General features: G+C 39.4%; 1 protein-coding gene and 1 pseudogene across 1 annotated transcript; both read left to right on the top strand.

Moving 5' to 3' along the window:
- The first annotated feature begins 142614 nt into the window (after positions 1-142614).
- On the top strand, positions 142615-373211 carry LOC139692355 (alkaline phosphatase, tissue-nonspecific isozyme-like; annotated as a pseudogene).
- Positions 373212-404796: 31585 nt separating this feature from the next.
- On the top strand, positions 404797-417895 carry LOC139692040 (uncharacterized). The gene is made up of 2 exons (XM_071590054.1): positions 404797-405448; positions 417864-417895. The coding sequence occupies exons 1-2, from the start codon at positions 404797-404799 to the stop codon at positions 417893-417895; spliced, it is 684 nt and encodes a 227-aa protein (XP_071446155.1).
- The last annotated feature ends 158821 nt before the right edge of the window (positions 417896-576716 follow it).

Genomic DNA, 576716 nt, shown 5'->3' with positions numbered 1-576716 from the left:
TACTTTAATTATTTTGGAATGGATATTAGGCACTCTACCGTTGACAATGTGTTTTCTTTTTTTCCACAAAGATATAAATACCTGATGTTTTCAAATCCGAACGCAGCTAACTGCTTTAGCCTGTCTTCCTCTGTTAATGCTTGAGCTACATTTTATATCACGGCATTATCGCACCTCCCACAATATATAAGCGTCAATTTCATTAAAAGTTTCTATTGCTTGAAGAAGTGGGTGAAAGTACGATTATCTAACTCTCAAAGATTGAAACTTAGGCACAGCTTCAAACTTAGACTGATCAATTCCATAGTAATAAGTAGTATGCTAATTATAAGACATATGCAGTGACTTTTTACTGTTCCCCATTGTGAAGAAACATCGTGGAGAGCGTATTTCATCATCAGAAGTGCGAGACTTTGGTGAACTCAACTGTTTCCACTGGCTAAGGGTACCGCTTAGGCAATAATCAGGTCTAATCAAATGAATTTGTAACCAGATTATATGTGTTTTAATTCAAATTAGTATGCATTTAGTATAGTATACCAAGATAGAAAGATAAAATTTTTGCACAATAAATAAGGCGAATTAAAAAAAATGATTACTTTTTGTTGAAAATTCAACGAATATTTATTTTAACCTACATCGTCCTCCTATGTTTTCACCGTCCAAAACACCACTCAACTTCCTCCCTCAACGCCACCAATCTGGCATTTGGTCTTGTAATATCTTTAATTTTGCCCATGAATTTCCGATCATAGACTTAGTTTATCTATCTAGAATGAATTAATCCTTCTACATGATCATATTTATATAAAATTTGTCGTACATCTTATATACTTATTGAACTGGACGGTTTTTATCAGATGCCCATTTGTCCTAAGAAACAAACTGCGATATAAAGTCCCGCATTTTAACTTAGCCATCTCCAATAAGGTTTCCTTTCGTTCCCTAGACAACCCGATGAAAGTCCGGAGGGGCTTCTCTGGTGCCAAGGTACGCCTATTCTTCCTTAGGGATACCTCAGACGTCTGAATACTAAAAAGTAAAGATACATTTCCATTTTAAACAATATTTGCTTTTACTTTCACATGTTCCTCTATTAGAAATAAAATTCAGAGAAGTACGACAGCATTTTTACTATCAATAAAGGTGTTTCCTGAAAAAAATACCCACAATTTGTACTGAAATCCAAATGAATAAGGCTTAAACCATGAACTCCATTTGCTTAATTTGGCTATCATAAAAATACTAAACATAAAAGTTGGAAATCACTTGAAGCCTTAATACGACACAAATGCTGACTTAGAATCGAGAAGCAGAAAATCTAGAGTTAGCTGCAAGACTATTATGCTTTGTCTAACCAATAATGTTTTAAGTTGATATAGCAAAACTGATGCATGAAGGTCAGAATAAGTCAATTGAGTGGATTGGGTGCTGCGTTATCGTCCAGCCTAAATGTTCGCTCTTAGTAAGGGCATTGCACAGCAAACATGTTGGAAGAAAAATGTTCTGAAACGTCAGTGTTTGATAAAGAGATTGCGTGCGTCAATAACTAAATATTACTGGGTTCCTTGGCCCATTCTTCGTGCCGCAAAGAGACCCTTAATCAGTACAAATGACTTTGGCAGAAAATTACACCGCCGCAACATCGAACCCTCCCTTCTCTTTTCTGAGAAGGGTTAACAGCAACGGAAGGCAGATTAATCCACGGCGCATTAATCCTCCATCCTCGGACTTAAATCCACTTTCACATCTCTCTTCAGACACTCCCCAACGCCCCATTCTACGCCTTCTCCCGACCCACTAAACCCACTTCTTCATTTCGGCTCGCCCCTCTCAACCCCCCTCCCGTCTCCCTGAAACTAATTTTGAAGTTCATGAATCGAAGTCATATTCTTTATTTTTTTCCGACTCAAAAACTCGGGAGGCTGGGATATTCATTCGGAGTAAGGACGGCGTCGAGTTTTTCCTAGCAGCCGTGGCACATTTTATCTCCTCCTCTCCTCCCCGTATTTTCACGAAGTGTCTCAAGTGTAAAGAAAGGGGGCGCTAAGCCTCGAAGGTGACCCCCCCCCTCCTTCCCTGGCGTGCAGACAGAATTTATTCTAAGCTGGAGTGACGCGTTACTTTAATTTGTCGATTGGGGACCACTCCAGATTAATTTTACTTCAAACATGAACTTCGGGTCCAACCTACTGGGTCGTCTATATCTATTATCCATAAAGCATGAACCTTCCGAAGAGGGAAGTTTCCATTAGCCATTGCGAAGAAAAATGTTACGCACTCATCATTTTTCAGTGATAACATTCTCTCATGATGTCATTGATTTGCCATATTATTTTTAGATTTTTTAAGTACATGATGGAACCTCTATTTGGAAATTTAAGTTTTCACATATTTCAATTATGCGATATTTCGGGAATTATGGCGAGTTCACGAAATACATCACAAAATCTACTCTGCTCACTTGACCTAGCGGGAAACAGCATTTTTGCATTATATTTTCAAACTGTTTAGCTTAAATTCCTATTTCGCTCTTTGGCCGGATACTGAATTGTGCTCTCGTAAATATTGGTGTAAAAAACGTCTTCTGTAGGATCACGTGATTAATCTCACCTCGGTTGCTTTAAGGTAATATAAAAAGGAAAGTTTTTGAGTTTTTTATGTTCATCTGTTTGGCTTTTTGTGATCTTTTGGTCTGTATGCAGGTATTCATGGCATCGGAAGCTCCACAATTGGAGACCGTTATTGTATTAGCAAGTGCACCAAATTGTTTCGGGGGATTCAACCGTTGATCATGAAGAGCGAAAGAAGCAATTGAGCATTAATACACACGGTACATCTACCTAACTAAAAATCGAACACAGTGCCCATTTAGGAAGTAAATTTTATTCGTAAGACAATCGTTAAATGGCTTTATTCAATCTGTTGAGTGTATTCTTATACAAAAAGTTCTCTATTGGTTCACGTAAATGCTATCAAAATTAGAACGAGGAAATAACAGGAACTTAGTTTTCCATATTGTTGTTTTGCATGTGGTATTGTTCTTTTTTGCGGGTGGATACCTAACACCCCCCCTCCACACGCCCTTGCGGCGGCTTGCGGGGTATTAAGAAGATGTAGATGTAGAACTGCAAAAATAATTCCCTTTACTGCATCCTATGGTGCCATTATTTGTTAGATGATAGCATATGTATTCGCATGCGTGTAGAATGAAAGGATTTATGCATGAATGTTATTGCCACTGTGGGTATAGTTTTGCATGTATGAGTTGTTTTTGCTTGTGTTTGTGTTCTTTTTTACGGGTGATGACCTAACACCCCCCGCCACACGCCTTTGCGGGGTTTTATGTACATTTAGATGAACTTGGGTCTGCATAGAACCAATTTCAACTTCAGGAATATGAAAAGTAGCATAATTTAATTTTTGAAATGAGTAAGCATATGGATTAAAATATGTTGATTCCATTGGTTCACGGATTATTTTACACTCAGACTCAAGTATTAATTGTGATTCGACGCGGATGTGGTGGTGGCAAATTCAAACTTTCATAAAGTGGTTTCTCTGTTAGCTTCCACCAGATGTGTCGTCTACAATAGTGGCGCCCAAAGTAGGAATTGTGCGCTCGCCTGTTACAGGTAAATATTTATGGAAAAAGGCATTCAGAAACCTGCAGTGAAGATTTTCTTACCATTGATGAAGTATATGCTACACTTAATCTTCATAGGAATTTGAATTGAAAGTGTAGTAGTACGTCGCATTTGGTTGGTTCACAAAAGGTCCTTTGCTAGCAATAGTGAATAATACTAGTATTACATAAATTCCTGGTACATTTTAAAATATTTATTTTCCTCCAATGGAGCATAGAAGCTTCTCTGTGATCTACAGAGAGCGAAATGGAAATTCAATTGGTTGTGTCGCCAAGGAAAACACTCAATTATCTCTGAATAGCACATGTACCAAAAATTTTGTTTTTACACTCGAATTTTTTATTACTTCTTGCAACATTAAACGTGCAATAGTTTACAGAAATCAGGGAGCAACATATCTCCTACATAAGTTTAGTTATACGATGAGATAGGGTATTACTTCTTTCCAGGTAATCATGTTGGAATGATGACGTATTATTTTGACGGATTTCATCAGTATCCGAAGATTTCAAGCGTCTTACTCTAACCTGGGAATGTACTTTTTTTATTGAAAGTCTTTGGAAAAATATAGACTTAGCAATATAATCACGTAAGTAAGGAAATAAAACCCAAGAGGTTTCAAGTCGCTAAAGGCTTAGCAGGGATTATTTCTGGGGTATAACTGTAGCTGCTGAAAATAAGTTTTCATTTTTAACTTTTAATGATGACTTTATCATTATAAATATCTCAAAAACTAAATGAAGATCGCAAGAAGCAAGCAGAAGATCGAGCAAAGTATACTAACATATGAACAGTTATGGATCAAAGGTGTCAACAGCAAAGATTATTCGCCGCTGAATAATTTTAATGCGCACCGTCAGAGTAGCATTTCCTCAATAGATGTGAATTCGCTAGGCATCGTTATGAAGGAGTTCCTGGTACAAATCCACAGTGAAACTAGGAGAGTGCACGGTGAGTGCCATTGGGACTCATTCTCCTTCTCTCCGTCCATCAAAGCTATTCGTCTCTGCTCCCCATGGTAATGTGCGGATTTACTTCCCAAATGAATGCCATTGCAGGAGTACGTCATTTCGTCCGACTGTCACACGGCCTCCACTCCAATCCGAATGGCTTCGTGCCCAAGGGGCGCTTTCAGAGGACCATAGGGGAAGGCGTGGTCACCACGCAGGGCACCATTTCACGTGTCTCGGTTGGGGATCGCCACTCTGCGGCGTGATGCCGTTTCTGGCATACACACCCGAAGTGGTGACTGCGTGAGTGAGCTTTAAAAGAGTTGACGGTGAGATTGAAGAAAGACATGTGAGGAAAAAAATAAAATCACTCCTTTTTTACGAGTGAACAAAGGGTTGGCGTCAAGGTGACGAACGTGATTTTTCCCCATTTCTATTGGTCTATAGTTCTGCGCAAAGAGGTGAAAGAGACAAGTGATTTCATTCTCTACCTTAGATGAAGAGACGAAAGAAAATAAATTAAAAAGTTCGATTTCTGAAAGCGCAGCCGTATACCATTTCTTATAATTCCTTCTGCAATCAGAAATCGACACTCAGGGGGAATGTAGCAATTTCAGGTTTAACTTCGTGGAATTCCTTCATTACGACGGTAAAAAAGAAACTCTACTCTTTCACAATAAAGATTTAATATTTCAAGACCATGGTTTCGATGCTGCGCATCACATTCAGGTAACATGCATCAATATTTTTTCAACTTATATAGTCTGGCTCCAAGAGGGGAGTAGGGGAGAGGAGAGGGGGTGAGGTAGGGGGAGTAAGGGAGAGGGGGTAGGTTGAGTCCAGGTGCAGCAACTCGTTAGTGGTTCAGGGGAGGGGGAGGGTATGTATTGGAAGGTTACTGGCTCAAATTTGTGAAAGTTTATATTAATTAAATGATCATTAAATGAAGAACACACTGTAACACTCCACCGTTCTTAGAAATAAATTAATATAAGCTTTGCGCAGCAGCGCTTTTATCCCCATTGCATGCAGCTCATAGCACTTCCCATCATCTCTTCGATTTGGTGCTTTTATATTGAGATCTCATCCTTGCCGGCAATAATTTAAAACGAGGCGTGCGGCGGTGCAGATTATGGGTTCCATTGCATAAATGAGTCTTGGGAATCGCCTTTACATCTAGTCACTTAAGTCCAATGATGGCCTGTTGACGGTATGTCAAAATGAAATACCTGTAGACCAACGAACATTGCAATCGAAGGCATGGTCGATATTCTCGTCAATCAAAGAACCCTTTAGGAAGGGGAAAAGTCTCATAGGAGTACCCCTTCAATGTTCATTCAAGGAATAAATATTTGCTCAATTTTTATATATCATCAGGATTAATCCTGTACAAATAATAATTCAATATTTAGATACATTATATTAATATACTAGAACGTTGAATGCGTACTAATGCGTCAGGTAACATAGGAAAAACAAGGAGCACTGTGGAATCATAAATTTATATAATAAACCATACTCTTAAAAATCCTCATGAAACACATGCAAATACACATAGACATTGTACTTAAAGTTTCTCGTATATACCTCACCATGCAAGCATGTTTCTATTTATTTCAATAAATGAGCGCAGTTAGACACAGTAGTCAGATAAAACCATGTTAAACAAAGTAAAAGGTATATGCTGATATAAATATTGATATCAAAACAATACTGTCACATTTATTTTTTTTTGTCACGAGTTTTTGATTCTGATGGCCATGATTTACCGAGTACTCGTTTCTTTTACTCACACATTATAAGAGATAGTACATATTAATAACAATTAGGCAGTATTTTTAAGTGGTTTACAATGAGGTATGGTCCTCACCCTTACACAACCCCTGCAAGCCATGAGGTTTTTGAATTATATGCTCAAGCATACGGATAGGAAAGTGACGTGGGGCAAAATATTTAAGGCAATAATAATGATTCCGAATATTAAAGAGACAAGGATTTATTTCGTAGCACTCCGGGAACAATTTCTTTCCGTCCTTAAACTTTCTCTCTAGTGCCACGCCCACCTTGCCCGGCCCTTTTTCCCGGGTCCAGGGCGGTGCTTCTAATGTTGATCCCGAGCCTCTCTCTCCCCGTTCAATCCATCGTCTGACCCAGCATTCATTTGTCTCGCAAGCAGTGGACCCCAATCCCCCCCACACCCTCCGAGCACATCTTCCCCAAAACTCCCCTCCCGCCCCCCCCCCCCCAGCCCTCAACCATTCCTCTTGGGTCTCCAGCATCCTCTCCCCGCGCAGTTTCCCTCCTCTTTATTACCATTTATTCTCTCTCCCTCTCTCTTCCCCGAAGACGACCCTTGGCTTTCTCTCCCTTTCTAATCCATCGCTGGCCGCCTCCGGGGATCGGCCAGCCCCGGGGGTCCAACCCGTGGATTTAAGCGTGAGGATAGATTGAGCACCCGAAAGAATTAACATTGCTACACGAGGGCCCTAATGAGGTTGTGCTGACCTGCGTAGTTTAAACGTGTTTCACTGCCGTAAGCAATAAAATGGCAAGGGTCATTATTTGACAATGAAAAAATTTATTTAGTGAACATACGTTCATGGAATGAATATAAAACCCAAAGCCGTACTATTAAGGGCACTAATAGGTGGAATAAAGAAGGGGGGTTTACAGGGAGCGAGAAAGTTATAGCAATCACTCAATCACTCCGGTATATGTAGGCACATTGACCGTCGTGAATCGCAAACACTCAGGGTTTACGGGGCGGGAAGCCCGACGCCAGTGACCCGTCACTCAGACAAATGAAATATAAAATAAATAGTTCTAACAATTACTCTCTCGATCAGGTATTTGCACAACAAATTGACCTTCACAAGTCGCAACCACACACACACTCAGGGTTTACTGGGTGGAAACCCGACGCCAGTGACCCGTCACACAAATGATTGAAATTTAAAACAATTGGAAAAACTACTTACTCCCTCGCTCCGGTATTTGCAGAACAAATTGACCGTCACAAGTCGCAAACACACACGCACTCAGGGTTTACGGGGCGGGAAGCCCGACGCCAGTGACCCGTCATTCAGACCAATGAAATATAAAATAAATAATTATAACAATTACTCCCTCGCTCAGGTATCTGACATACGTTCATGTCAGTTAATCCCTATGCTCAACCGTATAATCACGACTAAACTTCGTAAATTCCGCTAGCACCAAGGAAATAGAATCCTTTTTAATGAAAGTATAAGCTGGTAGAGAGAATGAACTTACACCTAAGGTTATTTTTAAATATTACAAAGGGGTAATTGGATTTCTAATATTAATTTAAAAACCTTACAAAGGATTGCATTAAAAGATTTCGGGAACAATATCTTCCCGACATGACTATACGTCGCAGCGCGGCCGTCAACGCCAAGAACCGAAGACAACGTGCAACGTGTCAGTGGATTGCTGAATTCAGACCGTCGGTTAAGGGTGCGTATCTGCACGATGCCTCGCAAGCCGCCGCAAGGGCGTGTGGCGAGGGGTTTTAAGTCACTGCCCGTAAAAAGGAACAATACATGCAAAATTAACACACACATGCTAAACTATAACCACAGCGAAATTTTCTAACTAATTATTAGGACTAAGTATTCCCTGCTGACGCTGAGGGTGGCAATAATTTGCCAGACCTTGGTGCTGAAACATGCGGATCTGAATTTATTTAATAAGTTACATTCATACAAAAAAACCTTTCATTCTACACACATGCAAATACATATACTATCATCTAACAAATAATGGCACCTTAGGATGCAGTATGAAATTCATTCAATAATGTACAATTTGAAAAGTAAGAAGGCGAAATTCCACTGCCACATGGACATGCAATGCACAATGGTCTCCTTCCCAAAGGACACCGTAATGGAATGTGACCCAACGCTGCAGATAGTGGGAGGGTCCCCCCACGGAGAGAAACAAGGGATGGAAAGGGACTTTAAAGAGATACAAGGCAGAATAAACAGTACTGTAAAGAGCGATACACAATTTAAAGGCATTGTAGTAGTAGTAGTAGTTTTGAGGGGAGGCGACCGACAGCTGAGGTCATTTGCGCCATAGGGGAAGGACAGGAAAGGATGAAGGGTGGAGAGAAACCCGGCGTCGGCATTAGCCTACTCTTTACGAAAGGCGCCAAGGGGTCCGCAGCTTAACGTCCCATCCGACGGACGGCGTAGTCACTCGAAGTGCCCTCCACAAAGCACCTCAAGTAGGGATCGAGATACCTCTGAAAAATATTCAACACCGCCCGGATTTGAACCCGCGCCCTCTGGGTGGGAAGCCAGTACGTTAGCCCCCGCACCATCTCGATCACCTTAAAGGCATTGTAATGCGGTCATGCGGAAAGAAAGGTTTTTGACAGAAAAACACATGAGGTAAGTGAAATTATATGCAATTGAGTAGAACTAATTATTCCCTAGACGCTGAGGGTGGCAAGTGGAATTTTCGCTATCTATAACCCTGAAGTTGCTATCCCGCATTGTCCCTGGGAAAAAGGAGTCCTTGAGTCGGCTAGTTCTGGCATCGATTTCCCGAATTTTATATGCATGATCGAAGCGACCAATGCATGTTGGAGTGCGAATAATTTGCGAGACCTCGGTGCTAAAACATGCGGATCTGAATTTATCTAGTATATTACACCTAGCATTAAATCGTCTCTCTTCTAATGATCCCCCCAACCCCAACTCCATAAGCATTTCGGTGACGCTTTTCGTTTTATCGTAAGAATTTTTTACAAAACGGGCTGCCCGGCGTTGAACCTTCTCAATTTCCCGAATGAGGGCTTTTTCACTCGGATCCCATACGCTGCATGCATATTATAAATGAGGCCTTACAAGAGCGTGGTAACAACGTTCCTTGGGGTGGGAGTCTCTTCTGCCGACAATATGGGTTTGGGTGTTTGTATCTGTAGTTGGTTACTGGCGAGGAAGTAACATTCCCACAAACTGCTGCGGAAGAACGTTCTGGTTGAGAGGTTGTGGTTGGTCGCTGTTGTGGAACTTCTTTTCCCGCAAGCCATCCCAACAAAAAAATTTGTTTTTACTGCGGGACGAGTGGTGCTAACTTATTACGGCTATCTCTACATAGGTCGTATCGCATCGCAGATCGTATTTGTATTGATAAGATGACAGTGCACGCCATTATCACTGACAATTTGGAGATGCGAAATATCTGCCCTGAATTCGTCCCGATGGTCTTCACGGAGAACTAAGAGTCGAGTGTCTGCTTGTGAAGAGCTTCTGCAAAGACATTGCGACGATTCCCCAATCCCCTTACAGTCCAAATATTTACTTGGCACAAGCGGACATTTGCCTATTCCCAGGTGTGAAATCATCCTTCAAATGACACCTCTACGGGACCCTAAGTGTCGTCAAAAGGGTCACTTAGAAACACGTCTTACTACGACATTATTTTAGTTTCTGTCTGGATGTATTCACATACACTATATGATAGTATATATTTATATCATTCTGGAATAATGTTATAAAAATGGTTATATTGAAATAGTTAGTTCTGCATTTGATATTTTTAAGGTTCCATCCCTCAACCCTCTCCTCGGGGGGTGGGGCGGTACGCCCGCTGCCTGCAGCTTTGGGTCACATTCCCTACCTGTGTCCTTGGGGAGAAGAGCGTTTTGTGTTGCATGTTCATGTGGTGGTGGAGTTTCACATTCTTGCTTGTTGTGTCCTGGCTTGCGCATTGTCGGATGGACTCCATACGGCATCCTGGGGTGCAATTGTTCGTTGGATGATAGTGTATGTGTTTTCATGCTTGTTGAATGAAGAGATTTGCATGAGTGTTTACGCCACTGTGGGTATAGTTTTGCATATAGGTGTTGATTTTGCATGTGGTTTTGTTCCATTTTACGGGTGGTGACCTAACACCCCCCGCCACACGCGCTTTCGGTGGCTTGCAAGGCATTATGTAGATATAGATGAAAGACTCTTGCACGCGTACCTTTAAGGACCTTACGGAATCTGCTTACCAGGAAGCCTTTGGGTCGTGGAAAAGCTGCTGAAAAAAGTGTGTCGAAGCTCAAGGGATGTACTCTGAAGAATATTGAGCCACTGTGGTAGTATTCAAAAGAAATCTATTTTCCACAACTCTTCCCGATACTTTTTATACAAACATTGTAGTTCCCGTCACAGATATTTGGTCACTATTTAAAAACACAATTGGACTTTTTTTAGGTTAACAATAGGTTTAATTATCCAAGTAGAGCACATGCAAACTTTCAAATTTTAAACTTTAAATGTTCCGTTAAAATCATTATTAGTGTAATTAGTTATTAGAGTTAGTTTTATTACTGTTAGTTTCATTAGTGTTAGTTATTAGTGCAACACTATTAATAGGAATTTCTATCCCAACGGAGCGACAAGGAATGCCAAAATCTGTCCTCTACTCATTGATTTACAAATGAACCTCATGGATTTAAATCCATGATTACTGTGGTTTTTCCAATAATAAAAAGAACAAAAGGGCATAATGGTTCGTGAAAACGCACTAATAATTAATTTTGAGACATCAGGGTAATTTAATGGCCGCACATAACATAATATGGAATTTCTTTCGGGTGGTAGTGGATTTTCGCCTTCTTGCTTTTCAAATTCTGGCTCGCAACGTGCATTGGATGGATTTCTTACTGCAATACTAAGGTGCAATTATTTTTTAGATGATAGTATATGCATTTGCATGCGTTTAAAAATGAAAGAATTTCCGCATGAATGCATACGCCACTGTGGGCATGGGTTTGCATGAATGTATCGATTTTGAGTGTGGTTTTGGTCCCTTTAACGGGCGGTGACCAAACATCCCCCGCCGTACGCCCTTACGGCGGCTTGCGGGGTATTATATATTATGCAGATGAATATAAAAGAATAGCCAAATCGTTCGGGAAGATCTCCAATACATTATTCCACAATCTTTCAAGCATAAATAATTATTTCTGCTCGTCGGCACTCCCTCAACCTTGGAATCTGCTGAATGCATCTTCAGTTTTTTCTATCCAATTAAGGTAATTAGGAATATGAAATGATATATTGAAAAAGAAATTGAGTTAAAATAGCCAATAGGCATCGAGTTAATGAGGTTTAGAACATGTTCATTAGGAAGCCATGTTGGCCTGTTTAACTTTTATCCAGTATTGACTAGGCTTTTGAGTGCTGGAATTTAACATCCATGCCGATCATTTTGTGGCAAAATTGAAGGATTCCAAGAATCAATTCCAACATTCTGAAGCATGGCCGAAGACCTTTTTCCTTTATAGCACATAGTTCAACGCAAACAATATTGCGTTTGAATTGAATGCCATCAATATTCATAAAATTGTTAAGAGGAGGAGTAAAATTGCCAGAGGAGGGTGAGAAATTTCTTTTCCTATCCGTAATTGATCAAAGGGTTCTTCCGCTCGCCATTCAAAACCAAATTCAACACGAAACTCCATAAGTGAGGCGAATACTTGCCTGTTACTATAGAATGGTTCACTTACCAATCAGATCACTTTTCACATTTTTCATTCATTTAATGAAAAATATGCTAAATTTGATACTATAAACGACAGATGATTAATTTTTTCAACGGGTAAAATATTAATCTAAAGTAACCAAGCACCGTTGACATCGCGAGTAATGTTTTATTCGGAAAAAATGAAGTAGTTGGCATGCACAACGGAATGCCTAATTTGTAAATTGGGCGGCAGCCGTATCGACTTCAGACTCCGACATTTTTGCGTTTTCGGAGTTTAATTGAATTAAGATCCAGACCTTGGTGCTTGGTGGAGAATTTTCCATTTTCAGCATATGTACAGTCCGTAGAATCTCCCTATATTGAGAGCACGCTGATTCTGGGTTTCTCTCCACTTCCCCCCTCGACTGAATCATCACACAGCCCCAGGGTTACCTCTCTGCGAAATGGCACAATTAACCGGAGGAGTTGCGAGCTTCCTCCATGACAATCGCTAATGGAATTCATTTCAAGCAGTTCGTCGAAAGAAGGAAACTCAGAACCGTTTCTGTAGCATTAGTTGTGTGTTTTAGGAGAGGCAAATTGGATGTGTCGTATCGACGTACAATTCTTCGTCTCGGGTACTCTTTCACATATTTTAACGAAGAGCTGATACTTGGAGCATTGTGACACCCGTAAAATTATTCCAAGACTTATCAGTGCCCTTTTAAATAAGTGGATTTAACACATCTGATAAAAATTATAACCATGAATAAAATTTTCATCGTAATATACATTTTGTCGTCTAAGTGGACTAATATTTTTGTTATTACAGGTATTTCAACTATGCATCGAGTTTCATTAGTCGTCATTTAATTTGCAAATTAAAAGGGATTATTTGGCAATAAGTATGCCACTTATTGAGGAAAAGTTGTAACTTGGTAATAAATGGCCGGAATATGTATGTATCTGAGGTGAGGTGACGAAATGATAGTTTCCTATGGTAGGTTAAACACAAAAATCAATCTAGTTAAATTGATAAATTAGTTGCCTTACTTTCCATTTACGTATCTAGGTTTCAAATCCGTGTTGGTAGTGGAAGCTATTCAAGTGGGATTTCGCAGAGTGAACACTGAATGAGAAAGTAATCATTTGAAGTAGTTGGGACATAGGCTAATCATTATATCAGGGATAATGTGTGAAGGCTCGTACTAAGCCTGTTTGAGTTTACTCTGGTTGCACTTATTGATTCATTATATTTTTCGCCATCACGACCGTTTTAAAGCCCAGAATTTTTCCACTTGACAAGGTTTCTGCTTCTCTCCCACAGTCTTTATTGAATTTCTTTAAATTCTCTTCCTTAAATGGTTTTCTAGAGTTCTCACTTCACAATCCAATATCTCTTAAGTATAACTCAAGTGTAAAAAAAGCGGTTCATTTTTATTGTGTACGTTTATTTCTATTATTTGCAGGAATGTATCCTTGAACTGTAATATCTTTCACTACGGAAAACATATCTGTTTTTCATGATCTTCTGCTCTCAAAGTGAACTATGAATTTCCCAAACTTGCAGAGTTCATTGACTTTTGCAATTTATATCTCCGGTGTCCCACACTAAATAAATGTAACCTTCGTCCCAAGCGGAAGATGGATGTTTTATCATCGTTAACCAATAACCGTTTTCTAGCTTTAAATTTAAATTTCATCGATTTCTTAAAGACATATGTGCATGTGTGGGTATATATGTGTGAAGTTAGCACTAGTAAACCAAATCAAAACACAGACACCCCCAAATAAGAAAGAAACTCGGACGTTTTCAAATTTTCGGTGGTCTAACCATCTTTCAAAAGACGGAGAAGGAAAGAATTGACAAGAAGGTTATAATAGAAGGGGCTGGATGGAATGGGAAGGTTGGGAAAAGTTTGCGAGGGGAAAAGTTGTGAAGGGAAATTTAAAAATTGTGGGAATAACATGGAAAGTGTTGGTAGCGGATGGGTGATGAATATATCTCGATATTGAGGTAATCAATGCCTAATATTAATAAATATTAAAACCTGGCTCATTCCAGGAATCAAGGAGCCAGATAAACGCATGTCGTGTTGTTTGGAGTTTGAGTGGAGGGTCGAAGGGTGGGGGGATTTGCTAAGATGGATACACTAGAGCATTTATCAAAGGGAGTGTTGTGTTCGTAGGCATGTTTTGTGCCTGGGAGCACCCCAAGCAGGGAGAAATTCTTGCATGAGGCCTGGTGCTCAATGATTCTAATACATCGGGGTGTAATACACCGCCCAATATATAAGGCAGGGTACACTTGGCAATGCAGAAGGTAAATAATTTTGCTGGAGGAATATGAGAAGTAGGGAATTGGTGGGAGAGAGTTCAAAAGCGGGTGGGAGAGGGATATGGTACGGGTTTTGAGAATAGGACATATTTGTTTCTAGGTTTATGGAATGGCATGGGAATGATTTTGGGAAGGGGCAGGAATTTAAGGAGTGGATTGGTTGATTTGAGAAGATCTGATAAGTTGGCGGGGCATTTGAAAGTAACGGAGGGACATTTGGGAAAAGGGTTGGTGCTGGAGTTATGGTTTTGGAGGATAGGTTTTGGAGGATAGGTTTTTTAGGATTGATCTAAAAGGCAAAAAGCTAGAATAGTATGTGGTACAAATTGAAAGGGTGGATTTCTGTTTGGCTGGAGGTAGGTTTATATATATGTGTGACGCGGTAGTCCAGGGGGTAGAGCGTTGGGCTAGAGGGTCCCGGGCACGATTCCCGGGCAAGTCTCTGGGCACCTGCAGCTCCACCCAAGCTAAGTTGATTTTTCGGGTAACAGATCTTCCTAGGAAACCATAACCGGCACAGGGAAAGGAACTGGCCCCCCTTCCCTGATGTGTGAAAATCACACGCCGTCGGGATTAGTACTGGGTGAACTCTACCATAGCCTACCAAACCGACCTTCGGGTTGATTACTGAGTTTATGGTTATATATATATATATATATATTTATATAGATATATATATATATATATATATATATATATGTATATATATATGTATATATATATACACATACATATGCATGCATACATATGTATATGTATATATATATATATATATATATATATGTATATATATATACACATACATATGCATGCATACATATGTATATATATATATATATATATACTATATATATGGTATATATATATATATATATATATATATATATATATATATAGTATATATATATATATATATATACTATATATATATAGTATATATATATATATATATATATATATATATATATATATATATATATATATATATATATGCAAGACCACCGGGCCTCATGCAAGAATTCTCCCCGATTGGTATGCTCCCAAACCCCAAACACACCTCCGAACACAACACTCCCTGTGATAAATGTAATTGTGCATCCATCTTAGCATCCCTCCCACCCTCTGACCCTACACTAAAACTCAAAACAATAGAGCAAGTATTCATCTGGCTCCTGCATTCATGGAATTTCCAAGGTGTTAATAGAAGACATTAATTACCCCGATATGTATATAATTTCATCCTCCCTCCGCCCCCATCACCTTCCATATCATCCCCACTCTTTTAAAAATCCCCCTCCTAACTCTCCCCCTGCCAACTCTTCTCCTGGCAAACCTTTCCCCACCTTGCTTTTCATCCATCGTTTCCGGCCCCGTCTTTACCTTTGGAAAGGTGTCTTGGACCGCTGAAAACTTGAAGCCGTGTTTCTGTGCCTTTGTCTGTGTCCACTGTTGCTAACTTTTATACATTATGTATAAATATATATATATGTGTATATATATATATGTATGTATATATATATATATATATATATATATATATATATAATTATATATATGCACAGTGAATGAAACTTATGTGTAAATATAGATGAAATTTCGCCGAAAATGTATCATTATATTTGGAAATTTTTTTCTTACAGCATATTATTTGAGCACATTTTGTTTACACACTGTTATTCAATTGAACTTACATAGGTGGTATTAAGTTTATAACGGTGCTTGTATTAAGAATCATTTGATAAAAATTTGTCTTGAATTTGATAAATATGCATATAAATGTTTCCACGTCATACTTTTGCAATGATAATCTGAAAAGAGCCTTAGGAAGTAATGTCAAAATATTGTCATGGTTTCGATATTCATATCTTTTTTATACGTTTTAACAGAGATATGCTCCTTATACCGGCCGTTTTAACGCCCCGGGTGTGATATGCATAATATAAATTTTTCACCATCTTGGGAAATGAAAAGTAATTGTATCTATATGTATCTGAGAATGAAATATGAAAGAAGCAGCAGGAGAAGATTCGTAGTATATCCACTTGAAGAAAATCAGAGCCATGGTCTTAATGGAGAAATAAAACTTCAAAATTACACCCAGAAAATGAAAAAGCCGAGACCGTAAACTTGAATAAGAACGTTGCAATAAAATATCAGCCATTTTGCAAGCTTAGATATAATCAAGTAATGGCATAACGGCTATTACTGTTATTTAAAACATCACAGGTTCAAAAATGTTTAGATGTAAAAAACGAAAATATAAATATGATTTTGGGGGTTTTTAGACTTCAGTTTCATAAAAGAAATTCTGTTTATCCCAAAATCAACACACAAAAATTAAATCTTTGTGCAGATCACTACACAAGGAAATAAATATGAAGGGATAGCATTTTTGCAGAAATTTGGGAATCGTTTCAGCAAAATTTACTTTTCTGCCTTTTAACTTTTAGTTCAAACAAAACAATTGCGTCGCAAGCAATTTGTATGTTTCCATAGAAATAATATATATGGTGGAATGAAATCGCCACTTTTTTTTCTCATCTGTGCATTTGCTAATTTGCTTAATATCACATGTGTTCAATTCAATCCTAAAAAAATATGAAAGACCCATAAATACCCATGAAACTTAAGTGTTATGTGAGGCCGTTAAATACTTGATACATTTCATTTTGTGGCATGGGGCGATATTACACCCAGGACGACTAAGGTTTAATGTAAGAATGGCCGCAGCAACAGACATTTTATGAGGGAAGTCATTAAAAACCATCGATTTGCAAAAGAGTTGGATGAAAATCAACTCGCAGCTGGACCCCGTGTCATGGGATTTTGGCGTTTTAATTGAATCTCTCGGAGGCAAGCACTATCAGGATAAAATAATGTCATAAAACTGTTTTTCGAAATCAATTCAACTCGTCTTTGTGAAGTAGGAAAGGCGTGTAGTAGTCCCTGTGCAAAATAAATCTCCGCAAAGGCATTTATTTGTTTATTCGCTCATTAGAGAGTGACCATCGATGACTTATTTCACTCTTCAGTGAACATAAATAAAAATCCATATCGGAGCAATGAAAAAAATTTAACTTTCAACCACGGGTCCCAAAATTTAATTATTCTGGAAAACGATAAGACCTAATTCCATTGCTTAAAGGCCTTTTCTCTGGATATCCTAGTTTATAAAACACAGAAAAATCAGTTGGATAGGGAGGGAGACCAACAGTCATGATGACATTTACGTATAGCCGGGAAAAGAGACGGAGTTTCTAAGCGAAGCCCGAAAAAGATTTTCAAAAAGACGTCCATGCTGTGGAACGATGAAGACGAAGAAGGGAGGGCAGATGTGTCAGGTAGGCGGGGGAAGAAGAATTAGGAGAACACCTATCATTCGCGGAGGGGCAGTTAAAAAATAGAGGAAATGTTAGAGTGCAAACAAGTTTAGACTTGAGGAAAGTCCTGTCATACGCAATATGGATTTTTTATCGAATTCTGTCTTTGACAAGTAGAATACCTAATATGATCTTTATTTTTTGAAAAGAAGAGATCAAAAGCTCTGATGCAATTCAGTGATCCATGGGTTTACCTCCTGTCTCCATTCCTAATCATCCCTCTTTTTTACCTGATTTTGATCCCTCGCTCCATCACCAACCGCTCTCTTATGAGTGACTATTGACATTCAATCCCGGTAATGCCACTTTTCCCAATATTAGCCCTTCGGGAGAAGATTCTTTTATCTCAAACTAAATTCAAAGCTTGTACTTCAAGCTAAATTCACCCGATTGATCGCTAGTAGTATGCAGTCGTCTTAATCAATCCGTCTTTATGGAGAGTATGAGGTAATGAAGCAGTCGTAATCCAAGTATTGCGTATTGAAATCAATGTTAATATGACTCAAAATTACTGTAGCGTTAAAATGTTAGAATTAAATTGCTTTCCTAGAAAACGAAGAAAAAACAACAAAGACGCTGTGTTAAACATGAATCAAAAGGCATATTAAATGGGCAATGCGAAATTGACACGGAATCACGCTCAACATCTGCCAAAGTAGTTAACTGCTTTCATTTCATCTAATTACAGATATATAATTAAGACAGAGTTTTAACATTACTCTTCGCGGTGTTTTAAGTAGTAGCCCATAACCTCCACAACTGCTTACGCCATGGAGTAACGCACATTTGATGCAGTTCTCCGTGACCAAAGGCAGGTACGTAATAAACTTAGTGAAGAGAGTAGGCGCAAAAGGAGAATCATTACATCACCCTCATCCTAATAGCATAATAATTTCGATATGCTTTTGCAGTTCTCATAATTGTCCACTCAAAAACATCAATTGACCACAAAAGGTACCATCATACTCCTCGTTTAAATGGAAGATGCTCTTTGCCGGAGGTTACGGGATAACGTGTCAGAAACAAACAATAATAGAAGATTGGTAGGGATCAAAGAATCCGATCGAGGAACCCATTCTCTCAGAAATTCAGTGCAAAAAATCAATATTCTATTCCTTCATGACTGCAAAAAAACCTCTAAAAGAAAAGCTCAAAGTATAAGAAGGGCAACGAACAGATGCATGCGGCATGTGAAAGATGCTCACGGGATGAGACAAATTAAATACGAGTTTTGCAAGAGGATTTGATTTCTCTGTGATCTGTGCTTGTTCCTTTTCCAATTAGGGCTCCGTGTCATATCCTCGTTTGAGCTCCTCATCTGCCCCTTGACTTTGACGACATCGTATCAAGACATCCGGTTTTGTCTTGGTGGGCTGTGAAGAAAAAAACAGCCCCTTGGGCGAGGTTCCGTGCCACCTGCTCGATAGTCATCCTCATTCCCACATTTAATATGGCTGATTATTCCCTCTCTGCCTAATAGTGCCATTTAAGCTCGATATTTTTTAGTCCCAAGGAGCTCTAGGTGCTTGTGTGTTGACGAGGTGGAGATGTTAACCAAGTGCTTGCCTTAATTAGATTTTTCTTAAATGGTATACATAAAAATGTACTTTTTTTTATCTATATCAGTCTTCAAATAAACCAAACTAACTTTTTTCTCGTTTTTGGAACAAAAATATAACATGATTGGCCGTGATGAAATGAATACGACAACAATAAATGTCTTCTCAACTGCAGCAGACGAAATAGGAAGCTAAAACAAAGCTGAACGATACTTTCGAAGGAGAAACACCGTGTTTTCAGGGGAAGACTATTCAGTATCATACACGAACCGAACTTAATTATATCGGATATTTGCATTTCCTTGCGTCTAACGCTTTCCTATTTCAATTTTCTATAACTACTTCTCCAGCAAGAAACTAATTCCCTACAAGAATGACCAAATTTTTCGATTCGAGTAAACTTATGGACATCATTTATGATGATTTAGCACCGTTTGCCCGCACACCTTAGGCTGGATACTAAAATCGATATGATGCGCTTAGAGGAAAATGAGATTTTCCACGTCTGTTTACTTTTTGAAAATGTAACCTATGACCGAAATCGGTAATTTTTATTTTCCACATCAAATGGTTGTCAACATCTCAGAGGAAAATCGCAAATCATTGGCGCTCTGGCCATAAATTAGTTATACTTTCACAAAACTACCAAAGAAAGTAAAATCTTCTAAAAGCGGATTCCGTAAAAGAGTCGTCCTGCGTGTAATATTATTAGCCTACTTTATTTTTCATGTCAAATGGGTATTTTTATTCATTAAATTTCTTTTCTTAATTTACTCTGCTTCTCCCTCGATTATGATTTTCTCGAGCAGATATCCATTTCATTTTTCCTCTTCACCCCATTCTTGCGGGCCCGCATTTCTTATCGAGCACATTTTAAAGGTCAAATCTTTCCATACTTTAGTCTTAATTACGAATTCAACCCCTAATTTTCTTAATTTTTAATCTCCACCCTTCGTCTCGACTTTTCCAGTTTCCTAACTAAAAAAAATATTAATTTCCTCCGTCATAATGCTCACTCTCTTGTTCTTACACGCTGCCTTCATTAGAACCCGACTTCTTTCAGAGTGAGGCACAATATACTATTTTTTAAGGGTCATTTCAGCATGCGTTAAGTATCCAACATCGCGATTAAGATGAAGATTAAATTTCAGTCAGAGAGAAAATATTTCACTTAAAATTCATAAATTTTATATGATTGAGCAACAGAAATGTAAGTTGGGTGATCATTCGCATATTTTTGATTAAAACTTTGGTTAGTTAAGGGGAGAAAAAATTCGCTTCAAGTTCGAAAACAATGAATATTTTGAAGTAAGATCTGGTGCTTCATCCCTGAAGACGATGCACGAGTTGGGCATCGAAACGTCGGCCAACATGGAACCCCTGACCCGATGGAAGACCCGAGAGAACTTCATCAATGAATATTTTGATCCGAAAGAGAAGTAAACATGCTGGAAAACAATTTATAGTGCTTGTTTATACCTGTAAGTAATCATATCATCCCTTTAGGCAATTTAAAGACACCAATAATGAGAATATCTAAACACTCTTAAATGATTTGAAGGGCCTGAAATTCGTTTAATTAAATCATAAAATTTTAATGCAGAGGAATATGGGAAAAAACAAAAAGTTTCAAAACAATTTTTTTCTGGATGGCTATTAATTAAAAATGAATCTCCATTAAAATACTCCCAAAATTAAAGTTTCACGCATCATTTAAAAAGTGAATTGTGACATAAATTATGTGTGAACATATTAAACTGACAAAGGATTGCTCGTAGAGCTGCTACAAACCAATCATTAAAGTGATAACCAGATATGATGATTTTACTTACGCCATTACTAAAACGACTTAATATTCACTACATCCCTAAAATGCACTAAATTTTCAATTACTTTGTCGTCGAATTTGCACGCAAACGATCAACTTCGAACGAACTCTTCATCTAACAAAAGCGATATTCCAGCAATTTTCCTCAGCTATATTGCCATCCTATTTCATCTCATTTTCTCCTCATTATATCCTACTATCTCACTTTCTCTTTCACCATTAACACTCTCGCCCCGCCTCATTCCAACCTTTGAGATCCCAACATCCAAATCCTATCTCTCAGACGCCTTTAAAATTCTGCCCCGCCATCCCTCCCTCTCCGCGCTTCCAAAAATCCTCTCTCCTAACCCACTCACCCTGCAGCACCCCTTCGCTCATTCATCTCCCCTCCTCCGCCCTGCGCCACCCTCCCCATCCCTTCACCCCAAACTCCACTCCATCGCCTCTCCCACTCGCTCCCTTTGTCCATTAATTCCTTTCCCCCAATTTTTTCCCTTTGCTTATTCTTCAGTCGGCGGAGATTAATGGATTCGGAGCCACCTCACTTGCTGCCTATACTCACTAATATCTCCTCGCTCCCTCTCTCTCCCCGAACGGCGTTCCCTCAGCGTCAAGCCCATCGCCCAAAATCCATCCCCTTTTCCAAACACCTTACCTTCACCCTTACTTTCCACCTTCTCGCTTTCCTCTCTTTCCATTCCAGACGCCCGCCTCCCTCTCACTCTCCTCTCTCATCCATCCACTCGGGCCAATCCCCCCGCATTTACTCCTCCTCCCTCCCTCCCCCGACATCATCTCCTGCCTTGGAGATTTTGCAACGACCCTCCTTTTCCCTTCTCCCCGTTTGGATGCGAAAGTGGGGCCATCGCCGGCCGAGGGTCTTGCAACTATTATGCTCCCAATGATACCGTACCATAAGTCGGAAATCCACGAAGATTTAATAAAATACTAAAAATAATATTACAATGACATATATGAACAACGAAAGACAATCAATACATCATTAGATAAGTCGTAACCGTGTGCTGTAAATAGTTCTGAAGCCAAAAATATATAAAATTGAAAAGTTTCTTTTGATTATGAGTGATAATTCTCATGTTCACAGCCATAAAATGAATCAAAGTTTGATGAAATTGAATCTTTATCCAATTTTACGAGCAAAAAAATAGAATTTATAAACATCAAAACAGTTTTCTCGGTGAATATAATGACGCTTATTAACATAAATCATCGCGTAAAAAAGAGGACGCTACTACTAAGTGCTAAGGACGTGATACTGCAGTCCGAGTAACGCATGGCAATCAAATAGTGAGATATTATAAGAAACTGCAGGAGATGCCGCAAACGGTAACTTTTAACGGAGACATCCGCTGATGCAAATTAAAATCTCGAAGAGAATGAGTACGCCTCGGTAACCTAAATGGCTAAAGCACTCGGCCTGATATCATAGGATCCGGTTTCGAATCCCGCTCAAAACGAATGATTTTTACGCTTAGAAAGTGTTGCATTGCAAATATTGAGAGTTCGATAAGCATAATAATCTGCCTCCCTCGCTTTACCTCTCCTCAGGAACATTCCTTAGATAGAAGCGTGTGTGCTCAATGTCTCTTTAAAAGTCAGATATGATGAAGTGAGTTCCTTTAGTCATGACTTTCTTCGAGGAATTTAAGGTTGGCGGCTGTTTACCCTCGCTTGCGTAACAACGAGGTGGCAATGCTTCTACGATACGAATGAGATAAGCCAAAGGATCCAAGTAATGGGAAATCTTTTTTTTTTCTATTGAAAAATATTTATGAAGTCTAATAAATGTTTCTTTCGCTATTTTAATTCTAAATAGGAATAAGACCATGAAGTTGCATGCAATAATAAATGACAATTCACGCATGTTTGAAAAAAACATTCACTTTAACCTCAGGATTCTGTGAAATTTAACTTAAGTATTTTCCCTTCATTGAGACTAATTTCATCTTCAGAGAGCACATTATCAATAGTTCATGCCAAATTAACTTCGTGCATGTGTCAAACAAAATCCTCTGGTTACGCAGTGGCTGTCACCTTCGGCTGGCGACTGCTCGCTATAGGGGTCCACTCTGGACCCAGACGGCGTCTAACCAGATTATTCGACATTAGCCTTTCCTTTCCATTTGAATGCTGAACTAATACCTCACCAATGCTAACTTCTCCTATTTTCATCAATGAATCCCATTTTGGAGTATTTTGTTCTTGGTGCAATGATTGATCAGAAATGAACAATCGAATTAAAAGGAACTAATGAAATTGATATCAACGCTTGGTCTCATTTTTGACCCCATACAGATTTTATTTCAATTCGAGTCATTTACTTGCCCATGATCCCGAATCCCCATCCGCCTACCACACCTGGGCAGCTTGAGACATTTTCATGCGGCGGATATTACCCTCCCTCTCCAGCTCACGCCTGTCTTCTACCATACAATCATTACTGTCACCTTCTTTACTCGATGAAAAGGCTATCTTCTCGAAATGTACGATACAAACAAATAATTTCCGTTTGAGGTCATGGTTACTTCTCATCAGTAACCTTATTATTGCTGAGACAACACGCGTACTTTTCCTCATTCTAGACCTTGAGTAATCATCCTCCGTCCTTTGATCGATGACTATAAATACCGATTATGCTGAGTATTAAAAAACAAAACTACTCTCATAGTCCTTGCATATTTTTTTTGGGATTGGATGGAATGCTGATTGAACGAAATCAACTGCCAAAATTCTTATATTAAGATAATTCCTGGAAAAATCTTTCTACCTATGCTTTCCGAAACTCTTAAATTATTCCGATAGGTTACTATCCGTCTCCAAAGCCTTATTTAATTTCAATACCATTATGCTTTTTCATACCTCCCCATTGAGTAAACCTGGAACGAAGCTATTCTTACTTACCTCGTACTCCCTTACTATTTTTAAGCTTGCTGGCCTAATGTCTTTACCATAGAGGTTTTCTTCCATCTTTTTTGTATCTTTTCTAAATCAATTAATAATTTTCTTGAATAATCATAATTTTTTTAGAAGAGATTTTCCCTTCTTATTTCCTTAGAGTGAATTCACCTTCCTGTATGGCGAACTAATTTCAACCTTCATTAGAAAAATGTTCAAAACCTCGCACAGCGCCTTCGACCACGCTTCTTTTTCTCTATTTATTTCACCCCTTTTTTATCATTAAACTCTTTTTACTGTCTTCCCCCGAACTCTGTGTTCATATATTACAGTGCAATTTGGCAATCAGACAGGTGGAAAGACAGTTAAACCAACCAGTATTGAGTATGTTTAATCAATATTAACTTTTTAAATATTTACATCCATTCAGTGCCTTATTTTGTGTCTATCTTTCTAATTAGCTCGTAAAAAATCCACGTCTCCTCGTTCTTTTCCTAATATCCGTTCATATATTTTGTTTGCTACTTAAGATCTATATTTTCAATATATTCCCATTTTTCTTCTTCTGTACCTTTCTCCCTGTCCTTACTTAAAGTTTTTATTGCTTCAACATACAGGTTTCTTTTTCCCCCGATTAGAGACGAAAATATAATAATGTAATAGTTACATTAAAAAGGTGAAAATCAAGAGAATTAAGCCTTGAAATGAGTGGCATTGGCTTTAAAGGAGGAAGGTGAGATGCCATTGTAACTTTAAAAATAATGATAGAAAGGATGGGAGAAGGGGTTGGGATGTTTAGTATATTTCAAAATCATACGTGTTTTTCAAAACTAGGTGAAACAAATAATGAGTCTGATGATGATGATGATGATGTAGTAACATTGAAACCGGTCGGATTAAATTCTATTTTTGTGGAAAATTGCTATTTGTAATTAATTGCATAAAAACGTTATGAATTACCTGATTTTTCACTTAATTACTATTATTTTTTCAATAGCATACACGGCTCATCGTTGAGTCAACTTCATAATAGAAATTTTATACTCAGTGGTTCTCATTTCAGGAGGTATACGGAAGCGGGCCTTTTTTGGTCAAAAGTAAGTGGTTCAAATGCCTTAACTCGAAATTCGGGAACTCTTTGGCGCGGCTCGCTCCGCCAGTGCACTTTCCTCCCTTTCACGCGACCATTCCGTCTCGTCAGGATACTCCCCCTTCCCTTATCTCGTCCACTCCAACGATGATTAAAGAGGTGAAGAAAAATAAAATAATCTCTAGAAGTTGGGACGGAGTAATATATTTGTCTTGCTTGTTCTCTCCTCCTCCTCATCCAACAACCATCGCTAACTTTTTCAAAAGCAATGAACCCCTTAAGTGTTCAGTCCCCTCCCCCCTCTTTTTCGCAGACTCCGTTATTCTTACCCTTTACTCCCTCGCTCTTTCTCCTCCTCGATCTTTCCGCCCGACTCGTCACGCGGGGGTAGTCAAACTCTTTCGATGTTTTTTACGCCTCGCGAATTCTCCCCAACCTTTCGTTTCCGCCGTGACTGCGCACGTGGGAGCAAACATTTCTGCTGAAAAAGTTTGCCTCATGTCTCCTTTCGTTATTCTGCATACCTACTCTCCGGCGCAAATCCGCGATCGCCCCGAAAGTCACGCTCCCGTTTGGTTGGGTCTCGGGAACATAGCGGTGTATTTTTCGGAGGGTACCTACCCTTCGGCTGCTCTCACCCCCTGGACGTGCAAGGAGAGTGGCTGGACTGATGCGACTTTGCTTGCAGTTCGTGCAGACGTGAGGAGGAATATTTCTAAATTCTGTTTCACGACCTTTCCTTGGTGAGAAATATCGCCCGTTTTTCAAGGCTCCTTTGCCCACAATAGATCCAAGACTACGTACCCGGCCGTGGGGTTTTTAAGTGCGCCCTCCTGACGCCTAAAAGATGGCCAAGAGGTCTTCAGATCCTGGGATAATACGAGGAAGAAACGAGGCGGAGAAGTAATTTACGGAGATTACTCTGCGAATGGCGTCCACCGCGTCTCCGATGTGCTATTCCTCTTTGGATTTTCAAGGAGGGATCGTCCCTAAAATGGCCGAGGAATTTTATGAAAAACTTTGGATATTCTAGTAATAAAATAAAAATGAACGTTTTAAAAGTATTGAGGTATGTGCCGGGGTCGTAACTTCACAGCAGTAAGAGTTCTTACAGGATATATTCTTTCCTCCTTATCGGGGTTTTAAGTAGGATATACATATTTTTTTAAAAATAAAAACTGATCTTACTGGTTCTTCCATATCAATTTTATTTGCACTAAGTCGTAAGATTTGCGTAGATTCAGGTGTGATAGGGTGGAACTAAAACATAATAACGGTCAAACGGAAAACTTTCCCAGTATATAATGACTAAGTATACGACCGGTTTAGATGCACTGCATCGTATTCAGGAGCGAAAGGTTTAAATAAAAATAATACATAAGTTCAACGCACAGATCCACCAAATGTGGAAAAGCATCACATCACGAATTTTGTCACCAGAAACAGGATCGAAATCCAGGTCATAATGGGTGAGTATTTTGAAGTTCTCAGACAAAGGTTCCGTTTTTAGAAGTAAATGACCAATTTTGTCATTTCCAGCATATTTAAGCCTTTCCTAAAATCTTTCGACTGTTAATAATTATCCCGAAATATTTATAAAATATGAAAAGGAGTAACATGGAAAGTTAACTGCGAACAAAACTCGCATGATAGTTAGGAATACGCAAGTTGGTCCTCTATTAACCAAATAAAGCATTCAATGGCAATCCCATGAATTCAATCAAACATTCCTGGTGAGAAACAAATATTTTTTTTCTGCTCACTTCGGCGTAAATAAAGAAAAATGTATTCCCAACACCATTTTTCAACAGATCTTGTCCATTTTTCTACAGAATGTGTTCAATTTATCATACCAATTCTACCTTGAAGAATCTTATAATTTTTCCTTAAAAACTATATAAGTTTCAAAACAGTGATAATGCTGGCTATATTAACAGTAACGTAATTCTTACATTTCGCGTAAAAACTTTTCACTACATTTGGCTCGAATATTTCCTTTTCGCGAACCATCGCCGCGAATTTCCTTGATATTGGAATCAGGAAAATTAGAATAAGAGTAATTTTTCATTCTCCTATTGGCGTGACACTCAGGAAACCACACAAAGAAAATTTTTCGTCTCTCTACCTCGAGTCACTAATAAAAGTTTGAATTAGATTTGTAGGATACATGCTTATTTACAAAGAGTTGATTAAAAACGTCACAGAATGTATTGATTTGTGGAATTTGCCCTTTTGAAATTGAGCTCTTGATTCCAATCCACCCAGATGCCTTTGAATCGATCAATTTCTACCAAAGTAGTAACATGAGTGCGTTTTGATTGGTGGGTTTTGAAATTTGTACTGTAAAGTAAGATGGTTTGAAATGAGAAAGAAACCGGGGAAAGGATTTAATAGGTTGGGCGAGAAAAAGCAGTTGTTGGGTCTTGAGAAAACAATACCTGACAGCATTGACGGAAGAGATAGTAATCTATTTATTAATATCACAGAAATATGAATAAAGCAGAGAAATTGAGATGATATAAATTCACCTCTCTTATGTGAAGGAAGATGCAATAAATATAGAGTCATATACCTAAGTGAGAAGATTAGGCAAAAAGAATTAGATCCAGAAGTCCAGAGAAAATCCGCTAGATTCGTTAAAACTGTTATGTTAAGGACCCAAGTGTGAATTAGGTCTCACTTGTGTCCTTAGGTAAGGTCTCTTAGGGGAGTTAGACTGGGAACCACTTGAAGTGCGGAGAGAACAAGCGAGGCGTAGACTTCTAGAAAAGCTCAGAACAAACGAGTTTAACTATGACACTGAAGGAATTCTAATGGCCCCACACTACTTAGGTAGATCAGACCACAAAGATAAACTAAGGGAGATAGATTCCAGTACAGATAGATACAAACGCTCATTCTTTCCCCGAACAAACAGAAATCATAATAATAAGCAACCGAAGTCACTTAAGAAATATTCAAAAAATTGAATTTACAAGTCGGAACAAAGTTAAACACTGCAAGGATATCAGGTGTATTTTTAGGTGCATGTGTATGTTAGTTGGTAGTTTGAAAGTCGGAGTATTCGGATTTTCTTCTGGATTCTAAATGTTTTGCGGCGATTGAAATAGCGCTGATTCGCACTCCGAGAGATCCCAGGGCAATTGTTCTCCTTACGTCCCATTACTCGAAATTTTATTCCACTGCAAGAGTAGAAGATCCTCTATCGCGAAAAGCGATAAGCCCCAAATCAAACCAAGTTAAGCCGGCATTCAATACCAGCGCCGCTGAAGGAAGTACAACGTGGTAGTAAACCTGACTACCACTCTGATTGTTATGGCTGCAGATTAATATTGCACGCGTATTTCACTCGAGTATAACTTTAGTTCAATACGGCTGATTCAATGGACCCCAGCTTAACTCTCAAGTCGTGCGTGGGACTGATCAATTACCGAGAAAACTACTGGAGGACTTAAGAAATAAACGTTGCAAATAGTTTTCATGAAACCTCTCTAGAATTCATTTAAAAAAAAAATATGCAGGAAATATTTCAAATTGATGGTAATGACAACATATAAAAATCATTTTTTTTTCCTTTTTAGGTGACTATGCCTAATGATCGCCGAACATAATTTTTATAGCTGCGACAAATTCCACCTAGTAGATGATTAACGAGTCTTTCAAGTGTTTCCCTTTGACGCCAGGAACTATATTTTGCGTTGCAAAAGGTCTGGAATATGTTAGTGCACTCAGTAAGGAGACCATGTGATTTTAAATTCGAAAGGTCATTTGGAAGGTTTCTATTTATAGTTTTTTTTCTGGAAAACACATCCTATTAAACGAGGGTATTGAATATAATACATGTATATCACCATTTACAAATTTTGTGACTTGGATCTCTCAATTTTTCAATTCGCTTGAATAATTTTCAACATAAATGGACGGAAAAATGCTGGAAAATCCCTATATAATTTAGGTCCAATGGGTGGGAGGGAAGAATAGTTTATCAACAAATTTAAATTTATGACAGGAAAATGTTAACGTACGTCAATCTCGTATAGCCAAGAGACTCTTTCTAGTATTTCATCATAACCTATATCATTTATAATAACTTACATGGAATACGTGTGGAATACCAAAATATACGTGGAATTTCAATACTAAGCATATGATAATTTACATAAGAAAATTGAGTGTTGAATGTGCCAAATATATACCTGGGGAAATGAATAGAGATAAAAAAATACTAGATAAAAACGTACAAAGAAGTGACCTATGATTTCATAAGGGTGCCAAGGAGTCCTAGTTGGTAGCATGTGCTTGATAAGTATTACTCAATAATTGCCGCCGCAAATTTACTTTCAATATAAAACCCATGATCACAATGAGTACTTAGAAAATATTCCTATATTCTTGTCACTAGAAACTAGTGAACTTGCTCGTGTCGTCTCGGCATTTAATGATATATTGATAAACCATGTGAGCACACTACGATTAACAACAATTGACCGAAAAAAAACAGGAAATATAATGGGATCAGTGCCTATTTTATATGCAATCGACGAATTATTATTATTATAAGGTAATCTACAGGTTAAGGTAGGTTTATGGAGGGACACAACTACAAATTCAATATTTTGTAATTCCTAACAAAACACAAAATCTAGCAACCTACTCTACATTAGGTCCCTCTTCATCTCTGAGTACTTCCTTCCTCCCTTCATCCCGTCCAACATCCCTATCCTGTTCCTTCCCTTTCCTCTTTTGCACAACATCCTACCCTCTATCACAGTCTTCAACATCCCACTGCCGGTCAACACCCCCTTCATCCACTTTTCCTGCCTCCATAGGATTTCTCCCAACAAACCCCTCTCTTCGCCCACCATACCAAGTACTTCCTCATTTGTTTTATTCTCCGTCCATTTCACCTTCTCCATTCTTCTCCAAACCCACATTTCAAAAGCCTCCAGTCTACGTATATCCTCCTGCTTCAATGGCCACGTTTCCACGCCGTACATAGCTACGCTACGAGTCTTTTCTTAACATCCTTACTCAACGTCCCCGTCATCAACTCCCTCCTCCTTGTGAAAGCCTCTTTGCCCAGCACAATTGTTCTCCTTACGTCCCGACTACTTTGACCGTGTTGGTCCAAAACACTTCCTAGATACATAAACGGTTCTACCTGCTCTGGTTTTTGCCCTCCTATTTTAATGCTTAGCTTAGCCTTTTTCCTTGTAGAAATCACATAAGCTTTGCTTTATTTATATTAGTTCTCATCCTATACCTGTCGCAATGAATTTCCAATTCACTCAGAAATGCTTGCGACCCGTTGGATGACTGACAAACTAAAACTTGGTCATCAGCGAACCTAACTGATTTTACGTATTCCCCACCAACTTTCATTCCTACCTCCAGGTCCTCCCATTTAATCATATCCTCCACATATAGGTTGAACAGCAACGGTGACAATGGACAACCCTGCCTTACACCTCTTCCTAACACTGCCCATCCGGATTCCCCGTTTACCACCCGCACCTAAGCAGTCTGAGACATGTGCAGGTTGCGGATTGGCTTTCCCTCCAATCTATTCCTATTTTCTGCAATATAAACATTAGTTTTTCCCAATTCAATTTATCAAAAGCTTTTTTGAAATCTACGAAACAGGCAAATACCTCCTGGTTGTATTCTATATTCCTCTCGATTAATAATCTCATTACTGCAATGGCATCACGCGTACCTCTCCCCTTCCTAAACCGAAACTGATCATCCCCTAAGTAATCATTTGCCCTACTCTCTATCCTTTTGATTATGATCCTGAGAACAACTTTAGCTGCGTGGGATATCAAACTTATCGTCCTGTAGTCCTCACATGATATAGCCTTTACCTTTTTCGGAATAGGAAGTAAAACTGATCTAACAAAGTCTTCCGGCCAGATTCCGTCCTCATGGATACTACGAATCAGCCCATATAGCCTCTTCCTCCCATATTTTCCTAAACATTTCAATAGTTCCGCGGGAATGTTATTCACCCCCACGGCCTTATTTAGTTTCATCTCCCTTAATGCCCTTTCTATCTCAAATCGACGTATATCTCATAACTTTACCTTCTTAGTTTTCTCTTATTGAAAATCTTGATCCCGTGTTCGGCAAGGCTTTGATGTGTTTTATTACCAACACCTTGGAAATAGAATTGGCAAATTAATGTTCATCAGCCGGATATTAAAATCTATAACACCGAGATAAATAAAAATGCATGCAGTGGTCCCATAATAACATTCAGTATGGACCACTTAAAATGATAGAGTGATTAGGCAATTGATTCTTCAAGATTAGACATTTTCATGTTGTTCCTGCGTTTACAAGTAATTTCCGTTTCCCCGCGGTTTTAGTTTCGTACTTTCATTCATGGTTGACTTCCGTGAAATCGCATTTAGGATTCATTTAATTCCCTCAGTCCTTCCACATAGACTTTGATACCATCCTCCTTCCGTCTGCTCTCGATTGTATCGCCTCGAAATCTCCCTCAAAGGATCCTATAGTCTCCATGGGGGCTCGCAGGTCGTGGGAACGAGTGGGAATCCCATTAGACGACCGTCCCCTTTCAACTAAGAGACTCCCGTTTTTGAGGAAAGTGAAAGGTTGGATCGGATAATTGGAGGCAATTAAATCCTCTCACAGTCGAAATCACCACTCCGCTTGCTCTTCTCCCGATGTTCGCTTGCATGCCCACATTCCCCGGTACTCCACGCCTCAAATCCTACCACTGCCGTTATCTCGGTCCTTCCCTCGATTTATTGTGTCATTATTCCCTCTTCTTAATGGTTCATCACTTTCAAGGGTTCCAAATGCGAAGTGGGATTTTACTCCGCCCTCGATTGATCCATCTAGTATAACAAGAACCTGGCGTACCCTGCAGATTAGTATTTAAAAGAGCTCATCCATATCGCGTAACTAAATAACAATTTTCTCTGAAATGATATAAATAAATTAAACATATTGTAGGATTTAGAGTGGCCATTTTGATGAGAACTATTACCTAGAGTACTGCTCCTGAATGAAGTCTCTCATTTTTTAAATTCAATTCCATTGAACCTTAATTACTTAAGGATTATTATTCCGTTGATCTCATTAAAAATAATTGAATGTCTGCATGCTCATTTTCATTGCACTTTAAACAGAATGCATTCATTTGTCCTTCACAGAGGAGAACAACTATTCAAATTTTTTCGATAAATAATTTTAGTTTACGAGTATTAATTTTTCGTACCTTAAATAAGTCTTAAAATGAAAGCCAAACATTACTAGAAAAATTTATTCTAGACTAATCTAAATAAATAAATAATTTAAACTACGAATGGAATATGAATTGCTTAATGAAATATAACAATAGATGAAATATAAAATCCCTCTTTATAGATTAACTGGCATACTATATTTATTTTAAAGTCCTTGAAAATCGAAGACTCTCTGAAAGAAAAATTTAATTAATAAGGCTTATGTGGTTATTCAAATTCATTTCTCAAAATATTTGAAAATAAGAGCTGTTTAATTGCCTTAATTTCCATCAATCTTAAGTCAAATTTAAATCTTCATCTCCGGGTTTAATTTTCTAAATATTTCCTATAGTTAAAATTGCTTTATTTTTATAGATAAATGAAATTAGATGTTTAAAAAAAACGAAAGTTATTACTAATGCTTTCCACTTCAAATATTAATTTGAGAAAATAAAAATTTACGCAATTTTAGATGGGTTTCAATTATCAATGATTTTTGCCTTTGAAATATTTTTATCAATTTTTAAATCCATTATTTTTACATTCATGGTGATGAAAAAATGATGGTCAGTGGAAAAATCTACACGCTGAATCAAATAAATATAGTATAACAGCCTAGCTTTAGTTTATATGTTTAGAAGGAAATCATTGTTGACGAGAAATTATCTTTGCGATTGCCATTCCGAACTCAGCTTTCTGAAGCTGAAATTGCCTGATATAAAAGTCAATCGTTTCTTTTGAGGCTCTTTCAGTTCTCCTCCCTCATTTGAGGCGCACCAGCGAGGTGCTCCCTCTTTACCGCTAAAAGCCTGATCGTATCTTTGAATGCCTCACTAAGCGGGCATGGTTGAAGGGCGCCGCATCCGGTATCATCCGTTTCTCCATGGAAAATTTTCTCTCTTCACGTTAATTTTCCAAATTGATGCGCAAACTCAGTCACTTATTGCATCAATACTGTACCCTTAATCATTTCAGTTTCGTGCTTTAGAGTTTGCCGAGAATTTCTCTCCTCTGGGTGTACCCGCCGTTCTAAACCCGATAAACGTTTTCCGCGACGTTCTCACGGCTTGCATAAGGGGAGGAGGAGGATGGGAGCTGGGAGCTGATCCTCATCTTATGGGGCCGTTGTCACTTCCTACGCACTGAAGGGTTATCGGCAGTATGTTATTCGGGTGGGCCCCCTCAAATTCAATACTTAATATCTGCTTCGGCATAACGTTTGGGCCGAAATGGCGGCGAGGTCGGGTCGAGAGAAAGGGGTGAGGGAGACCTACCGGGACGAGGTCTTTCGTTGAAAGGAGTGGAATGGTTACTTTGGGGAAGAGTCGGAATTTTTGATAGAAAAATATTACGAATCTATTGGAAAATATAGGTAAAAAAAATATGACATAGTGGGTACCCTCTTACTTACCTCAATTGAGTCTCGGCGATATCTACGCTATTTTAAAGTCAGGAACAAAATATTAATTGATTGAAATTATTATTATTATTACATAAATCTCTTTGCAATAAGGAAATTGTCGTCGTGACAACGGTCAAGTTTGGTGATCGGTCACTCTTACAATGCTCATACATACACAAGAAGAACAGATAGGGGACAAAATGCTCTTAAATACGAAGACATTTAAAGAGTACCAACCGCCTCTTTACCATGTTGCAAGGGCTGGGTCCACACCGCACATATACAACGCTCCGTCCATCGCCGCACTCCGTCCATAATCGCGTACTATTCAATTTCATATACCGTTCAAAAACACGAGCCGTTAACGCATCATTCACTTTTGTGATGCAAAATCATACGAGGGGTGATCTAACGGGTATTAGGTCACCCCCCGCAACGAGGAACAATACCCCATGCAAGATCAACATATACATGCCAAACTACACCAACAGCCGCGTACACACTCATGCAAAAAGCCCTCAATCCAACACTCATGCAAACACATATACCATAAACCAACAAACAACTGCACCCCAGGATACAGCAAGAAAGCCATCCAATAAAGCGCAAGCCAGAATATGAAAAGTAAGAAGGCGAAATTAGACAACCACATGAACATTCAACATAAAACGCTCTCCTCCCCGAGGATAAAGGCAGAGAATGTGACCCAAACACTGCAGGTAGCGTGTGGGTTCCCCCGCGTAGAGGGATGATGGTTGGAAGAAGATCACATGCAAACAATATTATAACAATATAATAACACCTGGTTCCATTTGACAAAAGTTCTGCTAATGAAAAACTATTTTTTTATTTGTTTTTTTGCTTTCTTATTTTTATTTTTAAAATGTGGTTATTTTTCCCCTTAAAGTTTTGTTTTTCTATCTCTTTTCACAAATCTTCCCACGCTTTGTAATTGTTAACAATTCTATGTATCACGCCTAGCCTACTCCTTTTTCTTCTATTTTTCAAACTCACCCATTTCAGTGCATCCAACATTGCCGTAACACTATCTGTTCTTTTGTACCTTTCGAGTACATATCTTGCCGACCTTCCTTTTAATATGTCCCACCTCATACTGATCCCATACTATGGAAGAGTATTCTAGGATAGAGCTAACCATTACCTAAAAGGTTTTTTTTTCTTTTTGGCTACGCTACTCTCTTTTAAATTTCTCATTACCCAATGCAGGACTTTAAATACCTTCCATGTCATATTATCTACTTGAACTCCCCACCAAAGATCCCTAAATGAACCACACTGCCAAAGCCTGTAACATATGCATTTCACTCAGCTTTCTTCATTTTTATATTTCATATTTAAAACTATGATAAAGTTTTAATTTTCCATAGCAGAGTTCCCTTAAAAACAACACCACTAAAGCAACCTAAACCACATTTAGCAACGTCTTAAATTGTATGGTTTTGAATCATATTATCAATTGAAGAGATCTGAAGAAAAGCCTTAAAATTATGTATTAATGAGCCAAATTCACATACAATTATTCACATAAATTCACATAAAAGAATACCTTGAATGCATTTCAAAACCTATGCGTGGAAAATACCAGCGTCCATTCAAACCAATTTTTTTATGTGACTTTTATTTTGTGTGACTTATATTGATACCAGCTGCAACCCTTCTCACACCTAACGATCGATTCCCAACTCTCTCTCTATCTGAGGACATTGGATTTGCAACACCACAGCCACCCTCAAAAATACCTCCACGATCTACACCATGCACTCCAAAAACGCAGTTACACAGAAAATATATAAATATCTTCAAAACAGAACGCTTTTCGGTGACGCCCAAATATATAAAAACATCAATATAGATTTTTTAAATGAAACACAAAGAAAGAACACTACCATATGTAGTTTTGACACTTCGACGGTGCGGCCGTCATCATCAGAATGCTGTTCTCGGGGGAAAGCGTAGAGGATATATTTGGGGAGGAGAGGTAAGGGACGAATAGGAAAGGACAAGGGGGTGTAAGGGGATATGAAGGCGGCTATTGGATTCATTCATTGGGATCCTTATCGAAACGACCCAACAAAATTATAAATTAGGAGTAATATATATATTTATATATATATATATATATATATATATATATATATATATATATATATATATATATATATATATATAACTCTGATATATCATATATTATTCTGATGATGACGGGTGTGCCGTCGAAACGTCAAAATTACATATGTGAGTGTCCTTTCTTTGTGTCTCTATATTTAAAAATCTATATCGATGTTTATATATACATATGTAACCTGAAAATGGGAAATATTCCGGATTTAAGAAATTTTGGACAGGATTTTTGGACATAAAAGAAATACTGCGTCAGTGTATCAATTGAGATAGAAGTTTTTGAATTTCAGACATCAAACTTAAAAAAGCAACGCTTCTATCCGTGAACATATATGGACTGCCTTAAAGAATCAAAAAATGAGTTTTAGTGTCCCTGGTCAATAACAAACCATTAAATTAGAACGTTACACAGACTTTACTTTCTTGATTTTTCAATGATAAGGAAAGAGTTGGATATACAGTATACTTCAACTTAGTTTCATGGCGAATATGATAATTTATGAACAGATCAAATTGGTACACCTCACTTAAATGGCCTATATACATCTGGAAGGCTTACCAAAGCTAATTTCTGCAGTAAGTTATGGCTTAATATCTATTGGTTCAAAGGTTACCCCAAATTAATAACCATGTGACCAAAAATATTTTTTACGGGCCATAAATAACGTTTTGAAGCATAACGACAACTTCGATTGTATCGCAGCACAAATTCCACCGAGAAAATTTCATTAGTTACCCGATAAGCCTGATGGCTCGGGACGAAGGTTGAATATGGCCGGGAGAAAACTTGGTACTGCGATATCACTGGGCGAAAAGCAATTTGAAGCCCCCTAAAATTTTACGCTTCCCAAACTCCACCTGGCTCACCGGCTTACGGACCCCCCATTAACCACGTGACGCAAATTTTGGGCATTTTTGGCCCATTCCTTTGCTTGTGACCAAATATGAAGATGACTCAGACATGGAGGACCCTTACCTGTGAACCGCACACTCTTGTACTTATCGACCGTTAAGTCTCGACAAACAATAATTAGATTGCATACTAATTTTGACCTCGGTGGCGGGGAGTAGTCATGTCTGCCGTATATTGAAGCCACCTTGGCAACGAAACTTTTTTCTTCTCATCTATTTAATACATTTTGATGATTCCATGTAATACACTTTTAAATTTGAAATGTCCATAGCCCTGCACTGCCACAGCATGGTAAAATGTAATAATCTACCGCATGTATTGAGGCAAAATAACGACCTAAATTCTTTAGGTTGAATGAGGGATTCGTGCCAACCACATGGTTCGGTGCTACTTCAAATTCGAAAAATAAAAATATACAAAACTATCAATACGGTGCATGCAATACTCCCCCTCTATCAATCTTGCTACTCTCAAGCCTACGTAAGTGGGCCACGTGTTTTTCAGAAAGCACATGAGACAGACTTTTGTATCTCTTTCACTTAACTCTTTCCCTCTTTTTTGTCATAAAATAAATAGCCGAAGACAAAATCAAGCACTGTGGTATATATTGTAACAACATTAGCTACTACTCGGATTTGGATGATGCTCACATGGATGGAAGTATTATTTGTAAGTAATCACTAGCCAAGATAAGTGCTTTGGCTAAACGCAAAATTATAAGCGTAATACTCAACTCCAAGGAATTTTCACATAACATCGTAACAGATATTAGGAGCTTGAAAATTTGATACCGAGAGGATTCCAAGATACACCGTGATTATCTCCATCTCGAAACATGCGACAACGATAGAGATGAATTGAAGCTGTCGGTGTAGACACTTATAATTGGAACCAAATGGAGATTGGTACGAGGGAATTCGTCTGTTAGGCAAACGGTTTCCGGTATGCATATGAGTTAGTCGCCTGGCTTCTCTTGCGGGAATTAATACTATCTATCTTTCAATGGTTTTAGGATTCAATTGTAACGCAGAGGGAAGATAAATGTGTTCCCATTTCATCAGAAGCACTACAGATAATAGGCACCTGCTGATGAGTCTGTACTGATGCACATAAGAAATTAGAATTTATGGCTTCAGAATAATATAGGAAATAGGGCAACTACGGCTATACTTACTTCCTCTTTACCATACATGCTCATGCATAGATCACTGATTGACGGGCATGTCACTCTAATGAAGGTGGTCTCGGATCACGTTGATAGAAATGTTGAACTCACTTGTGATTATCGATTGATACTTGAAACTTGCCTTGAAACGTGTACACTTCCGATGTAATAATCTATATTCTAAAACCTATGTCTAATGTAATATTTAACTCCATTAAACAATATTCAATGAAAATGTAGTCGAATAAATATAAGAAAAGACTAAGAGAGCACTGCAAAAGACTCTTAACAATCCAGTAAACTTCCAGCCGCGGGCTGGTTTATTGGCTGTCGGCTTAACACTAAATAGTTCATTATTAACACTATTTTTACACTTTCTCTCATTTTTGCTTTCCAGGAAATTCAACTCGTGAGTATTAATTTTTATTAGGCAGTTTCATGGGTAAAAGGTTTTTAGAAAATGAATAAGATTGAATTACAAACTATTGCAGAGGAGTTCATTGATTTCAGGCCTTTAAATCGCTTCACTGGGTCATGCGGAGCCTCAAAGGAAGCACTAAATCAACTAAAGAATTGGCCTACAAAACAATTGTAAGGCCTATTGTCGAATATGCGACCACAGTATGGGATCCCTTTGAAATAGGGCATGTGAAAAAATTAGAAGCAGTGCAAAGGAAGGCTGCCAGGTACGTTTTAGGGCGACATAGGCAGACTGACAGTGTAAGCGACATGCTAGGTTCACTAGGATGGGGGTCACTAAAGAACAGACGGAAGCTGAATAGACTGTGTGCCATTTTTAAAATATTGAAAGCTGACGGAGGCTGGAAAGAACTGAACGAGAGTGTAAATAAGCCATGTTATCTCGGCAGGAATGATCACCCACTTAAAATCAAATACATGCCCCAAAAGACAAACACCGCCAAGTTTTCGTTCCTAAATATGGGAATCAAAGAGTGGAACCAGCTGCCTGATGAACTCTTTAAGCCCTTACCCAAAAGCATTAAATCATTTAGGCGTGAATGCAAAAGGTATACATGATGGGATTGTTCAATGCAATACGGCAGAAGGTGTATGGCTGTATCACAATATATTGTTTTTTCTCATTTTTTTAATTTTGTAAGTCTACTATACGACTATTTAATGACACTATGATATGTTTTAAGAATGACTACTGCATAGTTAATAGCTCTTGTTATATCATGTCATTGCCACCCGGCTTATCGCCTAACAGCAATGTATCCTGAATAAATAAAAAAAAATTAATGAATTTGAAAATATCATGTTCACTAAATTCAAACAATATTAATTCACAAAGGCCAGTGGATGAGTCAGAAGACTGATATTTATGATTTATATACATATATAAATTTATATATGCATAAAATGTATTATATATATACACACGCACACATATGCACGTGCATATGCACACACACACATGCATATTTTAAAATATCTTCAGTATCTCAGAGTATTAACCATGGAAATTAGTTGGCGAAGCTTTCCATGCTTGCGGAAAGTGCTGAACATTTCATCCTCGTGTTCCCAACGAGTGCCAAAAGTTAGTTTTCGCCCCATTTAATTACCCAAGTTATCCACCCGTCACTCTGCATGGATGCCGAATTTCATCGGTAATATAGTGGGTTAGGGCTAAACATTTTTTATGGCACGGTTTTAAAGCCCTTTTTGAATCGTTTTGAGCATGTTTCTGCGACATGTCGTTTTGGAAATTTTTAACTCTCTCTTTCCATACACGATCCATAAGTACCATTAAAATTATTTAATTTGGTAAAAATCATTAATGAAGCACGAGTCTGTAATACTGCAAGACTGCCTCTCTATTCCTTAAATTCGAATCCTCTGCCTTCCAGTTGGGAGGGTTTAGAGCAATATGCTGCTATGTCAAAGGTTTAACCTGCTAACAGATTGTTATAAACTGTACTTCTTATAAAAAATGTATATTTAAGGTTTCAGCTATGCGTTAAGGACATAAGGACATCAGATATTCCGCAGTGATAATCCTGATAATTTTCATAAGCCTTAGAAAAGTCTATGCGGATAGTGTGGAGATTATTTTAATCATATCATTGAAAATTTCCTATCACGAAGGACGCATTTTTAGTGAAACTAATTTTCACTTAATTTTAAAACACTCTATTAATTCTATGTGAACGACTTTTATTGGGTATTAGTGTGCTGTAATCGATGTCGATCATCTAAGCATGAAGTAAAAAATTGGGATTAAATGAAAGGAAAGTAAATGGGGATTAACACTTACTATAGATAAATGCGCAGTTTCGAAATTTTGGAACAAAGAAAGCGACGAACAGGATATAAACTCCGAAATAAAGGGGCCAGTACTGACTACGACCAATCAACTTAAATATTTGGGGGTTGTTCTAACACCACGCCTTTCATGGGGAGCACATATCAGGACAATATGCGGATCAGCTTTAAAGAAACTTGGCTTCATTAAACGGGTGGTGGGGAAAATTAATTAAAAAGTTAAAGAGAGGTGTTATTTTGCTCTATTTAGACCTCATTTAGAATATGTAATTTTGAATATGCTCCGCCACATTCGTTAAAAATTGTTATGATAAGAACACAAGTGTGACAAGTCTCTTACGGGATTTAGGCTGGGAGCCTTTTGAAGGACGAAGAGGAAAAGAGAGACTTAGACTTCTAGTAAGGTTCAGAACAAAGAATAAGATGAAGAACTTCATTAAACCGAGTTTAACGATGTCATTGAAAAGAATTATAATAGCCCTACACTACTTAGGGAGATCCAACCACAAAGGATAGATTCAAGTCCATAAGGGAGACATATTCCAGTACAGATCCATACAAATACTCATTATTTCCCCGAACAATCAGAACTCATAAAGTAAGAAACCGAATTTGTTTTCGAAATATTAAACAAATTGAATTTAAAAGTCGGAAAAAAATTACCCATTGTAAGGATGTTAGTTTTCATATCACATTCTCTCTCTGGCCCTCAACATGAGCGGACCTGCCTACGGAGCGCTCCTGATAAACGGTTTGACCCACCAGAGGCTACCTGCCTACCAGCTCGATTCTTGGTGTTTTTGGTTTTAGTGAAGTGTAGTGTAGTGTCAACGTATACGTTGCTTTTTTTATATAGTTTACGTTTTATGTGTGGTTTGTTAAACGTAGTGTGTGGTCGTAGTAATTTATTTTTGTGGATTGTGGTGGTTTTTGTCCTTCGACTCTGATTGGTGATCGGTGAGTGCTTTCCTATTTTTTACTATCTTTTTTTTGTCCTCTGAAAACCAGACCTTACTCAAGCATCGTTTTTTCCACTCAGGCTTCATATTCCATTCCAAAGCGTAACTTATTGATTGAGCTAAATTTAGCTAACCCCTCTTAGAAATTTTAGCATAGTGTATACAGGTTAGCTCTTGTTGGGAACTCGGTAGTTAAATAAGGATGGCTTCATCTAGGTCCCCTGTTGCCATTCTCGCCAGAAGGTACTGGCGAATGCGCGGCTTTAAGGGCACGTATCGTCATGTTGGAGAGGATGGTGCGAGAGCTTCGATCGGAGATCGCTCAGGAGAGATGGTGCTCGGGGTGTGAATACGAAAACCCGCCACGCCCATAGGGATGCACGGACTAGTCCAAATGCTACACGTGGCTGGGCGTTTAGAGACCTACCCCGTGTCGCATCTCTCAACGAGGGAGTGTCTCACGTCCGTAGGTCGGACGATTGGAGTGTCGTCTCTCGGGGCAAGGGGAAGGTAACGCTGCGGCGAGGAATGGACTCTGCGGAGGTAGATACCATCCCCGCGTCCAACAGGTACCAGGTGCTGTCGGATGACAGCACCACCGTACCTGCAGCCCCTGTCCCTACTCTGAGGGCACTGCCTATGGTAAGGCATCAGTGGTCGGGAAGGGAGGGAACGTTATATAAGGCAGTTCCAATGTCCGGCGTATAATGAATCCGCTGCGCCGCAGAGTCCAACAGGAGGGAGATGTTGGATTATTGTCGTCCTGGTGTATACCAGGCGGCGGGGTACCCCAGGCGACGCTGGCGGTGAAGGCGGCCGTCAGTAATACGGGCTGCTCCAAGCTACGCATTGTGGCTCATGTCGGGACAAACGACGCCTCGGAACGTGGAACTGAAGAGATCCTGCGCTCCTTTAAGGAGATGCACTCGGAGGTGAAACGAGTCGAGGCAGAGTTAAAGGTCCCAATTAAATGAAGTATATGTAGTATTCTGCCGCGTATAGACCGCGGAAGGCTCGTTTGGAGCCGAATTGAGGGTTTAATTCAGAGATTGCTGGGATTTTGCCGGGGAATCGGAGCGGACTTCGTTGATCTGAGGCCCGTCCTCTCATCGTGTCGGGTACTCCTTAATCGCTCCGGGGTCCATTATACTGCCGAGGCATCGCAGTTGGTAGCGCGTAGGTTACACGAACACGTTTCCAGGGTTTAGCGTACTTGGTAGGCAAGAGTGTAGGCCATATATTGGGATAAATAAAGTAGAATCCAGCGTTTTTGTCAATTCAGATCAGGTTATGCGTCTCAAATCCCCAACAAAATTGAACAAACAAACACTTGCGTTAAAACAACATATGATCCACGTAAATTTAATAAAATTGGTGCCTCTACATACATAACAGATAGCAATGCAAGTGAATGTAATTCTTTTGTCTCTGTTCACCACGAATCGTCTCCAAACAGTTTTGTTAGCGTACATAAAACCGAAAAACAAGAAGTTATTAGCCATATTAAATTTATAACATTAAACTGCCGTAGCATTAGAAACAAAATATCGGATATTGAACATATTTTTGTCAGTACAAACGCAGACATAGTAGTTGGAACGGAAAGTTGGCTCACGGGAGATATAGCAAACAATGAGGTTTTTCAGAAGATTTTAACAACTTATAGAAGGGACAGACCAAATAGATTGAATGGGGGAGTATTCATTGCAGTAAAGTCACATCTTAGTAGCCAACAATATGAATGCGATGTAGATGACATAGAAAGCGTTTGGTGCAACATTAAGGACTACAACGGCAGAAGCCTATTCGTGTGTTCATTTTATAGACCCCCAGATTCTAACACAGGTGTCCCACATAAGCTCGACGAACAAATATCCACTATCAGCAGCAAACATAGCAACAGTATTATTATAATCGCTGGTGACACAAATCTACCGTCAAATGAATGGGACAACTACTGCGTAGGAAAATCTGCCAAAGACCGATATTCATGCCAAGAACTCCCTCGTACATTCACAAAACACTCCTTAGAACAAATTGTTAAATAACCAACACGGGGCCAAAGTATACTAGATATCTTTGCGACTTCTATGCCCGAAATCATTACTAACATTGAAATAATAGACGGAATCAGTGACCATAAGGCTATTCTTGTATAGGTAAAAACCAAGTTCGTAAAAATAAACAAAGAAAATCGTAAAATATACCTATACAACAAGGCAAATTTTAACGGACTACGAAAAAATTTAGAAATTAAATTACCATAATACCAGACAAAAACACTGACAACCAATACAGAAAACAATTGGAAATATTTCTTAAATATTTTACGCGAAGGAATAAAGAGCTACATCCCGTCAAAACTCAAATGCGGCATAAAGGAACCTAGATGGTACAACGGGGAAGTCAGATCGGCATCAAGAAGGCAAAGAAAGCCAGAGTCAAATTTCAAAAAGAGTTCAAAAAGTAATGATATAGTTTTTGTAAATAAATCCAAACAGCAACTAAAAGAATGTCGTAGTAAGACGAAAAGTATTACGCGCACATCACTACACTCTTTTAAATCTTAAATGCTAAGCAAAGTTCTTGAGGAAAATCCAAAGTCATTCTGGTCCTATGTTCGGGAAATACAGGGTAAACGTCCAACTGTTCATTCTATGAAGACGGTAAATGGAGAAATTGTTGCAGATAGCGTGAAAAAGGCAAATATTTTAAACCATTTTTTCCAGAGTGTCTACAATAAAAACACAAACGCACCAAACGATCCTCCATACCCACCCGGGGAACACATGAGCGATCTTACACTGACCAAGCAGGGAATAGTACATCTGCTCCGTAGTATCAAAGCACACAAGGTACCTGGTCCGGAAGAAATACCTGCTAGAATATTAAAGGAATTAGCTGAAGACATTGCCCCGTTTTTACATAATGTTTTTCTAAAATCGATAGAAGAATGCTCAGTGCCTCGCGACTGGAAGCTAGCCCATATAACACCCATCTATAAAGGCGGCGATAGGGATAAACCAACCAATTACCGACCCATTTCTTTAACATCGATCTCTTGTGAAATGTTGGAACACATTATTGTCACTAACATTATGAGATTTCTTGATAGTAGGAAAATACTAATCCACAACCAGCACGGATTTAGGAAAAGCAGATTTTGCGATACACAACTGGGTCTCTTCATTCACGATATACTTTGATCGGGAGAAAACAACACACAAGTCGATGCAGTGTTCCTGGATTTCAAAAAACCTTCGACAAAGTCCCACACAATAAACTGTTACATAAACTTAAATACTATGGAATCAATGAGAAAATAATTAATTGTATTAGAGACCTCTTCTCAGATCGCAAACAAATAGTAGTCGTAGATGGGTTGTGCTCAACGGATAGAGATGTAACGTCGGGCGTCCCCCAGGGAAGTGTAATAGTGCCTCTTCTGTTCTTAATACACATTAATGACTTAACCACACACGTTGGTAGCAAGCTGCGGTTCTTTGCTGACGACACGGCGGTATACAGGGAAATAAGGTGCCATCTAGATCGCGAGCTACTCTATAGATATATGTATGCTACTCTTTATAGATGTAGTTGTATTTGTAGGTGCATGTGTATGTTATTTGGTGGTTTGAGTGTTTGCATGTGTGTGGAGTGCATTTGTTCTTGCATGAGTGTATGCCATGGTTTTTTTGGAAATGGTTTAAGTTTGTGACTTTTGCATGCGATATGTTTTCTTTTCTAAATTACGGGTGGTGTCGTAACACCCCCCGCCACACGCCCTTGCGGCGGCTTGCGGGGTATTATGTCTACGAAGTGTTTTCCTTTACACTAATAAAATAAAAATATAATCCAACGGAGTGTCCTTTGAAAAAACCATTGAAATAGTGCAGAGAGTATATTTAAAAATCTACTGAAAAAATTTAATTTCCTCGCTAGAATTTCGGGCTGTTTCCTATCTTGTGTGCTAATTGCAATTTAGATAGTCTTCTTGTATCAAGATATTCCATGAGGTAGGCCGTTTTCATGAAGAGTTAAATACGCTGTATTTTACCTTTAGTCAAGAATGAGTAACATTGCATCGAGTTACGCTTTATACATTGAGCGTGGGCTTTTCTATGTGTGTCATTACAATAAATAGACACGTCTTACTACAAGTCACCATTTTTTTGCATATTAATTTTCCTTCCTATGGCAATAAAATTTCGATATCTTTTGTGAATGAAGGCTCGTGTTTCCTGATGAATTCTATAATGCCTGATTATTCGGCCTTGGCTTTGGCCGAATGAAGGCGCTTGAGGAAAAAAATGGTCGACTCCAATAGTTGGAGACTGTTTTCTTACAGTTTTGAAAGTTCTAAATTTACACATTAAGTTATTTCCGCAAGACCTCGAGGATTTTTGAGTGACGAAATTCAGTGAAATATTGAGGAGGACTTCTACAAAACGATGTCTTTCGGATTGAATCCACAGCCCACCTGAGAATGGCGTGCACTTTCGAATCACGGAGAGAGATTGAGCTAATTTTAGGGTCAAAGCGACGGGACGAGTCTTCATGAAACCCGCCGAAGGCGTGAGGAGGAGGGAGAGGGGATGGGGGGAGACCGCGGAGGGTGGGAGTGGGTGGGTGGGTGGGGGGTGAAGGAGGAGTGAAGAGAGGTCGTGTGGTGGGGAAGTGGAGTGAATCCATATATTGACGTGTGACATGGCTTGGATGGCATTCTTCTCCCTGTATCCCATAACCATCCATAACCTTCATTCCTCCCCCTTTATCCCCTTCTTTCCCTTCCTACATATATATGTATATTTTTTTTAAGAGTCGGTACGTGTGGTAATGGATGACCCATGGAGGATGCCATCCGCCCGGCATGCGGTGGAGGACGACTACTCCAGTTCCACTCTTGCCCGCAGATGATTCAAACCCACGACCAAAAAACCCATCCATCTACTTCACTTCTCCTTCAATTCTTTCAACGCCAGGGTATGATAGGTGCCCTGGAATGACACTGGCAGACATAAAGGATGTGAAGTGTGGTTTTGATTATGCCCCAAAAGTCCTAGCTCTTTCATTGACAACTTTGGGGAATCAAATTTATAAATTCTTTTCCCTGCAATGATTTATCATTGAATTTACGTAAATTAATGACTTTACTTAGCACTTTGATTACCAGTCCTGATCCCCGATTCAGAGTACTGAAAACTACCTGCTCTATCGCTGAAGGACGACACGGATCGATCCAGAGGGCTTTCTCAGCATACTTTATCAGTGAATCATTCGAAAATTTCCCCTACATTTTAAAAATTCCTTGAACTTATTTAAGTTGAGAATTCTTCGATTTACAATTAGAGTTGTTCTCGATGATTTCTAGCCTTTTTAAATGTGAAATATTTCCTGGTGCTTAAAATAGCGAGGAGTAAGAAAAGCCCATTCATCGCAAGAGTCCTTTTGATACATTGCCAAGGGTTTTCATTCCCAACTGTTTTATGTAAATTTTCACATTTCTTTACTGGTGGATCCCTTTGACAATAATAATAAATTTTCGTCATGAAAGCACAAACACCTGGTCAAAAAGCTAATTACAAATGTATTTAGCAACAGACTTTATTACAATATTTCAGTAGTTCTACTATGATGTGAAATTCGGTCCACAATTTTCTAGGCCAAAAACTCGAGTTTATGATGAATTAATTTCTTCTGCTTCCTTGTGATGATTAGTGAAAGGATAGAGCATTGGTGAGGAGCCGCAGAATCATTTCGTGCCTCAATGGTTTCAAATCGATGAAAAAGTGAGTTCACGGAAGACGCCAGGTTAATTAAAGAGATGCATGCTCATTGAGTGATTTCAATTGCATTGTTTTAGCTGTTAGACATCCTGAAAAATGTCAGCCCTTTTCGCCTATGATACCCTCTTCAAATACCCCCAGATAGTATATATAACTTTTCCCAATGGTATATACTACCCTGTTCAATAAATACTTAAACTGAGGCCATAAAAACTTTATTTTGCAAAATTTAGTCTGAAACGATTTTGTCCTCTTCAAAGTACTCTCCATTCGTAGGCAATGTTCTTATTCCATCTTCTTTTCCACTGTTTAAAGCACCCTTGGAAGTCCTCGGCAGTTAGGCTTTTTAGTTTTCTCGTCGTTTCTTGCTTTATTGTGTCCACATTTTCCCAGTGATGTCCCCTCATCACATTTTTGCGTTTTGGGAATGGAAACAAGGGAGCGAGATCTGGCGAATAAGGAGGATGATCAAGGATGGCGATTGAATATTTTGCCAGAAACTGGCAAACAATCAATGTTGAATGTGCGTTACCATGGTGAAGGGGCCCATCCATCGTGTTCTGTTAAAATAGTGTGAACTGTTGATTTTTTTAAATGCGGTTCATCAGATGTCATTGGGACAGTTTTTCGACGATTGCTAAAGACAAGGGACCGCACACGATCAATGTTGTCGGGTTTTTGAAGGTCGTCTCGGCCTTGCATCATCCTTAGAGTCTTGTCGGCCATCTTTAAAGCGCTTAATCCAATTGAAAACGGAAGTTTTCTTCATAGTATTATCACCGTAAAAGGCTTTCAGCATTTCAGCCATTTCTTGATAACTTTTAACGCACCTCATACGCATACCTTCTGAAAAACGCTCCTGCGCTGATCAATAAAAAGTAAACCTCGATGATTGCAGGAATATGAATGATAAAGATGCGTCATGCGTCATTCGCTGAGTATTTTTAGATATTTATAATAAAAGACATATAAATTTAAAAATATACATATAATTGTGAAAATTTTCCCGATAGTGCTTCATAATAATGTATCTTAGCAGTATTACGATATTAAATAAAAGGAAAACGAAGGTGGACCTCAGAAAAGGTCATCAATTTTCGAGCAAATGATTGTGTTTCATAGACTAAACCGGATACCATAACGTACGAGATAAATGCATCGAAACGTAAAAACAGATTGAACGATAATTAAAGATATTTTTATTGAAAAAATATGAAAATGGGTGATTCAGTGAGTGGCAATAAAAAGGGGAATAGGGTAAATTCAAGAATTTGGTTACCTAGAGCATATGCATAAATAACAGAAACATGGAAACGATAATGTTCCATCATTTGGAGGATATTGATAAGTCCATATTTTCAGACATTACCGCGCCCATTTGCTAAAAAAAATAATTAAATACGAATTTTTTACAATGGTTGCTGGTTATATCATAAGACTCCCAACAATTTTCATGCAAATACATGAACAGGGTACTTTCTAAAAGTAATGCTCTTATTTTTTAAAAGTAATTCATTGAATAGATATGCACAAACACTTAATATTCTTCAAAGTACTGTCCTTATACCTCAGCACATTTTTTCCAGCGACTCTGCCATGACCGTTACGCGCCCTGGAAGGTGTCTTCGGGGACCTCTCGCACGGTCTTCGTCACGGCTGATTGAATCTCTCCTATGGACGAAAAACGGATTCCTCTCAGGTCTGCCTTAATCCGAGGGAACAAAAACAAGTCTGATGGGGTGAAATCAGGACTAGGGGGGGTGGGGCAGCGTTGGCACCTGGTGTTTGGCCAGGAACTCGCGGACTCGTAGCGCGTTGTGGCAAGGCGCGTTGTCGTGATGGAGTTGCCAGGTAGTGATGTCTTTTCTCCTCCTGATGACCCTTTTTCGGAGTCATTTCATCACATCCACTAAGTAGGCAGCGTTAAGACTATGTTCTTGAGGAATAAACTCCTTATGGACAACTCCTTAACTGTCGAAAAAGACAATGAGCATTATTTTCACTTTTGATGTGCTCATTCTTGCCTTTCTGGGCTTGGGGGCCTGGTCGGTGTACCACTCAGAGCTTTGGCGTTTTGCACCTGGGTCGCATTCAAAAATCCACGTTTTAATGCCAGGGATGATGTTGTCCAAACAATCAGGCTCATTTTCAATTCATTGCAAAAGTTAACTTGAAATTTATGTTCGGTTGGTCTTTCGTGACTCGGTCGGCTCGAAGAGGTGTACAACAACTGACGTCTTGCCACTTTCACAGCTTGAAAAGCACTAAAACCAGCTTTGCAGTAGAGCGTAGTATCTACATCACCTCCTCCAAGTTATTTAATACTGTACTGACCAATAGGAGATGCGCGATAAATTTAATTGCATTACTTTTGGAGCGAACCCTGTAAATATGACTACGACTGAATTGTCAGATATTTTGCATTAGAGCTGATTAAATTCTGAGTTTTTATCGTATGCAACAATGATGTTGACAGTCCAGTAAGTAATTTCGTGATGCGGTAGAGATATTGTCTAAAAAATAAAAAAATAAAGTATGGGTACGGGGTCTCTTATACTCTAGACGTTATATGAGCATCTTATTCTTTGCACACAGCCAAATAAGAATTTTGAAATCGAATAAAACCTTATTTCTCAAACCTCGATGAGAAATACAATTTCTATGAATACTTGGACCTCTCAGTTGACAGAAATTACAAATGAAAAAAAAATTATTATGATGAAAATAGTCTTTCAGCATTTCTAAAGTATACTTTAAAAAAAAGCAGTTACGAAATATAAAATATCAGTGGATGAATTCCCCCTTTTATGTGCAAATTAATTATGATTTTAGAGGATTTAAATAAACATTTACATAGAAAATCAAAATCGTATAGAACTCAAATGATCAAGAATAAAAAATTGTTATAGATTATGCATTCCATGTTTTGGACTGCAAGGTTAATAGAAAATATCAATGCTCAGTAGCCCACTCAATCCATCGCCTTCAATGAAAACAAATAATTCTTACAATTTGACGAAATGAATGGCAAATAGATACCCACTTATAGAGAAAAGAGCTCTTTGTTACTCGAGGCTCGCAATGCATTTTATCTCCCACTATTTTTCTTTCCACTCCCCGCTCGGTCGTCGCATCCGTGGACCCCGGAATCACGGGGGTTTGGAATCCCCCCCGCTTGCTAAGAGGGAGTCGCGAATGCCAGACGGCGACCGCCGCCGCGGGCAAAAGGGGGGGGGGAAGGGGAAGGCTATCCTGGCCTCTTTTCGAAGCGAGTTATGGGGGCTAAACGAGCCTTAAATTTCCACGTTCCGTACCCGCAGGGGTCCACGCGATTGGAAGCCAGTAGGACCCTCCCGAGCTTACGTTAATCCCCGAATTCCCCCCCCCCCCGCTCCATCTCTCCCGCATTGTCACGAACGCCGAACCGTGGGGTCAAAACACAAAACCATGCACTGGAACGACGGGTACAGCGTCGCTAATGTCGAGAGCAATTCCATGGCAGAGAGGGGGCGCCTGTTATTGCACGGGGCATTGATTCGCCGGAATGAAATACTCGCCTGGAGGTCTTAAGTGTCCTTTTACGACACGGCCAGCCGTAGGTGAGTAAGGAGAGATGTTAAAAGGGTTGAGCGCTTAAGCTGTTAATGCCTACGAGATTAGTTGTCGTCCTGTTTTTGCGGTAATCCTTTTTAGTGCCTAACATCTTATTTTCAGTGATTCCAGCGACCCATTTCGAATTGATTCCTAAATACCTTACATAAAATGAAACAAGGAAAAATCTTAAAACACATCATCTTACTCCTCGTGCTTGATGTTTTAAAGTATCCCGCTGCCATTTTGATTCGATAAATCTCGGTAATGCTGCTATTCTCTGATAGGACGACTATTAACGTTTAAAATAATTGCGTTTGAAGGCATAGCAGTAAATTTTATCCCACACAAATTATCTCATTATGACTCACACCGGAGGTGTTTGTTGTTAAAGTTTATCATTATTGCCTCTGTAAAAATACCATTGATACAGTAAAAAATCAGTTATTGATTGAATGAATGCTTGATGCACAAAAGCACTTCACGGTGCTAACAGTTTGTGGATGTCCTTTACGGTTATGCTTCATGGCTCCAGTCTTTTAAAGTTGCCAAATATGTCAGCCTATTTAAGGCAAAGCGTTTTGAAAGAAAAATAATTCGGTTCTCAAACAAAGAATGAAAAATCCATATTTTAGCGGAAAAAAAGTATTATAAGGTTGATTATAGACCTTTAAAGTAACGATTGGTTCCCTAAAGCTCGCCAATTTTCATCAATCCAAATAAATATTTTCTTACGCTCTGGATCAGATAAGAATTCTATATCCGTATATTCTTTCATTATACATTTTTTCCTTTTCTAATCTTGCCAGGTACTGCTTTCGCGTTTCTCGACTTGTTTACTCATTTTAACTTTTAGTTTAGTTTTTTAGCTTAAGGTCAGTCGGATTTTTTGGAGTCCACGTTAGGATTTTCAAAATCATGCTTAATTTATATTTTCTGATTTAAAGAAAAATACCCTATGAAACAGTATTTGAAAACAAAAACATTATATTGTTTTTGTATTGGCAACTTACTTAACGTTAGAGAATTTGCATAATTGAATTTAATTTACAGGGAAATTACAAAGATTTTTCCACTTATCAATCTCTCTTCCGCCGATGAAAAACGAAAATAGATTTTTGATTCATGATTTGCTTTCACAATAAAATGTTCAGGTGATTCCCGACTAATACTATTTTAGTTGAAGAAGATCCGGTTTCAATGCTGATGACTGGCTCTTCAAACAAAATTGGAGTTAACAACTATAATCGTGGAAATTTTTCTTCTTAACGAAGTATAAGCGTGGGCGGGAGATGTTATACCCTAAATTAACTCTAATTTTGAGGTTTGAGAAGAAAAATCTTACGGAGGCCACTCCTATGACTACAATGGAATAAATGGTAGTCAGAGAGATACTCATTCAAAAATAAATGCTAGCCATAAGCTAGATTGAGAAAATTTCTCATAAGTAAAATTATTAGCAAATTATTGAGTATTATTCGCATTTATCTACACGACACTAATGCCCTAAAGTAAACCATTATTTATCTAGTAACATTGGTTAGGATAAAATATAGAACCATGAGGCTGGGCGAAAAACATTCACCACATAAAACCTACCCTTGGAAACGGTCCGGAGGTCCTATCCGAATGCAGAGCTACACGACACCAGCTGGTTTTCAAAGCAAATAATTCGATGCAACTTAGTAATTCAGCTATGGCTACCATTCATGGGTTGTATTTACAAGTGGAGGAATGTAGAAAAGAGTATTTCGCGAAACCAATGAAGTACATAATTCTTCAAAATCTTAAATGGTACCAAAGTACTTTTCTTCATTTAACCAGCTTAAAAAATGTGGGATATTAATTATTACTAACATTGCAGGAGAGAAGCATAAAAGGGGTCTCAAAAATTGTATCTCGTAAGTAAAATACTTCAAAAGATATATTTGAGTGCTTAATTAACAAAATGAAATATGTGCATTCCAACTTTCAAACATGACTATTGGTGGTAATCTACTTTTCCAAGAACCCCACCTACCCAAAGACGCATTACACCTCCTCATAACTCCAAACCATAAAAACATTTCACCACAACAACACCAGTGTACACACAATAGGATTCGAGTATGCGACAAATGCTTTTGTCAACGAGTGACCCACACACTGAGATAACATTGTTATCTGTAGTCAAATTTCCCCTGCTCAACAGGTAAACACAATAAACACTTAATACAATCTTCAAAAGCTATCTAACTATTAACGTTAGCTTTGAACTAGTTCTAAAAAACAACGCATTATGCGCGACTTACCACCTAAATCACTTGTTTTCGCTACATTATTCCTTGCCCCAGTTTAACGTATTGTCTATTAGCTTTAAGGCGTCTATGGAGCAGAGTACAGCTCTTCCCCTTGCCCATTTATCTAACATTATCCTTCCTCTGCTGAGGTGAACATTCCCAAGCCTCTCAAAATGTCCTCCCCATCACTCTTGTCATGCCTTCGGCGGATTTCGCAATTCACCCTCCTCGCTTCCACTCCCACGTCAACTACTCATTCCTGAGCCTCGCTCTTTTTAAAGATTGCGTCCTCCATTCGTCTCTAAACGCACACGCCTCCAATCCGCTCTCATCAACTTGGCTACGAGACAATGTTTCGAATGCATACACCCCCACTCTCCAAATTAAAGTCTTTGTTAAATTTTTCCTTTACGTAATTACTAAGTTCACCAGTTATTTTTTCCTTACATTTTTGATAGTGTTTTCTTCACTAACCCTATTATTCTCCTAATATTTCCTCTGCTACGACCGTGTTCAACCAAAATACTGCCCAAATGTATCAAATGATTCACCTGCTCTTATTTCTTTCCTTCTTATTTTATGTTTAACTAAGCTTTCCTCCTTCTCACGATTATCATTACCTTTATTTCCTTGCAGAATATCTTCACTCCTTAATTTTTGCATTACTCCGTTGCATCACTATGTAATGATTGTAAACTCTTAGCTACCGGACCAATTTGTCCGTCCGACCATCTTCGAACCTTACCGAACGTATCACCCCGGTAAACACCCAGTACCCAGCAAAAGCCTACCTCTACCAACCTTGCACATATCCATAGCACATCAGTTAAAAATGTGTTGTAGGTTTAACTGATGAAATTAATGAATTTTTACCTTCCTTTTTAAGAAACCAAACTGATCTTCGTATTGGTAATTATTTGAGCTGGCATATAACTTTTTGCTGAGCAAAGAAGTAATTCTAAGCCCCTTTGCTCTACGTTCTTTAGTCCTCAGCTCAACTAAATATCATTTAATTGCAAACGTAGGATATCTTAGTTGAAAACCTTAGCATTCATTGAAAAACTACTCAAGAATTTGAGCATTATTAGCTATTTAGTTAACATTAGGGATTAGTGTTATACTACCATTGGTCAAAATATTTCATGTTCACTTAATCTCTTAAATTCTTGAATACCGAACAAAGAATGTGTATTCACCTTTCAAGTAAAAAATGACGTCGAGCAAATTGAAAGGAACATCTTATTTATTTCAAATGAAAATATGAAAAAAATAGTTAAACTATCACGGAAAAATAAATCAAAATTGGGTAAAATCATATTTTTTCAATGTGAAATATGTGTACAACAACGTACATACTAGCTCTTTCAGATTAACTTCACTTATTCAGGTTAACGTATCTGTAAAGAAGGTTACTCTATTCTCACGCTTACTTAAGTCATCACGTACGCTTCTTCTATTCTGAGCCTATGCCTAATTTATATCGCCAAAAGATCAGTACATATTCATAGCGCCTATTCACTAAATAAAGTAACGAGCAAGGAAGTATCAGAAGAAGACGTTTGAAAACACTGGACGGCTTAGCAACCACTCTAAACATACACTAATTTCCGATCGATCTAGGTCAGTCTATCACATCCTCAAAAACCTTGACTACTGGCTTTGCAATCTCCATCGCTTCACGCACGACTCCGGCCCGGTCAAGCCTTTGTGTCCCGGGACGCCCTAGCCTTTGTACTCCGAGAGGGCAAACCCAGTTATGCCCATCGGCCGACGTGCCCAGCCGATGGGACACAGCGCAACCCCGCTTTCCTCACCAATCACGCACGTCCCCCATCCGCCGCCGCCCCTAGGTGTTCGCGCACCAGGGCTCACACGCAAACAATCTGCTTTTAACCCAGGCGGTGATGGTGGGCGCCCATACACACTTCCCCTTTGCGTCCCCGGGCACGCGACGCGTGTCACCGCGCCCGACATTGACGCCCGGCGAGAGACGGGGTCGAAGGTCACCCGACAATCCCCGCCTTTCGCGTCTCCGCCGCGCCCCTCTCTGCGGAACCCCACGACCATCCGCCCTGTCAGCATCGCGGTCACCCGGGCGACAAGCAGGTTTAGCTTAGGCAAGGACCACCAAAGGCCCGAGGGAAGCTCGTGTGTGTGCCCGCGTGAGAAACCCTAGAGGTCAGAGGAAGTAAAAAACAAAAGCGGGTGGCGGGTAAGCAGCCAGGTCTCCAGAGACCTCGGCCTTCGCCGGAAATTGCCGAGCTCTTTTAGTTAGGGCTCGCAAGCACACGGAAGTTGTACGGGAGAATAGCAGCTGTTTATAAAATTATTGTTCCGATCGTATACATGGACCGTTCAGTAATATCATTGAGGCATGGCCTGATTATGTATTCCTATTCAAAATAAAGAAACTTAATGTGATTAATGTAATACATATATATATATATACTATTGAGTCCCTCCCCGGACTACAACCTTGACGTGGTGGAAGGGCTTGTACGTACCGATGACCCCTTGAGCTGTGCTGGCGGGAGTAAAAATAATTGCTCCTGGTAGGATCACCCATGCCAGATAGGTCGAAGGTTAGGAGCCAAACGAAAGGTAGTCCACACAACGTCTGTTCCTCAGTGAGGCGGCTAGAATGGCGTCTAACCCCAGTGGGGCGGCCAGGAAGTGATGGTGTCACGTTAAAAATATTGAAACGTGGTCATTGAAGCAGGAGGATGGACGTAGACTGGAGGCTTTTTATATGTGGGTGTGGAGAAGAATGGAGAAGGTGAAATGGACAGAGAAGAAAACAAATGATGAAGTACTATGGTGGGCGAAGAGAGAGGTTTGTTGGGAGCAATCCTATGGAGGCAGGAAAAGTGGATGAAGGGGGTATTGACCGGGAGCGGGATGTTGAAGACAGTAATTGAGGGGAAAATATTAGGCAAACGAGGAAAGGGAAGGAACAGGATAGGGATGTTGGATGGGATAAAGGGAGGAAGAAAGTACTCAGAAATGAAGAGGGCCTTGATATAGAGTAGGATGTTGGATTTTGTGTTTTGTTAGGAGTCACAAAATATTTGTTTTGTACATATATATATATATATTTTTTTTTAGGTAATCTACCGGTTAAGATAGGTTTTTATATATACATATTTTTTATACATAAGGTAGGTTTTTATACATATACATATACATATATATATATATATATATATATATATATATATATATATATATTAATGTGTGTGTGTGTGTGTGTGTGTGTGTTTGTGTGTGTACATATATGCTGACATACGAGTGTATATATGCATATAATATGCTCAAAAAGCCTTCGAAATGTATTAATTTCAAGAATTAAAGTTACTTCCTTCAAATAAACACCCCTTTTTACACCCCTTAATCTGTGAGTGTAGTTTTCCAGGTTGTTGATTTTGCATCAGGTATTGTTCCTTTTTACGGGTGGTGTCTTAACACCCCTCGCCACATGCCCTTGCGGCGGCTTGCGGGGTGTTATGTCAATGTAGATCTAAAGCTTTTCGTATTTTTATGAAACTTTTTCAACGGGATAATTGAAATAAAATGTGGATATTGCGCCTGAGTTCGTATTTCCTGACCAATGAATCGATGCGCAGATCAGAGGCCTATGAATCAATACCAAAACAGTACTCTTTCGTAAACCTTACTATTTAGTAGCCTGTTCCGTTGTGAATTCCTTGTTGCATGCAGTCAAGTGAGCAACATCCGAAGAATATGCAATCTTCAACTTTGGTTTTTATGGTAAAAGAGGCTTTTACTATCATTATAAACGTGTAGAAACTCTTAAATTATAATTGTTATTTTCTGGCTTCAAAATCTTATTTCATCAAAAAAAGGTTTTCAATCAAACAATTCATTTTCTGACTAATTGAATTTGCTGAAAATGTTTCTTCAAAGACACATATAATATTTTTGCTGTCTTCGTAGCTCGTTTAGGACTAGAAGAAATTAAAAAATGAAATTTATTCACATTTTAATCGTCCACTTAATGCATTTTACCATTCTTGGCTTTGCGAATTGTTTTTCCGGCTGTGGTTACATTTAAAAAAATTATGTGTTCGGTGTGTTAATGTATACTTATACATAGAATCATTTTTTAATTAAGAATTAATTCATGGAGTTACAGCTAATTAAATAGTTTTACATTACAAAGAGAGATGTATTTTGGAAAAAAATCGAAAAATTCTTTAAGAATATCATATTTTGATGCAAACGACAACTAATATTCGCCCTTAAATTATGCTTAAATAGTAAACGAAATACTGAATATCATTTAAAAATTGACTGTAGTACACATAATCCCTGTTTTGAATTTATTTAATCGTTGTAATAGGATAAATTATAATAAACTAAGATACGCTGCATATAATATTTCACTTTCAAATTATTTTTGTAGCCACATCAACTTAAATTAATGCATTAAAAATATGCATAGAAATGCATAAAATATAACATTTTCAAAGATTGCACTAAAAGCTCCGTACGGAGGAATCTTTCACCGTAATAAATATTCATTATGTGCCAAGAGTTAATGATTAGGTTGACAAAAACTACATTTGAAGCGTAGACACCAATTATAACTCGGTGAGATTTACGGTCATCAGCTGAACGTGGGAAAAAATCACTCTTTAAATCATGTCGACTGAATTTGAATGTCGTCTTTGTCCCTTAATTAAGAGCGTAAGCATATTTTACGGGAATCGAATCACGGGATCGATTGACATCGAATCATATCCCGCGCTTGAACCAAGGTATAAAAACACTTCCACTGAAGCACAGGTTTGGACACTGAAAATTCTAGTCTCTGTCGATAATAAAGTAGAGTTTAAATTATCAATTTAATCATTTGTTCAAACATTGCTGTCAAAGATGGTTTTTCCTTAAAAATTGGGATCTATACCCAACTTTTATGTTATCGATTCCCAGGCTTCCATACGTTTCATGAATTGGGCTTAGGAGCACCTATCCCGGCGAATGCATATTTTATCGAGTTACGACGAAAAACTCCCGACGAGTCGGCGAGTGTCCCATCCCTATTTATGAACTAGGTGGAGACATATTACATTGGGAACCTTCGGTGATAGAAAGAGAGAATGGCGCAAATCGCTATCCGTTTTAAATAGTGGTACTACTTCCAACTACCTTCTGTTCTCTCATTTCCCATAAAAAGGAAAACATAATCCTAAAAGCATAATAAACGTTAACGTGGAGTGAGTGTTTTATTGACGCAACAGTATTATTATATTCGATGGTGACACATATCTACCGTCAATTGACTAGGACACGTACTGCGTAGGAAAATGTGCCAAATACCGAGATTCATGCCAAGAACCCCTTCATATATTCAATTGTTCCGGGCTAAACTTTGTGGAAATTCAACTCCTTCATATATTCACAAAACACTCCTTAGAACAAATTACTAAATCACCAACACGGGGCCAAAGTATACTGGATATATTTGCGACTTCTATGCCCGAAATAATTACTAACATTGAAATAATAGACGGAATCAGTGACCTAAAGGCTATTCTTATATAGGTAAAAACCAAGTTCGTAAAAATAAACAAAGAAAATCGTAAAATATACCTATACAACAAGGCAAATTTTAACACTTTAACTAACATTTTAACACTTGGAAATATTTCTTAAATATTTTACGCGAAGAAAGCTACATACCGTCCAAACTCAAATGCGACGGTAAGGAACCTAGATGGTACAACGGAGAAGTCAGATCGGCATCAAGAAGGCAAAGAAAGCCAGAGTCAAATTTCAAAAAGAGTTCAAAAAGTAATGATATAGTTTTTGTAAATAAATCCAAACAGCAACTAAAAGAATGTCGTAGTAAGACGAAAAGTATTACGCGCACATCACTACACTCTTTTAAATCTTAAATGCTAAGCGAATATCTTGAGGAAAATCCAAAGTCATTCTGGTCCTATGTTAGGGAAATACAGGGTAAACGTCCAACTGTTCACTCTTTGAAGACGGAAAATGGAGAAATCATTACGGATAGCGTGAAAAAGGCAAATATTTTAAGCCATTTTATCCAGAGCGTCTACAATAAAAACACAAACGCACCAAACGATCCTCCACACCCACCCGGGGAACACATGAGCGATCTTACACTGACCAAGCAGGGAATAGTACATCTGCTCCGTAGTATCAAAGCACACAAGGTACCTGGTCCGGAAGAAATACCTGTTAGAATATTAAAGGAATTAGCTGAAGACATTGCCCCGTTTTTCATATTGTTTTTCTAAAATCGATAGAAGAATGCTCAGTGCCTCGCGACTGGAAGCTAGCCCATATAACACCCATCTATAAAGGCGGCGATAGGGATAAACCAACCAATTACCGACCCACTTCTTTAACATCGATCTCTTGTGAAATGTTGGAACACATTATTGTCACTAACATTATGAGATTTCTTGATTGTAAGAAAATACTAATCCACAACCAGTACGGAATTAGGAAAAGCAGATTTTGCGATACACAACTGGGTCTCTTCATTCACGATACATTTAGATCGAGAGAAAACAACACACAAGTCGATGCAGTATCCCTGGATTTCAAAAAAGCCTTCGACAAAGTCCCACACAATAAATTGTTACATAAACTTAAATACTATGGAATCAATGAGAAAATAATTAATTGTATTAGAGACAGCTTCTCAGATCGCAAACAAATAGTGGTCATAGATGGGTTGTGCTTAACGGATAGAGATGTAACTTCGGGCGTCCCCCAGGGAAGTGTAATAGGGCCTCTTCTGTTCTTAATATACATTAATGACTTAAACACACACTTTGGTAGCAATCTGACGCTATTTGCTGACTACACGGCGGTATACAGGGGAATAAGGTACCAACTAGATCGCGAGCTACTCTCTAGAGACTTAGACAATATCTTAGAATGAGGCAATAAATGGGGATTAACATTTAATATAGATAAATGCGCATTTTTGAAATTTTGGAACAAAGGAAGCGACTAACAGGTTATAAACTACGAAATAGAGGGGTCAGCACTGAACACGGCCAATCAAGTTATAGATTTGGGGGTTGTTCTAACACCACGCCTTTCATGGGGAGCACATATCAGGACAATATGCGGATAAGCTTTAAAGAAACTTGACTTCATAAAATGTATTCTGATATGAAAAATAAAATGGTGGGGAAATGTAATGAAAAAGTTAAAGAGAGGTGTTATTTTGCTCTAGTTAGACCTCATTTGGAATATGCCGCAAGTATTTGGGATCCTTGGGAGAAAATTTGGCAAAATGAATTAGATATATTCCAGAGAAAATCCGCTAGATTCGTTAAACATTATTATAATCAGAACACAAGTGTGACAGGTCTCTTAGGGGATTTAGGCTGGGAACCACTTGAAGTGCGGAGAGAACAAGCGAGGCTTAGACTTTTAGAAAGGTTCAGAACAAACGAGCTTAACTATGACACTGAAGGAATTATAATGACCCCATACTACTTAGGTAGATCAGACCACAAATTTAAAATAAGGGAGATAGATTCCCGTACAGATAGATACAAATAGTCATTCTTTCCCCGAACAATCATAAATCATAATAGTAAGAAACCGAAGTCACTTATGAAATATTAAAAACATTGAATTTACAAATCGGAACAAAATGAAAAATTTCAAAGATGTTAGGTGTATGTGTATGTTAGTTGGTTGTTTGAGTGTTTGCATGTGTGGCGTGTTAATGTTCTTGCATGATGAATGGCAGGTTTTTTTGTGGATGTATGATTTTGTGGTTTTTGCATGCGGTTTTTGTTTCTTTTTTAAATTACGGGTGGTGTCCTAACACCCCCCGCCACACGCCCATTGCGGCGGCTTTCGCGGTATTAACTAGATGTTGATGGGAGAGTTTTGATCTATATAAAACAAAGAAAACTCAAGATTTAAGGGCGTTCGTGGAGAATAGGTTACCGCTTTGAACAAACAAGGAGCAGTTCGTCAGAACGTTCGTATTGAACATGGTACTCTATGGATCTGAGACAGGAAACATTGGAATAGGGAATGAGTGAAGAATTGAAGTCTTTGAAAAATAGTGCTGAAGGAGAATGCTAAAATAAAATCAAATGAAGCGGCAAAGTGAGAAACGAATAAGAATGCAGTAGACCAGGTGATGAAAAACCTCTATAGAGAACTCTGCGACAAAGAAGAATTTGTTGTACTGAACACTGGTTGAGACACAATGGAATAGAGGGTGTTATACGAGTAACTTAAGGTAAAAATGTAAAAGAAAGTAATTTTAATGGTAAGAATGTAATATAAAGATGCATTTAATAGAAATAAAATTAAAGGGAAGAAGCCACGAGCAAGACTTAGTGTATCTAGAGGAGTACAAATGAAGAACTTGAAACAAATCTGATAATTGGGGGCTACGGAATCAAAACTGAGGAGAGGAAAACAGCAAACCAATCCTAGTATTGAAACACTGATAATGATTGTCATGTTACAGTTCATTTGCTAATTTGTCAGTTTTTTTTAACAATTTACGGCGTAAAATGGTAGCTAATCGAACCGATCCCTTTGATTGAATACAGGACTAATTCTCTTCAAGTAAATCATTTGCGTTAGCTTGATCGTAATAGCACCATTTTGTCCCCCCCTATTTAGAGGGTAATAGTAATTTGACCCCTCATGTCGCATTTTACGTCATTAGGATTGAAAACTAACCTTCTAGTCTCTTTGCGTAATAATTTGCCTTTAGTTGACATTATTAAGTCTAGTATTCTACGCGGGAATATATCCAGCATCAACAAGTACTCGGTAACAGACTTGTATCATACATTTATGTATTTAATAAATATTTATAGTGAAAAACGTTTTTCTTAATGTGCATGGTTTTCCATTTAAAAATGCGATTTAATTGGCATAGATACATGATATTATCTTATTTTTCGCCATTTTTTATTCATTTGAAAAGCGTCCTCTTTTCTGAGGATGGCGCATTCCGGTCAACGTGCCTTGCAAATGAAACTCATTGAAGTAAGGTCCCACGCCTTTGCTCATCTTAGTAATTCAATGAGTTATTTCTGGAACTGGATCGACATTCGTTTCCTCTACCCACCGATGGCGGCTGAATAAATGTAGAAATGAACGCTGAAAATGAAAAGAAGTGTTCCTTTGGGATTGAATTGGTAATTGCAATTCTCTGGGGTTATGTTTTCTCAATGATCCATTTTTCATTACTTTTTCTATTTGGATTGAGGGGGAACTGAGCAAGATCCGGAGTTACAGTTACAGGGAATTCATATCAGCGTTCCCCTCGACGAGTCCCTCACATCAGTCATTCACTAAGTGCAATTCCCGATCTCCTCAAATCCCACCATAACCCTTTGCCCTTTAGCAGCGCGTGAATGTCCCACTATCAAACGTCTAAGGTTTCCCCTTACGTACCATGCTGGTTTCCAGGTGTTCATAGGGGGCCGTGTAAGACCCCTGGTGACAGTACTGAGTGATCACTTTGAATTTCCCAATCGCGGTAATTTAGCCTCCCCATTCAAATGCTGCAAACATTGATTCCAGAAGAATTGAAACATGTGTGCCATAGGTCAGAATGATTCGCAGTGTCAATCATTTGTGAAATTTCACTCCTGGTTTCATGATGAAAACGATGGCGACAGGGTAGGGTAGAGAAAGGGGAGCATATCGTCTGGGAGTAAAACAGTGAGTTGCTATTATTTTGAACATATTATTTAACTTTATAAAAAACGCTCAACTTTTATGAATGACAAACCATCATCAAAAAAGTAAAAATCCGCAATTATTTAGAGGATATTTGCGAGTCAATATTTCTTAGAAGGGCTTAAATTGATTTGAAAATCTTAACCTATAAATATGAATTCTTAAGAAAATATGGCTTCAATAATAAAGATAAGTATTCAAGAAACCATTAACAACAATTTTAATTCCAAAATTCTTCTGGGCGCATCTGTAACAAATGTAATGGAAGGGCCAAATTTAAATCTTAAAGTCTTTATACTATTGATCGCATACCCCCTTCACTGGCGTAATACCTTAGTATGATTTATAACGTTGGATGATAATGCAACATTTTATCTATTAGGCGTCTTCCAAAAAAATATCAATCAGAGTGAAACTCATCTTGAACGCCTGGGAAGAAAAAAAAACTCTGAAAACACTCTTTATAAACCTAGAGAGTCGTGAGCCCAGCGTCGCCCGTGGCCGCCCACTATCAGGGTCGCATAAAGGAGGAACGATTTACGACGACCAAATGTGCATGCCTCTCTAAGTATATTAAAATGATATTTAGTATTTCACATCACTAATGTCATCTTTACTAGTATTTTTCACACTCATATCCGGCTCATGCGGTGGAATCACTTTTATTCTTTCAGAACAAGGGAAACTATCTTATGAAATTATATTATATTTTTACGGTTATTTTCCCCACAAAATATTATAGCAACGAAAATGTATTATATTTTCCCTAAATTAAAACGCTAATGTGGATTAGTTTTAAAAATTTATATTTGACATTTCCAGTTAAAAATTTGAGAATTTAATTTATTTTATTAGTTTTAGTAAAAATTACAAAGTAAATGAATAAATGCAATTAATCTGCTGCCATTCACTCAAAAGTCATCTTTTACAACAATTTAAATAATAAAATTGAGCGTAAAATTAAGGGGCAATAATTGTTTCTGTTTAAAGATAATGAAGAATAGAAAGAAGCATGGAAGTTATGATTGCGCCTAGATGACTTAAAAGTTATGAGAGGTTATGATGCAGCAATTTGATTGAGAAATATCTCATTGGCCCAACTGAAAGGTCCTAACTGAGACGGATTTATGTTCATCGAATGCCTTTGCGGGAGTAATTACTGAAACAATGAGAACTCCGAGGAAGCTGCAACTTGTCTTAATGGCCTTCCAGATAGGGTGTTACTCTCTTGCACAAAGATGGAATACTCCTCATTAGCTTTGGTTTGAAAGGCGGAAGCAATTTAAAGGACCCCTTAAAAATTTCTCGTCAACTCTTCTTTGTTTGTTCTTCCAGTTCAGGCGTTATTGTAATGACTAGATTTTCCAGGAAAGCTACATATAAGAATTACTGCGTACTCATTAATATGGCAAAGGTAAATATTGCAGCCGGAAGTTGGAATGCAGTTGAATCAGAAGCCCATGGCAGATTGAAGTAAAGTTTTTGAACTAAACCCTTGACGTTTCTCTAACGATAAAATTAGAAAATACAACAAAAACTGTTATTTCATAATTATTACTCATATTAATATTACAAATATCAATTGATAAGCCGAGCGTGATAAGTTCTTAAACTTACTTAATTGCGATAAAGAGTAGGAAAATACTCCACTGGGTGAATTTACTAATTGCCTCATGATAATCTGAATGTTCAAAATCATGATTCTACATAAATTACCTATACTATAGGAGTCGTTATCATAAATTTCATGCTGTCAGGATTTCGTAAAACATAAAACCCTTGTTAAACTAGTTCCAAATTTCTATCCCACAGTGGATGATCCATTAAAAACAGCACGTACTCGTATATACAATGTATGGTTATGTGAACGGGGGTTTTTATCTCATTAATTAAGTCTTGAAAATCCTTTTGAATTTAAATATTTTTTGACCAGTAAAATGCTTATAAAACTTTGCAATTCTCTTCCAAATCGAGCAATATAAACGGGAAACACTTCAGTGTAAAAATATGATTGGTATAATATTTATTTTTTTACTGTTGCTCTGGTGTTTCTCCTCGTTCGATTGCGTGACCCTTTAGGCCTTTCGCCTCTCCAGCCTCCTTGGCTACTAAGGCCGGGAGAATTCTTCTGCGTTGTCAAGACGATCTAGTTCTTCCTCCCCTCTCAACGCAGCCTTGTACTCTTCATCGCTGGTCTGCTATGCTTCTGCTATGTCCAAGTTGGCTATACGGTCCTTTTGAAGGTCCCACGGTCAGACTTTGATGTCGGCGATCTTTCGTATTATAGGCGCCTCCGATTTTGCTCGAAAGTTTTACCCGAGATCCGCGGCAGAAGGATGTCAAGGGGTTCCAGCTTTCGGTTCTCGTGCATTTCAGAGAGGCGGTCGAAGTTTATACTTCAATTAAATTAATGAGACAATATGAACATAGTTATCATAGCAAATGTATATGTATTTTTTAAGTTAACATAATTATACACTCAAAATCACAGGTAATAAAGACAATAATATTTCAATCTTAAGTATGCCATCTAGAATGCTTTTCTGCAATGATTTTTATGCTGATTGTTTTGCATTGCGGCTAAGTTGTACATTACTGCATGCATACTTTTATACTCATAGTTCAGTGATTGAACTTAAAAGGAAGAAACAGTACAGGCTACATATTTTAACCACAATTTAAATATTCATCTGATTAACTTCACTCATTTTCCTTGCATAACTATTTGAAAATTGAAATACTACTTATAATAATTATAAATCAAAATCGAAGCGGGGGTTATTATAAGAGAGAGATTAAAGAGTTCGTTTACCGACCGGACAGTTAAGGGTCAAAATCAGCAATGATACCTTCGTTCAACTCTTCCGAAAATATGCAAACGGACGTACTTTCTGCTAACTTATATTTGGGTGGGTAGGAAACAAATTTGTGGCTCAGGTAAAGGAATCCAATATCCATAGTCATCCACGTCCGTGTTTCCATGCATCTGAAAGCTTACTTCGGGGGCAGTTCTGCCCAGAGCTATCAAAACCAACATTTGAATTTTGTTTATTCATATAACGTATAACTTAAAATGGAGCACGTTATTTGATATAATAAATATAAAACATTGATAATTCCTTGGAGGGATATTAATATTAACCATTTTTGTTTGAATTTCAAATGCATCCAAGATATAACCCAATCGGAATATTTGATAATACTTTTTTGAAGTTAATGGTTTTCATTGGTAAAACTCAATATATTACCTGATGCAATATTATTTATTTCTTTTGAAACATCCTTATTAACACGGAGAAAATATTTTTAGAGATTCAAATCTTTTTTAAGTCTCTATTTTTGAGACTTCGTTTTAGTAGTGGCTCATGGGTCATAAGTTTCGTTTACTAACTGGAGATTTCCAGATCGTATCGATATATTAACCCCCTTAGCTTCACCGCTGATAGCAATAGGTATCAGGAGAATAGAATTTCATTTATAACAATGCAGAAAAGATGGAGAATTTCATTTATTATACCTATCAGAACCTTGATTATGTGAAATTCTCTGTTTTTATAGAGAAATACGTGGCAGAAGAGAGATTGATTAATATGAAATCCTTTAAAAGGACAAATATTAGCTTTATAAGTAACTTGTAGAGTATGGTTACATAATTTTTCTATCGTTCGACAAAAATACACCCTTTTACTAAATAAATGCTGAATGTCACAAATATTACCTGAACAGAAGAGAGATTGATCAATATGAAATCCTTTAAAAGGACAAATATTACCTGAATAAATACTGGGAAGTCAAAGAAAAACTTGTTATTTCGAGGACTAAAAAATTGCCAAATTAAATTAAACACATTGTTATCAAAATTGAAATATAAAATATGAAATATAAAAACGGGTTACTAATGAAACATTTACAGAACGTGTAAAACACATGAGACCGGGAGGAAAATATTTTTAGAATAAGTAAGTAATGTTTTATGAGTAATTTAACGTATATTAACTATTGTATAGGACGAAGTTAGAATAGAACTACTTAAATCAGCCAAAGTATTACGCCACCATCCAAGTATTCTATCCAAAGGCCGGTTGTAAATGTGAGAGCGGATGTCGCCTGGTCCACTGCCGTTCAATATTGACACGTACATGGCGAGTGCGGTTCCATTCACTGTGCTGCTGCCTATAGCACAGTAATCCTTTAGACCAAAGATCATACAGCTTGTGTGTTCACCGTGATATTAATGGAGGTCACGGCTTTAAACAGGAAGCCTAATAGTTAATTCTCGATAACTCTTGCCGCTAGGTTTTACGGGTACCAAAAGAAGTAAAATATAAATGGAATAGTAGAGTCATAACTTTATAATTGGTGTAAAATAAGTACTTTTTCTCAAGAATGTATGAAGTCATATGCTCCTGCTAAAATGCATGGGTATATGAGCCGTTTAGTTTGAAAGTGACCTAACTCCGTTTTTCAATTTTTTGCCGGTTACCATGGTTAAATGTACGGTTTCATGTTATATATCAGTGAAGCATTTCAGGTTGCTTTTTTCAGACCAAATACGATAAATTTTTCACACATAAGTTTTCAGAATTAATTAAATAACTGAGCCGTGTAGTTTGGCCCAAATCCATTTATACTTACATCAAGATATTTACTATTGATAATGTCGGAAAGGAGTGATGAAGGTAATTTCAATTTATTAGTATTTACAAGTTAGCCTAATTTTTTGGACAATTTCGTTAGTTGAATAACCTGTACGTTTAATTGATATAAAACCTAAAATTTAATATTAAATTTTAGAAATTATTTCACTCATGAGAAAGATCAGAATAAGACCATTAATTAATTCAGATAGTGAAGAAGAAATAGTAACTAATAATTTTTAAAAAATCGAAAAAGAAACAGAATTATAGAACAATGTTCGTCTTCAGAGGATGAGGATCCGAATAACAATGGAGAAAAGATTGATGCATGATACATCCAAAAAGTGCGAAAGATTAAACGGAATTCAGGAAAAAGATATTGCACTAAAACCGAAAAAATTCATGTTCCTGAAAAAATTTCGTAAACAAAGATTGTGGTCGTCGGAATGCTTGCACAAAAAATTAGAATGAAGAAGAAAGAAAGAGAATTTTTGAGGAGTTTTGGGTTTTGGTAGATTTTAACAAACAAAATGTATTGCTTCACGAAGCTGTCGAGCGCAAAATTGTGGAACGAAGACGTCCAACGAACGGAATAGGTTCACCAAGAAATTAAAGTTTTAGAATATTTGTTACGTTCTAAAAACGGAAAAATTCCCGTCTGTAAAAAATTATTTTTGGATACTTTTAAAGTAAGCGAAGGACGCTTAAAACTAAACTCTGCAAATGTGGGCAATGATATACGTGGGAGGATGGTTGGATCATCAAGACAATTATCTGAAGAAGCGAAAAAGCACGTTCAAAACCATATTGAAAGTTTCCCTAATTTTGAATCCCATTATATTAGATCTCATATTCCTAATAGAAGATATCTACATGGAGATCTAACTATCAGGAAAATGTTTAATTTATACGAGCTTCACCGCGAGGAAAATAGAATAAAAGCCGTCAATGAGTGGACTTATAGGAAAATATTAAAAAAAGATTTGATTTACGTTTCCACCAACCGCGCAAAGATAAATGCCAAAAATGCGAATTATTAAACATTAAAATTAAAGCATCGAATAATGATGAAGAAAAGAAGAAACTCACCGAAGAACACGATGTCCATTCAAGACTAGCAGAATCAGCTAGAAATTCACTAAAACAAACTCAGGAGCAAGTATCACGTAATTCGGATTATTATTTTGCTTTCTCATTCGACTTGCAAAAAGCATTATCGTATCCCAAGCTGACTACCTCAGTAGCATATTACAAACGCAATATGTGTATTCTAAATTTCGGTATACACAATTTTCATAACGATAATGTTTACATGTACGTTTGGGATGAAACTATTGCATCCAGATATGCTCAAAGAGTTGTTTAATGCATCTTAAAACATATTAAAAATTTAAGAAGTGAAAGGAACATTATAGCTTACAGTGAAATGTGCACCGGGCAAAATAGAAACATTAGAGTAGCTTTAATGTGGTTAAAAATTGTCCAAACTTTGGGTAATAATGTGGAAATCATAGATCATAAATTTTTACTATAAGGACATTCGTTTTTACTAAATGATAGAGATTTTGGCGTTGTAGAAATGGCATTAAAAAATAATTTACTGCTCGTTCCCCAAGATTATTAAAAAGTGTCGGAAGGGTAATAATTTTTTTGTAAATGAAAGAGACAGGAAGATTTTGTATCAACAAAATTATTAGAAGACGCAATTTTTGAAAGGGTAAAGAAGTCTGATGGAGAATCAGTAAACTGGTTAAGAATATGTTGGATGCGTTTTGCCAGAAATGAACCATGCAAATTTTTTTATAAGACATCAATGAATGAGAATGAAAATTATAAAGTCCTGAATTTATTACCACGTCGGCGGGTAGACCAAGAAAGTTCGAAAATATTGTATTGACACCATTGTATAAAAATATTAGATAAATGACAACAGCAAAATTTAAGGATATAATTGACCTATTACGATACATACCACCAGAACATCATGATTTCTTCAAATCCCTTTCACACGCACAAAATGTAGACGAATAGTAAATTTTTTTGTAATAAATTTATGTTTATAATTTTCTATGTTCTGTAATTAAAAAATATTTTGAATCGCATAAATTATGTTTCCGAAGCGTTTTCAAGATATGTAAAACAAATTCAGTATTGTTTTTTTTCAATTTGAAACATATTAAATAATGTTGAATGGACTTGGGCACCTTGAAATTTTATAATGAATCCGGCTGTTAATTTTGAAAGTGGCCCAACTCCATTCTTGATGAGAATACGCACGTTATTTACTTGATAATTGCCACTTTTTTAACAGGAACTTCAAATTTAACATCCTTAGATACGCCTAAGCAGTATGACTCATTAGTATCCTAGACGCATATTTTTAAATTCATGGAAACGCAAAACCTTAAATATCTCGATTTGAATATAAATGGAGTTAGGCCACTTTCAAAATAAGCGGCTCATATATCCGATGGCCAAATTAATTTAAAACAAAAGAATAGCCTTCCATTTTTTTATGAATGCTCGAAATTTGTAAAGTTTTTTCTGCCAAATCAATCGAAAATAAAAGAGATAATTCCCTAATATTCGAGGTTAGATGGTCAAGGAGGATAAGAATAACTATTGATTATAATAAATAGGGTTAATACTGTCTTTGAACATGGCATAAAAAGAGCATGGGAAATGTTTAGGCATTTATTGTATGATTATTACTATTATGACTATTATCAGGAATAATAATACGGTGGATTAATCTTATTAATCTTATTTAATTTATTGTATATTATCATACCTTTTTTTATTTAGAGGGAATCAATCACGCTAGTTTAAGAAGTTTGAGTTCCAGAATAATGTAAACTATTCAATTATTACGTATTACCCATGTTTTTATTCCCAATATATTTTAACACTCAAATGTTGAACATTCCTTCCAAGCGGTGGAAAAATATAATTTGCTTCTTTTCGCGTTTCTTATCAGTATTAAATGTGAAGGAAAATATTCCCTAGAACCCAAATTTGGTCGCTTTAAAGAATTGACCCATGTATATTGTGAAACAATACTTATATCTATGTCCGCTTAATGGCTGTGCATCATCTTAAGGACTAAAGGGAAAGAGAATGTCATAACGGGATTTATATTAAATTAATTTAGAAAAACTGGCGTTAAATAAATATCTAAATTGTTAATGCTGACAAAATGACTTCAATAATACCTGTAATTGGTTTTAATTGTTTAATGACCATGCACTAGTCTTCTTTAAAAAAACGAAATCGCTTTGTTGTTAAATCTTCACATAGCAATCTGGTTAATTGAAATGAGTTCCTGGTTAAAATAAAAAGGGATATTACTTGACATGAAAATAAAAAAGTTTATTTATTTAAATAAAATGATATTATGAATAAGTATGTAATTTTGAAGAGTATTTTAGCAAACGAAGTAAATATGTATTTACATTTTTAAATGATGTTTCTCCAATATTTTTTCGTATTGATATATATTTGGAGTTAGGGTAACATAAGCACATATTATTATTTCATGATAAATGTAAGCTATCCTAAAGAGGAATGCTTTAGGGAAGTATAGAAACAATTAAGAAATCTGCACCTCCAAAATGCCTCAGATGGTATAACTAATGCAAGAGCGAAAAATCTCTTTTATATAAGCCAGAAAGAAACGTTTTTTTTTCGAACTGGAGTTAGCCATGTCACGCTGAAGATTTAATAGGGAGGAAAGTTAAATCGTCTTACGCCATGGCGAGATATTTTCCGAAACTAACCCATTTGTTACACTAATCTCCATCGATCATCCTCGTGAAAAAATACAACTTAAAACACGCATCAATCTAGGATATTATTTATTCATAAAATAAAAAAAGTGGCGCAGTAAAATGTCCCCTTGGGGTCGGATGGCTTTTTGGATTAGTGTAATTTGAAAGACTGTTTTGAAGCAAACATTTCTATTCTCGAGCTCCAAACTATCCACTCTACTCGAAACTATTTCCCTCTCCTCCCTTTCTCTCTCGCTCTCTCTCAAATAGTACGAAACGATTTTTCGCCAAAGCTCTGCTCGCCTCGGCCGCATGTGGGTTGGACCGAAGGGCGGGAAAGAGAGGGGACAAAAAAGTGGTTGGCGGAAGGGAATTGGTGCAGAGATGCGCAAATATAAATCCCACGCAAATCCCCTGAAATGGGAGTGGACTAATCGACTTCGTCCCCTCCTCACCACCCTCGCCCCCATTTCCCCTTTTTCCTTGAATCCAGAGCCCCCACGGTGCGCTCACCACCCCCCCCCCCCTACCTCCTACTCTCCCTCCTCGTTTTCCCTTTCCCCCTCCCTCCCATTTCGTTTCATTTTTCCGAGCTCTATTCTTTTCATTTCCTAGCCGTGTGTCAGCTGTCAGCCGCGAGCCTTACAGTACCACTATTACTCTTCAAGTCCATTTGACCCCATGCCCCAAAACCAGCCCCTGCCGCGTGCGTTACGTTCATACTTCTGTAACTATCAGTTTCGTGGAGTAATTGACCAAAGTACAGCCGTCTGAGTGAAACGGTGACCGAGAAAAATAGCAATCAAGCAGTAATGACTTAAACTTGGCATAGACTTAAAAGCACCTAAATCATATTCTTTGGGACCAGACAATCTTAAAGAGGCAATAAAAAAAACAAAAAAAAACAATTAGACTGAGTTCATTCTCTGATCAAAATTATGAATCATTTCAATTGGTGGAGATTATAGAAAATCATGAAAAACTGTTTCATAAGGAAGTTAAATATGTCAAAGGTTTTCGATCCCGAAAATTTTTAGCGACCTCTGACACTCACTCCGCTGATTATGATCCGTTGCAAGCAGATCTACATCAGCATAACAGCCCGCAAGCTGTCGCAAGGGTGAGTGGCGGGTATTGTTAGGTCACTACCCATCCGTGGAAAATCATTGGATCTCTCCACAGATTTTTGTTCAAAGTTGAAAGTTATTTACGCGAAAAAAGCTACGTGCATAAAAGAATATGCATTAGCAGGAATATTAAAAATCAGAATATAGTATATCCTGATCATACGGGAATATGGTTTTAACTATGGTAATATTTGAAATACGAGCAATATATCGACCTTATATACCATAAGACATACTGCCGGCACTAATTATCCTCTTCGCGCCTGCGATCATACTTATTTTGATCTCTAATCACACGAAATGACATTATTAATCCATCCGTTCCACTATCTACGTGTATCTCCTTGATTTTACGAACGTGATCTGATCTAGAATAGCAACTCGTGATCTGTAGTATGTCTTTAACATCCTCCAATAAGGGACCTGCCTCAAATTTACTCGATAAATTTGCTTGTATTTCAATCAACCTACTATTTCAACAAGTGGCTCCCATCCTAATTTTGCCAATAGTGTCTTGATACTGCTAAGTTGTTCATAACAACTTTTCACAAATCTAACGAAGCTGAAACTAAGCCTATATCGTGAGGATCCCATAATCTCGCAGCATACTCTAGGTGGGGCCTACCTTACGTAAAAAAACAAAGCTCTTTTTCCATCTCATTACATTTTCCAAGTATCTTTTTTATAAATCCGGACGTTTTGTTTTCTCAGCTTCTTCAGATAAGGGCAATAATCGTGATCTATCCAAGGAGGAAACCCCTATAATTCTTATTATCTAGCAAATTAATCAAAATAAATTACGGCAAACAAACGTGCCTAAAATAATTGATTGTTCGAAATATGTTATCTTATTTACTTCTTATAGGCAAAATATCAGGTTTACAGAAAAGTAACAATGAATATTTCGCTAAGGTTAAAATATTACTTTCATACTGACTTCATTGAAATAGATTTACTTCCAAGAAAGAATAGCCTGTTAACGGCATTCAACACTAGGACTCCATAGTTAACTTATATACTCATTTCCTCTCTCTATCTTATTGGTTCGTCCTACATCTACTTAATACTCCGCAAGCCGCCGCAAGGGCGTGTGACGGAGGGTGTTAGGACACCACCCGTAATTAAGAGAGAAAAAAACCGCATGCAAAAGCCACAAATTTATACCATCCACTAACAAAACATGGCATACATTCATGCAAGAACACTTACACCCTACACATGCAAACTTCCTACCCCGCTTCTTTTTGAGTAATCATTTCCTGTTTCCAAACTTTGGAGATTTCAATCATCACTCAGTGAGTACTGACAGGGCGTTTGAAGCGGCACCTACTCTATTGGATTACTAGCACAAACAGTACATTGCATAGCGTGATTAAAAGCAATCCTGAAGGAAGACGCATAATTTAACCTTCCGGCTTTCTCTATTGATCACTATACAACTCAGCTCGGTGATATACATTCTGTTAAAGGATAATTCACCAAAAATTATTATTCGGCGAATAAATTATCCCCTCTCATTGGTAGGGTATTCATTTAAATTGACGTAAATTAATAGTAATAAGTTCTCAAATATCCCATCAATCAAAAACACATAGCAACCTTTCTATGCAATAATAACTTAAATATCAGAAATCCTCCCCGGACTACAACCTTGACGTGGTGGAAGGGCTTGTGCGTTCCGATGACCCCTAGAGCTGTGCTGGCGGGAGTAATAATAATTGCTCCTGGCAGGGTCACCCATGCCAGATGGGTCTAAGGTCAAGAGCCAGACGAAAGGTAGTCCACGCAGCGTCTGTTCCTCAGTGAGGCGGCTGCAATGGCGTCTGACCCCAGTGGGGCGGCCAGTAAGTGATGGTATAACGTTAAAAACACTATTGAGGAAGCAACGGGAAACCACCTCAATCATCATTCCCAAGATTTATATGAAGGAATATACAGAGATTTTGAGTCCTGGCAACTACGAAGCTCGGTCCAATCGGCCGTGTGTCGTGCCCGGCAGCGGGGGAGGCAAGGCCTCCGCGGTCGTCATCCCACGAATCCCTCGCAAGGGAAAACCGGCAGCAGCAGGACAGAAGACGCAGGAGAAGAAGACCAAATTAGTTAGAATGGGAAAGTGGAATGTTAGAACAATGATGAGGGCAGGGAAATTGGAGAATGTTAAGCGAGAGATGGAAAGAGGAAAAATAGATATTTTAGGTCTACGCGAGGTGAGATGGAAGGATAGCGGGGATTACTGGAGTGATAATTATAGAATAATATACAGCGGCGGGGACAGGAGCCAACAAGGGGTCATAGCATTAAATAAACAGGTAGGAAGAAGCGTAGTCAACATAGAGCAGGTAACGGATAAATTATTACTATTAATGGAGATATAAGCAGAACCGACGAATTTCGTTATTATTCAGGTATACATGCCACCGAGCAACCATAAGGAAGAAGATAAGCAACCATTAGGAGGTCGATAGGATATACGATCAGTTAGAGGACATAATCGCGTGTGTTCCTGCAGGGAAACATTTGATAGTGATGGGGGATTGGAATGCGACGGTAGGCGAAGGAAGAGATGGTGATGAGGTAGGTGACTACGGTTTAGGCACGAGGAATGACCGCGGGGAGAAAGCAGTTGAGTTCTGCAGGAAACAGGGGTTAGTCAACACCAGCACTTGGTTTAGGCACCACAAAAGATGCAGGTACACATGGAAAATACGAGGTTACTCAGAGAGGTATCAGATTATATTCTGGTTAGACACAGGTTTAGGAACAGTGTGATAAATTCACACAGCTTCCCGGGAGCGGATGCGGACAATTTAGTTGTTATGAAATGTAGTGGCCGTTTCAAAAAGATAAGGCAGGGGCGGCGAGTTCAAAAATGGAATGTAGATGCATTAAATAGTTTGAAAAGAAGGAATACAGACAGGTGGTAGAGGAAATCATGGAGGATGGTAAAGAGCTGAGTACTATCGAAGAAAAAATGGGGGTTTCAAGAAAGGGTTGTCTAAAGCCGCAAAAGACACTATTGGAACCGTTAACGCTAAAAGGACTAGGAAACCATGGATCACGGATGAGATGATTACTAAGATGGATGAGCGGCGAAAATGGAAGAATGTAAATACAGAATTAGGCAAAATTAAGTACAAAGAATTATGCACTGAATGGTTAAGGCCTTAACTTTGTAGAATTCCATTTTTAACTTAAGAAAAATAATATTATCTTTGTTTTCTACAGAATACTAGTCGACGAATAAAGTTTATTCTGTAGAAAGCAAAGATAATATTATTTTTCCTAAGTTACAAAGAATTAAACAATAAATTGACGCGGGCAACAAATAAAGCCAAAGAAGCATGGTGGAAGACGCATTGCGAGGATATGGAAAGTCTGCAGAGGAAGGGTGAAATTGGTGTGAAGTACAGCAAAGTTAAATCGTTATCCGGAAGTAAGAAAGGAAGATCTATGCTAACAGTTAGATATAAGGCGGGAAGGGTAATAGGTGACGCAGGAAAGATCCAAGAGAGATGGAAGGAGTATATAGAAGAACTGTATAGTAAGGAGCTTAGACCAACAAAGTTAGATATTGAAAAAGAATTTGACGTAGAGGAAGACAGCTTAGGTCCAGGCATAGCAGACAATGAGATGGAAAGGGCATTAAGGGAGATGAAACTAAATAAGCCCATGGGGGTGGATAACATTCCCGTGGAACTATTGAATTGTTTAGGAAAATGTGAGAGGAAGAGGCTATATGGGCTATTTCGTAGTATCTGTGAGGAAGGAATCTAGCCGGAAGACTTTGTGAGATCAGTTTTAGTTCCTATTCCGAAAAAGGTAAAGGCTACATCATGTGAGTACTACAGGACAATAAGTTTGATATCCCATGCAGCTCTAGTTGTTCTCAGGATCGTAAACAAAAGAATAGAGAGTACGGCAATTTATTAATTAGGGGATGATTTGTTTTGGTTAAGGAAGGGGAGAGGTACGCGTGATGCCATTACAGTAATGAGATTAATAATCGAGAGGAACATAGAACACAACCAGGAGGTATTTGCATGTTTCGTAGATTTCGAAAAAGCGTTTGATAGAGTGAATTGGGAAAAACTAATGAGTATATTGCAGAAAATAGGAATAGATTGGAGGGAAAGGAGGCTAATCCGCAACCTGTACATGTCTCAGACTGCAGAGGTACGAGTGGGGAACGGGGAGTAGTAGGAGGGGAGGCGACCCACAGCTAAGGTCATTTGCGCCATAGGGGATGGACAGGAAAGGATGAAGGGTGGAGAAAAACCCGGCGTCGGCATTAGCCTACTCTTTACGAAAGGCGCCAAGGGGTCCGCAGTTTAACGTCCCATCCGACGGACGGCGTACTCACTCAAAGTGCCCTCCACAAAGCACCTCAAGTAGGGATCGAGATACCTCTGAAAAATATTCAACACCGCCGGGATTTGAACCCGCGCCCTCAGGGTGGGAAGCCAGTACGTTAGCCCCCGCACCATCTCGATCCCCGTGGGGAACGGGGAGTCAGGATGGGCAGTGTTAGGAAGGGGTGTAAGGCAGGGTTGCCCATTATCACCGTTGATGTTCAACCTGTATGCAGAGGAAATGATCAAAGAGGCATAGGAAGAACTGGAGGTAGGAAGGAGAGTGGGCGGGGAATTCATAAAATCAGTTAGGTTTGCTGATGACCAAGCTTTAGTTTGTCAGTCAGCCAAGGGGCTGCAAGCATTGCTGAGTGAATCGGAAATGCAGTGCGATTGGTATGGGATAAAAATAAATATTAATAAAACAAAGGTTATGCGATTTTCTAGAAAGAAAAAGGCCAAGCTTTACATTAAAATAGGAGGGCAAAAACTAGAGCAGGCAGAACAGTTTACGTATCTGGGAAGTGTTTTGGACCAACACGGTCGAAGTAGTAGGGACGTAAGGATAAAAATTGCGCTAGGCAAAGAGGCTTTCACAAATAGGAGTGAGTTGATGATGGGGACGTTGAGTAAGGTAGTTAAGAAAAGACTCGTAAAAACTTTGTGGTTATGTACGGAGCGGAAACGTGGTCATTGAAGCAGGAGGATAGACGTGGACTGGAGGCTTTTGAAATGTGGTTGCGGAGAAGAATGGAGAAGGTGAAATGGACGGAGAAGAAAACAAACGAGGAATTATTTGGTATGGTGGGCGAGAAGAGAGGGGTTTGTTGGGAGAAATCAAATGGAGGCAGGAAAAGTGGATGAAGGGGGTGTTGACCGGCAGTGGGATGTTGAAGACTGTGATTTAAGGGAGAATGTTAGGCAAACGAGGAAAGGGAAGGAACAGGATAGTGATGTTGGACGGGATGATGGGAGGAAGAAAGTACTCAGTGGTGCAGAGGGACCTGGTGTAGAGTTGGATGTTGTTTTCCTGGGGGTCACACATTGTTGTATTAGTAATTTTGTCCATCCAAAAACCTACCTAAAGCGGTAGATTACCTAAGAATAATACATCAGAAATATATTTTAGTGAATTGAATAAAAGACCTGGATTACAATTATAGTAATTAAAATATATTACCAATTGAAATTTAATATATGAATTAAATTTTCTTATCCAACTGGCCTACTGATGATCTCATACTATTTTGCAATGCAGGGAATAGTGTAACATTATGTCATACAAGGATATACTACTGTATATGGATCAATAATAGAGGGATGTACTGAAAATTTTATTTGTGTTAACGTCTATATAAATCATAAAATGCAAATTTTCAAAGCGGCAGGTCGAATGCTGCATCACGAAGATGCACGGCCACGCATCGCAAATGTTGTTAAATATCTCACGAAAATCGAGGTTAAGTATGTTTCTTATAATGCTTGTGGTCTAGACCTAGAACCGCGTGAATTTCGACTGTTACAGAATATGAAGAACCGACAAACGGCTTCGGCAAAAACGGATTTCATATTCAGAGGCAAAGGGTGCTGAGACGATTTTGACCGTTCAAAATATAGCTTACAGAATGCCTTCGAAGTTAGAAAAAAAGTGAAATGACGTTACTGTATCCCAAGGAAACTTGATTGTAAAAAATCGTCAAAATTTGGAGGATGTTTAAATTATCTTACTGAAAAAATTAATACCATCGTATATTGATTAGCCTTCGTACATTATATTACCCACATTTTTCTTGCCGTGTGTAATATTAAGTTGCTCTGATAGTTGAACACTCGATTCAAAATTTTTAAGTAAATAGTTGTTTTTCAAAAGTCATTTAAGTTTTGTCTTGGTCTCTATTAATTATATTTTAAGCACAGTTAATTAGCCATACCTAATTGACCAAATGAGTATGACTTGAAATTGAAGGGATATCACGGAAACATAGAGGACAGGAGTAGGATCATATTACGAAGGTAATGAGTGTTTGTGGTTTGTACTTTTTGCAGCGGTTATAAACAAGCACCACATTTCGGAGGATCCTATGAGCCAATCTTGTTAGATTTGTGTGCATTTGTAAATAAATCGACACTTTCCATTTATACCTAATGGTATTTTGAAAATTCACTTTATTTAAATCCATACTTAAATATTTTAAAGCTAGTGGAAAGATTCGTGGATAATATATGCAGCAGTAAATTATGCTATGATTTAATGAGATATTAAGATAATGGGATTTAATTTGTTGGCACACTGATTTCTTTTATTACCGTTTTGGTCCGTGGAACGGGGAGATTTGATTGCTCATCTCCAGGTATTAAATCTTCCAAAAAACGTGAAAAAAACCCTTTTTAAGATGTAGTGGCTTTTTTTCGCTTCAGTGAAACGTGAATCAGCACTCAGTTTTTACAAATGGCTATATTTTATACATTTTTTGGACCTATTTATGCACGCCGCTATGCGTTGTGATGACGTCTAAGGCTACGTTATCATAGATAGCGAAATGCCATTTGGATCAGGTGTAACTTCCAAGCAAAACGGGTTTTATTTAGACTTTATTTCCACTGTTATTGTAAGTGCACCATTATTTTCATCTTTCACAATTCTAAATTCACCGTTTGCTTTTATGCCGACAAAGTTACTCACAAATATTCTCGACCTCTTCATGCAAATGCTCACAGTGTTACTATGGAGAATGGTGATAATCATGGCACTTTTTTTGGCGTTTTGGTAAATTTAAAACACAAAAAAGATCCTTTGTTTTAAAATACATCGCAGGGTCTCTCAGCTACAGGAGGAAACATGGAAGAATCTCAGGCTTTCCTGGAAGAAACTGGCCCCCGCCACAAGTGTGCTGAGCCCTGGACACTAAGCTGGCCAGCCAATAGTTGCATTTAGTTACCTCACTGATGTTGGTGTCCGCCGTATATATATATATATATATATATATATATATATATATATATATATATATATATATATATATATATATGAGTAGTTTTTTTCTAAATCGTTTCACAAAAATATCACCTTTCATTTCATCTTGCCGATTACTGCCTTATACGAATATTTGATATCAATACCCATTTCCTATGTAAAATTGATGAAGTGTTGCCTTAGACTCCACGAAATAGGAAAGTGACAACAATTTAGCAGAGGTAGAATTTGCCCAGCGAGTAGGATATATTTTACCTCACTCAGGTAACTTCGTGATCATTTCTCTTGATGAATACAGTGGTTCGAGGCGTCACTTTACGGAAGCGACGCATACGAGTTCATCAGTCATGAGTTGTGATGATGACTTTGACAATCGGAACCTAGGTTATGTTTAATAAAATGTATGTGGGATACCTAAGTATTTCTTTTCCGATCGTTTCTCCCGTCAATCTCGTTCCATTTAAAAAATAAATTTACGTCTCCAACCGCCTAATTCATGACTTTAGCAAGGATCTTCATTTGCACGTGAGCTGTACTTCGAGAAAACGCATGTACTGACTAGGTGAAGGGGCAATATTTGGGCAATGTATCCTTATGATATCAATACTTAAACTTTACCCATTCGGGGAATACACTTTCCCCCAAAGCAAAGCTGTTCCTTCTCGCTCATCCCTCTGATTCGCGAGGAGTGATTACTCGGAATATCTCAGCAGGCACGGCCGTAGTGCGCAGTAAACTAGTAACTGGGAACTAGTTGGGAACTAGTAAACTTTAGTGAGCATTTAAATTAAAAATATATATTAAATTAGAATTATTTTCCAAGCAATATGACTTTAAAGCTCTCCACCATGATATCAACCAAATAGTTCGAAGAGGCGCTTGTCTCTATCTTGTCTGGCGCTATCTCCCTTCTCCATTTACGTTATTTTTCACATCTAATGATTTGAATGTACCTATCCTGCTATTAAATACTGTTCCTTGTAAGTACTTTCTTTCGCGTAATTAAGGCAGGTCAAGTGCGGGAACAAACTGGTACTTGTGTAGAGGTACCTAGATTTGGTTTCGCATGTGGTTTTACAGGTTTACCTGTATTCTAATTTATGGGTGGTGACCTACCACCCCCCGCCACACGCCCTTGCGGCGGCTTGCGGGGTATTGTGTAGATGTAGATGTAGATGTAACTTTTCGGTCTTTTAGTTTTCCATATTTTGAATAAACAGCTAATTTCAGTTGAAAACTTTGAAGTTGTAAATACAATTTTCGTTCAGCCAATTGGTGAACACGCAGATAGTTAGTCTCGGGGTGGACAATCAGGTTTTTGCCCCTTAAAAATTTTCGGTTTTTCAACACTTACTGGTCATAATATGAAGTTGTGTGCCAAGAAAAATTTCTTACCCAAATGGCTGAACACTTGTAGTATGCAGAAAGATTAACTTGCTTAGCAAGTGCTTCGGGCTCACATGCTTTGGAGTATAAGCAGAAGTTCTTTGGTGTTAACTATTTTGAAGGCTTCTGGTGTCTACTTTTATCATTTTCAAACTGAGTTGGTATGAAGTGTTCAACTGATAACGTTCCTATGTCACGATTTGGATGACCTGTGATTGTTTTGAAAAAAAGGCGACAAGAGGACAAGTATGTTGTTTATGTTAAGAAGCAGTTGTAAGTCTAATGCGAAAAACTTTCAAGCAATATTTCACCTAGTGGAGGATCTTTTTTCTCCGCGACTTTCTGGGCTGCCTTGATCACGTGGCTTAAACAGACTAGCTAAGAGACTCGTACTAGTATTTGGAATTCTGTTTATTCTGGTTGTAAATCAACAAAGTTACGCGGTCTGTTTTGCCTGTCGGGTGGACGGCGAGGCAAACACGAAAGTCCTCACACAAATTTCTCCCTCCCGTCTCACCCTGAGCCGGACCGCATCTTTCCCTGCCACCCCTAATCCCCCTCTACGTCTCCCCCCTCCCTTACTCCATCACACACAGAGCGCGTCAGCGGTCGTCATTTTTTGACGGGCCTCACAAGGGTGCCGATGATACCACGGTGCCCTCGAGCCGCCCACTCCAACAGGGGCGCCATGAGGAGGCAGGGGGAACACGAGGAGAGGAAGAAAGAGCGTTGGAAAAGAGAGGGGGTCCAGAAAAAAGGAAAAAACCCTTCTATCACCAGTCCTCCCGATCTCTCCACGTCCCCTTCGTCGAGCGCAATCCTGAGTGGTGGTGACGAAGGCCCTTCGATATTTAGGCACCCCTTGGACGTTGGGGTGAGTGCAAGCGGCCCTCCGCCCCTTCAAACCTTCCGAGAAACCTTTCCAACTTATCTCTCTCCACTCGCCATCTCCTTTACGTCGCGGCGGCAAGACAGCCGAGGTGGGCGGGGGTCGAAGGGGATGTCCAGGCGGTCCATGGCGAGGGGCAAGACAGCCGAGGGCGCCGCGGGGAGTGAAACACGGGCTGGATTCAAGGGGAAATGTTTTCGAATGTTGTGGGAAAGTAGCTTACTCTTATGGTTCAAATTTGCCCAAAGTCTTGAGTGTTGTTCCTGTCGACGCCAATTGCCGCCAGGCAGTGTTTTACGAACACGCAACTATTTTTAAATTACACTAATTATGACGCATATAAACCTAGCACTGTTGTTTATTCGCTATGTACATTAGACCACGAATAACAAATGGTGTACAGGATGTGAATGATCGTACTATAAATTTCTAAAAACTACGGGAGATGCCGTGGCAGTAATTTTTAACTGAGTAATCTGCTAGTGCATTAAAAATGCAACAAGGTCAGAGGGTAAAAACTATTCGCCTTCCGACGAGGCAAATTATTTTAATGCTAATTAATTTTTTCACTGTAATCTTACTATAGCTTGATGACTGTGTGAAATATAATTCTCCGTGTCAGAAAAATTACCTCCGATTAAGGTTAAGGCAGTTTAGAACAAATATCGATCGTAATCTGTGTCAGCCATACTTGGTCGACAAATGCGACATTACTATGCAAGAAGACGTTTTAACTCTCGCAGTCAAGAGAAGCATGTACCCACAAAATAAACGTATTTATTAAAACTTACTAAGAGTAAGTTAAATAATTATTATTAAATATGCATGCGGTTCTTTTCTCTTTTCTAAATTACGGGTGGTGTCCTAACACCCCCCGCCACACGCCCTTGCGGCGGCTTAGCGGGGTATTAAGTAGATGTAGCGTGACAATATATTATAATTAGCAAATACGTTTTCATATTTTTAAGTCCTCAATGTTTAATAAGAATATAATTATAATACATGTCTATATGCAGTCTTCACGAGTAGGAATAGAGTATTAATCTATACTTATGTTCTCATTCAGTAACCATTCTGTAGAGTAAACGTAAGGTGTTTAAAACATTAAAATAAATATTTTTTCTCCGAAAACTGAATCAGAATTTAGATAGATTATTTTCAATGTTCTGTTTTAATAATTATCTCGGAATTATGAAAATGTGGAAAGAATTAGGCGATTTCCAGGAATATAAGCAATAAAATACGACGAATCACGTGAAAATAAAACATTTTTAATTCCACATAAAGTAAACATTAATTTGTCTAAGGCTTCACTCCGGTGCAGCATCATCAGGAAAAAGCAGAATATATCTGCATAGAAAACTAAGCGCTAGCGTATATCTACATCTACATAATACCCCGCCAACCGCCGCAAGGGCGTGTGGCGGGGGGTGTTAGGTCACCACCCGTAAATAGAAACGATACTACATGCAAAATCAACAACATGCAAAACTACACCCACAGTGGCGTACACACTCATGCAAAAATTCCTTCATCCAACACTCGTGCAAACACATAAGGGAAATACAGGGTAAACGTCCAACTGCTCATTCTTTGAAGCAGGAAAATTGAGAAATCATTACAGATAGCGTGAAAAAGGCAAATATTTTAAACCATTTTTTCCAGAGCGTCTACAATAAAAACACAAACGCACCAAACGATCTTCCACACCCACCCGGGGAACACATGAGCGATCTTACACTGACAAGGGAGGGAATAGTACATCTGCTCCGTAGTATCAAAGCACACAAGGTACCTGGTCCGGAAGAAATACCTGCTAGAATATTAAAGGAATTAGCTGAAGACATTGCCCCGTTTTTACATATTGTTTTTCTAAAATCGATAGAAGGCTTCGAAGGATTCTTTCCCGGAACAATGAGACATCATAAAAGCAAGAAACCGAAATCACTTTAGAAATATTAAAAACATTGAATTTACAAGTCGGAGCAAAGTTAAACACTGCAAAGCTGTTAGGTATACTTTAAGGTGCATGTGTAGGTTAGTTGGTAGTTTCCGTGTTTGCATGTGTGTGGGGTGTAAATGTTCTCGCATGAGTGAATGGCATGTTATTTGTGGATGTTTGATTTTGTGGTTTTTGTATGCGGTTTATTTTTCTTTTCTAAATTACGGGTGGTGTCCTAACACCCCCCGCCACATGCCCTTGCGGCGGCTTGCGGGGCATTAAGTCAATGTAGATGTAGAACTAGATCGCGAGCTACTCTCTAGAGACTTAGACAATATCTCAGAATGAGGCAATAAATGGGGATTAACACTAAATATGCATAAATACGCAGTTTTGAAATTTTGGATCAAAGGAAGCGACGAACAGGATATAAACTACGAAATAGAGGGTTCAGCACTGAACACGGCCAATCAAGTTATATATTTGGGGGTTGTTCTAACACCACGCCTTTCATGGGGAGCACATATCAGGACAATATGCGGATCAGCTTTAAAGAAACTTGGCTTCATAAAACGGGTGGTGGGGAAATGTAATGAAAAAGTTAAAGAGAGGTGTTATTTTGCTCTAGCTAGACCTCATTTGGAATATACCGCAAGTGTTTGGGATCCTTGGGAGAAATTTGGCAAAAAGATTTAGATAAAGTCCAGAGAAAATCCGCTAGATTCGTTAAAAATTGTTATGATAAGAACACAAGTGTGACAGGTCTCTTAGGGGATTTAGGCTGGGAACCACTTGAAGTGCGGAGAGAACAAGCGAGACTTAGACTTTAAGAAAGGTTCAGAACAAACGAGTTTAACTATGACACTGAAGTAATTATAATGGCCCCACACTACTTAGGTAGATCAGACCACAAAGATAAACTAAGGGAGATAGATTCCAGGACAGATAGGTACAAATACTCATTCTTTCCCCGAACAATCAGAAATCATAATAGCAAGAAACCGAAGTCACTTTAGAAATATTAAAAACATTGAATTTACAAGTCGGAGCAAAGTTAAACACTGCAAAGCTGTCAGGTATACTATCAGGTGCATGTGTATGTAAAATGTAGTTTGAGTGTTTGCATGTGTGTCGGGTGTAAGTGTCCTTGCATGAATGTATGCCATGTTTTCTTTGTGGATGTTTGAATTTGTGGTTCTAGCATACGGTGTTTTTTTCTCTTCTAAATTACGGGAGGTGTCCGAACACCCCCCGCCACACGCCCTTGCGGCGGCTTGCGGGGTATTAAGTAGATGTATGTATATTTTGTTGTAAGAATGTGCATTGGCCAAACTTGACCGTTGCCACGAGGAAAATCGCATTATTGCAACGTAATTCGTAAATAATTGATAAGGAGAACCCACTGATGAAAAAACTTGTGAAGGATATGAATTTGCCGTCAAGTTATGATGTATTTCTTCATTAATTTTTTTTCCTCTACAAATTTGGGAGGAGCTGTTACGCAGCTTGTACATACGCTTGCCAACTTTAATAGGGCTCAAATTTCCGAATCGCCGACGCTCTTTGACCGAGAGAAGCAACGTGATGGGGAGAGCAACTGGGATTTGATGGATTGCCAGAAAATCAGGGAGCGGGACGAGGGTGGGAAACCGTGAACGACGGAACGAGCGTTGATGATAATAAAAAAACAAAAGGTGGAATAGGAGTAAAAAGAAACGAGAGGAGGAGAGAGAAAATAGAGGCGGATTGGATGGAGGGGTGCGCGGCAAACGAGTCAAAGAGGCAGTCGGATATGCTGGCTAAGCGTTGACCGAGAGAGCCGAGAACTACAGAGGTTTTTATGATGCGTGAAGGGATAAAAAGAGCTGGCAAAAGCAGCGAGAGGTGAGGGAGCCGTGGGCGTTGAAGTGGGCAGGGGTAGGAAACGACGATTGCCGAAAGAAGGGTCGGTGAGGAGGGAAGGGCGAAGGACGGACCATGAGCGGGTAAGCGGACTCCATCGGAGTCACCTTGCGAGTGCGTAACGTGCTCTCGGCGGAAATGTCACGGATCAAAGTCTTTTAACCGCCGCTCGTCTGACGCGGGCTCGCTGCCCACGGAGTTCCTTGCCATAATATCCCTTTTTTTCGCACCTTTTCAATGCCCCACCTCTACCGCTCCAAATTCCCCTTCTCCTGCATTAAACCACCAATTAAGAGGGGTTGATAAGGACTTTCCCGTTTAATGCACTAAGCAATAACGTCCCGAATCCCTCGGTCTAGTAAACGGAGAACATTTTCTCATAACGTATAAAACTTGCCGGAGTAGGCATTTTCCTTGGAGTGCCAAACGAGAGGAATAGTTCTGCGATGACGCCGACGCCTTCAGAACGACAACGGGGTTGTTCTCAAAGGCACTCCCTCATCCATCGGACCCTTCCGCCCATTTTGACCCACGGTTATCTCTGCAACTGCATCACATTTTTACGTGTGTCACTCAAGATCCCCATTCCAGGGGGATGGTGCGGTGGCTAGGGTACTCTCTTTTACCTTAAGGGCACGAGCTTGTATCCTGACCGTGGTTGAGTTTTTCCGAGATATTATCGATCCTTGCATGGGCATCATTTGGAGCGAATTCCGAGCAGAGCACGCCGTCCGACGAATGGAGCGTCGACGCGTGGACCCCTTGGCGCCTTTCCTTAAGCGTAAGCGGATTTTCTAGAGACGATTTTCTGCATTCACCCCTCCAACATTCCCTGAACATTCTGCCTCCGCCAAATTACCCGCATATTTGCAGAGGCGCAAATGCTATCAGTTTTCGGCCGCCTCCCGTAAAAATTATAACTACAATATTTGGATAAATAAACCAAGTTTATTTGGGGCTGTAGGCCTTGCATTATTTCCAATGAGCCGCGTGGAAGTTTGCTTGATAACTCTTTTATGAAGTATAAATAGATATGAAATTTAAAACTAATATTACATGAGCCGTTGACAATGTCTAGAACAAATGCAACAAGTTAATAATAAATCTAAATTTTTATAGACATAGTTGATATTATAATGTCACGATCCAACGTTGTGGAGAAATCCAGTACTGAATCTATGTATATTTTTGTATGTTTTCGTATCCCTTTTCCTCAAATCAATATCCAGGAATTTTAATTCTAAATTTTCAGCAGTGTCAATCATAAAAAAATATACTGGTTACATCCTTGGTATGAGCCTATAGTCAATTACCCGAGGTACTTTTCATATGTGAGGAGCGGAAGGCGTGGTCCAATGAATTACCCTGATGTGCGGTCCATAGCAAGATATGCCAATGCACTTGATGTTAATTCAAAATGCAATATGGTTGTGAAATTATTTTTGTTCGCTTTCATGAAAATGGAAATATTGACATAAGAACACTGCCAATCATATCAAGTTCCAATTTACAAAAGAAAATATTTCACCCCCGTCATTTCGGAAAATAATGTTCTGCTTTGAGAAAATATTTATGCATGTGTGTGTGGGTGCCTATATATATATATATATATATATATATATATATATATATATATATATATATATATATATATATATATATATATATATATATATATATATACAGGGTCGCACCCAAAAGTGGTAGGACTGTTTTTTTACAAGAATTTTATTGACGATATACTTACATCGACTTAATAATCTTCAAAGTATGCTCCTTGAGCTGCTACACAATTAGTATAACGTTGCTCCCATTCCCCGTACGCCCGCTGGAAATTTTCTTTGGGGATGCCGTTGATGACCCTCGTCGAAGCCTCTTGAACGGCCTTTATCGAGTCAAAACGTCGTCCCCTGAGCTGCCTTTTCATCACCTGTTTCCTTTTACTTAATCCACGATAAATAACTTTATTATTATGCATAACTAATACTCACATGTATGTGCTCCATGATTTTAAATGCCGTGATAAGGAAGCATAAAGCATCCTATTCCGAATTAAAAGTTATCCCTATTATCGCCTGTGTGGCCAATATTTTTATCAAATAAATTAATGTTTATAACCATTTCAAGCACGATTTATTTATGTTAAATCAAGAGTTTCCTTATTTTTTTATCTTTAGAAATATTTTCCTTTCAGGCACATAAAAATACTAGACTTAAATACTGAATAAGCGGTGGGAGTTTTTTGATAATATGCACACTCAATGGATATTTTTTATCCTTGGCCGTCAGTTGAAGGCCAAATAATTTCTCAGCAAATATCAGGAAAATATCAGCTTCGCTGATGACCAATAGGACAAAATGCTTAACTGCCCTGGATCTGTGCACATTTAATCATTTTATTAAATTAATGAATTTGGAAACCTTCAATCCTCGTGATTACAAGATGGTAGGTTACCAGAATAGGAGACTTTTTGTCGCTGATAATTGGAAAGACACAACCTATTTTAATGTAACTACAAAGTTTGTACAAAATAAGATGGGACTGATATTTCTACGCCCGAGCCGTTTGACGCATTACAATCACGCCGCATTGTAGAGGTGTCTGTGACAAGTAGAACACCACCCTGCTGTAGGACCTATCTTGATTTGTCTCTCCATAACAGCAATTCTTGTCGGAGTTTGCACCCGCTGGCTATACAAATTCTTGTATGTTTTATTAAGGCGAACATAATCTAATGTTTTCCTCATGAAAACATCGAGATTAATATTCCATGATACCTATAAATATTTCTATATGATTTTCATTTAGATTTATTTAATAAATTCAAATATATGCTAAAATATTTTTCAATATAAATTCTAATCCTTACCAACTCACCATTCAAAAATGTTTCTAAATTAAACAGCTTAACCCCCCCCCCTCATATCTATTCCAATTCACTTGATCTTTTAAAGAAGATAAAGGATTTAAATACACTTAGCTTAAAAAAAACTCATTGGAGAAATATTTATAAATGGCCAGCGCGGGGGGGGGATTGAGGGGCGTTTGAGACAGCGAAATCCTGTCATTCGCCTCGGACGGAATCCGCCCTGCCCCGCCGTCTCTCTGCCGCCGGGTGCTAGCCCCCCACATCACAGCTAAGGGTCGCGGTTATTAATAAACGAGTTGGATCCTTCCTTGGCCCTTAACCTACGCCTTCAGTGGATTGGGGGGGGGGGGTAGAGAGGCAAACGAGGGGGCCCGCGCCACCGGGAGGCGGGACGTCGGACGAGTGCCCTTGTCGCGCGAGAAAGTGAGGTGGATGACGAGCGTGACCTTGGACGGTGAAAGAAATGTGAAAGTTCGGCTCTCGTCAATTCAAAAGTGGTGCTCCAGGTGGCTCTCATTCGTCACCTTAATTCACGAGGGTGGAGACGGTGAGATGTTCCCCATTTTCACCAAAGTTTAGTTTCAATTGTAACTTTCGGACATGTCTTTCGGGTGTACGTCCGTCGTTCTCAAGGTGTACTGAAGCTCCGTGAATCTCCTTTCCACGCTGTCTCCGTTAAACAGATCTTTTAGAATATAACCTATACATGTAGGGAACTTTTATAAGACTTTTTAATGTTTTTCCTGCATACGTTGTGAAAAAATCACAGTCTACGTCTAGCAACAGTCAGGATGAAATTGTTTCATAATGTTGAAACTACGATTTATTTTTAACCGTGTTGCGCTCAAATAACATGGCACACACATTTTGCAATACTGCCCCATTTTTTCCCCATTTTCCATCAATTCGTCAAGATAAGCACCGCAATGCCAAAGTATAGAACCTTGGTAAATTTAATACATGGAGTAATCAACGCAAATGCATACATATTTTAAGCCTGACTTTAAACGATTAAATTGCATTGAATATGATTGAATCACAGTAGGAGTAAGATCGATTACTGTTTTGTATAACAAAGTAATATAAAATACAATTACTGAGGAAAATAAATTGAAAAGTTAATATTAAACCATGCGTGATTTTCTATTTCCATTTATAACGACTCATAAATGTAATGTAATCCTATATCATGTCTTACTAATGCAGATTCCGATCAGTTAAATCAATAACAAAATTCGAAAAGAAATTAGAGTTTTTTTTATTTAATAACAGAGGTTCAAGTAGTTGAAAGCGAGATTCATCACTTTAAAGAGAAATACTTCGTCATATATTATTACTATAGCAATTAATCTAGGTCATATACTAATTATAAAACATAGACACGAGATGCAAGTAGGCGAGAATCTAAAAATATTGCAAAAAGGTTTAGTAACATAAAATTAAAAGTAAACGTGTGATTAAAATATATTGAAACGGTGAATTAGTCGCTTTCGATCTTTAATTCAAACACTTTTCAAACTTCGTAATTATTCACCCGTCGGGTATGAATGCTCGGGTATGCACTATCCGGGGAAATGATGAGTCTGGCATCTTCCTCGCGTGATTGATGGAGTCCGACTTAAAGATTATTTGCAGAAAACTTGAAGAGAGATGTGTAAAGAGGAAAGTAATTGATATTTCCTGCTCATTCTCATGACTCATCTCCTTTAGATTCCAAGCCAAGAAGGCCTTCTCCACTCTTACGATCAAGCGCCTTGACGCTCATGCAATGGATCAAACTGAATGTCTTTCGTTGCTCGGATCCTTACGCTGGACCGCTACTACATCATACGTCCACTTTCCGTCTTCCAAGTGTTTTACTGCCTTCATCCTTCGTCCTTTTTAATAAAAAGAGTGATTCTACAATCCCTTATAATATTTGAATTCATTTTATCAAATCATGCCTGCAAATTTTAGTGCGTTAAAATGAGTATGTATATTTATAACCTTATTAAATTTTGAAAGATATTTAGTTGGCCATGCTGAAGACAAGGATGTAATTATTGCTACTCCATGAAAAATAGCTGTCCATTGAACTATGCTTAAAAATAAAATCAATCTTTCTAGGCCTAATGCCTCAATGGCTTAATGAATATATTTAATGCATTTGAGATTTAAAACAAGTAAGAGAGATTATTCCTAAATATTAGTTTTAAAATGAAAGGATCATGCTATACAACGGTTAACTACGAATATATCCATTAATGTATTACAAATAGGCTATAATACACATAAAACCCTATTACAATGGAAGTATGATTACCAAGGTATTTAAATTCAAATGTTACCGATCTTCGCTGAATTTAAGGCTTTTCTATGCATTTGAATAAATATTTTGGAATAAAAACAGCAGCTCAAAATTTCCAGCGCGCCGTTAAAATTTTTAGTACGTTACTTTTAAATTTCTTATAACGAGTCATGCAATTATTTTTAATATCATATAAAAACTTTCCTGTTAGTGACATAAATGCCAAATGGCCATATTTAAGCTCAAATTATATCGTAAAATAACATTGAAAAACATTTCCTGCGTAATTACATTGATCATATAGTTATTAGTTCTGAAATAAACTCTTGAGACCTTGGTGGTAGTGAACCATGTAAATGACTGCTCGAATGAATCAGAGAAAGGAGGCCAACGTACTTGGAGGACCAGTCCATATGATCTGACGATGAGGATGATGTCAGAGACTAGGCGGTATGTCAGATGTGAATGAGCAGCGGTCTGAAATATACAGGGTTCGTCCGGAAAATAAGTGTACAGAGCTCAGGAAAAAAAATTTATTACACTTTTACATATCTTAAGCTAATATTCCTCAAAATAGGACCCTTGTGAGTCGATACACTTGTTCCAGCGGCGTTCCCATTCCTGGAACGCTCCCGCGAAGGCATCATCGGGAACCTCTCGAAGACACGTCGTCACGGCCTCTTTGACGGCGTCCAAAGTCCCGTATCACGTTCCTTTCAAACTCCTCTTTATCTTCGGGAACAGAAAGAAGTCCGGTGGTGCCAAGTCCGGGCTGTAGGGCGGGTGCGGCAGCGTTGCCACGCCGTGCTTGGCCAAGAAGTCCGACACGACAAGCGCGGTGTGAGACGGCGCATTGTCGTGATGCAGCCGCCAGATGTTTTTGATCGCTCGCCAGATGTTTTTAATCTCGTGCACTATTGTTTTTGGCACATTACACTGCTCTGCTATCATCCGAACACTAAGACGACGATCAGAGTTCAGTACATCGCGAACTTTTCGCACATTTTCGTCGGTGAGTGTCGTTGATGGGCGTCCAGGCAGTGGTTCGTCGTCGACCTCTTCTCTGCCCTCCACGAACATCTTGTGCCACCGAAAGATCATGTTTCTGGACATGGCTGACTCCCCGTAAGCCTGGTTAATCATACCGACAGTTTCGGTAGACGATTTCCCAAGCTTTACCGCAAATTTGATGGAATAACGCTGCTCCAAAAACTTCGGCATCGCGTTCCGTGACGTGCGTCGAGCGTGGAGGTTCGCGTTAACAGAGCTCCTCACTACACCACAGCTCAGAGCCGACTGCCTTTTTCAGCGTCGCTTGCCAACATACCCCCCTCCAATCGCAGCCCGTCAGAGCGGTGCTGGGCGCGCCTGGAGCGGCGGGAAAAAATCAGTACACTTATTTTCCGGACGAACCCTGTATATTGAATAACAGGCATGTTTATAAATAATGGCAATAGAGGTCGACGATATACGTCATAATAGTGAAAACGCTAGGGTGAATGCGATTCCGATTATACTCATGAGAAAATATTGTTTTATAAATGAATTAATTCATGAACACTTAATGCGGACGACTGATATGGTTTCCGTGGGTGACATTTTCATTCCCGTAAAAGCAGAAATGAAAATTACATTTAGTATTGTTGATTGAAATAAAAAATGAATGCATATATTCGTATTTCAATCTAATTTTTCCCATGAAATGGAAATATGAGATAATTACTCTTATATAAAAACTACAGTACTTATTCGAAAAAACATTCGATTAGCCAAATATTTGGAACTCAATTTACCAAATTTCGTACACCATCCATGCTTAAATAGTATTTTCAAGGTACTTATTATTAATGAGATTCTGCCATTTAATAACTACTCAGAAATGGTATTGCACAACACAACCTGATGAGTGGTGAAGAATATTCTACACCGAAATTGTAACCTTATCAACGGACACAATTAGTTGGCTCATTTTTAATAATGATATAAATTAATGATAAAAGGAAATCTTTTTAAACCAATTTATATGCAGTCGCGTGGTCTTAACAATAAATTAATGCATAGTATTTGATATATTACAAAATGTCTTTCGAAACAGCATGATAATGAACAAAAGAGCCTCATAATTCCAGTGAATAACAAAACTATTAGTTGAGACATAGTCAGGAAAGATCCAGTGTTCAAGTTCTGGTGAAGGAAATATTTTTGCGCTTGTGATTTGCCTGATTCCGCTTTCCCCACCTCTCCTGTGTCCGTTTTTTATATGCGTTCATATCCCTTTTCCTTATATCTATTTGCACGAGAATAAATATTTGTTCGCCATATGGCGGAATTTCGTGTTTGAATGTGTGTGTGTGTGTGTATATATATATATATATGTATATATATATATATATATATATATATATATATATATATATATATATATATATATATATATATATATATATATACACACATACATACATATATATATATATATATATATATATATATATATATACACACACACACATATAAACATATATATATATACATTCATATATATGCTATATATATATACATATAGACATGCTATATGTACATATATATTTATGTTTGGCTATGATTTAAAATCCATTTACTCGTTGGTCACCTAGAAATAACATTGACGCTCTTAGTATTATCGGCCTGCTGTTCTCGTATTGTGCACGGAGAGTGTTCCACGATTGAATTTTGTACGCGATTGGCCCGCAAGCCAGCGAGCAAACATGCTCTGAAAGACTTAGCCTTCAGGCTTTACACGTGCATATTTTTTATCGATAACTGAGTCGTTGACAAACGCCAGATAAACTAAAAAAATCTTACTATATTATGGGAACAGATATAGACAGACGTGTTAATTTGGCGTGCATTGCATTTTAAGGATATTTTTATCTCGGCAAAATATTTTTTTCCAAGGTCAACGTAAGGACTTAGACAAAAAAATAATTTGATGTTTCCAAAAATAATTGTTAGGTGTTCCCATTGAAATTTTTTTTAAATATTCTAACTTTTTGCTACGCATACATTGCAACTTTTTGAAAACATTTTCGCCATAGTATCTAAATGCTACCCTTAGGTTCCATTACCATAATATTGTCATGAAAGACAGGGTTATACTAAGCCTGCAATGATTTTCTTTGCACCGTCTATTGTAAACGTTTACATCTCATTAAAGACGGTACGGAAACAATGCTTTCTGTGACTAAACTGGGCATGTTTTATGAATACATCTATTAGAATATGCTAAACTATGCAACCACAGAAAGGTTTAGCAAAATTTGCTTCAAGGTATAATTTCTGAACACAAAATAAAATTATTTCTATCAAAGCTGAACTGTATCCAGCCCTACTGTACTTTTTTAGGGTACACACAATTGATATTTATACATCAATATGGAATTATGCTTAGTTGGCCGAACAAAGCCTTCTCGAGGGCCCTAATCCGTAGTGAAATCCTCCGGCTGACGACGTGGTTTGTGGCGAGGGGGTGGGGAGAGAGAGGGAGGGCCCCCACCGCTTTAATCCATCCACTTCCGCCGCAGACTTCTTTTCTTCCTCAAAAAGAAAACGTCGCCTCATTCGCCGCGCTTTTGAGCAGCGAGCGGGAGAGAAACGGGAAGAAGGAAACCCTCTCCGCAGCTCATTCCTCTCCCCTCTCGGCCAACTCCCCCTTAATACCCTGCCGCCAACCCGGCTCGGTGTTCTCCTCGCTTCTCCAGAGCAAAACCTCGGCTTGCCTCCGGGAAAGGACCCGGAGTCACTCACTCCCCCTCCCGACCCGTCTCTTGAAAAACACTCGAATCGAACTCGCTCCCGCAACTTGGCCGCTTCAAACGGTCACTCAACTCCGAAACAAACATTTCCTCCTCCTCTATCTCCTCACTCCCAACCATTTCATCTCAGCGGGATTTCCTCCGAAATTATTTCCTCCCATCATAATGTTCCTCTTCCGTATTGCTTTTTTCGCCAAAGAGGTTTACCCCCTCACGAGTGACTCCATCCCTTTCTGTGTGTGCCCCGCGCTGGTCCTCTTTGTTTTCCCTGCGCTGAAGTTGAAAAAAACTAACGATGCCTCTTTCTTTTCTCAATTCCATCCCAGAGTTCTTTCCCCACTTTCCGCCATCCCACTAATCACTGTCCGGCCGGACTGCCCAAGCGCGCCGTCCCTGTTTTTATAATCGCATTTGCTCGGTATTTCAAGTCTGGATGAACTGCAGTCTGTTTTCGAATTAACACCCTTTTCGAAAAATTGCCGACAGCTTTGGATTTAGTCTAAATGTCCGCGGTATTAAGTGGTATTGAACAAAGGATGAACCAAAAGCTTGATCGCATTCTTTCCCCAGTGCTTTCAGTTTTAACCAAAGTGCAAATATCAATATGGCGGAATAAAGGGCTTTTGCAATTAGAATCATTTCTGCATCCATTTGGAAGTGTAGGAGTTAGAAAGTGGATGGGTAGGAACTCTAAAAAAACTTAGTCTTCGTAGTGACAGTTCTTCATTGAGGCGGCTATAAGGTCGTCTGAATCCGTTAGGAGAGATTCTCACACGTTATTCGAGCGTGTCAGACCCGTCTCAGACTCTAGAGGAAATCGTATATTCCAGAACAGTGCGATGGAAGTAAATTTTAAAATGATTCCTAGTAATTATGTGACTCAACCAAAGTCGTATTCGGCAGCGGAAGGATATTAGAATGATGAGAAGGATTCTTCTCTTTTAAGTTGTTAAAAAAAGAAAAAGGAAAGAAAATTGGAACTATTGCTTGCAAAGACCAATACGAATGCTTCAGATATTTAATACCAAAAAACAAGAAATTGTCACTTAATATTTAGTAATGTACTGCTTCCATAGACACCACTAATGAGAAACCATTTTCTAATATTCCTCAGGAATAGAGTTTTTGTCTCCTTATTAATTACGGTTAAACATTTTTCAAAGTGTCTTTTCGCACACATCTGCTATGCTACCGTTTGCGAGTCAGCTGTCTGTCGTTACTACTGTATTTTAAGCTATCCCTTATTCTTATTTCACTTTCACTTTTTGATATTTCCTCTACTTATAGGCAGAAATGATCACAAATTTAAGATAAAATGCCGGGCACAGAGGACAAATAAAAAAAATTTTCTTTTCTAAATAGAACAATTGTTGAGTGGAACACCTTACCTGCAAAAATATTCGAGCCCTTTCCTAACAGAGTGTATACTTTTAAGAATAGATGTAAGGCATATATGTAAAAATTTGATTTATGTGTGGTGTATGGTATTATATGTTATAGCTTAATTTTTTTTATGTATTTTTTTTTCTTGCTGATTAATGGTTGTAAATGGGATGAGGATTCACTTGTTTTGTTAAAGAGATTTGTGTTTGTCTGATTTTATGTATTATCTTTTGCGATTATTTGGGACTTGTGTGCCACCTGACAATGTCTATCAGCACATGTGTATTTATAATAATAATAAATACTTTTGACCACGATGATCACCACTCAATTATCCTTCAGTATCTGCAATTTTGTTAGCCTGCATGACCTTGAGCGAAAATTTGTGTTTCGAAGTTCAAAATGTTAAACATTAAAGCTTTCAATCTTCTTTTTCCTGCTACTTCTACTTGGCATGTTTTACATCCGTAGAAAGTAAGTTCAATATAAAACTTACACGTACTTAACTCCTTCCTATGTTGAATATTATCAGCCAGGATAAGATTTTTCTTCTGATTTTAAGACTTGGTCATATCTATTCTTCTTTCTGGCGTTGCTGCATCTTGATACTCAAAAAAATTTGTAACAAAACTCTTTTGCTTTCTTTAATGCGTATTCGCTCAGTATTATTTTAAGGTTATATTCTCTCTTTCAACTGCGGCCACTGATTGATTCCTGACGATTTGGAGGGGATAGCTTTTGATCATCTCAATGCAACAATTTCAGAGTGTAAAAATCATTCGCCTTGACTGGGATTTGAATGATTTTTACGCTCTGATATTGTTGCATTGAAATGCACATTAGCGGATGACTCCGTTAAAAGTTACTGTTGCGGCATCTCCCACAGTTTCTTTGGAATTTTGATCATCTGCTTATGCCAGTAAACCCGTCAGTATTTCCTCGTCACTAGCAAAGATGTCGTTCGAAAAATAGTTATCACCTCTTCGTGTATTCGAACGTCAAATTTTTTTTCCCTTGGTTTCGTTAATATATTAGTCATTGCACATGTGAAAAGACAGGGCCGATGAAAAATCCTGTTTTATCCGTTACTTTTTTTTATCTTCTCCGCTTTTACCACGTGAAAACATTTTCACCTGCTCTCGATCTATTTTGTGAACCAATTTTGCTCTCTTATATATATATATATATATATATATATATATATATATATATATATATATATATATATATAAAAGGAGCGGAGATCATGAATCAAGGCGAGCACGGTGATAAAAAACACGCAGCTTCCACACCCTTTCAATTTTTCTCAAAGATAACACGAGGAAAAACTAACTAAATACAGCAGAATAGATGCTAAGTGGCAACGAAGTGATTGCGAATTCAAGGAAGTAGATTCATTTCACGTGGATGAATTATCTGAGCTCGAGGATTCCGAAGTAACTGTTCGAGAACTTCCAGAGAAAACTCGAGGGCAGGGAAGTCAAACGTTTCCCCTTGATTAATTGAACATCAGTAGGGACAGTGGGACATGTGGGACGCACACCGAAGTTTATAAGGATGAAGCAGACGCGGAGGCCTATTCGGAGACTGGCCGGCTGGGTCGGTAATCCGAGTAATTCACCATTCGGATGGAATACATCGCTCCGCTGAAGACCATAGCTGATGTCATTAATCATGGATTATAATTCTCACTTTCCTGCCTCCTTCATTCGAGGAGCTGATCCTACTATTCAATTACGATGTTTGATGCACGTAGGAAGAGGGGATATCTAAAAACACTTTAGTATTTCCTCTATATTTGTTAAAAAATTGATTCCATTATTATAAAGGACCTGAACTGTTAATACGTGACAACATTATATTTTATTCATAATGCACAAGTTTTGCTTATTCCATAATGAGACAAAATTTGACGTGATTGGTTAATCCTTGGCACATTTATTTTTTTGCCTACAATTTATTAGCTGGACTGGAATATACCTAGATATTTCTTTCTTCGACATTTTTACGTAAATAATTATAGACATTTTCTCCAGCAGATGGCTTACGAAAGATTTTAAATGACCATCACGTCTTGCTGAACTCAATGCCAAGGCTTTATTTTGAATAGACATGCAATATGCTCCACTAACCACTTTGCATTCACTAATGACACTAGGAATTAATAAAGAGATGAGACTAAGAAACGGGATATCAAAATGTAGATTTATTTCAAAATGTAAAATTAATACCAAATATGTGTGCCTGAGATTTAAAAATTAAGTTTGCGGAAGTATTGTAGAACTGCCACTATGAGACATTATATTTAAATACCTTGCCATCATTTGCGCTACTTAATCATTTGCTCAAAGATGGCCAGGACAACTTCGTTCCCGTCACCATTCACTGCTATAACTTGTCTCAACTAAAACTGGTCCGACTCTCCTCCCAATCTCGGTATCGGCGCTGAAGTGATTCGTCGCCGACGCGCTTCATTTTGTCACTGCACCCGGGGAGCGCACTTCGTCGCGGAGGTGAACAGGGAGTCGGAAAGCCCAGGTTTCACCGTCTCCAATGGATAGAAGCCAAGGCGAGGGACCTATGGAAGTGGCAATGGGAACTGAAGTGAAATGGAGGGTGGAAGATGGGGCGAGGGAGGAAAAAACTATCTTGTCGCAGTTGGGATGCAAACCTCCGCACGAAAATGACATTTCACTTCCCTCGAATGCTTCCGTTACTCATCTAATCCCTCCTGCTCACGTCCCTCTCCACCGGATCCAGCTCGCAAACTGCTCCCTCCTTCGCCGCACCCTCCGTCTCCAACTCCCCCCCGAACCCGGCTTCCCTTCCCCCGCATCAACTCACACATCTCTGAAAAGGCGAACTCCTTCCTCGTCGAGGCCGAAGGAAGGCGCGCATGCATCCCCCAACCCTCCCGAAATGCAAGGAGAGGGAGGTGGCCTCTTTGGCACTGATCGAAGGGGATACTCCCCCGACAGAGCAGGTTTTCACGGCACCGGACGGAGACTTGAGACAGAGGGACACTCGAACAGACGCGAGCGCTCCATCTTCCAGCCGTGGACCACCGGATGAACGTATTTTGAGGGAAGTTGAAAGATCCATTATGGGATCCGCGATCCTTTCACCGGTGGCGTCTGGAAGGATGACACCTGGCTTGAGAAATATCCCGGCATAATTAGCCGGCTGGCTGTCGTGCTGGCGCGCATGTTTGGCAACGAGGACGATGCATGTGAAATTGAACGCGGTGTAATGTTGGAGGGAGGTGAGAAGGCATACCGACATTTTTTCCGCTCAATTGAACGTGGCAACGCAAGAGGCTTAGAACTGTTGCGTGATGTTTTTCGAAGTGCAAAGATAGTTTCTACGTCCCGCAATGCACTACTGTAATTTACAGTAAACTCTTTATTTTCTAGATTTCATAGGGGAAAAATCACTGCCATGACCAAAAGAACTGATTCATGTTCAAGATTAGAATACATAGAGGTATAGTTAAATGCGAATTAAAATTCCTTTATTCTGGTGCACATCATCCGATGACTCCATTTAAGTAGCTTTCATACTTTCCACGGTAATTGCATCTCAAATGCAATTGAAGCACATTAAGTTTGAAGACTGATCTGCGCTAAGGTTACAGATGCAGTTATCATTGAAATCCGTTAGCACGAGGCAGAACGGCAGAAGTTTTAATAATGGCATCAAACCTGGAGCCCGAAAACCGAAAAATGTAATTAAAGTTCATTAATGCACACCTATGGAGTTCATTCTACGCTTATTTAATGAAATTGATTTTATTTTTAAGGAAGCAGTATTTATTTTTTTCCACTTCCAAATTTAATGACAATCACCGTTACTCATCATGTGACACGATAAAATTGTGTCACTAGAAATGTGGGACAGTTATGGAAAAATGTCCCAAAAATATTTCCCATCACCACCGGTAATAAATGAATGAGAAGTCAGGATTAAGTTGGAGAAGAGAAAAAATTGGCTGGATCACATAAAGAGATGTTCATGAACTGATTGCAGTAACGATCAATTAAAGTTTCACATAAGTGTCAACGTAGTCATGTCATGAGATAACTATTTTAGCCAAACCATTACAACCCTTTTTTATCCCAAATGCTTCCTATTTGCAATTGGTTGCATGTCAACCTAACATGGCAAAGCCTAAAGGGAATCGAAAGTAGTGAGAGAGTGTAAAATATTCTGGAGGAACAAAAGTGCTGGTGAAATTTAAGGGGCGGGAGCTTATGGACTTATATATAGATTACTAAGTTCCTGGATATGGATTACTAATATTCTGATTGTTTATCTGGAAAAAAAGAATGGCTGGGTTTAAGCAATGAATTATTCATAGCAACGTACAAACCTGCAAATGTTCTGTTTCAGTAATTGGTATTTAATTTTCTGTTAAGAATGAGCAGCAATGTTTTCTATATTATATACAAATATTTTGGTTGTATAGAGAGGATAAATTTTAATGCATACTTTGTAAAAATCTAGCCGCACTTTCATTTTTTGATAAATGTTAATATTGTAAGTGGATGGTATCAAAATATGGTTGAAGACAATACTGAAACATTACTCTGTGGTACTTACACCTGAGAAAGAAGAAAGACCCTAGAGAAAGGATGTAAGAATACGTCTGCAAGCAATTATTTTACGTGATCATAAATTCGTGGTTTATAGAGAAATATTTTTATGCATTCCTCAATTGGTTTACAGAAACAAAATAAAGCAAAGGTATCATCACTATGTACAATGGCTAACTGCTCGTGAAGGTATTCTTCAAAGTTATTCCACCGAAGAAACTACTGTCACGTTCCAAGAATCAACTGGAGATGATGCAACAGTAACTATTCGCGAAGTCATCCGCTAATATGCTCCCTTTTCAATGTATTAATTTCAAAGTTTTAAAATCATTCACCTCGAAGTGAATTATTTTTTCACTAAAATTGTTGCATTCAGCCTACTGTTACATGCACAAAAAATTAAATAGATTATGATTGAAAAAAGGAAATATTAATTGCAACAGAAATGCATTCTGATGAATGAAGTGCATGCAGGAAAATCGACAAAAATTGGTTGCAATCGCACATGTCGGGAAAGCACACCCAGTATTTAGTGGATTCTGACATAGAAATTAACACGCAAAATATAGAAAGTAATGGGCGCAGGTGATAATATATTCATGTGCATACATGGATCAATATCAATCAATCAAGGTCAATACATATATATAGTATATATATATATATATATATATATATATATATATATATATATATATATATATATATATATATATACTATATATACTATACCTGCAGCTCCACCCAAGCTATGTGATTTTTCGGGTACCAGATCTTCCTGGGAAACCATAACCGGCACAGGGAAAGGAACTGGCCCCCCTACCCTGATGTGTGAATTTCACACGCCGTCGGGCTTAGTACTGGGTGAACTCTATATTATATATAAATAAACACAGTAATCAACCCGAAGGTCGGTTTAGTAGGTGATGGTAGAGTTCACCCAGTACTAAGCCCGACGGCGTGTGAAATTCACACATCAGGGTAGGGGGGCCAGTTCCTTTCCCTGTGCCGGTTATGGTTTCCCAGGAAGATCTGGTACCCGAAAAATCACAAAGCTTGGGTGGAGCTGCAGGTGCCCAGAGTGCCTTGCCCGGGAATCGAACCCGGGACTCTCAGGTCAGCAGACCAACGCTCTACCCACTGGGCTACCGCGACCCACATATATATATATATATATATATATATATATATATATATCGGGTCGCGGTAGTCCATGGGGAGAGCGTTGAACTACTGACCAGAGGGTGAAACCTACAAACTTGACGTGGTGAAAGGGCTTGTACGTTCCGATGACCCCTAGAGCTGTGCTGCTGGGAGTAATAATAATTGCTCCTGGTAGGGTAACCCATGCCAGATAGGTCGAAGGTTAGGAGCCAGACGAAAGGTAGTCCACGCAGCGTCTGTTCCTCAATGAGGCGGCTGCAATGGCGTCTGACCCCAGTGGGGCAGCCAGGAAGTGATGGTGCCACGTTAAAAACACTAGTGAGGAAGGCAACGGGAAACCACCTCAATTATCATTCCCAAGATTTAAATGATGGACAATACAGAGATTTTGAGTCCAGGCAACTACGGGGCTCGGCCCAATCGGCCGTGTGTCGTGCCCGGGCGCGGGGGAGGCGAGGCTTCCGCGGTCGTCATCCCACGAAACCCTTGCAAGGGAATAACAGCAGCAACAGGACAGAAGACGCACCAGAAGAAGACCAAATTAGTTAGAATAGGAACGTGGGATGTTAGGACAGGGAAATTGGAGAATAATAAGCAAGGGATGGAAAGGGGAAAAATAGATATTTTAGGTCTATGCGAGGTGAGATGGAAGGACAGCGGGAATTACTGGGGTAATAATTATAGAATAATATACAGCGGCGGGGACAAAAGCTAACGAGGGGTTCCAATAATATTTTATGAAGGGGTAAGAAGAAGCGTCGTCAATATAGAACAGGCAACGGATAGAATATTACGCGTAAAGAGAAAAGTAGAACCGACGAACTTGGTTATTATTCAGGTATACATGCCACCGAGCAACCATATGGAGTCGGGAGTATGGGTCGATAGGATGTACGATGAATTATAGGACATAATCGTATGAATTCCTGCAGGGAAACATTTGATAGAGATGGGGGATTGGAATGCCACGGTAGGCGAAGGAAGGGATGGTGATGAGGTGGGGGACTACGGTTTAGGCACGAGGAATGACCGCGGGGAGAAAGCAGTTGAGTTCTGCAGGAGTCATGGGTTAGTCATCACCAACACTTTGTTTATGCACCAGAAAAGACGCAGGTATACATGGAAAATGCCAGGTGACTCAAAAAGGTATCAGCTAGATTATATCCTGGTTAGACACAGGTTTAGGAACAGTGAGTTAAATTCGCACAGCTTCCCGGGAGCGGATGCGGACTCTGACCACAATTTAGTTGTTATGAATTGTAGCGTCGGTTTTAAAAAGATTAGGTGGGGGCTTTTAGACTGAACGCTATTGAAATGAGGGCGTGGAGAAGTTTAGATGAGGTGAAATGGGCAGAGAAGAAAACAAATGAGGAAGTACTTGGTATGGTGGGTGAAGAGAGGGGTTTGTTGGGAGAAATCCTATAAAGGCAGGAAAAATGGAAGACGGGGGCATTTATTTACCGGCAGTGGGATTTTGAAGGCTGTAATAGAGGGGAGAATGTTAAGCAAACGAGGATGGGAAGGAACAAGATTGGGATGTTGGATGGGATGAAGGGAGGAAGAAAGTACTTAGAGATGAAGAGGGACTTGATGTAGAGTATGATGCTGGATTTTGTGTTTTATTAGGAGTCCCAAAATATTTATTTAGTAGCTGTGTCCATCCAAAAACCTACCTTACCCGGTAGATTACCTAATGGTAATAGTAATAATTATATATTAATTATATATATATATACCCTTTCATCACTTATGGCCGAGGATTTGAGAGGTCATAATTGAGATTTGTAATAAGTGTAAATCGATTTATATCCTATACTTCATCTTGCCTTTCAATCATCAAGTGGACGGACGCTAAATACTGCGCAGCTTATTTTTCGTTTGTTTCCTCATAAGCATTCGGCACTCATGAACTCAGCAGTGAGAAGAGACCATTAATGCTTTCGAAAACCTTTCATTTTAATGACGGTAATACGGGAGCTAAGGAGGCAAATAGAAAGGCATATGGAGGGACCTAAATGCCATGGGGTTTGGATTTGGCGTGGAAATGCAGGGACACCGCGTCTGCAAAGGAATTTCTTGAGAGTTAGGAAAACGTTCGATCCGGAAGGTTCGTTTGGAGTTGTTTGCGCATTTCACCTCTTTCCGAGGAATTCCATTTGAAATCGGGTGTGCTCGGTGGTTGAGTTCGATAAGCCCACATTGCGCCGCATATCCAAGCGGTGGACAGCTGCGGGAAATTAATTCTGAATTTGCGCTGGGGGCCGAGAATGGCAGGGGAGAAGGAAGAGGAGACAAGTCGGGAGGTGCGACGGGCACTCTTCCGCGGATAAAATCCTCCTCGATCTTTTATTCAAGGGAACACAGGAGAGAATTCACTTAAATAAAAAAATAAAACGATGAAAAAGGTTGCCGTTCGCTGAAAGACGTAGATCTCCAGAAATGTCTGATGAGTAATGACTTTGACGCCTATATTTCCCATGCAGAAATCAACGCCGAAGGTTGCGTATGCAGAAGAAACAGCATAAAAATCCATTTACGTTGAAAGGGTTAAACTTTTGACTAAGTCAAGAAGTGAAATTGATATTGCAGAGAATTTAGTGTCATGTGCGAAATCTAATTACGGAGTAAAAGATGACAGAAATATTAATTTCACCGGTTAGAACTGCAATGGGGAATCAAGTTAAATAAACAAAACAATATGGATCGATGCGATTTCCTGAGGGTGTACTTGGCGTTGTACGTTAAAATTTAATTAGTCACCAATACTATGCTCATCTGCGTTGCAGCTCAAATGAAACAACGAGAACACGAAGCAGAAATATACGAGCCAGTATTTGTTTCGCAAAATATTTCTTTTTTTAATTCCACATTTGTTTTCGAGTTTTCAATTATTATGTGACTTCAACTGTTTGTCTGGGCCGCCTCTATGAAGACCTACCGACTAGATCTATCCTTCGTAATGAATCTACGCAGTCCCACCACAAACAGGCCTGAGGTTCCCTTTGCAGAGGAGGTAGGTTCTTCAAAATCCGAGAGCGTGTCTAACTAGAATCGCCCTAGAGGCAGGGACGAGACGAGAGAGCATAGATGACAAAGTAGAACGAAATAAATACACGGCTAGGCGATGCACAAATGGAGGAGGATCAAAGCCCATGTCGCTCAAATAAGGATAAAAGATTCGCGTGGGAATGGCATGGACGTCAAGGGGGTTGCCTTGTTAATTTGCGGCAGATTTTCTGGGATAACCGAGAGGTGAGGTGGATGATGAGTAGGCAAAGCCTTTGGGGCGAGTGAAAGTCACGCGATATAATGGCATTCACAGAAGTTGGAAACTCCGGAGGCGTCGTGTGGGTGGAACGGGGAGATCGTGGCCGTCGGCCTCCTCGCTGGGAGAGGGACGGGAAAGACGCGAGGAAGATGCAGGCGGATTGGCGTGAGCGAGAGGGAGTTGCTGGATATCCACGGCACGGCCACGATATTCAATGCTCCTCGCGGGACGAGCCAAGAGGAGAAGAAACATATTCCATCCCCGCGTCCAAACGGGATGCTTCATTCATTGAAGCCGTGGGTCCACATTTATAAAGTCGGAGAAGGAGGGTGTGAGAAAGATTTTCTCCGTCCCATCTCCTGGGAGCGCACGGATGCCCCAAAACGACCGCTTACGTCTGGAGGCACGATTGATACTTGAGAAATGCTATCTATGGTTGCCAGTATAATCATCCTGCTCTGACTTGCTTCAGCACAGGAATTCGGTCGGATGGAATTGTTTTTATCAGGTGCTGTACGTGTATCCTGGATCCAATATGTCGTGCTTTCAATTTGAAATGAGATGGCCGAAAGAAATCCATTTTGCATCCAAGGCTTTAAAGAGCATATTTGGTGTTGCCCCGCCGGCATCATTGCTTTGCTCGGCTAGTTTGGATAAGCGTTTTCTTAATTTTTAAAACTGCGCTTAAGGGAAACCAGCAGAAATAGGTGATGAGGAGATTTAACCTTTTTCTCCCTCCAAAGTACAACCTTTACATCTCCAACTAAAGACAAAATATGTTATAAAAACACATTTCAATGAATATTTATGAATTCGAGGGATAAATTTCAAACGATATCATGTAAAATATCAGGTAGGTTTCTATGCCTATCGCATTTGATTAAGACAATGTTACAGATGTTATGTACATGGTAGTCAAGAAGAACGAATAAATCTAAAGAGCTACCCGTTTTTAATGAGCTTATCTAGCTATTGAATACCGAGACGTCATAAACCTTTTGTTCAACTTGGCCTTGAAACAAGTATAAACTGTGAGAACGACATGCCACAAAAAATGATTACTCTTTAGGGCTTAATGAAATCCCCTCATTAACTCTTTCGCAGTGTTACCAAACATGCACAAGCGTATCCCCACATTATTGAAAATTACATATTGAAACCCCTTGTATAATGAAAACTTTTAATTCTATATATATTCATTTCTTTCTTAATGAAGATATTTGAACCACCGCATATTTTATCGAATGAAATAATTAACAGAAAAACTAAATGGCTCGATCATTTCTGACACCAATACTCTTTATGAGGGTAAAAAAAGAAACCTTACACTTCCACAATAGTTTATTGTGGAAGTGCAAAGTTTCTTTTTTACCCTTAACATGAAGGAATTCCACAAAGTTAAACCTGACACTGTTACTTTCTCAATTCTTTGATGGCATTGTGTAGAAAAATCGAATTTCCTACTAGATTTAAATTAAATTTATTTCACAACTCATTACTTTTTACCTGATTGTAAATTGTTTAGCTCAACTATTAATTTTTATAGAACTCGTTGGAGTGAGGCAATTGTCCTGGTCGCGAAGGCCTAAGTCCGGTCGACGGTCACTCTTACAATGCACATACATACAAACACAAGAAGAACAGATATGAGACAAAATGCTCTTAGATTACCAATCGCACCTTTACCATCAAACAAGGGCTAGATCCACACCATGCGAGTGCAGACAACGCTCCGTCCATCACCGCACTCCGTCCATAATGGCGCACTCTTCAATTTCATGTACCGCTCAAAATCGTTAACACATCATTCACTTTTGCAATACAACTTATCAGACCCTCCACATCACATGCAAACAATATTTTAATAATTACGATAGTATAATAATCACTCAATCAATGAAGTTTATCGCCCAGTGGCCGCTTTACACTTATTCTTTACAACTCCTAAAATTGGAGGATGGAAAGGGCTCAAACAAACCCCCAAGGCAGCTGCTTCCATTCAACAATAGTTCTATTTAAAAGAAGAGTATTTTTTTCTCCTTTCTTTTTGCGTTCTTATTTTTATTTTAAAACTGTGGTCGTTTTTTGGACCTTTCCACCCTCCTTTGCGGGCATTGAGGAATTATACATTTTAATACACAACTCTATGCCCCTTAATAATAGTTAACACTGTCGAACGAGTAATAATTAATAAGGTTCAATTTTTACAGAATTCACCTTCTTACCCAGTCATTAAAAATATAATTAGAATCTATTTCACTCAATGGCATTTAGAGACTGGGAAAATATGACTCGTAAAAATCACTACAAGAGTACGCAGGAATGGACATTACTTTTGAAGGCTTCAGTACATATGCATTACTCCGAGAGGACGCCTCGATAGCATAACTGACTTAAGGACTCGGTCGGACATCGAGGGGCCCTGGATCGAATCCCAGTCAAGGCAAATGGCTTTTACACTCTGAAATTGATGCATTGTCGTCTACTTTTTTATTCCTAATTCTTAACGAGGCCAAAGAAGATTATCTCATGATATCCTAATCAAATGTTCAATCTATCCTAAAAAAACTGTTTAGAAAAGTAGAGTTAAAAAATATTTTTCCACAGCATACAGGGTTCGTCCGGAAAATAAGTGTACTGAGCTAAGGAAAAAAAATTTATTGCACTTTTACATATCTTAAGCTAATATTCCTCAAAATAGGACCCTTGTGAGTCGATACACTTGTTCCAGCGGCGTTCCCATTCCTGGAACGCTCCCGCGAAGGCATCATCGGGAACCTCTCGAAGACTCGTCGTCGACCTCTTCTCTGCCCTCCACGAACATCTTGTGCCACCGAAAGATCATGTTTCTGGACATGGCTGACTCCCCGTAAGCCTGGTTAATCATACCGACAGTTTCGGTAGACGATTTCCCAAGCTTTACCGCAAATTTGATGGAATAACGCTGCTCCAAAAACTTCGGCATCGCGTTCCGTGACGTGGGTCGAGCGTGGAGGTTCGCGTTAACAGAGCTCCTCACTACACCACAGCTCAGAGCCGACTGCCTTTTTCAGCGTCGCTTGCCAACATACCCCCCTCCAATCGCAGCCCGTCAGAGCGGTGCTGGGCGCGCCTGGAGCGGCGCGCCCAGCCCAGGAGTCAGTACACTTATTTTCCGGACGAACCCTGTACACCATAAGAAATATTTCATTTAATCAACGCCCTAAGTCTTTGTTAGGTCGGAATAATCCTTTTCCCCATTTATTAACTTCAGACATTTATATTAAAAATAAGATTTTTTTTGAGATATATATTTTAACATATGTCGACTATCATTTCGATCGAAAAATATTATATTGATCATTATTTGCAAGTTCTGTTTTTGAAAGCTCTTCATTAACTTGCACTTTGAATGTAAATAATTAATTCTAGTCCACATTTAATCAGGACGCAAGAGCCTTGCATGATGCCTGACTTAACCATCTGAATGCGGGGATTTCAAATAATATAACGCACACAAAGTCTTAAGAATTCCGGGCATTGGCTGAGTGAGACGACCACATTTCTACGCAAAGACTGCGGTGCCGCCACTCCAAGAGCGAGGACTGCACCATGCCATAGGGCATGCACTTGCTTGGCTGCAGTTGGTGCGCGCATTTAAAGACCCCTAAAAATCCAGCACCCACCGTCTCGCCAGATTTCAAAACGAAATCTAAACCCATTCATGATTTCGCAGTCAACGCGCAGCAAACTTCCCTCCTCAACCCCCGGCCCCACCCCCGGAGGCCTTCCCTTCCCTCCGCTTCCCCCCCTCCGCCTCCCAGCATCCGAATTCTCCACCCCATTCCGCCCCGCCACCTCCCCTCTCCGCCGCGCCCGCCCTCCCTCGTCGGCCCCCACCCCCCGACAGCCGCTCCTCTCGGCCACTGCTGTTTCCACTCTCCGCCGCGATCCGCGCACCAATAGTCACCCGGCAGCCGAGCGGCGAGGACGGGGCGCGCGAGGACACGGCATTCCGCCGGTACGGACGACTCGGCACTTGGTGGGGTTTCCAGAGAGCGGGCGAGCGACGGAAGGGAGAGACGCAGGTACCTCCTCCTCCGGCATCCGAACACTCACCACCCCCCCCCGCACCCTCCAAGCCACGACATTCGCGGCGATCGGGCCGCACGCGTCATGGACCGCGTCGTTCTCTGGTATTTTCTGTCGTGACATCAGAGGAAAAGGAAGACATATCGGAGGGAAGAAGACCCTGCTATGACGGCCGAGCTGGACTTAAGTGGATCCGTTTCCGAGACTGCCCATTCTCGGTTGTGCTTGGATTTTTTTGTTTAATTTACGAATTGGAAAAGTTATCAAGTGTGATTCCGTGGTATTCGACTACTCTCGCTCTCTGACATCCATCCTTCCTTTATTTTACTGCAATTGAAAGTAGAAAATCATCCATAGACACCCGTCGGTGGATCTTGCTGCTCTGTGGAACGTCACCTTAAGATTGCGGAACAGTGGATCCCTCGTGTGTTTCTGCACCGTGCGAAGAAGTGAAGTACATTTTTCCGGTGGCTGAGATACATGGCCGTGCCAGATCGGCCTCTTTCCCAAAGGAAAGACGTATGCGCACTCGAGGAAATAGCTGAAAAGAGCCAATGCCTCATCATTCGGCTCTTTCGTTTGAATTAATTTGGCCTGCGTTACGCCGTCTCATTACGGAGTCATCTCGCGGTTTTTCGTGAGCGACACCTACCCAACAGTGCTGGTGGACACCCGTGCTACATAAGAGCGTTTGCAAATATGTGCCTAAAACAACTCGGTTTGTGTACTTCCGCAAGCTTTGATACAAGTTCACGTAAGTCGGTCCGTTGATTTGAATCTTGGGAGTGTTTTTGTGAACGTGTGGAAGTCACCGACAGCGGACTCCCTTATTCTCCCGAGAAACGTTTCCGTAACCAGGGACGGCGAGGAATTCAATTCCAGGTATGTGTGTAGGTTTAAGGGGAATATAATCAGAAGAATATCAATTTCGCTTCTCAGCTATAATTACTTCAAACTCCTGGGAAATAATATACATTTAATCCGAGGTGAAAGCATCGGATATTTAAACTAAAACTGTCTATAAGAATCCAGATTAGGTAATAGGGATTAAATAAGATATATCATTCTGCATGGAATATAAAGTGTGGCATTAGGTACATGAATAATTATTGATAAATTGTTGAAGGACAACAGTGAGGTCATGTACGCTCGCCCATCGATAGGAAAAAAACAGTATGTATTAAAAAAATTCCCCAACTTATCCCCTTAGCGCCAGAAATTATGGCAAGATGTACGCTGTCATGCAGAGAACCCCGCCGTCACCCCCTACGATCAGAGCCCTTAAAGGAGTGTGACAGGGCGTAATAAATGGTTCGAGGGAGAATTTGGGTCAGAAGGTCCACTATAATTTAGTAGTGGCGAGGGGAGTCCCAAAAATACTAATTTTTTTAGAGAGCAAAGAGGTTCATTTTCCCCTTCTCGCGAAAACAACTTGGGAAAACACAAGCTCCTCCGGATGAGTGGCTCGTGTCCACTCATGGCCAAAAAATGCGGCTCCATTCACGAAGACGCAGGGAATTACAAAAAAAACAAAAATGAGGTGAACCGTATATTTTTCCACGGGAAGAGAGCCGCTTATTTCAAGCCGGGGAGGAATGGTCCGCGGGGTGGCCGGAAGCACGAGGTTGGCCGCCGGGGGGCGGGCTCAACCGCTCGCCCCGCCGAGAACACCACCCACGCCGTAAAAGCAATGATATCATCTCAATACGCAGTTCGACGGGAAATTACTGTTTACTTTTTTGAAATGACATGCAATTGATAAGGACAGATGAGAAGTCACGCATTGGCAGAACTTTGCGGGCGGACGATGATCAATAACCAATAACTGGAAATTATCTATCGAGCAAGAATATGCGTGGGGGAAACGACGTGAACTTGGAGAAAGTTTTCCTGGTCTAATCTTTTATTTCTTTTATTTGGAGAAATAATGACGTCCAGCGATGTAAATGTGGCCGAAAGTTCTTTTTGTGAACAGGGATCGGTCTCGTAACGCTATTATTGTAAGTTGAGCATTCGGCGCGAGAGCCATTATGGTGACTATTCATCTACTTCCTCAATTATCCGGAAGCGGGGGAGGGGAGGTTGTGGCACAGGGCTTGAACCCCGAGCCAATAACATGGAGGGGGAAGAGTCTATCTTTTAATACATTAGAGCTTTAATACATTTTTTTGTATTTTGGTCACGAATTTTGTGAGAGGCAAACGTATCGTTATAAATCATTACTTTCTCCCACTTCCCTTATTTTGGATAATCCCGCATGCTGAGTGGGGCTTGAACTGTTTCCTCGGTGTCGTGATCAATGCTGAAAAATGCATACCTACCATTAAAGTATGACTGGGTATGTAAAGACTCTTGCTTCACATTCTAGAGTAATTGTGAGATATCTCGCAGATACACATCGCAGACGTGAGAATAAGCAAGGTTGTTCCAATTTGTACCCTTCTTGGATCTTAACTCTTTAACTGATTCCTCAAAATTCGCGCATTATAAAACAATATTCAATGTATTGATCCTTTCAAAGAAAAATTTATGCTTAAGTAAAAAATATTTTTCCACATTTTTTAGATCTATTAAAAAACTTTGCGTTCGAAAGACGCTGCCTTTTCCAAACTAAGGACGAGAAATTGTCAACCTTGACTTGATATTTAGTTGAATTGACATTCAAAACATTTAATCTATTACGCTATAATACAATATAAATAATAATTTAAAAACAAGCTTTTCCAAAATGAAATCTGTAAACCGTGAAAAAAACTGGAAAAATCATCTTTCTTCAAATTTTTCAGCCAATCATACTTGATCATACTTGACTGTACGACCGAAGCGCGGCAAGAGGTCATATAAAGGGTAGGAATGTAATAAATACATGACATGAATAATTCTGTGCTTCCTTTCCTCCAAGTGCCAAGTTATCAACGTGCCCATTAAAATATGTTTGTGAAGATATGTGGGAAATTTTAAGTAATCCATTGCACAATTATCATTTTCATTAAATGTTAATGTGTTCACTCAACAGTAACAAGCAGGCAATTCTCTCAAGAAGACAAATAAGGTAGAATAAGTATTTCAAATTTGCAAAAACATAATTAAATAAAATTACCATAGTCTAATAAATAAACTAAATTAAAAAGTTTTATATATTGTTTAAAAATTGAATTCGTAATGAAACGTCAACTAATCAAATCAACAAACAATTATAATGAGTGTTATATGGTTTGACAGCGCGCAGTTGCTTTGACTCCTTACGTTTTGGCCGAAGGCTCACTGAAGGCCCCGAAAACGTAAGGGCCACAGGCTTATTGAAGATCGCGTAGCTGAATTATGAACTACCAATGAATTTGGTTTATCTGTTGGAACAGGAGTTCTACGAAGTATTAATTCATAAAATCGCCGAATAAATTTTATTATCATTCCAAAATGTGATGTTTGGTAAAAGGCGCTTTTGAGATGCTGAAGCTAGGGTTTTCACGCGTAAAATCATTTCCTATTAGCAGAAAAACTACATCAATGGAGTGAGTTAATTTTAACCACTCGGATGCACAGATGAAAAGGCTTTCTCACAGCCAATCAATTGGATTCCGAATCACTCACCGGTGTTGGACTTATTTTCACAAAAAATGTGAATTAGAGAATGGGAACTTCCATTAAATATATTTTCTTTTGATTATCACAAGACCAAAAATTTACTCGTACGGGTTACATTTATACGTTTATTTTGAAACTCTTCTCCATCTAATCCATTGCATCCACAAAAAGTAGTTGAATATCTTTTGGGCTGCAGTATGAAGTATCTTTATTGGGCTGCGTTAATTTTGGCCATTTATTGATAGAGCAACTTAATAAATGACAATCAATTACCACCAACTACTAAGTAGGATATGAATCTTCTAATGTCATCTGTCAAAAAAAACCCTCACTCAAAACGCGGACTCTTCTTCAACGAAGGAAAATTATTGCAATAAAGTATGCAAGCAAAGAAGTTGTAAATAACGGTATGAAGACAAGTAAATATTCGATACAACATGAACTACCGTGATTTTAAAGATGATAATTCACAAATTGAATAAAATAAAATATTATACAATATTTGTATATTGCATAAGTATTTTTGATAATACCCCAGCAAACGATGCATAATGATGTTAAATTTATTCGACACTAATGAAGCGGGAAAGAGATGACTTCAAAATTTAACCACTTTTCAAATTTTACGAGACATGGCTCAAATTTTACATTAACATTTTTGAGGTTTTCACTGGTGGCAAAACAAGAATAAAATTTGACACGTAAAACAACCAATTTTCTGAGAAAAAGTTCATGCTTCAATACTTGGCGATGGTGGCTATTAGCATTTGATAACATTTTCAAGCTTTTTTTGCTGCGGAAAAAACTACATTTTTCGTCCGTTATTTTTTAACTGACCGATTTAACATATTAACGTTTTCATCACGACAACTTTTGATATTTACATAAGGAATTTCAGGTGTATATTAAATTTTATCTTGAATGAGTCTCTATAATTTCTTTGGTGTGTTATTATTCAAATGAAATTTTATCAATGGAAATGACAAAGCAAAAAAAACGATTGTCTCTCAAAAGGAGACAACTTCCTGCATATTAGGAGCTTGTTTTCCCCGGAGCTTATTTTGTAAATCAAAGAAAAACCACAAAGAAAAAAGCCTTATCAATGCTAATTCGTTCGTGGTCAATCTCGCAAAAACATATGACTCAAACGTTAGCTCTATTAATGTGATATTAATAGAGATTCCTGATAAGAAAATGCACCAGGACTTTAAACCTTGAATGAAATGTTTCACCTACTCACCTAAAATAGAAAAACATAAATTTTATGCAGAGTAAACTCGTTTTACATTTTATTGAATAATAAAGGCTGAATTGAAGAAGTTGGATTTTCAACTCTATTTCTCCTCATCCATATATACAATTCCTTTAGTGATGGGACATATGTAGGATAAGGGGTTGAACATTAACGTGAATATATTTAGTCAAATTTCCTTTTTGCAAAATGGCATGCATTCCAACTAATTGCCAAACAATTTAATTCTGGAATTAGATCTAAAATCAAGTTTTGGTACATCACTGTTACATTTACGATATTATGAAAACCTACTCACGCCACGCATATTGTTTCCTTGCAGGGTAGACTAATAATAAACAGCCGGAGTTTGGATCAATTCTCGATATAACTCGTTTATGTCTACCAAGAGCCATAAATGAAACAATGCGTGCAATTATTAACGTTAGAAAAAGAAATAATTAAAATAAGGCTAGGATTTACGCTGGGAAAAGTCCACTCCAATTTTGTCTACTATAAAAAACACTGAAATCTCTGGAATTACGCCAAATCGTTATATTCCACCTTCTTTCTACTTCCTTCATTCCGCATTTTAAAATACTCTTTATCATCTTCTCCTTACCTTACTCATCCAGCATTCTCTCATTCTCCAATCCCTTAAAGCATACTCTATGACCTTAGTCTTCCATTTTGCTCTTCCTCCATTAATTTTCCAGCGTGTACTTTCTCAGCGCCGCTTGCGTCTACGTCTTCACCCGACAGCCATTTCTCTTCCACTAGCCTCTCTAGAACTTCTTCCATTGTTTCATTTGCTGTCCATTTTAGCGTTCTCCACCTCAGCCAAATCTTAAAAGCCACCCATCCAAAAGCCTTCAGTTTTGAGAGAAAGAGCTATTTTAATAGCTTACTGTTTAGCCGCAAAGAATACATTTCGGCGCTACATTACACCTACATATATATGAATGTTTCTGTGTTTATATATATATGATACATTAATGTATATTATATTTATAAAATAAAAGTTTCAAGAAAGGGTTGTCCAAAGCCGCAAAAGACACTATTGGAACCGTTAACGCTAAAAGGACTAGGAAACCATGGATCACGGATGAGATGATTACAAAGATGGAAGAGCGGCGAAAATGGTAGAATGTAAATACAGAGTTAGGCAAAATGAAGTACAAAGATTTGAACAATAAATTGAGGCGGGCAACAAATAAAGCAAAAGAAGCATGGTGGAAGACGCAGTGCGAGGATATGGAAAGTCTGCAGAGAAAGGGTGAAATCTGTGCGCTGTACAGCAAAGTTAAATAGTTATCGGGAAGTAAGAAAGGAAGATCTATGCTAGGAGTTAGAGATAAGGCGGTTAAGGTAATAGTTGACGGAGGAAAGATCCAAGAGAGGTGCTTTGTGGAGGGCACTTTGAGTGAGTACTCCGTCCGTCGGATGGGACGTTAAACTGCGGACCCCTCGGCGCCTTCCGTAAAAAGTAGGCTAAGGTCGACACCGGGTTTCTCTCCACCCTTCATCCTTTCCTGTCCATCCCTTATGGCGCAAATGACCTTAGCTGTCGGTCGCCATCCCTCAAAACTACTACTTCTAGGAGTATATAGAAGAACTGTATAGTGAAGAACTTAGACCAACAAAGTTAGAAATTGAAAAAGAAAAGGACGTAGAGGAAGACAGCTTAGGTCCAGGCATACTAGACAATCAGGTAGAAAAGGCATTAAGGGAGATGAAACTAAATAAAGCCGTGGGGGTGGATAACATTCCCGCAGAACTCTTGAAATGTTTAGGAAAATGTTGGAGGGAGGGGCTATATAGGCTGATTTGTAGTATTTATGAGGAAGGAATTTGGCCGGAAGACTTTGTGAGATTAGTTTTAGTTTCTATCCCGAAAAAGGTAAAGGCTACATCTTGTGAGGACTACGGGACGATGAGTTTGATATCACACGCAACTAAAGTTGTTCTCAGGATCATAAACAAAAGGATAGAGAGTAGGGCAAATGATTAATTAGGGGATGATCAGTTTGGGTTTAGGAAGGGAAGAGGTACGCGTGATTCCATTGCAGTAATGAGATTATTAATCGAGAGGAATATAGAACACAACCAGGAGGTATTTGCCTGTTTCGTAGATTTCGAAAAAGCGTTTGATAGAGTTAATTAGGAAAAACTAATAAGTATTCTGCAGAAAATAGGAATAGATAGGAGGGAAAGGAGGCTAATCCGCAACCTGTACATGTCTCAGACTTCTCAGGTGCGAGTGGGGTACGGGGAGTCCAGATGAGCAGTGTTAGGCAGAGGTGTAAGGCAGGGTTGCCCATTATCACTGTTGCTGTTCAACCTGTATGCAGAGAAATGATTAAAGAGGCATGGGAAGAGCTGGAGGTAGGAATGAAAGTCGGCGGGAAATTTGGAAAATCAGTTAGGTTCGCTGATGACCAAGCTTTAGTTGGTCAGCCGGCCAAAGGGCTGCAAGCATTGCTTAGTGAATTGGAAATTCAGTGCCACAGGTATGGGATGAAAATCAATATTAAAAAAACAAAGGTTATGCGATTTTCTAGCAAGAAAAAGGCTAAGCTAAAGATTAAAACTAGAGCAGGTAGAATAGTTTACGTATCTGGAAAGTATTTTGAACCAACCGGTCGAAGTAGTAGGGACGTGAGGAGAAGAATTGCGCTAGGCAAAGAGGCTTTCCCAAGATGGAGGGAGTTGATGACAGGGACGTTGGGTAAGGATATTAAGAAAAGATTAAAAACTTTAATATGGGGCGTAGCTATGTACGGCGCGGAAACGTGGTCATTGAAGCAGGAGGAGAGGCTTTTGAAATGTGGGTGTGGAGAAGAATGGAGAAGGTGAAATGGGCAGAGAAGAATACAAATGAGGAAGTACTGCGTGTGGTGGGTGAAGAGAGGGGTTTGTTGGGAGAAATCCTATGGAGGCAGGAAAAGTGGATGAAGGGGGTGTTGACCGGCAGTAGGATGTTGATGACCGTGATAGAGGGGAGAATGTTAGGCGAACGAGGAAAAGGAAGGAACAGGATGGGGATGTTGGACGGGATGAAGGGAGGAAGAAGGTACTCAGAGCTGGAGAGGGACCTGATGTATAGTAGGATGTTGTGTTTTGCTGGTGGTCACCAATTGTTGAATTAGTAATTTTGTCCATTCAAAAAATGATTGGGCCACCCAGATATGCGCCATCTCGCGGGTTCTCACCTCTATTATACTAGCAGATTTGGGAAGGATTTCAATAACCGAAACGGAGAAGCAGTCGTCAAAAGATTGGTTGTGGGAAGCAGTGTGTGTAGGTATGGGATAATTAAGAAAGGTGGGAGATTTGGTTGAATATCGGTGGTTATTCATGTGGAGGGAGAGTGTGGTCGTGCATTCGCCCACGTAGAAGGCAGGGCAGAAGTTACAGGAGAGGCGATATATAATATTTTTTGAGGTACAGGTGGCGAGCAGTTGGGAGTTGGTACTGAGGGAGGGGGAGGGTCTTAGAAGACGGCAGCATTTGCAGCGTGGGCGGTTGCATGGTGCAGATAGGGGGGGGGGAGAGGCGGGGGTGCTCGCAGTTTGTTTTGTGGACTTGAAGATGTCTCGCAAGTTCGACACACACAAAATTAAATGGTGACCTCTTCCCAATTATTAATAACAGTCAGTCCACATCACTTTTATTCCCACATTGTCCCTCTGTTTCGTTTAAACGTCCGTCGAACTTGCGAGACATCTTCAAGTCCAAAAAACAAACTGCGAGCACCCCCGTCTCTCCCCCCCCCCCTATCTGCACCATGCAACCACCCACGCTGCAAATGCTGTCATATCCCGTATTCCATTTAGTTTCACCTCAAAAATATTTTTCCCTTTAAAAAAGGAAAGCTACCCTTTTCTGGAGAGTCAACTCAGGACTACCAGAGCATGTCTGCATTAATTATCATTAAGGGAAAGCACGGGTTTTGTTCAACAATCATCGCGATAGGTGTTGATGTCGAACTGAATCTACTCAAAGAGGAGAATTTAAGGTTCCATTCTAAGCCTATGTGTCACAATCAATCATGTTCAAAGTGATAAGATATTCTTGGCAAAATTTCAATTTCCTTCTAAATGTATTTATTCCAAAATTGCAATATTTTCCTAAACAATGTCATTTCAGAGACTATTTGGATAGGATGAGATCGAATCCTTTGAGGATCAGTGGTCCCCTGACCTTTATATCTGATGAAACCCTGTCTTATCTCTTTCTTATTTCATCATTTCCTAAAGAGGAGCTATCTTCTATCCACCGAAAGCCGTTATGGCGATGCAGTTATTTTTTAGTTCGTCCAAGGTCCGTCTTTCATACATCTATGTATACTTCTTTCCTCTGAAATCAGAAGTTATCTTCAAACATACTTTTCCTAAATTGCCTGGCTGTCATTACAACAATTTTCCAGTGACTTCAAATCTCCTTTCTATTTGTTGTCTCAGGCGTAACGTTATGGAATTTGCATAACATATTGAAATGTAATGAAATAATTGACTTTGTAATTCCACACACTTTATTTTAAAAAACACGACCCAGGTTTCGACGTTGATGATGATGACGTTCAACGTCGAAACCTGGGTCGTGTTTTTTTTTAAAATAAAGTGTGTGGAATTACAAAGTCAATTATTTCATTACATTTCTCTGTTCTATTGGTGACATACGTTGATGTAGTATTTAACGCCGTTCTCTAGGTATGGATCACCGGTTTTCTCTTTGGTTAGGGAATGCTCTGTGACGTTTGTTCAACAGTAATACCCAGGCATGCGTCTGCTTCAACGCAAGTTGGATGGCTGAAGGGTAGTCAAAGCCATAAGTCAGAAAGTTGGAGGGAACAGCGAACAATTCCATGCATCACGGTGGCTATATTCTCGGAAAAATATAAATCAACCGCTTTTCATTAACTTGTCTCTTCGCCGCCGCATGCCTGGATACTTATTAGTTTCCGCTGGGCAGGAGGACGAAACGTTCGAGGGCGATCTTTCCAACGAAATTCCTGTTAGTTCCCCTCTCGAGATCCCTTTACTCATCGCCAACTCCTCCCATTTCTCTTCCTTAACCCTCGATAGATACCTTGATATTTTATCGTAGTCTTCACTAGTGGCCTTAATATTTTACTTGAATTTCCATCGTGATCATTTGATCACTAGAAGTTTCTTCATGTAATAGATTTAATTATTGTTAAAATACAATTTTAATAGCATCGCACGCAGCGGGTTCAGGCTTTAGTGTCATTAAAAGTTTTTTCAAAGGACTGGAGGTGATGGAAATACGTGGTTGAGCTTAAAACCCTTTGAAAATGAAAATTACCGCGCATTTCCCGGCATTGATATATTGGCCGCTCCACGTGAAGCGTTTTTCACCATAAAAACAGTGTCGTTTTTGGAGAAAAACAGCGTGGTCACCCGTTGTCCCCACTTGCGTGTGTGAAACCCCTTCGAAATAAATCTTCAATGAAGTGGACGCGCGGTGATGGAGTTATGGACGTGAAAAATGTGATTTCCTGAGTGCGACAGTTCAAGGAAAAATAAACATCGTGTGACAATGAATTCAACAAGCCAAGGACCTTTTGGTTTTCCAGTGAGCAAAAAGGACCTTGAAAGAGGCGTTCTGGGCGAGCATGGAATCATTTTTTCGAAAATAGTGCACGTTGACAAAAATAATATGTCGAAAATTAAGAAAAGTTTCAAATTCCTGTTGTTAGTAAAAGATATTAGAACCAATAATTTAACGCACTTCATGGCCATAGATAATTGGTCATTGAAAAATGTCAACATAAAAACTACGTTGAACTTACAATAATGAAAATTTTATTTACTAGCCATTGATACTTCATAGTATGTGGGTAATTGCTCTCGAGGATATTTTTATGAATTTAATTAGTCATTAAGCATTCACTTTAATTAGGTCTCTCTCTAATGTGACAATGTAAAAGACTCATGTATAGAAAGGCTATTGTTGGGCAGGCGAGGAGGGGGAAGGAATAGGGTGTGCAAATTGCATGGAATGAAGAGAAGAAGGAAGTATGCGGAATCGAAGAGGGACTTACTATAGGGTCGGTGGCCCGGCTGTGCTCTGTTAGGAGAGTCAAATAAATGGTTCGTTGCACAATTTGTCGGTCGTGTCCATTGAAAACCTACCGTAACCGATGGGAAACAATCAATAATAATTGTAATAATAATAACCATTAGGCGATCCCAACAGGTTGCATCACTAGATCTTGTTATGTAGGAGCGCCGTGGCTATTTTTCGTTACACAATTCCTGAAGTGCTAATATGCCTCTTATTGTCTTGTGTTCATCCTTTTAAAAAGTATTGAACGATAAGTAAAATTAATCTTGTCCTAAAAGACATCCGGATCCGTGATTTTCGTATGGATATGAGCATGGTGTGATGTAAGGTAGTAGGAATTGATCCAAGATACATGAATATATGATAAAATATTTCACTTTCAGTATTGCAAGAGACGAATTAGTAGTTTCACTAGTACGTCGTAGTAAGCTTAATTCTTACCGTATACTTGATATACAGGGACGCACCCAAAAGTCGTAGGAGTGATTTTCTCTGGCCCGAACGGAGCGGTGGAGGGGGGTCTGTCTGGCAGGGTAAGGTGGAGGGGGCTCTTAGCAACAGACCGACACCAACCTCAGTCGCCTGCGGGCTATCGTTGAGTGAGGACACCGTTTTTAGTGAAGCAAGGTTTTTGTCCGCGTCGAAAAACAAAATGAATCTGAATTTAGAGCAACGTTATTCCGTGAAGTTTTGTGCGAAACTCGGGAAGACGGCCACGGAGACCCTCGATATGATCAAGCAGGCTTATGGGGACACTGCCTTAAGCCGTTCCACAGTATTTGAGTGGCACAAGTTGTTTAAAGAGGGTAGGGAGCACGTTGAAGACGACCATCGCTCCGGACGGCCGTCGACGGCAAGAACCGACACGAATGTGGACAGAGTGAGGACACTGCTGAACACAGACCGACGCTTAACCATTGAAGAAATTGCAGACCAGTTGGGTCTGTCTGCATCCAACGTCCTACGCATTATTTCACAGGATTTGGCCATGCGCAAGGTGTGCGCCAAGATGGTGCCGAAAATTCTGAGTGTCGACCAACAGCTCCTGGCCAAATACGGCGTTGCCACGTTGCAGCACCCGCCCTATTCTCCCGATCTGGCACCACCGGACTTCTTCTTCTTCCCCGTGATAAAAGACAGCTCAACGGACGACGTTTTGACTCGATAAAGGCCGTTCAAGAGGCTTCGACGAGGGTCATCAACGGCATCCCCGAAGAAAATTTCCAGCGGGCGTACGGGGAATGGGAGTAACGTTATACTAAGTGTGTAGCAGCTCAAGGAGCATACTTGGAAGATTATTAAGTCGATGTAAGTATATCGTCAATAAAATTCTTGTAAAAAAATCAGTCCTACCACTTTTGGGTGAAACCCTGTATACTGGTTTGTCTGCAAGTAGGTACTTCTTGTATTTGATACATGGCATCATGAGCATGTGATCGCAGAGATATATTGCTCACCTTCCTTATCTCGATTCCCTTACGCGTCACCAGTATATTTTTGATAGAACTCAAAAAAACAGATTTATCTAATTTTGGTTTTACCAAATTACAAATGAATCCAAAGAGCCATGCCGCCACATTTTTCATAATATATTTTACTAAATTTGATAAAATTCATTTTCTCCCAATCACATCACTTGCTCTGAAGCTTCGAATTCATGACCAAGTAGTGTCAAAGTGACAGGGTTATTGTATTAAATTGATAAGCATCCTTACAAGTTTAGAATTGAAAGACCACTTTTATTATGGCTTCGAACTACCAGGAAATTACCTCTGAAACAAAACTATACGTACACTCCAAATTTGCCCTAAAAGAGTTCGCTCTCCTGCCTCAACTGCCGTGCCGTGGGCAGCAAAAGGGGAATGATTCAGGGTGATGGTGACGAAAAGGCACTCAAAGTGAAGGGATTAAAATTTCGCAAGGCCGAAAGCGGAATTTATAAGCTGGTTGGAGGATGGGAGGCGACTCATTCGCGAGAGCGCAGAATCGGGGAGTGGACTTAATGGAAATCATTTAAGTGAATTGTGCCGGATGAATTACTGAAAATGGTAACGATTCCGACGGAGATGAGGTTTATTGTTGGCCAGCAAAAGAGTAAGCGCTGCCCTCGGATTCTATCGATTGAAGAAAGACCGTTGGAAATGAAATGGGAACGGGGGAATACGCAGGAACGCTTGCTTTTTCCCGCAGTTCCTTCTGGGGCAAAGTCTCGAATTTCTCATCTAACAAATAATCGTTACGGGGGTTTTTCCATTGCTCATTCCTTCTATTAGTAGCTCATTAGTTACTTTAAGAAAATATGACATGCATGTGTTGAACTAAACTCGAGAGCTTTAATGAGGTATAGCTCTTTTATTTACTCCTCATCAAAGCTTATCAATTTCATGACCACGGTCTATTCAGTGCGTAAAATTTAGAAAAATTAATTTATTGAAATATTTATAACTTTAGCCAAGGTTTAACACAACACATGAATTCACTTAATGATATATGATAAGATATTTTGTGCAAAGACGAAAGAAATGAATAGTATCAAGTTCGACATGTCCACCGATTTTTCTGAATGACCTTTCCTTATTTTCTCTCACATTTTATATACACTCATAATTTTTCATATAATTTAATAATTTTCAAAAATATAACTTATCAAAAACTGGCTACTACTCAGCCCAATATTACAAGGAGAGGATAAATAGGAGTAAAGCAAACAGTCCATGAAAAATATTAGGATTTCATATATTATGAACGGTGTCAAAGAGTGTTCGTTTCTTTTCATTACTCATAGAACTTCATTCTGGTATAACAATATAGTATGTTAAATACTCGACTAAAACACGCAACAATTTTTAGTTCCCTGGAATTTTTATGAAATTCATCTCCTCCATTCATATGATGACTTTGCTAATACCTTGACAGTGTTAGCGTAGTTACTGCGACACCATATGCATCGAGAAAACAGTACTGGGTGGGAGTATGCATAATTCAAATTAATCAAAAAATATTTTACTATTATTTCCTCAAAAATGTCCCTTCAAATCATTTTATTCATTGGAGGGTAGTTACAATATGTAAAGAAGATTAGTGGTATTCAACAAGGATGTCCTCAAGATATTTCATGTAAAAAATCGTGAGATTTTGTAGCAGTCACTGCAACCCATCCGCAGATGAACAATGCTCCTCCGCAGGCAAAAATTTGATCCTTTGTTATTTCATTCGAAACATGACAACAAATATTTATCTCAACATTGCTCCATATTCAAACGCAATCTGTCAAATCCTCCATTGAAATCGACCCTAGCTTATCTTACCAGCGTGAGCATTTGAAAGTGAGTAGTTACCTTTCCTGCGCAGATAACAAAAAGCTCATGAAAATAAAGGCTCCGGGGGAACGATGAAAATTTCTCCTTCCGCCGGCATCGGCTTCGAATTGATGCGATCATGGGTGGCCAGTCTTCCCCGTATGGTTCTTAACTACGGCAAGGGGCCGATCCCAAGGAAGAAAGAGTCTTTAAAGGAAAGGGGAGGGAGAGAGCAAGATGATGGGAGGGATGGAGGATGATGGAAAAGGTTAGTCGGAAGTCTGAAGATTGATGGCACTCGACGCGAGGACTGCGGGGCGGAGTGGGGGGGGCGGGAGGAGGGTGCGGGCGACATTTAAGGGGAGGAGGAGGGGAGAGACCCGCTTTGCCGCTAAATCATTAAACGAGCCAGCTTCTTGGTTGTTCCTCACCAGCCATATTTCCTTTCCCAAACTGCCTGACGATGCGAACGAAATCCAAAAACCTTAACTCATCCCCATTGAATTTTCAAACAAAAAGTTTTTCAGGTGCACATTTATTGTTCGGTAATGAATACGATGTTTGTGAAATCCTAACTGTGCCCTAGGAGAAATACCTCAGCAGATGTAATCAATCCGGCACTTAATTTGAAATGCAAAGGTAGAGCTATCCTCGTTCGGATTCCTCCAGAGTGTGAAATACGTTCATGGGAGGGGGAGAGATAGTTCAATTCCTAATGGCGGTCGTGGTTTGCCAGGAAGGTCTGGCATCCAAAAAATCGTACAGCTCTATCTGAACTACGAGTGCCCAGAATCGTATCCGTGGCCTCCGGTCAATATCCAAACGCTCTACCCATTAGATTATACACAACCCTCCAACAGAGAAAGGAAACGTAGATATTCATATTACTGTGGTCTATAAGAAAATAAATACTTTGTTATTCCACATATATTTGGAATGTATGTGAAATAACCAAGTACTTATTTTCTGAAATGAATCGCTTCCACAAAGTGGCGCCTGAAACCATTCTATTCTAGTGGTCTATAAGTTTTCGAGGAAAAATACACGAATCTATGCTATTTTAGTGTTAATAGTAGATACAACCACTCTTCCAAACACGCGTTATAACCTTTAAATATAGGAGCTCAAAGGTTCCTCCAGTTGATCTCAAAATTATGCTTCCGAGACTTTTGCGTTCCTCAAACGGTATTCGACGCCCTCGTGGGCCGTAACTCATTCTGCGGAACAAACGGCGGGAGCAGTGGAGGACGACATTACGACAAATAAAAATTATGGGTCTGCACGAAAAATGGAATCCCAAGACGATGATAAGAGCTGTTTTTTTTGTTCTGTTCTATGAGAAAGGATATTGAAACTATGTTTCTAACTCTTCCCCATTCGAACGATGTAATCAAAACAGTCATATAAATGAATATTCAGAACCTTCGATTTTTAATAAATGATTATTCAAAATTTTGTTGGAAAATGGGTTAAAATAATAGATCTGTATATTGATAGTCTAGTTCAAAATCATTTGACCGTTGATTCTACATAATCGGTGTCAGTACGCCGGGTGCCCCTCAAGGATTGCCCAGGGAAACATTTTATTACTTCTGTATTTGGTGAAAATTTAACTAGAATTTCCGTGATGTAAGATTTAAAACCACGCTTTGGAACTCTTCGGCGTTTTTCCAATTTTTAGTATGGAAAGAAATGTTACACCAACTTGACCGGTCACGAAATAGTTTGCCACAATGTTTATTGGGCTAAAATGTCTCATGTTAGAACGCCTTGACCAACAAAGTGTTTCTATAAGAGCATGGAATCATATGGCTGTCAGCGCAAATTGCTTAAAATACATAAACACAGTAATCAACCCGAAGGTCGGTTTGGTAGGTAATGGTAGAGTTCACCCGGAACTAAGTCCGACGGTGGGTGATATTCACATCAAGGTAGGGAAACCAGTTCCTAAATACACTGTGCCGATTATGGTTTCCCAGGATGATCTGGTACCCGAAAAATCACATAGCTTGGGTGAAGCTGCAAGGCGCCCAGAGCGGCTTGCCCGGGTTTCAACCGGGGCCTTTCGGTCAGCAGTCCAAGGCTCTACCCACTGGACTAATGCGACCCACGGAAATTACTTTTTGGCCCTAATTCTATCGTTCATGGAAAATACTGCTCCTCAAATTTTCTCTCGTAAGAAAGTGATAAAAATCTTATGGTGGAAAATTAATTGAAATAAAAGAAAGAAGAGAAGCAATGTATTGCACAAGACAGTATGAACGATAGAAAACATTGGCCGTCATTTGAATTTTGAATCGCAAAATAGATTCTATTCAAAGTATAAGAAATGTCTTTTTAACGTAGTGCTAGAAGAAACTACGCGTTTCAACTGTATCAAGTTGTAAAACTTAATTTTCAAACCTATGATCACGACTGAAGACTCAGACATACTGTAACTCCAATCAATTCCAGCTTTCTTGTAAAAGCCCTCTCACTTCCTAATATTTTAAGGAATATTTTATACATTTTTGAAAATCACCAACAGAAAACGTCGGTTAGTTACACCATCTAAAAAAAGACGGCTTTACTATTGGCTTCTGAATTATACCTGTAAACGCATTTTTTTGGAATGAATCATCATTTAAAATAAAGGCAGTAGAGGTTAGTAAAGGCAACGCACTACGTCCTCTCAAAAAGAAAATCGTGGGATAGGAGGGAGTGTGTGACGCAAGCAAAACGATAACTTAGAAATTGCTGAAACACTTTGAGATTGTTAAAATGCATAGTACTTTACCTTAACTTTATTTGCACACTTTGCGATTGGTTTCACCATTTTAAAGTAACTACCCTACTACCATACTATTAGTATAAATAACCTCCTCCAGCCGATCCTACGAAAGTTAAAATTCACGAGGGGAAGGGCTAAAATAATAGAACTTACTGAATGTGCTCAATAAAGTTCTCAAGAATTCGGCATTGAAATAGAATGAAGTATATGTTCGGTTTCAGGCCTCACGATGTGGAAGTGTTTAGTGCAAATGTTAAAACATTTTGTGCAACGAAGTATGCGTATTATAGATTTTTATCGCACGCTAAAATATATACACGTGCGCTCAGATTGCACCTACCACAATGGTTATATACACACACACACACATATATATATATATATATATATATATATATATGTATATATATGTATATATATGTATATACATGTATATTATATGTGTGTATATATAAATAAATAAATAAATAAATATATATATATATATTACTTCGAAATGAAACGCTCTTCGGCGACGCACAAATATATAAAAACACAGATGTAGATTTTTAAACCATGATAAACGTCAAAACTACATACGTGAGTGTCCTTCCTTTGTGTTTCTATGGTTCAAAAATCTACATCTGTGTTTATATATATATTACTTCTTTAATATGACTCCATTATTCTTTAACTACTTTTTCAAAACTTAGTTCTAATAGGAAGTTGATACTCGTATGTACAATGATTTAAATAAATTATTTCAACTCCCGTTATAACTTCCGATTTGTTTCACATCTACGGTGCAGAAAAATACGCAAGACGTGCGTTTTCAAGCGGCATGATAATAATTTACTTACCGTTGGTGCAATTTGCTCTTGTCAGCATGAAAAGAAAGGGAGGGAGCAGCTACCAATCATTATGAATAAGCTCGATTACAAGGATTTACAGAGTTCCGAGGCGAAAGCGAGATTGGCAAATTGTTTGGATCTAATTATGTGACGGGTCATTATTTTAAAGGGACAAAAGTATGGCTGTTTCCTGCGCATAGCGCTCTTGCTCCCGCCCCTCGACTCTCCACGCCACCAATCCTTCGTGCGCCCTCGCGGTTGAATCGAATCCGCGCTCCTAATGAGTTCAGCTCGAATTCGAAATGTAAGCGGGATTCGACGGATGATTGAGAAAGGGAGAAGGGGTGCGGCCGCGGCATGGCAGCGTATTTTGAGGCGACGGAGCGAGAGATTTCGGGTACGCGAGCCAAGATACCATCCACGTGACTACATCGATTTCCGAGCCGTTGATTTTTGGGAAAGCACTCCTGGTCGTCCTTCTTTCCTCGCTACCTCCCTCCACCCACCACGCCACACCCCCCCTTCACGAATACTGACGCTTCGAGTGCCCCTCGGATGAGGTTCAGCGTCTCCAGTATCGTCTGCACGCAGCCACGAAGTCCGTTTAATCCGGAGAAGCTGCAGAGACGCGGGTGTTTCCCATTTCCTCCTCCTCAGGGGATTTCTCGGATGCGTCTCCTGCATTGCTCACTTGACAATGTAGCGGAACTAAATTATCAATTGAAGATATGCAATTGGACTGCGTCGTTTATTACTGTTTTAAGACTTATCGGAGGTCTAAAACAGAGATTTCAGACAGCCACATTTGCACGAATTAAGATCCGTTTTAAACACATTAACCTACGTAAAAATCCAGAAATCAACATCAATAATATGCATGCGCTATGGAATTAAATGTTGCTGGGTATTAACAATTATATTCATCTAGACCAAAAATAAAAAACCGGATTCGTCCCGGAAAGTGAACACGGGAATTCAATATTCAACTATTTCATTTATAATAGCGGCTATGAACTTGCACTTAATGAAAAATGTAATGGATAAGGGGAGAATATTTTAGTATTTTCTTCTGTTTCACAGCTTGGAAAATATTTTCTTTCCGCATCTGTAGTTATTTAGAATTATACAAGTGTCACACGTGGTTGATATATTGGCTGAGATTTACCAATTGTGAAATGAGATTACAATTGGGAAATGATAGCTGTGAATATTACATAAACATTAATATCACGGAGAAATAATGATATTATTTGGTACTATACTAACAGCGAAAAACTAAATTGTCAAATAAATGCATATACCAGTGCAAAATAGTAAATTAGAATACACCACTGATGATATCATGAATTTACCTGTAGTTACGTATTCACTGCTAATTTTATACACGAAAGTTTTGACACTAATTATATCGGATTGGATTGTATTAAGTCCTAACTTATATATAACAGGGTAATCAGCATTGTTTTCATTTTAAAAGTATTGCACAGTGTTTTTAGAGCATAGAATAACAGAAATGTAAATGTACATTGTGATTCATGCTGAAAAATGACAGTCTTACTCCATTAGTTTTTTCAGCATTCTAGAAAAGTGAAATGGCACATTTTTAGGAAAAACTTGTAGGATCATATTACTGTACACTGTGTCAGTGTACAATATTGGTGCCTTGTGCTAAAATATTTATTCCTATTTAAGCTAAAATTTGGCATTAATATTAATTGAACGAGGAGGATATTGAATCATGGGAGAGGTTTTTGAGTTAATGGTGGACATTGAATGGAAGCTTATTTGAATGTACGCTATCCATTAGCGAATCTTATCAGGCAGTGTAGTATCAAATGGAAACAACAACCCAAAGTAATGACTTTGATTATAATACATTAATAATTTTGGCAAAATTTATAATAAATCTAGCCAAAGAATCATCATAATATACACTTGTTTTGAGTTTACTGTAAGACTCGGAATCACTCGATCGGGAATCCCACTAAGTCCTCTAAAAAAATTGATGAAAACGTTTTCCTAGAGAGAAGATTAAAAATATCACTGAAAATTAAATATTTTATCAAGCTAGGGAATGTTCCTACTCTAATAATTCTAATCCCTTATTGCAATATATAATTTCCTACTCGTTGGAATTTTGCATTTTGGAAAATACATCATACATGAATATGAAAAAACAAATTTCAAATAAAAATGGAAAAGATGTAGATTAAAGTGAATTGATTGACCCTAAGTTGAAACAATTAAAAAGTTTCAACCATTAATTTGAGGTATAAATCTGTGACCGTACAACCAAACCTTGGAATCGGTTTTATTTGAAATAATGCAAAACATTAAACTTCGCTCGTTGAGTTTGGTAACCACCTGTAAGCTGGGTAACGATGGCAATTATATCTCCAAATCCTAGCTTCATGGTGTTAAGGTAAAATATTTTCGGTTCGCTGGCTTGTTTTCAATTTATTCATGAGTAAAATGCACAATCGATCTTCGAACTCTATTAGCCATACATCTACATCTACAAAATACCCCGCAAGCCGCCGCAAGGGCGTGTGGCGGGGGGTGTTAGGTCACCAACCGTAAAAAGGAAAAATACCACATGCAAAAAAACAACACGGAAAATTACACCCACAGCAGCGCACACACTCATGCAAAAATCCCTTCATCCAACACTAATGCAAAAACATATACCGCAAAACAACTAAAAAACTGCAACCCATGATGCAGCACGAAAGCCATCCTACAACACGGAAGCCAGGACACAACAAGCAAGAAACTGAAACACCACATGAAAATGCACCACGAAACACTCTACCCCCCAAAGAGTCTCTAAAATGCAGGGAATGCGACCCAAAGTTGCAGGTAGCAGGAATTTGCCCCCGCGGAGAGGGACGAGGGATTGAAAGGGAAACTTAAAAACAGATGAACAGAACATGAATGAAGTCATAAAGCCTTTAAATTTAATGTCTATCCATGAATTTCAATTAGAGGTCGCGTGAAACTTATGCATGTATATTAATTTTAATGCGGAATAATCTGTACCACCCGATAAAAAGTAGTGTGTACATGAAGGGAAATATTACGATGCTTTTAAGAAGAACGTAATCGTTTCTATACTGTAAAATAAATAGAAAAATGTGAACTAGGTGATCAGTCTGGCGACCCGAGCATCGAATATTCAGGCTAAAAGTACGTCCCAAGGAAATTTGAAGAAATCATAATGGGAATTAGCTTAATTTAAGAAGAGGTAGAGGAAAAAGAGAAGCAACTCTCGCTCTCAGACTCATTGTAGAGGAAAGGATACAGGAATTACAACCAACCCATATCGCATTCTTTGACCTGTAGAAAGACTTTTAAAACTTAAAATGGTATTTAAAGCCACGTACACTGAAAGAAATTGGTTTGAAACACTACAGGACTTTGATACACACTCTATATTAGTGAGAGATCAGGCAATATGATTAGATGCAGTAAAAGCAGGGAAATTGCTTAAAATGGAGAAATAGGGAAGGCAACAGCGCTGCTCGGAGCGACGAATGAGGTCAAGGAAAAGGGTCAAGGAGAAGTGAAGTACATTCAAGAAGGAAATGAAAGTATGCCACAATTTGCGGAAGATAATGCTATACTGGCAGAGAGGAAAGTATTCCTTCCTTGCAAGGTCTCTGGGAAATATGGCGGAGGGGGTCAAAAAGGAGAACACTAAGATGGAATCGGAGGCCATAGTGAAAGTGGGAAACGTATCACCCAACAAGACTAGCGAAGGCATGCTTCAGCATGTGCAAACGTAAGTCAGAACTTAACAGCGTGAATACGGTTCACCTTCACCAAGGGTCGCACCCAGATTCCCCAACTCCTAGTCGAGTGGCCAGGAATAACATAGCACGGCTTCACAGTTGTATTTGTGGTGCACAGGGGCGGTTGACGCCATTATCAACTGTCGCTGCACATCCAGTAGTTCTTTGAATATGGAAGGATTTACCTATTTTGGAGCCAGGGTCACTAGTGATGGAATAAACAAGAATAATAGGCAAGCACAATATGAATAACGAATAAGGCTTTCCCTCAGATGAATGAACGACTAACGGGAAAGAATAATAGCGTAGATATAATCCATTCGTTAAGCATTATCTAAGGGGTCTCCTTGTCCCAGGTTGAGACGTGTAGATTGGAGGGTCAGGGTTGCCGGATGCCATGGAAATGTGATTTTGCGAAAAAATACTAAGAATAAAATATTTGGATAGAGCAAAAAATGAGCAAGGCGTACTTTAAAAAGCGGGAGAGGAGATAAGCCTGGGAAAACACACATAAGTAAGTGGGAAATTTACTGGACACATCCTGGGGCACGAAAGCTTCCTGAGGACAGTACTTGAAGGCAACTTGAAGGGGAAGAGTTATGGAGGGTGGCCTAGGATGAACTGCGTGAAGCAGTCAATGAAAAATGTCGGTGCAAAGAGCTACGAAGGAATCAGGAGTCAGGCAGGGAAGGAGATGGCTTGGAGGCCATGTGGCGAAGCATTTGGCTACAATGACTACAACGTCTTGCTCGAAACGTAGCAGTGGAAGACTTCCGAAATAGATGCTTGGGAACCAAACGTACATCAGGCCCTATACTTCGAAACTTACGAAATTCAATTTCAGCTTCAACCAGACGGGGTGATTTATTTACTTATTGTCAGTGTAGCAGGCCTCTTTTCTCCACGCAGTAACTTCCTCAATGCCTTCAAAGTGCATTGCTTCTGAAATCTGTCGGTAACCGCACCATGGGCTCCAAACTTATGACCTAAAAATTTAAGATACCATTTATTCCTCGTGACGTAGATAACATTTCGTTTCGTGAAGAACAATCTTGATCGTTTATATCTCAATCCGATCACGTTATGTCTCGACGATAGATAATAATCATGAGGCAGTATGATTGATCTCAATTTATCTCACTTTTAAATCTTAAGGACTTAATAATATCTCCAAATGTTTTGATTCCCAAACCTTCATTTTATTTATAAAAAATTCTTTAAATGAAAAATAAAAGGGCATCTTGAAAATGGCGGGAGCAATTATGGAGATCCATCTCATTTTCATACTTATCATTGAAACAATTCTCCATTTGCTAACGGTTGCGATCTGATTCATGTAGACAATTTCGACAAATATTCCTACTTCCTAGTCATTTCCTGTGCTTTCCAATGGATTCATTCGCAAACTTGACTCTTCTCCAGAGATAAGCATTCCCATAAACCACGATTTAAAAAAGGGAGTTCTTTGACAGTACATTTCTTTTCCTTATAATTTTTATTATTGCACTGGTGTGATGCGTCTTCCACTGCTTCCTAATATACGCTTAAAAAGTCGTTTTTCCTGTTTTCAGACCCTTTGTTGGTGACTCACGATATCTCTCGTTTGTAATTGTCTTTACTGTGTTTATGTACATATATGCATAGGGGTTAGACGGAAGAAGGGACTATTAAGTCTCATTCCTGCCTCAATACAAGTCGTTAAATAAATATATATTTCCCCTTTCCCCCTGAGAAATGGAACTTACGATGCGAACCCCCTCGCGCAAACTCCATTCCTATTTTTTGGGAAGGGAAATAAAACTCCTCTAATCAGCAATCTGCCCAAACCCATTCCGAATGAATGATTTTATAGAACCCAAAATATTTCTTTCTTCAATTTTGCCAAAACACTTCCCAGTAATGCCGAAATATATCATCGAGTCAGGTTGCATGCTAGCCATCATTTCACACTAAGTGTATGCATATTGCTATAAATCTAGACCTGAGTAATGTAAAGTCCACACCGATATTTAGCTTACGCTTAATTGTACTTGGGTTGTGTCTTTACCATCATTTTTATAAATTTACGACGGTTGAAATTGTAGAATTCTCTTTGACCTTTCCTGGCGTGAAATTTATTTGTACCTCCTTCCACAATACCTAATCATCCCTACCTACACACTTTCTGCATGGGAATAAAAAACCCATTTCCATCACATTTTATTGCCCGTCTGGTTTCTGAATTGTTGGGTCTAATTATTTTTCTTTCTCGATATTATTTGCCCCATCCTCGGGGTCACTTTCATTCCATTTCATTTCCACTCCTCTCTTGGGAATCATTTTCACTGTTGGTTTTCAAACTTCATCTAAATTATGATTTAATATGCATCTGAACCAAGTGATATCGAACCAAGGCATAAAACGAATGCAAATCATGTTCCTACACCTGTGTCTAAATAACATTTATTCATCATTAAGGATATCTGCATTTTCCGGGATATTCCATGCGCCCCTCATTCCGCTGTAGTCTGCCATCGATGGCATCAAACCTCTTCTCCTGCGCTCAATTGTTTTCCACTTGGCCATTCAATTTTCCTAAACCCATGTCTTAATTAAATTTCGTCTTCACTCACCGTTTAATATCATATTCTCGACAATAGTAATATTTATCTCAAGATCATTTTAAATCTAGTTGATCATAATTGCTAACTACTTTGGCTATATGGGTGCACAGCTGGGTTATAAGCAAATATTTTGCATCGCCGTTTGACTTTCGTAGATATGTTCTCCCTATAATTTTCCCTATCACGACAAATGCCAAATATTTCTTTAGAACCACGCCTTCCCCGCGTTCACTCTCCTTCTGTCCGTCATTAATTACTACCAATCCACTATCCTTTTCTGCCCTTCTATCGTATTTCACGCATTACAAAGTCCAAGTTCTTTTTCATATTTATAATAAAAAATGCCATAGTACTTCACCGGTTTAACTGGTTTTGGCTTCATATTGTTGGGTTTCAATTGCGGTGCAACAATTTTGAGCAAAGCAGGGTCTTTATTCCATTACATTTGGGATACCTTCCCAATGGAAATAGCTTCCTAAATTATTCCAATGGATTCCAGGGCTTGTTATCCTGTGTAATAGATGCAATGTTTTTTTAGGAAGATAGTTTGGCAAATGAGATTTCATCCAGTTCCCTAACAAAATAATGCCTTAAACTAATGTCTTAAATGAAGAGCCGACTTACAGGGGTCAGATGCCTTTATTTTAAACATATCCAATAACAGCCTGCAACCTAGATGGATGATGTGCCCTATGAAATATATTTGCCCTGAATGGACTACGATGAGGGTGTGTGGCAGGAGGTTAGTTCGTGGATAGGAAACTAACAGTGTTCAAGGAGAGGAAGACACCTATATTTGTTATGTAGGAGTAATGCATTTCTGTGTTATGCTAGGGTTTTTGTTTTTCAGGATTAGTATTTCCCTGATTTCCTATACTGCTAGTAAATGAGCGGGAGGAACACGGGCCCCTGAATCTATCAGCATTCATTCTTAGTATTTCACGATCATCAAGCCAGCAGATGTAACGTGGGACTGCATTACGCCAGGTTACCAGAATTGGATCAGGCATGGATGAGCTGCGAGGGACATTTATCAATTAACTTCTCATTATCTCTCAATCCTCCATCAGTGCAATTTTAGGGGTTTATTATTAGGCTTGATTACTTTCCGCCAGGGTAAGAAAGCAGCCCATCCTAAGGAACATAATGCGTAGATAATAAAGGTTTTAATTTCCACATTACCGCCTGATTATATAATAGAGCCATGACGAATGTAAGTTAGTAACGGGAATAGTACACCACTCGGTAAACATTAAATGCATTCTAGATTGCTGATGCGACATATTTATTCAATTAAAAAAATGGAAAGGAAGAGAACGAAAACTCAATCCTTCACGAAAGCTACTTCTCTCATCTCAACCGCTGGGTAGTTCAAAACCAATTAATTTCCACCCCCAAAATGTTAGGGCGTGTAAAACGGTTAGGAAGATCGTCTAGTTACCGTAAGGCCCCACGCTGATTAGAGATTTATTGCGGACAACAAAAATCTAAGGGCTCGGGATGGCACCCTCGCGTGGCGCATGTCACACGTGAGCTACCGTCCCCCGTATCCCGTAAGCAAGACGGAGGATGAATTCACGGCCAAGTTCCGAAGACGGGCTCCTGTAGAGCCGCATTGTCGGAGGAAAAGTAAGGGAGGATCGGCATTCCAGTTTCAAGAACACCGGGGAAGACGTCTCTATTCTCTAAATAATGCTTCATCCGAGTTGACGCATTCAGCCGTGAAGGGCACCGCTGAGAGAGGGAAAGGCCGGGCTATGTTTGGCTCACGAGCGTAACTTGAAAGGTCTGAGAAGTTGGCGTGAGTACTCCGAATTTGCCCTAAGGTGTATTGAAACCGACTTTAATGCTTAGTAAAGTTTGCAGCCTGAACTTGGTCTAGAAACATATCCGTGGCTTTCTGCTCTCATCCTCATGCCCTGACCTTATTACCTCAGTCAAGAAAGAGCGCTCTTAACTCCAACTCAAAAGCCATCGCCGAGGCACCGCGGGATTTAATGAGTTGAAAAACATTTATCAGCAGCACGAATGTAGTTTTTGCTAAAAATGTACTTCCATCATTGTAAATTTAAAACCAATTGATTTTAAGTTGATTCCACAGCAAAATATGAGTTGTGGGGAAATATTTTTGGCCAGTTTTTGTCACTGTTGAAAAGATTAAACAAATAGGTGTGTTCAGAAAATAATAGGAAATTCGAATTTTAACGGGTTTGGAGAGTCCGATTTTCAAAATATTTTTCATTATATTGGTATACATGCCCCGAAAGTATGATAAAGTTTTCAGCTGTGTTCATTGTTTATACTTTGTCTGTGTCAGCCGCCGCTCTAAGGTTAGACGTCTTTTTATGAGCTCGGCGATTCTCGATTGTTAAAAAAAATGTATCAAAGAATTTGTATCAAGCCTAGTTTCGACGTCATATCCGTGAGCTCATGTTTCGTCACCTATGATAACAGTAATTCAGTAGTTCTGCATCGTCGTTGGCTTCATTTAGTGACTCCGTTGAGCAACTTCCATTCGCCGCTGTTTTTGTTCAAAATTCAACAATTTTGGAACAAATTTTGCTGTCACGGGTTTCATACCTAAAACATTCGAAAATAATTCATTAGAATAAGTTAATCAACATGCCAACTTCATCAGCGACGATTATTGTGATTCGGCCGTCAATTCAAAACCATTTCTATCACTTTTTCTACGTTTTCATCTGTTGTTGATGTGCTGGGGCGTTCGTCATTTTCAACGTCCTCAAGACCATTTCGGAAACGCTTATACCACTCGTAAACTCTTGTTTTACTCATATCAGACTCACCATTTTGGCCTTTTTGAACATTTCACACACTTTCTTACACTTATTTTCGTTTTTGACGCAAAATTTGTTACAAAGTCTTTGATCCATTTTTTTTAACAAACGAAAATTGCCGAGCTCATAAGAACACGTCTAATCTTAGCGGCTGACACTGGAAGAAGTAAGCAATGAACACAGCTGAAAATTGCATGATACTTTAGGGATTTTATATTAAAATAATTAAAACATTTTGACAGTCGAACCCTCCAAACCCGTGAAATTATAAAGTCCCGTTATTTTCCGAGCACTCCTCGTACACTTTTCGTAGTTTTTTTTACCTGCAATACGCAAAACGCTTTGGCTCAACAATGTCATGTTGTCATCCTTTCTTAACCATGAATTATTTTTGGAGCATGATAATTTGAATTTCACTTGTCCTCATTTTCGTCCTTGACCCAACATTCGTCGTCCAAATCCAATTTCAACATCCTTAGGAATGTATTAACACATGGAGAAATTGTGAATTTTGTTCTGGACTAAAAACAGGTTCTATTCTAAGAGCATGAAGTATATTAATGCAATAAAATAATCAAAATGGAGAGCAACATCCATTTTATGCTGCAATAGAGCTTGTATCTATTGCTCTAATAGATTTGTGACGGATGCATTTCCTAAAATTCGTGGGTCAGTATAATTATATTAAGCTACCACATAAATTAAGCTTTAAATGCATTCACAGAACAACTATTCCTATATTTCAAACCTTTTTGAGTAATTAAAAAAAAGTGTGGAGTTTATTAGTTTTGGTGCTTCTAGAAATAACCAGGAATGTAAAATAACTTGTCGTGGAATCATTAAAATATCATCATTTATGAAAAAATTTCCAAATGACGATATTATCTGCAAGGATTCTTTAATTTCAAATCAATATTTTTAATTTTAAGATTTTCATTTTGAAAAATAGACATTTTAAAATTGTTTTCAAGTACGTAATGAATTAACCGTTCCTTAATCTAGGATCTGCAAATGTTTCAGTGCGTCTCAACTCACGTACGCGAATGAATCGGATAATCTTCCCCTATCAAATTTCTGCAGTTGCCACGAAAGGTGACAAACATTACGTGCTCAGAGAAAGGATTAAAGCGACATCACTTAACCAATTAAAGACGGCGTGGCGTGCACCAAGAACCTTGAATTCGCCAGACCGTTAAAATTGCATGCGATATAGCCGGCAGATGCGCAGAGCGCGCTCAAAACGGGTCAACGGCCCTCGCTTTACTGCTCTCATCGTCCCGGAAGTTGTAGTTACCGGAAACCTTCCCTAACAACAAAATCCCGTTTTGAAAAAAGGGGTCCTGCTAAAGTACAACACGGCCCTTAATCCAGCGGCTGCTGACTGATGTGCTCTTAGGTTTTGCCGGAGTTTGGGAGCATTTGTTCCTCGCCTCCCGAGACGGCTTCCGCGCGGCCGAAAGCGTCGATTCAAGAAACAAGTGGAACACGGATTTCAAGTCGGGGTGACGCCGCAGCAGCAGGGCTGACGCCACGAGGAACGAACGACCTAGATTAGCGTATCGCGTAGATCCAGGCGCACTCAAGGCCCAGAATGCTTAACTCCGTAGTCAGAGAAACGTAACTTATGCGTCCCCCATTTTACGTGACGCTCCGCTTTTGTGAAGTTTTTCTCGATAGGAAAAATATTCGCTCTTACGATCGATATATTCAAATTTTCCCTTCGAAAAGGAAATTCGATTTCGACTGGGTCATGTTTTTGTGGAGGTGGAGCTGTGGGGAGCTCACGAGGAAGTCACTTTAAGTCTAAGGAAGACGTAATTTCGTTGCGTGCCATCGTGGACGTGGGCGAAACGTTTGGCACCGACTCGCGTCCCTCACACTCCTTATTTCGAATAGATGTCTGTTTGTTCTATAAAATTGTGCATAGGATAAATATAAAAAAAATAATCTTAAATCAGATGATTTATTATTCGTTATAAAATAAATATTACGGCCAACGAACAAATTCCATGATGAATCATGCTCGTTCATATTGCTTAGTATGTGAGAATTCATGAGGAAATAAATACCTCCATAAATGGAAGATAATGATGCGCTTTGTGAAGACCTCTGCGCACGTATTGATCATTATTTTTTAGATATATCCATGCGTGTGGGTTATTATTTTTGACATGACTATTGCGTTAGTGTTTTTTTAAGATTTAACTATCCATAGGCCATTGAAATGTCTTGGGCACATTAACTCAAGAACTATTACCGAAGAATATGGCAAAAGGGGGAACAAGAGATTTAATGAAATTTGTTGTCTCCGGTGTAACTCAATGGAATTTGAATAATATACTGAAATGGAGTGATATAGTTGACTTTGCAATTCCACACAATTTATTTAAAAACACGACCCAGGTTTCGGCGTTAGACCTGATGATGGCGTTCGACGTCGACACCATGGGTTGCGTTTTTAAATAAAGTGTGTGGAATTACAAAGTCAACTACATCACTCCATTTCAATACGAGATTTTATTAAATGAAAAAGAAAAACTTTGTTCCAATCCACCACTTTATTTTAGGTACGACTATTTTCGACGCTACGGCGTCATCAAACGCGTCGAAACTAGTCGTACCTGAAATGAAGTGTTGGATTGGAACAAAGTTTTTCTTTTTCATTTATTAAAATGAACTTCCACAAAGTTGAGGCTGAAACTATTGAGATAACGAGATTTTATGTTTTATGAGCACTTAATCTAGTTTCAACGTTCTGGCCTGGTGGTTGGATGGCAAAGATAGGGTTTTGAATCCAGGAGCGATGCTCATTAGGATCTAAGGGTTCTCGCATTTTGTGTGAATTTTCGGGTTCCATGGCTCCCGGGCACAAAGGTGGCAAAGGAAAAGGAAAGCTGTGCCATCCGACGACACATATAGTAAATATGAATTCACGGACTATGAGTTTACCCTTACCTGTAAACCCCCCATTCCGGTTGATTACTGAAGTGTTTTCCCATCTCACTAGGGAGAGAGGACATATTCGATTTCGTTCATAAGCGATCGATTGAAAGTGACTCATACTCAGGACCAATTTCTATTTTCATTATTTTTTCATTTAGACTGAGTATTCAGTAAAAATAAGAAATATAAAATTTATATTTTTACCTTGTTTACTTCTTCCGAAGATAAGCCACACTGCATGACCACGGCAAAACAAAAGTGACGAGTTTTTCTGAGTAACCGGAATAGTATCTACCTGTCCAGGAGACACGGGAAAAGAAATTGACACAACTATCCTGAGCGTGCGAATTTCACAGGTATCAGATTTCAAGCAATTGGCCGTGCTTATTAATATGGGAATCTTCGTTAAATATTTAGATGTACTCGACATGCGATGAATAGCTTTCTTTGCCGGCAATTGAGTGAAATTTGTGGATCGCCGTGTTGCATGACTGGAAATCTCTAGTAAATATTTTCTGAAACAAGTCTGTCAGGTCTGTAGGTGGAATGTTCCGATTTATTTGAAGTTGCTCTGAGGTAAATGTGCCTCTCCAAGCGGAAATTAGAATACTCTGTGACAACGCCAATAATAAGGCTCTCTTTAAAATCTACAAGTTGTAAATTTTCATGTTTTCATATGAAACTACTAATCAACTATCACAGGAATTCAATGCATAAAGATAAGTAATAACCTAAACGATCACGGTGTGCTCATCAAACGGCAGTAGGTACTCCAATAATACCACCAAATTATTTATCTCATTACAATGCCGATTTTATGGATGGATATTCCTTTATTTCCCTGGTGCGTCATTTTTAAAAGGAGCTGGCGTTTAGTCGTGCGTGACGATGGAAGTTTGTCAGCCTGAAGAGACGACATTATTTTTTTGACATTATTCTTCATGTTGAAAGTTCGGGAAAAAATCGTGCGGTTGTCGTCATAAAGTTAAAATCTTATGCATTTGCAAGGAAGATAATAATATTTTGGAATTTAAAAAAGAGACCATAAGTGTGGGAATATAAAGCCAACTTCAGCTGCTTATGTTCGTCTTAATAATTAGGTACTATTAATCAATTATATTATTCATCATTTTTTTCTCTGTAGAAACATTAATAAATGCTGAAGGAATCCCTAAGAATTATAACGATTAGTTTAAGTATGTTCATCTGAAAAGCAATACTTTTTACTCTAAGATATATTTATTATTTTTGCATGAATTTCCAAATGCCCGCGTAGTTTTAATTACAATACACTGTTCTCCCGTAGAATTACAGGAGAATTGTCCTGTATTTCTAAATAAACCCTTCCATACTTCCTATAATAATTAAGCGTAATTGCTTACACTTATACTAGATCTCTGCATCTATCTTGCAACCTTTTATCCATAACGGTATGCAGAATATGAATATATTGCCATATCCACTATATAGAAAATTTATTTTTGGAAACCGTTCATGGGCCATTGCCAATTTCATACGCAACCAAATGAATTTTAGTTCAAAATTGCATAAATGTATTCGCAATCACATTCAAAGTAATATTAAAAAAACATGACTTTTATCAAAAATAGGATGTTCATCAACCAAAACCAAAAGTAATTTAAATATCTTCGTTCTAATAATTTTCCCAATTAGAGCTGAAAGTTTGTATCTTCCTCGCTCGTGATTCCCCTATCCTTACTTTTATGAACATATTCTCGCAAAAATTGAATTCGTTCGCTTTTGAAACGTTCATAAATGCATGCATTAAACTTACTAGGTCGGTGGTATTGCATTATTATTTACAAGAGAACATTCTCATTTATTATTGCATTGTAGAAGAAAACTCAAAAAGCATTTCGATGTTGCGACAAGATTCCAATTACGACTTTGCTTCTCTGGGGTGGACGGGAGTTAGCGCGTCTGACGGATTTATTAAATGAATATCGTGAAAAAAACTTCAAATTAAACAAAAGTGAAAACGTGTTGAGCGGAAATCATGTCGTTAGAGCACTCGAGTGACCCGGTCCGTCGTTTTCAACCAGAGTCCCACCATGCACCCCCCCGAGATAAAAAAAACCAACCCACCCCCTCGCGGGCGCGCGAATATTCATCCTGAAATCGCAATCACTAACGACGTTTCCTCTCCGTGACATGTATCCCCAGGTGGCCGGCGTGAGCGGAGCAGTACTTGGGGGGAGGCAGGCAAGGAAGGGGGCGACTGCCGGGAGGCGGTCGGGAGAGAGGAGGACGCTGATCAGCTCCGGCGGGCCCCAGCGGGACCGAGCCATGCCTTCGTGACATAGCCGACACGACTTCCTGGTCGGTGAGGAAGAGGAACGAGGGCAGGGGACCGGACACGCCGACGGTGTCACCACCTCGTGCGCCCCCACCGCGACGCTGCGGCGGTTTCTTCACCCCCTAGGGTGCTCGCGGACTAGAAAGGTTTTTCCCCCGCCCGATCATTCCACCGACTGCCTCAGCAAACGGTCCCATTCCTCTTAATGCACACAGTGACCGAGCCATTTCGGCCCACGAAGAGTGCGTTTATTGAGCGGGATAACACTAAAATAAAATATTATTTTTATTTCTCCCTCTCGCGAAAAAATTCCAACGATAAAAATAAAGGCCTCGAAATTAATGTTGGGGAAAAAATAAAGGAGGCGAAGGAAAACGTCGACCGCAAAGTTCGATTGTTCGGATTTTCACCCGTAATCCCCCATGAAAAATACATGAACGTCGGCACACGCGAAAAAACACGCATGATTGAGTGAGAGAGCGCTTTTGGGAGGGGAGTGCGGAATATGCATGCGTCCGGGCGGCGAATACCAGGGAATCAACCGGGCCGTGACCGTCGCCTCCCGATCCAGTGAAAAATCCGGTTGGAAAAATCCTGGGAATTATTACGTGGGACTCATTTCATTTTCCGTGTGCGCTTGGCAACGCTCTACCGTCGACTAGGGCCTCAAACACATCCCTCGTGACTCCACCCATGCTTAATACTCTTCCTAGACGGCACCATACCCTTGTACAGGGTAAAAAAAAATAACATTCGACACGAGTGAAGAGGGCAGTGGAATCGGATCCGTGATTTGTGCTATGCGAAAGAATAAAGTGAGGGTGGTCTAAAAAATTACAATCGCGGTGACAAGAGACTGAGTGATAAATTGCCTCTCGCCGCTCGGTATTCGCGGGGAAATAAATAAGTACGATTACTCACGTACCTGTAAAAAAAGAGAGGACCGCGCAACAGCAGCGAGCCGGTCGGTCTTATTGAGGCATCCCCGAAAAACCACTCCTCTCCCGCTACAGATCCACCTCTTTCGCCTAAATACGAAAGGCGACCAACAAATACACGCACATACCCCCAACCTCTCAATTGCTGTCCTTCTTTTCGACTAGCCGCAAACTCTTCCTTCCCATCCGCTCATCTAGCAACATTTATACCTGTTGGTTGTCCGGGGAGTACTCGTGAGGCGGGGGGGGTTGAAAGAGGAGGTGGAGGGGGTTGTGAAGTGTCGCGGGGGGGCGGGCGAGTGGATGGTGAGTGGATGTGTGACGAACTAGCCGTCTCCAGGGAGCAGCGACGCGAGCTAAGCGGACATGGCTTCGGCACGGCGGACTCGCGACGGAGGCTGGCGGTGCAGAGGCGGTGTCGGCGGGGCCTTCAAGTGCATTTGCGGCGTCGCCATCTTTGCGGCGGCGGCGTGTGCCTTCGCCACGGGGACCGTGGTTCAAGGTGAGCTTATGTACCACGGCAATGCTTGTGTGTGTGTATACATATATATATATATATATATATATATATATACATATATAATTATATATATAAATATAATTATATATATATATATACATAAAATCCGTTTTTTATATGCGTTCATATCCCTTTTCCTTTTGTCTATTTCCATGTGAATAAATATTTGTTCGCCATATGGCGGAATTTCGTGTTTGAATGTGTGTGTGTATATATATATATATATATATATATATACATTCTATATATATGCATTCAGAAACGAATGCACATTGTGTATATATTATATGTATACCCATTCAAAGAAGTTTGCACTAGCGAACAAAGACAAAAACACAGAAACATACAAAAAAGAAAGGAGGCTCAAACGTTATCGAATTTTCAGTGGTACAGGCCACCTTTCACAAGGAAGAGAAGGAAGTAACTAAGAACTTTTTTGTGTTTCGGTGCTTTTGTCTTTTTTTGCTAGCGCTAACTTCATATACTTTATTATTCACATCCGTGAGACTCACATTATATATATATATATAAATATATATATATATATATATATATATATATATATATATATATATATATATATATATATATATATATATATATATATATATATATATATAAGCAGTATCTTTCGGTAATTCGTTTTTGTTTTTGGATGGGAAGAAATGTTAGGAGATAAAAGCAAAGTTGGATGCTGTTTATGGGGACACTTCGCCATCTATGACCACATCTGATATTGGTTCAACGAATTTTTGCGTGGACGAATATCAGTTTTTAATGAGGAGTGACCATGACGCCCGACAGACGTGGTTACCGAGGAAATCATTCAAAAAGTCCTCGCCATGATTCTCGCTGATCGACGAACGAAAGTGCGCGAAGTAGCAGAGGCCGTGGGTGTGTGTGTTGACCGGGACGGCAATTAATATTTTACATGATAAGTAGGCGATGAAGAAATTGTCGGCCCGATGGGTGCCGCAATTGCTCACGGTGGACAACAAGTTGATCCATAGTTGTCGCCGCCCAACTGCATGAACTACGCTATGAATTGCTGCAGCACCCCCGTATTCACCCGATCTGGCTCCGTGCGACTTTTTCTTATTCCCTAACATGAAGGAATGGCTCGAGAGAAACAAATTTAGCTCAAACGAGGAAGTTATCGCCGAGAAAGAGGCGTATTTTGGAGAGTTCAAAAAATCCTATTTTTTGGAGGGGTTAAAAAATGGCCAGAACGTTGGGAGAAGTGAATCTTTCTAAAAGGGGACAATGTTGACAAATAAAGAATAAATATTTTAAAAAAATAGGTTTCATTTTTAACACGGGTACCTGTTGAACCGCCCTCATGAGTGTGTGCATATGTGTGTATAAATATATATATATATATATATATATATATATATATATATATATATATTATAAATATGTGTATAAATATATATATATATATATATATATAAATATATATATATATATATTTTATTCGTGTTATATTGTGTCAGCCCGTATTGTGCCGCTCGTGTGAGTTTTTCCGTACGGCTACGGTAATTAAAGATGGTGGTTACGGGTGGAAATTTTGATTTATATATGCATGTATAAAAGTGGATGCAGGGGGTGGTGACCGGCGGTGGGATGTTGAAGACTGTGTAAGAGGGGAGAATGTTAGGCAAACGAGGAAAGGGAAGGAACAGGATAGGGATGTTGGACGGGATGAACGGAGGAAGAAAGTACTCAGAGATGAAGAGGGACCTGATATAGAGTAGGATTCTGGATTTTGTGTTTTGTTAGGAGTAACAAACTGTTATATTTAGTAGCTGTGTCCGTCCAAAAACCTACCTTTACCGGTTGATTAACTAATAATATATATATATATATATATATATATATATATATATATATATATATATATATATATTATTAGTATAGGGGAAAGGGATAGGAACATATTAAAAAGAAAATTAATTCTGAAGAAGGAAGAATAAGTTCATCTTGTGCGGTTTTTTGTGTCTGAATGTGTATTTGGCCAATGCGCCACGTTTTATTCTTCTGGCTATACGTGCCACGAAACGCACCGCTCCCATCCTTTATGATATTGTATGATTGCTTTCCCTACTCTCATTTCCTCTTGTTGTACTCGTCCTTGGGTGAGTGAAACAGCTCCCTGACGCAATCTCCTGGCTAAAGAATCGGGGCAAATGATTGCGGAAACACCTCACAGATTTCAGTCAAATCTATGTTTCTTCAATGGCTCAATTGTTGCAGCAATGGCCCGGCAAGTCGAGGCTCCATTCTTGGTCAAGGGAAATATTTTGCCATATATTTTTTTGTAGCTCTTTGAAATAATTCTTTGACTTTGAATTTGAAAACAAGCACCTATTTGAAAAATATAGCTAACTTCTATCTTCCTTGATGAAAAATGGGGGATTGTATTAAAAGCTGAAATTACCCGTGGAATAGCGAAAATACCTAGTGCGGCTACTTTATTTTCTTACATCAAGCGTCTTGAAAAGGTAACCGATGGTATGTTTTTCATAAAAGTTTCCCTAATATATTCATATAATGATGTGACAGACATGGTGAGAAAGGCAAAACTAATGTCCTAGTGCTGAGATGAGCCGCTCGACGAATTTCATCTGTCGATTGGCGTGATCTGTATGGTGTAATATTACTCCGACGCGCCATCTGTGTTTCCCCCGACTTTAACTTACGACTCTATGGATATAAGTTGGCGCTACTTGTTTGTATGAGTGTAAACTAAATCTGCAAACCGTAATTGTTACTATAAATGGACTTCAAAAGTTAAGTTTATTTTAATCTCTTATCCTTAATATTTGTCCATAGATAGATTAGAATAAGTTACTTCTTGGTATTCATCAACCGTAACTTGAACATAGAAAGGGAAATAATTAGGAATTATATTACTAAATAGGAAAAGGATAACTGTTCTTTTTCTATTATCTTCTCCTAATAAAAACCTAAATGCATTCAGAATAGGATTTAGAAATTTTAGCAAGTTGAATAATAGTTGTCAGACTTTATTTTTCATTGCACCATTAGTGTCACCAGTTAGCTGTGTATTACAATATAATTATTAATAAAGAGCTAAGTCCATTCGTGGTCCTAAATGCAAATTTTTCTGATATAATTTCGTCCTTACAGTGCTGAGATATACAGACATTTCTCTCTGAGGACAATATACTTGCTTTATGTTCAATTTTATAAATAGTAAGATAAATATACATTTTTGGAATAGTGCAGCAGTACACGAAGTCGGATTATCTCACTATTTTTTCTCATTTCCTCGTTTCGGTTCCATTGTGCCATTAATTCACATATATTTAAAGCGAACACAACTCTTCCATGTGGAGGGAAAAGTAGGAGTGGATGGCATAAGTGAATTCAAAATTGGAATTTAATACCAGCGGCCATTCATCAAAATGTGCACTCATATGCATTTAGGCCGATCTCCGGTGATGGAGGGAATCATTGACGTCCACAATGCTCGAAGGCACGGGCAATAAATAACACGGCCGGACGGTCACACAAAACTTGTAACATTTGAGTGAGTGGTTGGAGCGTAGTTCGGGATAATTCCACATGTCATTAATATCTCGGAGGACGTTGCCACGAGTAAGTTAATGAAGGGATGATAATTTAAATTCATCTCCATTTAGTTACACACTATGCGAGCACGCATCTATTTATTTCGCTCGAGATTGGTTTCGTTTAATAGGTAAGTTCCATCCATAAGCATTTAGAAAAGTTAACACACCTAGTTTTAATTGTCAAAATATGATTTTATAGCTTCATATTAGATTAATTTTACGTGCCTCATAAAAATTAATGCGCATTTACAGTGCGAAATAGTTTGCGGGATAAAAAGGAATTTTTTTCAATTAAAATTTTACACATTTATCAATGTACTGCGCCCAAAACCATGGTGTATGCATAAATCAATGTGTAATGACATCGATTGGCGAATACTTTATATTATTTGCCGCCTAAAGGGAGAGGGGATGTGTGTGGATAGGTATGACGTAATTGTAGAGTAGATGACGTTGAGGTCGGACAATGCTGCAAATATTTCGGAAACTAGGCGGTGATTCATTTTCCTAAAGTTCCACCACATGCCACCAAAACTGAAACCAATGAAGAAACCGCCGAATAAAAAACGTAGTTTTAAAGAATACTGTCTAATCCTGACATTTTCCCACTTAGTGCATTATGCACAACTATTCCTTTTTGAAAGAATGTTTCCAAGGTTTACGGTATTTAGATGGGCAGATGCCTCTGCACGTCTATGAGAGTAAAACCATTGCTGGTGAACTACAATCCGTTCAGGAAGCGAAAATGAAGTCCATCTCCATAAAATACGGTCTTCACGTGAGCCGTAAAATACGGTGAGCCGAATCGTAAAGACTTAGAATGATGTGAACTCTCCCGTACGGTGTACAGTAACCAAAGATGAAGCGGAATACTGATGCATGTTGCCAGCAAAATTTAAGGTAAACGAGACTTAAATTGTACATTATCTGATGAAAATAGAACAATAAATTTAACCCAAAACAATTCATAAAAATCGACATCCATGAGCACGATGGGAATTGAACTTTCGATTCCTCTCGTGTGTTCGGGCAGGACGTACACTGCTTGTCGGAAAAAACGATGTCCACAGGAGAGTGGTCTAGACTATTGATCGACATCTTAAGACCCGAAAATATACATTCGTGTTTTACTAAATATTTACATAGAATGGTGATTTCCTCATATCCGCCAGGTAGTCCCGTGAATTAATTAGCTTTGTGAAATCTCAAGTCCAAGAAATTCCTCACTAGTGACGGAAAGAGATTTCTATGTCATTAATTTTCTGCCCACAAATTACGGAGCCAACTTGAAATCCGTTATGCCATCAAGCACACGCAAAACACAAATTGAGACTGAGGTTCTGAGAATCGAATTGCGCACGGAAAGGTTTCCCCGAATAGGCGCACGAATGGCGTCGCTTCAACCAGTAATTTGACCCCACCAAAGCACGATATATCTATGTACATTTCGACGGAATTCAGCTCGGTCTTCATCGGAAGAAATAGAAGTAATGATCATTTAGACATGATCATCTTTTTATGTGTTCTTATATTGTTTGTTGCTGTCCAAGTTTATATACACACACACACACACACACACACACATATATATATATATATATATATATATATATATATACTATATATATATTTATATATATATATATATATATGTGTGTGTGTGTGTGTATATATATAAACTTGGACAGCAACAAACAATATAAGAACACATAAAAAGATGATCATGTCTAAATGATCATTACTTCTATTTCTTCCGATGAAGACCGAGCTGAATTCCGTCGAAATGATCAAGAAATAACGTGAGTGATCTTTTTATGTGTTCTTATATTGTTTGTTGCCGTCCAAGTTTGTTATTCAACACTTCCGTGTTACTTCGACGAAATTATCCACACACACACCCACACACACACACATATATATATATATATATATAATTTCATAGACGTAACACGGAAGTGCCGAATAGTACAATACACAGTAACGCATAATATAGAAACTTATCATTACTTCTATATCTTCAGAGGAAGACGGATTGTTTCCGTCGAAATATCAAGAAAATACATGTGAGTGTTCTCTTTTTTTGTGTTTCTATATTATGTGTTACTGTGTATCTGTGTATTGTACTATATATATATATATATGTATAGAGACACGCACAGACATAATGTGCGTAGGCAAGCAACACACATCCACACGCACACCTCTTGCTTCGCACAGAAAACGTCCAGTAAGTAAGCAGCTATTTGATTACTTGGCATATATAAACAGAGGATGCGTTTAAAAGTATCAAATTTTATGCAATTTAGTGAATTATTCAGATATGACCCGAATATCAATTATATTGCTATGAAATAACAGTGAACATATTACGCGAATCTCAAATAATTCATCGCAATTTCATAAAATGTTTCTCAAAAGTTTTCCTAAGTATGCTACGATAGTATTAACGGTATAAATTATTTCCCCTGCATTAATATGGAGTATATAAAGGCCACGAATATTCAGCGGAAAATTATCCATGATCCTTGATCTAGTCTATAACAGAAAAAAGAACAAATATAATAAGGCTTAAAGAAGTTTTCATCATAATTATACTGTCTTGACGTATTAGTATTATGCATTCAAATTATGAAGTGCATTCAAAATTATTATGCATTCAAAAGTTTGAATTACCTTTTTTACAACTATTACAATGATTGTAGTGAAATGCTTTCCTCAAAAACCTATAATCCATTTCTAGTACAATTCCCACTTTGCTTTGGCAAACCTACCTGTATTCAATTCCAATGGGCTCCTCTTGCCAATATTCAGGATGGTTTGAAGGACGCTAAAGCGAAAGTCGATCATAAAATGATGAATCTTGACTTTATGAGGGCCAATGAAGTATCATGGAGTCCCAAGCTAGCTTTCCAGCTGAGGTAATCATGATTAACTTCGGTAGGATTTTCAATTCCATATTATCATCAAAAGTACGGCATGTATCGACGCCAATACGTTATATCTAAATTTATGCATGAGCGCCTCCATGGATACGCCATTGTTTTAAAAGCGATATGAAAGTCCAATGAAGCGAAATGGTTCGTCATTCGGAATGATGAGAATGGAAAATTTGTATTTTTGCTGCCCTCCCCACTGGGTTTACGTAAAACTATTCTCAATTCTCATGGCTGGAGTATCTCAAAATTATTGGCTCGCCCTGAAATAGAAATGGATGAAACGGACGCAAGTCGTAAATATTTTTCCATATCAGTGAATCATATCAGTATCCATAGTGAAACTTCATAAAACCTTGTCTTCCTATTTTTCTGCTGGCTGACCTTGCGCGTGCTGCAGATAGCTTAGAGAGCTCGCTGAAGATTGAACGAGGTAAAAGGCAAAAAGAAAATGTAATCACCTAAATTCATGATCAAATGTTTGCCCTCAATCCTCATTGTGTATTTAAATCTATATTTCCGGGTTAACGAATAAATTCTGAATGAATTAGTTGAATATCCTCTGAATATTCAACTATACAATGGCATGAATAAATTTGTCTCTTATGTAAGATAAAAATAAATTATAAAAATTAATCATTTAACTCAATTTATGACATCGTACTTCGTATTTGGTGAAAGAAAGATGAAAGTTTTTCAATTCCATAATCTTTCATATGTGAGAGAGGCAAACATTAAATATCCTTAAATTAATATGTTAATATTTTGAAATATACCTCTGAAAATCGCTCCATATATGGCTGAATATAATATTCATCTAAGCAGAATTAAAATAGACATTACCTTTAAATTTACCAAAATTTCAAAGGTAACTTAAGTAACACATCTCGATAGTCTTAAAAGGCCTTTATAAAATAATTGATGCTATGCGATCAAGCTATAAAACTAGGTCTCATATCACTCAATGTCGGAGCCAAATTTCTAATTAACAATAGTTAAAAAAGATTATATTAACTGGCTAATCTCCTAACTTGTCATTATTCATTCAAATATGCATATGAATAGAGATTTTTTTAAAACCTCCGATTAAGTAACCTCTTGCTAGGTTGAAGTACATTTTCCTTCATTCAGTACGTCTGTAGATAAACTAATGCTATTCTGATGCAAATTGAGATTAGGGTACTTAGTATAAATACTTTGAACATTTAAATGACTTTCATTCAATTTTAATATTAACATTTTAATTATATTACTAATTTTATTTTAAATAATTCGTTTTCATGCATACTACGTATGCAAAATAAGATTTTTGCAGTATATTGACAAATTAGGAATTATTTAAAATTAATATTTCAACACCTTCCTTCCGTAAGGCATCGTGTAATAGGAAAAATTTCAAGTTTCGCTCGTTTATACTGATGTAGAATAATATATTACGTTCCATGGTCATTTGTATAGGGCAGACAATTCTTAGGTGATAAGCTAGCTTACTGCAAAGGGTTTTTCTTCATGTCGAATCTGACAACCTATTTTTTAAGTTCATTGACTCATCTACTCAATTAAACCTCACGATTCATACGTCTTACTTCACATAATACATGATTATCTATTTTGGTTACCCCTCCTTATCTGTCGAAGAAATCCATGAGCTCTTGCCAAGCCAAATTAATAAAATAACGCGCTTTACAAACAGAAAGGAGTATGAGATTTTAGCAAAGAAACTATTTCGACTCAATCAGGCCAAAAAATCGCACAACTTTCACTTCAAAGCATTGGTTCCATTTACATGCACCGCTCGTCCATCAATGCGGAGCTAAAAGCAACCATAGAAATCGGTCCCTGAGCTAATCCGGCCGGATGGAGCTTTTTTATGACCTCCCGCTCCGATGGGAGCCTTGCGAACATCAATAATCATTTTCGTGTTTACATTTGAGTGCTTTCGATTTCTTACTTAGAGGAGCAGTGATATATTAATTCCGATCTATTCCTGGATTTTTATACGGGACTTCTCCGAGAGAGAATGAAATACTTCCGTTCCACGGTAGTATACGTACCAGAGTCCATTGCTTACAAAGTTCTCTCTTTTCCTTCTGCTAGCGTCTTTGCATACGAAGCCAATGTGATTTCACACTTATTTCAATTCTCATAAATATATGCTTTTGTTATTAATTGATTGCAAAGCAATATTTTGGTAGAACTTTTTGTTCTATTTCTTTAAAATATATAGATTTTCCTTATTCCCCGTCAGTTTAGGGTAGTTAACAATTGAATATCAGACCGTAAAACACCTTATATTTCATATTCCTCATACTAACGAGCCTCCTCTAAACACTCCTAAAGGTAGAAGTAAATTTATTCAGAAAAGCCATCATACCTATTACGGGTTGATTTTGAACAGTCATTTGGACTAATTTTTTCTATTTATCACGTGAACTTCCTTCTTTATGTCCTAGATGAGCTTTCTCTGCAATTGTTTTGCCATTATTTTTCACAACCAAATCTTACATTCCTCAAATAAACGATAATCACCATGCCTTAATGACCTGATTTAATATCCATATAGATCCATGCTTAGTTTCAAAGTCTTTACTAATATTAATATAATAATAACACGTCACTAAGGCAATTTTCCAAGTCTCCTCCCCGTCACTAGGCCCATAAGTAAATTAAGTCAAGGTTCTACCTATTAAGGTATGTTTTGGACGGTTCATAAAGGCTATCAGCTATATATCACGATAATTCCTCATCCTTTTCATTCATTATTTCTTTCTTCCCTTCTTTGTAACTTATATACGAAATGATATTGTCTTTGCTTATACTGTGCCTATCTCTCCCTCACTTAAACAACATTTTCCCTTCTATCATGGTCTTCAATACACTCAAATGACAAAATCAACAAACCTACTTTCATTTTCTTGCCTCAAGAGTGTGTTCTGTGAATTTGCATAAGTATGCGTTTACGATGCATTTTAAAGTTTTTTACAATTTTTTTCGCCAAAATTAGTAGTTAATTTCACAGAGATTGGTAATTTATCGCTTCTAATTTCTCAGTGAAAAGATTAAATAAGCAGATTCTCATTAGAAAAGTTGCATTAGCTGTACAGAAGATATATTTAAACTAAATGCAGACAAATTATGGATAAAACATAAGTTCCACCCTATTACATTTGTAAATAAACCAGACTTTAAGGGAAGAATCCGAACAATAAAAACAGTGCAACCTTCTACATTACGAATGCTATAAATGAAATGAAAAGTCAGCATGAATAAAATGAAATGTTAATATGCTCAGGTTGTGAACCAGCATGACAACCAAAGTATTGAGGAACTGACGATTTATTGGGATTACATAGTGTAAAAGGATAATTTAAAAATAAAAATTCTTAGAAATGCATAATAATTGCATAATTCAATATTAAAACCACGGACCAGATGGCTTGAAGCACACTCGATATCTGAAAATTGTCCCTCCGCCGATAAAATACTCCTGAGACACACTTTTACCATAACCATGGCAATGTTTCCACGTGATATACATGTTGGCGGTCTTGACGCATGGAAAATAACGGAAGACATTAGCAGACGGCGAACGAGAGGGACGCAGAACGAGAGAACTCAAACCATGGCCTTTCAAACCCGAATGAGAAATTTGAAAAGGTGGGTGTGATTACTTTTCGGATAATGTTTTGGGAAATTCGGGAGCTAAAAGTATAGAAAGAGAAATGAGAGGGAGAAAGAGGGAGAGGGAAGCATCGGCAGCCGGTCGCCGTTGAACGGAAGGGTGGATCGGTGAGGGTGTAGGGAGATGCGAAGGGAGGAAGGGAGGGTATTCGGCGAATGGATGGAAGGGAGGGGGAAGTGGGAAGAGGGTGAGGGGCCACGAGTGGTTCGGGAGGAGATCCCGTTGGACGATCTCACGAGTCACCCCCTTTTCACCTCCGCCCCCTCGATCCCAACCCTTCCTTCCGCCCAACCCCACGGCGCCCTCCTCTTTCTGCAAACTACCCCTTCCCCCTCCCTCCCTCCCTCCCACGCCCCAATTTCACTACTCCCACGATTCCCTTTCAACACCCGTCCATTTTCAGCCTGCCAAATGATTCCCCGCACAACCCCCTCCCCCATCGCCCCACCTCCCCGCCTCGGTCACCCGCCTCCGGCTAGCCCCTCGGGCCCATCCTACCACTCCTGTCACCGCGACGCTAGGCCTCCGGGCAAAAACACACACACACACACACAGGAACACTAAAGCACACCGAAGCGAGCACACTCCCCGACAGCCTCACACGTCCAACTCACTGCTAGAGGGAGTCAGTCGCGCACACGAACTTAGGGTCGCCAGTTTACAAGCCAATGCTATTAATACCCTCGTCTCGCACTCATAAGCATTTATATCTCGGCTCTCCATTCTGCACCTGTGCCTTCCACTCCTCAAACTCTCCCTCCCTCCCTCTCCCTCCCTCCCTCCTCTCTCGCTCTCTCTCCGTTCCTCATCCGCTCTCCAAACGCTGAGGCCGTGCAATGTTTTATTGGAAGCATCGGTCCACGTACTAAATGCAGTATTGGAGAAGTAAATATCAGTCGTTCGTTAATAAATAATAGGAATTGTTTTACAATGTTGAAATAAAAATATAAAAAATGTGGATTAATGATGTTTACGATTTCAATGAATAAAATTGAAAAGCCTTGCTACTCTCCTCGGAAAGTAGAAAGAAAAAGTTTCTATAATTCTGTCTCAGCAATCGGAAATTGTAATAAAAGCATGAAAAATAGTCGGAGAAACAGGTCTGGTGTTGATATTTCAGTCATTTTATGATTCAGGTGTCTTTTGTTTTTGGAAGCTACGTATTAAGATCAAATTGTGGCAATCTAATATCTTTGTTTGCACATCGTATTCATATTTACAGTTGTAGCAGTTGAGTTTGAGCTGTTCTTAACGACATTTTAAATCTCATGCAGGCACATCAACTGTCTTCTTTCTGCGCTTAATGCCATGTGGAAACTTGTTAATATCTGCTCGGAAGATTTCCTTGGAGTGTTCATTCTTTATTCTTATTACATCAATGGGATATCGAAAGGTCCATGTAGGACATGTAAATCGAGCGACCCAAAGTTACTTGGCAGTATCGCATCCCCTCCGCGATACGAGAGATCGATTCGCTCATCCGTTTCAAAACAAACACATGCCGACACATCGATATCGCACGACGACGTGGGCGCGTACATCTTACTGTCGCACTTCTGTCACCGTTCGCTTCTCTCGCTTCCGTTGTTCCGCCCTTCCCTCAACAGTTCTCTCTCCGGCTGTTCCGATTCGCTCATCCCATTTGTCCGCCGCCATCTGACGGCCTTAAATTGACGTGAAGGGCGACAAACATGTGGGAGAAAGGGAGAGGAAGAGGAGGGTGGAGATGGGAAAGAGGAGAAGAGAGAGAGAGGGGGGAAGGGGGACAGGGAGGGAGGGGGGGAAGAGAAAATGGAAGTCTGGACTGGAAGTCGAAAAGATATCATGTTGGCCAACCCACCGTCAAGGGGTACTCTCTCCCGCCCGCTTCCATTGAGATTTTGCGACTCCTGCCGATCAAGTAATGTACTGCCCGCTTTCTAGCCTACGCAGGCGAGAACATCCTATTACGCTCCGATTAAATATGCAATCCTCCCCTTACGTCCTCCTCCCGTCCACTCTATCTCTCTCTCTCTCTCAACCCCCTCTACACCCCTTCCCCACAACTTCCTCCCACTCGCAAGAAAGAGCTTTTCAGAGGAAAAATATCTTTTTTTTTATGTTCGGGTCGTTGCGAATCCGCACGAGTTCGAATTTTGTTTTTTTTTTGTTTTACTCTAGATGCATATCCACCTTCATGCGCTGGCAGAGGTGCGGTAATAGTTTCAACACGCAGCTCGAGCTCTTGTTAGAGTGAGTGGCGGTTGAAGCTGCTGGTCTAAAAACGCGGCTAACACTCATGAAAACGCGTTGGAGCACCAAACCGAATCACTCGTACGCTATTCCCGGCCAAAAAAAAACTATCGAATTCTTGAATGAGAGCACTCATCTCGAAATGTACTCGATGTTGTTTCATATGGTGTATATTTACTGCGGATATGTATATTCAGCCTCCCCGGTCTACGTGCAACTTCTTGTCCAAATGTGGTCGTATAATTATAATAAATATGTTAAACAAAAATATTATTCGGATAAAAATATTAAAACAAAATAAAATACTCATTGAATCCATTGATATCAAGGGAAATGGAAAACATTTGTGGTAAAATATGCACGAGTTATATTCCACCCTCGAAAAACATAAATGAAAGATAAACGTTAAAAAAAAACTGGGAAAAACTAATTTGAATTCGCCCTTCTAACGAAAGCAGCTACGGAATAAAATGCCTATCCAAACTACAAAAAAATCAAAATCGTGCAAGTTTCCTTGAAGCTGAAGCAATTATAAAAAAAGATGGCGCCGAACGCATTGTTGCATAATGAATTCCATAGAATTCCCCTGGGTTCATCCAATTTGATTTTTTTAAATTTACGCATTTGTAATTAGAACAGTAGCTAACGGATGAAGGAGCAATCTTTCCAGTTCTCCTTTTCGATAAAATTGTGGTGGAAATAGTATTACATTTCCCACGGATCCAATCAATTTTTTGATGCTTGCGGGTTCCATATACAAAGGGCATTAAAAATTCAGTCTTTTAAAATGAGCCCCGTGGGAAAAAAGAGAGGAGAACCGCTTAAAATGTGCGTGCGTGTGTTCACCGAAGTGGACGCACACGGCTACGCGCGGAAACTCCACCTGCGCCGGTCCACCCATCGCACCCATCTAGGAATGCGATCCAACAGATTCTGGGTGCTTGCGACATTGAATACTCAAAACGCTCTGAGCACCGCCCTCGCCTCCCATTCCTTCGCTCTAAGTTCATCTCGACGGAGAGTGGAATCCACTCTCCGTCAGGCAAAACGGCAAATCCCCAGAAGGCGCTTTTTTTCGTCAACACCAAGTGAAAAATTCATCCTTGGTCTTTTTTCGTCGATTTCTCTCCCTAATGCTCTCAAGTCATTTTTGCGGGTTGGATTAATAAAAGAACGAAAACTCCAACCGACTATCGACAAGGAAGCCATTTCAAGAGGGCAGAGCGGGGAATTCCCACGTCTTGGGATAAATGCCCATTGGCGGTCGAACAAAGGATTTCAATGCCGACGCTTAGTCGTCATGGGCTTCAACATATCCAAACAGGTCTCCAATGCACAATTCCGTGAGTGTAAATGCGTTTGTGATCTTCATTTGGCCTCGTACTACCGCGTATGCGTAGCAGGGCAAATCTGAAAGGTTTGAGTATTATCTGTCAGTTTAGTGTCAGTTTTCAATAAAGCATCAAGCTGCGACAATTTGAATTTCTATAAATCTGCGCGGACATACCATGATCCGGCTGATCAAAATATCACGAAATACATATTTTAGCTTCACACGTAGCGCTTTGTTTGGAAATGGATTTTACTTCTTTGTGGACTAATGTTCGCGCAGAATGGGACCGATCGCCTGAGCAGCAGAGAAAGAAACATGTGGTCGTTGCTTAGGACGAATATTCATAATTTAAACTAAAGAACACCCAGACATTAAGGCAATAAAATAGATTTTTATATTAATATTTTATTTATAATCTTCATTTACCCATAACCGCTATTACTCTGTGCTGCATTCAATTTCTATTGCAGTATTTTCAAATAAACTGAGGTAATTGATGAAAAGGGGAGTTAACGGAGATTTCAATTTTTGGAGCCTTTAAATTACAAACCTACGCAAGTAAAGGTAGCATATGAGAATCGAAATTTCCACATGAGAATGGAGATAGATAGGGAATTGGTGAAATTGAAATAAAGTGATGGTAAATGTTGAAACTAAATGAGATCAAGTTTTGGTCGATAAAAATGTGGGTAATTAAATTGAAGGTAGCTAAAACTAGCAATAGGTAGTTGAAATAGTTACTCAAGTGGTTCCAAACATTTTATGCTTATTACAGAATAAGATTTTGAGGCGTAGGATGAAGGTGATTATTAAAACCTGCACATTTAATGAGGCCATGATGAAATAGAGCTGAGCAATAAAACATGAGAAGTGGGGCAGCGTGACTTAATGAAGATGAAATGGTGCACGCCCCTGGACATGCCCGTGCATGTTACGCTTGTCGGAAAAGAAAGAACATTAAGGAGAAAAGATTCTTTCACAAATAGGATTAAGATTATGAACAAAATTAAATCTAACGGCTAAATTATGACATTAGATGAGACTTAAATATGAAATTTACAGGTCCAAGAAAAGTTTGCGAAAAATGAGATTAGATTGGATGCTTTGGAATGAAAATGAAGTGAACAGGGCAGTGAGAAAAACAAATTGCTATTATAAGGGTGTATTGAGATAAATATAAAAAGGCAAAACACGGCCGTAAAATATGGTGAGAGAGAGAGAGAGAGTGGGATTTGAAGACGACTGCGGTAGGAGGATAGGAAATGAAAAGAATGCTTGGGAGGAGAACGAATGAAAAGAATTGACATTTTCAACGACATTCTGCAAGATAGAATGTATGAGCAATTGAAAAAGGAAGGATTGAATGTAAAACCTGCTTTATCCTTGTAGGAGATTATATTAAGTGCAACGATAACGTGACGTAGTCTTAAGATATAATCTACTTCATACGTAAAACGCCTTCTACATATAATAATATATGCATATTTAATTAAATGAATTTCCACAAGGTTGAGCCGGGAACAATTGAATATGCATATTTTGCTATCATTTAGGAAAATTAGTTTTAATAATGTTTAGGATTTATCTCTCAAATATAAACGGATTTATAACCTTTTCGTGCCATCTGCCTCTCATTCATGCGTTATGTCGAAGCGAGAAAGCGGCATAGGATATTAATCGTTCGAAATTTCATTGTTCACGAGTCGACCCATAAGTTTCCCTGGCGACTAAGTTTGCCATCGGGTCTTGATATAGGTTTTTTCATGTATTTCCCGGGTACTTTATCCCATTTATTTCTTCGATATGTTTTCATATTTTCCATCCATACATCGCGGGAGTTTTTTTTTTAATGTCACGCGGGAAACATCCTTTCATTTAATCGAAAGGAATGGAAGCGAGTTGCCCGGAATATTAAATGCAGGAGATGTGTTTCCATGGGAATAAGGCCTGAGCCGTCCGCGTGTCTTGCCTTCTGGCAATCTTTCCTCTTATGGGTCCTGATGTCAAAGGGGGTGGGGCGGTAAAAGATGGGTGGTAAAAGGAGATGGGGAGGGGTGGGTATCCTCTATGCCATTTCGCTTTCCCTTTCTCCTTTCATTCATCCGACCACAGCCCTTTTATTTTTCACTCGTCCAACGCCCTAATCTCTATCCACCCCCTGCCCTCCCCCCGGCCCGCTTTCCATATACTTTCATACACATCGGAATATAAATAATGATATCTTGAATTGATGATTTTTTTTTCATTATCACTTATTGTTCTGTGTTAAAAATCAATAGTGATTCTAAGGACTCATGTGGCACTCGACAGAGTCTGTATGCACATGTATTTGATTAATAATAAATGGAATTCGCACTCTTTTGTAGCACTGACTGAAATTAACTCAATGTTAATCCTCAGGAACCATTATAAAAATTATTAATCGAAAGGTTATTAAGTTTTATACATCAAGCAACCCCATTTCCCATTATCTTCCTTTGCTAAAATAAATTATGTAAGTGATTGCAGCGCAAAAGTAACTTCATTTCGCAAGGTTAAATTAATATTTTCCCACGTCAAACTTTTTCAGATAAAATTCATTAATAACCGTGAATGATTGAGTTGAGAACGTTGTCAGAATTCAAAAGTGAGCCTTAATAGAACTTTCAGGGAGTATAACACTTTTATTTATTTAAATTTTATTATTTAATTATTTATTATTATTTATTTAAGATTTATTAAAAAATTACGTGGAAATGTTGTACATAAATTAAAACGCATGGCGTTAGCCGAATGTATTAAAAATAAAATTGGATAAACTCCATTTGAAATGACTTACTTTCGCGGAGAACGGAGGAAATATTAATGGAAGAGAGTCTTTCAAATTGAATCGCCGTAAATTGGATCACTAACATGGATTCTCCCGGAGCGAATACGTTCTCTTAACCTACAGGGTTCGTCCGGAAAATAAGTGTACTGAGCTCAGGAAAAAAATTTTATTACACTTTTACATATCTTAAGCTAATATTCCTCAAAATAGGACTTTATGAGTCGATACACTTGTTCCAGCGGCGTTCCCATTCCTGGAACGCTCCCGCGAAGGCATCATCGGGAACCTCTCGAAGACACGTCGTCACGGCCTCTTTGACGGCGTCCGAAGTCCCGTATCGCGTTCCTTTCAAACTCCTCTTTATCTTCGGGAACAGAAAGAAGTCCGGTGGTGCCAAGTCCGGGCTGTAGGGCGGGTGCGGCAGCGTTGCCACGCCGTGCTTGGCCAAGAAGTCCGACACGACAAGCGCGTTGTGAGACGGCGCATTGTCGTGATGCAGCCGCCAGATGTTTTTGATCGCTCGCCAGATGTTTTTAATCTCGTGCAATACTGTTTTGGCACATTACACTGCTCTGCTATCATCCGAACACTAAGACGACGATCAGAGTTCAGTACATCGCGAACGTTTCGCACATTTTCGTCGGTGAGTGTCGTTGATGGGCGTCCAGGCCGTGGTTCGTCGTCGACCTCTTCTCTGCCCTCCACGAACATCTTGTGCCACCGAAAGATCATGTTTATGGACATGGATGACTCCCCGTAAGCCTGATTAATCATACCGACAGTTTCGGTAGACGATTTCCCAAGCTTTAGCGCAAATTTGATGGAATAACGCTGCCCCAAAAACTTCGGCATCGCGTTCCGTGACGTGGGGCGAGCGTGGAGGTTCATTTTAACAGAGCTCCTCACTACACCAAGCTCAGAGCCGACTGCCTTTTTCAGCGTCGCTTGCCAACATACCCCCCTCTAATCGCAGCCCATCAGAGCGGTGCTGGGCGCGCCTGGAGCGGGGGGAAAAAATCAGTACACTTCTTTTCCGGACGAACCCTGTATAAAATGTCTGAGTAAAACATTTTCGACTCAACGATAAATACGACTATGTCATATCATTATTTACTTCCTAAGTTATTCTAAGGCGAATCACAAATTTGCATCAATGGAATGGCCAGCAAAACCCCAGAAACATTTTAATCTAATATTTGTTTATTCCTAAGTTCTCAGAGTTCATTATTATTTTTCAAATCAAATCAATATATTTCTGAGAGAAAAATTACTTTCAATATATATTTAATCATTAAACTCATTTTTCATATCTCTCCCAAATTTTAAGCATTAATTGGCATTACAAATTTTAAAAGCACATATAAGACGAAATTTCAGAAATAGAAAAAAAATATAATAAATAGTACCTAAAAGCAGCAAAACAAAGAATATAGTGAGTTAAAATCTCTATAACTGTTTACTCTGGTAAAATGTTACCATGAAAATGTTGAACTTGTACTTTGAGAATAAGGACCGATTCCTGGTTATTGAAACATAAGCACTCCTTCAGCAGTGCAAAGATGAAAAACCACTGGCAGCAAGGAATGTTTCTCAATTCCAAAAAAGTCCCTTGGTTAAAAAATAAAATATGGAAGCATAAACGTTCTTGTAATCTGTTTACCCATCTGTCGACTATTGTCCATGATGAATGCGTCATAAAGGGTAGGCGAATTTCTAGACTTAGCATCAAAATTCATGGGGAGTTTTTGCTGTGTGATGAGTTCTGGAATACTCAATCTCGAGCTATATGAAGTAATGTTGAATTTTTAAAAAAATATTATCATCAATAATTATGGAATCCTCTCCATTAACTACAACTTTGTCGAGATGGGATGGCTTTGGCGAGTGGTGGACTTACTGAACGACAAGATGGAAAGGACCCTAGTGAGCATAGTGCAGACAAGTGGCAAAATATTTTTAGTGAAAATAAATATGGACAAACAAGTTCGGTCAATTACGTGCCTAGATGTCACCACACAACCATAGGGAGGACATTTCACCCCAGTTTCCCAGCCGCGGAGAAATATTCAGATCATAATTTAGTAAAAATTAAGTATGGCGTCCGATTTAAATGCAAAAAACAGCGAAGACGGCTTAGGAAATAGAATTCAGATGCATTAGTTGGGACGTCAAAAAAGGGTTATCTAAAGACTGTAGAGAAAATTGTAAGTGAGGGGCGGGAGCTGGGTAATAGGGAAGAAAATTGGGAGCGTATCAAAAAAGGGATAGAGAAAGTCAATAGCGAAACTCTTGAAACTGTAAATCGGAAAAGGGCAAGGACGCCATGGGCCACGGATAAGATGATAGGAAAGATAGCCGAGAGTAAGAAATGGAAGAATGTAAATACATGGTAAGAGAAAGTATTATGAGATAAACGTACATAATAAATTAAGGCGGGGAAAATTAGAGCAAAAGACGCTTGGTGGAAAACGCAGAGTTGAAGAAATGGAAAGGTTACAAAGGGTGAATCGATGCGCTATGAAGGGAGGTGTACAGTTATTTCGAAAGTAAGGAGAAGTCTGTCAAACAATAAAAGAAAAACCATGGACATTATTTAATGTGCCAATAAAGATTTAAGAGAGATGGGGGAACGTATAGAGGAACTAAGGAATTAAAATCAAATAGGATCCCGAGGATAGACAACGTATCCGCGAGACAACTTGAAAAGACTTGGTTAGGAAAATTTGTGAAGACGATTTTTTTTGGACCAAGTCGTAACATTTATGAGGAAGGAATTCGGCCGGAAGATTTTGTAAGATCAGTCTCCGTCCCTGTGATGTAATGGCTGCAGAACAATAAGTTTGAATTTTCTCGCAGATAAAGTGGTTCCCAAGACCGTAAATAAGATGATATAGAGGGAAGCAGATGCTTACATACTCGTACCACGGTGGTGATCAATTTAGGTTCAGAAAAGGGGCGGGGTATGCATGCGTAATGTCATAGTAGTAATGAGGTCATCAATTGAGAAAGGAATACAAATGAAATATATACATTTGTTTTGAAGATTTCCAGAAGTTTTTTGATAGAATTAATTTGGTTGACTCCGTGATTTTATTGAATAAAATAGGAGTAGATTGGAGAATAAGTAGATTTTTTCGTCATTCCTACATATCATGGACTGCTAAGGTATGATCGGTGGATGGAATTGGGATTGTCAATTTCAGGAAGGAGCGTACGACCGGGGTGCACATTAGAATCGATGCTGTTCAACTTAAGGCTGAAATGCTTAAGGATGCATGGGAAGTAGATAGGAATGAAAGGCCGAAGGCATTGCTGATTGAATGAGAGAGTTCATAAAATCAGCTACGGTCAAGCTTTAGTTAATCAGTCAGGTGAGAGCAATACAAGCATTCCTGGGTAATTTAGTTCGCGTCAGATGTACATGATATGAAATTAAATGTAAATAAAACAAGGTTTATGCGGATTTAGAAAAATAGGAAGCTAAGGTAAATATCAACATTTTAGCTCATAAAATAGAACAGGTACCAATCACTTCCAAGACAAATAAACTGTTCTTGTTTATAAATCTCGGAAACGTTATGGACCGAAATGGACATAGGAGAAGAAAAATTGCAAAAGACAATGAATCTTTAAATAGAAAAAGGGAATAAATGTTTGGGATTTTGAGTAGGGTTATTACAAAACGTCTAGCCAAAAGTTTAATATGCAGCGTGGTTGTGTACGGCAGGGAAACATGGTCATCACAGCAAGACGAAAGCCATGAATTGGAGGCTTTTGATATGTGAGAGAGGAGAAGGATGGAAAAGATAAAAGGGGCCTAAAGGAAAACAATTGGAGACAAGTGTTGGCCATGATAGGGGAAGAGGGAGGATTGTTGGGAGAAATCCAGGGAGGCAAGGGAGGGATGGGTGTGCGACAGGCCCGTCGGACGGAGTGAGGAGAGTGTCCGGAATCGAAGAAGAGTTCATTCCAGCTTCGGATGTCAGATTGTGTTTTTTGCCAAGGCAAAGAAAAGTATCGCTGTACTGCTGTATTGCCTGTGCCCGTCCAAAACCCGCCTTAACCGGTACAGTATCAATAATAATCACTACAGCGAAGAAAATACTAAAAAATACCAAAAGTGTTGCATTTCCATCCAGACTGCGCGAAATTTTGTTATCTGGAAAAGACAAATTGGAAGATGAAACGATTGACGCATGAAATCCTATTAAATTTTGCTGACATATGTTTTCTACTTTATGATTTATTTATGTGGATTTGTAAAACAAAGGTACGAAGCAATACAGTAAATTCAGAACTAAATCAATACTGAAGTACATGGACAAAATCGGACACCGACACTTGAATTCAATATTTTCTTAACAGTACAGATGCTACGAATCGCAATGCATGTAAAATTTCTCTGCTGGTCAGTTACCACGCCTCTAACTTTACTTAGCCTTATAAGTGAACTTGTCATTGAGTAGTGTTGAATAATCTTCCTAAAACAAAGACCATATACATATACATATGGGCGCTGCCCATATATATTTATGCTAGCATTTCCTCGTTTCCTATCAATGACTTTCATGTCATAAAATAGTAAAAGTCATCAAAGTATTGAACTTAAATAATTATCTTATTGGGGGATATTATACAAAATACAATTTCACAGGCGTATTATGAAAAAAATTTTATCATAAGATACTCCATTAGTAGGACACCATACACAGGTATTAAGATCTATTAGGATATCAAGTTAGTAACGATTAGATAGGATTACAGGGTGGGAAGAAAGAATGGATAGAAATCCAGCGGCATCGCAAGCCTCGCCCCAAAGCCGAGCGTCTATAGTTCAATTTCACATCCGGCGAAAGGGCCAATTCATATATCAAAAATACCAACGAAAAATCACCGCGGAGAGAAGTATAACGTACGAGCCAGCTGAAAGTCCCAGATCCCTTAAATTAGGAAAACCACTTGAAATTCTGCGCGTCCGATCCCCGTGAGTTTGAGGATAGGAATGAAAATTTGCCCTATTTTATTTTGGTTTTCCGGGAGATAGTCGATTGAAACTCCAGAATTAAACAAAATTACATGCTCTACTAAAGATATGAAAGACTAAGCATCCTTATTTTCGCTGCGTTAAGGTAAGTTTTGCATGCGTTGGTATGTTCTGTTCACCATCGTCAGCGAGGCAATGCTTGCACAGGTAGACGAATGCGTGTCCGCGCGGGGCGCGCACGCGAGCGGGAGCCCTCACGGAAGCATGCGTTGCCAGCCATTGAGGCCAGGCCATGCGTCGAAGATTTATGAGTGAATCAGCTCTCCTCTGTCTCTCGCGGAGAGTTGCCAGATTCAAGCTTCGATGAATCGCAACCCGACCGCCATCAAATCGCTTTAAATCGCACTTTTGCCTTTCACATGAATTGGCGAGGTTAAAAAAAAATCCCTAGCCTCAAACTTAAAAACGAGAGTTTACCCAAGGCTTAAAAAATGGAGGCGTATCAAATTGCGTTCCACCCAACATTATTGCATTCAAGTGAAATATGGGGATGACAGGATAAAACGCCCACTTAATGCGGTAGGGACGGGATATTCGAGGGATGTTTTTGGCATTAATATAAGAGATTGGACGAGAGATGAGTGGGTTATAAAAGAATGTGAATTTTTTTCACCGGCAGTACAAAATGACATGTGTCAGATGCCGGTTAGACAATTATGAGAGAATAGATGGAAGTGAAAACACACATTTTGTTTAAGGAGAAGGGGAAAGCCAGAAAATTTATGGTCAAATAAGCTCACGGAGGCAATTAGAAATCTTTCAAACAAAATATTGTTTAGGAAAGTAATAATTAATAATAAGCTTTCCTTCCACATTAAGAGTAAATATTTTTTATTACTGTCCGCATACATACGGCATAAGAAGTAAGTATGCAATACTGCAATACTATATATATATATATATATATATATATATATATATATATATATATATATATATATATATATATATATATATATAAATATATATATATATAAATATATATATATATATATATATAAAAAAAAATATATATATATATATATATAAATATAAATAAATAAATATATATATATATAAATAAATAAATATATATATATATATATATATATATATATATTGACACAATATAACACAAATAGAATAGAATAGTAACATTTAAAAGGACACTCACACGGTAAATTTTTCGAGACTACCAGTCTCACTTGAAGAAGGCCTCTGAGAGGGCCGAAAGCTCGAACAATTTACCGTGTGAGTGTCCTTTTAAATGTTGCTATTCTATTCTATTTGTGTTATATTGTATCAGCCCATTATATATATATATGTATATATATATGTATATATATACATGTATATATACATATACATATATAATACAACAGTAATAATTTTTTATCATATACTCTGAATGCAAAAACACAAAATATACACGAAATTTACCAACCAGCCCGTTTCCGACGTGACGTATAATTCACTGATGCTTACAGGGTTTTGGCGTGTGACAGTGTTGGATTGAAAAGGCAATTCTAGGTGAATCATAGGCTAAACTTAATCCATCAGTGATGGGTAATTTGAATATTATCCTCGGACGGATTTTTAAGGGTATAATTTAAAATAAAGTGCCCCGATTCGGTGTCGCAAAAATAATGCAGCTAGAAACGCCTAAATTACAATCAGCCACATAATCTGACAACCCTCTCGCACTCCATCCCTTTCTCTCCCCCATCGAGTGCCTCCCATTGCCTCCTTCCCCTCGCGCCCTCCGTCACTCGCCCAGAAAGCGACGAACCGAAGTGAGCAACATCACGGGCGTGGACCAGGGGTGCGCGCGTGTGTGTGGGACACGGCGATCGCTCGTGCGTGCGTATCGTCCGGGTTGCAGGTGGGAGCGGGTTATCGTGTGTGAACTCCGGGCAGTTGAGTTTGCTGTGTGCGCGGGCGTTTCGGTCCGCCGCCTGGTGGTAGGATTCGGGGCGTTGAATACGGGCGTTCCACGGAGTGGCGCTTGTTGACTTACGCGGAGGTGTTGACTGGCTCTACTTTGGACGACGGGCGGACCAGGATTGTTTATTCACCGGATCCGTGTCCGGCAGCCTTCGATATGAAGGGACGGAAGACTTACTCGCATGTGCACCACCTATAAATGCACATGGGGCGGGACACGAAGGGGTTCAAGTCGGGGAACAGAGCAAACATAAAAAGGGATGGAGTGGGGAGAGACCGTTGAGGAATGAATTTCATGGAAAGATTGGGGAATGGGGAATGCTGGGTAAACAATTGTGACAGGGATATCGAAATACGCTTGAAGAGCTCTCCGTTTGGATCGGCGCGGATTCTGCGCCGAGGGAAACGAGGAAACCCTACTAAGGGAGTCGGGGAAATCTTTCGAATTGCACCCAAAGATTCATCTTCGCTTTTTTTGCGTGGGAACATCTGATGGAATCACGTAATGGGATTATCTAAGGTATGCTGAAATATGCATTCTTTTTGCTATTTCCCAAATCCCCTCTGTCAGCAGTGACCTGCACTCCTTGGAAGACCTATGAGGATATTCAACGAAAATAAATTTGTAAATTTGATTTTGGTGACGGCTTGAATTATATGATTATCAGATATTTTAAGCAATATGCATGCAATAAACTGGCATTATTCAGGTTGACATGAATCCCCAAACGTAATTGTGAGGCGTTCCGTAATTATCATTTGCCTTCGAGGTGTGCATAGGTCGTTTCATTTCGCGTTGGTGTTCTCACTGTCAGATAATGCATGATGAAATAATAGGATGCATATTAGATGGGAAGGCAAGAGAAAGAAAAAGGTAAACATTAAAGAAGACACCAGGTATTCCAACTAAAGAGTAATACATTAGGTAATACATGAGTGTAATACATAAAGTTCATTTTTCTAGAAAAGGTGCTCTGAATATTCTTCATTTATGGTAATAAGCGTACTCTCCGAATGTGTTAGACGAGGACGTATTGGTGTGCCTAGGCTATGCTCTCTGTACCTCGCCCAGGCACGCCCTTTGGTTTTATGGAATGCGGGGAGGGGAAGGGACGTTTGACGGCATGGACCAGTGTGCTCGCCTCCAGCATCACCGTCGCTTCATCCGCTTGAAGGGACGCTGCCCTAACACACTCTGGTCAATCAGTTTAACTGGTATTGAGCGAACTGTCACACTAACCTGTGACCGCCGCTGAAATGATATAAGGGAGACCAGAAACGCGGTGTTTTTTGAACCATGCCTCTATCAAGGTCACTGTGTAAATATGCTCTCCGACTTTTGTCTAGCCCAACTTTGTACCATATACCACCAGATACCACACCAACGAGATAACCATAGTTTCCCCAAATATAGTACCTGAACTGAAATCAGAGCAGTAACCACGTTTGATTTTGCTGAGTGTGGGCGAGATGGCTTTTATGAGTGCAGACATATAGTATATATATATATATATATATATATATATATATATATATATATATATATATATATATATATATATATATATCTGTATATATATATACATATATGTATGTATACATATATGTATGAATGTATATATATTATTGAAAATAGATTTGCTATAAGAAATAAAAAGGAAATTCCCTGGCTAAGAGCCTACGAGGGTTATGCCAGAAGTACCCGACCCGGCAAAGAAAACACAAACATTTTGGGAACAAATGAAATTATATTTCAACGTAATATTCTTTCATCTCCATACGCTTTTTCCAGCGATGTTCAATAAATTCTATACGTATTCATAATAAGAACGATCGGACTACTTAAAAACACCATTGAGAGACGACATCACTTCTTCACGGTTGTAAAATCTTTGACCACCGAGCCCTTTTTTACAAATTTGCGAACAGAAAATATTTCGAGGGGGGTAAATCTGGCGAATAGGGTGCATGAGGTAGCAATTCAAACTTTAATCCATGAATTTTGGCCATTGCAATATGGGATTTGTGAGCTGGTCCATTGTCTTGATGAAACAACACTTTCTTCTAGAGCCAAATGTGGCCGCTTTTGCTTGATTTCTTCCCTCAAATGTTGTAATAATTTAGCATAATACCCATCGTGGATAGTTTTTCCTTTTTCGAGATAGTTAATGAAAACTATCCCATGTGCATCCCAAAAAACCGACGCCTTGACCTTGCCTGCGGATGAAACGGTCTTCGGCTTATTTGAAGGCGGTTCTCCCTATTGAAGCCATTGATCCAAATCCGTTCTTTTGTCTGGGGTGTGAAGTAATGGGCCCATGTTTCATCCATGGCTATGAAACGATGCAAATATTCTGCTTTGTTGCGATGAAACTTTGCTAAACTCTCAAATGAAACATGTTCACAGCACTGGTTTTTCTCGAGTGTGACCCATCTTGGACACAGCTTTCTCATGTCCAAATTTTCAGTTTATATAATGTACTGCAGTTTTTGAAATGCCTACTATGTCTGCTAGCTCACGCACCACTTTCAGTCGTCGATAATTGAGTATCACCTTGTGGACTGTCTTCATCGCCACTGGAGTCGTCACCTCATTTGGTCGACCAATGCGATGCTAGTCTTGACAGCTCGTGCGGTCTCATTTAAACTCTGCTACCCGATATTTTACTCTTGTAAACGAGGGAACCAACTCGCCCAGAGTAGACTTCTCGTGGACGGACCCCCGTTACTCCAGTCGGGGCTCCACTGTGTTGCCTTTCCAGCCGCCTAGGCTTACCAGCTCAGTTTTTGTATTGGTTGGTTTGAGGTCTTTCAAATGGAAGTATTGTATCACTTAACGATGACCAGTTTTCTCCATTTTCACAAATTCACTGGAAACGTTCACTATTGATGGCTGCCAAACAAATACTAAACAACTTGAGGTCTTAAAACTTGAAACATGTGCTTTATAGATTGAATACTTTCTAACACAGTGATATTTTTCAAACATCCCTCGCCATCGCCATCTTTAAGTCAGGTCGGGTATCTCTGGAACTACCCTCTTATAGGAAATCCTTCTCTTTGGTCTGCCTTTACCAGAAATGTCAAATGTTAATCATAGGCTAGCTCAAATCTCTTTTTGTTCATCTTAATTTATTAAATCACATCAATCGTTAAAATAAAGACACTTTCGTTTTTTGTAGATCATAGCATGTTGGCATCTCATTTTAAACCCTCGTGAACAAGCTCTGACAAAGGTCTTGCAAAAACATGCACGAATACCTAAGCATGGGCATACGAATTGGTGTCGTGAATTTGGCCATTAAAATTATTATACAGCTAAAAATGGAAGCCGACAGGAGGAATGAATCAGAAACATAAAATTCATGATTATGCCGAATATACCGTGATGCCGTCGAAAGAGGTGATTCCACTGGATATGTTTCGCTATAATTCACAAATTGTAATTGGACTAATTTCATATAAAAATAAAATGCTTAAATCTTAACAAAAATTCTATTTGATATAAGAATTTCAAAAGTTAATGCATTAGTTACCAATAAATTCCAATATAAAATGATCCATACAGTCGAATTTTGGAGAAACTCGAGTTTATTTGAAATAAATTTGCATTTAGATACTCAAATTTTATATCAACTCCAGCCAGGCTAACATAACAAAAAAGCAAGCAGTTATCGTATTTACTCCTGATTTGGTCGAGATATAGACGTGCAAAAGATTTCAATAAAAAATTCGGGGGTCGACGAATGCATAAGAGAGTCGTGGTAGTTTAGTTTAGCAAGTAAATTTGTAGTAAGTTAAAAGAAAATATGTTTTTTTGAGAATTGAGTTAATCTTGTACATGGCCGCATTCCAGAAATCACCTCCGTTGCCACTATGAAATAATGCCACATTTGTGCCTTTCCTTACCACAAAAACGATTGGACACCACTGCTGCAGTTCAGTGGTGAAAGTAATTGCAGCAAAACTATATGGGAAATATTCGCGGCGCGTGGTGAATTCCCGAACCCACTCAAAATATCACTTACGATGATGACGGTCAATACACACGATATATTAAAATAACCGAAATGAATTTTGATTGTTTTTGTTTTGATAGTCACTGTGAAAATCGTTGCCATATAATATGAAACATGCATTTGGAAAAAGTTCACTAGTTATAATCAACATTAAATCACCGGCATTAACTTGGCAGCATCTTTACTATCCTACTAAAGCAACTTTACTATCCTACACCTGCATGCGAAGCATGAACAAAACCGGAAGTTTTCAGTAGAAATTCAGTCAACCTATTGGCTGACACGGTAAATTGCAGATGGCCCGTACAGATTTTAGGAGAATATATGCAAGGTATATTGAACGAAATAAAAACACTGAGATGGGTATCTGTAAATTCCACATCGTAATTAGACCTTTTTCCTTAATTAATGGCGGGAAACCATAAAGTAAAAGGTAGACTGACTGTTTCATTTATTTGTAAAATGTCGTGTATTTCATCGAAACATTTTCCGATTGCATATCTTGAGAAATGCATTTCCATGAAAATCCATATTTATTTAACTAAAGCAGCAATACAACGATGCAGAATCATTATGAAATTAAATTTCGTGGAAGTAGTTCTGTATTCAAGTTTCGCGATGGTTTGACGACACATTCGCGATTATCACAAATTAATATATATTTACTACGGTATTAGTAAAATATGACATTGCGTACCACATTTATTGAAAGGATGAGACTATAAAAACTTTCAAAAAGTTTATTATATTTTGCTATGTAACTCAACTTATTTCAAAACAGAGCTACTCTGCCTAAACTATTATGGTTGTCCCTTAGAACTTGTTCGAGCCGTGAGCACTTAGCCCGTGCAGTCATCCCAGCGAATCGGTATTTCCCCCAGCATGGAGAGGAAGGAGTGGACCGGGGCGCCTATCCTCAAGCGTGTGATGGCGACTACCTCCCCCCGACTCATGCATGCACTGAAGGCACCACGCTGACGTAACCGCTTTTACGCTGCGTAATTTACAACTACTTGCCAGGGTCTTCCACAATTCCCTCCACTACTACCGAGATACGTTTCGCAACAAGCCTTTAGGTCCCCGTAGTGCTTATATGGCCTCGGGTTCTTTTAGCGTATTCTTCACAGCGGCTTCTCCCTTTTCATTTCCGGCGGCCAAATGCCCTGCAGCCCACCATAAACCAGGCCTACTTGCCACTGAGGGAAGTTAGGTTACTTGTGGAACCTGAATTTTGCGTTCATTTTGTCTTATGAATATTATGGTAAATGGCAACTCAGGGTGTGGAAGAACGCAACGCACACCTGCTTATTCTACATACAGCTAAATATTTTCAAGCTGTGCAATTTTCTTCTTTAATTTCCTATTGAATCTGAGTGATTAATTCCATGATTTATGATTCATATACCTTCAGGGATTGAGGAAATTCATGGTAAAAAGTAAAGATAGTTACCTGGTTTTGCGAATATTGATTACAGATATGAATTTTTACGAGCGTAGAGAGCCACTCTGGCGTAACAAAGGTATTCGCCATGCGCTAGGAGGGATGCATTCATCGTAAACCGAAGGAAATAATTGTCTCGAGTTAAAAATCTTATAAAATAAACACATTAGAGAATTAATGTGATAGATATGGGATGAAAATCAGAGTAATGGAAAACAGAAGTTACAAGGTTTTTGAGAAACATGAAGGCAGAGTTAAACGCTCATATTTGAGGGCATACATTACAGCCGAGGAAGAAGAGTTGACCTATCTTAAAAGTGGGTTGGACAAGATGGTGAAAGTAGTAGGGGCATTTTGGGATTGCGTCAGGTGAAGAGACTTTCACAAGGAGCGAGTTGATGATTTGAGTAAGTTTGTTGCGAAAGAATGCTAATAATAGATTGATGCAAACGTTGGTGTAGAGCCAGTTTGGATCAGAGGCTTTAAAAATGCGAGGTTGGGGATGGGCGAAAAAAAAGGAGGACAGGGATTTCTCGAAGTACGTACAGTGCTCATGAAACAAAAGAAAGAATTACCTATCAGAATATAGACCGGTCGTGTATTAAGACACCCGAAAGACTAAATAGCATCACCAGAAATCAGACCGCAATGAACTAAAAGAAGGTTCTAGACGAAGAAATAATTTCCGTAGTAGTAGCTAACTGCCGAAGTTTAAAAACTAAGATACCGGAATTTCACCACCTCATTCATAGCACAGAGTCAGGTATCATTATAGGAACTGAAAGTTGGTTGACAGATAATATCGCATACAGCGAAACATTTCCCAAGTCCTTCACAGATTAAAGAAACGACAGGCAGAATAGAGCCGGAGGAGGAGTGTTTATCGCGGTTAAAAACTCTACCGTCAGTAGAGCTGAGTTATTTCCTGATAACTGTATAGAAAGTGTCTGGTGCTCAGTAAAAATACCCAGTGCGAAAAGAATATATGTCTGTGCGTATTATAGACCACCCCATGCTGGCGTTACCTCAATACTAGATCTAGAAAGGCAGATAGAAAGCTAGACATCCCAAAACAATGAGCATAGATTAATTATCGGTGGTGATTTTAATGTTCCCACAATAGATTGGAATTCGTACAGTTTCATAAATGGAGGTAAAGACAAGGATTTATGCGAGTCCCTCTTATTGACGTTCACTTCAAATTCCCTACATCAATCAGTCAAAAGTCCACCGTAAACTCATTGAACAACGAAAAGGGGGATAAAGTAACAAGTTGTTTAGATAAAGCCAGCATATTAAACTCATTTCCCACAGTTTTTTCAACAAATGCTCCCAGAATATACCAGAGAATCTTCCGAAAACATTTCTGCAGCCAATGCATGCAATCGACTTTTCCACCCGCGGAATAGAGTTACTCGTTAAAAACATCGACCCCAACAAATCTCCAGGACCTGATGAGATACCGGCTCACGTGTATAAAGAACTGTCGTCTGAAATTGCCCCTTATCTTAATATAATATTTAGGAAATCACTAGCAGAATAAAGCGTGCCAAGCGGCTGGAAGATAGCTTCTGTAACACCCATATTTAAAAATGGAGACCGGGAGGACCCCAGTAATTACAGTATAGGCCAATATTGCTCACCTCCTTCTCCTGCAAGATTCTTGAGGACATCATTGTTAGTTCCATAATGAGGTACCTTGGTAGCCAAGATTTATTGATTAATAACCAACACAGGTTCCGTAAAGGTAGATCCTGCGAAACTCAACTCGCACTCTTTGTTCATGATATAATGCATTCCGGTAAAAGTAATATTCCAGTTGATGCGATATTCCTAGATTTTAAAAAAGCTTATGATAAAGTCCTTCATTTCAAGTTACCCGCAAAATTGGAAACTTATGGAATACACGGGAGTGTTATATCCTGGATTAGACAATTTTTTAAAAATCGCGTTCAAACAGTCGTCCTGGACGGTTTATCATCCGATTCTGTCAAGGTCACGTCGGGTGTACCACAGGGAAGTGTCATAGGCCTACTCTTGTTTCTTATTTACATAAATGACCTCAGTACCGTGGTTAATAGCAGGCTCCGTCTTTTTGCTGACGATGCGGTGATTTATGGGGACAGTCGAAATCGTGAAGTCAGAGTCACGTTCGCTAAGGACCTAAATACAATTCAGACTTGGTGCGATACATGGCAATTGGAATTAAATTTGAAAAAATGCGTAGTAATACATTTTTGGGAAAGGAATAATTCCCTACCATTTAGTTACAAAGCGAAACAAACAGAAATCGCGAGGGTAGATTCCTTTAAATACTTGGGTGTAACAATTACTCACGATCTGTCCTGGGGAAAGCACATACGGGAAATATGCGGTCGTGCTGATAAAAAATTGGGATTTGTAAAAGGAGTGCTGAGTAAATATGACGAAAAAGTGAAGGAACAATGTTTTCTTGCCCTAATCAGGCTCCACCTAGAGTATGATGTCAGTATATGGGATCCTCAGAAGATAAATTTGATTTCGGAATTAGATCGAGTTCAGCGGTGGGGGGCTAGATTTGTCAAAAATTGTTATGACCGACGCAGTAGCGTAACTACTTTGCTAGAAAATTTAGGCTGGTATTCCCTTACACAGCGGCGTTTAGAATATAGATTACACTTATTAAAAACATTTAAAGATGGGTCCTTTTCCGATGACATCAAGAACATAATACGAACCCCAACGTATTACGGGAGGAGGGATCACGAATATAGGATTAGAGAGATAGACTGCAAGACTGACAGGTTTAAATAGTCATTTTTTCCAAGAACCATAAGAGACCAGAATGCTTGTAATCGAAGTCCCCCAGGAGTCAGCTCGACAAAATAAGTATTAACCTACAAGGTAGCGACTGCGCATGGTTATATTAGTATATTTATACATTTTTTCAGGTTCCCCCCACCTTTCCCCTTCCATTTGAAAAACCTTAACCCCCTCATCCCTTAACCTTTCCTCCTGGTGCTGCACCCCCTGCCACACACCTTTTTGGTGGCTCGCAGGGTATTGATGGACATGTAGATGAATACAAAGTGTTAGTCAATGTGTGGAAGGAGAAATGGTAGTCTCGAAAGTTATTTCGACCAAAATGGGCAAAGTAGTTTGGGACGTAAGAAGAAGATTTGCGTTTGGTAATGACCTTTTCACAAAAAGGGTATTAATAACAAAGAATTTGAGTAAGGAGGTTAAGGAACGGGTTTTCAAACCTTTCATATGGAGCGTAGTGGTGCATGAATCAAAATCATTGTCCTTTAAACAAGATGATAGGCGTAAATAGGAGGCTTTTGAAATGTGGGCGTGGAAAAGGATGGAAAAGGTGAAGTGGGCAGAACGGAGAACAAACGAGAAATTGTTGGGCGCGGTGATGGAGGAGAGTGAATTGTTAATATAAATTCTAGAAAGGAAGGAAAGGTAGATGTAGAACATTTCGATGGCCAATGACATGATTAAGAGTGTGATAGAGGGGGGAAATGTAGGCAAGCGAAGTAGCTGGAGGAAAACCATAGTTAAGGTGGGCGAAATAATGGGAGGTAGCAAGTATGCGGAGTTGAAAAAGGATTTATCTTAATGTAAGGGATCAGTTTGGGTGTTGTAAGACAAGGATTAGAAAGTAAGCGGCCTTTAGTGATATTTAATCTAAACTCCATCGCAAACGATAGCCTATTAAATATTAATAATGAAAATAAGCATGAGAGCAGTGATTTCAGTCCATACATTCTGAACACAGGAGCCGAAATGCCAGAAACATGGATGCGGTCTGAGAGTAGAATTGATAAATGTGCATCTAATTGTTGGTTTCATCAATGCTTTCTTTTATGTCCGCCCACCTGCGTTGGCTGGTCTGTCGCTCGATTAATAAAAAACCCTCATGATTTATGCGAGTCGTTTTCATAGCTCTGCTCTTTACGCCATCGTAGTTGCTTCTTTCATGTGACACTTTGTCATGAATCTATCAGGCCTTTTTTGAACACTCTGTTTCCTGAACGCATACCATCTCAAGTGGAGCGTAGTAATTTCCACGTATTTCAAAGATGCCCTCATCAAGGCAAAATACCGATACTCTCCCGTCTGATGAAATCATGTTTTCTAGAGGCGTCTACAAATGTGCATATCATTTCTTCTTACCCCTAGCACCGTTAAGGGTATGATAACAAAGTTGTTCTCTTATTCTATCATTTCGGTCGAATGTATTTTATGAGCTACCATCATGTTTATTTAACTCCAAAGTTCAAATATTATTCATTGTTCAGTTTAAAATCCAATTTCCATCGAGTACTTACACTAATGTGTAGTTCTTACACTATATGAATTTGTCGTAATCGTAACTCACCATTATCTAGATTCTAGATCTCTAACCTTTATTCTGCCACCGGTAAAAAGATGCCGCCATTTCTAGCTTGACATCTTATCACTTTAACGTTTGCTATGAATAAAAAGGTCTTATCATACCTTCCTGCGACACTTCGTATGTCAATCCTGCCTCTTCAAAGCTCATTTCCTAAGTGACTGACAACGTTTCGTTCAAGGTAAGATAAGAATTGCACCTGCCTCCACTCTCAACCATTCCGGAGCCATCAAAAACCTTTATATCTCACCCGTTCCTCGCCAGCCATCTCATCACATATTCTCACCCACTCATTACCCAATCCACTCTTCCATGCATCTATAAAATGTTATTCCAGTGACGACTACGGTCATACTAGGAATCAATTATTCTGTGAAAAAATAATCAATGAAATTACAATAGGAGGGTAGGCTGAAAACTAATGCACACATGCTTGTGGCAAAATGACCTCCCGAAGCACTCTTGGTGGCATGTGAAAGTAACGGTTCCCCTTCAACGCGCATGCGTAGGTTTGAGGTCGTTACATTCATCCAGTGTATTTTGAGAAGCGGAAGTACGTAGCCGTGCTACGTACTTCCGCTTCTAGTTCTAGTGCTATGTCAACAAGAGTTGAACTGAGTGCTGTTATCGATCTTTCAGCTGTTGAAAAAGTGAAGCCTACTGAAAGTCATCGTCGTTTAAAGGCTGTTTATGGTAACGATGCTGTTGATAAGTTTACTGTAAATCGATGGGTAGTAAAATTTAGTGATTTCGAGTCTGGGAAAGCCATAATTGTTGATGAAACACGCAGCGGACGCCCGATCACTGCCACACACGATAAACATCGCAAACTCGTCGAAGAGTTGATTCAAAATGACCGGCGAACCACTCAAAAGCGTACCCCAAACCATATTGGTCGAGTTTGTCGTGTTAAAGGCAGTCTGGAGCCAATAATCTTGCAACGTGACAACGCTCGTCCAAACACCTCGTGCGCAACTGGAGAGGCTCTGCGAAACCTGATATTTGAACCGATTCCACATCCTACTTATTCCCCCGATCTTGCGATTTTTATTTACTTCCTCAACTCAAGAGACACCTCAAGGGTAATCATTACACCTCGGACGATGAGGTGAAGGCAGCTGTCAAGTGCTGGATTCGAGAGAAGTCGAAAGAGTTTTTCAGTGACGGAATGAAAGAACTTGTTACACGTCGGGAGAAATGTGTTAGCCTTAACGGTGACTATGTTGAAAAATAAATACAGAATTTTGAAACTTAAGAATAGTACTTTAATTTAATTTTACCCGATATTGCCATTTGTTTTCGTTTGCGTTCTACAAACATGTGTGCTTTAGTTTTCAGCCTACGCAGCCAGGTCAAACCTTCATGCGGAATTGAAAAATGAAATAAAAATCCCTGCACTTTTAAAGAAGGGACGATGATAGAATAATGACCAAATCTCACATCTTAAAGAATACCTGCGTGATGTTAGGAAACGATTAAGTTTGAGGGGTAAATATATTTCAGAAATCAAATTACCCAGCCATCGTCTTAGGTACGCATATGTATATCTCCTCAATTTATTTCATCGTACAGTGTAACACTAGCGGTATCAAAATTGTGATCGATCTATTTTAAAGCGCTCATTTTATTTGAACCATATTCTCGCAGAGGGACCCAGTAGTTACGGTAAACTTCGCGTGCGATTAGAATAATTGAGCATTATAGGAGAAATCGAATGTGAAATCGAGGACAAATGGAATGTAAGTACGAAGCGTTTAGGTGGGCTTATCTGTTGACCAAGGTTGGAAAAAGAAATGACAGCGTTGGTTTTCTACTGAATGGAGGAGGTCCTTCCATTTGCGGCGAGGCGTTTTTTTTTCATCCGGCTTACCATTCGCATTCCAGGGATCCTTGGAGATGGAGAATGGCCTTATTTGCAGGAATCCCCAGACATAAGCATTCACACGGGGCAGTGAGGGGAACCGCTGGATTATAACCGTGGAACTTTTGAGTGTGACGAACAATAGGTTAGGCGGCATACATTAATCAAACCTTTAAGGCATGAATATGATAAGACCCTCTTGGTGGCACGGGACCATAATCGCCAATGCCGCTATCAGCTTGGCATTCTTTCTCATCCGCGCTTGCGAGCGTAAAAGCAGCCGGATGAGTTATGGACGATGGAATAATAGCTCCTGGTTCCACGGGCTCTATCTAAATCTCTACTCTCTCGATGAATACTCGAGTCCATATCTCACACAAGTTGTGACATCATAAGTTGTTACGAAGGTTAATGACCGGATCCCCTTCATCTTAAAAGAAATGTGATATGACATAAAGAGACAATAACAGCGAGTGTAAAAATTGGCGTTGTAAAGTTTCCATCTATATTAATTTCTTTGGAATGGACATAAGAATTACTGAACAATTCATAGAGCACGCAATATGATCTTATTCGCAATTCTCGGCATGAATCGCTCAAGTGATTGCATTTTCCTTGACAACCAAGGGAACTATATAAATTTTCGTTCTATGCTAACAATTTAGCTGTATGATAAATATATAATAAAAATATGCACACACTCGTAACAAGAAAATGAACCACCCAACACAAATACCTCAGCGATTCAGCGTTGAAAATAACATAAGATTGAAAAACTAGAATTAATTAGAATGAGCAGTACAAATGTTTCTCTTGGAGGCTTGTTTGATGAAATGGCATAATTTCTACTGTCAATCATCCTAGGAATATACAGCAATCGGTTCAAATTGACTTTAATAGTATTTATTAACTGTATATTTAGCGAAATTAAAGAGAAAAAATATTATCTATTTCGCAATTTAAAAAATATTATTTAATTTAAACTAGTTAACGATTTTTACCGGAATTAAAATCTGCAAAAGTTACAAATACTTCTATTGATTTGTTTAGAAAGTATAAGCATGAGCGTATAACAATTTTGTTTTATAAATATTATTTCAACTTTCATTATGACCTTCTACTTGGTTACTTTGATGCACGAGCACTGCAAAAAAGGGGTGAAAGCCCCGATTAATTGCTCACATAACTTTTGTGATTTTAGAATGAGTGATGGGCATATGGGACAAGCTCGCAGCACGATTATTACTGCAGGGTATCGCAGAGCGCTTGCATTTCCCTTCGCGGCACACTAAATGATGTGTCGCCCGGGAATAATCCTCCGCTATCTTTTCCCATTCCTTGTCGCGTGCGACACCGAATCCTCTCCACCCGATGGGCCAAAAATAAGTGCGCAATTAGGTCGTCAACTCCATGGTGACCCTTGAGCGACTCTCTCCAAAACACCAGCAATCCGCTCCGCTTTGGGGAAACCAAACAAGTGAAGGAAAAAAGGGTGGAGGGAGGGAAACGGGCGCAAGTGGAAGCGAATTGGGCCACGAGGTCGTTTCATTTACTTCGTTTTGTGCTAATCTTGAAAACACTTTGCCAAACAATTCGGTGAAAATAAAGCTTTATAGGTGTTGACTGTAGTGATAACGGCGTAATCTTGTGATTTGCGGCAAAAGCGGAAAGGAAATTTATGTAAGGAGGTGGCGGATTTAGATTTAAATTGCTAAAAGAAACATTTTCAAAAAAATTATTATGCATGTTGAAGAGGGACTAAAAAGGATTGAAATACAAAAATACGACAACCACAATGAAGAAAAATATTGCGCAACAAATTATTCTCGTGGAAAAATACTATTTAATGAACATTGAAAATCCGGTAACATTTATATGAACGTTTACTACCCAGACTATAATAATGATATTATGCCGATAAACCTAAATAATTGCTCATTTGTGAATCTACCTATAAGGTGAGAGAAATATTAAAATATACTCTTATACCGAAACTATTTCTAATTAAAATTGAAAACAAAATTGAACATAAAATGGTTAATGTGATTAAACTCCAAGGTTTTTTAAGGACCTTCTGTAATGATTAACTTTTGCTATTGTACTTCAATGTGGTAATTATTTACATTTTATTTAATTTCTTTTACAATCGCATTGTTTAACAGAGTGATCCAGGTTTACCTCTGGAACGTTTTCAAAGATGATGTCATATTTTTGGAACAATTGGGCATTAGCCTATAAATATAAAAATTATGAATTTCAGCTAGCAAAACGATGTAATTAAAGAAAATGGATGATAGTAACGTGCGTAAAGTAGCCATCCAACGATGCGAAAGTGTTGGATATAAGTAGGAAAAATCCAGAATTTGACGTACAGATAACAGAATATGTTAGGGTTAATCAAAAATTATAGTTTTTCGGGGGCAAATAATAACAAGGAAACAATACCTGTTTCCCACGTTATTGTCCTATGGCCTTCTACCAAAAATTTCACATTCAATATTTCTGTAATAAATCAAGAAATAAGTTCAATTGCTGGTACCAGGAAATGCATTAGAAAAAAAGGCTTTATTTTGTCTGCTTTTTTCAAAACTTCCAAGTTTTTTAAGTGGTTCATAAATTGAAACAAACTTAAATAAACTTCACGTCATTAACTAACCTATAATTCATTTGGAATTTAAAAATCCAAAGTTATAGTTCAAGAAGGCTACAAATGGCTTGATTGGACAGGAAAGGACACGAGGGAACATTATTTGCAGATTTTTCACCTTAAAATTCTCAAGAGAAATAATATTGCCACTGTGAGAGAAAAATTCAAATCCCATGTGATATTTCCCAATGGATTATCTCCCTGCCATCTTTTTCTTCGTCCCTTGACTCCAAGACTATTATAATAAACGTCCCTACAAACAATTCGAGGACTCCTTTAATTCATACGACCCCCCTCGCTCCTTGCTTCTGCTTTCTCCAAACTTTTTCGTCGACTGAAAAATACCTAGTAATTAGCCTAAAATTAGCCTAAATTATGCCTAGTAATAGGACTAAATATCTCCGTTATGTTTTTTTAGGCTCATATATAAATATATATATATATATATATATATATATATATATATATATTTATATATGTCCATGTGTACATATATAAATATATATATATATATATATATATTTATATATGTCATATATATGTATGATATATATATATATATATATATATATATATATATATATATCAGTCTCTCTTGAAGAAGGCCTCTGAGAGGGCCGAAAGCTCGAACAATTTACCGTGTGAGTGTCCTTTTGAATGTTGCTATTCCATTCTATTTGTGTTATGTTGTGTCAGCCCATTATATATCTAGCAAGAAAAATCCAAGGCAATGCCTCCATTTGGAAAGAGGAAGTAGAGAGAATAATACGCATTTTTAAAAAGGCATGAAAGATGATTCAGGCGGATACATATTGCATTTTGCGATTGTGCATTTGTAAATGGTGATTACTTTTGGTTTGGTTTGGTGGATGGAATGAATACTAAAACATACCAGTGATAATAGGCTGTGCTATCGTCTAATTCACCATAATAGTAAGAGATCATATTATGTTTAACACTGCATTCTCATTCTTGAATTACACTCACTGCCTTAAAGGATATGTCTACTATTTTATTATAATTTGGCATTTAATCACGAATTGTAAGCTAATATTAATTTTAACATAAATACACTCCAAGTTTTAACAGAGTAACCCTGGCGACATTAGATTTTTTATAAAATATTAGCTGTGAGGTTGCGTCTGGTATTAAAAGGAGCGTTAATAGGTAATAAACTCATCCTCCCCCATTTATCACATAAATTGATGAAAGGGATGACAAATATGTCAAGTTGCTTGTTGTTTTTTTTCTTTTTATCCGTCTTTTCGTCCCTCCGAGGCCACTCAACGAACCAGGCAGTCGCTCGGTGAAGGTCCTGGCAGTTTATGGCGCGGAATAAGAGAGGTCTGGGGAGGAGTACGAGGGGAGGAAGGGTTACGATCGGTGGGTTCAGGGTTCTGATCGGTGGAATTATTTAGGGGGAGGCGGGTATTATTTGGGGTGGGATGTTTAGGGAGAGGTAAGAGATAGGTACGGACTGGATGGATTCCGATGGCCAACGGAACTCATACGCGGCGACCATGACAATATCTCTCCCCGAAGTTAATGCCACCCCGAATATTCTCGTCCGGCCGTGCCAATCCACTCCCCACGGTGTCCTCCCCCCAAACCTCTCTCCACCTCCTCCTAACTCTTTCCCTCCTCCCCCTGCATCATTCCTCCTCAGTCAGCCCTTTCCCCTCTCGATCGTCCTTTCTTCTTCCCATGCTTTTGTGCTTCGCCTCCCGCTTTCTTTACCCCAGTCGCTAACTTTTTTCTCCTTTCCCATCTGAATTCCTACTTTTACTTTCTTCCACTCAAATATCCCCGACTGCTTCGCTCGCTCACATTCTGATGTAAATTCTGCGAGTATCGGTGAGAGACGCCCTCTCGGGGATGAAGCGAAGAGCGCCGATGAATCTCATAAAAGAAATGGGTGGAGCTAGGCGAGGAAAAGTCAGCGACAACTCCGGGAATTGGAATGGAAGAAGAGCCTTTGCATTTAAAACGTAAAAAATACAAGAGAGTGTTTTAAGATCGTAGAGATTCCGCCATACTCGCGGGTGAAAGGTACGCGTAATTCACCGCAGGGGTCCTTCGCAGTAAGAGACGGTGATGGAGTAACAGCAATTGAGTTTTTTTGCGTCATTCGATGAAATAAGTTGATGATGAATCGTAAACTCGAACGCGAAACTGTAATTTCCCTTGCGCCGTAAAATCTAAACGATTCATGGATTTCGGGTCGTGATGGTTCCCCGCCCCCTGTATTCCATTTTCTTAGGAAACACGTAGTTAGGCAAGTATTTAAACCGGTTGACACAGGCCAGACATTGATCTATGAAAACCTTTAGTTGATCCATAAGTGGGACCATGACTTATACTACGAACATAGGTTCATCAAAAGCCATTGATCATTGATTTTTCCGAATGACACACCAAGTACTGCAGAGGAAGAGATAACCACCAATTTGATCCATGCCGTATTTGTTGAATGGCGATGCTGAAGACATTTGGTTCTGTTCCTACGAGAATGGCGTCGTAAAACGGGATTTAGACAAAGAGAAATGGAGTGATGGTTAGCCAGTCGTACATTCAGAATTTTTCAGGATGGTAAGAGTATGTTTGTAAAATGATTAGTCCACAATATAAATAATAAAATTTGGTGCACTGAATGGTTGAGGCCTTAACTTTGTAGAATTCCATTTTTAACTTAGGAAAAATAATATTATCTTTGCTTTCTACAAAATAAACTTTATTCGTCGACTAGTTTCGTTTACATTGCAACATCATCAGGACTAGTCCTCCAGCTCTAGTCCTGATGATGTTACAGTGTGAACCAAACTAGTCGACGAATAAAGTTTATTTTGTAGAAAGCAAAGATAATATTATTTTTCCTAAGTTAATAAAATTTGGGTTTTTTAATTTATGAATAATATGAAACCTTATTGAAATGGAATTTCAACCGATGTGGGCATATAATTAGATCAGTGAGGAAGAATAGTCATGTATACCAGCGTAAATTGAAAGCACGAGTTTCAACATGAAGTTCAACTCAATCGGAAATGAGGCTTTGCGGTAAAAGTTAGGGATTTTCCACTAGAATTTCACAGACTAATTCAGACTGAATGCCCGATAAATTTTCGAAAAAATTCAATTTTACAAAACGATTAGGTAGAAAAAAATGGTTACATTTGTAAAACTAACCTGTGGACGGGTCTGCAAAATAAAAATGTAGGTGTTTTCACTGGAACGAATAGCGATGAATTCCTTGATAATCCGAGGAGAGAGAGATAGGGATGGCATGAATGTTCAATGCGGTACGGTTTGCCGAGTGCACTTAAGCTCCGGCGATACGTTCGGTGGATGTGCAAAGCCCGTTCATTTAATTTGAGTACAAAATAACCCAAGAGGAGTCCTCAACTTTCGTCCCTTTCGGCAACAGGCCTCCCCACTTCTCAATATGGAAGGCATAATTTAATCCGTACCCGCACCCTTTTTTTCCACTCTGCACACGAGGGGAAACTCCAACTCCATTGTTTTTCGTGCTCGGATACAATTTATAAGTTGACGAGAAAACATTGAAAGGATTGCGAGGTCTCTGTGGTAGCGCTCGTTACCAACCAAGTGGCCTCGCGATTGAAACGGAGGGAAAAGTGGTAAGAGGGGAAAAAATTGCCTCAGTTGGGGTGGTTGAACTCGTGCGACCGAGATGGGGGATAGTTTACGGTTATTTATATGCGAAGCACGGTGGGGAAGAGCAAGGTCGATCGGATCCATTATCGAATTATTGAGGGGAACAGAACGGAGAGAAATATTAAAATAGGCTATGGGGGAAAATTTTTTTATAATGTTGGCATCTTTGTACTTTCCCTTGCCCATTGACTTCGGTTTGAGGCTGCGTGCGGCAAAATGGTGGAGCTAGAAAACTTTAGGAAGGGGAATCAAAATTGCCTAAAGGGATAAATCTGAAGATTTGCAAGTCATGGATATTTTTTGGGTATTCCTATGCACATTCAGGTAGGCACAAATATCGACCTCTGGTGACGTAAATTACCACTGAAATTGCTACATAAATTATTTCCGAGCAATTTAGACGAAGAAATTGAAATTACTAATAAAATAAAATTAAAAAATAAAAGTATTTCATAAAATAAATGCCCAGGTAGTCGTTGCCTCAAAAATATTTGGTTAAGCTAAGGTTAATTTATGAGAAGTATTGGTGATTGATCATCAGCATTCTCAATTAGCGAGCAACTCTGTGTTGCTATTTGACGGGATTTGTTTTTAACTAGATATCAACTGTGCCATATAATTTATTAATAATACTATTATTAGGTAATCTACCGGTTAAGGTAGGTTTCTGTATGGGCGCAACTACCAAATAAATATTTTGTGACTCCAAGCAAAACACAATCCAGCGGCCTGGTCTACATCAGGTTACTCTTCATCTCTGTGAACATCCTTCCTCCTTTCATCCCGCCCAAAATACCCATCCTATTCCTTCCCTTCCTGGTCCGCCTGACATCCTCCCCTTAATTACAGTCTTAAACATTCCAATGCCGGTCAACACCCCCTTCATCCACTTTTCCTGCCTCCATAGGATTCCTCCCAACAAACCCCTCTCTTCGCACACCATACCAATTACTTCCTCATTTGTTTTCTGCTCTGTCCATTTCACCTTCTCCATTCTTTTCCACGCCCACATTTCAAAAGACTCCAGTCTACGTCTATCCTCCTACTTCAATGACCACGTTTCCGCACCGTACATAGCTAGGCCCCATATCAAAGATTTTACGAGTCTTTTCTTAACATCCTTACTCAATGTCCCTGTCATCAACTCCCTCCTCCTTGTGTAAGCTTCTTTGCCTAGCGCAATATTTCTCCTTACGTCCCTAATACTTTGACCGTGTTGGTCCAAAACACTACCGAGATACGTATACTGTTCTACCTGCTCTAGGTTTTGCCCTCCTATTTTAATGTTTAGCTTAGCCTTTTGCTTTCTAGAAAATCGCATAACCTTTGTTTTATTAACATTGACTCTAATCCCATACCTGTCGCACTGAATTTCCAATTCCCTCAGCAATGCTTTCAACCCCTAGCTTGACTGGCAAACTACAGCTTGGTCATCCGCGAACCTAACTGATTTCATGAATTCCCCGCCCACTTTCATTCCTATCTCCAGTTCTTCCCATGCCTCCTTAATCATTTCCTCTGGATACAGGTTGAACAATAACGGTGATATTGGGCAACCCTGCCTTACACCTCTTCCTAACACTGCCCATCCGGACTCCCCGTTTCCCACCCGCACCTGAGCAGTCTGAGACATGTACAGGTTGCGGATTAGCCTCCTTTCCCTCCAATCTATTCCTATTTTCTGCAGAATACTAATTCGTTTTTCCCAATTCAGTCTATCAAACGCTTTTTAGAAATCTACGAAAAATGCAAATACCTCCTGGTTGTGTTCTATATTCCTCTCGATTAATAATCTCATTACTGCAATGGCATCACGCGTACCTCTCCCCTTTCTAAACCCAAACTGATCATCCCCTGAGTAATCATTTGCCCTACTCTCTATCCTTTTGTTTATGATCCTGAGAATAATTTTAGCTGCGTGGGATATCAAACTTATTGTCCTGTAGTCCTCACATGATATTGCCTTTACCTTGTTCGGAATAGGAACTAAAACTGATCTCACAAAGTCTTCCGGTCAGACTTCTTCCTTATAGATACTACGAATCAGCGCATATAGCCTCTTCCTCCCAAATATTCCTAATATTTCAATAGTTCCGCTTGAATAGTATCCACCCCCACGGCCTTATTTAGTTTCATCTCCCTTAATGCCCTTTCTATCTCATCGTCAAGTATGCCTGGACCTAAACCATCTTCTTCTACGTCATGTTCCTTTTCTATGTCTAACCCTGTTGGTATAAATTCTTGGTATACAGTTGTTTATATATTCATTCCATTTTTTTAACTTTCCTGTGCCAACTATTATCTTAGCCGCCTTATCTCTAACTGTAAGCATAGATCTTCCTTTCTTACTCCCCGATAAAGATTTAACTTTGCTGTTCAGTGCACCAATTTCACCCTTCCTCTGCAGACTTTCCATATCCTCGCACTGCGTCTTCCACCATGCTTCCCTTGCCATATTTGTTGCCCGCATCAACTTATTATTTAACTCTTTGTACTTGATTTTGCCTATCTCTGTATTTACTTTCTTCCATTTTCTCCACTTATCCATCTTTGCTATCAACTCATCCTTAATCAATGGTTTCCTAGTCCTTTTCACGTTAGCGGTTCCAATAGTGTCCTTTGCGGCTTCCGATAACCCTTACTTGATACTTTCCCATTTTTCTTCGGAAGTACTCAGCTTCCTCCATGATTTTCTCTACAGCCTGTTGGTACTCGTTCCTTTTTAATCCATTTCATCCTTCCACTTTCCATTTTATAACCTGCCGCCCCTGCCTTATAACGAACGCTACATTTCATAACCACTAAATTGTGGTCAGAAGCCCCGCTATCCTTCCATCTCACCTCGCATAGACCTAAAATATCTATTTTTCCCTTTCCCATCTCTCGCTTAACATGCTCCAATTTCCCTGTCCTCATCATTGTCCTAACATTCCACGTTCCTATTCCAACTAATTTGGTCTTCTTCTCCGGCGTCTTCAGTCCTGTTGCTGCTGGTTTTCCCTTGCAAGGGTTTCGTGGGATGACGACAGCGGAAGCCTTGCCTCCCCCGCTGGCGGGCACGACACAGGGCCGATTGGGCCTCTCCCCAGAGTTACCAGGACTCAAAATCTCTTTAGTGATCATCATATTTATCTTGGGAATGATAGTTGAGGTGGTTTCCCGTTGCCTTCCTCACTAGTGTTTTTAACGTGACACCATCACTTACTGGCCGCTCCACTGGGGTCAGACGCCATTGCAGCCGCCTCACTGAGGAACAGACGCTTCGTGGACTACCTTTCGTCTGGCTCCTAACATTCGACCTACCTGGCATGGGTGATCCTACCAGGAGCAATTATTATTACTCCCGCCAGCGTAGCTCTAGGGGTCATCGGAACGCACAAGCCTTTCCACGACGTCAAGGTTGTAGTCCGGGGAGGTGAAACATATATACATACATATATATATATATATATATATATATATATATATATATATATATATATATATATATAATTGTAAGATAGAAGAGATGGAGGGGGCGAAATTTATGTAATGCTAATTAGCGGCAAATGTTTCGGAATGATAGGATTGAGCCACTACAATTTTCAAAAGTTACAGTTTTAATGCGACGGCGAAGAACTGCTGGGAGGTGCCAGGATCCACCAGTTCATTCTGGAAACGAAAAGAACGGGTTTGCATAAAAAAATGGCTCGATTCCATGAAGGTTCGTCACTCCCACTGAATGCGGCCGCGAGCAATTAATTCCCGCTCGCCCCGCCTTGCTGTCTCTCCCCGCTTATCACGCACTTGGAGCCACGTCGTCAAATCTTATACCTCACTCTTTGAATTTCGTTGACACTCCTGCCAGGCCAGTTCTCTTTGCTACAGTCCAATTCAATCTTCCTGATGGAAGCTCGATCGTCTTTCGCGCGGAGTAGGCTATCTAGGGTACGCCAAGGAGATTAATTTTTATCATTAGGGCGGATATTGCGCAAGAAGCTACTTGATTCCCCAGCGCACGCACAAGTAACAATTCAGACGGCACAGAGATAGGGCAAAGACCATGAATGGCTATTGGCACTGCGTAAAAGACGGAGAAAGACTTCGAGGGGTTGGCTTGAACGTGGATGTCAGTGGTGCATTCGATTGTTTCCGACGACGCGCCTTGACGCGATTGCATCCGGATCACTAACCCTGAGGACTTTAATCCACCCGCGATGATTATCTATTCCCTTTGGCTGACGACGTCTCAAATTTGGGTTATATTATCTTGCATCCGTTCTTATCCGATAATGTACTGCTACGATAACAAGCTGCAATACTGATCGTTAAGAATTGAATTCAGGTTAAGGAATGTGGTAGCCACCTCAATTTATATTTAAGAAATTCATTGCAAGAATATAGATGATGACCGTCCTATCCAAATAAATAGATGTTCAGGTCCAGATAAGTGTAGAAAATAAATGAAAACCCTCAAGTATTCATTGGCATAGGTATGATATAAAAATGCATTAATTTCTTTTAGAGAATTTACTTTGACCTACGAATAATTGTAGTTGGCATAAACTATATTTACTCAGTTCAATCACGGAAGTATTATATTCCTGCCACTAGTTACACTTTATCTGGAACCTTAACCTTATCTTCTTAAACTAGCGGGAGCTTCGCGAACCTGGTAGAAAAAATATTGTGCCTTTTTTTTAAAAAAAAGATGCACACGTATCTCCATTTCACTCGATTGTCCACATTCAGGGGCTGAATAGTAGCCATGTTTCGACCTTTTTTCAAATTACAATACGTCACTTATGGATACTTCAAAACGATGAGCCCATCAACTCCAAGAAAGAATTTGAGTTTGAACATGAGATGTTCATCACGAAGAAATATCTAGGCTTGCCCTCTTCGATAATATGATGCAACGAAATTTGTCACAGCGAGCTATTCAAATGAAAGGAAATGGTGGATTTTTAGTTTTGCCTCAAGAGATTTCTCGAGTGGGTTCATAGGGAAATTTTCCCTTTGCGAATGGAATCATATGGTTCATCCAAGTCATCCATTACTCTTCCATCTTCCAATAGTGGCATGGATTTTAACCATATATATTTTTGACCTTGCCAGCTTGAATGAGTAGAAATTACATTCGCTCTTTTAAGCCTGGGAACATGCACAATAATAGAATTTCTTCTAGAAAAATGTATTGATCATTGAGTGAGGAATTAAGTTACAAGTGAATCATCAAGGTTGATAGTTGTGCATTTCGGGAAGAGAAGAGAATCGGAGAGGGAAAATACTCCTTCAAAGCTGCTAACTGTCCGTGAAATGTTTTTATTCCATTGTTGTAGAAACTGGGGAATTACAGTTAACTTAAGATTGTATTAGTTTCTGTTTTTTTCTACTTTTTCCTTCCTATAGAATGTTAAATTTAAGAAGTAATTTTTCGACAATGCGGCCTCTGTTACCCTTTCTGAAAATAGATTTCATCCCCGTATGATACAACGATTACTCGTGCCAAGCAATTTGATAATAACTTAAGCACGAAATTCCTAGAAAAAAATGTCATTAAAATGGTTTGGCCACAATAATTTTACATAAACCCCTGAAGCAGCACCCTCGAAATGAACCTTGAGACTGACATCAGTCGCAAACGCATGCATTTTACAACCATAAGCAAGACTTAATTTTGAATATCCTCAATGTTCTGACTTCCCTGTCCAATGCATTCACCGTCTTCCTCCGCCCAAGGGAGCATTTCAAGTTCCCAAGCATTTTTCTACATTCTCTATTCTGAACAGCGTGTATTAGATGGTATTTTAATATTATTTGTCACCATCATGACGGCCGATCCACGCTTACGCCGGAGCTTCGGTTGAAAAGTATTCCGGTAAACACAGTCCTCCCCTCAGCTGCAAAAAAAGCCCCGTGCACAACACACTCCTGAAGTTTAAAATCCCCGTCATCTCATGAACTTAAAACTCTCCCATCCAAGCAGCAAGAGGACATTTTTTAAAACCTTTCCCAAAAATAGTTTATCCACCCTTTATCCCTTAAAGGACTGAATACTGGCCCGGATATTGCACAAGACAAAGACTTCACTGTGGTTGAAATGGACAAAACTGACTATATTACTCTATCCAATGGACACCTTTCCGACATTTCTTCTTATATACATCCATCCTCGCTGACCCGAACAAAATCTTCCATAAATCTGTTTCCTTCATCTTGACAAAGAAAGGCAATTGAATATCACTCAACTTCATTCCCGTACACCATTATTCTATTTTCTCCAAAAAATGCATAAATACAATAATCATAATCGTCTCATAGTTTCATCTCGCCACTTCCCAATAGAGTAAGTTTAGGCATTTTTGGATTTTTACACTTCCATCATCCCCCATATCGAGGGCCTCTTTTCCCTCCGACAATTCCTCAGCAAGCACCCCCACCCAAATGTTCCCACTTCAGACTTCCTACTAGATTGATCTCTTCAATTTCCTTCTTATACGGGTACAACACTCCTTTTCTTTTAACAGCAGCCAAAACATCAAGCTCAAAGGTTCTACTGTAGGAAGTAGATTCGGTCCCTCATAAACCAACCTTTCCCTCAGGCTTATCAAAGAAAGGTTTCTTACCACCCATCCATAGAAACTCCTCCTATGGCTAAGGTATATAGATGATATTTGTATCCTCTGGCAAAAAAGTACTAATTCTCTTCAAGGCTTAATTTCCTCCTTAAACGCCACCCTCTTTGGTATCTTCAGCCCACACCATCTCTTGTTCACTGGAAATCTTGTTTTAAACGTTAGCATTTCCATCTCTGAAGAACAACTGCATACCTAAGCGTTGCTTAAATTTCAACTATTGCCATTCATTACGTGTTTATCGCTCCATTCCAAGCACCATGGAAAAATTTACACAAATAAAAAGGACATACGTAATATTTGACGGTCATGCCATTTCCGTCGAGTGAAAAGAATTATACAGAACATTAAAGGAAATAGTTTTCTCGAATTGAAGAGACAGGGAGCAGGTTTAGGCGTAACAAGAAGAGAGGTGGAGGGCAGGGAGTACTCGTTATCGGTGGCTAATATGACTGGTTTAGTCCGAGCGATTGAAAAGTTCTATGCAGCCAAACAGTGCGTGCAAACTCCTGAACTCTACCTCAATACTGCCTGCTGATTCCAGGAGGGCTTCTATGGAAGTGACGGGGAAGCAAATACCAAATGATTGACGGTGAGAAATGGCATGTTTATGGATATGGTGGCACAGAATGTAGGCGATTTTATTCTGGAGCACCGGTGACTCTTGATGGGGATGGAGAAGTAGTTGGTGCATTCGCCAATGTAAAATGGAGGGAATAATTTATAGGAGAGGCCTTATTTGTCATTTTTAGTTGCGCGGCATTTAAGTGAGTGACAATGAAGACTTATTTGGAAGAAGATACTATGGAGTGGAAAAAAAGGGTAGCATTGTACATTAGGCGAATTCAGGAAATCCAACGAATGCTGGGAAGGGGAGGGGGAGCGGGACTCCCATTATTTATACTGCTATTAATCTATTATTTTACATCACATCAACAACGAGCCAACTTAAAGATTACTGTGACCTATTTGAAATTTTTGACAGACTTTAAGAGAGAATATATGTTTTTCGTAATAAATGATTCAAAATATTCAATAATTACCGAAAAAAGTCAGAGCGCTAAATGGACGGCTGAATATCCTAAGCTTTTCCACAAATATTATGCATTAATTTTCAGTCAGTTGTCAGTTAAAAAGCAGATAAGAGTATATAGAATAATATATAATAAATACGCATGTTTGTATTAATTTCACTATTCCTGTTGACACAACAGGGCCTACAATGAACTTACTCATCAAACGCATGATAAAGGGAATAAACATTGAGTTGCTGTTTAAAATGAGATAATGATGCTTTCTGTTGCCTTGTGAACGTATTAAACCAGTTATTCAGAAAGCTTCTCAGGCAACATGGAAATGTGCGCATCAAATTGATGTGATTGATATCATGACAGTATAAATACTTAATACCAGACCTAATGAATGCTTTTGTATCCTCAATATAATTAGCGAAGTTAGCCATATGGTTCTGGAAACACCAAGAGACAAAATTAAATATTTATACATGCATCCGAAGCCGCACGGAAATTAGTTTATGGCACTCCAAAGTTCTCGTTTACAATTCACCTACGCGTGCTCAGAGTTGCATTTTAACTTGACCAACTCGTGTAACTTGCAAACGTGTGTAGCCTGAGAGCGGACTTGCAATAGTCCCCAAATGTATAGACATCTGCATATCTATTTCGAGTGGCGAAACCTCCCTGAAAACATATTGCCCCACACCTGCTTCTTCAATACGAGCCCGCCGCGGCATAGCATGCAACCTGGCGGGGCGCACGGGGGTCATGTGCTCCCTCTTCCGGTCTCCCTCTGCCTCCTTGTCCGACTGCATCCGTTGCTGAGACGACAAACTACTTGGGCTCACGCTTTGAGTCAACTCACCGGGTAGAAAGGCGCTAATTCTGACGGTTTCCTTGCTACCCAAGGACTCAACAGTGCCCTTATGTTTGAGTTAATTGCCATTAACATTGCAATTATAATTTGAAATAGTTGTCATCGGCTAATACATGTGTAAGAAAACAATTTTAAACTAAATTTATTTCGCCCACCATTACCCGACCGTCAACTGCAAACAAAATTTATGAGCGTGATGCAGTTTTTGGACTATTAATCACCAAAGAATTCTAAATATTTAACGCTCTTCCGACATATTTAAAAAAAAAAATATTCCACCGCATTAGAGTACAAGAAAAGGCTGTCATATTAATTGTCTGACCGGCACCTAATCGAATGATCTGTTGTAGACGCGTATTGAATGGAAGAACTTTATCAGCCAAGTGTCGATTTTCTCTTTCAAGAAACACTTTTACAATTGCTATCTTTGAATTAACCAGACTATTGGGAGTGTTATTCACTGTTTTTTGAAAAGAAATAAATGCCCCGTGGTTGATCACGCTAGGCAATCTGGCGAAATATTGGCTGATATTGGGCATAAAAATACATCTAATTCGCTTGAAACCGCGTATTTATCTTTAGAATTGAACCCGGGAGTGAAGGATGCCATTGTTCAGTGGTTTCCAGTGGAGAGAGAGAGAGAGAGAAATCGGAAAAGAGACTGAGAGGTCGAAGGAGTGGGATTCAAGGTGGAGGAGCAGACCTGAGGAGTCTGGGAGAGAATTTCCCGGAGGAGGATTCAGGGGAAAGAGGTCGGGGGAGACTGGGCCGAGGAAGACGGACATATCTTATTTTAGCAATAATGGATCCACGAGATGATTGTTCCGAGGAGTGCGAAGACAAAGTGGACGTGATCGCGAAAAGAAAGGAACAGGGGATATGGCCACCCCGCGGAAGGGAGCTTCTTGCTAGTGACAGGGAGACGGGCGGCGCCGTCTTCGTGGGAAGTTGGAGGGGGGGGGAGCGGGCAGGAATGGGGGGACGGGAGGGGGAGGAGACTCTTTCGGAAACCCCGCCCGACAATCTGTAACCCTTTTCCATTTTTCCCGCCCCCCCTCATCACCTCTCGACACTCATCCCTTTCACCATGAACTAAGACACGGGGTTGTTCAGTTCACATCAGCAATGTAGCCAATGTAATAAGATCCTTTCCAAAATAAGAAAATATCCAGTTAGGATAATATCAGGAAAAGGTTTGAAATGGATAAAATATCGTAGAGCAAATGACAGTTTTATTCGGTATAATATCTCTTATATATATAGATAACATAAAAACAGCAATGCCACCGACAATATTTACTTGCGATCTTGGCATGATTCGCCGCAGTGTGGCATCATCATGTGAAGAACACCTGTTTCCTTCCCGCCCTCCCCTCCCAAGATACCCATCACTCCCTTCCCCACACCCCCCCTGCCACACTCCTACACTTCACCCGAACGCCTCGCTCCTTCATTCTCTACCCTTTCTCACTCCATCACCCACCCCTTCTTCATGAAGTGTACATTCATATTGCCCTACCTTACGATGTATCTTCACCTGATGATTTCACGCAGTGGCGAAACCATAGTCGTCAATAAATATTAACTGTGGAGTTGCTGTGCTTCTCTCATCTATGCGTCATGAAGCAATGCATTGAGCCTGCCGCATTCAAAGGTTCAGACCGTCCTAAGTGGCTGCTGCTTATTATTAAACGGAGGGCACTAGGATACAGAGTGGAAACAATGAGAATTAGGTGCTACGCTCGATGACCGTGCATTATTAATCAAGCCACTACCACAGTAGGTTAGGACTCAAAGGTTAATTAAATCGGACATCCTCGGTATGATTGTGAAATGTAAAAAAATAATAGTTAAATAATGCGAACATCAAAATTTAGGGAAATTAAGCTCGAGTTTTCATTCTCTTTGACTGGATACGGAATGTATTCTATTGATTGGTTAAAAATTATCTTGAAATATATTTTGGATGCAAATGAAATTTTATTGGTAATATCAGTATGGTTTAAACTCGATAAGACAATCTAGTACGTAAAGATCTAGTAGAGCTTCGTAATCAGTCTCCCCGCTACGATGATGGAGGGGTGAGGTGGATGGAGGTATAATTCCTATTATGTCATAAAACCGATGTGAATTTTTAGCGTCATACATTCTTATCCGTTCACGAGAAGATTAAGATAAGAACACGTGTTTAAGGACCACAGTAATTTGACCGATGCATGCAAGTGGTTAAAAACCAGATCTTTGATATATTTGCCATTATATATTTATATCATTAGCTATGTAAATGAATTGGACATGAAATTGTGAAAGGATATATAGCACATGCATACATATTTAGGTTTGTAACTGTTCATTTCTGAAGATGTAAAACGGCAAAATAATTATAGACAGCCTGGAAAAGGCAAATATTTTAAACAATTTGCTCCAGAGCGACTACAATAAAGACAAATGCAACAAACCAGCTTCCACATCCACTAGGGGAACACGAGAGCGACAGAACACCGACCAAGAATGGAATAGAACTAGAACATCACCTCCGTAGTATCGAAGCCAAAAAAAATCCCAGGCCCGGAAGAAATACCTGCTAGAGTATTGAAGGAATTAGCTGAAGATATCGCCCCATTTTTAGAATTTGTTTTTCTAAAATCGATAGTAAAAGCCTCAGTATCTCGCGGCTGGAAGCTATCCCATATATAACCCCCATCGAACAAGTTGGCGATAGGAATAAACCAACCAATTATCGACCCATTTCTTTAACATTGATCCTTCGTAAAATATTAGAACGCGTTTATGTCAGTAACAGTATGAGATTTCTTGATAATAGGAAAATAGTAAGCCACAACCAGAACAGATTTAAAGTAAATCAGCGTCATTAAACGAGTGGTGGCGGAAATGTAATGAGAAAGTTAAATAGAGGTATCATTTTGCTCTAGTTAGACCAAATTTGGAATATGCCGCAATTACTTGGGATCCTAGGGAGAAAATTTGTCAAAAAGAATTAGATTATGTCCAGAGAAAACCCGCCAGATTCGTTAGAATTGTTACAATAAGAAGACGAGTGTGACAGGCCTTTTAGGGGAATTGGGCTGGTTGCCACTTGAGATTTGAAGGGAACGAGCCCGACTGAGACTTTTAGAAAGGTTCAGAAATAATGAGTTTAGCAATAACACTCCATGAATTACTATGGCCTCACACTACTTAAATAAAGATAAGATAAGGGAGATAGATTCCAGTACAGTCACTCATATACACAAATTCTCATTCCTTCCCCGAGCAATCAGGAATCATAATACCGAGCACCGAGGTCTCGCAGATTATTCGTACTCCTACATACATTGGTCGCTTGGATCATGCATATAAAATTCGGGAAATAGATGCCAGGACTAGCCGACTCAAGGACTCCTTCTTCCCACGGACAATACGGGATAGCAACTGTAGGATTATAGATAGTAAAAATTCCACTTGCCACCCTTCAGTGTCTAAAAAATAATTAGTTCTACTTAAATGCATGCTCCTCCACTAACCTTATGTGTTTTGTTATAATAACCCATTCTTTCCGAATGACCTCATTCGTGTTCTGTTCATCTGTTTTTAAGTTTCCCTTTCAATCCCTCGTCCCTCTCCGCGGGGGGAAATTCCTGCTACCTGCAACGTTGGGTCGAATTCCCTTCCTTTTACTGTCTCTTTGGGGGGTTGAGTGTTTTGTGGTGCATTTTCATGTGGTAGTGATGTTTCACATTCTTGCTTGTTGTGTCCTGGCTTGCGTGTTTTAGGATGGCTTTCGTGCTGTATCCTGGGGTGCAGTTTTTTGTTGTTTGGCGGTGTATGTGTTTGCATGAGTATTGGATGGAGGGAGTTTTGCATGAGTGTGTGCGCTGCTGGGGTGTAATTTTCCGTGTTGTTTTTTGCATGTGGTATTTTTCGTTTTTACGGTTGGTGACCTAACACCCCCCGCCACACGCCCTTGCGGCGGCTTGCGGGGTATTATGTAGATGTAGATGTAGATAATACCAAACCAAAGTCACTCTAGAAATATCAAAGACATTTAGTGTGCAAGTCAGACCAAGAACAAACGTTGCGTAGACATTAGCTATATTCGTAGTTGCATGTGTTTTTAGTGGATAGTTTATGTATTTGCATGCGTGTAAGTTGTAAAGGTTTTTGCATGAATATACAAGCATGCATATGCATGATATCGTTTGAGTAGATTGTCATTCATTTGTGGGTTTTAAATGCGGTTTTATTCTTGAATTCGGATGTGATCTAACACCCCCCGCCACACGCCCTTGCGGGGACACGCGGGATATTATGTAGACATAGATACCATTCCCTGATGTACTGGATAATGTTATTCTGTATTCTCATATTAAAGGTTACATTAAACGTTTCTCAAAATCATTTCAATTTTCAAATTGAATAATGTAACGAAATAATATGAAGAAACACAGTTTTCTACTGTTTTACATTATTTTAACGCAAAGATATACATATTTATAAGACCCAGCCGGGCCCTCTTAAATTACCCTCAACCCCATTCCATGTACCCACCCGCAAACTGGGAACAGGGTATCGTGGGAGTCAGGTAGAGAGGAGAGGAGAGGGGTGTTGGGAAGCGGGTGGAGGGGGGAGGCTGTGGCGGGGTCGGGAAGACGGTTGGGAAGTCGGGTTCCTCCCCTGCTTTCGCCCCCCCCCCCCATCACTCCATTCCCCCAACCCCCTCCTCCGCCCACCAGCGGCGTGGCGTGGGAAAAAGGAAATGTGTGGGTGGATGCGGGGAGTGGACCGCAAGATAGCACCACAGTCGCGAGCGGGCGGGGAGAGAAAAGAAATTTGGCCGAGGTAGGTATATTGTGTGAGGGAGTCGAGGGGCGGGAGGGGAGGGGTGAAGGGGTGGGGGGCGGAGGATGGTGGATGGGGAGAATGCTCGCTCGAGTCGCAATGATATACGGGACGGTCAAGATAACTGTTTTGAAAAATTGGGGCACTCTCATGGATCCAATGAAGTTTTGCGGAAAATACGCTTTTACTCTCCGGAGTCCACCTTTCTGTATTTTTTCGTCTAGAGGGCGTTTCGGCAAAAGAGCAGCTTACACATATTTAAGGCAAGAAAGTTTTTTGTCCCTATAAAAAAGTGAGGAATGTCATATCATAATTTCATCAAAAATTGGCTTTCCTTCCGATCATTAATAACTTACTCGAATTAGTTACAGGCCACTATGCATGAGAATTGGGACTCAAGATGATGATATGCCAAAGGATCCATCATCATATGCCAGAATATGCATATGATGATGCCCAAAGGATCTCTCTTCTTGGAAAGCTCTGCTGCTTTAGCAAACAACCTCGAGAACACCTATTGATGCAATTTGATGGATGTGCGTTTGTAACTTGAAGGTACACGAAAATCATATTGAATTTTGCTCAATAGTTAAAATAGTGAAGGACATAGTTCAATGACTAATTTGAGCAACAAACCCGTCACCTAATATTATTGAATTTCAATGTCTGCAACTATATTAGTGAATGTATGTTCATGATCTATGTAGTCGTCGGCTAAACTGAAGTCGATTTGGAGTCCCCACTGGGTATTTATGCCTTCATTGAGTTCGATAAAATTCACCAATGGCGTAATACGATGTTGTGTAGTTAAGATATTTTAGCTCAAATATCTTCAATCAGTATGCGAGTAAAATACACATTTAATAGAGTCATTTCGCAGATTGTCGCACTTGATTTCACATATAGTGCAAGTTGATACTTTAAAAGAATATAAACATTTTGCCACTAAAATTAAATTGCATCCAATTTATTTAACTTGATTGCTTCAATGTATCAAATAGGACGAGGTTAAATAAACATGTTGGGGTAAGTTTTTTTATTTTAATCAGTTTGAACTCCTTTATAATAAAAAAACGAAAACTATATGAAAGCAAAATATAAAACGGTATTTGGGTATCTGCATGAAGGCCGAGGGATGTCGTCTGAGTTACTTATTCCAATAAAGAAAATATGCATTGAAAATATATTTTATTTTAGCTCTAAATATTAATGGACTATCTTTCAAACAGCTGATATATTGACAGATCTATTAGAGACGGGAAGGAAAATAAATCATGTCTATCACATTCCAAACTGTTTGACCCATAGGTTTGTATAAAATATTTAATTAATAATTGACAAGAGGGTCGACAGATTAATTAATGAACAACATCATTTATTTTCATTCGTTTCCTTATCGATACAAAGAGGCGAAATGCATAAATTTTCAAATGTTGAAATTGAAAATTTGCTGTTTAGCTCAATGCGAATTTTGGAAAATAATATTGCCTTTCCTATAAGCGCAAAAGAATGTTTATGATCATGCCTACCGCGTTGAACAACTCTTTCTTCATTTCCATGAATTCGGTCCTCTTTGGAAGAAGTTTACAGCAAGAGGTTCCTCGCCGACACCGTCCAAAGAGACGTCCCTCCCAGGGGATCAGAACATTTTGATCTTTGTTGTCCCACTTGTACACTATACATTGATTGAGCTTTGTCTCTGAGACCTCTTGGATCCTACACTTTATTTCGTGAAACCGTCCTCTTTTTTATTTGTGTCTCTGACTTTCGTCCTTCTGGACTGCTTCTATTCCCCTCGTTACCCACTTCTCTTTTGGGCTTATAGGTTTCCACTGAGATAGTTCCGCAACTTGGGTCTCGGCGACGGCCTTCGGAAACGTTTGCTAAGTTGCCATCCACGCACGATCTCCCAAAAGAGGTAGAATGCATTAGGTTAGCAGTTCTAAAAGAAATTGTGCGAGTTAGAGAAAGAAAGGGAAGGAGAGAGAGAGAGAGAAGATATTGACGGTAACAATTAGAAAGTTAGACGGATAACTCGAAGGGAAAGTTTAGAGTGGAGAAAGGCGGAGGGATGAAAAGAAATGACAGCAGAATGGATGGACACGTGGCTCTGTGTAGAAGGGCTTCAAGGAATGGAACTGAGGGTGCCCAGATTGGGAGTGTAAAGGGAAGAAGTCGGAAGGGTCAAAGATTATTGTAGTGAAAGGAAGAGGGCGAGGACTCTGAAGAAGAGGAAAGGGGAGGAAGAGAGTGGGTTCAGGGAGGTCTTTTCTGTTGTCGGCTGGGGAGCCATCTTATATATTCACACCTCGTTAGCTGGCAATGTGGGTGTGTGCGCGCGCCGGGAGAATGGAAGTGTGGGCAGCGGTGAGAGGAAGGAAGGAAGGAGGTGGAACAGGGTCGGAGCGAAGCGTAGAGTGGCAATCGATCTTCCACCACGCCTAACTTTTCCCCCGATTCTCCGAAAACGACCGCTTGGATTCAGATAGAAATTAAAAATGCTTAAGAATGCTAGCATTGCTACAAATGTTAATAATTCTACAGATTTTCAGCAAAGCTCAATGCAATTTGAAGAGAAAATGCCGCTCTTGAAACACACCGTCTTATTTAACTGTATGTCTATATATTTTGGCATCGTTGCCATGAAAATGATTGGGAGAAATTAAAGCCATGCTTATTATGTGTTCTTAATGAGGTAACAGCTCTAATTCCATAGAGGGGACAAAGAAACCGAATTTTTAGGAAGTTGTTAGATGTTTTATTTGCCACCCCCGGATACTCAATTATGTGCGCATAGAAAGTGCCTCTATCTCAAACGCGCCATCTTTTTTATCTGCAACTCAGTTAAAGTTACCACTGTTGCCAATAACTGAGAATTATCGCTGACATGCTTTGCTATATCTTTTCTGCCGAATTCGAGGGATGAGCTATGTTAAATAAGTGAATTCAAACATTGCCAAAGATTCTTCGAAATTAAATCTCATCACCTATTCTTCTCCTGCGGCGGAAATACGAGAACTTTTCCGTTTCTTTGAATTAACAGGAGATTGAAGCACACGATATTATTACTCAAAAAAATATATGAAAAAAATACCAACGACAAAAGGGAAGTTTACATATCGCCACATAAACATTCCAGTTACGATCTCAAGTCTTCAAATGCATCAATTGACCGTTTAAATTTGTTGATTTCTTCTGATGCACTGAATAATTTCACCTATCTCTTATTTATATCGAGCGTTTGGCATTCTCAAAATAAATGCTTCAAAAGGAATGTTTAGGAAAACTATATGGTTTATCGAGCTATTCTTTTCGTTAAAGATGGAATAATTGGGCAATTATTGAAGGCCTAATATATTCCCGAATGAATAACGACAAATTTATTGATGTAAGGTAACATGTAAGTGTTTGCAGATTCGTAATGTTAAAAATTCTACCATGGGAGAACTCCAGAGGACTTTCGACGCGGCGTTTTATCGTCTCCGAAAGCAAATCCCTGAGGAATTCTAAGGGCATATGCTTAATCATAGACCGGAAATTAGTTTCCTCGGCCATTTAAGCACACCTTCGTAACACGATTTTCCTCTCTGACCTCTACTTTTTCCTCCTACTCAGTCCCGCCATTTCCGCGTCCACTCCTCTGCCGTTCGTGCATGGTGACAACGACACGCATCACGCTGTAAAAAACTACGGAATGCACGACGACAATCTTCAGATATCATTACAAGCTCCAGCCACTGATAACCCCTGTATGCCTATGGCAACACCTAAATTCCGGGACATATCTTGAGAGTTGTGACGGCATACGAAGCCATGGACGCGCTGCAAATTAAGCACAAGGGGCACCTATTTCTTACTTTCCTCTTCGGCGATGCGGCATCTTTTGAGAGCAGAGGTTGCTGTTTGCTCCGAAAGCCAAATCCCACTGCTATGAAGAATCCTTTCACACGCCACCCTTGCGCTCAGATCTTTTCTTTTGCTTCAACATGATCATAATACTATGGCACTGGCAAAGCTTTATGAAATACCCGAGAGAAATCCTGTCAATGCAAATTCAACTATGGCAAACTAGAAAAGTCTCTTGCGTTGAGTAATCATGAAGCCGTAATAAGGAATCCAAATTATGAAACCCTTATTACATTCCCGTATTTTTAAAAAGAGATGAACTTGATAGTGTCATGTTTAAAAGTATGACAGAAGGATGCTAAACTGAGTTTAGTGCGGCTCCGTTTTATTAGCTCGGCCATCCTCAGAAAACCACCGTAATCCGAATGGTCCCTTCAAAACCCTCTTCCGAACCAGCGCTTCTCCAGCGCTTTCAATTGTATTCTCTTTTCTTAGTTTTAATTCACACCTATGGAAATGTATACATAATACACCTATGGAACGTAATTACATGTATTAGTGCCTTGAAATTCCTTAGTAGCATGGTACAACAGTAACTTGGAAAAATCGAATAATAATTGATATGGTAAGTACAAGCAAATCATCACAACAGAGTAAAACTAATTTAAATACGTATCGTTTGTCCAAAGGGCGAATGAAGGATACGAATGAAAGTTCACACCTCCATCGGTGACGACCGTGCTTGCTGAATTCTATTTCTTTGAATTCTTAATTAGAAATATCATGAGCAGAAATTCAGAGGAAATGATTCGACTTAGCAATAAATTGCTTCGTGTATTTTGCGAGCGTCGCATCGCGTTGGCGCATTAATTCAATATCCGGAGTATGCACATGATCTATCATATGTAGACTCCGGATATAGAGATTCTTGACGGGGAAAGAAAAATATCAATCAACCATAACAAGTGATCTAAAAACCACCCCTTTTGGAGCACTTCGATTTATATTTCAACTTGCTGCCACCGCTCAACCATCAAAGTAGATATGTCAAGTGTGGAATACGATCAAAGACCCTTCTTCCGACCTACTATACGGCAGTGTCACGGTAGCGTAAAATGGTTAAGGACATTCATTGGGTGCAGTATGTTTTTCTTTCATGTAGTTTTTGTGAGAGGTGCCCATCAGCCGTATTCTTGGCAACCTAATCACTTAAATTAATGTTATATTTGAATCGACGGTGGAATGGATTTGTTTACTAGAGGGACACGGTGTTTATCAGAAAATAACTATCTGGTTTCCACGTTTCAGCGGGTGGAACTACGTGGCCTTTGAAAGGATTTTTCTTGTCGATATGTTCCTTACTCCCTCCATGAACCATGCCAAAAATTATTTACGTCGCACAGCCGTAGTTGCCACGGGTCAATACAATGCATGAAAGTTAAGGGTGAATTATAAAACATTGCATTTCTTATTTGGAATTAATGATTGTTAAGGCAAACAAATAACTGTTATATGTCTTATACCGAGGGTACGCATCAAAGAAAAATTTCTGTTGCTCGATTATAAGCTCTAAGTAGATTAAACTTCACAGCGTCAATATGCTCATAAAATAATGATCTCGATGCCTCTGATCAGAATCCGTATTCCTGAAACAATCTCAAGCAGTAAGAAGTAAAACGCAATCTACTAATTGACAGGAATGCGGATGATTTCAACATTCAATATGTAACTTAATTAGCTGAAACTGTTACTTGCCATCTAGGTTGAGGATTTCAGGTTTTCCCGGCGTATGGTATCCAGGAAGTTCTCTCGGGTTTCCCACCGGGTCAGGTTGCAGTACACGGACGTTTCGATAGCTGACTCTGCCATAGCTTTCAGGGTTTTTTTTATGCTCTGAACTTCACCCTTGGATTCGATTCTGAGTGAGACCTCTGGGCACAGCTCAGCCTCACACAAGCTGTGCAAAACTGAAAGTGTCAAAAAACACAGGCAGATCAACCAAATGAGCTGGCCTCCTTCCCGTCATGCTTCAGTGAAATTTCACACCCTTTTGGAATCAGACGACTTTAAACCACACCTATGAAATCAATATATTTGGCCACTGCCTGAAAATTTGACTCAATTATTATGTTTAAATAAACACTTTTGTACTTTAAGATCGAAGTTTACCATGCCGGAGAAAAAGCATTATTTGTATTTTCAAAATTCTCGACACGATACTAACAAGTTCTCAAAGCAATATTTAAAAATTGCAGTCAAATCACTGAATTATTAAATGATATGGTACTTGGCTCCTCTTGGTGGAATTTCATGATGACATTTGAAAAATAAAAGCTTTTGAATCTCCACTGAATTTTATTTAAAACCACCAGCTTCATCGCACGATCGGCATTATCAGGACTGACCTGGCGATATTGACTGTTCGATGAAACGGGTCATTTTAAATAAAATTCAGTGGAGTTTGCGGAGTTTTATTTTTCAAATTGAACTAAAATGAATCGAGCAACCTCTGGAAATACCTCTTAATACGCATTGACTGAAGGAGCGATAAAAAAGATACGGCGTGGGAATATGGAATGGTGAAAGGAGATGCAGATTTCTCTTTGAGAATGGATTTCCTCGCTACGAATTTAGTTTTTTGCTCTATTACGAATACATTTAAAACTGCTATTACATTCGCCTTGCGTTACCGATCATTTTATGAAAAATTAAACTCGAGGAGAAGCCGAGAATACAAAATTTTAATAGTGACTTGAATGCGCGCTAAACCCTATTTCGAGTGGAGTGGTGAGGTCATCCCAAGCTAGAGACTGAATTCACGGCTAACGTATATAACTCACTTAGCTCGGCATGCGGAGCCGGATGGAGGCAGGCTTACGGACCGGGGGACACCTAGCTCGGTCCCGAGGGTTCACCCCGTGTGAACTCGTTTGAATCGCGGGCACCAGCCTGTCTCGGGCACGGCGACAACAAGGTAGAGTGCTCAACCTGCGGAGGGTCGAAGGGGGTTGATTTCACAACGTGGACCCTAACTAGGGACCAAGCGAGTTGAGTGGGAGGTAAGGGGAGGTGCAGGTCGAGGCAAGGAGGTGGGGGTAGGGCTTTTACGAGCCGCATAACCATCTGCAGGCGACGACGCGCGGCTCAGACTGGAGGAAGGAGTTTTAAGTAAGGGCGAGTAAAATAGGAATTAGCAGAAACGCTGCAAGGGATTCTTAATGAAGCGACGACGAAGGTAGGGTGCCTGGAGTGAGGGTTGGAGGTGAGGGTTTGAGATCATGCCGAAGAAGGATAAAAATAAATTTATTAAAGAAATTTCCTGGAGAGCTAATTCGGAGGAATTGATGTTGAAGGGATAAGGGTTTCAAGGAAATCTTATTAGAGAGTGAAAGTATAGTCACTCTCCATTGCTCTATCCTGTCAATTCCGTAATATGACGTTCCCCAATTACGGTTAATAAAATCCTTTAGCAACTATATTTGGAGTGGAAGGTTGGCTTTTGTAAATTTATCAAGTGCTAGACAGTAACTACCAATTGTGGTATTTCCTAATATTTCCATTTCGCTTTACAGTTTATTTCCTCAAATAATAGTCCAAATGGAAATATGCCAAATGGAAGTCTACTTCTAAGGACGGTGGCTCACTTAAAAATATGGTTTCATAGAATTTTAAATTAATTACTGCTGATTTATGGGTATCATAGGTGAGGAAATGGTTATTAAAACTGCTTAAATTCTCTCATAATTAGTCTCAAAAAATAACATTTTTATTTTGTATATTGAATTTTATTAAAATATGTACATAGATCATTTTATTAAAATAGCGTGTAGTCGACCATGCCATTTAATTTTTCAGTTTTTGTGCCTTGAAAATATAAATATCCAGTTTCATTTCTTTTCTAGTCATTCGACGAATATTTTTAAATTTAATTCCAAATGTAGAAATTAAGTGATAAGGCTCATAAAAATGAACATTTGTACGGAGTCCATTTTTAAGTGTTAAGATATAAATTTTTAAAATAGGTGCCTCATCACTTGACTTCAAAGAAAAAATGATCAATTCGCAATGAAAATACGAAATGACTCCATTCCAAACTTACTAACGACAAATATTATTACAGCTTTCTCTGATTAGAACTCGAATATACCATAGCATTATCACAATTATTCTCCATTAAAATTTAAGCCGAAAAATGGAACAATTTTCAGAATACTGCGTTATTGTGTTTTTAGAGATACATTTTTCAAAGGTGAGTGTAATTGATAACTGCGTATCGTGGTGCATTCATAGGTTATTACTCAGAAAAGAGCTCCCAGGTGAAACGCAGCCCATGCAATCGTAGTCATGCATAATATTGTACACGCGTGGAGGGGTAACTTAAACTATATGCGTACATGCACAAATTTGACGAGATGAAATCTCCAAATATTTCTTTGACTGAGTGGATGGAATTAGGATTGAGTTCTCATAAAACACATAATTGAAGTGAGTGACCTAATCTACAATTAACTTTTCTTTACGCTGAACGAAAAGAAGACGTGAACGCATAGAGTAGAAAGAACAAATAGCCACTCCACCGAATCCTAACGTCCGAAGTTGGCAAAACGATCAACATACCCATCTGCACTTTTATGAGTCAGAAAATAATGTCCTCTAAACTCCATTATTAGGATAAACTTCCTCGAAATAGACAAGGGAATAGATATAAAGGCTAGCGTCCATTTTATCATTCTTCTTTATCCCTCGAGGTCCACGAAACTAAATGTAAGTATGCATCTCATACGATGCTCCCGTTCTGAAAATAGATACTCGTAATGCTATTAGTATCGGATTGGACGCTGAAAATGGATGGGTTTTTTCCCCGAGATCCGGTTATGAGGAGGGAAGGGATCAACAAGCGAGGTGCGAAGGGATCCGAACCAAATGAAGGGACGAGGAGGTTCTTGCGTCAGTCTGTGGGAGGGCCGACGGAATAACGGCCCAGTCGAGGGGGGTGGGGGTGGTTCACCCTCCAGGATGCGGAGCCGAAGGCGGTGGCAGCACTGTGGGCACCAATATGGAACCTGTTAAGTTAATTGGAATGTAGGCGAGCAAGCAACAGAGAATCCTATGGATCCCCTCTCTCTCTCTCTCCCCCAGCACCCTCACCCAACCCCCACCTCGCTTTCATACGTATTTAGGTGTATTCAGCTTGTATATGCGTAATCACCTGTTCTCCATAACAGTCTTGCCGCTACGCGTACGGGTTCCTCGTTATGATTCCAATGTCCTAGGAAGAAACTTTTTCATTCGGTCGGATGAGCATTAATTAGTCCCTTTCCCCTCGCAGTCATTCGCAATAAAATGCGAAGCATGGAACTTAAAATGTAGGTTTTGATCCGAGCCTTTGGCACGCGCATTTAAATTGTGTTGTGGATGTGAAACATTTTTGCAGCGGAAATGAAATGAAATGATGATATCCTTTTCTCTGATCAAGTTTCCCATAAGAGATAATGGAAAATTCAGCCTGAGTGCCACTATTCATTATTTCTTTTGAACCCTTTATCTCTCAAAAAACCTAAATTCTCAAAATAATGCGGTCAGGGGTGTAAATAACGTTGGGGATATTCGTGTGTAAAATGTAAAGCAAATTTTTGCCGGATATGGCTTCGACGGAAGCAAAAGTGAAACCTGCTAATTTATTCGAAAAGGGCAATTCTGTGCAAAGCATTAAGGCGAATACGTTCCAAGATTAAGCCTATAATCGTGATATATTTACCCGAGGATATCGTAGCACGAGCAGGAATCTCCTGGAAAGACCTTGAATAATTTTCTTCACCATTACACGTAGTTCAGTACCACTCTTAACCATGACGCAGAGGAATATTAATATGACAGTATCTATTTATCGCCGTTCATATTTTCCCCACATAGACTTAGATAATACTTTAAAGACTTTATTCCAATCGGGTTAACTTTTCTTTTGCATAACATATGCAAGAAATACTGAAGATTTGATATATTCACATATGATTAATATAGGAAGAAGCAACGATTTTGTTTCCTGCTCTGTGAAGAAACAATTGACTGAATCAACTCCCATCTAAGAAAACCCTAACGCAAGCATGAAGAGTATAAGATATTCGCTGAAAGTTTAAAAAAAAGAGCATTAAATTCATCGATATTGTTATTCAGTCTGCCGGGCGCGGCATTCAGAATCACATACATATTAACTCATGTGGTGTCGTATTGATGCGAATCCGATCAACTACCATGATTGGCGAATCGCTCACCTGGCCATTGTTAGATAACAGTTCTCCCCGAATCACATGGCAGCTAACTCAATGTAAATCTTGACAGATTCGAAATTGCATCTTTGTAAGTAAACCGAGCGAACGCAAACACCGGAGCGAGGAGAAGCCCGCAGACTTAATAGGTTGCGGGTCGATGCGAGTCGAGCAGGGCTTGCGGCGTACACAGCCTCCCTGGATCTGTAAAGGGTAAAAGCTCAGCGAAGAAGGGCGAGGAGCCATGAAGAGGATACATTAAGGGGCATGCATAGTGGCTCGGGAGGAAGGAGACGACGGACGGAAGATGGAGGCAAGGCGGAGATGCGATGTTGCATTTCATGTGCATTTAAGTGAAACTTGACGCTTGATATATCCTCATATATCACTATTTGTATGAGCATCCTATGCTCATATAAATCGTGAATTACCCATCATAAATTCATAAAATCGACCAATATTTTCACGCCCTTTGGTAGTCCCATGTAGGCGTAATCAAATGATGATGATACTTTATATTAGAAGAAGAGCAGGAAGAATAGCACATAATACCCAAAAAAATAAATCAATAAATACCTAGAGATTTTTAATGCGTTTGCAATATCGCACGTAAAAAGTCACACAGCGGCATTCAAAAAATAAATCCTCATTCAAATAAAATATTGCTGGACTTGAACGAAACTAGGTTGTAATTACTGTCGGTTTATAAGGAAAGGGAGGTCATAATTTGCATACAATGTATCGGAGGGTTAGGGCTTCTGGAGAGTTGTATATGCCTTGATTTAAGATGAAGAAATTGGGGAAAGAAAAAACAAATGAGGTCCATTTTGCGCGAAATAAGGGCAACCATTAAGGATCCCCGGGATTCCCGGCGGGAAATGATGTGATGAGGGACCTCGGAAACGCTCGATAAGTTGCGAAAGATTTTTACTCCAACCTCATATTTCCAGTTTGACCCGGTGAGCCGATTGCGAAGTTTTCCAATCTCAGGGAGCAAGCATTGCACCGATTAAAGACTATGGGTGTGTGGTAGAGCGATAAATTTTATTTCAGATTCACGACTTCTATTCCAGTCTGTGAAGGCCTCCTGCGACCAGACCTTCCATTCGGTACCCACCCAAGAACCCGTGGGATTAATATTGAAGCTGAACTCATCTTGATACTCTCAGGAAAGAATGAGAGTTGTAGCATCTTAACTTGCTTAGATTGTTAAAGACAACTAATATCAGGTCTATGATATTAAATGTTGTCCAACAGTGTTGATCTACGAGGGTCATCCGGAAAGTAGTACCCGTTCGTGAAATAAAGACACAAAAGTAAATATTAACAAACATAAAAAATTTTATTTGAAAGAGGATACTTTAAACTACTTCTCAACATAATCTCCAAGCAAATTAAGGCATTTGTCATAACGTGTGACAAGTTTCTGTATTCCTGCTGCATAGTCCTTCGCCGCCAGCTCATTGAGATACAGGGTCACTCCTTCTTTAAGTTCTTCATCGCTGTCAAATCTTTTTCCTGCCAAAAAGTCTTTAAGCTTTGTAAAGAGATGAAAATCTGAAGGGGCCAAGTCCGGGCTATACGGTGGATGGCCGATCGTTCCTCACGAATTCGTCAACTGAGCTCACCAGTTGGTCTGTAATGACAGACGGTCTCTCCGAACGCTCATCGTCGTGTGTGTTCCCCCTCCCCATGTTGAAGTTGCGACACCACCGCCGAACAGACGACTCGTCCATTACATTGTCTCCATACACCTCCTTTAATTGGCGATGAATATCACATGGGCGAACGTTTCTTGCATTGAGGAATTTAATCACTGCCCTCACTTCACAACTGGCGGCGTTCTCAATTTTTTTAAACATTGTAAACAATCACAGAAACAACACAGGCAATGCTAGCGTCACGCAACTTGGCTCAGAGAAGGCAGACAAGCCACTGAAGCTATCTGACCTCGTCCAGCGGCTACTCGCGTCGTCAGCACTTCATGCGGCACGAACGGGTACTACTTTCCGGATGATCCTCGTACATTCAACGCCTTAAATTGATAAATTTAATGTCACTGAAGCCATAATGCGCATGAACGATTCAATCCTATTCATGAACGAGAACACGCGGAGTTCTGTCTTCATCCCGTCTTACATCTAATTTCCCTCTAGTGGTCATCAGAAAAGCAACGGGAGGAGTACGCATGATGTCAGCATGGACAAAATGTATTCGCAAACCATCTTCCACTTTGAAAGGCACGGCTCAAGTATTGGTGCCTTACCCAAAAGGTCCATCTCTGATAAAACCAGAGCTGATGGGTGCCTTTCGATAGATTCTAATCCACTGCCTGCGCAGGTGATTTTACGAGATTTATTTGGCTAAAAATTATTACGCAAGCAATCCTTTGCCCATGGGTCTCGCCCTTGGAGCGTTGGACACGCGTAATTGCTCAGACGTTGTGGAATAGATTTGCGATTAGTATGATTGCATATTTAAACGATTGGATGTCTGTGTTCCCTCTGGATGAAGATAGTGGTATAGCCCAAAGAATTGTGGGATTCATAGGAAACGAGCTGGGTGTCCGTCTCCATCGACGAAAAGGTGTCTTACAGCCGACAGACGATTTTCCTTAATATCAGATACAGATTTTACAGCCTTAAAATAGAATGACTGAGTCCATGACAGTATCTAAAACCCATTTTGCTACTTCCCGTGTAGTACTTACGGATGAAAAGATTTTTCTGCCTTCATTCGTGCCTCAATCATCATCATAGGCTATCAATCCGAGGATTTGATTTTACCCAAACTATAGTATAATATTCAGAGCTAATCTGATCATTCTCTCATAAATTCTGGGACTGTTTTTCCCGTCACCCTCTTCTCGTATTTCATCGCTCAACGGTTATAGTCGTTTTCTTTAGTTCTATTCTTCATTAAGCTATCGCACCTCTGGATATGTCGAATCAATTCCCACTTTCTTCGCATAAATGTCCTCCATAGTAGTCTCTCTTCACCCACTCTTCGAAGTACTTCATCCTTTACACTTTCCGTTACATTTTCAGCATTCTTCTATAGCATCATGATTCCATGGCTTTCTTCCCATCATCTATCCTCTCTTACTCCTTATGTTTAAGTTTCACATACGCAGAGAATTTATGTACTCCTTAATATTCTTTTAGCTTCCATATGACTATTCTAGTACTATTGGTCGTTAACAATCATTTCTCCTGTATAGTATCCGCCGTCACTTTGTGGAAACGATTCATAATGAAAAAGAAATACTTAGTTTTTCCACACAAACTTTATTTTTACCAGTAAAAATAAAGTTTGTGTGGAAAAACTAAGTATTTCTTTTTCATCATTTCTCCTAATTGAAAGCTTTCTTAGATACACTATTCCCCTCCTTGCTTCTTCTATTTAGTCGCGATCCTACTGCCCATACCTCTTTAAATAGTCCTCTTACCCTACTCTTACTCGGAAATTACTTTCTCTACTTGAATAACAGACCTTTTTCATATACTTGTCTATCTTTAGTACCTTTTCTCCCTATTATAGTTTCTTGCATTACTTCTTCTTTGCAAATATGGTTATATCTCCCACCAATCGCAGTATACTTATCCTTTCTCCTTAAATTAGTACACTATCATTTATGTCATCCCATATTTCGTTAATTTACTTCTGCTTAAACGAATTAAATATAAAAGGCGCTAATTGGTAACCATTGCTTACACCTTGAATTTGACTTCTTTCCGTTGAGGTCTTTCTTCCTTGAATCACAGTGATACAAATTTGGTCTGCTTTCATGGGAATGGTGTCACGCGGTTCACTAAGCTGCTTCCAACTTTTTTTTCTGGATAAGTTCACTCCTCACTTTTTCACACGGGGTCTTCATCCAATCATCTCTGGCTCTTCGCAGCTTTCTGTTGAATTCATTTCTAAAACCCCTGCCATACCTTAGTTCTTGAGCTTTCTTTCCTCCAATTAGATCCAGTAATTTATCAATAATCCATGGTTTCCTTTTCATTAATTTTAAATGACCTATGAGTTTCTTCATGGCTAGTAGAATTAAAATTGTATCACTCACGCAACCGGAAAATTCTACATTAGTTTTTAATAGAAGGCACACTCTCTGTTGATTGGTTTATGGCATGCCCTCCATTCAAGGCAGTTTCAAGCAAAGGCAAGGAGAATTTACTGCGCCACCAGTAAAATAAAACATGAAAACAAAAAACGCAAAATACGCAATACAGCAAATCAATTTATGGAACATAAGCCTATTGAATGTTTTGATACAATTCTGGTCGCCCACATTGCGTGGTAAAATTCATACTCAATGGTTGGAAGCAAATGGGGTCCGAGTAAGCACATGACCAAGTGTAGTAAGGAGTTGATTAGTTTTGTAATCTACATTTACACATGTAGATAAAGTAACATAATGAAACTATTCAAATTTGATGCATCCAAGTAATGGGTCCAACGCTTCAGAATTAAATGAATCACACGCTGTTTTATGAATTTTAATTCTTGCTTGCGTTAAAATTCGCAGGTGAAGTCCTCTTAATGTGTTATGATGTTGTATAAAATATTTTTAAAAACGGTTTGGGAAGGGTATTAATCCTTGCTTTATCACTTCTTCTTTTTACGGGTGGTGTCCTAACACCCCCCGCCACACGCCCTTGCGGCGGCTTGCGGGGTATTAAGTAGATGTAGATGTAGATCACTTGTGTGAATCTTCTCCTAATTTAGATCCCAGAAATAAGACGCCGTTCCGCAGTTATTCCCTTGGAATGTGTGCCGGGGAAGGCGTCGGGCCGACAATAATTGCGGTTAAAGGTAGTCGACCGATAAATTACCATTATCTCCCAAATGACTTTCGCGTTATTTTCTCTCCTATTCATTTCTAGGAAAACGTATAAATTAAATGATATGTCCGTCCATATCCTTTTTTTTTGGAGAAAATATACAAGTAATTCCCATCATCGCTAGAGGTCTTGAATCTGGATATAAATGAAGTCTTTTTCTGCTTTATTCCAAACAATTCCAATTCCAATCAATTTCGTAGGATTGCAATGGAATTGCAATGAAAATTATATTACCTAAGCCCAATGAAATTCTGTAAATATTTTTTTTTCTTGACATGAGTTTTATTTGTGATCGCGGGAAGGAAGCCATCCTTTCCATAGGCTTCCTGAGGACGAGGCCCCAAGGAGAGATATAGAGAGGGATTTCTTTGGCTTCACGCCGGCATTTTACTACTCCGCGTAGTGTACCACCCCCGGCCACCTCCGGGGACCCTCCCCGCCCCCGTTCCCATCCGCGCGCACCCCTCCCTCCGTCCCAGATCGCCTCTCGACCTCAGCCGAGTGCACCATTTCACAGGCATCCCCCCTTCCACCACTCACGAATCTCCATTACGCCTTTCTCCACGTCAATTTCTTTTTCAACCGATTCCTCGTCCGGATTGAATACCGGAGAAAATAAAACAACTTGGAAGGAAGAAGCTCCGTTCGGCGTCGGTCGAGGAAGGACGTACATGCCGAATTTTCTGAAATACTTCCGCAGGTCTATCGCCACACGACAGCCGCACGTAACCGCAGAAAATTGACTTGGATCCCTCGGGACTTTGACCTATTTTGAGTTCCAATAGGTACCGATTTATAAATAGGGTACCTCTTGTGAACGACACAGCAAGAAGAAACCACCAGAGTAAATTCATTCAGTCGAATTGAAAAGAATATTAAACATCTATAATATCGAAAAGTTAAATCCCAATATTTCGCTTTTGATGTAAAAATACTCGTCATTTCGCATCAGAGAATTTCCCACAGCAGTATTTGCGATATCGAAGGAAATACATTATCTTAGGATGGTCTCGGATGATCGGTACGCTCAAATAAAATTTGTAGAAGTTATTATAAGAGTATATTGCAAGCAAAGTCGGAATATCGACAGGAGGCTGGATGAAATTGGAAATGAAACTTTTAATTTGATTTCAATCTCAACGTGTCTGACTCATTGCTACTGAAAACTTCCATGGAATGGAAGTTTCATTCGGCATGGTACTTTCATTAGGGTCTTCCAGCCGTCAATATGGCTTCCATGAGATATATTACGAGAATTAGTTTACGTGAAGTAGGTCAGTTCTCGGAGGCAGGAAGGGATTGGGACGAATGCTTCGTGGTATTCGTAAAAAATGACATACATGCGATTTAACGAAAAACGAGCACCACGAATCCAAAGATGAACTAAAATGAAAATTTTTTATTCCATTTTTTCTCAATGGATATCATTATATTACTTTGCTAAATTATATCAAATCTCTGACGCTAAATATATTTCGCAATTAATGGCAGCCATATTAAATGCACTCAATTCTACATGCTAGAGGGTGGGACTGAATGGACACCCCAATTTCAAAGAGCAGCTAAAGAGCGTGAAAGTAAATTAGCGGATTGGGAGTAGTAGGGGAAAGTAACGCAATTTTTAGAGTGAGTCAGATTTAGCGAGAGCTATTAGGAACTAGAGAGCGAAGTCATTTCGTCAGGCGGAGTTTAGTGATGCCAGATTTTGTAACTCCGTCTGTTGTTATTATGATTGAGGAGGTCGGAGTCTCATCACCAGTCCTTGAGTTTGCTTAGGGGTCGGAATTTTATTAATGAACGAAAGCTTCGTGTGCATGAAAATTATCACGTTAATACGGTCCAAAAATGATATAAGCAAATGGTGATTAGCCGTTTAATTATCAGTCGAAATGGTATACGTGAAATTTATAAGACATAGGGACATGAACATTTATTATTTATTTCTCCTAGAAAAATAGGCCTTTAAACTTGCAGATGATTTTTTATTGCATGAAAATATTTGGGTAAAATCACAGTTGTTCTATCTTCATTAAAATTGGTGAAATATTTTGGAATATCACAATTATAACTTTCTTGTTTACGGTTACTTTTATCCATTTTAAATTTTTTGAACTTATTTTTATAGTAATTTTACATTATTAAGCCATACTACATCAAGCTTAATTATGGGTGGATGTTTTTACAAGCAATAAATGCTCTTTAATCACATTCAATGGAATCTTCTGCTTATCTAACTCACCGTCTTGTTCTGTGTGAATACGCACTTTGTTCATATGAGCCTGTTTTCCTGGTTGTTTCCCAAATCAGTATATCACATTCAACAGAATCAAAGTAATCTATATAGCATTTACCGATTCCGAATTATTTAATTTACATATCTAATATCACACGTTATGCAACTTGCGATAAACGCTTATCAGAACAATTCTCGATGAACTTCAATTCTTGGTATTTTATATCGAAAAATCTCATGCTGTATTTTATGAAAAATCAATGCAAGGGTGTTACCCTTGTATTTTTATTGTACAAGGTAGTTACTTGCGTAAATTAATATCAATACATCAGTAATCACATGGGCATTGTTAGGTATCTATGGTGACTACCCCCTAAGAACACAATAAACAATTAACCGCTTTTTTATTTTCAACAAGATACTATATCACTGTTTTCTCTAATGCCCTAGCTAATGAATTGAAATATATGATGATTACAAAGAATGTTAAAGCAATAGATTGCCTTTACACAAGGATGTACCAAAGAAATCACACATCGGAACACGTAAGTAGCTCAAAAATTATTCATTTCCCCTGTTCATACAAGAAAAGGGATTATATGTATCTATAATAGCACTTACTTGAAAGGAAAATAATGAATAAACAAAGAATGTCAAAATAATAGATTAAGATATTTCGCAACTCACCATTGTGTACACGCGAATAATTGCCTAACGAATCATTCACAGGAACTCAATGTTTCCAAAATTCTTCGTTACTTATTTCTTAGTTAAGTAGTTACTTGCATCACGCAAATATTTTTTTTCGTGGATTTATTCTAAAAATGAACGTTTTGTTTCATGCATTACGAAACCGTATTTTCTCGAACGACGAATGCGAATGAATGCGAAGTATCTACAATAAAAAATTAAAGAACTTGGTTTTGAATTCAACTAAATAAATTCCGAATATAACATAGGTATCGCGAAACAAAATCGATAATTACATAGTATTAATAAAAGAGAGAAGTTCAGCCAATATTGCTAATTGCTAAGAAGAGCCAATATTACTGATTTCATTTCACTCGACCATTTTGGTTGTTTAAACACAAAATAATAGCGTTTTTTGATGCATTCCTACGCTAAAATTTAATAATTTAAATACGCTAGGTAAGATTCGAGATACGCCAAGATCACCGATGCAAATAAAACCGCTATCATATTGAAAATTACCCAGGTGGAGTTTCAAAGGGAGGGTACCTGGCTGGGGCGTAACTTCGACCCGTTAGCGTGGTATTGCTCCGTTCAAAACTCGTTCGTAATCGCTTTGGACGGCGAGGCTCACTTCCGGTCAGGATAGGTCCGGTGAATAGGCAGAGGCCCTCTGCCTTTCGTAATCTCTCCAGGTGGTGAGACTCATTTCGAACGGTATTATACCACAGACAAGTGAAGTGTGTGGGCGGTTCGTAATAGCTCCCATGGACTCAACATTTTTTTTGGGAGTAAACATTTCATTTACTGCAGGCGATTGGTAGTATGTAAGTATTAAGATCCACCATAGCAGTACCCATGTAAATTTCTACTCATAATATAAATATTTCAAACTCTATAACCATTTATCAGTATTTTCTCCGTTCTTCGAAACTAACTGTTTCTCCATTAGCCCCCTCTGATATCTCGCAAATTGTAAATCTTTCCGACTAAATTTTACCTTCCATTATGGTTAATTACTGCCCTCCCCAAAGAGTGTGCAAGTAAGAACGCTTCATTTCTATCATGTTAGGCGTACACCTTGAACTTGTTTAAACTAGCAATCCCTTGATCTACATCTAGCTAGTGCCCCGCAAGCCACCAAAAGGGCGCAAGAGAATAAAACCACATGCAAATCTAATATATCCCTGCAAACCCTCATCCACAGTGGCGTACATACTCATGCATAAATCCCTCGTATCAACACGCATTCAATTACATGTCCTATCTACCCACATGACAATTGCACCTAAAAATATAGTTGATTTATCCAAAAACGTGCATATTATAATTAAAAAGAGAGAAGGGGAAATTCCACCACCACATCGACATGACCTTATGGTTTCCAACCCGACGATATCGGTAAGGATTTTGATGTTTCCATACAACGGATGTTTTCAAGCTCTATGAATATAATCGTCAAACTTTGCCTCCATTATTTCTCTATCTGTAACCTTTTCTAAATCCTTATATACCTGTACATCCTCCCTCCCCGGACTACAACCTTGACGTGGTGGAAGGGCTTGTGCGTTTTTTGAGTCCTGGCAACTACGGGGCTCGGCCCAATCGGCCCTGTGTCGTGCCCGGCAGCGGAGGAGGCAAGGCTTCCGCGGTCGTCATCCCACGAAACCCTTACAAGGGAAAACCACCAGCAACAGGACTGAAGACGCCGGAGAAGAAGACCAAATTAGTTGGAATAGGAACGTGGAATGTTAGGAAAATGATGAGGACAGGGAAATTGGAGCATGTTACGCGAGAGATGGGAAGGGGAAAAATAGATATTTTAGATCTATGCGAGGTGAGATGGAAGGATAGCGGGGATTACTGGAGTGATAGTTATAGAATAATATACAGCGGCGGGGACAAAAGCCAACGAGGGGTTACCATAGTATTAAATGAAGAGGTAGAAAGAAGCGTAGTTAACATAGAGCAGGTAAATGATAGAATAATACTAGTAGATATAAAAGCAGAACCGACGAACTTATATATGTGTATATATATACATATATTTATACACATATACACATATATACATATATATATATATATATATATATATATATATATATATATATATATATATATATAAATATATTTATATATATACACACTTATACATGGAAAGGTGGAAAGGGGAATTATAGATATTTTAGGTCTGTGCGAGGTGAGATGGAAGGATGGCGGGGATTTCTGGAGTGATCAGTATATAGTAGAATAATATACGGCGGCGGGGACGAGAGCCAACGAGGGGTTTCCATAGTATTAAATGAAGAGGTAGGAAGAAGCGTAGTCGACATAGAGCAGGTAACCGATAGATTATTACTAGTAGAGATAAAAGCAGAACCGACGAACTTGGTTATTATTCAGGTATACATGCAACCGAGCAATCATAAGGAAGAAGAGGTCGATAGGATATACGATCACTTAGAGGACATAATGGCGTGTGTTCCTGCAGAGAAACTTTTATAGTGATTGGGCAAAGATGGATAGCATTGGATATTCATCGTCTGCTGGTTAAGTCGCTTTCTCAAAAAGACACAATTCCTCGACACGACACACCAATATCCCTCCCTCCCCCTGCCGTCCTCTTAAGCTTCACACTCCTCGACGGAAAGTTTTCACATCCCAAATGTCCTCTTGTTTTCGTACACACACTTAAAACGTTTTTTATTTCTTTTTTTACTCCTCTATTCTCATTCATACTAATAGTAGTCTCATTTTATTCATACATAACTTCCTTTAAATGAATGTTATGCAATTATTAGTATCTCTGAAACGGTCTAATCTATTTTACTGTCCTTATGGGATTAGTACTGTGAATGGCCACTTCGTTTCTACTTATTTGGATACGTTTTCGTTTCAGATTCCCCCTCACTTGTATAAACGCATAAGGTATGGCGTTGCACCCTTCTTTACATGGGATTTAAATTCCACCGACTGATATTGCAGTGTACTCTTGTATATTACATTGGCATAAACGATTGGTTAAAACCATGCTACCATCTTCAACAACCCGCCCTTATGCGAAAAAATATATACCTTGGATGCGTCTTTTCATGCCTAACTCCTTCCAAACACAATTAAGTCTAATATCGATCCTTAGTCATTCTCTATAGGCAACCATATCAGGAGAATCCATCCATGAACCTTCTCCTCAAACCCCATTCCTCCAAATCCTACACTGCCATCCTTTCTCAACCCTAATCAACCCCTCGGCCTCCAAACCCCTAAAAATGGACCCAACGCTCTTCCCATCAGGGTAAGCTTGCGCATCAAATGGACGTTTATATGACATATTACCTCCCGTTCATGCGTCGGGCTATTTAATGGACGCTTAGGAAATTTTCCGGGAATATGTGTCTCGAATGGCATAGTTCGGGCCATGTGATTCCACTGTGAAATATTACTTTCACTTAGGTCCTTCCTTAACATAAATTTGCTCGTCAGATAACTTCTGTGAAGTGACTAGTAATGAGCTGCCATGATATCATTCACAAAAAGTGTGGTGTCGAAGAGTCGGTGTAAGGAAAACCCTATGAGAAAAACGAAAACGAAAACTCTCAAAAAGATTTTTTCCTGAAAGAGAAATCACGATTTTTATGCGTTTATAATGAAGTCCCATCCCATTAGGAACAAACGCTAATCATAAATCCATCCCGCCAGCTCCGCTCCGATCCCTCATCACGTACCGAACGAAAGCCATTTCTCACTCTCGGAGGAAGCTAATTGCAAGGAAGGCTTGACGTCACTTCCGAGACCCAGGTCTCTTTCTCCCTCTCTCTCTTCCTCTGCCCGAATGGGGCCCAACCAGCTCCATGGCCAGCCAGCCAGGGCCATCCCCCGCACATCTGCCCCGCCTCGAGTCCCAGAAATGAATCACTCCGCTTGTTCTTGGAGGCGGAGGGAGGATTCCGAAAGGGAGTCGACGGATGATAGCCTCGTTTGCATTACGCGACTCGGATCTCCGGAGTTGGTGATTAAATAACCGGTCCAGCGGCCATGGAGTCTTATCGCAGAGGAAAGGTGTGGGCGGAGTTTGGAGTGAGTGATTCGGGGTCGGTGGTAGTGCCATGGAGGCAATGCAAAGAGAGGCAGGAAGTGAAAGAGAGGAGAAATACTTCACTGTTGTAACCATCGCTCGGATGTACGAAAGGAATGGCAAGAAACCGTGGGGGTCAGATGAGAAGGCGGTATTGAGTCGAGCGGTCAAAGCATGGGAGTTTTGGAAATGGCTTTTGGAAATCGCGATAGGGAAATCTAGAAAGAAGGAGACGAGTATTGAGATATAAAAGTAGAAAAGGGCAAGACTATTGAGGCTCGTTGCCGTTGCCTTGTTTAGTGTGCGTAAAATGGTAAACAAAGGAAGAAAAAGAGTGGACTTCTTCAATTCACCCTTCCTCCGGGTCCTTGGCGAATGGTCTGCGAGGAGACAGCATCCAGTCTGGATTCACGAGCCTCGATCCGAATTTTCCAGAATCAAACAGATGCGAATCGCCAATCAAAACGGGGTGAGCATTATTTGCGTGTTTTCATATATGTGGATCACTGAAAAGAATAATTTGTCAATACAGTAATCTACCGGTCAGGATGATAGATTGATTAATTACAAAACTATATGAACTCTGCTATGCCTTCCAAGCCTTACCTTATACAACGCTAAATAATTGCTTAAAAACCTAAATTCCAACTAGTATTTCTCCGATTTCACATGATTCCTGTATCTCTCCCGTCTACCGAACATTCTACCCCGTACCACCTTTACACTCGATTGGCATTCACTGATATCATTTATTCTACCTACATTTATTTCCTCCCAAATATCTTCTCCCCTCCCTTAAGGGGATGAATATTATTATAATTATTATTAAGTAATCCACCGGTTAAGGTAGGTTTTTGCATGGACAATATTACTAATTAAATTTTGTGACCCCAAGCAAAACACAAACATCCTACTCTACATCAGGTCCCTCTTCATCTCTGAGTACTTTCTTCCTCCCTTCATCCCGTCCAACATCCCAATCCTGTTCCCTCCCTTTCCTCATTTGCCTAACATTCTCCCCTCTATTACAGTCTTCAACATCCCGCTGCCGGTCAATACCCCCCTCATCCACTTTTCCTGCCTCCATAGGATTTCTCCCAACAAACCCCTCTCTTCACCCACCATACCAAGTACTTCCTCATTTGTTTTTGTCTCTGTCCATTTCACCTTTTCCATTTTTCTTCACACCCACATTTCAAAAGCCTCCAATCTACGTATATCCTACTACCAATGACGACGTTTCCACGCCGTGCATAGCTTTGCTCAATATCAAAGTTTTTACGAGTCTTTTCTTAATATCTTAACTCAACCACCCTCTCCTCACCTCCTTCCTCCTTGTGAAAGCCTCTTTGCCTTCCGGCACAGGAAGGCTGTCCACCGTATTAAGGGAAGCTATGGGGCGCTTAAAGCTGGAACCCATGATTGTAGAATGTATGTATATAATTGAAAAATGGGCAACTGAGAACAAATTTAAGATATCACCTGCTAAAACCCAATACATGATCTTCGGAAGCAGGATGGCTAGGAACCCTGCTGTGAAAATGTATAATAAAAACATAAAAAGGGCTTACATATTTAAATACCTCGGAATTATGTTAGACGAGAAATTATCATATCAAGCCCACATTAACCACACCACCAATAAAATAAAGAGAATCTTCCAGGCAGCTCGGAGATACTGCAGATTTAAGTTCGGCACCGACAATCCTTAATAACCATCTACAAAGGAGTAACAATTCCAATCGCCACCTATGGTTGCGATATTTGGGTTCATAAGATCAACCTAAGTAGAATCCACCGTAAACTAAAAGAAGCTCAGAGGCCCTGCCTGTTATCAATATGTAGGGTCTACTCTACGGTCAGCACTGATGCGTTGTGTATAGTTTTCGGGCTACCACTCTTGGAATACGAGATCCTGGAAATAAATGCTATAATCATATTACAATCTGGACAAAGGGCTAAACACTTCAATCTTGAACTTGATGAAAATCAATGCGGAAAAAAGTCTTAAAAAAGAGACTGAGGGAAGAATCCATCATTCAGTGGCAATCTGACTGGGATAACAGTGATAAAGGCTCATACGCAAAGGATATTTTCCCTGTTATTTGCGATGGATTAAAACTTTAAAAGGAATTCAGTGAGTGTCTCCGGTCCGTGTGATCACACGATGAAGGTGTCATCCACATACCTGAAGAAGTATTTTGGTCTTAAGGGTGCTGCTCTCAGTCCTCTCTCTTCAAAGTCCTCTATGTAGAAGTTCGCCATGGCCGGTGACAGTGGAGAACCCATGCGGACTCCCTCCACCTGCTCGTAGAATTTACCAGGAAAGGACAACAACAAATTCCTTACCTCTGTTCACACCAAACCTACTAATAAGCAGCAATACATTCATTACAGCAGTTGTCACCCCTCCCATACCAAGCGCTCCCTCCCTTACTCTCTTTCTATCCGCGGTCACCGCATTTGCAACCATCCCGAATCCCTTAACAAATACCTCAACAACTTTCACCACTCCCTCCTCCAACGAGGATACCCTGATTCTCTCCTCCATAAAAAAATACTCAAACATTCCTTCACCCCCAAGCCTGCCTCAACCACAGACTCCCAACCTCTCTCAATCTGTACTACCTAGTTCCCAGGCATTCAGTCCCTCAAATTCATCCTCAAAGACCTATTCCCCATCCTCAAAAATCACAACACTTCCTCCAACCTTCTCCCCAATTGCCCCTCTGTTACCTTCAAACGTCCCGCCAACCTAGCAGATATCCTCAAATCCACCAGGCCACTCTCAAAATCCCCTCACACCCCCAGAGCCATACCCACTCCATGTCATCGAGCAAGATGCAAAACCTGCCCTATTTTCACCACTCCACCCCACTCCATCCCACCATTCAACTCTCTCCCGCCCTTCCCCTATTCCTCTTGTACTTCCAAGAATGTTGTTTATCTTCTTACCAGTAAACTCTGCCCGTCCTTTTACATAGGCCAATGTTCCACACCACTTAACATTAGGATTAATAACCACCGCGCCTCGTGCAATCCCTCCTCCCCATCCGCGGGTCTCCCCATCCCTAAACATGGTTCCCATCATAATACCCCCTTCAACCAGTGTTACAATGTTTCCGTCTTAGCGTCCCTTCCCACATCCGATAACCCTATAGAATTAAAAACTCTTGAATTGGCATTCATTTACATCTGTATGGCCTATCAGCATCTGGGCCTCAATGTCGTTCACTGATGGGAGTGGCCTAAAATTGTTACTTCCACCCCTTCCCTCTCCCTTTCCTCTCCCCAACCATTCCTTTCACCCCTCCTTCGCCTCCCGTTCTCCCCTTCCCCTGGCCCCCTTCCCTTTCTCTCGCACCCCTCACCTCAACAATTCCAGCAGTCATTACTTCTATATCTTCAGAGGAAGACGGATTGTTTCCGTCGAAATATCAAGAAAATACGTGTGAGTGTTCTCTTTTTTTTGTGTTTCTATATTATGTGTTACTGTGTATTGTACTATATATATATATATATATATATATACATATATATATATTTATATATTTATTTATTTATTTATATAACACCATAAACACAGTAATCAACCCGAAGGTCGGTTTGGTTTGGTGATGGTAGAGTTCACTCAGTACTAAGGCCAACGGCGTGTTTAATTCACAAACCAGGGTAGGGGGGCCAGTTTCTTTCCCTATATATACACATTTATATCTCAGAGTCATCAGCACAGGGATAGAGTGTGGGGCGAATGCTTACTTACGGGATTATCAGTTTTGCTTTAGGAAGGGGGAGGTACGCTCGATGTCATTGCAGTAATGAGAACACTAATCAAGAGGAATGTAGGATACAATTAGTATGTATTTGCCTGTTTTATAGATTTCGAAAAAGTATTTCATTGAGTGAATTCGGAAAAACTTATAATTATATTGAAGAAAATAGGAATAGATTGGAGGGAAAGGAGGCTAATCCGCAACCTGTACAAGTCTCAGACTGCTAAGGTGTGAGTTGGGAATTGGGAGGTCGGATGGGTAGTGTTAGGAAGAGATGTAAGGCAGGTTGGCTCGTTGTCACCGTTGCTGTTCAACCTGTATGTAGAGGAAATGATTAAAGAGGAATGGGAAGAACTAGAGGTTGGGATTAGTGTGGGCGGGGAATTCAGAAAATCATTTAGGTTTGCTGATGACCAAGCTTTAGGTTGTCAGTCGTCCAAGGGGTTGCAAGCATTGCTTAGTGAATTGGGAATACAGTGCGACAGGTATGGGATGAAAATCAATATTTATAAACCGAGGTTTCTCTTATTTTCTGTAAATCAGTGTATTGGTGACGACTAGAAATGAATTACAGGTTTCTATTTATTCAAAAGTTCATTCCATTCTTCCATTCCATTTTTTGGAATGTTGATGGACTGTGTTTGTGAGTGTTCCTGTTTGTATTATGTAAGGAAAATCGTAGCTTGACATTTATTTTCACACTGTGAAAGTGCCTTCCTGAGATTTGGACCTCTTTTTCTGTTCTTTCTATGCGCCACATTAATTGCAGTCGCATTAATTTAATCAGCACGAGTATCGAGGAAAAAATGTGCGAACTGAATGTCATAAAAAAGGCTGTTCCTATCGTTTGTAAGGCGAGGAGAGGGGCGTGGGATGATATTTTTTCTCTTCTGGCAAATGCGACGTGGCAAGTGAATTTAGTGGAGCACTCCTACTAATTATCTGGTGCAGTTTTGCCGGTCGGGACACACACTTCTCCACCCCTTACCATCCCCTATCCCCGAAATGCCACCCCAAACCTCTCCGCTCCCTCCCCACTTCACATCCCCCTTCTCCCTTCCCCCTTTCCCTATCCCCAATGGGACCAAGCCAAACGGATTAAAAGCAAATAAAGCAGGGCGCTCTGCTCGCGAGGGTCAAAAACAAACACCCTCCCCCCCCGTCTCACGCCTTCTCTCGTTATTGCCCGAGGAGGCGGAAATGACTAGTTGGGGGAGGCTTTTTTTTCGCGTTCCTCCGACAAAGAGTGGGTCACGTCGACACGGCGCGCAATGCCGTCGCTCACGTGCAGGTCACATTAAAAGAAATCGAGCCTACCATTAAATCAACTTTGTAAACCGTGCGGAGTGCCTCCCCTATTCGGGCCAAAACAAAATCGCAACTGACGGAAAAAATGATGCCGAACAATCAACAAAACACTGCACCCAATTGAGAGAGATGTGGATATTTCTCAGGCCAAAGCACTAGTGAACCGGGAAGTTTACTAATAGTACCAAAGTAAAGACAACGGAGCATTCGTTCGGATGGGGAAAAAATGTATTCTCGGCGTTAATTTGCCTATTTCATAGATGTGCACGTTGGGCAAAATCAGGATAAAAAGGCCATGGACCACTTCCATTTGATTAATGCACACAAATTTCCTTCCCCACTTTTTCCTGTAGGACGCTGGGCTAACAAGCACACACGTCCGTTGCCCCCGGCGCACTTTTACAGGAATGTGTGGCGCCATACATCTTCGAGTATTGGGCGCAACATATGCGGGGCGCAACCGCAAAAGGCCTTTGAATGGCTGCACCAATTTTAGAGGGATTTCCCTCGAGGCATATCGCTCATTCGGTGCGCGCCGCTGCTTTGTTTGCCGGCGTGCTAACCGAACACTTTTGAGTTGTTAATTTTGCAATTATGATCAATACACAAGTGCTCATTTCTTTCAATAAAGATCTCGTGGAATCATGAAAATGTTCAGATATAACTTCGGAAAGAATTGATTCCGTGCTAATGTTAATCCTCGTAGCATTGCTTGAATTTAGAGTTACAATCTTATGACTAATTTAAATAACGATAAAGCCTGTTACGGAGGTACTCGACTGGGTTAATTTTTGGGTATGGGTTGAATGAATCCGGATTCGTTCACTAATTATACCTCTTGACACCTTGCATCAAAATGCAAGGGGTATGTTATTCTGAGTTCCAGAATTTTCTGAAGAGTATGAAGCGGCGCAAAGGAATACCTTAGGTCACTCTTGGGCGATAAGTGAGTTTAGGACTAAACTGCCTCGCATAATTTCAAGATTAAGATTACGGACATTCCATGAGAACAGAGCTCTAAGTTTTATGGGAATAATTCATCTAACACCAACGAATGGAAATAAATTTATAGTAAAATGTAATCTCTTCACAAGCCTACACTATTTCATTCTTAGGAATTATCTCCCTATGATGCAAAAGAACAAAAATAACTTTTACTGAAAGCAAAGACTTATGATTGCTTGGAAAAATTACATTGCATTAAATGGCCCCAAATCTTATTCAAGATATCATAAATGCATGTCTAATTGAGAGCCAACCTTTTCTTTAGTGAAATAGTAATGAAATGAGATGGATATGATCCTTCAACGAAGGATATTTACTTGATGATAGGATATAAAATTGTTATTATTTTATTACTATTAAGGATAAAATATTTAGTGTTATTATATGATATTAGTGGTTATTTTAGGTTAGGATAATTTTGCGAAGACCTCTTTCAAATATTATGATTTAAAAAGTGATTTTGGGATATGTGATCCACACATATAGAAGCCTGATATCTGCTTCTGTTTTGATGCCAAACCCGATGGAAATCCGCCAGTCGGTATTCGTAAGCAATCAAGAATAAAGAAAATAAATAATTATACTGTGAATAAATCATAAATAAAATAAACTTCGATAAGAAATTGACGAAAGTTCAGTTTTTAATACTGACAGATTTAATTCCTTTTGTACAATTTATGAAAAAGTAGTGGGTGTATAAATTCTGGAGAAGTTTTTACAGGTAACGAAATTAAACCAACTCTCTTTTCTATCGCGCAAATTGTGCTCTCAATTACAATTTGCGAGACCTTTCATTTATTATTCCAATATTTTTCATTAATGCAGCACTATTTGAAAAATATTCTCTTAGAAACCCATGCTAATAGTGAAAATTGTTTTGGGAAATGAATTAGGATTCATTTATGCATCCATTTCCTGCCGTACTTACATATCCACGAGCAATTTTACTATGGCCAGACTTATATATTCATTTCCTTATATTTTTTAAGAGAGCGATGGAAACACCTGAATCATTATTTGTTTGTAATGAATAGTAAAGGTTAAAATTAAATAGAAAATTCTCCCAAAAAGGTCACGTCAGTTTATTTATAGCAATGAATTAAAAGAAGAGACATTTAGACATTAAATTAGTGATTTTTTAAAATTATTTGTTATGGTGTATCATAAAAGTATTGTTTCAACTTCGTAGCATGAGGGGCGGCGGGGCTAGACTGGGGACGGAAGACGTGGTTGGAAGTAGGGTCGACCCAATTACGGCAAATAAGCAGATGACGACTTCAAAAATAAAAACTTTGAAAGTGATTTTGAGAATGTGATAAAATACTTCTCCAGTTAAAGATCTGATTGATAATGTTTGAAGTAAATCATGGCAGTATACCGCAAATCGGTAGCCTGCAAAGAAATGAAACCCCATATCGAGTAATCATTAAAGGTAGGTACTTGTATCAGCAACAATATTGTCGCAAACGTATGCTTTTTAATTAGAATATACATCCGAATCTTAATTTGTCTATTATCACATTGAAACATGCTTAGGTACAGGCATTTTTAATCTGCACATCTATCAATGAAATCACTGTGCTAAATTTCAATAAAAACCTCCAAAAATGCACGTATGGTTCAATTATAGTAAACAATCAACTAAAATGCTTATGGTTGTGGGACGAGATCAGAAGTGCTAATGAAACTATAAAAACAGGTTAAACACTGACATTTACCGTAAAATTAAAAGAAAATAAAAGGCAAATATGTTGTCTACTCAAACCCGAAGAGCACCTTTGTCAGTTTGGAAAAGAGGTTTCCCGGGATATGAGATATAACGTTGAAATTAGCGGCGGGTATTGATTCATAGGTGGTTCAGCATCCGACCTCAGGAGCCGTCTTGAATTTGCCAATGGTCGTTTCTCCATTTATGCATTTTTTCACTTCAAATGTCCAGTCACCGCTAAATTTATACTTTATAAATTGTTTTGTTTATTTAAGGCTCTACAAATAGAGACTGTGTTTTCCCAATTACTTGTACTGGTCTACAGTTTATTTGTCAAAAGGAATGTTATAGATGTTCTAAGCTAAGCAGTTGTTGCTAAATGCGGAAATTAAATGCGGAAGTTTTTTTCTATCTCGCTCAAATGACCTTATCATCACAAATATCTTGGAAATAATTGGGGATTGTTTGTAATGAATCGGCTGATTTACTTGTTCTGCTGAGGTAATTGTTAAAAGAAATCCCCGTATGAGCGCGGAATCCTCACACATAACCCTGAAGTGATTTGAAGCATATTTGACCAACCCAAATCGTAAATGAGAGGAGCAGTGAAACAATACCGATGAGTCTACATATTAACAAATAAACCTCGATCTGCCAAAAAGGTGAGTGGCAGGGTGTGCAAGCACAAGGCGGGATGGGTAGGGGATAAGGGAGAGGGTGGTAAGAACCATTCACCAAAAACATCCATAAAACGAGCAGATTTAAGTTCATGCTGGCCCGTCACGCCCGAACACTAAATCGTGTTGCACCTTTTATCGAAGTGTTGAGTTCTGACGGCGTGGGAAGGTGAGGTTGTGCCTCAACTTCATGTTGGAAGTCTTGTATTTTGTTAACCCAGGAGATACACGTGCCTCTTGTGTGTCCGTGTGTGTGTGTGTGTGTGTGCGTGTAATATAACCCTGATTCTTGTGTCATACCTGTGGAGGTTTACTCTGAAGTCGCCAAAGTGGCGAAATAATCCTTTCGTAAAGTGACAGAAAACTTATCTCGAAGGTATAGTTGGTGACCAAGATGGGCCCTTTATATATACTTTATGACATGTGTTAAGACTTCTGGTTGACTGGTCAAAAGAATCACCTCACACGTATATTGTTCCCATGATTTGTAGAGAACCTACAACTTACCCAACTGATTTTAATCCGGTCTGAAGAAAATACCTGGACTTCGAAAACAAAGGCAAAGTCACTGTGCATTATTACCGTTACCAAAGTCTCCTGAAACTATGGTTCTGACTGAGTATTAATTGTGACGAACAAAGAGAATTTACAGGCAGAAGAGAAAGAAATATTCATTCAGCCGACCCAGTAATGCATTAGCTTTTGCAAACTCAAGGGAGTTACACTTTTTGTCACAAGGAGTTCGCAATGATCTTTTGTATGATTTGATGCTGTCAAAAAAACAGTCTGAGATTTGAGATTTTCCATTTGAAAATGGAATATTCTGCATGGCGAAAGGGGAACGTGACTGATTTTCCTAACCACAATGTTGTATGAGTATTTTCAGTTTGTCTTTCCCACGAAGGCGACATGGTTTTTCTAGATTTAAAGCAGTACTTTTGCACAGTAGAAATAAGTATATCATCTGTACCAGTAGCTCATGCAGTTCACCTGAAGGATATATAGAAATATGAGACCTTGAAACTGTGCGTGACAGTTATCGGAGATGAAAAATACAAGTGGAATAGACGCGGGGAGTTTTATATTTTTGTCTTAGGGTTAAAATCCTAAGCATATTTGCAAGATTTCCAATTTTACTTTTTTCTTAATAAATGACCGCCTTAGACTTTCAATAATGCAAATAATTTAGCAGAGAGGAAAACTATTAAAATTTTCTATTTAATACAGATTTATTTTCGACTTGTTTCGACGTACTACATCATTTTCAAGTGAAACTCTCACTGTGCAGATTTCAATAACTACACTAAATATTATTATTATATTAGATACTATTAAATATGTACATATTGGAATATTTACAGAGAAAGCTTCACTTAAAATTGATGTAGTACATCGAAACTAGTTGGAAATTAATCTTTATTAAGTGGAAAACTGTAATGGTCTTCGTATCTGTTATTTTGGAACGGTTCCACCACATCACACCTGAAACTTTAATTTATTAGAGAAATAATTTCATTTAAAGTTTACATATCACGTAAAACTAATTGGGTGGTATGCCTATGTAAACAATCTTTCTCGCAATTATCATATAAAATTTAATATTCTAGCTGTGATGCAGCAAGGTATACAAGTTTTTAGCTGAGCAAACAGCGCCCTCAACTTTTTTTACATAAGTTAGCTTAAAAATAGTAGACGCGTACAACAAATTGCTAACCAGATTCTCCAAGTACTTATGCGTTAAAAGATTCACTGGTAAATTCCAGATTTTAATGAATAGTAGTGACAATAGACAGACAATTGATCTGGCAATATTTGATTGCATTCAATGAAACATACTCTGAGTACATATGAGTGCTCTTCACGGTGCACTACGTATAATTTGAACCTCTCCCTTGCTCAAGGCAGTCATTGTAATTGAAAGGACACCATCCTTACATGTGTAAAGCGCGATTGTAATTTAAACTAGAATGTTTAGCTGTTCTTGAACGTGTATATAGAAATGAAATTTCTCAGTTGTAATTTAACCATTCCAAATAACGATTTTGCTTGTATTCTCCTTAACCGATCTTCATAGCGACTGGAAATATCATACGTTCCTTATCCAATAAAAAACACATGAACTTAAATAAGCAAAACATATACGATGAGAATTCAAATAAACAAGTTAAAAGCTTAATAGAAATAATTATGAATGCAATTGGCAAAATGGAGAACCTAAAATGTTCTCTGTCCAAAATTCCACGAACCGTCTTATTTACTATGATGTGTAATGAACTACACATAAGTTGACCTGCAACCGGAGACATTATTTTTGTCATGTATTTATGGGTAGATCATTTGGAGGATGCCCAAAAACACACATTAGCATTACGTTGGTAAAAATACCTTTCTACAAAAGAAGAAAAGGATAATTAGGTTTAAATAAATGCAAGATTAAGTTAATAAGTAAATGAATTAAAAAGTGTGTTCGTAGATGATTACGCACATATAATGACATTTAAGTTGAATGGAAAACATAAAACGAAAAGAAAGAATGCGAAACACTGCGTTGGCACAGAAGAACATAGAGGAACTTGAAGAGAAAAAATAAAAAGACAAAACCAGTTAATGAAGAGATTTTGTTGTAGATAGTGCCGTTAAGTTGATAAATGAGTGGTCAAAGAAAATTAATTTTCTAAAATTGACCGTTAATTTTTGAGGAACTACTTCAATTAGGTTCTTGACCTCTTGATTTTAAATTTCACATGCTCTAAGCAATGACAGTCAAATTAGTTACTAGTACAGGACGTGTCGTTTCAAAGACATTACTAATAACGCATTCACTCTTTCGTTGAGGTATTTACTTGGATTGATTTTCACGCGTTTCTATGATAAAATTATGAACGAAGAACTGCATGGGCAGAATATAAAGCTGTGAATTTTCACTGCGTGTGTCGTATTCAATGATCAAGAGTTAATTTTTGACACCGGGAAACCTAGACTTTTTTTCTTGGTGCCTGGCGATTAAACGGAATATGAAGGCATGTGCGCGTAAGAGTTCCCATGCAACCGTCGAATGAAATGAATATTCATGGCGCCAACGACGCCGGCGCATGACCCCACAGGGGTCACCACACCAGGCCATTTGCATTTGAAAAACCAATTGAGACGAAAAAATGTGGAATACAGCGAGAAAGTGGAGCATTAAAAATGCAAAATAAATTTATACTTAGAAAGACGGCAAGGTCAGCTTGGGCCCATCGGATTAACCTTTGGTTGGTAGTTGCCTTCCGCCTTGAATTATCCTCCCTCCTTCCCCCCTTACACCTCCAGCATGAAGCACATGCTCTGCCGCACTTGGAAAGCATAACAGGTCTGCTGGACCTTGCGCAATTTTTTAAATATTCAACGAGGAGTATTTGCATTTATATCACAGAAATGTGACGCTTTTTTCCACTTCAGCGAAATGTGTTAGGATTCAACCAGGTTTAAACTACCTAGAGAAAATAAAATGTTTCTTATAATATTACGCAGTGGGGTCATTACAGTTCAAGCTTAAAGCTCTATGCTCAATGGAAAACATATATTGTATCACACTTAAAGAAAAATCTTGCAGATCCTATGCTGCTCCAACTATAAATTCCCAAAATTAATGATTCATTGCATATGATTCACAAGGTGCATGAATTTATTTCATATTGGCAAGGTAATTTACAGATATACTCGTAATTCAAAGCAAATACAAAAACCGAATGTATTTAAACATGCACATTATCACCATGTTTGCTAATTATGCGTTATCAGGATTTAACAATCGATTAAATAGGTCAAATTCTGCCAAAGAAATGTAGATTCACAAATGTATGTTCAATGCCATAATATTTCCGAGGAATATAGGCTCTGATTTGTGCCTTTAGCAATTCAAAATAAGAAATGATAACGCATGAGAATAAATTAAATACAGTGGTTAAGACCGGTGGTAGTGAAATTTATATAGCATAATTAGGAGGGTTACACGCTTTTCCCAGAACAGAAATAACAAATGCATGTAGATAGGAAATTTATTAAATGGTAACATATTTTTTTGTACTAGGCTACATTTAATAATACACACAAAGCTGAAGTATGATCAGCAACTCGAGTCTCTGAATGAGATTTTTTTAAGTGAAAGTTGCGGAGTAACAATTTGAGGTTAATTGAGAGCTTACGTAGAACATGATTAATTGCTACGGAGGAATAAATAATTCATTTAAATCTAAGAATTAATAATTTCTTGAAAGTTACGGAAGGAATTTAAAAAAATTCAATGCTAGGTAATCCTAGAAGTGGTATGAAACAAACAATTCAATGTGAAGTCTCACTCATCACAGGCTATAAAATTACCTGGATTGTTTTATTAATTGGATTCTGATATTCTTACAACACCAAAAAACCAAAAATAGAAAATCCATTCTAAGCCAGTACTGGAACCAACCCTAAAAACCACTATCCGATCAAGCGAAGTCATAGGAAAATTAAACTGGCTTGGGTACAGTAGTAAATTAAAAATTCGTCGTTTAAGCATAATAGTATCCTTGTACGGAAGTAAAATATCTAGAATATTAGCATAAACTATTCAAATGTATTTAGCAACCGTGGGTAATATATATGGTATTCATTCTATTGTATTCGTCACCATGTATAATACGCGAATATGACGCCGATGTACATTCGATATGTATGAAATGTGTATTTACTTTCTATAGGAATTACCAAATTAAATAAATAATTTTTCTTGAATTTATTTGTCCTAGCAAGCTTCACTTATATCAAATATCCCAAGCTTCCTTCATCAGCCAGCATTCAAGATTATATAGAGACTTGAATATTCACGGTTTGTGGATAAGTTGAATCTGTATTTAGCAAAAGGCTGTATTACACTTAGGTACCCACACCTTTTTAAGAAAACCTATAAAGTAAGTCACTTGAAGATTTCCTTTTTTTGTAGTTCGAAATTATTCAATTTCCTATCCCCCACCTGGCTATATGCTCCCATCATCTCTCTCTCCCTCTCTCTCTCCCTCTCTCCCTCTCTCTCCCTCTCTCTCCCTCTCTCTCCCCCTCTCTCCCTCTCTCTCCCCCTCTCTCCCCCTCTCTCCATCTCTCTCCATCTCTCTCCCCCTCTCTCCCTCTCCCTCCCTCTCTCTCCCTTTCTCTCCCTCTCTCTCCCTCTCTCTCCCCCTCTCTCCCTCTCTCTCCCTCTCTCTCTCTCTCTCCCCCTCTCTCCCTCTCCCTCCCTCTCTCTCTTTCTCTCCCCCTCTCTCCCTCTCTCCCCCTCTCCCCCTCTCTCCCCCTCTCTCCCTCTCTCCCCCTCTCTCCCTCTCTCCCCCTCTCTCCCTCTCTCCCTCTATCTCTCTCCCACCTCCCCCCTCCCTCCCCCCCTTCTCAGTGTTTTCAAGATTTGACCAAATCATCTCGATGATGGTGATGTATGAAGCTCAACAGAAGCATACTACAAGGCAATAGCCACTCTCGGAGGGCATGTTTCTGAGTTGGAATTAAGAGAATAGATTTAGAGTATTTTACTTTTTTTGAATTCTTGATTCATAGAATAGTTCCACAACTTTTGCTGTGATTGAATTATCTAACTTTAATTCAGTGACTTCTTCTTCATGACTTGGAGGACTTTCAAGGACTTCTTCCCATCTACAATGTAGGATAATTACTGTAGGACTTGGGCTTAGAAGAATGCCACTTGCCACCCGTAACGCATAGGGGATAATTATTTTTACTTATACGCATGCATTTCACACTGCTATCGTGGGTTTTGTTGGCAAATCCCTTCCCGTATCACCGGTTGGAAATGGCATAAAATAAACGTTGTGCATGTCAAAACACTCTCCAAATATCTTCTGTGGCGTTTCAAAGCTCCCATTCCGCCCCTGGTCTCTCTTCGCGGGGGTGATGCCTCACGCGGTCTACTGCCAACAGCAGAAGGGGACACATCTTCTGCCTGTGACGTGGGGTGTTTGGGGCTATAGGTTTCATCAATTTAATTTTCCCCTTCTTCATTTCTAGTTCTGAATGGTCTGACAAGGTATGGTGGTGGTCTATCGCATGTGAAAGCTTGTAGTTCATTTTTGTATCTTATTTTCTGTACAACCGATGACTTTTTGCGGGTGAAATTATCAATTATTTGGGACTAAGTATTCCACTAGCATGTATATGGATTTGGACATCTTGTTAGAGGTTTTGGTGAATATTTATACCCTTATACCCTCCACCTGGTGCTTGCACTCCTAGGTGTGCACCTTGACAGTGGATCGTGCGGTATTTATGCTTATATAGATGTTGACTACAAATTTGATTGTCATTCGTAGGTAAATAAAAAAAGTGAGCCAGAATATCTTCAAAGCCACGCATGAAAGTTATGTTCATTAAAAATAGCAAATTAGAATTCTACACTAGACTTTATAAAAAGTGAGTAAAATTTGAAGTGCAATATACCCAATGACTTTTTGACAGATTTTTTCTAGACATCCGCACCAAACCTGAAAGAAATTATTTTTTGTGCACTGTTAACATGTTTAAAAGACAGTAACTGAATAGAAATGTCAATAAAACGTAGAAAATATTGATTGAACTTAAATGAATAGCATATGAGAGTCCCAGAGAGATATAGGTAAAATTGCCACATTTTGAATTTTCCTACGTATATTGGAAATTTTCCAAATATTTTGTGTGCATTATCTCAGCAGTAAATTTCAATGAATGATGCTTTCACTTGACATCTGTAAATTATCTAATTTTAAGAGTTTTCCGTTATTATAATTAAATAAAATAATAAGATAAAAGTGAGAATCTTGGAGTCTGAAGAAAAGCGTGAGGAAAGTTACGCACTTGGAAAGTATGCTTAGCAACAGAGAAATAATGAATTTATAATTACAGTAATAATAATAATCAATAAACTGCATTTGTGTAAGAAATAAAATTATATAAACATAAGAAATAGTTATCTCTTAAAATTCAGTAACATTAGTGAATTGATTTTCAATGTATGTTCATCTACATTGGAGAAGGATCCGACCACTTGCATCCCACAGGATTCTCTCTTCCAATTTCAAATAGGATGTGCTCAAAATGATGCTATTTATATGCACTACTTCGTCTAGGCACTAGGGGTGTACCAATCAAAAAGGATTGAGTTGGTTATTCCCGACCAGTTTGGGCTTAAAATTATTCTCATTTCCAATGCATTGCGAACTGACCAATTTTCGTGGCTATCGTAAATGAGTATTCTTTAACTCTGTCTTTATAGTTGCATAAGTCACGGATAAGGTCAAATAATGGGGTACAAAGTTAAACAAAATGACGGTTCCTGCCGTGGGGACTCTCTCCAACCTCAAATTAAATAAATATATATACATATGGGTACATATGTTTCTTTTTCAATGTCCAGAGGAGCATTTCCGTTCCCTCGACGTGTCCCGAATGAACGAAACAGGGTTCGGGCGTGTCCTCCACGCGAACCCCGGAAACATTGTCCACCAAGCCATCCGGCTCCGTGCGGTCATTTGACTGCGGGCTACTTGGAAGAGGGGGCCGAGGAGAGGCGCTTCGCATTGTGCCCTTGCTTCGAAGGCGGTATTTCACATTCGGGAGGGATAGGGCGGGAGGGGGGATGAGATGGTTCGCATTGGGGGAATGTGCCTCTTCTGGGATCAAACTCGAGCATTAATACACAGCCGCTGCACTCGAGCATCTTGGGATAATCCGAGCGCTCTAAACGCACTCCACTTCACTGCACAGAATGGCCCCTTGCCGTGGTCCTGGTGCGCTCCATGTAACTCTCGGCCATGTCCGGATAGCATGCAATATCGGGCCTGGATATTGCGTTTATCATCGGCCACGGTGACATGGTTCGCCCAGCGGGGAATGCCACAGTCCCCGGTAGAAGAATCAAAATTACGGCCGGCGATGAGGTCCACTCATGAAGACGTTCTCTGCTATGCGCCAACACTGGATTTTGCATTGAAACTAACGATTCATATATGTCTTATAGGATTCACTTGAGTCCATTGGCACCGATATATTCACAGAGTAATTTTCGGGTATAATTTCGTGCTCTTATTAACTCTGCTGAAACTGTGAGATATTTAATTTAAATCGAAGCTTTTACTACAAAATTAAAAGTTAGAAAACACGGTAATTATTCTTTCACTGGGAACTCAATTTTTGTGTGACTTTTAATGCATTTAATTTCCCCATTAGGCGCTTAACAGAATTACGTATATTTGTTTAATTGAGCTGGAAAAGGATCAAAAATATATATATATATATATATATATATATATATATATATATATATATATATATATGTATTCCACATTTATATCCACTGTTTGAATCAACTAATACTGCTTAAATTTTAAAACAGACCACATTTCGGAGATTGCCGGTCAAAAAATCCAAACCGGCAGCTTTTGTAGAACCTGATTACTAGTTATCCATTACTTAATATGATGATTCACTAAAAGCTATGGCAGAATTGAAAAAAAATCAACATTTCTGGTAGGATTATATGGTCCAAATAAGAAATGCAATGCTGAAATGTTCCTCTTGTAAACTGATGTGTAGATGAAACTACTCTTTTCAATAAACTTGTTTGCCAACCAGAAAAGTTGCTTGAATGTTTGTATGTTTCTGTGCACGTATAGACATGGCAGTGTTGTGAGGTACGGATCACTTACGAATGCACTCACTGGTTGTCCAAGAAGTATTTATGTGTGCCTTGAATTCTTTCTTGATATCCTCAAGAGACCCAAAATGCGTAAAATTGGATCAAATGAGCAATAGCAATATTGCAATGGCAAATATTGACGACACGGCTATTGACTCATTACGCGTATACTACGCGAAATATTAAAGCAGAAATATCTTTCTAAACTGCCACTTAAAATAAATCCTTTGAAATTTGTTTTGAGGATGTCGGAAAGAAAAATTGCAACTTAATTAATTCCACTTAATGTTTTAATCTAACGAACCGGGTTTAAATACATGGCATTATCTTCAGGTGAATGAAGTGATGCATAGTATCATCCAGAAGATAATACTATGCATTGAAATTCGGGTCGTGGCATTACGAATTTTAAATGAAATTAACAATGTTATATAATATTCGTAATGCATAAATTCCACCGGGTTAAGCCCGAAGTTAGCAATTTTATATCTTAAAGGTACTTACACTTTCTAATTTAGAGATAAGTTGCGATATTACCAGCAGCTATTTTAACTTCAAATACTGAAATCCGTTTCCTGGGGGTTTATAACTCAGGTGATTTTAGGCCTGTGAAAAATTGAGAACTCAATAAATTACCGCAATGATTACTGATAAAGGGTCTTATTCATGCACAAGCCCAATTTTTCTAGCAAATCATAAATCGGAAATTAAAGATATAGGAAGAGGAGAATGTGGCATGATAATTGTGTGAGCTTGGGCGTCACTCCGAAATGATGGACCCGCGACACAACGGGAGATAGGTGGGCGAATGCCTTGCATCCTTCGAGGATCCCGCTGGAGGGATGGCATGAGTGAGGACCGCTGTTAAAATAGCTTACCGCAATTCATCATCGAGCCAGGATTGATGAAGTTGGGCGTGATTAACGGAAGACTCGCTGCTCGCCCCCGCGGTGCCATGTATTCCTCCACGGAAGTCGGGATAGGAGAAGCACCAATTCATCGCGTATCACCACACAATGCTCTCCCGCGAGAGATGTTTCCTTGTCACCACTAATGCTCGGGACGTGTGAAGAATTAAATCAGTCATCAGAATCACAATTAGCCACTCGAAATCCTTTTCCCCCTCTTCTTCCCCCCTCCCTCTGTGTAATTCCCATCAGATGTAAGCTTCCTGCACCCCCCCCCCTCGTGGGGCAGCGGAACGAGAGGGGGGTATTGATTGATAAGGTTCTCACTATTTTCCGGATCCGTGAGCAGGGGGATTTCTTGCTTGCGACGGAGCAGCCGGAGGGGGAGGGGTGTGGGGGTGGGGCCAGCTGTCCGAATGAAACACTCCCCGCCCTGATGCCACTGGTGGGGTTAGCGTTAATCTTCTGCGGGTCCCCGAATAAAAGCCGCGCTCAAATGAAATAATGAACTGGCCTTGGCTTAATCACCACAGCCACAGCGCATGAGTCGTATTAAATCAACCAGGGTGAAAACAAAGGGGGCGCCTATGGCCAGGAACAACCTCAATGCCCCTGGCCCCTAGCCCTTGCTCCCTTTCTGCGGGTTTCGCCTAGGCAGACCGGCGGGGGTTTGGGGGGGGGGTTGCAGGGGAGTACGAAAAGCCTTGCTGCACTCGATATGAGAGCTGGAAAAGGGTGGGGATAAGGCCGCCCTTGCGAATAAATTCTGATTTCAGCGTCTCCTTAACCCTGACAATCCCCTGAAGCTCACCTCTCCCGACCTATCCAATGCTCCTGAGCGCACACTTCGTCCCCCAATGCTATGGCTTGTTTATTTTTGCCCCAGTTGAAATGTGTTATCCAAGGACTCCTTTAAGACTCTCCTAATGTTCAATTTTAATGCAGACAAATTAAATCACTTTTGGTTTTCATCGCCACTCTTGATTTAAAGTGGATAGGTTCAGAGAACTCTCATAAAACATTATAAAAGTTATGGAAGAAAGATACACGTTGATTGAAGGCTTGTGAAGTGTGGGAATGGAGAAGGATGGAAAAGTCGAAATGGACAGAAAGGAAAGAGAACGAGGGAGCGCTGGGGGAGGAGAGGGGAGTGTTGGTAGAAGTGCAAAGAATGTGATGCAGGCGGACAGAGAGGCTGTGATTGGTGAAGGGATGTTGGAGACCGCGATGGAGAGGAGACGTTGGGCAAGCTGGGAAGGGGTAGGAATACGATAGGCATGCTGGGTCGAATGAATCAAGGGTTTATGCGGCGTTGATGAGGGTGCCAGATGCCAAATTGTGTCTTGCCGGGAAAGGCTAAGAAATCCACATGCGGATTGTACCGTTGGATAGTCTGTGTCCATTCATAACATAGCTTACTGGTATAATGCCCATAATAACAGCGACGGCAACAGATTAAAGATACCTAAACCTTAAAGGACCGTCATTTTATTCTAATATTTTAATCTTACTATCCCGCCTCGTTTAACTTATTCGTACAGCCATTGGAATAATTGTAACTCTTATTTCTGTTGGATCACAAAAGTATATTGATTTAATAGTTGATTAGAATTTCATTGCATGAACTAACGGTCACTGCAAGTTATCACGTAATTTCGTCCATTTCTGAGACCAAACGCATTTTTTGAATTTGAAAATGCACATTATTTATGCTAAATATGCGTAATGATAAATCCATTAAACACGCCAAATTCTGCAGAGGAAGTATATATATAAATATAGAATATAGTATATAGAATAAATTGATGGAGGTTTTATGTCAGGAGGCTGTGCATTTTCGGAGCTGTGGGATGGACATACGACTTAAAGAAAATATTGCAGAACAAAAATGAGCCCTATTCAGTAGTGCCTTCAGCAATTCTAAATAATGAATGAGACCTATGAAGAAGGCATGAGAATAAGTGAAGAACGGAAGCTAAAATCGGTGGTTCTGCAACATAATCAGGAGGGTGACATATTTTCTCTGAAATAGAAATCGTAGATACAGAAAGGAAACTAATTAGCATATCATTTCATACTATGCTACACATCTTCCTCAAAGCTGAGGTGTGATTAGCAGTCAGACGTTCAGATTGACGTTTTTAAGAAAAGAAAGTTGCCGAGATGGGCAAATAATATGACTGTACCTCTCACTTTTGATCATGATCTTCCATTCCAATAGAGACCTTAAATTTATGTTAAAATAATTTGAGTATCATAAAACCAATACGCAAGATATCTTGGCAGGGAAAATAATAATTAATTTTATTTATTCCTGCAGGTTTCTATATTTGTTTGGTACGCATTCAGTTACATGAGGAAATCCGTCCCATTTGCATTGCTCTAAATTTTTCTCATGACCTTTTCTCAGGTCATATCAGAACTCACAATCCCAACGATAATCCCATTAATCTCTCCATGCCTTAGAATTAATTGTATTCGTGCATATTTTTACATTTCTTCTTTGGGACACTATGTAAACTGAAATTTCTATATTTTATTAATGTTTGTAAAAATACGGAAAACGTGTAGGGAAGGGAAATTCCTCCTCTTCACTAAGTAATATGTTGAAAAGAGAGCCTTCTGAGGTAGACGAAGATTATATGAAACTGTCTCCAAACTTGCATGATTTGTGTTTTAAAATATTTACGTAGAAACACGTGGCTTGTGTATCGTACAAACTGATTGATTAGATACAATTAGGTAGTGGCTCATAAAACAGAATCTCAGATACACAATTATGAAAAATAAAGAGAGAATTAAACCCTGGTGATGCTGTAAATTGGAATTTTAAAGCATTTTATTTGGACTGTCACTCATACTGTTGCATTAAAATGCATTGTTTTTAGAAAGTATGAAATGTTTATTTAATAACTTATGAAAATTTGAAAAGAGGTTTGTCAAATGGAATTAAACAATGTGTTGCCAATCATATTGACAGTGACTGAGACAGCTAGTTTATTTCCTTCAAATTTCGCGAGCACAACAGTAGCATTTGGATCTTTTCGGTCATTACGATGTTTTCTCGACACCTTTTTAGAATAAAAAAGCTTCCACATTTACACAAAATTTATCATAATTTATGGTAAACTTACTTAATTAACCTACTACAACAAATTTCTGTTTTGAAATTAACTCACAAAATTTCTTTACCTGAAGATGTTTCGATGGACTGAAACGCGTTGTGCGTTACAAATAAATCTGCGGAAAAGCAAAAATTTGGTTGTTCTCATAATGACGAACTTCCACTACATTTCGCCTGAATGTGTTGAATATGTTTGAAAAAATCAATCATGGTATATATAATTTTGATGCTTGGATCTCATTTAAAGGCAAATTCCAGCTAATCACCAGCATTTTCATCCATAACACAGTAGGTGCTATTCTTTGAAAAAATCGCTAAACTTGTGAATCTCATCGTTGAAAATATCTTGGGAATAATCTTAATTAGCATCTTCCCGCCGACTTATTTGGCTCAAGTCATTGTAACGGGATATCCCTTCTGTTGCACCGTATCACACCCAAGGAAGGATCCATCCGGAAGAGAGATCATTCAAGACCAATCATTCGTGTTCCATGACGACCTGCTCTTCCTCTCTCTCTCTCTCTGTCTCTCTCTTTCGCTCCAAATCCCTTGGCAACCTGCGTCCACTCTCCGGAAGGAAGAAAGTGAAGCATGCAGCGCGCGGGTCTCGCTTCCTTTAATAAATAATCCCTGTCATTTACGACTCAAGATGGGCTCGGATTTCGGGAGGAAATTATGAGAGGTAGCCACTAACGCCTGCCTCCCCCCCACTCCTCTCCTCTCCTCCCGGCTCGCGCAATTTATTCATCTCCATAACAAGCCCAGTGCGACCACAAGAGAGGGACGCAGAAGCCAATTAGGAATTTCAAGGAGTCAGCCCGGACGGCGGAGGCGCTTCCCAGCATTCCCGCTTGCCACCGCCCTCCCTCCCGTCTCATCCTCCTCCCTCGACCCCTTTCCCTGCGATTTATTCCCTTCCGCTGCGGCGTTTCACTTACGATGAAAACGACTCAAATGAAATCCGACCGCCCTGCTTCGCCGCATCTTTCTCGCCGCTGAGAGACCCCTTCTACCTCAGGCCCCACCAAAACTCCACGAGCTTCCTCCTTGTTGAAAATGTCTTTGACTATTCCCTGGTGTATGAATATAATGAGCGTCCTGTTCATATTAGGATTAATATTTTTTATAGTAACCGTAGGAACGGTTGCTTTGAGAAAGCATTAATTCATTAAACACATTTTCTATGACAACATTTGGGAACATTTAGACTCTAACCTCTTTGGATACGATATGGTCTGGAGGATACGGCTCTACCGAGGTTATTTCATACACTTTTCAAATGCTAGGATCTTTTATTCTAAAAATCGAAAGGTGCGCTATCCTACTAATTTAACTTTTTAACTCATTGAAAGAGGTATACTAGTGCTATAAATGAATCTTTATAAGTGTACAGTTCATTTTTGTCGCCTATCAAGCACTCGTACTCTTATCAATGAAATAACTTCATTTGTACATTATTATTTAATGTGATAACTATACAAACTACATTAAACTCATAGCAGCATACAAATGCCAACAAATTATGCCGAAAAAGTCGAAGAGATCCCTCGAATATTTTCCGGACATTAACACATCACGCAGGTTACATGACCTGGGGCATTATGGTGAGGGGAAGCCGGTAAAAGGTTTGATTTAACATAAGTGAATAAAACGGGCTAGGTTATCAAGCTGTATGATTGACCCCAAGATATATATGTAGACAAACACGTTCATGCCTGATATACTGTGTCCAAACTTTAAAGGGGGCCAGTATTACCCATATATTACATATGAAACAGACATACAACTACATGTAGCATAAGACTCTTTGTGGAGCATATCAAACAGCACCTGTAATTAAGGCTGACTAGTCATTAGGTCATGAAACTCAGAAAACGAACACGTGTAGTTATTAATGCAAGGTACATATATGCTCCGCTGAATGCTTGCTACTGTTATGACTGCCATTGCAACGCAGGAAAAAATATTATTTTCATCATTCGGTTTGCCGTCTGCTTTCCCATTTCAAAGGGCATTCATGTCAGCCTTTCTAAAATGCGTGTGATTCAATGGCGTCGCAATTCAGTCTTCGTTTTCAATTTCAAGGGGATACGAAATCGATCTACGAATTAATAAACATTCTCATTACTTTAGGAACTGACGAACATCGATTTAGCCCGTTTGAATTCCCGTTTAATATTCGTAAATCCTTAAAATTTCCGTAAATAACACTTTCAGTGCCTTATTTGATAATTTTTAACGAGGCAAACCTCCCCGAAAGGAAATAAAAATTGGATTAAATAATATATATATTTTTATGTGTCCTCAGATTCCGAGACGTTCATTTGTAATTTTTTGCGGGAATCATTGTCACATATTTTACATCTCCATTCCACGAAGCGTCATGGTTCTCCGAGATAAGTGGATTACCACCCTCGGTAGTTTGACCAAATCTTTTCCCTCCACGCCTTTCAATTGAAACAAAATGACATAATTTTTCGCAAGAGTTTTTAAAGCAAGTTTACGCAATCATTATCCCGCGTTTATGCAGGAGGGTTCCCGAGGGCAAAGGGGGAGGAACCGTAACAAGGGGACGGACATCAGGAGAGGGTGGGGAGAGCTTTGTGTGGGAACACCACGTTTGCACCGAAAACAGACCCGGACGGAAAGAAGGGATAATTATTTTCTCTCACGGGCCTACACAAATTGAAAGTTTTCTTTCGAGGCTGGGGGCGGGGGAAGGGGCAGTCGTGGGGAAGGGTGTCGAGTTTCATCCCCGCAAAATTTTCTCCCTTTGCATAATCCCTCGTCCGCGTTTTATTCCCATCTCCTCCCCCTCGACTCCACCGTCTTCCTCATCCCCGGATTATTTCCTCCCTTAATGCTCTCCTCTCTCTCTCTCTTTTCTCCCTCCCACCCCTGCCCCCGCCCCGTCCCTTCCTCCCTCTGTTTATCTCCTCCTTCGACGTCACTTCCCATCCTCATTATCGCCCGCCTGCTCTCCCTAACTTCCACCTTCCCCCGTCTCTCTCTCCCCCTCTCGTCTCTTAGATCCCCGGAGCAGCAGCTCCGACAGGGACCCCATCTCCTCCTCCCCCCGCCCCCCTTCGCACCCCCGCTCTCTTGATGCGACCGCCCGGCGGACTGGAGCAAAACCTGTTTCACAAAATCTACAAGTCGTTATATAGTTGGGCGTCGGTTTCCTCATCCTGCGCGACTCGAAATGCCTCGACGGAAACGCGTCACTGGTGCCTTGTTTCAGAAAACTTGGGCTCTTGGCACACGGACCGCGGCAAATTATATTTTTGAGTGATTATACTACTGTAAAAAGAGCAGATTAAATTAATACCATATGTACCGGGTCAGTCTGAATTGGAGAGCCCTAGACGGCCAACTCAACAGTTCATAGGTTCAAATATCTGAGAATCACGGATACTTTTCATTTTACATTGCTCTTTCAGGAGTTTATTGTTAGCTAATTAGTACTAATCATTTTATTTCAAAATGAATAAATTCAACTTTGAGAAATGAATGTAATTCTCAGTTTCTTTTAAGGTGATATAAGTTTTGCATACCCAAAGGCTATTTGTGAACAGGAAAATATGCGCTAGCCTATATTAGCATCGTCAGATTTCTAGCAATAGCTCAAATTCAGACGAGGATATTTCAACACTTTACTGCGAATAACATTTTAAACTTCAATCATAATTCATTAAAAGTTATAATAGTTGAGCGCGGGAAGAAGCGGATGAGGACATCAGATTATTAAGGCAGTGACAACAAGAGCGAGTCAAGGGTTGTGGTAGCTATTAAAAAATCATGGGTACGCAGTATTCATGCTTGGTCGCGTAATTTTACGACTTACATTGAAAAATTTTTGTACTTTTCATTCGTAAAAAGGAATTTCGGAATAAATTGCGAATATGTAACGTTGTCTTTAATATTAAGCTAAAACATTAGTGTAGACCAGAGATGTGAGTCAGGTCAGGTGAGTCTAGGGAAGGTGAATTTTAAAATACCAATTAAAATAACTAATGCAGCAGAAAAATTTTCAAAGTTTGAATCGCCTCTCCGGACACCTCATCCTTTCCCTTATCACTCTGTGTTCATGAACGATCGCCCTAAATGGAGAAAATTACCCCAATTGTCGAGCACTAACTAATCGGCAAGCAAGCCTTTTTATGGATCAATTAACTTTAAATAAAATGTACCTGGAGTTGAGGCAAGGGCGAAAAATAAAAAATTCACAATCAATCGTTTTAATGCCCGAGGTCCTCAGGCGTCCTATCTCTTCATCACTTGACGAGCACTTTCTTATTCCTCCTTCCTCGAAATCCCCGTGAGGACGGGAGGCAATCCTCACCACCGTCACTCCCTCCAGGAAGCCCATACACTCTGCTTGCCTCTCTCAACCACCCTTGAAACTCTCACCTTTCTTCCCCCTCTCGTGCTACTCATTTGCTCAAGGTTGAATGTATCCGGAGGTCAAATCATAAAACACATAGCTTCAACACCTCAGGACCTCAGCTATAGTCATTATTCTGCTCGCGGGTTACAAAATAGTAGTCACGTAAAAGTTATGATATACAGAGGCTCAGTTGCATTTTCAACTAATTTTTTCGCAATTTTCCACCCGTTATCTCGCCATATTAAAATAGAGACGTTATTCAATTTGACCCAAGCTGAAAGTGCGAAATATTATATGTTGGTTCTGGCGGAGAGCTATCGGTCGCAGACTCGCGCCACGAGGGCGAATCACCCATACGATGTAGCGGCTGAAATTGCACCGGACTGACTAATCTTGTCAGAAATAAACTGCTTCGGCGGCTCAAAAATGTTGCCCAAGCCTGGAATTCCAATTTCATTCCCTCGTATCCTCTTTCTTGTAACGCTAAGAGCGATAACGTGACGAGCTTCCATAGATTGCCTCCATTTCAAAATTCATGAAATTTTTACAAGCTTCTATATTTTGATCGTGGCATTGAGCGTTGCCATCCACAGATATAAATTTTCCATAAGAATTGTGACACGTTTTTTAGAATAATCTCATCGCCTTTTTCCCACTCATGACCTCATGTATTTCCTCCACGGTCGTAGGCGTGATATATTGAAAAATTTCCATTTTTAGGGCGCTTTTCCTCTATGAAATGGAGTTCCTTCATAGAATTTGTAATTTATGCATACATTCCAATTTGGTTTCCCAAAGCAAATTTATTGTATTTTTAAATATTTATTAAATTTTAATATGCCAGTATATTATATCTACACTTATTAAAAACAGTCAAACCACAAGGATCGCACCTTCCGCGAAAGGATTTGAACCCGTGACCTTCGGCAGCATTTGTACGACTGGCATGATTGGGGAGAATTTCAACTAAATATTATGGTTCATAAATAATGGCCCTAAGTCCCAGGTGTTCCAGCTCGTATTTAAAATCAATATTCGATTAATTAGCTCTTCAAGAGAGACTCAAGTCTATTAGCCATTGCAGCCAGGTCGTGTTTATCAGCGTTATAACTGAAACCCTTAATGATGATCCCTTGAGAAGCTAACCAGACCCTTTAGACGTCAAAGTCCTCTCTCCCTTCTCCTTCCCATTACCCCCTTATGCATTATAACCTAATTGTATCCTAATATTTACTCATCAATTTTAGAAAAAATCATTTTCTTACATTAATGGGTTCTATAATTCGTTTCACGGAGTCTATTCTTAAACTTTGAATGTAGTCTACTGTGATTCCTTTTCATTCAATTTTCGCTTAACCTCTACACCATAGGATTCACCGAAAATATATTCCTTTTACTTTTGAGTGTCATTCTGTACTGCTTCTGCATTATGCCATTGGGTTAATTTGTGAGCTGGTAATAGAAAAGGTTGTGGAACAGCAAAATGCTTAGTATTACACCTGTACAATTTTCTCTGGAAATATATTTCCGACGAATCGTTGGGCCGAACAATTATTTACACTTCCCCAATTCTGCATGCTGAACGCAAAATATGTTTGTGCCGAATGAAAACGTTCTTAGCGAGTGTGATATTGCCGGAGGCATGCCAACGGAGGGCACCAACACCTTATCCCCAGAGTACCTAATCCTGCCGAGTAATAAAGCGGCTTGTTTTGCGTTTAGTATACTATGCACGTCAATGTTAATGTGTCTTCGCTCTCAGTTCATGTTATTCCATTAGCAATCAAATTTATAACTACCTTACTATAACCTCCACTTAGTTTAAAGCTGCTGTTTTCTAAAAAAAATAAAATAAGCAACAAGGCCTGCTAAACTTTATTCCACCCCGAACGCGCAAACTTGGTAATATATTTCCTAAGAAACTACAAGGAAGTTTCCTATCCACCAGAAAATGGATAATTCATCCAGCACTGAATAATATATTTCTCATTTTAGACTTCCACTACACAATATCGATTCGCTACTGGTCCTCCCTCATAGGGAACCGATCCATCACTTTTTTAAATAACAATTCCATCACCTCCGCTGGTTAAAATTTCATGCCTATTACGAAAAAAATACTATACTGAAATAAGGGTGCCACCGTGGAATACCATCAGAGCGTGAAAATGGAGGAGGGGGAGCGAGGTTTGGGGTGGCCTTCCACCGAGAACCACCCCGAGTCCATCGCCGACAGCAGCTCCTTGGAGTCCCCCCTGGAGGCGGCCCCGAAGAAGCTAGCTAGACCCCATTCCGCCCAAGCTCCCAAGGCCCGTCTCTCCGCCCGCTCGCCTTCACGGAGAGGGGGGTGGCACCGCAACCGGGTGATGCCTGCTCACCGCCCCCCCGTCCATCCATCTCGCATTCCCTTTCCTCAGATTAGGGGAGAAATGGCTCAGTGGAGGGTTATGAGGGAGAAAGGAGGGAGAGGATAGAGATGGAGGCTGGCGGAACATGAAACGGAGTCCACGGCAGGCGCACACACAAACCCACGCTCCTCCGCCCCCTCCCCTCTCTCCCTCCCCGTGAGGTGTCGGGGGAGGGAGAGGCGGGCGGAGATGGTTAACCGAGGCGAAGATTTGCTTATGAGCGTCCGGTGAAGAGTGGAGCAATGGAGATAAGGGAGATGAAGGGGTTGCCGGGGAAGAGGCCACTGTTCCCTACGGACCTCTTTCCGGAGCAAGCGTTGGGGCTGGGCTTTTAAAATGGGCGGAAGCGTGATGAGTGAATTTCATGGATGGGAGAGGGACTTCGGGGAGACGGAACAGGCCTCCGACACTTGGGAATTCCCGTGATAGTAAAAACAATTTGTTCACTCAAGTGAACAATCCAGAATAGTCCGACGTCGGCGCTCATGAAGAAATAGTCCGTTAGAAATCGGGATGGAAATAAGAGAACTTATTGCAAAAATACCAGTTTCGAACAGGTAATAAACCAATTATCAAAATTACGGAGGGCATAATATAAAATGTAAAAACTGTGGAATCAAATAATATAATGAGTCATTCTTAAGTTAAGGCATAATTATTCCTTCAACATTAACTAGCCACCGAAAACGAATATGCAATACCTTGACGAGTTTAACATATGAACCACAGTTACCAATTAGAAGATCGATCTGATAGGTGAGGGTAGAGCTCACACAATACGTCTCGTAAGTCAAATGGCGTGTGAAATTCACACTTGAGATCAGAGGGTGTTTAATTTCAGCAAATTTCATTGACTAATTTTATTTATATTTATGCTAAATTAATATCCGTCATTACGTGAAGTTATTTTCCGTTAGATATTTTATAAATGAATCCTTTACTATTGTTCCCTGTCAATCGTTTTGGTTCACCGAGGCATTATTCATGGAAACAATACTTGTAAATGACCCCAATTATTCATGTTTTCTCATATATTCCAAACATCTTTCATCCCAGTATTGTCCGGCTTAACTCTGTTCTGGTGGACTTAAGAGGTTACGATTACGAAGGGAAGGGGAGGCCCGGGCCAAGTTCCGCCCTTCAACTCCCTCAGCGCTGGGGAGGGAAGAGCGGCAGGGAGACACGTGTGAGGGGCGTGGCGTCGCCGTCGTGCCCCGCTCGCCCCAATGCTTTGAGGGACTCACTTTTGAAGATGCAAGCCGCAGATGTTCCCTTGGCCCTTGAAAGGATTTTCCGTCGTCACTTCGTCCAAGAAAATCCTTCGTAGGGCCAACGGGGCCGAAACCCTCTAATAGATGCCTTCCAACCAAGCTAATCCTTTTCCTTTTTGATACCTAAGGACTAAGGTTACAATAGTTTAGACTATCTTAGAGAAACAATGCATAAAATTTGGCGAATGTGACGATGCTCTACTACTTCTTTCAGTGAAAAAAATTTTGGAAAAGTCTTTAATAATTTATATTTGCTAAGTTCACCACAGTTGTGTTCCTTTCACCATACTTCAAACACAACAGCAAAACGTGAAAAAAAACAGCCATATTTCGAAAAAATATATAATTTAAGGAAGTGAATGAACAGCCAGAAAGTTGTAGCAATTTATGTGCATGAAAATCATTCGAAAATCTTGGAGAACTATTTCTTCATGCAAAAAGGAAAAGTGGACGCCACACTGAATGAAGAAATAATTTGGCTTTTTAATGTCAAAACGTTCCTTCATCTGACACCGTCGTATTATAAACTCAGTTCAAGAAAGACTCTTACAGGGAATATAAAATTCAATAAAGAACCCCAAATCCAAGGTTAATCGTGCCATGAAACGAAATAACTATATCTATTTCAAAAGTTTTTAACATAAACCGCATTAAGCATTTCTTGATGCATTAAATTATATCTTTGCGTGCAAATTTCTTTTATTATTATATTCTGTTGTTTTCAGAGGATCATCAACACAGAATCTTTGCCTGTGAGTAATCTGAGAAATTACGTAAATGTTAAGAAGATAAAGGGATTAAAAATAGGCCATTGGTGTTCATTTAAAATAATTAAGTTTAAACAGGATTGATATACATGCTCTGAAATACGCAGGGCAGGGAAAAATGGAGAGTAAAATGCTCATTTTGGACGGCATTAAGGGCCGTAGAAGCTGAATGAGGTGACGGTGGAAGTAGTGTGGGGAGAACGGAATTTATTGAGTGCAGGGAAGGGTAGTAGCTAACCAGGACCGTCCAAACATTACTTATCAGACCGCCCTGATAATAAATTCCTAAATCTATACTCATTTTCACTGAACACAGAATAGTAATGAGCATCACGAACACTTATTAAAAGGAATGAAAAACTAATGAGAACTTCTTTTCGGGTAATTAGATACAACAACGTGAAACTCAAACGGGTTAATGAATATGGCGAATCAAAATAAAGTAGAAATGTTTTATTAATGACGATCTTCATTACTTTTTTCAACATCAGGCTACCAAGATATTCATTTCCTGTTTAAATGACGAGCACGAATTATTATCGGAATGATTATGCTACATTTTTAATTTTTTTTGTAAATAAGTAAAGCAAGTAAATATGAACAGATGAAGTCTCAAGGAAACAGTATCCCATAAACGTGCATGCCCGATCCTCAGGTTGGTGAGAAGTTTCTTGGAATCGTAAATGCAAATGAAACATTCAGTCTAGAAAGAGTAAATGGCTGATTCCCTGGTATTTAAAGTATAACTTTTCATTGCATGTAATTCGAGATAAGAAACAGTATAGGTTCGTATGCCAATGACTTTCGACTAAAGGAGCTGATAGAGGACCACCGATGGTCTGGACGCTTTTTCACTCGATACTAATCATCAACATAGTTACACAACTGACGTTTAGATTGGAAGAGGTCATAAAATGTTTGCCGACAACAACGCACTTTAAAAAACCCTTGATTCAACTGTCAACCTTTTCTTTCCACTACTTTAACACTCCCTCCCCGCCCGGTCCAACTCACGCCCCACCCTTCCTCGCCCTCACTCTAATTTCCACATTCCCTCAATCACGGCAAAGAACTCCGCTGAGAAAGAAGTGCCGTTAGGGATGGCGTGGGAGGGCGTCGGGGAAATAAAGACAATTGAGTGAGGGCGCGCGTGCAAAAGCGAGAGTTTGGGTAGAGGGCGTGAGGAGTAAAGTGTCCCTGAAGGGGAAATAGCGAGGTGGTCTTGGGAAGACGGGGGGGGGGGAGATGGCGGGGCGAGGGGGGGGAAGAGAGATACTGAGAGCCACTAAGGGAGAGAAGTTAGTGGAGCAAACAGCAGTGAAAAGTTAGCGATTGAAGTTGGCGAGAGGAGCTGCTGGGGGGCAGTGTGGGGCGGAAGGGGGGGAAGGGGGGCGAGGAGAGGGCGCTGGGATAAAAAGAACGAGGGCCAGAAAGAGGTGGCGATGGGGAGAGAGATAGAGAAGAAGTTGAACCCAAAGGAGTGAGCACGGCACGGGCGGAGACTGTTGAGGGAGATCCCACGTGGGCGCCAGAGAGGGAGGGAGCGTACCCGTTGTCGGGGCCGGGGAAGGCGGTGACGTAGGGCCGCGAATGGCGACAGTTGCCCCTCCCTCGGAGAAAATGAATGGACGAGGAGGAAACCAGTTGAAGTGAGGTATAAACTCAAATGTTATTAAAGATTAATTTAGCAGATAGATATTGGGCCGGATCCGAGCTCTTGACGGCCTCTACGATGATGAATTTATGCTCTCATATTGATTGAGACCCTTGGGCATCCAGCAAGGCATTGAAGCACTAATATTAATTTCAATTCATGGAAATTCGACGAGTAATAAATATGAGATGATACCACATTTTCGAATAATACGAGATGAAAAATGGAGGTGATTAATAATGAAACAGTTCCAAAGAGAGAGCACCCCATTTAATCTCTTAGCTTTGAGAGTTTTAGAAAGCAGTAGACTTCTTTCGTCTATGAAGGAAAAAAGGATTCTCTCTTCGCCCTCCTCACCGCTGGCTTCCACCATCTGACTACTGATTAATATGGTCGTGCTTTGATCCCACGGTAACGCACAATGTTACCTCAGCTATTCCAGTAGACCAAGCCAAATATTCCAACATTTAATTTTATTGATATCATGAAAATCTATTAAAAGAAGTTAATAATGTATTGGAGTCTTATTGTATATCCATAAAATCTTCCTTTAATAAAATGAATCAACCTAAGGGATTGGAAAAACACAAATATAATACTTTTCTAACATTTTTTTATGCTTTCGATAAATTTCCTGTGGCCTGTGGCATATATGTTTTTTATTTAACTAATAACCACACATGAGGAAAGAATTTTTACACGCAGTATAATTTTGATATTCAAATATGTCACGGGATATTCATAGTGAAATGTAAATATTTCACATTGGAATCGGTAATATATGGTATCTAAGGGCTACATTAAAATAAAAGAAAAATTGGCGTTGAGGATGGGTTGGCGTAGAACTCTCCCGACTGTCAATCAAGAAATAATACGCTTGGCTACATTTTGGCAAGTTATTCCGAAAAAAATTATAGTTAATTTTTTTTAAACTCTCGATTAACTTGAAATCATATCAGCCATATGGGCCATCATCAGTCTCTCAGCCAGTAAGCATGAGTGAAGTAGTTAAAACATTTTGAATTGCCGAGTAAATTATGCAATTCTGCTATTATATAAGCTAGACACAGAATGTTATATTCTGTTAAGCTGGTCATGAATGCTTTTCCAGTATACTGTATATGGGCGAATTTGCGGGATGCTGTCAAAGCGGAGACTTACATAACTGTTTGCACGTAATTTCTTTCATGAAAGAGGTTGCACGCATTTTCATGAATGATTTTCTCGAATTTGGGAATGAGATATTTATTGAAACGTGTTTTATTTTTGAAAAAATTCATCTCAAGGCCAAAATCCTTGAGAAATAATGATAAAAGCATTATTATTAATGCACCTTATAACTGTATATACTCGTGCCAATAATATTTTTTGAATTAGTAAAGATAAATCTAATAAAATGCAAACTTAAAATGCTATTCGGAATCTACGTTGAAATCATAAAGAATGCGCGTAATAAAATTAGTATCACTTACGGTAACTCTAGGTATTACAATTAGAAGACGACTGGCGGCTTATTGGACACTGGCTATCGAAATCCGAAAGGAAGAAGCCGATGATAATTCACAGATGAGCAGTTTTCTTTGTCAGTCTATGAATCTGGAAATAAGTATAACGCAACATTTTTTAATGACTCTCATTATTTTGGCAATAAAATATTGAAATAAATCTCTTCATTTTCTAATGTAGCAATAAAACACGTTCGTCCTGAAAATAAGTGAAGATTTACGATAGAAATAGAATTGTAGCATCAAATTCATAATCGAATAAAAGCTGGGTGCAATCAACGTTTATATGTTTTCATCAAAAACCTAAGCAACAATAAATGATTTTGATACATCAAAATTCCTTCACTTTTCTGCGAAATATTAATTAAATATATTTGTTATTTGGGCCACCACAATCCGGTCGGTCAATGTGCTTAGCCGTTTGTGAAAGAGAATACTCAAACAGGAATAAAGAAAGGCGGGCATTAAATTTTCTCCAAAGTGTTAGCAATTTGCAATAACCGAGGATAAGTAATGGTTCTAAAGTGCTGACATTTTATGTAAAGCGAATTTGTGCGAAAACACTGCGAATTTTCGACCTTCTGAAACCTCGATAAAGGAAGCATGAGCTTCAAACTTCCGGTAATAATGGATCTCAGGTTTACGCCCTATGATTGAAGCGTCATGCTAACTCAGAGTCCCATGTGTTAATTCTAAGTGAAAAACCTATTATAAGGGCAGCTGACGTAAAATTTCAACGGCTCATGATTTTCAAATGATGCCATTAACATCTCTGTATCCTTTAGCGATGAAGTAAGTCTGAGCAATAATCATTGACATATATGAAGCCATTATACCATGATCGGTCTGGCCATAGTATTATTTCACATTACATATGTGCAGGGAATATGTTGCGATGATGTTGAACTATGAGTTAATAAAAATTAGGCTTACAACAGGGTTGCACATTTAAAAAACAGGTTAATGGAGTAGCGTGATGAATATTACCGTGGTTAAATCAGATAATATATACTAATTGGTAAGTTAATGAATTATGCAGGGAGATAAGGGACATAACTCGATCGTTTAACACTTCCTGCAATCGACTTTTCTATAGCGCTTGTAAAACCGAGCGCCAGACCGTGAGCGGTTTGGTTGCCTACAATATGTATTCCCTTGATATTTCAAATTACGCTCTCCAATGCAAAATACGTCGTACTTTCCTTTTCAAACTACTCTCACCAGAAAAATGCCCCTAGAAATTAATGTTATCAATTAACGACGCGGAAATGCGATCATTTCACTATCAATTGAAGTAGTAGTTCTCTCCCCATCAAAAACTCTGAATTTGCGCTGCAGCCGAAGGGGGGGGGTGGGTTTCAAGGCCTAAATATGGAGCGAAAACGTGGAATATTAAGGAGACAAAAGTGAAAGTAGACGTTGTCTCTTTCTCGAAACGTATTTAAGACTGCAGCTTCTGTCAGAATGTGTGCCACATAATTCGCGATAGAGAGATACGCGATGTCGGTATATAACGCTCTGTGACCACTGCGGCTGTGAGGCTTCATTGAAATTCGCCCTGGGCAGCAGGCGACTAACTCTCGCGGGAATGAGACCCTCTCTCGTCCACGGACGCTCCCAAAACAAAAATATACGCATTGCGAAAACAGAAGAAGTGACTTTTCCGAAAAAAATAAGACATTTTGGTTGCAGAGGGATAATAATAACGTATTTGAAACAGTAACGCCATGAAGCAGTGGTCTCGAATCGTTGCTTGGTGACCTCCTGGGTAGACTTCAGGGTCAGTCATTCGGGTCGTGCGTCATAAAATTACGAACGAAAACCGTACGCTTTGAATATCAATGCTCCATTTTTGTTAATGATATCCAATCTGGGTACCTTACCTCATTGGACTAAACTAGAGTTTCTTTGACGGAAGATACTTGATTTCTAATGCTTGGTCAATAAAAGACAGCCTGAGCGATTGGAGCGAGATAAAAAAGTAATGGAACAATGTCCGTCATCAACAAGGAAAAAATATCAAAGTAAATTGAATGATATAACGTGATTAAATATTTTTAATCCACCATGTTCATTCCACATGTGCTTGGTTTGCCATCCTACGCTACAACCGTTTCGTCAGCTATGCGCTCCAAAAACGTAACAATCTGACCGCCTTGAGCGTTTATTAATGAATACAATTGAGAATGAATTTTTTTCGCTTGACAAAATTTAAAACGAGAATGTCTTCAGAATAGATTCACATGCCATCAGAGGACCATGTTCACAGTTTCCGCCTACAATGGGCCAGCTCTTGATGAAAGCTTTTATTTCTAATGAAGTGGACTTTGACTCCACCCTTCAATTAACATCGACTACTACTATCCCATCGCGCCACATTTGACAGCAATGATCGACCAAGAGCACTGGAAGAGTATTGAAATAAATTATCCCTTATTTTTAACGGTAAGAATTCTTTAGGTTTCCCACGCATTACTTTTAAAATATTATGAAAAAACTATAAAGGCCATTATGAAGCAATATTAAGTTGAAAGGTACACGCTGAAAAATAATGACTAATGCGGAATAATTTTAAAGCATATATATATATATATGTATATATATATATACATATATATATACATATATACATATATTATATACATATATATATATATATATAACATTAAATATAGATTTATTTCCCAAGTAGCCAATGAAACAAATGACGCTCCTCACCTATCCTTCATCTTATCCTAGATTTTTACTGTCATGTTCATCAAGTCTTTTTTTTTTGGGCTTCGTTGCAGTAAATAATTGTGAAACCAACTTTTGTTATATTTATCCAGTCAAGGTGACAAGGATTTATTCAAATAATTAATACTTAAAACTTAGAATTTGTCCAAATAAATTTAGGGAATAAATATTTACAGCATCTTTATAAATTTTGAGTCTTTCAAGATAATATTATTCAATCAATTGCACCACGCAAATAAGGAGAATAAATATAGATTTCAAAATTTAAAGTCCAATTCATGGAATCGCAGAAAAATTTTCAATTAACATGATTTTATTCCGGTAAGATGTTTTGAATCTTGGAATTGTGAAGTCTCGATGAAATTGAAAATTATTATCAAAAGTTATGGAAGTAATTATTGGAAAATATTACTTCACTACTAGCTGATTTATGCTCCCCGCGCTAAGTGAATATAATTCCATCTAACGTACTGCCCATCTATGGCCCAAGAAAGGCTCTCCGTGTGTATTATAATTTATTTATTCCCACATTTGGACGCGCTCCTAAAATTTTGAGCTTTTAGCCACTAAGAGAACCGAATAGAGCAATTTTCTAACGGTTTGTAATTACAATCAAAGGTAATAACTTTCATACCAGCGCGTACTTCTTTGATAAATTTCATATAATACATGAAAGCATTCAAAATAGCAAGTCACGCTGGCTGTGAATCCATTTTTAATACTCGCAAAATACTTAAATATCAGCAAGCGTTTAGATTAACCATTTTTTCGAGCGATATAACCAGTTTAGTAATGTGATACGATTAGCAAAAAAAATTCTCAAATAGTTTAATGCACATGTATTTTTTGAACTCCTTATCTATTCACATTATATACCCACAAGAAATTTGCCTACAATATTCTATCCACAATGTTTGGTTGTCTATGGCAACGTATGAAGTCCCAATTCTTTGACGCAAAATGACAAAAAAATAAAACCCAATTTCCCGTCACTTCCCACGCACAGTGCTTAAACCAATCGAATACAAATGCAAATACGCGTAGCATTCGAAACGTAAAGAGATTCCGTCTACAAGCCTAGAAAGACGAATCGCACCCCCGATAATGCGAGAGAAAAAGCACGGAGGCTATTTCGCATTGCAATGCTGCCTCAATTGTTTCCTTTGAGAACTTAGGCAAGTGCTATCCTGAAAACGGAGGCGATAGAATTGCTTTCCATGAAACAGGATATAAGGTCCATGAAACGGGTCAATGCATTTAAAATATGATAATGCTTAAAATTTCAAGTTCTCATGCCTCACCCCACCTGGATCTTAATAGAACGATGAAAGAACTTCAAAAGCGGCATGGATGCTCTCTTCTGGAGTGCACAAAAGCCGCAAAGAGCGAAAGAAACGGGCGTCGTAGGGCGTTGGCGGGTGTACTGGAGATTTGCGTGAGCAATGCAGGTGTATGCACGAAGGGATCATCAAGTACTCTTCCCCCAGTCGCCCTTCCTGCCCTTCGGAAGGTCAAGGCAGAGCGGGGGAAGGCGAGAGAAGCCCAGGGTTACCGTTTCCCATACCGGACTTGCCCGGAATTTTTCCACTTGGTACATTCGTCCTCTCCCCGCCAACCATGTGGACGAGGCTGCCTGCTTCGTTTTCGTAATCCCCCCGCGACCCAAGCATACGTATGCTTTAAACGAAACCCCGAAAAGGGTTTAGGCTGGAGACTTCCTTCCGCAGTTGTACAGGAGAGAGGGAGGGAGATAAAGCGTGCATTATTCATGGAAATAAGGAGACGAGGAAGGGGATGTTCGTTTGTTTTTTAAAAACTCTTAGCTCCCCCCCCACCCCGCCAACCCCCTAACCCCCGCTCGCGGCAGCCAAAGGGTAAAAGTGCTCCACATTGCATAAGGCTGAAGCCTCGTTTTTGATAAATGGCCGGCCGCGGTGATGACAAAAAAGGAGCCGTTTTGAAGGGCTGAAGAGACCGTCGCGAGCTTTTCTTTCGTCCACGGCATGTGCGTGGGGCGCAAGAAGAAATATCCGCGGAGTAAATGGACGATCCGGGCCCATAAAAAGGGAGATGGATGCTTCGGTCTCGCGGACATTCGCGGCTTATGCGACTTTACGTCGAGGTCCATTACACCCTCGGATACGGGGGTTAGGAAAAACTCGCACTCAAAATTAAATGCGAAGAAAATACCATGAATAGCGCCAGAATAAGTGATGGGAAAAAATGGCCACTGCCCTTATTGAAAATGAAGGGAGCTTTTTTTTTAATTGGCTCTCTGAGTGAAAATAATGACTTCTCTGGACACAGGCTGATTGGCATAAGAAATACCGTTCATATTTTGATGTTAGTTCTCGAGTGAGGTTAAAGGGGGCACATTAGATAATTTGGCCTATATTTATCCTTGAAAACTTGAATATGCGTGAAATGGCTATCTGTAAGATTCCCAGGTGAATTATTGTTGAAAAATAATAGGGAAAGATTTTTTATTTCATTCATGATTTTCCATTGAGGTAATGTCTTTTGCATGCAAACGAACTGAGATATGAGTCAAGTGGCCTCTGTTTCAGTAAAAAATAATTACGACCATTCACTCTTTATCTATTTGACCACTGGTAGGGCGACCCAACATGGTGCTCCAACTAGTAACATAATCGAAAGAGAAATAAGAATGTTTTTTAGATGTACTATGTTAAACTGAGATGTTTCCTCAATGAGGCAGTCAAAGATGGATTATTTCCTTAATATTAGGATGAATTCATTTCGGGTTTAATATCATTCTACGGCAAAAAGTGTGGTATTGCAAAAAACAGCACTATTACAACTGTGGCGATAAAAACATGTATCACCACTTTTTTCGTGGCACACGTCCCATGAGGAAAGTGGTATGCTACAGAAAGGATGATTACGTGCACTAGTTTGCTTTTGTGATGCTGTCATGTGGCTGAATCGCTAAGCTAAACCTGCAACAGAAATGCCTACTGCATATCATTTCGCAATATTTGGTCAGTTAACATCATAAGGATATATTATCACAAATTGATTCTTCTAATTTTCTTGTTTCAAAATATGTGTTGATAAAACATGATGCCTCCGAATGTTGCTTGGAAACATTGCTTTTTTAGACGATACACTTGACCGTCACGATAGATAGGCGATTGCAAAAAATACTTCCTCTCACATTTCTTATTTCTGCCAAGAACGATATACAAGCTATTTACGATATCTCTGGACATAATGTTTGTCAGATTAAGTTCAGAACCCAAAATTTCTGGAAAAGATTTTGCCGAGTGAGAGCCTTATGTTAATTTTAATATTTTTCTCTGTTTGTAACTTGACTTTAGTAACACACTGATAACATATGGAGAGTTTATTCAGTTTGAATTTCTCAAGAATGATGGGATATAATTACTTCGTTACCTATGCACAAATAGAGAAAGATTTGAGTGCCTTCTAGAATTTATCCCTCAAAATAGAAGAATCCTATGGTGGGATTCATGGTCATTGCATATAGAAGATTATTCAATCACACATTTACCTCACGGTCTTAGTTATAAATTCTTACATTAAAATTCTCTTATAATTGCTGGTTGATGAGAATTTTATTGGCATAGATTCGGAGAAGCCAGGACATTGAATACAGTAGACACTTGGAGAGGTAATAAGTTTCTAGAGAATGATATAAGTAGAGGATCCTGGGTAAGCGTAACAGATTCAGATAAATTCCAAAGAAACTGCGGGAGATGCCGCAACAGTAACTTTTAACGGAGTCATCCGCTAATGTGCATTTCAATGCAACAATTTCAGAGTGTAGAAATCATTCGCCTTGACTGGGATTCGAACCCAGATCCCTCAATATCCGGTCGAGTGCTTTAGCCACTTAAACTACCGAGGCGTCCTCTTAAACTCTGAAATTTTGGGGCTTTTAGAGGAACAATGTGTTGTGACGCCTCGGTAGCTTAAGTGGCTAAAGCACTCGACCGGATATTGAGGGATCTGGGTTCAAATCCCAGTCAAGGCGAATGATTTTTACACTCTGAAATTGTTGCATTCAGATTGAGATAAAGATTAAGTGTGATGGATTGAATTGAGCTAGAAATGCGTTGAAGTAAGAACGTTTTATTGAAAAGTAAGCTATTAGATTTTCAATGTCATAACAAGCAGGGTTTAAATATACCTATAGAACAGTGCTTTCTAAAAGTTGCATAATTTTGTGTCATAATTTTTCAGTTCCAATCAAAGCCTACTGCTCACCAGTAATTAACAAGAGCAATAAACTAACGGAAATTACACTTTCATGGATATCCTTAAATAGTTCAATTAATACTAATTTTCTTTTTATCAGATGAGTTACACTCGCAGAGTGTGCGGTAAGTCGTATTTATTTTAAAATTGGTAAGATTTCCATCACATTTAGAGCACAATCTTTATTCCATAGCAATATGCTGGCGGTCCCTTAGAAACCGTGAAATGACAGCATGCAACAAAACTAAAGAAGAAGCAAAAAAAAAGTCTCCAAATAAATAATGAACGCCATGCGTGGCCTTCCTTCTTTTGCCTGTCATTTGATGAAATCTGTTCTCATCAAGCTTCAGATATGGAAATGTTGGTGCGGCGGTGGATTATTGAATTGGATGAATGTGGAACAATCACTTAGCTTCGTGGGTCTCACTCTCGTTAAAGCAAAGGGTCTACGTAAACCAAGGAGCCGCTGCTTTATATTCGCTCGTCTTAATAAGAAAATATTCCTCCTCTCTCCTTTCATTTGATCCTTGGGTTAGAAAATGTTGTTTTTGAGAAACATCACTGTTTACTTTGTCTTATTCGCTTAAATCCTTTGCCGTGGTTCGTAACGCCTTTCACTTTCCTCCGATGGCGAAGGCTCGTTTCCACTCCCCAGGCAGGTGGGATTCCTCATCTCCTACACAACTGCTTGGCCATTTTTCAGTTTCTATATCACGGACTCGGCACGACAAATAGAAAACTCTTTCTACACCAAAACTTTCATTTTTGCAGTTTTTCTTCGTTTTTTCGTTCCGTCATAAGTTCGCTCACTATGGAAAAAGTTTTTTTGTCAAAGAAGAAGTTTTCACTGCCACTGCGGCAGGCCAGTCATGTCTTCGACTCTCGTAGTGTAGTCGTGACTGCATCCATCGTTGATGGGGTGCTTCTTATTTTTCTCGGGAGATATTGCTTATTTCATGCTACTCACTCACTGAATCTCAGGTAACCTCGATGCTTCTTTCCGTCGAATTTCACCCGCCCGAGCTGTAATTCCGTGTCACAAAGGTGATGCATATTCTGTTGCCCCTTTTAAACTTTTAATTATTTATTTCCACCGCTCTAATGATTTCACCGTTCAAATATCATTGCTAGCTTTATATTATAATTGCTTGAATTAGTTTTGCTTACGCATTTGGAATGATTCTAGGTCACTTCTTCCGCTCGGTCAATTCCTCTCCGCGATTGTGTTTTTCTGCTGCTATTGGTTACCAGTACAGCGAATTAGGGATAGGGTTTTTGCCTTCGCTATGCAAATGGGTTCATCCAGGAAGGGAAGGAATCTGATTTCACCTGTTGGTTTCAACTGATAATTCTACTTCTACTCCTTTTTCCGACTTACCTTTCTCTCTACTGCACAGGAAGAAATCACATTTCAGGCATAAGTCAATCCATAAAATTTCATAGCCTCGGCGACTGAGGATTTTAGCTCAGAATGATTAAATCAGGATATGAATTGAATAACCTTCAGATAATAACATGTTTGGATCTTCATTAATTTCGATTTCACTACTTAAGCGAGACGCACAGAAATCTACTAAATGACTTGGCTCGCGGCTTTCAAAGAGCTCATTACCTGCACGAAGTTAAAACTCTAAATGCTTTAGGCATGTTCTCCTCTCACACCTGACGGACTTCATGTATCCGGACAGGGAGGGTATCTAGTTTTGAGTCGACATTAAAAAAGGTTTGGTAGAACTTTTTTCAAGTAAACTTTCCCTGATCTGAATGGTGAGGGAAACGATGCCTACTTCTTTTAAAAGGATGCATAACAATAATTTCCCATCAGAGCCCGATCCTGTACTGCAGCTAAATTTCAAATTTTGCTGCAGTTCAAGCGCATGCCTCTGCTTTTTCTTGTAGTCCCCGGCTTGGGCGACAAAGTGGCAACCCACCCCGTTTTCGGCCGGAAAGATGAAATTGATAGTTCCTCTTCAGGATACCCTTGGGCTCCTCTACAGCTAATTTAGTTGACCTACGCACTGTTTTTTCTTCGAATACTCCCATCATAAAGTATTTTCAAAACTTTTTTTCTCTTGGTATATAAAGGTGATCACAGAAACTTAATTGAACAGTTTCAAAATAAGGCGCATGGTACGGAAAAGTACATTTTACAAGGAAGAACAAGTACTAAAAATGAATAATGGCCTTAAATTCCGAAGAAAACACGAGCCACATGCAGAAAACTCGGAAAAAAAGGCTGAAAATCGACTACACTATAAATAAATGCCATTGAGGAAAGTGTTGAAACAACTATGGAATCGCGAGCTCCATAAATTAAAACTAACACCGCACGGCAGGAAGCCGCTTACGTTTATGAAGAAGCTGTCTCGCATAGTCCGTCTACACGCGCGAATATATTTCGTGGCCATATGCTCTCCTAACTGCCCAGGGTAATCCGGAGACGCACAGCACAAGGCGGAGTCAAAAGAACAACATCGTTGCGTGTGCCCTGCTTCCGTTCTTCCCACGCGTTCATCCCCCGACTAACGACGAGATCCCTCAGACCTCGTGGGGTGAGAAGGACATTATGAACAGGAAAAAGGGATGTTATTATACAACGGTAGCGTTTTCGGGGAAAGGAGATACATGATGGGGATCGGCGAATGGAGACGGGGTGTTAAAGAGAGGACCAGGAAGGGTGTGAGCGAGGGAGGGAGGATCATGAAAAGGGAAAGAAGAGAAAGGACTCGAGGGAGACGAGATGTGACAGGGAATGGAGAGTGGAATGGAGAGAGATGAGGAGCGTGCGTGTGTTTGCGGGAGGATGAGCTTTGGGGACAAATGGATGCGGGGCGGAGGCTGTGACGGAGAATCGGGAGGGAAGTGAAAGTTTTGCGCTTACATTGTGTGCGCTGCGTGGAGGTGGAAGGCGTGAAGGCGCTGGATGAATCGGCTGGAGGTGACGTGAGGGAATAAGTGAAAGAAAATCATTCATCCCTCACCACTCTCTCCCTTCACTATGGCTCCAGACAAAAACAAAACGCGTGGAAAGCAGAAAAAAACTGGAAGACAGCAAAGCTCCTCTCCTGAAAATGTATATATGTATTTTAACACATCAGCGCTTCGTGTCGGCCCAGGGTGCGATACATGCGAATGTGCTGGGTTTCCCGCAAATCTTCAGTGAAGTGAAGTGGAATCCTGAAGTGTTTAATTTTCATGGAGTCTTCCTTCTTTTGGGGAAACGCTGAAACCATTTCAAGATTCTTTCCCTCGAAATGTGTCCAATGGTTAAAAGAGTGCGACTAATTTACACTTCATAGTGTGCACTGAAGAATACTCGAGCTGAAATAAGAGGGTCATCCGGAAAGTAGTACCCGTTCGTGAAATAAAGACACAAAAGTAAATATTAACAAACATAAAAAAATTTATTTGAAAGAGGATACTTTAAACTACTTCTCAACATAATCTCCAAGCAAATTAAGGCATTTGTCATAACGTGTGACAAGTTTCTGTATTCCTGCTGCATAGTCCTTCGCCGCCAGCTCATTGAGATACGCGAGGGACCCATCTTGCACAAATTTTTGCATAATGCAGATGGTGTTTAACAATTTCATGAACAATTGTTCGAGAAACATTGGGAAAATGCTCACAGATGTCATCAATTGTGACGCGCCGATCGTTCCTCACGAATTCGTCAACTGAGCTCACCAGTTGGTCTGTAATGACAGACGGTCTCCCCGAACGCTCATCGTCGTGTGTGTTCCCCCTCCCCATGTTGAAGTTGCGACACCACCGCCGAACAGACGACTCGTCCATTACATTGTCTCCATACACCTCCTTTAATTGGCGATGAATATCACATGGGCGAACGTTTCTTGCATTGAGGAATTTAATCACTGCCCTCACTTCACAACTGGCGGCGTTCTCAATTTTTTTAAACATTGTAAACAATCACAGAAACAACACAGGCAATGCTAGCGTCACGCAACTTGGCTCAGAGAAGGCAGACAAGCCACTGAAGCTATCTGACCTCGTCCAGCGGCTACTCGCGTCGTCAGCACTTCATGCGGCACGAACGGGTACTACTTTCCGGATGACCCTCGTACAATACTTTAATTCCCAAAGTAATGTTGAAAGAAATGAATAGAAGTGAGAATTTTCGTGCATTTCAACAGATACGGTATCAAGCCTTTTTGACCCCATATTGCTATTTTTTAAATCATCATCGACTAACAGGCATTTGTGTTTTAACGTGTATCTATATTTTATAGCTGATTCAGATACAATATTTATGTAGATTTGCTAGTAAAATTGCGAGTCACAGATTCTTAAATACAGAATACATGTATAGAAAAATGACAAATTTTAATTATAATTATTTAATATGCACATAAAATTTGAACGGCACATTACAGGAACACAGAATACAATAGACAACACAATATAGAACACAAAATAAAATAGAAAATACGTAAAAGGGCACTCACATTTTGGATTGTTTGAGCTTTCAGTCTTCTCCTCGGCTTTCTTCAGGTCAGACGGGAAGATCTCGGATGGAGACAATGGAATCTGGGGAAGGAAGTGCAGGGTATGCTGGGAAGGGAATTAAAGATGCGTTTAAGGGTGGGAATTTTAAAATAACAGAAAGCTAGTATGCATGTATGTGGATTCCCGAGTTCTTGCCTTTATATTGGTGGCTGAATAGCGTAGGGATTCTAGGATGGTTAGGGAGAAACACTGATTGAAGGAAAGGTTGTAGGAATTATCTGCTTATCAGATCTGATCCTCTCTCCTCAAATCCCATCAATGCCCTTTCACCTCATTCCCACGCTAATTGCCTCTCGAAAAACCTTATCTAGCTTTTGTCATGCAAGCAATGCGCTTCATTTAACACACGCAAATGCATTACCACGTTATCCATTCAAATGAACAATCACCGGTACTCCTGCAATTCTACCTCACTCTCTTCTCTTCCTATCCCTTCACACGCAAATTCCCATTGTATATATAATACATATATACTACATATGTATACAGTTTATTTATATAGTATACGTATAGTATATATATATATTATATATATATATATATATATATATATATATATATATATATATATATATATATATATATATAATTATATTTGGGTTTCGTGCCAAGGGCAGTGTCAGGACTGTGATTTAAAATAAGATAGCTACTTAGCCAAATCCTCAGGACCATGGTCTGGAAAGTACAGGGTGCAAAGTGCCCTACAGAAAGATGGCGGACACTGAATTTCCAGAAGCGGAATCCACGGGGAGAAATTATTTGCACGTATCTTGCGGTCGCCACCACTCGGTCCTTATATCATCCTCGCCTCGACCTAAGAAGATCCGTACACGCTTGGTTCTACCCTCCACACTCATCTCCTCAATTAATTACGCCCTCAATGAAAGCAAAACAGTTGCTCTTCCTCCCCGGAAACTAATGACTCACATAAGCAGTAGGTTAAGGTTTGGAGAGGGGGTGTTAGACGGGAGAGACAGGGCGGGTAGTATGGGGAGCGAGAGGGGGTCAGGAGGGAGGCAAGTATAAAGCGTGTGATGCAGAATGACGACCTAAGTGGTAGACGTTATGGAGACGGGTCGGTCCTCCGGAGAGACGGCGGGGGGGAAAGGCGGGGAGAGAATGGCCGGGCGGCGGATGGGGAACCGGTTTAAGTTTCGGCCACCACGACGTTCCGTCGTAACAGCGCCATAAACTTTAGGAAATGGGGCAGTGGGAGGAGTAGCTGGGGTGAGACTTTACCCTTTCGCCGAAACCCGAACCAACGCCGTCACGCACTCTCGCTACACCAATGCACAGGGCAACCACACACAGACACACTCCCTTAGCACCCCCCTCCCCTGCTCCCTCCCCTTTCTCACTTTCTCCTGGCTCATCCCTCCCCGGACCCTTCCCATGGCACCCGTTCCTCGCGTGAACCGACTGCTCACTGCCTCCGACGCTCTAGGCGGTTGAAAATCGGAGCACTGGTTTACTGTGGTTTGCCACCCCCCTCCCATTGTGCTTAATGATAGAAAATACTACGTCCGCGTAATTACCGTTTCACCACTCCCATTCTCTGTCATTTTTCATGCAAGTCTGACTGTGTTACCCCTTTATGAAATTACCGATAAGAAAATGTTTTGATCGTGAATTTAGTTACAGAAGCAATCAGAGATATCTTACAAAATTTAGACTATGTATATCCGATATATCCTATATTCATGTGTACATACATGAATGCATATCTCTTAAATTTCCATTTTCGTATAAAGTTTATGATGGGTTTAAAAAGTATAATTGTTCCCCTATTTTTTCTAGAGTAACTAAAACCCTAATTCAGTGAAACATCTTCTTCCTGGCCAGTTTCCCTTTGCATAAATAAATCTCTTGGTACCATTTTGATATCCATATTTCTCTCATTCTCTATTATCTTCACCAATTAAGAACCTTTTTTATGTCAATTTAAGCTCTATTTTCCATGCCTCCGATATCGTATCATATCCTGCGTCACCATACTTCCAGTAATTAAATATAAAAACAAAAATATCAAATGTGTCCTTTGATCAATATCTCCCACTCCCATTCCTTCATTCTCCTAACCCACCTAAATTTCTTTCGCTATTTTCTCACCATTCTCTCTCAAAATCCCATTGTACAGCTTATTTTCTTTAAGCCTAATGTACTGACAGCGTCTCTTACCGTCTTCATCCCAAAAAATCCCTATTCTGCTTCCACAGTTACCCTTGATCGTGAAATGTATATTTCATCACTTGTTTCTACCCTTATGATTAGAGTACAACAGTTATTACATCTGGAAATTCCGTCGGCACCTTTAGCTATAAGCTATTAGCTATTAGCTAAGGCTTGCTTCATATTACGCCGTGGTTATTCATCCCTTTAATGAGTCCAATTTGCTCACCTTTATCGCGAGGAACTGGCCTTTTCTGCCACTCATTTGTCTATGCATGATTGTTTAATACAGAGCTCAAACTTATTTTATGTGAAGAGATAGTGAAGAAGAATTACGATAATATTAGGCTTAAGATACCAGGTCAATTGCCTGTTTTAAATTTGATATTCACGAGACAATAACTCAGGCTAAACGCTGTGTGGAGTATTAAGTTACAGCAAGCGTGTATTAGAATTAAAAACTGTATGTATTTACCTATAAGGGAGCAATGAATACCTGAGTGAACCAATCATAGAGTAAATGAACTGAAAGGACCCTTACTTCATATCCACAGACGTATCATTCGTTTATCAATTAAATAACCAACAAAAAAAATTACTCTCAAAATAGTTACGAAATATACGATACCATTGAAGGCAATTGAAATTTACACTCAGACCAATCTTCAAAATATTCTTCATTAAATAACTAAATGTAAGATTTAAAATATTTCAATTTTTCAAACGTAAGTTTCTTAAGCGTCGTCTTGGGAATAGGTGGGTGGGTGTTGGAGCAAGCAAACTTAATTGCCTTTAAAGTTTATTCCTCTAATTAGCTACTGCTAAACATCAATATTAAAATTCAATTACATCTGAAATTGCGATCCTAATTAATATTTGTTGAATTCAACTGCTTTGGTTTTGCATTTACTATAGGCAAACGGATTTTCCTAAAGATCAACTTTAGTGAACGAGTTTTGAACGGTGAATGCAACGAATGAATAATTCAGGGTGAAATATTCGGTATTTCATTAAGCTTTGAAAAATCATCAGTTCGAAAAACCTTGATACCTATATGAAAGTTCATGTAAGAAAATTGAAGATCTAATTCAATGAGTCACCAACATGGAGAGGAACCGTGCCTTGGCGAAAAAACACGGGAACGGTCCAGAAAAACCTAGAGTTTTGGGGGTGTATTTATAAAATACCTATAAAAATATGTAAAAAATATCATCCCACGCATGAGATCTGAGTCTTACTCACGCCACGTCCGCGGGATTATTTATAAACGGTGGCCAGGAAGCGGCGAGGAGGAAGGAAGAACCTCTCGTAAGTTTCGGCTCTGAGGGGAGGAGGGAAGGGCGAAGGGGGGGGGCGGCGGTGTGCCCCTGCTCAGAGTTATTTGCAGTGACACCCTACAGCAGGCGGTTTCCCGCACTGATTGCGATTGCATGACTGCGGTCATCCATGTGGTCAGCTGCCCGCGCGTCGCATAAAACGGTCCGTCGTCTCTCTCTCGCTTTCTCTCATCTCACCCACACCCTCCCTCCTTCCTTTCCTCATGAGCCCGGGGTAGGTTCAGGAGAAAAGGATAAAATGTATTTCGGAAGGGAACGGGACGTGTAGCGCAAAGGGACGCGGAAGCAGAAACGGAGTGATGAAGGAAGAGAGGGAGTTTGAAATGACGAGGAGTAAGCGAAGGGCAAGAGTAATATTTGGGGGGACTGACAACGAGAGAAATATCCTCGATGAATGCGATATTCCACCAGGTAATGAAATGCAAATGGATTCGCTTGTGTCAAACGAAGACCGTGTTCAGTTTGCGCGCGCAGATACTTGAGAGCACACGAAAGCGATTAAGATACATGTTACCCATGAATGTACGTCGAGTGAATTTCGATGGAAAAAAATATTGCCCAACGAAAATAAATCTCTCTCACAAGCTTTTCAGGAAGAATGGAATTGAACCTTCACAAGAGGCACGTGGAGTTAAAGTTTTCTCGGTCGCTGTTTATAACTTGAATTAATGTTTTTGCCAAAAAACCGGACCGCTTAATTGTTGGCTATTTCTTTAAAATAGTTGATCTATGTTAAGAGCACTCGGCACGCACTTTCCTTCCAATTAGAGACGCATTTTAAGTCTTGAATACCAGTTAGAATGGGTATCCGCGCACTGCGACTTATTAACTTAGAGAAGAGGCTAAAATCTGTTGCTGATAGAAGAAGAAGATCTGATGAGAACAAGATCTATTACAGCCGCACAACCCGAAGATTCGCTGCAAGTCATTTCATAAATATCAACTAAGGAAGAAAACAGTCTAAAGAAATAATGCATGAAAATCACATAAGCCTCTTTTGGTAAAAATAAAGTCGGATAGAGTGCATTTTTCAATGTATAAAGTGAAGGAATAAAATTATCACAAGAGTGTGAGCATATGCGTTTTAAGCATTGTAAAAAAAAAGTTTTACGCTAGAGGTGTCGAAGGTGAAGACATTTATTAAACAAAAGCTTCAGTCGGATCACATACTATTTAATTCTCGTATCACTTGTAATGAATATTCTGTAATATGTGGTACGAGTTCGTAAAAGGGAAATACATAAGGAACAAATAAAAAAATATGGAATAATTTTTTAATTTTTTGACAACATTTTGACAGAAATTTGATAAAAATGAATGAATAAAAATAGGACTTTTTAATCACAGGACAAAATAATGAATCTGGAAAATTAATTTTTACGTGAAGAATGAAACACTTTAAATGTTTACCATATTAGAGACCATAACCTCTGAATATATGGTTTGATAAAATGAATTGATATCTCACTTGATTCGCGATAAGATGCATAATGGGTTTCATATAAAGGAGTAACGTTATTTTGAAGATGATAAATACATTTTAAAATTTTAGAAAAATTTTGAAATCTGCTGCAGAGATTTAAGCCGGTATTTTTTATGACATTTTGAAATTGCAGCCGAAAATATATTGAAACATACATATAAAGTACATAAATTAAACACAAATGGTAAACTAGGTCCATAATAAAATGCACTTTAATTTTTGAATGAAAGCCAGGCCATCTGGGTTATTTTGTGAATTTTGTGAAAAGTGGATGAAGGGGGTATTGACCGGCAGTCAGATGTTGAAGTCTGTAAGAGAGGGGAGAATGTTAGGCAAACGAGGAAAGGGAAGGAACAGGATAGGGATGTTGGACGGGATGAAGGGAGGAAGAAGGTACTCAGAGATGAGGAGGGGTCTGATGTAGAGTAGGATTTTGTGTTTTGCTAGGGGTCACAAATTATTTTAATTAGTAATTATGTTCATCGAAAAACCTACCTTAACCGGTAGAATACCAAACAATAATAAAATAATATATTAATTAAGTGTGCCTTGAACATAGGCATATATTTCTACATTTTGTCTTCTATAAAAACAATTGCCATTCAGGGAAATATAAAGGGAATTCATGCTTAAATATTAGAAAATATATATTACGTACTTAATCTCGGGAGAGTCTAGTGAGACAATATCAAACTCTCAACTCAATATACTCCACTTCCGTCTCCTCAATAATCTTGAGGCAAGTATGCCTGCAGTATACAATTGGACCTGAACATCACAATTGGTGAATAACGATCTGGGTAAATGTTTGAAAGCATTATTCTTTCAGCGACCCCAGGGTTGTTCACGAGCGTACTTCGCTGGAGAGTGTGTGACGCGGGTAGCGGGGAGCCCGCTGCGAAGTGTGGATGGGGTTATTTCCGTCGTTGCGTGGGTGGGAACTGGGAAGGGGTGGGAGGAGAGAAGAGAGGGTGAGGGAAGGGCGTAAGAGAGGTAGGTCGGAGGGCGGAAGGATTCGATGACAGAGATGGAGGGAGATGGGAAACGGGCATAAAGGGGGGAGAAAAACCTGTGGAAAGTAACGTCAAAGAGAACGGGGGCCAAACGGGGCAAATTTGTATTTTGGGCGAGGGAAAAGAGCGAAAGGATGCACCTCCGCTCTATTTTGGGCTAAGGAAAATGACGGGGTTACGACGTTATGCTCTCAGTCTAGCTCTGGGGTTATCAAGGGTGGCACTTTGAATGAAGAAACAGTTGATTCATATCCGAATCATGCTCTTTGGCGGCACTCGAGAGGCATGCCAAAATCACTTCAAACGCTTCTCACTCGGCATACTAACTTCCATCCAAGAGGATTTAATTGTATGTAAAACCTTGATGATCATCGTCGGATTTATGGGGTTAGGTAACCAAGAGCCTAATTTTGTTTTAGGGAAAAGAATATTTCTATTTCAATTTAAGATTCACCCGAATGATTTATTTTCCCTGAATTGATTAGATTTCCTTATTGCCGTCTCAGGGGGTTTCAAATGATCCCAAAGTCGTTTCTGAACTTAATCTACGAGGCATCAAACAAAACATCAAAATCCCTTAAAATTAATTATGACCTCATTTAAAAAAATGTGACAACATTCTATCGATAGTTTCTGAAATTTAGCTGACTGGAATAGTTCGCAGAAACTATCCCAGTAGGCTACCGTATTGACCAGAGGAGGAGATCCTTACCACCATTGACAATGGGAGGCAAGGTGGTATTCTTCATCCTGATTCTAGAGGATGTTCCGGTGTACGTATATCGTTGAGACTGCATGAATGAAGTACTCGGGGAAGGTCATCGTCTGGAGCACGGTTAGGATCCACTCGATCCGGACCAGATCAAATGCTTTCTCAAGATCAAAGTATATGACTTTCACGATTACGGTGACCATTATGAGAGATTTAAAGTTCGGAGAGGTCCTAAAGTTCAGGGTGATAGGATTTATGTCTGTAACAGCATCATCACCGAACATGGCCCGGGTTTTTTTACATTTATCTTTTTCGGGGCTCCCCATTCTCTTAGTTTATCGTCGTAGCCAAGAATGAGATCCGCGACGTTGTCTATTCGACCGCATGATGGACAAAGTGTCGAATCAGCTAGCTGTAGGTGGTGCCTCACTGCCCTCGTCATGACCGTGTTCGCGATTTGGTTGAACATTCGAATACGTGCCTAATCGTTCGCCCTGCTGGTCGCCCAGTTTTTCCAAGACAACGTCCTTTTCGATGCCTTTCGTCCCTGATCGGTCACCACTCTGGGATACAGGGTCTTCACCCTAATTGCTTCTCTAACTCGCAGGAGAGAAGTGACCTTTTTCGTTTCTTCAAATAGAGTACGCATCTCTTGTATAGGGCCCTCATGAAAAGGATATTTCAAAAAACTGGAAAAGGTGCAAAGGAAGGCTGCCCGATATGTACTGGGGAAGCATAGGAAGATGGAGAGTGTGTCTGACATGCTAGAAACGCTGGGCTGGGAACCTCTACAAACTAGAAGGAAAGTAAGCAGACTTTGTAGAATGTTCCGAATTTTGAAGGGGGAGAAAGCTTGGGAAGATCTTAGTAAAGAGGTGGGGAACCCAAATTTTATAAGCAGAAATGATCACAAATTTAAGGTAAAATGCCGGGCACAGAGAACAAATAAAAAAAAATTTTCTTTTCTAAATAGAACAATTGTTGAGTGGAACACCTTACCTGCAAAAATATTCGAGCCCTTTCCTAACAGAGTGTATACTTTTAAGAATAGATGTAAGGCATATATGTCATAATTTGATTGATGTGTGGTGTATTGTATTATATGTAATTGCTTAATTTTTTTTTAATTTATCTTTTTTTCTTGATTGATTGATGTTTCTTTTTGATTGATTAATGGTTGTAAATGGGATGGGGATTCATTTGTTTTGTTAAAGAGATTTGTGTTTTGAAGTCTGGTTTTATGTATTATCTTTTGCGATTATTTGGGACTTGTATGCCACCTGACAATGTCTATCAGCACATGTATATTTTTAATAATAATAATAATAAATGCCCTCCGCTGGCATTCATCACGCGCGAGTTCCTGCCACGCGTCCTTGAGGAGTGCCTTGCGCTACGCGTCGTCACCCCCGAGGATGCGTTGGCTGAGCTTCACGTAGACCACCTCTGCCTATTTGTTTAATTAAGACCACCCAGCACAAATGGGCCATTGAGCTGGTTGCGAGCCCGAGGCGTGGCGGCGAACATGAGGGAACGGAATACCATTTCGGGCTAGGGTGGTGGTACCAGAATGGCATTCGGCGAAATTGCCGATAGCCTGAAAGGTGTTCGCCTCCCAGACTATGTCCTCCTTTACCCCTTGAAGGAGGATTGCATCAGCCCTGAGATCGCGGAGAAAACGTTGAAGGACATCAATTTTTAAGGCGCCATAAACTATGGAAATATTTAGCAAAATAATATTCATCTGTGAAAGGATAGGACAGCTATGGGCACCGAGCATTACTTATCAGAGTTCTGGTCGTGACTTACGTCACTCTGGTCGAGGCTCAAACCCGGGCGACAAGGGCTTCGCCGCTCCCGGGACGCTTCGTCCGACGGGTCAACGATCGAGGTCTCGCGTAGTCGCCGCATCCCTCCCCCCCGACGTCTTCCGAAGAGGAAGAGGCAGCCGTGGTCTCCACAAAGAGCGGGTAATACGGGGACCTTGTTCGAGCGAGCACAGCCAGGGCCCGTCCCGGGGCATGAGGTGGCCTCAGGTTACTCCGGGATGGAGGACTGGGGGTCTTCTGCGGAAAGGGCCGCGTCGGAAGAAATCAGGGGAGAATGATCGAATTGGTCCGCCTCTAGAGGAGCCCTGGTTCCTCGACACCTTGGCTGTCCTCAATGGAGATGGACGATGGGATATCTCGGCAAACTTTTACTCGTACACGTGTCAACGAGGCCGGTGATACTTTCTTGAGTATCCAAGATAACGGGATCGAGGGGCCAGCCGTTGGGGAAGGGGGGTATTTGCAATCAGATGTATCCTCCCCCGCTGTCACACGTGACTCTCGGGGAGATAAAAGCCCGTGATGCAAGGATTGCGGGGAGAGGGCGTCGGTGGCGCGACCGGGGACATGAAGGACAAAGAATAATCCGTCCTCTTTTGACAGGGTCACGGAGATAGAGACCGGTGGTCGTGAGAGAACATCCGAGCTGGTAGGAACCGCAACTTGATCGATGTCCGAAATCAGGTGTTCGTCGTCTATCCTCCTCTTTTTCGGATCCCTGTCTTCCATTGATGACGTTCGCTCCCTCTGTAATTTCCCTCAAAGTGGATGGGGATGCCTGGGCCCGGCGGGAGCAGCTGGGGGCGCACCCTCGATGTGTGTCAGGGACCGCACCCTCTCCTCCACAGCCACATCGATCTCTTCGGCGGTGTTCAGGTTGGAGGCCATAAACATTGCCTCCGCATAGCTCTTCCCTCCCTGGTTCCGAGGGCAGGTCTTGCGCTCGTGGCCTCCTTGTTTGCAGCGGGCGCAAGTGCGGCGCTGACCCTCTTAGATGATGATGGCTCGGTTGCCACCGATGTTGAGGTACGAGGGTATATTTCTTTCGACCGTCATCCGCACCACTCTCGTACCTGTCAGCACGCACGCCATCTTGTCACCCTCCCACCTCTTCTGCCACGAGCGCTGGATTTTTCCAAAAGGTTGGAGCTCGCCTTTTATGTCTCCGCACGGGGTCTCTACAGGTAGACAAAGAACCCTGATATTGCAAGGACTGTCGGAGGTCTCGTCAATAGTAATTGTAGTCCTATGATCATTTAAGGATGGAAACGGTATTTTTCGTGGAATATTATCTAGAATCTTATTAATTGTAACTTCGGGTGCCAACTTCCCGAATACCAAATGGCGATTATATGCAAATTGGAACAAACGCTCCAAAGAGAGAAAAACACACTCGTGTACACTCCCTCCCTCCCCTATAAACTCACCCGGCGGTAGCAAACAAATAGGAGCCTAAGATCTACACCAGGAGATAAGGTCAGTCTTGATCCGGCAAACAAAACGAAAGCACGGCCTTCCCGGTGGAAGAAAGTCGAGAGTCAAACTTCACGATTCTAGAAGAACTTACGCGGTCAACCGCTGCTCGAAACAAAACACGATCGGAATCTCGATTTACGAGATAGTCCGGCAGTTCCACTCTTCAAATCCCGGCGGCCGAAGCCTCGGACGCCGGAAAAACAGACACTCGGTAGGAACAGGCACGTCCTAGCTATCAAGGAAACGTAATTTACACTGAAATCTGAGGGGGGGGGGTTATGCAATCAAGTGCCATGATTTTTTGAGCAGGAGATGGCGTCGTGGAGCTGTTTCACCCACCAAAGGAGATTTAAGGGTAAATATATATTTATAGACCTACCTCCCCACACTGCTTCCCACGACCAACCTTTTAATGACTGCTTATTTGTTTCGGCGATAGAAATCCTTCATGAATCAGCCAGCAATAAAGAGGTGAGACCCCGCGAGATGGCGCATATCTGGGTGCTTCAGTCATTCAAACGTCCTGGGCTGAACTCAGCCCACTGAATGCATCCAACAGCGTCCTACTCATACCCTCACACTCACTTGTCTATTTCCTATTCGTCCGTTACCTCTCCCTCCCTCGCCATTCCACCTGTCCTATCCGCTCTTCCCCCGAGAACGACATCCTGATAATGCCGGCCGTGCCGTCAAAACGTGAAAACTATGAGTATATGAGTGCCAAATATAAGTTCAAAAATATATGAGTGCCCTTTCTCTATGTAAAAGATGGGGGTGAAGAGAGCTTACGTACATAGCGGGTATCATAGCCATTTGCACCAAATACATACCGCCTTGTTAAGGGGTCACAAAGGAGTGAATTTCGAAAATATCCAATTTTCACTTTAAATTCATTTTATATGACATGTTTCCTGCTATAGATGGAAAAATGAGAAGAGTAATGCTCCAGGGAAGTACAGCGTACTGAGGTTACATCCGAGCGAGCTTTGCGTCTGAGGAAGGATTAAATATTCCACGTGATTCACCTCGAGAGGTGAAGATAGAAGACTCATTTAAAGAAGTGCTTATGCATGCCCGAACAGTGGAAATAAAAGACAAGAAAGGATGCAATGGATGATGAACGATATAAACGTGCATGATTGTGCATTCGCGAGTTTAAGCGCCGATGATCTCTCCAACGGAGTTAGGAATAAATGGATTTTATGGCCATTAAAAGTTGATGGTTTTGCCTTGGGTAAAAGAAACATTTCCTAATATTAACACTGAAGTGTCCATATTGTCCAAGTGTCCATATTGAAAGCGTTTGTAAATTTCCACAGACTTTATTTCACAGTACATTTAAACCTACCGGTACTGCGCAATAAAGTCTGTGGAAAATTACGAACTCTTTTGACATGGATATGAAACAATTCCGCGAAGTGAAAGTGTAAGATATATTAACATTTGATTTTACATACACCGACTGGGAATTTTGGCGGTTCTTTTGAATCCAATTTTCATACTAGGAGTAAAAGACGCTGCACTTTACAATTACAAAGCGCGAAATATTTACTAAATTAACTCAGTCAAGTATCCAATGGCATCTGAGCAAGATGAAAATCGAATAAAGTGAAAGTTGGTATATTAATGTGTGTGGTGACATTATCATCTCCATAAGAGTGTGGTGTTATATATGAGTACATCTGGACAGAAACTGAAATCTATTATATATTCTAGCGGCTTCTGAAGTACTTCATCATAATTTAAATTCTTCCCATATGTCACAACTTCTTTCTTCACCTCTTTTTCTTCCATTCTCTGTCGTCTGAAACGCACGTTCTCTTCTTTTAGAATGGTTATTTTTCTTCTGCGAATTCTTTCCACAGTCGAATTTCCATCACAAACTTTAACTTCTCCGTAACCCTTCCCAACTCTTTATCGCCCATCTTTCATCCTATCCAACTTGTTTCCACCGCCCTTCCACATGCCTACATCTCAAATTCTTCAACCTTATCTCGTCCTCTCACCTCAGATACAATTTATGAATAATTCAACCCTTGGATCCTTGAGTATTATATCCTTCAATAATCTCCTCCTTCATTTTCACTCAGGCTCTTTCTTCTCTCCTCTCTTAAACGTTTCTTTTGTTGACGCAAATAGTTTTCTAATGCACTTATTATTTTTTTTCTAGTCTTTCATGACTTTTGACCGAACGCTTTAATACTTAATTCAACTGAAAAATGCATTTATAAAAAAATGTTTTCACATTTTATTGAATTAATCCGTGGGAATTAAAGACTTTTTCGAAGCATAAATTTTCTTAAAACAAGAATAATTTGAGTTGAAAGCACGATAATGGATAAATGATTGCATGGAAGAAGCCCACTTTTTGCGATAAGGCCGGTCGAGTTCAAAAATAAACTAAGCATGGAAACATTGACTAATTATCCCTCTGCTAGTAATCATGCTACAGATTAAGCCTTTGGAATAATAAACTATCAGGAATGAAGTATTTAAATACATATGATAAATTACTTCAATATCAACTGAAGTTACAACATGCAAAAATGTCGTGCTTGACCAGTTGTATAGGAGGGCTGTCGAGAAAGTAATTTTCGCTTCTGTCTAGCGTGGCGGTGGGTCGGGCTGGAGACACCGTCTTGGTGCGCCCGAACGCTCCTGCACTCAGTGCCGCATCCTGCTGTGGTAAGAAGTGCAGACTGTGATCCTTCTACTTTGCTATCTGCGAACTGTTAAAATGTGCCATGCAATTGAAAATCCTGCGAATTGTCAGCGATATTGGTGGAATTAATATACGGTAAATACCAAGCGTGGAGTGCAGATTATTGATAACTTTAAAAATTAAATCAATGGCAAAACACGAAATGAATAGGGAATGTATGAGAACGTCAGGCTAAATATTCATTGAATTGCTGGTCAAACAATTTCTAGGTTATAAATAATAACATTTTCGTTAAAGCATCCCCGAATTCATATTGTTCTTAGTTGTTCAAATGCTATCAAAAGCAAAACGAGCCGCGTTTCTTTCCTTATGCATATCATACGTATCTAAGGTATTATACGTACAGGGTTCGTCAGGAAAAAAAGTGTACTGATTTTTTCCCGCCGCTCCAGGTGCGCCCAGCACCGCTCTGACGGGCTGCGATTGGAGGGGGGTATAATGGCAAGCGACGCTGAAAAAGGCAGTCGGCTCTGAGCTGTGGTGTAGAGAGGAGCTCTGTTAACGCGAACCTCCACGCTCGACCCACGTCACGGAACGCGATGCCGAAGTTTTTGGAGCAGCGTTATTCCATCAAATTTGCGGTAAAGCTTGGGAAATTGTCTACCGAAACTGTCGGTATGATTAACCAGGCTTACGGGGAGTCAGCCATGTCCAGAAACATGATCTTTCGGTGGCACAAGATGCTCGTGGAGGGCAGAGAAGAGGTCGACGACGAACCACGGCCTGGACGCCCATCAACGACACTCACCGACGAAAATGTGCGAAAAGTTCGCGATGTACTGAACTCTGATCGTCGTCTTAGTGTTCGGATGATAGCAGAGCAGTGTAATGTGCCAAAAACAATAGTGCACGAGTCGCCCGCGTCCGGCCAGCGATCAAAAACATCTGGCGGCTGCATCACGACAATGCGCCGTCTCACACCGCGCTTGTCGTGTCGGACTTCTTGGCCAAGCACGGCGTGGCAACGCTGCCGCACCCGCCCTACAGCCCGGACTTGGCACCACCGGACTTATTTTTGTTCCCGAAGATAAAGAGGAGTTTGAAAGGAACGCGATACGGGAGTTTGGACGCCGTCAAAGAGGCCGTGACGACGTGTTTTCGAGAGGTTCCCGATGATGCCTTCGCGGGAGCGTTCCAGGAATGGGAACGCCGCTGGAACAAGTGTATCGACTCACCAGGGTCCTATTTTGAGGAATATTAGCTTAAGATATGTAAAAGTGTAATACATTTTTTTTCCTGAGCTCAGTACACTTATTTTCCGGACGAACCCTGTATCATTGAATATCAGCGAAGAGAATGCCCTTAATATTTCGGTACTTTTGATGGAATTGAAGAGTAGAATGATGATGAGCGAGGGCGAATAGAGAAATAAGCAACTTGGGGAAAGGAAGAGTTCTTCCGAACCCCACAGAGTGCTCGTGTGTAGTATTGCCCGGTGTGTGCGTGTGTGTGTGTGTAACTGTGTGGGAAGGGGATGGCAACGGGAATTTTGTTTCTCTCGAAACTCCTTGAGAGCGCGGTGGAGGGTTCGTGCCAGAAATGTATGAAATACGACCAAAGGGCGGAAGGTGGAAGAGTTGCTCCAGACCACGTCGGAGAAGTGGGAATCTTTCTCCCTTGTGCAAAAAATCTGCTATTTCTTTCGCTCTAAGGCCGCCTCCGCTAAACGGCGGAAGTCTAAGGGGAGTGATGCAGGAATAAAATATGGGGCAGTTTCGCGAGGGATAAGGAGGGGAGGAAGCGGCTACACTGGCGATCCCAGTGAGATGGAATATGACCATGGTTCTTTGGGTCAAGGGAAATATTATCAACTACTCAAAATCAGAACTGTTCTCTAATTAAGATTTAACGATTATATTTTTAAAGTGACCCTCTTTCATTATTACCCTGACAAGAGAGCCTGCTAAAAATGCTTAAGCTTTCAAACAGACATTTCCGCAGTCTAATATAAATACCTGTCCTCATTAAACTGCCTCCATATTGCGAATTGAGCACTACATTTGAGAATTTTTCCTACCGATAAGGCCAGAGAACTTGCTGGGCAAAGAAAACAAGAGAGGTATGGAGGGCGGAATCGAGTAGATATCAAGTACATTATATGTGTGTATTAATATATACATACGTATTATATATATATATATATATATGTATATATATATATATATATATATATATATATATATATATATATATATATATATATAGTACAATAAACAGTAACACACAATATAGAAACACAAAAAAAGGAACACTCACACGTATTTTCTTGATATTTCGACGGAAACAATCCGTCTTCCTCTGAAGATATGGAAATAATGACTTCTCATTACTTCTATATCTTCAGAGTAAGACGGAAGGAGATATATACGGATATAGAAGTAATGAGAAGTCATTACTTCTATATCTTCAGAGGAAGACGGATTGTTTCCGTCGAAATATCAAGAAAATACGCGTGAGTGTTCTTTTTTTGTGTTTCTATATTGTGTGTTACTGTTTATTGTACTATTCGGCACTTCCGTGTTACGTCTACGAAAGCATATATATATATATATATATATATATATATATATATATATATATATATATATATATATATACATATATATATATATATATATATATATATATATATATATATATATATATACATATATATATATATATATATACATATATATGATTTCATCGAAGTAACACGGAAGTGATGATTAAAAAACTTGGACAGCAACAAACAATATAAGAGCACATAAAAAGAACATGCACACGTTATTTCTTAATAGATTCGACGGAATTTGACTCCGTCTTCCTATATTATTTTATAAGATAATATCCGGTTAAGGTAAGTTTTTGGATGGACACAGCTACTAAATAAACATTTTGTGACTGTTAACAAAACACAAAATCCAGCATCCTACTCTATATCAGGTCCCTCTTCATCTCTGAGTACTTTCTTTCTCCTTTCATCCCGTCCAACATCCCTATCCTGTTCCTTCCCTTTCCTCTTTTGCCCAACATTCTACCCTCTATCACAGTCTTCAACATCCCACTGCCGGCCAAACCCCCTTCATCCACTTTTGCTGCCTCCATAAGATATCTCCCAACAAATCCCTCTCTTCGCTCACCATACCAAGTACTTACTTCTTCATTTGTTTTCTTCTCTGTCCATTTAACCTTCTCCATTCTTCTCCACACCCACATTTCAAAAGCTTCCCATCTACGTCTATCCTCCTGCTTCAATGACCACGTTTCCGCGGCGTACATGACTACGCTCCATATCAAAGTTTTGACGCGTCTTCTCTTAATATCCTTACTCAACGTCCCTGTCATCAATTAATTCCTCCGTGTGAAATCCTCTTTCTCTAGCGCAATTTTTCACCTTACGTCCCTATTTCTCTGACCGCGTTGGTCTAAAACACCTCAGAGATACGTAAACTGTTCTACTTGCTCCAGGTTTTGGCCTCCTATTTTAACTTTTCCCTTATAGAAAATCGTAAGCCTTTGTTTTATTAATATTGATTCTCATCCCATACCTGTCGCACTGAATTTCCAATTCACTCAGCATTGCTTGCCACCCCTTGGCTGACTGACAAACTAAAGCTTGGTCATCAGCAAACCTAAGTGATTTTACGAATACCTCGCCCAATTTATGCCTACCTCCAGTTCTTCCAATGCCTCTTTAATCATTTCCTCTACATACAGGTTGAACAGCAACGGTGATAATGGGCAACCCTGCCTTACACCCCTTCCTAACACTGACCATCCGGATTCCCCGTTTACCACCCGCACCTAAGGAGTCTGAGACATGTGCAGGTTGCGGATTAGCCTCCTTTCCCTCCAATCTATTTCTATTTTCTGCAATATACTCAATAGTTTTTCCCAATTCATTCTATCACACGCTTTTTCGAAATCGACGAAACAGGCAAATACGTCCTTGTTGTGTTCTATATTCCTCTCGATTAATAACCTCATTACTGCAATGGCATCACGCGTACCTCTCCCCTTCCTAAACCCAAGCTGATCATCCCCTAAGTAATCATTTGCCCTACTCTCTATCCTTTGGTTTATGATCCTGAGAACAACTTTAGCTGCGTGGGATATCAAAATTATTGTCCTTTTGTCCTCACATGATGTAGTCTTTACCTTTTTCGGAATAGGAACAAAACCTAATCTCACAAAGTCTTCCGGCCAGATTTCTTCCTCATGAATACTACGAATCAGCCCATATAGCCTCATCCTCCCAAATTTTCCTAAACATTTTAAAAGTTCCGCGGGTATGTTACCCACCCCCACGGCCTTATTTAGTTTCATCTCCCGTAATGCCTTTTCTATCTCATTGTCTAGTATGCGTGGACCTAAGCTATCTTCCTCTACGTCATGTTCCTTTTCAATGTCTAATTTTGTTGGTCTACGCTCTTTACTATACAGTTCTTCTACATATTCCTTCGATCTCTCTTGGATCTTTCCTGCGTCTACTATTAACTTACTCATTCCATTTTTGTTATCATCTCATCCATGATCCATGGTTTCCTAGTCCTTTTAGTGTTAATGGTTCCAATAGTGTCTTTTGCGGCTTTAGACAACCATTTCTTGAAACGTTCCCATTTTTATTCGATAGGACTGAGTTCTTTACTATCCTCCATGATTTCCTCTACCGCCTTTTTGTATTCCTTCCTTTTCAAACTATTTAATTCTTCTACATTCCATTTTCTACCTCGCCGCCCCTGCCTTATCTTTTTGAAACGGACGCTACATTTCATTAATAAATTGTAACTAACTAAATTGTGGTCAGAGTCCGCATCCGCTCCCGGGAAGCTGTGCGAATTTATCACACTGTTCCTAAACCTTTGTCTAACTAGGATATAATCTAGCTGATATCTTTCTGAGTCATTTGACATTTTCCATGAATACTTGCGTCTTTTGTGGTGTCCAAACCAAGTGTTGGTGATGACTAACCCCTGTCTCCTACAGAACTCAACTGCTTTCTCCCCGTGGTCATTCCTTGTGCCTATACCCTAGTCCCCGACCTCATCGCCATCTTTTCCTTCGCCTACCGTCCCATTCCAATCCCCCATCACTATCAAATGTTTCCCCGCAGGAACACAGGCGATTATGTCCTCTAACTGATCGTATATCCTATCGACCTCTTCTCCTTATGGTTGCTTGGTGGCCTGCATACTTGAATAATAACCAAGTTCGTCGGTTCTGCTTTTATCTCTACTAGTAATATTCTATCCGTTACCTGTTTCATCTTGACTACGCTTCTTTCTGCCTCTTTATTTAATACTATGGCAACCCCTCGTTGTATCACGTCCCAGCCGCTGTATATTATTCTATATTTATCACTTTAGCATTCCCCCCTATCCTTTCATCTCACCTCGCATAGACATTAAATATCTAAATTTCCCCATTCCATCTCTCGCTTAGTATTCTCCAATTTCCCTGTCCTCATCATTGTCCTAATAATCGGCGTTCCCATACTAACCAATTTGGTCTTCTTCTCCTGCGTCTTCTGTCCTGCTGCTTCCGGTTTTCCCTTGCAAGGGTTTCGTGGGATTACGACCGCGGAAGCCTTGCCTCCTCCGCTGCCGGGCACAACACACGGCCGATTGGGCCGTGCCCCGTGGTTGCCAGGATATAAAATCTCTCTAGTGACCATCATATTTTTCTTGGGAATGATAATTGAGGTGGTTTCCCGTTGCCTTCCTCAATAGTGTGTTTAACGTGACACCATCACTTATTGGCCGTCCCTCTGTGGTTAGACGCCATTGCAGCCGCCTCACTGAGGAACAGACGCTGCGTGGACTACCTTTCGTCTGCGTCCTAACCTTCGAACTATCTGGCATGGGTGACCCTACCAGGATCAATTACTATTACTCCCGCCAGCACAGGTCTAGGGGTCATCGGAACGCACAAGCCCTTCCACCTCGTCAAGGTTGTATTCTGGGGAGGGTTGTCTTCCTATATATACATATAAAACCACAAACACATTAATCAACCCGAAGTTCGGTTTGGTAGGTGATGGTAGAGTTCACCCAGTACTAAGCCCGACGGCGTGTGTAATTCACACATCAGGGTAGGGGGGCCAGTTCCTTTCCTTGAGCCTGTAATGGTTTCCCAGGAAGATCTGGTACCCGAAAAATCACATAGCTTGGTTGGAGCTGTAGGTGCTCTGAAGGCCTTTGCCGGGAATTGAACCCTGGACCCTCCGGCCAGTAGTCGAACGCTCTATTACCTGGACTACCGTGACCCACACACATATATATATATATTCTTTTTGTATGTGTGTGTGTGTGTTGGTTGCGGGTGTATAAACCTTGTACAACAAAATAAAAACACTCAAAAGTTATTTCCTTATAATTTCGACGGAATTTATCTACATCTTCTTCGGAAGGAGTTTTATCTTTAATGGTGTTTAATTATAGGACTAAAATTTAAAAACTTTTCAACTTCTTTCTAGATGTATGGTCACAAAATTACACCTTAAATAATTGAGCAATATCGACGATTTCCTATCGCTGCAGCGATGCTTAGTCTCTTTCCAAAACCTATTTTAATGGGTGAGCCACCTAATAAAGTTCGGATGGTATATTGATTGATTAACTAAATGTGAGTCTTGAAATGAAATCGTATACATATATAGTACAGGTAGTTCATAATCGGGTGTTTTGAAAGATTCTGGAAAGATCATGCTATGATGTGTTAGATTTTCATGGATGCATTCAATCTTCTTAAACATACGCAATCAACATCTTAATGGGTGAATAAATTACTAATTAAATAATTTATATTACTGGTGTATATTTTATAAGTATTTTTATGATTAAATACACTGAAAAAACAATCCTAGTTATGATAACTAACATCCAGAGGTTTACTATGAGAAATGGATGAGTACCAATCAATTCTGCCAATGTTTTTCAATTTCTATATCTTTCCAGTCAGCCTTTAACCCATTAATACTAAAGAAAGGGTTTTTCGTAGGTGATACACATTTAACTTTAAAGCAAGCATATCCCATTGAATACACGGCGACATTGTATTGACATAGCTAGGAAAGTTGAATGCACTATAGTATGACATTAAGAATCGGAAATGATAGGGAACACGGAGGAAGGAAAAAACACGGATATTAAAAAAATGACAATTCAATGTAACGTACGTTAAATGACATTCGTAAATAATGTTGTCATTACTTATATAATGCCTGTTTAGGTACCAGTTAGACATTGAATTCACGAGAAACCAGAAACCCAACTGCGATTAACAGTACAAGAAACGAAAGTCTTCTATTCCACACTGATGTACATTTACTGTGATCGATTTCAATACAATGCATCATTATCTAGCCACTGTATCGAGACCAGTCACAGTAAATTTGTATTTATGTGCAATAGCAGAATTTTTTCATCCTTAGAAACCACGGAGTTGCACAAATTTACGCCATCCACCATTTCATATGAGTGCACGGAAGCCTTCCTCCGAATTCTCGTAAGTCATCGTAATGAATAAAGAAATGGACTATTTTATATTATCTGAAAGTTATTTAAACAATTGCTATTCTCAACCACCGCAAATCTGGAATACAAAAGTATCACCATAATAGTTTCACATTGCTACCGCAGAAATTTATTCTTATCAAAATGTCTGCAAAATGTTACTTCAACATCCGCACTTACGATGGGATGTTTGGTATCGTCGGTGGTGTGAGAAGAGGGGAAAATACATGTTTAGCCAATCATTGACACACAAGGTTTGTCTGTAATCTTGAGCTCGAAAATTGGTAGCGATTCGGCAGTTTTACGGAAATCAAACGATCTCGAGTGAAATATGGGGCAGTCGTGCGTATATGCCGCGAGACGGAGGCCCTGGGACTAACGGCGTTGGCGGCGGTGAGTTGAGGGAGAGAAGGCAAACTCTTGGCACGCAACAAATTTCTCCGCCCCTCCGAAGTGTCTCCGCTCCCTCGGAAAATGTCCTCGCGTGTGCTCTGCTGTGTTTACATCTGAATATTTCTTCTCTACCCTTTATTCCCGAGAGGTCGAGAGAGGCGGCACCGGAAATTTAAATGGGAAACACCATTTCCCCACCTCTCCCCCCTCCGCCGGGTCCGCAATTCCCATTCCCCCCAACCTCGATCCTATCCCCTCCTCGCCAAAATTCCGAAAGGCGCGCATTCCGGACAACACACGCGAGGACTGTTTAAATCCCCGTGCACAGCAGTACTTCGTTTGCGATTTTTGGTTTCTCGCCGCCTCTTTTCCGACCCGCCCCGCAACTCCAGGATGACCAGGTAAACACGGAAATTGTGGCAGTCGAGATGCAATCATTGGCCTTGAGTGATTTAGATATGTATTGCGAGAAAGCCGATTTGCGTTTCGTCGTTTGAATGAAGCTCATAGTTTGTTTTAGCGTGGAATCATGAGATTTCATTGTGATACATCTTAAAAAATCTGAGCTATTATTGAAAAACACATTTTAAAAAGTTACAATTCTTGTGGTTGTGCACTGGTTAAAGTAATCGAACGACGCTCCCGCGTAGACATAGGCATATTTAGTAGTTATTAGATGCACACACACACACACACACACACACACATATATATATATACACTCATTTATATAGAAACAGATACATGGAAAAGGGATAGGAACACACATTAAGGACGAACACGGAAAGGTGAGGAAGGCGGAATCAAGCAGATCACGAATGTAAAAATATTTCCTAGAACGGGATATATTTAAATAAATAAATATACATATATATATATAGTGTATATATATATACCCTATATATATATTGTGTATATATATATATATATATTGTGTATATATATATATTGTGTATATATATATATTGTGTATATATATATATTTATTGTATATATATATATATATATATATATATATATATATATATATAATGGGCTGACACAACATAACACAAATAGAAAAGAATAGACACATATAAAAGAACACTTACACGGTAAATTGTTCGAGCTTTCGGCCCTCTCAGGGGCCTTCTTCAAGAGAGACTCGAGTCTCTCTTGAAGAAGGCCCCTGAGAGGGCCGAAAGCTCGAACAATTTACCGTGTAAGTGTTCTTTTATATGTGTCTATTCTTTTCTATTTGTGTTATGTTGTGTCAGCCCATTATTGTGCCGCTCGTATGAGTTTTTCCGGACAATCGTTATATATATATATATATATATATATATATATATATATATATATATATATATATATATATATATATATATATAGTAACCTTTAGTTCACTACCTACCCTCATTTATAAAAGATACCTACCACTTCCTCAGATTGCTCCACTCAACTTCCCTCCCTCCTGATACCCATATTACTATGGCTACTATCGATGTCACCTCCTTATACACATCCATTCCTCACCAAGAAGGCCTTTCTTCCCTACGTCACTTCCTCTCCAAACTCCCTACCCCTCACATTCCCAGTACCGAATTTCTCATTGATCTTTCCAATTTCATTCTCACCCACAACTCCTTTTCTTTCAACATTAACCATTAACTCCAAATAAAGGGCTGTGCCATGGGTAGCAGATTCAGCCCTTCATATGCAAACCACCACCTCGGTGTCCTGGAAGAGAATTTCCTTTCAAACTATCCTCTGCAACCCCTCCTGTGGCTCCGATACATAGATGACATCTTTCTACTATGGCCACATAGCATAGATTCCTGCCATTCCTTCATCTCCCAACTCAATGATTCCTCATCTCTGTCTTTCACCTCGACCATTTCTTCCTCTCCGATCACCTTCCTCGATGTCAATATTTCCCTCAGTAATAACAAATTCCTGACCTTTGTCCACACTAAACCTACTAATAAGCAGCAATACCTTCATAACAGCAATTGTCACCCATCCCATACCAAGCGCTCCCTCCCTTACTCCCTCTCTATCCGCGGTCACCGCATTTGCAACCATCCCGAATCCCTTAACAAATATCTGAACAACCTTCACCACTCCCTCCTCCAACGAGGATACCCTGATTCTCTCCTCCATAAAAAAATACTCAAACATTCCTTCACCCCCAAGCCTGCCTCAACCACAGACTCCCAACCTCTCTCAATCTGTACTACCTAGTTCCCAGGCATTCAGTCCCTCAAAATCATCCCCAAAGACCTATTCCCCATCCTCAAAAGTCACAACACTTCCTCCAACCTTCTTCCCAAATGCCCCTCTGTCACCTTCAAACGTCCCGCCAACCTAGCAGATATCCCCAAATCCACCAGGCCGCTCTCAAAATCCCCTCACACCCCCAGAGCCATACCCACTCCATGTCATCGAGGAAGATGTAAAACCTGCCCTATTTTAACCACTCCACCCCACTCCATCCCACCATTTAACTCTCTCCCGCCCTTCCCCCACTCCTCTTGCACTTCCAAGATTGTTGTTTATCTTCTAACCTGTAAACTCTGCGCGTCCTTTTACATAGGCCAATTTTCCACACCACTTAACATTAGGATTAATAACCACCGCCCCTCGTGCAATCCCTACTCCCCGTCCGTTGGTCTCCCCATCCCTAAACATGGTTCCCATCATAATACCCCTTTAAACCAGTGTTACAATGTTTCCGTCCTAGCGGCCCTTCCCACATCGGATAACCCTATAGAATTAAAACCTCTTGAAATGGCATTCATTTACATCTGTATGGCCTATCAGCATCCGGGCCTCAATGTCGTTCACTGATGGGAGTGGCCTAAAATTGTAACATTGTGGAAGCGATGCATATCGGGGTGTTGAACACTTTGTTCTTCCGCATGAGTGTTGGTGTGGGTGGCCTTTGTTTCGACATGCAGAGTCTTGATCAATACTTTGTAGGTTTAAACCTGGGTCTCGGATGTTGCAATAGTTGCGGTGAGCAGATTGTTTTCTTTTCCGATTTTGTGGCAGGTCCACCTCCTCCCTCTCCCTCCTTCCCAATCTCCGCTCCCCTCTAGCCATTCCTCAACCTTTCCTCTCCCAAACCTTTCCTCTCACCCCTCCACCGCCTCCCGTTCTCCCCTTCCCCTGACTCCCTTCCCTTTCTCAGACACCCCTCACCCCAACTATTCCAGCAGTCATTATTTCTCTATCTTCCGATGAAGACAAGGTAGAATTCCGTCAAAATTATCAAGATATAACGCGTGAGTGTTCCTTTTCTGTGTTTTTATATTGTTAATTACTGTGTAATGAACTATATATAATTGGCTATATCTATAGTACTATATATATATATATATATATATATATATATATATATATATATATATATATATATATATATATATATATATATATAAACAAAGATGCAGATATTTAGAATATAGAGACACAAAGAAAGGACACACAATTTGTTATTTGACGTTTCGACAGCTCGGCTGTCGTCTTCAGCATTCTGAATACGACAGCCAAGCTGACGAAACGTCAAATAACAAATTGTGAGTGTCCTTTCTTTGTGTCTCTATATTCTAAAAATCAACATTTGTGTTTTTATATATTTGGGCGTCGCCGAAGAGCGTTCCATTTCGAAGATATTTAGGTATTTGTATACATATATATACATATACATATATATGTATATATATATATGTATATACATATGTATATATATGTATATATATATATATATATATATATATATATATATATATATATATATATATATATATATATATATATATATATATATATATATATACACGAGGGTCATCCGGAAAGTAGTACCCGTTCGTGCCGCATGAAGTGCTGACGACGCGAGTAGCCGCTGGACGAGGTCAGATAGCTTCAGTGGCTTGTCTGCCTTCTCTGAGCCAAGTTGCGTGACGCTAGCATTGCCTGTGTTGTTTCTGTGATTGTTTACAATGTTTAAAAAAATTGAGAACGCCGCCAGTTGTGAAGTGAGGGCAGTGATTAAATTCCTCAATGCAAGAAACGTTCGCCCATGTGATATTCATCGCCAATTAAAGGAGGTGTATGGAGACAATGTAATGGACGAGTCGTCTGTTCGGCGGTGGTGTCGCAACTTCAACATGGGGAGGGGGAACACACACGACGATGAGCGTTCGGAGAGACCGTCTGTCATTACAGACCAACTGGTGAGCTCAGTTGACGAATTCGTGAGGAACGATCGGCGCGTCACAATTGATGACATCTGTGAGCATTTTCCCAATGTTTCTCGAACAATTGTTCATGAAATTGTTAAACACCATCTGCATTATGCAAAAATTTGTGCAAGATGGGTCCCTCGCGTATCTCAATGAGCTGGCGGCGAAGGACTATGCAGCAGGAATACAGAAACTTGTCACACGTTATGACAAATGCCTTAATTTGCTTGGAGATTATGTTGAGAAGTAGTTTAAAGTATCCTCTTTCAAATAAAATTTTTTATGTTTGTTAATATTTACTTTTGTGTCTTTATTTCACGAACGGGTACTACTTTCCGGATGACCCTCGTGTGTGTATATATATATATATATATATATATATATATATATATATATATATGATGAGGACAGGGGAATTGGAGAATGTTAAACGAGAGATGGAAAGGGGAACAATAGATATTTTAGGTCTGTGCGAGGTGAAATGGAAGGATGGCGGGGATTCTGGAGTGATCAGTATAGAATAATATACAGCGGCGGGGACGAGAGCCAACGAGGGGTTGCCATAGTATTAAATGAAGAGATAGGAAGAAGCGTAGCCAACATAGAGCAGGTAACGGATAGATTACTACTAGTAGAGAAAAAAGCAGAACCGACGCACTTGGTTTTTTTCAGGTATACATGCCCCGAGCAACCATAAGGAAGAAGAGGTAAATAGGATGTACGATCAGTTAGAGGACATAATACCGGGTGTTCTTGCAGGGAAACATTTGATAGTGATGGGGGATTGGAATGCGACGGTAGGCGAAGAAAGAGAGGGTGACGAGGTTGGGGACTACGGTTTAGGCACGAGGAATGACCGCGTGGAGAAGGCAGTTGAGTTCTGCCGGAAACAAGGGTTAGTAATCACCAACACTTGGTTTAGGCATCACAAAAGTAGCAGGTATTTATGGAAAATACCAGGTGACTCAGAAAGGTATCAGCTAGATTATATCCTGGTTAGACCCAGGTGTAGGAACAGTGTGATAAATTCGCACAGCTTCCCGGGAGCGGATGCGGACTCTGACCACAATTTAGTTGTTATAAAATGTAGCGTCCGTTTCAAAAAGATAAGGCATGGGCGGCGAGTTAGAAAATGGAATGTAGCAGTATTAAATGGTTTGAAAGACTGTAAATACAGAATTAGGCAAAATGAAGTACAAAGAATTAAACAAAAAATTGAGGCGGGCAACAAATACAGCAAAAGAAGGATGGTGGAAGACCCAGTGTGAGGATATGGAAAGTGTGCAGAGGAAGGGTGAAATTGGTGCGCTGCGCAGGAAAGTTAAATCTTTATCGAGAAGTAAGAAAGGAAGGTCGATGATAGTAGTTGGAGATAAGGCAGGTAAGAAAATAGTCGACGCAGGAAAAATCCAAAACAGATGAAAGGAATAAATAGAAGAACTGTATAGTAAAGAACTTAGGCCAATAAAGTTAGACATAGAAAAGGGACAAGACGTAGAGGAAGATAGCTTAGGTCCAGGCATACTTGACGATTAGATAGGAAGGGCATTAAGGGAGATGAAACTAAATAAGGCCGTGGGTGTGGATAACATTCCCGCTGAACTATTAAAATGTCTAGGAAAATTTGGGAGGAACAGGCTATATGGGCTGATTCGTAGTATCTATGAGGAAGGAATCTGGCCGGAAGACTTTGTGAGATCAGTTTCAGTTCCTATTCCGAAAAAGGTTAAGGCTACATCATGTGAGGACTACAGAACGATAAGTTTGATATCCCGCGCAGCTGAAATTGTTCTCATGATCATAAACAAAAGGATATAGAGTAGGGCAAATGATTACTTAGGGGATGATCAGTTTGGGTTTAGGAAGGGGAGAGGTATGCGTGATGCCATTGCAGTAATGAGATTATTAATCGAGAGGAATATAGAATACAATCAGGAAGACTTTGTCGTAGATTTCGGGAAGCTCTTGATGGATTGAATGGGGAAAATAGAAATGAGTATTTTGAAGAAAATAGGAATAGATTGGAGGGAAAGGAGGCTAATCCGCAACTTGTGCATGTCTCAGACTGCTCAGATGCGGGTGGGGAACGGGGAGTCCGGATGGGCAGTGTTAGGAAGAGGTGTAAGGCAGGGTTGTCCATTATCACCGTTGCTGTTCAACCTGTATGCAGAGGAAATGATCAAAGAGGCATGGGAAGAACTGTAGGTAGAAATGAAAGTGGGCGGGGAAGTCGTAAAATCAGTTAGGTTCGCTGATGACCAAGCTTTAGTCTGTCAGTCAGCTAAGGGGTTGCAAGCATTGCTGAGTGAATTGGAAATTCAGTGCAACAGGTATGGGATGAAAATCAACATTAATAAAACAAAGGTTATGCGATTTTCTAGAAAGAAAAATGCTAATCTAAACAATAAAATAGGACTGGACTAAAATAGGAATAAACTAGAGCAGGTAGAACAGTTTAGGTATTTTGGAAGTGTTTTGGACCAACACGGTCAAAGTAGCAGGTACGTAAGAAGAAGAATCGCGCAAGGCAAAGAGGCTTTCCCAAGGAGGAAGGATTTGATGAGAGGGTGGTTGAGTAAGGATGTTAAGAAAAGACTCGTAAAAACTTTGATATGGAGCGTAGCTATGTACGGTGCGGAAATGTGGTCATTGAAGCAGGAGGATAGACGTAGACTGGAGGCTTTTGAAATGTGGGTGTTGAGAAGAATGGAGAAGGTGAAATGGACCGAGAAGAAAACAAATGAGGGAGTACTTGGTATGGTGGGCGAAGAGAGAGGTTTGTTGGGAGAAATCCTATGGAGGCAGCAAAAGTGGATGAAGTGGGTATTGACCAGTAGCGGGATATTGAAGACTGTAATTGAGGGGAGAATTTTAGGCAAATGAGGAAAGGGAAGGAACAGCATAGGGATGTTGGACGGGATGAAGGGAGGAAGAAAGTGATTTCCACATTTTTCGGGCTGCGTCCGCGTATGTCGTTTAAAAGTACAACAGTTTCGCCAGCTATCCTGCTGGCGTCCTCAGGTCAAGGATGAAAAGAAGCTTGTTGTCCCGTCTTATATAGAAAAAATCCGGCGCCAATACCGGGAAATTTCTTGGCCAATCAGGGAACGTCCTCATATTTGCGCGGGATTATTCGTTTCCACGCACTGTGGAGTGGATATCCATCCTCTCTGTTAAAATTTTTTGGCCTTTTAACGATTTCAATGGCCTCTCTGATTATTCTCTGGAAGTATTTTCCTTCTTTCGCTATTATTTTAGCGTCGTCGAAGAGAATAGAGTGTCCAGGTTCACTCCAGGCGTGCTCAGCGATGGCCGATGCTCTAAACTGTTTGGCCTTGGTTGCCCTCTGGTGTTCACTCATGCGTGTTTTCAGTTTTTTTCTGTTCAAAAAATTTTAACAGAGAGGATGGATATCCACTCCACAGTGCGTGGAAACGAATAATCCCGCGCAAATATGAGGACGTTCCCTGATTGGCCAAGAAATTTCCCGGTATTGGCGCCGGATTTTTTCTATATAAGACGGGACAACAAGCTTCTTTTCATCCTTGACCTGAGGACGCCAGCAGGATAGCTGGCGAAACTGTTGTACTTTTAAACGACATACGCGGACGCAGCCCGAAAAATGTGGAAATCACCTACTCATCGCCGCGGAAACCTTCGAACGAGGAAGAAAGTACTCAGATTTGAAGAGAGACCTGATGTAGATTAGGATATAGTGCTTTGCTAGGGGTCACAAATTATTTAATTAGTAATTATGTCTATCCAAAAACCTACCTTAACCGGTAGACTACTTAATAATAATATTATTATTTATTATTAGGTAATCTACCGGTTACTTAACTTAAATACTATGGAATCAATGAAAATAATTAATTGGATTAGATACTTCTTGTCAAATCGCAATCAAATAGTAATCATAGATGGGTTGTGGATAGAGATGCAACTTCGGGCGTCCCCCAGGGAAGTGTAATAGAGCCTCTTCTAAATATACATTAATGACTTGAGCACACACTTTGGTAACAATCTGAGGTTATTTGCTGAAGATACGCGGGTATACACGGAGGTAATGTGCCAACTAGATCGCGAGCCACTCTCTAAAGTCTTCGGCACAATATCGGAATGGTGCAAGAACTGGGAATTAATGCTTAATATCGACTATATTTTATTAATATTTTGGAAGAAAGGTATTGGGGAACCGGACATAAACTACGAAATACGAAAGGGTTCAGTACTGACTACGGCAAATCAAGTTGAATATATGGAGGTAGTTCTAACATCACGCCTTTCATTGGGAGCACATATCTGGACAACATGCGGATCCACTTTACAGAAACTCGGCTTTATTAAACGGGTTCCGGGGAAATGCAATGAAAAAGTTAAAGAGAGGTGTTATTTTGCTCTAGTTAGACCACATTGGGAATATGTCGCAAGTATTTGGGATCCTTGGGGCATTTGGAAAAAACAATCAGCAAAGTCCAGAGAAAATCTGCTAGATTCGTTAAAAATTGTTATGATAAGAACACAAGTGTGACCGGTCTCTTAGGGGATTTATGCTGTGAACCTCTTGAAGTGCGGAGGGAAGAAGCGAGGCTTAGATTTTTAGAAAGGTTCAGAGCAAATGAGTTTAAACGATGACACAAAAGGAATTATTATGACCCCACACTACTTAGGTAGTAGATAAGACCACAAAGATAAAATAAGGGAGATAGATTCCAGTACAGATACACATTCTTTCCCTGAATAATGAGGAGTGATATTGTTAAGAAAACGAAGTCATTTTAGAAACACAAAAAACATTTATTTTACCAGTCGGAACAAAGTAAACATTGCAAAGGTATAAGGTGTATTCGTATGTGCATGTGTATGTTAGTTTGATTGTGGATAACATAAATTTGTGGCTTTTGCATGCGGTTTTTTTCTTTCTTAATTACGGGTGGTGTCCTAACACCACCCGCCACACGCCCTTGCGCCGGATTTCGAGGTATTAAGTATATGTAGATGCAGATGAAGATTATGCCTGGGAGTGATAGCATTAAAAGTTGCATTGGCTACCCACAAATTTTTGAACTTAAAAAAAACTGACTTATCTGACTGACTGACTGAGAGGAAATCGTTTTCCTATTTCTAATAATAAAACCATATTTCCCTATTGCTGAATCATTTATTTAGGCACCGAACCGCCCACTGTAAAATTCTTGAATTAAAGTATATTGCTGGTTGAAGAATCCGGCTGAGGGCTAATCTCCCCACTCGCAATTATATCCAGAATTCACCGTCGTCCATTCTGGGTTAAGTCCCGTCGGCGTCAACTCCTCCTCACTCCCTTCTCTCCATCTCGACATTTGCTCCACATGCACCCCTCCACAGCCTCTACCCTCCCCTCCCCTTCGGGGGCGACCCTTTCCCCGGCGCCCCTCCTGCTTGGAAAGAAAACAATGGGAAGAGAGTTCCTTCCCTCGCCTTCTTCAACCGCACGGAGCGCCTTTGTGTCAGAAGAAAGTTCCGCCTTCCTGTCCGAAAGTGCGCGAACGCTTGTAAAATAAAAAAAGGTGTTGGAATGAAAAAAAAACGCACACCCTCCTCAAGAGTGTGTGTTTTTCATTTTCAAGTGATTCCAGTGCCCCTCCTTTATTTCCCGCCGCCTTTAGCATTGACCCACATTTCCGCTCCAGGAGTTTACCCTTCCAGTCATCCCACTGGGTGAGTGAGATGATTTCGCTTCGCCAATTGCGCTCTTTTCCTTGTGAGTGGCTCATCTCTCGCGTCTCTTTCAAAGACCAGGAATCCGCACCCGACGGATTCCGTGAGAATGGATTGGATCTAAATCTACAGCATACACCACAAGCATCCGAAAGAACTGTCAGGAGGGTTCCCTGCTAGGACGCCAACCGTGAGGAAATGAAGGAGTTGTCGGAAAGATAAAGGGGAGATAAGAATTACCTCGTTAACGTTTTGTTTCTTTATATTTCGGCCGTGGATTTTGTGAGGGAGTAACCACCGCTAGCTGTTCGAAAGCCTATTCATTTATTTGGGAAGCCTGTTCGGAAGCATAATCCTTTATTTGGGTCGCACTTGTCTACCCTACCGGTAGGGCTCATATCTTTATCATTGCCTTCAATTTCCAAGGAAACCACTCTAGCAATATATTTGTGCTAAATTTCACCCTGAGAGCCTCCAAGGGCTCGAATCGCAAATTACATAGTAGTACGATACGTAACGCTTTGTGTACGTCATTTTTAATGTGTTACGAATTGGAAGCTCTTATATTTTGCCCAACTCTTTAATCGATTATTATTATATATTAGGGAAGTGTTTTAAACTCTTGCAGGATATTCCATGCAGGGTCTACGTAAGGAAACGTGAGAAAGTTTACTCATTTTCGCTATTACTTTTGGTATATATAAATAACAAATGCTAACTTCATCAAGATACTAGGTACTCTTAATCATGAGTACTACGTATGAGTCAAATACAACTGCATAAAGATCCAGTGATCATTTTTACTCACAGATGCCAACCGTTTAACTTTTTCTAAGTTTCCAAAGGGTGGTCTATAAAAAGGATTTGTACTTTACAAACTGTATTGAATTCTTCAAGAATTTATATATATATATATATATATATATATATATATATATATATATATATATATATATATATATATATATATATGTGTGTGTGTGTGTGTATATAAAAAAAAATATATATATATATACACACACGTACAGCAAAGTTAAATCTTTATCGGTAAGTAAGAAAGGGAGATTAACGATAGCAGTTAGAGATAAGGCGGGTAGGGTAATAGTTGACATAGGAAAGATCCAAGAGAGATGGAAGGAATATATAGAACTGTGTAGTAAAGAGCGTAGACCAACAAAGTTGGACATTGAAAAGGAACATGACGTAGAGGAAGATAGCTTAAGTCCAGGCGAAGTAGACAATGAGATAGAAAGGGCATTAAGGGAGATGAAACTAAATAAGGCCGTGGGGGTGGATAACATTCCCGCAGAACTTTTAAAATGCTCAGGAAAATGTGGGAGGAAGAGGCTATATTGGCTGATCCGTAGTATTTATAAGGAAGGAATCTGGCCGGAAGACTTTGTGAGATTAGGTTTTGTTCCTATTCCGAAAAAGGTAAAGACTACATCATGTGAAGACTACAGGACAATAAGTTTGATATCCCTCGCAGCTAAAGGTGTTCTCAGGATCATAAACAAAAGGATAGAGAGTAGGGCAAATGATTACTTAGGGGATGATCAGTTTGGGTTTAGGAAGGGGAGAGGTACGTGTGATGCCATTGCAGTAATGAGATTGCTAATCGAGAGGAATATGGAACACAACCAAGAGGTATTTGCCTGTTGCGTAGATATCAAAAAACCGTTTGATAGAGTGAATTGGGAAAAACTAATGAGTATATTGCAGAAAATAGGAATAGATTGGAGGGAAAGTCGGCTAATCCGCGACCTGTACATGTCTCAGACTGCTCATGTGCGAGTGGGGAACGGGGAGTCTGCTTAGGCAGTGTTAGGAAGAGGTGTAAGGCAGGGTTTCCCATTATCACCGTTGCTGTTCAACTTGTAAGCAGAGGAAATGATTAAAGAAGCATGGGAAGAACTGGAGGTAGAAATGAAAGTGGGCGGGGAATTCGTAAAATCAGTTAGGTTTGCTGATGACCAAGCTTTAGTATGTCGGTCAGCCAAGGGGCTGCTAGCATTGCTTAGTGAACTGGAAATTCAGTGCGACAGGTATGGGATGAGAATCAACATTAATAAAACAAAGGTTATGCGATTTTCTAGAAAGAAAAGGCCAAGCTTAACATTAAAATAGGACGGAATAAACTAGAGCAGGTAGAACAGTTTAGGTATTTTGGAAGTTTTTTGGACCAACACGGTCAAAGTATTTAGGGCGTAAGGAGAAGAATTGCGCAAGGCAAAGAGGCTTTCTCAAGGAGGAGGGAGTTGATGATGGGGACGTTGAGTAAGGATGTTAAGAAAAGGATCGTAAAAATTTTGGAATGGATCGTAGCTATGTATGGCTATGTAGCTATGTATAAACGTGGTCATTGAAGCAGGAGGATAGACGTAGACCTGAGGCTTTTGAAATGTGGGTGTGGAGAAGAATGAAGAAGGTGAAATGGACAGAGAAGAAAACAAACGAGGAAATACTTGGTATGGTGGGCGAAGAGCGGGGTTTGTTGGGAGAAATCCTATGGAGGCAGCAAGAGTGGATGAAGTGGGTGTTGACCGGTAGCGGGATATTGAAGACTGTAATTGAGGGGAGAATGTTAGGCAAATGAGGAAAGGGAAGGAACAGGATAGGGATGTTGGACGGGATGAAGGCAGGAAGAAAGTACTCAGCTGAAGAAGGACCTGATGTAGAGTGGGATGTTGTGTTTAGCTAGGGGCCACAAATTATTTAATTAGTAATTACGTTCATCCAAAAACCTACTTTAACCGGTAGATTACCTAATAATAATATATATACACAGAATTGTGCATAAATTATAGATGGCGTTAATTATAATAACCAAAATTATTTTTTTTTACATAATGTTATCTGCCTCTTTGGTGATAGCTATTAACAAGGATATATCCTCCTGAAAAGTTCAAGGATTTTTATCGCTTTTTTCGCTCAGATTTACCGTTCATAATGAAACCGCATTTAGTAAACACTCTTCCATGGAGTATGATCTTATGCTCTCCGGGCGCATTGTTGTTGAAAAGGTTATTCGGGTGTTCCACCGGGTCAGTACCTCCACAGATGATACCAACGTTTCGGAAAACGAGTCGTTTTCCGACCTCAGGGTAACTTTAACTGTAAATATATAACTTAATAATATTAACTGTAAATACTCATAATTATTTCGTAAGTACAAATAGTTTGCACTTTTAAGTATTTTTATTTACAACGTTTGTAAATATGCAGAAAAATTTAAGAATAAATAGCGCAGAAAAGCTGAGCATCGAAAGGTAATAGCATTGAAAGGAAGCATGGAGCATAGGCAGGAGGAGAGTCACTGGTTTTGATCTCGCCCGATTTCACGACTGCTTATTTAAGGTTTCTCCCATATGCTTATCAGATCATTTCCTAAAATATATTTGTTGATTAATGGGTAAGATTCCGCAGTGCCGTATTGTCTTTGACGTCGCCAATTTCAAACGAAAAATGACAGAACTGGTCAACAGGTGAAATTTAATTCCAGTTAAGTTTTTACAGGCTGAAATATATTAAACAAATACGGAGCCCACCTTACACATACGTGAATTAAAAACCATGTGGGTGAATATTAATTAACGGTGTTACAAGTTTTGATTGTTTACACCACGTCCGAAGTTAGAAGTCATAATCATATCAAATTATTCGTGCGGTGATATCTTCAACCGCAAGTTCGGAGAACTTTTTACCTTGCCATTTCTAAAAACCGCGATCCGCAAAGGGTATTTGATACCTACTGCGTGTATTGAGTTTCAACTTTATAACCGATGGAACAACCATAATGGAGGTAGGTACATGCAACTCAGCCTCAGGCTTCAGGAACCTTTTGTTTAGGTCAAGAAAGGATAAATTACACCCCTCTTGCTCTTAAGCTACTTCTTGCTACTACCGTTGCACGCCTTCCATAATATCAACAAACAATGTTTTGAGGGATACGCTTTGAAACGAACACAAACTATATTAGCGCATAGACTTCTAAAGCATCCCCAAGTTCTGATCCCTATGATTAAGCACGGCATGTGATTAATTCCTCATCCGGGTAGGTAAGGTTTCCAATTACCTCAGCTAATACTCTACAATGACAACCACACGGATATAAAGAGAATGCTTAAATCGAAGATACTCAATCTCTTTCATTAACAGGCAAAGTTTTTTAAAGAGACTGTTGATAAAATTTGACAAAACGATAGCGAACATAAAAGATACTATCTTTTAATAAAAATCAAAAGAGTTTTGGGGTATACAAACAAAAAATGGTATTTAGTTATGAAAAAAAAGAAAATATAGCAATACATCTATATGAATTAGTTTTTTTAGTAGCTCACAGCAGACGAGGGGCTGGTTGTTAACAAAATAGCAACGATTCAATGCCAGCTTTTGATGTCTGACCCTGGGTATACTGATAATGAAAGAAAATGTTAAGAGAAAAACAGACAAAATGATAATTTTACCGTGAATTCGACTGTACATGGCTTGAATATTGCTTTAAACGAATGATGCTCTGAATTAAAAAGGAAATAAAGATGCTTAAATTAATAAAAACTGGTCGGTTTCTGGTTTAAAAACGAGATGTGTTCGAAAACTATCCGACCTGCGTTAATATCTCCGCATTGGTGCTTGTCTTCGTCATCCGGGCCGTGGTATACTTCGAAGCAATCCCCATTCGCTTGAACCACACGCTCCCAGCGGTGCTTCCACATCTTAAAGGAGTCCTCGAACAAAGAAAGATTTTGGAGTGACCTTCAGCTCGCGCGTCGCATTACTCGGAATCGTCTCGAACCGCTTTCCTTTGAGTGCCATCTATAACTTTAGGAGCATTTAAAAGTCACAAGGAGCTATGGCGGGACTGGACGGAGGAGGCTGTTGAAGCCGTACAATCTTTTGTCTCCCTAAAAAGTGGTGCGCAAGGTTCGATGAATGCGCTGGCGCGTTATCGTGTTGAAGAAGCCAGTCACCGAGTGACCAGAGACGCGGTCGTTTTCTTCTCACGGCATCACGGTCTCCTCAGATCTTCAACGTAATATTTTTTGTTGATTTTCAGACCTCTTGTAGGAAATTAGTAGGGCATAACACCCTCACAATCTTAAAAAAAACGCACCTTTCGGACAAACCTCTTGTACAGAAAACCAGGAATGCTCACTTTTTTTAAGCGATTATACCTCTGTAAGGAATGCATTATTTGCGAAAGTTAAGCCAAAAGTTAGGATAATTTGGTGTAAAAATGTTCGCATTGCTTTCAGTTAACGTGCAAACTTTCTTAATGAGATTTTAAAAAATATTTCTTCAAAGTCTTGTTTTTTTCTTCGGAATCAATGGAGGAAGCAGCAGACCGCTGGGGCTTCTCAAAAACTATATTGGTAATCCGTGGCCTCGATCAAAAAAATCGTCGCTGGAAGTGATATTTTTATGCTTAAGTTGACGCCTTTCTTTAGCCAAACTTGGTTGAATATAATTGCTATTTTTTACAGATACGTACACTTAATAAAATGATCCAGAAATTATACAGTTGAACGATTATATTTTTATTATGAGTGTGTTTGAGCAACATTTGATTGTTCTTGTGATGATTGATAATACAATTTGAGAGGAATGACTTTGGGAAACGATTTCAGGTACTAAAACACCGTAAATATTTTGGGTAATACCATGGATGGAGCAAACTACATCAGAGGAAGAGGAGAAGAAAGGAGTAACTTCCATGCTCCGATGATTTTTTCAAAGCTCTTAAAAAGGAGCCTCGTTCAAATCATGGTTTCATCATTTGTTCACACAAATTGATAATTATATTACCTAGACTCTAAAAAAATAAAAAAATTAAATTATAACTATTCAAGTAATCCGTATGTTTATTAACATTAAATGAAGAATGCAATGTTTATTTCCACTGTTCTATATATTGGTACTACTAGTTTCAGCGCATCATCAGAATTACAAATTAAACAAGTCGCGGTCCATTTATACGTTTCCGTTACCGGCTATATTGACTAAATTCGTGTGCATTGATCTTTGAAATATTTTACTTTATTGGCATGCCTTGTCGCTAATATGAAGCGTGTTCAGCATTCTAGAAATATCTGTAACGTTGGGATGGAAAGACAATTAATCATGGAATCGATTCACTTACCAAAAAAGAAGTCAGATATCTATTTAAACAAAACAGAAGTCATTAAATTCATTTTTACATTTCGTTGTGCGGAATTGTGATGGTCGTTGTAATGGAGAGAGTCGTGGTGAGAGAGAAAAATCAAAATTTTCGAAGTTTCAAATATTTCTCAAATCAAGCAAAATTTTAGGTGGAACGATCCAAATTAATCAAAAATTCACGTCTGTTGTTTTATTTCCTTTCTCTGCAGACCGGGAATATTGGTATCGGGAGGCGAGATCCACCCTGGACGACATCCTGTCAATGGGCTCCGGGGAGGGAGGCCCGGGCGGAGGGACGGGCGCCAAGGGGGAGCCGGCGTGGGAGGTGGGGGTGGCCCGGAACGTGGTGCTGTTCGTGGGCGACGGGATGGGAGTGTCGACGGTGACCGCGGCGAGGATACTGAGGGGGCAGCAGCTCGGCGGATCGGGGGAGGACCACCAGCTGGCCTTCGAGAAGTTCCCCAACCTCGCCTTGGCCAAGGTGAGAACCTCCATCATTCTGTTGGCGTGGGAGTGGAAGAGGGATTCGCCTCCTCTAGCCCTTTGGGTCCGTTCGGTGTTTTCCCGATTGGCATCCGCTCGATGCCAATCGGGAACACTCGGAAGGAAACGGAATGGCAGTCATTGTTAGAATATACGTGAGTCACGTGTTCCCGCCACGTATATGACTGAAGTATGGTGTTTGACTCGTTACTGCTGAGGTTTTGAAGTTCAACTCAAAGGATAAGAGTTTAATGTACGGAAATTACGTAAAAGGGTCTTTAATGATATCGAAGGCATTAATTCTAGCGTGAATAATTATTATTTATGTTTGGATACAGAGAATATTAGGTAAATTTCATGTAACATTAGAAATCAACTTTGTACGAGATTATTAAATATTTAAGACGGCTGTCAGCTATTCCGTTCAAGAAACCTATATCCTATCCGATCTCGAGGGTTCCATTGAAAAAAGTAAGGTATCGCACATTTTTATATATTTTTAATTTCCTAATAATTGAAAAATAAGGATATGTTTACGCACGCTGAAATATGTCTCTAAATAATAAGGTTAAATACGTAAAAAAATAAAGATAAAAGCGAGTCATGCATAATTTTTTGCATTCAAGTCAATCTCAATAATTATTTTATTTTTATAATCAAATTCTTTCGATCTCGAAGGTTTTCCTATAAAATAGCCGCCGTTATCGTACCTAACTCTGTTCAATTCACCCACGTATTCCATCTATTCCATCTGACTCACCTGGAGACCTGGGTGTTGTTTCTGAACGCGGACCTTAAGATACTTCATGAGTCATGTAAATGGATTCAGTTTGTGGGGATGTCATGCAGATAACCGGAAAAATAGATGTATGTGCAGCAAGCCTTCTGATGACATTTGGCATGGAACCAGATGGGCAATGAACCCATTGAAAGGGATGATGAGTAAGAGGTGCTTCGTGGGATTAGAAAAGTAAATAGGATGTAAAGAATTTAATTGGAAACAACGCCGTGAAAAAAAATATTCTTAAAAGTACTCATTTTGGCATTTTTTTATCCAACGTGAGAATCATCGTCCTACTGACAGAAAAACCGTCCAGTGAAAAATGGATTTAATTTAACATTCGAATTCACTCGCTCAAATTTTTTAAATTAATTTATTTTGATACGCAACTCAACTTGGATGAAGCTTCCGCAGGCACTGTTTACACAACACATACGTATGACATGTCGGAGTGTTTTATCCGTCGGCCCAAATGCTGAAGACTCACGCTTCTCATATCACTTAATGCCGCGGAGAGAGACTGAATAATAGGTATCGCGAGGTGAACTCGTCGCGGCATGGTAGGTTTAACAAATACACCAAGTAATAAATATTTGTCTCTTAACTAGGCCACTGTGCTCAGTCTGTTTTGAAATGGATGAATCGGGAATAATTATTAACGTTAACTATAAATAAGTGTAGTGCGTTGATGACAAGAAATACAAAGAATTCAATTCGTCTGTCTACGAGGGTCATCCGGAAAGTAGTACCCGTTCGTGCCGCATGAAGTGCTGACGACGCGAGTAGCCGCTGGACGAGGTCAGATAGCTTCAGTGGCTTGTCTGCCTTCTCTGAGCCAAGTTGCGTGACGCTAGCATTGCCTGTGTTGTTTCTGTGATTGTTTACAATGTTTAAAAAAATTGAGAACGCCGCCAGTTGTGAAGTGAGGGCAGTGATTAAATTCCTCAATGCAAGAAACGTTCGCCCATGTGATATTCATCGCCAATTAAAGGAGGTGTATGGAGACAATGTAATGGACGAGTCGTCTGTTCGGCGGTGGTGTCGCAACTTCAACATGGGGAGGGGGAACACACACGACGATGAGCGTTCGGAGAGACCGTCTGTCATTACAGACCAACTGGTGAGCTCAGTTGACGAATTCGTGAGGAACGATCGGCGCGTCACAATTGATGACATCTGTGAGCATTTTCCCAATGTTTCTCGAACAATTGTTCATGAAATTGTTAAACACCATCTGCATTATGCAAAAATTTGTGCAAGATGGGTCCCTCGCGTATCTCAATGAGCTGGCGGCGAAGGACTATGCAGCAGGAATACAGAAACTTGTCACACGTTATGACAAATGCCTTAATTTGCTTGGAGATTATGTTGAGAAGTAGTTTAAAGTATCCTCTTTCAAATAAAATTTTTTATGTTTGTTAATATTTACTTTTGTGTCTTTATTTCACGAACGGGTACTACTTTCCGGATGACCCTCGTATAATCTTGTCTCGAAATGATTAAATTCAATGCAACAATTTTAGAGTGTAAAAATCATTCGCCTTGACTGGGATTCGAACCCAGATCCCTCAATATCCGGTCGAGTGCTTTAGCCACTTAAGCTACCGAGGCGTCCTCTTAAACTCTGAAACTGAAGGGACGCCTCGGTAGCTTAAGTGGCTAAAGCACTCGACCGGATATTGAGGGATCTCGGTTCGAATCCCAGTCAAGGCGAATGATTTTTACACTCTGACATTGTTGCATTGAAATGCACATTAGCGGATGACTCCGTTAAAAGTTACTGTTGCGGTATCTCCCGCAGTTTCTTTGGAATGATTAAATTAATTAATTATTAATAAATATAATGTGGCAAATATTTTGATAAAAACTTCAACTTAAAACGAAAATAATCCAAACCATTTCCATAGATTTTTTTTAATTTTCTCCAAGTCTCACGGCTACACATATAGTTTGCATAGCTTCTTAGATGAAGTCATTTTTTCACTTATTCAGGCCTTAAGGCTAACTTATCACAATACAGAATCACTCATCAACTTATTATTACTCTTGATTTGTTTTCAAATAAATTGTTGATGATTTAGCGGAATAAATATTCATTATTTTAAGTATTTCTGACCAAAATAGTCAGTAATTTTGAGTAAATCAATGGTGATACTCGTATGATCTCCATTAAATACGATAAACAAATGTTTTGGTGTCTATCTGCGCAAATGGTACTTCGGACATATTTTTCGAATCTTCTGATATGTTACAAAAGTTAATATTAATTAAATGGTTTATACATAACTCCTAAGATACTTGCATATTCACAATATCCACGGAACGCCCTCAAGGCTTCCGTATATGAGTAATACGTTGCCTCGAAGGGCAACTCTGATCGAATAAATCCGAATGAAAATTATTACTGAAAATATGCTAAATTCAAATAATGTTAGCATTCAATTGTATTACATAGGATTGTCTATTTCTAGATTTTATAAATTTTAACGTATTCCTAGAATGAATTATGCTCACAATGCAAAATATTGCTCACCTTCACCAGTATTCGAACCCGGATCCCTCGATTCCCGGCTGAATTCTTCAGCTAACTAAATAACTAATGTAACCTGTTCAAAGGTAAATAGATCGAAACCAGGTAAAGACAAATTAATTTCACACTTCAAATCCAGAGTTTCGGTATGCATCGGAGGATGACTTAATCAAAGTCACCGTCGCCGTATTTTCTGCAATTATTTGAATTTATGTGCATCTTTTACACTTGTATCTCCTTATTACGCAATTCCTAATATTTAAAAAGAAAAACTGAAATGCCCGTGATAAAAGTCTGATCTCCATGCCTTTGTCTTGGTTTTCAGTGAGTCGTTTGATTTTAAACCATTTTCTAAAAAACAAACATATATTTTGAGGCAAAAGATACATGATTAATAATTAAGCCATATAATCAAATGAAGTACTAAATACTTGCTCACTGTAAATTTCAAGAAAATCTAATCACCCATCACAATTGTCAAATAAAAACTTTTCAAACTACTTTATAATGCTAGTAGAAACATAATTCAATTGGTATATATTAATATTAAACATTATTTGAGATAAAAATTACCAGGAGACTAACTGTTCGCCAAAATTTAATCATTGAATACAATATTTTAATCGTAGTCTTCATAGTTAAATCTAGGTAAATAACATAAATAAAGTCTTCATGGTTTGCACATTATTTAAGGAACAACATTCATATTAAGGTCGCCATGCTAAAATAGTGTAAGTTTCAACTTATTCATATGAGTTCAAGACCAACACATACCGAAATAATTCCGAGATTTGCGCTTTCATGCCGGTCCTTCAAATGAAATAAACAACATTGAATTTGATAAGAATTGGAAATATCGACGAATGTATCGATGGAGCGCTTTCGTTTGAGTTGGTTCAGAATGAATCTGCAATGCATAAAAGCACATGAAAGAAGTATTTTACAGAAATAGACTCTAGGAAAAATGTACCAGGGAAATTAAAACATTTTAAGTGCGATAAATAGGCTTCTTGATGACCGAAATTTCAATCTTATAGCGTCTCTAACATCATACAAGATATCCAAACATAAGAGCGTGGGTGAAAATGACGTGAAATTATTCTCGATCAAACTCTTATTTCTTGGAAACGCCAAAAAGCGGACTATTCCGCAGAGTCTCTTGAGGTGGGGATTATTTTCCGCCATCTGTACGACGTGCAAGTCTTCCTAAGTATTCTGCAACGAGGAAAAAACACGCCCTCGTCGTAGGGATTTCTAATTACTTCCACAGGCTTTCTTCATGGTCCTCTCCTACAGACCCACTAACGAGAGAACCTTAGATCCCAGCCTTCAAGTTCCTATTAAAGAATCTAAAAATATAGTTCTACGCAGGGGAAGAGGAAAGGGCACATTTTCCCCGCCAGGGTGATATTCGTGGTGAGTCGCGACAATTTCTTCTCGTTTGCCACAAATCTTTACGCCTGCTCAGGTATTCCAAGATAATAATGCCCGAGAACGTGTCCAATCTAACTTTCCAAAGCAGGGTGCATGCAAGTGATGCTGTAACGAAAGCTATGACGTAAGCTGGTTCTTGTAAAAGCACTAGCAGTCAGGCACCAGGGACAAGGATCAGCGAATGCTCTCAGGAATGTGCCTACCTTTAGGAAAAACTAATTTGGAAAAAAAGTCGAAATGTCGCAGCAAATCCGTTGTGCAAACCATTAGCTTCACGCAATTTATAATCGAATGATCGAAAGAAAAAATAAAGTACATTTTACTCTAAATACATTATTTTAAAATGCCATAAAAATATAACAATAGAATTTCAAATACGTATTTTTTCAACACATTAGTTTATGTGGTGATATTTTATTAATCTTTTCCTACTCTCTTTCATAGAGTTTCCACCTCGTTACTCTAGAAATGATATTACTATGACTAAACTTTGGTATCATGGTTCTTTTTTGTTGAAGTATTAAAAGGAGCTAAACAATTTATATATGCCTATTAAGCCCCTTCAATGTTAAAATATTTCGTCATCGGCCACATCGGCACCACTGCCAGCCAAATACGTCGACTCACCATCACTGTATGATTCTACTCAAGGTGTGAGGTATAATACATGAGAAAAAGACGGGAATAGATTCAATAAGAAAACCTAGAACGCCTATTTCTGGATCTGGCCAAATGCCACAGTCGATTTTAACTAAGTGGGTGGGTACGATGCGTCGTTAATAAAACGCCGACGCTTTCTAGCCCGCGACCACTACTTTAAGGTAGCAGGGAAGGTAGCTCGACCATTGAAGCCAGGTTCTAGGAGATCCCTAATAGCTATTAAGTAAACGTATCGTACGTATTTAATGCTCAATAGACATTTTACGCGTCACTTACTCATCAAAATCCGATACGTAATAATTAAGAAAACTTTTCCTCACATTACTATTAAACAATAATTAAATTTGCTTACTATTTGCTATAAAATGAGCTCATGGATTATTGATTTTATAATTCATGTCTTATGCATGGGAGGGTGTTATAATGCTTGATAGTTTTTTATTCTTTCGCCCAGCTTGAATGTGTTATACATACATGTTTTCCTGCAGAGGGAATTTAACCGCTTCCTGAACCTTTATGTTTACGTACTGGTCATAAGTCGCCAAATTCAGGTAGGAATTTTTGAAACTAAAATAGCCGATCTTTTCTTCCCTGAATTTATTTACCAAATTATAGGAATTATTTCATTGTATCCATCTAATCCACAACCATTTCCACCAGTGATTCCCTCTGCCAATTCACTACGAATTAAATTTGAAATTCCTCCAAGTGCGCCTACCAAATTAACGATTACTGTGTCGCAAAATTATATTTTGCGTAAAAAACTGGACATAAATATATGCGCTATGTACCTCAGGGAAACAAATCTGTGTATTGCGATTCAATGAAATGGTCCACGGAAGCATCCACCGTGATTTCAACCGCCGAAGTATTTTAACTTTTCAGGGGCGCGTGGAACTAACAGGTAACACTGGAGTAAACTCCGATCGGACGAAGCCGCAAAGTCGACACCATTTTGCATCGACCCGGAGGCGAAAATCCACTCTCCCGCCTCCTCTTTGTTCAGTCAATCACCACAAGACCCCTCCCCGCAACACCCCTTTCCCCTCAGCCGCCACGCATCCTCTCACCCCATTCCTCGACTCATTCGTCACTCTCGAATCCCCTCCCTGATCCCCTTCCTCATTCAACACGCCTGTCAGGATTCCCTCCGAAAGAATATGCTGGATGTGTGTCCGCCGAATGCCAGCCTCTTTGGCAGTCGGAGCTGAAAAAATGTTTCCCTTCCCACACCTCTAAACAATAATTTCAGCTCCAGTGCATTTTCCAAGGTTTTGCTCGGGGTTTTCGACGTCTCCTTTGTGCGATACGGTATCATTAAAAGAAACGCCTTCCTACGTGAGCTGCGACGCAAATGAATGAACAAAATGGCCTATGATGGAATTTAAGGCTAATATAATGGTCAAATATAAGCGTTCTGCAAAGTATGAACTAATTCCATTTTGCATACGGCCCATTCAACGCTTAAACTCATGGTTTAAACTGGGTCTAAAAAAATCAATGTATAGTTAATTAGAAATCTATTTCCTCGGGGATTGATAGATAAATATATTGGAATAAGATATTTAAAATAATTTTACCCATAATCTTCCAGTGTTCATGGTTGACGATAAAGAGCGTATATAAAGAGCAAGAAGGCAGGACATAATTTGAGAGTTGAAATTGTGTATTCCTTTCGGAGTGGAATAAGGTGCATAGAAAAATAATGAAGAGAATAATTGTTGGCCACCACCAGGAACTTGTCACTTTGACTCTCGTGCATCGATTACTTTGTCTGCATAACTTGATTGTAAATATTTATTTTGTAATTTTGAACGTCCATTTATAAGGAAAAAAAAGAAAATTAGTTTTTTTCACTTTTAATTAAGAATAAACGAACTATGTTATTTGAATAATCGAGGAGACAACCTAATATCTGACGTCGACTAATTTTTCAAGAATTGTTTCATAAAGAAAAAATCATGGCTTCGTAAGTACACAGTTCATTATTTAGACAAGACCAGGGTTTCGGCATTCAACATCATCATCAGGTGCCAACTCTTACAGACATCCATCATTAAATTTTCCATGTAGGCTTCCGCGGAGATTATTGATGTAGGAAGTGGTTCTTTCGGGTTTTCTTCCGCGTGTATCCATTTTTCGGACGATATTTCGCCAACGTTCCAGTTGGCTTCCTCAGGTCCACTGAAGTGCCGATGCAGGTTTTGGTCCAATATATATACCCTCCGTTTGGCGCCTATTTTTAGGAGGTGTGCTCTGATTCGTTGAAATCCTTGAGGACACGTTTCCACGCGCTGGCGAGGGGGTAGCCGTCCTCGCGGTTGAAATTTCTGGGCGTTTTTGCAATTTCAATTGCCTCTCTGATGATCCTTGGGTAGTAGCGGCCTTCTTTATTCAATAAAGTGGCGTTGTCAAACTCAATATTATGTGTCGGTCCACTCCAATGATGTTCAGCCACCGCTGACTGCTGGAACTGTCTATTTTTTACGGCCCTTCTGTGTTCTTGGACTCGGCATTTCAGCGCTCTTGATGTTTGGCCGATGTAGGAGTTGCCGCAGCTGCATTTGATTTGGTAGATTCCTCCAGAGATGTCTTTTGGAAGGCGGTCTTTCGCGTTGACGAGGATATTGGCCACTTTGGTTACGCATTTGAACCTGGCTGAGACGTTGTGTTTCCGGAGGGCCCTCGCAATTTTTTCCGTTGTTCCGGCGACGTACGGCAGGATAGCGTGTGCCGTCGCCTTTTCCTTAGGGCTAGTCTCGTCGGTCCTCTCAGCCAGGAAACACAACGTCTCAGCCAGGTTCAAATGCGTAACCAAAGTGGCCAATATCCTCGTCAACGCGAAAGACCGCCTTCCAAAAGACATCTCTGGAGGAATCTACCAAATCAAATGCAGCTGCGGCAACTCCTACATCGGCCAAACATCAAGAGCGCTGAAATGCCGAGTCCAAGAACACAGAAGGGCCGTAAAAAATAGACAGTTCCAGCAGTCAGCGGTGGCTGAACATCATTGGAGTGGACCGACACATAATATTGAGTTTGACAACGCCACTTTATTGAATAAAGAAGGCCGCTACTACCCAAGGATCATCAGAGAGGCAATTGAAATTGCAAAAACGCCCAGAAATTTCAACCGCGAGGACGGCTACCCCCTCGCCAGCGCGTGGAAACGTGTCCTCAAGGATTTCAACGAATCAGAGCACACCTCCTAAAAATAGGCGCCAAACGGAGGGTATATATATTGGACCAAAACCTGCATCGGCACTTCAGTGGACCTGAGGAAGCCAACTGGAACGTTGGCGAAATATCGTCCGAAAAATGGATACACGCGGAAGAAAACCCGAAAGAACCACTTCCTACATCAATAATCTCCGCGGAAGCCTACATGGAAACTTTAAACAGTTCTACGGGGAAGAAATTGCCAGGCAGAGCAGAAGGTTCGAGAAACTTCGTAAGAGGAAGGACAAGCTGCTTTCTTCTCTGGCCTTTCTTGAGCGTTGCAGAGACTCCGATACCATCCCGTCTTTTGTCGAGGTGAAACACCATATCCAGTCTAAGAAAGCCCTAAGGATTCTCCGGAGAGCCAGCACAGCCCTCCTAAGGGAAAGGGTGCAGCACACGAGATGGACCATCCAAACACGCACGGAAGAGCTGTACGAGTTGCACTTAAGACTTAGTGCAGTCTTGAACATAACGGATTGGGACACATTGGATAGAATTACGTGGAATTCCGCTACAACAGCCTTCGTCTCAACTAGAGATAAACAAGTGAAAAAGTACGAACGCCTCCATGGCCTTCAACACCCTGGACTGGAGTCTCATGGCCCTAAAAAGGACCGTACAGTCGTGAACCTAACTGACATTCATCTGAGTGACGCCGCCATCAGCGTACTTTCCAAGGGACTGAACTTCGCCGTTGCTCCCGCCCGCCTACCAAAAGAAGAACTAGTGACTGAAGTCGAATACGCCGTCCGGAAGCTACCTAAGGAAGAGGCCGAGGAACTTCGAGGAGAAGTAAGCCGTATACTGCTCAATGCTAAAACTCCTAAACCCAACGTCACCCGAGAGGAGAGGAAAGCCTTGAGAGATCTCCGGACGAACGATGACATTATAATCACTCCAGCGGATAAAGGGAACGCAACGGTGTTGATGAAGAAGGATGACTACAATAGAAAAATCAACAGTCTCCTGAACGATGAGACTTACTCGGAAGAAAAACGGGATCCCACCTCCAGGATCCAAAAAGAGATTAAGCAAATAATTACACAGTCTTCGATCCCTCCAGAAGAGAGACGGTGGATCGTCGAATCGGCTCCCAAACCACCTAGATTATATGGCCTACCTAAGATCCATAAGCCAGGTGTCCCTCTACGACCCATCGTGAGTGCCATAGACTCTCCATGCCACAAACTCGCCAAATATTTGTCCCAGCAACTCTTACCGTTCTCTGGTAAGTCGTCAACGCACGTGAAGAACTCCGCTCACTTCATTGAGATTATAAAAGAGACCAAAATAAGCAAGGAGGATATTTTAGTGAGTTTTGACGTAGTTTCTCTCTTCACAAGCATCCCGATCGGTGAAGCAGTAGAGATTATCAAATCACTCACGAGTGACGGCCTCCCGAAAGACATCCCAAAGAAGGTGGAGTTTTGCCTGAGAAACGCTTACTTCACGTGGAACGGAAAATTCTACAGGCAAACAAATGGCGCTGCAATGGGGTCCCCACTCTCACCGGTGATCGCCAATCTTTTCATGGAAGCTTTTGAACGAAAAGCCTTGCAATCCTTCCACAAAAAACCCAAACTCTTTGTGAGATATGTGGACGACACATTTGTAATATGGCCCCACGGAAAAGAAGAACTCCAGAAGTTCCTGCACCACCTCAACGCACAAAATGGTGCTATTAAATTCACCATGGAGATGGAAACGGACAACCGACTGCCCTTTCTGGATGTCCTGGTCGAGAAAAAAGAAAATGGGTCTTTGGGACACTCCGTTTTTCGGAAAAAGACCCATACGGACCAATATCTCCATGCAGACTCCCATCACCACCCTCAACAAAAAGCCGGAGTAATTAAAACCTTACTCCACCGAGCATGCTCCCTCTCTGACGCTGCCTCCATTGGAAAAGAAAAACAACATCTGCTGAAAACGTTCCAGATGAATGGCTTCCGGCGTGACAACATTCTGAAGATAATGCACAGGGTGGAAGGAAAGAAGCGGATGGCCCTGGAGAGGACCGACGAGACTAGCCCTAAGGAAAAGGCGACGGCACACGCTATCCTGCCGTACGTCGCCGGAACAACGGAAAAAATTGCGAGGGCCCTCCGGAAACACAACGTCTCAGCCAGGTTCAAATGCGTAACCAAAGTGGCCAATATCCTCGTCAACGCGAAAGACCGCCTTCCAAAAGACATCTCTGGAGGAATCTACCAAATCAAATGCAGCTGCGGCAACTCCTACATCGGCCAAACATCAAGAGCGCTGAAATGCCGAGTCCAAGAACACAGAAGGGCCGTAAAAAATAGACAGTTCCAGCAGTCAGCGGTGGCTGAACATCATTGGAGTGGACCGACACATAATATTGAGTTTGACAACGCCACTTTATTGAATAAAGAAGGCCGCTACTACCCAAGGATCATCAGAGAGGCAATTGAAATTGCAAAAACGCCCAGAAATTTCAACCGCGAGGACGGCTACCCCCTCGCCAGCGCGTGGAAACGTGTCCTCAAGGATTTCAACGAATCAGAGCACACCTCCTAAAAATAGGCGCCAAACGGAGGGTATATATATTGGACCAAAACCTGCATCGGCACTTCAGTGGACCTGAGGAAGCCAACTGGAACGTTGGCGAAATATCGTCCGAAAAATGGATACACGCGGAAGAAAACCCGAAAGAACCACTTCCTACATCCATCATTAAATATATATGTTACCCTCAGGTGGGGAGGGAAGGGCCTCTGGAGATGACGACGATGCGAGTCAAAACCTGGTCGTGTCTGAATAAATTTCTGCCGATTTACTAAGTTACAATTTTTCAGCATAATATTAATTATTTACAGAAGTCAAATCTCAGACAACCAATTTCAGAATTTTCATTTAATGCTACATAGCATTTGGGAATATATTTAAAATACATCTAAACCAAAGATGAGTTAGGCAAGCATTCAAACCAGCCCTCCTATAAATATGGGCTTAAAAATAAACGTAGTCCATACTGGTTTCATGTGTTAATTAGACACTCGGGTGCTGATTCGAAGTAAATAATTATAAACTTAACCATTTGATAAATTTTTAAAAGTCCAGTATCCCTTTGAGGCTGCATTTTACGAACAGCTGTGGTACATACTAACAGAGTTATGTTTTATTAACGGTTGTTTTCGAATAAAATTAAATCTCCTGAAAGTACAAATTATCATATGAGAGAATAACCTTCTTCAAAAAAATTTGATGCACAAACAAACATTTTGGGGAACACTGTGATATCAGGTAATGGCCGCAAAAGAAAAAAAGCAGAAGTCGGTAATTTTGACGCTAATTGGCGACATTTTCACCTTTTACCACTTCGTTAACAGCATTTATACATTCAAAATTAAAAAAAACAAGTGAAAATTAGGATGTCTGAGGAATGAAATACGATACGGTATCCTTAACGGCTACTCCTGAAACTTCTTGGGCCCAGTGCTCTCCACACCTTAGTCTACAACATTTTAATTAACCGTGAATTATCGTATCCAATGCATTTGGACTACAACTTGGAATGACTCGAGCCTTAACCAGCGTAATGTATCATTGCCATCTGCTTTTCGCCGATACATTAACTCTCACTTTCCCGGATGCTAAACCGAGAAGCTATGAGGCATTTCAACGGAAACGAAAACTGCGACAATGAATTAATGATTCTCCGAGTCCAGTCGTGGCGCATGGGCAGCAACTGGCGAAGTGACCTCTCCGCTGAGGGACGAGAAAGTTTTAACCAGGCCGCGCCGTCGGGAGCCACCGCAATGCCTTAATGGGCCGCATGAGTGGACGTCTGGCTGGCGATGGGGAGACTAGAATTAGGTGTGCGGTTTACCGTGTCTGCGAGAAAGCAGCGAGTCAAGCGGGGGGAAGGGGGGTGGAGGAACATGGGTTCCCCCCCGTCCCTCTCTCCAATGCGTCTGTTCACGGGGACGCCCACCCTAACCACCAATCCCCTGGCAGTGACCCTTGCGACGCCCGTGGGGGGTTAGGCTCGGATCTGTTCCCTCCAGGGGTTTGAACACCCCCCCCCTCTCACCAAACCCTCATCCTACCACTCAGAGACACCCGGGAGGTATTGTTTTCCTGGCAAGTTCCCTGGACCCCGGGCATGTCCATCCGAATCCCCTTAAGCCTCCCTCACCTTCGCTCGCCATCTATAATTTCAATTCCCGGAAACTCTTCCTGCGCGCATATCTTCATTTTTTTAATGTATGCCACCTGCGCGGCCCAGGGGTATTCCCTAGGGGGCTTCCCCAATAACAAGTTCCTCCCTTGGTACAGTAAATATTACGATGAAGTGAGTATTTCAGGAAGTGAGGTACTCCAACTCTAGACGGAGGAGAGAATTAAGCCGTAAGTCCTACAAAATAATAAGCCTCCTGGAGAAGTAATTTTAAAACATAAGGAAGAAATTATTACTGTACGAGAGGAATGAAAGTAGTTTGGCCGCTAAGACTTCGTATTAAACAATAATAGCAATTTAGAGCACACGTCTGAATTCTGTTAGCAGAGTAGAAAGTTCACGTACCTGGATGAGCGGATTATGTAATCAACCTCAGTGTAAATCATCTCTCTAATACAGTAGGGGGAAAGATATTATTATACTTAAATATCCCGCATATTAGAAAAGTGACTAAGAGTACGGTAATAATTCGGTTTCGACGAGACCGGGACTCTTCAGCCGATAGTTCGTAATGTTACCCTTTTTGAAATACACACAAAAGGGAAGTTGCTAGTATTTATCTGAAAATTTTTACCAATATAAATACCATATGGCTTTCTATTAAAATGAATATATACGTATGCTAAAAATAAAACCATGTATAAAGGTAAATTCTCATCATAATAATGATTACCTTTGTAAGCAATTAATATTTATAAAGATTAATATAATTAATTCTCTGTAACAGGAAATAGGGATCCCTGCGTCTGATGGCCGCGAACGTTCGCCGTGGCTCGCCCGGCCATCTTATTTTTTGGAGCTCGAGGGGTGAATTTTTCGGTTACCATTGATCCTAATTAGAGAGGCCCTTGGCATGATAATCATGAAATACTTACGGGATATTGTCGTTCAATCTCAGGCACCATAATGGGAATCCGGGGAGCGAGCGCTGTTATAATAGTAGAATATTGCCATTGGTAAGGATGTTAAATCGCCCGATTCCCTGAGGCTTTCTCATGCCGACAACATTGACAGCAAATCGTTCTCTCCTCTTCCTGATCCCTTCCTTCTCGTCCGCACCAGATTCCTCTTTCCTAGCCACCACCAGTCATGAAAATTCCCTCTGCTGTGTTTTCCATAAAATATTCTTAATTTAATTGGAGCAAAGTAAATTATCCGACGCAATTGCTTCACAATTAAATGGCTGAATTTATTCCTTCCGGTCCAGACTCAAAAGTGTAGTTGTGGAAGATTGCGGATAAACTGCAAATGTACCTGTTTTTACAATAAAAATCTCGGACAATTATTTCCAGGCTTTGTAGGTGTTCCTAGAGAGAACAACTATTCTTGGATATTACATGTAGAAAAAAATTATTTTTATCATTATCAAAGAAGGAAATGTTGCACCTCACGGATGGGGAAAACATCATTTATATTCAGGTCCTTCATTTTCGTCCGTTTTGTGGGATATAATTGCTAAATGTTTCTCTGATCTACTGCAGTATCTTTATTTTTAAATCTACGCATCTAATTCCACCGGGTATCCCAATGGACCACGTGACAACCATTTTTTCCAAAATAGTTCTTTGAATTATCCACCAAATATTCTACTGTTAGTGATGGAAATACCTGGCAAAAGTAGAAAGCATAAGATGGGAAAGAGAAAATGCGTACTTCGGAGAATACCAATTAGAGTTTACTTTATTTCGAGTAAAATTATTCCGGTGTGTATTCACCCCCTGCCATACACCCTGGCGGTAGCTTGCAGGATATATATATATATATATATATATATATATATATATATATATATGTAAATAATAGGTGAATATCACTTTGGGTTTAGAGGACATAGGGGTACGCATGCAGCCAAAGGAAAAATGGGGTCCCTAGTAGAATAGAACAAACGAGCACATTTGCGAATAGCGAATGAAGAGTAGGCTCCTCGGTTACGTTAAAGGTATTGACTCCGTAGTCACTAGTGAGATACGTTTATTTGCCGAGGATGCAGTGTTTTAACGTGATATCCGTGATTCTGGGAACACAGCAGCTTTATCAGATGACCTTAATGCTATGCAACGCTGGTGGAATACTTGGCAATTAGAATTGAACTTAAAAAAGTGCGTCGTCATTAATTATTGGAAAAAGAGCAATTCCTTTTGCTAACTGCATTGGGAACACCGAAATGGAACGTGTAGACTCAATTAAAAACCTATGCGTTACCCTCACTCACGATGTCTCCTGGGTGACACACATGAAGGGGGAATATGTGGACAACCTAAAAGAATTAGGATTTATTAGAATAGTACTTGGTAAATGTGATGAAAAGGTCAAAGAGAAATTTTATCTGTCGTTGGTTAGGCCTCAATAAGAATACGCTACTTGTTTATTATGGGATCCTCACGAATATGGATTAATTACCAAATTGGTTCGCGGGCAGCGTAGAGAGTTAGATTTGTAAAACATTGTTATGATAAACTTAGTAGCGTATCCAAAATATTAGAGCAGCTTGGTTTAGAATCACTCACGGGGCGAAGGTTAAATTACAGTTTGAAGCTTTTGAGGAAATGGGAAGTAGGTCTCTTCAGCAGTGATATTTAGATTGTATTATTAACCCCATCGCACTACGGTAGGAGAGATGATGTCAATAAAATTAAAGAGATTAAGTGTAGAATAGATAGACGTCATTTAAGATGTCATTTTTTCCATGAACGATAGAGGATAAGAATACTATTGTTCGAACGCGGTAGGGTCATGTTCGGGGAAACATATTCTGGTGTGTGTTAATTCTCTGCCACGCACCGTAGCGGTGGCTTTCAGGGTATATACACAAATAAAATAAAAGAGTCGGCATGGACTGTGCCGGACAGGGATTGAGACAAAGTTACCTTTCATCACCTCTTCGACTCAAAGCCTATGAGAAGGAAATGGCAATGTAAAGGACTTGAAGCTGATGAAGAATGAGGTGAGCATAACTTCGCTAATGGCAGAATAAGGGTGATCATTGTGAGATGAAAATTGATGCTAACATTTATATTAAACTTGAAGGAACTAAATCAGGTGGACAGTGCATCTATTTGGTCGTTGCTAAGGTGGACAGAGGGGTGAGCAGAATAATAGAAGAAATATCTTTGGGAAACAATCTTATACTGGAAAATAAAACACTTAGTTCTTCCACATTCGTTTTTAGTTTGCACGACCTCGGTTTCGACCCACGGAGGCATCATCAGGACCTGATGATGACTTTGTAAGTGGAAACCTAGATTGCATTATAAAAACGTTCGTGGAAGAACAATGCACTTTATTTTCCAGTACGAATCGCTTCCACAAAGTGATGCCTCCAACCACCCTATTCATTAAAGAATCTTTTACGATGAGACGGGACTTGATGATAACCACTTTAATTAAGGACGCTGAGAAAAGACCTGTAAAAATGTCAGCGAAGAGAGTAGTTTTCTATGGCTCGAAAACATGATTTTTGAATCGTGTATTGGAAAATTTAGAGATGCTGATTCATAGGAGAATGGAGAAAACAAAATGGAGGTAAAGGAAAACAAATGTTGAAGTTAAGGGTAGAGAAGGTAAACGTTTGTTGGGAAAAATACGAGTAAGACATAATAAGTGGATTGAAAAGATATTGATAGGCAATGGGATACAGTAGATAGCAATAAAGTGGAGAATGCTGGGAAAGTGGGATTGGGGGAGAGAAAGAATAGCAAATTTTTATGAAATTAATTCTGTTAGAAAGTATTCAGAGCTAAAAAATTAGGGACTCTGATAAATAGTTTTGGGTTTAAGGTTTTATTTTGTCATTTCCGCTGGGGCCTACGAGCGCAGTAGTGTGTATGGCAGGGTCCGTCACAAACATACTATATGCCAAGCCTATAGTTTAACTTCTAAATGTGTTGGCTGATTGAAAATATATTGTTTATGGGTTATGACATAGGAAGTGATGAATATTCACCAAAATCACTAGTTGCTCATTGAAGGTGTAAGGGGTGGTAAAAAAATAAGACAAGGTGAATGTGACCTGATTGTTTGCGCGATTATGCTTTCTAAGAGTATTTAAACTATTTTAAATAAATGGGCAGTGTAATATTGTGGCTGATGTTCCAAATGGTACATAAATTTTCATGTAAAACTTTATGTAACCATGGCACTACTTTTGACGGAGATGTACAGGGTGAGACAGGAGGGACCCCCTAGTTTTAAAAAATCAGTGAGGAGCGCGCAGGTAAATAAACGAAGTGATAGTAATAATGTTAGCTGGCGGAGGCAACGCAAATTCTAGTAATTACCATGCATTGGTCTGGTGGGCCTTCGAGACTTTGTCGTAGAATGTCGTGAAAGTTCTTTAAGAACGATTTCCCCGGCCGCCTCCTGATCTCCTGACGTGGGGATGTTCCACGGCCCCCTTTCTCCCCGGATTTGATACCATGTGATGTTTTTCTTTGTAGATATTTCAAAGTAAATGAGGTTTACAAAGTTCGACATAAGACCTTGGATGCGCTTTAAGGAGGCAATTGCAGATGTCATCGCTGGAAAAACACGAGACATGCTGAGAAGAGTTTTCGAAAACTTTTTTGAACGACTCAACGCGTGCATCGCTCAACAAAGTCGTCACCAGAATGAAATAGTTTTTAAACCTAATGGCAAATAAATGGCGTTGGATATTTCAGTAAAAAACCGTTTTTAACTATCTTGGTTAGTTTTTTTACAGTTCGCCCATCAAATCAGGGAGTCCATTCTGTCCCACCATGTTTATTCCGCCATCGCTACAGTCTTTGTAGAAACTCTTTTTTTCCATACCGACTCCGAAGAGGAACTTTTTCCCAAAACGAGGATTCCGAATTTTTGATATTATATAGTCTACATCATAGTTATTTTTGTTATTATATTTTTGTATACATAAATTTCTGGAATTAAGACCTTAAATCTTATAACATAATAACTTAGGCAGGCATGGCATAGAAATAGAAAGTAAATATTAAATTATCAATTGCTGGAATACCAGCCTTCATTAGCCATCGAATTTGGATGCATAGATATCGACTTTCCGAGTTACTTTTATCGGATGAAATAAACTATTCCCTTTCAGCATTAGTCATAATATTTTATTAAAATGGTTTTAATTGCCTAAGTAATAAAATGCGAGCTATATACATCAAGGGCTTGAAAACATTTTTTAAAGTAAATACAACTATTTATTATGATATTTATCCTCACAGTCTGTAGATATGTCATGTCATACGATCAGATATAAAATATAAACTTTAAGTTTTTATTTTATTCATCTGGATGTAACCTTTCTTCTTTTAATTACAGAAAGATAAAATTTCAACTAAGATAAAAACGCGCATTCTATCAAGTAGAGTGATCGTTCCTGAGTCATACTAGAAGTCACCCATTCGATCGTGCATGTGATGAGGTTTTTGAATTGAATTCACCCAATTTTTATTTAGAAAGAACACTCCCTAGAAATAATGGATAAAATTAATAAGCAATCCGGATTAATTCCTCTGTGCTTCAATTCACGTGCTGGACTGATGTCTATCTGCATCCCATGAGCAACGGGGAGTGGGAAGAAGCAGAGGGGTTTGAATGCACTAAATTGTGCCCGGTATTCATCAATAATGAATTTGACTTAATCTTCTGGCCATTGCGTTCCTTGTACTATTTGTAAGCCATTACGACATAACTTTTCCTCTAGCGTAAACCATGATCTTAACGCTTATCAACAGTTCACTCCTGCGCTGTCGAGCTCCAATTCGTAGGTTTTGACATGCACGGTGCAAGTAGAGATAGACCAAGTCATATCCGTATCCGTACGTGGATACTTTCAATCAACACTACAATTACTGCATCTGTTGTCGACTCATATTTGATCTAAGTTCAGTTGCTTTATGAATAAATCATTTCAATTTAGCAAACAAAGGCAGGAATACCTGGTAAACTAATCCTGGAAAAGACAGGTCAACAAATTTTTGAACTCTGTCTAATTAGTTCTTAAGAGTATTTTAAAATTAAATTCTTGTAGAACTCTTAGGCAATACTATAATATGTGAATTTTTAAAGCTATTGCCTAAAGTTGATTTCATGATATTGATAACGATTGTTCTTTTAAAATTTTATATGGCAGCCAAAGTTGAAGAGCAGGTAAAAGATTGATTTAAACACTTGGCGTGATGACTTTGAAAATATTTTTTCGAAAATTTATGCAATGCAAATAAAATATCCCTCAATTATATTCAAAACACCGTTGGCATTAATTCTATGCCTCCTTAGTTCCAATGCTTTTCGCGTTCAATTTTCGCCAAACTGTATTCTTAGTTATCACGTTTTAACAGGAAATTCGTTTGTCTCCTCCATTAAAGCCCATCTTAGTTTCTGCGGTGCAACGGATATAAAATCTGTTCTTAAGATTTCAGTTACCTCTAACCTCACTAGAGATATTGGCGGGCATATTTTTCTAAACTTTCATCAAACTTTTCATTTTATGCATAGTGAAATGATTTTCATTTCCATTGAATTTGACTTCGCGCTTGAAGTAAAACTAGGAAACTGCCAAAGAATAAGGCTGAATGCATTACAAAGCACTCTTTTAATGTGCGAGAAGTGGGAACGCAGTCACGTTTGCACTTTAAAGGAAAGATATCAAGAGATAGTGCATCAGTGAACTTCCGGATTAAAGCTTCTCGTGATTCTGTAAAAATGAATGCCCATTCTGAATATTACGAGTATATCAATTAACAATTCGCAAACTTTGAGCCGGATCAAGTGAGGAGCTATGGCCTATAAAGGAGAAAGAGGAAAAGTTGACAGCGATAAGATAGAGAAAGGGAATGGACGGAATCAAATTTACCGAGCATTATAATTAGAATTAATGGATAGCATTTGGAATAGAGAGAAATACGCATCAGCGCATAGAAAGGGAAAAAAGTGGGGCGAAAAAGGAATGTTTTGAGCAAAGCGACTGGGAAGCGTACTTAATCGGATAAAATGCATTCGGAATATCAATAGGATTCGGATATAAACGAAAGACAAAGATCCAAAACGACACAGAATACGAGCAAACTACCTTGTAAAACTTCAGAAACCTTTACGAACGGGCACGGTGTTTTCCCTTACTCTTCATTGGCTCCCGAGTTTCTGAATTCCCAATCATACGCGTCCGTTCTAGTCGCGAGGGAATCTGATTTACACGTGTTAGCTCAAAGGCATCACCATTTGTATGTCCGGGAATGAATATTGACGTGGGATTTGGATTTCCAATGAAATATCACGAGAACGAACGCAATCGAGATGTCATCCGAGCGTACATTTGCGCCCCCGCCAACGATCGACTCCGAAGCGGAAGACAAGGTGCTTGCATTTGTTTTCCTTTTTCGGAATTCAGGGAGGGGGGAAGGAGGTGCGCTTTTGAGAGTTATTGTTTCGCGAGGGAGAAGATGACGCGGGAGGGAATTTCGCACGAAAGAAGGTGGAGGGGTAGCGCGGGCGAGGTGAGAGGAAGGTGGCAGATGAGGAATGGAGAGGTTTGAGACAGGGGAAGAAAAATTGGAGATAAAATATGAAGCAAGGAACAAAAGGATTGATGGGAATGGAAGGAGATTGCGAGATGAAAGGTTGAAACGGGGTGCGGAAAAGGTTTTTAGTGATTTTTTTCTCGCTTTATCAGGTTCTGTCCTTTCTCTGCCACTTCTCCTTCCCTCGCTCCTTACCTCTCTTTTATCCAAATCGAATATTTACCGGAGGGAATATTGCATTCACGTAGAGAATCGCACAACCCCGCCACTCAAAACTGCGTCCCGATTTTTTTTCATTCGGAGAAGTGAAGACGAGGTGGAGAAGTGGATGAGAGAAGACGGGAAGGTGTGGGATGGGGGGGAGGGAGTGAGCGAGAGGGAATGAGGAGCAGGGAAAATGATTGGAGACATATCTGAAAAAAAAATTATTTCAGAAGATGGGGAAACGCTTTGACTGTGGATTATCGGATTTTTCTCGTGAGAATGGCAGAGGGAGTGAGGAAAAATATGAAGAGGGTGGGGAGGGGGCGGCTGTCCTCGCCAAACATATGCCTTTTGTTACCTTTCATTAGCCGAGTGAAAGGTTTCCCGGAATGGAATATATATATATATATATATATATATTATTATTATTATTATTAGCAGGTAATGTACCGGTTAAGATAGGTTTTTGGATGGACGTAATTACTAATTAAATAATTTGTGACCCCTAGCAAAACACATCATCCTACTCTACATCAGGTCCCTCTTCCGCTCTGAGTACTTTCTTCCTCCCTTCATCCCGTCCAACATCCCTATCCTGTTCCTTCCCTTTCTTCGTTCGCCTAACATTCTCCCCTCTATTACAACGTCTTCAACATTCCGCTGCTGGTCAATACCCCCTTTAGCCACTTTTCCTGCCTCCATAGGATTTCTCCCAACAAACCCCTCTCTTCGCCCAACATACAAGTACTTCCTCGTTTGTTTTCTTCTCTGTCCATTTCACCTTCTCCATTCTTCTCCACACCCACATTTCAAAAGCCTCCAGTCTACGTCTATCCTCCTGTTTCAATGACCACGTTTCCGCGCCGTACATAGCTACGCTCCCTACCAAAGTTTTTACGAGTCTTATCTTAAAATCCTTACTCAACATCCCCGTTATCAACTCCCTCCTTGTGAAAGCCTCTTTGCCTAGAGCAATTCTTCTCCTTACGTCCTTACTACAATGACCGTGTTGGTCCAAAACACAACCGAGATACGTAAACTGTTCTACCTGCTCTAGTTTTTGCCCTCCTACTTTAACGTTAAACTTAGCCTTTTTCTTTCTAGAAAATCGCATAACCTTGGTTTTATTAATATTGATTCTCATCCCATACCTGTCGCACTGAATTTCCAATTCACTAAGCAATGCTTGCAGCCCCTTGGCTGACTAACAAACTAAAGCTTAGTCATCAGCGAACCTAACTGATTTTACGACTTCCCCGCCCACTTTCATTCCTACCTACAGTTCTTCCCATGCCTCTTTGATCATTTCCTCTGCATACAGGTTGAACAGCAACGGTGATAATGGACAACCCTGCCTTACACCTCTTCCTAACACTGCCCATCCGGACTCCCCGTTCCCCACTCGCACATGAGCAGTCTGAGATATGTACAGGTTTCGGATTAGCCTCCTTTCCCTCCAATCTATTACTATTTTCTGCAATATACTCATTAGTTTTTCCCAATTCACGCTATCAAACGCTTTTTCAAAATCTACGAAACAGGCAAATACCTCCTGGATGTGTTCTATATTCCTCTCGACTAATAATCTCACTACTGCAATGACATCTCGCGTACTTTTCCCCTTCCTAAACCCAAACTGATCATCCCCTAAGTAATAATTTGTCCTAATCTCTTTCCTTTTGTTTATGATCCTGAGAACAACTTTAGCTGCGTGGGTTATCCAACTTATTTTCCTGTAGTCCTAACATCATGTAGCCTTTACCTTTTTCGGAATAGGAACTAAAACCGATCTCACAAAGTCTTCCGGCCAGATTCCCTCCTCAAAAATACTACGGATCAGCCCATATAGCCTCTTCCTCTCACATTTTCCTAAGCATTTTAAAAGTTCCGCGGGAATGTTATCCACCCCCACGGCCTTATTTAGTTTCATCTCCCGCAATGCCCTTTCTATCTCATTGTCTAGTATGCCTGGACCTAACCTGTCTTCCTCTACGTCATGTTCCTTTTCAATGTCTAACTTTGTTGGTCTCAATTTGGCCCACCTCAATTTATTATTTAATTCCTTGTCTTTCCTTTTGCCTAATTCTGTATTTACATTCTTCCATTTTCGCCGCTCATCCATATTTGTAATCATCTCAACCGTGATCCATGGTTTCGTAGTCCTTTTAGTGTTAACGGTTCCAATACTGTCTTTTGCGGCTTTAGAGAACCCTTTCTTGAAAAGTTCCCATTTTTGTTCGATAGTACTTAGTTCTTTACCATCCTCCATGATTTCCCATACCGCCCGTTGGTATTCCTTCCTTTTCAAACCATTTAATGCTACTACATTCCATTTTCTAAATCGCCGCCCCTGACTTATCTTTTTAAAACGGACAATACATTTTATAACAACTAAATTGCTCCCGGGAAGCTCTGGGAATTTATCACTCTGTTCCTAAACCTGTGTCTAACCAGGATATAATCTAGCTGATACCTTTCTGAGTCACCTGGAATTTTCCATAAATACCTGCTACTTTTGTGGTGTCTAAACCAAGTGCTGGTGATGACTATCCCCTGCCTCCTGCAGAACTCAACTGCTTTCTCCCCGCGGTCATTCCTCGTGCCTAAACCGTAGTCCCCGACCGTCACCATCTATTCCTTCGCCTACAATTCCTTTCCAATCCCCCATCGCTATCAAATGTTTCCCTGCAGGAACACACGCGATTATGTCCTCTAACTGATCGTATATCCTATCGACCTCTTCTTCCTCGTGGTTGCTCGGTGGTATGTATACCTGAATAATAACCAAGTTCGTCGGTTCTGCTTTTATTTCTACTAGTAATAACCTATCCGTTACCTGCTCTATGTTGACTACGCTTCTTCCTACCTCTTCATTTAATACTATGGCATCCCCTCGTTGGCTCTCGTCCCCGCCGCTGTATATTATTCTATACTTATCACTCCAGTAATCCCCGCTATCTTTCCATCTCACCTCGCCTAGACCTAAAATATCTATATTTTCCCTTTCCATGTCTCGCTTGATATTCTCCAGTTTACCTGTCCTCATCATTGTCCTAACATTCCACGTTCCTATTCTAACTAATACGGCCTTCTTCTCCTGCGTCTTCTGACCTGTTGCTGACCGTTATCCCTTGCAAGGGTTTCGTGGGATGACGACCGCGGAAGCCTTGCCTTCCCCGCTGCCGGGCACGACACACGGCCGGTTGGGCCGAGTCCCGTAGTTGCCAGGACTCAAAATATCTGTTTAGTCCATCATGTTAATCTTGGGAATAATAAATGAGGTGGTTTCCCGTGCCTTCCTCAATAGTGTTTTTAACGTGACACCAACACTTACTGGCCGCCCCACTTGGGTCAGACGCCATTGCAGCCGCCTCACTGAGGAACAGACGCTGCGTGGACTACCTTTCGTCTGGCTCCCAACCTTCGACCTATGTCCCTACCATGGGTGACCCTACCAGGAGCAATAATTATTTCTCCCGCTAGCACAGCTCTAGGGGCATCGGAACGCACAAGCCCTTCCACCACGTCAAGGTTGTAGTCCGGGGAGGGGTTAATATATATATATATATATATATATATATATATATATATATATATATATATATATATATATATATATATCCTTTGCAATGTTGCAATGCAGTCCCTCGACTCAGAGTTCCACCCAGCATTCATTCCTCAAGTATATTAGGACAATAGAATCTCTTTACTTTCAAGTCAGGGTGTATTTCAAATTACGTGTTGCATTTTGGATTTCTGGGGCGTGGCTGTTTAGGAATTTCAAAACTATAAAAAATATATTTACGTCCTCTTCTTTGCTGTTCTACCAACTCTACAATTATGCAATTCAAGTAAATTTTGGTTTCAATGTACAAAAATTTATCATAGCAATTCTAATTGTGTAATTTTATCACATTCAAAAGCAATGGATTCAAACGTACACGTAAAATATTTTTAATAAAAAGGAATAATACTCGATTAACGTTTTCGGAGTTTCATCTCATGAAACATTTACTACCCTTTAATTCACGGCGCTAAAACTTGGAGTGATGACCATGTTGCAAATATTATAAAATATGAATAAAAATCACCGAATTACCTTTAATATGTTGAATCGTAATTAGGAATAGTTAATTATTTCAATGAGAATATCTGCTAATGATCTTATTCAAGATTTTTCCTCTATGAAACTGAAAATAAATGCGTGAAGGATGCGACACCCGAGTTGTGGTGAAGTTTCACGTGAAAAATACTATGACATCGCAGATGCTGCTTATATTTTCAACTAACTTTATGGATATTTATGGATGTCAATTCCACCCGTTAAATAGGCTCTTTATTTAACGTTGGAGTGGATGATTTATGCCCAAGGTGGTCCAAATGCATGGGGTATTTTGATAAACGTTTTCGAGCGTGGATGGCAGAACTCAGAGAAAGTGAGATACCTAGTGAAAAAAAAAGAAATACTATTAAAAATTATAATTAGAGAATGATATGAATATGTGTGTCTTGCTCAATATATTTGCCATTTTAACGCTTTCATAGCTTTAAATTCACAGTTTAAACTGCCTCGTTCCATTTATAAAGGCGTCGTGGGACTGAATTTTTAACTACGATACCACTCCCAAGTAGAATTTAGCAGGAGCATTGGTGCCCATACAATATTCTGCTCCCATGCTTCACGTCAAATTAGGAACTTCCTACCAGACTGTAAAATTCATAGATGGCAACATTCTGGTTGAAATATGAGGGGAAATACAAGGTTATAATGAAAAAATTACAACCGAAATTTAACAAAAGATTTTACTAATTTTTTGTGGTTTTAATATACAACTACGCAGTCTGTGCGCACACAAGGCATTATTATTCAACAAATATATTTATCAAACGATATAATTAACCCTCCATGAAACCATATGTTTCACGGACAAATTCAAACAAAGGGAAGGGGTGTAAAAATAAACCCATAAAAAATGTATAGAAATAACAGGACTAGTTGGAGCTTAAGATTTAGATTAACCTCATGAAAATGGAGCAAAAGAATTATTAGATATGTAGATATAAGTCATTACGGACTAGGATACAGCTTCTTTATAATTATCCTGGCATTCATGACCTGTCATTGTCGGTGCTTGTATACTGCGCACGGGCATCAAACACTCCTTACATGATATGGAATTAAATTTTCTCTCTAAGGACGAAATAGCGAAAAAGCCATTTTCAGAGTTTAAGTTTCGAAGTCCATATTTCATTAACATTCAATAGCGAATATAGATGTGCACAAAATCAAAAACGAGATTTTTTCGTAGTGCAATAATAATATTTTTGAATAAAATACCTATTAAATGTACAGACTTCTACTCAACAACTTAGTTACAATCATGATGACGATGATTGCAACTAAGATTGTAACTAATTTAAAACAAATTTAAGAAATTTCCAAAAGTATAGGTTGTAATAAACGACGCGCGTTTCGACTCACAGCCATCTTTAGTTGTAAGAGGTGTAAACTGTGAGGAACGCACCAGAGAGGCAGAGAATGCAGGAAGGTGGGATGGCGAGAGAAAGATGGTTTACCAAAAAGCAATACGTAAATACTGTGTTTCTCTCGGTCTTACGTCTTGTACCTGAATATGACTCTGTGAGTAAAATGCAATGCCGGAAACTGTGAACTTATAGCAAGAAATAATGAGCTCTACGGCCTCTCAATAAAGAAGAAAGGGGAAGAAAACTCCAATGGCCGTAAGGATTAGTTGCCAATCTCTCGTCAGACCAATTGTTGTGTTGGTGTGACGGGAATCACGTCAGGGACCAACCACAACCTCTCGACCAGAATACCCTCTGTGGTGGTTTACGGGAGATTAATCCGCGTCAGGGACCAACACACAGCCACACGCACACTATCCTGCCTGAAATCCTTCACGAGGCTGTGAGACCCTGTTAAAGAATTTCAGATGGAGATGGAATCCTTCACGAGGCTGTAGAGTAGACCCCGTTAAAGATTCCAGGATATTCTCAAGCACACACTCTGTGGCGGTTTACGGGAGATTAATCCGCGTCAGGGACCAACACACAGCCACACGCACACTATCCTGTCTGAAATCCTTCACGAGGCTGTGAGACCCTGTTAAAGAATTTCAGATGGAGATGGAATCCTTCACGAGGCTGTAGAGTAGACCCCGTTAAAGATTCCAGGATATTCTCAAGCACACACTCTGTGGATGGCACAGACCAAACACACACACAAGCACTCGAGAAACGCACACACACTCAAAAGGGCCCAACTTCTGGGAGAATCTGGACACAGGTAAAAAGCAACTAGGAAGTGCGTCGAACACGCGTGTTTCGGCCACAAAGTGGCCCTCTTCAGCGAACCGAAGGGAAAACACCTCCAACACAAGGTTGAAAGTAAACAACCGTAGACAAACGTCATATTTATATAGAGACTGTGGGAGTTGGGGGGACCAATCGAAATAGGTGGAAGATGGAAAGGGGAGGGGTACTTTAAACGTATTGGTGAAGAGGAAGGAGGGGGGGGGAGGAGGAAAAACAGATACCAAGGGACTGAGTGGAACGGGAAGGAGTAATTATTGAAGGAGAAGGGGGGGGGGGAGAGGGAGGGGGTTGGGTAAAAGTGAAAGGTATCCGAGTAACGGATTATGAAGGGGAATTGGGGGGGGGGTTTAAACATATTTCCGTTGGACCATAGTCCAACGGAAATATGTTTCAAAACTAGAGAAGTCATTTCAAAAGGGAATAAAGTGGGGAGAATGGAATCGGCCCTTTATCGTTGTTGACAACCACATTTCTAAATTTGTGTATGAAAATGCTTTCGTATGCGTCTAAAAGGTGGTTGGGGGTCTGTTTGATCAACTTCAATTCCTTTTCTGATGTTTTATGGTCTTCCTTGAGTAAGTGTAGGGCAATGCTCGATTTATCTGATCTGTTGTATCTGTAATGGGCCATATGTTCTTTGAATCTAGTTTTAATATTCCTCCGCGTCTGGCCGATGTAAGTTGAATCGCAGGAGGAGCAGTTTATTTTGTAAATGCCGGACTTGTTTGAGGCGTCGATTTTGTCCTTAGTGTTGCCTAATAGATGTTTTAGTTTGTTGGTGCTGCTAAATGATATATTAGTGTCAACGGTTTTAAAAATCTTTCCTAGCCCTTTTGTTAAATGTGGGTGGAACGGCAGTTTGATATACCGCGGGGTTTTATGTTGTGTGAGGGTGGTCGTGTTTTGAACTAGTTTTTTATGTTTGTGCTTTTTCACTAGATTGTCAATTATTGACTCTTTGAAGCCATTTTTAAAAGCTATAAGTTTGATGTTTTTTAATTCTTTGTAATAGTTGTTTCTATTTAATGGAATATTTACTAGTCTGTGTACAAGGGCATGGAAGGTGCCCAGTTTGTGACTGTTGTGTGTGAAGGAATCATGATGTATGTAATTGTTGGTTTGACACAGGTAAAAAGCAACTAGGAACCTATTTCGATTGGTCCCCCCAACTCCCACAGTCTCTATATAAATATGACGTTTGTCTACGGTTGTTTACTTTCAACCTTGTGTTGGAGGTGTTTTCCCTTCGGTTCGCTGAAGAGGGCCACTTTGTGGCCGAAACACGCGTGTTCGACGCACTTCCTAGTTGCTTTTTACCTGTGTCCAGATTCTCCCAGAAGTTGGGCCCTTTTGAGTGTGTGTGCGTTTCTCGAGTGCTTGTGTGTGTGTTTGGTCTGTGCCATCCACAGAGTGTGTGCTTGAGAATATCCTGGAATCTTTAACGGGGTCTACTCTACAGCCTCGTGAAGGATTCCATCTCCATCTGAAATTCTTTAACAGGGTCTCACAGCCTCGTGAAGGATTTCAGACAGGATAGTGTGCGTGTGGCTGTGTGTTGGTCCCTGACGCGGATTAATCTCCCGTAAACCGCCACAGAGTGTGTGCTTGAGAATATCCTGGAATCTTTAACGGGGTCTACTCTACAGCCTCGTGAAGGATTCCATCTCCATCTGAAATTCTTTAACAGGGTCTCACAGCCTCGTGAAGGATTTCAGGCAGGATAGTGTGCGTGTGGCTGTGTGTTGGTCCCTGACGCGGATTAATCTCCCGTAAACCACCACAGAGGGTATTCTGGTCGAGAGGTTGTGGTTGGTCCCTGACGTGATTCCCGTCACACCAACACAACAATTGGTCTGACGAGAGATTGGCAACTAATCCTTACGGCCATTGGAGTTTTCTTCCCCTTTCTTCTGTGAACTTATAATAGGCATGAATAAACATGCATTCGTCCTTCAATCAATGATCTAGAGTCATGAACCAACTTCAATTAAATTGAATGCATAACCTTTTCACTTGAGGTACACGATTATGTACTTCAATTAAATCGATCACAATGATTGAATCGCTTCACCAATGGCTACTATTTGTGTCTTTGTTACCATCCTCAGATTTATAAGTCGAGTAAGGGATATTGATCCGCAAGATAGTTAATTCCTTTTGTTGTCTCAGGCGTAACTTTGTGGGATTTGCATAACATATTGAAATCTAATGAAATGATTGAATTTGTAATTCCACACAATTTATTCAAAAACACGACCCAGGTTTCGACGTTGAAACCTGGGTCGTTTCGACCTGATGATGACGTTCAACGTCGAAACCTGGGTCGTGTTTTTAAATAAAGTGTGTGGAATTACAAAGTCAATTATTTCATTACATTTCAATAGTTAATTCCCATCGGATTCGTCCAACGAGTAGTTTGATGATAAGTAAGTAGCAGTAAGTTTAGTAGTAGGAGTAAGTTAATTCTTCTAATTTTTAGTTGTTCCGCAAGATATTCCCATAAAGTTAGCGAGGTAATGGGCACTTATTAAAAGCGTAAACTTATACCAAGGCCAGTTATAAGTTCAAAATTATCCCCGCATTGCCCGTGTCAAACAAAATTTTGTGCGTGGAATTCTAGTCTTTAAGAATGACCTCATTAATATCCCCCCTCACACAGCGACAAGGTGCTACGAAATTTCATGGATGAAATGGGTATGTTTTCTCCAACTCCTTTGGTTTTTTTCATAATTCAGAAATTTGTATCTCAAAGTAAGCTATCTCACTAATTTATTGTAGCACACGCATGTAATTAACGTAATCTCCCTAAATGCATAGACTACCAGTATCATCAGTGTATTCATGTCATTCAAACATCCCGACGACTGTTATTCTTCCAGACTTATAACAACGACGCCCAGATCGGAGAGTCTTCCGCATGCGCCACTGCTTTGCTCTGCGGTGTCAAGGCCAACTTCGAGACTGTCGGCCTCGACTCGAGAGGTCGTTTTGACAACTGCTTCTCCAGCTTCACCTCCCGAGTCCCCTCGCTCATCGACTGGGCGCAACACGAAGGTAAGATCATTCAAGGGAGCCATACCATCCTTCTTCGACACTTGCAACATGTTAATGAGGCTATACTTAACGAACACATATCATTATAACAGATGTAGAAATGAAGACATTCGGTCATAAATGCAGCAACCCTTATATAATGTGACAGGACATTTCTAAAATTTTTTTTTCGATAGACGGAGTTGCTTGAGGCTTATTCAGGCGTAAGAAATGTCTGCACCTGCATTTTACTCAAAAAGGTACACATTACAGAGAGAGGGTATATGTAAATCCAATGAATTGGTTTGACTTGATTGATCTATAATATAGGTGAAAAATACAATTTGTATGAAATAAAGAGAGAAAAAGAAACATGGAGGTGAGGGCTGGGTCCTTGTGCCTGTAAGTTTAATCTCGTCATTGGTGGGAGAGAAAGGGGAAGGCTGGAGCACTACTATTCAGGGCATTTTTCCGGATTTTAATGTAGTATGGCTCTAAGCATTCCTTAAAACCCTTGTTAAAACTAAAATTTAGAGAGTAGAGTTTTGGCTTTACTTTACCCTTCTTACATATTTAGTGTGATTTATTGCCTCTATACTTCCATCCTAGTTTTTATTTTTTCAAAAAATCTACCATTTTGAACAATAAAGTGACCGTTTCAACCATTATTTCAGACTTCCTCCGAAATGAATCTAATCACTAGAGTATTAGAGAGGGAAGGCGGCCTCAATAGCTGAGCTCATTTGCGCTTTAATCTCTACACTGGTGGCGTGACCTATGAACATATGACCTCCCAAATGTATCACAATATTTTTAGAGCAAAAATATTTATAATTACATGTCTCTTCTCTTTTTTCTGAACCCTGGTTAATCAATGTCCTCACCAATTCCTCGTAATTTACTATAGGATAAGGGAGCCACTTCAGTTCATTGAACGGGAAAGTAATGAAACATCAATTGAGATAGGCACCCAAAAGTACTCCTAGATACTCCTTTTGCAATGCAATGCTGTCATAGAACTGACCGAAACGACCGCAATATTAAAAAATCACGCGATAACTTACGCGTTGATTTACATGCGTAATTCTACAACTGCATCGAGAATAAAAAGGCGGTGTAAAATGTCCCATTTATTCCGCACCTCTCATCTGTCTGTTCCAGGCAAGTCGACGGGCGTAGTGACGACGACCCGCGTGACGCACGGCACCCCGGCGGCCCTGTACGCCCACTCCGCCAGCAGATACTGGGAGGACGATGGGAAGGTGCCCCCAGGGGCGAGGCACGCGTGCAAGGACATCGCGCGGCAGTTCGTCGAGGACGACCCGGGAGGAACATAAACGTGAGTGCGACGAAGTTCTTAAGAACGAATTGACTTTCACAAAAAATGTTTTACGCCATGAAATTTTTTAAAGGAACTGGCAAAAAACATCACAGTATATGCATAAATATATCTCTGATAGTATAATGGCTAGTGATAAAATATAATCTAAACAAATCATACAATACATAACATGGAATAACATTAGCTACACGTTTAGGAAAAAAAGTCACGCACCAATGTTCACATTTGAAGAAAACAAAGCAAATTTGAAACTTATTGCAATTAAACTCTTAAATCATTAGTTATCAAATAATTCTCAACGTATTTCGTATGCCTGGGCGTGGGCCGATAAAATAATTAGTGTGAGTGGATTGAAAATGAGATTTGATCCCTAGAAATACTTAAACATAATTGTATAACCACTTGAATTTGAACTATGTTATTAAATAGTAATTTTTTCTCTTCTTAAATATTTAACGTATTGAATATTCATATTTCAACAACACATACAGTATTGAAAATAATCAATCACGTTTGGCAAAGAAATAAATGAGTAGTATAAAATGTTTTAACCACACAAAATACTCTAATGTCGTAAAACTGTGTCGGCATTAATCTTCGCCTACTAGGAAATATACGAGAACTATTGTTAAACATTGAAGGACACGGTTAAGTTAACATGTTCCCTAGCTACAAGGTCCAAAGGATATTGCTTTCTTAAAATGTTCTCCTTGAAAATTTCTCAAAAAATTCCTCACAGCACATAAGCGATTCGTTTTTCATTACTGAATATTAGAGTGCTATGGAGCCCTTTCGTTCTTCCAGACGGGTAAGTTTCCTGGAAGGGCTTAGAAGAAGGGGTCATTTCTAGTGTTAATGAAATCCAGATGCAACGGATAAGCCTCCCCTCTCAAGTTCATGTCGCCATTAATTCGGAACAAGAAATTCAAGAAATACAGAATTCCATTTCAGTTAATGCCGCCAGGAAGTTCAAAGTGCTCACTAAATGCCTCCGCGTCATTCCACCTCACTACTCAAAGTTAATTTCCCCTCACTTCCGAAAGTTAAGAGCTAACCGTTAAAATGGTGGGCGTTGGAGAAATTTATCTTTATGAATAAAGCTATCATCAGCAAAATTCTAAATTATTGTAACGCAATTTATTTGAAACGAATTTGGGTTCTTTTTTTCACAAAATTATAATATGATGATCAATGGTGATTGATAATATGAGCTTGCTGGCAGTAAAATTAATTATAAACCCATGGCATTACGTATTCATTTTCTTATGCATCGCGAAGAGTGACTACCTCATTAACTTATAAGATTCTTTCTCACGCTAGGTCGAGCAACACGCTATGCCCAGAAACGAAAGAGATCCGAGGCTATGAAGGTCTGGCAAAATAACCTCAATCCTTAAAAACATCGTTTCAATCTTCGGAGGTAAATGATGCATTTTAAATTACATTAAACTGGTTAAAATGTTACGATTCGGCGAATTTCTGTCGTGACAACAGTGCTGACCAATTTTCATTTAATTTTATTTAAGTTGCGTTCTGCTACAAAACAAATAGCATTCAAAATTTAAAGAAACATATTTGAGGTCTCTGGCGTGTTTTGTCAATTTTCCTAATCATATATATATATATATATAAACATTTATATATATATATAATATAGATAACATTAGGAATATATATATATATACATTTATATATATATAATATAGATAAAATTAGGAATATATATATATATATATATATATATATATATATATATACACATTTATATATATATAATATAGATAAAATTAGGAAAATATATATATATATATATTTTCCTGTCAATGTAAATATATGTACATATTTTTTTTCAAATATGCCACGTTTTTCGTTTTACTCTTTTATCGAAACATCTTCGCGAAAAAAAATTCGTTTTGTAATGATTTAAAATTAAATAAATAAATATATTGGCGATACATTTCTAGAACTGTCGTATTGCCAGTGAGTCCCTGTAATTTTCAGATGCAAAGACAGTTCAATGAACAGGGCACATTTTTGAACTTGCTACATTTTCCAATCCTCCACACTTAAAGGCTCTTCTCAATATACAGGTCATTGAATTCAAGGCCCTTGTTTCACTATTTTTGCCAATCTTTGAAGACAGGGTAATTTCAATTATCCTGGAATTCATTTTATCATGTGCCCTTGAAAGTCACCTCTGCAGCATTAACTACTGCTTCTGGCGATAAAAAATGCTTACTCCAAAGTGTTTTTCTCCCACTGAAAAGGGTATAATAACCCCATAGAAAAAGACCGGATCTAAAGACAAATTGATGAATACATTCCACGCTCAATTTCGCAAGATACTCAGCAATAACCTATACAATGTGGTGGAGTTCTCGTGGAACAGCATCATAACTATTACTTTAAAATGTGCTATTTTTCGATTGATATGAATTTGAAGAATTTCCGTGACATCCCTCGAATGCGATCTATTTACAGTCATATGTGATGTTATGATACAGCCATACAACATTCTCTGCAATTTTAAAAAAATATAAAACATTAAATTTCCAAATCAGAACATTAGGACAGTCCTCGTGACGTGGAGGATTTCACGCGAAATTATGCTATTTCCTCCCTTGATCAAGATGATGTGTCGCTCATCCGCATTAATTACCTCCTAAAAGAATAGTCATATTACTCTAAGATCAACGTCAACTGCGGACAAACACGTACACGTACGTTCTGCTGTTTTTAGTGTGGGTAGTGTTGAGAATTTACAGCTAACAAAACATCTGATGCGCTATTTCTTTCAATAACATTTGGATGGCACCCAATGAAAATTTCAATATTTCTGAAACTCGTGCTCTTAACTTCATCCGACGATATTATTTTGCAGCAGCGGTGCAAATGTTCACCTCCATGCGAACTTTAACTCGAGATCTTGGTCCATCCTTGAAATTGTCTCCCCTCTTTAAAATATTTTATCCATATTCTAGCTGTTCTATAAAAAAAGAGGCCCTTCTTTAATTCCCGAAAGAGACAGGAATAGGACTCGGATGGCGATTTGTTCAATCTTAAGCAAAAATTCAGCGTCCCGCTGGTCACGCGTTAACTCAATTATTTCAGTAGACGAACCGAATGCATTTCAAATTGTAACGGTCGGCGCTGAAACAATACTGAAGTAAGGTGGATAAAACGTTAATCATAAATACATAACACATTAGGATATAAAATTACATTTCCGCACAATTGATAATGCTACTAAAAGATTACCATTACTCTTAATTGACCAGTTCTTTATGTTATTACCAGAAAGATGATTTCTAACGGTAATAAGAACGGTTTAACGCTGATGAAGTTAACGTTTGACGCACGTAAAATGCCTTCGAAGGAATTTCACATTGACTGATTTTATAAAAAAGGATAGAATACTGAACATAGGACGAGTGAAGAAGGAAAATGCCCAGTAATTTCTACTGTTTCCTTTAACAAAGTCTAATCATTTACCTGCGAACAAAATGTTGGCATATAAATATGAAAGTACATTTTGATTCCAAGATCAATCGCACAATAAAGATAACACAAATATCGATTGACTTACCTTACCATCAGCCATTATATTTGGGCAAAATAAGTTCTCTCTTTTTTTAGGAATGATATTAGCGCCGCGCGCACAGAAAGAGCTTCGTTTGCAAATGTTGAGAAAGAGAATTCCGTGTCAGCCACGATCCCTGTCCGTTGCCATCCACAGCATCAGGTCTCAGTACTTCGCACGCCGTGTAAGTCAAAACAACTCTCCACAAATTAATTAGTTTCCCTGTCTTTTAACCAGCTATCCACTCGCTTCCATTCAACGCGGGATCGTCCCACGCTCCCTTGCGCTATTTAAAGCTGTGAGTTGGCGTCAATATTTTCCACGCCCCCACCCTCAAGATCATGTTTCTAAGAGCACGGCAGACGTTCTGAGCAAAAAGGGGGCGGAGGGCGGTCATGAGATAGGAATCCGTGGACGAGTAGACTGGGCAAGGGCAGAAATTGAGGAGTGCATGCAAAATGGGTGTTCCAGGCAGTTTATTCTGAAAGCGAGTGGAAATCCATGGATCTGAAGTTAATGATATAATCACAAGCTACCTGGTATGGAAAAACAACAAATGCAATAAAAAATAAAAACCGGGTCAATGCATTAGAATCAGAAACCTAGAATAAATTTTCAAGGGACTAAAGTAAAATGCCAAAATCCTTTAAAATCCCTAGAAAGTAAAGTATTCACCCCATGCCTTTAAAAGTTGAACGTCTATCATAAGAAAGCTTTGTCCTGTATGTTCAGACTGAATTTCAAACAATAAATGGACATTAAATAGGCTTGTTCCATTGAACAATAAAGATTCAAAACCACAGTTATCTACGTCAAGATTGGGTTTAAAGATGAGGATAGATCTCACTTAATACTGCGCCCAGCCGCGTACAAAACATCAGCGTAAGACATCAGGGCAGGCGGACCGGTTCCCTTCCATATGCCACCGGTGGTCTCCGAGGAAGATCTAGTGCCCGAAAAATCACGCGGCTTAGGAGAATTTGAGGGTGCCCAGAGGATCCACCCGAAATCGATCCCGGACTCTCGGGTCAGTAGTGGAGCACTTGTCCCACGGAACTACTGCATACTCTCTACGATAGGTATAAATATTGTAAAACGTTCGCGTGCACTAGATAGAGGATTTTCCGAGAGGAAATCATTAAATTTAACTTCATCCAGATCTAATATTCCGAGTTCCACTCCTAGTTCTCCCGACAATATCCCTGAGATCGACTTTGGAGGAGGACAGTCATGATTCGTCTCTTCCGCTTCCCAGCTATTCAAGTTTCCTCCCGCTCAAACGAACGATAATTTCATTACAACTTGGAAATAAAACGGGGGTGAAAGGCCGTGGGTCTCACTGAGGACGGAACGAGGAGTTAGAACAAGTCCGGCGATCCATCCATCCCATCCAGCATCCATCCCCTACCGACGATGCAAAATGACTTCGAAAAGCACCCTACCGTCCCCAAAAGGGTTTTCTAAGGTCATTATCCTACGCTGCGCTAAAAGAGGGCGGGAGGGGTCATATGGAAGACCGGAATGGTGGAAAGTACCATAAAGAAGCTGTCTGAAGCCCATCTCTTTTCCATCTCGCGAGAGAAAATCTTCATTAAATCTGCCCTATGGCCTCCGCAACTCTCTCCCCCTCATTCACCCTCTTCCCCCTTCCCTGCCCACCCACCAGCACGCTTATCCTTCCCCATAACCCCTCAAAACGTTGGCCTTCCGAAGCAATAAAAATCTCCCTCCAGCTGTTTCGGAGTGAACTAGAGTGTAAAGAATGCATTCCCTGGAAATCAATTGGATTTGGTGAGAAGTTAACGATGACTAAAGTTCACCAAAAGTTGAAGAAAAGGATTGGAGAAGTCAGTCAAGATGGTGACTATGAATTACAGTGAAAGACCCAAACGGAACCCTGTGAACGAGCAGGTACAGAAGTCAGCCGAGAACGGAGGGAATGCTTAAGATTGAGCCGTGGGGTGGGAATGAGGAATCTCAGAGTAACCTGATTGATTGTGTTGTTCAACTAATCAACCTCTATATTGATCAATCTTCAAATCAGCGAATAAATGGCGGAATCTTGCCAATCTCTCAAAGAGTTCCAAAAGCAACCATACAGGAACCATTCGGCGAAACTTCATAATTGTATTTTAAGCTGGTTAAATCGGTTTTAAGGATATGTCTCACCTAGGGTTGAACCCAAAACTTACGCATTCCGGTAACTAAAATAAGCATGTTACTCTTTCTAGAAAATCCTCACAACTGAAAAAGCACGTGGAAGTTAACAGGGATCGAAGGCATCAAGTTCGGAATCTGTATCCTTCCAGTCAAGATTCGAAAGTTGTACCACTAAGCTAACAGAACGCTGTTGACTGAAAGAGTGAAAAACTGTATGGCATTGACTTATAGGTCCTATTATTATTTACAATGAATGGTTGTATTATTTACTGGCATAAAAATTACTTGGTCACTTCATATCTTGACCATTGGTATTAATGAACTCGTATAAAAATATTTAAGAAAAATTAGAAAAAAAACAAATCTTCACGTTTATGATAGGTTTTATAGAATATTCTAAGAATCTAATAGAACATTAAATATAATACGGTGAAGCTAACATGCTTCTATCTTAGAGAAAGTTTTGAACAAAAGAATGAATTCCATCCACCAAATCAATAACAACTATTATCTCTGTTTTTCCTCTGTGGAATTCAATTCTCATTGAAAGATAATTTAAACTAAAACTACATTATTATATCTCTCATGAAAAACGGTAATAAATAAAATTTACAATCAAACCTCATTCTTCGTCATTCATGGCATCGCCTTGATAGTCAATCAATTCTTCTAATTATTGCAGCCAGAGAATTATTTTAATTGCAGCGAATAAATAAAAGAAACATAATAAATCGCTGAAAGAAATTGGCTTAAGGTTTGCTTTCATTTGACTTTCCGAGGATTTTAACACTGAGGACCTTAAGAACGCTTCTAGAGAGGGCAATTCTGGGACCCAGTCGTTTAAGATATACTATTTCAATGTAAATAAATAATGGTGATGACATATTTCATTAAGCCCGATGATTGACGGGCATGAATCCTACAGACGTTACAAGGGGAATTTATTTCGGGTTCGTCTAGCAAGACTCCGAGAAGAGAGGGATGGGGAGCTGGATTCAGACGTTGCGCCGTCGTTAAAGAGAATTAGAGTCCTCAACCCGTCGTTGCCCCAAGCCCAAAACCGAAATGTCAGCGTCTTCAGTTATGAGATATTTCTGCTCTGCTTTGTGGTCGAATAAATGAAGTTAGCCCAGACCCGTCTATTATTTGTCAAACTCATCATCTTCGTTTCTTTATCTGATGAAGATGCTTTTGTCTTGCTTTGATTTTTCCTTTAGTATCGAATAAATGAACAAAATTTATACACAAGAATTGTAAGAAAAGTATCGGTATTAACTTTTTCCTGACGTGTGCATGATATACTGATTTCAGAGCGTTGGTTGAAGTATGCGCATGATAGCAGATTGTATTGACATTGATATGATGACAAGACACACCATTATCTCTGAAAATTTGGCGATGCGATAGATCCGCGCTTAACTCGTCCTGAAGTTCTTGGTGGACGACCAAGAGCAGAGGCGATTGTCTGCTTGCAAAGAACTTCAGCAGCGGCATCACGACAATTCCTCCCCATTACCATGGCACCGGCAGTCTATTTCATATTCCCAAAACTGAAATACTCCCTCAAAGGACACCACTCCGGGATCCTAAATTTCGTCGAAAAAGCTTGCACGCGTACCCTTAAGGACCTTCCGGAATTCGCCTACCAGGGAACCTTCGAGTCGTGGAAAAGCCACTAGAAAAAGTGTGCTTACTATCATGGGATATATTTTGAAAAATTTTGAGGCATTGTGGCAGTATCTGAAATAGTATTTTTCAGTAAAATTTACTGTTAATCTTAAAATAAACCATGCGTATTTCCTCGCGGGAGGCCAATGAGCAACTATTGGACAGTGAAAAATATACGAAAATTATGTTAGCCGTGTAAAAGGTGCCCTTTTAGCCTCGCTCGCATATGCACTCGGCTTAGTCAGTCTACTAGACTGGTCGCACGCTAGACTGGCGAACAGTGTCGTATTTTTATAGCTACTTCTTTATTTACCTGATTTCTAAATCTGACAGAATCTTTATGGTCACCAAGACGTTATAAACAACATGAATTTAATTCTTACATTAGCGCAAAAGTTAACATCATTGGAATTTCATTATTGTATTGTTTTCACCGCTCTCCAGTACTTTTTCACGTGCGTGTGTGTGTTTGTGTGTATCGAGTGCATGTATTGATGTGCAAGCTTATGGTGGAAGAGATAGGAATGTACTTGGAGGCATACCCCTGGAGGAGTGGGACTTGAACGCGGTCCTATCGGGTGGGCGGCGCTCGTGATCTGGTTATTGCAAAATGGGGCATTCGTTCGGAGATGTGGAGAGACAATTAGGGTTGAAGGAGATGCGCCGGGTCCTGGGGAGGCGGTTGCGGGGAAGGAGGGGGTTGGAGGGAGAGGAGGAGATTGAAGGATGAAGAGCGGGGCTGAGGAGCGAGCGAGAGAGAGAGGGGGAGAGTAAAGCGATGGGCCGACAGAAACAGAACAGAGGAGACCAAGGGTGAACGTCTAGTGGAGACGCTATGGAAGAAGTGAGAATGATGAAACGATGAAGCAAAATATCGAAGTATTGGTGTGCATGCACGAAACGAATAATTCGCTAGGAGCAAATTAGTAATAAGATGTTTATAGGGGAGAGTGAGACTCTTCTTATACCATTCCATGTCTTAATTATATGGCTTACACAAGTATTTTGAAGGAATTTTTTTGGAAGAAATTATCTTTGAAATATTATATTCGTGTATAAAAATTTCATTTTCAGTTGAGAGCAGGGTTTATTCGACCCAGCAGGTTTAAGTAACAACTCAATGAAAACTATAAATAAAAATAAAATTTCTCACAATTGATAGCCTTGTTAAAGTCTGCGAAATATTTCCTTACATTAATTCATTTATCAGGTTCCAGCTATGAAAACATATTTTCTCTGGGGGAGTGAAAACGATATTCCATTAAAATGCTAAGAATTTTATTGAAGTCACACTTTGATTTGGTTTAATATAATTACCCTGACAGTTTGTTTTTTTATTTCTGATGGCGTTATCTCTTGTTGTCAATATCGAAAACCATTTTAACACGGTAATATTAGGTAAACACTTTCTGAATTTGTATTTGATGAAAATCGAATTTCTAATTTGTGTCACCCTTCATTCACCCTAAAACATTCGAATCTTCACCACCCTAACCTCCCTCCTTGAATCAAAAAGTGCCATATTGTTCTCGCTCGTCTTATCCCAATCGTTCAAGGACAAGGCGTACAAATTTCAAACAGCAAATTGGCGAAGGATTATTCTAATATGTTCACTACGTCAATCATTAAGTACTCGATATTTGAATTACAATAAAATGAAAGAAAATCATGGTTTTCATTTGATTCTGGTCACGTATTACTATGTATAAATATTTGTATGCAAGTCAAATTTAACGTAATGTTTGCAATATCAAGCATATGAAAGATTATCAAATACAGAGAAGGACATGAAATATTAAATCTTAACTGGTATCGGATAGCAAAACTGTCACGTCAAATGACACGTTAGCCGCATACTGCCAAATAATTTCTGGATAATATTTTTGGTTTTTACCGTTCAAAGATTCCCTTTTATGAAAATTTGCGGCAGATCCACGTGACAAATGCCAAAAACCGAGGAGGCAAAAAAATAAAGCTAGTCACGAATAATTCTTTGCATAAAAATAAGCATTGTTAAAAATACCTCACTTTTGAATTTAAATATGTTAATACCTACTCACACAATTAGAGCCTCTGAAACGAATGAGTACGCAAATTGTTTTAGCCTGAACGTAAATTCATAGTTTATTCTAAATTTTAGTAAAATTAAAAATTAACTCCTACTGATACAATATTACCAAGTATTTATCATTGGCACGTAATATCATCCCCAAATCCCATCTGCCACAAAAGTAGAAGCACTTATTTTTTCCCGGATAGAAGGACGGGCAAATTGCGGCCTCTTTGGCTGGATTCGAGAGAGGTGAGTCTCAGAAAAGGCAGGAGGCCGGAGGTAGTTGGGAGCATTTTCGGAGTGCTAATCGTTTGTTTGCGAAACCTCTATACCGTGACCTCGTCACGTTGCTTCATGAACCGTGCAGGTGAACAGCGTTACGACAGCTAATGTTACGTAAAACTGGAAAACATCGGGAAATAGGCTCACGACATGCTCAAGATAGCTCAAGGAGATATAGTAATGGGTAATTCGAGTGTTTTTAGCGGTAAAAGTTGTTTCGGGAGGGTAGAGAAGATGTTGAAGACGCCGACCGTTCAGGATGGCCTTCGACCTCAAAAAGTGACAAAAATCTGGCATGAGTGAGGGATTTATTGGACAGAGATCGCAGATTTAGTAATCGCATGGATTTTGATGAATTTGGCATCCCTAAAAGTAATTGGAATCAACTTGTAACTGAAAAAATGGGCATAAGAAAAGTGTTTGTTAAGTTAGTGCCGCGTGTGCTCTCGGACGAACAAAAGGAAACTCGGACGCGGATACGACAAGAGCTCCTCGACCATGTGAGGAGTGAGGACCCAATTTTTTTGTCGTCGCCCCGCCAGACTTCTTCCTCTTCCCGAGGCTCAAATCCGTACTAAAAGGCCGTCACCACGGCTCGGCTGGAGTTACAGCAGTCCGTGAGGAGCTTAGCAGCATTCCGGACGGCGCCTTCCTGAAGGCATAATAGGTATGGACAACCCGCTCACTGGGGACGCACAAGGGTGCTAGTTTCAAGACTTTTGAGTGAATATATATTTTAGCCATTACATTTTTTTAAATTGACTCAGTCCTACTACTTTTGGGACAGACTTTGTATGAGGAAATTCCCAAAATCGGTGGATGCTGAAGGCAAAGAGTGAAACGCGCAAGTCCACATTTCTCTTTTTTCTAGTTCCTTTAAGACTAAACGTGAGTTTAGACACAGGAACATTGTCTTTAAAAGATATTCTGTTAATCATGCTGTTGGTATAAATCATTCCTTTGTCTTGCCCTGTGAACGTTCCGGAAAACTTTCTTACGAAAAACTTTCTCTAAATTAAAAAAAATAAGTGGGGTGGATCTAACTAAATTCCTACGCATGTAATTATCTCAAAACCTATTATAATTTATCCTCTTTTCATAATTTTTATACCAGAAGAGGGTAATGAATAACTGATCGAAGCACTTTTCCACTTGATAATTTTTTATTTTATTTTACGACCGGGTGTCGACGCATCGCATCATCATTAGGTCACCTCGAAGCCCAGTCGTAAAACAAAAAAAAATTATCAAGTGCTTCGATCAGTTATTCATTATATTCCACTTCCCCCACATCAAGCCTGAAGCTACTCAAGTTGACCAGAAGAGGGATAAAAATGCAGTTTTGTTTTCATTTTCCATATACTTACCTGCTGGCATTCCTTCTCCATATTGCCTTATCATCGCACGTCATTGAATACCTAATAGATATAGACGACAAAGTGCACCGCCTAAATTAACTTTTTGCTTCATCTATCGAAATACGCCTCTCGCAAGACCAGGCGAATTTCTAAACCGCAAGCCCCATGGCCAACTCTATGCACCAAATGGCTGATGGCCAGACGTTATGCTGCTCTGCAACTAATTATACAGAAGATCCAAAAAGAGTGAGGATTCAAATTTTTTGACGTTACCCCGCCAGACTTCTTCCTGTGTGGACACCCAAGGGTGCAACTACTTCGAAGATTCTCGAGTGAGTATATATCAATCATGACAAGAAATGCTTTTTAATCCATTAAGTCCTACTACTTTTGGGACAGAACTTTTTAGACTTAATCCTCAAGCATTAGTAGTTTCACCCTAGGAAATTACCTTCATCTCCGTAAACAAAAAAGTTTATTCCGCCTCCGACCTTCGATGCAATAAAAAGGCCTTAGTATCGACTCTGCCACAATCCGCGAAAGAAAGAGTAAGACGCGAGGTCGCGAGAGGGCGGTCGAGTTCGACGCTCGCGATATACGCGGGAGGAAGGATGAAAGCATGCTGCGTGAGGCCTTTTTCTCCGGGAGCCCTTGTGCGTGAGTGGGTCCGGGGTGTGGGGGGATGAAATGATCCGGGAGATTGCACATGGGAAATGCTGAAAGCAGGGAAAGGGCAGGAGAAGAGGTGGGTCGTGGAATGGAAAGGAGAAGTGGATGAGACGGAAGCGAGGTGAATATAAATGGCGAGAGGAGAAATAGAGACGAGCGGGGACGAAGGAGGCCGTCGGCGGTCGAAGAGAAAAAGGAATAGAACTAATTGAATGCGGGTCTGAGAGAAAAAGAAACCCGCCGGTGCATAATAAATTGTGTGGATAAGGTAATGGAGACAAAGACACCGTGATTAGGGGCATAGGATGAGGAGCCCTGGGAAATGAGGCCATAAACGATCATTGGATGAGTGGAGGAGCGGAATTTTGATTTTGGCCCGGGCCCCAGCGGATGTTGGAAATGGAGAAAGCGGAGGGGGGCGAATGGGCGGTTGTCGTCGTTAAGAGCGACGCTTCACGTAAGTAAGGATTGCATCGAGAGGCCTGAGTGGATGGCTGGGGAAATAAATGTTTTGCGAGGGAACTGATAAAGGAGAAAAAATCTAATCTCCGGTGCAAATGAGTTCTTAGCCCGCCGGAGCGGAAACTTTCGCATCACCTCGTGGTAGCAGCAGAGAAGCATGACGTGAACGCCACCTTTGCTACCATCGTTGGCGGCGAGAGATCTCAGGAGGTGAAAGCTTCACATCACGGGAGCTAGTCCGAGACTGGCGAGGGAATACAGATAACGAGCTAAATTGTATATTCTTAACCTTTCAGATGAACGTTAAATGGAAAAATTTTTATTTGCTATTCCCCTATATTGCTAATTTATTTATTTTATGGTTCTGTGCTGTTGTTAAACGATAACTGAATATCACACCACGCACGGAGATTGCATTTAAAATATCATATTTTGAGTTAACGAAAACATTATGGACGTATTTTCCTAATTTTATATGTTCGAGTATTTTCGCCGAAACAGTTGACGCAGTTTGTTTCGCGATGCATTTGTTCGCGATGCTGCTCAATGAAAGCAAATAAAACAACAGCCAGCGTGAAATTAAAATGACTACCATTCACTACAAAGGCTACCCTAAAATATCGAGAGTGATTTTCTGCCAAAACCTACCAAAATCCAACTAAGAAGAGATTCAAATTCAAACTAAACTCACGAACGTTAGCCATCCTTTCATAACTTTCATTAAAGACTTGTGTAGTGGCGAACTACTCGACGTACGTCGGTTCTCAACTCAACGGAGGGGGGGTGGGGGATTTGGAGAGCTCGGCACTGAGCTTTCCCGTCCAAATCACCGAAGCCTTGGGCGAGTGGGGGAAGGGAAAAGTAAACTAGTGGCCCTGCTTGCACTTCTCGTGACCATCTGTCCCGCAATCACCCATCATTGTTGGATCCATGGCCCGGCGCGTTCAAGCCCTCACGGCCACTCGACCGAGGATTGCGAGAGTGGACCTTTTGTTGGAGGGAAGACGAGGCGGGAAAGGCCGAAGGGGCAAAGAAGGAGATATAAATACCCAACTTCCTCCCAACCCCCCTTTTCTATCACCAGACATCTTAAACAAGGTGAGAATGGGAAAATAATCTTTTAGCTACGACTACTTACAAGGAATCCGTGGTCCTCTGTACGAAGCGGAATCACTAAAACATGTCCTCCACGCGTATTTCCACTTCAGCGTCCGGCTTCGCGAGACACAAAGGAATAATATAACTGTGGGCTGGTTACTTGGGTCCACTTCCTGAGTTTACAGTTTGAAGGTTACCCTGTACCCTCATAATGTTTCCTTAGGCACAGGATAATTTCAAGTAAGCAAGCAGAATAATTTTACTTCACTAACCTTCATCGTAGTTTACTTTCATACTACATTGCCAAAGGCAATAAGGAATGAATTAATTGCAAAAAGAATTTGTCCGAGAAATTTCTCTTAGTAAGGCCTTCATTAGTCGATATGAAGTCTTGTGAAGTGCTCCATTGCACCCATTCATCAATCCGTATGCAATCTAAGTATCAAATAAAAAACTTTTGACTCGGTACACCCTCATGGCTATACGCAAACTAGGGTGCAACAACTGGCCAATAACAATAAGCTACATTCGTTTTTAACAATTGTAACATCTAGGAAGCATTAAATTCGATTATTGTTTCCAATATGTTTCAACGAGGTCAAACAGGCAAGTAATTTAGCAGTCTCTTTCATCTCAGCAAAGTGGTGAAATTCGTCGTGTCTTACTATGGCGTAAACCAGCTTAGATTGACCTATTAATTTAATTAATCAATTCTGATAAATCTATTACTGGCAAGGGTTCCTCCGTCAGCTATCATTCATCCGAAGTGTAGTGCATGGCAGTTCCTCCAAAATATTTGATGAGCCCATCAATTTTTTCTCCAGCATTCTACGACAACCTTTTGCTGCAGGATTCGTCAACCCAACCCAATACCGCATGGCAGAAGGCTGCTAGCTGATTTTTTTGGCGGTTAATGGAGGATTATCTGTACGAGCATTATCTGTCTTGGCATTCCATCGTGGCAAAATTATTCTTGCAAAATTTATGCAACTCTCTATTTATATAAAATAATATTGACAGTAGTCTACTAGATTCGGAAATTTTATTGACAGACCCTAGCACAATGCAGTCAAATAATGTGACACAAAATGTCCTCACACCACATAACTTATTTCACATTCTTTAGATTTGCGTGCTTTCTAACTCGCTTAATTTTATTCAAAATCTTGAATTCTTTTTCTCTCCTACCTAGATACCACTTCAATATCCTCTGAACAACCGTCTCTAGCATCCCAATGCCTCTCAGCGTCTCCTGCATCATACCACTCTCCTGAGCCTAATTTCTCCAATAGCCCAATTCCTTTACCTACCCTGCCTAGAGCTTCGTTTGCTTTCTTCTCCGCCCATTGAATTTTTGCATTCTCCTCCACAACAAAAATCACTCAAATACCTCCGATACACGCTCACCTTCCTGCCTAAGTGTCTCCAAGTTTCATATTTACATAAAACTATGCTTCCTGTTAAATTTTTCACTGAATTTATCTGGTCTTTTCTCTTTGTTTTTAATATTGTGAACATCCCCAAAATTTAATTTTTATCTTTTCTCGTAGTATCGTAGTAAACATCTCCATAAGCATAATTGAATACAAAGCATAAGTTTAACAAAATATGTGTATGCAAAGACCATGGCTAATAACACTCGCAAACCATGGTCTTTGCATACACATATTTTGTTAAACTTATGCTTTGTAATATATATATATATATATATATATATATATATATATATCCCCCTCCCCGGACTACAACCTTGACGTGGTGGAAGGGCTTGTGTGTTCCGATGACCTCTAGAGCTGTGCTGGCGGGAGTAATAATAATTGCTCCTGGTAGGGTCACCCATGCCAGATAGGTCGAAGGTTAGGAGCCAGACGAAAGGTAGACCACGCAGCGTCTGTTCCTCCGCAGAGGGTTTGTTGGGAGAAATCCTATGGAGGCAGGAAAAGTGGCTGAAGGGGGTATTGACCGGCAGTGGGATGTTGAAGACGTTGTAATAGAGGGGAGAATGTTAGGCGAACGAGGAAAGGGAAGGAACAGGATAGGGATGTTGAACGGGATGAAAGGAGGAGGAAAGTACCCAGAGATGAAGAGGGACCTGATTTAGAGTAGGATGTTTTGTTTTGCAAGGGGCAACAAATTATTTAATTAGTAATTATGCCCATCCAAAAACCTACCTTAACCGGTAGATTACCTAATATATATATATATATATATATATATATATATATATATATATATATATATATATATATATATAATATACACACACATATATATATATATATATATATATATGTATACTATATTATTACATGATACTATATATATAATATTATAGTATATCATAAATATTATATACACATATATATATATATATATATATGTATACTATATTATTACATGATACTATATATATAATATTATAGTATATCATAAATATTATTATATTATATTATGCATTTACCAATAAGAAGGCACATATTTTCGTGAAATATTTCCCGCCCCAAGTACAATATTTAAATTAAATCCGAGGGTAGGTATAAACTGGTGGATAATAATTATGTTTGGCAAGTGATTTGTTAGATAGAAAACATTTAATTTCAGCAACAGAATTGAATCGAAATTCTCAACGAAGGTCGCAGAAAATGTTTGCAAAACATTATGAAAATAATGATTCAATTTTTTTTAAATTAGCAGGTGAGATGAATTAAAAATCAACTGATAACTGATATTTTGATGGAAATACGAGGAGGACGGTGAGTGAGGCGAGTAGTTATACAAAATAAAAAGAAGTGAAAACATTGGGATCATTGCGGGAAATGAGCAGGGGGGTTAAAAATGTTCATTAGACGGTGCATCCATCCGTTAGCCATCCCTCCCCTTCCCACGCAGCCTTACCGAACGGCTCCTCCCTCACTCCCACCCCACTTTGACACCCCACAGCCCAAAGCCACGCCCATCTTTCCACTCCTTTCGAGACGACCTCACCCCATTTACTCCCCCTCGGAACCCTCAACCCCTCCCTTGCCTGGTCATTCCCCGGCAGCCCCTCCCGCCCCTAATCCACCTCCCTCCGCTAACCTTAGCGTTGCCACTCAAGGTTCCCCCTAAAAATCCTTTCCTTTCTCACCCAATATCCTCGTGACCCACAAGATCTCCTCTCCCTCTCCATTCCAGCCTCATCCCATTCTGCGTCGGATCCTTGAAAGACTTCCAAACGCCGGACACGTTGGGTCCCCCCCCCCCCTTGCGTCTGTTCCGAATCGTCCGTCTTCGTCGGCGCTTTTACACCCGCTTCTCCTCTTGCCGTCTCACTCCCCTCTACTATTTCCCTCGCTCCCAGATATCCCACTCTCCCCCCCCCTTCTCCCAAGAGGAGGAGTGGAGGACAAACGGGATGAGCTGGGCGTATTATGTGCACGAAAAAAGGAGGAAAAGGCGTATTTCTCATATCCCCCTTCCGCTCCATCTTGAGTGGCGTGGGAAGCGAAAACCCGTCGTCTTTCCCGTAAGTAATGCTCAGCTCGCCTTACGTTGTGACGTGAGGACTATCACTTCCTCCCATTCTATTCGCAACGGGGCAGATTAATTAGCGAGTGTATCAAGCGATGATGGAAGATGCCAGTGATGCATTGACACGATGAGCGATTGATTGACTGGTATTCTTGGGAAGAATCTGTCGATAGCATTTTAACGCACGACTATTCCTAATAATGTTTGACAAGTATTATGTGACGAAAATCTAAGATATTCCTGAACACCTATGCTAATTTTATGGAAACTGCAAATTTGGATCAATGTTGAAAGAAAAACGTTTGATTGATAGTAGTCATTTTTGTCAGGTGGAATTAATTAAAAGGTGTATCATTATCTATTCTTAATGATGGCACATCGAAACCGGTAAGATATTCGATTAAATTTTGAAGAAAATTTACTGCGTTGCCTAAAGGGAAATCCAGGTGTGTGAGAAATATAGTTGATATATTTCATACTTTTTTGGTTTACACTTTCACAAGAATAATAAAAATTAATGATATATGTAATATATATTAAAAATGAGTTATTGGCTTTTGTACAATTGTCGCCGAATCCACAGTATTAATGTGACAGGTAGTTAATTCGGCGATTGTTTGACTCTCAAATACATATAACCCAGCTGCCAATGCATGGAAAGACGAAGCAAGCCACGAGCGATTACAGATAGCAGTGATCTGAAAGTTAAAGAAGGCTTTTGATGGGCACAGCCAATGCTGCAGCTGCATAGCGAAATTTCCCTGGACTCTCCTAAGAAACCACCACCCAACATCTAACATTATGTTTAGCCCCTCTTCAATTTTACAAACCTTTCCTCCCTTCATTTCAAAACAGCACCCCTATTCAATTCCTAATCCCCTTCCTCCCATTTTCCTCCTCTATCACCATCTGCCACGTACTATTCCAATCCAAATGCCTTCCATCCACTTGCCCTGCCCTCTTAGAATTTCTCCTAGAAATCCCCTCTCCTCCTCCACCACCCTCGCTTATTTTCCTTTCTGCTCGACTCCATTGCTCTATCTTCTCCACACCCACATTTCAGAAGCCTCCAATCTATGCCTATTATCCTGATTCAATGACCATTCATTCCGAGCCGTGCAAAAACCACGCTCCATGTCAAAGTTTTCACGAGCCGTTTTTCGACACCCTAACTCATTTTCCCTGTTATCAGCTTCCTCCTGGAATGGAAGAAGGGACCATTTGGTCTCAATTTCGCCCAAATAAAGACCACTATCTATCTATCTATCTATCTATCCTCCTAGTGAATGCTTCTTTGACTAACACGTCTTATTCCCATACTAATTTCATCAATTTGATCCAAAACTCTTCCGAAATAAGTAAACCGTTCCGACTACTCTAGCTTAGCCTTTCCATTCCTTGAAAAGGGCAAAATATTTGTTTTATTTGCATTAATTCTAATCTCATACCTATAATACTGGCTTTCCAATGCACTAAGCAGAGTTTGCAGATCCTTGGCTTATTGGAAGACTATGCGTAAAGCTTGATCATCCGCAAACCTAACTGATTTTATGAATTCCCCGCAGACTTTCATTCCCTATCTTCAGAGTTTTTCATGTCGCTATAACCATTTCCTTCACAAATGAGTTGGGAAGTACGAGTGGTAATGGACGTTCTTCCCTTATCCCCGTGTCTTATAACTGCCAATACCGACTATCCATTCATCATTCCGACCTGAGCAATCTGAGACAAACACACGTCGCGGATATGTCTTTTATCCCGCCAATCTATTCCTGCTTCCTGCAATACATTGATTAACTCTACCCAAATTACTCTTTCAGACGCTTATTGGTAAATTACGGAACAGACAATTACATCCTGATTATATTATATTTTCCATTTGTGACCTCATTACCACTATGGTATCACACGTGCCTCTCCCCTTCCTGAGCCAAAAACTGATCAGTCCCTAAGTAATCATTTGTCTTGCTCTCCATTCTTTAATTGATGATTCTCAGAAACACTTACGCTGCGTGCGCCCTAACATATCTCTTCCTTTTTTGGATAGGAGCAAACACTTATCTGTCTTCCGGCCAAATTCCTCTCTCAAAAGAACCAAAAAAATTATACCGTAAAAAACACTTCCTCCCACAATGTCCTAAACATTTAAGTGATTCAGTCGGAATATTTTCTACCCCCACGGCTCTATTTGATTTCAATTCCGTTAAATAATGCCCTTTCTATCCGTCATTGAAAAAGAATGTACGTACATGTACTTACAACGGCTATGGAAGTTTTACTTTAATTTGTTAATTTTTTACTCGTCTCTGTTTATTATTTAAGTCTTTATACTTTCTTCTACCCACCTCTGAATGTGCATCTCTACTTCACTCATCTATCTTTCCAATCTTTATGTTCATCACCAATGGTTTCCTTGGCGTTTTCCATTTTACTGTTCCACTCATTTGTTCGCGGTTTTCGATGTCCTTTGTTTTAATTTAATCCCATTCACCTCCATATCATTCAGCTCCCTTTTCCACTCATTACTTTCTATACTGCCTGCTGATACTCCGTCAAATTAGATCCAGGAGCACTCTCGTTTGTCCTTTAAACTGTCGTATCGACTTCTTTCAACTTTTGATTGATTTGGGATATGCAGACCTGCACAATGACCAAGCGCGTTGGTTCGGCCTTTTTATGCTAACAAATCTCTAATATTCCCTTGGTTTGTGTTTACTCCGCTTCTTCCAACCTTTTTTTAATGAAATTGCCACCCCTCGCTTGGTCTCTTCTCCTCCGCTCTATATTACTCTATATTTATCACCCCAGTAATCCCCGCTATTCTTGCATCTCACCTCACAGAGCTTTTAAAGTATCCTCTTTCCATCTCTTGCCTTATATTCTCTAATTTCCTGTCTTTAACATCGTCCTAAGTCCCAAGTATCTATTCTAACTAACTCGGTCATCTTCTGTGTCTTCTGTATTGTCACTGTTACTTTCACTTTGCAAGGGTTTCGTGAGATGACGACCGCCGAAGCTTTGTCTCTCCCGTTGCCGGGCACGACACACGGCCGATGCAGCAAGGACTGAATTTGTAGTTGCAAGGAATCCCGTAGTTGCAAGGACTGAATTTAATCATCCTTCGCATTAATTTGGGGACAAGTACTTAACTTCACTTCCTGTTTATTTGCTCAATAGTGTTTTTAACGTGACACCATCATTTAAAGGTCGTTCCGCAAGGGTAACACGCCTTTGCAGCCGCCTCACTGGGGAACAGACGCTGCGTGGACTAGCTTTCGTCTGGCTCCTAACCTTCGACCTGTCTGTCATGGGTGACCCTACCAGGAGCAATTATTATTACTCCCGCCAGCACAACTCTAGGGGAAATGAACAATAGTTAAACAAATTTGGGCAAACGTGGACAATGGAAATTTTACTATTCGGAGTGATGTGTGGGATATGAAGTAATATGAAAGATGCGCTAGCCTATTGAAGAAAAATTGCTTGAACAAGAAGTTGCAAACCCAAATGGTTTTCTTTTTCAAAGCGATTAATGCTTCGTACAGACCTGTAACTTGCATTTCTATAAACTGAATTTATATTTTCGATCAAAAATTCAAACGTTTTTTTAAAATAACTTTGGATCCCAGGGAAAGACGATATATTAATTAAGAGATCCATGAGAATAATTACTCTCATAAAATAATTGAAATTAATTATTTGACAATACAAGTATACATAGATGTACTCTTAATTGAAGGGACAAGGTAATGTATCTGTCCGATACCCGAGTTTTCAATTCATAATCATTTTGATAAATTCCAGCTTGGAAAGTAGGTCATCATGAAAATTTGTTTCAGATTAAAAATTCTTGTTGAATAATGCAAAGCAGATCGAATTCTCGCATTTCGTCCATTAAAACGAATTCCGGGGTGACATATTTCGATTTTCCGCGTCGAATGAAGTGAATAAAAACAAAGCACGGATAATATAGGTTTGACATTCCGAGTCTCGCCTCTAGCTTCGAATGACACGATGGACAAGTGAGTTATGGTAGGTGAAAATATGCACGAGTCAAGCAATCCATCTCCATGACACCTATTTTCAACACAAACTGAAACATAGCCGTATAACGGGTGAGATTTTTACGTCCTCTTGAAAAGAGGTCGTAATGAAAAATTGAGTTAGTACGGAGCCAAATATGAACGCATTGCAAACCACTCAACTCGACTCTTCTTCAGTTATTTCCGGCACGAGGTTCACGTGAGGATCGCAACGTAGAAAATGTTCACTCAGGAACGAATCTGGTGAGATTAAATTATGTAATTAATGCGAAAATCGGCTCGACGGCTTGGCAACAATATATCCATCTTTTTATTTCGCATATCAGGAGGTTTTCACAATTAAATGGGTCACAGTGGATCCGAGCCACGAGTCACGCAATAGAACCATGATCCCGATTCATTGCTTCTCAGGTTAAACGTGATGATCGGAGTTAGCTAGGGCACAGCTCGTCAAGATTAAAACGATGCCAAAGGAGCCATGCTATGCCATGCCACACCAAACATTTCTAGTGGAAGATTTTGATTCGCTGTTGTGAAGTCCAATGAGCAGAATGGAAATAAAAATCTCCCAAGTATGCAATGAAACATTGTCGTTCTCGAAGTTAAATGCCGCGGCCATTTGTTAGAATCGAGAATTGGGTGATTCTGTAACCAAGCCGGTGATTACTTCAAACGTTCACGGCCAATTGCTAAATATAACACAATTAGGCAGCGTAATTAAATCATGCGATTAATTTTTACGTAAATTCCGTTTAAAGGCTCGAAGGAAAAAAAATTGGAGTGACAATAACTATATTTAATTGAAATACAACGACATTAAAGCCAGACAACTAAAACGAAGAAATATACAGTGCGATTAGATGATTAATATTTAGAAATTAACATGCTTGGAATACTAAGTAACATCAAATTTATTTTTAAAGCCTCATTTCGTGAATAATGTACTGACTAAATTTCCTCAAAAACTCACGGAAGTACCAGGAATATCAGAAACTTCAAAAATGGATATTTTACTTACTTTTGTGATAACTCCTGAGGATATGCGTAGATTTAATCTCTTCGAATTATTTCCTGCCAATCAGATAGGAAGTCCAAGATGAACTCGTTATTTAAATATGATACTATTAATAAGAGTATTGCATGAAGAATGATTCTAGTGTGTTCCAAGGAAGCATCTCTGTGGCATAAATCATTAAATGTATATGTAATGAAAAGTTTATGTCAACATCTCATTGGATGGATCCAAAATAAATACTTCCAGGGAACATACACGTATTACCAAAACCAATAGTTAAAACTTTCAAGGAAATCCTTGCTTTTTATTTCGCACGTCATAGTCTAATTTGCAAGTCAAATTTCCCTAAAAGACCAATGAAAAAAATCTCCACGAATCCAACGGTAAAAAAGTAAGTAAAAAGGACAAAAGGAGGGAGCGTTGGGTAAAGGTTTCGATCAATCAATCAGCCAATCTGCGAACGAAAACAACAACCCCCACCCACCCCCAACCGCAATCCGTTCGTCACAACCTTCCCATTCCGAGTGATCCCGCGCCCCCTCCCGCCCCCACATAACAAACAGAAATAAAGCCTTGGTTTCCTGCGCTGGTGAAAGAATCGTTTTCCACGCAAAACTAAAATGTTTACCTGATATCATTTCGTCAATATCCCACAACTTCGTCATGTGCAATCCAAATTTACCTAGCCATTTCACTCCAGAACTGTGCTAAAAAATAACTTCCATTCTTATCTTCCTAAGCAAAACAAGCAATGTTTTGAATGTTGTGTAGGTTGCATTGAACCATTGAATTAAGCTAAAATAATTCCTTAAAAAATAATATTTTTCCGTTTTTAAACAATTCCGATTATTTTTCCATAAGTGAGACAATACTTTGATCACTCATTTACCAAAGCTAATTCTTTAAGATTGATGAAAACAATGCTTAACTGCATAAACGAGTGCGCACTCCAATTTATATCAGTATTAGTATTTGATTAAAAAGCAAATTTGAAAATAAGTTTGATTTTTATTTGATATTTGGATTAACTTTTTAATTACTCCCTATGAACAAAATATAGGTTGATACTACATTGAGATTCATAGTTATACGAATTCGACCGTCTCGGCTTACCTTCAGAAAGTTAATTGAACTATAAAATTGTAAAAATTGACTGCAAATTTGGCGGACGACTTCATTAAAAATTAATGTCACGGCATCTCCCGCAGTTCTTGGACACTGTCTTCAAAAAGTAATTTGATCTCATTTTAAAACTTCTTTTCATCGGTGCAAATCGGCGTGTTTTCAAGAAAGTCAATATTTATTGGCTCTCCTACAGGTATATGCAGCAGATATCGCTTATCCAAAGAGTCCATGAATACCTTTCATTCTCCAAGGTATCAACAGCAGGAGTGACTACAGGGTTCGTCCGGAAAATAAGTGTACTGAGCTCAGGAAAAAAAATGTATTACACTTTTACATATCTTAAGCTAATATTCCTCAAAATAGGACCCTTGTGAGTCGATACACTTGTTCCAGCGGCGTTCCCATTCCTAGAACGCTCCCGCGAAGGCATCATCGGGAGCCTCTCGAAGACTCGTCGTCGACCTCTTCTCTGCCCTCCACGAACATCTTGTGCCACCGAAAGATCATGTTTCTGGACATGGCTGACTCCCCGTAAGCCTGGTTAATCATACCGACAGTTTCGGTAGACGATTTCCCAAGCTTTACCGCAAATTTGATGGAATAACGCTGCTCCAAAAACTTCGGCATCGCGTTCCGTGACGTGGGTCGAGCGTGGAGGTTCGCGTTAACAGAGCTCCTCACTACACCACAGCTCAGAGCCGACTGCCTTTTTCAGGGTCGCTTGCCAACATACCCCCCTCCAATCGCAGCCCGTCAGAGCGGTGCTGGGCGCGCCTGGAGCGGCGCGCCCAGCCCAGGATTCAGTACACTTATTTTCCGGACGAACCCTGTATAATGCCTTAAGGATGTCTTCTAATTTCGACTGGAAAATACATATTTAAAAAATTCAAAGCGTAAGCAGTGAAAGAGGTTTGAAATATCAGAATAATATTCCAGCTTCACGACCAACAGGTAAGCAGTGCGTGCAACTCTTTCGCTGGAACGGTCATATAGATAACGTCCTTAAGAGACCCATCCTTTATGAGAACTATAACATATATATGTTATTTATTATCATTAGGTAATCTACCCGTTAAGGTAGGTTTTTGGATGGGCACAACTACCAAATGAATATTTTGTGACTCCTAACAATACAAAACATAATCCATCATCCTACTCTATATCAGGTCCCTCTTCATCTCTGAGTACTTTCTTCCTGCCTTCATCACGTCCAACATCCCTCTCCTGTTCCTTCCCTTTCCTCTTTTGCCCAACATTCTCCCCTCTATCACAGTCTTCAACATCCCACTGCCGGTCAATACCCCCTTCATCCACTTTTCCTGCCTCCATAGGATTGCTCCCAACAAACCCCTCTCTTCGCCCACCATACCAAGTACTTCCTCATTTGTTTTCTTCTCTGTCCATTTCACCTTCTCCATTCTTCTCCACACCCACATTTCAAAAGCCTCCGGTCTACGCCTATCCCCCTGCTTCAATGACCACGTTTCCGCGCCGTACATAGCTACACTCCATATCAAAGTTTTTACGAGTCTTTTCTAAATATCCTTTCTCAACGTCCCCGTCATCAACTCCCTCCTCCTTGTGAAAGCCTCTTTACCTAGCGCAATTCTTCTCCTTACCTCCCTACTACTTTCACCGTGTTGGTCCAAAACACTACCGAGATACGTAAACTGTTCTACCTGCTCTAGTTTTTGCCCTCCTATTTTATATATACATACACACTACTATCCAGACTTCCATCCAGACAGGGTTGCCCACCTCACAAAATGACCTCTAAGACTAGTCTCCAGACTCCGACTTCCGAGAACTTCCGTTGTCCTCGGCCACCACCGCTGTGCCTTCGCCACCCATCTTTCCCCAGCGGGCTCATCCTCACCTCCGCTTCCCTTTCTCCAGCATCTCAGGTCTTCACACAACTCTTCTCCCTTGCCAACTTCCCGCCCCTGATATCCAATCTTGGCGCTCCGGTAAGCGAGGGCATGCCATTGTACTCTACCCCACCACAGCCGGAGAACGACCCGGAGTTTGGCGGTGAGGATTTCGAATAGATGCTTTAATATTCCACTGCGGCTCTTCAAAACGGTCCACTCCCTCCCAATTAGCTTTCTTAATTAGCAGTGCGCACCTTCTCGATCAGAGAAAGGAGAAGTAAATGGTACTGCAGCGCAGAAATATGACTTAAGGAATTGATTATTTCTTTCAAACCATATTTTTGATGTCAATTGGCAAATTCTCCCCCAAGTGCTTACCCCTTTTTTCGAACAATAAACGTAAATACAATCCACTTAATGAGTTCTTAATTCCTAAACAATATGATTTATCCACCTGCAAATAATGTATAGTTTACCATGTTTTATTTCTCATCAACTTGGAAACGCATACAAAACTTCTATGAACATATTTCATGCGTTCGTGCATGAGTTAAGATAGTAAGAGGGGATCTTGAAAGATACTTGCCCCATTTGCCCAAGACGCTGTCTTCACTTTTATTTTCGGGCTTTGCTAGGAATCATATGCCTGCGCTGGAGTTAAGCCGCTAATGCAAGCTTTAATGAGGTGAATTATTCAGTTCAGGCACAAATTAAAATATATCTCGTTTTCACCGCGATTCATACTTGACTCACATTATTATATCTTTGAGTTATTGATCAATACACGCTTTTGTGTACATGTGCCTAACAAAAGGCTCAAAAATTACGAAACAGATTTAAATCATGCATTATATATTTGAGCTTTAAATTACTGATTTATTGTAGAAATTTCAAGAGCCGAATGAGTAAATTACATCCTTAGTATTTCAGGCCACTATCAAATGGAACCTCACATTTAAGCCGATTAATATCAGTTCGTGAACATTTCTGCTTGGTTAAAATTAAACATAGTCAAAAACACTAATAATAAAACTGGACACAGTAAAAAAAACGCATGAATAATTTATAATAACGTAAGCGGAATATGTTCCCATGATTTGGAGATATTCCAGAAATAAGGCTTAGTAATATTACTATTGTGGAATGTTCATTTTCGTGTTCAATTCCATAGGAAAGATAAAACGAGAAATTTACAGGAGCATACCAAATAGTGCTCATGAAGATAACAACCTTTACCGCTAGAAGTAGTTCGTAGATCTTCTAAATCCTTGGATATGACTCTTACGATGTGCCAAATTCATTGCATTTTCGAAAATGAGTTCTTTTCCGAGGGAATCGCCGAAAAAGATATCGAAATCCGTTCGAAACTAGTTCCCCCGGATGAGTTTCGAAATGAGCCAATGAGTAAGTAGAAGGTGTGTCGAAGGAAGAGAGGAAAGGGCTGAATGGTGGAATGGAGAATTCTATTCCTCTTGAATCCCCCTCGCGTGGAGTCGAGGGGGGGGGGAGACTGAAACGACGGTTCTATGTGGCGAACAAGTTGGCGAGGAGGGGAGGGGCGCGTAGGGCACGGGGTGGCCCCCTTCGAGGAGAAAAGGGGCGAATCAACTACTTAGGGAAGTTTGTAAGAACTGTGGGAGAGGGACAGGGCGAGTGGGCATAGGGAGGAGGGCTGGCGGGCGAACGGCGATAAGCGAAAGGTGAGCGAGACAGTAGGAGAGTTTGAGGGCATAGTTAAAAGTGGGAATACATTCGGTCAAATAGGCATTACTGCGACTTAATGCGTTCCTTTCCCATGAAATCTGGCCGGGGTGGGAGAGCGAGGGACCGGGAGAATGGGGAGGGAACTTGGGAGAAGATATTTCCTTCCATCTCGCAGTCGATTTCGTAATAGACCTTCCCAAATCATCATCGTTCCCCCTCTCCCTCGCACACCTCCTCCCTCATCCCACTTTCTTCAGTCACATACTTCATCCAATATTTCCTCCAGATGAACCCTTTCTTGAACTAGAGGTGGAAATTCCGGCATCTTTCTTTCGACACCATTCCATTTATTTTCATTCCTTTACCCCTACCCGTGTTAGTCCTCTCGAGATATCTCACGCCCCGAAGCTGAAAATCTGGCCGTAGAATCCCCGAGCAACAGGCTATTTAGACGTAATTATTTTCGAAAAATGTAATATCCTTCGTTAACCGCAAATATTCCGATATTTACAAGCAGTTCTGCTCTTGAATTTCCAAGAGTTAATTTCTGCGATACATTAAACCGCAGTGATAATTATTAAACACATCTTGATGGAATTTACAAAACAGATTCATATTCAGTAATATTGTTAGAGACGATATAATTCCACCCATAAATATGTTTTTCCCAAATAGTAGTTTATGTTTGAAGGACTACTCTGTAGGACTAAAATGGACCCTGCATTACAATTGGGTGCTAAATGATATATGTCCTGCATTAATTTTATTTCATTGGCTTATTACCCTTATAGCCCAAGTTACTGTGAAATTGTAATCCACGTTTTGATAGGTAGGTTGATAATTTATTCGTTATAAAGCTATTTGATTTGAAATAGAACTTACTAAATTCACGCGCTTAAAACCGATTCCAAAAATATATTCATTCGGAGTGGGAAAATTGGAAAGTTTTGGCAACTATAAGAGGGATACTAAATTAGTATTTATATCTTAAAACAATTGGTGCATTTGCGGAGTCATGGAAATGACAGTACATTCCGAGAAAGGGTAAATACCAAATGACTCACCGCGGTGATAAATTTATGCTATTAAAATAGTTTTAAGAAACGAACAGACATATTTAAAAGATGAAAAACAGTAAGTATTGAGTACAAAGTTAATGAGTTCTCATAGATACATCATAAAATATCTCAAGGAACGATTAACAAAAATGATAATATTCGCGTTGCGAGAGTAAAAATATTTTATTTAAATAGCTGAAAGATGAGCCGAAAAACTTTTGATAGTGCGTCCGGGTATCAGAGGGAAACTTTCAGCTTCATGTCCCGCATATCATATTGCCGCAGGTAGCACACGTAAGGTGTTCTAGTTTACTTCTTCCGGAGACCCTACGCGGCTAATTTTAACATGTGAAATAAATGGCTCCTTATGCTTAGCATGGAAATGGATGGCATTATAGTATCATGTACATCCAATTAATCATTCATATCAAACCAATCATATTTTAGAATGGGATGAGATGATAATTAGAGTGCTCGAAGTTTTAGCCTTAAATCACTCCTTTCCTTACAAATGATTTGGTCATATGCATTACTACTAGCGGAACTCTCCAAAACTGGAGAAAAGCAGGTGAAATTCCCACCTTTAAGGGTGAAAATAGAATTGGCTGTAGCAATTACTGGCGTTTTCACTAAAATCCATGGCCTATGAAATAATATACCGTCTCAATTCTCAGACTTCATCATAACATCGAAGCAAACTTTGGGTAAAATATGATTAAAAAAAGTGTTTTCCCACCATTTTGCCCTTGCATTGAATTTGTGAATGATATGTAAGAGCCAACAAAAGATAAATTCTATATATAATAAAGCAATGGAATGAAAATATTTCTAATTCATAAAAAATTGCTAATGAAGAAGAAGAAATACAATTTTCTTAGGAGTAGACCCTGGAGCACCGATTTCTCAAGGCAATATTGAACTCATTAAAATGGAATTCACTGTGCGATTTCACTATAGAAACGAGATAATACTTCATCACCATATCGACTTCTTGGAAAAGATGCTACTTACTCCAGTGGTGTCAATACTTGATATTCCAGGCCTGGTCAAGGGAGTCTCTTGGTGAATATTGTTTAGAAACTTTGTAGTTCACCTATGAAAATGTTGAACTAACGGAAATAAATCATTCGATGTATTAATTGATGAATTTCAATGTTTCTCGTCTTAACTACACTTGTAGTAGTTTTAGTTTTTTGGAGAGGCGACCGACAGCTGAGGTCATTTGCGCCATAGGGGATGGACAGGAAAGGATGAAGGGAGGACAGAAACCCGGCGTCGGCATTAGCCTACTCTTTATGAAAGGCGCTAAGGGGTCCGCAGCTTAACGTCCCATCCGACGGACGGCGTACTCTCTCAAAGTGCCCTCCACAAAGCACAAAGCTCGAGTAGGGATCGAGATAACACTGAAAAATATTCAACACCGCCGGGTTTTGTACCCGGGCCCTCTGGGTGGGATGCCAGTACGATAACCACAGCGCGGATTACCACGCGGTGGCTATCGTATTCCGTCACCATCTCGTAACTACTCCACAGTCAAATGAGAGTACGCTGCTCGTTTTCATTGCATGTTGCAAATGCAAATGCCAAGTTTACACTCTTGTTGCACCGTCTCGCTACTTTCTGGCACCATACTACTACCTTGGGGACACTCAACAAACCATGGCTATCACTGTTCCCAGCTGAAAGGACATTGGGATACCATTTTAAAATTGAAGTGCAATTTCAAGGCTTTTACTTAATTCACCGTCGTATTGCACGATGCAAATGTGTCTTGTGCCATTGCTTCAGTAAAAAAAGATATTGGATTAATTTTCGTAACGCCAACCTTACAAAAGTACATATGATTGCTTTCATTCAATGAGTTAAGTAATTTCTGCTAGATGACTACGGAAGAAAGGGGAAAATCAATAAAAAATGCGATTCTATGTGTATGTTCAGCGTAGTGGCTCAGGTTTCTAAGTGCAAGCAGCTTTCGGCTGTTTATGGACTGATAGGCTGATAAAAACATCATTATAATTCATTAATGGTTACATTACATGATTTTTTTACTGCGTTGCAAAAGGGAGAGAACAGTTTATACCATTCTACCTTTTTTACATGCTGTTCACGAATTTGCTTTGCCAATTTCGGAATAGTTGAGATGGAAGGGCCTAGGCCAGGCATGCGAATTTTCATGCAGGGGTCCACGTCCGTTCGAAACATTAAGTACATTTGGTGCGGCCATACTCAGCGCCTTAAGGCGTTAGTTTCAGTCACTCCAGACGGTGAGATAGGGGGGACAAGGGGGTTTTCTCACTTTGCAAAGGCTAGCCCGTCGAAATTAAATTCTCGGGCGACCATTCCATTGCCTCAACTTCACACATTCAAAACGAAACCTTGCGTATTTATTTCCCGGCGCTAAGAGGCCTTAAAAACACGTATCCCTCTCAAAGACCTAGTAGAAGGTAAGGGCTATTCCGGATCCAGTTGTAAATGGCGCACTTTTGGCGTTCGTACAAGGGCCATAATTTACCAAAATGCAATTTAATACTAGTATCCCTTAACAGTGCTATAATTGTCTATATATTATAATTACTGAGATTCTTTTTTGATATGATAATGCTCTTAGCATTCTCTTGGGGGAGGATCTAGGCAGTCTACGTCTTCTCTTGGCTTTTCCCGATTTGCCAGATCCCTCTATCTCTCTCCGCGTCCATTGGGGCGCTCTGCTCTCCAATAAAGTCCCTTCGACTCAATTGCTTCCGCATCTTTCCCTTCTTTCAATCGTTGAAAAAGAGAAGAGAGGAATTTCATCACATTTCTCGCGATTTTTTCATTTCAAAGGGAATCCACGAAGTTCTCCTCTGATTTTCCCTCCTCACTCTAGGTCCAGCAGAGATACTAAAAGGTGTATATTCCCTTTGGATAAAACTTTTTGTTAAGAATTTGATATGAATTACCATAGATGTGACGTCACTATTTACATGTTGCATTGTCCTAATTTACTAATCCCTGTATTTATTCTAGCAAGGAAAATGTTGCTATAAATCCTCCCACCTAATGTATTCTTACTTCAAAGATAGCATTGTCATGAACCTCCGATATGCCTCTATATTTCTAAGGATTATCATTTTATCGTTGCAAACTAGTTGGTTGACCATATTATGGTATTTTATCTAACTCGTGGCAATAATTGTCCATCCTTTGTAAAACACAATCACACTTCTGCAATAAATCCTTCCATAGTCATTTGAATACAGTAATAACCTCAGACGATAAGGCTAAAAATTAGAATGTTCTAGTAGCACTATCCGTCGTTTTGCTACCTGTAAGATGTCTTTCCCAAAGTGCTAAAGGATTGTTTAATGCCGCAATAACTTTTATTCTATATAAAAATTAAAATATAAAAAACAGATGTGAGAGTATGATTATATCTCGAAATAATAGCGGAAGTAAGAACGCCTTACTGTCAATACTGCACCTTATATTCAACAACAATCGCGACAAACACACGAGCCAAAAATTCTACTTTTTGATGGTGGCTGGTGTATTCGCACCAGTTTAGGGACTACTCTACCCGCATAAGCAATTAATTCTGCTATAAGTAAAAGGAAAAATAAAATTGGTGCTGGTAAATTATAGACAAAGAGAATGAGCATGAATATACTTGGACATCAGGATAATTAATGTACTTTTTACTAAAAAAACGATCACTTGAAGGTAAAAGAGCAGAAAATTTAGGTCGAGCAAAAGGAAGAGAAAGAGCACACGGCTTTGACTCACGTCTTCAACAATAACCTCTTACGTATTCATCGACGGCTTTCCACAGGTGATGCTGGGCGGAGGGCGGCGCCATTGGCTGCCCAAGGTGGCACGTGACCCCGAGGCCACATCGGAGGAGGGCCGGCGGCTGGATGGTAGGAATTTGATCGACGACTGGATGAGGGACAAAAAGAGGCGGGGGTTAAGAGGACACTACGTGTGGAACAAAGGGCAGTTCGATGCCATAAATCCTAAATACGTGGACCAACTACTAGGTAAGTCACTAGTAAAGGTAGCAACTAATTGGGAAGATCACGTCTTACAAATGGAGTATAATTTGCATTGAGTTAAGGAATGAATGAAAAAAATACAACTCTATCAAAGCAAGGAATGTATTCCACGAAGAATTTGTAATTTTCAGTGGAATATATGTTCGATGTAAATGTATTGCTTAAAAAACGTTGAATAATTCTATCATTTTTTTCTAGTATTACTATTCTAGTCTTCTGGTGGAATGGAGCTAATCATTAGCGACAGTTCCCTTAAGACCATACATCTTCTTAGAAATTTATAATTTGTGAAGAGGTTAATTTTTTTGAGCACCCGTCTCATTTTGTGAACATTAACCTGCCATGAAACCTTCGGTTGTATGAAAAACACCCACCCTCAGACGAGTGCAGATGGACTAATCGAATGGCAAACGGGCAAATCTCAATCTATGTCTGTTTTTCCTAACATTCCCCATTACTTAATATTTCTGGTTCGTCCATGAAATAGTATCCAAATTTTTATGCCTTGGCAGATAGGTTATGCACTGAGATAGCGATACTCTCATGGTTAAATTGAACAATGGTGCCCACGACTTTTTATGATATCGGCAAACATCCAAATAAATAGGAGTCTGTGGCGCTATTTCTGGTGAATAAAATTGGTGAAACCTTAGAAGAAGTTCATCACGGTTCAAATAAAAATATACGCACGAGTGATATATACATGTGTACAACACACACACACACACACACACACACACACACATATATATATATATATATATATATATATATATATATATATATATATATATATATATATATATATACATATATATACATACAGGTATATATAAACATTATACATATTTATATACATGATGAAAAATTGCATAAATATATCATGCGCAGCTGGCTACCATCATCATTACGAGATCATGTTCAGTATATCAAATTTCTTGCTAAATATACTTATTGGTATTTTTCAGGACTATTCGCGTATTCTCACATGGACTTTGAAGCAGACCGGGATAAAAGTGATGAAGGTGACCCGTCATTGGCTGAAATGACTCGGAAAGCTATTCAAATCCTTTCGAAGAACCCCCAAGGATTCTTCTTATTTGTTGAAGGTAATGCATTGGAAAACAGAGGAGAGTTGAAAGTTTTTGTAAATTATTCATTACAATTGGTTGTTAATATAAGTCAAATACATCATTTTATATTTAATATCACCTAAAACAACAAGCATCACCGAGGAAATAATTTAGGTAAACTAAAACTGTGACATAATATATAGCGCTAGCGAACAAAAACACAGACACATACAAATAGACCACAAAAGTATTTCAAATTTTTGATGGCCAAACCACCTTCCTCTGCGTCATTCCTTTTTTCCCCAGAGGAAGGTGATTTTACCACCCGAAAGTCATAAATACATGTGCATTTTATATCATTATGTTTCCGTATGCGTGTTTTTGTTTGCTAGAGCCATATTACTTCTCCTTTTTAATTATATAAAAAAATATGTATATATATATACATATATATATATATATATATATATATATATATATATATATATATATATATGTATATACACATATGTGAGTCGCGGTAGTCCATGAGTAGAGCGTTGGACTTCTGACCTGGAGGTCCTGGGTTCGATTTCCGGGGAAGGCTCTCCGGGCACATGCAGCTCCACCCATGCTATACGATTTTTCGGGTACCAGGTCTTCCTGGGTAACAATAACCGGCACAAGGAAAGGAACTGGTCCCCTACCCTGATGTGTGAATTTCACACGCCGACGGGCTTAATACGGGGTGAACTCTACCATTACCTAATCACAAAATAATCTGGAACCCGGAACATTTTTTCAGTAGAAATGTATATTACAATTAATGACGTTCACAAAGTTAACCATTAAATACAGCTTTCCCTTCATGCATGTTTAGGAGGGAGGATTGACCACGCCCACCATTACAACAATGCTTACAGAGCACTGGAGGAAACGCTCGCCCTGGAGGCGGCATTGGAAGCGGCGCTCCCTCTCCTAAATCCCGAGAAAACTCTCATTGTGTTTACCGCCGACCATTCCCACGTGCTCACGCTCGGAGGAATAGCAACGCGACGAGGGAACCCAATATTGGGTGAGTAGGCCTTGACTGCCATCAACACAATCATGTCCATTAATTTACCTCACGATGGAAGCCTCAATGGTAAAACATTTCTGACTCAAGTAGGGCACGTTCTTATGCTGAATTTTATTCATAAGTTGCTCGGCTGCATCCAGTTCGGAGATAGTTCCACTCATTTTTAGGCACTTGACCCATTGTTTCTACAAATATCATCATGAACAGCATTTCAATCCTTTAATTTGTTTACTGCAGCCCTCCATTCCACTCCATTTAAATGTCAATTCCCTCAGTCCTTGATTCCTTGATACCTTCTCTATTTCACGCCCTTCTGAATTAGTCCTATGTACATGTCACTAGGTCTTGCCCTCTATTTTTCATCTACATTTACATAATACCCCGCAAGCCGCCGCAAGGGCGTGTGGTGGGGGGTGTTAGGCCCCCAACCGTAAAAAGGAACAATACCACATGCAAAACAACAACGTAGAAAATTACACCCACAGCAGCGCACACACTCATACAACAATCCCTTCATCCTACACTCATGCAAACACATATACCGCAAACCAACAAAGAAATGCACCCCAGGATGCAGCACGAAAGCCATCCAACAACACGCAAGCCAGGACACAACAAGCAAGAATGTGAAACACCACTACCACATGAACATGCACCACAAAACACTCTACCTCCCGGGGAGACTCTAAAAGTCAGGGAATGCGACCCAACGTTGCAGGTAGCAGGAGTTTTCCTTTTATCATATTCCTGATCAATCGATTGTGCCTCAATGGGCGTCCAATCCATCTATTTCTTCTTTGCCGTAGAGTTCTCCATACGTTCCTATCCTCTTCTATATACTTCCTTGTTCCTCACTTTGTCTGTCCATTTAATCTTCAGAATTCTCCTCCAGCACCATGTTTCAAGGGCTTCTATTCTTCGCTGGTCCACATTTCCTATGTACCATGTCTCGGAACCATGGAGCGCCATGCCCCACACAAAAGTCTTCACGGATGGCTTCCTTGTTTCCAGCCGAAGGTTCTTTTCTAAAAATATACGGAAAGAGTATACGAAATGTTTTTCAAGGAAAAAAAGAATTAAGCATTCACTTATTTAATGTCATTGTTATATAAAACACTGCTTTGGACCAAAATGCATAGGGTTTGTGCTTAGAACTTTCTATCTCAATTTATGTGCTCCATTTGCGTGCATTTGCTTATGAAATTGAAATAATTCCTGGGATTAAGACTTGACCAATACATACATGCCAAACGGAATTTTATGGATGAAAAAGAAATGTTTGTGCCAATGAGATCTTATAGAATGCCTTTAAAAATATTTGCCTCTGTATAATGAATTATAAAAAATATTAGGAGGTTTTCGAGTACCATCCTGATATATTACAGGTTGAATAGGGAAAGAAACTGGATCCCTGATGTGTGAATTTCACGTCTCTGAGTACTAGGAAAGCTCTGTTCACATCTATTTAAACAACCTCTTGTGTAACTAGCGTATCTTTTGAACTTTTTTTCAAGCAAACTATTATTATAATTATGCTAAAATAAATTGATTGAATTTTTTTTTTTTTTTTTAAATAAATTGATTGAATTTTTTTTTTTTTTTTTAAATAAATTGATTGAATTTTTTTTAAGTTACCAGAGGCCGTATGAATTACGTCAATGATAGTTATAAAAAGAGTGTAGGAACTGCCAATTTCCTTATCAAACATTTGAATTGAGAATCTTAATAAACCTAAAATCATTTTAATATGTTTTTTCAATGAATAAAACCTTTTTGTCCAGATGTAATTTGTGCATTGGAAATTTTAGCTCGGCAATCAAGTCTACAACGATATCAGGCAGGAAGTGCCCCTAAGAAGTATACTAAAACCACACTGATATGTATCTTGGATTGCAGTTCTTCCTGGCGCCGTCAACAGCCTCATTTCTCACAGCTTGCTGCTTCAAACGACGTTATTGCTGTTGACGTCGAGAACATAAACCCTGGCTGGAATAATTTAGGATACATTTCAACGAGACGCATTTAGTGGTTTGCTGTCGTAATTTTTAATCGACACAGCCAGCTGGACATGTAGTTAATATGGTGTTAGTTTGACAAATATTACTAAACCTAGGGCATGAGCTCTTGCTGAATAATAAATCCTAGCCTAATGGCTAACCTTCTAAATCCCCTTACTTATCTTAAGTTGTCTTAGTACGGTTAGCATAAATTAGATGTTCAATAACTGAAACTTAATTTAGTAAAACTTAAACTAAGTTCCGCTGATCCCATTCGGTAAACGTTAGTGAGATCAAAGATTATTAAGGATGACATCTCTCTCAGTCATTTGTCACATCAAAATGCTACTTATTGAATAGAGTTATGTCAAAAGAGCAATAATAATTTACTTTTTAACACAGCATTTTTGAATCACTGGTAATTATTTTTAAGATGTTCTCATTAAATACAATCCAACCGTCAATTTGTTCCATAAGATTTTATTGTGAAGACACGAATCTCAAAAATATTCCCTGTGACTCCCAAATGTATACTTTTAATGTCATAGTATACCCTTGACCAAAAATATTTGCTCTACTTTCCAAAATATGCATTTTTTTGAAATATTTGTGAACCCCACCGGTCGTTATTTGTTTGATGCTCAACCGTTGAAATGATTTAACATTGCAGTGCCTGAAATATTAGCTTACTCAACTTACGAACTGGTTCCGTAGTAAATTGCGTTTTAAATATTTCATAGCATTGGTGAAGCTTAGTCAACAACTTCGCCTGGTCTCGGTTTTTATGAAATTATGAATATAGGAAGTGGGTTCCGGAAACCACTATTTCCCACTGTGTAATAACAAATAATAAAAATGAAAAAACAAAAAACATATAATAAAAAATAATAATAAAAAATTATATAATGACAAATAATACTCTTAATTTAATGTCTGGTGTCTTTGGGGTCCTTTAATTAGCTGCAGCGTGAACTAAATGAGTAAATTGTCTCACATGAATCGTTTTACGATCTCCCGCAGGCGTGGACGCCAAGGTCTCCGACGTAGACGGAATGCCCTACACCACCCTCCTCTACGGCAACGGCCCCGGCTTCGGCCGGGAGAACCTGACGGGTGTGGACACGGGGGCCAAGAACGCCGTCCAGCAGTCGGGCGTACCGCGGCAGTGGGCGACGCACGGCGGCGAGGACGTGCCCGTCTACGCCCGGGGCCCCGGCTCCTCTCTCTTCCGCGGCTCCCTTGACCAGACGTTCCTCCCGCACGCCATGGCGTACGCCGCGTGCATCGGCGAGCACAAGGAGCGATGCAAGAAGAAGAAGGCCCAGTCGTCAACGGCCCAGCCTCCCCCCGGGGGGCAGGTTCCCTCGCTCCTCCCCCTGGCCACCGGCGGGAGGAAGCAGCAGGGGCAAGGCGGCGGGGGGTTCCTCAGGGATCCCAACGTCTGCGACGACCAATCGACGTCGTCGAACGCTGTGCGGACGGCGGCCGTCGGCGCCTCAATCATGTCGGACGACTCGTCGAGGAGGGCCGGGAGCAGCGCCCCAGCGACGGCGCCCTCTCCCCTGGGAGCTTACCGGTGTCTCTTTGCCCTTCTGGTCTCGACGGTCCCCTTGATTGTGACGGCGAGCCTGAGGGACGTTGCGTCTTTAAAAAGAGTCGCTTAAAGAGAGGGTTGGGAATCGGACGGAAGGGGAGTGCACACGAGAGTATATTTTGTTGGGAATTTGCTTGACGAATGGGATTCTGGGGGTGTCGCAGAGAAAATGTGAACAAAGTTCCCAATGGCTTGGAGAGTCTTAAGTGAAATCTTAGTGAGGTGCTTTTCCCTTTTAATAGCCCAAGTGGTTGTTTTGGTAAGATAACCTTCCTCTTACGACCTGATGAACGATTAGCTCCAACAGAAGAGCTTTGAAGAGAAGATGCACCGTTGCTAAGCAAGCGAGTGCGTGATTTGAAATCCAAAAAGCGACGCGGAAATCAATTATATTCTTTTACTAGGGACCGACCGGTACGTGCGAAACGGCAATTTTGGGCAACTCTTTTTTTCTCTTGAGGCAGAAAATGACTAACTTGTGGTAAAAGATGCGATAACTGGGGGCACATGTGTTTCAAAATTTCGCGAGTTGATTAAATCTGATGGAAGGAAGAGATAATTTTCCTTACTTTAAAGCTGTCGTCTTTGGATTCCGAGTAAACACCTCGGTGGTGAACAGAGACGGTAAGAAGATGAGATGATTGGCGGGTTTGGCTCAATTGATATACGATAAGTAAAACACTTCATTCCATATGTCTAAATCTAATTTGAGTGAAATATTCACAGCTAATTGATCGTGAATAAATAAACTCCAACAACCCATCCGTACTTGCAGCCGAAGAGTGGTGAGATTTAATTTATAAACGCATTTACTAATAAGGAGATTCATTGTAAATGTTTTTGGATTCCAATGTTTTTTACCACAGGTCTCAGTATCTTTCTTACCCTTGTCGACGTCTATTCTCACTGCAAGCAACCTTTTTCTTATAACAAACACTTTATATGACGATCAAGTGTCTGAAGACAATTCATCTGGTGCGCTAAGTCGGCCTCCGTGCGAGGCAGAAACCACAGTCAACTTAAACACTACTCAATTTGAAGCCATTGAAACTCGATACGGCAACACGTGGATATGCGTTAATATGCCATGTTGAACACGCAAGCCGGTTGCAATTTAACACCGTGGCGGCCATCGACTGACTTAGTTCATAAATTTATGAATAACTTCCGTCATTTACTATGTCAGTTTGATTATTTTAAAAAATCCCACTGGAGAGAAAACATATTGATGAAATGCTTTACAATGAATGCATTTACGGTTGAAAAAATCTACGTTGAGGTCTATCTCAAATACTTCTGCATATTTACTAATTCCAAGCTCTACCAATCAGTGATATTTGCTGCTCGGTAAAGTATAACGCCATATAATTTCCATTAATCACATGCTATCTTTTATTTAACTCAAAACAATGATTTATCAAACAGAAGTGCTGTAGGAAAAGATAATTTTAATCTAGCGAAAATCAACAAATTTAAATAACATTAATATATAAAAATTTTTATGTTCCGTGTGGTTCACGTTGATTGATCATGTTTCGTGGAACTTCACAAAGATATTATTCTATCATTGTGACATTAGGCGTATTATATTTAATTTCACCATTAAACACACTTTTCTTTCAATTAATGCATTATCAATCTGTATTCCTAGAAATATATCATATATAATTTTGAAAATCTTCCTGATATGAAAAGGAAAATGTTAGAAAGTTTTATTTTTATCCCCAATGGCAATTAACTGGCAAAATTTTGCTTGTTCAATCCAAATTCACACTTTCAAGGCTACTGTCCTTAAGGCCACCTTCTAAAAAAATTTCTTCCCGATAATCATCTCATAAAATCAACCATCCGAGCACGTTATAGACTCAATGAAGCCCTATCACCATATATTTAGTTTCCCTCAGAAGCAGCCGATTGCTCGCTCAAAACGAAATAAAAAGGCCGCGAGACGTGGTTTTGCAGGACGTGAAGAATTAGCGGTGACAGAGGAGAGGACCCGCGTGAGGAGAAAAAAAAACATTACCTCGCATTTGCGGGAAGTCGTATAACGGAGCGAGAGGATGGCGAAAAGGAGTGCGGTTTTGAATACGGACTAATGGATTCCGACGTCCTTCAAGCCGACGTCGTAATCCAGCTGGACGAGTCCACCTCGTGCGCTTCACACGACAAGGTGACGTGGACCGACGCACTTCCAACCTCCCCTCTCCCTCAGTCCCACGAATACGTCTCGGGCACCCGAAATAAAAAAAGGAATATGCCCATGCCACGCCCTCTCATCACCCTCCCTCTCCGCTGGGAATTTCTCTCTCTTCACCTGCGACATTTCGTTCGACCCGAAAAATAAAAATGCAAGATTATTTTATATTTCGCCGTCGTTTTTCTACGCTCCGTTTGTTTTTCCTACTCCTTCCCGATGGCATTTTCCATCGTTCCAGCCTCAAATGTCCGCAGTAGTGGCACCGAGGGAAGCGTTTCCCGTGAGTATCTAAATGAAAAGGTCTCCCACCCACGAGATAGAGAGGGCCGTTCGCTCTTTCGCGGTCTCGCCTCTGCCCGCCGACGTCATGCGAGTCCTTTTGGTTTCGCCATCATGTGAGGGGGAGGGAAGAGAGGAGAGAGGGAGATCTCTTTTACTTTCCTCCGGTGGAGTATTCTCGTGCGAAAAAAAAAGAGGCCTTAGCCCCTGCATTCGGATCCCACCCACCATAATTGAAGAAACGGTTATCTTCACGGCAAATTTTTGTTACAAATCCACGAATGAACGAAGGAAGATATTCTCAAGCTTTGACTGAAGCAACAAACGAAAATAGTTCATGAAGTAACCAGCGCATCTCTCCTCTTCGGATTTCGGGATTCGTAAATCGGCCGAGGCCGACGGAATTCTTCTCCCTCGCAGCCCTCGTCCTCCGCGAACTCTTTCTTCTCTCTGGGATTTCTCATCATTAGGAGTGTTTGTGTGCATATATATATGTATGTATATATATATATATATATATATATATATATATATATATATATATATATATACATATATATATATATACATATATATATATATATATATATATATATATATATATATATATATATATATCTATGCATGTATATTTACATCCCGAGGCGCTTTTCCAATTCCTTTTCGCACATCCACCTTATTTCGACTTTCCCTGTCCTCCCCCCTTTTTCTTCACGTTCTAATGCTCACCGCTTTCCAACTTTTATTTGGTTATCGAGGCAAGAGTGAAAGGAGGCGAGAAAAAAGGTGGGATCCCGGGGCCGTTATATGAAAACTCGTGGCAGGAATACTCCAGATACGCCTTTTTTCCAACCCCGTCCCACGTAACCCATTCTCTTCTCGCCCCTTTCCCCCTTGCAGTCCCCGCCTCTTCCCATCCTCCCCCATTATCTCACTCCATCCGGTGCCCTCTTCCTCCCTATTTACATTTAACTTGAACCTATCCTTTCGCACGCACTCTCCCGCACGCCTCTCGCCAACTACCCTCCCCGCCACGCCAATTCCCCTTCCTCCCACTCCCGCCTCGCCCCCAAAGCCCTTCCCACCTTTGCCTGTGACATTCCATGCCACTTCAACTAAAGGGTCCACCTGGGGGAAACGAAGGGCTGAGTGAATCAATATGTGGCGGCGGAGAGAGTGAGTGAAAGTGTGAGACCGAGCCGAGGTAAACACAAGAAACAGATTTATCCTGCGCAAGATGGAAAGGGAGGTGCAGCCGAAGGAGTAAAACAAAAAATATGTGTGCATAAGAAAAAACTCTTAAATATGAATATATATATTAAGACGGTGTTTATTCTTTCCAGTGTATTTTTATACTCGTTTCGTGAGGATCGCATGTTTTTCTCCCATGGCTGTGCCAGCCTAAATATGTATATTAATTTCGTTGGCAATGACCATTGGTGTTTATATTCACCTGTGTACTGAATTGTTTTTGAGCCACGGATAGTGGAGGACCGTGGTCGGCGACGACGCGTGTGGGTTTCAGTGGAGGCGAAGAAAGTGCTCGTCCACTGCACCCAGCAGCTTCCTCTCTCTCTCAGATCGGGAAGACAAGCCGAGTTCCGTGAGGTTTGATCACTAACTTTGTACTAAAAAACTGTGTCATGCTTGCGTGTGTCTGAACATAAACTGAAAACTTGACTGAGGTGCTTGATGCCAATTTAACGGCTGGTGAAAGGGTAGCAAGGTCACCAAAAATCATTTTGATCGAAAATCCATTATTGGTGAAAGTAAAAGTATCCATTCCATGTTTTTTTTTTAAATAATTGAATGGATGTTGCAATGTTTGTATGAATTGAATTCCTCATGTTTTGATGACAACTACTGTGTAATACAGCAAGTATATTTGTTCCAAGAAGTTTTTACTGCATGCATAATAATATCCCATTCCTTTCCTACAGCTCGGAATATGCCCAATTCTTAGAAATGAATAATGCTCGAAGATATTTAAGCAACTATAAGTAAATGAACCAAGATGATTTATTTTCATTGGCATGACGAATTAAAGAGAAGTTAATTTAAGAGGATTTTGGCTTTATGCGGAACGTAGTCCCTCAAAAAACCTTTTGGGGATATTGAAGATATTGATAAATATTCACTCGAAGTGGATAAATCGTGAAATGAATGAAATATTTTCATTAAATGTGCTTAATTATGCCAAAAATAATTAAACAGCAATTTTAAAGATGTTCTTTTACAGCATTAAACCAGTTAAATGAAATTATTGACTGATGAGAGACCTTCGGTAGCTATTTCAACATAAGGAAAAAGTATAAATTCATGTCTTAGATTTAAGTTTGATGTGCGGTACACACCATATTTTTCATGAGAATTAAAATTTAGGAATTATCTTTTATTCTGAAATGGGCCAAAAAATATTTATACTTCTAATAATGATAAATTACACTAAAACTATTTCCTGAGCCATGATTAAATACTATTTTCATTAAATTCTGCTCCTTAAAAAATGGTGCATTTTCAAGTAGTAAAACTCCTATGGCTGATTTAGGGTTTTTGGTTAGTTAACCTTATGCTATTTCTCGGTTATTTGAGAGAGATATGAGTCATTACGATTGCGAAATGCCTTTACGATCACCAAAAAATATAAATACAACTATGCTCTTTAAAGTAAACTTTGAATTGAAAATAAAAATGAAGTTAAAAATATGGGTGGTTTGACATGCTTCATTCAACTTTCTTCTTAAATATTAATGACTCCAAGATGAATATAATCTAATAAAATACAATGAAAATCATTTTATTGACGATCATAGATAGATATTTGATCGATTAAGGACCATTAGCGATAGGTTTCTTAACTACAGACTAAATTTAAGCAATGAAACAAAAATATATTCACAAAATAAATATGAAATATTTTCTTGTATATGAATATCTCCGATTCAAATTATCATTTCGAATATGTAAAGAATTCTGGTTCCAATATTACAAGCGTATGTTTTAACTCTTCATAGAAACCAAGGGACTAAAAACACAGAGCTATCTTACCCATAATCATTAGTGCTCTTTCACCAAGTGCACCACCGGTTGACAGCGATGGAACATAAGGTCCCGTTGAAAAGGACTGCAAATCAGTATTAGACTTAGGAATATTTTGACGTTATTTAGGACAAGTAAGGTAAAAACCTTGATTTCCAAGAGACATGCATACATGGATTAGGTCTATCTGAAGTAGGACGGAGAAAAGGCTGAGTCTAAAGCAGTTAAAGTCGGAAAGAAAGTGTATCGTTTAAGATAAACGGGTGAGAGAGGAAATATTGAAGGCTTAAGTGTCGCGGAGAAATAGTGGTATATATAGAGAAGGTCATGCATGGAATATTATTAACAAAGATATAAGAATATAAAAAATCCCAGGAAATTCTGGGTCTACTCGTTCGCAATCATGATCATCAGTATTTCAATCCTAGGATTGGTTTACTGCTGCAGCCCTTCATTATTCCCTATTTAGTGCTAATTCCTTCAGCCACTGCTAGGTAACGTCCGCAACTAAACACTGAAAGGTAGAAATTAATTATTTATTTAATGATTAGAAAAATATACTGAGGTAAGTAACTGCAGAAAACAATTGAAAAGCCAAAATAAGTGGAGAGTGAAGGGAGAAATTGGACGGCAGTTTTCAGAACTAGGAGTGAAAAGCGGTCGCTAATTCAAGCATCATCACAGGCATTGATACAGGCGAAGAATGCCTAAATGATGAGGAAGTTATCAGAAATATTTAGTCATTAATTTATGGCAATTTTCATTCATTTCCAAAGTAATAGATGAAGTAGACTTATATTAAATGTAGTGTGTTCAATGTGTTGTCAATTTTAGAGCTTCAAAATTGATATAAAACTTTCAGAATGAACATTAATGGTCGGATGGAGCATAATTATAATACACCATGAGATAAAATAAATTGGAGAAAGAGAGAAAATCATATACATCTAAATGAAAACAAGCACATGGTAAATTCAGTGAAGAGGGAAATGTCTCTAAAAAATGATGAATTATGCAATAAGCATGGTAACAAGATAAAGGAAGCCGTAATCATAAAGATGTTTGATGGGCAAAGGGAGAACTGAAAACAGCTCATAGAATAAAGTAACAAAATAAGCACCAGCATCCAACAAAAAAATAAGAATAGTGCTACAGCAAAACGTAATCACGATTACAATATTTAGTTTCCTTCCATATTTAAGAGTCTACTTTTTCTAGTTCACTTCAATATACTCAAAGAATGTATCCCTTAACGCATCACAACGTCCCCGTCATCAACTCCCTCCTTCGTGTGAAAGCCTCTTTGCCTAGCGCAATTCTTCTCTATACGTCCCTACTATTTTGACCGCGTTGGACCAAAACACTACCGAGATACGTAGACGGTTCTATCTGCTCTAGTTTTTACCCTTCTATTTTAATGTTAAGCTTAGCTTTTTTCTTTCTAGAAAATCGTATAACCTTTGTTTTATTAATATTGATTCTCATCCTTTCATTATATATTCTTTCCAATTCTCTTGGATCATTCCTGTGCCAACTATTATCTTACCTGCCTTATCTCTAACCGTTAGCATAGATCTACCTTTCTTACTTCCCGATAAAGATTTAACTTTGCAGTACAGCGCATGAAAGTCACCCTTCCTCTGCAAACTTTCCAAATCCACACACTGCGTCTTCCACCATGCTTCTTTTGCTTTATTTTTTCCCACGAAAATTTATTGTTCAATTCTTTGTACTTCATTTTGCACAACTCCGTGTGTACATTCTTCCATTTCCCCCTCTCGTCCATCTTTGTCATCATCTCATCCGTGATCCATGGTTCCTAGTCCTTTTGGCGTTACCGGTTCCATTAGTCTTTCGCGGTTTTCGATAACCCTTCCTGATACTTTCTCATTTTTCTTCAATAGTACTTAGCTCTTTACCATTCTCCATGATTTACTCTACAGACAGTTGGCACTCCTTCCTTTTTAATCCATTTAATGCATCTAAATTCCATTTTCTAACTCGCCGCCCCTGCCTTATCTTTTTGAAACAGACGCTAAATTTTATAACAACTAAATTGTGGTCAGAGTCCGCATCCGCTCCCGGGAAGCTGTGCGAATTTATCACACTATTCCTAAACATGTGCCGAACTAGAATTTAATCTAGCTGATACCTCTCTGAGTCACCTGGCGTTTTCTATTTATACCTGGGTGTTTTGTGGTTTCTAAACCTAGTGTTGGTGATGACTAACTCCTGTCTCTTGCAGAACTCAACTGCTTTCTCCCCGCGGTCATTCCTCGTGCCTAAACCATTGTCCCCCACCTCATCACCATCTCTTCCTTCGCCTACCGTCGCATTCCAATCCCCCATCACTATCAAATGTTTCCCTACAGGCACACGCGCGATTATGTCCTCTAACTGATCGTATATCCTATCGACCTCTTCTTCCTCGTGGTTGCTCGGTGGTATGTATACCTGAATAATAACCAAGTTCGTTGGTTCTGCTTTTATCTTCACTAGCAATAATCTATCCGCTACCTGCTCTATGTTGACTACGCTAATTCATACCTCTTCATATAATAGTATGGCAACCCCTCGTTGGCTCTCGTCCCCGCCGCTGTATATTTTTCTATAATTATCACTCTAGTAATCCCCGCTATCCTTCCATCTCACCTCGCATAGACCTAAAATATCTATATTTCCCCTTTCCATCTCTCGCTAATCATTCTCCATTTTCCCTGTCCTCATTATTGTCCTAACATTCCATGTTCCTATTCTAACTAATTTGGTTTCTTCTCCTGCGTCTTCTGTACTGCTGCTGTTGGTTTTCCCTTGCAAGGGTTTCGTGGGATGACGACCGCGGAAGCCTTGTCTCCCCCGCTGCCGAGCACGACACACGGCCGATTGGGCCGAGCTCCGTAGTTGACGGGACTCAAAATCCCTATATTGTCCATCATATTAATCTTGGGTATGATAATTGAGGTGGTTTCCCGTGCCTTCCTCAATAGTGTTTTTAGCGTGACACCATCACGTACTGGCCGCCCCACTGGGGTCAGACGCCATTGCAGCCGTCTAACTGAGGAACAGACGCTGCTTGGACTACCTTTCGTATGGCTCCTAACCTTCGACCCTTCTGGCATGGGTATATATATATATATATATATATATATATATATATATATATATATATATATATATATATGAACTTGCGTGAAGGAGAAACCCCTAAAGGTAATGGATCATCAAATGAGCGGCAAATTTCTTGGGAGGCAAAAATTGTGCTGGCACGTTATTACTCCAGTTGTTTGTTTGCCTTATGATTTAAAGAAATGGGATTTTTAGTGGGGAAAAAAATATTCCCCAGGATTAAGGGAGAGGTCACGTCTAGTCATGGTGCACCAAAGCAGTGGAGGTAAACTTAACTTATATTGTCGCAAAGGCAAAAGCGAAGTGTTTGAGGGGAGGAGTGATTGAGAGGGGGGGGAGAATGAGGAGGCGGGTGACTACATACGCCGTCGTGTGCAAGAATTTCCGAGGCTGGAGCAGGAGGGAGAGGGAATGGAGGGAGGGAGAACACTTCCGAGTTTCGGCCGCTTTTAAAAAGAGAGGAACGCCCCAGGGGAATTTCACTGCGGAGCGCTCGTGCGACGGGGGTAACGCCCCTCACCTTTGCCCACACGCCCAAGCTCCGTTCCTTCCCCCAGCCATCAGAGGGGGGCAAAGATTCTAGAGACCCCCTCCTCTCGCCGGGTAATATCACATCGTGCCCTCCGGGGTGCGCCCCGCCCTCAAAGACGCGCGCCCGCGGTGTAAGCTCCCCCGCCCCCCGCGGCTCATTCCTCCCCATTACTTTTAATACGCCGGCTTCCTTTCGTCTCGCTGAGGACCCGCCCTGCGCGCGCTAAAGCAGTGTCCCTTGAGGAAAAATATGATGCTGGAGGTGAATAATTTTCTTCAATGTTTTTGGCTTCCAAAACATCTTTCTTTCCCTCCCTTTTCTCATCTCATTCCCGAAAAGCCCCCACCTTGGTCTCTCCATAACTCAGCCGAGCTGCTCCGTCCTTCTGCCTCCTTCCCCTTTGACCTTCCTCACTTTCCCTCCCTTCCCAGCTCTCCCCTCGGCCCTAGGACACCGTCCTCTCCACCGCGACGTGGTCGGAAATCGTCTCTTCCTCCGCTGAATTTCATTGTACCGCCCCTGTCCCTACCCTCCAATTATATCACACGGGGCAAATACCGAAAAATTAAGTATGCCGACAACACCCGAGAAATGGCACGGGTAGATTTTATAAAGAAAGAAACGAAAAAGTACGCCCAAGCATTAATGGGGGCGCAATTGAACGCAAAAACAAAATAGATAACACGCAAATAAATAACACATAACAATTTCTGTAAGTACAAGCTTTCGGCCTTCCCTGAGTCCTTCTTCAGGTCAATATATATATACATATATATATATATATATATATATATATATATATATATATATATATATATATATATATATATGCCTGCATATGTGTATCTATATATATGCAGACATATTTATATATATATATATATATAAACTAATCATGCACATGGATATTGACATAAGCAAACGAGATAGGAACACATTTAAAGTATGAACACAGTAGATGTGGGGAAGGCGGAATCTGAACGGATCACAATAGTAAAAATATTTACTTGACCGGAACTTGAACATGGTAACTTTTCACTCTACGGGCGGATGCTCACCATAATAACCAAGTTCGTCGCTTCTTCTTTTATCTCTACTAATAATAACCTATCCGTTACCTGCTCTTTGTTGACTACGCTTCTTCCTATCTCTTCATTTAATACTATGGCAACCCCTCGGTATATTTTTCCCATTTCCATCTCTCGATTAACATTCTCCAATTTCCCTGTCCTCATCATTGTCCTAAGATTCCACGTTCCTATTCTATCTAATGTGGTCTTCTTCTTCTCCTGTGTCTTATGTCCTGCTGTTGTTGGTTTTCCCTTGCAAGGATATATATATATATATATATATATATATATATATATATATATATATATATGGTAATACCTCGGGTATGTTAAACAAATAACTTCCACAGCATTTGGAGCTTTATTTTAAAGTCTTTCCTTTCCCCTGAAGGGGAATGGAATGACTTTAAAGTGGCTAAGAGGTTGTAAGTGGATGAAAAGTTTGAATTTTGTATCAATGCCCATCCGGAATTCTGTTAAAATTTAAATTTGATATATGAAGCAAAATGAAACAAAAAATATGCTGATAATTGTACGAGGGTCATCCGGAAAGTAGTACCCGTTCGTGCCGCATGAAGTGCTGACGACGCGAGTAGCCGCTGGACGAGGTCAGATAGCTTCAGTGGCTTGTCTGCCTTCTCTGAGCCAAGTTGCGTGACGCTAGCATTGCCTGTGTTGTTTCTGTGATTGTTTACAATGTTTAAAAAAATTGAGAACGCCGCCAGTTGTGAAGTGAGGGCAGTGATTAAATTCCTCAATGCAAGAAACGTTCGCCCATGTGATATTCATCGCCAATTAAAGGAGGTGTATGGAGACAATGTAATGGACGAGTCGTCTGTTCGGCGGTGGTGTCGCAACTTCAACATGGGGAGGGGGAACACACACGACGATGAGCGTTCGGGGAGACCGTCTGTCATTACAGACCAACTGGTGAGCTCAGTTGACGAATTCGTGAGGAACGATCGGCGCGTCACAATTGATGACATCTGTGAGCATTTTCCCAATGTTTCTCGAACAATTGTTCATGAAATTGTTAAACACCATCTGCATTATGCAAAAATTTGTGCAAGATGGGTCCCTCGCGTATCTCAATGAGCTGGCGGCGAAGGACTATGCAGCAGGAATACAGAAACTTGTCACACGTTATGACAAATGCCTTAATTTGCTTGGAGATTATGTTGAGAAGTAGTTTAAAGTATCCTCTTTCAAATAAAATTTTTTATGTTTGTTAATATTAACTTTTGTCTTTTTATTTCACGAACGGGTACTACTTTCCGGATGACCCTCGTAATATGCTGATGGGCAAGCCTGGACTTTGATCCACAATGAGCGAATGCACGATTTGGAGATTCATGTTTTGCTTCAATTTATCTGGAAAAAATCAATGGCATTGTGAGAGGAAAGCTTTTTCTTTCATTTGACGAAATCAGTACTCAACTTTCTATTCATGCTCGAACAACCCACAAATATGTCTACAAATATATGTATTCGTAAGCATAATAATCTCAAAATAAATATAACCCTAAAAATGGTCTTCCTGTTTTGATTCTCTTTAATAATAGTCACATTTTAATATGGATGAGCTATGTTGTATATTTTAAAGCATTTTAAGCCATAACTGGCGTTTTTCATTTCTTCTTAGATAAACAAAATGAAATAATACATTATTTTATTGACGCCCAGAAAATTTGAAATGCTGCGGGCATAGATAATAAAATACCCGAAGCACTTATGGAGGAGATTGTTCAGAAATTGAGGTTTACGAAGGATAAAAGTATGGTTTAATAAGAGGTAGATAGTATCTAGAGCTGAGAAATGAGTTCTTTCAATTGTTGAAATTAGATTTAATTTTTTTGTTTCGTGTGTCTTCGAGCTTACCATCACATCAGGGTTAAATTTCATTGTTTATCAAACACCTACCATAATCTGGCATATTACTGCCAACAAATGAGCATTAATGCAACATTAAATCATTTGCCACTGAACATGGTCTTTAGGAAGAGTGTGTATTTCATTACTGCATGAAACTTGAGACGTCGCCTTCATGAGATCTTTCCTGGATAAAAAATTTCCAAAAATTTTCAAAGGAAAATGTTTATTTTACCAACGAAGAAGGTTTAAATGTAACATCTATAACCGCGAGCTAGATTTCTTCTCGGAGCGAAAAAGTATTGTCTGTTATATGTTAAACATGACGACGAGATATTCTTCTGTATTAGTACCGGTTAAAATGCCAAAAAAAAATTATTTATCTTGATAAATTGCATTGATTCATCATTGATTTAATAAATTAATAATGCAAGGACTATAGTGAAAATTGTATATTTAGTTAATTATAATATATTCTGAAACTGCAAAAATAACATTAAATTTTACATTCATCAGAGTCGAGGGTAGACATAACAGCGCTAATATTAAACAGATTCATCGTTAGAAATTCTGGAGATTACATGTCGTTATGTTTATATATTAATTTCCTCCCAATACTTTTTTCTGCAAATGACCGATATTAAAACTCTGTTTTTTCCTGGTATCCAAGGAAAATGAAAAACGCAGCCTCTTTGAAATAAAAAAATAGCAATTAGGGCCGGGCAGTGCCTATTTAAGATCTAGCGAATCCTTAGAAAAGCGTTTCATTATTAGATGGACATACCGAATCGTATAATCCCATGTTCTAAAAATGCGTGTGTAAACAAAATATGGGTTCGTGATTGTGCGGTGGAAAACGAACTGGCTTCCCGCTGAGAGTCTGCCGTCTCCAGGATTCGAATCCTGGAGACGACACACTTTTTCATAGGTCCTACCATAGATCCCGATTCCTACTTGAGGTGGTTTGCATTGAGCACTTTGAGTGAGTACGCCGTCCGTCGGATGGGACGTTAAAGTGTGGACCCTTTGGTGCCTTTCGTTGAGAGTAGGCTAATGCAGACGCCAGGTTTCTGGCCACCCTTCATTTTTTCCCATCGATCCCCAATTGCGCGAATTACCTCAGCTGTCGGTCGCCTCCCCTTATAAATACTACTACAGCCATAATGCCATATATTACCCAAGGGAGAGACGAGACTAGGCCAAGTGAAATATTGTAAACAACTTTTTTCATTTCATCGAACTCATTCATTTACTTACATATTTTTAAACATAATCATCTGATCACATGGGCACTAATTGTATGAAAAGGTGATTTCAACAGATGGAATACTTTCTTTACACATAGGTAGAGACGACATTTCAACACAGCAATGATATTCTGTATGGATTTTCGGAACTTATTTTTAATCTTTTTAATAATTGTATAGGAGTGCCATAAAGATAATTTAACAATCATTAACTTAGAGAAAACCTAGGACCCGTGAGAGTTAGGTTAGAGAGTTACGGAAAGTTGACGGTAGTCATTGACGATAAATGATCGCCGATCTCCGCTCCCCCATCTACAGGTTTGTCAGCCGGTGCCTGCAATTAGGATATTCACAGTATGTATATGTGAGATAAAAATGTTATAGGACCGAACGCGAGTTCCTGAAAGTTGAATTAAAATGGAACTGGAAAAGGCAGCAAAAATTGGCGAGAGAAATCGACACCCCCGACTGCAGGATAGGAGGAATTGACTTCGAAGGTAATGATATCTTCCAAAAGAAGAAGCCCCCATATCCATTGCGATTCGTTTGAGTCTGCAAACCGTATATAAACATTTAAATTGCTTGCATTATCTTGAATACACTTCATAATCTGCAAAAATATGGTCATCTTATTAATTCGAAAGGCAAACCAATCATTTGTGCTACATTAATGCTTTGTGCCAAATTTATTCGTTAAAATAAGCAGTATGTTTATGCATCATTCGTTGGATAAATACGCAGCTGAGTATCGCGGAGGAATTAAATGTCTCTTTATTAATTGCGTACTCAAATGCAGGGTGAGCGCCGTAATACAGGGATAAATATTTTTACCACGGCGGAATAGGCCCGATGTGGTCCGCCTGAAAAAAGATAAGAAAAAAACACGCGAGTCGCATTAAAAAAAAGAATTATACTATATGTGGGCATTCACATAACTCCGTGGAGTACATAGTGGGGAAACTCCTTCTATGTCTTGCACACCTCCGCCGTAGTGCCTCGGCAGCCATAACAAACAACATCAAAAACAGAGAGCTCGCGACGCCACACAAAGCACAGAGCTTTGCCCTTCTGCGACCACATGGGGGGGGGGAGTTAAGGAGGGGAGAAAGGGGGGAGGGGAGGGTCGGGGGCAAAGGGTATGCCCGACTCCCGTTTCCTGGAGAGAGAGGGGGTGAGGGTTGGTTGGGGAAAATAGACAAAAGGGAGCGCTTGCACAACAAGAAGAAAAACGTATTGCTTTAAATGCACCTGACGCGGCGTCGGGGTGGTTTGCTTTATATATCTTTTCCTCTCTCTTCCCCCCCACGCTGCCTCCTTCTCCCTCTCTTCCATCCCCCCTCTCTCTCTCTGCGGAAACGAAAGGGTTGGGAAAAGGGACGCTCAAACCCTCGCGCTTCTGCGGGAACTCGGGAAATTAAATATGATGAAAAAATATTAAAAAATGAAATAAAAGAATGTATAGCGGCTGCTGCGAGAAGTGTTCGTTCGCCATGAGGGACTAGAGGCGAAGGGAAATGGTGGAAGGGGATGGAAGTGGAGGGGGGCGTTTCATAGAGGGTGCGTGCGTGTGTGTGTTGAGGGAGACTCCGCAAATAAACGAGCTCCCGAAAAGGGTACGTTCGCGAAAGGGCGGCGGCGAGGAGACGCGGGGGTCGCCCGTCTTCCCCCGTCGCGTCCCCGCACCGACCTCACTCTCTCTCCTTCCCTCTCCTCGATACTCCATTCTCCGCTGACACCACTCGCCCCGTGTCGTGTGGACGCCATCGCAGCCATTTGATTTGCAACCACGTGGAGGGAGGGGGTGAAGGGCGGACGAGAAGGAGAACTCCGCGGATGGTTCGGCGAGGAGGGAGGGAAGAGGAGATGGAATGGTTCGGTTTACGGAAAATGCGGGCATGTCCCTGATTGGTGGCCCGGGAAAATGCGAATCGTGCTCAGGGCGCGGGGGACGTTCATGGCAGCACCCCCATCGAAAATTCCGGCGGACATGAAAGTCAAAAGTTAAGAGGGAGCGTGGGAATAATGAGCCGGGGGGTGGGGAGGATTTCGGGTGAGGGATGGGGAGGGAAATGGAGCAGGGAGGCGAGGACAGAATGCAGGCCACGAATACGTGTCTTTTACGTTCGATTTTCTCTCCAAAATTCACACGGACACCGTAAAAAAATTATACCTCTATTTGAAAGAGAAATGTTTTCATCTGATACTTAAAGTTGGTGACTATCCTCGAATAAATCCATTGGGTATTTCCGAGATCATGAAATATCAGACCAAAGATGAAGCGTTATCTTAGCTTCAGTAAAAGATTCAAGACATGTCAAAAATACAATTTACAGTGAGAAATACCGACATCTCATTGCCTTATTTCGTTTAGACATGCAAGGAAATTCGTGAAATTGTTTCAACAGACAGGAATCTGTGATAAATTGGTAAAATACGTTAATATTCCCTCCATCAAATGAAAACATAGTAATCAGAATCAACTGTTCCAAATCTATGACAATAAACCAATAATTAAATAAAAAAGGAGCACCAAGGAGAGCGGTGGAAAACTAAAAGGAAATTTCTTTGGATAGCACTGGAATACATAGTGTGTATAAAGATATATATATATATATATATATATACATGTATGTATATATATATATATATATACGGTATATATATATATATATACATGTATATATATATATATATATAGGGTATATATATATATATATATATATGTATATATATATATATATATATATATATATACCCTCCCCGGACCTTGACGTGGTGGAAGGTCTTGTCTGTTCCGATGACCCCTAGAGCTGTGTTGGCGGGAGTAATAATAATTGCTCCTGGTAAGGTCACCCATGCCAGATAGGTCGAAGGTTAGGAGCCAGACGAAAGGTAGTCCACGCAGCGTCTGTTCCTCAGGGAGGCGGCTGCAATGGCGTCTGACCCCAGTGGGGCGGCCAGTAAGTGATGGTGTCACGTAAACAACACTATTGAGGAAGGCAACGGGAAATCACCTCATTTATCATTCCCAAGATTTACATGATGGCAAAATACAGTTTTTGAGTCCTCGCAACTACTGAACTCGGCCCAATCGGCCGCTATGTCCTACCCGGCAGCGGGGGAGGCAAGGTTTCCGCGGTCGTCATCCCACGAACTTGCAAGGGAAAACCTGCAGCAGCAGGACAGAAGACGCAGGAGAAGAAGAAGACCACTTTAGTTAGAATAGGTACAGTTATCTACAGTAGAATATTTCCCTCTTCAGCTCATAGTCTTTCTTCCTCCCTTCATCGCGTCCACTATCCCTATCCTGTTCCTTCCCTTTCCTCAATTGCCTAACACTCTCCCCTCTCTTACAATCTTCAACGTCCCGCTGCCGGTCAATAAACCCTTGATCCACTCTTCCTGCCTCCATAGGATTTCTCCCAACAAACCCCTCTCTTCGCCCACCATACCAAGTACTTCCTCATTTGTTTTCTTCTCTGTCCATTTCACCTTCTCCATTCTTCTCCACACCCACATTTCAAAAGCCTCGAGTCTACGTCTATCCTCCTGCTTCAATGACCACGTTTCCACGCCGTACATAGCTACGCTCCAAATCAAAGTTTTTACGAGTCTTTTCTTAACATCCTTACTTGATGTCCCTCTCATCAACTCCCCCCTCCTGGTGAAAGCTTCTTTGCCTGGCGCAATTCTTCTCCTTACGTCCCCACTACTTTGACCGTGTTGGTCAAAAACACTTCCGAGATACGGAAACATTTCTACCTGCTCTAGTTTTAGCCCTCCTATTTTAATGTTTAGCTTAGCCTTTTTCTTTCTAGAAAATCGCATAACCTTTGCTTTATTGACATTGATTCTCATCCCATACCTGTCGCCCTGAATTTCCAATTCACTCGGCAATGCTTGTAACCCCTTGGCTGACTGACAAACTAAAGCTTGGTCATCAGCAAACCTAACTGATTTTACGAATTCCCCGCCCACTTTCATTCCTACCTCCAGTTCTTCCCATGCCTCTTTCATCATTTCCTCTGCATACAGTTTGAACAGCAACGGTGATAATGGGCAACCCTGCCTTACACTCTTCCTAACCCTGCCCATCCGGACTCCCTGTTCCCCACCTGCACCTGAGCAGTCTGAGACAGGTTGCGGATTAGCCTCCTTTCCCTCCTAGCTATTCCTATTTTCTGCAGAATACTCATTAGTTTCAAACGCTTTTTCGAAATCTACGAAACAGGCAAATACATCCTGGTTATGTTCTATATTCCTCTCGATTAATAATCTCATTACTGCAATGGCATCACGCGTACCTCGCCCCTTCCTAAACCCAAACTGTTCATCCCCTAAGTAATCATTTGCCCTACTCTATATCCTTTTGTTAATGATCCTGAGAACAACTTTAGTTGCGTAGGTTATCAAACTTATTTTCCTGTAGTACTCACATGATGTAGCCTTTACTTTTTTCGGAGTAGGAACTAATACTGATCTTCCGGCCAGATTCCTTCCTCATAGATACTACGAATCGGTTATATGTATATATATATGTGTATATATATATATATATATATAAATGTACATATATATAATGATATATGTATGTATGTGTATATATATATATAAATAAAAATAATATATATATATATATATATGTACATAAATATAAATATATCGGCATGAAGGGAGGAAGAAAGTCCTTAGAGATGAAGAGGGACCTGATGTAGAGTAGGATGTTGTGTTTTGCAAGGGGTCACAAATTATTTAATTAGTAATTATTTCCATCCAAAAACCTAACTTTACCGGTAGGTTACCTAATAATATATATATATATATATATATATATATATATATATATATATATATATGTACATATACATATATGTAATGGAATATGTATGTATAAATGTATATATATATATGTTTATTTATATATATATATATTAATACACACATTATAATGTATGTAAATGCATTTTAATGAAATATCCCGGAAAACAGACTGTGACCTATCTAAGCGAATATTTTTTCCGTCACAAATCTCCAGCAAAGCGGTAGAGCACAGAATGTTTCAGGACAAATAAAAGAGAAAAAGCGAATGCGCAGCAGTAGACCAACTATTATATGGACGGAGCGGAAAGGGAAGAGGCGGGAAGGTTGGTGCGAAACTGCGTCGGGGAGAGTTAAGGTGGGGTTTATGAGGGTCGCATGGTGGAACGGCGGAGCCATTTCCAACCACGTTTAAAACGAGACCAAAATGCCCCGGGCATGGCTAAGCCCCTATAATATAGTAATGAGCGCAACGCAAGGCGGTTAACGCTGCATTCTAATGAATAACCTACGCAAAAAGAGAACTCTTAAAACGCAAATGAAGTCGGGGGGTGAATTACATGTTAACCAAATAAACCCACGCAATGAAATCGATCCACCACATTATTTGATCGCTATTAAATAAGGCGACCTTATACGAATCCATTTCATTGACCAAGGTACTGCACCACCGCGCCGTTGCATAGTGCATTGGACCCAAGCACATATATGTGTACTCTCCCAATAATCATTGGAAGTGATCCGCTGAAAACATTTCTCAAAGTGAAATAGGCGCCTATTGCGAGAAGCATACATCATTCTGCATCTGCAAGATCTATAGGGTTGCAAATTTCCTCTCCGATTTTTCTCGAGGAATTTTTTCTAAGACAAAAGGCTTTCTCTCTACGACACGTGGACAAGAGTTCCGTTCTTTGTAATCTACGGGTGAACGTAACAATCAGATAATCAACCAAATACAAACTATAAGCAGTAATTGTTACACTATGAAATTCTGCATGCGCAATTAATAAGTAATCGTTGCTTTTTACTAAATAAAATGAACGAAGGAAGAAATGGCAGCCTCTAAGTTCCATTGAAAATCTGAAAAACTAAATTAATGAGTCCTATTTCATTCAAAAACTGGAAACATGGTTAAACAAGTGAAGAGTTTAAATGCATCACATCATAATATAACGTCATTATTTTGCCGGTAGTCTATGAGAGTTTAGGCTAGTTTGCCTGTCGGCTAATCCCAATGGTAATTGGAATCTCTCCTCGGGTAAGGATGAAGCCGTGTAAATACTGGATGTTATATGGTCGCTAAAATAGTGGTTGGGCATTGTGATGATACACCAAATTACGTAATCCTAATATCAGAGGAACAGTGAACACGGCTTCTAATGGAGGAAAACACTAGCCCTGCTAAGTAAATTTGTTCTTAAGCCACCCATGACAAATTTATGTGAGAATATTCAAATATATTTATTTATTTCATCAATGATGACAAAGGTTTAAAGAATGATCACCTGCAAATATTTCACCTATTTGTAAAATTTTAAGACGAACGTATATGCTATTCTAGTTCAAAAACCTGGAGGAAAGCACACGTACGTCTTGCAATTATAAGTTTCTACTCAAAAGTAAAAATAGACATAACATACTTGAATTAAGAATTGAACATAAATATCTTTATTCCTTCAGGAAAATATTTTTCACTCTTCAACTCAGATAACGTGCATTAGTAAAAAAAATGCAGTATATTACTTTGTTTTGTCACAACGGAAGAAAGGGCCCTTTTAAAATTTAATTATAAATTACTTTTAATTTATACTCTGATATTAGTAGTCACTAAATATAACACTAATACACTTACTTCTTGAAATTTTAAATTTTTGGCACGGACGCCACAGGTGCGCCCATAGTACATTTCTACGCTCGCATCTTTCGACTCCCCTCATTTGAGCTGGTTCAGTCACAGAAAGATACTATTGCTGGTTGTCGGTGTAAAAGTTTTCAACTCTGTCTATGTTAGGATGGACTTATGACTTTCACCTTGAACGTGTCTCCGAGTCCTGTCCTCCATCTTCACGTTAACAAAAGATTTCACTTGATTATCGTAATACTTTCCATACGAATAACTGATATATATATATATATATATATATATATATATATATATATATATATATATATATATATATATTACACTTTCTATCGCTGGAGCTCTTACGCCTACCCAAATAGTCACCAAGGAAACATTAAACACTTCATAACTCTTTCGAGTCAGCTTAAATGCACTCCGAGTAAAAACACCAGCTGAATCTCTCGGATATTTTATTCCGTTATCCTCAATAGCCGAGGAGAAGATACACATCCTCATTTTGTGTCTCTGGAATATCTTTTGCATGTGTTTTGAGGAAGGAAGATTTATGCCCGCCGTTGGGAACGCTACATTGTGCGAACTCGCGGGGCATGTTTTGCCTTCCCCACTCCGCCCTCTTCATTCCCCCTCCCAATGGTGCTCCCCATTCCAATTTTAATATCGGATTCCCCTCGCTCAGAGTGCCCTAGGAGATTTCATATAATTAAAAAATAGATAGCCAACTACTTCAATCGTGGGAGGGCAAATTGATAAACGGACGTAATTGAAAATGAATGCGCTCCCTGAAATTCCCTTCGCCGTAACTGAGTGAGTCGCAAATATGTTTTGATTAAAGGACAAATGAAAAACGGAAATTACCCATGGATCCCATTTAATGAGTCAAATTTCCATAGGCCAAAGAGGAGAAAATTGGCGTACTTTCCATCATCCATCCATCAACTACGCAATCGCATGGAAACTCTCTCCAATTACTGGAAACTAGATGCAACTCTATCATCAACGTCAATCAGGCTTTTTTAGAGTCGTTCACCCAACGCCACGGGCTGGTTCCAGGAATTCTTGTGTGCAACCACGAAGTTCCTTTCAGTAAAATTAGTCAAAAAAAACATTTTCAATGTTCGATTTATAGCACAGGTCTCATAAAAATTACAGCAATGCTAATTGAATGACATTCGAGCCTAAATTTTGACGGTGATCGCCGCGCGTGGTAAAATTCAATACTGCATGGGTGGCTACTTGGTCTGATAACGCCAAAACAATCTCAAGGTTAAAGATATAACTAATGAGGGGCATTAAAAGAAGGGCGCCATAAAATATAATTCAGGCAATTTTAAGACTTTGAAGCAATATTTCTCTTCGGTCGAATAGTGTTGGATTTGATTCATTATTTCTCATTTATTTCTTTTAAAATGGATATGATTTTGTTGAATGAGTTTTTACACACTGGTGGCACACGGATGTCAATTAGTTGAACAAACAGGGTACGAAGAGGTTCATCACGCATAAAGAAGTAACTGGTTACTCAATTTGGTAAAACCATCTAACATAGGGAATAGAAGTTTGGAGAATTAAGTTCATTTAATGCATAAAGTTTGACTTTGAAGTTAGTCTTTTTGGTGCGTCGAAGTCAGAGGTCATTTTTAAAGAATGAATTTGCAAATAATATATTAGTTAATATTGGAGTGTTTTTCTCTTTTTAAATATATTAAAAAAATATGTTAAGGGTTCTCACTCATGTTTTCTGATTTCAGCAAATCTATGCTGATTTAGCACTGATTTATAAATAGCTAATGAATTATCTCTTGACTTGTTTTTGCGCCGAAACATGCCCGCCAGGCAGTTTTCTACAAGGAATTACAAAAAACATGGAAAATTCCCACGGGTGAACTGTGGGGATGAAGCAGGGGGTACATCAGAGGAGGGAGTGGTGGTAAAGAAAGAGATGAAACGCGAGGCATAAATTGATTCCGACATGGAAAAAAAATCACGAAGTTTTTAGGAGATAAATGCACGTGACCGAACACACTCGGCATAATTTGCTTAAAAGCCGTAAAAAACGCCAAAATACTTGCCGGTAAAAACTGATGAAATAAATAACAAGAATAAATTACCTCATGCAAGCAGCGTTGAACGCATTGAAAACGTTTCATACACAAATTTTGAAAAAAAATATAAATTCAATGAAAAATGACACGTTGAATGAAGTTTATGGAGAATGGTTACCTATAAAACGAGTACATAGAAGAGTAACGAGGCTCTCAAGTGCATCAAAGTTGCACAGGAACTAAATTAAAATTTATTAAAAATATTAAGTGGGGAGGAAAACAAGTGATGCATTTAATGTTGAACTTTTTTTCACTTGAAAATTTCAACATATCATTTCTATGGGACCCTTCATGCCCAGACTCGTTAGCATAAAAAAAGAATTGGCACCTCTGCCTCCCCCTCCCTCCCTCACTCACAAATCTGAACCATTTATTACAAATATTTACAATACGGTCACTCTGTATTAAAATTTAAACAAATTATCAATTGCAAATACCCTCCAGCTTGAAGTTTGGTTCCCAGGATTCCGCAATGTTTCGATGCATAAAACGTTTAGTGTTCCTCTCAGACGAGACCAGCGACTAGTAATCCTCGTTCACAGTCCCACCTAGAAATAGAGACGTACTTTTCAATACACCGTCTTCAATAGGCTGCTCTAAACATCCACCAAAATCATATCTCTTTTCTGTTTTACATACAACGACACAACATTTTCATCATACTGTGCAAGCTTAAAATGTCCATTACATGTTGTATTAATAGTAGTACATAATGCTAATAGTTATAAAATAAAAACATTCCCGTCTAGTCCAGAAACATTTAAAAATTACATATTTGAAGATGCCTAACTTCTTGAAATAGTGTTCTTTTGCTACAGCCATTAAACTCAATGTAAGAATTGTAGTAATTCACCAAACATTGCACCTAAATAATTCCATTTTGGAATTCATACGCGGGTGATAGTTAAAATTTCACTGAAGCTTTCAGCTGAGAATTGATTACCAAATGAATAGCAATAAAGAGTACATTTGAAAGATGAAATAAAAATACTTGATATTCCAATCATCATTGCAATAAAATTGCCATCAATAAATTTGTGATCTCATGAAATACTGTCCTCCAGAAACATCCCTGATCCCTCCCTTGATTGCCTGTACCGAAAAAGGAGTCGCGTTCTAGCTATAAACTAATGGACGCAGCGGGAAAATAAAAGAGCAAGAGAGTTGACATTTCCGAGTAAAGCGAGTGGCGTTCAGTGGACGTGGACACGCCAAACTCGAAATGGCATTAGGAGGTGACATCGAATATGGGCAAAAGGGCAAGAATAATAATTAAAAACTATATGAATCTCTATTAGCGAAAGTTTTTATGATAATTACAAAAAAATTCAAATCCGCATTCGGAAAATCCGAGAAGATGCGAGAATTTCTTCAATGCGAACATAATTTAATTATTCAAGAAAATAAAAGAGAACGTCACCTCATTTCGCCAGTCGTTGAGTTTCAAATGTTTAAGATGACAATTTTTATTGCTCCAAAACGTAGTCTAATTTTACAATACTTTTTTAACTATTTACATTTAGATATGCAAAATTAAAACAAGTATTGGAGGTCCAACAAATTTTTCGATAAAAATGCTTTCGAAATATGTCCTTGATTCTTCTCCAATCATCCTGTAATAAATTTTATGGGACATTGAGCATTGAATAAACATCCTTTCCATCAAATATTTTTTTAAAGTGTTTAACATTAGTTTAAAATGTTAACCTAAGTTTTAAATTTTACCTAAGTCATATTTACCAAAGTCTTAAAATGTTTTGAAAGGACTATCAAAGAGGACAGGTGCCTTATTTCAAGAGTCCCATCAATTGAAGGGCCCCAATTCATCAAGACCCAAAATTTACGCCCACATATTATATCTTGGTTATTTTTCCAGTGCAAATATTATCTTAATAAAAATATTTAACTCCTAAAAAATTGGTAAAACCATCAAATACTGGTTTGAAATGAGGTAAGTCATTGCGAGTAAACCACATCGATAGAGCTTGTTCAATAAATTAAAAGCCGTTTTTAAGAAATAAAGCAGTACTAGAAAATTGTGACGAAGAGTGTTCCAGATAATAATAAAAATAAAATTAACCTCTATCAATAATATATTACCTTTAATTGAGAAAGAAAATTGCCGAAATGTTTCGAAATTTGATACATTTTATTATAAAAAGGGTTATGTCTTTTCATTTATTTACCTCCACTACAGTAGATAGGTTATTTTTGCACAAACATATATGAACAGGGGGTTTTGGTAGTAATTAAAATACTTCTGGAAGCGATATGGGATGATACACGTGTTTTGAGAATAGTATATTACGTTTGTCCCAGTTACTTTCAGCGGAGTGAGAGGTGTTACTTTGATGGAATAGACTTCTCTCATGCTTACGAAGGTGACAGAGGCCGGAAAACTTATATAGATAGTTGAGTCTTATCCTCTCTGCGTTGCCTTTTGACTGTTGCAATAGAGTGGGGATAAACGTTCTACGTCGGCACGTTGGCGTAGTTTCTTTCACGCTATCTCCAAGGCATATTCCTCAGAAATACGCCCAAACATACCTATTTGCATACATATATATGTGTGTGAGTGTGCAAAAATGTACAACAATACAAAGGTAACTAAGGGATGGTGAAGAAGATAGCGTTCCATGACCTGTAAGGCGTTGGCTATCAATTCCGGCCGACCAACGGACGGCGACTCAAGACGTCACCTAATTCCGTCTTATCCGAGCCCTTGCCGTTTCAGCCCGGACTGGCATGGTATGGGTGCTGCCACCTACGGCAGTGGGGGCACGACGGAGTTTCCCCACATTTCCTGGGTAACTGAAGGGGGTGGGGAGTTTTTGGGGCCGAGACGCAAGAGTGTATATCACCGTTAGGACGTCAGGTGAGGAGGGGGGAAAGGAGAGATTAATATCACGTGACCCACCACAAGGAACTCAAGTTTTCGGTTCCTCGAGAATGAAGCTTCGCAGATTTTCTTGGAGCGGGTTTTTTTGCCGTCTCACGGCAGCCCTATCCCATCTCCGATATCCAAGTGTTGGCCCATGGAAGACACATTGCAGGAAAAAAAGACGATCTTCAAAACATACCTCGATTCCTAACTTTTGTTTTCTCCAGATAAGATAGTTCTGCGAATCCTTCGTGGAAACGAAAAAAAACCACGCAGGAACATTAAATCAGTCTTTAATAAGACATTTGCCGCCATCTTGTAGGTGCTGAAGCAAGGAAAAAATTCCTATTTGGAATACGGCACAGGGAAAAGGAACTCAACACTACTTTATTATAAGGTTTGTATTACACTTAGAACGTTGAAGGAAATAAACAATCATCCATCCAACCAGAATTAGGGAAGGTTTACTTATTTCTGCTTATCATCATTTAATTTTTTTTCAATTCTGCACTAGAATTTCATGAGATACCTCAAGAGACCCTTAAGCTCCCTAGAGTTATTCCTTCTTAGCCTTTGGATGACAAAACCTTTCCTATTATTTATATATATATATATATATTTAAAAAACAGATTTAGATTATTAGAATATAGAAACACAAAGAAAGGACACTCAGAATTTGTTATTTGACGTTTCGACAGCACGGCTGTCGTCTTCAGAAGCGAAGAAGGAAGTGATTCTGAAGACGACAGCCGTGCTGTCGAAATGTCAAATAACAAATTGTGAGTGTCCTTTCTTTGTGTTTCTATATTCTAATAATCTAAATCTGTTTTTAAAATATTTGTGAGTTGCCGAAGAGCGTTCCATTTCGAAGATATTATATATATATATATATATATATATATATATATATATATATATATATATATATATATGTATATATATATGTATATATATATATATACGGAGTGTAGGGGTGTTTAGACAGCAAGATGGTGGCTCTAGCCCTGCACACCGCCACGCTAGGTCGAAACGTGCGTAAGTTACTTTTTGGTCAGCCCTCGTATTATGAATTCAATTTTATTTGTGAACTCTGATAATGAAGAATGTTTGATAATAATTTAGTTGAATGTCGGTGTAAGAAAAGGAAAGGACTTTTGATGAATTAATTGGAATATACAATGTCGTGTAAAATTTGGATAAGACGAGGTAGAGCCCTTCTATGTTGCACCTTAACACTTGGCCACGCCAGAATTCCCTCATGCCTAAAAACACCTAAGGCGGTCATCATCACTTTTGTATATTGCATCTTATTTTAATGAAAAACATGTCTGTATATTATTCATCAGGAACTTAATTCATTAAATGAAAATATTTAAATGTTTCAAAGTTGTTTTGGCAATAATAAAATAGTACGCACGCATAAATTTGCAACCAATCACTTGTGTGTGATTAGAAACGGCATTTAAAGTAAAAATTCATTGCTAAAAAACGTATTGATATGCTTCAAATAATCAGTACACTATCCATGTTGGTATTTTCAGCGATTATTTCTAAACATGCATAGTTCATATCAGAAATATGTCAAATATTTAGTGAAATTGAAATTTTCCTTATGAGAATACGTTTACATTGACATGATCATACACAGTCATACCGGCGATAATTATTGACGCTCGTTATAACTTTTCATTCTTATTAGTAATGTAGACTCTATAGTTCATCACGATGTACATCCCTATTAGTAACTTCAATAAATCCAGGACATATACATCAACTCGTATATCGTAAAAGCCATTTTTCGTGTCTTGAACTGATTGTGACAAAATGAATATTTTCCATGCAAAAAAATTTCCTTTTTTATTTTCTTTGCATTATTACGCCAGACATGTGCATTTTTCTAAGCCTTACAACTGATATGGAAGGGGATGTCATTTTCTTTGATATTCCGGTAGCATTTGTTTGAGTGTACATCTCGTATTTGCCTCCACAAATATGATATTGGATTTTGTGCCGGCTGACTTTTTCAATAGAGACCCATGTACATTGCGGAACTATGCGCGTTTATCTCTGATAAATCAACTGGAATATAAAACGCTTACGCTGCTATCCGACGATTACGTGTGTGTTGCAAGGTATCGCCATTCAGTCCTTGAGTATCTACACTATATTTAGTGGAGACAAACCGACTGACAATGGTTTTTAACTTATCACATATCTATATCAATGCACAAATTCCTTCTTGCTATTTTAACTCTAGTACTTAATCATCGATAAGTTTATTTTTTTATTTCTGAAACACTATGTTAATTGTTACTTAACGTGCAAATTATTTTGGAGATTTCATTTCCGATTTTTTTCCTAAAAGGCAATTAGAATGTTTATTTCAGTTATTTTACCAAAGAGAAATAGATGAAACCAGAATTTTGGCCAAAATTTCACTAACAGTTTTAAATATTCTGGCAGGATTTCGTAGGGAAGGTTGCCAAACTCATGCTTCTCCGGATACTAAAATTGATCAAAAACCTTTTTTAAATGCCAGCATTTAGAAAGTTATATCAAATTTGCCAGGTTAATTGTTCATACACAGTGTGAATCTACACACTGCTTCATAACTAGAAAGCTGCTCATCAAACTGGTGAAGAATAATTATCTACCGTCAGCAAATTATCTTCCGCTCACTCTTTCTTCGCAATTAGCGGTGGGCGCGCAACTGATGATTTAGAGATAAAAAATGAAGAGCATTCCAAAACACCGAAGGCTTTGCAGCATTTGAAATGAAATAGTACGACCCTTAAGGTATTGGGCAGATGCCATTTAATTTTGAATCAAAATTTTGATGTTGAAAACAAAATTAAAAGTTTTATTGACCAATCTATGTTTCAATGCAAAGTATTATTTTGAATCTCTTTGAATGAAGATTGATTCCAACCTTCTAGTGAAGCGAGGTCAAGGTCAGACAGAAAGTTGTTTGAAAGGTGAGTCCTTTTTTTCTGTGACGCAAACCACTAGGGACAATTTTTGAACCCATACGTCTTTTTCAATAAAAACTTTATTTTATTTGGGCTATATATTATAATTGTGCAACTTTTTATTCAACTATGGTGTAGTCCCAAACGTTGTCTAAAATGTCTCACACGCAGTTGATCCTGCTTATTGGGGTAAGTCTGAAAATTCTGTTTTCAACCTGGAATATATTTGGGAAATAATAAAAAGCGAACATTTTAAATGAAAAATTGCTGAACCTTGTCCATTCATATAATTAATAAATTAATCAATGAAATTAAAAGAAAAACTAAGGTTTTTAAAATATTTATCAAATAAAAATAATAATTTTTAATCGGACACCGGTGAAAATAACCGCTCTTAACTGTTTTTGGAATGTTAGGAAGTGTTTTGAAACCTAATAAAATAAGAACAAAATACATTTTGTGGAACATAACCAAAAAGTGCACAGTTACAAAATGTGAGATTTAATTGAAAAAATAGAACATGAAAGACGGCTTTAATTTCAAAAATGGTCAAAATTCCCAGAAACATGGCGCTTCTAGTAATAAGATTGTTGTGATCGACGGTATTCTTGCAAACTGGATGGGCTCCCGCGTTTCAACTGCTACTGGCACCTATTTCTTCCTAGTTCTAGGAGACTCAGAGAGAGGAGGCTGAATAATCATATCTTTCCTAATTTACCTCCGAACTTTCATCGACGCTTCTAGAAATCAAACATCAAATGGTTTACATACAGACGAAAATAAGGCCATTGTAGTTTAAATCAGCAAATGAAAAATAAGTGCAATTTTTAATTCCTCGATGTAGAATAGAATCATATGCGAACATCATGAGACACTTGTTTCTAGACACACGCATAATATATTGAATCACAAAGAGTCCATGGAGAAAAGAATCGAGAACGCCATCCACTCTTCTTCATTTACATTTAACTATAACGGAAACTCGATAAGTCATCATTTCAGTGTTAAAGATTTTGTGATGCATTTTAATAATTTACATAAAAATTAAAGGGCTCGTATTTAATTATTTCAATTTAGACATTGCACATTATATTTCACATGTATTGAAACCATTTTCATAGTGCTTATCATATATCTGTTATTTATTTTTCTGAGAATTTTATATTCGAAAGTAATGGAGGTTAATTAGCTCGTTTTGGAGCTTACAGACACATTGATGACCTTATAACTGCCCATGAATTAAATTAATATTAAGCAGCCTTTAGATTACCAATAAGTGCAAGCAGAAAGAACACAAAAATGAGTTATTTATTGAGATAAGTTAGTTTTGGGTCTTCCTGGAAACAAATAATATTTTAATAGCATTTTTATAATGAATTTCCAAGATGATACTTCCGATGATGATAAAAATCCCCTGCGAAAATGTTAATGGAGTTGAACTTCTGACTCAGTCAAAATCCTTCCCTCAGCGAATATAATAATTGAATCACACAGTTAATTTAATGCATACATACTGCACTACGAAAAACGAATACATTAGGCTAACCCTCTTACTCAATGAAGCATATTTCAGGTCTTTGGAGGATGAACCTAAAGGTCTAACATTATTTTTTAGTTCCATCTGCTTGGATACATTTACCTTGACATAAAATAAAATTAACGTGAATTTTCCCAACTCCTCCGTTTTATTTTACATAATCCGGATTAATTATTGGAATGCCGCTGACGTCATGGACTCGGTACCACGTCCCCCACGAACCGCTGGTATTCCTGGCGCGAACATTTTCTCTCCTACATGTGGAATTATTTGGTCTTGGACATTAAATCCCGAGATAGTCTATGAAGCGAAGTTTTCTGTATTTTAAATGCAGATGAAACGTAACAGTAGTAGTTATTAGGGTATTTGAAATACAGTTGAGGTTGTTTGCATTATTAGTGATAGGTGGGCATTCGCTAGGCGTAAGATATTCAAGGAATGGAGGAAGGGCGGAGAGAAACCCACCTGGCCTTCTCCCAACGAAAGGCACCAAAGGGTCCATAATGCCACGCTCATAGTGCCTTCCGAAAAAAAACAAAAGTTGGGATCGAGATACCCCTAAAATCTCTTGTTACCTCCGGAATCCGAACCCGGGCCATCGGGGTTGGAAGCCATCATATTATTGGTTGCACCATCCCGACTCCGAGATGGAAGTTGTGATATAGGGTCAATTAACGATTCCTTGGGTCATTTAGGTCCTCCATTGAAAATCGCTATATCGAAGTTTTTACTATTTTGAGATATGGATTAACGCGATCTTCCTGGTTCCAATACAGAGGCAATGTAATTTATTCATCATCGATTCCCAGTCAGTAGAGTCATCGATAAAATCAGAAAATGAAATAGAAACAAATTTATCTGATACGAAATTTCAATTTAGCATTGTCAATTTGTCAGCACGAACTTTTGAAATTCTTAATTTGCCTAATATCGTTCGTTGTTTATTAGATCACGATATTATTTCGTTTGCAGCTGTGGAAGATCAGGTAATCCGTTTCTCTTAATATGTTTTCTGAGACATAGTTCATATAAAATGAAACTGCCTTAATTGAAATAAAACGAACTGTAGGCTAAAAAAATTTAGACAAGATTAAATAGCAGGCGTTGCAGACATTATTGCGTTCATTGCTGTTTTTCACCTTTTCATTTCGCCGATTTGGGAATACGTATTTCTTAATTTTAATAATAATAAATAGAAGAAGAAGCTAAGGTACCAGCAAGTCATTTATATGCCTTCTTATATTATACTCACAGAGTGGTCCAGAGGACAAAGGAGGGGAGAATAGAACGAGAGTTTTTCTTTGAGCTCTCTCAAGAAACTTGATGGGGACAACTTGGTGACAAATGGCAAAAATCAAGTGGACAGTAACCATGGAATACAGTACTGTGGGCTTCATCGTGAAGTACAGGGTTCGTCCGGAAAATAAGTGTACTGATTTTTTTCGCCGCTCCAGGCGCGCCCAGCACCGCTCTGACGGGCTGCGATTGGAGGGGGGCATGTTGGCAAGCGACGCTGAAAAAGGCAGTCGGCTCTGAGCTGTGGTGTAGTGAGGAGCTCTGTTAACGCGAACCTCCACGCTCGACCCACGTCACGGAACGCGATGCCGAAGTTTTTGGAGCAGCGTTATTCCATCAAATTTGCGGTAAAGCTTGGGAAATCGTCTACCGAAACTGTCGGTATGATTAACCAGGCTTACGGGGAGTCAGCCATGTCCAGAAACATGATCTTTCGGTGGTACAAGATGTTCGTGGAGGGCAGAGAAGAGGTCGACGACGAGTCTTCGAGAGGTTCCCGATGATGCCTTCGCGGGAGCGTTCCAGGAATGGGAACGCCGCTGGAACAAGTGTATCGACTCACAAGGGTCCTATTTTGAGGAATATTAGCTTAATATATGTAAAAGTGTAATGAATTTTTTTTCCTGAGCTCAGTACACTTATTTTCCGGACGAACCCTGTACTATGAATTGAAAAAGAAAGAATATAATTGTAGAATGCGTAACAAATTAAAATAAAATTGTAATTTAGAGATAAGAGCTGCGAATTTTAATGAGGAGAACGATCTAATTGCCTTGGAGGAGAGACAAATTGTAAACGACTTCCTCACTAAAGACATGTGATATAATTCAGATAACAATTTCAATGATGGTATGAAGTAGAATATAAAAGTCATGCGCGCGAAAAATTCATTACATTTTTTAAAATTAACCTTTAATTTATAAATTAATTAATGATCTTTGTGAAACTCGCTGAATTAGCCTTAAAATCTAAGTGTTCTTATCAAATAGCTTCAACTCCATATCAATCCCCGATGGTTTAATGATTCAGAATTGACACATACCACTATAAGTAGTAGGAAATTGAGTCCCGGAATCATGATCAATCAACCAGAATGCAGCACATAAATTTCATCAAATGAATAGTAATTCTACATCTACATAATACCCCGCAAGCGCCGCGACTATTCCCAAGGGATCGGCCCCTAAAATTGAAATGAGATCCGTTTTAACACGCAAGTGAATTAAGTTTGAAAATAGTTCAGAGTCACTACAAATTACAATCAACTTCAGATGGAGTATGAGAATATTTTAATAGCCTAACGACAAAAATCAGTAGAAGACACTGATTTCTCTCCGGAAAGTTTGATTTCTCCAACAAATGTTTTTGGGACCCGACCGACTCTTGAATTTCGAGTACCATCTCCAATGCTATAATGATATTTACTCTCCCAAATCAAAAATGCTGCCATTTTCACTGACATAGCGCACTCTGCCACTTTCAAAGGATCTGTTTCACGAAAGCGGATACACTCATTCTCATTCCCTTGCCCAGTTCTAATCCGCCCCTTATACGTACCTCGGCAACCGTGACCCCTTTCAGACCCATTTCAATAGTTTTCGATGGAATATAACTCTTCAGAAATAAAGCTCTGAATGTGTTTTTGCATTCTTAGAACGGAAGCAATCGCTCCGGTGCCGCAAGGGGAGAGGGGAGTGGGCGGAGCGTCAGTCCGTTAGAACTGCCGCTCCGGAGGGGCGTGAAAGGAGTGGGAGCAAGCAGGGCAAGGAGGCGCTCGGGAGGAGGCGAGAGGAGCGTGTGGGTGTGCCGCTGCCGTCGGAAGGGAAAATGTCTCAGAAGAAGTGCGTCCGGAGACGGGCGGATGAGGGGAGGAAGGCATATTGGGGGTGGGGGTGTATTGAAAGACCTCTTCCGTGCCGGACCGATTCCATTGCACCCAATCGCATCCCCAGCTCCCCTTTCAGAGGGCGACCTTTGGTGGCATCTCACCCTACCCATGGGAAGGAACCATCCTCCTCGCCCTTTAACGCTCTCAATGCAGAGGGAAAAAACTTAAAGGGAGTGCATTTATTTGCGATCGTAGGCGCCCCTGTTGCCTAGGCCTTATTCAGACTTTATATTTTACAAATTTGTGGAGCAGAAATGGGAGTAAAATATGTAAGATTTGGACGGAGCTCAGAGATGGAAAAACATTAAAGAGAGGCATTTATGTATATATATATATATATATATATATATATATATATATATGTATGTATTGATTCTGAAGACGACAGCCGTGCTGTCGAAACGTCAAATAACAATTTGTGAGTGACCTTTCTTTGTGTCTCTATATTCTAAAAATCTACATCTGTGTTTTTATATATTTGTGCGTCGCCGAAGAGCGTTCCATTTCGAAGATTTTATATATATATCTATATGTATTTTTTATATACATATATTATATATGTATATAAATACATACATATACATATATATATATATTTATATATATATATATATATATATATATATATATATATATATATATATATACATTATATTGCTATTATAGCTGAGGGAATTAGTTTTTATTTCTATAAAACTCCACTTCTGAGAGTTCAGTTTCCATTTCCTTCAGAGCTGCTAAGAGAGCTATTACAAACCGACTTCATCTCCTGAATCATCAGCTACAGGTATTGGCGTCAGGAGTAAGTACATATCATTAATTAATAGCATTAATTTTCTTCTTAGGGCATATGTGATACCTTAAAGAAATCCATATATAATTGATTTTATCAATAGGATTGCATACAGTTTGTTAACTAAGCAGTAGTAGTAACACATATACAGCAATGTCTAACGTAAATTCACTATATAACTTATCATTAATAAAGTTATCAAAATATATTTTTCAAAGTGCATTCGTTAAGAGGCGAAAGGGGCAATCACCGGGTATCTCATTTAGAAATTGTATGCAGAGTAAAGTTGACATAATCTTTCACCATTTATCCGATTCAATACCTCGCACTACGTTTAATCGCATTGAGGAATTTAATATTGCAGAAGAATACGCGTTTCTGTTCGAACGGGGGTATAAAGTGGATGGCATTCGTTACAAGGTTTTTTCTGCTTTAAGATACTCCATTTAATGCAATTAGATGAAAATGTATATTTTCCATACGTATCATTTTTTATTTCAGCAACAGCTCAAAAAACCTTTAAATCATGCCCTCTATCCAAGAAATTCTCGTAAATTTTAATTCCGGACGATACACTTCCATAGATGATTTGGAACAGGCATTAACGATCATTTACGAGAAAATCGTGTTCAAGAATTAATCCATACATAATATGGAAACATGAATGAAACATCAGATACGCTAAAAAGAAGATGTTTTTGTAGTTATTTTTTCGTTTATTATAGCCTGGACGAAGCAATGCCCCATGAGAACACCAATGAATACAGGAGAAATGTTTAGAATCAATTAGGAAGGGGTTTTCATGAGATTGAATCGGCAATCAGGTCCCGACTAAAAACGTTTTGGATTACTTTAGAGCGGGAGGAGAGTAAAGATGTAATTCCGTTTCTAAACGAAATTAAAATTCAGGCAATTGAAAAATTACGAGAACAGGTATTGATTAATAATGCAATCAAATTTAATGTAGCGTTAATTTGCATATTTCACAAAGGTGAGAGAGAGGAAATGGAAGCTTCTTTCAAGGCGGAAAATGGTAGTGTTGTACACGGATAAAATGCAGGAAATTGTAGAGGAAGCATTTTCCAAACTGATGAGGGAAAAATCTGAATTTCAAGCAAAGGGGTCCGGTTGGACACCAGCCGCAGTTATTGGTATGGAATTATGGATAAACAAATACAATCCTCTACGAGGTTCTACGTTCATTGAATTACCGGCAAAAATTAAAAATACAAAAGCAGTGATTAACGTGAAAAATAAAGACCAGTACTGCTTCAAGTATGCCACTTGGGCAAAGAATATCGAAAGGGATCCTCAAAGCGTTTCCAAATATAACACGCAAGCATGCCATATGGGCTACAATTGGGACTGCATCGCGTACCCAGTCGAGCTGAAAGATATCCCTAAATTCGAACGTGCCAATAACATTTCAATCAACGTTTTTGGTCTGACAGATAAGAACCTCGTATACCCACTAAAAATTGTAGATCATGAGCTTGAGGATCATCGCGACCTCCTTTACATTAGCAACGAAATAACCGCTCACCAATGTCGGATTAGGAATTTTGATAAACTGATTCACTCCCAAATTACCAAACATTGTAATGGAATATTCACTTGCAAACGCTGCCTCACATATTACCAGAATGAGTGCAAGCTAGAAGAGCATCAACAGCTAAGTAAAGGTACAGGCGAGCCGAGTAAAATCGTTCTACCTGACGAGGACAAAAAATATTCACAATTCACTCACTTAAATTATTCCTTTCGGGTACCTTTTGTCATTTACGCTGACTTTGAATGTCTTTTATATATATAGAAATATATATACTACCTTGATCAAAAATTTCCCGGAATTTATTCAGAAAATTAAAAATACAAGTTTATTCATCTAAATCTATATTGTCCCCTTCAAAGTAATCCCCATCGACTGCAACACACTTATGCCAGCGCTTGATCCAATCCTCGAAACATTTTTTATATTCGGTTTTCGGTATGTCCATCAGTGCTTCCTGCGATTTTTCCATTACTTCCTCTCGGCTGCTAAAACGCGTTCCCCGTAATGGTTTTTTAACTCGATTGAACAGAAAGAAGTCACAGGGAGCCAAATCAGGTGAATTCGGTGGCTGTTGGATGGTATTTGTTGCATTTTTCGTCAAAAAATTACGAATAATGATAGCACTGTGCGACGGTGCGTTATCATGGTGCAAAATCCACGAGTTTTCTGCCCACATTTCTGGTCTCTTTCGGCGAATTGCTTCACGCAAACGTCTCATAACGCCCAAATAATACTCTTTGTTTACTGTCTGGCCTTCTGGCAAAAATTCATGATGCACTACACCGTTGTAATCCATGAAAACCGTCAGCATTGCCTTCTTTTTTGACTGAAAACGACGTGGTTTTTTTGGTCTCGGCTCATTTGGTGAACGCCATTCACTTGCCTGATGTCTGGATTGCGTGTCGTACTCATAAACCCACGTCTCGTCTCCAGTAATGATCCTTTTGATGAATGTGGGATCGGATTCAGCCTCGCAAATCATGTCTTTTGCGACGTCAACACGGTCTCTTTTTTGCATGAAATTGAGGTCTTTTGGCTCTGCTACACGACGGAAACCCAAATCATTAACCACAATGTCTTGGGCGGATCCATAGGCAATGTTCAAGTCCTCCGCTATTTCTCTGATGGTTAATTTGCGGTTATTGACCAACATTTCTTTTACTTTATCAATTTTTTCACCGACTTTCGATGTCGATGGTCTGCCACTGCGTTCATCATCTTCGATTGACTCACGACCACTTCTGAACCGCTCGTGCCACTGGTAAACGACCGTTTTTTTTAGAGAATCGTTGCCGAAACACTTTTCCAACATTTCCAACGTCCGTGCGCCACCAAATCCGTTTTTTACGCAAAATTTAATACAAGTTCGTTGTTGCAAATTTAAATCCATTTCTGCAATTGTAAAAAATCGTCAACACACACAGAGATAGATGTACTCTTGGCTACGTAACTTTTGCAAATGTCAAGTTATGACACCAAGATTTAAAGGGAATATCAACAACAGATGTACCAATTTAACAAAAAAAACAGAACTCAAATCGGAACGATGGGAGCGCCACACGGTGGTTATTCCGGGAACTTTTTGATCAATGTAGTATATATATATATATATACATATATATATACATATATATATATATATATATATATATATATATATATAAATACATACATGCATATACATATATAGCTACATGTGATATATGTATATATATAATATAATGGGACGGCACAATAGAACGCAAATAGAATAGCAACATTTAAAATGAGCCTTCGCCGAGGCCTTCTTCAAGCAAGACAGTCTCACTTGAAGAAGGCCTCTGAGAGGTACGAGAGCTCGAGCAATTTACCGTGTGAGTGTCCTTTTAAATGTTGCTATTCTATTTGTGTTATATTGTGTTCGCCCATTAATATATATATATATATATATATATATATATATATATATATATATAAAATTATATTTATATAATTATATATATATATATATATATACACACAAGGGGCGTTCTTCGAAGCAAAAATTCATCCTCCCGGGGCAAAACACCCCGGGAGGATGAATTTTTGACTGCCACGGACGGCCACCAGACAGGAGTCACCCGCCTTCCATCTTGTGCAAAGAATGGCGCAATAAAAGCCCCCGGGGGAGAAACCGTCGAGATAATCTTTTTCGATACAAGCAAGCATAGGACTTCTGTGAGCAATACCTGCACTTTATTTCTCTATATTTCTTTCTTTTTTCCTCATACTTTATTTCTCAAATAAATGCGTATATTTTAAATGCTGTCGTCTGTTCAGCCGTCGTCTGAGCATGTTGTCTTTGGCCCAGCGATAAAAAGCGTTTAAGCAGTTTAGGTTTATTAAAAGTACATTGTGAAAAAAAATTGCAAGTGTTTTTATTTCTGTAATAATGGACGGCACCTAACGACTACAAGGTAGTAGTAGTTGAGTCGATTAAAACAATTTTTTCCCAGAATCGATGCATTCACACAAAAGTCTTGAAAGTAGCACCCCTGTGCGTCCACATACCCCAGTTAGCGGGTTTTCCACACCTCGTATGCCTTCAGGAAGGCGCCGTCCGGAATGCTGCTAAGCTCCTCACGGACTGCTGTAACTCCAGCACGCCTAGTACGGATTTGCGCCTCGGGAAGAGGAAGAAGTCTGGCGGGGCGGCGACAAAGAAATTGGGTCCTCACTCCTCACATGGTCGAGGAGCTCTTGTCGTATCCGCGTCCGAATTTCCTTTTGTTCGTTCGAGGGCACACGTGGCAATAACTTAACACACACTTTTCTTATGCCCATATTTTCAGTTACAAGTTGATTCCAATTACTTTTAGGGATGCCAAATTCATCGAAATCCATGCGATTACTAAATCTGCGATCCATGTCTAACAAAGCCTTCCCTCTTGCAATATTTTCGTCACTTTTTGAGGTCGAAGGACATCCTGAATGGTCGGCGTCTTCAACATCTTCTCTACCCTCCCGAATGACTGGTGCCGCTCAAAAATCCCCCAACCGCCCGTAGCGTTATCACCATAAGCTGCCTTGAGCGTGACATTAGTCTCTTTCCTATTTTTGGCGAGTTTCACGCAAATTGTGTTGTTCTTAGCACTGCTCTAATAATCTGCATAGGCGGGAGCCAACTTTCACCGGCCTCAAGCCTTTCCAGAGACTTCCCTCCCTCGAAGCCAATCAGAGAGAAACCGCCACCCGAACCTTGGGGCACACCTGGTATTACCTTCTCAGCATCTATCGAGTATCCTCTCCTTTTTAACCAAATTATTGCCTTCTTCGTCACTTCTACGACCTTCTCATGCCGACCCCGGTGGCGGCGGGGTAACGTCCTCGTCTTCCATTCCAAGGGTCGCGCGTTCGATTCCCGCCTGGGTGAGTTTACCTCCATCTAGGGCTTGGATGTTTGTAAATGTGACCATTTTTATCGTTGTTAATAGTTCGATGTAAGCCCAAAATGTGCTGTTTTCGGACTAATACTGAATAAATAAATAAATAAAATAAATTCTCATGCCTGTTTTTAAGCGTTTAAAATAGCTTTTCTCTACCTTTCTCTGCATGTTTAATTCTCCTGAAATTCTCCATTCAATCACACCCTTCAATATACCACTACCTTTCAGTGTTTCCACCACCCTGGTTTCTCTATATTTCGCATTTCCCTTGATTAGTCCTCTCACCTCAAAGTTCAGGTTACAGTTGTTACATGGTGTCGCGCTCCGTATTAACCTTTGCTAATCTATTCTTCGTATATTTACTTATACTATACTTAATGTACTTTTACTCAATCTTTCTGTACATTCTTCCTTCGCCGACGTAATTCTGTTTCTTATATTTCCCATTTTCTGTAATGACAATACTCAATTTTATCGCGGTTTATCATCAACTTGTACTACTCGCATAATTCTTGCAAAGTACTCAACATTAAATGCTATCCCTTGGCTATCTGACTAGCTGTTGCTTGATCATCTGCACGTCTAAATCACTTAAACATCTCGAAGGACATGTTTGATTCCCGCTAGTTCACATCCTAAGCCATCAATAACGTTTTCTCACCATATATATGTAATGTTGCAAAGCTACGGCGGCAACGACAAACTACAAAACTACACCACATACAACTACAAAACCTGACCCTCCCTTTGTCAGCCTCAGCTCAAATGCAGAAGTAGTCACTTCGGGTATTCCACCGAGAAGTGTTATCTGACCCCTTCTATTCCTTCTTAATGTTTACGAAAATGAATCCGTAGTCACCAGTAAGATTCGTTTATTCACCGATGATGCATTGGTTTACAAAGATATCCGTATTCCTGAAGATAAAGCAGCTTTATCAGATGACCTTAATGCAATACAGCGATGTTGTGACACTTGGCAAGTAGAAGTAAACTTAAAAATATGCGTAGTGATAAATGTTTGGGAAAAGGGCAATAACCACCCGAACGCCTACTGCATTGGGAACACCAACATGGAATGCGTAGACCCGATTAAATACCTAGGTGTCCCCTCGCTCACGATCTCTCCAGGGTAAAACATGAACGGGGAATATATAGTATGGACAAGCTAACAGAAAATTAGGATTTATTAGAAGATTACTGGGTAAATGTGATGAAAAGGTCAAAGATAAATGTTATCTGTCGCTGGTTAGGCCTTATTTAGAATATGCTGCTAATGCTGCTGGGATCTTCACGAAGTTGGATTGATTGCCGAATCGGATCGCGTGCAGCGTAGAGGAGCTTGATTTGTGAAACCTTGTCATGATAAACTTAGTAGCGTATGCGAAATATTAGCGCATTCAGGTAGGGAATCACTCAATCAGGGAGCTAAGGTTGAGTATAAGGTAATATCTTGCATGAATTGGAAGGATGTCTCTTTAGCGATGATGTTGAAAATGTAATATTAGCCCCATTGTAAAACGGTAGGCGAGATCATGTTAGTAAAATTAGAGAGATTAAAGGTATAACAGATGGATTTGAGATGTCATTTTTTCCGAGAACAATAAGGGATCAGAAGAGCATTGTTCGATTACGCCAGGGGTGGTAATATCTGGGTAAAAATTAGGGTGGCGTGTATTCACCCCGTGCTCTACAACCTGGTGGTGGCTTGCAGGTACTAAAAACACAAATGCTAAATACTTATACCCCTATCATTTATTTTTTAAATTTGTTCCGAATAAGTCCCCTATCTATCCCTCCATTGCACACGTAAGTTTCTTTATCCTTTCGTCGACTCAACAGAAAACAACCTTTCGTGGCTGGTAAAGTAAAACTACTCCCACTACAAATACTGCAACTTAAACTATTTTTGGAGTTCATATAATGAAATTATCCAGCCTAATTTATTCCTCTTAAATACTGCCGCATAAACTCAATCATTCCTTTTCTTTTGTAATGAATAGATCCAGGCGTAACTTTGCGGAATCGTTCCATTGTGAATAATGTTAAAACAACACTTTGTAACTCCTCATGAAAAAAGCTTTATTGCGACCTAGGTTTTACTGCGGTGCAGCTGCTTCATCTTTATTCTTCCATTAATTATTTAGCAACGCTTCGGGGATAGTATCAACTCTAAATGTCTTATTCGACCTCATTTCCCTGGGGCTCAATTTTTTATTTACTCTCTCGTATTCTTGGACTCCACTTATCTTCGCATGCGTCGTTACTTTCCAATTTCTAAATTGACAAGAACAAAATCGATATAATATATTAATTTCTCGCCAAAGTTTATAACTTATATTTATTTAGATTTCTTCCCATTTTCATGTTAACGTTATTCCATTTTTTCTTGCATCTATCGTCTTTAAAATCTGTGTCACCTTCTTCTGTACTTTCTCTTCGGTTAAGCAAGAATCCGAGGAATGCTGACCTCAAATGCCTTGCATCGCCCATCATTGGGTGGGAACGGTACCTGGACTGTCTCGTAGGGGCTGATTAGATCTGGTACTTGAAAATGAAATTAAAGCCATAGTGCAGTTTTCTTTAAATGGCATATATTTTCCGTTCTTCTGCTAATTTTTTTTAATGCTCTAGAACCATAAAGAAAAAATATTGATGCTCTTATAGTATATCCAGAATCGGATAAAAGATGGCAACACCCGTCGATTTGTCTCCATTTTTCGGCAAATCACTCAGGCACGTGCTCTGTCTATTCAATATGTTGAATAAGGTTTCAAGTTAGAGGAAGTGGAATAGATATAAATAGTTCTTGTAATATCGAAACTTTAAAAATGCGGAGGATAAAACAAACATTTATTCCCTATTTTTTTTCGAATTTTCCCCCAAAATAGATGTGTTTTCCATGAAGGCAAATACTGAATCATTGACTTCCTGGGGCCCAGGTCGGGAGTGGCAGGGTCGGTATTGTCAGGGAGGGAGAGGGCGGGGTTTGGGAAGGGAATTATGGGATCCTGAGAAAATATTAATACAAATCGTTATCGGGAAAGGAGCACCACCGAATGCGAAGGGTGGAGGGGAAAGTGGAAACGGGAAAAGGATGGATGAGGGGACGGAATGGATTTTGAAGTCGCGCTGACTTCCAAATCTTATTGGTACTCCATAGCGGAGAGGGAAGAGGCGGGAGAAGGGATTGGTGAGATGAGAGATGCGAGGGAGAGCATATGCATGAGAGAAGGGCGGGGTACTTCCTCGAGAGGGGTTGAGGCGAAGACTTGGAAAGGAGGACTCGATTTGGCAAGAGTACTTTCAATACGCATACAGGGAAGGCGACCCTTTTGGCGATTGAGTTCTTAAGTTCATGAAATTAAAGTATACGTATGACTCGCGTCCAATGAGATTCAGGTATCGTTTATTTTTGGGTCTATTAGGACCATAGCATGTTTTTAAGGCAAAAAATATTTTTTAATGGTATTCACAACTGTTCATTATTAAGTTTAAATGTTTCATCAGATCTTATTATAAAGGTAAATATACGAATTAAGTATCTTAGAAAATCCAAACAATTTATTTGTTAGAATTTCTTCTTCTTTGTCTAGGGTTATAAAATTGACTTTTGTTCTGAGAAATGAAGCATTATTTGCAATAGCCTCGTTGGTTCTCCCCGATTTCATAGAAAAATACCTCAACTATGCCCCAATGAAGCACACGTTGTGAGCATATAAATCGAACTTCATTGGAAGAGAAAGTGTAGTCCAGTGATGGCATCGGAGCGATGGACATATTCTGACTGATGTGGAATGCCTACTAGTCTTTCTCTGCCCGATGCAGGACAAACCAGAACAACGAATCGCATGCCTTCATTTGGATAGAAACAAAGTATTATCCGGACAGAAAATGTTTGACCACTCGGTCAAAGTCAAAGTTATTATTCCGACGGTGGATGTCACTAACGGCCTCTTCGTATACGGCGCTCTATTTGCCTACCACCTGCACCGTAGTCAGTCAATCAATTTTAGTTGCTTCTTCGACCTCGTTACCTAGACTAATTGTAATCGAGACTCACCGTGGAATTAATTTTCCGGAGCACCCATCCAGCTCTGCGTGCTAAAATTCTAGTATGAGTCAATAAATAAGTCGTAAACTTCAGCAAGACAAACGTAGAAGCTGTTACAAACATTTCATTGGGAACGACTGGGACATCCACCGTGCAATCATGACTTAGCCCTCCGGTGATCTTCACCTGTTCAGGCCCTTAAAAATCATTTTTGTGGCTGACGTTTTGTAAATGATGATTCCGTATTCCAAGAGGTTACTAATTGGCTACGACAGCAAACAAAACCTTCTTTGCTTGCCGGTTACAGAGAACTTGTAAGGGATGGGATGAGTGTTTGAATGTACAGGGTTGATATGCATGAGAGTGAGATAAATTTAAGGACGTTCCTTTGATAATTATTTCATCGATCTAGTTTTGCGAGTTATTGACTTATCCTCGTAAATGCACATAAGCCATTGGAGTGATACCTTCGCAGCATATTTTATTCTTTTCTGCATAAATTAGCACAAAAACAAAACGAAGGTTAAGGTCTTCAGTTATTGCGTTCATAAAACTCAAACAGAATTTCGGTAACGAATTCTCAAACTTTACTTAAAGTTAGCTTTTAAAACTCGCTCTAGTGGCGGTTGGCGGCGGAGGACAATGATGCATTTGTATGCGAGTCCCGCGCGAAACGAAGAGAGCATGGCTGTCTCCATGATCGGTGGTTGGCGTAACTGACAGTGGTTGGAGTGAAAGAAGCCACGATGCTTTGATCATTTTGCATCTGCTAAGTCCGAATAAAATAAATCTGTACTTTAAAATTAAAACAGGACGAAAAGGATGCATGTCAATACTTATAAATAATCTAAATGGAGTATTAAGAAATCTCCGGGCTTCAGTTTTAACGTTTGATTAAAGAAATCGGGCCTCAATACTACGTCTTGGTATCCCGTTAATATTTATAGAACATGAAAGTTAAGGTTAAAATAGATTTGGAAAATGTTAAGCAAATAGACTTGTGAATGGTAGCGAGCCATCAATTGTTAGTCATCGTAATTTTATTCATTAATACTCGTATACGCTTCAGGGAGGCTGTTATTGATTTGTTTGCTATTTTCTGATTTCCGGAAGGAGACAAAACCAGAACGCAGACAAGGACATTAAACATTGTGTGTAGTTCACTTTCTCAGTTATTTTGGAAGAGATGGCAAATGAATTTGGTGAAAACTGGTTGAAAAAAGTAGGGAAAAACGCAAATTTTTAGGTTTCATAAGAGTAGTAATTGTATACAAATATTTGTTAATGAATGCTGGATACTTTCCCAAAGGAAAACGACTAAGGCATTTTTCAAGATAAAATAGCGCACAACACAAAACCAGTCGTCCGTAAAACTAAATTTAATTAATGATCAAATAAAAAGATCTCTTTATAAGTCAATCACGTAATGATTACTTCTACATAAGTAGAATTGCTATTGAGGTTGATACTTTTCTTATACGTTGAATAAGTTGTCGGGTAATTGAATTTGTGGCATAATACGGAATGTTACACCCCATAAATTCATGAAACACAAGTTATAAGCTGTTTATGTGCGATTTTTGTTTTCTTTATTAAAGTTACGATTGAATTTTAATATAATTTTAATGATTTCTCCACAACTTTACCCTGAACCGAAAGTAGATACGAAGCATCCACGATGGAACTTCCCCATTGAAATCAATACTGCCACAGCAAGTAAAGCAAAAGTTTTTCCCGGTTTTAATTGATTTTCTTTGGCTAAAGGCAGTGAAATAATATACCCATTAAGCCATACCATGTCTAAAAACAACTTTTTCCGTACAACTCAGCAGCTATATGATAGCATTCAGCACCAAGCTTTAAGAATAAATCAATTTATGACACCCTATTGCTCGAAAAACATAAAAAATATAATCCTAGGCTGGAAACTTAATGTACGTCTGCATACTTGTCAAATATATATTTGCCGAAGTATTTCACTAATTAAGAGATATAGACGTAAAAATAATGCTCATAAAGTGGGAATTGGTCTCGTTCCTATAGTGAAGAGTGAGTGAGATTAGTTACGAGTGCTGAGGAAGAGAAAAGCGAGACTGTGAGAGAGTAGATTAAGAAACGGTATTATTGAAGAATGATGATGAAACGAAGGCGATGGAAAGAGGCCAAAAAGAGAGAGAAGAAAGGAGAAATACTGAGGCTAGTTGAAAAGAGAATGTTACTAAAGGTAAGCGAATGGGAGAGAGAGCGAATGTGAATGGCGAGGCAGAAAGGTTGGAAAAGAAATATATTTATTTCTGAATTCATGCAATTACGATGTGAAATAGTCTGACGCAACGAGCAGAGGACACCTTCAAGGGATATAGAAAAATAATTGAATGACGTATAAGGTCATATAAGAAGAAATAAGAAGTTTGTGAACAACTAATAAATCTTGGAAAGATGGAACACCTCAACTGGTAAAAAAGTAAAGGGCTCCTGAGTAGCTCCGATCAATGTTTGGCTAATGAAATTTCCTCAAGTACCGATAATGGTCCAGTTAGAAGCCAGGTAAAGACAAAACTTAAGATTTATGATTTTAGCAGCAAAAAAGTGAGAAATATTCAAGAGCCATAAAAGAGAAGGTCTCGTAAACCAGTAGGTACGTCTCGAACACCAATGGTTGACCCGAAGAAATGTAATGAGAGGGAACTTGAAACAGAATTTAATACTCACACCCAAATGGATTCGTATTGCTTACTTCATTTAACAGGGACAAGGCTTCTAAACAGTCCAAAAGTGACGCTAAAAATGGTTATGAAAATATAAAAGCAGAGCTGCTAAGGAGGCGACTTTAGAGAATAAAAAACGATTCCAGGCATGATTATGATTACTTGCGTTCATCACAATCGTGGGAAAAAAGTTATCCAACTGATAAAAGCAACACGGAGGAGTCTTAAGGAGCATGCGAAAACAAAGAAACGCGAAGTGAGTTGTATTTTAATTATGTGAAAGGAAAGCAGATTTAAAGTAAACTTTAGGTCAGGTGAAAGAGAATTGGGAAGGGAATGGAAGGCAAAAATTGTTTTCGAAAAGACAGAGATGGGCGTTCCACAGCAAATAACTTTATAGCCTCCCCCTCATCCGCCTCCCTTCCTCCGTCTAAAATAAATAAAAGGGCAGAGAAGGATGAGAGGAGTGGGAGGGAGGGGGTAATGAGGGGCGAGGGAGGGAGGCTACAAGAGAAACAACAGAGGGAAGGGCGAAAGGAATGCTGACGGTCGCGGATTTGCTCACGGCACGAGAGGCAGTCATAAAAGACATTGAATAAAGCCTGAAAGCCGGAGGGAAAGGAAACAAGCAGTGAAACAGACACAGGGTTCCAGAGAAAGTGGAAAACAATGCTAAAAATGTATATACGTACACCCATATGAAGGGCAAAAATTGCCTAATCACTGTAAATGTAATGTGAGCTAATTCATCCCCTTACTGTTTACGGGACTGAAATACTGGGTGTGATAAGGAAATCCATTGAGTGCTATATTTATTCCCCTTTGACTCGTATTCATCCATGATGTTCCCTTTGAGTCGAATATATCGAAGAGCTTTTTAAATTATTATATATTTGTGTTTAATTCATATTGATAGGGCATTCTAGCGTTTTTATTACCTATCGAGAGGATACAGAGCCATAAATGCACTTATGAGTGCATGCGAAACAAAAAATTTAATTTATTAAGAACTAATAATTAATCTTTTGACCTCGCAATGCTTTTATTATTAGTCATGTAGAGGGAATCGTAATAAAAAGATGGCGCTAGAGACACGAGACTCGTACCCTCAATTAACAACAAGCCGGAGTTAACAGAGAAAAACTAATGAGAACACATTGCTCTGTAAAAATAAGGCATTTTGCCGGCATTTTAGTCAACTTCAGATTTTTCACATGCATCGCTAATTGCCTCGGGTGGAATTCAAAAGGTTTTTACCCGTCTGTGTACAGAACAATATTTTCTCCCGCCATGTCATATTATTTAACTGGTAGAAAATTAAGAAAAAGTGCGTAAATATTTCTGATTTAAGCATAATCCATATTACTTGGAGAAAACTACATTAAAGTTTACAGGATGGGCGGAAGAGTAACAATAATGGGGTGCTCTCATCCCCCTGGTATTTGGATTCAGTCGAGAGTCCTCGTGCGATCATTGGCAAACACAAAAGTCTACCGCACATCACGTTGAAGACTTCTCCGGAGATTCTTGTATTTTTTGCGACAGTGGATCTTTGAAAGATAAGATCTCAGTAAAATCCCAAAGCATACTGGCAATCGCCTTTATCGTATCACGGGAGAGGAAAAATGGTAGTTGGATACAAGTGCGTAGGACCAAAGGACGAATTGCGCTAACACCTGAATAAAAAACGCCAACCTGGGGGCGATAGATATGGACGAGAGGCGTGGCCCGGGGCAAGAAAATGAAGAAGGAGTCCTGGGTGAGACGCGATTGAAAATACAAGAGCGAAGGAGAAAGGTTTGGCCTGATGTCTGTGGAGCAGGATGGTGGCGGGGCAGTCAGGCGGGAGGGGGCAGAGGGCATGGAGCAATTGTCGGGGCGGGGAGGCGTCGTTTTGGAACGAGATGAATGGTGGTGCGTGGTCAGGGCAGGGGAGGACGGGCGTGAGCGATGCACGCTGAGGAGGGGTTCGAGGGACGAGTGCTAGGGAGGGGCGGTAGGGCGGGAGCGCGGAGGGCTGTTTCTGGTTCCGTCAGAGCGGGATTCATGGTCGCGCCAAAGCCGCCGTTTGCTCGCGTGAATCAGAACGCAGGATTTGTGGGGGGGTGGCGCGAACGTTGGGCGTGGGTCAACACAGAGAGGACGACGATTGCCTTGGAACTCGAGTGAACGGTGGAATTTGGAGTTGGAAATTTCCTTAGCTGAAATAAGTCCTCTAATTCTCATTCTTACGTACTCATGTATCATTTTATGGAATGATCTGAGGAGGACAACGGCTTTATTCAAAAGAATATGAAAGAGTATGAGCCGATTTGAACGTGCCTCCCTTCCAAATTCTGTTGAACTTTAGTAAAATGCCAACTTTGCCTGTTATTATTACAGGAATACGAAACTTAGGGAATGCTGGCTCTTAAAGCTATCGTTAAAAATATAAATACTAGCAAGGGCGGAAAAATCTCCAGGGAAATATCAAAATAAAATAATATTGTGAACTGAGCAATAAACACTAGTATACTGAATGCCATTGAATAAATTATTACAATGTTTATACGATCGGTCTTTATTTTGCGTACCAGTTATTATGCTGCAATTTGAAGAATTTTATTAAAACTGGTTAAACTTAGGAGATGGGACCCAAAAGTAATGGGAATTGGGTTGCTGTGGGGAGCCTTGTTTGGCCGGTCTTACGTTACGCCACCTGCGTCAGTATGCGCAGCGCCGTCGCTATGATCGGTCGGTCCTTAGAGGAGAGCTGTTTCAGTGAAACAAGTATTTTCATTTCGGTGAAAAACGTGATGGCGGATTATCAAGAGCAACGCGCTGCAGAGAAATTTTTTTTCCTGTTGGGGAAATGGGCCGCGGAAACTATTGTAATGCTCAAAACTGCTTTTTGTCCTAAGCAAAACCAGTCTACGAGTGGTTTACACGTTTTAAAAAAGGTGAAATGTCAATTGAAGACCAACCCCGTTCAGGCCGTCCTTCAACATCAAGAACTGACGAAAGCGTCGACAAATTCAATGCCCTCATTCGTGAAGACAGTCGCAGAACCATTGATCAACTCTATGAGATGTCTGGGGGGTTCAATTCAAACGATTCTAGAGTAGATCTTTGGCACATAGGTGACTGGTTCTTCCATCATGGCAACGCGCCGACTCATACCGCCCTCTCCGTGACAAAAACGGCGTGACATCGATTGTCCACCCACCCTACTCACCGGACTTAGATCCCTGTGACTTCTTTTTGTTCCCCAGACTCAAAAGGGACATGAAAGGAAAGCGTTTTGACACTGTGGAGGAGGTAAAACAAAAATCGCTTGAAGGCCTAAAGGACATCCCGATAAATGAATTTCAGAAATGTTTCGAACAATGGAAGCATCGTTTATAAAAGTGCATTATTGTGATCAATGGGGAATACTTTGAAGGTGAACAAAATTTAATGTAAATATATTGAGAATTAAAGAATCTGTAACAACATTCCTGTTATTTTTGGGTCTCCCCTGGTAAAAAGGTAAGGTTTCAAGTAAATAAACGTTGGCTTGAAGAGATTTTGAGTAGTGATTTTTCAATATTGTTCTCCAAAGAGCCAACGAACCGGGCCCGCCCTGCAGTTATACGGGGCAAATTTTTTCCAAACTTCATTTCAAATATCTTCCTCTTCACAGAATAACTGAATTATACTCTAAACTTACATCTTCATACTTACCTACTTTAAAATTTCCGTTTCTAAGCATTTTGCTGTTTCATCATATGCATGCAGCGTTTGACAGAAAAATTAGAATTCAGACGTGGAATCATCGGACCATGCATCATGATGAAATTACTTCTGGAAGAAATTAAGGTTACGGACGGGTATTCCGGGGAACGTCGCGATTATCGGCTTATCATCTCCGGTTTGAAGTCTCTCTTGAATGTGAATTAACATTAAGTCTTTACAAATGCATCCCGGATTAGAGTGTACGGTTCGAAACGACCCAGGAAGTAGAAAGGACTGTTAACATCGCTCCCAAGAAATGAAATCGGTAGGTGTAGCACGAGAATGAATTGTGAATTCGAAATTGTAAGAGATGTTTCATTTAGCATATTTTTATTGTTAGCTCTTATTACGTGACTTACGTCACCGAGGTACTCATTTCATAAATTACAGAAATTATAATGGTTAACTTATAATTTGAGTAACGCCTTTTCAATTGTAGCCTTCGCGTGTACCTTACTCTATTAGTGAAAAACCTCAACGAAGCATAAAAAACCATGCAAAATGGTGTCAGAAGAATGAAGTTGCACTCCAAAAATGCTTCAATAAGTGAAATATAAGAAGATTAAATGAAATCAAAAATTTAATAAGGTTTACTAAATCACTCATTATATGGCCACTGCTGTTTATACCTGTAGAACAGTCAAATACTGCATTGAATATCCATTATACAATTCGTGAATTCACCTATGGTTAAACCTTAAAAATAATATCTCCATTATAATAATTTCACACGGTCGACTAATTTTTTTAATCTGCTCTAGTGTTTTTATTTGCGATTGATAAAATAATAATGCGTTTCAATTAGTCCTCAGGACATTGGTATTTGGCTATGACAGCAATCTTTAATGCATAAGGGAGAAAATGTCGTTGGCGATCGGAATACTTAATGATCAAACATTAAAGAAATAAGTTCACAAGCAAGTCACGAGTACATACTAGCATTAATTCCGTGGAAAATGGTTATAAACGCAGTCTTAACGCAGAGATGAAAATATTGAAGTCTCCCGCTCTGAATCGACGCTCCGATTTCATATGAACTGTACAAGGGATCAATTCTCAGAAAGTATTATGTGTACGTGCTCATCCATCGGAGGTGACGGGATAGACTCATAACCCACTGCAAAACGGCGCCCCGTTCATGGAATAGGTTTCGAGGAAATTCAATGTAAAAAGAAGGGAGCGTTTCATGCGAGGGAAAGTTGCGTGGAGATGAGAGGCGGCTAGGGAGGAAGCGAGGAGGTGGGCTGGAAGGGAGGAGGGGAAGGGGGGAGGCTGAAGGGGGGAGGCAGAGGATCCTTGTCTGGAGGAAAAGGGAGATTGATGAGGAATCAAGGGGAGAGAAATGGAAAGCATTGGGGAAGGGACGAGCGGGAAATGGGGAATTCGGGGCCTTGGAGGGTGGGTGGGTTGAGGGGGTCTAAAGGGATGCTGGATGCATGTCGTAGGAGGGAGGAGAGAGAGCGAGAGATAGATAGAGGACGCCGAACGTGGGTGGTGGGGGTGGGGAGGGTGAGGGGAGTGAAGAGGGTGGGGGGGTGGTATCAGAGGAAGCGGGAGGGAAATGGGATACGGGCTGGGGGACCAGGGAAGGAGCCGTGAAAGCGTTTTTGGTGAGTTCTTTCCCATTTCAAAAAAAAAAGGTGGTTCTCCTGCATATCACGCGGCCTGATTGCAGAGATGAAAACGAATCGTAATGAGTGGCACAAACGAGGATTTTGGCGAAGGAATTTGATACCTTTACTATCTGGATCTGAGATTTCATTTGCCTAATTACTTCCCATTAATCCAGCGGCATATTAGCCAGCACGGTGTTGCATGAACCGGTTGAGAAGTTCGCAGCTGACCGGAGGGCTGACACTTCGTTCGGGGCGCTGGATATATTTGGGGATGGTGTGGACACGGGGGGGGGGCACGGAGTAGGGAAGAGAGCCCCTTTCACATTCCTCCCCAAACTCCCATGCCACCCTGCGCACACCGTGGGATGAAGAAGGCTAAGGCACCACAACAGACGCGCAACTCTTACCTACTCATGACCTCGTGCAGACATTTCTTTCGTCCTCTCTATTCGAACGCACGCAGTCATGCACCAAGGGTGCAATGGATCCAATCCTAACATTTTGGTACCGTTTCCGAAAACACTAAAAAAGGTTCTCTTGGGAAAAAAATTGACAATTACAATTTTTTCTGACATATTAACGCTGCGATAAGAAAAGGAAGAACAAGGTAAAATAAATTTTCGTAAAAACTTTGAAAAATTGATCTATGATGAAATCTGCATGGGAATTGATGAAACTTCTCTACACAACAGTCAGAAACATGTTGAATGATAAATGAAGATGATGGTAGTACAATGTTCGTAAAGGGGCCATGTCGAGCCAAAATCTCACAATTTATATGGTTAACTATTTTAACCTTAGTTTAAGTTCCCTGAAAAGGTTATTTTCAATAATTCGGTTCATTGTAACTTTCAGCTTCAAAATTATGATAGACACAAAAACCTCAGTTCAGTTCTGGTTCAAAGCAATAATTCAATATTTCACCACCAGGTTGAATTACACAAATAACAAATAATGGTTTATAAATGTCGGGAATTAGTCCCACTGTTCACAGTTCTTATTTAGGCCAATTTTTTCAGAAGGATATAGTTTCTTTAGCATTTTAAAGCTGAGATCTGCAGGCTAAATATATATTTTTGAAACCCTTTGAATCTTTAATGATTCAAATTGATAAAAAAACTTATATTCATTAAATACCGTCATTATTTATCCCATATATTTTAAAAAGATATATTTGAAACCTACTTAATCATTTTTTGCAATTTATAATTCAGTAGCTTTAATTTAAAAGTTATTTTTCAAGTTCTTGTTTCGTAATGATTTGAAACTATTTATAAATTTGTCGATATACATTGATCTTTAATGGCCTTGTATTTATTCCTTCTCTTCAGCTTTGATCTTAATTTCCATTGACTTAAATCACATGCAAAAACATTAAACCTAGCTTAGCTTTTCGTGCGAAAAAGTCAACTCATATGTATTTAACTATTCACATTTGATCCACCATTATCGCACCGCTACAATTTCTTCAGCGTTTAGTTTCTTTTCTGTATGAATACTTAATATGAAAATTTATGCTATTAAAATACTTGTCCCTTCGTATTTCAGTGCAACACGTTTTCAACGTCTTAACAACTGTCCTATTCTTAGTTATTATTCGCCCGCAGCAAAATAACAATCCATTATGATCCAAAGTGCCCTTAAATTTCGTCGCAAGAGGCTGAAATATTTGGGTTTCAGTAGAGCCTCGCGCCTATTGTTTCATGTCATTAGTTTTTTTTTCATTTATGCCTACCAAACGTCTCCTCCCATTGATTAGAGCCTTGATTCGAGTGAAGTAGGGGAGGATTTCGTTGACCCATAAACCTATACCAGTGGGGAGCAATAATTAATGCTCCTGGTGAGGTCACCAGTGGTAGATAGATCGAAGAGTAGGAGCGAGACAAAAGGTAGCGCGTGCAGCGTCTGTTCCTCAATAAGGCCGCGTTAAAAGTGATGTTTTCACGTTAAAAGCACTATTAAGGACGGTAACAGAAAAGCATCTCGAGAGAGAATAAACAGAAACAAAGAGAAAATCCATCCTGGTCTTCTTGGGATCTTGATCGGGTGTCGTGCTCAACAGCGAGTAAGATAATGGCTCTTCGGTTTTCATTGCATGAAATAATTCCATAACCAGGATAAAAGCATTAAAAAGAAGACTCAAACGAGGCAACGAAAATAGCCCCGTGGAATATTAGACCGTAGGAGTGTAGTAGAGCCATAGCTACAGTAAAAAGTAAAGGAGTAAAAATGGAGGAGTTTCGGAGAAAGTAAATAGAAGGAAAGTACAGGAAGGATGGATAACTGTCAGGAGGTATGAAGGGAAAACCTATCCCCACCATGATGTGTAAGATGGGAAAGTTATTAACAGGGTCAGGTTAGAATAAGGGTCAGTGGACAGAATACGAATAAAAGATTAATGGTAAATATATTATTAGGCCGGCCACTTTAGAAAAAGGAAGAGAGCACAATGTAGAAGAGGATAGCTTGAATCATTAGCAAAACAAGGCTTTACACATATTGGATAATTGTACACACATATACATATGGGTATTGGTGTAAAGAAAAGATTAGGAAAAGCTTCATTATAAAGCATAACGTAGTGTCTGAGCATAACCAGGTGACTGAGTTGAGAGGATGATGGTAGATTGGAGGTTTTTGAGATGTGGGTGAATGGAGAAATGGACAGGAAGAAAAATAAGTTGCTAAAATATAAAATATGTTAATCGAGGAGAGTAAGAACATGGCAGAAATCCAAGAAAGGTCGAGAACATGGATGTAGGAGACTGTGAAAGGTATTGAATGCTGAAGGCCGTGATGGAAAGGAGAATGAGCGGGAAGGAGAGAGTAGGCCTTTCAGAAAGAAATGATGGACGCGAAAGCTAAGGTGAATTCAGAGAGCATCTGCATACATCAAGACGGAGGAGATGTCGGACACAAATTCCAATTTTCTCGCAATACTTATAAAATTGTCTTCATTTACCGGCCAAAATATACCTTCATTAAGTAGAATCGCTAGAATCGATGAATTAATTATACTTCATGAATTAAATGTGTTGAACAATGCCATGATGTCATCACTACGGATAAAACTTGGACAAAGTCTCATTTTAAAATCCTTTCTCTTCGAAATGCTTCTCGCTCAAAATCCATTGTCGATTGTCCACATAGGGAGTACAAAATATCTATGGGTAGGGGTCCAAAATACGCCATTTGTGGACAAAGAACGTGTCGTCGCTGTGGTATCTCTCTCTCTAGTTATGATGAACCGGGCGGTAGTTAACGGCTCTCAGATGACTGATTCGGCTTGCAACTGCCATTCGGAGAATATTACGAATTTAAATTATTCTTTGGCGCTAGTCAATAAAACTTGTGTGCGCGTGTGTATGTATATATGTTTTTTATTTACATACACACACTCACAAATATTTTCGTATTCTGATTCTTCTCCTTAAAGTCCCTTGAAGAGTTAAGAGTGTGCTCTTTCCCATAATTTTATTTTATAGAATTCTTCAATAAATTGAAAACCTGTCACCACAAATTAACAAAGAAACTTCCTCCAACCCAAATTTACATATTATACAAATAGCACTTTATATAGTATATGAAGCTTTTTGCTCTCCTATATCCAAAACCATATCTGGCGAGGGAAAGAACGGTAGCGTCCAAATGGACGACTAATGGAAAATTTACTTGAGAACATATACTTAATTTGTACTTAGAAATATAACATTAATATTTTGAGATGAAATAGTAAGATATGCTGCAAAATGTCTACAATGAAGACCAAATGCACCAGATCTAACAAAAAAGTGACAAAAACGCATGCTCAGATCATTTACAATAATTCCTAAAAGCTCAATAATGATTGGTTCACGTTTATTTGCTGGTCATTAGTTCGTGGATCATATATTTGGCTTATGAAAGAAGATATATTGGAGATGTGGCAATATAAAACAATGATGGAGGCAAGGGGGACACTGCACCTTTTAAGAGGGGTAAACGGCTACGGCAGATAATCAGGATGAACCGGGATTGGAAAAATAAATATTAATTTTATCAATTCCAAAGAAAAATCTATCAGGAAAAGCCTTCTTTTGAGGAATTATGAGAGAAGTATTAATGATGAGTCATTTGATTCAATAATCGTATTGCAATGTTGCAGAAAAGTCAGTCAAATTTAATTCATGGGTGACTGAGAAGCAAGGAGCACTAATTGGATTTAATGAAGGTATTAATCAATTTCTAACAGATGTCAACTATTATATTGACATCGGGCTTATTATATACGGTCGAATATATATTATATATGTCAAATAGAGTTATGTATTAAAGTCAAGGATTCTATAGTTAAAAATATTGTGGTAAGGACGTGAAGTTTTACTACTGGCAGTTATGAAACCCTTTTCAACAAATCATTTCGTTTACTCAGCTCCAAATAATATGATCGTATTGCAAGTAAAAGATGCCTGAATTGGTAGGCTCATTTCTCCTGACTTATTGGCGTTCAAAGAGAACGCTTTTTACGAAACCAAATGATTTACCTTACCACTCTATATATACGTGTATTAAATAAAACATTTCTTGAGAGTCAATATTTACGCACTAGATCTACACGTCTGGAAGAGAAACAGAAAAATACCGAATGGCTGCGGGAAAAATAAGATGAAGATATATCAAATGAAACCGGAATAAAATACGTGAATAGAATAGAATGGGTCTCCATTGCCAGATATTTCCCGATAAACCATCTATTCATTCAGGAGTTTCTAAATATTCAACATTTCATTTTATTTAAATAGTTTTCCATGAGCTCATGGATTCAGTGTTCGTGTTTAGTACGCATTTTTATGGTTTTGGTGAAAACTTACGCTCTCACTGTAGTAATGATTTTGAAGCTTAATCGTTTAATACATTTTTTATCATTTCATTTATTAGCGCATTACATGATAGTTTAAAATATTTTTAAAATGGTTTGCCATTGCTGAGGTTTCGGTGATGTTCAATTTTATACCGAATTGCTGTCGGACTCTTTCATCACGGTTGAAAGGTCTTAATATGATTATTAAACTATACAATACATATTTTCCCCAGATTTGTTCAACTTATTTTTGGGACAGACCCTGTAGCTAGAAAGTGGGATGATAAAATATGCTAAATTGAGGTTTTTTAATTAGCCACTTTCAAAAAATTCCAACGCATCTCATTTAGTGTTTAACCATCCGGCAAAAAGTTTACGACAACTTATTCATTACAGAATTCAAATTAGGTTTTCATAGTTCCTGATAATTTATTTTTATTCTAGTATATTTAACCCGCAAATGAGGCAATGGATTAATAAATTGTACATATTATTGATATAAAAACATTTGTACCGTCCTAGTAGAATAATTTGCTAAAGTGACCATGCATAAACGGATCCAGTCGTCGTAGCTGAAAATGCCAACCGGATGAGGCTGATACTCTACGGTCTACGGGAAGAGACAGCTTTGATGAAAAGACAAACGGCAGAGAGGTAATTGAATTGTTACTTATCTTGAGAATTTCCCTTTCGCATAAAACGAGTCAGTGACACAAAAGCCGATGCCCGTCCCGCGTTAACAAACCCGAGCGACCATATTTACACTCGAGTAGTTTTGCACATTATTTTGTTTCCTTAATTATATATTGTTCCAACGTTAAAGCCTTCTTTAAAGCCAATTTTGCATTCCAAATGACGGTGAAGATAAAAACGGGAAATAACATTTTCTCTGAAAAAAAACGAAATAAAACGACACAATAATAAAACCCTCGACAATGGTCGTAAAAATTGAAATTTCTTCCGCAATTCCGCAAAATTTGTGTGCGATTCGTGTTTTGTATGGTAATTTTTTTTCTCTCGAGTTTCCTGCATTTCATCATTTGTTACGACGAGGGTGTGGGCGTGGGAAGAGTTTTGGAGGAGAAGTGCGGGGCGCGGAAAAGGGTGCGATGTGTAGACGGTGGCGGAGTGGAGGAAATACTTATCCTGTCTTTGTAATGAGATCAGGCCATCCGTTTCAAAGGAAATGGAAAATATGCACGAAGCAACAGAAAGGAGCAGTGTACCCCCCCCACTCTCCCCTGCATCCCTCCCCCCTCAAATGCCCTCCCGCCCATCTCATTTCCTCCCCCTCACCCACCCATACTCTGTCTTACCCGCCCGACCCTCTCCCAAATGATTCTTTTTCCCTTAGACCCCATACTCCGTCACTCTGGGGAGAAATCGCGCTGAAACAAATGATGTCCCGAAGCTATCAAGCAGTTCCTGGCGCAACAATGGAGAGCCGAGGAGCCCATTGAGCCGAAACCCCATTCATCCCCTCGCCTCCCCTCCCCTCCCCTGAACCTTCCTCTCTCTCCACCCCCTCTTCCACCCCCTCTTCCACCCCCACTCCTCTCTCCCTCTCACCGTCTATCTCATTTTTCCCTATGAGCTTTTTCTTTCTGTCTCTCTCCTCCCTTCCTCCCTTTCCTTTCTTTCAACTCTCCACTTTCATTCCTCTATTAATCCCATTTTGGTATTTTCTGTGATTAGATCTCCCCATCCTTGCACAACGCCTCTTTGTCCACTGGTTTTCGCGAGGGAAAAATAAGTGAAATAAAAGGAAATTTTATTCATTAATTCTCCGTGCAGAATAATCTAATGCTACATAGTACCGACATGAATTAGCGCCTAATTGAGATCAAATTATGCGATTATTCGGCATTCGCGGAAATTTAACTGAATCGTGGAGGAGAAGGAAAAATGTGGAATAGAGAATTGAGACCAGTTGAGCCATTGTTTCCTTTCGTTTAGAAGTGTAGCATCAAAAGACATCGTGGAAATGATTACACACAGGTGCATGGGATTCCGTTAAATGACCACTACCTTTAGAGTCGTTGCTTAATTACTGCGGGTAATTAAAATATCAAAACGATCAGAGAAATTCTCTGAATGGAGAAAGCGTCAAAGTAAATCATTAAGTATGCAATATGTGTATGACACAAGAAGTAACAGAAAGATAGAGCTATCAAATGCTCATGGAAACATTTTGTAATATAATACATTTATCCTGGTTATTTTGACATAGTTACTTAGTTGATTTGAAGACCCTTTCGTCATTTTGGAGTGATATTGTACGTTTCAAATCATTACTGTAATTCATCTGTCATAAATGCAAATGCTCTATTTGAATACTTGTCCTTTATTTAAATTTGAAATATATTAAAGCAGTGCGTTATATCTTTAGGTATGTTTTGGTAACATATTAGCACGTATGTTTTTCCTATCGCCTATTCATATTATGTAATTAAAGCAAAAAATAATTTTAGGGCATTCATTTTCAATAAACTTATTTGATTTTTTCCGTCACTGTACGTTATAGTTCGGAATATTTTAAAACTGTTCGCATTCAACAAAGAAGGGTTATCGAAAGCTGCAAACGAAGCTATTGGAACTGTTTTCAGAAGAAAGACACGGAAACCAAAGGCTAAATAAAAGGTGATTACGGGGACAGAGAAGAAGAGAAAACGAAAGAATTTAAATGCAGGATTAAGGGAAAGGAAGGAAGGAGAAGCAGTGAAAGGCGCAGTGCAAGGCCATGGAAAGTTAACAAAGCAAGGGAAAGATTGACGTGCTGGGCAGAGAGGTGAAAGTACTGTCAAGTTTAAGAAAGAAAAATCCATCAAAAAGATACGAAAGGAAAACTATTACCTGAACAAGTAAATATTCATGAGAAATGGGAAGAATGCATAAAGACGGTTAAGACCTCTGGAAAGCAACCCTAGATATGGAAAGAGAATATGACGAGATGGCGGTGGGAATAGCCTAGATCCAGACATACTGCGTGGGGAGATAGAAAGGGCATTAGAGGAATTAAAATCGAATGTGGCTGTATGAGCGGAACATTTCCTTTGAAACTACTCAAAGGTTTAGGGAAGAGTGTGGAAGGAAAATTTTTATGGGGCAATTCTTAGCATTTATGACGGTGGAAATAGAACGGAAGATACCGCCAAATTAGCTCCTATCCCAAAAAAAGAAAGATAGCCAATTATAAAGGTTGTAGAACAATAGGTTTAATTTTGCATGCAGCTAAAGTGGCACTTAGTATTATCAATAATAGGATGAAGAACAGGGCAAATTAATGATTGGAGGATGGTCAGTTAGGGCTCAGGAAGGGAAGAGACGAGGCCGTGAAACCAAAGGAGTAATGAGGTCACTAATTGAGAGGAACATGGAGTGCAATAAAAATGTTTTTGTGCGTTTATTATATTGCGAAAAGGCTTTTGAAAGAGTAAATTGAGTAGCATTTATGAGAGTATTGCAGAAAATAGGAAAAGATTGGCGGGATAAGAGACACATCTGCAACTTGCACAGGTCTCAGGCTTCTTGGAAGCGAATGGGGAATGCATAGCCAATATCTATGAAGATATTTTTATGAAAAGGGATACGGCAAGAACGTCCATCATCACTTGGGCTTTCCAACTCATCTATGGTGGAAATCGTAAAAGAAGCGGGAAAAGACCTGGAGAAAGGAATAAAAGTCGGCGGGGAATTCATAAAACCAGTTAGGTTTGCCGATGATCAAGCTTCATTTTTGCCAATCAGTCAAGATCCCCTGAGTTGTTGAGTGCTCCGAAAAACCAGTGAGGTGAGAATAAATGTAAGCAAAGAAAGCATTTTTGAGAAAGAGAAAAGCCAAGCAAAATATTCAAAAATAAGACTTCATAAACTAGACCTGATGGAACAGTTTACCTATTTCAGACGAGTGTTTTGGACCAAAAACATGAAAGTCGTAGGGACATAAGCTGGAGAGTTGAGTCAGAAAAAGAATCTTTCAAAAGTAGGAGATTAAAGAGGTACTTTAAGTAAAGATGATAGAAAAAACTTGTCAACACTTTTGTGTGTTTTTTTTTGGCTCGTCACCTTTGTGGTTTTGTACGGCGTGGAAATATGATCCTAACAATAAGAAAAGAGGTGTACATTGTCGACTTTTGACATGTATGCCCAGATATGGATGACAAAATGATAAGAATGGAAAAATAACAAGGAAGTGGTAGGAAGGATGTGGGAGGAGAAAGAATTGTTGGTTAAAATCTGAAGAAGTCAGGAAAGGTGGATGTAGAGAACTTTGATTCGCGACGGATTGGTTAAGGCTGCGACACGAATGATGGAAAATTCTCTGCAATAAAAGTCAATAAAAAATTGCATGGAAATATTAAAAGAGAGCAATAGAAGAAGAAATTGAATGGCTTTACAGCAGTTTAACTCAGGACAAATACTATCTTTGCTTTCTACAAAATAAACTTTATTGGTCAACTAGTTTCGTTACACTGTAAGTAAAGTCTATTTTGTAGAAAGCAAAGATAGTATTTGTCCTGAGTTAAAAATGGAATTCTACAAAGTTAAGGCCTCAACCATTCAGTGCTTATAGCAGTTTATTTTAATGAGGGGTTTTTTATTTTATTTTGTTATTAGAAGGAAATAAAATGTATTTTCAATATTGCTGTTAATGTTTGCACATCCAAAAGCTACATTGAACCGTTAAATATCTAATAATTATAAGAAAAACACAAATAATGTATTTATTGATTGATATAAACCTCTTAAATAATGAATGAAATAATTATTTTTAAATTTAATTTTCATCAAAATGATTAATCACATGTTGAACTTAATTCTTATATGATCAACTAGTTACTGAAACTTTACTCTAAATTGATAGTAAATGTTAATAGAGTCACCAAAACTGATTTTTGAGCCTCAATTTTAAAATTCATATTTCACGTCCACAATTAAAAAGAGATCGACAAGTAATAATGAACGCTAATCCCACAATTGTGTGCCGTTTCAGTCAAAATATACGTATTGTTACGAGAATTGCGAAATGCGCAAAAATCTCCTCCAAATCATTATGAGAAAAACAAAATGTGCACTTTTCCACAGATATATTTGCAGCGAACAAAGCGTTTCAGTTCATCGAACCATGTTCATATATAAGTCTCGTGCCTGAAGATGGCTCGATGAACTGAAACGCGTTGTGCGTTACAAATAAATCTGTGGAAAAGTGCACATTTTGTATTTCTCATAATGCCGAACGTCCACCACATCTGTCCCTGAATCTGTTGAATATATCCTCCAAATCAGTAAAATGTTGAGGAATACCAATATTTGCTTTGTTAGAGAGCGTTCTGTCGTTTCCTTATCACGAGTATCATTTGGTATCATAAAAATTTGTCCGTGTCCGCTGTCTTAGTCCAAGAGACTCTCAAATTTACTCTCCGAGTTACAACGAAGTAAAAGTTTCCAAATACATATATCACACCGCGCTGTACGAGGAAACATGATGAGTTTACGATTATCAATTGAAAAATTCGTATGCGAGTTATAGTGAGTACTGTTTTACTCTTGGCTGTTTCCCCAGGGTAAGGAGTGAGGGCTCATTACGATGCGGAGATATTCTTTGCCAAAAGGAAAAAAGGATAATAAATCGAATGATGCTTTTCAAACTCTATGATAGTCGAGAAATATTTTAAGGAGTGAACAATCAGAGCGGCCCAAACAGAAGAGATAAGATTGACAGAGCGACTCGGAATCCGGGAATGGCTCACGAAAAAAGATCTCTGTAATGCATAATGGCGTCCTAACCAATGATACTTCTTAGTCATTAGTGGCCCAAGCGCTGTTTAGCAATAACTCCGAGCCGATAGTCATTTTTTACTCAATTTATAATTAAATGGAGTAATTTTTGGCTGTCAGTTAATCTCAGACAAATAAGGAATGTATGTTGAATTTTCTAGCCGGGAGTTAATTACGTGTATACCTTACACGTAGGGGTAGCTTCTGCTAGTACCACAGTGTATAGTATCCATATGTAGAATGCCATTTCCTCTGGTATCAGGATATATTACACGAGAAGAAGGGAGTGAAATACGAAAGGGTTTTAATTTTCTGCGATTTTATTTTGTGATTTAACCTTTGTTATACCTTATTAAGAAGGCTTATGAAGTTCAGTTGACGAAATATTCACCTAACAACCGAAGATTTCCAATTATAATTCTGCCTCTTATGTATAAGATTCGAGCCCTCAAATTCGATGTGTCCACCGTGAAATCCCTGGATACCTAAAGATTGATTAATCCTAAAATACAGCGGAAGGCTATAAAATATTAGAATTAGGAAACGCTGCAAAAATATTAAACTTTGAATTTCATAGTCTTTTTTACTTGGCAGTATATCGATAAACGTATTATGTGTTCTCTCGGTGAACTTGGAGTATTAATCTTTTTCATCCTATTGATCAATGCCAACAGATCGGGACTCTTGGCGTTCAATTAGCGTTATTCTTAAGCTGGGGTGACAGGGAACGGGAGATGCAATGCAAAGTATATTACAATTTGCATTGCCTTCTCAAATATTATGAATAGAAGTTGACTCGGGGTTGATGATTAACATCGAATGGATAAGGAAGCACCGAACACTCTCCTATGGCTCTTCAAAAATACCGCCATCTGACGAATCAATATTTCATTTCCAGTGCACTAAACGGTTTACTTCAGCCTTAATCCTCGGGTAAACAGATTGCCATGGATATACGGTGGAATTATTTTCCTTTCGCCTTTTCTCCGCCACAAGGACGGGACAGCCCATCCAGTAATATTTTCCCCGCGGTGTGGTAAAGCATGCGTCATCCGCCTGGACGTATTCCCGCGACCTCGGAGGGATTTCCTGTTAGTTACTCGGATGAGCAAATAGCACTGCGCTCTAGAAAAATAATGCTCCTCAACGTTTTATCCATATAAATCTGCAACTTTAGAACATCCCTTTTTTTCATTTCGAACACGTTTTTTTTCTCTCGTGAAAAAATTCACCCGCCCCGACGGTAATCCTCTCTCACTCTCTCTCTCCCTCTCTCTCGCTCCCCAAACTTCTTTTTCGTGCTCAGGGGGCAGGTGCCGCGGTGCGCGGACGGATGGGGCCGACTGAAAACCCCTCTCGGAGTCGTCGCCAGCGTTGCCCTCGTTTAACGTACTGGGCCCCGAAATCGCATGAGCGGAGGCAGCGACACGACCCACTCTGCAGCCGGGAGGAGGTCGCTCCTTCGATCAGGCGACGACGCAGCCGCGAGGGGGGATTAAACGTCCCAGCATGCTGAACGCGCCATCTTCCACGACGCCCCGAACCAATCCCCCACCCCCTTTCTCTCCCGCCCCCTGCCCCGCTGCACCTCGCCCGCGGCTAATCTCTCGCGACCTCTCCAACCACAATTTTGCGGAGCCCGCTGCATTTTTATGCTTCCATGTAGCACGCTAAGCTGCGAAACTCGTGAAAAATATTTCCCGTGTGGAGAATTTGACTGGAAAGGACGAAAAAAAATCACCATTTAAGAACCATGGCTAACGAATTGAAACTTCCGAATATCTCTTTCGGAAAAATTCGTGTTTGTTCAAAAATTCTTCGTAATGGATTATAGAGTTACTCTGAATGTCAATTAGTAAAATAGAATTCATCAGTTTATCAAATTGATATTGAAATGAAGTAATTGGAAACAAAAAAATAAATAGGGGGGAAAATATAATTTCCATTTTTTACGTTAATTTATCGGTTCCTAAATTAGAAAAAGATCTTGAAACGAAAACATCATCGTATCTACTTAGAGAATAGTGAAGTGAAAGGCCTACTCCCTGGAGGCCTTTGAAGTGTCTGGAAGCATTCACGGCCATATAATGGCACCGAGGAGACTTCCGATTGTGGATTGCGCACTAAGCATTACGTCGTTCAACGGTTTGCACGCTCCTCGACCGTCTTTGCTCAGGAATGACGCACGTCACAGTAATGCGAGCATTGCCGAGAGAAATAATAATAAATGCGCAACCACACCAAAGCACCAATTTCCCAAAGCATTAGTTGGTGAAGCACGATTTAATGCGCAATAATAAACGTACGTATCACCAGGTGTTTGACCAAAAACTCCCTTGCGCTTAGATAGCTCCTTCCTTCCAGTTCAATCATTAAAAAGCTCTTGACCGCTATGAAAACGGAATTAAAAATTAGGAATTAAAGTAAATCAAGTTAGCACACCTCAGTATGATTCTAATAGGTTTTTTGTAATATTCAAATTTGGAATAATTGATCAAATAATTTGTCAAGATTGGAAATATATAACATGAGGAAAATGGAAAAGTTCTGCCATAGAAATAGAACGCAAGTAAAAGTATTGAAAGTGAAACTTAAATTTTTAAAATTCCTATTTCACATGTGCCTAATAGATGCGCATTAAATACACATTAATCTAGTTTGAATCGAAATGTATGTATCTCTGGAATGAGCCATTAAAAATTATTTGAATCGAATGACAGCAAAGGACTGCACAGAATCCTTAGATTCTGTTGTTTTGAAATAATCACATTATCAGGTCTGTGATATCAGGGTGTTTGGCTGGATGAAGAAAATTACTCAGAATTGAACTTTCGTTCAAACTCATAATTTTGTCTTTTGGAATTATTAAATAGGAATAAATATAAATTAAATAAATATAAATTGAAAAAATCTTACATGAAAATAATATAAGGAGTATGGTATTGTTTTGCTGTCGACTGTCACTCGAATTAATACATTTTCTTTTCCATCACCGCTATCCAAAATGAAGTTCATGATTTTCTTTACTTAAAACACTTTCAGTTCAGTCAAAGATTCTAAAAGGTCTTAGAATTCCAGACGATCAAATAATTTTTAAGAAAATAAAACAATGAAAATTAAACGAAATAAATATTATATCCAATAATTAAACATAATATTAATCGTCTTTTGCCATAATTATTGCCTTATATATTTAAACTGAAGCCACACTGTGAAACGTAACATGCATCCATGCATGTTAAGTTTAAAATGTATACATATACGTTTCGTTTAATTTGAGTATGCATATGAACGTACATGGGTATGTTCGTATGCATACCTTACACGTATGTATGTTACGTTTCAAATATATATATGTATGTATGTTATATGCTTGTATAAGCGTGAAAGAATGCGTCAACACCAAGTTTTCTCTGTAAAAATACTGCTTTCAATGTTTTCAGTCCACAACACAAACCGTGATCCTACGTAAAGGTAATAGAAAAATATTGCCATTTTCACATAGTTTATATGAAATTTTCATCTTCAAATTTTATGAAATACACACGTTTGTCTATATTGCGTAATATTCTTCCAAACAAAGAGCCAATCGCTTTGATCTTCTTTAATAATCAATACTTTACTTTAATTAGTACTCTATATTCACTGACATAGTCAATTGGGAGATGCGATTTAATGTTTTAGCTCTCATCTTGTATTCTGCCTACATTACATTTTGGAATAAAATTATTATTTTATCCAATAATTAAAACATCTATTACATCTAGAATAATGAAAAAATGGCTCGGGAAACGATACTACTTAGATGTCATTAATGTTACAATATTTATAAAATTAATTTGTTCCACTGTGATGTACATGCACGAAAAGCATGATGTATAATTGATGAAGCTCTGATGGATAACAATAAAAAAAATTGAAAGGGACCACTATTTTCAATTCCTCCCAATACGATTTTAATCATGAAATATCTTCTCTGCCATTAGTGATTTCATTCCCCAAATGTTTCATGATACGCGTTAATGGACTTTAATATTCTCTAAATGCAAAAATAAATTGCTCTAAAAACATACCTTTTCCAATTATAAAACTTTGTTTAAATGATAAAACGAAATTTACCAATTTAAATTATGTCATTAAGGAATCTAAAAATTTTATCACTCAAGAGTGATTTTTCCACTGGAGTAACTATCGTGTTGAACCTTAATTAATACCAACAAGACTTGGCACTTATAAATAAGCGAACATAAATTTCTATAATTCTATGATTTAACGGTATTTTTGGTGCTACTTTAAATCTCTACGGTTTTACGGATGACCTTTTGCAAATATAAATGCAAGTAGGAGATGAACATACCATCAATCATTTTATGTACTGCCCATGGAAAAAATTATGAGGAAAATCTCTTTGAATTAGTTGGGATTAAGTGACCTTACTATCGTATTCTGGACATCATTTAGTGATAACTTGCAAAAGGTTGACTGAAGCAGGTTTGCCTAGCCCAGCGACCGTTTTTTTTTACTCACTTTTCAGCATTTTGCCACATTTATTCGAAATTTATACGGAAAGAAAAGATTCTGTTAGTGTAATGGGTAAAACTAAATTAATATAAAATTACCCTGAAGGTGCCAGTATGTGCTTCCTCAATTTGTAAAAAAATATATAGATATTCTTGAACTAAAATTTCTACTCCGGTGCAATTAACTTCAACCCACAGTCGTCATTTCCAAAAGTTATTGAAACACTGACCGCGGTGCTGTGTCGACATGGACTATCTACGTAAAAACATATTTAAGCTGGGAGTGTTAGCCATTTTATCAACTCGAACGTGCACATGACTAATCCTGAAAGCAGCAAAGAGTTAATGATATCGAAGGCCACTGCGAACAGTCGTTCAAATCAACTCTGTCTCCTGGTACACACTATAAAAACGGCGAACAGTACGCCGACATCCATATTTAAAAATAACGATATTAGCACAGAGTGCCTAAGTAGCTTATGGATTGAATCTCAGAAAGACCATCACATTGGCTTATGTGACGGTTTGTGACATTGAGTGAATAGATTGATTTCCTAAGGGTGGCCTAGAAAACTCTGCTGAAAGTTTCAAAACTTTCGGAATAACAATATTAGTTAAATAAAAAGCCGCTCTCCTGGTGAACTTAAAAATTTTCTATGCATTTAAACTTTTCATAAAAAAATAATTGCATTAAATAGCATTTTCTGTCTTTCCCTTCCATGACGACCACATTTCCATTATACTATGGTTGCAAATAATGTCAAAATATATATTTTTAATAATATAGAGAAAATAAATGTAATTTGGCATGATTAAAGCCCAATTTGAAGAAATATTGCAAATAAACCTTCTACAAGTGCCATAATCATTAATTTTGGAATTAATCTAAAAGTAATTCCATATTACTTTAACTTCGTTGAATATGATGTTATGAAAGAAGGAGACAAATTACTCGATTAAGCATGAAATATTTCAGATAGATTTTCCGCCATTTCGTGTAAAAAATATGTTTTCAGTTAGTTTATTTCGGAAGGTTACATTTCAGTCGTCGTTATTACAGTTCTACAGGTAGATCCTTCTCGTCTTATTTACTTTGTGTCTCTATGAAATGATGAAATAAATATTACCCGTTATATATATATATATATATATATATATATATATATATATCCGATAGGAAGGCTTTCACCCCAGATCTTGGCTTGTTAACGGAAATAAATATGATTTATCAATTAGCACACACCCGACACAAACGACCAAAATCTGAAACAAATCCCAGTTCCTTATTGGGACGAAAAAGACGAAACTATTGGCAATGCGACGTTTCGTGAAAATCAAAGCACAAATTTTATTTTCAGAAAAAAGTTCATTTCAAGCACTACGGACCCATATAAATCTAAGAAGAGATAGGGTAATTCCAACGAAACGGAAGGATTTACGTTTTACCCTTAGTACATTCAACAAATTAAATTTAGACTTGAGTAAAAAAGAAAGACAAATCGATATTTGAAGAAGGATAATTTCCTTGTGCCAGAAAAAATAAAGGGACCTAGCTGAAGAATAAGACTCAAAGAAATAAAAAGAATCCCGAATCCCAAATAAGACGAATCCCGATCTCCATTTTGCGTGGAACTCACCACCACTAAAAATGCACTGTCCTCATAGTCGACAGCAGATTTGACGTGTGCATCCACGAGTGATTTAATAGGACGGCTGTAAAATTTAACGAGCAGTGGCCTGGATGGGAGGAGAGAGAGAGAAACGGGTCCTCATCAGCCGACATGAATATCCACTACTAACATCAAAAACAAACTCGTTTTCCAGCTGATAAACAAAGCTCTCGGCTGTAACCGACGGCTAATAATGTTTGCTTTTCCACCACGGAGCCGCGGGCCAACTTTATCCCCACACTTTTCTCGGAATGATTCGCATATAGACACTGAAACCCCATCAAACCGTCACTTAATAAAAAATTAATGATGACAAATACCGACAGTATCACAGATCTATAAAGAACCTCTACACGCGAAATTCCACGCGGTTAATTATCGAAAATGTTAACGTAGATAATTAGTCCCCTGCCTAAACACATTGTCATAGGAGAGGATTAATATTTTTCCGCATTTTGAATTAAGAAATTGAAGATAAATGTCTTAGAATTAACACCTCCAAATTAAATTTATATTTTATATTCTTTGATATGATAATTTCTATCGTAATGAATGAAACAAGATAAGATTTAGGGGTTGAAAACTAGTAGGAATGCTAAAAACCTACCTCATTGGTTAGCTTCATTTTTATGCTTCCCAAATCTCGAAGCCGTCTTGCCATGTTGTCGGGAAATGTGCGACTATCAATATTCCATGGTATCAAAAAATATCAAAGGCAATGGCAATACTCACGGGAAACCATCTAAATTAGCATTCGCGCCCCATGATAAAAAGGATTTCAATAAAAACATGAGTATACAAACGGGAATATAGTCAGTTATTGCATTGAATGATGGAAAGCTTGTCATAGATTCAAAAAATACTTTTTGGTTTCTTCTCAGAAGAATCAACTATTTTGAAGAAGTTTCATTTTTGTTTAAGAAGTTTTAGTTTTATTTAATATTTCCTCAAAGTGATAAATACTCCCTTAAAAAATTAATAACCTAATTTTTAGAACTTAATCCGTATTCTCTAACATACAGGTACACAAATATAATTTGCAGTATAATTATATTAACCAGTGCGCTTGATCCAGGCGCATAATTACGAATTATTTGCAGGCAAATGAGGTGTTTTAGCGTATCTGTACACTAGGTGCGCACTAATACGCATTTGTGGGTTTCTTTTTATTGAAGGGTGTTGATACAACAAGTGAATTAATCATGTTTCATCGCCTAGGCTAATTAGGAGGTTAAAATATCCATTTATCTATTTACCAAACGTGAACAAAGTATCTTCATTATTACAATGCTTTGAACGTACCAATTTTTTTGAAATTTCATCCAATAATAAATTCCTGCATTCAACGACCAAAATCGCCGGATGCATGCACAAATAGATGAAACTCATTTGATGCATTATTTAAAATAGTTTAAAACTATCAGCAAAGAGTTTTATTCAAAACGAAAATCATGATTATTCAAAATATATAGGCTGAAAATATATTTATATAAATTTCATGATTAAGAACAATATATATATAATAATTAAAAATTTCGAAAATATTTTTCCAATTACTCGAATCAAGTAAAAATGTTGTAAAATAATAACAAGGCTCAGCTGAGCTTCGGTTGCATCTGTAGTAAAAGTTAAAACATGATAAACATTGTTTTTTTTTTTCATTTTCTACATGGATTAATTCCTTTCAATTTGATACACGGAAATTTAAGAATATAATGAAAAAAATTAACTAAAAATATGCATAAATTGATGCTACAATTAATAGATAAAATGAGTTAATGAAATCATGACGATATAACTATTTCCAAAATTACTCGCTATCTTAACATACTAAATTTTTCTGACTAAAATCTTCAACCACATGGCAAATAACTTTGAGTTTGCATTAAAAACAAACCTACAAAGTTCAAAGACTTGAATAAGCAGGCACAATCCCGCATTCAATCATACACAGCTTAAAAATATATACCCTTTACTTCTGGAATTTAACTTTCGCCAGAAAGTACCCAATGATTGAAATTGAGTAAGACGGAAATGGTGTTTTACGTTGAATAACATTTCTCTCGGTCCAAAAAGCCGCTTTTTTCAGACCGAAAATAGCTACAGTAAACACACCGGACGGGATACCCATCTTACCGACCTTTGAAAGCCTTCTCGATCAAATACAGGACGTGTTTATCCAAGAGAGAAAATCTAAGTCCCTGCTCCTGCGGGTAGAGGGGCTCCCACCAGTAAAAAGGAAGCAGATTTGGAAAACTGTAAATACTAGAGTAAAGCGATAAACCGACCAATCAAAGGCCTTTACAGAATCCACTCCGGTGTCTTGGCGGCCATCGGTGCCTGTTACCTTGAGGACGGTCGTTGCCATGAGTGACACCTGCTCTGGGAGCAAGACGGATGTCAGTGAGAGCAACCATCAATCGGAAGAAAATTTTACTTGACCTTCGAGTGATGCTAACACCAATCATAAGATTTAAATCAGGGCAAAACTATCGACAGATATTGCCTTTCTTCTCCAACGGAACTTAGGCAATTTTCTACAGAGCAGCGTTTATCTAGCAGAATCGGTCCAATTAACTGGCAAATCTAATGTCTGCCTCATTATTTCGTATTCAACCATAGAAATACATACACGGTAATTAAAGATTTCACCATCCTTAATTCTTTTTTGGTACTCATTAATGGTGATTAAATTCTTAAGTTTGGTGGTATTGGTTTCGGGGCATACGAGCATCATACAAGCGAGCGTATATCAATTAGATGTCAACAGGGCACCTAAACCTGAGGCAGTATTTGAGCCCTCAACTAAGGCTAGAGCCGACGCTCAGTAGGTTTACCGAAAGTGAAAATTAAAAATATATTTCCTCTTGAAGTTTAAAATCTAAAATAGCTAACATTAGTATGTATCTAGGCCATCTATGTTTGTGAAAGATGCTGGATTTTAAATTCGTATCTTTTGAGGAACTCAATACCGTTGTCCTCAAATCTTCCGTAGTCTTAAGAATGTAAAGAATTTTATTCTTTAATTAGTACTTTCGATGAAAATTACTACCTATTATTATTAAATTTTTATTTCATACTTATGAGTTAAGAATTCAAAATCGAGTGAGCACTCGTTAATCAGATTCCTAGAAACTGCGGAAGATGTCGCGACAGGAAATTTTGACGAAGTCATCCGCAAAATGTGAAATACAATGCTACATTTTCAGGGAATAAAAATCATTCACGTTGACTTAAGGGAGTCGAACCCGGATTCTTCGATGTCCGACAGAGTCTTTTAACCAGTTAAGCTACCGAAGCGTCACACTACACTCCGAAATTGTTGCATTGTAAAGCTCAGTAATCATATGACAACTTCTCTTAAATCGAAACGCAGACACATATCCACCGATTGGTAATTGATATATTGTATGTATATATATATATATATATATATATATATATATATATATATATATATATATATATAATTGTGGGCTTCGATAGTCCATGGGGTAGAGCGTTGAACTACTGATCGGAGGGTCCCGGTTCGTTTCCTGGGCAAGTCTCTCTGGGCACCTGCAGCTCCACCCAAGCTATGTGATTTTTCGGGTACAAGATCTTCCTGGGAAACTATAACCGGCACAGGGAAAGGCACTGCACCCCCCTACCTTGAAACACACATTTCACACGCTGTCGGGTGAAATCTACTGTCACCTACGAAACCGACCTTCGGTGTGATTACTGTGTTTGGGGTATTTGTCCAAAGTTGACTTAAATAAAGCTTTCTGCCAAAGTAAGCAAGTCGATATACTGCTTACACAAATTGAAAATGAAGTAGAGAGATTACATTTATCGCATGTGTACGCTAGTGATTGACCTGCACACATTAAGAAATTTTCGATTTCCTCGAATATTAGAGCGTAAGAGAATTCATCCATGTATATATTGATTCACAAGAATTCCACAAGTTGAATATTCAAGGACTTTCGGTAATTATAATCTTAATGAAGTAGAGGTAGTTAGGAGCGGGGATCGACAGAGAAGTGGCGTCATTGGGGATTGATAGTAGAATCGGTATGGAAAGAATATTAAAAGGATGGGAGAAGGAAGGGAGGAGAGGATTTCGGCGTCGGCATTAGCGAAATGCACCAAGGGGTCCGCAATATAACGTCCCATCCGACGGACGGCGTACTCCACTCGAATTCCCCTCCGGATAGCACCCCAAGTAGTGATCGGGATACCAAATTCCGCCACCATCATGATTCGAGCCTTGACCCTCTGGAAGGGGTCAAGACGGAGGAGGGGTAGAGATATCATCGCCGCTTGACATTAACAAGATAAAAACGATTTCCGCTTGCTTTCACAATTCCTAGCTAGACTTAAATTGATTATATAAATGTTCGCAAACATTTCCACGTATCCTAGATAAGAAACTATTTTCAATACACGACCAGAAAAAAATTTTCATTTCAAGCAATCATTTTTTTTGCAATTGAAACAATGAATGGTCCACCTTTACAAGAACATAGCAAAATGAGGAAGAATAGTTGATAATTTTACTTCCAACAGCATGTACTTTCTAGGGCGCAGGCGCGGCGCTAGCGAGGAAAGCCGCGTCGATTTACCGCGAATGCGTGTACTGCACTCTCGGCACTCCAGAATACACATAGAGTGTCGAGGCGTCGAATGAAATCGATTATCAGGGCCGCTTGGGATCATTCGCCTCAGGAAGCAGTTAACGCGTGTCCAACACATCAGGCTGACACTTTGATGGGAAGCGATCTGCCGAGGTCATAACCGTTGAGGGCGAAGGGTCTATGCTGCACTGCATATTCCAAGCAGAGGTCATTGATAAGGAAATATGCTTGCTACTCGCCTTAGACTCCTTCTCCAGACTTCCTATCACTTAGATAATGTGCGAGGGCATACTTCTGCTTAAATGCCAAGAGAAAAAAATTTTACACGTTGAATTGTAAATCATAATTCAATAAACTTACGGTATCAATATGGTTAGCCATAAAATCAGTTAGGTTTACCGTTGATCAAGTAACAGTTTGTAAGTAAGCCAAGGGTTTCTAAACATTGCTGAGTGCACCGAAAGGTCAGTGAAATGTACACGGGATTAGAATAAATGTAAATATTACAATGGTTATGCAATTTTCAAGGAAGATGAAGACTAAGACAAATACTAAAATATGAATTAATAAGCTGGTTGGAACACTTAACACATCTCGGAAGTGGAGTCAAGATGGTCAAAGCAGAAGGGACATGAATTTCCTTCGCAGAAAAGCATTCACAAGGAGGGAGTTAACGACAGAGACGTTGAGTAAGGATGTAAAGAGACGGCTCGTCAAAAATTTATTCCCTCAACCCGGTATTCAGGTATTTAAATGCTTGGGCGCCACTCGCGGTCTTTAATATTTCTAAAATCTCTCTCTGTTGCAGCATTTTTGAAAATAATATATATTTTTTTAAATATTTATTCTAAAATTTAAAACAATTACCTCATGTTAAATTGCTTACTTTATTTAGTAAACATTTCATTTACGCTGCATGTTATATTTTCAATTTTTTATTTGCCTTTCAGTTTCCAAACTCCGTTCTAAAAGTTCAGTTTTGTGTGACATAATTTGAAGCAATTCCTTAAATATAGGCATGCATTGCAGTCGGGGCACCAGTACACCGTTTATCCCTCCTTTGACCTCGTGCGGAGCACATCTTCTTCGAGGCCTCTTCCCCGTCGGCCGTATCTTTTCGACGAAGTGCCTCCCGACCAAAACTTCCTCACTTGAACTGGAACCATCACACCCAATGCTCTCTTCTCTTTTTCCGTTCAGGTGTTCATCTGAATTCTCTATATTATCTTCACTCAAAAATATCTTATCTTGGAATCTATTATGGGGGGTTATATACGACATTTTTTACTTCTCTTATTCTCAAGAGCGTAGATGCAAAGAACCCGCTTATCCCATAACGACGGACTTCATAGATGTATCTTCCTTGTTGAGTGCCTTTTCATTTAGCCAAAACAGAAAGATTGAGGAGACTTATTATACAAGAAGCCGAGGACAACCATAGATATTTATTTTTTTTTAAAAAACGCCGCTGAAAAAATTCAAAGGCGAAAGAGCGGAGCGGGGCGTGCCGCGGATAAGGCCTGGCGACTGCGACGTATCACGTACCGAGAGCCGCGCTGAGGGGTCAATATGGAGCATGGTTTTGTTGAGCGCGAAAATGTGGTATTGAACCAGGATGATTGGCATAGATTGGAGGCTAATAAAATGTTAAATTATAGTTTCATTAAAATTTATTTTATTGCATGATAAGGTGTTTCTTCACCAAATCCTGATCCTTCAAAGCCCTCGATATTTCGATGTGCAAGAGGACGCCTCGGCAGCTTAAACTGGCTACAGGGCTCGGTCGGACAACGAGAGATCCGGGTTCGAATCCCGGTCGAGGCGAATAAATGTTACTTTCAGAACTTGTTGCATTGTAACCGTTTATATTGTTCTATAGTCCATTTATTGTGTCAACTATGGAATGCACGTAAATATGTAAGTGGTAAAAGGACGGAAAGTGAAACAAACGCATAATTACTGGGCATGGTCGGGGAGGAGAAAGTACTGTTGGGAGGAATGAAACGGAGCATAAAAAGGCGGATGAAGGGCAAGTGGATTGCGGATGGAATGCTGAAGGCGAAATAGGCAAAGCATATAAGGGGGAAAAGAAGAGGCATATTACACGGAATGAAAGGATGTGAAGTATTCGGAATTGAAGAACAATTTAACGTGGTTGGGGGATCTTGTTGGAGGGTGTTGGGAAATGGGGCAATGTGTGAGCCCATCAGCATCTACGTACCATAAACGGCATGCCATCAATAAAAACTGTGTATGGAGCCACGTCAAACACCTCGTAAATGGGTACCGAATTTAAAAATCTACAAAACATTAGCAATTTGTGAAATATGTTAATGGCATAGCAACTATAACGTTAGTGATCCTGACAATTAATCGACAAGAATATGTTCAAACACTTCGCTGTAAACACGTGAATACATTTTTCAAGATTTATATTTTTTTAAACTACAATCAATTGTTATCACCATTTAATGTATGATTTATATCACTCTGCCTCTGATATGAATTACTGTCATTCAAGCATTGAACTTTAATCTATTCTTTTATTTTCCACGGAATATAAACCCTGGAAAAATTTGCGCAACTGTTGAAATCGCAGCATGAGGTGCAGAAAAATAATAAGAAATTAAGTTTGCGAAACACCAAGACTGTTCGCAGAGTAACTACCAGCCATAAGTAATCAAGTTTTCAGAGAGCCAATGAATTTTGCTTACCGTCTAATATAACGGGTATTTCCCTAATGATGATACGTTCATTCCTTCCACGAAGTAAGTAGATAACTTTGCTTTGTAACATGACCTATGAGTCACATCCCATTTCGCGGAGAAATTATAAGGTTATAAACATAGTTGTTTCATTATGGCCAATACCAAGGTGGAAATAGCAAATAAAATGAAATTTTAAACACAGTAGTAAGAATTCCTGATAAGTGTATAAGTTTTAGAAAATAATTTTAACGCATGATCATTTTAAGTTCAGAAAGGGTCCAGGAAAATGTGTCGGCCTAGGGGTAATGAGAACTTTTAAGGAGAAAAAAACGAAGATTAAAAGATATCAGAATATATTTATGTACGTGGTGGAGTTCGAGAGGGCAATAGCATGAATGGGCAAATTTCATGGAACTCACAATACACTATACACGCTTTTCAATTTTACTAAAATAATTTTAGTATTCTTGCTCGGGTCTAATAATAGGATTAATTATTATGTTACAACAAATTTCTTTGGTGCGCGAAAGTCACGGAACGGAGGATGTCCCCATTCATAAAATTCTTGGACAACTCATTTATGGGTGAATCTATTATGATACGATTCTACTTGCGAATAAGGAATCTCACCACTGCATTAGGTAAATGATTGCAAAGCTCTTTCCTAGTCATCACAATGAATAAAATTATTACAACATTATTTTTTTGCTAACTATTACTCAAAGCTTACGGAAATGGTATAATGCCACGTTGTTATTGAAATGAAAACAGTTTCCCAAATTTGACTTTTCAAGTTTCAGTTCAGTGAATGGATGCTAGAGTATTCGTATTCTTTTTTGTATTAAAATATTAGTCATTATTCAACTTTCGAAGTTGAAAAAGCTCGCAGATCATTTGTTATAATGAAGATACGACCATAAACATGCCATGACGAAAACACTTACCTTTTTTTGCCTCAGCAGGAATATATATATAGATACATATATATATATATATATATACATATATATATATATATATATATATATATATATACATATTATTTTTTTGATTGCATCTCACGCATGTACGTGAAAACAGGAATAAACGGTGATAAATTCAGCCCGAGTTCTGGAGTTACACGGCCATGATACAAATGAAGCCTGATTGGAATTCCTATATTGTTAACAACATCCAGATTCGAGTGTGAGCTCTTTTTATTATCCTTCTCCTGAAACCTGTCACAGCTTCCCAAGCGTTTCTGTTTGAAATGTGAACCAACCGGTAAGCATAAAACTCACGCCCCGGGTCCCCATCGGAAAATGTCGGAGTCGCCAGGGCAATGAAGGGAAGGATTCATGTACGCGCGTCGTTACACGTTATCGTATAATTTATGATGTAATAAATCGCCTGATAAAACGCCATCGTCAAATTATAAAATGAAATATCACATAAAGAAGAGTTCACCAAGAATGAAAGCTAATGCGGATCAAATATTTTGGCGTATATCAAAAACAAAATGACAGAAAAAAGTTAAAAATCAGGAATCCATAAAAATGAATGTCAATGTATGATCAATTATAATGAGAAAGTATTAAAACAGATTCTAAGAATGTCGACAAAAAACAAGATATTCTCCAAATGAATTTTTCTTTTGAATATAAAATACGAGAACAACAAATAGTTTATTTTTACTTTATTTGTAACAAATGCATTGAATTCTTTGTTTCATCACATTTAAAGAAGAAAGCCCTACAGCTACAAAAGGGTTTTTTTACAACACATACAATATATTTTTAAAATATCTTTCTTGCAGATATAAAACAGAGGATATTCAGAGTCGCCATCGATACAATTACGCATCGACTAAAATTACTAATTAAATATATTCCTCCCACCCTTGCCAGTCTATGCACTCTCTAAAGCTTGGCAAGAAAGTTTCAATTGTTCGATGCTTATAATTCAAAGTGACTATTTTATAAGCCATATAGTCTAAGTAAAAATATACAGAGTTGCACCCAAAAGTGGTAGGACTGATTTTCTCTGGCGCGAACAGAGCGGTGGAGGGGGGTCTGCCTAGCAAGGTAAGGTGGAGGGGGCTCTTAGAAACAGACCGACACCAACCTCAGTCGCCTGCGGGCTGTCGTTGAGTGAGGATACCGTTTTTAGTGAAGCAAGTTTTTTGTCCGCGTCGAAAAACAAAATGAATCTGAATTTAGAGCAACGTTATTCCGTGAAGTTTTGTGCGAAACTCGGGAAGACGGCAACTGAGACCCTCGATATGATCAAGCAGGCTTATGGGGACACTGCCTTAAGCCGTTCCACAGTATTTGAGTTATACAAGTTATTTAAAGAGGGTAGGGAGCTCGTTGAAGACGACCATCGCTCCGGACGGCCGTCGACGGCAAGAACCGACACGAATGTGGACAGAGTGAGGACACTGCTGAACACAGACCGACGCTTAACCAGTGAAGAAATTGCAGACCAGTTGGGTCTGTCTGCATCCAACGTCCTACGCATTATTTCACAGGATTTGGCCATGCGCAAGGTGTGCGCCTAGATGGTGCCGAAAATTCTGAGTGTCGACCGACAGCTCCTGGCCAAATACGGCGTAGCCACGTTGCCGCACCCGCCCTATTCTCCCGATCTGGCACCACCGGATTTCTTCTTCTACCCTCTGATGAAAAGACAGCTCAAGGGACGACGTTTTGACTCGATAAAGTCCGTTCAAGAGGCTTCGACGGGGGTCATCAACGGCATCCCCAAAGAAAATTTCCAGCGGGCGTACGGGGAATGGGAGCAACGTTATACTAAGTGTGTAGCAGCTCAAGGAGCATACTTTGAAGATTATTAAGTCGATGTAAGTATATCGTCAATAAAATTCTTGTAAAAAAATCAGTCATACAACTTTTGGGTGCGACCCTGTATGCTATAACTGGCGATAAAATAAAATGAATGGTGAGTTAATTAAGAATACTTGGACAGAAATGGGAGAAGGGTAATCTATAAATAATAGAAGAATGCGGCTACAGGAGTATTTGTGACTGAATGTGTGCTTGGCACATGTTTTCAGGGTTAATTCACCGTCAACCCCCGCGTTGAGGGTGCATGAGCTTTTTTTCCATTTGTCGTATCCAAGTGTGTTCATATTTTATGGCGTTAGCTTTGGCGCGAGACGAAATTCCGCAAATCTCGTATTAAGGCCATTAATATAGATTTTATCCTGAAGCTAGGAGGTTTAGGTTACTATCACTATTTGATTAATATTTTCTTGAACTGTGAACCAGAGAAAAATCTAAAGTTGTTTTCACTCATTATTCCGACTGATTGCAACAAGGTAACTTTGTTTCCCTGATATTTTCATTATGGATGAGGAGGAAAGTCATTGCATACATACATTTGCAACAGCCATTCAAATCATAATTGAAATTTCTCTTATCATAGATAATTACTTTTGCTATTTCGTGAGCAATTTTCGTTCCACCCACGCTTCAATAATGTGACTTGTTGTAATATGTAATTTACGCTTCCGTTTGCAATTATTTTTTGCAATGATTTATTAGCTCAATTCCTTTATCATTTTCAAACATTATGTTAACCCTAAATTTGAAAGGCACTCGTGGCAATGCCATTGAGTGCCAAATACCACGCGAGAGAAATGTATATTTTGCCTTATCTTACTATTAAGTTAATTCTGAAGAGCGAGTGATTGCATGTGTGGTTGGAAATACTGATTATTCTCTGACGCCAGCGGCGTTATTCATAGAAGTACTACACGAAAGTGCTAGCATGCGTGAGAAATGGGGGGGTGTGTCAAACTGAATTATTGAATTAACGAAAAAGCCTTTCGATATGATTAAGAACTACTAAAATACCGGATATATTAATAATAAAGTATAGTTTTTAGTATGCATAGGAAGAATTTTAAAATGCATACAGCGTTTGCCATGTTAAATGAATCGAATGAAATATTGACTTGAATTCGAGTCTCGAAAATATAACCCGGCCACATTGGAAAACTAACCGTGATGTGCCTTGTCAGTCTCTCCATATAGAACTTAGTTGTTGACCATAGAAAAACCATCCAAGAAATTATATTTGCTGATTGGGTTGATGTTTGTATGTTTCATTTAATGAAAAAGGAAAAATACATGTATTTTCTTCGGCAATCAATTTGACCAAAAACAAGTGACTAGGAAAAGGCTATTTCTAATTACTGCCTACGTGATCATGGTTTCAGCATTTTTAAAAGGAGCCATTTGTAGGATTCAGCATACTGAGATTATTGTCGTTAAGGCCAAATAGGCAGAGTGGGATAAATTCATTATACAGGGTTCGTCCGAAAAATAAGTGTACTGAGCTCAGGAAAAAAAATGTATTACACTTTTACATATCTTAAGCTAATATTCCTCAAAATAGGACCCTTGTGAGTCGATACACTTGTTCCAGCGGCGTTCCCATTCCTGGAACGCTCCCTCGAAGGCATCATCGGGAATCTCTCGAAGACTCGTCGTCGACCTCTTCTCTGCCCTCCACGAACATCTTGTGCCACCAAAAGATCATGTTTCTGGACATGGCTGACTCCCCGTAAGCCTGGTTAATCATACCGACAGTTTCGGTAGACGATTTCCCAAGCTTTACCGCAAATTTGATGGAATAACGCTGCTCCAAAAACTTCGGCATCGCGTTCCGTGACGTAGGTCGAAGCGTGGAGGTTCGCGTTAACAGAGCTCCTCACTACACCACAGCTCAGAGGCGACTGCCTTTTTCAGCGTCGCTTGCCAACATACCCCCCTCCAATCGCAGCCCGTCAGAGCGGTGCTGGGCGCGCCTGGAGCGGCGCGCCCAGCCCAGGAGTCAGTACACTTATTTTCCGGACGAACCCTGTAGCTATATTACTTTCTCTAAAAAGATGAATATATTCTTTTTAGCTCCTCTTTGGTATCATGGTTTACGTAGCTTATATAAAACCATAAACATAGTAATCAACCCGAAGGTCGGTTTAGTAGGTGATGGTAGAGTTCACCCAGTACTAAGCCCTATACGGCGTGTAAAAATTCACACATCAGAGTAGGGGGGCCAGTTCCTCTCCCTGTGCCGGTTATGGTTTCCCGGGAAGATCTGGTACCCGAAAACTCACTTTAGTTTGGGTGTGCCGGGGTAGGCAATAGTGCCTTGCCCGGGAATCGTACCCGAGACCCTCCGGTCAGAAGTCCAACGCTCAACCCCCTGGACTACCGCGACCCCCGCAAATAGGAAGGAAGAAGGTGGTGCCACGAAATGCCGTGCACGCAGTACCACAGGAATTCGTAGTCGTGGGCGTTGCGCCTCAATCTATGAGGTGTTCTTGTTTATACACACAATGAATTTCATTTCAAGTTAATGACAAGATATACATGAAGTGAAAGCATTCAAATTTAATACATATGATTTTCAATCTCACTTTCCCAGTAAAAATCATAAATATTTACCTTTTTGTTTTCTTTTAATGACTTACATCCCAAAATGTCACGTAAGTAAGCCCGTGTAATGCTTTCCGTGTCCTTTAAGTGTTAGACTGCATGCTACGCTCCATATATATAGTTTATAACGACAATCTAGCCTTTTGGGCCGGCCAGTTGGGTAAGGCCCACTCGCCCAAGGTCGTGGATTCAGGATATCACCTTTGGTATGGGTGGTACGATAACTCAATTAGTTAGTTCGATCTTTAGGGCGTCTGATGAATAGGCAAGAAAAAATATCTTGTAAGGATCCCAAAAGAAATGGTAACTAAGCATTGCCAAAAAATTGACAAAAGGAATTCGAATCCCGAAGGTTACCCTAAGTTTTGAAACTCGGGTCGTGTTGTCGTATCTTCGCGTCTTCGAGGGGATATTGGCGACACGAGAAAGTACCCCACGAGTCGAGTGGCTGCCACGAGGGTAAACGGGGGCTTTTAGTTTGGTGGGTTATAACGTGGGGAGGAGTTCGTTGATAGAAATGGGGGAAAAGAAAAAACTAAAGAGTGGACAACGGCGGTCCCGATTAAACCCAAGTTTAATGTAGTCTAGGCAGAAACAGAGGTTACAACAATGTATACTATATCTCTTGACACGGCTTGGCGCATCCAACCAGAAGGAGGGGCCCAGCCTAACCTTCCTCTCTGATCTCGAGTCCCAGACTGGCTTCTTCATCAGTCAACCGTCGTCGTTATCAACATCCCTCTCCAGGCAGAAAGGGGGGGGAGGTTCTCGCGAGTCACCAGTTATCACTGTGGGCCTATGTCCACATCGAGTAACCAGCGGTGGTGACTCGGATGCTCGGAGCCACGTCATGACTTGGCCGGTGAATCACACGGCAGAACACGCGAATGCAACAGTGTGCATTAAAATTGCATAGTGGGAATCACAATTGCCAATTATCATTTCTCTCCAATACAGAAAATTAGCATACATTTAAGCCTGAAATTATATGGGCAGAAAAGAAATAGAGGTCTGCAATATTATATTAGATGAAAGGTGCTAGATTAATACTAACAAGTATAAGTTATAGTTTTGCTACAAATGCTAAGTTGTCAGACTGGTTTTTTGTGTGAATCCTTCAGCTGTCTCCATAACTGTTGGCTGATTGACATATGCGGACGAATTTAGCTCACCTATGTATAACATGACATGATTTAAATACGGCATTAAGTAGTTTTCTTCAATCCCATGACACTTTGTTCTTGTTCGTGTCGTGAAGGACCCCTCTTGCTAGTACTCCGGGGATACTTTTTCGTACGTAACTATATCAAACTACACGTTTTCATTTAGGAATATATGGCTATGTATTGGGAATATACATTAAAAGGATTCTTCTTTATTTCACTCGACGTATGATATCAAAATAGATTGAAAACGACTCGATTTAAAAAAAAGCTTATTTACTGAAAAATGGAAATTTATATTCGTTTAAATTTATTTTCTTGAATTCATTTCGTCTCTCCAGGCTTGATACTATCGTGGAATTCGAACATAGTCATTAAAAAATGATAGAATGTTTTTCAACAGACAATGATTATCTACACGACCAGTTTTGATGCCCTACACTTTATTCAGGTCCGTGCCTCGATCTAAAGATCATGTAGTGTATCGAAAACGGCTGTGAAACAAATCAATATCTAGTGAAAAATGGTATTTTTTGTTCGAATTATTTTCTTTAATTGAATACTGGTTTTGTAGCTTCATAGAAATGGAAATGATAATTTCTCAAAAAATTTGGAGTCACTAAAATGGAAATGAATTTTATCTGTTAGCTAATTGTAAAATATTCTTTTGGCATTGCTATTAATTTATTCTATTTCATATCTTAGCTCTTTACAAGGTGTTCCTTGGAAGGAATGGAGAAATAATGTTTTGGATAACCTGAAGTACATATATTCATTCAAACGCCAAAATAGAGGTTAGTCCTGTCTTCTGTTATTACAATTGATGCAATTCGGAGAAAGAAGAATAAAATTGTAACGCAGCATGAAACAACCTCTTTTATACTTCTAATTAACGTGTCTCTTAGAACATACTTCAATTTAATTTAGTCCGGCACTGCTGGATTGGGACTTAATTTCATTACTTTTTTAATCCATCAACTAGGGTCTAACTGGATTGTACAATCAATCATATTTTTATTTTCTAAAATATTTATAAGGCATATTTTGAAAAAAAGATGACTTTGAGGATTTCATACATATTTAATAAAATTTACTCCTTTTATTGCTGATATTGAGATACATTGGACTTTCTTTCATTACACTATGATTTTACTTTCAAAAACCAAAAAGCCGCACTATATCTTTGCTGCGTGTTTCTTTGAATTGCGAAATATTTTTCGCTATAGCTTACATCCGCTTGATTTTCCATCAGAAAAAAATGAAAATAATTTTCATTAGTTGGACGATGCAGTTATTTTTGGGGAGACTTCATAATTCAAAGAGAGCATCCGGCCGCACGGAAAGGGGCATTCACACCCCCGCTCCCACACACGTCCGAATTAATCTCCAGTCCAATTGATATCCGCTCTCATAAGAGCCGCATTCCCGTTTACGGGGAGAGGGCTCCATGATGCGGATACTGATGGCCAATCTAACGGTAGGAAGAGAATAAACGCATCCAACTCGCCTTCCCCCCCCCCAACCCTCTCTTCCCTCCCCTTCTCTCCCCAAACCCACAATTGAAACCCGCGTCCGAAAAGTAAGCAAACCATGGAGCGCCAGCCCCACTGCCCATTTCTAGGCCTAATTTAGTTTCCACTTTAATTCCTCCGTATCCTTTCACTCCGTCCACGGACCCCATTCACGCCTAAAGCCTCTATAATACGCCTCTACACTTTCCAATACACTTAGCTAATATGTGACCGGGTACATTTGATATCACTCTCATTGTAAATTAATCCCACTATTTTTTGCACAAGGGGTCTAGATATAAGATGGATTTCTGATTCCATTGGCTTTGTTCCAACTGGAAGAGTGGCTTTTCCACGGAAACGGTCAGAAACCAACGATAAATTCGCTGTCGACTGAGCTATGGCAGTGAGTACTGGTTAAATTTTTAGCTGCAATTTTTATCACAGTGGAACGCGCCACGTTTTCCTGGCAATCATTCTAAGAAACTCCATGAAATAAAATTAAAACCAGTGGAAGCATGTTTCCACTCATGTTTTGATCTATAACTGGATATGAAGCAACATCTCGTCCCATCCCGTTAAACTGATCTGAAAGTAAAGGCCATGGTCGCAAGCACTCTCCCGCAGTATACATAACGACCCTTCTATTTAAGAATCATGGATATTAAATGAAAAATTAAGTAACAAGTGGTGGAATAACAATTTAGTAACCATGTATAACTGTACGTTTAGCGACAATTCAATTCATGTTGAATCCTCGGCAATGTAGTTTAAAGATAGGAAAAAATGTAAAAAGACCAATACAGAAAACTGAGTTGCGAATCACTATATCAAGGGTACGAAAGCCTTTTTCTGATTTACGTGATGACCGAAAATCGAATACCTCTATTTATAATTTCGGTGAGCCAGATGAAGTTTCTCCTTTGCAATTATTGAATTTCAATAAACAAAATGGTATTCTACCATTTTAAAAACAAATATATGGTGTGTTGGCAGAGAGTCTTATGAACATGGTTGATTTTCGATAGGAATATATTTCACATCTATTTACGTTAACAATTACAGAGTAAGATGGAGTCTGATGCCACTTTTAAAGAACGAATTTTGATATTCATACGTTATTTCATTGTTTCTTAAAGAACTCAAACAACAGATTAAGCGAAATAGGGCTGATTTTGCCCTAATTTTAAACTTTTATTGTGTGTTTTAATTGCAAACGAAAGTAAATAAAAGGAAAGGAATGGAAAGGAATAAAAAGGCGATGAATAAAAAACCATTCACAAATACCTAATATTATGGCGAAAAATAATTGACCTAACACCCACTGATGATAAGCGATAGGAAATTTGAGTAGAGTTTACGCATGCGCTTTAATGAAAATATTCTGATCCCATTTCGAAAAGAAATTAACATATTGGCCCGATGCCATAAAGTATTCGTGAAGATGATACAGTGTATCGAAACCATGGTCGGCAATAAAGTTTTAACTGTGGAAAATTGCAACGAAGTTTTCATTAAAGACCGGTTTTCTGCAGCATAACATTCTGTGCACCTCGCAAATATTCTTCTTATTCCTTGAGGACGTCTTGCATATTTATCGCAATCCATATACTACGATAGTTACGGCGACATTGGCCTCTTCTATAGTTTTTGGGCAATTTTCTCCTTTACTATTCCTGGTATATTTGCTTCCAGGAAAGTATTATGAATGAGAGTATAAACAATAAAATTTTTTCTTTCTAAGGTCTGTTTTTAACTCCTTATCGATAATCATTTGTCATGGAACTCTATTAAGAATTCTTCATAAGTGATTCGCCTCGTCCGGTTAATCATTAACTTTAATATAAAATTCATTACATCCATTGCTTTCGGTTTCTCATTTTCTATATTCTTTATTTTATATCTTCGTTACTGTGGAGTAACACGAATTATTCAAATTACATCCCAACAGTTTTAAAAACATGTACGTAAAAGCACCGATCATTCTACATCTACATCTACATCTACTGAATACCCCGCAAGCCGCCGCAAGGGCGTGTGGCGGGGGGTGCTAGGACACCACCCATAATTTAGAAAAGAAAAAGAAAAAAAAACCGCATGCAATAACCACAAAATCATATATAAAAAAAACATGGCATACATTCATGCATGAACACTTACACCCCACACACATGCAAACACTCTAACTACCAACTAACATACACATGCACCTGAAAGTATACCTAACATCTCTATAGTGTTTAATTTTGTTCCGATTTGTAAATTCAACGTTTTTAATATTTCTAAAGTGACTTCGGTTTCTTGCTATTATGATTACTGATTGTTCGGGGAAAGAATGAGTATTTGTACCTATCTGTCTTGGAATCTATCTCCCTTAGTTTATCTTTGTGGTCTGATCTACCTAAGTAGTGTGGGGCCATTATAATTCCTTCAGTGTCATAGTTAAACTCGTTTGTTCTGAACCTTTCTAAAAGTCTAAGCCTCGCCTGTTCTCTCCGCACTTCAAGTGGTTCCCAGCCTAAATCCCCTAAGAGACCTGTCACACTTGTGTTTTTATCATAACAATTTTTAACGAATCTAGCGGATTTTCTCTGAACTTTATCTAATTCTTTTTGCCAAATTTTCTCCCACGGATCCCAAATACTTGCGGCATATTCCAAATGAGGTCTAACTAGAGCAAAATAACACCTCTCTTTAACTTTTTCATTACATTTCCCCACCACCCGTTTTATGAAGCCAAGTTTCTTTAAAGCTGATCCGCATATTGTCCTGATATGTGCTCCCCATGAAAGGCGTGGTGTTAGAACAACCCCCAAATATTTAACAAGATTTGTCGTAGTCAATACTGAACCCTCTATTTTGTAGTTTATATCCTGTTCCTCGCTTCCTTTATTCCAAAATTTCAAAACTGCACATTTATCTATATTAAGTGTTAATCCCCATTTATTGCACCATTCCGAGATATTGTCTAAGTCTCTAGAGAGTAGCTCGCGATCTAGTTGGCTCCTTATTTCCCTGTATATCACCGTGTCGTCAGCAAATAACCTTAGATTGCTACAAACGTGTGTGCTTAAGTCATTTATGTATATTAAGAACAGAAGAGGCCCTATTACACTTCCCTGGGGGACGCCCGAAGTAACATCTCTCTCCGTTGAGCACAACCCATCTATGACTACTATTTGTTTGCGGTTTGACAAGAAGTCTCTAATCCAATTAATTATTTTCTCATTGATCCCATAGTATTTAAGTTTATGTAACAATTTATTGTGTGGGACTTTGTCGAAGGCTTTTTTGAAATCCAGGGATACTGCATCGACTTGTGTGTTGTTTTCTCTCGATCTAAGTGTATCGTGAATGAAGAGACCAAGTTGTGTTTCGCAAGATCTGCTTTTCCTAAATCCGTGCTGGTTGTGGATTAGTATTTTCCTGCTATCAAGAAATTCCATAATGTTAGTGATATTAACGTGTTCCAATATTTTACAAGAGATCGATGTTAAAGAAATGGGTCGGTAATTGGTTGGTTAATCCCTATCGCCGCCTTTATAGATGGGAGTTATATGGGCTAGCTTCCAGTCGCGAGGCACTGAGCCTTCTTCTATCGATTTTAGAAAAACAATATGTAAAAATGGGGCAATGTCGTCAGCTAATTCCTTTAATATTCTAGCAGGTATTTATTCAGGACCAGGTGCCTTGTGTGCTTTGATACTACGGAGCAGATGTACTATTCCCTGCTTGGTCAGTGTAAGATCGCTCATGTGTTCCCCGGGTGGGTGTGGAGGATCGTTTGGTGCTTTTGTGTTTTTGTTGTAGACGCTCTGGAAAAAATGGTTAAAAATATTTGCCTTTTTCACGCTATCCGTAATGATTTCTCCATTTTCCGTCTTCAAAGAGTGAACAGTGGGACGTTTACCCTGTATTTCCCTAACATAGGACCAGAATGACTTTGGATTTTCCTCAAGATATTCGCTTAGCATTTTAGATTTAAAAGAGTGTAGTGCTGTGCGCATAATACTTTTCGTCTTACAACGACATTCTTTTAGTAGCTGTTTGGTTGTATTCACATAAATTATATCGTCACTTTTTAAACTCTTTTTGAAATTTGACTGTAGCTTTCTTTGCCTTCTTAATGCCGATCTGACTTCCCCGTTGTACCATCTAGGTTCCTTACTGTCGCATTTGAGTTTGGACGGGATGTACGTCTTCATTCCTTCGCGTAAAATTTTTAAGAAATAATTCCAAGTGTTCTCTGTATTTGTTTTTAGTGTTTTTGTCTTGTATTTTGGTAATTTTATCTTTAAATATTCTCTTAGTCCGTTAAAATTTGCCTTGTTGTATAGGTATATTTTACGCTTTTCTTTGTTTATTTTGACGGACTTAGTTTTTAACTCCACAAGAATAGCCTTATGGTCACTGATTCCGTCTATTATTTCAATGTTAGTAATGATTTCGGGCATAGAAGTCGCAAAGATGTCTAGTATGCTTTGGCCCCGTGTTGGTGATTTAACTATTTGTTCTAAGGAGTGTTTTGTGAATATATGATGGAGTTCTTGGCATGAATCTCTGTTTTTGGCAGATTTTCCTACGCAGTAGTTGTCCCAGTCAATTGACGGTAGATTTGTGTCACCAGCGATTATAGTAATACTGTTGCTTTGTCTGTTGCTGATGGTGGATATTTGTTCGTCGAGCTTGTGTAGGACATCTGTGTTAGAATCTGGGGGTCTATAAAATGAACACACGTATAGGCTTCTGCCGTTGTAGTCCTTAATGTTGCACCAAACGCTTTCTATGTCATCTACGCCGCATTCATATCGTTGGCTACTAAGATGTGACTTTACTGCAATGAATACTCCCCCACCCAACCTATTTGGTCTGTCCCTTCTGTAAATTGTGAAACCGTTTGGAAAAACCTCATTGTTTGCTATATCTCCCGTGAGCCAACTTTCTGTTCCAACTACTATGTCTGCGTTTGTACTGACAAAAATATGTTCAATATCCGATATTTTGTTTCTAATGCTACGGCAGTTTAATGTTATAATTTTAATATGGCTAATAACTTCTTGTTTTTCGGTTTTATGTACGCTAACAAAACTGTTTTGAGACGATTCGTGGTGAACAGAGACAAAAGAATTGCATTCACTTGCATTGCTATCTGTTATGTATGTAGAGGCACCAATTTTATTAAATTTACGTGGGTTATATGTTGTTTTAACGCAAGTATTTGTTTGTTCAATTTTTTTGGTGATATGAGAGGCAATACCTGAACTGAATTGACAAAAAGCGCTGGATTCTACTTTATTTTTCCCAATATATGACCTACGCTCTTGCCTACCAGCTATGCTAAACCCTCGAAACGTGTTCGTGTAACCTACGCGCTACCAACTGCGATGCCTCGGCAGTATAATGGACCCCGGAGCGATTAAGGGGTACCCGACACGATGAGAGGACGGGCCTCAGATCAACGAAGTCCGCTCCGATTCCCCGGCAAAATCCCAGCAATCTCTGATTTAAACCCTCGATGCGGCTCCAAACGAGCCTTCCGCGGTCTACACGCGGCACAATACTACATATACTTAATTTAATTGGGACCTTCAACTCTGCCTCGACTCGTTTCACCTCCGAGTGCATCTCCTTAAAGGAGCGCAGGATCTCTTCAGATCCACGTTCCGAGGCGTCGTTTGTCCCGACATGAGCCACAATGCGTAGCTTGGAGCAGCCCGTATTACTGACGGCCGCCTTCACCGCCAGCGTCGCCTGGGGTACCCCGCCGCCCGGTATACACCAGGACGACAAGAATCCAACACCTCCCTCCTGTTGGACTCTGCGGCGCAGCGGGTTCATTATACGCCGGACATTTGAACTACCTAATATAACGGTTCCCTCCCTCCCCGACCGCTGATGCCTTACCCTAGGCAGTGCCCTCGGAGTAGGGATAGGGGCTGCAGGTACGGTGGTGCTGTCATCCGACAGCACCTGCTACCTGTTGGAGACGGGGATGGTATCTGCCTCCGCAGAGTCCAATCCTCGCCGCAGCGTTACCTTCCCCTTGCCCCGAGAGACGACCCTCCAATCGTCCGACCTACGGACGTGAGACACTCCCTCGTTGAGAGATGGGACACGGGGTAGGTCTCTAATCGCCCAGCCACGTGTTGCATTCGGACGAATCCGTGCACCCCTATGGGCGTGGCGGGTTTTCGTATTCCCACCCTGAGCACCATCTCTCCCGAGGGGAGCCCTCCGGCCGGCGATCTCCGATCGAAGCTCCCGCACCATTCTCTCCAGCATGACGATACGGGCCCTTAAAGCCGCGCATTCGCCAGTGCCTTCGAGCATGGCAACAGGGGACCTGGATGAAGCCATCCTAATTTAATTACCAAGTTCCCAACAAAAGCTAACCTGTATACACTATGCTAAAATTTCTAGAAGGGGTTAGCTAAATTTAGCTCAAACAATAAGTTACGATTTGGAATTGAATATGAAGCCTAAGTGGAAAAAACGATGCTTGAGTAAGGTCTGGTTTTCAGAGGACCAAAAAAAAGATAGTAAGAAAAAGGAAAGCACTCACCGGTCACCAATCAGAGTCGAAGGACAAAAACCACCACAATCCACTAAATAAATTACTACTACCACACACTACGGTTAACAAACCACACACAAAGCGAAAACTATATAAACGAAGCAACGTATACATTGACACTACACTGCACTTCACTAAAACCAAAAGCACCAAGAATCAAGCTGGCAGGCAGGTAGTCTCTGGTGGGTCAAACCGGTTACCAGGAGCGCTCAGTAGGCAGGTCCGCTCAGGTTGAGGGCCAGAGAGAGAATGAATCATTAAGTTTTCTTTACCTCGACGGGAATATTAACCGAATCTTCCGCACCTGAACTTTGCCCACATCATTTAGCATTAGAGTAAATTCAATGTAACACTAAAAGTAGATTGCTTACTATTTTACATTTTAGTAATCAATTAATTACACTTTATTATTTAGTTAAATCAATTCAGGATCAAATTATGAGAAGTGACTTCGGCTCACACAAACTGGGCATTTACATATTATTATTTATGGTAAATTTCTCATGGTACAAACTGAGCTCTATACCGTACCTTTCGTAACAAATCACTGCCTGGCGTCCGACACTACAGGAAGGCCTTCTTCAATTCCATATATCTACTTCCTCCATTCATTCCGACCGACATCCCTATCCTGTTCCCACACCTACCTTGCTTGAGTAAGTTCTCCGCACTATCTTGGTCTTCAACATCCCATCGCCATTCAAAATGCTCTCCTTCATTCAGCTTTTGTCTATCCATACTGATCTCTGCAAACATCTCTCTCATCTCTTCCAATCGCTTCTATCCTCCTCCGTTTCCTTTCCTTCCAGCATATTTCATCTTTTTCGTAATTCTCCATACTCATATTTCAAATGTTAAAATTTACATATGCCGATCATGATAGAGGATTTTCGTACTTTTTGGATACCAAGTCAGGAATTTTGAGCGTGAATACACAAGTACCTAAAAGGATACACCTCCATCCCCGATCTTCTGCACATACTAAACCAGGCGCCCTATCACAGATTTCACTAACATTTTCTTAAAATCCTTGCTTAACGCCCCTGCCATCAACATACTCCTTGAAAATGCTTCCTTGTCCAACACAATTTTTCTTCACTTGTTCCTTCTAGTTTGACCACTTTGGTTCAGAATGATACCAAGATAGCCAAACTGTTTCATATCATCTTGTTTACAGCTTCTTATTTTAACGTTTAACTTAGCTTTCCTCTTTCTCCAAAACCTCATAGCATTTGCTTTGTTTGCATTAATTGTCATCCCGTTTTTGCCTCACTGATTTTCTCAGGGATTAATACAATGATTGTAACCTCTTTGTGTACTGGCTAAGTAAAGCTTAAACACCAGAAAACCTGATTTTACTGATGAAATTTCCGCTGCCTTTTAATTACCTCCAGGTTTTTTATTATCTCTTCTAAGGATACTTCCACGTTTACTTTAACATGCAGGCTCAGGAAATTTAAGACGAAAATTAAAAAAAAGGGAAAAATATGAAAATAGAAGCACGGGTAAAGAGGAAAGAAATGCAAAAATTGCATAATGGTGCCATAGTTTTTCATTCATGAATTTGTTGTTATATTGTACCAGTTTAAAAGTTGGTTTCGAACGGTACCCTATAAATATTTACTCCTAAGTATTGTGAGAATAACTTTCTATACTCAGCGTTATATCTTTCCTCATTTCTCTACACCTTTGGACTGACTTCCTGCTGTCTGAAATCCCGTCTCCCTCCCCTTCTTTAGTCTGCTTACCCTACGTTCTCCATTGAACCTGCTACTACCTTCCAATCCGTCCTTCTACCCTCTTTCTCTGCCCTTCCCAAATTTACGTTGTCAGCTTCGTCTATCTGCCCACCCTATTGAAAATCTCTGCTTTTGTCTCTCCTCCTCTGTAAAACTGGCGCGGGCTATTTGAATGCCCTCTCTCCCCAACTAATTCTCTCCGTTCTCCGCCAAACCCACATCTCAAAGCCCCACCATCTACGCTAATCCTCTCATCTAAACGACCAGGTTCCACATCCGTAAAGCTCCACATTAAAGTCTTTGATAATCTTTTTCTCACCTTAACACATTGTTCCTCACATCAATTCTACTCTTGTAAATACATCTTTCGCTAAATCAGTTCTCCTCTTAATGACCCCAATACTACACCTTATTTCCTCCAATGTACTTTCAAATACAAGAGCTGTTTCACTTACTATAGCTAATTATTTTCTAAGTGAATATTTAACTTAGCTTTTCTAATTCTCGAGAATCTCACTAATTTTGTTTCCTTGGGGTTAATATTCCCTCCATACCCCTTTGCATTGTTCCTGAACAGTATTTAATAAAAACTGCATTCTTCTGGTTGTTTAAATCACTATTATATGACCATCTGTACACCCAACTAACTTAATCATCTCCCCGCCCATTTTTATTCCAAGCTCCAGTCTCTCCCATTCTACCCTTAACGTTTAATCAGCATATACGAGCATATCATCAGCATATCGTATGTTGAAAATTGCCAGAAATAACAGGCATCTATTTCTCCCTGTCCCCGATTAATCCCTGGCTACCTTCACCTCTGATGTCTGATTCTGATGAAAGACATCCTAATTAAGCTCCGTATACCTTCCTAATAATGCTCCTACCATTAAAATGGGGACACGCATTCCTTACCTTTTCCAAATTTAAATTGATCTTTGCCAAGTAAAGATTTATAATTTTGTTTACAATTTTGAAAATTTTATTTAAGATCCTTTGAACTAACTTTTGCTGCATGTGAAATGGAACGCGTCGAGATGTAGTCCTCATATTCAGCTGGTGTACACTCAATTGGGTTCACACCAATTTTATCTTGTCTTGTCTTGGGTTTATCTCCCTCTTAATATTTAAGTTTATTTTTGCCATTTCTTTCTATCTACCTAAGATCTACCTTCAAGATTCCATGTTTATACCCTCTCACCCCTCCTTATCATTTGAAAATTTAAATTGCAATACATGAGAACTGAATTATGGTCTGAGCCTGTGACCGCGCCGGAGAAGATGTTTGAATTGAACAGGATATTTACACGTCCGTGTTCTAAGTGCATGTCGATATATTCCAACACCCGTCTGCTTTCATTTGCACTCACGCCTTTGATGGTGCTTGAACTAAGTGTTATACCATATAAAATGCCCTCTAATGTAGAACTCTATTGCTTTCTTCTCGGGATCATTTGTAATTGATAAACCCTGCACTCACCCTTCTCTCCCACTTCTCCCACCAATGTTTTTCCCATCCCCCATTGCCATAAGGTAGTTTTTCTCAGCATTTTTCCAATTATAAATATAGTTTGAATGAAAAATGTTATCATCAATATTTCATCTTAAATAAATTTGACCCACTTTCATTGCTAACTTCTGTATTTCACTCCATTTACATTGGTAACCGAGTACTATTTTAATGTAATTCTAAACGGAATGTCTAAGTCAGCAAAGCCAACCCTTTAAAAAAAAAAAATATTTTGAAACACAGATTATTTCATGGGTAAAATCCAGCACATGCCATCTCTACTATGGTAATATTGGAAATGTGGCGAATATGAACGACGAAATACCACAGAAATAAGTCAGTAAGTCAGCCAGCGATAAAAATAATAGAATTTTCCTCGAAATCTGTATCAACCAGCAGCAAAAATGTCCATTTAAGTTCATCTTCACAGAACATACCATGGAAATACAAGACTAAGCATTATTAGTAAGACGCTTTAAGAATACTAATTCAACCATAAGATAGGACATTGAACCGTTTGACCCCGCTCGAATTTCTTAAAGAACATTTCAATGACGATGTTGTCTTTTAGCCTTCATTCCATTGACTCTACCGAATAACCTCGTCTGCCTTACGACAGAATCCAGGTAACGGCAACCTCTCCTGACTACAGCTAATTCATTAATGGAGAATATTCAACACAAAATGTCAAAACGTCATTCACCCGCTAATACTAAAAGAAACAAAGGAATTAAGCATTATTAGGTTATTGTTATATCCAAACTTGATTCGCTTACTGCCACCTGTTTGCTGTCCCGTCAACTATGGACGCCTTAGTTCTCAGAATCAATGGGAGAAAGAAGCTGAGAAATGGAAACTTCAGGCGGTGCTCCCAGTTAATATAAAATACAATTACTTATAAGTACTGCATAATTAACGAAAATTTAACCTTTCTATTCTACTATTTATATCCTGACCCGAACACAGGTCAGTTTTGGGATATTATCCATGAGCTAAAACTGATGATAACGGAACCATGAGTCGATATGAGAGAAATCTTTACCTCTGACCCATCCGCAGCGGATTAATAAATCGGTTTTAAATTCCAAATCCAAGGTACTTTAAATGCGTTGCGTAAAGTGAGAGGTCCAAGAGGTAAGTAGGAAATTTGTGTGCATGACAAATTCATGAATAAGAGCCGAAGATTCAAGAAATAAACACTATTTGAGGGAATGTTCATACTTACACGAAAATGAATTATTCATAATTCACGGTAGTCAGGCAATTAATCATTCTTTTCACAAGGATATTATTTACATGATTGGAATACAATTTACTTTGACTATTGTATTCATAAATAGGTAAACGCGGAAAATTTTTCATAATTATTTAACGTAAAAAGTCACGAATTACCGAACTCTCTAATGATGGTTATGATTGATTATCGACACAAATACAGGGTGCGTTCAAAAAGTAATGCATTATTTTTTTCAAGTAAATTATTGAACGGATTTGCACAAGCACTTAAAATTCTTCAAAGTACTGTCCTTGGGCCTCTACTCATTTTTCCCAGTGACTCTGCCATGACCGTTACGCGCCCTGGAAGGCGTCTTCGGGGACCTCTCGCAAGGTCTTCGTCACGGCTGATTGGATCTCTTCTACGGGCGAAAAACGGGTTCCTTTCGGGGCTGCCTTAATCCGAGGGAGCAAACAAGAGTCCGTTGGGGTGACTTCAGGACTATAGAGAAGGGGTGGGGCAGCGTTGGCACCTGGTGTTTGGCCTGGAACTCGCGGACTCGTAGCGCGTTGTTGCAAACACCTTGGGCACGAGGTCGGTGAACACTTTCCTCATTGCTAAATCTTCAGTTACAATGCGAAACACAACCGTTGACGACAATTTCAGTTCATTGGCAGCCATCTTGATACTCAATCGACGATCAGATTCCAAGAATTGTCGAACACGAGCCAAATTGTTGTCGGTTTTATAGGTTGACAGTAGCCCAGAGCGTTGTTCGCCGTGAACCTCTTCCCGGCCCTCTTTAAAGGCCTTGAACCACCTCGATCCCACTACGACCAATGGGAGCGGTGCGGGAATTTCAATTGCATTAGTTTTGGAACGCACACTGTACATATATAATTCCACCTGCGTCATCTGGACGAGAGGACTGGGAGGTATTCATGACCAACAGGTCACTAAAAATTGAAATACTCCCGTGAAAACGTGAAAAACCTTCGCAGCCGAGACGCGGCGAGCTCTGTCGGTAAGGCAGAGAGGGAAAGCAAGCACAATCAGATTTTTAAAAAAATTGGATATTATGGGGACCTGGAAACGTTTTATTCAAACGGCGGGAGATTAAGAGAAATAAAATAAAAAGACGCTAAGGATTTTTGAAAGGAAGAGGAGGACGTGATTGATAAAAAACAATATGCCCTCCGACGGCAAAGGAAGAGAAGAGTAGTGGGAGGGAGTTCGGTGGGAGACGGGCAGGGGCACTAGATGATGGCGGGGGGGGGACGAGGGAGGATGGGGGTCCCGACCAGATGCCGGCGAGACGAGATGGAGAGGGGAGTGGGGGAGGGCGATGAGGCGGAGGAAAGGAGGGGGCGGGGAAACGGCGAGGGAAGCGTGTGGGGTCAGGTCATGAGTGCTCGCGATTACGTGCGTGGGCGGTTCAGTCACAGAACAGAGGCCTGGGAGAGGGGGGGGAGGGGCTGCGTGGGAAGATGATGGAAGAGAAGGTGTGGGTGGGCTGTCCCGGCAGGAGGAGGGGGAGGAGGGGGCATGGGGAAAGGGAGTGCGAGGCGGAGAAAGGGTGAGCGGAGGAAGGAAGGCGTGGGAGATTGGAGTTGGTGAGAGGGGAGATCGAAGGGGTCCGGTGAATGAGGAAGACGAGGGGACGTGTACGGGGAGCGTCTTCCTGATGGCGATGCCATAAAAAAGACGAAAGGTTGGAGGGGGTGGAGAAGAGGAAAGGGTGTGAGGAGAGGGGTGGAATTGATAGACGGACGGGCAATGATAGTGGTAGGGAAAACCAGTGGGATACGGGGTAGATAGCATCATAATGTGTGTGCGCCGGCCAATATATAGATGTGTATATATATATATATATATATATATATATATATATATATATATATATATATATATATATATATATATATATATATATATATACATATATATATATATATATATATATATATATATATATATATATATATATATATATATATATATATATATGTATATATATATTTGTGCGTCGCCGAAGAGCGTTCCATTTCGAAGATATATATATATATATCTATATATATATCTATATATATATATTTATATATATATATATATAGATATATATATCTTCGAAATGGAACGCTCTTCGGCGACGCACAAATATATAAAAACACAGATGCAGATTTTTAGTATATAGAGACACAAAGAAAGGACACTCACAATACGTTATTTGACATTTCGACAGCTCGGCTGATGTCTTCTGAAGATATATTCTGAAAATCTAATCTGTGTTTATATATATATATAATATCTTCGAAATGGAACGCTCTTCGGCGACGCACAAATATTTAAGAAACAGATTTAGATTTTTAGAATATAGAAACACAAAGAAAGGACACTCACAATTTGTTATTTGACGTTTCGACAGCACGGCTGTCGTCTTCAGAATATATATATATATATATATATATATATATATATATATATATATATATATATATATATATATACACACCGTAATAAATGTGAAAATTCGAATGGTACGAGCCAATCGATATGTTTAGGTCCTTAATATCTTCTCTAAAAGTCATTCGACGATTGGCCAATAATATTTCCTTCACTTCATCAATGTTTTCGTCTGTTGTTAACGTGCTCGAGCGTCCGGCACGCTCTTCGTCGTTCACATCTTCTCGCCCCTCTGAGAACATTTTGTATCACCGATAAACGTTGCTTCAGTCCAAGGTAGCTTCTCCATATGCCACAGTCAACCTTCGGCATGCCACAGGCACTTAATTTCGTTTTTCACACAAAATTGAATACAGTATCTTTGATCCAAATTTTGGAACAGGCAAAAATCAAAGATAAGCCAAAATACATCCTAGCAAAACAGATAAAAAAATTAACGGGACATTCAAAATGGCTGAAATTTTCGGTTTCAGGGATAGACATAAGTACCATACATAACGCCAAAAAAGTGTAAAATCAAATATAAGTAACCCGCGGAACTTCAAAATTACTTTTTGGACAGACCTCGTGTGTGTGTGTATATATATATATATATATATATATGTATATATATATATATATATATATATATATATATATATATATATATATATATATATATATATATATATATATATATATATATATATATATATATATATATATATAGGCCATCAGAGTAGAGAGGAAAATGGCAGACGAACGAATGTCCAGGATGAATTCCAACAGAGAGAGAGAGAGGAGGGGATATGTGGCGAAGGTGGTAGAGGGCGCGGAGAGATGTTGGCTGGTGGGTGGAAGGAGGTTAAGGGACCTGAGAGGGGTGCACTGGAATGAGAGGTGGTGAGAGAGGGAGGGGGAAGAAAGGGGGAGACACGGGGCGTCTCCGCTTTGAGATAGGGGGACCGATATTTTTCAAATCCATATAAGGGAACGTGTCCAGGGATTCGGTTTATGTGCCTCCCGCCTCCACGTTTTTCGGCGGGAGGAAGAACTTTTGATTGAGGCGCCGCATATTCCGCTCGGTTTTTCGGTCGGGAGTAAAATAATTGAGTGCACAACGTCGTAAATATTTTCCGTTGCGGCCACACACTCCCTCAAGGGATCGCAAGCCCGCAGTGCAGACATGCTTATGCTTTGCGTAATGGCTTTCTTGTTCATTCCGTGATTACTCTTGGTAAAAAAACAATCTTCGCGGAATGGGATATCGGCCCACGCTTCTATACAAAATTAATATCCGTGCCTTCGTTCAATTTCAAATCGGAGATCTGCACCTTGGGTGTTAATGTATTGGGTTGTTTAGATTCTCGCAACTTTTGCGTTTAACTTGGGTAGCATCTTAAAACAAGTCAAGTAAAAACATCGCCAAAATCACAGGTGAGCTTCATACATTATTTTATTTTTGTGCGATTATTTCTGAAGTGGTTGAGTGTTTTGCTGAAATATCATCATAATTACAACAACATTTTTCATAGGACATGCACTAAGTTGCCCGATCGTGGTGGCTCCATTTTTCGTTTCTTGGAATAGCTCGCTGTTTTGTACTAGGTTTTCTTTATGCGAGGCGAGGTCCGACACCTGAGATCATTTGCGCCCTTAGGGATGGATGGGAAAGGATTAAGGGCGGAGAGAAACCTGGCGTCGCCATCAGCCTACTCTTGTCGAAAGGCGCCAATGGGTCAGCAGTTTAAAAATGAATTACTTATATAGAAAGGAAAACCTTCAGGTTTGACGGCCTTTGACCTTACAAACGAAATGAATAAAAAGAGAGAGTTTTGAGGTGATGGAGGGTTTAGGCACCAAGGCATTTGAGTTATAAAACAATAAATCAGATGAGTTTAAAAAAGCACAAGAGCTTACTGTAAAATGTATTTCAACCATTTGCGGTAATCGCTGTTGAGGAATGCTTTCACGCCTAAGAGTCCTAGGTGTTTTTCACTGAAACAAAAGAAAAATTTCTATTATACTTTGATGAAAAAAAATCACAAGAGTATTAAATTTTTGCGCGCGCCATTTTATTCTCTTTGGGCCCATATTAACTTTTCCCTCTTAAACCATACACCTAATATACTCGTGCATAATCAAAATCACTAATCCCTGGACTAACTTAATCAATCGGTTAGACATCTATCCTTGGCTAAGTAAAACGCCGAAATGGGTTTAAGTAAGTTAACGAGTTATTATTATCTCCACTACAACAATGAAAAAATTATGAATTCCTCTATGCTCCCTTTAAGCATAAATCCGCCTGCCTTTTACCATCTGAATCGTCTTTCCTCTTGCCAGTTTCGCTCGCCTTTCGGCAAGCTACGTTTCTTCTTCCCCAGTCGTCTCCATTTCTTTTCGGTCCACATTTTCTTCTTTATGCTTACCATTTTAGAACCCTCGGAGATAAGAGGATCTTCCTAATACCTGATTCCAGCCTACCTCGCAAGATAAATGGGAATATGAAAGAGCGCCGGTCATAAACTTGAAAGGAAGGAAAATTGGAATGAAACATTCCAGTAAATTCAAGTAAAAAAAGAGCAACTGGAGCAATGCCAGGAAGGCAGATCTTGGCAAATACAAAAGCCATAAAAGACATTGGGACAAATTGCAAACGGAATAAATACATGCATGGGTAAAAAAAGCTTATGATCTACCAATCAGAATGACTTTCACGTTCACTTCAGCACAGGTTAGCGTCAACAGAAATTAATTAATTTGGTAAATGAATTATCATTAAAAAGTCTTTCAGATATAACAGTATTATCACATCATTCGTAGTTGTATTAAAATTTTAGCTTTCAGTTATACTTACCTTCCCAATAATTTTTCCGATAAATTTGAGCAATCTCCTACTCATTATTTGATTGGCGTATTGCGTAAGGTGCCTCACTGAATTTTCTTCTATATTTCCTATCCTTGACAATAACATCTTACCGCAAGTAAGTTATTCAAAATGAGAAACTTCATGGAGAAAATTCGTTATTGACTCAAATGCGCGATATATATAATATTATTAATAGGATTCCTCCAAATCTATGGAAATTCGATTAAAATACATAAATTTTAATATGGGATAAGGTAACCAATTAAGATTCTTAAGAATGTGCCTCTATGACATAATGCAGCGATATATTTGCACAACATCATTCTTGAGGTTTCATAATTTCTTCGAGAGTGAATATAGCACAAGTAAAAACTGTCCGCCATGTTCATATTCCCAGAGAAATCCAGCCTGGGTCAAATGGAATTGCCATTCAAGAGTTATATGTTAGAAAAATTATTTTTGCAATAACCCCTCCTCTTGTTTCGATCCTATATACTTGAGTAGGTCAAGACTAATTATCAGAATATGATTCCATTGCGTCAGAAGCAAACCAAGAATCCGCTGCGGATACAAGTTCACGTGAAGATGCAGCAATGGTCATCTACTACTGGTGATCCATTTTCTTCGTGATACATTTTCCTCATGCTATGCTCCTTTGTTTTCTTTTGTTCCTGTGTTTTTGTTACCTTCGTGTTTATTTCCTCTCACATGTTTTGCGACTGGTTCTCACGCAATAAATGAAATCTAAGATGAAGACGGATCTGTACTAATCATTGTCTTTGTTAAATATTCATATTTTCTAAGATTAATCCCCGCGTTCAATACAAGAAACTCAAGGCAAGTGCCAAAAAATTATTACTCTTTGCAATTCATTGTTTAAATGCACGTTGATGTGTACCTGCTTGTTTAAATTACGAATGTTACCTGTGGAAATCATTAGAGCCCTTTTATGATAATGAATATATCGCATCAAAATTTAAGAGGGGCAATAAATACGCTGCCTAAAAATAGCCATAGAAGTGGCCGTGCATCTCCCGAAGAGATAAATACTACTCAAGCCTCTGCCAGATGAAATATGCGCACGGGAAATTGAGGCCAAATACGGGAAAGGCTCCTTTCTTCATCGTCACGGCGCAACTGCACTTCCGCTAACTCGTGGGCTTCCATTTGGGCCTCCGTTCCTGGAAAATGATTTTTTTTCCAACCCCTACCAGCGATGTGATTCTCGCGGTTCGCAAACTCCATTGATGCCTCCCGTGAGAGCACTCAGCCGAGACTGTTCGGCTCAGTTCACGCCCTGCTCTTCCCTCTCTCCCACACCAGGCCCCAGCAATCGCCATCTAAATAGTTGCTAAGCCCTCTGCTGCTTCATTCCTTCCACGTTAAGACATCCTCCACCGCAGAACCCTCGCGAATCTTCCGCTCTTTCCGCAAGTTCCCCTGGGACTCCCTTCTTCGACACAGCAGTTCCCCCCTCCCTCCCCTTTAGGATCTTCTCCATTCCGAAGCGACCATAACAAGGTAAGGTCCATTCCCTTCCCCAACCTGCCTCCCTCACAGATTACGGGCGAAGGGAAAAGGCTCGTAAGTTACCGCGGAATTAAATTCCGTCGGGCTTCAAAGAAGCGTCAACGCCCGAGAGGAGTGGAGAAGCCCGGGAAAGTTTCTAGAAAGAGGGAATAGCGGAGGGAAATGTCATTCCAATACCAGGCCGATACATCCAGGACAAATCGATCCCCGGGAATGCGTTCTGGGGTCAAGGTGGACGAAGTCTCTGGGGCACGCTGACCTCGGCGCTCTTGTTCCTCGCCGGCATTTTTGATGGTGATCCACGGTCTTGTCTATCGTCTGATGTCTCCAGCTCCAACTCCGTTGGAAGGAAATTTATGCATTATCAATCGCATCACCGAGTATCACAGAGTTGAAAACTTTGCAGCCAGCAGAAAAGAACGGCCTCCTATGGCGTGATTCTCAGCCGACGTTCATTAAAAAACTTCCCCCAAATTTAGGGAATTACTTTCGTATTACTTTAAATTATTCCATTTCAGGTATTTCAAAGATCCAAGTGGGCATGTGGACGTAACTGAACGAAAAAACATTGTTCGAGCAAGATGCATGCACAAAATTATTATGGTGACGAAGGAGTCAAAATTTAAATATTTACTTCAAAAATAGTTGAAATCAGATGTTAAGATAATGGATAAAATCTAGAATTATTGCGTTCACACTCATGTCCCTAAGAGCGCTCTATAACTAAGGAAGCTTGAAGGACATAGTCAACATCTGATGCAACTGAGAATGTCAAAAATAATTCAACTCTTGAAAATAACAGGCTTCAAGAGTTCTCGATGGCTTGCAAGTTATAGGCCTCGACATAAGAATTATTCTCAGACGAATTGATAAGTAGACATTATGGCGTCGAAATTTGTTCATTTAAAATAATTTTTTAATATATTTATTTTTTCCTGAAAACCGTGTAGTACCCACCCTTGCAGTGAAAATCCTCGTTTGATAGTTGTTAGAAACTTATTTCTATATATTTGATTCTAAAATCGACATGCAACGCTCAGCAATCCTTTGTCTCATTCTGCATTTCATGAAACATTGTGCTCCAAAAATGAAATGACTTAATTCAACAAATCCAATTACATTCATTAAGTACAGTAAGGTGACATGGAATGCACTACCGATAAATAATATAGTATGTAATTTAATTACTGCAAGTATATATGACTTCAGGTATTTTGTTGATTCCGGTACATATATATATATATATATATATATATATATATATATATATATATATGTGTGTGTGTGTGTGTGTGTATATATATATATATATATTTATATATATATATATATAATGTGCTAACACAATATAACACAAATAGAATAGAATAGCAACATTTAAAAGGACACTCACACGGTAAATTGTTCAAGCTTTCGGCCCTCTCAGAGGCCTTCTTCAAGTTAGATTGAACATATAGTATGCTTTTGCTATGGAGAGGGGAAAAAGGTATGGGCGGGGAGGGGAGGTGTGGAGGGAATACTGGGAGGGAAATTAAAGATGGCGGTTAAGGGTGGGAATTTTGAAAGAACGGAAAGCTAATATGTAGGCGGATTCACGAGTTCTCACCTCTATGTTGGTGGCTGAATCAGGTAGGGAATCTAGGATGCTGAGAGCAAAACACTGGTCGAATGAAAGGTTGTGGGAATTGGCGTGTGAAGGGATAGGAAGAGAAGAGAGTGAGGCAGAATTGCAGGAGTACCGGTGATTGTTCATTCGAATGGAAAAGGGGGTAATGCATTCGCCTATGTAAAAGGAAGTGCAATGTTTGCATTACAAAAGATAGATAATATTTTTTGAGAGGCAATTAGCGTGGGAACGAGGTGAGGGGGCAATGAAGGGATGTAGGGAGAGATCCATACATCCCTTCATTGCCCCCTAGATCGGTAGGCATAATAAGAAGACATGTTTTACATCGGGGGCGGTTGAAAGTCGGGGAAATATTAGGAAATTTGTCACGGGGGGGCGCCAAAGGGTTGGTGGATCTCAGAAGGTTTTTGAGATTGGCGGGTCGTCTGTATGCGATAGATGGGCATTGGGGTAGTAAGGATGAGGTCGCGTCATTGTCATGTAACATTGGAAACAGTTCTTTAAGGAGGGTTTTCAGTCTTTGTGATCCGGGGAAATAGGTGGTGCAAAGGTTGAGTCCTGCGTCAGATGTGGGCTTGTTATTGTGTGGTGTGTATGGTCGGGCGGAGCGGTGGATTTTATTTTGTAGTAACTTTTCTGGGTAACCGCGTTTGAGGAGTGCAAGATGTAGATTGTCAAGGTATTTGTTAAGAGTGGCTGTGGTGTTGCAAATTCGGTGTCCACGGATAGAGAGAGAGTTAGGAATCGAGCGTTTCGTGTGTTGAGGATGACAGCTTGTGTGGTGTAGGTATTGCTGATGGTTAGTGGCTTTGATGTGTACTGAAGTGGTGAATTTGTTGTTTTGAAGTGAGATGTCTGTGTCAAGAAAGGTGATGGTGGATTCTGAAATGGAAGAGGTGAATTTAACAGTGAAAGATGAATTTAAGACGGATAAAAATTGTTGAGAGAATCAGAGCCATGTGTCCAGAGAATAAAAATATCTTCTATGTAGCGGGCCCAGAAAAGAGGTTGGAAGGGTTGCTGTGACAGGAAAGTCTCTTCGAGATGGCCCATGAAGAGATTGGTGGATGATGGTACCATCCTCGTTCCCATGGCAATGCCTTTTGTCTGTAGGTAAAAACAATTTTGGAAAAAGAATGCATTTTTAGTTAGGACGAAAGTGGCAAGATTGAGGAGAAGTTCTGTCGAGGGGCGCTGGGGCAAGGGGCGTAGAGAAAGATAATGCCGGAAGGAGGATAAACCTTCCGGTGTTCGAGTCCCGGTTGAGGAGATATTTTTACTCTTGTGATCCGTTCGATTCCGCCTTCCCCACCTCTATTGTGTTCGTCCTTTATACGTGTTCCTATCCCTTTTCCTTATATATGTTTCTGTATATATGAGTATTTATTCGCCGTTTGGCGGGATTTCGTGTTTGAATGTGTATTTGGCCAATGTGGCTCATCTCTTTCTTCTGGCTATGCGTGCCACGAAACGCACTGTTCTTTTCCTGTATGATGTTGTATGAATTCTAACCACTGTCCTTTCTTCTTGTGTATTGTCTATTTCTCCTTTGGTGGGTGAAACAGCCCCCTGACGCCATCTCTTGGCTAAAGAATCGGGGCGCTTGGCGACATATAAGACCCACGGATCTCAGGGTAAATTACATATCCTCGATAGCTGCCTTGATAGCAGGACGTGCCTGTGTTCACCGAATGTCTAAAATCGCCGGCGTCCGAGGCTTCGGTCGCCGGGGATTGGAGAGCGGCACTGCCGGACTCTCTCGGAAATCGAGGTTCCGATCGTGTTTTGTTTCGAGCGGCGGTTGACCGCCTAGTTCATCAAGAAGCGCGCAGTTTGACTCTCGACTTCTTCCGCCGGGAAGGCCGTACTTTTGTTTTGTTTAGTGGATCAAGACTGACCTTGACTCCTGGTGTAGAGCTTAGGCTCCTTTTGTTTGCTACCGCCGGGTGCGTGTGGCGGGGAGGGAGCGTTCGTGAGTGTTTTATTTCCCTTTAAAGTGCTCGTTTTTTTTGTTGCGCTTTCCTTCTTCATGCTAGTGTGCTGAATTTGATTTCTTCAAATGGCTGTGCGCCGTTTAAACACGCTCGCCTTGCAAGTTGACGAGAAGGCGAAGCCCCCTACCCCGTTGGAGGTCCACCTCTTCACGTTAGAGTCGCTGGGCCTCACACCCGAAGAGATAGTGGCGATCCAATTTGGATACAATCGCCATTTGATATTCCTGAAGTTGGCAACCGAAGCTACAATGACTAGGATTTTAGACAATACTCCGCGGAAACTACCGTTTCCGTCTTTAAGTGACCAGAGGACGACAATAACAATTGACGGGACTTCCGGCAGCCCGTGTAATGTCAGGGTTCTTTGTCTCCCCGTGGAGACCCCATTGGAAGACATAACAGGCGAGCTCCAACGCTTTGGTAAAATACATCGCTCGTGGGAGAACAGGTGGGAGGGAGAAAATATGGCGCGGGTGCTTACTGGCACCAGGGTTGTGCGGATGACGGTCGAGAGAAATATCCCCTCGTACCTCCACATCGGCGGCAACCGGGCCATCATCATCTATGAGGGTCAGCGCCGCACTTGCGCCCGCTGTAATCAAGAAGGCCACGAGCGCAAGACCTGCCCTCGGAACCAGGTAGGTAAGAGCTATGTGGAGGCAATGACGATGCCCTCCAACCCTAACGCCGCCGTGGAGATGGACGAGCCCGAAGTGGCTGTGGAGGAGAGAGCGCGGTCGCTTCTACTCATCGAGGGTGCGGTCCCGGCTGCTCCCGTTGGTCCCCCGCATCTCCCTTCAATTGGAGGGAAATGTCAGCGGGAGCGAAAATCGTCAACGGAGGAAAGGGAACCGAAAAAGAAGAGGACAGACAAACCCAAGCTCCTGGTCTCGAATACCGTTCTACAAATGGTTCACATACCTACCACCTCGCCTAATATCACACGACCTCCAGCCCCCGTCTCCGTGAGCTCGTCAAATGAGGAGGGATGGTCTTTCGCCCCCCCTCCCCCCGCTCACGCCATCGACGCCCTCGCTACGCAATCCTTGCATCACGGGTTTCAAACACCCCAAGAACCTCTGGTGACAGGTGAGGAGGATGCGTCTGATTGCGATGTTTTCCAGTCCCCAACAGCTCATCCCTCGACCCCTTTATCATTGACTGTAAAGGAAGCGTCACCGACCCCGGAAGTCGACCCGCATACAAGTTTCCCAAAGTCAAAAATCCCACATACCCCATCTTCTTTCCCCATTAAGGACAGTCAATGTGTCGACGATCTTCCCAGCGCTTCTCAAGATACGGACCACAAGCAACTATCTCCCCTGATTTTTCCCGACCACAACCCTTCCGCAGATGAGCCCCAGTCCGCCACTCCGACCCTCCCCGAGGGTGCGTCCTGCCCCTTGGCGGCCCCCAGCGGTGCTCCTTCGAAGAAGGCCCCCTGTGGAACGCTGCCGAGTTACCCGGTCTTCGTGGAGACCACGGCTGGCTCTTCCTCTTCGGACGAGGCCGGGGGGGAGGGATGTGGCGAAATGCCGCGTCCTCGCTCGTCGACCCGTTGGACGAGGCGTCCCGGGAAACGGCGAAGCACTCGTCGCCCGGGGTCGAGTCGCGACCGGAGCGACGCTAGCCACGATCAGAACTCTGGGAAGTGATGTCCGGTAGCCACCCGGTGCCGGACACACTTCGTCCATCGTTGAAGAGTTTTTTTTTTTTTTGCTGAATGACTGATTGAATCGATAATTTCAACCCTGCCATTGATAATTTCTTACAATACATAATTTTCCACTGCTAGCTAAAATCTCCCTCCTAATATCTGTGGACCTTGTCTTCCTTTCTTTTTTTTCTTTCTAAATGTTAATGGTCAAATTCACGAGTATGCGTCTGTATGCATATGTTTATGAATGTGCGTGTGGATATGCATGTGTGCGTATGTATGTACAAGTGGATATGTATGTGGTATATGTATCATATATGTATCCATGTATACACTTATACTAAAGAAAAACATGATGTACCCATAATCTGTGACCTGATATTATGCATAATGCTAACAAACTCTGTAATATTCTGAACCGAATAAAATAATTTATATCATAGCTCAAGTGGTTAAGAGCATCCGCCCGGCAAGTGGAAAGATCCGGTGTTCGAGTCCCGGTTGAGGAGATTTTTTTACTCTTGTGATCCGTTCGATTCCGCCTTCCCCACCTCTATTGTGTTCGTCCTTTATACGTGTTCCTATCCCTTTTCCTTATATCTGTTTCTGTATATATGAGTATATATATATATATATATATATATATATATATATATATATATATATATATATATATATATATATATATATATATATATATCTATATATATATAGTTGATTTCGTCGACGTAACACGGAAGTGTTGAATAATAAATTGGACAGCAACAAACGACATAGAAACACACAAAAAGATCACTCACACGTTATTTATTTATCATTTCGACGGAATTCTGCTCCGTCTTCATCGGAAGATATAGAAGTAATGACTGCTGGAATAGTAGACGCATAAAAATAGGGCAGGTTTTACATCTTCCTCGATGACATGGAAATGAAATGTGAATACATAAAGAAAAATACGTGACAACGTCATAATGCAAATTAATAGTCATTTTGACATCTATCAACGAAAATATGTTCATAATGGCATCAATTTCTCGAAAATTAATAGAAAATAATGAGTGCTAAAATATATGAGCGATAATGATTAGATACCTACACGAAATAAAACAGAGATGAATTATATGGGCTGACGTAAGGAGATTGGATTCATTACTTTTTTAATAATATGGATCCATCATTTCCACATAATAAATCAAAGCCTATTGACAGAAGAAGTGACACGACGAAGGTCAAACAAAATAAACTGGCGACGTAAAGTTGTGAATAATTGTCATATAAAGGGATACGTAAAACACATTAACACAATAACAATACTCGATTGATAAACCAAAAACTTTGATGGAAACGGTTGCCTGCGTTTATCTCATCACCTTTGAATACAACATTAAATTGTAACATTATTTAACTTCATGGAACTAAAAATAAGGAATTACAAAAAATAACACGTAAAAGTATTTCTACGCACTGACAATATCATATTTCTCTAAAAGCAGTTCGTCAACGGCACTCAAAGGCTGTTTTAGGACATTTCCACCATCTTTCCGTTTGTATGAAAATGCAATGAATTAGCTTAATTTGCGTCAAACGTGAGATACTGGCGATAATATCGTAGACGAGTGAATCAGGCGAACTTCGGTCGGTATCATCATGTAGAGTGTATAGTGTTGACTTTCACGTGCAGGGTCTCGTAGCAGTGACGCTGCCACTAAAGTACGAATGGCAAAACTGTATGAACGGTTAACTCACTAATTACGCCATTATGTCACATATGTGACGATAGTGGGGGATCGAGATGGTGCGGGGGCTAGCGTACTGGCTTCCCACCCAGAGGGCCCGGGTTCAAATCCCGGCGGTGTTGAATATTTTTCAGAGGTATCTCGATCCCTGCTTGAGGTGCTTTGTGGAGGGCACTTTGAGTGAGTACGCCGTCCGTCGGATGGGACGTTAAGCCGCGGACCCCTTGGCGCCTTTCGTAAAGAGTAGGCTAATGCCGACGCCGGGTTTCTCTCCACCCTTCATCCTTTCCTATCCATCCCCTATGGCGCAAATGACCTCAGCTGTCGGTCGCCTCCCCTCAAAACTACTACTACTACCATGTGACGATAGTGGCTTTAGCAGTGGCGTTTCTGAAAGCGAACCTCTTTTAGCTGAAAACAAGTTTGTTTTTGTGATAAAATATGTCGTGGCTAAATAATATGAACTCCAAATCATTTACACCCCATTAAAATAGAGGCAATCTTCATAGGTAATTGAAAGTTGAAAGTAAGTATGCATAACATGTGGATAAAGGATATTTATTTTTTACAGCTGAATCAGCTCACTGTAATTCCGTAAAGGAAATAATACAATATATTCATATCCCATCGGTAAATTAAAATTCCCTCGCAAAAATGCAAAAAACCTTTTTCATTCTGAGCCGGCCGATTAAAAATTGGATTAGTTCGATCTGATTTTAATATCTCTAAGCAAGCAGCTGTCGCCTTTAATAATGAGTATCTTACATCTTCCCACCTTCCTACCGGAGGGATAATATTTCAATTCCTTTTGAATGTAATCTTTGCCCTCCTTATATTGAACCTGAGTCTACGGATCCATACCATAAATATTGGACCAAAATTTATAAGCCCGGCATAAAAATTTAGCATTCAAAGCCTTCACCAAAGTTTTCGTGTAAAATACCGTTTAAAAATAATGCCTTGAATATCAATGAAAATTTTGCAGGTCAGGTTTAACTTTGAACTTCACTCCCCATTTTTTTGAAGAAAATCTCTGCTATTCAATCGAGTGCCCTAAATCATTCTCCACCCTTCCATATATCAACCATTATTCACTGCGATGAATTTCAGTGCTCCATAAATTCAGTCCATTTATTCAACACTAGTTCCATATCAGCTTGTTACCAGAAAAACCATATATACTACTCATTTTAAACGAAGAGATATATTTCATATACTCCTCAAACTGCATAGCCTCACTCTTCAAGTAACATTTTTTTCTGACTCTATTTAGCCGATATTTATGGCCCTCGATCATTTTAGTTGAGTCTCGCGTAACTTCATTAATAATCAGAATTAATGTACTTCAGCGAAATAAAATGTTGGCTTTTCTTATTTAGTTCAATGTCATATGCTCACGAAAAAATTATCTAAAGGATGTGATGAAATTTTATCGTTGCGATTAAATTGGTTTTAACTGAAATTATCACTTCCCGGTTTTGTTTCAATTTAACTCTTTAAGGAGGAAGCTGAAATTCATATTTGGAAGTTTTTTAAACCCAGCCTTCAGCATTCTGTTAAAAATGCAGAAAAATTGCTTGATCATGTGTGCACAACACTTAAAATTGGTATTGAATCAACTAATACAGAGTTCTTAATGTAAAAACAAAATTATTAAGCAGCGTAATTGGTCAAAGACTATATTCTTAAGAGTATTGGATGTCTCACATATCTTTCTTCATTTTTGCTCCTTATCTCTCCGTGGCTATTGATATTAGAGTAATTTCACCATTAAATTCGAAATATTTTAATTGTATAATAAAGAATAAAATATTTTTCAAAATACTAACTATTAACAATATATTAGAAAATTAATCAATGAGAAATAAAAATTAAATGATGGCATTAAACGTATCGAATGATTTGTCACAGCCAATGGACTCATCGACCTAAGAGCGGGAGACTTCAGCCGTTCAATTGGGCATTGGAAAGAACGCCTGATTGGAAACTCATAAGAAATTTCATTTCCTACGCTTTTAAGGTGAAATTACTGATATATATATATTTACAAAAAAATTAAAAATTTTGATATATTGAATTTTGTAATCGGTAACTTTATGGAAATTAAATATTTTCCTCATAGGATGCCACACTGCGCTTCCACTAGTGAAAACGGTAGCTTTAAGCACAAGTATTGGACAGCAAAAAGGTAGGTTTAGGCTTCTTTGATTAACTTTATTATCAAATTATAAAATATATTACATTTTGACACGGTATTCAGAGCACTGAGATTGAATAATTACAGAAAGCCAAGAACCTAACGAACGGAGCGTGAATTACCTGTAGTACTGAACCATCCAAATTGACAGTGTAAAATGACGGTATTTTATGAGGCAACAACGAAGATTTTTTACAACACCGTTTACAATTGCACAAAAAATTCATTCCTCTAGGATTAATTCCTGTTTGTCCCTCCTTAAGGTAGCTGCTGGTTTATTTTGTAGGCTAATGAAAACCATGCAACCCTACGAGTGATTTACGACGAAGTTTTAGAAGATACTGCTTTTTGCCGTAATATTATCAATACGATAGTGATGGTAGACTATCATAACTTCAAAATTCACTGACACTCCACCATGAAAATTTTATAGCTCATAGAATCAACTTTGACCTCATCAAATGCTAGTCAATATCGCACCTAATAATACCAATGTGCCTTTAACATAAACGCAATTAGATAATATTCCTTGTAGCCAGCAGTATCAGGCTACATTAAAATTTATAATAAATAACATTAATATTATCAAAACTCAAACGAAATCATACCTTTGATGATATAAGAATATATAAGAGAGGTCAGCGTATTTTTTATATGTTACTACTTGCTCAAAAATATATTCTCGAATAATCTGTTTTTTTTATTTGAAAATAAATTACATGAAGTAATTCTGAGAATGAGCACTGCCCAGAATGCCCCTAGAATGTCATCCCATGAATGTTCTAGTCTGTACCAAAAAACAATAGCTTCTAAATCCAATTAAATAATTTGAATAAATGAAATTTTGATCAGTAGTTTTACTTTTGTTTTCTGTACATTTTTCACAAAGTAGATCAAACGCCTATCACGAAGAGTTACTTCTTGACTAAAAAAATATAATTTGGCATAAATATCATAAAATGATTTGTACGCTGAATTAACATACTCGTATTTCTTGGGTAATTTAATAGTAGAAAACTAATTGCAGGTATTTCAATAGAAATATGTTGTAATTCCATTCGAAAATGATATCAATAAATCTGAAATCATTCGTCATTGTCTAAATCTACCAAGACATAATTAATTCACTTGGTTACAATTAATATTAAATATGTATAATACCACTCTACTAGACATAAGATTATCAAAGTTTTCACCAATTAGCATCCTACTTACTTCTACTCAAAAATAACTACATAAGAATAAATTTAGCAGCTCATAGAAGCACTCATTTCAGTCACCAAAAAATCAATGAGCCAGTGAAAGCAAACTGTCCCATTGGGACAAGAACTCAAGAGAGGAATCCGTACGTCACTCCATTCTGAGGATGTATTTATTGTGATGGAGAGTTTGTTCTGATGGGGCAGGTCAGAACTCTGAGGGCAGAGTTCATCCCGAACTAAGCCCGAAGGCCTGTGGAGCTCACTCGATCGTGGTGTTAGGGTGGTTGGGGGGAAAGGGAAGCAGTTCCCTTTTTTGGGCTAAAAGTTGGTTTCCCACTGAGCCCTAGTCACCAGCCTATTTAGATTTTAAATGGCGATGCCCAAAAACAGTCCCAGGGACCTTCCGCAATAAGATCCCGCCATCCAATGGCCTACCGTTCCAATTGAACGACACATTACTTGCAACTAGATAAACCCGCTACTAAAAAATGCGTGGTCCGCGTCGGTGGACGTGGATGTGTGGAGTTATATTTCCGCTCCCTTCCGTTTACCCCTCCATCCCGGTCGGTTCCCCCCCAGCACATAGTCCATCACCGGCGGCTCTTTATCCACAGCATCCCCCCTCGTGAGCTCCTCTTTTCCGATCTAAGCCTATCCCTTTCCACTCCCGCGCCCGAATAAACCCCGCTCATTCACACTCCCTCGAGCCTAAATTAAGAGAAAAACGGCCAGTTGGTACACTCACTCTGCCTCGGGAGGGGAGCGCGGGGGAGGCGGGGGTTTAGGGGGATCGGTGGGGTGAGAGATAGAGGGGCGTGTGTGCGTGGGTGGTTCGGTGCGTCGGTGGCGAAATGCGGGGCGTCATGTCCGGCCGGTGGGCCTCCTCCGCTTGAGACGATAAATTCGACGCTGAATTCGAATCCATGGGCTGTTTTTTAAATAGTGTATTTCACCACGTTAGATGCCTGCAATGGTTGTTAAATTGACTTCTTTCCTGTCCCTCATCAAGTTTTTTATACTCGATTTACCTCTTTTAAATATCTTCAAAGATTACGGGAAAATTATGCACGTCCATATACGCATTTGGAGGATCAAAAGATTGACTTTAAGTCAGTCCAAAATAAACTTGAACTCCACTTCACTTTGAAGTTGAAAATTTTAAACATTTTGAGAGAGCTATTCATTCGATTCACCCGTTGAACATGCGATTTTGTGTCACTTTATATCCACATATTAGTGATAGTGATAGATACCTAGGTCCTCCTAATACTTAGGTCTCTTACCTTGCCAGTATGTACTCCATTCCAAAATTTCGTCCATAGTTTGTCTTCCAAAAGTTGATTTACTATGCGATACGTACGACGATTTTGTTTGTGTTAAGCTCATGTAATAGCAGGGCTTACCGCAAAAGTTACTTGATTGTTGCCATCCGTTTAAGCGCTTAAAAATTCACAACGTTGAATGGCACAGAATGGAAATCATTCACCTTTCCCCGGATGCATTTTTGTTTGAGCGGCGCAATATTTCCTTTATTGTTTCTCGTATCTTCCTTATTCCTTCATTTGCGAACTTGATGTGTCTAAATAATTATTTTGCATCATATTGTTTATTTAAAATTTTATATATATAAACCATAAACACAGTAATCAACCCGAAGGTCGGTTTAGTAGGTGATGGTAGAGTTCACCCAGTACTAAGCCCTATGACGGCGTGTGAAATTCACACATCAGGGTAGGGGGGCCAGTTCCATTCCCTGTGACGGTTATGGTTTCCCAGGAATATCTGGTACCGGATATATCACATATCTTGGGTGGAGCTGCAAGTACCTGGACTGACTTGCCCGGTAATCGAACCCAGGACCCTCCGGTCAGTACCCGGAACCCTCCCGTAGTCCAACGCTCTAACCCCTGGACTACTGCGACCCACGTGATATATATAAGTATATATATATGTATATATATATATTTATATATATATATATATATTATTATTAGGTAATCTACTGGTTGACGTAGGTTTTTGGATGGACAAAATTACTAATTCAACAATTTGTGACCCCCAGCAAAACACAACATCCTACTTTACAGCAGGTCCCTCTTCAGCTATAAGTACCTTCTTCCTCCCTTCATCCCGTCCATCATCCCTATCCTGTTCCTTCCCTTTCCTCGTTTGCCTAACATTCTCCCCTCTATTACAGTCTTCAACATCCCACTGCCGGTCAATACCCCCTTCTGCCACTTTTCCTGCCTCTATAGGATTGCTCCCAACAAACCCCTCTCTTTTCCCACCATACCAAGTACTTCCTCGTTTGTTTTCTTCTCTGTCCATTTCACCTTCTCCATTCTTCTCCACAACCACATTTCAAAAGCCTCCATTCTACGTCTATTCACCTGCTTCAATGACCACGTCTCCGCGCCGTGCATAGCTACGTTCAATACCAAAGTATAAACGAGTTTTTCTTACCATCCTTACCCAACGTCCCTCTCATCAATTCCCTCCTCCTTGAGAAAGCCTCTTGGCCTTGCGCGATTCTTCTTCTTACGTCCCTACTACTTTGATCGTGTTGGTCCAAAACACTACCAAGATACGTAAACGGTTCTACCTGCTCTAGTTTTTGCCCTCCTATTTTAATGTTAAGCTTGGCCTTTTTCTTTCTAGAAAATCGCATAACCTTTGTTTTATTAATATTGATTCTCATCCCATACCTGTCGCACTGAATTTCCAATTCACTAAGCAATGCTTGCAGTCCCTTGGCTGACTGACAAACTAAAGCTTGGTCACCAGCAAACCTAACTGATTTTACGAATACCCCGCCCACTTTCATTCCTACCTCCAGTTCTTCCCATGCCTCTTTAATCATTTCCTCTGCATACAGGTTGAACAGCAACGGTGATAATGGGCAACCCTGCCTTACACTTCTTCCTAACACTGCCCAACTGGACTCCCCGTTCCCCAATCGCCTCTGAGCAGTCTGAGACACGTACAGGTTGCGGATTAGCCCCCTTTCCCTCCAATCTATTCCTATTTTTTGCAATATACTCATTAGTTTTCCCCATTTCCCAAATAACATGTTCAAATATCACCATGTATCAATTATATATATCAAATATTATATATCAAATATTCATGTATCAATATCAAAAGACCTCCCCCAAGAGCACAATAATAAAGGTCAACGAAAAGGAATAGATTACCAGTAAGTATGACTGAGCTCCGTCCATCCCTTAATCCATAGGGAGGCTTTTCTCGTGGTAAATACTCAGCAGAGGCGCCGGGAGCAAAGCCAATTCAATACAGATCTTGGAGGGCTGCTATTCACCTATCTTTGGATTGCGTGCCCGAGTTGGCGTGCAAACGATGATTACGTTGTTGAAAAATTAGAAGTTAAGTTGTTAGGCATTCGTCAAAAGATTATATGGATTTGTTCAATACAATGCTTCACTAAATTAAACATTAAAATTATTATTTTTGATAGTCTACCATTAGAAGCACGTTTTAAATGAACCATTACCAATTACCTCACCTCCAAACACTACAAAGAACCCTTATACAATCCGCATACCTCCTTCCCCCGCATCCTAAAATAAAGACAGTAATGTTTTTTCTCTTGTCGCCATTGATGTTTTCAAAATCTATCTAATATAAACTAAGCGGAATATGTTTCATCAGAATAAGTAAAAGTACCCTTACGAAAAACATCAATGATAAAATGCCATTAGTATGAATACCTTTTTTACTCATTCGAATAATCTCTAAGGAAAAAATTCTCTCCCCATAAATTAAAGTGGACACATTTTTAAATATCATGTAAGGTAAGTCAAACTGAAAAATACGAAATTTAGTATTTAATGATGCCAAGATCATCTTTTCAAACTTAAATTACATTCATATTTATAATAATATACTAAGTTTAATTCCTGTCACAACATTGGCTTATGAGTTGAGAGTTCTCTTCTTAATTTTTTTCTGTTCTGAAAAAGTGCCTCAAGTGCAAATGTGAACTGATAGCTGCCATCAGCCGCTTCCTTTATATCAGGTTTCCTTCATCTTTAGCAAATCACAGTGTACGCATCTAGAATTGGAAGGATTTTAGCGCTTACCTATCGTTAGGCCATTTTCAATTGAAAATGTACTGCGGCATGCTACGTGATCTTACCATCATCACATGCAAAAAGAAAAACCCTATATACATATGGAGAGACCATTTTTCCTATCCTGTATCAGGATAGTCCTAGTCATAAATAACCCGGACGTTAGGTTATGGAAAAAATATTACTCTCTATTATAATTTTTTTCAATTCAGCTTCTCCTTACATTCTACTTTCGACTCGATGCAATATTCATTCATAGAATAATGCATGCTCTTCTGATACTGAGTCCTCATCTATTCCTTTCCTCAAGGCTCCTTTAGTTCGTGTGGAGGCATGACTTTCTCGGTAGTATTCCCTTTCTCTCAAGTCATTTCCATAAAAATCCAGTTTTAAGCCTCATGGTGAATAAATCATGCATAACAAACGTTTATCGCATATAAATCGTCAAGTAAGTAATATCAAGCCAGAAGTATACGTGTATCTTCTAGGGCCGTAGTCATATCTTTCAAGAATATCTCTTCCATTTCTAAATTATTGACATAAAGGGATCCCGTCAAAAAGGGATTTTGAAATAAATTCAATCGCGAGGGCGTGATCATTTTATTTAATATTTGCCTGCATCAGGTATTTATTTAATATTGCATCCTTCAATCCCAAAAAATTGTCAGGTTAATTTGAATAATTTACAGATTAGTTGAAAGCAAAGAATCAATTCTAGAACAAGAGCTGTGGCAATGACGAGGTCTCATAAGATATTTATACGAATGCTAGTTTATCAATACCGCTATGGATTCATCAACCTGATATTTTAATGGACGAATTTTGCCACTTAAAAAACAAATAAAATATTTATTTAACATTTCTGTTATCCTGCCCAAGAATTATTTGAAAATCTACCGTAACTAATGCTTTTGTTTACGAATAAGTGACATTTTGGGTGTCCGGCATGGAAGAAACGTCCTTCATGGAAGTTTGATCATATTCATTAAAAGAATTAGGAGAATCCGACGACTTCTATGAATAAGCCGTTATAAAAATCCCTCACGGACGAATCGAGGCATTGTTAAGGTTATTTTTAATGAAGGCCACAAAAATCTCTAAATTTTTTACTAGGTGAATAGTTTTGAGTGAAAAGATGACTTTCTTTGTGGGACTATAACATGTTGCTCCTTAAAATATTAACTAATGGGGATGAAACAAGAACACGTTAGTTATAGCGTAATAGCGAGCGTTAGTTATAAAATAATTTTACCAGATAAAGAGAGGGTTAATTAACAGAAAAATGAATCAAGAGAGCATGGTTCAGTAATGAAATAAGGACAATTTGCACTTTTCCACAGTTTATTTAACGTACGACGCGTTTCAACTCACAGAGTCATCATCAGGTACAATGATGATGACTCTGTGAGTTGAAACGCGTCGTACGTTAAATAAACTGTGGAAAAGTGCAAATTGTCCTTATTTCATTATGATGAACTTCCACGACCTCAAGCCTGAATCTGTTGAACTTATGGTTCAGTAAATTTATTTTTGAACAATACACGTGTTTGGGTTTTTGAATAAGGCCATCTTTAGCGAAACTTTTCCGTAATATTTTAAGTGTCAAAACTTGTGGTAAGAATTGAACGATTTTTTTTTTATTTTACTTAAAAGTTTTATTTTTTTCTTATCAAGATGAGATTCGAAGACGTTCAGACATCTATAGACAACTTTACGATAGGGATAATGTATTTATAAATGCGAAGGAAATCGCGTTTAGCACTCTTGGAAATATCGAAGTATAAATCTCTTGCTTAGCAATTTCATATGGTAAACTTCAAAGTTAATGATAAAAAACATTTGAGGGAAGATTGGGCAATATCTTGGGACCTTACAGAGCACAAATTGTTCTTGAAATCGTTGTGTAATCTGCAAAATGTATCCGTCATGATGCATTAAGGCCTCTTAACGGAAAATGTTTGAATTTAAAGGAAATTCCTTGTGGTGGAGAGAATGATGGCCTTCGAAATAGCAGGCTGCCTTCCTGGAACGGAAGCAGTTTATGAAGAGGTGCCCTAAAAATTGCACACGTGATTGGTGAAAGGCACCTCTCCGGTCGGGGTTAACGCGACTGTCACCCCTGCTTAGGGAACGCAGTCGTGCAGCTAGCGTCTTTCCGGGAGGGCAAAGGGGCGACTACTGGGTGACACGGTAAGGCCATAGGGATCGGAGTAATATAAAAAATTGGACGAGGGATCGGTGTCGCTAGGTCAAGGCGAGGCGGCGGGCGGGGCGGGGGGGGGGGTTGACGAAGGACGAAGACGGGGAGGCTCTGGATGGGGGAGTCAAGGAAGGGGGATGGAGGGGAGAGGGGAGGCGTTGGAAACGCTTCACTCGCGCTGGACACGCTCGACCGGAGAGGAGCGACACCCTCGCGTACGCCGGGCGGGCGGGGAATAAAAAAAGGAGGGGCACCTCTCCGTTGCGTTTGAAGACAGTCGGAAACGGAATCGCTGAAGGAGGCGAGGAGAGGCAGTTTTAAAAATAAAACTTTTATAACTTCTCGGCGGGATGGAGGGGTGAGAGAGGGAGACGGTGTTGTTGGAGGCGGGATCGGAGAACGTTGAAGGGGGTGAGGGGGGTGTTTGGACGCCAGGGGGAGGAAGTTGAAGGGAGCAGAGTGAATGGGAGGTTTCTGAGGACTGATCGGACAGTCAGAAGATCGAGAGAACAGCCAGTTAGCCAAGAGGTATCTATATTGCTTTCTGCCTCAAAAAATGACAAGGGAAAGAGTACTATCGGCAATCTAAATCAGGAAAAATTAGATCTGATAAAGTTTTTACTGCGAATAAAAAAACACTGAAAATTATCCGATATTATCATTAAGTCTTTATGGTAATATCGGATACATAATTTCATTATAAAAAATTAGCTATTCTATTTAATTTGCATCTCAGTAGTATTTTGAGCCAAAACATGAATCTCGAGTAGCGAAAAGTTCGTGGAAAGCGAAAATTCTGTTCTATCATGGAAATATGTGTTACTTACTATATATAATATACTTTGTAGGCTTTTCGAGCGACATTTTACCCATCAATGTTACGCATGATCACGCGTTTCGGAATTCTTTACTTCTTAACGCGACATCATGCGTGCCCCTTTAGGCACTGATATTCCACTGCTTTGCGACAATAAAGTCAACTGAACTTTTCAATGTCGGTTCAAAATACGTTAAGATGACAATGTATTTCCGCTGTCCATTTCATTGGCCCATCGGAAGAAAGTACGTTATTGAAATGACGTAGTATGTCGTTTAGCATTTCTAACATATGTCACACTCCCGCAGCTTCGCTACCTTCACTTTAAGTGACACGTGATAATTGAGTGTCTCTTTTCGCATCGGCTACATTTCACGAATTATGGATAATTCCTAATCATTCAAATGAATTTCCAAATGAGCGCCAAATGCTCTCGTATCACCGTAGTACACCCACGTGCTCCCCTTCATAGTGGGTGTTGAAGAAAGACGTAACTGCCATGTTTGGCGCCCGGAAGCGTCGTACGAATGACAAATTGCATTGTGACATATTGAGATGCACGACGCCCAAAATGTGCATAAATGCTGCAGTCAAGGGTTGAGAACAGCGGAAATTGTTTGGAAAAAAAGAAAATACTTAAATCATATATTGTCATCTTCGCTACATAATAATTTGGCATTGTACAGAAAACTTATGAGCGGTTTGTCGCAACAATACAATAACTAGCTGAATCTAATCAATTAATAAAATAATATTTTTTGTTTGGTGACGAATAACCATTTTTCGGAGAATGAATTTCATTTCTATTATAAGGAGAGCGAATGAAATATTGCCACGACCTCAGAAATAACATATCATTGGAATGGACGGAGCTCGACGGAAATGAAGTGAATGGTAGCTCAAGTAAAGAGGACATTTGCCAGGATGAGGCGACTCCTATTGTCAATTGAACAAACCTTAACAAATTATGGAGCATAGAAAGCATTTTTTGGGGTATGGAATTCTATACAAAAACGACGCGGGCCAGCATTCGGTTTGAGTTGGGGGGCAGCAGTTGGAAAGGCTGTCAAGATAGAAATAGAAACCTTTGAGTGCGGGAGATAGATGTTGAAGGTGAAATAGGCAGATAAAATGATTAATAAAAGGGCAAGGGGGAGATTAGAGATGAAAAAGACGAGAAGCAGCGTCGTGATGAAGAGAGGAATTTGGCGCAACCAGTGTCATACTGGACTTCAAAGAAGCGCGATAGCAGAGGAGAGTCGTTGAGAAAGACGAAGGTAATCCATAGGCAAAGGAAGGAATATTTGTTAAAAGACCCAACGGAAGGGGAGTTAGCAATAGAAATAGAGGGATAAACTGCAACGATCTGCTGATACATGCAGTTGAATTCTAATGCAGCAGAGATCATATGTTTAGAAAGAATTATAAAGATGATTTCCAATGGACAAAGGGGGAACTCTAGATGAAATTATTCATAGAGTTTTATCTATCTATCTTTGAGTTTAACTCTAAGATCTGAAGACAGAACTACCAAGCTACCAAGGAATTAACAAATGAAAATTTTAGTTACTCTGATACTTAAGAAGTTATGGCAACAACGGTTACTTCCCAAATTAAGCTGAAGTATCTTGTTAACGACCATGACGAGCCATAAAGAAACTACGATTAACTACTCCATTCTCGAAAAGAGTATACAAAGAGTTTCTCGGATGAATGAGTCAAAGAGTTTCTTCTGTGGGGATCCACGAAGAATGGAGGAGGGTAGACGTGCCAAGAAGGGTGGTGTGGGATGTGTTCGGTAACAATAAAACCAGCGAAATGGGAGACGGAAGACTCATGCCAAGATAACCTAGAAGGCAAAACTCGCGAGTTTTCAGAAGGAAGACGGGTAGGAATCACATGAATGAGCGCCCCTCACCCTCCCACCATTCGGTCGAATCTTCTTCTCCAACAGCCATTATTCATACAATGGCAGACGTAATATTTTTCAGCTACGAACCTAAGAAATAGAAATATTTACTTTTCAAAACACAAGTTATTTCCGTAAAATGAATAATAAAACATTATCGGGCTTTGTTTGAATTTTATTTTTAAATCGCGAAATGTTTTCAAATTATCTTACATTGAATTCTTTCACCCAGATCTTTAATCAATTGCGTTGTACATATGTTTGAAACAAATTGTTAATATCAATTAATTAGAAAAGAAAATAATTTAAACAAATTTAATTAATTTAAATGAATTGAATTAATTTAAACACATTAATTAATCGCAATTATTAAAATATTTACTGGTCAAATAACTTTAACGGAATTGCTTCCATATTTCATTGGCCAACTACATAAACAGTACGTCCGTGTTGAGTTTGATAAACAATGAAGCGTGTTTAAACCCTGTGAGTCAGATATGGGTCGTATTCAGAATAATTAATCTTCACAATAGGATGCAAAGTCATGGTGGGAATATTCGACCAGTTGTACCCCAATTCAAAACACTCACCACTTCATGGAAGTCGTAGAATGAATTAGTAGAACATATGAAGGCGGATTTATAATATAATATACGGAAAAGCCCGCGTTCCGTATATTATATCCCCAGGGAAGGATGCCATTTGGGCATTGGTGTTTATAAATTCTGCTCCTCCACACGGTAATATTTCCCATTGGGATATTTCAGCACTATTTTTAGGTGAATTCCTCGTTGCTTTTGATGCACTTTGGAGCTGTCGTGACCTCATATTGGGGAAAATGTGCTAATAACACCTGATTACTGGAGGAAAAAATATTTTTATTTCAGGCTATAAAGCCATTTTCCTGTATCATGAGTGAAAATTCCGATAAGCTTTGGAAATTCGGAGACAATAGGGAGTTGATCAGTGGTTGATCAGATAGCAAAGATAAGGGGAAATTCTCCTAACCTGTCCTCAATATTGATTGAAGTGAGCGAAGAAGGCTTAAGTCAGAAATAAATCAAATTTTACTTTTGATTTCAATCAAATTTTATTCGGTTTTTAGTTTTTCAATTATTTACGGCAACCTAAAGTAAGTCCAATGGCATCAAACGAGGCGTATCATTGAGGGCGAATGGATTCATTGACCCCTCGCAGCCTCCACTGTAGTCGGTTTTGACCCGATTGGTCAACAACCAATCCTTGCAACAGGAAAATCGACAAGTCAACGAGGATGTTTGAGAATAACACCCTCCACAGTCAAGAGCTATCACCATATATGTATGGGTGTATCTAAAGGCATGGCTAGAAGCCAATTGAGAAAGATTACAGACTGGAAATTATTAAGGACGCAGAAGAACTGAGGAAGCCGTAAATTCACTCGGAGCGAATCAGACTAAATGAATGTATCACATTCTACGCAAATTCTCAAAATTGAAAATGACCGCATTATTTTTTCATGGCTTATCGAGGAACTATTTTTGGGATCTATGGACAACTAGAATTCAAAGGCGACCAAATGAGACCCCCTTACCTCCTTAAGCATACTGATCCAATCATTGTGAACGGAAACATATCATATCAAGCAAAAGTTGCTTCTAGACCTTCAATGAAGAGGTACGTCACGCAATTTGTAGCAATTAAATAAAGTTTTAAGGGAATTGGGATTTTAAAACCCATCAATTAAGCTTTGATTGCCTTAGTTACATGTGGAACTTTGATTTTATGTCTACACCAAGTCCGATATTTATTCTTCTCCAGGAATAGGAGCATTAAGATTTACAACGCGATAATTTAATCCTTCAAAATGTAAACATTTCTTTATTTGATCATAAAAATGGAATTTTTTATTGAATGAAACAACGAAGAAGTGAATATAAATTAAAAAGTGATTGACTTGATTTGAAAAGTGATAAATAAATAAAATCTCTGAACTTGATATGAATCTCTTCGATTGACATGTACGTAAACTTAATATTGGTAGCCTTTTATCCCAATCGAGGGGGATGTTATTGTGTTTAATTCAGTGATAACAACAAGCCTGAAAAATTTATAATTTAAAATACTATTTCCAACTTTTCGGGTTTTAAATACGAGTAATACCTATCTATTCACATAAAATCCGAGAATAGTGTAGAGCATATTTTAAATTAATTAAAAACATCTTTGTATTTGTACTAGAGGAATTGCACAGAATATTCACTTTTGCTAATTACTTCCTCTATAAACGCAAACTAATGGTCAATTAAAAAAGTATTTCCATCAGATTTACCTTATTTGAATAATTTTTTTCCGGCGATGCGTTTCTTTGCTTGGCGTCCCATTTTCTCAAGTGACTGCAGGAGAGGGCTCATTTCCACCTCAGGGCTCCACTCGCATAAAGGCATGAAAAACAGGGAACTCATGAAGAAGAGGAAGTCCCCGGTGGAATATAATTGGGACTAGGTCTGACGGACAACGACAACTCATTCTCCGGGTGAATAACAAAAATTTACGATGGCACTCTTGCCAAATTCACGACACCCCTTACCCCCAATCCTCTGAGTGGAGTGATGAGTCCAGGCCTGTTTATCCTCACCATTCCTTCCGTTACTATAAACAATATGACAGCAATAAATAACGAAAAAGATGGAACAAATTCAAATTCTGCCTATTCCACTTCTTGAGGTGCTCCCCAGGTCAGCTTTTGAATTTCCGTTCAAGCACTATTTTTTTAGCTTTCAAATGTCCATCTAGGTACTGCGCCAATCGTCGTAAAGGAAGATGCCGCAATCATTCTTTGCCGCGAATCCTTTATAACAGCAGGCACAGTAATGCAACGCTATATTTCTACGGCAGAGGAATTCTCCTTCGGTATAAATGTAAGGTTGTCTTGGAATACTTTGGTTAGAATTAAAATCTGGAAATCCAATAAACGGTAATGTTGATGGGATTTCTAAGGTAAAAAATGAGATTAAATAACCTCGTACAAAAGAGGATTTTCCGATCTGTTGATACGAGCAAAGATTTTCATTTCAAAGTATGAATTGCTGGCTCTTTAGAATGCAATCAAAGCAGGGACTCTGTCATGTATCCCACTCCCGTGGGGCGAATAACAATGTCGATTTTTCTATTGAATTCTGTTCCAGTCACTATACCATGTAAAGTCTGCGTAATAAAATACATTGGGGTTTATGCTAAGTAATTGAATAAAATTTTCTTAATATCAATGTTTGTTCAATTTTTAATTTTTTAAATATTCTAAAATATTGTAATGTATATTGGTCTTAAAGTATTTACATGAAATATCTCGTAATTCGCCACATGATGTATGACTGAGTATAGCTGGAAATAAAATTTATATACTTGGAACTCATTGTTAAATTTTGCTGGTTCAAGTTTTAATGTAGCTGCAACTGGCTCATCTATTGTAACTAATTCATTTATTTGGATAAGAACATTTATATAAATTATTTGAATGTTAGGTGTATACTAAACAAATAAAGGTAAAGAGGCTTTAAGGACAAATAGTAAAGAGATAAGACTTAAGCAAGCGACATAATAGAAAACAATTAAACCAGCAACAAACCAGCTACCTTGTGGTGGTCGCTGAGATATTTTCTGAAACTTTAGAAGAAAATACAGGAATAATTAAATAAACTTGGCTTTACTTAGAAATCATTTCAAAAGACGCTAAAGCACAGACAACTGTGTCAATTGACGGAGTAATGAGCGGATGTGTTTAAAAGGGCGTAAGGCTCTTTATTTCTTATGTAAGCCCTTCATAAAACGTCCTATTGACTCCAGACTGTAGTTCTAATCAGCCATAGAATAGGATTAAATGAATTTTCCCGAAACATTCATTTATTTATATGGTCATTAGCAAACCAAATATTTGTTCCTGATGTCTCTTCGGTTGAATTACGAGAAAAATCACAGCAGGCAGCGACCGGAAATAGTTTCTCAAATAAAATTCTTTTGAAATAAGTCCAGGTCACAGAAAGAAAATTCCAGTAAATACTGTCACAATCACAGAGCAGACACCATCTTTCTTTTAAGGGACTTTTAAACCCTAACGTAATACGCCAATCACACTTTAAAGGCAGTGCTACTAATAATAATAATGGATTGACAGCTGCAAAGATTTTTTTATAGCAAACCAAACAGCGGAGACCTGGTAGTTCAATAGGTAGAGCCCTGGACTACTGACCAGAGGCCTCGGGTTTAATTCCCGGGGACTCCTCTAGGCACCCTCACCTTTACCCAAGCTGTGTGATTTTTTTGGCATAAAATCTACCTGCGAAACCATTGGCGGTGTAGGGAAAGGTCCCCTACCCTACTGATACGTGAATTTCTCACGCCGCTAGGTTTGGCATTGGGTGAGCTCTACCCTCACCTATCTAATCGACCTTCGGGTTGTTGGCAATATTAGATACAGAACAGTTCCATAAAGGTCTTCTATTGAATTTCCAGCACAATTTATTTTAGGTTATATCATTTCACACTCGCCTACTTCCATTAATAAGACCTCAAAAATGAGCGAGGCATAGTATATTGCATCGTCGTAGGATCCAGCATTGAGGATGACAGGTCTGAAGTTCAAAGATAGGGGCAGAAATAAGACAGATTGGTAGACACGTGTGTCTACAGCCGATACAAAAGGAGATGAATTATCACAGACGAAAACGAACAGATCATACTGTGTCACGATGCCCCGTGAAATTTGGCATCTGAATTCTGACGCATTGAAGAAGAAATTCATGAGGCTCTTTGGTCGAGACATATGTTGAAACGATGCTCTAGGAAAGTAGAAAAACGAATATTCATCCAAGAGGATACTCTGCAAATGATTCTCAGGTACATATCGGCAGAGTTGAAATTATTTTTTTATGGTTGGTCGCTCTCGCTGCCTTTCTCATTGCGGTCTAATTAAGCCCACCTTGACATCGGAACTACATTATATTGTTATTCAAGTGTGCATACTAGAGATATAATAAATACATAAATAACTTAATGCGCAATACTATGGAGGTATGACAGCCTACCTTTAAGTATGAATTTAAAGGTGTGCCAAGATCTAAGAAAACTAGTGCGAATTGATTCCAAAAACGATCACTCCTCCCAAGATCTTTGCAAGTCTCCCGCATGAAGCTTTGAAATTTTTCGTCACTCATTGCGAGAGATCCGAATCAGATAAACTCAAGGAAATCTCATTTGAAAAGAAATGGGGTGAGGAAATAAATGTCAACCTCGTTCAAGAGAGAGATAAAGATTCACATTTTGGTTTGATCTAAGTCAGAATATGATGCAGGATGAGAACCCTTACTTTAATATCCAATTACTAAGAAGAATATTAATTACCAGTAACATGAAAATATAATTTACTGCATGAGAGAAGGAAGAATGGTCGAAATATCAATGTATATTAAGAAAGTTCAACGTCTGAAATCTGAGTTATTTTTTAGTAGTATTAAAATAAGAAAAAATTAGAATATGTACGCCATCTTCAACATAATAAACTTTTCCATTTTTCAATTTCAAAGACCCAAAATCTTTCTTCTCGTGTGTGTGTGTGTCTGTGTGTGTATGCACAACGATATAATTTTTCTCAGACAATGGCGATCTGTGGCATCCGAATATTTTTTGTTCTGCTCTTATTGTTAATGCTAGTTTATACAAGTACATAAAAGTATGGCTTTCCAATTGAAAGAAATAAACGCTCCAAAAGTCTACCAAGGTACAGCTCACCGCAAGACAGTTTTCTTTAAATCCACAAGAAGGCTTTTGGAAATTCGCCAAATTTACGGAAACACGCGGGCGAGCACATAACATTTCCTTATGTTAAAAATCAAGCGGGAGAAGGGCGTCATACTTAACTAACCCCGCCTATTCTACGACCAGAGAAATCTTGTAGACGGTGGAGGAGGAAGTGAATGCGCGCATAAAAAGGAGAAGCGGAAGCAATAAAATGGATCCACGAGTAGGGTCCACCGGAGGTTGGGGGAGGGGCACCAGCTAAGCCGGAGAGGAGTCGGGATATTGCGTGGCATGATCTGGCGAAAAGGAGCTCGTGCGGGCGGGGGTGGGAAAATAAATATTTGGGGGACGACGGCGCGGGCCAATATTTTGAGGAGGATTGCGGGGTTGCCTCCGATGGATTATAGTGAGTGTCCCGGCGGCGCGGAGATGGCGGGCAACCGAAGCCCATTCCAATGCTTCATTCCCGACGGCATTGAGCTACTGATACCCTCGGCCATTGATGATGGGGAATTTACATTGAATTGAAACGATTGTTAATTACCCTTATGAAAAACAGAATTGACAACGCCAGATGACGTAGATTTTAAGTCACTCGATGGGAAATTTGAAGATTAAACTCTTTTTGGCTCCTAATTTTTCTAATCACTCCACACAATTTGTTCAATATTCATAGCTCAATAAAAGAACATGGTATCATTAAAAGACCAGTAAAGATATTGCATTGCAACAAAAAATCACTGCCATAAAAGATCAGTTATATTCCGATATCATTGTATATATGCAGAAAAAAGTTTTATTTCTTCCGTTTCAATTTCTCATCAAATAATTAAAGTTTATAATTAAAATATATACATGCAATAAACGTCAGCAATTATTATAAAATGAATAAATTGAAGAAAATGTAGACTTGGTATTAATAATGTGTGTCTGCAAGTAACACTATTGAAAAATAAACTGCATTGGCATTACTTTTGTTAATTCGTTAGGCGTGTGGGCGAGTGTATGTAAGGATATACCTGTAGTTGGTGTGAGTGTACAAACATCCCCAATGCAAGGGAATAGATATTATTGATTGCTTCAAGCTAACCTGAGTCATATGATCGGGAAAGAGTTTTAAGTGAGAAATGAGATTGCGAGAAAGTATACCATTAAAATAAATCAAGTAGGAACGTGCTTTCACTGGCACGGACGATTCAATAGTGGCAACCAAAACTAATTTTGGGACAGCGATCACGGGTGGGAGGCTCATGCTTTCTCTCTCTCTGTCTCCGTCACTTGGCATTCTTCGACACCGATGACATAACATCTTCATCATCCTAAAGATTGCTATCATAACCGCCGTCACATCTCATCTCGACCAGTGCACACCGTGGTGAAGGAGAAGGGGCAATCGGGAAGCGCTACCCCCGAGGCCCGCCCTCTCTGGCCGCATTCCTCCCAGCCACCGCTTCCCCGCCCTCCGCCACTTGAACACGGACACACACATCCTGTTCCTCATCGAAGGAAGAGAGAGAAGTGCCAGCGGCGGACACACGGAGAGATATTTCGGGCGAAAGACTGGAGAGGCATTGGGGGGGAGCGGCGCGGGAGTCGTTGGAGATAGGGAGGGGGTTGGGATTTGGGTGGCAGGGGGGTAGTGGGGGTATCCGAGTTGGGGAGAGGGAAGCTTAAATGGGGCGTGGTTTACGGGCCGGGGGTGACGAGGAATCCCGCTCACGGATTCCGGCGCTCAAGAGGGAATGAGGGTGGTTCCTGGTCGAATTTTTCCCCCGTTCCCGTTACGTTCGTTCCAAACCCAACCGCAAGGGAGGAGTGAAAAAAATACCCCTTCATTAAGTCATTATTCATTCCCCAGATTTTTTTTCCCCTCTGTGCGCGAGGATGTGAAAACAGCTTCGAATTGAATGGGGTGCCATCCAGCGAGGCCTTTCCTGGTTGGCTCTCTGGACGATGCGCCAAATTCCCAACCGCAGTGGGATTAGAAAATTTCAGATTTCAGCGGAGAATATTAGAGCGAAAATGTGCACCAAATGCATTCGCAGGAGGAAATTTTTACGTCATTTTGGCTTGGGTGCCCCCCTTTCTTAGATTTAACTTCGCCATACCAAAACTCGGCCTTGGATCAAACCCATTGCGAAAAGGTATTTGAACCAGTCGATGCAACCACGATGGAAGTTTTGACGAAACTTGTTGAATCTGATCAACTGCTAAACTGATGAACACAAAGCGAATACAATGCTGTCGCGGCAACAAACGGATAGGGAGACTTTTCTATCAGCTTCTATTAAAACCATATGACGCATTTCACCACCCCATTCGAAATCCGTGCAAAAGCACCAAATACCACATATTTCATCGGCTCCATATTTCTAATTTTTTGGAGACTATTGGAACAGAAGATGGGTCCATTTTGACATGTCTTCGTTTTTAGATATTTTACCCAAATATTTATTTAAATTGATAATGGGCAAGCTTGATAATTTTGTTTCAAAGCCAACATTAAAGATATGTGCAAATAATATCGCATCGTAACTTTTCTCACTTAGCTCCTCGAGTGACTCAATGCATATACAGACGACTCAACAAACGGCACACGGTACGGGAACTTAGCAAACAGAACCCAGTTGACATTGGCCAAGTTGATATACTGCCACCCGCAAATTTGATCCGCACGATGCTCACGATGCTGAACGAGTAATCGGCAATTCTTCCGCTACGAAGGATTCAACATATTGCCCCTAATAAATTTTACTCCACCGCCATTTTCCAAGAAGTTACAATATCAAGAATATGTTTAAAAATGCATTAAAACGTAAAAGTTCTACAAGATATACTTTATTATTAGTCGAGTAAATCTATGCTAACTTTTATGAAGTGATAGGGTTTTTATTGAGAGTCTTTCGTGACGGAAATTCATTTTCAACCCACTATATCCATTGGACTGTCAAACTCTTCAACTCCGCAAGTAGAATTTAGAATAGGGTAGCAGAGCGAGCGAGAGAGAGAGGGTAGAAAAGTAGATGGGGGTAAAAAGAGTAGCAGAGTGGCAAACAGAAAGATTAGAAGAGTGATAAATATAGATCTTCGCTCTGTAGGGCGCCACGAGGGTGTTTGACATTGTGGGTCGGGTCACCGGTCATTTAAGGATTGGTATTTAGGACATTAATGAATTTCATTTTGTCATATGGTATGTATCCTAATGTGTGGTCCCGAATCACACGAAGGAAAAATAAATCCTTAAATCGATCACTTTTGCAGTAAAATTTCTCTACTTTTTATTCTTGTCTAATCTACCAATTTAATGTGGCATATATGAGTTTATGAATGCCTTAACATATTCTTTTCCATACTTTTTGTGGAATGCGTCCCATTTAACTAACTTTGGATTGATGCTATTCCTGTATTTTGTGAATAAAATATATGTTGGAAATAATCGTAAAATGAAAAGAAACTACTAATTACTTATGAAGGCATGTCGTGCAACTAGTGTTGGACCGAAATCGGGGAGATGAAATGCCATTAGTAAATTTATATTTAAGTTCTAAATCTGAATAATTATTTCATGTATGTTTCTGCATGGATGAGGGGAAAGAGGTTTTAAGAGCAAAAGTCATCAAGATAGTGATTGAGCATTGAGGTAAAATATGATCCAGTGATTTGGCTTCCCTTTCGTTATGCTGTTGCAAATTTCGCGCGATTAAAATTATCCTAATGTCTGTTTGGCATCTATCTCACTGACCTTAGTACAATTCATGACTCCGCTGATAAATAAATGAAATACGAGTGCTTGAAAGATATTATTGTGGTCAGAATTTTCAAAAATAATAATATTTTAACATTTAATTTAAAATTTTCAATAAGGGCATGCTCTAAAACTTACAAATGCAAACCGAATACATTGCATTTAGGTGCACTGCTAACTAACTCATCGTGAGCATACCACCTTATGTTACTTCGCTCAATTATGTGATGAAGAAAGATGCAAATGAGGGCTAACTGAATGAGTATTTTTAGACTTGCTGAATAATTATGATGCAGCATAATTTCACGGTGAAAATATCACTGAAATAGAACGTGTATAGGAATGCATATTCAAAGAAATACTCTGAAGGACGAAATAATTAATACAATCCAAACAACGTCACCAAAAAGTCAAAGGAATTTCAACGTATTAGGTAGGAAGATAAAAAATTAAAGTAGACAGCTGAGTCAAACCAATACTACCAATACCATAGAGATGATGTTGATTATTTAATGATGACGCCACTGTTTGCGCATCAAAGCGTCAATCAAAAAGGGGAAAATTGTCCATAGATAGTTCTATGAAAATTTAGAGAAAACGTATATTAATATTGGATACATTTGGTCAACCAATTTTTTAAGTTCGCCCGTTTAGTTGAGTTGTAAAATGCTTTGAGTTTCTGGTAATAGCAAATGAGATAAAATTTGATTAAAAGAAAAACGAAATGATGATAAAACGAACTATGATAGGTAAGAAAAAAGGAAATGTTATCTGTGAGCATAAGAAATTGCACAACTAATAATAGGAGTACATGCTAGGAATATTAGGAAAAAATAAAATATTGAGTGAGGAGAGCTAAAAATCATAAGGAAAGATCATACTTTAATAAGAAATGAAAGAAAACATACGCAATAGACATATCGTAAACTTGGGAAATAATTTGCAAAGACAGCGCCTCAGCTATTTAAAAAAATCTTGCAACATGTGGCGTATTGGCCCCCATGTGCCTTCAAGCGTAGCGTACCCCATTCTCTTGGTTAACCAGGTATATGGATTAAAAACGGCGAAAAGCCTGGAGCAGATGCCAGATACCAACCTTCTGCCGTGGCCGGAGCAGTTGCTTCCAATAAATGGTTTCAACCTAAAAGGCGAGCCTTTTTCTCTAAACCTCAGAACACAATTTTTTATCAATTTCCAAACGTGAAACGACATAAAAATATCACCAAGTTACTCTATACGAGCCCTACTCGTATTACCTAGAGACAGCCTATTATCATTAAAAACAATTAAAAAATATACCATTTAAATTCAATTTACTGAATGAGGAGAGGGAGTATTGGCATGGCATGTATTAAAAAGTAGATTTAAGCAAAACAGGTTCAGAGCTAGTGGCATTAAATATTGAAGAGAGCAAATGAACAATAGTTTCCATTGCTGAAGGGAATTAAATCCTTGCTGAATAACTAGAGCGGGAAGTCTTTAAAAAAAGATTTCTTTCAAAAGTCCCTCGTAGGAATGCTTCCAAGTTGAGTTCTCAAGTTTATTTTCAATTTACAACCTTAGCAGTGATGCCATATCCTTAACTTCCTCCGCCATAAAAATCAATCGTTTCAATATATAAGCCTTACGAATTGATTTAAATAAATGTTTCCATGGGCGGTCATTAACCAAATAAACTTACCAGGAAAGCTTTTGAAAATGGCCTATTGGTGCCGATATGGGGGTGGATGAAGTTCAATGGCCCTCGGAGGCAATCCATCAACCCGTCTCCTTTAACTCCGCCACGATTGAATCCATCTCCTCCGCACCATCTCCGCGGAATAGGCGTGGATTTAACAGGGTGGCGCGGGAGAGGGCACAAGAAATTTACTTTCGAAGGGAGGTTGGCCAAGGAGACCTCCCAAAGGATTTATATGGGGAAAGAGCTCCTCTATACGATAAGGTGGAGGAGTCAAATCATTCTGGAGTGCAAATTTCATTAAAAATACATCAAATTCAACGAAAATAAACCGAAGAGATCTCGACCTCTTTGCCGGGGATTGAGACACGGAGAAGATCCCTTCTCTGGGTACGTTTTCTAGTGAGGAGTTTCGTCCTTATCCGGGAGAATCCACTGGCTGCCGAGCCGAAGTGTACGTAAAAGGTTCGGATATGAATCCCACTCTCACTGAGGAGCGTTGGTCAATTGCTGGAGCATTAAAGAAGAAGAGCTGAGGTCTGACTTCACGTGATTTGAATAGGAAGTGAGAATTAAATCAATGGCTGTAAGCATTACCGAGATAATTTTTTCTTCTTCTTCATATGTGTTTGACATATGTATATACAATCGCAGATATTTATTTATTTAGGTTTCAACAATTTCATGCCACTCCTGGACCAGTCAAAACCAATTATTCTCAACGGGGTTTGTTGAAGGAATTCTGTATTAGTTCAACAAGTTTAGCCGCCATGCTTTAATTATTGAAATCCACCGTTGAAGTCGAAATATTGATTACAAATAAAATTATTGTTTACTACCGGACATGTATTGCGATTCCTTCAACAAATGGCTAACCCTTGAACTCCTACTTACGCCAACCACCGCATTTCCTGCGTGATAACTCTCTATAAACTTTGAAAGCGTCAGCATGGTAATTTGCAAAGGTTTCCCAACTTTCATTGCAAACATGTCTTCCTCTCGCAACAGCAACTTTATAACTTTTGGGTGGATTTCAAGAGGAGAATTGGCAAGCAAAGCTTTCTGCTTAAATAGAGCTGTGCATGTCCATCCAACCCCAATGTCCTCCTCCCACTACCGAACACCACGCCCCCTCCCCCTCCCAACCATCGTTTGACATTGAAGTTTTTTCGTTGCCTCGCAAGGGGTGGATATCAACACCAAGGACTTCGCTGGAGATGCTGGGGATCCACCCCCTCCCTCTTCCCATTCGGTCTCGCTGTTACACAGCAGATAGGAGAGGAAAGGTGGAACCGAAGGAAATGGGCGATGTGGGGCAAAACTTCTTCGAGACGTAGATTCCCATCCGCCCACCCTACTCCACCTACCCGATACGGGTGACCCCAACGATATGAGTATCGATTTGATTTTATGTCATCGTTGACTGTCGCGGAATATATATATATATATATATATATATATATATATATATATATATATATATATATATATATAAACCATAAACATAAATACAGTAATCAACCCGAAGGTCGGTTTGGTAGGTGATGGTAGAGGTCACCCAGTACTAAGCCCGACGGCGTGTGAAATTCACACATCAGGGTAGGGGGGCCAGTTCTATGTGTCGGTTATGGTTTCCCAGGAAGATCTGGTACCATATCATACCGAGGTATTGCATGCGACTGTGCGTCACCAATATTTCAGTTCCAAGGATTTTTCCAAATTCTTGTAATCTGTTTATTTTTTTTTAACCTTTCGCAACGATAGAATATTAGCACTGTATAAGCATATGTTACTCCTGTTAAACAAACTGTTAATTTAGAAATACGGAGGGAAATTGAGGTTAGATAATAATATGGAAGAATGATCATAATAGGCTATTTTACATACTCTTTAAATAACATTGAAAGTTTAAAAAAATCTGGTAATCCATTACGAGTTGCATTATTATTTTAGAGTACAAGTACAAGTCACCAATGGTAGTCGGCATAAACCTATATTTTTTCACTTTTGCTGCCATGCGAAATTACGTTACCGCCTGCCAGGTGGCAGCGATGGACTGAGCTGAAAACTGTCGTCATAGAATAGCAATGAAACCGATTGCAGAGGGACGATACTCAAAGTAAAACGAAGTCAAGATAGCAAGTCTGCCCTAATTTGTGATGAACTCGGAGGCCATCCATGAGAAGGGTCAGGAACGCATCCCGTTGGGTGGTATCACCTCACTTTAACAATTTCAGCTCCGAGCTATTTACGATGCGTACGGCATTCGAGCATCAAAGCATCTGCAACCAACGATGCCCACCCAAATTCTCAAATAACCGAAGTAATACGTACAGTGAAAGACAATGCCCTTGTCGTTATTCTCTAGAAGAACCGACCACGATCTAACGACCTTGGTTTTCATTCGCCGTATCGAGCCAAACTGAGGGTTCGATCGAAATCGGACGGGCGAATTCAACTGATCGCTTCTCCTCCAACTCCCACCCCCTCGGCTGCTCAGCCCCCCTTTCCCCCTGTGTGTCATTCCACACAAATGGCCTCACACACGCCCCCCACCCCCCAAAGGGTCACTCCCTCCCTCACCATCTCTGGAAATTTTCCAAAAAATCGTTCAGGACGGACAAGGCGATTGAAGGAAGCCGAGGGACCTGAAGGAGCGAGGACGGATGGAGCAAGAGGGGAGGAGGAACCGGGAGGGGGCGTGTCCGATTGGAGGAAAGGGAGAGAGGTGGGAATGAGCAGGGGCAGAGGTGGAAGAGCGACTGGAGGGAGGTCTAGGGACTGTGTGTGCGTGCGGGTGAGCTTCTATTGCGGCCGAGTTTGAGGACATCTAGTTAGACTCCCTCTTCCAATTAAGTAATCCGTTTTAATTTTTCTTCTTTTTTTTCCTGGCCGGAATCTCCCCAGATCCGGGTCGTGGCCATTAGCGTAGGCCCGTCCATCCGGGAGATTTCTATTTTTCCCAAGGCCCTTTGCCTTGGTGGGTTTTACGCAGCCGCGGAAATCGGTTTAAACGTATCTCACCCGACCGCTTGGAAATATGACAGCGACAATGCAGTAAGCGTACCAAAGCAGGAACCCTGAGCCCTTTTTGCGGTTTGATAATTAAATGCTCACTTTTACGAGAAGGTAAACTGAGCCTACGAAAAAATCTAAATGATAACATTGCAGCTTTCATAATCATACTCATTTAATTCTCGTTTTGTATTAATAATTCATTATCACTTTAACTTTATTCCTATTACTGAATTAAATACTCGATTTAAACTTCAATTTGTACAATTTGTATTTAACTTTACTCAGGTCGGTCTACTTCATGCAATTAATGATGACACATTCGCAGTATTAGTCCTCGTAGTTAGTTTTAGCCGACAAGATCAATAGCAGTTCATTTTGCATCATTTTGGATTACTATCCATGTACACTAGAATTACTGCACATGCATTGACATAAATGTATCCGTGATTAACAACTTGTATCCTTCTACATCTACGTGCAGGGTATAACTAATTATCTCCGTCCAGCATTAACAGCCTACTATTGCGTTGGTTTTGATCTATAATATGATGGAGTTTAGTGAATAGAGTAAGCGTGAAGTTTAAAGGGTAGTGTGGTAACGAGAGTCCTTTTCTACAATGGCGTTGCGCAAATAATGAGAATTCTCTCGAGCATGATAGCGAGTAGGAATTAAGTTAAAACTCGAAATAGAAAATTCCCCATAATTACAACAAGATAAAAATAATAATAATAATACTTTGCCCAGAGGGCGATGCTGGATTCGTGCGTCAAATCTTCGGCCTTCCCACTGATCCGGTGGAAGACCAGAGAAAACTTCATCAAAATAATACTCTGTCGACACAACGGCGAAACGTTTCCGAAATCGATTTCCTGAATCAATGGAAAGGCTGGTATTAAGTCCAATATAGAGATTTCGGCAATATTTTACTCAATCTACTAAATATTAATTCCTGCAAGCTGGTTGTTTGATCCTTTTCATATCCTGACTCATTTTGTCTACTAAACCACACTTGCAGTTTGCAAGCCCAACAAAATTTCAACCAACCTCTTCATCTACGGGCGGAATCCGTTTAATTTGAACGGGAGTTTTAAGGTGTGTGCAAGAAATTATTGGGATTGCTATTTAATTTGCGTGATTGTTTACACCTTAGAAATTATTACAAACCGAGATAAGTCAAGATTATGTCTCATTAACTTCATTGGAAAAATTTAATTACCATTCGGTTTTATGATAAATCCTGACTCTCTGAGAGTATTTTTACAAATTTTTTTACACCATAACCGTCATCCATTTGACAATTACTTTTAACAATATAAAATGGACATTTGAAACCGAAAGTAGTACTGAATAATATCAGATTTAAATGTGCACTTTGATTAATATTTTTTACCAAGTCAAAGAAAACTAACGAGATTGCACACCCGAACATGGGTTGTATCTATTCGATATCGCCATTTGTGCCGACACTGCGGTTTAATTTGGCACGCGCTTGTCAAGGTTTCAATCACGATGGAATTCCAATTAATTCTAGTAATACCCTATCACTGGTAGAAATCGCGCCAATGCATTATTTCACTATGGCATAAACACGCACAAAAATACATTCAAAGATGATGAGAAAAAATGTTAAGTTTTTCGTAACGAATTTTAATATGCTATAAATTAGGATTTGTAATTTGTTCAAATCTTAGTCTTGAAGCGATTCCACCGAGGAACGTGAGAAACAGTGTGCTTATATCGAACATTAGCTTTAATCACAAGATTCCTGTAACTGTAGATTTTTTCGCCAGTTTTGTGCTGCAACCACACCTTTTCATGAATGGAGAAGAGTGAATAAAATGGAGGAATGAAGGGAGTCAGAAATTATTAATTAAACGCTACGACTCAAATTTTCTTTCACGTTGGAAAACCTTTAATCACATCATTCCTTACCTTCCATTGCAGAGTCCTCGGAGTGGATCTCATGGCGGGGAGGTCTCCGAGCGGCTCATGCTAACTGGACCCCCGAGATGGTATTTCGGTTTTGTTCACAGGAAAGGCATGCTGCAGCATTTTGAACCCCAGCGAAAACGTAATTTCTCGGTTAATTAAGGTGCCACTCAAGATACACTCTCCACGCGTGCTTCCCCCCACCCCACCCCAGTCCTGTTGGTTTTCCACGTCCCGCCCCCGCGGGGGAGGGGGTTGGAGGGAGGGCGAAGGGGGGAGGAGGAGGTGGAAGGGGTGAGAGTGAGCGAAATGAAGGGAGAGGGGACCGGAAAAAAAGACCCCCCTCCCTCCGGATGAAAAGTAGGGTCAAACCCCTATTATCCATAAAACTTGAGAAATGAAACACTGACGATAATCGAAAACATGAAATTGCCCGAAAAGGAAAGTTTCCGAAAAATGGGATGAATGTCAGGGACAAACTGATTGTAACGTAAACTAAAAAATCTTTACGTATGCATAGGAGCTGATTTGGATGAAGCATTATCCCTAGACAGGAAGCAGCAGGAGTTTTATTTTCCCAACGGCTGACATTTATATCAATTTAAATATTGCAGCCTCGCCAGCGACGCGGACATGTACTATATGCGGACAAATTGGTTCTTCCTGCTTCGTTTTAATTCTGTAGTAGATTGATAAAGGGTATTCCACGACCATACTCAAGTAAAAATGAATCAGACAGACGTCCTCAGAGGCGCTTGTAGTTAAAGGCCAACCTGGACATGAGCAATGAAAATTAATGCCTTTCCTATGCTTGTAACTGTTTTTATGGAGCTACCATCGATGTTTAAACAATATAATCATATCCGAGACCGCTTCATGATATAGCATTATTTTTTTATCTCTTCTATCATCGTCATCTAATGAGCTACCAGAATATAATATGCTCTCTTCCATAAATAATTCACCGGAAATTTAAACCAATCTATATTGGAGGCTATTCATAATAGTAATACAGATTGGAGGAAGAGGGATGCTTCTCATCTTGGTTCTTCCCCTGGAATTCATATGCTCCATATTACCTTCACTCACGAACTTACTATTGAACCTTAAAATATTACCTGTCTATTTCCGTTTTCGTCTTGCATGCGCCCTCTGTGCGTTTATATTCTCCCCCACTCTTCGAATAACTTCTTCATTTTGTTTATCTACTTCGTATTCACCGGTTTTCTGCAGCAATAAATTTTCATCGGCTCCTATATTCTTTTACTTGTTGCTCCCATCGTTTGCAGAAATTAATACTGCAAATATGCCTTAAAAAAAAATGTTTCCTCATGTATTTGCTAGAACTTGCCCGTTAATAGTTGTTTCTTCTGTTATAAAGTGCTGTTGGTCATTCATATTGTTATTACTATATTCTTCTCACACGGAAGATGAATACGCCGATAAAATATTATCTGCTTATTCATGAAGGCATGAATGTACTGCGTTGTAATTCTAGGATAACTAAAAAAGATCTACAAGTCTATGAACGTAAAATGGCATAATAAAAAAACAGTGAAAATATATTTGCAAACATGATGAATGAGAAATTAATCCTAACATTAGGTAAATAATTAGTTATGTTAACTGCATACGTTTGTAAGTATTGCTTACTTTCTGTTCATAAAGAAATCATGGACGACCAATATCCATTCAGAATACTATATAGACCTGCTAGTCAATATACCTATAAAATTATATAGACACAGTAAACTTTCCTCCGGCATTATGGCTGTTGTAATGAGAGGTCTTTTATTGGGTCTAGACAGAACAGAATAGTCTCTTCTGCCAAATAACACTTAATACGTTATGTTTTTACGCTAGAGATCATTTCTGAATCCTCTTTACCGGAAAATCAAAAATATTTAATCAACAATGGCTCTGAACCGAGTTATTTGTTTCAATAAAAATTATGTGTAGTACTTCTTTTGACAGCATTGGTTTTATGAACACTTTATTTTGACGCTCTAACTTAATTTCATTAATAATCATATCTATAATTTAAACAAATATATTATAAAAAATACCAAATACGGTTTGGCAATCATGTAATCAACAGAAAATCAATGCGAGGGTTTTTGTATTCACATACAGTAATGGTATTCAATGCGTATTTTGTCTGGAAAAAAATAGCATTAAGAAATATGAATGTTAATCATTTTTCTATAAATTAAAAAATACATCTCCAGTCGTTCTAAACAATATTTTGTGATTCCAGAAAAGATTTTTCTAATATTATACAACCGTATATATTAGCCGTGGCAAGCATGATGATAGGCGAAAAAATGGCAAAGGAGAAACAGATTCGGGCACTCCAAACTACCTATTGAGGAAAGTGATGTGCGTTTTAAAGATTTCAATACGTATATGAATTTATTGCTATTTATTACTTGAGAATCCAGGATGGAATAAAAAATATGAATGAAAAACCTTACTAAAAAACGCATTCGTTTACAAATTTGATATTTGGTTAATTGTCGCGATGTAAGTGAGAGTGAGTCGGGAGAAGAATCGGGTGGGATGGAAAGAACAGAAAACTTTTGTCGCTCGGGCGGCGATGACGGGGCCGGTATCGGTGGCGATCACTGCTGACCACCACGGGTGGGAAGCGGGCGGGGTGGACTTCGGCACCGCGCTGTGTAATGGGGCAAAAGGATCATCCTCCGGCCAAAATATAGGCAATTAAGAAATAGTTATGGTCCCTGATAATCGTTTTTCATTGGGTCGGCGGATGTTTAACGGTTATTACGAGAGCACTTTTAACCGGACGGAAGAAGGTCATGAACGTAACATTGTACAGATATTTTTTAATGTTCCGTTTTTTAACCGGTTGTGCGAAATTTAAGAATTTATTCCCAGAATTCCCAGTCACGAGTAATTTTGGGGCAAAATTGAAACTCCGAATGATGTTTACCTTTGCCTTTGTTTTTTTAGCCGTTGGGCTTCAATTTCTCCTGACACTGTGTTTCATCCCATGGCCATCCACAACCAATAATCACTTTGCACTATGACGAATTTCTCTCTACACTAGAAATATGCCCTCATAACTATTTTTTCCTAGACAGTTTGCCTCCTTGGAACACATAAAATGATTTACTGCCTAATATTAAACAAATACTCATCCCAACGGAGAGTTTATGATGAAATTTGGTATAGTTGATATGTAATTTTTCTATCATGTTTCACGCCGTGTTCAAAATAGTTCTAAATGTCTCAGTGGTCTGGTTTTTCATGATATATCCTCGACAGCGTTTCGTTCTCTTGCATTCAGTGGTCAATTATTTTAATGAACTACCACGTGCAGAAGAGAGTGGGAGAAATACATTCACATTTGGAGAGAGTTATTTTTGGAGCTTAGAGGAACATCTTCAAATGAAGCCGCTCAAGGGAGATGTAGAAGGTGTTCCATCAATATTCACATGCTGCCTCCAAAGGAACATTTTTATTAGATTAAAGCAAAGGTGACCACAGGTTTGGACGAATAATGAAATATTCTATCGCAGGGTAGATATTTACCGTAAACCCACTGAAGATGAGTTATGTCATTGCCATCTTAGGATTCCATCTCCCAAAATATTATAAATCTATCCATTAATATCATAGATACATCCATATAGCCACGGCCATTTTATGAAATTCGCAGTTCAAATGACGCTTGTGACATTTGGGGACAATATTTTCGGATATGCCGAAGAAACTATTCGCAAATAAAAGAATAACTGCGATTTCCGGCTCTCATAAAAAAGAGAATAAAATGGAACAGGAGTTCCAAAAAGACTTGCGCGGGTGAAGAGGCGGTCCACCGCCGAAGGAGAGATCCGATTTGACCCGTGGACCAAACAAGCACACCCTTCAAACTCCTCACGATCTTTCCATTCGAGGAGGCACAGCCCTCGCTCGGTAAAAAGAAGCAGGATGGAGATCCCTTCCATGGCAAGGGAACTCCTCGGCGACATCTGCATCTGTACACGTCTTCCATATGCCTATATACTATAGAAAGATAACCAAGATATCTTTTTGGTAAAGTTGGTCACCCATATATCCATGCAAGGAAAAAAAAATAAGAGAGGAGGCGTGACCTACTTGATCTGACGCGGCGGGAAACGCCATTGGGATGGATAAAGGCTCTGAATGTTGGGAGGAAGGTAGGAAATAAGAAGTAGATCAACCGTTGGGATTAGGGCAGTGAGGGAGTGGGAAGTTTTAGATATGAGAAAAACCCCCTGGAGGATTGAAAAGGGACGAAGAGGAGAAGGGGAAGAAAGTTGCTAAAAAAAAGAGGAACCAAAAATGAGACGCAGCAGTGAGGGCGCCTGTGATTCTCCGCTGTTTTGATTAATGAGGGCCTCCCGATAAAAAAGAGGCGATCTGTGATAAATGAGGGGCCCTAAACTTGAAAATTACTAATTTATTTATTTTTTGTCCATCGTTCCCGCGCTGCTATATTTCACTCCACGCATTCTCATACATTGATTGCTAAAATTATCCGCTCTATTAATTTTTCATCGATTTATGGCTCACTTTGTCATACTTGTCTTTCTGGCACTAATGGGTTACCATTTCAATTAAAATAATGTTCTCGCGTAAACAGCAATGTAACGAAACTTATATTACAAAGTGCCCTTTTTATGATGCTTTCATTAGTTTTATGACAGTTCTATCCGCAATTAAGAAGAAAAAAAAACCATTGACACAGCAATCAACCCGAAGGTCGGTTTGGTAGGTGACGGTAGAGTCCACCCGGTACTAAGCCTTATACGGCGTGTGCAATTAACACATCAGGGTAGGGGGACCAGTTCCTTTCCCTGTGCCGGTTATGGTTTCCCAGGTGGATCTGGTCCCCTGAAACTTTGGAAATTTAAAAGTTAAACAAGGAAATAGAAGAAGTTTCACGGCATGTTTGTCAACTGGGATTCGGATTCCTCGATATACAGCGACATTCAGCGCTTTGGCCAGTAAAGCTACCACGGAGTCCTCTTCCCCTGTGGACTTATACGATCGACGGGAGTGATTTGTACATTGTGATATTCCTGCATTTCGGTGCAAATCAGTGGATAGCTTCATCAATAGCTACTGCGTCATCTCCCGTAGTTATTTGAATAATGCAACATTAAATAAAGTTATTTTGCGTTCATGAAGATGTCCATGCTCTTTTTGAATTTTGAGAAAGTAGAAAAATAAATATTTTGCTGTACTTCCTTTTGACGAAAATGTTCATTTTCCAGTCGAGATGAGTGGAGTGTGACAAAGGGAGTAAGGATTTTTTAATGGATCCATTTCTACTTCTATCAATTATTGGCATCACGTCTGCAAAGCAAAAATCAGCCATTCATAAGCATTTTACTCTAACACTGGTATTTGCTCTTTAAGTGCATTCAAAATGTCCGAAAAACAGTCGCTCAAAATATTTAAAAGACGAATTTTGCTAAGAAACGCAATTAAAAATAAGGGGATCAAAATCCAACAGTGAAAATATTTGGAAAGCATAAAGATTTATAATTTTTAAAGCTAAAATAATTAAAGTCCAACTAGGACAAAAACTAGAAAGAAAAAATTTTTAATCAAGCATTTTCATTGTTCACGAAAATGTTTCGCCCTACTTGAGTGTTTATTAAATTGAAATTTTAAGTTGTCAAGATTTAAATCATTTCAAATATTCCAATAATAGAATTTTAATTTTTGCCAACCTGCTATATATAAATGGGATAAAAAGGGTGAAATTTGGGAAAGAAAAGTGTGTTTCAATACCACAATTTTCCGAGCTGTTATAAAAACAGATTTACTCAGCATTTGTTTAGCAATAGCTATGGGTTGTAAAAATAGGTATTGAATTGACCTTAAGTGAAGTTAATTAACATATAAGAATGTTTTTTTACCTGTTCTAGGAAACAAGAGGCTACAAAAGCCTGAATATTTGTGACCTATGGATGAGGATGCGTTATCATAGAAACCACTTCGGTGATACACATCAAGTTGTGTGGAATGTGAAAGTGTTTTTCAATTATTTACTCAGAAGAGAAACTTAACGCCGAACGACAGTTAATTCTTGCAAAAATTAGAAAAACATTAAATAGAAAATCAATTAATAAAGACGTTATACTGGACACGATTCCACAATATCGGTGGCGAGTTATGGCTCAAGATTCAAAGGTGTAAGTAAGGAAATTACATCGTACCAAAAATACCTGAAGAATGGAATAAAGTTCAACAATTCGTGAGCTCTTCAAAATGAAAAAAAATGATAAAAAAATTAATTGTCATAAAAATTCAATGAATCTGGCTACCAAAATATTTAATGCAAATATTAGCATATACTTTTAACCAAAGAACGTCAAGGCTTTAGAATAAGACGCATGAGACCAGTGAAAGAAATCTTTGGAATTTAAAATAATACGCTTGGCTTAAATTCCTCCGCTTCATTGAAATGGAAATATTTCAGCAGGATTCGTCTGCAAGGCACAAAATGACCGACTTCGTACAGTAAGAATCCCACTAAATTCTATATAACCAAAAAAACATATATTCTAATGATATCAAGACTGTACCTAGGATTAGAAGGCTAACATGATAACCAGCTAAAGTAGGAATACGTGAGAGACAGAGATAGTATGTGGATACCACTAGTAAGATGAATATAAAAATGTATTCCGAATAACATAAAATGAACTATAAATTATGTACCTCGTTTATGCCAATTAATTTATTACACATGATAACTTTATAAAGAGCAATGCCACTATGAACACTACAGAGTAATAACTGAATAAATTCTTTCCAGAAAAAATGTTAACTTAAATTGCCATAGAAAATTCCTTTAAATTAGGAAAATGTACGAATAACAATAAGAAAGCCGATTTTTGTGGAATCAATATATCTTGGGTGAAATACATTTAGCCAGGGTGGCACAGGAACGCAGGTTGAGTAAAAAAATTATGAAAGCAAATATGGCAATAAAGTGCCTAAACAATGTAGAATGAATGAGAAGACACATAACCTAAAACGATATTAAAATAATTACAGGGTCTGAAATGGAAAAGAAAGGACCAGACTGGCTACGCTAAAAACAAGTACCCTTCTCAACAAAAAACAATAATAAAAGTATAAAGGCGAATAATAGGAAAAACATTAAAATATATTATTGGAAGTGAGGAAATTAAGCATTAGTGAAATAGGAAATATCAATGAACGAATGAAAAATACACAAAAATAATAAAATTGTATAACGGCAGAATGAATGAAAAAAATGCAAATGCAAAAATCAGTGACCAGCTCGTGTTACAACGGCGGTCATCGGCACTACCGAAGAAATGTTGAGGTTATATTTATAAATGTATCCTCGAAATTTCGTTGGTAATTTTAGACTCCATTTTAGTACAGTTTTCAAACTCCACACTCCCCTCAGGCAGCAAACAAACGCCTACGTACGCCTACCTACATACACGAGTTATAATTATAATTTTTATAATTCAATCGGAGAAAAGCGTCAATTATGCCGTCAAAATTCAAAAGAAATCTCTAAATTATTGATATTTTTCATTTTATGCGGGGTCATTTTTCAATTTGTCAACCGGTAGGTGATTCTGTCGATGCAGGTTAGAATTGGAACGAGATCGACTTCATTCACCCCTCAAAAAGAGCCCATCTCACTTTGGTCAATATGAAACCAACTCGCAGTTATTTTTACATGTTTATGACTGTAAAATGTACATAATAGAAACATTTTTTCGTTTATGCGGAACCTGCAGTCAAGCCAGAACTGACTGCCTTAGCAGGACCAGAAGGAATATATTTGCACGAATTTGCAAGAAAGCAAAGATGTCTTGCAAATTCATACACAGTGCCAGTTGCATGTATTAGATGACAGAAACGCAAGTATAATTCCTGAGTAAAGAAATTAGGTAGCTCGGAGAGCTACTGAAAACCAATGCTAGCATAAAAAAGCGTTGATGGGAGAATTGCTCCATATTAATACGCATGATGAAGATGGAAAATACGACCAGTTTTTACATTCCCTTTATAAAATTTAGCAGCTCGATCTGGGTTGAAAAAACCATGCGTCACTTGGTGACCATCCCCTCCGAGAGGAGATACATTCCATTGAGTGTAATCTCTGCGTAAGTAGCACAGCGTGGGATAGTACCACCTCGATGCATATCCCACGGAGTAGGGCATTACAAAAGCTTTTACCAAGCAGAAGCAACGGCTACGGCCAAAGAAGACAAGTTTATATAAATGGAAGTAAAAGCGAAATTATTTCTATGGAGTATAGCAAGAGATGCGTCAAGTACTTCTACTTGTGGACACGAAAGAGAGAAGAAGAGTAGGACGCCACAAAATCTGGTGCTGGAAGCCATTTTGAGGATAAATTGGACGCATAAAACGGCATCAAATATGTTTTACAGAAGAGTGCAAGAGATAAAGAGGATACGAAGCAAAATACGACAAAGAAGCGCCAAATGGATTTGGCGCACCACGAGACGTGATAGATTTGTTAGGAAATAAAATAAATGGAATATACAACTGAGGATCCAACGAGAAACACCAAGGAAAAAATAATTAGACCAATCAGGAAGAATGTTAGACGGGATACTTTTAGGGAAATAAGGGATTTAGAATTAGAAAGGAAACAAAAGGGGAGCATCTGGCAACAATCAAAGCATCTATTTCATCTCCCAACACGTTCCATTTCCGTCTCATACCCTGCTTAATCCCTCCCTTAAAGTGACCACGTCAATGAAGGCTTTCTATCTCCTGAGTGAGTCATAGGGTAGTCATTTTTAAAAATATTTCATTTAGGGTATCATTTTGGTGACTCCGAGATCACTTTCCAAATATGTAACCTTAGATTAAAAAACTGATTGAGTTCGATGGCCGAAAATGCGGTAGTATTCGTTACTCGGGATACTTTTTATAACTAATGAATTAATTTTGAACATAAATATGCAATTGCAATTGTATAACCAAATATCAAGGACAGAAGACGCAGGAGAAGAAGACCAAATTAGTTAGAATAGGAACGTGGAATGTTAGGACAATGATGAGGACAGGGAAATTGGAGAATGTTAAGCGAGAGATGGAAAGGGGAAATATAGATATTTTAGGTCTATGCGAGGTGAGATGGAAAGATAGCGGGGATTACTGGAGTGATAAGTATAGAATAATATAAAGCGGTGGGGACGAGAGGCAACGAAGGGTTGCCATAGTATTAAATGAAGAGGTAGTAAGAAGCGTAGTCAACATAGAGCAGGTGACGGATAGAATACTACTAGTGGAGATAAAAGCAGAACCAACGAACTTAGTTATTATTCAGGTATACATGCCACCGAGCAACCATAAGGAAGAAGAGGTCGATAGGATATACGATCAGTTAGAGGACATAATCGCGTGTGTTCCTGCAGGGAAATATTTGATAGTGATGGGGGATTGGAATGTGACGATAGGCGAAGGAAGAGATGGTGATGAGGTCGGGGACTACGGTTTAGGCACGAGGAATGACCGCGGGGAGAAAGCAGTTGAGTTCTGCAGGAGACAGGGGTTAGCCATCACCAACACTTGGTTTAGAAACCACAAAAGACGCAGGTATACATGGAAAATGCCAGGTGACTCAGAAAGGTATCAGTTAGATTATATCCTGGTTAGACACAGGTTTAGGAACAGTGTGATAAATTCCCACAGCTTCCCGGGAGCGGATGCGGACTCTGACCACAATTTAGTTGTTATGAAATGTAGCGTCCGTTTCAAAAAGATAAGGCAGGGGCGGCGAGTTAATAAATGGAATATAGAAGCATTAAATGGTTTTAAAAGTAGGAATACAAACAGGCAGTAGAGGAATTCATGAAGGATGGTAAAGAGCTAAGTACCATCGAAGAAAAATGGGAAAGTATCAAGAAAGGGTTATCTAAAACCGGAAAAGACAATATTAGAACCGTTAACGCTAAAAGGACTAGGAAACCATGGATCACGGATGAGATGATTACAAAGATGAATGAGCGGCGAAAATGGAAGAATGTAAATACAGAGATAGGCAAAATGAACTACAAGGAATTAAACAATAAATTGAGGCGGGCAACAAATGAAGCAAAAGAAGCATGGTGGAAGACGCAGAGCGAGGCTATGGAAAGTCTGCAGAGGAAGGGTGAAATCGGTGCGCTGTACAGCAAAGTTAAATCGTTATCGGGAAGTAAGAAAGGAAGATCTATGGTAGCAGTTAGAGATAAGGCGGGTAAGGTAATAATTGACGCAGGAAAGATCCAAGAAAGATGGAAGGAATATATAGAAGAACTGTATAGTGAAGAACATAGACCAACAAAGTTAGACATTGAAAAAGAATATGACGTAGAGAAAGACAGCTTAGGTCCAGGCATACTAGACAATGAGATAGAAAGGGCATTAAGGGAGATGAAACTAAATAAGGCCGTGGGGGTGGATAACAATCCGGCGGAACTATTGAAATGCTTAGGAAAATGTGGGAGGAAGAGGCTATATGGGCTGATTCGTAGTATTTATGAGGAAGGAATCTGGCCGGAAGACTTTGTGAGATCAGTTTTAGTTCCTATTCCGAAAAAGGTAACGGCTACATCATGTGAGGACTACATGACGATAAGTTTGATATCCCACGCAGCTAAAGTTGTTCTCAGGATCATAAACAAAAGGATAGAGAGTAGGTTAAATGATTACTTAGGGGATGATCAGTTTGGGTTTAGGAAGGGGAGAGGTACGCGTGATGCCATTGCAGTAATGAGATTATTAATCGAGAGGAATATAGAACACAACCAGGAGGTATTTGCCTGTTTCGTAGATTTCGAAAAAGCGTTTGATAGAGTGAATTGGGAAAAACTTATGAGTATATTGCAGAAAATAGGAATAGATTGGAGGGAAAGGAGGCTAATCCGCTACCTGTACATGTCTCAGACTGTTCACGTGCCAGTGGGCAACGGGGAGTCCGGATGGGCAGTGTTAGGAAGAAGTGTAAAGGCAGGGTTCCCCATTATCACCGTTTCTGTTCAACCTGTATGCAGAGGATATGATCAAAGAGGCATGGGAAGAACTGTAGGTAGGAATGAAAGTGGGCGGGGAGTTCGTAAAATCAGTAAGGTTTGCTGATGACCAAGCTTTAGTTTGTCAGTCAGCCAAGGGGTTGCAAGCATAGCTGAGTGAATTGGAAATTTTAGTGCGAGAGGTATGGGATGAAAATCAATATTTATAAAACAAATGTTAAGCGATTTTCTAGAAAGAAGATGGGTAAGCTAAACATTAAAACAGGAGGGCAAAAACTAGAGCAGGTAGAACAGTTTACGTATCTCGATAGTGTTTTGGACCAACACGGTCAAAGTAGTAGGGACGTAAGGAGAAGAATTGCGCTAGGCAAAGAGGCTTTCTCTAGGAGGAGGGAGTTGATGACAGGGACGTTGAGTAAGGATGTTAAGAAAAGACTCGTAAAACTTTGATATGGAGCGTAGCTATGTACAGCGCGGAAACGCGGTCATTGAAGCAGGAGGATAGACGTAGACTGGAGGTTTTTGAAATGTGGGTTTGGAGAAGAATGGAGAAGGTGAAATGGACAGAGAAGAAAACAAACGAGGAAGTACTTTGAATGGTGGGCGAAGAGAGGGGTTTGTTGGGAGCAATCCTATGGAGGCAGGAAAAGTGAATGAAGCGGGTACTGACCGGCAGTGGGATGTTGAAGACTGTAATTAAGGGGAGAATGTTAGGCAAACGAGGAAAGGGAAGGAACAGGATGGGGATGTTGGACGGGATGAAGGGAGGAAAAAAGTACTCAGAGATGAAGAGGGTCCTGATGTAGAGTGGGATGTTGTGTTTTGCTGAGGGTCACCAATTGTTGAATTAGTAATTTTGTCCATCCAAAAACCTACTTTAACCGGTAGATTACCTAATAATAAAAATAATAATATCACTTATCCAGCAAGAAACAATTAGTCATTAAAAGTGCCAAGATGATAGGAAAATTAAGTAATAACTGGCCTTAAAAAAATACATAAAATCAAAATAATAAATGCAGTGTTGTAGTGCAAAAAAATATTTTCTCCAGCAGTTAGCTCGTAAAAAACATTGAGGTAAGAATTGTAATCGTAGTAAATCCCTTCCTAGCCTTTGAGTGTTTTGATTGCACCCCGTCGTGGAATTGGATAGGTTCCACTGACACTCGAGGTTGGCTTAAGTTTATCATGAGAAACCGGATGCAGGCGCGGTCATCGTCACAATGGTGTTATGACATGGGAAGACGAGGGCGGACGAGAAGGCGGAATAAGAGGAGAGGACACGAGGCAAGAGAGGCGTTAAGGGCGGGAGACAAGGGAGTTATTCGCAGCGGCGGAGAAGAGGGAGACGTAGTAACACGAAGGATGTTTTTGCCCGTGGGAAAGGGAAAGAGGGAGTAACTCCTGAATAAAGTCGAAGGGGGAGGGAGAGAGAAAGATAGGAAGATGAATGCACTCGAGTGATGTGGAAATGAGAGAGGGAAGAGAAACATGGCTGTTGGAAAATGGGATTACGAGTATGAAACGGTGTACAACATGAAGCTCCTTCACTTTCATGAGTATTTGTGAGAGGGATACGGAGGGCAGGTGTAATATTAAGGTGGAAGGGGAACAAGCTGGAAAATATACGCGCTGCATTCCTCCTAAGAAGCAAAATATGCCGACTCTGCCTCTTGAGGAAATTCCCCTCGAGAAAGGGAGAGAAAAGACAACTCGCTCACTCGGTAATCACGAATTTTTATGGCGAGTAAAATCTACTCAATCCCAGACATGTTCCCCGAAGACACTTAAAAGTTAGCAAGCGTAGGTAGAATATGAATAATTGGTGGATCAAATACATAATTACCGTGAAAAGAACCCATCCACGAATATTATTTCATTCTTTTACACCAAAAGGAGATCTTTATGACGAAATCGAATGACTTATTCACCTTCATGTGTTAATTTTGACGAATAATGTGTCGGATACCAATGGATACTTTTAAAAATCACACTCAATTTTTAATTGCGATACTAAATAAATGCCTCACGTACATTTCTAATTGCCGGCTAAATTATAATTGAATATTGTGATCAGATATATTTTTTGTAAATTACTTAAAGAATCTCAGCAAAATAAAGAATTTCGAGTGATAGTCATATATTGTAATTAATGGTAATATTATTAAGACGCTCATAATGCCCGAATTTCATTCTATTTTAATCCGAATCCCGCGAAACGAATTTTTGTTTCAATAAAATGCAGCTATTTCCAAATAGAAAAAGGGAATGAGCTATGGGTTCCGGCACTTGTCGATGAGAGCGATCCAAGGCTAAACTTAAATTCCTGTCAATGACTCATAAAATCAGTTCGTTTTACCTTCTTATATTTTGATGCCCACCATCGTCTGGCTCGATGACCATTCCACCTGTAAACAAACCACCAGGAGGGCAAAATAAAGTTTTTATACGAACACAAAACTTTTTATTTTTAACGACAAAACCTAGCCACAAACATTTAGAATGACGCAAATTGTTTTCAACCTCCTAACTTTGTAAAGTGCCCGGCATATTTATTTTTGAAATCCCAGTCTACTGATAAATGAAATGATAGCTAATTATCATGACACATGGAATGAAACCGAGGATTATGACCCTGGGAACTCGGGACAAAATATTCCTACGGATTTATAGAGTTATTGACACTAATCCGACGTTTATTTCGAACTGTCCGATAAAAAACTAAATGGCAACAAATTTCCAAAGTTCACGTGATCAATCAGACGTCCGAATTTGGCCAAGGGATCAGTGAATACGCCGTATCCTCCGCCTTGGAAGACGGTCCATTTTTGAACATGACTTTGACGAAGGGCACTCGTAAATAAGGAGCCACCAGATCCCGTCCCTCCTCCCCGCCAACAAAAAAAGTCGGTGGAAAACGGTGTAGAGAAGCGAAAGTGGTTAAATAAGTGTATCGCCGGGAGAGAGAGCGAAGGAGAGGGGGGGGGAGAAAAAGTGTTGAAAGAGCGAGGGGAAGAAGCGAACCGGCGCGGGTTCCCTTCCCCCGCGGCCCGCGATCCCACCCTCGTGGGAGAAGGGAACGCTGTGAGCATGAAATCACGCGCAATGAGCCCCCTCGTGTCATGAGACCACTTTCCCCTTTCGCTAACCATCCCAACATCACTCCACTTCATTCCCCTCCCCCTCGGTCCGCTTACCCCCTCCTTCCACCCCCACTGCGGTCGTGAGGAGGGCAAGGCCACTGGGTGTGGGAATTTAGCGGACGAAGCAGAAGGCCCGGGAGATATCCGGGTGTGGGCGGAGAGGAGTTATGGAAAACATGCTGCCAGGGGGTTGCGCACCAGGGCGAGAGTTGTGGGGAGATGGGCCGAGAGCGGCAGGGGGGGGAAGAAAAAGATGGAGCATGTCATCGCTGGGGATAAGTGAGCGAGCGAGCGAGAGGAATGCGGATGGAAGGCGGCGGTGTAAAGACTGGAGCGGACTTTTTTGTGCGCAACTAGGAGAGGGGGCTAACTCCGAGAGAGAAAGGATGGTAGAAAAAATGATCCATCACAAAGAGAGCTTCAAACCACGTTAACGAAAGTATTAAGCTAACATACTTAAGGGAGTGTATAGATGAACATCATCTTAGAAAATTCAATTGCGATACATTTTCATTTATTCCGACACTGCATACACGACTGAATGAATGTGTAGGACGACCGGCGGCAAAACACCCCCCCCCCCAACGAAGCTTCCTCATTAATCATCACTTTCCTATTCCTTCCACATCGTTTCTCTTCCAGCGCGTAATTATTTCGTAAGGGGCTGGGTTGACAAAAATAAATCATAATTTATCTGAAATATATGATATAAACGAAAATCTATGGAGGTTACCTACCCGTTCTTATCGTCTTCTGCCGGCGTTTATGTACATGCGCCTAGTATAACACAAAGTGGGAACGAGAATCCAGCTCTAGTCCTCTCGTGAAGAGAAAAATCGCCTTAAAAATGCCGCATATTTTCTTTGTAGATAGTAATTTGCCGAAGCCCAAGACGCGCAATAAAATACATGAAGAAATTTATGAGTGTACTTACTTGTTTGAAGCAGGAATAATTTGCTTACTTTTTCATAGATCTATAATGAGGGAAATAAATATTTTCCTACGCCACTTGTGGCAGAACGAGGGTAAGAGCTTAGCGAGAGATGTGTTCCGTGGTTACGTGCCAAATATAGTAATAAATATTTTCTTTAAGTTCCTATTAAAGGAATTTATGGTGATCCTTACTGATCTGAGGTTCAAATTTATTCACTAACATTCCTCCCGACAACTTTACCTTGAAGAAATATCCACTTTTACTGAAATAATCGTGACTTATCAATGGATTCTTCCGTTACCTTTTTATTTCCCTCCAACCCTAGACTTGGAAAATATATCCAATAATATTTAAACAGAAACAATAAATTGAAGCAATAACTTATGGCAAAGATTCAGCTCCTGTTAACATGTGACCGCAATGAAAAATATAAAGCCGAGACCTACCGCGCGCCATGGATTCAAAAAGGTTGGCTCGCATGAAAGTGACACACCCGAAAATCAAGGGTAGTGAGACGTGTTTTATGCGGGGGATCCCATGATGGCAGGAAATATAACGCTTGTTGAAAAAAACCACCAATAGGAAAATGGATATGGCTGAAAGCATTTCAATCGAAACACAAGAAGTAAAACAGTTAAGCAATTCCAATGTAATCTCGTCCTCCTTGGCCCTCAGCTCTCAACCTAATATCCGCCTCATGACATATACCTCGAGCATGTTTCCTGGACATATACATATATTATGCGGATTCTTTCCAAATAGCTTTGATCCCCTCAAAATGGCTTCCAAAATTTATATGTCAAACTACCTCCATGCCACCTTCTTCCTCACGCGATGGCTACCTTTTAGTCTTAAGAGTATGTTAATTTCCGATCATGACTTATTTCTTTCGCATGTATTTAGACACGCGTCTGAAAGGTTTGTATAATAGGTATCGAGAAAAGTTTTAGAAAAAACGATTTATTTCAGATATCGCTACGATGTCTCAAAATTCTACCTTGAGCGTTCGCGCACTTTTGCCAATGGCTTTTCCGCGACTCGAAGGGTCCCTGATTGGCAGATTCCGGAAGGTCCTTTAAGGGTACGCGTGCAAGCGTCTTTGAGGGAACTAAGGGTCCCATGATGCTGTCCTTTGAGAGAGCATTTCTCTCATGGGAATAGGAAGTAGTCTGGTGAAGCCAATTAGGGGCTATAAGGGGGATTGGGGAATTGTCGCAATGTTGCAGAAGGTCTTAGCAAGCATACAATCAACTCTGTTTTTGGTCATCCGTCAAGAACTTCGAGACACGTTTAAGCGCAAACTGGGGCAAATTTTCAGAGACAATGGCGTACGCTGTCATCTTATCCATGCCAATACCATCTGTCACTATGCGCACTCTTAAACGACGGTCTGAATCCTGCACTCCGCGTCGACATCGGTTCTTGCCGTCAACGGCCGTCCGGCGCGGGGTCCATCCTGCACACTCTCTCGGCCATCTTTGAAGAGCTTGTGCTACTTAAAAACTGTAATTAGTGCCATAATTTCAACATTTAACTTTTGGAATATCATGAAGAATGTCTCCGTACCAAATTTCCCCAGTCCATTACAGAATTTGATGGCGCATTGCTGTTCAATCGTTCGCTGCATTTTGTGCTTGCACCGAGTCTTTCAACATATATCCATTATTATGACAACATAGCCTGAAAGAACGGTCACAGGCGATTGACGCTTAATGCGTCCTCAAGGTCAGACCCCCCCACCACCAAGCTGCGACGCACAGTCACGTCAGGAAAAAATGGTTCCCGATATTTTTCCGACCCTGTGTGTTGTGTGTGCGTGGCGAAGGTGTTTTCGCTTGATGCGTGCACCAGATTTCCACGTCCTCCTAGCAGCGAGAGCACATTCTGCAAGACCGCGGGCAACGACGGGCTTAAAAGTATTGTAAGTGAAATCCGCATAAGCAAAATTAAAAATTTGGCTTTTACATCAAATTATATTTCAACAGCGTAATCGAAACGACACACCTACTTCCCAACATCTCTTATTTATAATGCCTGATAAGTTTTGATTTTATTAAATGTATTTTTGATCATTACATAAATGCTAAATTAATAAATTAATAATATCAATAGATAGTAGGATGATACATTATCACAGTGACGCTTGTAATTATTTTGGGAAGACAGCTGGCGAAAATGATTAAATCTTTTATGTGAAAGTAATGGAAAAGTCAAGCATGCTATACCTGTGATACACTTCAAGCAAGTGAACAACAGAAAATCAAAATGTGTTCCGGTAGATGAAAATACCTGTAGAATGATATTTATGACATTTTTTTCTCACTTATATACGAGAATTCAATACTGGTCAACACATCACATACTCAGATCACATGCTCAAATCAGTCATGCATCTAATGCCATAACGAAGTACGTGGTGAATTCAAATTTTTTGCGAAATATTGTTTAAACTTACGATTTTAACCTTTAACCCTTCGTAAATTCACGTAACTGCAGCGGAATGAGTGTTTTTGTTTTATAAATCGGCGAGCATTAGCGTCAAAGACACTTATGTATTCATTCATATTTTGTTCGAATGCAACCATTTTCAGCAAAATAAAATTCTATAAAATATGTAATTATAAGTCTTTAGATCATTTCACCTCAAATGCCCATTCCTCAGTAATAACTGCCCATTGCATTAGGTTGAATATGCAAATGGTCCCATTAATTGTTAATTAATAGAAACGGTTCCAGAAGTACAATACTTCCCGTTACTTCGTTATATAGTTTTGCCGTATCGACGGCATGGCCGTCATCGGCAGATAAACATATATGCATACACATATACATACATATATATATCACACACACCTCGGTGTGATATATATATATATATATATATATATATATATATATATATATATATATATATAACACTTTTTTAAAGTCTCACGGACGTGAATAATAATGTATAACACTTAGCACTAGTGGACACAGACAAAAACACAGAAACACACATAAAAGAGACTCACTATTTTTCGAATTTTCGGTGGTCGTTGCCACCTTTATCAAGGAAGAGAGGGACAGAACTGAAGGGAATACGAGGGCTGGAGCGATGGTTGGAAGGGGAAGGTGGGGAGAGAATTCCGAAGGGACGGGTTTGGAGGGGCAGCGTTAGAAGGGTGGGGAAAATGTAGAAGGTGATGGGGGTGGAAGGGGGATGAAAATATAATTGGAGCAGGGTAATTAATGCCTAATATTGATTCCTGGCAAATTCCAGGACTGCAAGAGCCAGAAGAAGGATTGCTCTAATGTTTTCAGTTTCAGTGGAGGATCAGAGGGCGGGAGGGATGCTATGATGGATACACTATAGCATTTATCAAAGGGAGTGTTGTGTTCGGAGGCGTGTTTGGGGATAGGGAGCATATCAATTAGGGAAGAGTTTTTGCATGAGGCTCGGTGGTTGTTGATTCTGATATTGAGGGGTGTGGGGCACTGCCCAATATAATAGGCAGGGCAAAGTTGGCACTTCAGAAGGTACACTAAATTGCTAGATGTGCAAGTAGAGGAGGGAATTGGTGGGAGAGAGTTAAAAAGCGGGTGGGAGAGGAATGGGATTTTGGTTTTGAAAATAGGGCATGTTTTACATCGGGGTTTATTGCATGGCGTGGGAGTGGTTTTAGGACGGGTTGGGGATTTAATGAGTTGATTGGTTGATTTGAGGAGGACAGATAGGTTGGCGGGGCGTTTGAAAGTAACTGAGGGGCATTTGGGAAAAAGGTTGGCGGTGGCATTATGATTTTTTAGGATAGGGTAGAGGTCTTTTACGTCCCTTCGAAATTCTCTCCCCACCTTCCCCTTCCATCCATCGCTCCAGCCCTAGTATTCCCTTCAGTTCTATCCCTCTCTTCCTTGATAAAGAGGCCTGATGGCGAGTAGAATATTGTGTTTTGCTAGGGGTCACAAATTGTTTAATTAGTGATTACGTCCATCCAAAAACCTAACTTAACCGGTAGATTATCTAATAATAATAATATATATATATACATATATATATATATGATATATATATATATATATATATATATATATATATATATATATATATATATATATATATATATATATATATATATCCAAAAGACTTTTCAGTCTTACTTGAAGAAGGCCGAAAGCTTAAACAATTTCCATGTGAGTGTCCTTTTAAGTGTTATTATTTTATTTGTGTTCTATTGTGCCGTCTTAATATTATGTATATATATTTACATGTATTAACTTGGACAGCAGCAAACAATATAATAACACATAAAAAAATCATCACTAACACGTTATTTCTTAATCATTTCGGCGGAATTCTACTCCGTCTTCGTCGGAAGAAGTAATGACTGCTGGAATAGTAGAGGTGAGGGGTGCGGGAGAAAGGGAAGGGGACCAGGGGAAGGGGAGAACGGGAGGCGGAGGATGGGTGAGGGGAATGGTTGGGGGAGAGGAAAGGGAAAGAGAGGGAGAGGAGGGGAGCGGAGATAGGGAAGGACATCTATATATACACACCACATGTGTCAAATTGCAAATTTGTGCTTGATGATGCCGTATTACTTTGAAACGCATTCTACCAAACCAAATAGTTTCCGAGGAAAAGGACATTGTCTAATTTGAGGAATGTACTAAACTTTCAGGAAGTGAAGCTTGATTTTTTTTAGATTTACTTGCGCCATTTATTTCAATACGCACAAATATTCCATGTTCAGTGTTTAGAACGAGTGTGATAACTTCATTACGAACTTTCAACTGAAACTAACTTCTACAAGAACAATAATATTTCACACCGATATCATAAATTTAAACGCTTTGTTCTTACAAGTAAAGACCTCTGTGAAAACTGCGAGAACTAATGCTATCGTACTAGGATGCAGTGATATCAACATCAGATCAAGTTAGAAGCGACTGCTTGTACGTTCACACCCACAGGGATTTCGAGAAATGTTGTTTCCTAGTTTGAGAGGGTAAGGAACAGTAATATTCTCTCGCCTGCACAAAGTGACGAACACTCTCTCAACTCCACGTGCAATTTCGCGCACTCTTCTTAGAACACTTTATTTATCGCCGTTGTTTTCGAGTCGATTCCACATTAGCTCTCGCGTGCAAACTCACGTAGGCCTCACACAATTCCCAGGACGGCGAGCGCAAATGAGTTGCATCCGACGCCCCCATTTCTTTCCGAAGCAGAGACGTAACTCCAGCGCACTCCTCGCCAACGACTCCCATTCACCCTCTACCCCCGCGACGACAATTTCCTACACTTACTTTATTCCATCGCCATTCTCTCCCTTACATTTGCATTTATACTCCGAAAGGTAAACAAACGGATATTAAGCAAGAGACTTGAACGCGCAAGTGAAGGAAGAGAATGTGGAATGGGAAAGGAATAGAAGGAAAAGTATTAGCCCGGGAATCTCAAAGTCGTCACTGGCGTGAAATTTATTGAAACAATGTCCGTAAAACTCTTTACGCTCTTTATTTCTCTCAGTTTTCGTTGTGGTATGATAAATTAGCCAGGGGGCATTGGAATTAACTTAAATCCGGACCCAACTGCTCTAAAACATTTGAAAAAGAATACATATATTTTTCTATAGGAATATCAAAACAATCTCAAAGAGCGTTATTGATACTTTTACTGCTGTTGCAAGTCGAACAAAGTTCGCACTGATTACTAAACGCTTTTTCGGGTTATACAAATGATATGGACCTGAAATGATAAATCCAAGTGTGAATATTTTTGATAAGATTATGCTTATTACGCTTAAATTACAGCGCTTAAATTTCCAATTATTACAATCTGTATATTAAATTATATTTCTGAGGCTATAAAGAGTATGAAAATTCATTTTCATTAATTTTATGCATAAAATCCGACAACATAGTCGAAATTGGACCCAACAGATGGTAGATTTTATTCGCTATTTTGATGCAAAAGACGATTCCTATGCCTGGAATATTTCATTTCATGAATACCTAAGTCGTGGCTGCTAAGCTACTGGTATGTTGTGAAATTAAACTGCACTTAATATATGCAGTGTGGCATGTATTTTCACTGCATTACATAATTTTAACTTTTATTAGACATTGATATATTTGTCAAAGTAGCACCTTCTAGTTGTCGTGAAACAAAAGAATTAATTAGTACTGCACCCATTTAAGTCTCAATATCGCTCCTCTAGAAGGGTACATATGTATTTTTCATCCGCCTAGGCGGGTGGGGATTCATAGTCTCCCTCCACGTATTATTTCGGCGCGACCGCATTCATTCCACCCCATTTGTTCCCGGCCCCAAGCCAACTACCTCTCACCCCAATATTACTTTTATCACCAAGAGCGAAAAAAGAAAACCCTAGAGCTTCCACCCCCCGTTCGGGTCGCTGCTTCTCGCACCCATTCGTCCACGCCGTGCTCCTCTGTGCACCTCCGAGACGGTGAAACAAAGGGAGATGGTAGTCAATTCAAGGAGGTCGAAGAGAGGGGTGCCAATGCGTTTACATTCTTTTTTATTTATTTATGCAACCTGCAAGCCACCTCTAGGGCGTGTGGCAGGGGGTGAATACACACCAGACAAATGTTTACCCGAGCATGACCATTACCGCGGTCGGGAAATGTTACCAAGATCCCCTATCGTTCGTGGAAACAATTACATCCTAAATCCAGCTGTTCTATTCTTAATCTCTCTAATTTTATTAGCATGATCTCTCCTACCGTTGTACCATGGGGGTAATAATACATTTTCGACACACCTGCTTAAGATACGCCCTTTCAATTTATGTAAGAGATTTATTCAGAAGTTTAAACTTCGCTCCGTTAGTGATTCCCAGCCTAGCTGCCGTAATGTATTGAATTCGCTCTTTAAGGCTATCATAACAATGTTTTACAAACCTGGCTCCTCTACGCTGCAAGCGATCCAATTCGGCAATTAATATAACTTCGTGAGGATCCCATTTATACTAGCAATGAATTCTAAATGAGGCCTAACCAGCGACAGATAACATTTATCTTTGACCTTTTCATCAAATTTGCCCAGTACTCTTCTAATATATCCTATTTTTTGCTAGCTCATCAACATATTCCCCGTATGTGTTCACCCAAGAGACGGTAACGCCTAGATATTTAATTAAGTCTACGCATTCCATTTCGGTGTTCCTAATTCAGTAGGCGTTAGGGAGAATTGCTCTTTTATCAAATATTTATGGCAACAAACTGTGTTAACTTCAATTGCCAAGTGTCTCACCAGCGTTGTATAGCATTATGGTCATGTGATAAAGCTGTTGTGTCCTCATTATACTGCGATATTACGGCTAACCACTGCATTTTGTCTGAACTAGTGATTGAACTAGATCTAGTAAACTAGAACTATCGACTAAACTAGTGAGTACGGAGTCTATGTGGTTTACGCAAAGGAGGAATCAAAGAGGTCCGATAACACTTCCGTGAAGTACATTGGAAGTAATTTCTACTGCATTTGGCCTAACTCCATTTATGACTACTATTCGCACCCGACAATTCAAAAAGTCTTTAATCCAACCCCGGATATTTTCATCTAAGCTATATGCTTCTAGCTGAACAATATATATCATGAACAAAAAGCGCAAGTTGTGTCTCGCAGGATATACCCTTTTGGAAACCGTACTCATATTTCATCAACCAACTTCTAACTATCGAGGAGTCTCACGATCTACAGGTAACTAGCAACTGTATGTTTCATGACCATGCATGATACAGATTCCAGGGAAATAGGTCTGTGAAAGCTCGGTTCATCCTTGTCTCCGTTTTCAAACATGGTGCTACGTTAGTATTTACTATTGGTGTAGCATTTTCACCCACCAAATAGAGTGGTTAGTTATATACATGGGAGGCTGGATTCGAATCAAAATTATAACCCTGGAAAGCCTTCAGCAAAATTGAAAGGAATTTGATTTACGATAACAATGCCTTATGGAAAACTACTGGCAGAATTACGTCGGGAATTAGCCTCCCAACACTGTCCAGAATGCCTCAGTTTCACATGACGCAGGCGCCATAGCGTCGTAATATCTGTCATCTCTTGTAAATGGACATCCCTCGGCGAAAGCAACTTTATTGCCTACCATATCACAATGGAAACAATGATAATCCATCTATCACCATGGAATTTCACTGAGATTAGCTACCTTATTTACTCTATGAGCGTTTTTTGGAGAATATTCTCTTTATGAAAAGGTTTACCACTGAATTTAAAAGAAAATACACGTTTGGAGATTCCCCGAAAGAGTCTTGACCATTTCCCAAATGATTTAAGCCTGCGTGCGCGATATCTTTTTTGTATTCGTAATTCGTCAAAAACTACCCACCCAAGCTTCTCAAAATGAATAATTTCAGATGATATACACAGTTTGGATATTATAAAGATCCACCAAGGGACCATTTCGACCTTTTTACTAATCGTTTTTAATGAGTTAGCACATCCATCGCTAAACACATTTAAAGGGCCCAGGAGAACGGACAGCTGTACTTTGCAAGTAACGCTGCCTAAAAAAAAGATTTAAATAAATCGGGATGTATGATTAATAATTTTATTAAAACGGATAAACTTCGAATAGTAACCATTTCATTTATCCTAGAAAACCATCACCATCATTTCAATCCTAGGATTGGTCTACCTCAGCTACTACATTCGACATACACGTATGAATGCAAGGCTGCGTATTCTAGGGAGAATTAATAATGCGGTGGTTTCCCGTTGCCTTCCATATCGCAGTACTGCGGCCGATACCGTGAACTTCACTCTCGCCCGCAGATGTGGCAGCTGATGCCGGGTCGAACCACTCGGTCTGCGCCACCAGTGCCTAATGGTGAAACTGCTGCCTTTAACCATGGTTTCAGGGATTTATTTTCTCGTTGCCTCGTGCCGAAACACCGTTGTTGTATTTTTTCTTTTAATGTGTAGTTGCCTCGAATAACCATTCCAAATAATTTTCCAAAATGAAAACTTTTCACGGGAATCGAACCAGCGACCTTCTGATCAGGCTGATACGCTACCTATGGTCTACCTCCTAAATATGATAGCGTTAAGTTATTAGCGTGAGACTTGAACATTTATGTAAAGGACTGATTTTGTATATTCCGTTCACCCTCTTTTCGTTTCTCACGACATAAATGAATAGCATTCGTGCAAATTTTCAATGTGGATCTTTTGTTGGTTTTTACCGCTGAGAAGGTAGTCATCAAAGAAGTACCATTACCGGCGCCACCAAATTCTACTTCATAGGGTAAATGTAAAATCCATTTCAGCCCAGAAGAATATAGAGCTCTGAAAATGACTGGATTATAGGCATGATTTCAAGACTGTGTTCATTTATTTCGAATTACAGAGGAAGGAAATATTTTAGTACTTAGTAATGCTGTCCATGACATTGGTCATGAAAATGAAAACTGCACGGAGAAAGCCATATGGGGGCAACACCAGATTTAATTACTTTCGAGCCGTTGATGTACGACTCTTGGCAAAGCTTTCATACAACCAACTACCGTGAGGGACGTTGCAAAAATTATATCCACTACCGTTGAGGGAGGACGAATTTACTTTCCTAAGGCTCCACATCTGTAATTTGCGAGACGTTTCTTGCATAGTGAGCCTGATAGCTCACTGTTCCAGTAAGCCTATGCCACCCAGAATTTTTATCAACCCGAGATGCTGTGTGCGATAATTATAGAGATATAGAGTACAGAAGTTCCCCTGAGTTATCATCAGCAATTTAAAACAATAATTCAAAACGCTCAGGAGTTCTCTTCTCTGACAAAGCGACCGGCACGCTACCGAGAGAGAGAGGGAGAATAGAGCTCTGTAGAGAATCTAGCAGAGCTTTGGGAAGGTGGAAGGCCACATAGGAGGGACTGTAGTTTTATAAAATACGAAATAACTGAAAATATAGCGTACATTTTAATATAAGAGCATAATTACGAATGCACATGAAGAATATTTACTCAGCAATGCGGCAGGAATCGAGTGTAGCGGAACCAAAAATAAATCAGCCAAGATCGAGTCTGTGTCGAATCGTGGATATGGTTTTGGCTGGCACGTATTCACATTTGGCTGGCGGTTATTCACATGGAATTTGACATTCCCTAATGACATTCACATCAATTATTTCTCCTGTGATAATGTCAGACAAAATCACGAGAAAAACGAATCTAGAAAACTGCGAGATTCAGCCAAATTGTGTCCGGCAGCGGAGTGTGTGATGCCTCCGAGTCCGTAAAACAAAAAACATCCTTAAACAATGACATCGACAGCCGCAGAAAAGAAAAAAAAATAAAGAGGAGCACAACACTTTGAATGGTGACGTCATTTGCTCGGATGGAAATGACGACAGAGAGATTGAGAAATATCAATCGGGCAATGGCGATAGGAAATCTAGAGGAAGTGAGGAAATAAAAATTTGCACTTTTCCACAGTTATATTTCCTCCTCATCCCTCAACCTACCTCTATCCCTTACATGTCCCCTTCCCGCTTAACCCTTCTTTATTCTTCCCTCCTCCTTACCGCCAGGACATACCACCCTACCTGCGCCACCGTCCTCAAGAATAATGACCACATGTGCTTATCCCTCTCCCCTCTCTTTACCTCTCCATTTCTTTAGTTTCTGTTTCTTTGGGTTTTCCATATTTCCTCTCTTTGTTTTCGCCTATCCTCTCTCTTTTAATCCCTCCCTGGGAGGCAGTGTAGGCCTTCCTCAAACGGGTATAAATATAATGTATCACAATTTGAATCTTGTCTTGTACCTGAAGATGGTCCAATGAACTGAGACGCGTCGTACGTTACAAATAAATCAATGGAAAAATACAACTTGTTTTTTCTCATAATGATGAACTTCAACTGCATCTCGCCTGAATCTGTTGAATGTAAATCTAGATGTATTAAAGTGTTAGTGAGGTCAGATAAAGAAAAAGGGGAAGCTATTGAGTCATAGTTTCAAAATAATTTATGTACGGAGACGGAAAAGGGAGCTTTAAAATAGCAGTAGTAACATTTAAAAAAAAAACAAGGAAGGATGCCGAGCCGAGCGATGAAATGCTATTAGTAAAGATAAAGTCACACCCAAGGATAAATATAGAGGCACAGTATGTTGTAAATAAGTTTTAAAGCCGACAAGTATTGATGAGAAGGTAGAAGTAGACGGTATACATGATATCCTGGGGGAAATAGTATCGGGAGGATTTTTAACTGGTGAAGAGGGTTGGAGCATGATGGCAGGTGCCGCGGGGGATGGGGGGTTCGAGGTTGAGGAGTGTATTTTAGGAAGGGAGAACATCCATGGAGGGGATATAAGAGTGTTTCATACAGTAAATTTCTTAATTGTAGTTGATGAAGGGGGCCTGTTTCCCTTAAATACATCTAAGTCCACAAACCTTAGCAATGCCCATCCATATCCGGAGTCCACCAATAGTAATAAATAATGAAGCATTAATTAATTGCCTGAATTGTGAGGCATGCGTATTTCAAAGTACAGTCTAAAATGGATGTACAGAATAATTTAATTTCTGAAATTTATGATATGCGAAAGAAAATTTGAATGCTCGAATTTAATGAAAACGAATTTAATGCTCGGTTTTTTGGATACCATGGATTTACCATACTACTGATACTATATTCGCAGTTATTACCTCAGGGGATGGTTAAAAATCGGATGAATTTAAAGTTAAAGATGTATTTCGTATTGCTATATTACTTCCAGTGAATTTAGCCATATTTATTATGAAAAACTTTTTAAAAAAGCATAATAAACAAATTTAATTTTTTTTCATGAAAATTCCATGTACGCGTATACCCCTAAAAAAATTAATTTTTTCTTTGAATTATCTTTGAAGAACGGCCAAAAAAATATTATTCTCTAATTATTAACTGGAAAATTTGGATCATAAATATTAAAAAACAAGTAATCCTCATTTTCAAATTCTTTGAGCATTAGATTTTTTAATATTTTTTCGTTTAAGTTAATTATTAGAATAATGAATAATTTATTGCTCATAAAACAATTAATGACTCTATTTTTATTTATTATTCCTTTGTCGGAAAATAACATCAGAATGATACGGTAATTTATTATAATTCTGTAGCTTGGTTCACATTGTAAAAATTTTACGGTCGTAAGAAATGCTGCTAGCAATTATTTGTATGTACTCGGCTCTATCTTTGCGTGGTAATTCAACCCGCCGCGTCGAACTCGCAATTCTTACATTGAGTCAGCTGATAACTGAAGTCTGAATTATTATATTCGTATCGGAAAAGGGCAAGAGAAATGAGGGTCTCAGGATGGCTGAGTGAGCTCGTATTTCCGGAATTTTCCCTTCCTCCTCAGGCAGTCCATTTTTTAATCGCCTGAAACGAGTCCGAGCAAGCCTGAACTCAGGAAAGCTGTTCTTTTTTTCTTTGCTCTTTTTTACTTGCGTCCCCATAGAACAGGATTGCGGCTGTGAGTTGGTTACGACAGTGAAAAAAATGAAATTGTCGTCCCTAACTGGCGTTCAGATTACCAACCCTTGTGCGCACAACGAGTTACAGCAGCAAGGAACTAGTTCTTTGAAATAGGAATTTCAGGTTTCCTTATAATACCAGTGACCTCACGGGAGCAACTCACGGTTCCTTCCATTTTGCCTTTTGTGAGCTCCTTTTGATCACGAATACCCGACTTCATGGAATAAGTTGAATATGTGGTATATAGATTGAAGTCATAGTTTCTAGAACGTATTAGGCGAAGGGCATTCTATTTCCCAACATATCAGCTAAGTCAGGCCCATAGTTTCAGTTGGGCAAAGGTATCCTCGTATTAAATCATTATCCTACATTTTAAATAAGCTATCTTCCCGCGAACCTGATTATATCATTTATGAAAAACCAATACTACTTTATAAATGAATAAAACGTTTTTGCTTGGAATGCATTATAGACTTACTTGGGCTCCCTCCCTCCACTGGTGAATTCTTTCAAGGCTGTCATTATCCTTGTATTCATTGACATAGTCTCGTATAATTTCAATAAATGCTAGATTTTCATAGCAAAAAAGGATATTATTAATTCATAAAATCCACATTTACGCTGAGGTGAATTTAAAGAATATTGCACTCTTCAATGTGTCTCATGTTTTGGTTTCGTTTTTTAGCGACATTGCGAAATGCGGCGGATTATTAAAAAAATAAATAATTAATAAAAAGATGAAAATATTCCACATTAAGATTTTTGTAATTCACCACGCAAATTCATTATATTAAGGCATAAGTATCTTAGTTCATTGGCTGTTAATGTTATTAAAATTTTCAATTTTCTGGTGAATGAAAGCACTAGAAAGTCCATGTAGTAGAAAGTTGGGGATGACTAGAATAGTGGCTGCGCTTACATTGAAAGAATGACCCTTATGTAGGGTGTATTGATGGGAGAGATGTCTGGAAATCGGATCATGTGCAAACTGATTTTAGGAATAACATTTTGCTCGCAATTTATCTGAAGAAGCTTATAATTACAAACGTTCCACCAACTCGAAAAGAGAGTTTAACCTGAGTAAAAACAACCATATTCTTGAGAGCCCGAGAATAAAATTGAAATTTGGTCAAAAAGCGATGTATTTTAATGTTGTCAAACCACAGGAAATTGACTGGAATGGATAAGGGCCACAAATGTTTAGAAATCACACAATTGAACAAAGAAGCAGGAAGTATAGCGCTGACCTTCAGCGCTTGTAAGGTCCGGTGATTGTTTCCAAGGAGTATCGGTGTTGTTAGATAACCCGTCTTGACGTGTGCAACACTTTGTGCGCTCAGTTCAAAAGGGTAGGGAGACTCCCAAACTATTTGTCAAGGTGAAATCAAGGGAGCGTAACGTACTTGGAGGCTCTGCAGGAACTCCAGCTTCAATATCACATCTGCAGGGATGCCGCATCTTAAGAAGGGCATTCAATACCTTTCATGGCCTCCATGGCCTTCCGGTCCTTTAAACTCCCTACTCAATATTTCACATTCATCGGCCGTCGACCTTGGCGTCAAGGGAAACAGGCTGGAAATGATCGTGAGTCTGCATGGCCTGCGCCGTCAAGTCTATGTATTCTGTATTCCGTGAAAACAGTGGCCGGATGCAATATTTTTCGCATAGATTTCCTTTAATGCAAGAGACGAAAAAGCGACCCTGGTTTGGTAACACAGAGGTGACACATTGAATTGAGAAGGGGAAGGTCGAAAGGAGCGAATTTAAGATGACATGCGAGGCAGTCGCGGAGGAAAAGGTGTAAAGGTGACAATCATTGGCTATGTGCCCCCATGTGCGATATACACGCATTTAATTAGAGAATAAAATATTCGATAGAAACTAAAGTCTTCCCACTCACATATTTTGGAATATTTTCCCAAACTTGCTACGATATGAACGACAATAAAATGCAAAAATGTATGGAAATAAAATGTATTCGTTTAAAATAATGAATGATAGTGAGATATTTTATCCCAATACTTTTCTGAGTAGATGGATACCATGTGATCTTCAATATTGGAGATGAGAGTAAACAGAAGAGTCAATATGCACACCTGGCCATAATGGAACGTAAGGTGGGCTGCGTGCGAATTGGGAGAATGAAACATATGAGGCAGGAACTATGCTCAACTGTGAAAGTGGGTGGCGCTTGAAACACCAATTATTATTCCATGTGCATTTTCTGTAGATTTTCCTCGATCTCACACAGAGAAAATACATTGCGGAAGTATGACTCTGAACACCCATTTAAAACCGCAGAGAGACTGCAACATCTTTTTAGTTTACGAGTTATTACGAAGAAGAACAGTAAAATAAATAAATTAATTGATATGTCCCTGTTTAAAGCAACTCACCAGGTTTGTATTTCAAGGTGAATTTGGCCTCCAATAGAAAATATTAAATGAGCCAATTTGACGCTTATATATTTGAGATTCAAATATGTTCTACGCTGTTACTGTACCTATCTACTACAGCCCGTTAATTTCTTTACTTATGGTAACTTGTGCGAAATATTTAAAAATTAGACTATTTCATAAATTTTGCACCTCATTGCATAAAAAATGTGGTTTATGAGTATGCATTAATGAGGATTATGTCTAAGTTCAACTTTTATCCAATAATGGTTGTCAAAAAAAGGCATTATTTTTTCACGTATAGGATTTTATTCTCATCACTTGTAACAATAATTTACATTAAATAAATATTTAACATTAAATTTATTCCTTTTCTCAGTTTAAAGCATCTCTTGATAAAACATTTTTCTTCCGACGATCATTTAATCGCCGAAATCCAATGAAAAGATACTTACCATCATTTCAATTTACATAGGATGCTCATCGCCGGTAACAAATTTTATTCTTCATAGATTCCAGCTTTGAGTGAAGACTCAATATAAATCACCAATTTTTCTTAAAAACTTATTGTTTCAAAGATAAAATATCGTTATGTATCTTCGAAAGAAATGTAAAAAGTAATTCAGATTTTAATTCAATAAATTGGAAAAAAAACATATGAATTAATGGTGGAGCATCATATCATTGCTTAAATATTTTTACGATGGGGTTGACGAAAAATAAAAGAAATTTCAACAAATTAACAGCATTCATCGTTGCTCAATAGCATAAATTCTCCAGCTGTGAGGGCGGACGTACATAAGATGAAGCCTTTTATCATGAGAGTTAATTGAACTACCTGAGCCCACTGTGATTTTAAAATTTTAGTTTAAAAAGCCGAATAAAGTTTTTCACCATTTGAGTAAACTGCATTGTTTTTTTAACCATGGTAATAAAAAAATCAAATGGTCATGCATCGTCATTCACGACTCAAAATATTTCGTGTATTTAATGCTAACATTTCTTGAATGCGTACAGTTGCAATGGTAACTGTGGATAAGAACTGTTGAGCGAATAATGACAGAGTAAGAATGAAGTATGGCGTGAAGTTTCATTGCCGTGTAGAAATGAAAACAAGTGAGGCAGACTAGAGTTCGTTTCCCAATCAAATATTAAGGAACTTGCAATTTCAGGAATGGTGATACCTAGACCTTCTGGTTACAATAATATTATAAAGTCACCGGGCAGAGTAAAGTTAAAAGAGCCATTTTCTATTAATGAAATGCACCAATCGACAAGTTATGCGGGAAGTTTTCTAAATTTAATGGAAATGGAGCACCTCTCTTGTCATAGCAGAAATACTTTGCTTATAAAAGATTCGCCGACTAAAATAATAGTTAAGTGAATTGAAGCTAAATCAAGTGCGGTCCGTTCGTTTACACGTATTTTCCAGGACACTGAATTATGCTATAATGATGGCTAGGCTGCAGTTACATATATTCCCATTTTCATTTTAAATACGCGTACACTTTAAACTCAATCTTTTCTCCAAAAATGCATCTTTTTATAGGCGGGTCTACACGAAGTTTCAAAAATGGTTTAACTTAATCCAGAGGATAAACAAATGTCCTGCTTGGATAGTTATCTTCGAAACTGTTTACTAATACTAATTTTTCCCTTAGCGGGCTTCCTTAAACTACTTCCTTCGCTAATGATCTCGGTTATTATGCGGGTGCATCAAAACGTTTTATGCAAAACTTGAATGGCACTAACTTTTCCAGATATTGGAGAAGTGTGAAGAATAGGGGTTAGGATTAAATGTAAAAAAGGTGCATCACTGATTTTTTGGAATAAAAAAGAAAAACAGGACATTGATTATAAAACTGATAAGATCGCATTAACCGTCACAGTTCAGCTCAAATAATTGATCGATAAAGTAACATCAAACCATTCATAGGGAATACACATCAGAAGATTCCTACACTTTGTTGTAAACTTTACAACAAAGTGTAGGAATCATGGTTCCCCTTCCAACCATCGTCTCTCACTGTGGGGGGCCAATGCCAAACGCCGACCGCTGTCAACAGCGGCGCGTCACGCTATCTACTTGTGACTTTCCACGAAATATTAGAACTTGCCCTTCTAACTTTTCAGTTTTGAATGACCTGTTGTTGGTTGAGGCATGGTTGAGGTCCGCCCTGTAAATAGTCGCGGTTCATTTTTATTCTCCTTTTCCCGCAAAACAAAGAAATAAGTTATCACGTGAAATCAACACTTGTTTTGAATTAAGGCTTTCTCCACCTCGTACGTATATACGTTTGTTCGTCACATGAAGTTTTTCAATGAATATTCTTTCCTTTTCCTCTTCCCCTCCTATATCCCCATCCCTTATCAATCCCACCTCTGCTGCTTCCACCCCCCGCCACACAACTTCAGGGTGGATCGCGGGATATTTATGTAGATGTAGAAGCTGATTAGCCTATTTCAATTGAAGGGTTGGTTTAAATTGCAATGAAAAGATAATACACACGTCTGGCTCCGTTTTAATCGCGCCACATTTGGGATACGCGGAAAATATTTGGGAACCTTGGATAAAACGTCAATTCCAAAATTGGGAAAGGTTACACAGAAATTCGTCACGTTTGTTAGTTATGAGTGCATGTGGGAGGAGGGATCGCATGCTGATGGTCGGGAGCCCTTTCATTGACGAAGGAAAAAGGCAAGAGAGACTTGCAGAAAGGTACGGGATGCATGAGTTTTCATACGATATCGAAGGATTTATTGAGGTTCCAAATTGTATTAGAAGAATTGACCAACGAGATAAAACAAGAGTTTGGTTTATTTATATTATTTCTACATTTGCAAAATACCTCGAGGATTGCCACAATATCGTGTTGCAAACCATTATTTTGCATATATACTAGCTCATAGAAATATCTTAGAACAAAGAAACATACAAGCACATGAACACGTACACGTCTATATATGGTACATCATGCAATGTTTGGTACGTTTGAAGAAATCATTAAATTTTAGACTTTAACTAGATATATTATGGTGCTCGGATTCGGTTCAGTAATGATTACGTGACGTGCGATTGAAGAACGATCGCTTGAATCTCTCTATGACTGTGTGTATCTCTTATTTCGTTCAGGTGGTCAAATCTGTCATCACAACAGTAATTTTGCTGCAGTGTGCGTCCCCCAAGAATGGAGGTGTCTCGTGCCTTTCTATAAGTGTAGATCAAATGTACTCCCTTCGTGAATCAAAAGGCTCTCGACCTAATTTTTGTAACATGCCCTTTCACGCTTTTTCTCACCTCTTTAATAATGTTTAACAGAACCGACGTATTTAATTTCTTGACTTTTAAATTGCTATTAGATATTCGCGATGATTTATCATCGCGAATATCTAATAGCAATTTAATAGCAATTTAATAGCAATTTAATAGCAATTTAATAGCAATTTAGCATCGAACGATATGATTTCCCCTATGCTTATATGCTCGATGGAAACTGGAGAAATGTCAAACCCACAGGACACCTTCATAATTTCTGGTACTTAGGTACGTATTGCTTGGTCCGTTTTGGAACCCGAGCCAATGGACTTGCGAGAATTAGAAGTATGGGTGGTGCAATTGCTCACGAAGCCCGTCGACTCTCCCCGTGCATCGCATAAATTGCTGAGTTTTCTCGAGGCGACTCGTGGCTCGGAAAGGAAGAGAGGGAGATGGGAGGAAGAGTTTGGTAAACATCGCTGCGGTTTGTGGGACGGGCGGAAGAAAGGTGGACTGAAACTCTCCCGAGGGCTCTCGCCCCTCCGCCCGCGCCCTCTCCCTGACATCGCACCCCGCCTCGCATCGCCTCACACGGGGCACCAGGGGCCAAAGCAAGCATCAGGGGGTCGGAGTGGGAGGAAAGAGGATGGGAGAAGGCGGCTCGCTCCGAGAAGTATGACCCGAAAGTGTACTCCCGACGTCACTTCCGAAAGTGCCCGGACGGGAGAAGAAACATTCATCATCCTCCCTCCCAAGGATCCACCAGAAGAAGGAAATATTTCGGGATTCGCAAAATAGCGAGAGCACATGCTCTCTCAATCCCCTCTCCCTCGCACCCCCTGCCAGCCACCACCACCTCTCTCCTCCTTGCCATCCGTACCCCGTTCCAATCTCACTCCCTCAATCCCGACCTCCTCTCCCTCTTTGCCTACACAGGCGATTAGCGGGCCACCTGAGGGTAAGGAAGGCCACCGAAAGACTTAGAGCGCAGGCGTGCTTAAGGCCTCAATTACTCGCTAGACTTGGCTGCTAAAGGGATGCCGACGACTCCCTAGTTATCTTTCGAGTGAACTTCGAAGGTAACCTCTTCTGCAAATGCGGAAGTCAACCCACTTGTTATTCTCCGCAGCCATTCTCAGGAGAAGGGCCGAGAGGGATTAGTATGGTGAGGAGTTGAGGATATGGGGTCCAAGGGAGCTTTATTCATGGACAACTATTCTTCCAACCCCTGAACTCACCAGCAATTAGCCTCACAATCACGCATCGGTTGATGTGGCCATTTCGGGCACTTCCAAAATAATATTAAGATTCGGGAACATTTCTCTGAATAGGGAAATGAAAGCACATAGTTCCCTTCTAAATTGGCATCTAACATTTGAAAGACAAGTTGACAAAGTTGAGTTTTGAAAAAAGAAAAACTGTCCCTATAAACGCGATCGTGATCTTTGTTCATGAGTAATTTCTTCCTATGGCTACCTTAAAATAGGCCAACGGCCATATTGGTTGGGTGATCTCTAACCAAGCAAATAAATCGACTACCTCGGCCGCGACTGCGAGCTGCCAATCGAATTCCAAAGAATGCTGCTTTTAATTTGCATTGAGGCAAAAATTGCCATTCGTTTTGCGTAAGCGACAGGCGTAGGACGTTGAAACATTATAATTTCGTCCAATTTTCTTCCTAATGATTAAAACGGTCTCCACGACCGTGTTTCTACACTTTGGGAAGCAGAAAAATGTCACCAAGTATTAGATACGTAATATTGGAAGGATTAAAAACATTATACGATATATTTATATTTGTACGTTATTCAGCAACAATACAGAGTCGTCCACACGTATTGCACCGTCCAGACTGTTGCTGTGTAATGAGGACTTTTGCGAATCATACGCCCTTGGATATTCTATTAAATCACTTCATTTAATCAATTTACAGTTGCATGCGCGGGTACAACATGCTGATGCAGCATTCATTCCCAGTAGCGTAGTCATTGAAGCAGGGAGTGACGTGTGGATTGGAGCCCCTTAAATGTGGGTGCAGACAAGGATGGAAAAGGTTAAATGTGCAAAAAGGGGAACGAACAGGGAAGTGCCAGTCGTGATAGCGGAGGAGAAAGCATTGTTGAGAAGAATCCGGAGGAGGCAAGAAAGATGAATGCAGAGCCTTTTGATTGGAATTATATGTATTTACTATTGAGCCAATTCAAAAGAGTGGTGATCTACTGTTCATCGGAATAAAATGTGAAGCCAAGAATACGCCAAGGGAAAGTTGTTGGGAACTTATTAAATCTTTGAAAGCTGAAGCTTTAATGATACCACTGTTTGAATTTCACAACCAATTTGATAGTTTTTAGATAGATAGATGAATATTGACGTGGAAAAGACGAAGGTTAGTTCTGACGTTCTCCAGAAACAGGAAGACCAAGTCAAAAAACTGAGTAGGTAGAATATTTCACGTGCACATTGCTTTAGAAATTTGCATTAAAATAATCCTCCATCACGAGTTGGTTTTCAAGAGCGTAAATTTATCGAGAAGTACAGCAGTTTTTATGTTTGATTATTAAAATGAAAGCGGGACGAAATTCTACCATTTTCTACACAATCATTTCATGATAGACTTTTTGACTTAGAGCAGAATTGTTTGGATCCACTCGCTGAAAAATACCGTTCGCGTGCCAATACTTTGTATATTAAAAAAAAACAGTTAAATAACGATTCCAAGTCTTCGTCACGTCCTGACGCGAGAAAAGTGTAAGCGGTATCCTATCGCGTGATCGCGGGGAGAGAATGTCGAAGTAGAAAGGGAAAATTAAGTTCTCTCACTCTCACCCTATAATCCTCCCTAGGCCCTCTTTTTTTGCATTGCGCCACCGTCTTTTTGGGTCACGTTCGGAAAGGATGGTGACAGAGGACGGCTTGGGACTTGTTTTTTTCACGCGGTAATAGAGATCGATGGGAATAAAAGAAAGACGATGCAAATGAGCATCGATGGGGTTATGTATTCGACTTTTTTCAGTTTTCATGAGGGATGCGAGGGGTGGAGATCACCGAGGGGGAACATGGACGCACGCAAATTCCAAGGGGCTATTGGAAGGGGGAGAAGGGGGGGCGGGAAGTTGGGAGTGGTGCTAGGGCCGACGGAGCAACACGACTCTCAAACCCGGGATATACCGCTGCGATTTTATCGCTTCTTTTTTAGTCTTCGGGCTATTATTTATTGCCTTATCCGCCATGTCGTTACTGACTGCCAACTCAATTTATTTTCACTAAAATTGGGATTACATCAATCATTTATTCCGTCTTTTGCTGGTCCACTATAGTTTTTTTTGTATTTTGATGGGTATTTTATTTCCAGAAAAAGTCCTGAGGGCAAATAAAACTTATGCGCTCACATCTTTGATCCATTCGTTTCGCTCCTCCCCCCGCACCCCCCCGCTCCTCGCTCTGCCACTTTTATATGGACCTTCACCTTAACTTCAAACCCCCACTGCTCCGTATTTGGATCATCCTGTATATTTCCGCACACCCTTCCATTTCCATGTGTAGATTTCAACATTCTCCCTCATTTCACCCTCTTCAAAATTCTAGAGATTTTCATTTTCTTTTCTTTTAGTTTAAATAGCGAATATGATTCCGAGGCAATCACATTCTTTCTTAGATCATTTTACACAAAATAAGAATTAATGATTCTTTGAGTAAATTGTTTAAAAATATGGTATAATTGTCATGAAAACATTATTAAGATAGTACAAATACATAGGCACACAATACATTAGTAACAATAAAACCTCGTCCACAAAACACGGGCCACATAGTGTGAGAATTTTCGTTTTCGGTTCTCTAGTGATTGAAAAATATTTCGCTTTGGCATCGTTAAAAAAAATTAGAATTAGAAGCGCAGATGGAACATGAAAAAGTGATTATTCTGAAGTGCATTGTCTTGGGCTAGATCAATACGCATGCATTGACGAATATCTTGAACTTTGGTACACAAAATGAAGGCCTGGAGCCAACTACAATTTATATCCATATAATTCTATGGCAAAAAGATCAATGTGTTTAATAAATGGTCTACGTATACATAAACATTGAAATTAAAAAAAAAACCGCCAAGGTATCGTCTTACTGTTCTTTTAAATCTCTTTTAAAAACTGGCGTATGTTCGGTAGGTCCAGACAAGTCTTGGGTAGAAATCTTACATCACATCTTTGATAGAAATTTCACGACTGAGAAATCAACATTTGAGGTTTTGGAAAATTATGCAAAAAGGCTTTCACTGTATTCCCATTATTTGACACTGCGGAAACTGGGGGAAATCTCTTCCTATTGTACGATAGTTATTATTTTTGTATATTTACAGAATGTTTTTATAAATTGGTAGAGTATATAATAAAATTAAAAGGCGTTCAAATGGCAGGACAAAGTTTGTATTTATGGGTAGATTATTAAAAAAATGTTGGTTTTTCTGAGATATCAATTATGGTAGTGTATAAAATTATACTTTTTACTAAATTATTTTAGACTGTAAACTTTCGTGAGAGAAGATGAACGGATATGTTGACGACATGCGATGGGCGCACGCTACTTGCGGAATGTTTACGCTGAAAGTAGAGCAAATAGCGAGAGCAATGAAAAGGTATCCAGAGACTACGTTTATAAAGCCCCGATGACGAAGGAAATGCGGCATGCGCGAATGCGACTGTAGCAAAGGAATGAAGTGGAAAGTATGGAGGTCAGTAAGTCCCTGAAATAACTTATTACCTAGCTTTTTCATTTATTTCACGAAATCCAAAAGAAATTTCTTGAATATATTTCATGTAAAATTGAGAGTACAGACAATTTCAAGCTTGATATCAGCTATTCGAGGCATAATTATAATCAATCACGCTCCGCACAAAGACCTATGACCAAGGAATCCACATACATTTGCATTAAACCCTGGAGGTTTACACGACTGTCTTTACCTATGGACAAATTCCATTAACTTTTTATGAAATACATAAATATATTCAATTAAATTATTAAGTCTTTGCAAATAGCGCACACCTTGAAATAAGTTTAAGTATTTTATCATAAAACTTAAACAAGTTTTTCAAAATAAACTGAATTTAAGAGTTTTGACAATATTTCCAGTGGAAGTTTTAAAGACTAAAATTTGAATCAGATATGACGCGATTTCAACTCCAAACTGAAGCGTCTGGAATTAATTCATGGATTACTCGATTGCCAAAACACTCCGTGCCGTGTAAAATGGGCATGGCTTGGAAGAAGGGAAGAGAGAGGGAGTGGGGATGAAACAGGCTTATGGAGTGGAAGAAAGACAATTTCAATTCATAAAAAGTTTGCACCGAAATAAGAGAAACCCTCTCCCTTCCCCACCAACCTTCACCCCCACACCCCTCCCACTCCTCTCGATACCCCGCCGAGCGCCGCACACTCGCTCCCAATGTTGAGCCAATTTCAGCCCCTGAAAGTTGAAAACTATAAAAATATGTAAATGGGGTAACAGGGGTGTGGGCCACGGGGAGGGTCTGCCTTTTATATTAAAGCTTTCGGGGCATGAGAGGAAACAGAGGGAAGGCCCACCGATTAAAGAAGGCGCTGGAGATAGATGTGGTGCGGAGGAAAGCTTGAGGAGTGGAGAGCTGGAGGGGGAAAGAGAGGGCGCAGACGCAGGAGTGGAACGCAGACGGGGGAGAAAGGTGAATTTGGGTGCATGGCGGGGGATGGATAGGGGGACCACTCCACCCCGTTCACGACAGGGAAATTCTGAAAGCGATTTATGCCAGGAGTCTCCATTCTGGCGGCGGGAAATATACGCCGTCAATGACTTCAAAACCCCTCTTGAAATCAGGGTCAGCCGCTAAAAAATCTACGACGACTCACATACTTCATTGGTCCGTAATATTTACGCCTATTAATCGGGGATTGCTAATAGGATGAACACAACAAAAAAGCCAAAAGATTATAAGAGGTACAACGTGACAGAATAAAAATTGCACCAAATCATATCTTAATACGATGCCTTAGTTTCCGCAGTAATATTTGGGTAATGGGTACCGAGTATACGTCCTTTGAAGAACTAAAAATACTACTTTATTGCATAAGGTAACACATGTCAGTTTAAAAAATTAAATGTTGAATTAAATATTTCGAAATTTCATCAATTGCATGCAAAAAATGTATTCCTGTGACGTGGCAAACTCAAGCCAGTTACGAAATAACGCATGTTGAGATGTGACTGTGAGTCTGGTGATATGGTGTCGCTCATTTGCGTCCCATGAGACTGGTAGGTAATGACTCGTCTGAAAGACGAAAAACAAAGTCAATATTAATTACTCAGAATTTTGACGATAGGAATTACATCGAAGCATCTTCTCACCACAGGAAACTATATCGATGATTCATAAGGAAGAAAAAGTCGCTAGTCACTGAAAAAAAATCATATTTCCCATTTTCAGACCTTTCAATTTACTGCACCAAATATATGAATGCTACCAGAAGCTCCTACATAAAGTTCGATTTCGTGAGAAAATTTACTTCAGTTTATCTCATTTTCATCAACAACTAAATTGCTTACAAATTGCTTAAATTAAATTTACCATGGCAATACAGATTCAAATTAATGCCTGAATGAGAGAATATTCATTGCACCAAAATTTCTCTTTGGTGTACAGTTTTTGCGGTATGGAATTCGATATTCCAAGGGTGAGCAGAAATTTTTAACGGGTTTATAATAATGCATCATTTATAATGAAAAATATGCAGATACCATGTAATCACATTTACTCATTTATGCCATGAAATATTTGCGTCCACTCTAAGCTGAATTTAAAAATCATTTTCGGCCTTTTCCGTATAAAAAGACGATAAAAGATGAAATCTAAAGAAAAAGAGCTGAAGTAAGGAAATTTGAAACTCATCAATTTCATGGGAGTTATGCATGTGAGTTATTTTCGGTCAGGCCCAATGGAAGGTGAAAAACTGGTTTTAAATTATTCTGCAATATTTTATTGTTCATATGCATGATATTTTGTATCTGGTTCGTAATATATCAAGCATTTATCATTGAGCAAATCCTGAAAACGCATCCGTTAGCGAATGAAGTTGGCCAATTCTGGTCGAACAAAGCTAGCTTCAACATTAATTCGCAGGCGAGAAAAATAACAAAGACAGAGTTAAATCATATAAATATAGAGGAAAGAAATAGGATTATTTCCTTTGGATTGGAAATTACTAATAGATAAGTATTATGTATCAGAATAAAATACGGAATTCGTACAAAACTAATGACGTACACTTACACTAATATTGTTATGATGAGGCACTAATAAATATGGCTCAGGTTAAGAGACAAGAATTCTATTCTGAGAAACATGGGCGTGCGAGGCATCAGATATGCAGACGACTCTACGCGTATTCTTTCAAGACTGAGAGCTTTTTGTTTGAAAGATGCGTTGGTTAAAATATGAGATAGGTAGAACTGAAAAGAGAGGTGAATAAAGTATGCGATAGTGAAGATAAAAGCTTGATTAGCGCGAGATACATCCCTCTCTATATTTCGAGAGCTAAGTATAATGCGAGCAAGTTTCAAAAGCGGTAAATGATTGATGAACCCGGCTTTCCCTGCGATTGTGATTGATTCGAACGGGGCGAAGATCCTCCCCCCCCCCCATCTACCTCTTACTCTTCCTTTCCTCCCGCCGAAATCCCGTTTCCGTAGCAACTCATTCCTTCCCACCCAGAAAACCTGCGAGAATGAGATAAGACCGGAGTTCAGCTTGAAGTAATCATTTTATTCCACAAAAAGGACGTAATTACATTCGTATTTGGGTATGTTTCCTTTAGGAATTCAGAGCAATCATCGGGTGAAAAAGACTCTTTTTGAATTCCTTAGAGCCGGTTAGTACATGTTTTAAAGAATATAGATTTCAAATATATTAAATAGAATCCCAAATGGATTGAAAGTTTGTGACTTCCAGCTGTTCAGTTGATGCAGAAGTGTTAGTTCTACCGCAAGATGACGGTGTCACGGAGGAGTGATTCATTACTTCGAGCAATGGTTGCAGTTCGCTTAATGGTGCTCAGTCTCGAACGTTTGCACCCCCACTGCTCCAAGGTAGAAGGCAAAGTTCCTCATTCGAGCCCAACGGTCTTTATCAAAACTTCAATGCGTTGTTCTCTAGTGGATCTAGTCAGTATTTCCTCTCCTTCACTTCTCCCCCCATAGTCATCATCTCTCAATGCCTTTGTTCGGAAGGCGTGTCTATATCTTCCCTGGTTAAATCATTAATTTGAAAATGAATGTCCAACTTGTCCCACTGAAATTTTAAATATGTTTATTTGTCATATGAATCGCTCGTATGTATAATATCGGACGCTTTTGTCCTTCAAATAGTCAACATGTATATGTTCAGGCTAGCGAATATTAGTTTAAGCCAAAAACAATGTGTATTCACAAATGTTGCTTAAGCTGTAAATGTTTTAAAAAGAATTGATAAAGCTTCCATGAATGTTCATAAAAACTCATGAGAGTCAATGAAATTAATATTAAAATAAATGATAATCGTATAAAGTCTTAAGTCTACTCTAATTTCAGAATAAGTAACAAAAATTTATCATAAAAATACGAAATTTCAGCGCAGTGTTCAATCCTAAAATAATCATTTCGATAATTAGTTGAGTTAGTGCGTAGATATTTCTAAAAGAATCAACGTGATAGCGTATTTTTCAGTAATTGCGTGCATATGAATCTCGCCTACGATAAAAAATGTCTCCCTATAGTATATAATGGACTATATTTAACACTGCCATCAAATTAAAAATAAAATTAATTTTAATTAAACGTACCAAAAGGCTTGAGCCAAATTATCTGATAAATTAATTATGCATGCGGAATATCATTAATTAAGCGATTCAAAATTAACTAAACTTCTCCGCCGAGGCAAATTCCTTAGCTCTCTCTCAGCTATTGCGCGAACCGTCCGGAGCATTTGAGCTCCACAGTCGTAAGATTACTAGGATAAACAACACCCTAAATGGTTTCATGTGAGTAATGTCTAGAGCAAAAGCGAATACTTCAAGGAAAAAAAGGACTAGTATGCTAAATGTAATTTGTACCAGCGGTTATCTTTCGCTTCATAGCTATGCAGCTATCTGAAATTAATCCAAGCCCGACTTAGCTGTGCTTCCAGGGTCGAGATCCAATTTTTTTTTCAGTCAGTTAAAAAAGGTTGGTTTTAACACTAAATTTAGTTACTTAAAAATACAGCAGCTGACTTGATTGAATTAGCAAGAGATATTTAACCGCTGCAAAATAAATACCTCACGGGTTAAGTACGTGAGAAAGACTCTTCGGCTCCTTGCATTCCATTCTACGGATGGGAGAAAATAATATATGCACTATGTATTGTAGGAAAAAATGGAGCAGAGCATTAAGTTTATTTTGTAAATATAAGAAAAAGAGTTTATGCTTTTATATTATTGTTGGTTTATGCTTTAAATATTATATCTGCACACTCTTTTATCTGTAATATTAAATCAGAGAATTTTCAATTTTAATAATTTTTAATCCTGGTGTAATTATTTATGATATTTATTATGATGAATTCATCGTGTTTTTGTAATTCACGTCTTGTAGAAGAAAAGTGAAGAACTTGCCTATATTTACCAAATAAAATTCGAACTGTTTCAGCGTAAAGTGAGCTGATACGCACAGAGTTTAGATATAATTAATAGCTTTTGTGAAAGTACTTTTCTGCATGTAAATATTTAATAACAGCACGCATAAAATTTTAAAGACCACTTCTTCATGCATTCTAATGTTTGAATATAGCGCTTCGATACAAACACACTCTCACAGCCCTCCGTACAAGGTTTGGACAAAAAGTATATCGGTAGCAAGCTAACGTTTGCGTGAAGTGCTAAATTCAGACTGTCTGTTAAGTGTGCTCATGATCGCAGAACGTATTGGCATTGATGAGATGACAGTGGACACCATCATCACTGAAAATCTGGCGATGCTTACGCTAAACTCGTCCTCCCGAAGGTCTTGGTGGACGACCAGGAGAATAATCGAGTATTTGCGAATACCTTCTGGAACGTCATTGCGACGACTCCCCAACCCCATTACAGTCCCTGGCGATGCTTACGCTAAACTCGTCCTCCCGAAGGTCTTGGTGGACGACCAGGAGAATAATCGAGTATTTGCGAATACCTTCTGGAACGTCATTGCGACGACTCCCCAACCCCATTACAGTCCCTGGCGATGCTTACGCTAAACTCGTCCTCCCGAAGGTCTTGGTGGACGACCAGGAGAATAATCGAGTATTTGCGAATACCTTCTGGAACGTCATTGCGACGACTCCCCAACCCCATTACAGTCCCGCATTGGCACCAGCAGACTATTTCCTGTTTTCAAAAGTGCATTATTCCCTCAAACAGCTCCACCACGGGACCCCAAGTGCTTCCATAGAAACTTGCACGAGTACCCTCGAGGACCTTTCCGAATCTTCCTACCAGGGATCCTTCTGTCGTGAAAAAGTCGCAGTCAAAAGTGTGTCAACGCTCAAAGGATAACCATTGAAGAATTTTGAGCCATTCTAGGAATATCTGAAATAAATCTATTTCTAGAAATTTTCCCGATACTTTTTATAAAAACCATGTATTAAGGATAAATATTCATGCAATATGCGCAGGTATCACACTAAACATAATTGCGTGAAAGTTCAGACTAAATTACAGAAAAGTAAAGGTGGAGAGGAAATGTGATCCATTTCATTGAACAAGTCGCAATAAATGTTTAGCAAAACCTTTAGCCTATACGAGTAGCCATCGACTGAGTTGCAAGACGCTTGTGATAATTAAGGCATGATGGTATATACATAAGTCAGTCGCACACAGGCTCACAATATACTGAACATATTGCTGGAGTTACAAATCGCATAATCGGAAATTGTGGAATTGGTCTATTAAAGATATATATCTCCGATTTTTTCCTGAATAAACAAAACCAAAAACATAGGCAGTTCAGTCACAATGAGACCAAATTATTGCCTTCTCATTAAAGAAATTCATTTCACTTTGGCGTCGCTATTAGGATTTGTGGTGGTAATCGCATATTTTTGCTCAATATAATCATCACATTGACTATGTTGCCACTCCCGTCATATTTTGTATTTATCGTAGTATATAAATATTAATCTATTCCGAGTCATTTTTTCCAAAAGAGTTTTACGAGCGCACAGGAATTAAAAGACATCGCCAACTCCTTCCAATCAATTCTTCATCAATTTCGCAAGAAGCCAAATCCTCGCCCACACGTCCAAATCCGAAGCAGAGCTCCAAGGGAACCATCGGCTTTCCATCCCTTGCGACTCTTTCCCCCTCTTAAACGGGACATCTTTTAATCCCTTTTCTGCGTCCTTTTCGTTGATTAACAATCGACGGTCCAATTACCGTCCTCATTAAACGCTTTGCGTGGCAAAATTACAAGCGTAATAGCTCCGATGACGTCGTGAAGGTCCCGCGACATACACCCACGCACGACCGCGGCCCCTGCCGGGAGGTTTGGCGGGGGATGGGGCGAGAAGGGTGGGGACGGGCGGGGGTGGAGAGCGGCAAGGGGGAGGGAGGGTGAAACGGTGCAGGAGGAGAGTTTTCCGCGGCGCGAGGGAGGAAACAAGCGGGGCGGTAACCGATGCCACCGAGGTGGACTGACGGGGAGTGGGGGGGGAGAAACAAAGGGAACGTGGGTTTAAAGGGTGTGGCGGAGAGGGGCGGAGGAAGAAGCGCCCTGGGGAAGGAAGGGAAGGGGTTCGGTGGAAAGGCAGCGGGATGAGTGAGGGAGGGTGTGGGAGGTCACGGGGAAGAGGAAGAGAATCGATCCTCCCCCACCTCCCCCTTGATATACGCACGCATACCGTCCCCCAACCCAACCCTCCCCTCCACCCCCAACCCTTCGATCCCCATTTCCCCCACCCTCTCCACCCTGCACTACGCGCTTTTTGGACCATCGCGCAATTGGCCCAGGGGGAACCATTATTTCGCACCGGGATGGTGAACGAGGGAGCGTAAGATATGTTGACAGAAATAAACTCACGGTGGAAAATACCACCAATCATTACACCCTAGGCTTCGTGTATGGTCCCCTCCCCCTCGCTCCCGTCTTCGCCTCCCCCGACTCGTTCGTTCTCCCACCTCCGTCCAAAGCCTCGGCCATGCGTCGAGCTGGTGAGTGCGGGAGGCCTAGCTGAGGGCATTTCCATGCGCTCCCGCGGAGCAGTAGAGGGTTTTGCGAGACCCTTCCTTTCTTCCCTCCTATTGCCTCTCTCTCCTTTGAAACGGACCTGGGGAGAGTGCTGGCGGGTTTCTCTGTTGTCACTCAAGGGAGTAGAGAATTAAGAGAGCGGACGAGAGAGTGTGTGTATTAACCACGCGGAGGGAAGGAAAAAGGGGCGGGATTCGTGGATGGAATTCCACCCCTATACCTCCAATCCCGTCAGTTTGGGCAAATAATGTACTTCGCCGTTTTCTCGAGATCTGATTGGAATCGTGTGAAATAGAGCGAGTCGTGAATATTTCATGCTATGACTTCCGAGAGACGCCACGCGTTCGAGTACAACCTTTGGGAAGGAATACATTCCAACTCAAGGAATACCTGGAAAAATAAGTTGACGTAAGCCGGCGGTGATTAAAATTAAAGTTTCATGATTGATTTTTTTCATCCCTGAGTTATTTCATCTTAGCTCATTAAAGGCATCTCTACTCCAGCTCCACACCTAACTGTGCATGTTTCACTACGCATACTCAATGGCGCCAGGGTACTACAAGGGCACGTTAAGTCAGGCGTAAAATTCCATGGAAGTTAAAGTGATTTTTTTATTTAAAAAAGTTTTTCCTGAAAGTACAATACTTTTAGACATGAAAGAATCGCACTAGTGTTAACATAGGTCAGTATTTTGAACATGAAAATAATTAAATAGTGGTAAAAATAAAAAATGGTCTTACATCCCGTGGGTAACTGTTCTTAGTGAAGGAAAATAAAGGGTAAAATGTCGTTAGGAACGCTAATGTCATGGAACAAATTTAGAATTGATACAAATATACATTCTCTCACTTAGAAATCCATTATCGTACTTTAAAGAGAATTTGATAATAATATTTACACGCTATGACTGAACGATAGAACTTTTTCAATATTTAAATGATCGATATAAATAATACTCTAAGAGAGGAAAATAATTGATGATAAAGAAATAGTTGCACGGGATAAATAATTTGGTACAATTAATCATTAAAATATTTATTCCATGATGCTAAATATTGCATTTGTACACAATATCTACTTAAAAGTAACTTTCAACGACTTTAAATCAAATTTTAAAGTAGCATTCATGTAGACTGTATGTGATTGAACGGCCCCAAGAGTATTCTGTCATCACTTGTGAATCAGAAATTCCTTTAATTCTACTTTTTGCAAAATTGCAGATTACTATTGAAACCAAAAACAAATGGTGTGATTAGGATTTGTTTGGTAGGAACTTCATAATAATGAGATTTTCACTTTTTCGGTTTAATTCTGAAAGACTGAATGCGAGGCGAGAGACGAGGACGATGCCAGTCTATTTCTGAGTGAGTCAGTGGACGAGATGTGGGAATTCGGAATCCATTGACCCATTGAAAGAGAAAATGGAAGAAAACTATTTTAAACCACATCAAACGTAACGGTTTCATAACGTGATCTGGTAATGTTGAACGGGATTAATGTCGTTAATCGAAATACATAGAACGTCAGAGATCAAAATAAATTCGCAGGAAGGATATGAAGGGTAGTTAATAATGGTTGGGCAAATTTTGATCACAACTCATTACAATAGAGGAGAAAAGGCGTAAATTTAACAGATAAATGGAAGAGTGAACTATGTTATCAGAGGCCATGTAGAAAAGAGAATGGTATACAGATGAATATATCACCATTATACAAGGTCTGTCCCAAAAGTTTTAGGACATATTTTTTCCCGGATAGACGGACGCACTGGCGGTGGTTTCTCTGTCAGGGATCGAGGGGTGGGAGTCCGAGGAAAGGCTGGACGACGATAACAATTGGCTCCCAGCCTTTGCGGAGGTCACATCGTTCGTTATCGAAACTTCTATAATGTCATGCCATTACGCTCCGTCATGAACCGGTTATTAGAACAACGCTAGCTCATCCAATTTTGGGTGAATCTAGGCAAAGTCGGGAAAAAGACTCATGGCATGCCCAAGGCAGATTAAAATGGTAGCAGGTAGATGTGTTTAGATCAGATGTTTTTCAGTGGCAAAAATTGTTTCTGAAGCGTAGAGAGAGAGACGACAGTGAACGTAAGGACACCCTTCGACCTAAAATAGTGACGAAAATCTTCTAACGGTTAAGGCTCTGTTGGACGAGGATCGCAGATTAAGTGTTCGAATGGTTTCTGATGAACTTGGCATCCCTTAAAATGATGTTCATCGACTTGTGATCGATTACTTGGGCATGAGAAAGGTGTGCGCGAAGTTGATGCCGCGAGTGCTCTCGGACGAACAAAACGAAACTCGCACGTGGAGCCTCTGCCAAGAGCTTCTCGAACATGTGATTGAGGATCAATATTTCTTTAGAAAATGCCCCACCAGACTTCTTTCTCTTTCCACGCCTAAAATTCGTTCTAAAAGGATGTCACCCGGGCTCGGTGGAAGCGCTACAACAGGTCGTGAGGAGAGAGTTTGGCATAATTCCGGGCGCCGCCTTCCAGAGGGCGTACGAGTCGTGGAAAACCAGCTGGCGGCGGTGTGTGGAAGCATAAGGGGGCTTGCTACTCTGAAGGCTTCCGAGTGAATGTGTAAATTCTGGCAATACATTTTCTTTAAATCTACTCAGCCCTATTACTTTTTGGATAAACCTAAAGTACTAATAGATATTAGGAGTTAGAGGGAATTCACATTTCTGAAACCAAAAGATACAGCTGACTTACACCCACCAGTCCAGAAACAAAGGAAGATTGACTGCAGAATGAAATTAAATAAATCATTTTTAATTAACCATTTATGAATAAAGTATTGCCTGATAATAATGAAGATAATAACCCTACTCTATTTTGAAGTGAATTGGTATTGATGCGTTGAGCGTTAATTAATGATTAGGATTACGAAATAAGAAATTTCGGATTAATTTGGAACTCTCATGCCTTTGAAGCAAATTTCAATGGCGATCGCTCTACCTTATTCGAACTGAAGCCTAACGTGAAATATTGCTTATGAAAACGCATTTGTTATCTTTTCTATTAAATTGAAGTGGCATTTTCTCATATAGTGAAACTTATGCCCAATATTTTTTTATAAATTTTCGTATTTCCTTGTAGCCCTTAAGTTATGGGTCATCTACATCTCAGATAGCTACGTCAACTTAATACTGCTTGATTTCCTTCGTCGGTTTCATTTTCTCGCCATTCACCCCGCTAACGTTGGGGCAGAGCGCAAAGCGTGATATTTAATAAGTACTTCAGCTTAAACAACGAAAGTAAAGTTTTACTACGAACAACAGGATTAGCTTTTTTGGCCATTCGAACCTCAACTGAGTTGTTTGCAAAAAAAAATCTCAATTCGTAAAGTGCTCTTCTGGTGCCGTTAGCCATCATCTGGTAAGGAATGGCCCCCTAGGAACCAATTTCAGTCGACATTTTTCCATTTTTATCATCACTCTTTCTCCATTCTCACCTTCCTCACTTCTGGCCCTTTCCTATCCCTGCTATGATTAAAATATATGAAATAAAGTCCCAACCCATAGAATTAGCAGTTGCAGTATACTTCAGATAATCAGAAACCTTAGAAGTAAGCGTATAATTCATAAAAGTCCATGTTTCCTTCCAGCGTCGCAGTTCATATTTAAGATAACTAACACCATTAGAAATAAGAATATTGTTTGTCAGCGTTGAAATTAATCTCTGATATACTCTTCAAGGGTTTTGATCACCCTAAGCACAAACGCTAACATTCATAAAATAGTTCTAACCACACACCGCTTCAGAAAAAAATTAATTTCGCACAGGTCAATGTAAGACATTGTTTTACTCTTTCACCGCGCATGAGGAAAACGGCCGTAAATTCAAACTACTCGAAGCACAATTAGCATAAAAGATATGAAACAATCCTCGAAAATTAATTTTTTTGTACATTCCTTTATGCAAGGTTCGCTAATGCCGGTGACTGAGCGCCAACCCTCGGACCTGGGACGGCTTTTGAAGGGAAATGTTAAGAATATTTCATACACAGATAGAAAACCTTCCATTTATCTCTTCACTCTTCGCCGATCCTTCAAAGCGTGACTCCGCTCAGGCGATGCGTCGTACCGCTCCATCCTCATCTCTGCTCGCGAAAGTGACTGCGTTCATTGCACACATTAAGGTTTGCCATCGCCGAAGCTCGTAGCAGTGCGCCGCGAAAATTACCGTAACCGTCAAGAGATAATCATACTACCCACGTCTGAAACGGGGTACTATACGTTTACTCGTAGTGCAGGAGGCATTCAAATTTATGGCCGGAAAAGTTAAACCGTATTCAGAGGGCACCCGTCATATTAACTGGGGCGGAAATTAACCGTTATTGTGTGAATATGGGTGTTGATGATTTACCACGGACGAAATATGACGAGGAGCGAGCCCTCCATACATTGGATAAAGGAGATTGAAATTATAATAAAAGTGAAAACATTTGTGCTCATTGACTCCCAACTGAAAAAACACTCATGAACAATTATGATTTCTATCGGTTTTCGTCTCAATCGTCCTTCTTAGCGTCAATTAATTTCCAAATAATAAATTTTATCCACCATTTATTAAATTCTTTTTTTAAGATTTTTTTTAAATTAAAAAATGGAAAAGAAGTACAAACTTTAGATTAAAAGTATATTTCTATGAACTTTAATAGGGATATCATTCTCAGGTTTAAAAATTTTGCAGTTAAAATTTAGCGTAAACCAAACCGAAGGGTGATTCAACGGTTTATAATGCTTTATCAGAGTTTCTAGTGCATTAGACCTCATTGCTCATCCTCACTGGTGCATGAAAGAGTATCTATCATCAAATCGTAATATTTAACTTCTACGTTTTCAACAAAACATTTCTAATGGGAATATTTCTCATAGGCACAGATCTATTGAACATTTCACTCTCAGTACATATATCTATTCGTGAATGTCTAAAACCTGTCACATCTTGTTTCACGCAATGCTGATTCAGTTTTACTGTTAATTCTTTCACAAATATAGGCACGACTAGAGAGGCAAGAGGATCCATTCGGGGGGGGGGGGCCGTGGTATTAAACGTAAAGCTGAAACACTCGGAGAGGGATTCATGGAATTTTAGTATTCTCATTCACATAAATAAGACATCGAATGGCATTAAAGTATGCCACAATATATCAGTATGCATCAGGGATGACTAAATACAAGAACTAAAGGAGGTTTCAATAAGATTCATATACGATATTATAGTATTTATACACGAGCTCGTATTTTAGGGCGGAGTAAGGTGAGACGAAAGGATAGTGGGGATTACTGGAGCGAGAGATAAAGAGTAATATGCAGCAGATAGGGCAAAACCCAGAGAGGGGTTTCAATATCAGTGAACAAAAAGGTAAGAATAAATGTATTAAACAGAGAATGCGAGAAATAGAATGCTGTAAGTAGAAACAGAAGCTGAACCAACGAGCTTAGCCACTGTTAAGTCTTACATTTCACCAAGAAATCATGAGGAGTATATCAGTCAATGGAGGGTACTTGTACAATAAGAAAGAGGACATTAAGGTGGGTGTTTCTCCAGGGAAACATTTTATAATGTTTGAAACGTAAGTGGGGATTAACACTTAATATAGATAAATGTGCAGTTTTGAAATTTTGGAATAAAGGAAGCGAGGAACAGGATATAAACTACAAAATAGAGGGTTCAGTATTGACTACGGCAAATCAAGTTAAATATTTGGAGGTGTTCTAACACCACGCCTTTCATGGGGAGCACATATCAGGACAATATGCGGATCAGCTTTAAAGAAACTTGGCTTCATAAAACGAGTGGTGGGGAAATGTAATGAAAAAATTAAAGAGAGGTGTTATTTTGCTCTAGTTAGACCTCATTTGGAATATGCCGCAAGTATTTGGGATCCGTGGGAGAAAATTTGGCAAAAAGAATTAGATAAAGTCCAGAGAAAATCCGCTAGATTCGTTAAAAATTGTTATGATAAGAACACAAGTGTGACAGGTCTCTTAGGGGATTTAGGCTGGGAACGACTTGAAGTGCGGAGAGAACAAGCGAGACTTAGACTTTAAGAAAGGTTCAGAACAAACGAGTTTAACTATGACACTGAAGGAATTATAATGGCCCCACACTACTTAGGTAGATCAGACCACAAAGATAAACTAAGGGAGATAGATTCCAGGACAGATAGGTACAAATACTCATTCTTTCCCCGAACAGTCAGAAATCGCAATAGTAAGAAACCGAAGTAACTTTAGAAATATTGAAAACACTGAATTTACTAGTCGGAGCAAAGTTAAACACTGCGAAGATGTTAGGTATACTTTCAGGTGCATGTGTATGTAAGATGTAGATTGAGTGTTTGCATGTGTGTGGGGTGTAAGTGTTCTTGCATGAATGAATGGCATGTTTTTTTTTGTGGATATATGATTTTGTGGTTCTTGCATGCGGTTTTTTTTCCTTTCTAAATTACGGGTGGTGTCCTAACACCCCCCGCCACACGCCCTTGCGGCGGCTTGCGGGGTTATAAGTAGATGTAGATGTAGAAACGTCACGGTGGACAAAGAATTAGATGGTAATGTAGGAGAGCATGGTTAAGGAATAAGGAGCGACCTCGAAGAGTAATTTTTGACACCATAATAGGCATACTTTTACGTGTAAAATGACCAAGGATGCAGATAGATAGCAGTTAGCCTATATTATGGCTAGACACAGATTTAGGAACATCAATGATGAATTCATAGTTTTCCGGAAGCAGATTTAGGTCATAATTTATTACTGGTTAAGTGTAACGCAAGATAAAAGAGGATAAGAAAAGAAAAAAGGTTGATGTAATTGACGTAAAATTATTATATGTTAAAAAAAGAAAGGTGTGCCTAGGGGCAGTAGGGAAAATAATGAGTGAGAACATTGTTGGGGGAAAGGGAAGAGCAATGTGAACATGTAAAAAACGGAGGTTAAAAACCGAAACCAAATTTCAGGTACAGGAAACAAGAAAAGGTAAGAACATCATGGATTACAAACGACCTGGGCAGGAAAGCTGGCGAGAGAAGGCAATGGAAGATTGTGAACACAGAATTAGGTTGAAGAAAGTATAAAGAGACAAAATAAACTTGAAAGGGAAAATAAATAATGTGACTAAAGCCTAAAGATATTCAAAGTTTACAAAAGGAATGGTTAAAATGGTGCACTCTATAGGATGGTAAAAGATATTTCAGGAGATAATGAGAGAAAATCCTTGCATTTTATCATAGACAGGGAAAAATGTATTAATTAGACCAAGGAAGATAGAAAAGAGATAGAAAAAATACATAGAGGCATTATATGGCGAAATTACTCGGCTAGCAAGATTAAATAAGGGAATATGACGTACGTATATGGGGATAGCCAGGTCTAGGTATACTTGATTGCGAGATAGAAATAATATTAAGGAAATAAGTCTGTGGGGATAGATTAAACTCACGAAGATCAACTCAAAGGTTTAGGAAAACGTGGTCGGAAAAGCTTTCACGGGCTTATTCATAGGATATATATGAGGGATGAATTTGAAGCTTTCACGAGGAGGAAGGAGTGGATAAGAAGGACTTAGCGTAAGGATGTTAAGAAAATAATCGTTAAAACTTGATTTGGAGCGTGTTTTTCTTCGGCGTGGAATCATGGTAATTGAATCAAGATGAAATTCGCGCATTGGACGCTTTTAAAATGTAGGTGTGGAGAAGGATTTAAATGAACTGGTCCGAGAGGAAAATAAGTGAGAAAGTGCTTGGAGGGGAGGAGAGGGATCGACGTTATTTTTATTGAGAGAAATCCAACGGAATCAGGAAAGGTGGTGTCATTTTAATGGGCAATGGACTTTTGAAGACTAAGATGGAAGGGCAAGCGATAGGCAAGCGATCAAGTGATAGGGAAAGGATAACCATTGTGACGGAATAAAGGGAGGAAAGAAGTATGTGGAATTGAAGAAAGGTTAATTTTAATGTCGGATGTCAGGTTGTGTTATGCTATGAAAGGCAACGGAATTTATAAATGCTCATTCTTGTCCGTCCTAAACTTGCCTTTATTGGCCGAATACAAATAGCAATGATACCTACGCTATCTATATTCGGTGCTTTTATTCTCTTGATTACTAACAGTGCCTTTTTTGCCAAAGTGTTTGCAATATATTGGTCAATACCAGCGAAGTGGGCTCCTAGTATCTAAGTTTTTTGAACGATAATTATCCCCTCTTCTTTGGTGTGTTTTTGTCACTTTGAGAATGCTTCTCTATACACTAATCTAATCTCTCTTCTTTTGATAATCAATCACTCCGAATGTTAATCGCAGCTAAGATGGTTATAATTTTTCTCGTATGTTGCATTATCTCAGAGAGATTCTTGGGCAGCTTCAGATATGCATTTTTGAGTCGTCATTCATATTTTCCGGAGAATTATCTTTGGGTGTTTGATTTTTACTGTCAACCGTTTTTCGGTAAATGCAATTTTTTTGCATATTCTCTGAGAACATCTATTTTGTAGCAATCTGACGAAACATAGTTCTTCACCATTTCCTCTTTCCACTTTTCACTTCCTGATTTCTGTGCAAATACGGGAAATATATTTTTGCAATGAAGCGTTGGTAATCGGAGCCGCATCCTGGGCCTATTTTCATCCATACATCTTTAACCTTTTACTGCGCTCGTTGCTGGACTCTGATGTTATTGATATTAACCTCCGAGTAGACTGTGTCCAATTATATTTTTATAAATTCCTATTTAAAAAAAACAATTCTCTACAAATACCTCAATTAAACTCTTACTATTATTGCTGCAACCATTATAGTCATCTTCTGCACATTGTCCCACAGTAAGATCATTTACTCTTTTCCAACTCTTTTGTTTAAGTCTCCCACAAAAAGAAGTCGTGCCCGATTTCTAGTACTTTTTATTGTCTTCGTTGACTTGTGGCGACATTTCCGCTTTGTTTCACCTGGCAGATACATTATTACTTGGAGCCTAAATAGCTATGATTACTACCAGGTGATATTTTGACTTCCATCTCCACTCGTAGGGTTCGTTGACATAATGTACATGTATTTGCTCTCAAAATTTTATTTGTTTATTACACTTCTCTTTTACAGTGAGCTCAACTCTTCCTGCTTTGAGCACTTAATTTAGTACAGCGCCATTAATAAAGGTTTATTTTTGTTACCTTACTGTCTCACCACGGTTTTTCTTAGCTTTTTCCAGAGAAACGATATATAAACTGCATTTTCCTATATTCTTAAATATTTCTTCATTTTTGGTTGCGAATGCCTTTATATTACATAAACCGTCACTCATAGCCATTTGTGAGTCATTTTCCGCTGCCATCTACACCTGTCTGGCTCCGAGGCTCGGCAGGGAAATGTGACGTATAAAAAGCTTATTTGAGTGAAGAGTTGCAAGCCCCAGGAGATCGGGTAATTATTTCCTCACGTATTATTTCCTTTGGACTATCTGAGTCTCAAGGCGTTATTGAAGGAGTGGATGGGGATGGGGAAGACGTAGCAAACTCCCCTCCCGAAGTCAAGGATGGGGAAGACGTAGCAAAATCCCCTCCGACTTACTTAGAGATCAGGAAAAGTGGAAGGAAGAGTTGGTACACACCATTTAGCTATATCACTGTCTATTTTGTTTGGTAAGATTTAACTCGCTCAACTTTTATATTTAGAAGCTCTATAAACCTCTATCGCCCCATAGTGCACAAATGGAATGGAGGGTGGACAACTGGAAGTAGTAGTGATAGGCTGGGAAGTGAGACATTGGTCATCTGCCACCTCCCGTGCTGTTTAACACTAATCCGATTATGCTATAGCGTGTTGGTGCGGCGCATATGTAATTAGAAATCATTTTAGAAATATGAGTAGTGATGAATTTCTAAAATGGTGTCAGTTCTCCTTCGAATGCCTACTTCATAAAAAATACCGACATATAAAGTGTAGACTCCAATAAATACTTAAGCGTTATCCTTCTCACGACCACTCCTGGGTGAAACATTTAAGGAGAACGTGTGGACAAGTTGAAAAAAGAATAGACTATCAGAAGAGGAATGGTGAAATATACAAGGTTAAAGGTAAGTTCTATTTTTTGCTAGTCAGATCTCACTTAGAATATGCTGCAGCTTAAAGGAATTCTCCTGAAATTGTGTTAAATGCGAATTAGATCGTGGAATGAAGGACGCGTTTGAGAGAGAATTGGAACGTGAACGTGAAAATGATCGACATGAATTAGACCAATCAGTTCAAACAAATGTGCCTCGGCTGAACCCACAACAGAAAGAAGTATATGATACAATAATGAAGGCAATTGATGATGGAAATGGTGGCTTATTTTTCCTGGATGCCCCTGGCGATACTGGGAAGACCTTCCTCATAACATTGCATTTGAACACTGTTCGTGCGAGAACGGTTATTGCGGTAGCATTTGCTTCTTCTGGCATACGGCTAGGATGCCGTACGGCTCATTTAGCTTTAAAACTGCCGTTAAACCTTTAGAATTCGAAACAAGTGACATGTAACATTTCGAAACAGTCCAAAATGGCCAAAATTTATTTGCATCTAAAATCATCATATGAGACGAATAAACGACGGCGCACAAACGCGCATTGGAAGCACTTGACCGGACATTGAAAGATCTGCGCAATGACTCGAGATGCTTTGGCGGCGCAACGATTTTACTGTCTGGCGATTTCCGTCAAAAATTGCCAGTCATTCCAAGATCGACTGCTGCCGATGAAATAAACGCTTGCCTCAAATCATCAAACCTGTGGCGTTATGTGAAGAAACTTCAACTGACAACAAATATGAGAGTTGCATTACCGAACGACCCATCTGCTGATGATTTCTCCAAGCAATTGTCGACCATCGGTAATGGCCGTGTTCCTGTCAACGAATCGAACGGATTGATTTAATTTCTTCGAATTTTTTGCAATTTCGTGGCATCGAAAGATAAGTTCATCAACAAAGTGTTCCCGAATATCATTGATAAACACAAATATCATAAATGGTTGAGTGAGCGAGCAATTTTGGCGGCCAAGAACAAAGGCGTGTATGACTTCGTAATTCAGAATCAAGTCGTTGGTACTCTGCCTTCATTCAAATCTGTTGACTTTGCAACAAACGAAGACGAAGTCACCAACTATCCATTTGAATTTTTAAACTCCTTGGATGTGCCTGGCTTACCACCGCACAGTTAACAGCTGAAGTTTGGCTCGGTGGTCATGACGATTCGAAACCTAAGCCAACCAAAATTATGCAATGGAACGCGTTTGGTAATAAAAAAACTAATGATCGATTTGATTCACGCGACTATACTCAAAGTCAAATTCAAAGATGAGAAGTTCTAATTCCGAGGATTCCCATGATATGCCCTTTGAGTTAAAACAAATTCAATTTCTAATTCGTGTTGCATTCGCGATGGCTACTAACTAATCACAGGGCTAATCTTTGAGTGTTTTTGGTCTAAATCTGGAAATCCCATGTTTTTCTTATGATCAATTATACGTGCATGTTCACGTGTTGATATATCATCTGCTTTATTTGTTCTTGCACCTGATAACAAAACAAAAAATGTCGTATTTCAAAAAGGACTTGACTCAAGAGAATAAAATCCGCTCATTAATGGCGAATGTACAATCCGCTCGATTCGGCGATTATTTTTCGATACATCGATTGATTAAAGAAAATGCCTTTCTGACAAGTCATTGTAATATTTATTTTTGAAATTCAATTGAATTTTTATCGTTATACTATTATAACGAGTCAAATATAATTAAAATGGGTGCAGCCGTTCTTGATTTGCAAATGGTGTAACTAAACTGTACATTGATTGTTAGGCGGTACGAAGTTCGCCGGGTCAGGTAGTTGTATATAAGAGCATTTCGTCTCGTATCTGTTCTTGTTGTGTATATATGTGCATTGTAAGAGTGACCGTTGACCAGACTTGACCTTTACCACTAGGAACATCATATTATTGCTACGATATAAATTCTTAAATAAATTAATACCATACTTCTACTCAGAAGCGTTTCTAGATTATAGGAGAACCAGGTTGGGAATCACTCACAGAGCGAAGGTTTACTCAATTCAAAATCCGTTGCATTAATTGGAAACAGATCTCTTTCGTAATAATGTTATAAATGTATTATTAGTCTTATTAATATTTCTACGGCAAAAGAGACTGAGCGCACGCCAACAATTATGAAAGTAATGCGCATGATTTTATTATTCTCCGGCAAAAATAGATTTATTGATCGTACTTATACAAATGCTTGAAATTACACAAAACACTTTCCCCTTTGCATCAATACGCTAGTAAGAGATGCAAGAGAACTTTTTACTCCCCAAAATGGAAGAATATGGGGAGGAATATGACTCAGAAGCCTTTTGGTTTCAACAAGATGGCTCATACCGCTCGTCGTCCACGCCAAATCCCGCAAGAACAATTTCCCGGCCCCCTGATCTCCTCACGAGGGGATGTTCCATGGCCCCCTCGCTCGCTCCCCGGATTTGAACCCATGTGATATTTTTCATTGGGGATTTCTCAAGGCGGAGGTTTAAAACTTTTGACTACGAACCTTGGAAGCTCTTAAGGAGGCAATTGCAGATGTCATTGCTGGAATAACACGAGATATGCTGAGAAGAGTTTTCGAAAACTTTTTTAAACGACTCAACATGAGCATCGCTCACCGATTGTCGTCACCAGGATCATAATAGTTTTCAAAGCCTGATGAAAATAAATGGCATTAACTTTAATTTGCAGAAATGAAAACTTTTTTAATTATAATGATTAGTTTTTCAGAATTTACCTGGCAAATCAGGAAGTCCATTCTGACTCACCAAGTATTAATAGATTTGTACAATTCATACGCTCTGCTGCTTAAAGCACATACATAGGAAGGCATTTAATTCAACTCGTTGAACATTTTCCGAATGAAAAATAAACATTTTGCAATCAATAGCGTATTGTAAAACTTTGGCGATCCCAAAAAAAAATGTCATTTTCAAACTAGCACAGGATCTAGGGACATTGATTTATTGTCACATATTTAGCTGAAATTGCAATGATAAGGATATATCTTCAGATTCTTATGAAACTATGGTGATATACTGCATACCACCTTATATTTTAAATTATAGCTACTTAGAATGGCAAATAACCTTTGAAAATAAGAAGAATATTTTGTTTTTTCTTTTCCAAAGAAATTTCCGAGTTTCCTTCAGTAAACTTTATCTTCGCGATCTGCATAATATCCATCCAGTTGAAAATAGAAATCAACTCCGTGTATTTTCCCAAAACGATAAGCAAGATCCTTGGCTCCATATTTTCCTAGCATATGGTTCTTAGAAGTTGATAGGGTTACGCGAGTCTTCCCTATTTTAAGAAGAGAACATGCGATCGGAGTATTGTCTGCTTTGAATCACGAGATTAAACCTTTCTCTTCCTCAGAAAAATATGGAAGACTCGCGTTTGATTTCACACGCGGGGGTTAATAAAAAACCTGGTTTGTTAAATCTGTACAAAAAAGGACGGATGATATCTCTAAGATTAAGATGAAAATAATAACATAGAAAGTGTTTGGTGCACCTTAATACGGACCAATCAACCCAACATAAATTTATGCTCTTTCTACAGACCTCCAGACTCCGATTTGAAAACACTTCACACCCTCAACGATCAAATTTACAATTTTACACGTAAATATAATAACAGCATAAACATAATTGGTGGCGACTTTAACCTCCCTGGTATAGATTGGGACAACAATATCGTTAAATCTGGGACCCGCGATCGCGAATCTTGCAATTCCATGATAAAATTGGTTCAAAGAAACTCCCTCCATCAAGCAGTACGCATTCCCACCCGTGGAAAGAACATATTGGATCTATTTCTTACAAACACGCCTGAACGTATTATTAGTGTATCAACTGATGAGGGCTTGAGTGACCATAAAGCAAATAATGTCCACTTGGACATAGAAATAAAAAAGATTGTTAAACCAAAAAGAAAAATTTATAATTACCATAAAGCAGACTTTGAATCTTTTGCCAATCAATTAAACTCTTCACTACCCGAGTTCAAAACCCGCTTAAGTCATGTCAACGTGGAAGAAACTTGGACAGAATTTGTCAATACCATGCAAAAAGGAATCGTAGATTTCATACCTATAAAATACATTAAAGCAAATCGCGACCCCAGGTGGTACAATAAAGACGTTAGAAAAGCCCTTCGAAAGCAGAGAATGCTACACTCTAGGGTAAAGAGAGCAGGCGTGAACACATCATCCCCTGAGAATAAACAATTATGGGACACATATAGATCCTCTAAAATTGAAACCAAAATACAATTACGTAGCGCTTTACTGGACTTTGAACGCAAAGTACTTTGCGAGCACTTGGACACTGACCCCAAAGCTTTCTGGTCATATGTTAGGGAAGTAAAAAGGGAGTAAACAAACCGTGGCTTGCTTAACGGATTGTAGCAATATAATTCATACAGACAGCGAGGGTAAAGCTAACATCCTAAATTCATTCTTCCAAAGCGTTTTCTCGAATGATGTTGCCACCGCATATCTCCAAGAAATAATACATACTCCACCCATGGAAAAAATAACAGTGGACCAACAAGGAATTCTAAAATTGCTTAACGAGATTAAACCCAACATATCTCCGGGTCCCGAAAATATACCAGCTAGGGTGATAAAACATTTAGCTCCAAACATTGCCCCGTAACTTGAGTTTATATTTAAAAAATCCCTCACAGAGTGCAAAGTACCTAAGATTTGGAAAACCGCGCAAATAACCCCTATTTTTAAAAGTGGTGACAGGGAGGATCCCAGTAATTACAGACCTATATCTCTCACTTCTATCTGTTGCAAAATCTTAGAGCACATACTTGTCAGTTCAAAAATGAGACACCTTGACAATATTAACTTTTTAATTGACAATCAACACGGATTCAGGAAAACCCGCTCCTGCGAGACCCAATTAGGATTATTTACACATGATTTACTTTTATCGGGTGAGAGAGGTAGGCAAGTGGATGCCATCTTCTTAGATTTTCAAAAGGCATTTGATAAGGTCCCACACGGTAAACTCATTCATAAATTAAAGGTCGCGGGTGTAAACAAGGGCGCCATAAGTTGGGTTAAAGATTTTCTTTCAGAGCGGGAACAGAGGGTAGTCCTTGATGGCGCTAGTTCCGACAGCGTTCGAGTCACGTCGGGGGTACCTCAGGGAAGTGTGATCGGGCCGTTGCTTTTCTTGATTTTTGTTAACGATTTGAACCGCGAAGTGAAAAGTAAAATTAGGATGTTCGCGGATGACACGGTGATCTATCGGGAGATATCTGGGGATGTGGATCGTTTTATTCTAGCGCAGGATTTAGATTGCATTACTAAATGGTGTTCTAACTGGGGATTGACTCTAAATTATAATAAATGTTCAGTGGTTAATTTCTTTAAAAGATCAACGGGATTTGCTTACAAATTAGCAGGAGGTGACCTAGCAGTAGTTGATACGGTGAAATACCTAGGTGTCACATTCGCAAAAGACTTAACTTGGGGGACTCACATACGTAAAGTCTGCGGTCAAGCATATAAAAAATTGGGATTCATTAGACGCGTTGTCGGCAAAAGTGACTCGAAGGTCAAGGAACGTTGTTACCACGCTCTTGTAAGGCCTCATTTAGAATACGCATGCAGCGTGTGGGATCCGAGTGAAAAAGGTCTCATTCGGGAAATTGAGAAGGTTCAACGCCGGGCAGCCCGTTTTGTAAAACATTCTTGCGATAAAACGCAAAGCGTCACCGAAATGCTCATGGATTTGGGGTGGGAATCATTGGCTGAGAGACGATTCAATGCAAGATTGAAATTATTAAATAGATTTAGATCCGCATGTTTCACCACCGAGGTCTCGCAAATTATTCGTACTCCTACATGCATTGGTCGCTTGGATCATGCATATAAAATTCGTGAAATAGATGCCAGAACTAGCCGACTCAAGGACTCCTTCTTCCCACGGACAATACGGGATAGCAACTGCAGGGTTATAGATAGCAAAAATTCCACTTGCCACCCTCAGCGTCTAAAAAATAATTAGTTGTATTTAAATGCATGCTCTTCCACTAACCTTATGTGTTTTGCTATAATAACCCATTCTTTCCGAATGACCTCATTCGTGTTCTGTTCATCTGTTTTTAAGTTTCCCTTTCAATCCCTCGTCCCTCTCCGCGGGGGGAAATTCCTGCTACCTGCAACGTTGGGTCGCATTCCCTGCCTTTTAGAGACTCTTTGGGGGTAGAGTGTTTCGTGGTGCATTTTCATGTGGTAGTGATGTTTCAATTTCTTGCTCGTTGTGTCCTGGCTTCCGTGTTGTAGGATGGCTTTCGTGCTGCATCATGGGGTGCAGTTTTTTAGTTGTTTTGCGGTATATGTGTTTGCATGAGTATTGGATGAAGGGATTTTTGCATGAGTGTGTGCGCTGCTGTGGGTGTAATTTTCCGTGATGTTTTTTTGCATGTGGTATTTTTCCTTTTTACGGTTGGTGACCTTAACACCCCCCGCCACACGCCCTTGCGGCGGCTTGCAGGGTATTATGTAGATGTAGATGATTAAATGATATTTAACGCAATTTCTGTTACATAATTCATAAACTAAAAGTTTGATGTGGAGCGCGGTTTTGTATGGCACGGAAGCAAGGTGGTTGAAGCTGACGATAAGCGTACATTGGAGGCGTTTGAAATGTGAGCATGGAGAAGAATGAAAAATGTGGAATGTGCAGGGAGAAAAATAATTGCGAAAGCGCTAAGCAAGGTGGGGATGGGTTTGCTGGGAGAAATCCAAAGGAGGCTGGAGAGATGAAGAGAGAGAGGGAGATTGGGGATGAGGTGGCGAAGATATGGAGGGGAAAAAGGCAGTCGAGGAAGGAATAGGAATGAGAGAGGCATGTTGGGCTGAATGAAGGGAGGAACCAGTACTTGTAATTAAAAAAGGGTATTTTAGTGTCTGATGTCAGGTTGAGTAATGTTAGAAGAGGCAAATTATATTGTCTAATTCGTAGACTCTGCCCATTGAAAATCTACCTTAAACCGTAGAACATCAATAGCAATCGGATTTCATTATTTCCGTGAAATTAATAAAATCTATTAAATACATTTATTTGATAAATTACTTTACAATGCTTATCATAAAGACGATGTCACCATTTAGTTGTGCAATTAATTTTCTTATATCCCACTTCCACCTGCTAAGTCTTGGTAAATGAACATGAGATAAGTCGCAGGGAATGCAGATGCAAAAGAGAGTGTTTATAATATGTGTGGATAATTATCCGTAATCTATCAAAATTCTGCCATATAGGCGGAAATTGTAAATTAAAAAAATATCATTTTCAGCGAAATTCAGCCCATTCATATTTCGCTAAGACAACACCTTAATGCAGTTTCCCCCAGAGCACTTTAAAATATCCAGCAATTGAGCATTCATTCATAGCTCTAGAATCAGGGATCGTAGTTTTTATATCTTACTCAATTCTAGGATTACCTAGCAGTCAGCCTTAAAGTGTAGTTTTACTGGTTTCTCCTTGAGACGGCCAGCCCAGTAAGATTTATTCACTCGGATACAGGAGGCCAAGTATAAACCTTACCTACGCCTAGGATAACCGAACAATTTCGACGGGAGTATGTCGCACCGGGCAGAAATTGCACTATACATGCCTAACCAGCGCATAGAAGAGATAACCCGTTTTCATAATCCACTGCAAGCTGGTTCGCACTCTGCAAAATTCATATGCTGCTGTGTATATTGTCTTAAGAACGTAAGTTCACGAGTGACGAAATTTGTTCGTTGTCATAATGCGCTTGGCGGTGTGGGTTCTAACAGATGATGTCGAGCATTGAATTTACTACACTCCAAATGCGCCCTGCCTTCGAAGTGTAGTGTAAATTAATATCATTTTATTTTTGTTTTCCCATTTTTAAAAGCATTTATGCAAAAAGTCATCAACGTGTATTTGTTATGCAAAAAATGATTGGAGGCTTTGAAATTTTGCATATTCCTCTCCGTTTACTTCAAAACATAGCTATTCATTATTTTCTCTCAAATTCACGCCTTCCCATAAACACGAGGGCGGCCTCAAAGGTTTCCAACCTGACAAATAAACGAGGAATTTTTTTTTATTCAAGTTTATTTTATTTCTCCATACAGTCTTCTTTTAAGTCGATAAACTTTTTCCAGAGACGCTCTACCTTTTTAACCATCTCAAATAGTATATGACGTAATTCTCCTCAAAATGGGCGTTAGTAAAGTAATCGATTACCTCGTCGTCCGGTTAAAGTTTCTGTTTTTCAAGCAAAATTTCAAGGAGGAAAAAATATCGCAGGGGGAAAGAGAAATCTGGTAAAAGCGGTGAGTTGTCAACTAATTTCGAGTACATTTCTTGAGTTTTAGCCATGGCGACCGCCGAAGTGTGGGCAGGCAGGTAAGAAAGTGCTTTTCCATTAGGACCGATGTCTTGATGGAAAAGCAGTTTCTTCTTGCTAATGAAATGCGGTCGGTAATTTCTGCCTCCAGGTTGCCATTTTAATGATGCATAATGCGATCACGTTATTTTTTTACCTTTCTGAGGATCATTGATCCGCACAATTCCGTGTTCACCCCAGTCGCCGTCACCTTCCCGGACGCTGGAACAGTCTTTGCCTTTTTCGAAGCAGGTCCACACTTTGCTGTACACTATTTTAACTGTTTCGCTCACCTATATCCAATTCTTCAACCAATAAATACGTAGTACAGACATTAACCCTGTTTCCGTTATTTTTTACATGAATGTACTATTATTATTCATTTGATTTTCTGATGTGAAAAGGAAGGAGACAAAACTGAAATTAAAAATATGTCGGGAATATTGCCCTTGAAAATTAAAGAAACCCCAAAGAAATATTAAAACGCACTTTATGAAAAACTTGAGTAACTTGATTCTACAACTTTAATAACGAACTTTAACAAATTAAATGACCGAGGAGAAGTTCACCAAAAGGTCAACCTCTCCTCGGTCATTCGCCATTAATGTTAACCTTAGAGAAAAGCCAAGAACTCGTCAGTGAGCTTCGACTCCGCCTTTGCCTTCCATGTCTTTCTATATCCCAGCAAACTCCCTCCTAGGGGTATGTATATTTAAACCCCATCTCATATTTAATCCCTCTTGCACTTAACTCCCCTCTTCTTACTTAATCTTCCGCAAATCCGGCAACCACCCGAGATCCTTGACTAGGCCCGTCTCTTTGGATACGCGCGTCTCAGCGCCACCCACGACCTCCCCGTCCGCCCAACCCTCTTCATTATCTTCTTCCATGAAACGAGCGAACTCGTCAACCCCGATCACCCGGTACTTCCCTTGACACCCGTAACAACCAATGATGTGACATTACCCTCGTGAGCATCGCACTATTTACTGGTCCCATCAGGAACCCTCCGATGAATGTGAACGCCAAGCTAGTAGCCAAATTAAATCTGACAGCATTAAATCTCATTACGATTTGATTAAAAAGACTCTATTGCCTCCCACTCGTATACGTGATTGGAGACCAGATTGCAATGGGAAACTCTGATATTGGTCTGTATTATCAAAGTTCTTCGGGAAAACATTTATAAAATAAAAGCTTTGGGAAAATGAAATCATTTCATAAATTGCTACAATGTCTCAAAATTCTTCATTGTTCGTCCTTTGAGCGTCGACACATTTTTTCCAGCGGCTTTTCTACTCGACTACGACTCGAAGGCTGCCTTGTAGGCGGATTCCAAAGGGTATTTTAGGGTGCGCGTGCAGGCTTTTTGAGAGCACTTAGGGTGCCATAGTGGTGTTCTTTGATAGAGGATTTCACTTTTGGGAATGGGATATAGCCCGCTGGTGCCAAGTCAAGAGTGTAAGGGGGTTGGGCAATCGTCGCGTCTTTGGAAGCAGACACATGACTCCACTTTTAGTCGTCGGTCAAGACCTTTGGGACGAGTTTACCGTAGATCTGCTGCATCGCCAAATTTTCAGTGATTATGGTGTTCACCACCATCTTATCAATGCCAAAATGACCTCCGTCCATGCGCAAATTTAACCGATGGTCTGAATTCAACACTCCACGCTCACGCGAGAAAAAATGTTACCGATACTATTTATACAACTTGTACGTTTCTATTTAAGACACCCGCGAAGGAAATTTTTTTTGGATACCAAGTAAAAAACCACAGAAGGCACACTACAGCAAAAAAAACATCAAATTCATATTAAGTTGTCGCAATTTTTCACTCGCACATCGTGAAACAATGTTTTCTTTATTTTTTTGTAAACTTGGAGCAGTAACTTTTATAAACATTAACTCAATATTATTATTTTTCGACCTATACAAACGTTTTGATTTCCTGCGTCAAATCTAACGGCACTCGCCTCTACGTGAAGCCGTATTTTCTGCAACGTAGTTTAACTAGTATGAAGTTAACTTACCTTTTTCCACATAAATCTTTTTCTCAGAAAGTACTTCAGTAAAAATATACATAGAAGTCATAGAAGATAACAATAAAACAAGAACACTTTTTCCAAAAAGATAACTTTTGTTCAATCGTTAAGGTTTAGAAATTAAAGCAAAATTCAATAATCATCCATTATTCTCTCTTAATAGATTAATAGCTAGTTTGTTTAGTTGCTAAAATACTATGAAAAAAAGTATAAAAATACGTAAAAGCCATAGGCATCAAGGCGTGAAAGCAATGAGAGTCATTGAATAGCACTGTACATATCGATTGTTGAAGGTAGTCAGGAGTAATGCATCTTCCAAACAGGAATCACCCCAGCAGTACCAGATCTTTCCGTGAAAAAACAACGAAATCCGTCACCGCTATCCTTCCGTATTACCTACCCAGCTGTTTTCCCCTCGGCCAACTCTACTTTACCCCTCCTGACTTATTCAAGGCCCTTTCACTTTTCAACCGCCGTCTCGTTCAATTCATTCTTACTCCCTCACACACCTCCGTCCCATGCTACTTCACCCCCTCCCTTGAATTGCCAATCGTTTATTAGGCTAATCCTGGCTTTTTTTGTATCCCCGGTCCCGGGATTAAACGAAATAGGGCGTTTATCGGGATAAAGATTCCGACGGATCGCGGAAATGGGTGCCGGAGTTAAATTGGCGTAAAATCCTAAATCTTGCAATTAACGAAACGGAAACTCTCCCTGTGGAACTCGAGCATGAATTATAGCCCGAAGAGGCATCGTACGTCACTCGTAAATGTTTTCGCACGTGAAGGATGGAAATGATTTTCGCGCAATAGTAGGCAACTGTTTCATTGCTTTAAGATGAGACGTAGGAATCGATGTCACGAGTTTATCTACCTCCGTGCTACAAAAGGCCTCATTAACGAAAGTTTCAAATGAAAGATTTAAGGCTCTCTGAAGTGAAACCCATCCTAACGAGGGAGGATTAAGGTCTGAGGAATGAATTAATTCTTCACTTGTTTATATGTCACCGTCGTATTAGCGTGAACTGAAAAGAGTAAAATAGCTCTACGGAGGATATAAACTCAACGAAGTTAACAAGAGCACAACTACACATCAATTGACTATCACTTGCATTTAAGCATGTAGTATATACTTGTAGTTTTGGTAGGTTAACAGTTAAGTCAACCTGGAAAATACATTTATTTACGAATCACACTGTTTAAATACAATTTCATCTGCTACTAAGAGTAAAGTGCGGATGTTTCTGCAATTCATCGAGCAAACAATTTAGGAATTCATTAATTATTAACGGGTAAGTAGGACAGGAATTTCAGTGGAATAAGCAGAAAAGATATATAAATGGAAAATTTAATCTAAAAAAACAGGCCACAAATAATATTTATGCACAAGCAAACGATGTCAGGATTAAATTAACTAATATCTCTCATATGTAAGACAAAACATTTTAATTACAAAAATTACTCCTTGAACAAATCATTGGTAAGGGTTTCCTTAAAAGCTGTCTCTTTTCGAACGTATACAATTATCCCAACGATGTTTCCACTTTTTGAAACAGTCCATGAACGGTTCTTTCAGAATGCTCTTAAGCTCCTCCGCCGAATTTTATTTCTGGAATTAAGCAAATCAATTTCCTTTAGGGGGGTTTTGTTTTAGGGAACCGGAGAAAGTCACAAGGGAGCAGTGCAGGTGAGTAGGGTGAGTGGGTCTTGCTTTTGGCTAAAAACTCACGAGTTCTGAGAGACGAATGAGCCGTTGAAATAGTGAAAGAATCACTCGCGGCTCCTCAATGTGGCGGTTATCAGTCGGCGTTGATGCTCTTCCGGATCGCTCGCCGTCTTCCTCTGGTTGCTGACTCTTTTTGAATCGTGCAAACCACTAATAACATGTGGTAAATTTTATAGCACACCCACCATAAGCCTTGGTAGTCAACTCAAAGTTTTCGTGAAGGATTTGCAGACGTAGAATTTCACAGAACAAAGCTGTTCCTTTCAAGAGCTCATTAGCTCAGCTCAGAGGTTATTTGGGAACATTTCCGCGGACACAATGCCTCCAAATGGTACAAAAAGACCCAACGGGATTCTCGCAATTCAAAAAGTTCGGGAATATTTTGAACAGATCTCGTAGATGCTGGCAACGTTGGACCCGGGATGTTAAAATGGAACGTTCGAGGCTATTTTGAAATTTAAAACACGGAATCATGAGGGATAGGAATTTCGCCTCCAGCATAATTATCTCCTTATATTGACAAAAATAACCGACTATTACTAAGTTAGATCCACAGATTACCCCGAAAACCGCCGCAAGGGCGTGTGGCGAAGGTTGTTTGGTCACCACCCGTAAAAGAAAATAAAACCGAAATTACAAGAAACTGCGGGAGATGCCTCGACAGTAAATTTTGGTGATGAAATCCGCTATTATGCATTACAATGCAGCAATTTCAGCGTAAAAATCATTCTCATTGACCTGATTTTTTGAATTCTAAAATGCTTAACTGATGCATACTGTATTGTTTTGAAAGCTTTATTTTTTAAGTTTATCCAAATTTTTTTGGTACCGCTTTAGCACCGCTCTGACGGGCTGCGATTGGAGGGGGGTATGTTGGCAAGCGACGCTGAAAAAGGCAGTCGGCTCTGAGCTGTGGTGTAGTGAGGAGCTCTGTTAACGCGAACCTCCACGCTCGACCCACGTCACGGAACGCGATGCCGAAGTTTTTGGAGCAGCGTTATTCCATAAAATTTGCGGTAAAGCTTGGGAAATCGTCTACCGAAACTGTCGGTATGATTAACCAGGCTTACGGGGAGTCAGCCATGTCCAGAAACATGATCTTTCGGTGGCACAAGATGTTCGTGGAGGGCAGAGAAGAGGTCGACGACGAGTCTTCGAGAGGTTCCCGATGATGCCTTCGCGGGTGCGTTCCAGGAATGGGAACGCCGCTGGAACAAGTGTATCGACTCACAAGGGTCCTATTTTGAGGAATATTAGCTTAAGATATGTAAAAGTGTAATAATTTTTTTTCCTGAGCTCAGTACACTTATTTTCCGGACGAACCCTATATATATTTTCCTTCCATTGAAGACATTCACGGAGTTAACAATTTCAGCACTCGCGTAAGTGTGTTTGTATGCATGTATACATGTGCAACGAAAGAAAAAAACACACTTAAGACAATGTTTCGGTTTTCCCACTTGTCAGCTAAGCACTTGTGCAAATGCTGCTTTTGTATCTATCCTACTTGGTGAGGGTGAAAGAAAGAGGAAAAACAACCTTGCACTTCCACACACTTATTTAATGTAACACGACCATGGTTTCGATGCTGCGCATCATCTTCATGAAACCATGGTCGTGTTACATTAAATAAGTGTGTGGAAGTGCAAAGTTGTTTTTTCTCTTTCTTTCACCCTCACCATGAAAGAATTCCACAAAGTTAAGCCTGAAACTGTTAGCTCTATCCTACTTGACACATCAAAAGACTTTAACCCTGAGAGGTGTAACTGTCTAGTGATCAAGTCATCGATATTATAGACTTTTTTCATGTAAATGATTTTAAAGAGCAAATAAATACAGGTGTCTCTCTATTGAAATACAGAAAATATCACGCAACTTCATGACTTCTGAGTGGAAATAAAGTCATAAATTAATGAAACCAACATGAGGGCATGCTAAGAGTGAGCTGGAACGCCGCCGCTTTGGACTTTTGTCCGAACGTTTGCGATAGATAGGTAAGAGCAGGAGCAAATAAAGGCAATATGGAATAAATAAGCAAAGAAAGGTCTGGTATCATACAGGCAACTTGCACATTTTAGGAACTTTAGGAGTTTTTTTTTGGACCAACTTGGCGTTATACTTACGATAGTATTAAGATTTATAATAGGCCTAACGTACGTACAATTTAGGTATTATTATACCATACACCAATTTATTACTGTTTAATATTCTATTTTAATGCATGCAAACTACTTGTATGTCAATCCCTTCTCAATTGACTAGACCTTCTGTGCAAGCTGGTTGCCAGTATAACTAGGACTTGATTGAAATTATTTATGTATTTTTTACATCTCGGAATTTATATAGTTCTCAGTATTATACTTAAGAAAACAGCGCATAACCCATAGTCAAAATAAATTAAGATACTG

This window comes from Hetaerina americana, unplaced genomic scaffold (genome assembly GCF_022747635.1).
Source record: "Hetaerina americana unplaced genomic scaffold, ioHetAmer1.1.p SCAF_4, whole genome shotgun sequence".
Taxonomy (NCBI): Eukaryota; Metazoa; Arthropoda; class Insecta; order Odonata; family Calopterygidae; genus Hetaerina; species Hetaerina americana.
The sequence above is the reverse complement of the archived record's forward strand: the minus strand, read 5'-3'. Positions and strand labels throughout refer to the sequence as shown.

What these genes read in the sequence shown, in the direction of transcription:
- LOC139692040 (XM_071590054.1), top strand. Translation starts at nt 404,797, where the DNA reads ATGGTAGTGTTGTACACGGATAAAATGCAGGAAATTGTAGAGGAAGCA. An exon ending in GCATCAACAGCTAAGTAAAG is followed by an intron (nt 405,449 to 417,863) that starts GTACAGGCGAGC and finishes TTATTATTACAG; the next exon opens with GAATACGAAACTTAGGGAAT.